General features: G+C 42.0%; 1 protein-coding gene, 1 long non-coding RNA gene and 1 pseudogene across 3 annotated transcripts; 1 reads left to right on the forward strand and 2 right to left on the reverse strand.

The window, feature by feature from the left end:
* Nucleotides 1-368574: 368574 nt before the first annotated feature.
* Nucleotides 368575-378924, reverse strand: LOC112059418 (uncharacterized). Its single transcript, XR_002888711.3, has 3 exons — nucleotides 378756-378924; nucleotides 372168-372309; nucleotides 368575-370074 (listed from the first exon to the last, which is right to left on the reverse strand). It is a non-coding gene; the product is annotated as an uncharacterized LOC112059418 (long non-coding RNA).
* A 78311-nt stretch (nucleotides 378925-457235) lies between these two features.
* On the reverse strand, nucleotides 457236-468641 carry SHOX (SHOX homeobox). Of its 2 annotated transcripts, none has more exons than XM_005283265.4 (5): nucleotides 468058-468641; nucleotides 464673-464881; nucleotides 460534-460591; nucleotides 460307-460395; nucleotides 457236-458116 (listed from the first exon to the last, which is right to left on the reverse strand). In XM_005283265.4, exons 1-5 carry the CDS (start codon nucleotides 468329-468331, stop codon nucleotides 457871-457873), a joined length of 876 nt encoding a protein of 291 aa, XP_005283322.1. In that variant the 5' UTR covers nucleotides 468332-468641; the 3' UTR covers nucleotides 457236-457870. The 2 variants fall into 2 exon arrangements, with proteins under 2 accessions (XP_005283322.1, XP_042696788.1); XM_042840854.2 differs by having other exon boundaries at nucleotides 457720-458116; nucleotides 460304-460395; nucleotides 468058-468454.
* Nucleotides 468642-500292: 31651 nt separating this feature from the next.
* LOC101939684 (splicing factor 3A subunit 3-like) lies at nucleotides 500293-501320 on the forward strand (annotated as a pseudogene).
* The last annotated feature ends 75396 nt before the right edge of the window (nucleotides 501321-576716 follow it).

Consider the following 576716-nt stretch of genomic DNA (forward strand, 5'->3'; position numbering starts at 1 on the left):
AATGAGGGGAGTACAAGGAAATAATGAGACAAACTCTGATTTGGTCATCTTCAGCCCCGTGACCATCAGTGTGCACAGAATCAACAGTAATTTGGCTATACATTAACACTAGGATCCTGTGAACTCACATGCAATGCAGAAGTTCAGAACAAATGGCAAATGTTTGAGCTTGTGCAGACATTAACGTGAGATTTTGTGTTCACAGAAGTGCATTGACACATGTATGACTTGTGATTTGCACACAAGCCAGTCCAATGGGAAATTCTCCGAGAACTTGGATCAATAGAGTTCACAGCTGTAGCTATGTTGGCAGAGAGAATTTGTACAAGGGAAGACTTAAAGTTACCTAGTAAATGAAAAACAAATTACTTGTAACTGGATTGTCATCCAGAATTATGGATCAGTTTCTAGTTGTAAATATCAGAGATCTTATGGACATTGAGGAACCCATATTGCATTTACACCAGCCAGAATTAGTGCCTGTTGAAGTCAGTGGGAAAACTCCCATTACCTTTAACAGATATTGGAACAAGACTCTAGAGACTAATTTCTGAAGAGAAAAATTCCTCACCTGACTACTGTATAATTAAAGCAATCTAAAAGGTTTGGAAAACTGAATTCCATACCATATCAATGCCAGCGTTAGGGGGGTTTCAGAGTAGCAGCCGTGTTAGTTTGCAAGGCACTGCATTTAGCCGTATGGAGTGGAAATCCATCAACTTCAGTGTTAGGGAGAATACTGCCAAACTGAAATACTGACCTAATTCAGACCTTGGGTATTCTTATTATCAAATTAAAGGACGATAAAGTAAATATAAGAAGTGAGTAAGAAAGAAGGCTGGTGTTCATCCAGTAAGAGTCACTCTTCTGTTAGGGAATCTGAGAAGTAGGTTACATAGGCTGGCAAAAATCAGACAACTAGTACAGCCCATACAAATAGCACTGTCACTATAAAGGAAGAGAGCTTTAGTATGCTCCTCACCTGTTTTCAGTGGCAGAGACAAAGGATTTTTCTGATGAATGGATTAGCTATACAGGAACACAGCATACTGTTAGTCAAATAGCAATACGTAGCTTGTATGAAAAAAATAAAGTTGGATCATGAGTGTGAGGTGCTGAGAAGGGGTCATCCCTTTACAACTGACATTTGTAGGGAATGCCCATCTGTCACTAATGGTTGACTGGACTTCAGTTAGCTGTGAATTATTTACCAGATACACTCACACTGAACCTATTTCTGTGGCATGGAGCAGAAGGGCACTTTGAGTCTGCACTGGTGGTGCCGATTGACTGGGGCACCTGGCCCTTAGACAAAGAGATGGCTTTAAAAACATTTTAAAACCACGTGCCTTTGACATTTTGCTTACATGGTTACTATTTGTCTGTCTTGTCGATTTAGATGGCAAGGATGTAAGAGACCAAATCTTCTGTTTGCACAACTCCTAGCACACTGGAATCCTGAGTCTTATTAGGACCTTTGATTGCTACCACGATATAAATAAAATAAAATAATTTGTCAAGTCTTCTTTGTGTGCCTGTTACAGAGAGCAGCAGATGCCTTTCAAGGACAAAACTTCCAACCTCAGAAAGCATTTTTTAAATGTTTGGATTCGAGAAGCAGCAGCAATACCAAGCAGCCCCTGAAGACAGTTCCCGGTGGGGAAATGCCATATGGCACCCCTTGAAGAGCTGGCAAAGAGTGAGTGAAGGTGCACAGCGTTGGAGAGGAACTGGAAAGGAGCTTACACCCACTCTCTGCACCTGCTCTCTGAAGACATCAAAGGGACAGGAAGGGTCCTGGCAGAGGAAGCCTTTCTGAAGGTGAGCAACCCAGATCCATGAGTATTCAGTTATCTGATACCAACAGGAGCATTGAGGTTCCTGAACAAAGGCTGATATTTGTATGCTCCTAGAACATTTATTTGGATTGCACAGCCTAGCATTTATTTCTAATCCATATTGAACACTTTTCACATAATTATTTTATTAAATTACCAGGTAGACCATTATTTAACTGGTTTTCCTCCAAATGGATTCATCGGTAATTTTTACAAAAATAAGAAAACAGAACCTGTGTTAAATATTTTAATTAACAATAGACCAGAGACGGGGATATCGGGGAACTTTGAGAGAGAGAAATGGAGAGTGAAACCTTGATACACACTGCACCATCTTTCCCCTTGTGGAAATGCAAATTCCTTGACACAGTAGAGTATACAAATGGTTAACATGCAACCAGTACAAGTGAGGACCGGGAAAGATGGAATCTCAGGCTGGCAGTACTCATCTGAGGAAAGATAGAAACAGGTAGGCAGCATTTGTCTTCTGGGGCAAAGGACCAGAGTGGCAACTGGAAGAGGGAGCTAAGGCAATGGAACCATGTTTGGAGCTGCAGTGCACTAATTGGTAAAGTGGAATCTAGCAGTGGTTATCTGAACTACTACCGTCTGCATCAGAGGAAGGTTTTTTTTACTTATTTTATTATTATTCACACTTTTAAAGACTTGCTGGTGATCTGTTTCTGTGCATTTTATGTACTTATAAATTTTGTCTGACTAAAAGATCAGGCTTTGAGTCGTATCTTCACCCCATTGTAGTCAGTAACAAAACTCCCATTGACTTCAGTAAGGCCAGGATTTCACCCCTTATAACCTATATTTTTCACATTCCTTTTTTCCTCCTCTTATATTTCTATAGATATTTGCAAAAAGTAGGATCCAAGGCACATTGTGACTCAGACATACATGTGAGTAAAAATTCTTTGCCTGCTTCCTCCTTCCTCTGGGCAGTAATATTTGCTGCAGATCTACACTAACAGCTGTGTTGGCCAACAAGTTGGGGGAACGATAGGTGGAGCTAATGCTCCGCCCATTTCCCCACCTCTCTTCATTCACCTGCTCTGGGGGAATTAAGTGGGTACACAGAAACTGTTATTCCTATTCACGTGGAACCAAGGTCTGGTCAGCTTATTTACTCTATTGCCAAATTTCATTTAAAAAGGCTGTGCCCAGAATGAACACCAAACAGGGAATGTTTCACCTTGAATGTAATATTGTTTTAATATTTGAAAAGTCACTTCTCAGCTTTCACTATACATATTTGTTGTTTATTCAACCGTATACAATATAGCATTAGGTACCCATCTACCTATCTTATGAATATAAACCCCCCAACATTCAGCCCATTCCCTCAATGGTCTGAGAAAACATATGTAAAGAGAACAATGTTCGTTCATTTTTCTAGCCTACTCAAGTTGAAATTAAATTAAATCTCGAAATTCAAAATACCTTGTACATGTAAGACTCTAGCAATGTAGACTGCAAGCAAGATTGAGTCCTATATACCCCCTTTCCATTACAACACTGACTTATCAAGCTAAAGGCTAGTAAAATCCTCAAAAACATATGCCTGGTTGTGTAGATTCAGCTCTGATCATAAAACTTTCAAAATGCATGTGCATTTTGATCACAGAAATGGAAAATGCTATCTATGAATCCAAACTGCACTGAACTAGATCTTCCATATTACTCGTGAACTAGGTAAGCATTTCAAAGGCTGCCTAGTTCTACTTCAACATCAATTGCCAAACTCCACCTCAGAACTTTTTACACAGGAGCAGAGAGCAAATATTTTAAAAGCCTTTTTTTTTCCTGCCTCACAAAGCATACCAGAAATACCCATTTTTAAAATAATAATAAAGCAGGAGTACTCCCAACTGAAACTCTCCTTTCAATCAAGGCCACAGGCTAAAAAACTAAAAGACAATGGTACCAGGAGCCTCCTGGGATCTTGGACTACTGCATTATTCCATCTCAGATGTGCAAGTATAAGATGTTACTTCGGTGAAAAAGGCTGTGTCAGGAATATCAACCCCGACATTTTCCTTTGTAACTCTAATTTTGTACACTTATGTTACTGAACTCCACAGGAGCAGTGTATTTGTTCCTTTGAACAAGAGAACAAAAGCTCACTTACTTCACTATCTTACTACGTACTACCCGGATGTAGGAGGCAGCAAAATTGGTATTAAGTGCAAAACTCTCAGTGGCTACAGCTATAGTTTAAGGGCAATTTTGTGACGTTTAGGCACTCTGCTGCACCATGTATATAGATATGGGTTTATTTAACCATCTTCAGCTTTTCTACGGGGCCCAGTGTTGTAGTATTGAAGTGAGTCCCAAGAAAATTAGATGTATTTTAGTAGACGTCAGAGTCTTCTGCTTTTTGGTATACAGGAGTTTTTGCTTAAGGAATGTATTTACACTCAAGTCAATTGTCCAGTTATGGGAGGAAGATTTCATCAATGAAAGGGGTTTTGCAGGATTCTCTAATGAGGTTCAGAATGTGAATTAGCTTAATTAGTACTGGGATGAGTTTCCAGAACAATTAATTCTACCCACCGAACACATGTTGTATGTTCTATTCCTGGTCCAGTGCTGGCTTGACACTGCTGTGCAAAATGATAGAAAATCACCCTTTGAGCCCCAGTGCAGGAGTCAGCTACTACCTTGTGGCTGGGAAGCAGTGCTGATGCCGGTGAATGCTGCTCACAACACATTGGTGCTAGTCTTCTGGAAGAGGTCAGCAAGAAGCCATAGCCCCACCCTGTCTTCACGGTGCAGGAGAACTGGTCAGGCACAAGGGAGAGCCCAGGCTGCACCTGGTTAATGGGAAGTGTTTGCTACTGTGGCATACATAGAGTGTGCACAAAAGGCAATGTTAAGGTTGCAGTTCTACCTTCTTTTTCACATTTCCTGACTTTTGAGTGCAACCTTAGTTAATAGGTCTCACAGTCTAACTTACATCATAGAGATATTTGGTCAAATACTGACCCATTGTGCTTTATTTATTCAGCACTTTAACCATCTAAGGGGGAAAAATGCCCATGGCAAGCTAGGCTGCAGCAACAATCTGTGCATTTTATACTGTCTACATCTATTTACTATCACTACTCCCAATAGTATGATTATATACAAATATTGTTTCCATATATTAACCACAGCCGCCTTTTCCAATAGGCACTGGAGTTGATATTTAAAATACAGGATTCTCAAATGGAATAACATCTTCAGGAATAATTGCCCAAATGTATACAGTTATTGCTTGTAAGGATGTACACACCAGTTAAAATTAATGGTGTGATGAGAAATGATTTCTAATCCACTGAGAATAGAAATAAAGAGAATTAAAATTCTGCTTTTCCACACAGATAAAGACTCCCATGTAAAACAACTCATCATTTGTCAGAGAGACACTAATAAAGTGCTAATATTTATCATCACTGATACTATACACATCGACTGAATGCTGTGTATGCGCAAAAGAGTATAAATACTGTATACATTACTATGTCAATATGGTTTTTGAAAGCAATATTAATTTAAATAGAGATTGCTGAGAGATAATTACCATTCCAACATTTTAAGTTACCTTAGGGTTCCAATTCTGTCCCTATTGAAAATGAGGGAAACTTCCGTGGACAGAGGGCCTTAATACAGTGGTTACCATTAACTGCTCATCAAATCATACACCCTTGTAGGCACGATGAGGCAAATCCTATTTCCACACATATAGAGGACCTCACACGTAGTGGAACCTATGTGGTTCTGCTGGACAAAAGAGATTTGGGGCGTACCTACAGAAGGCACATGGCACTGAATTCAGCTCAGAGGATGCTTCTTGCATATGGGAATTCTGGGGCTTGGGCAGGGGTGGGGCCAGGGGAGCCACTATTGTGTGGATCCTACAATCCCTCCCTCCCCACACTGAGGCCAAGGAGCCCACTGTAGCCCATAGGTTCAAGTAGGTTTCATGGAGCTCTCCTCTTGCTGCCAGGTGGCCTGATGGCAGAATTCTTCTCCCACTTAATTCTAGTGCTCAGCTCAGGAGGGATTTTTGTCCTGTGTGCACCATTTAGACAAACAAATCCTGGTGTTTGAAATTCCCTCCCACTCTGTATCACACAGAGGAATGCTGGCAAGAGACTGCTTTTCATTTCCTGGCTCCTAATGCACGACAGGGTTGCAAAAAGTTAATAGTGATGGCAAGTGTCAGTGTCTATTGATTCCACTGGCTACTGTTCTATCCTCCAACCAAAACTGAACAAGCATAAACTAGTAGAACCGGATAATGAAACATCCTTCAGTGTCTGTTTTGTGTGGAGCAAGCCAGGAGCTGAACTCATTCCCTCAATAAGTGGTTTAGGCACCTAAACCGCCTGAGTCTAGGTGAAAGGTTCCCATTTGTGGATCACTAAGGTGACACAGGCATCTTCCACGTCTGGATTTAGGCACCTATCTCAGGGAGAGGAGTGGAGTTTAGCACTTACCCCTGTTGTCAGCATCTCCCATGGGCTAGCTTAGGCAGGGAGCTGCCTAGCTTGTGTGGATCCCATTCTAAGGCACCTGTCTCTTCCCAGTCATTGTATAGGTAGATTAGGTGCCTAATTCAGGCTTTGTGGATTGCAGGATTGTTCCAGAGATTTTGTTAGGTGCCTAAAAGGTAGGTGCCATGATGCTGTGCCTTTGTGGCTCCTATGCCTAAATACCTTGGGAAGCCTGGAAACCTCAGAAACTGCACACCCACCATACAGCTCCTTGAGGGGAGGATCTTACCCCCGTCATGTGACTGGCCAACTCATTGGGCTGGTGAATAGAGACAAATAGAGTCCTGGCTCCACCTACTTACCAACCATAAGGCCCTGGGATAGCTCAGTGGTTTGAGCATTGGCCTGCTAAACCCAGGGTTGTGAGTTCAATCCTTGAGGGGGCTATCTGGGGCAAAAATCTGTCTGGGAATTGGTCCTGCTTTGAGCAGGAGATTGGACTAGATGACCTCCTGAGGTCCCTTCCAACCTTGATATTCTATGTCTATCACTATTTGTAGAGCCTTGTGCTCCTAAGGGAAGCAGGAGGGAGGGAGCAGCCTCTGAGGTCCTCAGAGTGGCACCAGTTCTGCCTGATTATATGCATGCTGTGGGAAGGCTCCTTCTTTCTTTCGCTGCTGTGCACCCAGGGAATGGCTGGGCAGAATGTGACCCAATAGGAGCAGCCAAACATTCACAAGCAGGTCAAAAGCAACAAACAAGGGTGCCCTTGTGCTGCAGTAACACTGAGGAAGTATCAGCAAGGGCACAGATTGAACTTCTCTGAAGAGGTAACTATTATCAGTGAGGGGAGAGAATTTTAAAAATCCTTCAAAATATTCCTAAAACAAACCTAAAGAAAGATGATGCATTAAAAATAAAATGAAATCATTCATAAAACAATTTATGATATATGGTTATTTTCATCTATTAAAATTATTGTACACTAACTTTTATATTACCTTATTTTCTTTCTTCCATGGTATACTGGAGAGGAAGTTGAGATGTAGACCAGATGATCATGATATGGCCTGCAAGTTCTGTTTCAAATATCATCTTTGTTTATTGCTTTAGGAAAAAAAACTGGCTGGACAACAAATGTTACACCTGAGGTTTTAAATTTTTTTTTAAAATATGACCTGTTCCCTTAATGATCACAGCATTTAGTGAAACTAAAAGCATTGGATCTGACAGATTTGTACAGGATAAGGGTTTGGGACTTAAATGCTTTGAGTGTCTTCATACCGTGCTCACAATACAAGTTATATATTTTGTTTGAATTCTAAAATATAGCCCCTTTGGATTCAATGCTTAATGAAAACAGAGTATTGCACTCTGAAAGGTGACCTATTGAAGGCAAAGTGCTAATAAGTAGCAGATTGTTCAACATGACCTAAACCCCTTTTTTATTGAAAAGTGGGATCTACAAAGGTAGTTTGTAACATGTTTCATAAGGACTTAATTTTGCTCAGCAATAACAGGACCATTAAATCTGCTTAGAGCCTGGATTACAAGAAAACAGGGATAACTGTATTCTTTACCTTTTTCTTAAAGGAAGAAATGCACATCTGTCATTTCCTCCTAAGATATTTAAAAAATAAACAGGAGAAACTTGCTAAATCTCTTCACCAGGATGGGAGAGAAGGACTTCTCCTGATATCGTTTAACACATACACAGCTATAAAAAAATGGGATGGCGAGCGATGGAACTGTCTTTCATTTTCATTAATCGCAGATGACTGCATAACTCACAAGAGGCCTAATGAATTACATTCCTACCATAGCAGAGTTGGTGTCGACAGAGCTACTACATATATAATGTTTTCGTTACACCTATCATTATCCATCTAGCTATAAAAGTGATCACATTTTTTAAGGAACCATGCAATGGCTAGGCAGCTAGTTGCTGTGACTGCAGTTTACCAGGCTGATCACAATCGTCTCCCTGTTACCTTGTGCTCCCCCAGCTGTTCGTCATATTCATCTGTTGTCTCTAGTGCTAAAATTAGATTGTCAGCTCTTCTGGGCATAACTTTATTTGTTTGTACAGTGCCTAGAACAATGGTTCTGGGGCCTATAGGTGCTACTGCAAAGTAAATAACAATACATGTAATGCATGTACTGATGTGGGATTATCCGAGATGTACAATTTGGGGTAGCATTCCCTATATGAAATTTAATAAAGTCGATCGCATTGCAGATGCAGCCATGAGTGGGTTTCCCATTTAGTCTGTTTACACTGCTAATCCTTCTCTTCAAAGTCAGGAGGTGGGGAAGTGAGGCTCAGGTAAATACAATCATACTTACAGCAGGACTCCAGGGCACAATCGGCCCCCAAATCCTTCTGACTGGAGCACTAGTTCTGGCTCCAGTCCCCATAGCAATGACAGCTCACCTCTTCAGCCAGGTGGGGCTGGGAAAGGTCACCAGAGACCTTTGAATGAATCAAAAGCCATAGATTCTTCCCCAAGGAGAGGGGAGTAATAGGCAGCAGGGAAGCAGCACTGATGTTTGAGAGAGTCAGATGGGGAGAGCCATGGGGCATAGAGGGCTCACCCAGGGCTCTTAAATTATCCTCTGCAAGCTTCCGTCCTTGCTGCTGATGGAAGTGCAAGGCACTCCAGACCATTGTATATTGCCGGTGAGGTTCCTGGGGGGAATGCCAACTGAGAGGCCAAAAGAGGAGAGTGTCTCATCTGCATAGGAGGAGGATGGCTTTTTGCTTAAGGTACTGGACTGTGATGCAGAAGATCTGGGTTGTAGTGACCTTACAGCAAGGACGCCACACAGAGAGATAGAGTGAATGATTGATGAGTGAGTAAACGTGGGATGATCTTTGTTTGGTACCCCCCCCCCAACTCCTTCTAAAATACTAATCAGGTAAAAATTAGTAACCACATGCCCACTGGGCATGCTTTTAAGCCTCGTGACTCTTTTGAGGGAAAAGATTATAAGAATCAATAACGTAAATTACTGTGTTTGGGATTCCTTAATTGCTGCTTGAAGAAGCAATGCTGCTAGGCAGAGTAGCCAAAACTCTGCTCCCTGGGCTCAAGGAGGACTGTGAACCAGAGGTTTCTCAAGGCAACTCGAGGGAATCCAAAACAGACCAAAGGGCTGAGAAGAACAGACCAGGAGAGAAGAAGCCGTCTATAAAATTGGTAACTAACCTTCTCCGTTTGCTAAGCAGGAACTGCGGGAGGCTAGCTCAGGACCTGTTTCTATAGGTTTGTGAAAGAGAGATTCATTAAGAGGAATGTATAGCTCTTAATGTATAGCTCTTAATGTCTAACATAGGAGTTATGTGCTTAATATAACGCTTTACCGCTTGTGTAATTCCTTCTCAATAAACTGCTGTGTGTGGACCTTTTTCAGTAGTACGACAGTAACCCTGTTGTTAACACTATGCATCCTGCAAGCATTTGCAAGTGGCACTTGGATGAAGAAACAGAGTGGTCTGATTGAGTGGTGGACAAAGGCTTTAAAGAAGTTGCTTTCTACCTTTACTAATCCCTGACCCTGTCCACTTCCCAGCTAGAAATTTTCTACCAAGTGGTGATACTTCCTGCATTGCGGCATCCTAGGTGGCTATCTAATAGGCCTTTCGCTAGGCTGACACTGTCAATCATTAATTAATGAGACATCACAAAACACTAATGTAAACAAGTATTTTTATACCCATTATATATGTGGGTAAACCAGCGCATAGAGCAGTTAGGTGACCTGACCAGGATCACACAGTGAGTCTATGACAGAGCTAGGAACAGAAGTCAGTTCTCTTGACTGGCAGTCCCCTGCGCTAACCTCGAGAGCACACTCCATAAACGTTTGAATCTTTAATAAAATCTTCTGGGTATCTCTATCCTGCAACACTGACAGTTTTAAAGTATTCATGGGTTATTTGTTTATGACTCTTAAACAAATCTATTAAACACTCGGCATTATTTTTAGTTAAATTTTGTTGTTTCCCTCCAACCCCTTTCTCTTTAATAATTGATTTTGTTTTGGATACATAAATATGTCCTGAGTGTATTTGTCATTTCCTAATGTTTACAGTGGGGATTATTTTCCCTTTTAAACAGCATATTTTGTTCTCCATATAGAGACTGCCTGTCTGATAGATGTGCATTTCAAAAACATTCCCAGATAATATATTTGGCAATGGCATGAGTGTGCTTGGTGGAATTGCACTTAATGCTTCTTGGAGAAACTCATGTTTTAGTTTCTCACTCATCACATGGTCACACAGAACAAAAGCATCCCTTATATACAAGTCCTACAATATTCTACAGGAATGAATGCAAATCATATCACATATGCCCACCCTTTTTGGCCGTTATTGAGCCTCTGTATTAGAGGTGGTATAAGGAAATGGGGGAAAAAGATACAACACATACCTCTCCTAGCTGTCACGATAAATAGCATGGTAGAGTTCCAGGAAACCTTCTGCTCTCCCAGATAAAAGGCTTCTGGCACTTGAGTTAGAGGGGGAACTGGGGTTTGAAATGAGAAGGAATAACTGACTATTTAAAATGAAGGGTGGGTGAAAACCCAAACCCCATCTCAGGCTGGCCTGAGGTGGATAACTCAGTGTCCTGGTGCTGTAGGGTGTGGGTGTATATGTGTGTGTGTATGTGCGTGCGCTCGTGTGTGTGTGAAGTCAGCAACTAGCCCATACTTGAATGCTGAGGCTGCTGCCAAGAAGCCAAGCAAACACATTGTCAATAATTCCTGAGTATTTTTAATATTTCTATTAACTTTAAGGCACAAATCAGACACACTGGGCCTTATTGCGTATGTCTACACAGCCCACAGCAGTGAAACTCTGGTCCCGGTTCAACAAGACTCAGGCTCACGCTATTGCACAAAAAATATCTGTGTAGATGTTGTGGCTCAAGCTCTGAAACCTAGGGACGGGGTTGGGCTTCAGACCCCAAATGGCAACTTAAAAGCGCTGTCTACAGAGCTATTTTTAATATGGTGGCATGAGTCTGTGAGCCCAAGCCTGTTGACTCCAGTTGGGAGGTTCCCTGCCATAGGCTGTGTAGATACACCCTGTTCTGCTCTCCCTCACAACAGCGTAGACCTGGAGTAACACCACTGAAAGGAATGGAGTTACATGGTTGTATAACTGCTGAAAGTGAAAGCAGAATCAGGCCCTCCATGTCTCATCCCTCTCCTAAATTAGATTCTTCCATTCATTTTACTTCCATCACTCCAAACTGCAATGCAATATAAGTAGGCTTGGAAGGATTCGATTTTTATTGGTAATTATCACTTTCGCCATACACACACAAACCAACCAAACAATAGGGAAAGTAAGAAAAATGCTGCCTGAGAACTTGGTAGAGTCAAAATCCAGTGGTTTAAAATTCTGAATTAGGCTTGTCACAAACGGACTTGCAAATGAGTAGTAAAAACAGGTATGTTTTATTGATTTAAGGATATTTACTTTATGTATTTTGATGTGATGTTCACAATTTATATTTTAAAAGTGACAAAGCTTTAACTTTTAAAATCTCAATGTATACCCTCATTAAATAATTGTCTGTTCCCCCATAATTTCCTGGAATTCTGAAAATTTAAATCAATAAAAATTTAAAAAAGCTTAGAAATCATTGCTATTATCCTTTGAAATGATAAAAAGATAAAAATAAAAAAATCTGCCAAGCCTAGGGGTTCCTTTCCATTGATACAACAGAGAACCGGCTTGAGCCCCCTCCCAGTAACCTGGGAAATTTACACACTACCCCTGGGCGTCTTGGAAAGGCAATACTTTCTCATTCGCAAGTACAGAGTCTGAGTATAGAAAAGAAACTTTTAATAAAAGGAAGGAAGTAACTCGGTGCTAATTTGGGAAAACACTGCAAATAGGGTTCATAAACATAACCATGAGCAAAAAAACCCACCTGCAAGTATGTTGGGTAGTGTCCTTTTCCCCTCAGGTTCTTAAGTCCAGCAACCCACAAGTCTCTTTCACGTGCCCAACCCTTCTCTGCACCCCACTTACAGTTGCTGTCCTTGGTCAGTGCAGACCCAGAGTTCAGAGGTGCATCTGCAGAGTTCACCTCCCACCCTGACTGGGGTAAAGAGGTACTTTACTCATTCCGCTGCTCGGGTACTCACTCACCGCCCCTCTCTGCCAGCCGCCCTGCTGACCACTTCTGCCAGCCGCCAGCTCACCATTCTTGCCATGCCTCACCACCAGCTGCCCTGCTGGCTGTCTGCTCACCGCTCTTGCCGCGCCTCTCCACAAGCGGCCCTGCTGGCCGCTCATCATGCCTTTCCACTGCACCAGCCACTCCTTCACCAGCTGACTGTCAGCTGCCTTCTGCCTCTCTGCTGTGACCTCTGCCCATCAGGTTCTAAGTAATTTTCAGCTCTTTGCGGGCTGGGCAGAAACACTGCCCCATCTCAAGAGATTTCAGCTCTGATTTGGCATTTAACATAAAGAGGCTCCTAATGAAGCCCATTTATCTCTATTCTTTGAACAGTGGGAAGGAACAGATTAAACCAGTCTAGGGAGGACCCTTGATGAGAGTGTGCAGCCTCCTAGCTGGGGATACCTGTCCCCACCCTTCTTACTTTCACAGGGCTCTGACATTCGAGCCCCTGGCTTAACTAGGTTCTTTCAGCTGAAAGTGGCCCCCTCATTTCAGACAGGTTAAGCACAGTCCTGCTTTCCTGTATTCCTACAATAATTACAACATTGGTAACCATATTTCACTACCCCTGCATTCAGTACTAAGGTGATTTGTACCCAACACCAACCAAAGTTGATCACTTTGACACCGCTGTATCTGCTGAATATGTAAGCAGAGCAGGAGCAAACTGTATTTACATAAACACACCCAAGTCATTCCCCCTCCCAGCTAGCTGTCAGGGAAGCATTCATTCAGACCCTGCTTACATTTTATTTATTTTATTGCTTAAAAGTTCTGGAAAAATGGATAATCATGCAAAATAAAGCAGAAAATCTTATCCATCCACTCCTTGAGGTCAGAGGGAGTTTTTCAACTGAATTCAATTGGAGGAGGATCAGGACTTTGAAGTGTGGTAACATAACAAGTAGAGCTGCATCAAAAATTTTTGGACAAACCATTTTTTTGCCAAAAAAATGCAGATTCAGGTTGAGAGAACGACTTTGCAAATTCATGTCAGATTCTCTGAATAGTTTTGGTCAGTAACAAAACATCTGGAAAAAGCAAAATGTTTTGTTCCATCATTTTTTAAATAAAACATATGGCTATTTTGATTCCAAATGACTTCTCATTACAATATAGATTCCAATTTTATTTTAAATGTTTTTAAACCCCCTCTAAAATGAAGGAAAAAGGGATTTGTTTCAACTTTTTGACTTTGTTCAAAAATTTGAAATAATTTTGTTCTGAATTGACCCAAAATGTTTTTTTTAACTTTTCAGTTTGACTAGGAAACAAAAAAAATCAGTTATTTGCACAGCTCAAATACTGAGTAACAAGAATGTTACTGTTATGACAGGATTCCCTAGATAGTATTGTTACCCACAGTCTTACAGGTTCATAGCATGCAAGCAATGTTCTATCTTTGAAGAAATACTAAATTGTTAGTTTCGTTATATAGATTCTTTGGGGGGAGGGACGGGGAGCATTGAGGCAAGCAGCAAGCAAGTTTGATCTCTGCCCTAATCTCTCTAACTAGAGTCAATTGTTGGGGAAGTTATTCCCTGGAAACTGAGCACTGGTGTTTGGGCTGAAATCCTTGAAAGGGGAATGTCTGCATGCTGTTTGTTCAAGGACTGGAGCTTTTTCTTACACAGGCACCTATTACCTCCCACCCCCTGTCCCAATTTTTCATACTTGCTATCTGGTCACCCTAAGTATAGCCAGACAGTACATCACAAATTTCTCCTCCAATGGGAAGTCTGCCTGCAAGTCCCCCACATCTGCTATTGCTCGGCAGAGGGGTGACATTATTCAAGAGCATACAAAAATGTATTTATTGTCAGAAAAAGAAAATACTAGAGAGATGACCCAAGGCCATTGGCTCAGGGTTCAGTCACCTATACAACAGCTTCTCTTTAAAAATCATAGACCTCTCTGGTGTTGCCGCAGTATTCCTACCTAGCTACCATTACTGCCCTCCTCCTCACTGACATTTGCCTTGCTCCTTGACTATTTAACTCAGCTTTCTCTCCTTGACCACATCTAACCCTTTTCTTTTCACAATCCTCTTCACATCCACGTACTACAGTCAGCTTTCCCAGCAGGAAGCCGGACAAGGGTAGCACATATAGTGTTATTAGATTATGTTTTATTAGATGAAGTCAGAGAATTGCTAAAGGTTCCCAGTTTCTTCATTCTCCTACCTCAACTCACCCTAGCAGGAAGTTTCTCCTGCTCAAGACCTTTCTTACCCACTTCCTCCATGAGGTTTCTGCTGCTTCATCCCTTATATCCTCTTCCTATTTAAAACAAAAACAAAACTTACTTTAGTATAACCATACCCAGCTTCATCACTGTGATGGGCAAAAAGGCACCATGAGCAGGGAGCTCCTCTTCCAACCAAACTCCCTGCATATCCTTGGAATAGACTTTGGAGCTGAAGCTCACTTACAATTGGTGCAGTTCACTGCAAAGTATAGGCAACAACAATTACACTGAAGCCTGGAAAAGGTAGCCCTGATTCTCCTCAGTTCCACCAGTGGCCCATCAGTGTAACTCTGTTTGCTTCAGTGGAGTTACTCCTGATTTATACTGGGGCCACCAATGTCTGGGCTTTGGCAATTTTTCTGTATCATACCAACTGACTGCTTCTGAAAACTGTTTGTGTGATATTTGGTTCTTGGTTTTTATTTCTAGTTTAGCCAATGAATGCAAGGAAGCAAAATCCTATGGAAAAGAGGACCCTGCTTATGCTCTGCTTGCTTTCAGAGAGAGCTGTCACAGAGTTCAGGTGGGGTGATGGCATTGCGGAGTAAAGTCATGCTGTCCTTTCATGTCAGGGCAGCTGGCTCGTGTCCTTGTCTTCCCCAATGTGTTTATTTACGTGTGTATCAATAAGTTACTTGACCCATGCTTATGCTCCTGAGTTTAACCACCCGAGAAATTTTGGAAGCAAGAAAGCAGTCTATCCTGGTGGAATATTTTAAATCTCTCTCTCTCTCTCTCTCTCTCTCTCTCTCGGTCTCAGAGAGTCGAGTACCGTGTTTGTTCATGGCAGCAACAGCGGACAGTGAAAGAAAAACATGAAAGGGATACAAATTATGTTAACACATGAGTCACCAGTAAAAATAGCCTCCACATATTAAAGGTACTTCCCTCTATATGCACCTATACTTCCTTCCAAGTTTTATAGGCCTGTTACATGTATATGAACACACATGTATATACTTTGTATAGGGTTTTGCACACTGAGTTTTCACTTAATGCCTAGAGATAAGTTTTGAAGATACTTTATCGACAATGGATTCCACACCCCTGCAACCATGGCTGCTCTCATCGGATACAATCTGCACTATGTTCTGATCCCCTTTCCCCAACTTGCATATGCTGAGTATATATGCCCTGCTGATACAGCTAACAGCAGTGATTGTCTTGAACAATATCTGATCTCTACCTGGTAAAACTGCGAAGATGCATCAATACATGCTGCAATCTCTTTGGAGCACTAAGAAGAGGCTTTTCCATGATTACCTCTTGGGGTTTGTGATATGATTACACTAGACTGGATGGTCATAGGTGTACTGATGGAATCGCTCCACTTCACATACCTCTTGTTCAACTTAACCTGCATCCAACTTTTCCCTTTGTGAATGAAACATGGTGGCAGCGTCTGCGCAGTGAGTTCTTTGAAGTGCAGCAGCTGGCAACATGAGCCATGGAACTCAGTCTGAAGGCCTCTGAAGTGCTGGATTTTGCAAATGCAAACTTAGCACAGTGATAGACTTGGTTAGGGTGACCAGACAGCAAATGTGAAAAATCGGGACGGGGGTGGGGGGTAATAGACGCCTATATAAGAAAAAGACCCCAAAATCGGGACTGTCCCTATAAAATCGGGACATCTGGTCACCCTAGACTTGGTGGAAGGAGAAGTTAAAGCTGTACACAGATCTGGCTGTGCAGAAGGACAACAGAACCTACCCCTGCTTGGCCCATATTTAAAAGCAATATATAGACTGGTACACAAAATAAAAAGCAACATATGAGCTGTAAAAGTGATGAATCAAATTAGTGTTGCAAAATCAAGTTTACTGGCAAAGAGTGCAATTAATATTTATAAGGCTATATATCTTAGGGATATGCTAACCAACATGGTTTTCAAACTCTACAGCCTCTACAAGAGTCACACACAGAAATCAAGGAAATCTCTTCAAAAAAGGGGGAGGGTAATCAAAAACTCCAAAAGCCTTTAGAACGACACATTGGTCATTACATCTTCGTTTTCAAAAAAGGAGTCATATAAGAGAGAATTCTTCAGATTCCAGAGGGACAAGAAACTATCAGATGTGAATATCAGGAATGTAACAAAAATACCAGAGCCTCTGCAGAGATATATTTTGGGATTCAGAGGCAGCAAGAAAAAGAACTCAATAAGTAAAGTTTATCACAAATTAGAAGAACTTAACTGGCGGAAGGAACTGTGGAGCAAGAGAGCAATATAAAGTGGAACAAAAGCTGATGAATCACTGTCATTTGTATTGGTAAAAAAAGCAATAGAAGATCCCTCAATGTCAGCATTAGATATGAAACATGTTCTTTGCTATATTAAATTGCATTTTATTGAAACAGCCAAGGTAAAGTTTAAGTCAAAACTTCTCCTAGTGTTTACGTTTATGCTGTATTACGTATAGCCACAGCATCAGATGATTGAGCATCTCAAAAACATTACCTAGTTTAAAAATACTTAGTAGTATCTAGTCATAAGGGAGATTTTCAAAGGTTTAGGAATTGGGAAAATATATTGTTTTTAATCTATTTTTATTGTAGTCAAAGATTAAAGAAAACAACATAACTAAGGTTTCAAAGGGCCATGGTCATGCTACATATGGAATATTCCATCTTGTGGGGCCTGATTCAAAGTCTGTGATTCATTTTCAGTGGGCCTACAGTTAAGTCACCTCATTCCCATCACCTCCTCCTTCCACATGCGCAAATTCATTTCTGCACTCATAACCTCATCCTAGCCCTCACTATTTTGTCTCATTCTGAATACATTTATTTTTCTACCTATTACCATTGCTGCTTATTGGTGTTTTTCTATGACTGTTACATTTTTAAAGCCATGAAGTGATGCATTTTCTGTGCAGCGGGCCCCTCCACCGCCCTGATACTCATTACAATATCCACCTACCCAGCACAGTGCTATCTATACCTCCTTATTTATTTGAATGTAATATAATTACACTTAGATGCCATCAATTTTATCTGTGTTTCCTGCTAGTTAAATCAGCTTCTGTGCATTTGTTTCATGATGCATTCACCACAAATGGATATGTAAAGCCTATACATTTATTCATCTCGTCAAGTATTCATGTACTGGATTCCTGTGTTCATTATTGACAGAAATTATTCATCCTAACGAATCCATGGGAACAGAAGAAAGAACATACAATACCAAAATAATTTAAATTATACAAAATGTGCCAGGAAAATGTATACATATACATGTGTGCATGTAACGCTAGCTCTGATTAAAAAAAACCCCAAACCTAAAAAATGTTTATGTATGCTGACTAGATGCTGATTTATGGAACCCTTTTGCTTGTGTAACAGCATGATCTGAAATATCCAGGTGCAGGGTGCAGAACACTAAGGAAAAATGAATTAAATAAATAAATGTTATTCTGCACAGTCAGAGGGTTTTGTAGAGGGAGCCACGGAGCAAACAAACTAAGGGGAAATCTGCGGGTATGCACCTATTACTGTCCCTGGTACATATTTCATTATTTAAAGAATAAGAGTTGGGAGGGGGGTGTAAACTGAATTTTAAATAAAAAAAGACAGATCCCACTCTATTCTGAAATTACGTTTAGCAAGTAGAGAAAAGACCCTGTGTGGATTTTAGAAGATAATCTTCACTTTGTAAAGCTGTCTAGGAATGTGGAGAAGCAGCAGTTAGTAGTTAAACGGAAGTCAGGATTTAAGTTCCTGATGTTGCTACAGTCTTGACTGACCTTACAAAAGTAATTTACAGTCTCGGGGCAAATTGTGGCACTAAATCAGACTTGCACTGGGTGATGGGACAACTTCCTCTGGTGAATTTGGCCTGCAAAGCAAAGCAGTGCAAAGTGGATTAGCAATAAGTCTTGTGTCCTTCATGCTCCCTTTGGGGTGATGTACACTCCTGGGATACATGGAAGAGCATTCCCTGTGTCAGAGACCTTCCAAGCAACAAGGAAGACCCATGATCCTGATTTGACAACAATGACATATGGACTCCCACAAATCGCAAACGTGGTAAAGGACAACGCCTCTTCCTCTAGTCAAGGACCTAATCAGTAATTACCATTCTACACTTGTCTCAGCCACGTACATATTGGCTCTCAAACAGCCTTTCTTCCCCATTGCCCACACAGATCCTTGGTTTTCTGATGCCCTGCAATGGACGAACAGAGAGGAGCAGAAACTCGAGTGCCAATGGTGGAAATCAAAGCCTGATTTAGACAGGATGAAACATAATGAATTCCTCAAAGCCTATGCTGACGCTATATTACAGGCCAAGAGAACCTTTTAAAAATGTGGGCACCAGAACTAGATGCAGTATTCCAGTATCAGTCTCAATAATGCTGTGCATGGAGGTAAAATCACCTCCTAGTCATCACACCTGGTCATTGCTCCCTTATTTTTACATCCAAAGATTGAATTAGCCCATTTTGCCACAACATCGCCCGGAGCTCTTGCTGAGTTGCTTGTTCACTGTGATCCCCAAAAGCCTTTTCAGAGTCTCTGCTTTCTGGGATACAGCTCCTCCCCCCACCCCCCGCTGTAGGTATTGCCGGTGTTCTTTGTTCCTAGTTGTATAACTTTGTATCTGGCTGTATTAATCACATTTTATTTGAATGGGCCCAGCTTACCAAGCAGTTCAGATCACGCTTTAGAACTACCCTGTCATCATTATTTACTATTCCATCAATCTTTGTATCATCTGCAAATTCCATCAGCAGTGATTTTATATTTTAGTCCAGATCATCAATGAAAATGTTGACTATTGTCAGGCAGAGTGTTGAACCCTTCTATAAACACACCCATTCAATGATGAGTCCCCATTCACAACGACTCTTTGAAATCTGTCAGTTAGCCAGTTCTTAATTCATTTAATGTGTGCTTTATTGATATTGTAGAATGCTAATTTTTAATCAGAATGCCTTACAGTACTCATCAAATACCTTACAAAAGTCTAAGTATGTTACATCTGCACTGTTACCTTTATCAGCCAAACTTGTAATCTCTTCAAAGAATGAAATCAGGTTTGTATGAGAAGACATATCTTCCATAAAAACTATGTTGAATGTCTCTTAATTCTTTATCAACTGAATCCTGTATCAATTTTTGCATTATTTCGCCTGGAACTGGGGTCAGGCTAACCAACTTATAGTTAACCAGGTCATCCCACTTGCTCTTTTTAAATATTGGCACAAAACTAGTGCTTTTCTATTTTTCTGGAATTTTCCAAGTATTCAAAAATGTATTAAATATTGATATCAGTGGGCCAGAGATCTCCTCAGCCAGCTCTTTTAGGACTCTTGGATTGAAGTTATCCGGGCCTGCTGAGTTGAAAATGTTTATCCCTAGTAGATGTCACTCTGCTCACATCTTCCTTAGTTACTAATGAACTATAAAGTACTTCAGCATCCTCATGTGATATGGTATTCTAGTCTGTATAGGTTTTTATACCACGCTCATCACTGTAGCATCTGAGCACTTCCAGGAGTGCCTTAAGTAACATGACTACTCATCTGTCACATGTTGTTTGTTCTCTCATCCTCTCCCCAGAGGGAGAAGTGTGTGCAGTGGGGAGTCTTGTTTTAGTAGGGTGTAGGGTTTCTGTTTGTTAGTTTAATATAAATATACCTGCCTATTGCTATATGTTTATGGAAGAGAAGATTAAAGAAATGGGCCTTACATTTGGAGAGAAAAATTATGAGTTCATTCCACAGTCTTGGACCAGCCCCAGAGAAATTTCTGTCTCCCACACAGATAAGCTTTACTTTTATTTTTGAGTTCCATTGTGCCAGAGAAGCATAGTTGTCAACCATGGTCTTCCCTCAGAGCTTTAGATAATATTTTAGATATCCTGGGCTGAGGCCATGGAAAATTCTGAAAATTTGGACTGAGACCTTGAACTTGATTCAAAGTTCTGTGGGAACCCAGTGTAGAGAGCCGAGGTAGACGGTGTTGCTGTGGAGACACACTGCAGCCTTCTGAACTAGATGGAGTTTCCTAAATGCTGAAGGTCTCATACTCTAAATGTATTAGTAGATTCATTATTTTGGTTTTCTTTTCCTTTTTGGCTCTTGTGCATCTAGCCTTTGTGATGGCCAGGCAATCCTAGGGCTCCAAGGAATTGCCCTTTAAGCAGCTAAACTGATCACTAGGGAAATTCAGACTCCACAAAATGAAGAAAATGCCAGTCTTTTCAAAGAAGGTATTGAAGAGTCCTTTGGTGATACCTGTCTGAAGCCAAAGCATGTCATGGATGAGAGTCTGAAGATGATAAATGAGCTCTCTTGAGAAGATTAGGATGGCAAGATCTGGTCAGTGGCAAGATCATGCAGCTTGTGCTCCAGAGGTCTCATCCTCTTCTTTAAAGCCAGTAGCAAAAATCTCACTTACTTTAATGGGAGCAGACTGGAACTCCAGACAAGCTATCCCCAAAAACCCCAGGCACACCCTGGCCCTCAGCCATGTAAAGCAGCTGTTACGCAACAGAAAGGAAGGACCACTAAAGCACCTCTTTCCACCAGGCTCCCCTAAATGTACATGTCATCAAATAATAAAATTTCCAATGCAATCTGATCCCCCTGCCACACATGCACCTTCTTCGGGAAAATGAAAAGTATATTGGGTTAGTTCCAGGTTTGGGGTTCCTCTGAAATTTCAAGCACACCCACTTCCAGGTTATCTTCTATAATTAAGGTCTTTCTGTCAAAATTCTTCTTGAGGTAGAATTTTTTTCTCCCAGGACAGATCAGCGAGGACAATCTCCCACAGGGATCTGGCTAGCGTAGAGGAGGGAAAACTGGTTGAAGAAGCCCCAGTGAACTGACAGGGAGCTGAAAGACTAGAAACCACAGCTGAGCCAAGAGCCACAACTCAGCCAGGAGCCCTGGTGCTTGGGAGCTAGGGATCCCAGCTCCACAGCATGGATCTTGGAAGCCCTGGCTTGAGCTGGGTTCTCAGGGTTTTCAGGTTCCCTGCCATGGAGCCGAGAACTTGGCAGCCTGGGATCCCTGACTCCACCTGATGGGGCCACAGACCCTGAAAGCCTTGGGCAGTCTGCATGGTGAGTCTGCTTTGGAGCCACAGATCCTGGAAGTCCCAGTCCCCAGCAGTCCACCAGGTGAGCTGACAGGAAATCCTGCTCATCATGTGTTTATCAAAACTGATAGTTTTGTCGAAACTGATATTTTTGATTTCGACAAATCGGCATATCCAATGAAAAACTGCTTTTTGGTGGGGAAGGGGAGTGGAATTCCTGACTGGCTCTGCTTCAGAAGATTTAGTTTGTATACAAAACCATTGGAAGGATTCTAACATGAATGCAACTCCCCTGCTTAGAATGTCTCTGTTTGTCTATCCAATGAATGTTCATGGTTCTCTGTTTGTAGCAGACAGGATTAAATGTACGAGTGCCTCATGTCATTTGATTTCCAGCTCAATGGTGCAGACCCAAGAGTTTTGGATAAGCAGCATAACTTTGGGGCAATTGCTTATCTTAAGTAAATTTAAACACTTAAGTTCTGAGGATTTACCCAGCACTAGCAGGAATCTCCTGTGTCAGTTTGTAAGGTGCTGAAGAACAGTGCAAGATTTTGTAAGGTTTCCAAACAACTCCTTGGGGCAGGGACCATCTTTTTGCTGTGTGTTTGTACAGCACCAAGCACAATGACGTCCTGGTCTCCTAGGCACTGTGGCAATACAGGTAATAAATAATACTTTTAATAAAGAATGAATGGGTTGTGAGCAGCTCTCACTGGGCAAATTCCCACGGCTTGTGCAAATTTGCTACATGGCAATGTATGCAGCTGACTTTGCTTCAAGCACAACCACCGCATGTGGATGCTCAGGCATCATAAGAGTGTGAGGAGAAAAGTCTGTGCTTGAATAATACCATCACGATGCTTGTGCAGACTGATACGATGTGCTGTAGGTAAGACACTTAGAATGCAGGCCAGCAATCAGCACTGATGCCACAGGAGTCTGCAATGGCCAGGATCAGTTCTGGAGTGGTGTAATGAATCCTGGGTATGCTTCTGCAGTTTGCTAGTTAGAAAAAAGCCTGTCTTGTTTTACGCACTAAATGTGAACTTCAAGGGCAATCAGGGATATGTGATACAAATGTGACTATATTATGCACGAGATGTCATGGGACTAAGTGATGCCAACAGAACACCTGTTATTCTTGAATCTTCTGGTAGCATTAAAGTAAGTCAAAGCGGTGTGGGGGGGGGAGGGGAATACCACAGCTTAACAGTTTCTGTTTTGATTGCATTATTATTGTGATAAGAAGAAATTTCATCATGCAAGCTGCCATATAGTAACTATATAGGGAGATTAACAGACTCGTTGTGCCTTGAAGGCTGCAATTTAGACAGTGAGATACTTCATTTTGTAACCTTTCACATTTAAACAGTTATCAGGGTATATTTTCTGAACCAAAAATTAAGACTTCATATATCAAGAAGACTTGTCAGTCCTTCACGCTGCCACAGTGAGATAGCACAGTTGATGGAAAAGTCCATGCCTAGAGACATCCATAACAGCTGATTATTATTTCTTAGTAGCTGATGTTTTGATGAATGCCTGAAAAATCTAGCAGCTCCCCTCACACACACAACAGCTGTGCCTTTTGAATCACACAGATTGGCTGTGAAAAAGTGATACTCCATAAGCCAACCATCATTCAACACCAGGCTGGCTGAACTCACTAGAATGCAAATGCATTGTCTTGATAGGCTTGCCTGAAAGACATCTGCAGGGACTGCACAGATATAAAGAGCAGGGGTAGACAATCCCTGCAAATATTTAAGTCTATTGTAGAAACAATCACCACCACATCAAATCACAGGAGTGGTGGAATGATCAGAAGTAGGCTGAAGAGCAAATATAGGAAGTCTTTGAAAATGCAACAAATTCACTGTCATAGCACCGCAAAGAAGTCCTTCATACTTTATACAGTTTACTAATCCATGCTCCTCCTTATAGGGCCAGAACCAAAAAGTGCTGATTTAGTGATGAAATGCTAGAATTGAGAAGATGTTAGCTCTGCCTCAAGGATGATTTGTATTTCTATCATCTGATACAAAAGAAAAGATTTGGGTCCAACAGAGACTTCTCAAAGAAAAAACGTGTAAGAAAAGATAATGGATCACAATTTCTATCTAGGCGTCTTAGGGTTTTCTATAGCACCCATCACCCTAGTGTCGAAAGTGCTTCTTAGATAAATTAGATTCACATGACAAAATCCCTAGTGACCGTCATGGGGTCTTCTGCTCTTCTCCCTTACCTGGTTATGGGAAGCTTTGCTTGGGATACATCTATAGTTCTCCCATTTACATCCCAGCATTCCTGTTGTGGTTGTAGAGGTTTATTAAAGGGCTTGTGGCCTGCCCTAGAAGTGGTCACACTCTGGATTATCTCCTATAGGAACTTGTTCCATAGCTGTACCCCTTTGACTGAGAACACTTTATGCACTTTTTCCTAAATTTGAGGACTACGATGTCTGAAAAGAGCACAGCTGCCTTGATGGATCGTGGCTGGAGATGGGTTTGCTGATTCTTGCCTTATTGATGGTTTTGAAGATCAGGACCAAGGACTAGAACTGGCAATAGACATGGACTGGAAGCCAATGGAGAGATTGAAGCACGGGGTAATGTGCTCACAGAGGCTTCTCGTGTTGAGGGACTAAAACACAGGCCTATCTTTGCTCCTTACTGCTGCCTGAGGTGACACAACTTCTCACTGGCCTGAATTGGACCCCAAAACATGACACTGCAGCATGACACCTAGCTGCCTGTCTTTCAGAAAGGAGAGTCCTCTTCTCTATGCCCCTTCCCATATGTTTTCTTCTCTGTCCTATTTAATTAATGGTCATTCCCTCCTCCTCTGACTCCCTGTCTCCCATAGTGAGCTCTGTCTCTCACTCAGTGTATTCTTTCTGCCCCTCCACTAGGCTTGAAGATTTGTAGTTTGCAAGTGTATTTGTGTAGTTTGCTAGTTTGAAGGGGAGGAAGTTAATGTTAGACTCAGCATGGACAGAACTACAGCAAACTACAACATAAGGCACTGCGCTATAAAGTGTAAGGGTATGTGTAGCTTTAAAATTATTTAGAGTACTCTGAAAGCAAACATTTTTAGAAGGCATAGTCAGGAAGAACTGCTGAATTAAAATTTGCTCATGACAAAATCAGAGGGCTAACTACAGAGTTTATTTTGTCTGCTGACTTGGTACATCCAATTTCATTGTACTGCATATGAAAAACCAGCCACAGCTGACACTGAATTATCCATGCTCTCCAGGAATTGATGAGAGCTGTGTTCATCTTAGTCAGATTAATTCCAGGCAGTAGCTAAATACATCTCTAACCTCTTTAAATTGCCAAAGGTCCTTTAAATTAAAAGTAATGAAAATGCATGACTCTTTGGTGGGGTAGGGAAGTGCAAGCATTTCCAGTATCTCAGTAATTCTAAGGAATATGACTAGACAAAGCAACTATAGTACAACATAACCACATATCAGAAAGAAATGGTATCTCCAGATGGCTTGGTGACAACATACATTAGCATTGTATTGTGAGGCAGGTAACTTCAATTCATCCAGAAGGAAACTCTTATTCCCTGGGCGAATGTGTTTAGGAAGGACCTGCACTAAATCTTCTTATCCATGGAATATTCCAAATAAAACAAGTAAAAGGAAAGCACACCTATAAGACCCCCTAGTGACACTGTGGAAATGGACTAGTAGGTTCATAAGCTCCAAGATAGCTGTCATCTATCAAAATAAGATTTCTATACCAATTCTCAAGCTTGATCACCCATTTAGCTACAGTCAAAAAGTTAAATTTATGACGCGAATATAGGAAGGATGGACAGCCTGCATGAACACTTTAATAGTGGTAGCTTCATACTGGGAAATAAATATTGTGGCCGAAAGAGTGAGACAACTGTTCATTCAGATGGCATACTTCAAAAACTGGGAATCCGAAAAGGGGGTGGCAAAGGATGGGTGAAACAATGGGCAGATAGCATGCTCACTCCTGGAATGTTGCTCTGCAGGCTGTATAAAGAATACAAATTAAAGCCACCAGAGGCATCTACAATGTGTGCATACCGTACAGGCAGGCAGTCATGGTATCAGTGTGGAGGTGGCCATTGCTGATTGCTGTAGGTGAACTCTCTGTGTTCATTTTCATCACTGGTTCATCTTCAAAGGATGAATCATTGGATGATACCAGGCTGGTAACACATTCCTTTCTTTCTCTACTCACATTTCATGTCTTATGTACGGAGGGCCTGACCCAACTCCCTTTGAAATCAATAGGCACCTTTCATTTAACATCAGTAGAAGCTGGACCTAACTCCCCCGGGTGAAGCACTGTCAGGGTCACTGTGCCCCTTGCGTTTCTCTACAGTTCTATACTATGAAACAAGTATTGAGAGTTTGCGGGCAGCCTCTCCTTCTGCATTACTCATTCTTTTCCCACGTCTGGCTCGCTAGACTCTGAAATAGACAACGTAGGAACGGATACAGATCATGGCTGTCATTCAACTGTATCTGATCTACCTACTGGCCCTGGATTTCTCATTACTGAATGACTGTCCTGTCAGCGGGGTTTTGGTTTATTGGGAGATAATTTCTGCTTTCTCCTTCATCCCCTTCCCCATCACTTTACACTTTTGTGCCATGCACAACATGACTCCACTCTTACCTTCTTCTTTAATAGGGGAAATAGATGTGCTGCCATTCAGATATGCAATCTTGTGCACATTGGGCTCAGTCCTCTGAGATACTTCATCCCTTCTGAGAGGTGATGTGGGCCCTCAACTCCCATTGGCTATCATGGAAGCTGACATCACTCAGCACTCACCATGGAGCTCTTTAATCTAGCAGACAAAGATAATAATAACATGCTCTGATGGCAGGAAGTTGAAGCTAGATAATTTCAGACCAGGAATAAAACATAAATTTTTAACAGCGGGGTTAATTAGCTATTGGAACAATTTATCGTGGGTGATGGCAGATTCTCCATCTCTGATAATTTTTAAATCAGGATGGGATGTTTTTTCTAAAAGATATGCTCTAGGAATTATTTTGGGAAAGTTCTATTGCCCGTGTTATACAGAAGGTCAGACTGGATGATCGCAATGGTCCCTTCTGGCCTTGGAATCTATGAAATAACCCACTGGTCACTACGTGTTACATGTCCCCTTCTGAACCAGGTCGACAAGAATGCATGTCTCAACCAGAGAGCCTGGCTCTTTTAGCTCTGGTGGTGCTTGCTTCAATTCCTGGTATGCCAAGTCGGTAGCCTTCACGCTTGCAGACCCATGTGTTAGGCTCACTCACTTTTTGGTGGCTCGTGGGCCAATCAGGTCCTCTGTGTTATACACCCTTAAGCCAGGCAAACTCATTAAGTGGAGATGGCAAATTTCTAATTTTCATTCTGGTCTCTTGCGTGGGGAGGCCTGTATGTAGTAACTAAACTTTTAGTTATTATTTATAATTTGTTCAGAACCTTCTCATTATATTTGGCAGCACCTTTATCCTATCATCATTTCTACCTTTCATTTCTTTTCTGCTGTCCTCATTTCTTTGTTTCTCTCCCACTTCCCTGCCTCTCTCTGTCTCTCTCCCTTCCTCCCTTCTATAACTCCTTACCTGTGCCAACTTTTATTTCCCATCTCCTGGGAGATTCATTCCAGCCCCTTACATCCGCTAAAATTAGCAGCAATAAAATGGTTCAATTAGCATCACTGAGCTTTAAATTCGAGAGCCTAATGAAATTAACTAGGAGGTTGTTCACATCCCTCAGAGTCATTGTTTCAGGCTTTCTGCAGACTCAGGCAGGTAGCACTTGCCTCAGTTCTCCTCACTCTGCATATAAAAAAGTTTTGCCACATTCATGAGGGCTAGAAGATTCTGCAGAATCTAAATATGCCACAAGGGCCAGGAAAATATACCAAGCAAGCTGGATTCAGCTGGCAACTAGGTATTTAACATCCCTGCCTGAAAATTTCAAAAGGGGGCCCTCAACACTTGCTATGAATGCACTATCTGGATCTCTTAATTCTTTCCCATTGCTACAGAGAATGCATGTGGAGACTGAATCACTAGCAAGCTTTATGATCTGAATACTTTATCAGTCTATGAGCTAAGGCCAAATTTTACAAACTTAAGTGCCTTAAATTAGACATCTGAATCCATATTTAGACATCTAAATCGGGGGCCTGATTTTTGGAGGATCAGAGCACCCAGAGCTGTTACTGATTTCTGTGGGAGTTACTGTACTTGCATCCTGCAGCAGGAGAATAGGGCCCTCTGAGGGCTTGTCGACACGGTACATTAGTACTCACCAGCTGGAGTGTAAATACTAGTGCGTACTAGCATGTTGTGCACTAACTGACCATGTGGACCCCGGTGGTGCTGCACTAAAAGTTCCCTTAGTGCATACTGACGTAGTACCATTTCAAACGGTACTACAGTTATGCACACTAGGGAACTTTTAGGGCGTGCCAACAAGGCTTACATGGACAGTTAGGGCACAACACATTGGTGTACCCTAAAATTTAAGTCAGAGACCAGCTTGCTGCCTTCCTAAGCTGTGTCAAGCGAGATCTCAGGAACCAGTGCCAGTCCACAGACCAGTTGTTGAAAAGCACTGCACTAATGCACAGTGTAGACAATCCCTTCGTTTTCCCTGAGTTAGGGCTTCCAGATACAGTTCATAATCATTAACTGTCTCAGGGATATGGACTTTCTGCAATGAAAAACATCACATTTCCTGGACTTGGGATTTCAGAATTTCACCACTAATTAAAATATGGAGCTTGCTACTGGATTGCATGGCAGTTAGTGGCCTGTTCCCTACCTCTTGAGTGGGGGGAGAATTATACTAAATGACAGTTTTGAGTCCCCTGAGCAAAGCTTAGTTACTCAGGTTTTGTGAGAGGGACCAAGTTTTCTAGCCATAATACTACAAACAATAATTTTAGTGACATTTTACATGCAAAAATAATCTAATCCATGCCATTAATTAATGGTATGCTCTTCACCCTACTATCAAAATGCCATATGAAGAGCAAAACAAATTGTGGAAGATAGTTTTTCAAGTTGGTAGCTCTTTTTATGCTCATTTTAAAATAGATTTGTGTTGGTTTTCTTACATTTAGGGGACTATTGATGCTTCCTTAGGGTGGCTACTTTAACACATGGAGATTCCAGCAAGTTTTCACCAAAGGCTCTGTATAGTCCAGTGGATTACGTGTCTGGCTTTGTTTCAGGAATTTCTGAATACAAAGCCTGTTGAGTTTGTGATTTCATTCAAAATTCTGCCCTTAAGAATTTGTTTTCCTCTGGAAATACAACGGATGGCTGCATTCTCACTATTTACTTCTGTTGCTACCATGCCAAAAAAAGCGATATCTGATCAAAAATATGTAACATCGATAAAAAAATGCAAGTTACAAAAATGTTCAGTTGTACAAAGGTGTCATATCTATAAAAAGAGCCAAGTTACAAAAAAGGTTAGCTATTCTACTGGCCAAGTTAAACAAGGCACAATAGGAGCTAATTGACTCTCGCTTTCGACCTCCCAAGTATTGGTTTATGAATGCCTGGAAAGCTAAGTTAACCCCAGTTGTGTCTTGTTTGACTTGGCTATTTAAATTAAATGGATAACCCTTTTGTGACTTGGCTCTTTTTGTAGATATAACACCTTTGTATGATTACACTTTTTCCCTATATCAGCTTTTATTTTATATGTTAAATATTTTGATCAGACTAACACCAATGAACAAAAATGAAACTACACCAAACATTCAAGCAAACAGCCTTCTCAAAGGACAACGTAAATTTAAAAAAAAAGAAAGTAAGTGATTCACAAAGGGATGCTTAAGGAATTACTTTAAAAAGTAACCCGGAATGATTGCTGCACGATCCAATCAGAAAGTACAGGTTCGGTGTAAAACTGACTCAGAAATTCAATAGGAAAATACAAATCCATTATCCAAGGGGAAATTGCATCATTTTGATGAAATAGTCAGATTTTCAGAACAAAAATGTGTCAGTTACGTACTCGTATATTTCATTAACTTAGTCAGTATATTTTACTCTATATTTTCAAAAAACAGTGCTCAAAGTTCAGGCTTCTTAATCCATATTTAAGCTCCTAAATTCATGGCCTTATTGTCAAAAGTGTTGATCTCCCACCAGTTCCCACTGACTTCAGTAGATGTTGGATCCTTAGCACTATTGGAAATCAGTCCATGCTGAAATATTGATTTAGAAGCCTCACTTTAGGTACATAATTAAAAAAAAAAATCTTGGCTTAGTTGTTGATATGAGGTTTGCTATGTAATGGGACCTTGATGGGATCATGACTTCGGCTGAAAATGATCATTTAAATATGGCAAGGAATTTTAATAACCTTAATGGCTACATCTACACTGCAAGCTAAGGGTATGCTTCCCCTGTTTGCATACATACACTTGTGCTAGCTGGACGAGGCCTAATGCAGGTATAAATAACAGTGTAGCCACGGCAGCATGGGTAGCAGTAGCAGAAGCATGGCTTAGCCGTACCGAGTATGTACTCAACGGTTTCAGGGGGGTTTGTACTTGGCACGGCTAAGCCAGGCCTCCACTGCCACTGCCCTTGCTACTGCAGCTACACTACTATTTATATTCATGCGAGCTTAATGCCAGCCTGTGTGAGCATAGGTACATGAGGGGACGCACCCTAGCTCATAGTGCAGACCCTTGGGAGTACAAGAGAGCCATTTGTTACCCACTCATCGTAAGGAACTTTGGAGGGTTTAATTATGAGGAAATGGCCTTGTGAGAATATAAATTCCTCATCACAACCTCATGGATGGTTCTGGAACTTTCTTTGCCTAAGCATCTAATAAACAATAGCATTTTGACCTGAAATGGCATTTGAATTGATTTTATTCCTGTCATGAGCAATGTTATGTGACTCATCAAAGGCTACATGTAGGGCTTCATAGGAGTTCATTGTGTAATGGAATTATGCCCATAATATTTGAAGAGAATGGTTATAAGACTATAATCTTACTCTATTACCAGAGGATTAAGTTGTGATTTGTTTAATGGTAACTATGGTGAGCACTATGTGCCTAGAAGCGCAATTAATTCTTTTGCCATTGGAACAGGTATGGATGTTGTATTGTAAGAAGATAAAATTGACTATCTACAGTTTTGGAATGTTCACAAATCAGTCAAATGAGCAGTTTCATGATCCACATTCATTTGTGAATTGGGCAAGATTAAAAGAGTATCTAGATAACTATATTTCCCAATTCTCCCTTTTACCAATATATAAACCTAAAGTTGTAGAAATCACACAGGGATCAAAAATGTATTCCATTTCCTTTAAAGCTACACACATATTTTAACAACCTTGCATCAAAGAACCCTTACATTTGTATCCAAGTCATTTCCGAAGGCTGCATTCTTCTGCCTGATCTGCATGGTCGATTTCTTCAAGAATATTCTGTAGCGTCCAAATAATAATGTTTCATTATCACAACCATATTGTGTTTGTATGTATTTATTTAAATATTGCCATAGTAAAATATGATTTTCCCAGCTTCTATGTACCCTATAATCTATTACAAGTATAATTCATAATTGTGTGTGTGTGATTACAAATTTATTTATGTAGATAATAGGCTCTCCTTTTCTCTTCAGTCCTAATTCCCAACCAATTGGAGAATTAGGACTGTGGGGAAAAGGAGAATCAGGAGATGAGAGCAGTTAGTTGTATACACAGAAAGGTTTTTTTTTTAAATTATTCAAACAATCAGATTTTTCAAAGATGTCTGATTCATTATGAGAATCTGAAAGCTTCTTTTCTTACTATAGCCAGCACACCCAAAAATGCAAAGAGTACGAATCTGATCTCCCTACATATTCAGAAGTTTTGTGGACATCAATTCAGTGCATGCTGGAAGAAGAGAACTGGTGTCAAGAGAGGTTAGAGAAGTGAAGTCTATCCTTAGTATGCTCAGCTCAGTCAACACCATCCTGGGCCAGTTTTCATTTTCATGCTCGACAAGGGAGGAATCATGCTCTCTGATTGCTGTAGTTCAGGAAGTGCTCCCAAATCCAGTCACAGTTCCATACACACAGTGCAGGGAGAAGATGCTGCACTTGCAAAACCTTAACATTTCACCTTTTTAGTTAAAAAGAGTCCTTTTGTTACAGATGGATACGCACCTATAATCTAAAAACAAATCCCTGAATCCAAATGTCCCTGACTTTAGGAATAATTGAAATCCCAGCCTGGATCCGGAGCTCACTTCTGTAAGTAGCCTCTATATTTATGAAGGGCTGAGCTGAAACCCCTCTCCTGAACTCTGGAGCATTCAAATTTTAAAAATACAGATCCAGCCCATCACAATTTAGAACAAGAGCTTTCTAATATGAACTGTAAGAGGGCTGACCTCCACACCAGCACCCTCTCATGGCCAGGGATGCCTCTACAGTGCCTTTTCTGTTTCCCCTTTCTTCCAGGCTTCTTAAACAAAATTCCATGCAATCTTGCTTATTGAGGGTAGAGGGATAGCTCAGTGGTTTGCGCATTGGCCTGCTAAATCCAAAGTTGTGAGGTCAGTCCTTGAGAGAGCCACTTAGGTATCTGGGGCAAAATCAGTACTGGGTCCTGCTAGTGAAGGGTCCCTTCCAGTTCTAAGAAATAGGTATGTGTGACTCTCTCTCTCTATATATATATATATATATAATCCAATCACAGCCCCTTTTGGGGTCTGGTTTCTTTATTAACACAAAGTTCCAAAAGCACAAAAACAAATCTCCCCCTGAGCCTTAAGCTGGTCACAGCCCATTGTCTCTGAGGTACTATCCTTTCCTGTTCTCAGGAAAGATGTGGACAAATTGAGGAAAGTCCAGAGGAGAGCAACAAAAATTATTAAAGGTCTAGAAAACATGACTTGTCAAGGAAGATTGAAAAAATTGGGTTTGTTTAGTCTGGAAAAGAGAAGACTCTGTGTGTGTGTGTGTGTGTGTGTGTGTGTGTGTGTGTGTGTGTGTGTTTAGTCTCAAGAAAAAAAGACTGTGCATGCGAGTGAGTGAGAGAGAGAGCAAGGACTTGATAACAGTTTTCAAGTACATGAAAGATTGTACTTATAAAGGAGGAGGGAGAAAAATTGTTCTCCTTAACCTCTGAGGATAGGACAAGAAGCGATGGTCTTAAATTGCAACAAGGGAGATTTAGCTTGGACGTTAGGAAAAACTTCCTAACTATCAGGGTGGTTAAGTACTGGAATAAATTGTCTAGGGAGGTTGTGGAATCTCCATCATTGGAGGTTTTTAAGAGCAGGTTAGACAAACATCTGTCTGAAATGGTCTAGACAATACTTAGGCCTGCCATGAGTGCAGGGGACTGGATTAAAAGACCTCTCAAGGTCCCTTCCAGACCTACAATTCTATGACTCTAAGCAGCTGGAGAAGATACAAGGACTGGCCTTCTCCCAAAGGAAAACAAAATGTTTAGCTGGGTCTTCTTACCCAATCTCACCTCTCTTCTTCCAGGACCACTGCAGAAGCCAATCCCTGCCCAGCCAGCTTCACTCTATCATTCCCACTTCTCATTCTGCCCTCGCTCCGCTCCCTCTGACCCTTTATTGCACAGGTGCATCCTCACCCCCTTAATTGCCTCAACTAGGAGCACCTGCTCCAGCATAGGGTGCTGGACCTATTTCAGTCACAGAGGGCCAGCTGTCCTGTGACACTTACTATAATAAGAACAGAGAATTATAAGAAAATAGGACCAATGATTGCTTTGGGACCATAAATCTGCTTTGATATCTCGCGTTGTCTCACTCTCTTCTAGTGAAAGTTGTTCTGAAAGCAGATACAGGTTTTAACCAGCAAGCTTGTGCAGAATGTTCAGTTGTCAAATGTCCCACTGTTCAGATTCCTGGCCCACTGTTAAAAAAAAGACAGGCAGTGAGTAAAAAACCTGTCCCTCCCTTTCTCCCATTATCAACAGAGAATTGGTTGGTAAGTTTTAATGTTTTAGCAAAATAGTCTTTTAGGGAGTTTTTTTAAAAACAAAAACAAAAAAACAAATTGCATGTGCAAATTTTTCTACCTCTATGTACACCAGCCCAGGAGACCTAACCAATTCTCCTCCAGTTACCTAGCACTTTCCTTTCATGAAAAATAGGGATTGTCACCTTACTGCTCATGTGAAGGGGGAGGGGCAGGGAAGACTTAAACTGCCTTTCTGACAATGCTTTCAAACTGGTGATGAAATGGAGAGAACATGATTATTAGCACGGAATGTGACAGACACGATTTCTGAATATTTTTGTGGCATTAATTTAAATCAATGTAATGTTTGAAAACATTTCAGCCCCTCAAACAGCTAATGCAGCTTAGATTCAATTATAACAAATTGCAACATACTGTCAAGCCTTTTTAACAAGTCATTAGTCAGGGATTTTGAATGTGCGGCCTCGGAACGGAGTTCAGCTGGCTGACAGCTCTAATTGTTGGGAACTGCTAAAGGATTGCTAATGAATGGGGGTCTGCAGCTTTCTTCAAGGCTGAAATTTGTGAAAACTTTCACGAGATCAAAGCAGCATAACATGGACCATTTGCTAAATTGTCAGCTGTGGAGTGAAGCAGTCTGAGTCCCAGCTTTAAAGCTGAAGCTTTAGGAGAAAACACCATGTGACTCCTGCCCCTCAGACTTTTTTTAATGTGTCAGTAAAACAATACAGAGAAACAATGGCTTGAAGAAAGGGCCCAAGAGCTGCAATGACCACTATGTCTTAATTAGGAGGAGCAGAAAAGGAGAGAAAAATTCCTTCTCAGCTGCTGAGGTACAAGAGGGCTGAAGAGTCCAGCATCATTTCAAACATACCCATACTCATCTTTGTTACAGTTTTCAAGCCTCTAACTAGAGGTACACTTGATTTGAGGTGCGACAAACAGAAGCACCCGTTTACATCTAAACATGTTGGGTTGGTAAGTAGGGTGCCCAGATTTGTGTCTGAGGCACTAGAGGTAAACTCCTAGCCCCACTGAACTCAGTGGCAAAGTTGCTTTGGGGGTCCACTGCAAGATTCCCATTGGCTTAATTTAGCAGCCCTACAATGCTCAGCCAATGGCTACTTGGCAGCTGCTGCTGCTGCTGAACAAATTTGTTGACTCATGTAACTCAACAGCAGAAAGCCAAGGCAGTGAAGGAAACTTTTAAAACATCTTAAAAGAAAAGAAAGATATGAAAACATGTCTCAATAATTCCCATCTGTTTCATATTTTCCTTTCATATTCAAGCCTTATTTAGGACTGTTGATTTTTTAAAATAAGTCCTTTCAGCTCCTTCTTGTTGAAATTTGCTCTAGTGCTCTTTTACCAAAAGAAAATAGTGCCCACCGAGCTCAGGTAACATTGGTTGGCTATCCAAGTGTCTTAATAGAGCAGTGTGATGAAAAAAAATGTTTGAACTAAGAGTTATATTATTGCTTCTTTAAATTAACACTTCAACAGGACTGCTGGCAAAACAAACTGCTTTCTGCTCACACTGGGTGAGGTATATTGTCAATCTGATGTTATCCTCCCCAAACAAATCTTTGCATTTAAAAGCTACAGACATGGGCATAAACAGCACTGCACTTTGGGAAAACCCGGAGTTAAATATGGATCCAAACTTTGCAGTTCAGATTCATGAGTCTGATTTGAAACACTGATTCAGAACATCCCTAAAATATGGGTAAGTTTAGCCTTGGATCTGAATTCTGCATCTCAGGCCCATCTTTAAAAATTCATGAATGAGGCTAATTGATGTCTCTGTCATAGTCTGCCTATTTCTAACAAATAGCGTTAGCAATATCAAATTAGTGAATTGTGTCCTAAATACCGCTCAGCACTTATAAAAGTTTATGATCAACAGCTTTCAGGAAGGTGGGAGGGGCAAACTTGGGAACCATGGGAGAAGTTACACTTCACTCACCTGCCCACTGGTGCAACTTTCATTTGTAACTGATCATTCAATCAAGAGCTGCTCCTTTTTCATGAAATTATTATATGTTAAATTTATACTAAACAGGGGTGCTGGAATAATTTGTATAGTGGAGGTGCTGAGAACCATTGAACCAAACTGTAAACCCTGCATATGATGGAAAGCACTTCAAGCCAGGGGGTGCAGCAGCACCCTCTGTCCCCGTAGTTCCAGCACGTATGATACTAAAGCCATGGGTCAGACTGTGAGGTTGCAGTGGATAACCGGCAATGTTGATTATGAGAAAGTAAATAACCTAGTGGAGAAGGATAATGGCCCTATAGTTGGGGCACCAGCCAAGGACTTAAAATACCCGGATTCAAGTCCTTGCTCCAGAATGCTTATGGGATCTAGTCACACTAAGTCACTTAGTCTCTCTGGGTGGGATCCACAAAGGGACTTAAGTGTTGTGATGCTGAATGCTATGGCTCTTAACTTTTAGACACCTAGTAAATCACAGGAACAACCCTGTGATCCACAAAGGCTGAGTTAGATCCTAGGCTTCCTATAGAATGAATGGGGAGAGATTGGCACCTCAAAATACTATCCGCAAAAGCCAGCATGCTAGGCAGGGAGCCACCTAAACTAGCCAATGGGAGATACCAACATGAGGGGTGTATGCTAAGCCCTGCTCTCTCTCTCTCACAGCTAGCCCAGCTAAGTTCAGGCTGCAGGGAGGCACCTAGCGCTGCCTAGTAATGATCCACAAACAGGAATCTCCAACCTAGAGTAAGGTGGCTTTGGTGCCTCAAGCATTTCTTGCAGGAATTAGTTAGGCACCTGCCTTGCTCCACACAAAACAGCTGGAGGAGGAGACAGCGATGCTGCCCTTATAACTTTTTGGGGCATTAGAGCACTACTCTGGGATGTGGGAGAGCCAGGTTTAATTGCCACCTCCCTGCCAGAGGGGGACCCAGGGTTTCCCACCTCACAGGTGGGAGCCCTGGCCACTGGACTACATAGTTATCCCCCATCCCACCCCTCAGCCCAATGACTATTGCACTCGGCATTTGACCGCAGAGAGAGAGCAAGAACGAGAGTAATTCTGTAGTCCAGTGGTTAGGTACCCACATGAGAGGTGGGAGACCCCAGTTTAAATTCTTTCTCCCTCAGTCCCCTGCTCCAGTCACTCTCACTATTTAGCCACAGTGGAACAGGTTCAAAAGGAGAGACTGAGGGAGGCCAACCTTAGGATATTCCATACCCCAGTGCTTAGAGCACTCTCAGGAGAAATGGGAGACCCCTGTTCAAATCTGTTCTTCCCTTCTGGCAGAGAGGGGAGAATTGAGCCTGCGTTTCCCACATCCCAGGTGAGTGCTCTAACCACTGGGCTAAAAGATACAATGTGGGTGGCACCACCACCTCCTCCAGCCAGATTTTGAATGGGACATAATCTGGTAGGTATGCTCAGAGGCCACCTATCAGATTTGGCTCTATACATGAGATGGGTGGCTGAAGGCCTGTCTTCCCCAGCTTGTGATTTGCTCTGGGATTTAGGCGGGAGGTAGGTGTCTGGATGCCTAGAGGGGAGCAGCAGTGCACATGCTCAGAGGCCATAATTTAGGTGACTAGGGAACTTTTACCCTGAAGACTTCAGTGCAAAGTGAGTTTAGGCACCTGAGCCTAAACCTGGGGTTTAGGTACCTATGTACCTTTGAGGATTCCACTCTCTGTCCCTCAGATACTCATCTATAAAATCCGGCTAACCCTACCTCACATACATTAAAGTTGTGAAGTGCTTAGATACTATGGTATTGGAAGCCACATAAATCCCTAGATTAGGTGGAGTCTAGACCACCGTAGAAAGCAAGATTTCGACTTGGGCCAATGTAAAGGAGGTGAGTAGCCTAAGATGCAACTATAAGGCAGAGAGAGCCTTGGCATTATTTAGAAGTGCTAGCCCATTCATTGATCAGTGAAGCTATCCACAGGTACATGCACCAAGCTTGATCTTCCTAGAACAATCAGAAAACTGTATAATCACAATCTTTCTGTTGCCGCTTACTCTCATACTGCCCCAGGAGAAGAGAATTCATCCCTGAATCTGTATTTATGGAATTTGTGCAATTTAACAACTGTTGTAGAGTGCTACCTTCATGTACTAAATTCCAGTTTGCTTATAAAAAATTATCCTTTCTGTCAGGAAAAAGCAATTTTCCCCATCTGTGTCTCAAAACAAAACAAACAACACCTCAAACCCACAGACTAGATGCTTGTTGCATTTAATAAAGGACACGCATCTTCATTGAAATAAATTCTAACTTATTTTTGTGCGATGCCAATATTTAATTATGTTCATTTTGCATTTGCAATTAGAGGACAGAACAGATGGTGACGGCTTCGAGTAAAGGGAAGTGTCCATTCATATAACCTGCAGTATGCTGCCAAGTAGCTGTGTTCTGCAAGGGCTTGATCCAAACCCAATTGAAGTCAGTGGGAATCCTGCCATTAACTTCAGTGGGCTTTGGGTCAGGCCCTAAAGCAGGCCTTTGAGCCACTGAAACACACCGTAAGCAATACACCGGCACAAATAATGTAAGAAATTATCTTTCAGATTCAAAAGAAAATTTCAGTCCAGCCATATTTGTGACCTTTTCTTGTTTGCTTGCTGCAAATATTCACTTGCTTTAGCAGGGCCGGTGGAACAATTTGTATAGTGGAGGTGCCGAGAGCCATTGAACCAACCTGTAAACCCTGGATATGATGGAAACCACTTCAAGCCATGGGGTGCTGCAGCTCTCCCTGCACCTCTAGTTCCAGCACCTATGTGCTTTAGATTTACAAGATGTCCATTAAAAGCTGATTTTCAGTTTGGCTATTACTTGAAAATACATTTCTTGTATATTTGTGACCCAAGAACCTCTTAATGCCAAATGACAAGGGAGTGCAGAAGAGTACTGGCATCTCTTGGTTCTGGTATGTACATTCTGGTTCAGCAAAGAAAGTCATGTCAGGTCTCAAATGAAATCTGGTGTCATGCTAGTCATCAAGATGACTGTGACATGTATGTACATGTACTGTGTGAGGAGTTATGTATCTGGACCAGAAAATTATGTTCTTCAGCCTGTAAGTTCAAAGCAGGTCATCAAGAGGTGACATGTCTCAGACCAGTTCCTCCAGACAGGTGGTAAGAACCATGTATCTCTGTGACAGGATGTAAAGTAAGCATTGTAAGCTAACACAGTGGATGCTCATTTACATAAAAGTCAACTGTTAACTGAGAGATGTGAAATCAATGAGAAAGGAGCACACAAGGGGAAAAAACAAGCCATGGGCTCATCCTGTCTATGAGTAATGGGGATTAAATGTGGGGGTATTTCTAGAAGGGAAAGAAGACACCCTGTCATCCTGCTCCTAGGAAGTAAACAGATAGTGTGTTTGCATTCATGAAAGTGGGGTCTCATTAGCTAGCCTGGGTTGAAAATGCTAAAGAGGACTCTGAGATAAACTTATTTAGACAGGAGGTTAACCAATTAGGTAAGTTTAGTCCCTAGAAAGTGTGCTATGATTTTGTTTTATACGTAACTATTTGTTTCCAGTTTTCTTACTTGCTATCATTTGAATCTCTAGTCTTTAATAATAAACGTATTCTTATTTTCACTTTAAATGTATCTAAGTGTTCTGCTGTTACACCAAGTGCTGGTGCTGAGTTGAATCTGGCAAGCTGGTGTGTACTGTTCCTTGGAGAACATCAGGCCTCGTAATTCTGTGAGTGTTCAGTGGATAAGAGGTTGGACCCTGCACGGAACACTCTGAGTATTCAAGGGTTCATGTGTGCCTGTCGCTATCTGTACAGAGAGAGCAAGGTCTGCAGAGGCCTGCAAGGTCTGTGGAGGCCTGTTATGCTGCCAGAGGCTGTTGGTTTCAGGAAGCTGATCCACAGTAAGCAAAGATGAGACTCCTTCACAATAAGGGCAGGTAGTGGCTAGGTGCCTCATAACCCAATATTCAGTTGTAACATTCACAATTCATGCTGTGTTGATTAATGACATAAGTCACACCGTGCTTTTTTCCCTGATTGGGAAATGTATGTGATTAATCAACACTTCATGAATTTTACTTCTGCATACAGTATTGGTGAGACTGATATGGGAATTCTTCAAGCAGTTCTGCCCACATTTTCAACAGGAATTTGAAAAATTGGAAAGGGTGCAAAGAAGAGCCACAAAAATGATTTGAGGGCTTGAAAAAAAATGCCTTACAGTGAGACTTACTCACTCTATTTAGTTTATCAAAAAGATCAAGAGGTAATTTGATTACAGGGTATAAATCACTTCACGTGGAATTCTTTCATCTATCAGAAAAGGGTATAACAAGAACCAATGGTTAGAAGTTAAAGCAAGACCAATAAATATTAGAAATAAGGCACATATTTTTAATAGCAAAGATGATTAACAATTGGAACAAACTATAAAAGGAAGTGGTAGATTCTCCATCTCTTGAAGTCTCCAAATTAAGACCGAATTATTTTCTGGAAGATTTGCTATAGTCAAACAAGTAATTGGGCTCAACAGAGAAGAAACTCTACAAAATTTTATGGCCTATGTTATGAGGTCAGACTAGATGATCTAATGGTCCTTTCTGTCCCTAAAATCCATGAATTTTGAATTTTATATCCAGTTATAAAGTTCAGTGTTTGCCACTCACACTGGATAGGTTAATTGCATAAGGTATCCAACCAGAGAAAAGAAACACAACACAGCACAAACAGCACACTGAAAATTGCAAATATTTGCAACAAAATGTTTGCCAATGTTCTGCAGACCAAGAATTATTCACTGAAGACATCTGTGAACAATTTTCAATAACTAATAAACCCAAGAATTTTTCAGCCTATTTGAGAACAATTTGCAAAGAGAAAACAAGGCAAAATTCTTCAGATAAATTATTCATTTGAATTAGTCATTTAGCTCTCGTAAGGAGTGTAGACTTTTTGAAAATGTGTGGCTAGGGGATTCACTCTTAAAGAGGTTGAAGCAAAAATACTTTGCTCATCTATAGCACTTTTCATCCCATGTTCTCAAAGCACTTAAACATTAATTATGCTGAATATTAATTCTAACCATTTTATATTTGAATAAACTGAGGCACAATAACTTGCCTATGGTCACACACAGCAAGTGAGCATCAAAACTGGGAATAGAACCTACCCCTGTGCATTAATCATAAAACATACTTCCAGCCACTATCCTTTCAAGCTATACTACCTTACTCTGTTTTTCACAATCCTACTTTTGCACCTAGTAGCAACTTTCATCCAGGAATCTCAGGGAGCATGTGTTATCAACGCTAACATAAGGACCTTCACAAAACCTCAATGGAGCCCTGCAAGTTAGTATTATTATAGTATCTATTTTTCAGATTGTTAAACTGAGTCACGGAGGATGTTAATTGATTTGACACATTGGAGGCAATTGCAAAGCTGCAAATAGAACTCAGGAGTCCTGGCTCCCAAACTTGTGCTAAATACACACAGTGGTGTAACATAGGCATAGCCCCAAAAGAGCTGGAGTTCTTTCAAACTATTTCTCTGGGACTCTCCCTCTCTCTCATTTAATTAAAGCTATCTAAGTATCCTCACCAAGATGTGGGGATTTTTTAACATGATGTTATCTGTAGAATAAGGGGGAGCTAAAAAGAGGCTGGTTTTGTAAATCTTTGTCAATTAGCCTATTGTTATTGCAAAACTCAAACCAGGAGTAGTTCAGATCCAGGTCCCATTTTTCCAGACTTTAGGATGTTGGGTTCATTGTTTTTCGGCTTTCATTTTTGATCCATGGCTACTAGAGAACCCCTGGATACGGCATTTTATTTTTGTAATTTTGCCACTCCCTGGCTTTGAGGGCAATGCTATGCTATGCCCCTCACTGCATTGCTACATGATTTGGGGCTATATTGCCTCCATAAATATTCTTTCTGGGAATAAAAGACCTTGAGTCAGCAAAGCACTTATGCATCTACCTAGATTCAAGCACATATTCAAGTCCTATTGACATCACTGGGACTTAAGCACATGCTTAAAATGAAACATATGCTTAAGGGCTTTGCTGAATTGGGGCCCCAAGTACTCAAAGCACTAACTTTCTGGCCCTGATATTTCCCTCCTAGAAATATAACCATTCAGGAATTGTACTTTTAGATTGTTTACCCCATTACAGGGATAACTAAGAGTAGAAGCATCTATATCTTTCTTTCTATTTTATCCCTTTCATATGCTGCTGCACAATCCACTTTGATCTGTAGTATAGCACGTAGTCAAAGCTTATGATACTGTAAAATACCAGCAGTTATGGGAAAAAAGCACATCTAATTTAAATATATTAGAGGAACAGTGTGCTACTTTTTCCATACAGTAACAGATTACTTTAAGATTGCATTCATGAAGTTAAACATCCTGGAGTAGTTAAACAGGAATCCTACCCCAAAGCAAGTGTAAGAGAGGTATGAATATTAAGGAGCTAGATGACATACATAGATAGCAGTAGAAGCTTGGATAGATCAATGAGCTTCATCAGCTCTGTCTTCTAAAGTACATAGCTTTGAAGAAAAAAGAGTTATTATAGGTACCAGGCAGTGATTATTCTCTTGAGAAATCAGATCCACCACTCTTAATTTTTTCCCTTTATTAAGCCACATCAATAATACTGTCTGATAATATTTTGCCTAATATAACTGTATTGCAAGCATTGTTAGTGTGATCATGATTACAACAGCAACACAATAAAAGGGAAGGCATGTTTTATGGGTCACTTAACCACCTTAATAACATTTAAATAATGATATATGTGTTCTGTCAAGGTAAAATAATTGCCAAAAAAAATAGCATTAGGATAATGTATCTTGGAGTTTTCTTCTTGTGTTTTGAAAAATATAGCAGGTCAGTCAGCTAGTTAGACCTGTTGGGCTGGTAGACTGACTGACTGGCTGGCATACACACTGGACCCTTGTGATGGGCTCCCCAGGGTGCAACCTGGAACTGGGTTCCCTTTCGCACTATGATTCGGTGATAAGCTGCAACCTCTCCTGGTCCTGCACTTACACAGACATCCACAGGCAGGGACACAGCCAACTTAGTTACATGAATGATTCTCGTAGCCACTCATGAACTAACAATAGAGAGATTCCAGCCAATTACCCCTGCTCTCCAGCCTAGGACCCCAGAGCTGTACCATTTTGCCCTGGTCAGAAGCCTGACCAGTGTAAGTTTATTACCCAGTCCGCCCCTCCCTCAATGTGGAGAGGACATGCACCAGTTTTTGTTCCTGAGCAGATTCCCCAAGTACTTCAAGCAAAACATGCTGTTTTAGGTAAACAGATTTATTAACTACAGAAAGATAGATTTTAGTGATTAGAAGCAGTAAGCAAACAGATTAAAGTTGGTCATCTAAGAAATAAAAGTAAAGTCACAATCTGAGATGTATGAACTAGACAGGATTTGAATCAAGCAGTGTCTCACCCTGATGGTATAGTTCAGGGGTAGGCAACCTATGGCAGGTGTGCCGAAGGCGGCAAGTAAGCTGATTTTCAGTGGCACTCACACTGCCCGGGTCCTGATCACCGGTCCGGGGGGGCTCTGCATTTTAATTTAATTTTAAATGAAGCTTCTTAAACATTTTAAAAACCTTATTTACTTTACATACAACAATAGTTTAGTTATATATTATAGACTTATAGAAAGAGACCTTCTAAAAACATTAAAATGTATTACTGGCATGCAAAACCTTAAATCAGAGTGAATAAATGAAGACTCGACACACCACTTCTGAAAGATTGCCGACCCCTGGTATAGTTCCTTAATACACAAGCTGCGATTCTCCTTTCCAGCCTGGGACCACTTCCCCAGTTCAGTCTTTGTTCTCCAGACATGTTTCCATGTGTTGAGTTCTGGGGGGAGTGAGGCCAAATGATGATGTCACTTTCCCTCTTTTATAGGTTCCTCTAGCTTGCTGGAAAGATCTTTTGCTATAACGTGAGTCAAGCAGTCTCCATTGTCTAAGTGCTCTCCCTGATAAGTCTCCGTTGTATACGGTTCCTGGGGTAGTCCTTGTGAATGTGGATTCCCCTTAATGAGCCATCAACACATCTGGCTCCTCCATTGTTGCAGCTGAAAGGCTGGTTGTGGGTGTTCCCAACCTTACAACATATTTCAGTAACACACACATAGCAAAACTTCATACCTCCACATACAAGCATGGCACATACAATCCAACAGGATATTAATGTTCAACAGATCAATACTTTTAAAATGATACCCCACACAGCATACTTTGTACAAAACATGTCATAATTATATCACCATGGTGAATATGGGGTGCCAGGGTGTTGCTTTGGGGTACAGAGTGTCACAACCCTGCCTTTTCACTTGCCTTGTTTCAGATCCCTGCTTCTACACCCCACCCCTGGCTACTGACTCTGGCTCTGACCGTGGGCTCAATTCCTGACTGTCTCTGACTCTTGGCTTGATTCCCGACTGTCTCTCTCTCTCTGGTCTCTGGTTCCTGGCTCCTGAACACCACGGCTCTGACCACTAGGCTTAACCACTTACATCCCAGTTTATGACAAGAGCAAAGAAAGTGATAGGAAGGAGAAGGAGAAAACAGAAATTTCCAAAAGTCACTGAGGAGAAAATAAGCCTCAGATATCCAGGGAGAGGGCAAAAGGGGCTTTGGGAATCAGAAGGATTGGACAGTCACTCTGAATGCATGGAACTTGAGGCAAGGTAGAAAAAACCCAATAGGCACAATCAAATACAACCCTAAAAACTATAGTCTGATCTAATATAGAATTTGGAAAACTGGGGATCACTCCTTCAAAATGCTGACCATTTTGTCTAGTGAAGGGCTACTGCACATGTTCAACTTTAAGTATGTGATTAATTCCATTGGCTTCAGTAGGACTGAATATGTGTTTTAAGATAAGTGTATGGCTAAGTGCTTTGCTGAATCAGGAATTGCTGTTATTCCATATTTTATGGTAGAACCCATAATATGCTATGCACTATCTATACATATAAGAAGACACAGTTCCTGATCCAAACAGCTAAATATTTCTGGGAAACAAGAGAGGAGAGCAAAATTAGAAAAGGAGGCAAGAGTGAATATGTTTCTGAGATTTTGAGATTTCAAAATTTAGTTTTGTCCCAGATTGAAACACAAAGTCCAAATCTTACAATTTTCCATGAAATTAAGTTTTACTTAGACCATTTCACATGAAATGTGTCATTTTGATAAGGCCAAAAGTTCCATTATAGCTTTATCATTTCAACTTTTATAGAATAATATAATACAGTATATAAAAGTCAAAACAATAAAGGCAAAACAAAATGTTTCAACCACATTAAAACAATACATTTTGATCATTTCCTGTGACAATCTCAATGAATTCCAGTGAAATGTTTCAGAGTTGTCAAATCAACATTTTCTAATGGAAACCTGTTGTCAGAAAAAAAAAATTGAGCAGCTCTACTAACTATCTCTGACACTCAAACTGAATACAAAACGTGGGTATGGGATACTTGGAAGATTATCACAGTATAAAAAACAGATATGTCAGTCTAAGGCCAGAATACATGTCTCCAGCAAAGAAAGTACCAGTGATGATGACAGATAGTTTCCAAAGAAACTAGACAAAATGGAAAGCTTTTAAGTAATCAAAGATTATACAAAGGCGCACAGAATGGGTAAATTCACTATTTATCATAAAAGCTGATGGAAATTAGAGGGTTTATTTGGACACAAGAGACCTAAATACTGTTGTGCAAAGGAAATATGATCCACTACACGACAGAGGAAATTACAAGCAAGTTTTCCAGTACTACAGTATATGGTATATTATTCAACCATTGATGTAAGGTCAGGATTTTGGCAGCTAAAATGAAATGACAAGAGTTCAAATGCTATACATTTAATACACCATTTGGGTACTATTTTTTTTACATCTGCCATTCAGAATAAATTTGGCATCAGAAGTTTTCCATGGAAACTCTTTTCCAATGAACTAACTGTTGAAGGCATCAAAGCTGAAACATTTGTAGATAATGTGGTAGTTTGGGGAGCTCGTATCAAAGAACATGATTTCAGACTGAAATAAGTTCTGGGCAGACCCAAAGAAAGGAATCTAATCCTGAGTCACATAGCATTGCAGAATTACAGTCAGAATTCCAATAAAATATGCATATATTTTTCAATCTTTTTATAGCCTGACAGAGATATTAAGCAGCAAAACAGTCTATCCTTCATTTGCCTAGGATGTTGGGTAGAGAGTATTATAACATTTTATTAAAAGAACCATTTATAATGTGTCTCACTTTTCTCATTTATTCTTAATATGTGGAATGTCTTTTCTAGTCTCAAGTACAGGGTCGCAATTTCTGTGGGACAAAGCAGCTTGGTGGGAGTTGAGAAGGTTACAGGAATTTGGTAGGCTGTTTTTGCTTACAGAAGTATAAAACATGCTACGTATTAGTGTATGAACATCAAAGCAATTTTGTTCAGTTTTCTTTGTGCCGGGTATATGGGACTTCTTCTTTTTACCCTGGGTCTAAAACAGCCTGGAAGATGAACATAGTATAAAAATGGATATGTCAGTTTGAGACCAAAGTACATATTTCCACACAGTAAATTACCAGTGATGCTGAAAGATATCAATATACCTCGTTATATTGTCTCATTGTTGCTGATGACTGTTGATAGCAGCATCTACTCTGAAATTTGTGAGTAATTTATTTAATTCACTTATAGGCATTTCTGTACTGCTCATCTCTGAAGTATCTGATCATTCAATGCCTGTTTACTCTGAAAGCAAAAACACGTAAGCTTTGAACTGTTAACTTTTCTTTTTTGTGTGTAGAACTCTTTTAAGGTGTGAGTAAAATGCAAAATATTGGAAAAAGTTGGTAATGAAAACGGGATTTGTTTTGTTTAAAAAAACTATGATATTATATAAAAGAAAATGATTGAAATTAAAATCGTGAAGAGCAACGGGTCACTAATGTTAGGATCTGCTCCTCAAAACACTTACTACCTGGCACATTGCTCACTGCGGCAAGTAGTTCTGTTGGCCTCAGTTGAGTAATCGTAGTAATAAGCAATATGTTGGGTAGTAAGTTTTTGCAGAATTGGTTCAATAAACAAAAAGCTGAATCAACATATAAACTATCAAATAGAAGAGCTGTGGGGAAAGCAGCAAGAGTCAGAGATAAGTAAGAGACGTTTTAATGGAGTGATTCACCAAGAGCTCAACACTTTGAGAGAGATGAACAAACATTATAGGATTTATTTTCAGCGCCTACTTCATGAAATTAAGACTTTCATTATAGGTAAGAGGTCTGGTAGGCAAGAGGTCTTCTCATCCACCTGTTCACCCACCCTTTACTTCTCTCCCTTCTGAATATTGGCAGGAAGGAGACTCTACTTTTTTCTTCATTCTCCCCCAAGATAAGGAGCATCTCTCTCCACTTCCCTTTAGTGCAGTGAGAATTGCTCTCTTTCTCCCAAGCAGCGGTAGAGTGTGCATATGCAGGGGTAAGGTAGAGAGGTCTACATGGCTTCTTTTGTTCCAGTCACCCAGGGGAGGGAGGAGAACCAGCAGCCCCCTCCCCAGTGGATCAATTTGCTGAGCTCTCCCTGGTTAACAGAGAAGCACTGTTGAAGGGAGCTCTTTTCCTATGTCTTAACTCAGGCAAAAGATGCAGGACATTAGTCAGCCTACTTTATAACAAACACAGCACTGTTGTACTGCTTGATAAGAACTGTGTCTTCTTCACACTGGTGACATGAATAGCAAATTGTACAAAATAGCTGCTCAAACTTATGTGACTCACAAGCTATTTGTGCCCACCAGCAAGGATAATAATAAGAAACTTCAGTGGCTTATGGCTTGAAATGAAAGTTCAATACTGAAAGGTCTAGTACTTCATTCAGTTATTATGGGTGGGGTGTTTGAAAACACGCAGTATTGGCCTAACTCTGCTCCCCTTGAAGTCAATGGAAGCTTTACCTTTCATTTCAATGAGAGCAGTTAGGTCATCACTGAGCCTTTTGAAAATCACACCCTATATGTTCATAAGAGGCTAAAAAGTTATAATAAAACCATTATTGTTGCATTTTGTTTTTCATACATTATAGATTGAGACTGATAATCAAATTTGTTTAGTTGAACAATGGAGATGTCATGATAACTGACACCTACTGGCTAAAGGACAGAGTGCTTTGGGTTGCAGCCAGGGCCAGCGTAACCCATTAGGCAAACTAGGCCGTCACCTAGGGCACTAACATTTGGGGGGCGGCGACCGTGGCGGCCGGATCTTCAGCCACCCCGGTCATCGTCGGTATTTCCGGGGCAGGACCTTCCGCCGCCTCTGTCGGAGGTGGCATTTTGGAGGCGGGACCTTCCGCCGCCTAGGGCGGCAAAAAAGCTGGCGGCGCTCCTGGTTGCAGCTGTCTGTCCCTTTATGGAATAATAGCTATTTACTGGTAGCTATTTAATTGTTCCAGTAATGAGGTCAAAAGCATTTCAGCATATACCTAACTTTAAGGACAAGCTTATGTGCTACCCTGAATCAGGGCCATAATCTTGCATATGAATAAATAGTTAATAATATAAATGTTACTTCATATCTTATAGCATGAAAAAAATCCATAAAAGGTCTCACTCACTCTCCCTCCCACCCCTACCCAGTTGAACAACACATAGTGCTCTTCAACCTCTTTATCCACTGGAAAAGCATGAAAGAAGATTTTAGAATATTAAAAATTGTGAGAAAGTAACACTTTCTTTCACACTTTTAACTCCCCCTCCCACCTCTCCAGTGGAAAGAAGAAGAAGGGAGAAAATAAAAGAGAGAGAGAGAATGCAAGGAGGGGGAGGAAACAGGGCCGGCTCCAGGCACCAGCTGAGCAAGCTGGTGCTTGGGGTGGCAAATTGTTCGAGGCGGCATTCTGCCCAATCCTAGGGCGGCACGGCCGGTTTTTTTTTTTGTTCTGCTCTGGCCGCCCTGTAGGGGGCGGCGACGCGGAGAACCAGAGTGCCCTGCAGGGCAGTCCTCTTTCTTCCCTCCCCGCCGACCGGAGCGGAGCCCTCGCGTCAGGCGGCGGCGCAGGGGGAGGGGCCATGTGGCAGCGCCCCTGCTGTAGCCCTGGCCGCCCCCATCTCTCTCCCGCCCGGTTCCTCCCCCTCCCCAGCCGGTCCCCCTGCACCCACGCTCCGGCCACGACGCAGCGTTTTTTTTTTTTTTTGCTTTGCCGTTCTGGCCGCCCTGTTTTTTTTTTTTTTTTTTTACTTGGGGTGGCCAAAAAGCCAGAGCTGGTCCTGGGAGGAAACCTCTTGTTTTTTCTCCCTCCTCTTTTTTTGTAAGAAAGAAAAGTGAGGGGAGTAAAAAAGTGAGAGAACTGTAAAACAAACAAAACAAAAATTATAAACACCATTTTTTGAAACAAAAGGAATTTTTTTGTTTTGAATTATTTCAGTGAAAAAAGGAAAAAGTGAAAATTTCTGAATGAAATGAAAACTGTTTTTGTTAAATACATTACATGAAAAAAAATCAGACAGCATTAGTTCAAACATGCTTTTAAGAGTGTTTTTACACTTTTAGTCTTTATTAAATCTATTACCATTGTAAATGGTAGAAATAAAACCCTCATCTGTCTTAACCCATTATGCTGGAGGTATCAACAGATGATTTAAGTAAGGGACAGAATATTTATGACAGGTATCTGGAATAACTGCTGCATAAAAATATTGTCTAAGGTCCCGTTTCTAAATTCATCTTCTTAACAAACATCGGACTGAAAAAATGACCACTTTACTAGTAATTAACAACAATCCAAGCAAATAACCAGATGATGCCCAGTGAATCTGTATGTAGAAAGGACAGCTCACACCTGGATCTGTGCTTGCAATTCGAGAAAGGGGATTGGTCATCTATCTCTGTGGCACCATTTCCTCCTTCCACATAGTCTTCTTAGTTGTCTGAGTGTCCAGGGACCTCTTCCTGCAGAAAGGGCTGCATTCACATTTGCAGTAACCCTCCACACTGTTGGCCTTCTCCTCTCTCCTTTAATGAAATGTATGTCTGAAGTCAAATGTTAGCTTTGAAAATCTATAGATAATCAATCTATAGATAGGCCAAATGTCAGCAACTCATATTTACATTGACATAGTGCTTTTCATCCCAAAAGATGTCAGTGAACTTAATAGCGTGTGAAGAGAGATAACCTCTCCTACCATATAATTTAGGAATGTAGTAAACTGCCCATAATAATATGCCACCACAGTCTAGCCAAAGCCATACTTTGGGAATTGTGAAGCCATGGAGGCAGAGCTTCAAGTGGTGTGAACTGTCAGAGCCCCCCATGGGCACTGGATCTCCTTTGATTTAGACCCAGTACAAGTATTTGATCTCTGTATTTCCTGTACCAGAGGAGGCTGACAGAATTATAGCAGCAGAATGCATTCTTGTACTATTTAGAAAAAACATCCTCAAACTCTAGATCTGGATCCAAACTACCTCAGAGTTTGAGGATGTTTTGGTTTCAACCCATCCCTAAAAATAATGTAAGAAATGTACACTGGAAATATATTTTATTTCTTCTCCTAGAAAGGCCCTAGAAAAGCACACGTTCACAGAATTCCTTTGGGTATAGGGTAATTTTTTTTCTAAATAGCACAAGAATGTATTCTGCTGTCTATTAAAAAAATGTGATCCTGATTAAGAATACTAACACTTCATGGAACTGATTCATTAGCTCATCTGGTAGAGCTGCCATTTGCGGGCTAGCAATATCAAAGCAGTCCTGTCTTTCCAATAATTAATATGTATGCATTTACAGTACATCCACATAGAAGTGGCAGCAAACTACTAAAGCTGTTATGTGTCCTAGAATATTTGCCCAATTTATGTGGTAAGGAATATTGACAAGTGCCAGTGTGTGAAGTAAAAGAAATTGGCAGCATAAAGCAAGCCTTTATTCCTCACAGTCTGTGAGGATTAGAGAAACCAGACATTGAACACAAGAGAGGGAGAAAAAAAAATCACCTGATGTAATGGCCCTATGTAAATGATGTTTCAGGCAACTTAGTGGAATTGGCATCTTTAACTGAAAGGAGGTAATTTAAAATCTCAATGTGAATATTTTCATTGCATTGGATGCAGAATAGTGTATCTAAGTGTTTAACTTTTAAATAACTGATAATGCTATGTAAAGACTTTAAATTAAATGAATACATTTTAAGGCATGGGGCTGGTTTCAGTATTCCCAGCCTCTGTCTCCAAACACCAGTCATTAGAATCCAAATGTCCAATTAATGGTTGTTACTGTACAGTAGTGGCTTAATGATTCTAAACAGAAAGGTTCAAAATTAGATAATCTGTAGGCTGTACACAGAGTGGGTTTGTGTCTCGCTGATTTTAATGTGGTTTGATCATGAAGTCTGCAAATGAAAGACTCTGCTCTAGCTTACCCATTAATTTGGATTTCTCTCATTTAAATGGTTTCCCATACTGCCATTATTACCTCAATATTTATAGTACTATAAAAGAAGAATGAAACAATCTTGAAAGATGCACAATTTTTACCTAAGCCTGATATGCATTAAAAAAATTCCTAGAGATGAGATGAAGAGTTAAAAAGAAAAAAAATTGTCTGTTCCCAAACACATTTTCCTTATTGTTCATAAGTTTTCCCACTAATTGCCTATTTATCCAACCTTCCTCTGACCCTCCCCCCCCAGTTTTTTTTTTCCTTTTTACCAGCTATGGGGGCTTATTGGTAAGAGGAGCTGAGGGAGCTGAAGCTCCGAGTAAAGAAGAAAGGAAAAAATTGAAAACTCCAGAAAAGGACGCGTTTTACAAATAGGTCAGTGTCCAGAAGGAATTGTGGCGGTGTACAGGCCTCTGGGCAGGGAAGGTATTTTCAGGCTGACACTTTGGGCTAGATTCATCCCTGTCCTGGCACTGGATCTGGTCCAGAGCAGAAAGGAGGTGGCTGCTTATGCTTCCCTTATTCTGTTGTTGCGGCTGGAGACCACGTCATAGGCAAGGGCGATTCTGAATCTGCTCTAACTTGTGCCTCCCACTTCCATACATCTGGGGAATTTCTCCAGTGGCGTGAGTGGCCCTTTGTGGTGCCAGAATAACCATGCAAAGAGGCTGCAGTGAAGAGCTATATTTGCCCCTTTCAGCTTAACACTGGGTTTTGAGAAAACCTAGCTCAATCCTTTGTTATTATTCTCAGAGCCATGGGCCCACTGAGCAAAACTCTCCATGCATGCTAAACAATTTAAAATAGTCAGTAAAAGAATGCAGCACTCCCTTAAACATTAGGATGTGTTTTGAAGAGTGATCCCATTCCATTTTCAGTTATCTCTTATTTTTCACAGCCTCAATATGTATCAGTGTTGTGGGGGTGAATGCAGCAGTGGTAACTCCGTAATCATACAATTATCACGAGTTATTGTGAGACATTGTGAAGTTTTTCAGCAATAGGCCCCTCACCCTCCATGGAACAAAACGATTTTCTTGTGAGGAGATAGCACAGTAGCATAATATATTTCAGGAATTCATCAGGTGTCTGCATAGTCAGCACGTGTCTGTTTCACCAAAGTCACATCTTTGTTGCTGCACTTCTTCACAGCGTCTGCTACATTTCAGTACAGAACCCTTAAACATGATAAAAAGGCAAGATTTCAAAAAGCAAATTAATAGATGGAGTCACTCCTATGAGGCACCTAGAGGCTCAGCGGCTTCTGAAACATCAGACTAAATTAGAGAAGCTAGGTCCTGTTTTTACTACTTTTACTACTGCAGTACATCTGCCGTCCAGACCGGGAAACTCGAGAAGTGTGCTGCTTGCCTGGAGTTAGAATTCAGGATGTGACGGAGTGTCTGCCAAGCTTCATCAAGCCCTCGGACAGCTACCTCTTCCAACTTCTCCATGTGGGCACCAATGATACTGCCAAGAATGATTTTGAGCGGGTCACTGCAGACTATGTGGCTCTGGGAAGAAGGATAAAGGAGTTTGAGGTGAAAGTCGTGGTAACTCACATGACTGGAGCACCGTCACGGATGCGTATAAACTGTTCTGGAAGGACAGGTGGGGGAGAAAAGGTGGAGGAGTTGCACTGTATATAAGAGAGCAGTATGGTTGCTCAGAGCTCCTGTCTAAATCTGGAGAAAAGCTTGTTGAGAGTCTTTGAGTTAAGTTTAGAGGTGAAAGCAACAAGGTTGATGTCGTGATAGGAGTCTGCTATAGACCACTAGACCAGGAGGATGAGGTAGATGAGGCTTTCTTCAGACAACTAACAAAAGTTTCCAGATCACAGGTCCTGGTTATCATGTGGGACTTCAATCACCCTGACATCTGCTGGGAGAGCAATACAGCAGCGCACAGACAATCCAGGAAGTTTTTGGAGTGTGTTGGGGACAACTTCCCAGTGCAAGTGCTGGAGGAACCAACTAGGGGCCGTGCTCCTTTTGACCTGCTGCTCACGAACAGGGAAGAATTGGTAGGGGAAGTAGAAGTGGGTGGCAACCTGGGCAGCAGTGACCAGAGATGGTCAAGTTCAGTATCCTGACAAAAGGAAGAAAGGAGAGCAGCAGAATACAGACCCTGGACTTCAGAAAAGCAGACTTTGATTCCCTCAGGGAACTGATGGGCAGGATCCCCTGGGAGGCTAATATGAGGGGGAAAGGAGTCCAGGAGAGATGGCTGTATTTTCAGGAAGCCTTATTGAGGGCACAGGAACAAACCATCCTGATGTTCAGAAAGAATAGCAAATATGACAGGCGACTAGCTTGGCTTAACAGAGAAATCTTTGGTGGGCTTAAACACAAAAAGGAAGCTTACAAGAAGTGGAAACTTGGACAGATGCCTAGGAAGGAGTATACAAATATTGCTCAAGCATGCAGGGGTTTAATCAGGAAGGCCAAAGCACAATTGGAGTTGCAGCTAGCAAGGGATGTGAAGGGTAACAAGAAGGGTTTCTACAGGTATGTTAGTAACAAGAAGAAGGTCAGGGAAAGTGTGGGACCCTTACTGAATGGGGAAGGCACCCTAGTGACAGATGATGTGAAAAAAGCTGAAGTACTCAATGCTTTTTTTGCCCCGGTCTTCACAGACAAGGTCAGCTCCCAGACTGCTGCACAGGCAGCACAGTATGGAGAGGAGGTGAGGAGCCCTCAGTGGCGAAAGAATAGGTTAAGGATTATTTAGAAAAGCTGGGCATGCATGGGGCCAGATGCAATTCATCCAAGGGTGCTGAGGGAGTTGGATGATGTGATTGCAGAGCCATTGGCCATTATCTTTGAAAACTCATGGCGATTGGGGGAGGTCCCGGATGACTGGAAAAAGGTAAATATAGTGCCCATCTTTAAAAAAGGGAAGAAAGGGAAGAAGGAGAATCCGGGGAAGTACAGACCAGTCAGCCTCACCTCAGTCCCCAGAAAAATCATGGAGCAGGTCCTCAAGGAATCCATTTTGAAGCACTTGGAGTAGAGGAAGGTGATCAAGGACAATCAACATGGATTCACCAAGGGCAAGTCATGCCTGACCAACCTGATTGCCTTCTATGATGAGATAACTGGCTCTGTGGATAAGCGGTGGATGTGATATACCTTGACTTTAGCAAAGCTTTTGATACAGTCTCCCAAGGTTTTCTTGCCAGCAAATTAAAGAAGTATGGATTGGATGAATGGACTATAAGGTGGATAGAAAGCTGGCTAGATTGTCAGGCTCAACGGGTAGTGATCAATGGCTCGATGTCTAGTTGGCAGCCGGTATCAAGCAGAGTGCCCCAGCAGTCGGTTCTGGTGCCAGTTTTGTTCAACATCTTCATTAATGATCTGGATGACGGGATGGATTGCACCCTCAGCAAGTTTGCAGTTGACACGAAGCTGGGGGAGAGGCAGATATGCTGGAGGATAGGGATAGGGTCTAGAGTGACCTAGACAAATTGAACAGGAGTACTTTTGGCACCTTAGAGACTAACAAATTTATTAGAGCATAAGCTTTCGTGGACTACACGTGGAAGAATGCATCCGAAGAAGTGGGCTGTAGTCCACGAAAGCTTATGCTCTAATAAATTTGTTAGTCTCTAAGGTGCCACAAGTACTCCTGTTCTTTTTGTGGATACAGACTAACACGGCTGCTACTCTGAAACTAGACAAATTGGAGGATTGGGCCAAAAGAAATCTGATAAGGTGCAACAAGGACAAGTGCAGAGTCCTGCACTTAGGACGGAAGAATGCCATGCACTGCTACACGCTGGGACCGACTGGATAAGCGGCCGCTCTGCAGAAAGGACCTGGGCATTACAGTGGACAAGAAGATGATTATGAATCAACAGTGTGCCCTTGTTGCCAAGAAAGCTAATGGCATATTGGGCTGCATTAGCAGAAGCATTGCCAGCAAATCATGGGAAGTGATTATTCTCCTCTATTCGATACTGGTGAGGCCAGATCTGGAGTATTGCATCCAGTTTTGGGGCCCCCACTACAGAAAGGATGTGGACAAATTGGAGAAAGTCCAGTGGAGGGCAATGAAAATTATTAGGGGGCTGGAGCACATGACTTATGAGGAGAGGCTGAGGGAACTGGGCTTATTTAGTCTGCAGAAGAGAAGAGGGGGGGGGATTTGAAAGCAACCTTCAACTACCTGAAGGGGGGTTCCAAAGAGGAAGGTACTAGGGTGTTCTCAGTGGTGGCAGATGACAGAACAAGAAGCAATGGTCTCAAGTTGCAGTGGGGAGGTTTAGGTTGGATATTAGGAAAAACTATTTCACTAGGAGGGTGGTGAAGCACTGGAATGGGTTACCTAGGGAGGTGGTGGAATCTCCTTCCTTAGGGGTTTTTAAGGTCAAGCTTGACAAAGCCCTGGCTGGGATGATTTAGTTGGTTTTGGTCCTGCTTTGAGCAGGGGGTTGGACTAGATGACCTCCTGAGGTCTCTTCCAACCCTGATATTCTATGAGTCTATGATTCTATGGTTGTTGTTATCATGTTTAGTGTCACTAAAGTACTGTCCTACAAAGCAATACTTCCCAGATAGGCTGCTGGCTGTGGGGCCTAGCTCAAGTTGCTGGCCTGAGGGCTTCCGAAGGCGTTGAAGAGTAAGTTAGGTTGTTGGCTATTGGAAGGGTGTGGCGGGAATAACTCAGTTTGGTAGCCTGGGGCCTTGACAAGGGAGAAGGTAAATAAGAAATCTGGACACTGGGAAAACTATTGGCTTGACGATTTAGAAGGGATTGGTGCTGAGGTCTGGATGCCTGGTTGGTAGGGTAGATAAAGTCTAGTGCCAAGGATAGGTGGGGTCTTGAGATTGGAAATCAGCTATAGTGGTTTTTACCCTGGGGCATCCCCAGCCTTCCTGTGAAAGAGGCACTACAAAAGACAGCTGTGGCGTGGGGGTCTGTAAGCCTATAAACTCCTATTAGGAGTTTACCAAGTGAGGCTGCTCACTGGGCTGCCCCCCCGGAGAGCTTTTAATCTCTTCTCTTCTTCCTTCAGTTTCTCTTTCTTAAGATGTCAAAATGGCACCCCCAGTCTTCTGTGTTTCTGATCTCTCCGACCCTTCCCCCAGAATCCCTAGGGCCAGTTTCCACTGAAGTAGGTAAATTATGGCATGTACCTTATCAATCTCCTTTTGCTCCTCCTGACTTTTCTTTTCCTTTTCTATTTTGTGGTCCTTTATCTTTAAGTCCTTTGCTTGCTTATTCAAGGCTCCAATTCCCAATATTAAGCCTTGTAACAACATAGTCTTTTGCTTGTCTTTTTTGCATTTCTTATCCAGCATTATCTGTCAGTTCCTTTTCCAATCAGTCCCAATCTCCCCCTAATACATCTCTGGGGACTCCATAGGGACCTTCTTTTGATTTAACCCACTCCTTCAGTGCCCTGGAAACCTATTCAAATTTGAACCCATCTAATGCCTTTGCTGAGGGGCTGGACTGTGAACCTTGTCAGCCAAGCTACATGTATAATAAACTATATGTTACCTACTCCAGACAAATGGATCCGAGTCAACTGATGACATTGCTAATGTTGGGATTCCCTCCAAGACCTCTTTCCACTCAGCTTCCCAAGAACTCAGTGTGCCTCCAGCCTTCATTACTCAGGTATCTTTATTTGGCATACAGCAGTGCTACACTGAGTTGATCAGACTCAAACGCAGGGGGGATGGATGCAGGGTATATCACAACTCCAAAGTTACACATAAACCTTCTCGCTTTCTATACATACACATCTCATTGCATTTACTATTCATTGCATCACACATTTTTGGATTGGCTTGGTTGCTTTGCAGGAATCAATCCCTGTGCAGCATGTGTTGTCCATGCTTCAACTTCCTCTTTACCTCATCTCTACCTTTCTAACTTATTTTGTCCCTTGTTATCTAGTTCATAATAAAATAATTGTCTAGGTGTTCTCCCTCTTATCTTAGTTGGTTCAGACATTCTGTCCTCTTAGCATACTGACCTACTTACTCAGCTTATTTAGCACAAACATCTCAACCTGATGATTCATTTACATCCCTAATTCTATCTTCCAAAAAATGAGGCCTCCTTCCATGTGTTAATTACTCATATTGGGTCAGGCCTCAGCTACAGAACCTAGTGTAAAGTTTGGACTGGATGGTCCGATGGGAGGCTGCTGGGCACTAAGCAAAGTCCATCCACTTCATTTCAGGTATCTAAATAAGAGATTCACTCTTTTTGAAAATCTGGTCCACTGTGACCAGCTTGCAAACAACTTTATGGAACATTTGTTTGCACAAATTATTCATCTGAAAAATTCTGAATAGCATTTTTTTTATTCATGACCTGGTTATTCGACAATTTTTGAACAAATAAAAGGGCTGAATTATTCTACTAGATCGTTCACAATGGACAATTTGGCTAGTTGTATTAATGATCCAAGTGAGAATCTGGCCAGCACAGTAGTGCGAGCACTCCTGCCTTTGCCAAATATGTAATGGGAGAGTGTCATTAAAGGGACTGGGCTTTGGTTTTATTTCTCATCTGAAAGATAGCAGCTTCCTTAGCAGACTGGTCCTAACACTGACTCAGTTCTGAGTCAGAGGGAACGCTGCCACCACACTCAATTACCATTACAACTTCCTGCAGCATCCTGGGTTTTCTTTGGAGGGAACCATGCAGTATTAACTAAGCCTGACTGACCTTGTTTAACATGTGAGATTTGACAATATTATCTGATAGCCCTCAGAGGGTATGGCTGCAGTTTTAAGGCATTCACATATACACTCAAAAAATAAAAAAGTCTGTCTGCTGTTTATCTGGTAAACACAAAATCATGCAGTCATGTATTATATGCATCCCATGAATGTTTGCTAGTGCTGACCTATCTGCAAAACATGCAGTGTGCCAATTATGTTACTTGGGTTGGGTTTGGAAGGATCCAACATTTTAAAGAGAGAGCCCTAGACATTAAAAAAATATACTACTTGCACTGATTTTTTCTGAATTATCTGTTTGTCAGTTCTTGCTTTGGCTGTGGTGCTGAATATTAATGAGGCTACCCTTGAACAGCCTCAGGAGTGAATATCCTGCCCAATTTATTGTTTTGCATAATTTTCAGAACAAGTACCCCACCAAAAGAGGGTCATTTTCAGACCACTATTAGCAGTAGATCAACTAGTCCTTAACTCCCTTACAAAGTTTTATTTCAAACTGAATTTAACCTTAAGCTGTGGGTTATCTGTGTCACTTATCTGTGTGAGGCTCTACAGTATATCTGTGTTTTTCCATTTCCAGAAATGAAACCATCTTTTGACCCAGACTGTTTGCAGTTTGTAGACTGGTGCCTGATTATACCACCATTCAAATATTGAAATCTGTAACCAGAACAGGAAGTTTCAAAGACAGTGCTCTGTTTAGAATATGGAAACTATAATCTTGTAAAAAGCAACAGAGGGTCCTGTGGCACCTTTGAGACTTGATGCAAGTCTTGCATCTGAAGAAGTGAGGTTCTTACCCACGAAAGCTTATGCTCCCAGTACCTCTGTTAGTCTCAAAGGTGCCACAGGACCCTCTGTTGCTTTTTACAGATTCAGACTAACACGGCTACCCCTCTGATACTTATAATCTTGTAGTTTTCCTCAAATGCCGTAATCAGCTATTAGATCCTTACAGAAGTTGATGAGGTTTCTTAAAAAGAAGTGAATTGACTGTAGTTGCTGAATACCTAGCTACATTTCTTAAAATTACAGGCTTATTCTCAATGCTGTTCCCCATTTATCTATAGCAGCAGGAAGTTAAACCAGGTTTCTTGTAATTGGTTCATTTCCTTAGGGCTAAATTATGGTTTATGCACTTTGAAGCACTGGGGGACGATGAGCAGCTTTACTCCTGAGCTGTGAAGACAGAGGTGTCATGATTGGAAAATGTTTTAGCAGGAAGTGAATCTCAAAGTGCAGAAGAGGAGCAAGTGCCAAATGCCCTTCCCGAAAGGCACCAGCAACCACAACATAAATACAGACCTCCCACTTGACTAAACTTAAAATAATAATGAAAAATTCCTGGGGAGGAATGTCCTCTATGTAGCTGTCAAACTGTGATGCCTTTGTTTTCCCATGTGTGGCACATTTAAATTTTTACAGACTTTGCAAATATGCAGAGATGGCAGCCATTTTGTTCTCAGAGTTACTCCAGCTTGAACCCAGGACACACAAACACACACATAGGATTTTCTCATTGGGATTTTTATTTTTGTTTTTTGTTGTTGTTTTCCTAAAATAAGTAATCACTCTGAAGGAATATATTTTGTTCTCTATACATGGGAGAACAGAACACATATCTGATTACATTTTACATTCTATTTTACATTCTTTTTTGAACTCTGACCTATTTTTCTCTTTGTTATTATTATCCCTTATCTGCATACTTTGTTCACTTAGTCTCTTGCCTAAGTCTTCCATTTCCTATCATGTTATTTTACCTCTAGCCAGGGCCGGCTCTAGGCACCAGCAAAACAAGCAGGTGCTTGGGGTGGCACATTTGCAGGGGACGGCATTCGGTAGGGTTACCATATTTTGTGCCTCCAAAAGGAGGACACTCCACGGGGCCCCGGCCCCGCCCCCCAGCCCCAACTCCGCCCCTTCCCCAAAGTCTCCGCCCCCTCCCCTGCTTCCCGCGAACATTTGATTCGCGGGAAGCCTGAAGCAGGTAAGGGTGGAGTGGGGGGAGGAGGCGCGGCCCAGTCTGGCCCCCCCCGGCGTCTCCAGCCTGCGTCGGCTCGGGCCCTGGGGTGCCGGCCCTGGGCCCGGCCGAGCACCCCCGGCCCGCCCAGCACTGCCGGTCCCCGGCCCGGCACCACCGGTCCCCGGCCCGTCCTCCGAGCCCCCGGCCCGGCCCCGCCGGCCCGGCCCCCGAGCTCCCGGCCCGGCCCCGCTCCGCCGGCCCGGCCCCCGAGCCCCCGGCCCGGTCCCTGAGCCGCCGGCCCGGCCCCGAGCTCCCGGTCCGGCACCACACCACCGGCCCGGCCCCCGAGCACCCGCACCGCCGGCCCCGCATGTCCAGATTTTCCCGGACATGTCCGGCTTTTTGGGATTTCCCCCCGGGGATTTGGAGCCCAAAAAGCCGGACATGTCCGGGAAAATCCGGACGTATGGTAACCCTACATTCGGGCCATCCTTTTTTTTTTTTTTTTTTTTACTCACTTCCTCCCCTCTCACAACCCTGCAGAAGTGGAGCTAGGGAGCAGCTGGGGATCCAACATGGGAGCTGAGAACCCATGGGACCCTGGGAGCTGTAGTTCCTTGCCTAGCTCCCTGCCTATAGAGCCAGCCCTGGAGCAGGGAAAGAACTCCATTTCCCAGCATTCCCTTTGCAGCTATCAACAGGAAAGGGAGGGGGAGGGAGTGAGGTAGCTGAGCCATGCTGCAGCTTGCTGTGAGTTGAAAGGGGTGACCCTGTGAATGGGGAACAAGTGTGCCCAAGGAGTAGAAGGCTTTGCCCCAGATATCCCCTTCAGAAGACTTCCCCAGACTGGATTAGGGATACTGGTGTGACCTCACCTTGCAGCCCCCAAAGAAGGAATTGGGTGGACTAAATGGACAGTGCCCCTCTCTATCTGAAGCCTAGCAAGGGAGGTACATGGATCCCACTAGAATTTAAAATGAAAAGTAAGGGAGGAGAGGCTCTGGACCTGGGCAGCTTTAGATACAGTACCAGGCACTTAGGAGGATTTCCACTTCTGAGCCATGGAAGCAGAAATTGACTTTTCCTTTCCAGATATATAGCTAATATTCAGAAAGGGAATCTAGCACCTGCCTTCCAGATTTGAACACCCTCAAAATTAGAATCATAGAATCATAGACTATCAAGGTTGGAAGGGACCTCAAGAGGTCATCTAGTCCAACCCCCTGCTCAAAGCAGTGCTCAAGTGCTCAATTCGGGCAGCTATTACTTCATTTCTCCCAAATCAAATATACTGATCCACTGTAACTTGCTGTAGAAAAAGTAGGATAAAATTGAGCAAGAAATGCTTCCCAGTGGTTTTTAGGACTGGAATTACTATTTTCAACAGCCATTGCCTTTTTTTTTTTAATTTTATTTGTTTAAAAGGAAGACAGTGATATTGCATTGGCAAATTCCCCATAGAAAGAAAGAGTGGAACAAAAGAATAATAAAGGCACCTCAACTTTTCCTCATTTATGTAGGACAGTCTTATAATATGCATCCAGATATCCTCCAATAACACAAGCTGAAAATTGTTCCACTTTACTGCAGTTCTGTAACCATATGGGAACCAATCCTGTCTGTGTTCTGTGCACATCCAAAATTCCTGCTGAATGACCCGCCCTGGGAGCGAGTTACCAGTGACCCAGGGCTGGGACAGCAGGAGGGTGCAGGTTCGGGGGACAGCCCAGGGCTGGGGTGGCAGAGGAGTGGGGGGGAGCCCAGGGCTGGGGTGGGAGGGCAGCCAAAATTTTTTTTTGCTTGGGGCAGCAAAAAACCTAGAGCCGGCCCTGCCTCTAGCTGATAACGGCTTGTATCTGTAGCTGGATGAATTTTAGTACTTTTTTTCTTTAAAAATAAGAACTTGCTGAAATATTATTTTTTCAAAAAATATAATTTTCAACAATGTGTGAAAAAAACAAACAAATTTGGGGATTTTTTTTTGTATGTTCAATATAGTTGTTTTGAAATTGTGGTAAGATGCCCAGTTTTTCTCAGTTTTTTTCTTTACTTTCTCCCCTTAGAAATAGGGGGGAAATATAAATAAAGAGAGAAATGAACACTTTCACTTTTTAAAGTAATATGTTTCTCTTACTTTTTAAATTTCTCAAGTGAAAAAAAGTCACATTCATTTTTTTCCTGTTGAAAAACAGTCAGAAAGTGTGAAGAAGTGGGGAGGGAAACACATTTTTGGTACTTTGTTACTGGTTTCCAATTAACAAAAGTTGGAAATCAGTAACAAAAAGAGTGGGGGAAAGCAGGTTTTCCACTTTCTTTTAAAAATTGGAATTTTCCCACAGCAAAACTATTGTTTCCAGATGGGAAAATTTTGAATGGAAATGTTTTCCCTATGAAAATTCCCAGAGTAAAGAATCCTATTTTCCAGCCAGCACTACATGTATCCAATCTATCTATTCCAGGCTAATCTTTTCCCCCAGGCATTTGAAAATGGGGAGAGAAGTGGTGAAACTGTAAGTGTTAAGGGAGAGAAGGATCTGCAGTGGGTTCTTACATTACGTTAAGAATGCATTTTTAAATTATGTCAACTTTGCCTATATAATATGAACAGGGTCGCTTTTTAGCATTTTTTTTTAAACGAACTCAGTAGCTAAATATATATCTTAGGCCTTCTCTACACAGAAAATATGTACTGCTTTAATTGTACCGGTATCGTTAGAGTGGTTCAATACCCCCCTTCCCACTGTGTATGCAGCTATAAAGGTTTACAGCTATACCCATATAGGAAGGGGAATAAACTGTACCGGTATAACTACTTGAGGTGTGTGGGAGGGAATCACACCTTTAACTGACATAAATATACTGATACAAACACTGTGTGTAGTCCAAGCTTATTTGGTCCCAATCACCATGGTACATGGCTTTACTTACCCTTCCCAGTTTTGATTATATGATGATGATGACCCTATTGCTTTCTTCCTCATTCTCTCTATGCAGTCATCCACTCTACTTCCCACCCCCGCCTTCTCCTATAGCAATAGTGAAGTACAAGGTAGATGAAGAAGAATTAGCGTAATGTAGACCAGCTCTGATGTCAAATCACTTATTCTCATCAGGCAGAAGCAGAGGTGCTGGAACTAGAGGTGCAGGGAGAGCTGCAGCACCCCCTGGCTTGAAGTGGTTTTCATCATATACAGGGTTTACAGTTTGGTTCAATGGCTCTCAGCACCTCCACTATACAAATTGTTCCACCTCCCCTGGGCTGAGGGGGCAATTGAATTGGGTGAGTGCCTTAACCACTGGGCTAAAGGTAATAAGAGAATCTGCCTCCCGACCATATTGTGTGATGTTAAGCAGGCACAAGAAACAATACAGGTGCATAAGTTGCCTAACTCCAGGAGAGGGTTCCCATCTGTGGCTCTCAAGCAGAGATTGGCACCACCCTGCAGGCCGGATTTAGGAACCTAACTCTGTGATATGGGTAGGGTTTAGAACACACCCTTCTTCTCAGTATCTCCTATTGGCTAGCTTAGGCAGCTCCTGACCTAGCAGGCTGACTTTTGTGGATCCTATGGTCAGCTGTTTACCTCCTTCCATCCATTATATACAGAGCCTATGCACCTAATGCAGGCTTTGTGGATTCCAATAATTTTTGAGTTAGGTATTGCAATGGTGAATGTCCCTTTGTGCATCTGGGCCCTTGTTCTTTGAATAAGAGTTCTGTCTATTTGAACTCTTGTTTCCTCTTCTTTTTTTTTTTTTTCATCTTCATTTTTATTTAACTAGAGTCCAGGGGAAAGCAACACAAATGAGAAGAAGTTTAGAAAACATGACCCATGAAGAAAGATTGAAAGAATTGTGAATATTTAGTGTACAGAAGAGAAGCTGAGGGGGGACATAATAACAGTCTTTAAGTATGGCAAAGGTTGTTATAAAGAGGATGGTGATCAATTGTTTTCTATGTCCACAGAGGGTAGAACAAGAAGTAATTGACTTAGATTGCAGCGAGGGAGATTTAGATTAGATATTAAGAAAAAACATTCTAACTATAGAGATAGCTAAGCCATGGAACAGGTTACATAGGGAGGTTGTGAAATTCCTGTCACTGGAATCCCCATCATTGGAGGTTTTTAAGAATAGGTTAGACAAACACCTGTCAGGAATGGTCTAGGTACACTTAATCCTCCCTCAACTCAGACGGATAGACTAGATGGCATTTTGAGGTCCCTTCCAGCTCTATATTTCTATGATTCTGTGGCTAAGATTTGGGGATCATGCCTTGAGAAAGCAAGTTTTGGGATAGGTCAGTGATTCTTTCCACTGGAAGATCTGAGGTGCATCTGGAAACTGAGAAGGGGCTGACTGGAGATACTTGCCATGGGGGATGCTGGAGAGCTTTAATATTTAATAGTAGTAATTATACAAATTTGTGGGTTTATACAGTACCTGGAACATAAAGACTACTGTGAGGTAGGTCAGAATTCTTTTAGTAACCCCATTTTAATTATGATGTTTTGGCAACAGTGATTAGCCATTTAATCCTCACACTTTCCCTACTTTTAAGATAAAATCTACACTCAGCTGTCTCGGCGCTGAATCCCAAGATGGCACCTCTCTCATGGGAATTCCAATAGAAACCTTTAGAATCCTCTGATTTTATTTGATGGCACCAATAGCCCCCTGATCTAGCCGACAAATACACGTATTCCTTTGTTCCAAAACCTAACTTAGTTGCCAGCAGTAACCAGTAGAAATTTCCATTAGATTTCCCAATTAATTATACATAAGTTTGTTACTCAGAAGAGTCTGGGGAACTTCAATTGCTAGTCTTATGAGATGTGACAAACTCCAAGATTTGGAGCACCCCAGACTCTGTTGCACTTCCGTTCATTTACTCTTTAAATTCAACCACAAACATCTTTGAGATAGTTACTTATTAATGGGGAAAAAGTACAGTATTTTACACCAACTGTCCAAAATATGGTTTGCAATATAGCCAGATAGTCACTTTAAGCACAGCCCTGAACGAACAAGGGGTGGTGCATAAGCTGTACCACCCACGAGTATTTTTGGGAGGCACTATGACTGAGACAGATATCTCTATCTCATGATTCCTCCCCGCACCTACTTCCTCTTTCCCGGAGGTAGGGGACGGTAATCATTTACTGCTGGCATATACCAACAGTAAATTACTACTCTTCCCATCCTCCCCTTCCTGCCCCCTGCTACTCTGACAAGAGATTAGAAGAGTGGAGCTAAAGCTCTGTCCATTTGCTGCCTGTTTCCTGCCCACCTGTAATGGGGAGGGAGTAAGTAGGTGACTAACTGGAACCATGGTCTAGGAAGCCTGAGGAGGTGTGTAAAGAATTTTTACTTCCCTGCGCAGACGGTAGTCCAAGGACCAAATCCTCAAAGGCATTTAAGCTCCTACCTTCCATGGCAGGTAGGCGTCTAAATACCTTTGAGAATCTGGACCCATGTCACTATCTGAACTATAGTGTTCTGTTTCATTACTGTAGAATTCTGTAGTATTTTTCTGTATAGAGAGAAGATTACTATTGTGCTTCAGGATAAAAGGTTTGCTATGGTAGACATTAGCATGGTGAGACAAGCCAGCTAACTGATAATATTGTAACCAAAGCAAAACACCAACTTCAGTAAAATCAACCAGGAAACTGGAATAGCCCCTGCAAAAGCAGAATATTCCCAGAAAATAGTAACATCTGGTCATCATAAAGACTACACTTCTAGATACAGTTGAGATACAAGTCTAGTAAGGCAAGCATTTGTGGCTATTTTTTTCATTTTTTGCACTACATTTTTGAACAGCCTAAACAGGAAACTTGATCTCTGGGTACTTTAGCCATTGTCTGCTAAACAGCAAATTTCCTCTGATGTTCTAACCTGGGCTTATTTGCTGGAGTTTCATTTCCTTCTAAAACATCCTGCAAAATGTAGAGGAAATTAAGGCACTAGTCTTTCCACTTTTCCACTTCATCACTTTCCCTGATTAAAAAGAAAAAGTTTATTTAACCCAAGTGAAAATCAATAGCATCAGTAAGGTATCTGTTCAAAAAAAGATACATTATGCCTTTCTTTGGCTTTTATCAGGTACCTTTTCTTTCTGAAACCTGTGTGAGCAAGACTTTTTAACAACTCTCCCTGACCTACCTGCTTTCTGGAGCCTTAATAACTTTCTGGTAATAAATTATGCCTGGGACTTATTTATTTACCCTAGAAGTGCTGCTAAGTAAATTGCTTTTGCAGTATAAGACAGCATTTGTTCATAACTAAGTATTCCTTTGTGCTTGACAACAACTTAGTGGGCCAAAACAGCTTAATGTGAGAAAGTCAACTATTATGATCCAGCAAACCGGTTCCAGAATCTCACACATTCCACATTCCCTTTGCACATCTGGACTTTACAAGGACAACGTTTTCTTTCATATAAACTGTTTATTGTGCTGTGAGATTGATGCCGTTAATATTGGCTTTCAAAATGACAGATTAGCATCACCAGTTAATCAGGGCTATTAGCAGATAAATATCTGTAATTTAATCACTACAGTAATTTCTTTTCCAATAATAAGATTTACAAATGCAAGTGATTAAGTAATTAGCTTACATCTCCATAGATTACAATTCCTCAGAGCTCTCTTCTCACACTTTCCCCCCAAAGATTACAGTATTTAATTACAGTAACTATTTTCTCCCCTCGCCCACCCCTCCTTATATTCTCTCTGTCTGCACAAGTGAGAATCATTTATTCTAAACCAAAATCAGTCTTTTTGATATAATTTGGCCCAGAACCCCCTATTCCAACCCCCTGTCCCCATCTCTTAGTAAGGGTTAATACACATGTACACTTGAAAGTCATTGTAATAGTTCCCAGTCATAGTAATAGTTCTCAGTACGTTTTCTATTCCATAACGCAAGTGGGGTGCACAAGGGGAATGAATAACTTACAGGAAGGGGGGAAAAAAAATCCAATGGAAAAATTGCGTGCAGTTGATAAAATAAAAGCTGGAGTTGCTGAAGCAGCCGATCCCAATGCTTCTCAAGGATCCCTTTGTTGCTCCTCCGCTGAATTGGCCCTAGGGCAAAAGGCAAGTTCTACTCCTTCCAAACTTATATTCTCCTATTTGCGGAGTAATTTGACAGTTATTGTTAATTTCCTAAATGCAACATGAAAGCTGTAGAAGGAAGCCTAAAAAAAGGGGGGGGGGGGAGAAGGGAAGGGAATGCAAGAGAGAAATTCATAAAGAACAGCAGAGAATATGGGCAAAATTGCTTCCATGTGTAGCACACAGGCAGGACTTGGGCAGAGCTCTGTGGCAGTCACAGAGTTTGACCTCTTGAGGCTGTGCCAGTTTGCTGGGGAAAAGGCCCTGCTCTTTAATGAAGGCCTAATTTTTATTGCCACTCCGTCGACTTCAAAGTGCTTCAGATTGCCAAACATAATTTCACTGGAGGTATTTTCAGGTGCAGAGCAAATACTTCATAAATAATTTCCTCATTAGATTACAAGTTCCCTTATAAAAGAGGGATTTTAGTTGTTCTGAGGCTTTTCTTTGGAAGCTGATTTTTTAAGAAAAAGTCTTTCCGAGGGGTTCTTTCTTACTTTTATTCTGGAAGAAAATACTTTAAACTGTTCTATTTTTTATTTATGCTTTTAAATGAGCATGTGGCTCGCTGAGATGACTGAGCACAGTAGTGATGTTTTTAATATGCTCTCAATTAAAAAATAAAATCTGAGGCTTTGAACATGCTTTCGTTTTCTTTCCTCACATCATACTTCATCCTCGAATTGTTGCTAAACTCACTGACTGCCAGCAACGTAGTGGCACCCTAGCTGGAGCCCCAATTAATTATGTAGATCTGACATGCTTCTGCGTTTTTCATCTGTTTATTTTTCTCCTTGAGTAAAACATGTCTACAATTAAAATACACAACTGTACATCCTCTTTACCACACCACCCCTGTGAAGATAGCACAGGGAACTTCTGCAGTTCAGGAAGAGCTGCTGTCAGTCAGAGTGAATAAGGATGGTTTTGATCATGTTTATGTTTAAGGCACTTTGTGAGCAGCAATAAATCTGAGATAGAGGAGAAATAAGTAGGAGTCAGAAGAGGTGGGTCCTAATCCTAGTTTTCCTAATTAATTGCTATATGGCCTTGGGTAAAGTTGCTTGCCTGCTTGGTGCCTCAGTTTCCTCATGTGTACAACAGGAATAATAGTCCCCATCCCCATAGGTGTTAAGGCTTAACTTCTCCGCATTTGCTAAAACTCTTTGAATTAATTGGAATGCAAGTGTATAGTGATGGAGAGCTTAAACTGCACTATGTTTAGTCACTAGGTGGTGCTGTGTGAAGAATACAGCAACACATCTTTATCAAACGCTGGAGACAGCCTACAATCTCTCTCTCTTTTAAAAAAAAAAACAATAAAGTTGTTGTTGTTGCTAGCATCCATTTTGCTTCTGTCTTTGTGTGATGAACCTGACATGGTGTCTGAAGAAAAACAATCTAAACTGCAGAATTTTGTCAAGACGCCAAGTCATACCCCAGAGAGCTTCAGTTTCGACAGATCGGACTGGCCTGATAGGAAGGAGCAGTTTGCATGTTTTCTCATTGCAGCTAAGCTCCATCAGAAGAGTGTGGAGTCTGTGCCCTGGGCAGGGAAGCCGAACACATCTTTCAATCCTTTGCCTTTGGAGAAGACAGCCACAAGAACAATTACGCTCTGGTGCTGGTTAAGATTGATGAACATTTTATAAGTAATGTGGTTTATGAGCATGCATGTTTCTACCAGTGTGTCCAAAACATGGGGAGTCTGTGGAATCTTTCATAACAGGCTTACATGACATAGCAGAAACTTGTGATTTGGAGGGCAAAAATGAAGAACACATTAGAGAGAAAATCTTTCATTCTAATGTGTATGTGATTAGAGGATCGGAGAAAGGTGGAAAAGTTGATGAAATATTTGATGATATTGGATTTTTAAAAGGAGATGCAGTAGGGATAAACTTGAGACAATGCTGAATCATATAATCTACATATGCCCCAGAGAATTCCTATCCTGTTACTTTACAAAGTAAGTTACAGACAATGGAAAAAAATGGCATAATTGAGAAAATCTTTGAGCCAATTGCCTGGTGCACTAAAAAAAAAAAGGGAAAATCAAGTCTTTGTAGATCTTAAAAGAGTTAATGAAGCAGTAGTGAGAAAAAAATATATCCTCCCAACACTAGAAGACTCCATCTCTAAAGTGGCAGGATCTAATGTATTCTCCAAGCTAGATACCTCAAGTGTTTTCTGGTAAATTCTTTTAGCCAATCAGAATGCTAACCTTCAAAGATTTCCTTTTTGGATGACCAGCACTCCTGACATTTTTCAAAAAAAGATGGCAGAGCTGCTAAAGAACATAAATGGGGGGTATGCAGTGTAGTTGTAGCCATGTTAGCCCCATGATATAAGAGAAATGAGGTTGGTGAGGTAATGTCTTTTATTGGACCAAACCAACTCTCTGTGGCTCGAAAGCTTGTTACTCTCACCAACAGACATCGAATAAAAGATATTACCCACCTTGTCTCTGTGAAAGGGGTGTCATTTTTCTGAACAACATTAGTAAATGGATCCTCAATGGAAGAACATGATAAAACCCTCAGTGAAGTTCTGAGCTTAATCAGTGAGTCCAGACTCAAGCTAAATAAAGAAAATTGTGTTTTCTGCCTGAACCAAATTGAATTTGGGGGACAGATAATAAACAAAAATGGAATTAGCCCTAGCCTTGAGAAAATAAAAGCAATTAGAGAATTTAATACACCAACCAATATATCAGAACTGAGACACATGGTGTGGATAGTAAGTTATCTTGGCCTGTACCCTACAAGACTTTTTTACAGTGACAAAACCACAGAATGAATTGTTAAGGTCACATACATCCTGGCTATGGGGGACAAATCAAGAGACTGTTTTCAAAAGGGTAAAAGACGTGATTTCAACTGCTCTAGTTTTACAGTTATACGATGTAAACAAACTCACAATGGTCAGTGCTGATGCCAGTAGCTATGGCCTTGGTGGTGTATTGTTACAGTTAGATGGATCTGAGTGGAAGTCAATTGCATTCTGCTCTCGTACACTTACAGAAGCAAAAAAACAATATGTGCATATTGGAAAAGGATGTCTGTCAAGTGTAGAGGCATGTGAGAACTTCTACAGTTATTTGTGTGGGTTGGTTTCATTTAAACTGGTACCAGACCATAAACCCAGGTTGTGAGGTACCTCACCACTAACTGACCTTAGTGTGAAGCAGTCATATCTGTGCCTGCTATGGATCAGCTCCTTGAAACCAACAGCCTCTGGCAGCACAAGCCCTACCTTCCAGCCCCTAACCTGCCTCCCCTACCCAGTACAGGCTTTGTTCCCTCTGTACAGCTAGCAATAGGCACACAAAACAACCAGCAAATGCTTGGAGCTTTCCCTGAAGTGTCTAGCCCCTTATTCACTGAACACTGACAGAATTATCAGGCCTGCCATTCCCAAAGGAACAGTTTGCAAAATTCAACTCAGGATTATCACTTTGCTTAACATCACAGCACTGAGATATATTTACAGTGAAAACAAGAGTAAGTTTGTTATCAAAGACTAGAGATTCAAGGGATAGTGAGTAAGAATACTGGTAACAAACAATTACATATAAAACAAAATCATAACATGTTTTCTTTAGATTAAACTTAATTAACAGGTTAACCTCATGTCTAAAGAAGTTTATCTCATCCAAAGTTCTCTCCAGCATTTTCAACCAAGCTGGTTGAGATCCACTTTTGTGAAGCAGAACTGCTCTCCATTTACTTCTTAGGTGAGGGATGGTCAGGCGTCTCCTTTGTCCCCCAAAATATACTCAAGCAAACCATTGATATGCACCTCCCTATGAGGTTCTCTCCCCACAACTTTCTTTCTCTTCCTGTTAGTTTCTTTCTGAAGTTCATACAATCCTCCATTTGCATTCAGTTCAGACTGGTGATAGGAGACCGATTGTGAATGAGACTACACTCAGTTTACATGTGAACAGAGAGATGGATAAACATCTCTTATCTGACAAAAAAAAAACACTGCTTTCACCTTTCACCAGCACTTTGATACAGACTTAAAGAACATATTTTCAGTATATATACACATAACTTTTTACATAACATCTGTACATGTACTTCACAAATGATACTGATGACCAATGTGACACCAGCTTTCATTTGAGACCTCACATGACATTATTTGGTCAACTAGAATATACATCCATACTTAAGAGTTTCTTGTAACCCCTCTGCACCTCCTTGCAAGTTGGCATCAAAACATTCTTGGGTCACATGACCAGGGCCGGCTCTGGCTTTCTGGCCGCCCCAAGCAAAGAAAAAAAAAAAGAAAGAAAACCTGCGGCGCAGCCGGAGCCAGGGTGCAGGGGGACTCCCTGCCCTGCAGATGTGCCCCGGCTAGTGGGGGGAGGGAGCAAGGGAGGGAGCGCAGGGAAAGAGAGAAGGGGGGTGGCCAGGGCTTCAGCGGGGCGCTGCCCTGCGGCCCTTCCCGCCGTGCCTCCTGCCGGGAGGGCTCCGCACCGCTCCGGTCGGCTGGGAGGGAAGGACGTGGGCTGTCCTGCTGGCCTTGCTGCAGGGCGCTCCCATCCTCCATGCTGCTGCCCCCTACAGGGCGGCAGGAGTGGAACAACAACAACAACAAACAAACAAAAGTGGCCGTGCCACCCTAGGATTGGGCAGAATGCCGCCTCCTACAAGCTGCCGCCCCAAGCACCAGCTTGCTCGGCTGGTGCCTGGAGCCGGCCCTGCACATGACCCTTATCAACAGAAAAGACCTGGATCAAGCACTGCTGAGATGCCAACATCTTTTGATTAAGCTAATGCAATTTAACTCAATCACTGAATAAATTCCTGGTAAAAATCTGGTAATAACAGATAGCTTAGAATTGCAATCAAGCACCTATAGGCTAAAGGAAGATGTAAAGTCATGGATGTCTGGAAGTTTACAAGCCAGTATCAGGCAGGAAACGATACATGCTAAGCAACCTTGGCAGATAAGCAACTCCAAGCAGTTATTAGTTTACTTACATTCAGGCAGGATGGCCCAAGTATCTAAAGAGCACTATGGCTGTGGCAAGAGACTACTTTTCTGTAGTCAGACAATTAAATTAGTCCAATGGATTAATGATTAAAGGTGATCACACAGTCATCCCAAGAGTTTTGAGAGGAGAAATTCTAGCCCTCATCCAGGAAAGATATCAAGATCTAACTAAATGCCATGCCTGGGCCAATCAGTCAGTGTGATGGCGTGGAATCAGCAAGGACATGAAGAATAAAATATCTTCATGTAAACATTGCAGAACTAACAGATCGACACAATGCGAAAAAAGCCTCTAATAGCAACACCTATCAGACAGACTCTGTAAGAGGCTAGCAGCAGATTTATGTGACTTCAGAGGACATCATTGCTTAGTTGTAATGAATCATTTTCCTATATATATTGAAGTAATATATTTGAAAGATACAACATATTGCAATGCTATTGAGAAATTAAAGAGCACATTCGTCCATTTAGTATTCTGGAACAATTATCGATGGACAACAGAACACAATTCACTACAGCTGAATTTAAGTAATTCCCAACAAAATATGATTTTTAACATATCACTAGCAGCCTTCAGTACCCAGAAGCAAATGAAGAGGCTGAGAGGGCTGTGCATACAGCCAAGAATATATTGAAGCCAGCAGATCCATGTCTTGCTCTTCTGAGCGACTGATCAACAGTGTTTGTAGCTACTGGCTATAGCCCAGCCCAGCTTCTGACAGGAAGGCAACTCAGGACTGTTCCAACCCTGGGGAACAACCTAGCCTGAAAGAGGCCAGACCTGAGAAAAATAGCCAAATCAGATCAAAAGGGGGGAAAAAGAGTTTATGATCACTTTTATAACCAACGTTACACAGAGAATTGCCTAATATGGAATCGGGTGACCTGTTGGTGTCAAGCTGGATTCAGGAAAAGGGTGGAGAACCCCAGCTGCTGAAAAAGAAAAAGAATGCTTCACACAGATGATGCACTGATGATATAGATGGTGGGAATTTCAACAGAAACTGTCAATGTCTTCAGTTTGTTCCAGAGACTGAACAATCCATGAGCAGACTCTACAAAGTGTAAATGCAGAACCTGGAGAAGAAGATGATTCACCTATTCCAAACCTGCCAGAAGACATCCTTTGCAGATAGAAGACAGCCTAATCACCAAGCATTACCCCTTCTGGCCATATAGTTTTTAAAAAGTATGATTTAGGGATGAATAACAAAGAGACATGGGTTGAGATTTAAAGTTAGCTAAAATTAGTTTTATAGTTTTAAAAGTGTAAAAATGGAGGAGAGCAAAAATAAAAGGGGGAGATGTGATAGAAATCTTAAACTGAATTATAATGTTTAGTCACTAGTTTGTGCTGTGTGACGAATAAAGCAGCACATCTTTACTGAGTGCTGGAGACAGTTTACAACCTTTTTATAATGGTAAAGTTGCTGTTGTTGCTAGTGTCCATTTTGCCTCTGTGACAAACCTGACAGTATAGAAGTGCAAGTCATCACTGAGGATGGAGCTACTAGAGATGCCAATAGTCAAGGTGGCCTGACATTTCCATTCTCAGTTGCTGAGAATTTTGCAACATTTTCATGCTGGCTTTCTTCCTCGGGATCAGCTTTTCTGAAAAGCTGCAGTGCAAAGCACATCTGAGATAGTGTTGCAATGTTAAATAAATATTCCACCTCTTTCTTTGAAGAGTGAGAGTAGCTTCAGGTGCTGAAGCAGGAAAATGAAATTTGGCAGAGGTACTGGAGACAATGCTGCCTTTTGCTATGCCCAGCAGACCTGGCTGATTTATATGTCTCTGAAAACTGTCATGTGTACATGTTCAGTGGAATTTGTTAGTGACTTGTTGCTAAAATGTATGAACTTTTCATCTGCATTGAGCACCTCCAGTCCCAAAGAGCTTCCTACATACCAACTACAGGAACATCCAGACCCCCACTTGGTCACTGATATGGTAGATACAGAGCTAGATCTCTAAATGGAGGCACCAAGAGGAACAGGAATAGCCACCTTTTGGCCTAGAGAAACCGGCAGAGGGTTGGGTGACAGGAAGAAAATATGCGTTCTAGTCTCAGTTCTTCCAGCGACTGTGGTTAATTCTGTGTACTTCACTATTATTATTACCGAGCAATGCTTCATGTTCCTACCTTATGAATCAGGCAAGTATCCTGCACCCATTTATAAATCAGGTGGGTGAGAGATTGTACAAGATCACTTCTGGCAGCTACTGGGAATAGAACAAAGGACACTAAAGTGGCTAGTCTCGTCCATTCAGAATGAATGTGCCAAATCTATGTGCCTGGTTGTGCTGTCTACAATCAAAAGACCACAGACCGGATCCCCCCAGTGTCCCCAGGCCTAGCCTTTAGATGCATAGAAAACCACTGGAATCCACAAAGCCCGAGCTAGGCAAGAAGGTGTTATGTATACAGCATACACACTGAATTTACAATAAAAATATTCAGTACTCCTGCTGGAACATTGCAATGTAATTCTACTTTTATTCTTAGAATCCAGAATGGTAACACACAATAACCAAAACCAGAGAGAGAAAAAGCAGATGACCCATAAGGCAGAGAGGCATAATCCACCCCACATTATTTCAGGCTGGCTCTTTACAGACTGACTCTGATCTTATGCTTTCCTACAAAGGCTGTAAGCAGGAGCTGCCCCCATCCCCTGCCCCACATTCTTAAAATGATAGCTTGTGAATCCAACACAGTCCTTAATACACCACATTAGGCTCCACAAGGGTCCCCTATCTTTGTTTGCAATCCACAGTCATCTCCCTTTCTCTGAAGTGAGGGCCCTAACCACTGAGTTATGAGACAGTCTGATGTGGGGCTCCCTCAATCTCTCCTGTTGAAGCCATTCTACTCTGGCCAATTAATATTAAATTATTTAATACACAAGAGAGTGAGAATGACTCTGTAGTCCAGTGGTTAGGGTCCTCACCGCAAAGGTGGGAAACTCCTGTTCCCATCCTTTCTTGCCAGGTAGAAGAGGAAATTGAACAGGGGGTCTCCCACATCCCGAAGCAGTAGCCTAACCACTAAAGATTGCAGGGGGGGAGCGGAGTTCCTCTCTCCCCCACCAGATATTTTTTGTGGAGATGGACATACTCTAGTACATCTGCCGGATCAGACCCTGTAGGCAAGATAGGCAGCGGAACACCTATCTCCATCTGATTTGAGAATCACGCTGCGGCTTCAGCATGAGATACATGTCCCAGTGTCGACCTAAGGCAGCACTGAACATGCCCAGAGGCAGAAACTTAGATGCATAGAGAACTTTTACAGTGAAAATTTAGGTGCCGGTTGAGTTTAGGTGCATACAGGGATAGGTGACAATTGAGCTGTGGGTCTCTGTATTTCACTAGTGCCTAAATCTGGGCTTAAAGCACCTAAGTGTCCTAGTAGTTCTGGGCCTACACTTCTCCAGAACAAAGAATAGAAATCAGGATGCATGATTTTTAACATTTCTTTACAATCTAATAAATAGCCATGTAAGGCATTGGGGAAATATTTCTTTTATTCCCCCCTCTAGTGGCTAGTCCACTTAGAGGATAACAACTTTCTATTGTTACCAGTTATTCCTTTAGATCAAGTGGTACAGGTTTGTGCAGTGGATCCAGAGGTCATAGGTACAGCTAGCCGGGAATACTCCCCCTCCCGCTCCGCCTCCCTTGAACAATTGCTATGAAAAGGAAAACACTAGAAAATTACATTTAAAAAAACAACCCTCAACATGAAAAGAATGTTAAGAATGCAGAATTATGTAAGCAATAGTTAGGAAGTGCAAGAATTAAGGCTGCCTGTGTAATTTTAACTCAGTCCCTATGTGCAATGATACTATGCTTTTTGTTCTTCAGGTCTCCTTGCTCTTTCACTACACAGAATATACAGTAATTTTGTGTTTGAGGCACTAGAATAGAGACAAGGGTTTTACCCTCTTCCACAGACTTCCTAGGGGATGCTGGGCAAGACAATGAACATGCATAAACACAAGGGGACAGAATCAACATTGCACAAGCAACTTTATTCTGCTATTTCCCAATGTTTTATTGCTTGCCTTTGAAACCTTAACATTCTTTCAGCATAAATTTTTTGTTGCAGTTTGCATTATTGTGTATTGTCGGGGGAGCAGGATTGACTAACTTGCTTAGAGAAGTCAGAGCAATGTACCATCGAGTGGAAACTCAGATTTTCACTCCCAGAGCCAAAAGAAGGTGAGACCATTGTGGGATGCTCTCATTGCAAAATAGACATACCCTCAGAGTACAAAAGCACCATCTGCAATACTGACCTATCAAAGCAAGAAGATTAATGAAGTTGTGATAAAAACTGAATTTAGTTTTTTAAGCAGGTAGGTGAACATAGACATATTTAGATTTCTTATTCCCTTTTAGTTCCTGTCTTAAAAATTCTAATTAATGTTTTATGTAAGACAAACCCATGCCATAATGAAAGTTCTCATAAAAATATCGGCATTTTTCACCACTTACTGTATTGTATGGTATATAACTATAAAATGTTAGACAAATGTTCTGTGATTGCAGTCAGATTCTGATTATATTACATAAAGTACAGTATGGCTACAATTTTTCTTGTTTCCCTGGTAACAACTGTAAATGCACTAACTCCCTGAACTACTCCACCCCTCCTGCTGCTGATGTCAGACACAGGAGAGGTACATGTGCAACTCAACTCCACACCTGTCAAACCAGGCGGATGATCTGTTTGATCACCCTTTTTTTGGTCCCACAAAGCCCAGTCATTTGCTGATCAGAGAGCAGTGTTAATTTAGTCAGCTATCAGGATACTGGGGGGGAAAAATCTCCTACTTAAGCTTTAGTTTTAAACAACGAAGGAAACAGGGAGGCAAAAAATTTCCACATGACAAGAACTTAAGGAATATGTTATTTGCTGGTAACACCAGGAATACAGAAACCCCTCTTATTGTTAATAATGTCCAATAATTGGACATTATTTAATGCCAAATGACTGTATAACAGAATTCTTCTGAAATTCCATACTACCACCACATGCATGCCAAAAGGGCTCAACATGGATAATACAATGGACCAAGAAAAAATGAATTAGGATTTTCTATCTGTTAGCTGACAGGAACACTTTAAAACAAGTGACCAATCGTTATTAATTCATCTGGTATTTTAATAAATCGGGATGAACTAATGTGGTATTTATGTCAATGGGATATGCACCTCCATAGGAATTCCATTGTAAGTTAGCAATTAATTAATGTACCTGTAGCAATTATTGGAGAGGATTAGTATCTGGACCTTAATATCCATTTACTATGCTGGCAGGCTGCCCATTTTCACCTCAACATTAATGAAGATAAACATTTGTATGTAAGTGTGCCCCTTATGGTCATTTTGTTTACTATGGTATTTCATCATTTGCCTCAGTAATTACAAGTCATCCTATAACTACAAAGTTAGATTCCGTGGACTGAAATCTACTGTGAGCGACACTGCTTAAAATATACTACTACACTATATGTTTACTGAGGTAACCTGAGAACAGTAACTCCCATGTTTATGATTTATACATTCACTCTTTTTAAAAAATCAACCTAAAAACCTGAAAAAAACTTGAAGATTTTTGAAAATTTTCATTTTTGTCAAAAAAATTATGGGGAAAATAATTTCCTGACCAGCTCTCAAATGAGAGAGAGGGAGTGGTCTGATAATTAGACCACAGTCCTCACAGATGGATCTTCCCATTGACCTCCTCTGTTTATGAGGTTTGCAATACAAGTATGGAATTACACATGAATTTAATGAATGGTTACATGTAATAAGGACACTGCTGTGAATCCCTCATTATTGTTAATGATTAATCACTATTGTCGTTTATTATTTGCGTTTTGGTAGAGTCCAATAGCACCATGTCAGAGATCAATTGTGTTAGGCTCTTGGCAAACATTTAGAAACACACGAGTGTTGCCTGAAAGAACTCACAATCAAAAGCCCCTAGCTAGCAAACACGTATGCATGTGAGTAACTTTATGCACCTGACTAGCTGTGGTGGAAGTGGAGCAGCTCTGTACAAATATATCAATATTGTATGTTGACCTGGTTATTGGATGGTTTCTCTGTGACTATAATGGGTTCAATCAACAGGGCTTCTGGGAAACAGAAAGGCAGCCAAAACAATGATTCAAGATAAGACACCCCTCAGCAAACACTAGGGGCTGTTGCAGGACAATGGGTGAATTGTTGTCCCTGAAGAGACTGTCTCGACCTCCACCGAGCCCTTCCAAATTGGTTATGGACAGCAGGGCCTAAAAGCCCAGGAACTGAGAAAATAAAGCACTCAGGCTGGATTAGAAGTTACTTTCTCTTGTGGGGAGAGGGGAGCAGTTGTTGATGAGATGCTTTTCAGCCTGAGACACACGGACACCCATCAGGGATATCTGAAGAAATTAGGCTTCCCTAGGCTTCTGTAGGGGATGGAAAGCCTTTAGATAAGACAGACATGCATATAGACTGTTGTTTTAAAATTCTTTTTTTTTCTTATGTTGTACTTTGTTCCTATTGTTAAAACGAAACAATCCTCTCGTTTAAGCAGGCTGTTTGAGAACTCTATTCACCACAGGTTGCAGGCTCACAAAGGGAAAAACTGCAGTCAGATCTGCTGGGTCAGCATGGTTGATACATCATTGGTACTGTAACCCAGAGCCTGGTTTAGGAGTGGGGGAATTGCAGAATTACACCCCAGGGAGGTAAAGACATGAAGCCTGGTGGGGTGCACTCAGAGACACCAGAAAGGGGATAAAGTTGCAGCTACTTCTGCAACAGTGACAGCATTCTCTTAAGTTCAATGGGACTGCTTCCATGCATAAAGTTACTCACTTGTGTAAGCATTTGCAGAGTTAGGGCCTAATTTAATGCATCAAGTGGCTGAAAAAACCCAAAAGGATAAAACTGGGGAGGAAGAACAAGGGCAAGAGGAATGGGAAATCACTGGTCCCATAGACTATCAATGTACATAGTTTGATGGTTCTGAAATATTTAAAAGATGGGTTTATGCTTGTTTGTTTTGGTTTGTTTTTAATTATGGGACATAATCAAATGCATAAAAGTTCCAGTATCAGCTTAGGTGTAGTCAGTTTCCCATTTCCCAGGGACATCACTTAGAAGATAGTCTTGAGGACAGATTTGAAAAAGGTCAGATATTACCTTTGTAGAATTCTGTGTTTAAGCCATTTGGATTTAAATGTGTACTTGCTACACATAAAACCATACTTGTATTAACTCATCATTAGTGAAATTAAATAGGGCCAAGGTCTTTGTTCAGCTACACCCATCCTGTTCAGACTGGCAATGTTACGAAATTTACCTTTGCCATGAACTGGGCACAGAGGGTTTTGAGTAAAAAGCACCTTTTTTCCTGTAAAATTTGAAGTAAACTGATAATAACTCATTAATTTTGATGACCTTAGAAATGCCATTACTGATGATTGAAAAACAAGGGAAGGGGGATGTGGAAGGGGTGAAAGGAAATACAAAAGGACAGAAATTGGCCCTCAACTTTGTGTGTGTGTGTGTGTGTGTATGTGTGTGTGTGTGTGTGTGTGTGTGTGTGTTAAGAATCTAGCTCAAGGTCTAGAAATTCTATGTGAGAAGAATCAATGTTTTTTATTACTGAATTCCTCATTTTTTTCTTAAACAACTGGGATTCAGAAGTTACTTTAGTACTATCCAACTTCTAATATTAAAAATTCTGTCTCATAAAAAGTGGATCTAACAGGCATCAAAGACTTGAATTCCACTGCGATTTAGATGGTAAAAAATGTAAAAGTGCAGATCTACACACCTTAATATTCTCAATAAGACTTTCCATCTAGTATCCTTTTATCCTTTAACTGGATATGACTTCCAATAAAGTTGACTTTAAAAAATAACAAACTTGCACTGGACAAAGCATAACTATATATATATATATATATATATAATTGAGTACTGATGACATATTGATTAAATTATAATTGTTAAAGACATATTATAGTGATGTTATTTTTTCCAGCATATGCATTAATGTTTTAGCATTTACCTATCTCTCACCTTCACCCAATTGTCCACCTTTGAGCTCATAGCTTGATGAAGATAAGATTCGATCGCAGTTTCTTCAGTGGAGTAGTTGCTTACTGAATGCTGGGTATTGAACTCATGGCATGCACTGTCAACCAATACCTTAAACCAGCAGGTAGTCTGTATAGATCCCGGTACACTACTGTTATGTGCTTACCACAGAAGCTCTGCTTCAGCAGATCTAAAGCCCGCTGAAGTTAATGGAAATACTCTCATTATCTTCAGTGCGTTCTGGACAAGGCCCTAAAAGCAGCCATTCTACACCAGCTTTTGTTTTCAAGTGGTGTCAAGATGTAGCTCCACATGCCGAGCATTACAGCAGTCTCATGTCGAAATGACAAGCCCATGAGCAACAGCAGCAAGGTCAGCATCTGAAAGGAACAGTTGCATTTGCTTTACCAGGCAGAGAGGGAGAAGTGCTCTCAGCTATTGCCGCTACTTGATATCCAGTACCTGTCTTGGGTTTAACAAGCCTCCTAAACTGTGAGCCCGATTCACAAATGGCAGACACTCTCCCTGAACCGTGGGGGATATAATATTGGCTAAGGCCTCAAATCAGCAAGGAATTTAACCCCATATTTAACTTTAAGTCTATCCCTATTCAGTAAAACACCTAAGCATTAATCAGGGCCTGTTGCTTTCCCATATTTTTTCATATGCTTCCTAAAGTGCATTGTCATTGTTTAACTTCAAATGTTATTCGAAGTGCCAATTATATAGTAGAATGTCACTAATTTGCACTAATGACAGAGGAGCTCATTGTGAATTAATGAATGTTGGGTATTAATGAATAAGTGTGAACATCATCCAGCACCATGTGGATCACAGAACAGAACAGGACTGTCAGAACAGGACTGCTATGGCCTATTCCCAAAACAAAGCCCCCAAGCCCAGGAATTAATAAACAAAGAATTGTTCTCTGGGGGTAGTGGGGGAGCGGGATATGAGAGGACTCTGCTTCCTAGTACAGCTCTGTGTGTCCCCACATTCTTGATCACTTATTCCTCTCCTGTGTGTAGCCCCAATGGAGCATTGGGGTTCCCTCACTAGGCCAGTTGTGAGGGAGTGGGCTGTGCCTGTCTCAAGGTGGCTGTTGCTGCTGTCTCCAACCATGAGACTCCTGTCCTTCCCCTCCCTTCATTCTTTCGTGGCAGCAGTGAGTATTGGAGTATTCACTATCCTGCTGTGGTGTTCTGTGGGAGCTATGCATGGTGGGAGAGGGGGAGTAGGGAGCATGGGGCAGTATGGTGGGGGAACCTGTAGGGTGTTGTTTGGAAGAGTGGGTGGGGAGCATCTGTGCTGTCTTCCCTGCCAGACAAGGCTGCTGGGTGGTCCTGGAGTATGTGTGTTCCAGCAGAGGAATGAGTTCATGGTGGATCTGATTTTTTCCAGAGGTCAGCCGGCACTCTGGCATACATTTGGATCATCATATCCTTTAAGGAGGTAGCTAAGTCCAGGGTACAGCAGCCCTGTTTCCCATGATAGGAGACAGCACACCTTCATCTGTTCTCTTCAGGGGCGGCTCTAGGCACCAGCAAAGCAAGCATATGCTTGGGGCAGCCCATTTGCAGGGGCGGCAGGGATCCAGCGTGGGAGCTGAAGCCCTGGGAGCTGTAGTTCCTTAGTTAGCTCCCTGCCTATAGAGCCAGCCCTGGAGCAGGGAAAGAACTACATTTCCCAGCATTCCTTTGGCCACTATCAACAGGAAAGCGGGGGAGAGCGTGAGGAAGCTGAGACCTCATGCTGCAGCTTGCTGTGAATGGAGAGCTGCACTGTGAGTAGGGATTCCATGTTTTAACATTCAAAAAATAGGACACTTCACGGGGAGGGAGGGTAGCCCCACCCTGCCACCAGCCACTCCCTCCGACTGCCCCCAACAGAAACCCCAACCCATCCAACCCCCCCTGCTCCCTGTCCCCTGATCACCCCCTCCCGGGACCCCTGCCCCAACTGCCCCCCAGGAGCCCACCCCCTATCTAAGCCCCACTGGTCCTTGTCCCCTGATTGCCCCCTCCCGGAACCCCACCCCCATCTAAGCCTCCTTTCTCCTTGTCCCCAACTGCCCCCTCCTGAGACCCCCCCAACTTCCCCCCTAGGACTCCACCCCCTACCTGTCCCCTGACAAACCCCGGGACTCCCATGCCTATCCAACTGTTGCCTGTCCCCTGACTGCCCCCCCCAAACCCCTGACCCATCTAACCCCCCCTTCTCCCTGTCCCTTGACTGCCCCCCCAGAACTCCCTTCCCCTTCTCCAACCTCCCAGCCCCCTTGCCGTGCCACTCAGACCAGCGTGTCTGGCTTCGTGCAGCGCCAGACACGCTGCTGCATGCATTCTGCCGTGCTCCCCTGTGGAGCCACAGCCCGCCCCCCCTCAGATTTGAACACCTCAAAATTCAGGAGTGCTCAAGCTCAGTTTGGGCAGCTGTTACTTCATTTCTCCCAAATCAAATATACTGATCCACTGTAACTTGCTGTAGAAAAAGTAGGTTAAAATTGAGCAAGAAATGCTTCCCAGTGGTTATTAGGACTGGAATTGCTATTTTCAACAGCTATTGCCTTTTGTTTGTTTGTTTGTTTGTTTGTTTAAAAGGAAGACAGTGATATTGCATTGGCAAATTCCCCATAGAAACAAAGAATGGAACAAAAGAATAATAAAGGCACCTCAAATTTTCCTCATTTATGTAGCATAGTCTTATAATATGCATCCAGATATCCTCCAATCACACAAGCTGAAAATTGTTCCACTTTACTGCAGTTCTGTAACCATATGGGAGCTAATCCTGTCTGTGTTCTGTGTACACCCAAAATTCCTGCTGAATGACCAGCCCTGGGAGCGAGTTACCAGTGACCCAGGGCTGCGGCGGAAGGAGGGTGCAGGGCGGGGGGAGAGGGGGAGAACCCAGGGCTGGGGTGGCAGGAGGTGTGGGGGGGGGCAATGGTGGGGGGGTCGGGGGAGCCCAGGGTTGGGGCAGCAGGGGGGTGCGGCAAGGAGCCCAGGCTGGGACGGGGGGCAGCCAAAATTATTTTTGATTAGGGCGGCAAAAAACCTAGAGCTGGCTCTGGTTCTCTTGAACAGCTCTAATGCGTAGATCGATGATGCCCCTGCTGCCATTGGTGCAGGGCATTTCTGGAAGATGATTGTGACTTCTTCTAGGATGTGCCTTGGCCGGGGTCTGCCGGTGGCTGAACCTGTGGAAAAGGGATAGGACATTTATGTGTGTGTCTGTAACAGTGCAATTCAGTTCCCCTCATTTCCCTCTCCCTTCTCTTGGTTGCTCTGCCCTCCTGTATGTGACTGAGATCACATGTTCCTCTGGTGTTTGGAAGGATTTTTAAACATACCATTTGTAGAGTGTATTCCCTATTTGTGCAGAGAATAGCTACTAGGATGATCTCGGGAATGACCTATCTTATGAGAGGACACTGGCAGAGCTTGGCTTGTTTAATCTAGCAAAAAGAAGTCTGAGAGGGGGTATGATTTCTCTCTATAAATACATTAGGAGGGTAAATACCAGGGAGAGTGAAGAGCTATTTAAACTAAAAAACAATGTTGGCACAAGAACAAATGGGTATAAACTACCTTTGAACAAATTCAGGTTGAAAATTAGATGGTCTCTAACCATCAGAGGGGTGAGGTTCTGAAACAGCCTCCCAATAGGAGCTGTGAGGGCAAACAATTTAAATAATTTAAAGAGAGAGCTAGACAAATTTATGAGTGTGATTGTATGATGGGGTTGCTTGAGGGTTGGGCACAGGGCTAAGCAGCCCTAGAGCTCACTTCAGGTTTATGTTTATGCTCCTAAAAGCTCATGCTTCAGGCTTCCAGACAACCACCTGCAGGGATCAGGATGGAATTTCCCCCACTCACCAGAGTATTCTGGGTTTTCATCTTTTTTTTGTTTTATCTCCTTTCTCTGAAGCATCAGGAACAGCTACAGCTGGAGATGAAACTCTGGGCAGGATGGGACAGGGCTCTGAGATGGCACGGAGCATTCTCTCAGGTACTTGCCTGGCTGGTTCTTGTTCACATGCTCAGGGTCTAACTAGTCACCATATGTGGGGTCAGGATGGAATTTTCCTCCAGGTTAGATTGACAGTGATTTGGGTTGGAGGGTGTCATCTTCCTCTGCTGTGTATATGTACAGGTCATTTGCCAGGATTAACTGGTTATATCATTAATCATTTCCCATCCATTGCTGGCGCCCTGGGCACTGTGCGCCCTGGTCTATCTATGCTCTGTCACATGTAACACTCAAGTTTCCTGTGGGCTGTAATACTTTGGTCTAATTTTGGTTGATGGGTTTTGTATGATGTTGCTGGGTGGTGTTGGTGGACTGTGATATACAGGTCAGATTGGTGGTCCCTTCTGGCCTTAAACTCTGAGTCCTGGTGTGTGCTGTGCTGTGTAGATCTTCACAGTCAAGTGGAATGGTGATTTTTGAGAGACATGGGTGTCTTAGTCTGTGTCCTTACGATTTCATGTTTGAAGATAGCACTTTTTAGAAGGTTCTGTACATGTCCCTGTGCTTTCACCATAAGAAGCTCCTTAGACCTCCTCAGTGGGTCTACTGTTCTGAGGGGAAAGGCTATTTGTGCATGCCAGCTTCAAGGCTGCTGTTATGAGTCTCTTGGGCTGCCTTGAACAGACCCTTACAGGTATATATACTCCTACCTTCTATTGAAATCAGTGGAAGCTAGGCCCTATCTATTGTTGTGCAGCTGGTCAATGGAACCTCATCTATTTTCCCTTTGATCACCGCTTTGTAAGGCACCTATCTCTTCCCATTCATTCCATGGGAGCCTACTCAGCTACCTCAGGCTTTGAGCATCTCAGTATTGTTCCTGTTATTTTTTAGCAGCCTAGCAATTAGGCAGTGTGATGCTCAGTGTTACAATACCCAAATCTTTTTGAGCATGTGGCCCTTAACACCTATTTGTGCCTCTGGAAATCTCCCTCTTAATGTTCAGAGAAAGCAGAAAGCCTCAGATGTGGACCTTCAGGTGGCTCCCGAGGATTCAGCATTAGAAACAATATTATAAACAGACTCGAGTATTTTGACAGCTATCTACATATTATGAGCCTGAAACTGCAATGAATTTGTAACTTTTCTGACTTCCCTCAATAGTTTCTGCCTATTTTTGCAGTAACGATTCTGTAACGGTCATTCTGCAATGATTATGTGAGCGTTTATGGTACTTTGATTTAGCTGTATTATATTGTAATTTCAAAACTTAATATCTTCCCTTTCTTCCTGTATGTCTCAAGAGACATGTTCTCTTTCTATTGGTTTTATTTACAAATTGGCCTGAACTGGTGAGGGCAGAGGTTGAGCTATGTTTTTTTTTTTAATTACTGCAGTTTGTCCTACAAGAAGTTTGTTTTTGTTTCCCTATAACCCGCACAAATTCAACCTCCCTCAGGTGCTGAATCTGAACCTGTTTCTCAAAGGAACATGGGCTCACATGGTTATACAGGGGAAATGAAAGAAAGGGCCATTAAGCACAGCAGAACCTTGATGTTACAGTTCCCCTAAGAGAGACACAGGGTTAATTTCTACATGCTGTAAATGCATTTGAAATCCAAAGAAATTCTTAGCTTCACAGGGTACTTCAACAGCAAATGTAGAGGCCCTAGATTAATTTTGATTTAATTGCTCAGCATTCGTTTGTATTTCTTCTTGGGCCCCACACCAATTCCAGACCCATTACGGCTGCCTTGTTGTGGCAATGGCCCTAGTAAAAAGACACTAATGAGAATTACATAATGCTGTTTGATTATAACACCTTTCCCCCACTTTCCAGATATCTTGTGAGGGAGGTGCAATGGAATTTATCATTATTAGAGTCATTTCTGATACATGACAATATTGGTATTTTAAATTAGTCATCTGGATATTTTGATGTCTCACCTCCCTGTTGTATTAAAAGTCAATAAAATATCATTTGAAACAAATCTGTTTGTCTGACCTCCAAGTAACACACAGTCAGAAACAATGATCTGCTCTGCAAAGGTGTTTGCTAAGTTGTTCCCCGCCCCTCCAATTCTTATTGGCTAGTCTAAAGTTGCTGAGTAGTACTCAAGGATACAGAAACAGTCTGAAAAGAAACAAGAATGAGAAAACAAGGAAAGAAAAAGCTTACAGGATACAATCTGATACAATACAAGCTGAAACCTTCCTTTGAGCAAGAACACACACTTTTCTGGATATCGTTTAAAAGACTGATCAAAAGACAGTTGCCACAATCTTGTCTAGTCAAAGCTGAAGTTTTAAGTTTTAATTCTCCTACTATAGGAATATATTCTTTCCTCTAGAAAGGAATAAAAAGAAAGTAAATGTGACAGAATGCTAAAAGCAGCCATCAAGGAAAAAACAGAGCAATGCCTAAATAGAATCCTGCCGCCATCAAGGGAATGTTTAGCTTCCTACCTGTAAGAATTACAATATAGCACTTTCTTTTCTTTCCCTATTACCCTTTTTAGCTTCTCTTTTGCCTCACTCTTTTTCAGTAATAGATCTTATTGTACCACTTTTTTCCTTAAAAAAAAAAAGAATCTGTTTTGAAGACTTAACTGCGTAATATAAAATAAATTCCTACTTGGTCGATTTCCAACTAAAAATGATTGATTCTAGAAGCACCATGGTTTGCTTTTATAATAGTCTAGTTATTTAAAAATTAAATAACTTTCTGATTAATTGCCTTGTTTGTCTTGGTAGATTTCTGTCAACATGGCAAACTTCTGACTAGCCCTCTAAAGTTATCACAGATGTTGAAACACACTGACACAGTAATTCACCGCTGAAGACAATCTGAGAAATTACACAGATCTGTTTTTTTCAAATTAGAAGTTGCAGTGAAGTTCCTCCTGTCAGTAAACTGATGGTTTTTCTCAAAGAAAGAATTATGCATCGCCCTCTGAAGTTTAGCAGCTGTAGAGGATTTCTATTTTTGAGATTCAGTGTACGGTATGCTTAACCTTAGTTGAAATTAGAAGTGAATTTCTTCAGCAGAAGAAATCAACTAAAACTGTCCACCTTCTTATCTTCAAACTTCACGTTTGATTTGTTCTAAAATTTAAAAAGGTGCAAGGCATGATGAAAATAATTCTTGGTCCTTAGTTTAACTGAAAACACCAGAACAAGGTTGGTGCTGTACTTTACTGCAACTTTGGCAAAGGTCCAAAGGAAGGTTACTCACCCAAGGAAGACTCAGTGATCTAGAGAGGGGTTTCCCTCTGGATGTTGAATGAAATTCCTTGATTGACTTCTGCAAGGATTTACAGTCACTTGAGACTGAAGATCTTCCCTACCAAAGACTGAAGGGAATTCTAGAACAGTACTGTCCTGAAAATTAAAGGCCAAATCCTCTCAGACATGAAGCCACAATAATTTTTGAGGTTACTTTGCTTACCTATCATAGAAGGTGAAGGGAATCAGTAATCAAACGATGAAGTTCAGTTCCCTAAAACAGAGAAAGTGGAAGAGCCTGGAGTCTGGATTAAAAATATAGATTTCCAAAAGCCCTAACACTTATCTTAAGAGTTGTATGAACAGAAAAACGACAAGAGATTTTTGGTTTACTCAGGTCAATGTTCACTGCTGAGCTGCATATCAAGAATGAACATCAAAATCAGTGCAGACATGTCCAGATTATTAGACTTTTAATCTCAATAATGTAAAAAACCTATTTTTTCCTCCAACTTCCCCTTCACTCCCCATAGAATGCAAAGTGCATTTTTAGAGGATGATCCTTACTCCTGGGAACTGTCCAAGTTTCAGAATAATAAAATGTGACAATATTAGAAAATAATCTGTTGGTTAATGAACAATGATCCATTGAGTCATGGATTTTCAGAGCAGGTGTCCGTCTGAAAGCCAAGTGTGAGCATTACTTCCAGTGGTACTATGTCTAGCTCTGCTGCATTGTCCGGGTCTCTCCTGTGAATAGACATACTTTATAGGGCTTTCCTTTTAATTGTTCCCATCCAAGGAATGCAAGTTCAACTTGATATTTCTCCCTAATAGACAAATATCCCCTCCTACTTTTACAAGCAAATTCAGTGCTGATGAAAGTGCTTTATTTATACCCTTGAAATCCCCTCTTTAGCCACAGAAGAGATACTAATGAACAGAAGAACTACAAGCTTCCCCATATCATCGCAACAATATGTCTCAACCCTTACAGCAAGTGACCATCTCTAGGGGATTAAAGAGTAATTCAGTGACCATGCCCAGTCAGTGGTTAGCCTTTCTGAGGGACTGAAAACAAAATGGTACCAACTAGCGATGGTGGTGGCTTGTTAGCAGGAAGAGGACAATTTATTTATTTCACTTAAGTCACGCTAAACAACTAGATAGTTCAAAACTTTTTGTCCTTACCCACCTGGGTTGGTGACTAAAGTCCAAATCCAATGCAGCAGTCTGGTTACTTGTCTGTGCAAAGCAAGGAACACAAGGTAGAGAAATCTCTCATCGGGCTACAGAGCCCCTCTACAGAAGTTCTTGCAGCCCTCAAATGCATCTTCTTTGCAGGAAGGGAGGACAGTAGAACACATGTAGCAATGGATGCCCTAGCACTGCACCTATCCTTTCCACAGCCCACTCTGGCTCTATCCATTGCATTTTGGTCCCTGTGGAATTGACTCTGCACTGCTTAGGGTTACACACCCTTTGCATGACCACATGGAAACTTGCTTCACCTTTTGAAGCAGAACTGCATCACGTTAGTTGCCAGGGGAGTTTAAAGACAGGAGCAGTATTTGCCTCATGGAGATGCTAGTCTGTCTATTAGAGCTGTGTGGAAATTTGCTGTTTTATTTCAGAGGTTCATGCAAACATTTTATATGTTAATCCTCATAATTGTGAGTTACAGTTTGAGTTTTGGGTTCAACACAATCATATTCTCAAAGGAAAATTTAGTTGACACCCTTGTGTTTCATCTGATTTCATATCAAAACCATGCAATACCACAAATTGTGTCTGACTCCTATGCAGAAATATAAGTGGCTCTTTCCAACAAGGCATGAAACCAGGTGAGATTCACATGGTTTGTGCTTTTGTTTTGAACTTTTACAGAACTCTTCTCTGTATCTCATTACCAGTCCCCTGAGACGCCCAGTTCCTAGCCCTTAAATGGAGATTTTGGTAAATCACGTACTTCAAGGAAAGTAGATACATTTTGTCGGAGATGAGCTTTCATAAACAATTTACGTATGTTCATCTCTCAGAAGGAAGCAGTAAGGAAATAATTTTCAGCAACATGGGGGTGCTTCTTTGAATATACTCTGTAAGCATTATAAACAGAGACAAAGACTAACCCATGTTAAACTGGACAGAAACATCTGGAGAATTTGTTCTGGCTCTTGCTTTAAGCATGTGCTTTCTCTTCCAGTGGTTTCATCTGGTGCTAATGTTGCCTTCACAACTTCAAGGCCAGAATTTCGAGGTTATTTGCACTGGAAAGGGTACATTTTATATGGAGTGTATATTGCTTCAGATTGCAGAGACAAGTGTCTAAAAACCCATCACTGTACTCCTGGCACAAACACAGTTAAAATGAGTCACAGAAAAAATCTGACCACATGTTTTGCAACTGGGATTGCATCTGTGCGTGAAGTTGTTCCGTGGGAAAGCAATAGGGAAAATATAAACATATACTCTGATCCAGCCAATAAACCTGCAATTTTCTAAAATTCCCTACATTATGCAGCCTTAAAAGTCTCCTGTCCCACATAGATGAACAGAATAACATTGAGTTCCTGTAAAAATTATAAGCCCTGTTGTTAGGAGAAGTGAAATTATAAGATTCGAGAAATTACCCTCTCCATAAACTATCATCCTTTCCTAGAGTGCTTTTCTAAGCCTTTCTCCTGATAAAATTAATGCCCATCCAATCCAGGTGCACATACAATATCACATGACCAGCTGCCAATAAGCAACATGGCTTGAATTTCAAATGCTGCTCTGGGTTAGGTCAATGAAGCTTTGGCCATTTATATCTGCTGTATTTAAATCTCACAGCTCACTGGCTTAAGCATTAATGACCATTTGAAAGGGATAGGTCAGTTTACACCCTACCAGTTATTGTTGTAGGCTACCTGTAGACTTGGGCAGATATTGCTGCATCAGTTATACTCATATATTCAAGGTTTAGCTTTACAAAGATAATGACCAGACACTCATGGTCTGAGTCTCTGCTGACTTTTACCTGATACAGTTATTGACATCTGTGCAAAGAAGGTAAAAAAAGGCTAACAAACCAGAAAGGCTGTGTTTTACACCCACTCTGTACTCATCTTGCATAGGTATAAATTACTACACAATATGAAAAGCAGCAGAAAATCTTTTAATATTTTTAAATGAATGATTAAGTTCTGGAGCATAACATGACAGTCCTGTGAAAAAGTACTGGTTCACGAAGCCATTACAAATTGCCCCTCTCACTGTGTATGTTTTAAACGGCTGATACAGCGCAATATATTGACCGCTAAGGGTTGTTCATGAATGATTTCTTCAAGGGACCGAATGTATTTCCTCTGTTGTATTTGCAAGCCCTGCTCTCCCACAGCTCATTTTGAATCTGGGGTTTCACTATCTGCAGAGACATCAGGATAGCGAAAGCAGCAATTGATTTTTATAGGATCCACAGGGAGCAGAATTTTTGAGTTTTCCCCTTTCTTGCTTGCAGTGCCTATCATCATTGCACCCTTTCTTTATGGAAATGTTTTGATTTATTATTTCATACTGCTAAATCAGCAACACTGGACCTAAGCATCAGGTTTTTTTCATCATCGCAGCCTGTCAGCTATTTCAAGGCAATGCAGACCTTCATTCTGAACAGTACTTGTATGAGCAACTGTACATTCATTCAAACTTTGTGATTGCACATATACATGATTGAACAAAACAAAGCTATATCTTACCCAAAATGCATTCTGATTTATTGTTATTGTTTGAAGACTATATCTATCAGCTCGATTGGGTATGGAGAGTGCACGTAATAAACCAATGTGCTTAGTCTTTGCCAGCCTCAGGTAAACTGAAGCTTCAGTATGGCTTAGCACGAAGATTATAAATTCTCCATGTAGGAGAGGTCAAAACTAATTCAAAGCAAACAGTTTTTTCAAACTATTTTTCTAGCAAAAAAATCACAATGATCAAAAGATGCTGTAGGTACCCAGACAACGGGAATGCACAATGATATTTCATATCCCAAAGTGATTTTAAAAACATATACTCTATATCCACCACCGGAATGCCTTCTGAAATGCATCAGGTGCTTACCAGCTCACAGCAACAGTATGCCACTGTTTACAAAAAGAAGTGAAGAACTCTATCATATCCAATTGAAACTTCAAGGGGAATTTAGAATGGTAGATTGTAATTACTTGAGTTAAAATTTGGGCAGGCTACCAGGACAAATACATTTTGAAAGGACAACTAAATTAAAAATGCCCTGGGAAATTTAAATCACCACAAATGGTTAGGGTGTGACTTTTACATTTCATCCAAGAGACATCTCCATCAGTACAGTGCCCTTTAAACCTATGTTGAAACACTGGTGCATTAGTGATATAGTTATATCCAGAATGTTGTCCGTTGAATTGCTTTGCCCTTTTCCTGCAGCTCCTAGTTGTTCCTTAGAGGTTCTTAGCCAAGTACGAGCAAGACTTAACTTTTCTTAGTTTGGGATATCTGATGGGATCAGCACAACATGGTGTAGCTTCAGGCACTGTACATGAGAGTAGGATATTACTCTATGCATTTTATGTAGCTCTAACCATTTTCTGACAGGATTATTTTTATAGATTGCATATTGCATTTTTATGTGGTTGAACTGTTCTTTTTCTATGTTTCTTTGCTTATTTATGTGTCAAAGACTGACTTTCCTGTCACACTAAGTACAATGAGCTGGAAAGAACTGAGGGTTTCTCTCTGCTACTTCATCCTTAGATATTTTTTTATTATTATTATTTCACCCTCACATCGTCTTTAGCAATTTCAGTAGAGAATTTTACCCTGGCATGGAATTAGCAAGGACACTGAGCTGTTGGGGACATCTGCCTGCCAAATATCACACTAGCACACTGCCATGTTATACTTATCATATCTCCTACATATTTAGATATCAGCAAAAATTCCATCTTTCTTAGTGCTCAGTGGAGATGTTGGTATTCCAATCCTGATGAGAAACTAGTCACTGTGATCCTTGACATCCAGACTGGATTAATGCAACTCACTTTATCTGGGGCTAAAGGTGAGGGTCACACAGCTTATGCAATGAGCAGAAGCCTGTCTTTTGAACAGGAAAGATCAGTGACTCATAGACTTTATGGTCAGAAGGGACCATCATGATCGTCTAGTCTGACCTCCTGAACAGTGCTGGCCACAGAACCTTACCCATCCACTCCTGTAATAGACTCCTAACCTCTGGCTGAGTTATTGAAGTCCTCAAATCATGATTTAAAGGCTTCAAGTTACAGAGAGTCCACCATTTACACTAGTTTAAACATGCAAGTGACCCATGCTCCATGCTGCAGAGGAAGGCAAAAAAACTCCCAGGGTCTCTGCCAATCTGACCCAGGGGAAAATTCCTTCCTGACCCCAAATATGGCGATCAATTAGACCCTGAGCATGTGGGCAAGACTCACCAGCCAGACACCTTGGAAAGAATTCTCCATAGTAACTCAGAGCTCTCCCCATCTAGTGTCCCATCACTGCCATTGGAGATATATGCTGCTAGCAGTCGCCAATGGGCTACATACCATTGTAGGCAGTCTCATCATACCATCCCCTCCATAAATGTATCAAGCTCAGTTTTTGAAGCCAGTTAGGTTACACACACACACACACACACACACACACACAGTCCCCCATCCCCCACCCCGCCCTGCTCCCCTTGAAAGACTATTCCAGAACTTCACTACTCTGATACTTAGAAACCTTTGTCTAAATTTCAAGTATTCCACATGCTTAATTAATTTCCTACCTGAATCTGGATCAAATTCAAGATTTCAGTCGTAATCGGTCTAGATAGGACATGTAAGAGTCAGCCCGTCTATCCATGACTCAAGTTGACAGTATCCCATATGATGGGTTCACAGTGACCTGTATTGGTAAAAAGAGGGGATGCTGTGCTTTGTATTAGTTGGAACATTTTCATGGTGTTCAGCTTAATTTCTGATTATGATACTGGATACTGAGATAATGAGTTCCAGAATTATAAACACATTGACCTCTGTGGCCAGATCTGTGTCTAACTGGATGAGGTGTAATCTTCTGGCTTGCCACAAATGGAAATGTATGGGTTTTGCTCTATGTCTAGATGAGTCTCCAATAGCCTTGAAAAGCTGAAAAGGACCCCAAGGATGAGGACAGACTTAATCTAAGAACAGATGCACTCAAGAGTGGGGATGTTATAGAGGACTCATGTTCTGGTTTATTTTCCTACCAGTATTACCTATGTCTACATCAGGCTAGAAAGAATTGGTTGGGTTCAGCTTTAGCTAGCTGCACTTCATCCAGGTGCTGATATCAGCTAGGCAGTGAGAAAGCTGGGAGGCGATGCTGTTTATGTTTGAAGTAAAGGAGACAGTGCTGGACGTTGTCAGAGTTCAAGACAACTGCACCTGTATTTTCCCCTTGTGGAGTAGCATAGGCACCACTTTTAGTCTCCTGGCTCCCCAGCTGTCACTTCTCTTGGGCAGAGACCCACCTCTCTCTCCCTCCTGACCAGAGGTTTTTCCAGGCAGCACAGCTCTCTGCCTACACTGTGAATTCGCCAGCAAGTTGGACTGCCTAAGCCGGCCTGCTTTGCTTTCTCTTCAGAAGCTGTAAACAGTGTAATTGCCAACAGTTATAAGTTACCACATAGTTTTTTTCCTAGGCAAGCACATTTAGTCTTACAGTGAAAGCATTACAGAGAAAACATATTGAAACAATCGAAGACCCCCTACATGCCTGCTAATGAGCTTAACAGAGATCACCCTGACTCCAACAAGAGCTCTGGTAGGAGTCAGTCCTTCAAACTCCATCCAGGGGTTTTGCTTTGGTTACAAGTTCATATCGGTTTTTACTCAGCACAAGCGTTCCCATGAATCTGTTAGTCACACCTTTATTCAGTTGGGCCTTTGACCTTAGACCCTGAAAACAGGTAATCAGAAGACAGCAGGTTTCTCCTTTGGCTGTAGCTTCAAAAGGTTGGGTCCAGAGGTGGGAATTTGCATTTCCCCTTCTCCCAAGTATTTTGTAGGAAACCCACGCAAGTAAAAGTTTTTTCTTGTCTGGCAGACAGGTTTTTTTTTTTTAAAGAGTCTTTTGAAGCTCATAATACTTCCCAAGGTTTACATTAGTCATGTCTCCTCCAAAGAGACATTACATACAATCCCACAAGAATTCAAAGACTTTCACATATTTTATGCAATGAAATCCTAGAATACTTAAACTTAATTCAGCAAGGTTTGTCCAGGACATTGCAGAGAATTTCCAGATCCATCAGATGTCATCTGCATACTTTTGGCACTGCTGTCCATGTTCTCTCACTGGCTCTCCTAGTGACTTCATATAGATTCTGGATAACCTGGGGCAGAGGACTGAGCCGGGTGGTATTCCACATAAGTGAGTGCTTTGGCAGTAGAGGAACAGTTGGGATACTGTCAGTCTTCAGTCTAAGAAGAACCAGAACCCTTTCAGGGCATTTTAATTTGAACCTTCAGTTTCCTGGAGATGGGGCATGTTTATCTGGTGATCAACAGTATTGAATGGTTCAGAAGGAGGAGTATGGGTGTACTTCCCTTGTCTATATACAGGTGGAGGTCATTTGCCATGGGCATTGACATTTTACGTACATACGGTAAAATGGAAACAGACACGTTTCTAGTCTGCTGTGGTTACTTGGCAAAGAGGTGCTGTGTAGTCACAATAAGGCCTGCCCCTTTCTCCAGTAATATCACGTTTATTACAGACTCACGGAGCGAAAGCCCACATGCAGATCTAAGGCTGCATCTTCCATTCTGCGTGTTGTCGTCGGACCTGATCTGCGGCACCCGGACTCCCAGCTCCTGGCGCTCCTCGCACCACTCCCAGCGGCAGCCGATGCGCTTCCCCAGGCGACGCGTGGCGTTGCGAGTGTGGGACCACAGTGAAGCGATGTCGCCCCCGTCCCGTCCGAATTCCCCATCCAGGAAGCCACTCAGGAAGGATTCTACAAATGAATTTAGCCCTCAGGAAAGATACTGGTTCTCTCCTCCTGTTGTTGTTGTTGTTGTTGTTTTTTAAAGAACAGTCCTGGAAGCTGCAGTCCTCTCCCCATCATAGATGTGCAGCAAAGTTTAGAAGCTGTGCAGGCTTCCCCTGACACTGCCCTGCCAATGTACTCAACCCTGACCTGAAGGGACCACCTCTAGGGATGTAAGTCATTTGTAGCTTGTTAAAGTGGCAGATAAGCTACTTTTCTAGACCTGTAAAGTTTGTGCTGTATGAAAGGATAACTAATCTGCTAGCAGGAAAAAAGTATAACCACATTTCTGTCAAGAGAGAAGGGCAGAGATGAGAGAGGTACTGCATATTATTAAGCTACTTGATCACATATGCCTTTTCAAAGGAGAGAAAAGACATTAGCAGCAAACAGAGGAACACTGTCATCTGCAAACATAAATATTTCAGGTTTCAGGTATGCTGGGAATGTCATTAATGTAAAAAATGACAACAAGGGGCTCCAGAGTCGGCAATGACCGTGGGAGGCACTTCAAGAGACAGAAGAAGGGGTTCTGACAACAAGCACTGTAATAATAATAAACTCATTTGAAAGCCATGCAGGAGACAGGCAGAGAATCGGGACAAAGAAACAGTATGGTGACGACAGAGTTTGAGTTTAGAGGAAAAACTGACACTATGGTTGTGGGTTAAGTAAATTAGTGCCTGTGGCATGTATTGGGGGTAGCCGTGTTAGTCTGTATCTACAAAAACAACAAGGAGTCTGGTGGCACCTTAAAGACTAACAGATTTATTTGGGCATAAGCTTTCGTGGGTAAAAACTCACTTCTTCAGATGCATCTATGCTGCATCTGAAGAAGTGAAGTTTTTACCCACGAAAGCTTATGCCCAAATAAATCTGTTAGTCTTTAAGGTGCCACCAGACTCCTTGTTGTTTTTGCCTGTGGCATGTCCTTTATCTAGACCTGAAAGGAGGTGAACAACAAATGCAAGAGCCACACTATCTGTGAGGTGAAGAAAAAAAATGCAACAGAAGCAATTTGTTTGATATCATTTAGATTTGGGATGGAGAGAGAGATTACTTGCCAACATGGTCAGTGTATAGATATTAGACAGTAGCTTCTGCAATGTGCATGTTTCCCTCTCAGCGGCAATATTGCCCTGAAAGACTCATGAGGAGTATTGGAAAAGTCAGCAATTACAGGGCAAAGATGAGTAAATTCCTTATGAACTGCACAAGTCTGATGATTTGACAGTTTTTGCTGATTCTATTTTATTTAGAAAATTCTAGTTCTAAGTGACTGACAAGAGGGGCCAAAATATTTAGTAAATTTATTGGGAAAAGCTTGACATTGAAAAGCTGCAAAGCATTACTAACAAATGGTTAGTTATTCATTTGAAACTTCATTTGAAACTAGTCCATCTGCCATATATGGATTTGGAATGTAATTTTTAAGTAAGTGAAAATGCTTTGTTTGCCATTATGGTTAACAATTATTTATTTAATATTCATATTCTATGAGTATCTGAAACCCCATTGCCAGTTACTGATTTTATTTTATAAACTTATAAGTAAACAGATAAGCACAATAAGAAATCCATTTGATACCGGTAGTCTAGTTTTTAATTATGTGCAATACTTAGTGTGCTCTATGCTTTAGTATAGTTTTGTAATGAAGTGTTAATAATGTTGGATCTCAGTACAGCACTCTGCTGTTAAATCCTTGCTGAGGAGTGCAGATTATATTTTCTTCATTAAAATTATTGCACAGTAGCGATTGAGGTAACTCTCTATTATTAATCCCCACACACACTTCTCCACACAATGAAGTAATACATTTTCACTAAAGGTTCAGCTCTCTTTCTGTTCCATAACAAAAGCCCTGGAGAATTTCTCCAGTCTGAGTCTCTAGACTGGAACCAATTGCCTGACCCTTGGGCTTAGATATCTAACTTCCCTAGAAGCTCTGAGCAGTAAAGAAAATATATTTTAAAAGTATGTCCTCATTTGTTTTAATGTTTTAAAACTGACCATGCTAATCAGTAGTAAAGAATAAACTCAAAATGTTAACCGACCATTTGTAATCTTTTTATCAACTACAAAGAACGCATAAATAGATCCCAGGTTTCCTCCCTAGGGGAGGATAAGGGAGGTGTTTCAACTGATACCTACATGGCTGGGGAGCCTGCGATCACTCCACAACACATGGAGACTTCCAGACATGATTGCATTCACTGGATGATGTATGTTTTGCTTCACTAATATCCCATTCATACCCAAGTAAACCAAGTATAAGAAGTTTTGCAACATTCACACAGTTGCAAAGTAATATAAGGGTTCAGGACAAAAAAGTGGGCTACCCAAAAGAAATATTGTATTATGCAGCCTCACCTGAGAAGTCCAGGAGCAGTTTATCCAGCTGTCTGGGTATTTGAAAGGCTTACATGGAAATTAATGGTAATGGTCTTAGATGGCAGATGCCTGGACTGTAGACTGATTAATATCAAATGTGCTTAATCCAAATAAAAGTTTGAAGAGGGAGATAACTAAGCAGAAGATCTGAAGAAGCAGATCCTTCCTTGGGAGCTTGTGAAAAGAAAGGACTTGTATCTAATATTTCAACATAAAAGAAGCAGCTGAGCTGCAGATAGGATTGTTCTACAGAATAAAACTCAGTAGTAGTTCTCTAAAATAAATCATTCAAATAGAAGGGAAAATGTAGGAGAAAGATTTACTTTCTCAATAAGTAGTAAGTAACATGATTTTGTTTGGCATTGGAAGATATGGAAACACCCTTTAGGATAAAAATCTACAAATGATAACTATGAATAGTAAGGAATAGATGTTCTGAGATTGTTTGAATGCATGCCAATAAACTATGATCTGTTATTTATCATTTATACTGCTGTCTCAATGATCACATCACTGCACCAACATAGGACAAGAAGATGACTCCTGCTCCAAAGCGCTGATACTTATGGACAAATAAGAGCAAGAATATTATCATTGGGGAAAGAGATCTAAGAGTGGCACTGCACATAAATTAATGTAATACTTTATATTATATATTAGTTTAATAATAAATAGCAATAAATAATAATAATAGATGCCCTATATAGATCACCATTGTTGACATATTTTAGAGAATTTAGAAAAAAGCTATACAATGTACTGAGGGGGCATTAGAGTTCCTTAAAGCTTAGAAGGGCAGATCAGAATAAATAAAGATGTGTAACTTCTGTGGCTGAATGACAACTAAGGGTAGTCACACAGATGGTTTGGGTCAGCTGTCTCAGGCTCGCAGCGCTCAGCCTCAACAGCTGAAAAGCTGTTGTGTAGACATTCAGGCTTGGACTGGAGCCCAAGTTCGGGGGCCCTGCAAGGGTGGAGGATCCCAGCGTTCAGGCTCTAGCCCAAGCCCAAACATCTACACAGCAATTTTTAGCCCCACATCCCGAGCCCAAGTCAGCTGACCCAAGACAACCATGGCCAAACCACAGGGCTTTTATCCCCACGTAGATATACCCTAACGGGATGATATGGTAACCATCTACAATTACAGTATCTGAAGCGTGTAGACCCCAAGAAGAGAAAGGAATTTTCTAGTAGAGTCCAAAGAGTTGAATCTAAGTGCAATAGAAAAAACAGCGCCTAGTGACGTGATCCCGTCTCCCACTTGAAAATACGAGCAATCCATATTGAATTTACTAGGAATTAGTCATATGATGTTGAAAGGGAATCTGGACCTTGGACTGTGAAACCGTGTTCAAAAAAAAGTGAATGTAGCCCCAGTATTTCAGTTATTTTAAACTAGAATGCACAAAGCACTGGCAAAAATACAGTATGGAACAATTCTGCAGTGGGAAAGGGAAAGGATGGAATAACCGAGTAGTTTTTTTTTTCTCCATTTCCCAGTGTATATGATCATCAAATTGGGAAAAAAAGTGAAAATGCACTTTGCATTGACAGATTTTTAACATGCTCTCTAATCTTTTTACCCTCTCTGCACAGCAATCAATCTGCAAAATGGTCACACTATTGGCAGCAATGCTACCCGACATCTGCCATCTTTGTAAGATGCCGTCTTTGCAAATTAATCCCAGATGTTCCATAATTTTCTCCTAAATACTAGTTTGTGATTTGCTACAATCTTGGGGCTCATCACTGACATAAGTGAATTAACTAATTGTTTAATTTAATATATTCATAAAAGCATAAACCATATTGTTGTTTTCATCATTAGAGACAATATTAAAATTACATTTTTAAAGCCAAAAATACAGAGAAAAATATATATTTGGAAAATCTAATTTCCCCCTACATTTATATAACCAGACAGAAATGCCCATTTAGATAGCCAGATATGACAGAATATTGAGAAAGCATTTGAAAGCTAGTGGTGATGACTTGAAGATGTTTTTGAATCAGGCTCCCTACTTTCAAAATAAACGTCCATATATGCAGCTGTAAGAACCAGTCAGATCACCCCACTGAGTACACTATTAAGATTCTCAAGCCAGAGACCAAGGAACATAGGAAACTTGAGAGCAAAGACAAATCCATCAAGAGGAAATAAGATAATGAAGAAAGAATAAGCTTATCCTCTGACTAAGATAGATATGGACATTTCTGGCATTTGCCCATAAGTGATTAAAGGTTTCTTGGAAAGTTTTAGAGTATAATAATATGAAGAAGAAGAAAAACTCCATACAGAACCTTGAGTCTTGAGGACAAAACTGTTTTATTTGCTACATGTGAATGACAGCCATTGCTGATCAACTTAACCACATGTCTAAACAGGGGAATATGGGCCTTGAATTTAGAAATTTCTCAAATCACAATGGGTGACATTCATCCTGGTGCACAAGACCCATGTAAGACTTCTGTACAGTTTAAATATTGCTGATTCTCTATATAGAAAGGGGCATGACAATGTGTCCATGGAGGTGGTTTCTACACTTCTGTACACTGCAGAGAGAACACTCTGCTGGAGCTGAATAGGTTGGCATGTTGGGTCCCATTGGAGGTGACCCTTGGGAAGGGCCAGTGAATCCATGTTTTCTAAGATTAAATTACCCAAACCAACTGCACAGAAAGTATTGGGGGTCAGAGGCTACTAATCCATCCCATAGGTATAAAAAAAAGATGAATATTAAGAAGAAATAAAAATAAACTCCATACAGGATCTGGATTCCTGAGGATAAAAATGATTTATTTGCTATATGTTCTACCTAACTCATATTTCTAAACAGAGGGGAACAGGGAAGGCTGGAGGAAGGGGAAGAGGGAGATTTGACGCCCAGGGAATAAGGTGAAAAAGCATCTGAAAGATCATGCAGATTGCTCACATCACTATCTATCTCAGGGAAGTTGATGTCCCTCCCTGAATGCATGAGGAAAAGGAAGCATTCAGTGAGGAAAATTTAATAAAAGCAAAAATATTCTGATAGGATTACAGCATCAAAAGTGCATATGTTCCTCATGTTTTTATTTCTCTTTAAAATTAGAAAACATATCTTTGCTTGATGTATCCTGAAGGGCATTAAGCCAGAGTGTGCTATGATACCATTTCTTGCTTCATAAAGAATTTCATTTAAACTATGAACCTTGTGATAGGTAATTATATGCAGGAAGCAGAGCACATATGAATTTTATATTTATGGTCTACATTGAGGTCACAATTTAAATTCTAAAAACTGCCTTCAGAAATACCAGTTAGTGTGTCATTTTTATTATAATTGCATTTCCTCCCCTCTGGTACAGCATGATCAACTGAAAATCGGAACACATGTTGTATGTAACATATTTAGAGTCTAACAATAAACTGTTACTGTCCCTGCAATGTTAAGTGCATTTGCAATGCTCATAACAGAGAAAAGGTGAGGTGGCAGGAGGTGGTAGAGGACCCTTTTGACCAGGAAGAGAGAACAGGGTGAAAATTTAGCACATGCTGTTCATAACAATTGCTCTTAATGAACAGCTCTTGCTTTCCCCAGACAGACTGCAAGCTTTCCATATATTTATTTCAACTAAAAGGTTATAATTTTAAAAAGCAAGACAAATATTTTATGGTAACATAATAGACGTATGTCACTTCTTTTTATAGGTAGAACTATTAGTAGTGTCTGGTAGCATACAAAAAGTTGGGTGTAGTTTCCCAAAACCCAAGCTAAGCACCCAGGGTGAAAGTCATTGTTGTGCAATGGGCTTAAGACCTATCTACTACTTAAATCCTATTTAAGCCCCAATAGCTAAAATGGGTCTTAAGATGTGCATATGCCTTGTGCTTGCCCTTTGTGCAGGGGTGGATTTCACCTAAACCCCATCTCTCTCCCTCCCATTTGATTTATTTTTTATTATTATTCTTTGTGTATGTACATGTGTACGTGCTGAATTATTGAAAGTCTTCTGGAAACTCTGTATAGTGGGCACAGCATGGGTAGTAGTGGAAGAGGCTTCTTTACAGCTTCTAATCAATGTGGCTTACCTATGACTTGGAACAACCTGTTCTAGAGGTGAGGGTAGTTCAGTCTCTGAGGTCCCTAAGCCCTTGGCTTCTTTGTGGAGACTGACGACAAGACGACAAATTGGGGTGGATTTTTTTGTTAATGTGACCATCTGTTCTCTAAGAAACACAATGAAGCCATCTATTTAAGGTATTTCATGTAAATCAGTGAACATTAGAGCTGGTTGGAAAATTTCAAAATTTAAAACGTTGGCAAAAACATTTTTTCTTATTTTAATAATCGCTCTACTAGACTGCTATTAGATGCCCACAGTACAATCACTGATTTGAGTAGGATATATACAAATAACCTAGACTTTAAAAAGTTCCATAACTCAATAATCCCCTGTGCCATCTATTCTGCTTCACACTTTCAGCATTATATTATAGAGCACAAATTGCTTCACTGATGTTACACAGAAACTTGTCTGTTTGAACAGAGACAGACCCTCAGCTGGTGTAAGTCAGCCTAGCTCTATGACTTAACTGAGCTAGACTGACTTACCCCAACTGATGAAGTGACTCAAAGTGTCCAATACAAATTAGAGAAGGCCCTATACTTTACTAGATGCTTAGAGGATTTAATCAAATTAAGCATTTGCTTACTAGGACTCGAAGAAGTGTTCTGTGCAGATCAAAAGCTTGTCTCTTTCACCAATAGAAATTGGTCCAATAAAAGATATTACCTCACACACCTTGTCTCTTAACTAGGGAAAGCAGTTACTCGTATAGAATGGTAATTGCCAGGATAACTATTAGGTCTATTTAATAAATTGCTACAATATTTGCTTTTTTAAAAGTTTTGTGTTACCACCTCAGTAGCCCATTATTTTTTCAGAACCAGTGATCAGATGTACCATACATTTGTTAGTTGCTTTTCCTAATAATCTAGGATGAATGTTATCTGGATTGTCTGATTTATATAAAATGAGCCTGATCATCTGGTGTAAATCAGTGTAGCTCCATTGACGTTGATGGAGTTTTGCCAATATCAGATGGGGATCTGGCCCTATACGTTTAAATCTCTCATGAATTTCCTCACTTATCCTTTAGCCATGATACTGTAAAGACATCCCTACATAAATAACATTACTCATGTGAGTAGTCCTACTGAGTTCAAGGTAAGCACAGCACACCAATCTTGGATGAAAAGGCAATACCGAGAGATATCCCCAAATCCTATAGCGATCCAGAGATTCCCACTTTAGAATTATTAATGTACATTAGTCATATCATGTGTTGCAATATTGCTCCAAGACTAGATAACTATGTTCTTCCTGAATTTGTTAACACTTATTGAAATGTGAGTGCATTTTAACTTGTACAAGCAATACTTGACTGAGACATCACCATGGGTTTCACGGACTTGAGCAGTGTTTAGTGAGCATACCACTATATCTACACCTACACTTGGAGCAAGGGGCATGATTCCCAGCTAATATAGATATACTCACACTAGCTCTCAATGAAATAGTGTGCTAAAATAGGAGTGTAGCCATGGTAGCACAGGCAGTGCCAAGCACTGGCAAAGGATAGCTGCCCTGAGTACAAACCCGCCTGGACCCTGTCATATGTACACAGGGCGGCTAGCCCATGCCACCACTGGCTGCTGCCTATGCTACCATGGCTATACCAGCTCAATGAGAACTTGCACAACCATGTCTACATGAGCTGGGAATTACACCCTTGGCTGCAAGCATAGCGGTAGCCTATGGGTGTACCACCATACACAACAAGTACTGCATACCATTGTAAATGTCACTGACCTTAGCAACACTTCCTAGAGATCATATTTTTCACAAAGATGAACTGTTCTTGAACTATTTATTTGAAGGAATAGACAAAGATAAACTTGTCTTCAGTCTCAGACATGTATGCATCTCTTTTCTTCACAAATCTATGCTGAACATCACAACACCTAGTCTTCCTTTAACATTTAGTGCTCTGCTTTCCCTTTTAGCTGATTCAGTACAAGATCTTGTTCTTCTCTTCACTTTTTCTTTGCAGGAATTGCCTTCATGTCTCATGGACCAGAGGGTGAATGGCCAGGAACTAGGAAACTGTTTGCAGTAATTAATGCAAATTGGAAACAATAATGATCTTAACAGCATTAATGTCACCTAACAAAGTCAGTGCTGAAGGCAAAGGGTCTGATTTTGATGTAAATCCAGAGCACTCACACTGAAGTCAATACATTTACACTGGTATGAAAGATGCGAGACCAGCAATCAAGCCCAAGATGCCCATATTCTTATCTCTGATACACTGTGAATGCCGTTATGTGTCTGACCAAATCTGCTGTTATATTGACAGTAACAAGACTTTTTTTTTCAGATTATGTGGCAAAATTAGACTCTGGCTCTTTGTGTACTGTACGTACTGATGACAGCAAGTGCACTTGGAATTGAGAGTGCATATGCCAAGATAAGTGAGCTCTCAAGGATTTCAGCTAACATCAGCTGTGGAGGAAAAACTAGTTTATTTAGAGCAATAACTGTAAAAGACTTCTGATTTCATGTGATTTACTTCCAAGTCAGAGATTTGCCCAAAGAAATCAATCATATCAACTAAGTGAGGAATCAAACTCCTACCGTAAGCCTGAAATGTACTATACAGAAGAACAGTGCCAGTGTAGTCCAACTGCTTATGCCACTTATATTAGAACAGGATCTATTGCTCAGTACTGATGATTTGCTGACCTCTCTGAAATGGAAACATCCCTATCTTGTTCACCTCAGACGACTTCAGAATCTGACTCAGGTAGTCATGGAGTCCTCTTTAGAATGAATGAATCTTAATATCTAACTATTAATGGACAGAAGGGGGGGAATCTGCATCCCCATGAGAATGTAAGAAGTTTTTTGTTTGTTTGTTTGTTTTTTAACTCAGTGGAGCAGCCATTCTGAAGCTGCAAGTAGCTTTTTGTTTGTTTGTTTTTTAATATATCTACTTAAAGTTAAAGACTTGCAAAGTCGAAGCAAAAATTATTCCAGTACTGTGGCTAGTGCAATACACTGTTGAAGGACCAGGATGTTACATTAGATTAATGTAGGACTTGTCTTCACGTACAGCCCTAGAGTGGTGCAGCTGCACTGGTGTAGCTGTGCCAACGTAGCGCTTTAGCGACGGTGTTACTACGCTGACAGCAGAGTTTCTCTGTCGGCATAGTTAATCCACCTCCCTGAGAGGCAGTAGCTATGTTGGCGGGAGAAGCTCTCCCATCGACAGTGCTGTCTACACAGGGGGTTAGGGCAGTATAACTACATCACCCAGGGGTGTGGATTTTTCACACCCCCGGGGCGACATAGTTATACTGACATAAGTCTGTAGTGTAGACCTGGCTTTAGTTTATTCGCATTAAAGAGTCATTTTTAAAAATCCAGTTATTTGGTATCTTGGATCACAGTAATGAATCCTCTTCTTTGCAGGGAGTTTGTCTGCTTTAAGGTATGTATGGAAACATTGCTAACTACCTTCCTGCTGGCAACTGCTCCCCCACAGCTACTTGCCTCACACCTGGATCTGCCTGTTTGTGTACCTGTATGCCCTCCACTGCTCCAAAGTCATCTTTACCAGATGTTTATTTCAATGCTAGAGGGACAAGGTGGATGAGGTAACATTGTTTAATGGAACAACTTCAGCTGGTGAAAGATATTTTAGAACTACATCGTTCTTCATAAGTTGGTCCAATAAGAGGTATTATCTCACCCACCTCGTCTCTCTAATATCCTTGAAACAACATGGCTACAACAACACTGCCAATGTTTAAATGCAGGCATGCAGCTATGTGTGCCCCTTTCTGAAAACAGGTAGTGGTGAATGTCTCCGTTCAGGGCAACTACATCCGTTCCCCCTCTCTACAGTCCAGCAAGGACACCCAATCTTAATATTCCAGCCTCCCCAGCTGTCGCTTCTCTTGGGTGGAGATCTTCATCTTTCTCTCTTCTGTCCAGGGTGTTTCCAGACTGCACAGTTCCCTACCTACATTGAATTCCCCACTGAATCCCTAAGCAGGCCTGCTTTACTTTTCTCCTCAGAGATGGTAAAACAGCGTAGTTTCCAGCAGTTGTAAATTCCCACACAGCTGTTTTGTAACAAGCACAATTATTCTGAAGGTGAAAGCATCACAGAGAAACATATTAGACCTACAAGCATGTTAATAAACCTAGCAGAGATCATGCCATCTCCAAAAAGGGGCCTGGCAGGTGAACAGTTTTTCAAACCTCACCAAGGGGTTTTCCTACCATTACAAGTTTGGAATGGAATGCCTTTTGATCAGAACAAGAACCCTCATGAATCTGAATCCCTCCTATTCAAGTTTGGGTCTTTGAAGAGATTGTTAATAGGTAATTAGCCAAACAATGGGTTTCTCACCAAGGTGCAGCTTCAAAAGGATGGATCCAGAGATGGGGGTAATTTTCATTCCCCTCCTCCCAACTAGCTCCTAGGAATCCCACTTAATTTTGATAGTCTAGCACATTTTGTTGCAAAAGGGTCCCTTGATACCTTGAAGGGTTCCCAGGGTTTATATTAACCATGTCTCCTCCTTAAAGAAGTTACATACCATTTCACAATAATATATAATCCTTTGCATTCTTAGTACAACACACTCCTAAAATAAACTTACCTTATTGAATTCAATGTAACTTAATTCAGTAAGGATATTGCTGGAAATGGCCGTATCTGTCTGTGATTTCACACATGCACAGTCACATACCTATTAGAGCAGCCATGCCCACCATGATTCCATGTGGACCCGGGTTGAGCTCCTGGACCTTGACTGCCCACTTTGGAAAGCTGCATGTTCAGTCCCATCTGGAGAAGAGTCACCAGAATGCAGATATCTACAAGAAACTGTCAGAGCAAATGAAGGCGAGGGAGCACTCCCAGTGCCAAGTCAAAGCAAAGGAGCAGAAGTACCTAAAGGCAAAGGACAAGAGCAGAACTTTGGGTAATGCTCCCACTACCTGCCCATAAAATGAACATCTGGATCACATTTTTGCAAACAACGCCACCTCTACACTCAAGAATGATGTAGTAGATAGTTTTCCATAAAGCACTCAGGACAACACAACAAGCATCCATGATACCATGTATAGCATGGGGTCTGACCAAGAGAGTTTTCTGAGCAGCCAAGAACTGTACAACATGGAAGGTTCAGAGATTACACAAGAACCACATTCGGACAGCCAGACTGAAACTGCTGTGGAGGAAAGCTCTACCAACAGCCAGCCTGAAAATGATGCGGAGGGGAGCTCTACCATTAAGTAGTACTACATTATATTACAACCGTTTAGGATTTTCCAGGTATCAGCTGTCTGTCATCATGTTGGGTGAAGCTAGAAGGCTCTCTTCACCTGTTTGGCATTTAACACCACCTTTAGTGTGCTCAAAATGGCATCAGTGCCAGGAACTGACAGCTATACATTTTTTTATTTCCCTGAAGTATCAAATCCCATAACCACTGGCCACATGTGCAGCTCCCATACCCACTTTCCCAAGATGCTTTCTACTAATTTTCTCTCCTGATACACTGCAGTCACCAAGGAAATATACATGGGAACAGCACAATCTTGTAGGGACAAAAAATCAGGAAAGCCAAGACAAGGAATGAGTTACAGCTGGCAAGAAATGTTAGAGACAAGAAAAAGGGATTCTACAAATATGTCAGACAAAAAAGAAAAATCGGGGATGGTGTGAGTCTGCTGTTCAATGGAGAAGACAAACTGGTAATGGAAGATAAGAAGGTGGAGTTGCTCAGTGCCTACTTTGCTTCATTCGTCACACAAAAATTAACATGTGACCAGATAACTAGTGAAGTTATCAAAGACAATAAAGGGGAATGGATGCAGATCAGGATAAGTAAATAACATGGCAGAGATCTTTTGACTAATTTGAATGAATTCAGGTCAGCAACTAGAGCATTGTATAAAACATTCAATTTGCAAATACCTGGAGGAAGCAGGGGTGATCACTAGCATGGATTTACTAAGAACAATTCATGCCAAACCAGCTGGATTTCCTTCTTTGAGAAGGTAATTGTATTGGTGGGAAGGGAAATGTAGTGGACATAATATTCCGGGACTTTAGCAAGGCTTTTGATACAGTCCCACATGACATTCTCATAAGTAAGCTGGAGAAATGCAGGCTAGGTAGAACTAGCATTAAGTGCATACATAGTTGGCTAAACTATCACAAACACAAAGTAACAATTAATGGAATGATGTCAGATTGGAGATAGGTCTCAAGTGGGGTTAAACAGGGATCTGCTCTGGGTCTGGTGTTGTTTAACATTTTTATTAATGACCTGGATGTAAGAAGAGAGCATACTGATCAAATCTGCAGATGACACAAAGCTGGGGGAAGTGTTGCAAACACTTTGAATGATAGAGCTAAAATTCAAAAGAATCTTGATAAATTGGAAAACTGGGCTATAGACAACAAAATGAAATTTAACAAAGACACATGTAAGGTGCCACACTCAGGGGGAAAAAGGTGCATAAATACAGAAAAAAATGCATAAATACAGAATTAGGGAAAACTCGATTGGCAGCAGTACTGCTGAGAAGGATCTAGGAGTTGTGGTGGATCACAACCTCAACATGAGTCAATAATGCACTACTGTTGCAAAAAAAGCAAATCAATTTTGGGTTGCATTAACAGAGGTATAGCATGCAAGTCACAGGAGGCCATAGTACCACTATACTTGGCCCTGGGTAAGCCAATTTGGTCACCACTGCATAGAAAGGATGTTGAGAAACTGGAAAGGATCCAGAGGTGAGTGAGGGATTAAAGGGATGGAATGCAAGCCATATGAACAAAGGCTGAAGGAACTGGGTATGTTTAGTTTGGAAAAGAGGAGATTAAGGGAGGACATGATAGCAGTCTTCAAATACTTGAAAGGCTGCCATAAAAAGATGGAGAAAATTGTTCTTTCTTGCCACAGAGGTCAGGACAAGAGGCAATGGGTTCAAACTACAGCATAGCACTTTTAGATTAAATGGCAGGAAAAACTTCTTAATTCTAAGAATTGTAGGACAATGTAACAGACCGTCTAGAGAAGACATGGAAGCTCCTTCACTGGAGATTTTTAAAAGGAGGCTGGGTAGCCATCTGTCTTGGATGGTTTAGTCACAACAAATCCTGCATCTTGGCAGAGGGGTAGACTAGATGACCTTTATGGTCCCTTCTAACTCTATGCTTCTATGATTCTATTTAAGGCAAAGATAGTGGTTTATTGTGGTACACATATTGCAAAGCAATGCAACCGTATCAGGGCCACTCATATAACTAGTGTTTCTCTTTCACTTCTGCAACAGCTGGGGAACACCACCCTGGTAAATAGCGGTGCTGCATATCTTCCTGGTTTGCCTACTGTCTTTTTAAATCAGATCTTTTTTATGTCTCCTGGGGACATACCTCAAGGTAACATCCTCCAACATAAGGACAGCCTGCACAGGGGCACACGCAATGGCTAACTTTCAGCTGCTACCTCCCCAACACTCCACCCGCAGCACTGGTACAGGGGTCCCATAAAAGGGGGAAGTAATGTGGAAAATGTCTTTCCATCTGTCACAGTTCTCAGGCTGCTGACAGGCACCTTCTACTGTGCAGACACTGAAAAATCCTTGGAGTGCCCCCATCTGCTTAAGCAGGTGTCTCTTTGACACAAATTGAGCTAAATAGTCCACTTGTATTTGAAGGGAATGGGGCTTTAGGCTCCCTCTCCCCTAGTCCCTTTAGTATGATCTCAGATTCCCTAAACCCAAGTGAGGTAGATTGTAGTAATGCCAACCACCTAGCAGTTCACCAAACCTTTCTTACCCAACCAGAGTACCAGGGTTGTCATCTCCTTGCAGGCAGAGGGAATGGTGGGGGGCTGGTAAATGGCCTTCCTGCGGGCTTCCAGGAGCCTCTTTTAGGAACTGTAGAATCACCATCTGCTCTCTCTCCCAGAGCTGTCCAGCAACTGCTAGGACCTTCCCACTTTTAAGTACTTATTCCACCCCTGACATGACTGACACGGCCAGAGGCATGGGGACAGCCTTGCCCATAGCAGCTCTTTCACCCCTTCATCACTTGTGTGGGGTTTATATAGCTTGTCATACCATCTCAAAGAGAATGCCAAGATGGGAAGAGAAAATGGGAAAGGCATTCCAAAATAGCAGGATAAGCAACACTTTTTCCAATGTTGGCATGGAGACTAGCATTGGGACAATAGGTATTTGTGCTTTTTCTGATTTCCATGAGCAACTGCAATGCCACGACACATGGGTATCATCCACTGAAAGGCTGGCAAGCCTCTGAAGGAAATGAAAGAAGATGAGAGAGGAGAGGTGCAAGGAACTTGTAACTGCATCCCAACAGAGGGACATGAAAGCAGAAGACTGGAGGGATGGTTTCGTGGAGCAATCCCATAGGCTCAAGGGGGAGCACATGGCCCTGGAAAAGGAGCAAATGGCCTTGGAGAGGAATATTATGCTCATGAAGAAGAGGCAAACAGTTATGCTGGAAAAAAATCTGTTACAAAGGTCACGTACAGCACCATTACCTAGCCCTCTCCTGCAAACAGTGGAGCACACACCATTCTGGGACCTCCCTTTCAATCAGCCAAATAGGAGGGGATCCTCACACCAATCAATTCCCTTGGAGATGAATAAGGGGAAGAGTACCAAGCACCCCACCTACAGAAGTTTGTGAGCACTCCACAATTTGGGCATGCCAGAGTTCCACTGGTCTTAAGTTTGCACTACTTTCTTTGTTAACTTTTTGTTATTTTTATTAATTTTCATTAAAAAAAAACAGACAATGAAAAGTATAAATAGGTAAGTGACTTATAGCTTGTATGTTTCCAAATACCACCTGCTTCACTGGCTCTCTAATATAATTATGCAGTTTTACAATTTGTCAAATCTGTAAGACCCGACAATACAAACCTAAACAACTACCTAGACACAACGTGTTAGGGTGGGGGTTACAATGTTAAAATAGGAGAAGACATACATGAATAGGGAAAAGAGAGACAGCGGTGACCTGGGGGTCAGGGGAGGGAAGAGGCTGGGTTAGGTGGAATAAAGGTCCTTGAGTCATCTCAACATGTTTAATCCAAATATATCTAGAAATAGGGTCCAAATTTCTTCAGATTCATACAATTACTCTATTCTTTCTTTGATTGCTAACTCAGACAGGTATGGATACCACTGTTCTACTCTGGGCATAAGCCTTACTCTTCCATTGTTGTAAAATCAATCACTTGGTGATCATAGCAGCCCTCAAGAACCAAAGTCTTTGTGACAGAGCTAACCCCAGCTTAGCAGGTAAATAACCCAGGATATACTTTTTGGCTGTCAAGTAGTGTTATTTGTCAGTCCAAACCCACATTTCAGTCATTTCCTTGGTTACAGTATATTCATTACCCACAACTACCCTGGCCTCCAAGTAGGAGCATCCCTGGCCCTGTTTCCCTGACCACTTGTGGCATTTCCAGAGGCACCCTCTCCAGTTGTCTATAATTTTCAGAAAGTCTCTCCACCTTCTCTTACCCACCCATCAGCAAGGCTCCCTCACACACAGATGTTGTGCAAAACACAGCAAGCACCTGTCACACAAAGGCATTTAATCATAAAAATGGTCATGAAAAAATGTGCCACGGACCATGAAACCAGATCTCCCCCATGAAATCTAGCCATTGTAGGCGAAGGGAAGGGACAGGGCTCGGGGAGCCCCAATCGGGGGATCCTACCATGCAATGGGCTCCAGTTGCTAGTCCCAGCGGGGCTGGACGGGACTTCCTCTTCCCCTGCATGTCTGCTCTGGGGAGAAGATCAGACCTACCTCCGGGTACCTCCCCCGGCTGCAGGAAGCTCCTTGGCTGCTGCCTTCAGAGCCCAGTTCTGAAGGCAGCACAGAAGTGATGGTGGCAATCCCACAATTCCCCCTCCCCCCACACACAATCCCCTTTTGGGTTGGGACCCCCACGGTTACAATACTGTGAAATTTCAGATGTAGACATCTGAAACCGTGAAATTGACTAAAAAATCTTATGACCACAAAATTGACCAAAATGGACCATGAATTTGGTAGGGCACTAGCTGGAAGGGACTTTGATTAGTCATCTAGTCCATGCCCCACGGCCGAGACAGGACTAAGTAAACCTAGACCATCCCTGACAGATGTTTGTCTAATCTGTTCTAAAAAAAGGTCCAATTATAGGGATTCCATAATGTCATGGGGTCACTCACCACACTGGTGCCTCCTGCTGGGCATTTCGGAAATGAGCTCAGTCCCAGCGGGTGAGCCCTCAGGTGGTGGCGGCTCTCCTGTTATTGCCTCCATCTGCAGACCTGTTACAGCTCCTTTCTCTCAGTGTCTGCTTCGTGGCACAGCCCTCCGGCCGTGTCACCATCTGGTTTCCTCCCTTTCCGGGGGACTCCTTCAACAAGAGTACAGCCACTCCTCGCAGTGGCTTGGCAGTCCACGGCCAGGCTGGTCCTTCAGCAGCTACTGTGGGGGAGGGGGGGTCAGTCCCCTGTCCTTTGACATAAAGAACCAGTATACTGAACTGGCAACAGGAGGTGAGGAGATGACCCCAATGGCTGAAAAGGAGGAGAAGACACCTGCCCCCAAAGCTGGGAGGCTTATGGCTACTACACCCAAGAGAAGGGGGCGTAAGGTGCTGATTGTTGGGGACTCCCTTCTGAGGGGGATGAAGGCATCCATCTGCTGATCTGACATGACATCCCAGAAGGTGTGTTGCCTGTCTGGAGCCTGTGTCTGAGATTTTATGGAAATGTTGCTGGGGCTTATCCATCCTTCAGACCACTACCCATGCTGCTCATCCAAGTGGTCATGGATGATACTGCCAGATATGACCCTGAGCAGATCAGCAGTGACTAGAGAGCTCTGGAAGCAAGGGCAAAGAAGTTGGGGATGCAAGTTTTGTTCTTGTCCATCCTCCCAGTTGAGGTTAAGGGCACAGAAAGGGATGCGCACATCCTGGAGATGAACGCATGGCTGTGTAGATGGTGTCAATGGGAGGCTTCAGGCTCCTCAACCATGGGACGCTGTTCCAGGAAACAGGTCTGCTGGGAAGAAATGGGGTCCATCTGACCAAGAAGGGGGAAAGTATCTTTGCACGCCAAGTCACCAACCTAACGAGGAGGGCTTTAAAACAAGTCCTCATGGGGGGCATGCGACAAAAGCCCACAGGTAAGCATAGAGGGCTAGATATTGGGAGGGACATGGAAAATTACAATAGGGTCTTGGGAGCAACAAGAAAGTAATCAGTAGGGGAATTTGCTCAACATCTTAGATATCTATGCACAAATACAAGGAATATTGGGAATAAACAGGAAGAAATGGAAATATTAATACATAAGCTAAATTATGACATAATTAGCATCATAGAGACTTGCTGGGATAAATCTCAAGACTGGAATATTGGTATAGGGGATATAGAGGGTTCAGGAAGGACAGACAGGATAAAAAGGGAGAAGATATTGCATTATACATCAAAAACAGATGCACTTGTTCTAGGGTCAAGAAGGAGGTGAGAGGCAGATCAATTGAAAATATCTGGGTAAAAATTAAAGGGGTAAAAATAGGAGTGACATTATGTTAGTGGTCTGCTATAGACCACCAGATCAGGAAGAGGAGGCGAATGAGGCATTTCTGGAACAAATAACGGAAATATCCAAAACACAAGATGCGGTAGTAATGGGCGACAATAACTACTCAGACATATGTTCGAAAAGTAATACGGCAAAACACAAAATTTTCAATAAGGGAGGTATTAGGGGAAAAATGTATTTCAGAAAGTGGAGGAAATACCCCAGGAGGACATCCATTTTAGACTTGATTCTAACCAACAAGGAGGAATTGGTAATGAACCTGAAAGTGGAAGCCATTTTTGGTGAAAGTCATCATGAAATGATAGATGTCATGATTGTACGTAAAGGAAGGTGTGAGAGCACCAGAATAAGGACAATGGACTTCAAAAAAGCTGACTTTAACAAACTCAGAGAAATGGTAGTAGAGGAAAGCAACAAACATGATAAAGGGTTTAGAAAACCTGACCTATTAGGAAAGGTTAAAATACTGGGTATGTTTAGTCTTGAGAAAAGAAGACTCCAGGAGGACCTGATAACAGTCTTCAAATGTGTACAGGGCTGTGATAAAGAGAACTGTGAACAATCTTCATCAAGGGATATTTAGGTTAGAGATCAATAAAAAATAAGAGTAGTTAAGTTCTGGTATAGGTTTCCAAGGGAGGTTATGTGTGATGGGGTGCCTGCCCCGCAGTAGCCCTGAGAGGGCTAAAACCAGCCTAGGGAAGCTGAGGGGCAGGCAGCCAAAGGAGTGGCTGCAAGGGAAACAGCCAATTAGGGTGGCGGCTGCAGACAATTAGGGTGGCAGTTGGACCAGCCAATCAGGGCCCAGCCGGCCCATATAAAAGGAAGCTGAAGACCAGCGCAAGTTAGTCTGCTACAGGGAGCCCAAGGGAGAAGACTGGCTTCCTAGAGGGCTACAGAGGGACCAGCACCTGAGGAAGGGCAGATGCTAGCAGGGACTGGGATTGCTCCTGATGGGCTGCCAGGACTTACAGGTTCGAGGCCCTGGGAAGAGAGCAAAGAAGCTGGAGCCAGAGGCAGAAGCAGAGGGAAATGAGGCTGCGGGAAAGTCAGGAGCAGAGGGAAATAAGGCAGGAGCAGAGGGAAATGAGGCTGTGGGGAAGTGGCCCAGAGAAGTGGTCAGGGTGATGGGTGGAGCTCTGTCTACTGCCTGAGATGGTCAGCAGCCAGCCTCCTTCCCGCAGACCAGCCAGTTCTCTTTCCTCCTCTGGTGCTCATCTGTAGTCAGCTAGCATCCTCCATCCCATATGTTTCCATGTGCATCCTGCAGAAGTCTTCGCACTCCCAGATGCTACACAGACAAGCCACCGCCTCCTGCAGATCTCTTACCTGCTTCCTGAAGGATCCCATGAACAGACACCTCTCACACCAGGTGGTTCCCTGTGCCTGATGATAAGTATCCAACTTCCTTATTTATCAATTATTATTATTACTAGCTATGATTTATGACCATAGAGCCTAGGAGCCCAAATCATGAACTGGGACCCCATTGTCCCAAGCACTGTACAAACACAGAACAAATGACTGTCCCTGCCCTAGCGAGCTAACAGTCTAAGTATAAGACAACAGACAGATTCCTGACAAAGGAGTACAAGGAAATAATGAGGCAATACAGGTCAGCATGATAAGCAGTGGCCCCAGCACACCAGCAGAATAACCGTTGTCATGTTTTTGTAGGCACTTCCACCTACCCTTCATTCTTCCAAATGCACACTTCACTGCCATTTTGCAGCTACTTTGTTCTTTTGTCCAAGTATTCAGTAAAAGCTTCCATATGCCAGGGAAGCAGAGGTTAAGTTGCATTTTCCAGGGTGACAAAAGGAATCAAACCACCATTAATTTCCCTGGTGGTCTGGGAAGCAAATGTTCCCTTGCTCATTCCAGAGAACAGGCCTGAGTTTCTAAAAATTCTCAAGGACAACGGTCCTGACAATTGATCTACTAATACCAAACTGATTAGTTACTGACTAATCTGCAGCTCCAGGATGATCTCTGCACAGATCTCTAGGAAAGAAGCCTTCCAAATCCTGAATGTAAGCAGTCACTGCTGGACACCCCAGTTCTGTCTCACTAGCCTTTCCACCAGTCCCAGCTAGATGACCAAGCCCAGAATCAGCACTCCACCAAAAGAAGCGGCTCCAGATAAATGCCCTGCAGAAGTAACTACTCAATTGCATCCTCCTGATACTCCTCCATCTCTAGCAGTATCACCAAGGCATTCAAAGCCCTCCAAAGCCACTGCTCCAAATGCATCCAACTGCATGACTGCCAATACGTTCCTATAAATGACTGTCACGATTATGGTGCTCACCAGTGTCTTCTTCATGCTGCCTCAGAGCAGTCTGAAAATGGCTCTGGCAAAATAAAGATGAATGATGGGATACCAGGAAAGGAAAGGTGGGAGTTTATTAGTTTGACCCCAAGTCCCAGAATTCCTGTAGGGGTTCCTGTAGGCATCCCATAATGCAGCATGAAAAAATCCCAGAAAGCATACAGCTAAGTGGCAAAACATCACATAATGGAATATCTCCCCAGAATGACGCAGAGTTAATTGGAAGAAGTGCAGAGGTGTGTGAGTGCAATTATTAACATGTTTCAGAGTAGCAGCCGTGTTAGTCTGTATCCGTAAAAAGAAGAACAGGAGTACTTGTGGCACCTTAGAGACTAACAAATTTATTAGAGCATAAGCTTTCGTGGACTACATCCAAAGAAGTGGGCTGTAGTCCACGAAAGCTTACGCTCTAATAAATTTGTTAGTCTCTAAGGTGCCACAAGTACTCCTGTTATTATTAACATGGGAAGTACATTAGGCCAGGTCTACACTACAAATTTATATCGGTATGACTACATCACTCAACAGCATGAAAAATCCACTCCCCTGAGAGACATAGTTATACCAGCCTAGCCCCGGATGTAGACAGCACTATGTCGATGGGAGGGTTTCTCCCATTACATAGCTACTGCCTCTCAGAGCGATGGATTAACTCTCTTGTCAGCATAGCAGTGTCTTCACTGAAACACTGCAAGGGTGCGGCTACACTGGTGCAGCTGTGCTGCTGCAGTACACACATGAAGACAAGCCCTTAAACTGGCCATCTATCAAAGCTGTATGGATGCACTTGTGTTTGATATAGTTAATGTGGTGCACTTAGAATGAATAAACTAATCTGATTTTAAATCCCTGTGTACCTATGCCCTAAGAGTGTCACATTCCTTCTAATTGCTGGTCCACATACAGGATAACAGCCTACTGTTGCTACCAGCTAATAAATATACTCCTTTAACTCAAATGGTAGAGGCCCATGCTTTGGGGCTGCCTCTCTAGGGGCATATCTAAGATGACAGACTTGGCGGGGAGATGGGGGAGAAAGGGATTGTGACAATAACCATACATTATATTATAATTACATGTAAAAAACATAAAAGTAGTTTTGGGGAGGCAATTCCAGAGATCCTTTCTCAGTGCCTCCAATCATAGGGAAGCCTTCAGAAGAAGCTAAGGAAGGAATAACTAGGAAGTTCTCTGTGTGGGGATTTTTGTCCTTAATTGTTCTGATGGGGAAGTAGTATGTGTTTCTCCACATTCCTCAAAAGAGCAAGCTTCAAACATGTGGACAATTCCAGTGGATTCTTGGGAAACCAGGGCCCTCAGTTCCTCCATGCTGATTTTCTGTCCCCAAGAAGCCCCTCCCCCTATTACGAGCACCGTGGCTCCAATGGAGCCATGCTGACAGGGCATTCACAGCCAGCAAGTCTCCCTGGGATGTCATCCTCCTCTGTTTAGGGCCCCCCACCTATTGAGAAAAGGAAGCTATTGAAAAATAATGCAACCTGGAAGTGCCTTCTCAGCCGTAACTGCTAAATTAGGAACAGTGAGTGTGTCCTAATGATACAGGAGGAACCATCCTGAATATCTTTCACCCTACCTAAATTCATTCCCTTCTAGTATTAGAGATACTATAGAATCTGTTCTTCAATATTTCACATATGTGGCTTAGCTGGATGCTGCAAATATTGAACAACTCATGAGTATCACAGATCTTATAAGATTTTCTAACTAAAGAGTTTCAATGAAGTTTGGAGAAACAAGCAGTATTTTAGACGCTTTAATGAACCATACCTTCAAAGTTCACCCATCACTAATCATTGATAGGGTGTCAAAGATCATTTAAAGGAATTCCCACTGTAAGAAAAGGCTGTATGAACATAATTAGCTATAATATTTCGGTTGCAAATGGATGTATTTTTGGGAAGGAGCCCTCTCTCAACATTTATAAGGGAGATGGGCCTACATTATAGGTTGTTTTGGCTCCACAGCTGATTTGGACAGAAAATTAAAGTTATCCTGCAAGGCATATGAAACCACCTGCATTGTCTCTTTGGAGGAATTAAAAATATTTAGAATGTGACATATAAGTGAATCAGAACATTTCTTATAAATATCAGCAGTAATGCTATCTAGAAATGGAGCTCTCCCAAGTAACAGAACCAGTATTTAATAGCTCCCTTAGTCTCACTTAGTGTTTGGAGGAAACTGGTCATCTGGAAATTACTCTGGCAAATTAAATGTGTCCAAAAATGTTTGCTTAAGTGAATCTGAGGGCAAGCCATCCATCTTAAACAGAAGTTTAGAGACACCCCCAAATTGTGCATGCTATGTGTCAGTATAGTAAATGAAGGCTTCTTAAAATCTCATATCAGCAATATAAATACATTCAGTACATGCTTTGCCAGATTTCAGTAACTGGGCCATAAGGTGAACTCTTCTTTTTCCTTTCTTGATCTAATGAGCAAAGAAATCCAGTAGTAGAAGCTGCAACTTGAAAGATTTTTGTGGATCTAAAGCTTTTTGAACATTGAATTAGGAGTAAATCTTTATTATTCAATTAACATCTCCAGACAAAAGATTCGCTTATCTGCATTTGAGAGATTTTCCACAATAGTAATGCTAATATTGCATGTTGTACTTACTAATATTCTTTACCACTTTTAATTCAAGGATTTTTTGAACTTTACAAATGATTTTACTCAACCTTTCCAAGATTAGTGTGAGGAACTTGATATTCATTTTTATAGATTGGTAACCTGATAAGAGCTTACCCACATTAGCTTTTTATCCATAATCTCAAAGTGTTCTGCTAAGGCCGGTAAGTATTGTGACAAAGTACGATTGTACAAAGATAGAAAATGAGGTGCAGAGCAACTAAATGATGTGCTCGTGTCACATACTTAGGGGACACATACTACAGGAGCAGATGAAACCCAAGTGTCCTGAGCCGTAGATCTATGCTTTCTCCATTGGATGACAGCAGTCCCTAAACTGTTGCCTCTCCCATTGCAGTCAGAGGTGGGTTGCATTTGTTTATGCCCAGGCTCAATTTGGCTATCGCTAGGGACGATGAGGACATAGGGTAAAAAGATGCATATTGATGCATATGCACCTTTTTTGTTCCCTCAGCACGCAAGACATATTTGTTTTGTGCACACACTGAATGCTAGTACTATGTAAGGATGGGTGAGGTAATATCTTTTGTTGGACACTCTTGATAAATTGATGTTCGAGTGTCATGTAGTGTCCATGTGGTGGTTATTGGTGCCAGGATACTTCACCCACCTTGTCTCTGTAATATCTTGGGAATAACACAGCTACAACAACATTGCATACAGTATTATGTAAATTGCTTTAATTTGCTGCTTAAACAAGTTTAATGATCAATTTGCATAACCTTTTGTCTCATTGCTTTATTTGGCCCACATACTTCCATAGGAAATTTTACCCATTTATTGCAAGTTGAATTTGGCTCAGAGAGTAAATGCATAAAATTCCTATGGAGCCAGTATTTCTGGTAATAATGGATCAAACATCTTTAGTGGAATTCTGTTGGCTTTAGTTGAATATACACTGAGCTTGAATTTAGGTAATAGTATTTATTTCCTTTGAAATGGATAAACAAATATTTCAAGTGCCTACCAGTAACTCCATAGTCAGTATTTTGACACAGATTCATTTCTGGTGTAACTACATTGAAATCAATAGTTACACCACGGATAGATTTGGGCCCTCTCAATTTAAATTCTTGGGGAAAGATTTAGGGCAACATTATGCATTGTAACGGTATAGGAAAATATGGAATTTTCCTGCAGATCTTATGCCCTGGATAAGGGATGTCCAGGGCTATGTACACTGCAGCAACAGAGGCCTGGAAAGGTTTGGGGGCCTTGGCTAATTGGCAGCCGGAGAAGAAATTAAAATCACCTTGAATTCCTGTAAATTTAAATTCCTGTAAATTAAATATAACCCCATATTGATGGACTATTTCTCACTCCATTCTTATGTTTTAGAACAGTAACACTCAGACCTCAGTGGTTCAAGAGCCAAATTAGTGTTCAGCATTAGCCAAAAGAGCTATAACATAGTAAAAGCATCCTGATTGGTTAGTAACTTAGACTGATTAATAATTCAATCACACAGTGTTTTAATATTATGTGCTACAAAGAGCCACAGGAGACACATTAAAGAGCCACTTGCGGCTCCAAGCCTCACTCCGAGTGTGAGAGGGTGCGACTCACCACTGCGGTGCCTCCTGCTAGCTGTCCCGGGGATTAGCTCTGTTTGCCAGTACGCCCTTTTCTGGTGGTACCTTGCCACCATCAGTTCTGCTCCTAAACCCGTGTCGCTCCAAGGATCGTGACATCCTCTTCAGGACATGTCACTCTCAGTTCTCCCCCCTTCCGGGGGACCTGCAGTCCACTGTCCAGACACTTCCTTCAGTGGCAACTACAGTCTACTGTTTAGCCACTTCCCCAGTGGTGAGGAGTGGAAAAGAAGGAGGGGGAAACCCAGGCCCACTCACTACTCCAGGTACTGGCCAGGGACCCTGTAGATAGCAGCCACTTGCTGCGTCCTCTCCAACACTCAGGCTATTTCCCTGGACCATTTCTCCACTGTCCTAGCACTTTCTTCACCCTTAACTCAAGGCTTCAGCATGCCAGTCCTAGCAGGGCCGGCTTTAGGCCAATTCAACCAATTCCCCTGAATCGGGCCCCGCGCCTAAAAGGGCCCCGCGCCCAAGCCCCGGTACCAGGGTGGCCCGGCTTCCCCAGGGGGCAATTTAATGGGCCTGGGGCTCCCAGCAGGGGCTTGAGCCCCAGGCCCTTTAAATTCCCACCAGAGCCCCACTGCTGGAGCCCTGGGGTAGGGCTGCAGAGCTCTGGGGGCTATTTAAAAAGTCCAGGGCTCCCGTTGCTTCTACCGCCCTGGCCCTTTAAATAGCCACTGGAGCCCCACCGCTTCCCCACAGCTCCCTTGGCTATATACAGGGCTGGGGCAGTGGAAGCAGGGGAGCCCTGGGCCCTTTAAATAGCCCTCAAGCCCCGGGCTGCTGCTGCTGCTGCTACCCCGGTGGGGGAGGGAGGAGGAGGGGGCACTCACCGTACAGGGTGGGCTGTACCCGCACCCCCTGCCTGCACCAGCCCCACACCCCCTGCCCTGCCCGCAGCAAGCCCATCTCTAGCCAGCCCCGCACCCCCTGCCCCGTCTCCAGCCAGTCCCGGACCCCCTGCCCTGTCTCCAGCCAGCCCCACACCTCCTACCCTGCCCGCACCAGCCCATCTCCAGCCAGCCCCGCACCCCCTGCCCCGTCTCCAGCCAGTCCCGGACCCCCTGCCCTGACTCCAGCCAGCCCCACACCTCCTATCCTGCCCGCACCAGCCCATCTTCAGTCAGCCCCGCACCCCCTGCCCCGTCTCCAGCCAGTCCCGGACCCCCTGCCCTGCCTCCAGCCAGCCCGTCTCCAGCCAGCCCTGCACCCCCTGCCCGCACTAGCCCTGCACCCCCTGCCCTCCTACTGCCTGCAGCCAGCCCTGCACCCCCTGCCCACAGCCAGCCCCTGCCGCACCCCCCTGCAGCCCTGCCTGAAGCCAGCCAGCCCCCCCCACACCCCTGCCCGCACCAGCCCTGCACCCCCTGCCCTGCCAGTAACCAGCCCCGCACCCTCTGCCCTGTTTCCAGCCAACCCCTGCCGCACCCCCCTGCCTGAAGCCAGCCAGTCCCGCACTCCTCTGTCTCCAGCCCTGTCAACCCATGCCACACACCCCTGCGGCCCTGCCTGAAGCCAGCCAGCCCACCGCACACACCCCTGTCTCCAGCCAGCCCCGCACCCCTTGCCCTGCCTGCAGCCAGACCCTACCTCCAGTCAGCCCCTGCCCTGCCTCCAGCCAGCCCCATGTCCAGTGGTGCCCTGCAGTTCCCAGGGCAGTAACCCTGCACACTTTTCCCGGAAGCTTCAATGAGGGGGGCAGGGAGCAGCTGGGACCCACACATGTGCACACCCCCAGGGAGTGGTGGGGACCCACACTTGTGAAACGGAGCTCATTTCTAGTTCAGGCCCATCTTTTTAAAAAAAGAACTTTAGGTAGGGTTAACATACATCCGTATTTTCCCGGACATGTCAGGCTTTTTGGTTCTTAAATCGCCGTCTGGGAGGAATTTTTAAAATTTTTAAAATTTAAAAATTCCTCCCAGGAAAATATGGACATATGGTAACCCTATTGGTATAAAAAATACATACTGTGGCACATCCCTTAAATCAGAACTTTTTATAGGGAACCAGTTGCTAAGAAATGAAAGGCTTTTTTTTACATGAATTTTTTTTTTTAGTCATCCCTGCCGGGGCCCCGCTGAAAATGTTTGAATTGGGCCCCGCACTTCCTAAAGCTGGCCCTGAGTCCTAGTGGTCAGCCAGGAGCTCGTTCTCACTCCCCTTATCCTGCCCATACTGCTGTGTCCCGGTTGCTAGCTTTCTTCCACCTGCAAGGTAGCCAGTCCTCCCTCCTTAAGCTCCAGGGAGCAACTCCAGGTGCTCTTCTATGCAGCCCTTCTTATATGGGCAAGCTCAGCCCCAGTTGGCTGCTCCTTGCAGCCCCTCTCTAATTGGCTGCCTCCTGCGCAGCCTCCCTAGGGCTCTATTAATCCCTTTTGGGCCAGTGTGGGGCACACATCCCATCACACTGAGTATCACTGATTTAGAAGTACAAAATGCACTGTCATGCTAGATGCAGTTAATAAGGCAAATTCAGCCCTGCCATAATTCCTCTGAAATCAGTAAAGTTATACATCAACTTACACCAAAGCTAAATTTGGATCACTGGCTCCCAGTTTCCCAACTAGATTGTTACATTTAAAAGAAACATTTGGCACAACAGGGTTAAATAAGGAAGAAATAAACTCTAAATCAAAAAAACCCAGCTATTCTATAGCATCACTGTATTGTATATATAACTAAACACACACACATACATTATCTTTTTGGGTTTATTTCAAACATTTTACTCTCATTTCATCCAGTCATTCTAATATAAAGCTCCATATGTTTCTAGGTTTCATTATTGTCATCCAATTACAAAGACTCAGCAAATTTAGACAGAGGATGTAAACAGTGAATTAAGTTTGAGCTTCTCATTTCCCCAGAATTCATCAGATAAATTTAAAATAAGATTAGTATAATATCTTTGGACATTTGGTTCATTTTCTTTACAGTTCTTATGTATTTATCAGCTTTTCATTGAAGAGGTAGGTCTCTGGTGTATTTTTAATCTCATTTCAGTTTAATTTTTTTTTTCAATTTTCAGTTGATATGAAAGATAGATATTTAAACACTATTTGCAGATGAATTTAAAGAAGTTGTGTTTCCCTTAGCCAGACTAAACTGATGTAAACATACACCACTTTCCTTCAAATCAGGAACAGAACCTTTTAAATGGAAAAAATATAGATATAGATACCAAAACCTAGAGTATGTCATGAAGTTAGGTAGACAAACAAGTTAAAATAATTGCTCTGATTCATGCAAAGGCTTTTCTCAATGTGAAGTTTTAGTTTCCACTTATCAAGCCCTAGTGTTCTGTTAAATGAAGCGTACCAGAGGTACTGGGAATTCATAATCTAATACTGAACAGTTTTAAGATGTAATCAGAAAAGTCTCCTTACTTTGTGTAGAATTAGGTCATGACTCACTAAATCATATCCAAACACAGTACAGCCTCCTATTTTGATGGTTCCGTGTACTGAATGATTCAAGGTGGGATGTGAAACAACCAAGAATAGATTGTTAGAGATGAGGGTCATTGAGACAAGCATCTTAGGCCTGGTCCACACTAACCCCCCACTTCGGACTAAGGTACGCAAATTCAGCTACGTTAATAACGTAGCTGAATTCGAAGTACCTTAGTCCGAACTTACCGCGGGTCCAGACGTGGCAGACAGGCTCCCCCGTCGATGCCGCGTACTCCTCTCGCTGAGCTGGAGTACCGGCGTTGACGGCAAGCACTTCCGGGATCGATCCGGGATTGATTTATCGCGTCTAGACAAGACGCGATAAATCGATCCCAGAAGATTGATCACTTACATCCGGACCAGGAAGTAAGTATAGACGTACCCTTAGAAGAATTAAAGGATTTAATCCCAACTCACCTCTTCTTTACTGCAGTTTGACACCACTGAAACTCCACTGAAATCAATGCAATTATATCAAAGTAAAACTGGAGCAGCAAATTGGTGTATAGAGCTGGGCAAAATGTTTTGGCTAAAGCTCTTTTCATTAAAAATGCCAATTTGGAAACACCAAAATGTTTAATGAATTTGCATTGATTTTGCTAAATTGTTTATTTTAAAAAATTGAAACATTTTTTCAACATTTTCTAAACACAACCTTTCAATTTTTCTGTTTGAAATTACATTTTATTTCAAATTTCCTTTATTTTTATATTTAAAAATATTTTAAAATGGTCAATATATAAATGAAATATTTTGATTTTGTTGAAACAAAACATTTTTTTCAAGCCCAAATGATTATTTTTATCTTTCGATTCACTGAAACTTTTCAAAATTTTCATTTTTCATCCAACTCAAAATGATTTTTTTAACTTTACAAAATTGCTAGCAAACCCCAAAAAATCCATTATTCACCCAGCAATATTAGTGAAGCAAGTCCAAAAATTTCTACACAAAGGTAAGGGCTTAGAACTTGAATTCAAAGAAAATTTTCAGCTGAATAGTCAATTTGCCAAAACAACAACAAAACAAGCAGTTTCAGGGAGACTAAAACTATTCATGAATTCAGGTTGAATTCAGGAAATAGTTTCAATCAAAGAAAAAAAGGAAAAAAAACATTGAAAAAGTCAAAACAGTTTGTTTTGACATTTTCAAAACAAAGTGTTCCAACCTTTTGTTTCAACATGACATTTTGTTTCAAAATTTAGCTATATATGTTTATTTTGAGGTTAAAAAAAAATCCTGAAAATGTAACAAACGAACAGACAAACATGATTCATTTCAGATCAAACAAAATGTTTCATTTCACCTAAAATGAATTTTTTGTTTTTTTTTTTCATTTCAGTGAGAAAGACAAAAACATTTCAGTTTCAGTTTGAATCTCCGCAATTATTACTACTTAGAACAGTGTTTGTCCCTGCACATTTAATGTAATTGAAATGGTGCGGTTAGGATCATGTACATAATGGGCTACTTGCTTTTCTTCAGATGGAACATGCCAAGTTTTACTAACCTTTTAGCAGTTCCATTTTTCATGTCTTTTTCTCCCCCCCTCTCCCTTCTGACAAACAGGAGAGAGTTCAATCCCTTTTTAAAAAGCCTGTTTCCTGCCCAGTGTACTCACTGTACAAAAGGAGAAGTACCAGCCCTGGGAGATGGGCTCTCTCTCACACCCGTTGTGACCTGTGACACAGGGAACCCATGCAAGGAAGTAAGCGTGCTACACCAGTTTCCTCTTTCATGCAGGTCTGACATCTTGTCCAGCACATCAAGGGCAGAAACTGGGATCTCCAGAGCTGACAGTGTAAATCAGTACATAAGTTTTGAGCTGCAAGCTGTAACCGACCAATATCCTCCCTGGATCAGGGACACACAATGCACTGAGCAATGGGTTACAACATGCTTCCCCTCAATGTAGGAAGCTCATCCTGAGTATCTGAGGCCCACAGCAGGTCAAATCCCGAACAGCTCCCCCAATTTATGTGACAGTCTGCATCTTGGCAAGCACACTAGGTACTGAATAAGGGACCTCCGGAAGTGCAAGCATAAGTCACTACAGTTTGTGCTACAGAACCTGCAGCAGGGTTAGTATCCTGGCAGCCCAGCAAGAGCAACTAGCCTCCAGCAGGTTTCCTGGTCGACTGTACCACCTGACAGGTCAGAAAGGGCAGCTGGTTGGCTTTTAAGCCTAAGAGCAGCAACTGCTTTCTGGCTGCTCAGTATGTTCATGCCTGCAGCTGTATTCCTCCCTATGTCTACTGCTCTTCACCTTGCTCCAGCTGTGCTCCCAGTCCTGTTCCCACCTTGTGTCCCCTCATTGCTCCTGCTCAGTCCCTGCTACCTCATCTTGCTCCTGGTTACAGCTTCCTTCCCAGACCCAAGTTCTGGCTGTGGCTACTGGATGCTGAGTCCAGCTCTGACCCTCAGTTTGGATCTGATTCCTTGCTCTTGCTCCACCCACGAGGCCTGACTCTTGCTCTTCCCACTAGACCTGGCCATCCATGGCCCAGTCGCTAACCATCAGGCACAGAAGGTGGCAGGGAATTCATACTGACCAGTGTGTTGCACAGGCATAGAGCAGGGCTCACAACTGAGCTCTTAGCCATTAACAAGAGACAATTTGAATAATTAATCAGTCAACAGCACTTTTAAAGAAATGAAATGTTTAAAGGAATGAAGTATGAGGGCCGGCGAAGTCTTCATTTGTAGAGTTGTCATCTTGTTAGGAAGCAGGATAATGGTAGAGTAGATCAAAACAGAACGGCTTCTACAATCTAAAATAGACTATAACCGACTAAATGCTGTAGAAAACCAAAAGATTTTTTTTAAATGCAATTTTTAAACACCTCTGTCTGACCTGTTGACAAATTCATGTGATATCTTTGATGTTTTGTCATGCTCAGTCTGACAGCTGCCATTGCCTGACAGTCATTTCAGTAATGATGGGTTTTTTCTCCTACATAAGTCTTGAGCTGCGAGCTCAGCTGTGAGAGTGTGATGGTAACAATAATATTTTATATTTACAGTGAAGATAGTGAAAACATTTTCTTTTAGCTTTTTTTGCTGATAAGCAGGATATTAGCTTCTTGGATAGGTATGCTATACTTATAATGGAGAGGGTTTTAGAACTAGTAATATCTTACCTACCAGTAAAAAGATAGAAAGAAAATTTAACTGCCTCCCTGTATGAAGTGTTTATTTCAAAGAGTGAGAATGCTTTACAAATATATAGATATGCAGGAATCAATTAACCTGCCATTGATGTGCAGCCCCCTCTAGGATGAAATGTAGCAATGGTTTAAAAGTTTTGGAGAGGTAGTGATTAATAATATTGGACCAGCTTCTTATGTATGGTCCATCTCTTTTGCACAGATCAGGCAGTGCAAAGGATCTGGAGTCTGACCATAAACAACCAGTGGAGAATTACCTTTGCAGAAGGGAACTCCACCTTGGCATAAACCCAGTTCCTGCACTAGGGAGTGTGCCAAAGGCCTGCCAGATGAGTAACAGGGCGAGCTGAGAGCATAGCCCAGCAGAGCTCCGTTCCACCAATCCTCCAGCGATGTAAGGTCCCTGATCTGATAAGATCGCAACCTAAGGTAATATGTCAACTCATTTCAAGAAACACATTCATTTGTAATGACATTGGAAAAACTTTCTTATATTGCTAATAGTCCTTTCATTTCTACTGTTAATGCTCTCTGTGAATGGCAACCACAACTTTAAATCAGATCGGCTGATACATAAGGTGGGACAACACGTGGAGCCATTTGAACCAAGTCAAGAGTATCCCTTCAGTACTGCACAAGGTACCATAGGCACAAGGTACCATATGTGTTTGACCCACAGGAAATACCATGTTAGTTGAGCAGCAATATAAAAGACACGCATAATCCATACCTAGGGTCAGATCCTCAGCTGGCACCAACAGACATAACTTGATGGCACAGCTCCGCTGACTTCCAATTTACAGCAGCTCGGGATTCAGCCCCAAGCCTCTGTAATGTGCGCTGATTTATCTCTTAATAATTTATTAATCATAGTTAAAAAGACAAATCAGTGATGGTGGTTCCTGTCAGAGAAAAGCTTTTATACTGACTGCACTGTGTCTGACAAGGCAGTACGCACAGTAGTTCTGCCTCTGTTACACAGGAGCTGTGCAGGAAGAGTCGCGTTAATGTGTATTGCACATCTCCTCTTACCTTTTGGTTTGCTCTCTGCTTCTTCTATTGAATAGGTAGTACCATCTGCTACCAGATTTGAAGCTGGCAGCGTATATATTTAGACATATATAAAGCAATGAGATTTGTACAGTCCCCTGCACGTATGCTGTGCAAAAAGTTAAACATCATGTATGTAAAGTCTGTCAATCCCCCCACACAAACCGTTGTCTCTGCTCCCTCACCCTACAGAACACTACACATGCCACTTAGTATAATTAGGGGGAAATATTCTATTTACAGTGTTAGTGGGAGTCACCAGAGGGTGCCATTACAGATAGTGTTACACAAGTTCTGTTTAATTATATCATGCATAAGCTGACCATCTCACCAATATAACTTGTTCCCTGCATGAGTCTCTGTGTTTGACTCTTTTACTCTTTACTGTGCATGCTGCTCACAGTTAGACCAATGCAAGCAAACAAAATATTGTGTGGCCCTTGGCATAAGTCAGTGCAGCTCAAAGGTTGTTCAAACTTATACCTGGCTGCTCACCAGAGCATCAGGCACAGGAAATCCCAGTGGTAGGGCTACCTGCAGATATATCTGAATGGGAATGACCAAACAAGCTGGTTACATGTCCCTACAAGAAATGGACCGCAGCAAAAGGACCCCCAGGTTCCCACTATATATTAAACGCATAAGTTATTCCCCTCGACTCTTTGCCCTGCTCTGCTATAAGTCTGCCTATGCAAATACCTTAAAGGGACATTAGGTAGGATCGTACCCACACTGTCAACATACCCTTGCCTACTTCCCTAACAGCAACTATGGCCAACTCCTAGGGGACCATGTTACTGCCTTCAACTGCTCTACTCATAATAACAGCAAATGGAGGCTGAATTATGTCTTCCCAGTAAATTGGACCATGCAAAGCTTGGGAGTATTTTTTCCTCAAAATACCCCAGCCTACACCCTAAACTCCACCCTTCTTTTAACCACCACCCCCCTCTTATCTTTTATTTTTATCCAAATGGTGTAGGCTAAATAAGACAGTCAGAACATGACCAATTTCTTCTGCTCTAGGTGTAATGAAGGGACCAAGCTTATTAATGGAGATATCCCATCTCCTAGAACTGGAAGGGACCTTGAAAGGTCATTGAGTCCAGCCCCCTGCCTTCACTAGCAGGACCAAGTACTGATTTTGCCCCAGATCCCTAAGTGGCCCCCTCAAGGATTGAACTCACAACCCTGGGTTTAGCAGGCCAATGCGCAAACCACTGAGCTATCCCTCCCTCACCATTCATGGCCTATTTTGGCGTTGGAGAAAATGGGCATATAAAACCCTGCCCTGGGACTGAAAAGGGGTTTGCACCCTCAGGTATCTTTTCCCAGGGTTTGAAAGAAGGGATCACCTTTACCACACCCAAACCCGCAACCTGGGCCTGCATTGAATAAGGCGCAGTTCTCCCAACCCCTTAATCCTGCGCCCTACCAAATTCCATCAAGATGTCAGAGCACTATTGCCCGGGCTGGGAGTCAGGGAATTGGAAAAGGCCATTGTCAACATTTTTGTCATTATGGAATTAATGGGAAATGCTACAGTAGATGCAATCGCTAATTTGCAGGCTGAAATCCGCAGCGTTTCCCAAATTTCCCTGCAGAATCGCATGGCCCTAGACCTGCTCCTAGCCAGTCAGGGAGGCGTCTGCATCTTGGTGAACTCCATCTGTTGTGCCTACATGGATAAAAGCCAACAGATAGTAAGTGACATACATACCATACAACAGCAGGTAAAACTGTTCCAGGAAGTAGCAGAAGAGAAAACCACTCCAGATTGGGATTTGTGGTCCTGGCTTACGAGCCCCTGGGGCTCACTCGGACGTCAAATCTTAAAGGGCCTCCTACTAATCATTTCCCTCCTTACTGCCATCTATGTTATCTTTGCTTTCCCCCTTATACTCAAAACTACTTCGAATTCGTTACACTCTGCACCCAGGGGACACCACTACGAAAATGAGGAAATAATGATGCATATGGTAGTCTATGACTCCATATGGTCTATGGTTCTCCAGGGACCAGCAGAAGGTGAGCATGTAACCCTCCAAGTGCCGGAGCAGGGAACCGGTGCAGCCCATCAAGAACCAGAGAGGGTGACTATGCAACCCTCCCCTATGCGGCCCCTCGGGTGCCACCAGAAGGCAACCATGCAACCCTCCAAGCCCCAGAAGGTGACAAGGATGCATATGTTGCCGGAATTTTAGGCTTAAAGTGGCGCTAAAAGCGCCAAAGGGGGGAATGGTGGGAAAAAAATTGCTGCTAGGCCTAACCCCTTTCCCTTCTGCAGCTCAACCTATGTACCATATGCAACCTATGTACCATATGCAACCTATGCAAGGGCTGTAATGCAAGAGACCTACAGACCAATATTCTGTAAGACTTGGCTTAAGCTAAAGCATTGACGTAGGCTAGGCTGTGGCACTTGACCCAGATAATGGACTAGGCAAATGTCTGCCAAAGGGCCTCCAAAAGTCCCTAGCTGTCCCTTGTATGCACTCTCCACCCTGCACAAGTCCCTAGTCAAAAATGCTGCCACAGCAAACCACAGATCTTGATTAATAACAAGGTGCCTCAGCACTGTGCTAACTGTTTTTGCTTTTAATTCCTTATAAGGCTTTATTAATGCTTAAATTGTGGAAAATTACTAACAAGGAAATATATCGGTGTGGCTTTGAAGATGAGCTTATATAAGACTGGTATTAGAGGGGCAGGACAGAGAGAGATCAGACTGGCACCTGCACGTGACCATCTCTGTCTCTTTCTCCCTGCATGCTTGTATTCAATAAAAGGCCTCACACTGTTTGAGCCAAAACAGATGGTGTGACTTGTTATCCACAACAATTATATCATGCATAATTAGCCAGAGCTGGGGACAATGCTCATTCTCAGCTGTGATACAGTTCTTTGTAGAAGCTGACCATCTCACCAGTATAACTTGTTCCCTGCAAGAGTCTCTGTGTTTGACTCTTTTACTCTTTAGTGTGCATGCTGCTCACAGTTAGACCAATGCAAGCAAACAAAATATTGTGTGGCCCTTGGCATAAATCAGGGAAGCTCAAAGGTTGCTCAAACTTATACCTGGCTGCTCACAACACAAGGAGCATTTCTGGGAGCCATGGATAGCTGGAGTTCTGACCCAGAGGTGCCTCAGCCACATCACTTTTGCACCCAAGAATGCGTCCTATTTTGGAGGCTGAGAAGGGAGGGATGTTGTACTACTACAGGGAATCCCCAGGTGGTACAGAGCTGCCATTGTGTATAATTAAGTAGTGTACTGAATAAAGGAACTCCCTAAATAAGCAGATTTTCTGATTACTTTGCCCTATAGCGTAACAAAGCAGCCAGAGTATAGGCAAGAACCTGTCCTAGGAATTCTTAAAGAGTAGCTGGTGGTTTAGACATACTTATAAATCCTTACATTAAAAAAAAAGAAAAGATTGACCCTTAAAATCAATCTATAATGAACATATACTGTTTATAGTCACATGCTAGAAACAAAATATTTTACTGCACATATGACATCTTCTGTTGCTGAATGTAAGCCCAGCACAACATAATGTCTCATCAATAACTCTGGCAACCAGTGAAAAACCTTGGAAGCTCTCATTTAATCCATTCAGCTGCATTTAATTTTCTCCCTGTAGCATCTAAGTTTTGTAAATTTAGATGAGATGGCAATCTGGACATTCTGAGGCGGCCTTGTGCCTGTGTGTGTGTGTATGTGTACAGCACTTCCTCTATGCTAAAATGTCATGTCCTATGCAGGGCCGGCTCTAGGATTTTTGCCGCCCCAAGCAGAAACAATTTTGGCTGCCCCCTGTTTTTTTCTTACCCCGCTCAGGCCCTGCCTCAGCTCCGCCCCTTCCCCAAATCCCCAGCCCTGCCTCCTCCCCCCAAGCTCTCAAGCCTAGGAGGGAGGAGGAGAAGCGGCTGGTGCCGCGGCCACTCGGAGTCTCCCCCTCCCTCCCAGGTTTGAGAGCCTGGGAGAGAGGGGGAGCAGGGGCGGGCGAATCAGCTCTCGGCTCGCAAGCGGCAGCAGCGGAGGTGAGCTAGGGCAGCCGGGGCATATTTTTAGGGGCGGCATTCTGGCGCCGGCCATGCCGCCCCTAAAAATGTGCCGCCCCAAGCACCAGCTTGTTTTGCTGGTGCCTAGAGCCGGCCCTGGTCCTATGTAGATTACTTTTTAATGATAAAATGGTAGTTGAATTTTACCTTTTATGTTTCAGTTGTTTGTTAGTGCGCAACGTTCACTGATAACTCAATAGAGAACATTCACACAATCAAGTAGTGATCCACCCATGTCCTCTGCACTACAACCCAAAGTGATTTTTAAACCATTAAAACTCTGAATACTGGTTTGGATGTTTAGATTATCCTCATTCTGAGCTTGTCTGTGAGTCCAAACTTCTAAAAGAGTTACTTATGTCTGTGTTACTACAGCAACATCAAATTCATGTTGTTATCTTAATAACAAAGTCAGTTCATTTCTTTAAAAAATAAAAATGAATTCCTTTGGGCTTGCTTTGGAAGAGGTGCTAGATTTAAATATTAAAGACTCAGCAGTATTAAAAGCTACAAAACAAAAATATCATTGAATTCAATAGAATCCGGAGAGTATTTTGATATATAATTTATATATGTAAATTATTTAGTTTTTATGCAAATTAGCCTATTATGAAGAGCCCCTGTATTGTGAATGGTGCTTCAACTCATGGACCCATCAACTGCTAATAAAATAAATATTGAAATAAAAATATATTTTTAGTTCAAATTTATGTATATAGATGGCATCAAGCTGCACAGAAAGTTTGAGAGCATACTGCTTGTTTTATTTACTGAAGACTTAAAAAAAAAAAAAAAAGTCAATGCATTTAATGAAGAGGTCTTAGTACTGTGAATGTTCCAAAAAGATACTAGTTTGAATTTACTGAAATATTATGATTTACATCACAGGAGCACCTGGAAGTCTCAATCAAGATTGGGATCTCTTTGTGCTGGGTGCTATACCTATAGAGTAAGAGACATTCTCTGCCCCCCAAAGAACCTGCAATGTAAATGGACCATATAGACAAAGGAAAATTAAGCCTAATCTGCAGATGGGGAACTGAGGCACACAATAAATAAGTTGCACAAGGTCCCATAAGAAGTCTGTGGCAGGACCAGGATTTGAAACCAGATGCCCAAAGTCCCAAACTAGTACTTTAACCACACGATTTGACATCCTCTCTGAAGCCGAAAAACTGGCCTAGGTTCCCAATAGAAAGACAAGAAGGGGAGACAGTGGCAGCTGTGACTGGAGCAATGGTAGCCTTAGATTTATTGCAGTATCCTCTTTGCTGTCAATAAAATTCTAATATAAGTAGGAAAATGCAAATGAAGCTTGAACTCCTTGCTGCAAATTGCCCCACAGGTATTACCTGGCTATTTCAAGAGTGTATAAACAGTGTATAAACCCCGATGTGGTTTAGTTCATTTTTGATTTAACCAAATATAATGTTGTTTAGCGAGGACAAAATATGGTTATCACATTAGTGGGAGGAAGCAAGGGTCAAATGATGAATACCGATACCATTCGTCAAAACATTTCCTTGTGCTGCACCAGTGTGGTCATTACCAGGAAGGCTTGGAGGAAGAGTCTGTTGACATAGAAGTGTCTTGGGACCTTAACATTCAGAAACAAAGTACTAGCAAAAACATCTTTCATATAGGAAAAATGTACCCCTGTGCAGAGGACCAGACCAAGGTCTACTTGAACCATATTTTGACAATATAAGTGGTTTTTATGCCTTTTGTTGTCCTTCTGCATGGAGATGAATTTCACTTTTAAAGCAGAAAGTTGCAGTCCCGATGAGCTGTAGTCATTTTAGATCCAATGTCAACTTTTACAAGAGTAAGTGCATTAACTCCAGTCCTCTTGCTGCATATGGAATGCATGTATAATGTTTTATGTTTATTGTGTCCCAATGGTTTCCACATCACATAAGCTCACGTTACAAGTACAAAGCTACTTTCCCTGCTCTAAATGCCAGCTCTGCAAATGCCTCCTGGGAAGTGGGAGTCAAGCTTGGTTTTGCACTTTTCCTGTATCACCAGGGATAAAAGTTGTGCAGGCCACAATACGTTTTCAATTATATCTGTGCTACCAATCACCCAAGCAACACATTTCATCCATAACCCAAAGCTAAGGGCAATACAACTGGAACCAAACTTGAAGTCAATGCCAGAGAAAAAATGGTAACAGTTTTATCACCCTTTTAAAGGTGTACAGAATGCCTGGCTGGAGTTTTTAATGCAGCAGCACCCATAACCATTGCTGGGACAATGCTGGGAGCTGGTATGTTCAAAGAAATAGAGGGAGGCAAAGGATAGAAAGTTGCAGTGCCACAAAAAAATCAATGTAGAAAATGAACTGCCTCCTTTCTCAGCCCTCAGCCACCTGATTTAAAAACACATCATGAACAGAGTCACAAGTGGACTATAATCATAGGCCTGGACAGCAATTGCTTTTCAGAATGGAATTTGATCCTGGATGTCCAGAGATGAGTATTTCCTTCTCTAAATTCCAGACAATTGTGATGTTAAGGATATTTTGGTTCTGGTGCTGGGTAGGAATTGGAGTAATTGTTCAGATAAAACCGTAGCTCAAAACCCCAGGAGACTTTTCCAAGTCTGAAAATCTTTGGTTACCTGTTTTATAAAATGATATTACAACTTTGCTTCCCTTCTTCATTTTGAGTCTCTGGCCAAGACAGGAAACAGAAGTGCTGAAATCCAGTGAGAAACCTCATCTTCCTAGTAAGGCAAGCCCAACCAAATGCAGGAATTGCTGGCAACCTTGTGAGGAAGATTCTACTAATGAGATATCCAGCGTCATTTGGATGATTGAAGGGCTTCCTGTAAGGGATGAAGTATCCACACATTGGTGTGCCTAAGTGGACCAAATTTCTGAAGGCCTGGTTTTACAAGGACAAAAGTCCCATGGATTTGAATGGGAGCTCTCTCTGTGGAATGAAGTGTGGAGGATCGTGTCCTGAACCTTCTGAGATTCACCATTAGGGACATTAAAAGTCTAAAAGTGTCAGAAGACTTACCTAAACAGAGAATTATTCCTATTCGGAAATGGACCAACCATCATTTGTAAGCTATGTTCTGATTCCATCAAAGACTGGCATATTCATATCTCCATATTTTCTGTACCTGAAAATGACGGCAGCTAAAATTTTAATTTTTAATGGTGTCTCCTGTACAGTCTATCAAACTTTAAAAACAACAACACAAAGACAGGTTTTTTCCTCAGACCTTTAAAATCATTTCAAAATGAATGAGGCCAAAAATGAACTGCTCAAATACTGCAGTCCTTGCCACCACTCACTTAATCCAGTGAAAATATTATCTGAGTAAGTAGGATTTGGCCCCTAGTGCACAGAGAGGATATAACCAGTGCTCTGCTGAGTTATGTGCAGTCACATCAACCTCAGAAAATCCCTCCAAACTCTGACAATTCAGCCAATAAAAGAAATAACTGCATTACATTTTAAGGGGATGTGTGTATTTCTTATCACCTCTTTCCTTCACTCATCTGTCTTCTTTCCAGACAGCCAGTCTGTTGCAGCTTTGGAAGCAAGAGTCCTTCTTCACATGCAAATTTAACACCTTGCTCCAAACCCTTTTCCCCTACAATAATAGTATTGTTTAACGAACTAAACTACCACCTGGTTTTATTAGGGGGATATTGTTCGGGATTTAGGAAGAAAAGTGGAGGGGGATAGGATGGATCTTTAAACTTGATACTAGAGCCAATGCATTTCCTGGTGCAAATGTATAGAGCATTGGTTGTCTAGAGAGCCAGAAGCTAAAGAAAAATAAATAACACAGATCAGGAAATGCATTTGGAGCCAATTGGAAGTTTTCACAGGCTTATTGCATGCTTCATCCTGTGTTAGTTGTTCTATTTTTGAATCAGAAAAGAAAAGTCATTAACTGACTAAGCCCAGGTCCATAGTACCACTTACTGTGGCATAACTTATGTCACTCAGAGGTGTGAATAACCCCCTCTCCCCCCCCCCCCCCGAGTGACGTAGGTTACACCAACCTAAGGGCCAGTGTGAATAGAGCTTCTCCTGCCAACATAGCTACCGCCTCTCGTGAGGTAGATTTATTACGCTAACGGGAGAGCTCTCTCCCATCGGCATAAAGCGTCTTCACCAGACGCACTACAGCAGCACAGCTAAAACAGTGCAGCTGCACTGATGTAACGCATCTAGTGTAGACTAGCCCTAACTCAAGTAGAACTACCTGACAGTAGACAGATGAGGTAAGTAAAATAACCGCTATACCCACAAATAAGCTGATATCACACCACAGGACATACCATTCAGGACCAGATAGGGCCATCTATGTAGAGCTGTAATTTACAATGCATATGAGTAGTTAAAGTGGCAGTCCAATGGCCAGAGGAGGGATCAATGAGAACACCTTTTTGCCTGGAGTGAAAGTCTAAGGAGCAGGGGTGGGGAAGCTGGCTGCTTGCATGAATAGCTGGCTCTGAAGCTGAGAAGCAGATCTCCTGCTTATACAAGTCCCTATGGGTAAAATAATGAAAGGAAAATAAATCTGTACAAGAGGACAGAAGCACCGAATGAAGAGATGGGCTAAAAATATGCCAATGAGTTAATGCTGTCCTTGAATCGCTAACAAAAACAAGATGTCCCTTTGGCATTTACTGAAAACACTACTCTAAACAAGCAGTAGGTAGGAGAGAAGAGTTCTGTACCATTTATATTGTTTAATTTTTCTTTTGCTGAAAAATTTCCAAACAGTACAGGTGAAATAAGGGGAGGTGATTAGAGGGATGGAGAGGAGATGTGGAGAGAAAGCAGTCAGATGGTTAAAGTAGAGAGTCAGCAGATATTTGTCCCCAGTTTTGCTATGGTTTGAACTCTGACCTTAGGCAAGTCACTTCACTTTGCTGTCCTTCAGATCTTCCTTCTATAGAATGGATGCATCGTCACAGGTCTGAATTGATGAATGTTTGCAAAGTGCTTTAAAGGCTTGATGCTGCACATACATTGGAATGGGTGTGATCCAAAGCCTGTTGACGTTAACAGGAATCTTTACATTGACTTATGGATTTTGGATCAGGTCCACTGGGAGTTGAGGATGCTCAGCACCTGGTAGGATTCATCTTTTAGTATTTCTATTTGCTAGAACAAATTATTATCAGCTATTTTCACACCTAAAATTGTAGGAATTAGAGATGGGAAATACCTATTGGACATTTTGCAGTAAAGATATAGTCCCCATGTTATGGCAGAGTTCTTTAGGTTTCCTCATAGAGCTGTCTGAAGTTTTGATGGAGGAGGAGATGACTTTTACAAACAGAAGTGGAATGATTGATCTTTGGTGTTCTGAGATGTACTTGGTGTGATGGGTTGGATGACAGAATCCCCCTTTGGGACTGCCACCTGACGTGCCGAGACCACCTCTGAGCCCGTTTTCCCTGTCAGCTTGGGACTTCAGTGCCCTGCCCGGTTTGAGCCAGACATGCTAGCCTGCTACAAACACAGACCCAGGTCTGAACCACATCCTCCACAGGCTGCAAGCTTAACTGAAAACAGCTTTAAAAGTGTTCCTGTCTCCAACACTTAGGTACCCAGCTCCCAATGGGGTCCCAAACCCCAAATAAATCTGTTTTACCCTGTATAAAGCTTATACAGGATAAACTCATAAATTGTTCGCCCTCTATAACACTGATAGAGAGATATGCACAGCTGTTTGCCCCCCCGCCAAGTATTAATACATACTCTGGGTTAATTAATAAGTAAAAAGTGATTTTATTAAATACAAAAAGTAGGATTTAAGTGGTTCCAAGTAATAACAGACAGAACAAAGTGAATTACCAAGCAAAATAAAATAAAACACGCAAGCCTAAGCCTAATAGAGTAAGAAAGTGATCACAGATGAAATCTCACCCTCAGAAATGTTCCAGTAAGCTTCTTTTACAGATTAACCTCCTTCTAGTCTGGGTCCAGCAATCACTCACACCCCTGTGGTTACTGTCCTTTGTTCCAGTTTCTTTCAGGTATCCTTTGGGGGTGGAGAGGCTATCTCTTGAGCCAGCTGAAGACAAAATGGAGGGGTCTCCCAGGACATTATATAGTTCCTCTCTTGTGGGTGGACACCCTCCCCCTTTCCCCCGTGTAGAAACCCAGCTACAAGATGGAGTTTTGGAGTCACATGGGCAAGTCACATGTCCATGCATGTCTCAGAACTTTACAGGTGGCAGCCATTGTTCACATGCTACCTTGAACATCCCCAGGTAGACTTCTTCTGTGGATTGGAGCCTTCCAAGGTACATTGTCCGTTAAGTGTTTCTTGATTGGGCACTTAACTTGCAAATTCCTTTCCTAAGAAGCTGACCAAATGCCTTACTAAAGCTACTTAAAATCAAACAAGTACACAGCCAATATTCATAACTTTGAATACAAAAATGATACATGCATACAAATAGGATGAATATATTCAGTAGATCATAACCTTTGCAGAGATATGTTACATGGCATATGTAGCATAAAACATATTCCAGTTATGTCATAGATACATCCATAAGCATATTTCCATAAAGCATTATTGGGTGCAACATCACACTGGGTATATGCTGTTGTGGGCTTATTTAGGTGACTGTTGTATACAACATGCAAATTTATATTATTAACTATGTTATGTAGCAACTAATATACCTGGAACCAGAGCCTGTTACCTGTTCCACCTGCTTTGTGCCACTCTGGCATCAAAAGCAGGCAGGAAATCACCTTAACCATCTAGTTGGGTAGGAGGTGTGTCTTAGGGCATAACTGGCAGAAAGGGTTGTGGTAGGAGTGCTACTGTTGACCACTGATCCCAGGCTGCCAGAATGACCCACTGGAAACCTTCGAAGCTGGCACAATTTAGAACAGCCCTGAGGGTGCGGTAAGTTGCTCCACGGAATTGGACAAGCACCCAGCAGCCTGAGGATCAGGGAACATGTAGTCACCTTTTGCAGCCTCCTGGCCCAAGCTGGAGGAGAGCAGATTTTTTGTGATTGGAAATGATGAAGTCTATCTTAATGTAACTGGACCTCTGGATAGGAAAGTGGACTTTTATAATCTTCTATAAATTAGTTATTTTTACCTTTTGCAGTTTTAGGGGTTGGGTGACCCTGTAAACCCAGTGAGAGGATGAGCAATCCAGGATTGCATGACAGTAGAGAAGAAGACGGATCCTTTAACTGTTCACTTTTTAAAAAGTTGTACAATTTTTGTAAGACATTAGAGTGGCTTACATTTTATAACACGGTAAAGCACAACCTTACAAGCAGTGCTTCTTGTTTTCAAAACACTCAGAGCACTTGGCTGACCTGTCCCAAGAACAAATGGATATAAACTGGCCATCAATAAGTTTAGGCTTGAGATTGGATGAAGATTTCTAACCATCAGAGGAGTGAAAATCTAGAATAGCCGTCCAAGTGGAGTAGTGGGGGCAAAAAAACTAGGTTTCAAGACTGAGCTTGATAAGTTTATGGAGGGGATGGTATAATGAGACTGCCTACAATGGCACACAGCCAATCTGCAACTGCTAGTAACAAACATCTCTAATAGCTGGTGATGGGACACTAGATGGGGAGGGCCTTGAGTTACTACAGATAACTCTTTCCTAGATGTCTGGCTGGTGGGTCTTGCCACATGTTCAGGGTCTAACTGATTGCCATAGAACTGGAAGGGACCTTGAGAGGTCATCTAGTCCAGTCCCCTGCACTCATGGCAGGACTAAGTATTATCTAGACCATCCATGACAGGTGTCTGTCTAACCTTCTCTTTAAAATCTCCAATGATGGAGATTCTATAACCTATCTAGGCACTTTATTCCAGTGCTTAACCACCCTGACAGTTGGGAAGTTTTTCCTAATGCCCAACCTAAATCGCCCTTGCTGCAATTTAAGCCCAGTGCTTCTTGTCCTATCCTCAGAGGTTAAGCAGAACAATTTTTCTCCCTCCTCCTTGTAACAATCTTTCATGTACTTGGAAACTGTTATGAACTGCTCCCCACACACACACTCAGTCTTCTCTTCTCCAGACCTTTTATGTACTTGAAAACTGTTATCATGTCCCCCTTCAGTGTTCTATTTTCCAGACTAAACAAATCCAATTTTTTTTAATCTTCCCTCATAGGTCACGTTTTCTAGACCTTTAGTAATTTTTGTTGCTGTTCTCTGGACTTTCTCCAATTTGTCCACATCTTTCCTGAAATGTGGCAGCCAGAATACTCCAGCTGATGCCTAATCAGCACGGAGTAGAGCAGAAGAATTACTTCTCATGTCTTGCTTACAGCACTCCTGCTAATACATCTCAGAATGATGTTCGGGTTTTTTGCAGCAGCATTACACTGTTGATTCATATTTAGCTTGTGATATACTATGACCCCCAGATCCCTTTCCACAGTACTCCTTCCTAGGCAGTCATTTCCCATTTTGTATTTGAGCAACTGATTTTTCCTTCCTAAGTGGAGTACTTTGCATTTGTCCTTTATTGAATTTCATCCTATTTACTTCAGACCATTTCTCCAGTTTGTCCAGATCATTTTGAATTATAGTCCTATCCTCCAAAGCACTTGAAACCCCTCCCAAGCTTGGTATTGTCTGCAAACTTTATAAGTGTACTCTCTATGCCATTATCTAAATAACACTGGTCTACAATTTTTGAGAAGTCGTCTGCTTCAGAGATAAAATGTGCTATTTATTATGTATTTTGATGTGCTGAATTCAAATATGACAATTAAAACAACTGATTGGCTACTGTTTCTAAGATATTTAAGTTTTTACATTTTATGTCTATGTATATTGTGTAGATAGTAGAGTTTTAATCATAAATTATAAACGTAGGTCTTTTCATGTGTTTATGGTTGCTTTACATGATAATATTTCACCTGTCCTGTTTATGTAACACTTTAAAAATCAGCAAAAGGGTTATATAAATAAAATTTATTATGAAACAAAAGGCAAAAAACTATTATGTACATAGTTTAGTCCTATTCAGTGTCTACTCGGCGCTTCTTGCCTTGTCTCTTGTATTCATTAAATGGAGCATCTCTTGTCGCTGTCCAGCAATAGTCTGCAAGCATTGATGGGCTCCATTTGCCCTGATAGCGTTTCTCCATTGTTGCAATGTCCTGGTGAAATTGCTCACTGTGCTCGTCGCTCACTGCTCCGCAGTTCGGTGGAAAAAAATCTATATGAGAGTGCAAAAAATGTATCTTTAGTGACATGTTGCAACCAAGGCTTTTGTATGCCTTGAGGAGGTTTTCCACCAACAACCTGCTGTTGTCTGCCTGGTTGTTTCTGAGAAAATTTATTGCCACTAACTGGAAGGCTTTCCATTCCGTCTTTTCCTTGCCACGCAGTGCATGGTCAAATGCATCATCTCGAAGAAGTTCACGAATCTGAGGACCAACAAAGACACCTTCCTTTATCTTAGCTTCACTTAACCTTGGAAATTTTCCACGGAGGTACTTGAAAGCTGCTTGTGTTTTGTCAATGGCCTTGACAAAGTTCTTCATCAGACCCAGCTTGATGTGGAAGGGGGTAACAAAATCTTCCTTGATTCAACAAGTGGTGGATGCTGAACACTTTTCCTCCCAGGCTCCAATTACTGTCGGAGTGGCCAATCTTTCTTGATGTAGTGGGAATCTCTTGCATGACTATCCCATTCGCAGAGAAAACAGCAGTACTTTGTGTATCCAGTCTGCAGACCAAGCAAGAGAGCAACAACCTTCAAATCGCCACAAAGCTGCCACTGATGTTGGTCATAGTTTATGCACCTCAAAAGTTGTTTCACATTGTCATAGGTTTCCTTCATATGGACTGCATGACCAACTGGAATTGATGGCAAAACATTGCCATTATGTAGTAAAACAGCTTTAAGGCTCGTCTTCGATGAATCAATGAACAGTCTCCACTCATCTGCATCGTGACCGATGTTAAGGGCTGCCATCACACCATCGATGTTGTTGCAGGCTACAAGATCACCTTCCATGAAGAAGAATGGGACAAGATCCTTTTGACGGTCATGGAACATGAAAACCCTAACATCATCTGCCAGGAGATTCCACTGCTGTAGTCTGGAGCCCAACAGCTCTGCCTTACTCTTGGGTAGTTCCAAATCCTTGACAAGGTCATTCAGTTCACCTTGTGTAATGAGGAGTGGTTCAGAGGAGGAGGATGGGAGAAAATGTGGGTCTTGTGACATTGATGGTTCAGGACCAGAAGTTTCATCCTCTTCCTCGTCTGACTCAAGTGAGAATGATTCTGGTGTATCAGGAACCGGCAGTCCTTCTCCGTGGGGTACTGGGTGTATAGCTGATGGAATGTTTGGATAATGCACAGTCCACTTTTTCTTCTTTGACACACCTTTCCCAACTGGAGGCACCATGCAGAAGTAACAATTGCTAGTATGATCTGTTGGCTCTCTCCAAATCATTGGCACTGCAAAAGGCATAGATTTCCTTTTCCTGTTCAACCACTGGCGAAGATTTGTTGCACAAGTGTTGCAGCATATGTGTGGGGCCAATCTCTTGTCCTGATCTCCAATTTTGCAGCCAAAATAAAGGTGATAGGCTTTCTTAACCATAGTGGTTATACTGCGCTTTTGTGATGCAAAAGTCACTTCACCACAAACATAGCAGAAGTTATCTGCACTGTTCACACAAGTACGAGGCATCTCTGCTCACTTTGGCAAAACAGAAATGTGTCCCTTTGCAAAATCACTGACAAATAAGAGAGCATGACACTGTATAATTTCTAGAACTGATATAGGGCAATTTGTTCAGCAGAGTGATGTAAGCTTCGTTATGATTGCATCATCCATGACTTCTAGGAATAACATGATGCAATTCATATCATGTATGACACAATACCAGCTTCAGATTGCATCATTCATTGTTTTGCCTAAAAAGCAAGTACTGTCCAAACCCAGTCATAGATTTATTCATAGATCCAGTCAAAGATGTATTTTAGTCATTTCTGGTTTAAATTGAGATCCCTTCCCTTTATAACTCACTTATCCTCCGCCATTCCCAAGTCAAGGGTCGTATATACTGACCCAATAGCATATCTTGAAAACTAGAGCCAATCAACAATTTTAAGCATCATTTTCGTTCTCAGTGACCCAGAATTAGTAAAGTTTGACTACATTTATTTCAGAAGCATTTTGGCTGTAGAGCAGTGTGACTGATGAAGATATTGAACAGAACCAGACCTAGAACTGATCCTTCCGGGACCCCACTTCTTGTGACCTTCCGGCATGACTGTGAACCACTGATAACTACTCTTTGGGAACGGTTTTCCAATCAGTTATGCTCCATCTAGGTTGCATTTTCCTAGTTTGTTTACGAGAAATTCATGTGAGATAGTATCAAAACCTTTTCTAAAGTCAAGATATACCACGCCTACTGCTTCCCCCCTCTCCACAAGGCTTGTTATTCTGTCAAAGAAAGGTATCAGGTTGGTTTGACATGATTTGTTCTTGACAAATCCATGCTGACTGGTACTTATCACCTTATTGTCTTCTAGATGTTTGCAAACTGATTGCTTAATTATTTGCTCCATTATCTTTCTGGGTACAGAAGTTAAGCTGGCTGCTCTGTAATTTCCCGGGTTGTCCTTATTTACCTTTTTATAGGCAGCATACCTCCTGGGATGCCTGCGTCTCCCTCAGAAGAGAGTCACCAACCACCATTACCCTAGTTTCCTCCTGGGAGTGGTGGTTGTGACCCTCCCAGCCTTGGTGGTACCTAGCTTTTCCTCCTCCACCTTTGGGGGTGATTCCTCATCACTCATTGCCAGGGCAGCATGTCAGTTTTCCATAACCATACTGGGTGGGTTGGGAGTAGGGGTGGAGCACTGCCTGCTGCCAGAAGTAACCAGCAGCCACCTGCTTCCTGAGAGATTCCACCCACAGGCACCTTTCACACTGGATGGTCTCCCCAAGCCTGGCTTTCTGTGAGTGGGAAACACAGGGCACAGTCTCTGGAAGTCCACACCAGGATCTGGGTAGACGCATTCATGGTTAGGTTGTTTGTCTGGGTACAGGCAAAGGTGGAGGAGACAGGAGCAAAGTTGGCACTGACGATGTGGGCCTTCTTAACCATAGCGATTACATTACAGCCCCCTCCCACAAACTCACTCTCAAACTCCCCTATTTGTGGTCTCCTGTTTGTTTGCGGTCCCCTGTTCGCTAGGATTTCTTCTGACCCAGATTGTGACCTGTAAGCTACTGACTGATTACTACCAAAATATTCTAAGACAGTTCTCTGCTGTTGGTTTTGTTTGTTTGTTTGTTTTGATTTGTTTTTTCCATTTCCATCTGCATTTGTAACTGGTTTTACAGCTGTCTAGATGTTTGGTAGCTCAGCGGTGTATTTTATTCAATCTGTAGCTTGCATACTTTCCAGACCATTACATAACGCTATGTTCCTGGATTATGTTGCATCATATCTTGTCTCCTGTGATATCCTTCTCCAGTTAACAGGAGAGATGCTGCCTCAACAGCTATGTAGCAGAAAGCAAGGCCAGGTTGCTGATTTTGTTTGCAATTGCTCTTTCTTTTTCAACTATCAGAATCTCCACTTGGAAACTTGCATATGTTCAATGTCACTTTCTGGGTCTCATTTAACCTTTGCAAGGTTGCCTCACTTATCATTTTGAGACTTGCCACAGGGCAGAGAAATATTTACTAACCTGTTCACTAAGTGTAACCATTTCATGAAAATGACCGTCTTCTCTCAAAGATTCCTACAGAGAAATGCTTCCTTCTGAAAACTCTCCCACAAATAATGACCCCAAGAGATCTTTTATCTAAGGATCCAAGCCAGCAGCCTAACCAACTAGACTTCTGTCTTGCTCTTCAGGATGAATTATTTCTAATTTCTCACAAGCTCTACATGACTGAGAATAATCTCTCATTATTGACATTCATCTGATGAAGTGGGTATTCACCCATGAAAGCTTATGCTCCAATACATCTGTTAGTCTATAAGGTGCCACCGGACTCTTTGTCGCTTTTTACAGATCCAGACTAACACGGCTACCCCTCTGATACTTGACAATCTCTCATTATCATCCTGTGAAATGTGGTTCAGACTCTGAAGGGTCTAAAGCTATGCAAATTTCTGAATCAAGAGTAGAACCTGGCCTAGGCATCTGCAGACATTGTGACCACAGGCATCCCACAATTCCCAGAGACCCTTGATGAAAGGAGGGTTTTTAGTGATTTTTACGGTATGGAAGGTGCAAACGGTTTCATTATCCATCTTGGGAGTTATATGAGGTAAGTTCTGGGAATGAGGGGAGTAAATATGTAAACTGCTGTTGTCATTAGAAGGCCTGGGGATACTTATGGGGAAAGGAAATGAAGAAGGTGTGATAGGAAGTGGACCTGGCCAAGCATACAAACTGAGCAGGAGGATAGTGAATGACTAAGGCCTGGTCTACACTACGACTTTAATTCGGTTTTATCAGCGTTAATTCGAATTTACCCTGCAACCGTCCACACAACGACGCCATTTATTTCGAAATAAAGGGCCCTTTAAATCGATTTCTGTACTCCACCCTGACGAGCGGAGTAGCGCCAAAATCGATTTTAACATTTCGAATTAGGGATAGTGTGGCCGCAATTCGATGGTATTGGCCTCCGGGAGCTATCCCACAGCGTATCATTGTGACCGCTCTGGACAGCAATCTAAACTCGGATGCACAGGCCAGGTAGATAGGAAAAGCCCTGCGAACATTTGAATTTCATTTCCTGTTTGCCCAGCGTGGAGAGCACCAAATTGATTCCCGACTGACCGGTAGCTGTCTGGTGTTGCAAGCTTCCACAGGGCTATCGCCACGCGCTTCTCAACTGTGAGGGCTGCTCTCATCTTGGTATTCTGGCGTTTCAGGGCAGGGGACAGCAAGTCACAAAGTTCCATGAAAGTGCCCTTACGCATGCGAAAGTTCCGCGGCCACTGGGAATCGTCCCAGACCTGCAACACTATGCGGTCCCACCAGTCTGTGCTTGTTTCCCTTGCCCAGAATCGGTGTTCCATGGCTAGAACCTGCCCCATTAACAACATGATCTCCAAAGCACCGGGGACCGTGGTTTCACAGAATTCTGTGTCCGTGTCCATGTCCATGTCCTCATCATGCTTGTCGCTGCGCTGCCGCCGCTGCTGCCTCCTCGCCTCGTTTTTCTGGTCCTGGCTCAGCATAAACTCCACGAGAATGCGCGAGTTGTTTACAATGTTCATGACTGCTGTCTTGAGCTGAGCGGGCTCCATGCTTGCCGTGGTATGGAGTCTGCAGTGTTCACCCAAGAAAAAAGGCGCGAAATGGTTGTCTGCCATCCGTTGCTTTCATGCAGGGAGGGAGGGAGTGAGGGAGGAGGTGAGGCTGTACCCAGAACCACCTGCGATGATGTTTTTTGTCCCATCAAGCACTGGGATCTCAACCCAGAATTCCAATGGGCGCGGGAGACTGCGGGAACTATGGGATAGCTACCCACAGTGCAATGCTGCAGAAATCGACGCTAGCCCCGGTACTTGGACGCACACCGCCGAATTAATGTGCTTAGTGTGGCCGCATACATTTCGACTTTATACAGTCTGTTTCCCAAATTCGAATTATATAAATTCGGATTAATCCCGTAGTGTATATACCCTAAGGTCTGGTCTACCTCTAAAACTTAGGTCGATTACCTACATCACTCAGGGCTATGAAAAATGTCAAACCCTGGTCAGTGCAATTTGGTCGACCCAAACCCCACTATAGATGCAGGTCAGCTGACGGAAGAACTGGAAGAACCCTTCTATCACTGTAGTAAGTGTCTACACTATGGGGCGACAGCACCACAGCCACAGTACTGTAGACATATCAGGATGTGAAATTCTCACCCTTGAAAATGAGGATGAGGAATCTGACACAGAAAGAGAGGTGGAGCCAGTGGGAGGACTCATAAGAGAGGGTAATGTGCTCAGAGTGGTTTGTTGTATCCACGTAACAACCATATTACCCATGTTTGAAAGGGAAAGGTGGAAATCCTTTCTCTGCCTAATTAGAGTGCATATTGTACTTTCTGCAGTAAAGCAACGGGAGGCACTTTGAATTGTCATATTATTTCCTTGTTGCTCTGTTCTAATTATTTATTACCATAGCAATTAGGAGCCCCATTCATGGACCAGACTTCAATGGGCTAGGTGCTGTACAAACACAGAATAACAGGTGGCCCTTGACCTAAAGAGCTCTAGCTAGGAGCAAAAGAGCAATGCAAGAGACATTGTTCTGAAGCCAGAGTCACAGATTCTTTGGGACTCACCTTGCACAGTGAAGTTTGCAGTGACATTTTTGCAGTGATTTTCTGACTCTCTCTTGTATGTATTCTCTGACATAGTCTGAATTTGTTGACCTGTAATATATACTGCAAAAGCCACCTATTTGACAGCATTTCTGAGGATAGCTTGAGGGTAAGGGCTTTGGCTGGAGTGAAACGGATTGTGCTGCTGTGTTTATCACTTGGTGTGTTAATTTTTTAATTAACTGGGTGCTATTTTAATCAATTGTAAACTTTATTGCTGCTAGGGTGCCCAGATTTCATATATAGTCATTCGTGGTATTATTTTTATTTCTTTCTTTATTTTAAATCAAAAGAATATACACATTTTAAAGGCAGTGAACAAACATTTATTACAATGACTATTTTAAACACTTGCCTGTGTGGAACAAAGTGATTGTAAGATAATTAGCTAATACACTCATATCTACTAGCTTTCGTTAAGTTAAAAAAGCTGTTAGTGAGCTGTAAGGGCATTGAGTAGACTGATGCATAAACCCACTCTACTGAGGCTAATTTTATTAGTTGTTGGCCATTGTTTACTTAGCCACAATAAACCTACTGTAAATAATGAAAAGACTTCTTTGTTTCCTTTCTAGTTTGGTTTATTGTTGCTGGGTGGCAGGTTACTAGGATTACCTATGCCAGCTCATTTATTTTTATTTGGCTATTGGGCCTTGTTGTCTTTTGGAAATGTTCTGATTTTAGTTCTATGCAGTGTACTTGTAGCTGTGTTGATCCCAGGATATTAGACACACAAGGCGGGGGAGATAATATCGAGCTGTAGCTTGTTGAAAGCTTGTCTCTCTCACCAATAGAAGTTAGTCCAATAAAAGATATTACTTCCCCCACCTTGTCTCTCTAATTTTAGTTATATTTTCTGGGTGGCTCTCAGAGGACTTTGAGTACAAGTTCTTGGCAGATAGAAAGTATTATTGTTACTCAGACTGTGTCTACGATGGACCAAACACTGCAGGGCATCAAGAGTGCACCTGACTTCATTCACCCCAATGTGCCTCCCTTTATAAAGGGGAAACAATCCAAATAAAAGGAATGGAGTGGGGCCAGAAAGAGGAGAATGAAGGAGCAAAAGCTACCTACCTATCTTAGGTACATGCCCCCTTTAACACAGTAGCTGAGCACCTCACAACCCTCATGAGAGAGGCTCTTATTTCCAATTTATAGACAGGAAACAGAGGCACAGAGAAACCATTGCCAAGATCACCCAGGAAGTCTGTAGCAGAGCAAGGAATTTAACCCAGGTCTCCCAGTTCCTAGCCTAGCCCCCTAATCACTGGCCATCCTTCCTTCCTCATGGCTGAAGGAGGGGGAGATAAGAAAGCAGCAGATTTGAAAAGTTTATTGGTGGAAGAGATGGTGGGGGTGGAGGCCAGAAGAAAGAACCCACTCAGTTACATAACACAGCACTTACGTTTATCTGAAGTAAGAGTTTGCCATTCTGATCTCTCCATACAAAATGCTGGAGCCATAGACAGAGTTCTTGTGAATTCTGCATATACAGCTTAGTTTAAGGAGAGACAGCAATGGCTCTGATTACACTGTTCAGAGCTACTATTGGTGATCGCGGAGAGCACAGCACTCCTAGAGGGGAGCAAGGTCGGAGCACATATATAAAATCCTCCCTGCCAAAATGTCAGCAGGTGGTGCTGGTATATATCCATTTTGCATATGTGCCTCTAGCATCTCCACTATAATATTAGCTCTGAAAACTCACACAGTGGAACTCTTGTGATTAAAGTCATTGCCTATTAATATATCTTTATAAAAAAGGATAGAAACAAAGGCTGTTGAGAGCAATTCCTGGACAAACATAAAAATGCTTTTAAGGTTAAGAAATAAACAAGCAAAAAGAAAACAGAGTTAAGAGCTCTCTCTCTCTGTCTTTATAGCCTTTTGTGTCTCAGTACCATTGAGTATTCTTAGATCCCTGTAGTAAGACATAAAATCATACAATCATAGAATATCAGGGTTCGAAGGGACCTCAGGAGGTCTAGTCCAACCCCCTGCTCAAAGCAGGACCAATCTCCAACTAAATCATCCCAGCCAGGGCTTCATCAAGCCTGACCTTAAAAACCTCTGAGGAAGGAGATTCCACCACCTCCCTAGGTAATCCATTCCAGTGCTTCACCACCCTCCTAATGAAAAAGTTTTTCCTAATATCCAACCTAAACCTCCCGCACTGCAACTTGAGACTGTTACTCCTTATTCTGTCATCTGGTACCACTGAGAAAAGTCTAGATCCATCCTCTTTGGAACCCCCTTTCAGGTAGTTGAAAGCAGCTATCAAATCCCTCCTCATTCTTCTCTTCTGCAGACTAAACAATCCCAGTTCCCTCAGCCTCTCCTCATAAGTCACGTGCTCCAGCCCCCTAATCATTTTTGTTGTCCTTTGCTGGACTCTTTCCAATTTTTCCACATCCTTCTTGTAGTATGGGGCCCAAAATTGGACACAGTACTCCAGATGAGGCCTCACCAATGCCGAATAACAGGGAATGATCACCTCCCTCGATCTGCTGGCAATGCCCCTTATACAGCCCAAAATGCTGTTAGCCTTTTTGGCAACAAGGGCACACTGTTGACTCATATCCAGCTTCTCGTCCACTGTAACCCCTAGGTCCTTTCTGCAGAATTGCTGCCTAGCCACTCGTCCCCTAGTCTGTAGCAGTGCATGAGATTCTTCCGTCCTAAGTGCAGGACTCTGCACTTGTCCTTGTTGAACCTCTTCAGATTAAACATGCTCTAAACATAATCACCGCTATAATAACTAGGCACAAGAGGGTAAGTTAGGGATAGAATAATGATCTTTGACTCTGAATAGCCTTGGTTTTGCTGGACTATTGCAAAACTGTATTAATATTATTTTAGCTTAGGCTTTTATTTTTAATGTTCCTTGAAAACCAAGGTGTTTAAAGAAAATGATGATTCAACTTTAAGAGTGAACTAAGAAGCAAAATAACTGTTTTTATTTATTCCATTTCCTATTCACATGTGATGTATGTGGATGGTCTGGCAGAAAGGATGAAGGTTGAAATGTGTGCTGCACTTGTCCTAGTCAAAGACTTAACATCTCAATCCGCTGTCAAATTAGGAGTAGGAGAGATACAGCTGAGGTGTCAATCAACCTCCATCACCATATATGGTGATGATGTCGCATTACAGAACCTCCAGAGATTGTCAAAGTCCTGCAGAAAAAAATGTGGTAAGTTGTGAGCCAATATACCTAATGTAAAAAAGAGGCAAAACACACATACTCTGATGCCCTCTTTCCACATCCTAAAGGAGTACAAAAAAAATGTGCACAACACACACAGTGACACAAATTTCTTATGAAGACATGCTAATCTCCTGAAATAAAATGGTAAAAATCCAGTTTCTACATTACCATAACTAGGCATCTACTGAAACAGTTTGCCATATCCCATTAATTGTTTTCAGAATACTGTTATAATTAATTGCAAGACACTATCTTTTAAAATACTATAGCTATTACCAAGCAGGCAGATTATGATGCCATCAACTGGTCAGCTGCTACATATTGGAAATGACCTGGATTGACCTACTGGATTTAAACAGCCTCAAAGTAGTTTGTACAAAGGGACTATTTCATAGAATCATAGAATCATAAAATATCAGGGTCGGAAGGGACTTCAGGAGGTCATCTAGTCCAACCCCCTGTTCAAAGCAGGACCAATTCCCAACTAAATCATCCCAGCCAGGGCTTTGTCAAGTCTGACCTTAAAAACCTCTAAGGATGGAGATTCCACCACCTCCCTAGATAACCCATTCCAGTGCTTCACCACCCTCCTAGTGAAAAAGTATTTTCCTAATATCCAACCTAAACCTCCCCCACTGCAACTTGAGACCATTACTCCTTGTTCTGTCATCTGGTACCACTGAGAACAGTCTAGATCCATCCTCTTTGGAACCCCCTTTCAGGTAGTTGAAAGCAGCTATCAAATCCCCTCTCGTTCTTCTCTTCTGCAGACTAAACAATCCCAGTTCCCTCAGCCTCTCCTCATAAGTCATGTGCTCCAGCTCCCTAATCATTTTTGTTGCTCACTGCTGGACTCTTTCCAATTTTTCCACATCCTTCTTGTAGTGTGGGCCCAAAACTGGACACAGTACTCCAGATGAGGCCTCACCAATGTCGAATAGAGGGGAATGATCACGTCTCTCAATCTGCTGGCAATGGCCCTACTTATACAGCCCAAAATGCCGTTAGCCTTCTTGGCAACAAGGGCACACTGTTGACTCATATCCAGCTTCTCGTCCACTGTAACCCCTACGTCCTTTTCTGCAGAACTGCTTCCTAGCCATTGGTCCCTAGTCTGTAACAGTGAATGGGATTCTTCCGTCCTAAGTGCAGGACTCTGCACTTGTTGAACCTCATCAGGTTTCTTTTGGCCCAATCCTCTAATTCTTCTGTTCCTATTTCTTCTGTTAGGTGCACTGATATAAGCCTGGGATAACTCTCTTAATGCAGTTGTTCCACATTGACATCAGTGTGACTAAAACCAGCATTGGACCCAGTGCAACTAGTTTGAACCAGGGCAAAAGAACTATTTATACGTAATACTTACAATATTTTGTTTGTTTTCCATAACCTTGAGCATCGCTGTTCTGATTTACACCATTTTGAAAAATTCTCTTTTATAGTGAATGTATTACTCATAAAAGAAGCCAAACTGACACCTAAGGCGCTTGTCTTCACGTATAGCGCTACAGCTCACCGGTGCAGCTGTGCTACTATAGTGCTTTGGTGAAGATGCTACTACACCAACAGACCGGCTTCTCCTGTCGCCGAGGTTAATCAGCCTCCCTGAAAGGTGGCAGCTACGTTGACAGGAGAAGTTCTGTCATCAACATAGCGCTGTCTACACGGGGGGTTAAGTCGCTATAACTACGTCGCTTAAGGTGGGGATTTTTCACACCCCTGAGCGATGGAATTATACTGATATAGGTCTGTAGTGTCGCCCTGGCCTCAGTCTGGAAATGGAAGCCCTCCTGTTTGTGAACAGAACAACGGTGGCACCAGCATTAGAACTACTTTCTACATACTCCTTTGTCATGGTGCTTCAGCAATGACCTGGAAGAATCACTGCTCTGTGTCTATTCAATTGTTGGCCTCTCTGCAGAGAATGCCACCAAATGTACCAATTAGTGCCTACTATGTTGGTGGCTTTACCCTAGCGTTGTGATTTGTAAACTAGATTTATGCAATGCCAACAGGCTTTTAATATTTGTAATTCATTGTTGCGTTTGTTCATCAGCCTGGATTGATGTGCCCAGCAAGGGACTAGCACAATGGGCCTTTGATCCCTCATGAGGTCCTCTAGACACTACCATCAGTCAAATAATAAATAATAAATAACAGTAATGGAGGGTAGTGGATGTCATTAATGATTTGTGAGAATGTAATTCATATTTAGAACTATTTCAAACATTGTAGAACACTCAAATAGCATTAACGCTGAAATGTTTGCCTGTGTATGCTACAAAGAGGAAACATTGGCATGTAACAATTTGCGAGGGGGAGGGGTTGTTTGTTTTTTTATTAGACAGCTTCATTAGAAATCACTCAAAACTTGACGGTTGAACATTAATATGAACTGAGCAAAAGCTCACAATCATGAAGGGAACTATCAGGGTGGTAGAAGATCTAGTAATATTGGTACCGGTGGTCCAGTCAAATAATCCTGGTGAATCAATCTGTCATTACTTATGACCTGAATGCAAAATCAGTTCATGGCAAATAGGATCAGTGAAAGATACATAAATACTGTAAATAATTCTGTTTGGAGGATTCCAATGGAAAAACACATGTTAACATATGACCAGGGAAGACAAAAGAGCAGCTGATTAATGTTATTATGAACAATTTAAACATAAAATGTTATTGGAAGTTGGATGTACAATGTAATTAGAAATTGGGCTTCTGGAGATTTGCCGGGCAAGCTAGTGCCTTTCAGACAGTAAGAAACTCTTTTCTTAATGACAGTTTAAAGACTGAAAATACGATTTCCAGCATTCAGCCCCATTCCTCAGAGACATTGAAAAGCATCAGAGTACTGAAGCAAGATTATCATCAACACCATATCTTACTTAGGAGGTGTCATAACTGTACCTGGCACTTTACAAATGTGCACTACAAATACAGACTGCCCCAAAGATTTTCCAGTCGTAGGACATTAAGCATGTGAAGTCACTGGGACTACTTAATTTAAGAACATGTTTAAATGCTTTGCTGGATCAGAACCAGAGTCCTCAGCACCCTGCAGGATTGAACCCAAAGGCCAAAATTCTGCAGGTAGATCTACATGAGTGAACCCCTGGGCCCCTCTACAGCAGAGAGGCTGGGTTGAGAGAATCAGCTGTCCTTTCACTCCTTTAGATGGTTACCTTTAGGCCGGGACTGAAACACATTAGTGGAACAGCATAGGGAAACTTGCATTGTATGTGTTTGAGGGTAAACAGGTTTACTCTAGAGCTATCAGTCCAGCCCCTTTCTTGAGGGCTAAATCTACTTTTTAAAAAAAAGTAAAAGGCCATCTGCTACTTACTGAAACACTTTCAGGAGGGATAAAGGATGTTGTTGCTGGAAAACAAAATTCACAAGTGGGTGAAAGTGAGAGTAGCTTGGGGGGCGGGATTTTGAGAGGTGCCCCCTTTGGAACATGGGGTCCAGATCACAGATTAACTGTTCCATCTTAATCCACCACAGAATGCCCAATTCACTTAAAATTAGTAGAGGAGGTCAGGATATATTTTCAACTGAATCAGCCAGTTAGATTTGTCCCTCTCCTTTAACTATCCTGGTAATCTGGCAGCTAAAACAAAACACTTAGCTTTTGGCCATTTCAAAGTGATAATTTATCTTAAAAGAAAATATGCCTCACTCTCTCCCTTTATGATCTGTGAAATCAAATTCAACATCTACCATGCTCATTGGCATTTTGGTTTAAACACTTCTTTTCCCCTTAATTTTATTCTTTGGCCAGGAACCACTGGTATTTATTCATTCATATATTCTATCTATCATTCAAGGTGAGTGGCTCAGATTTGCAGTGGACTTTTCCTCCCCCTTTCTTTCCATCCTCTTTTCTCCTCCTTCCACCAAGTACATTTCCCAAAGCACTGTAATTTGCAGGCAGCACATTATTTTTCTGTTATTTTAATTGGTGCTTGGAATCCTGTAACTTTACAATACCTCGGTTTGTACTAACTATACTTTAATAAGAAATCTAATATGTGGCCAGTGCCTAGAGCTCGGTAAATGGCCCTTTGCACACACTGTGGTAAAATATGAAAAGGAGAACTCACTTTCCCTATCTTTCTGCATTACCGATCTCCTGGTGCTTTCCCCCATATTGAGACCTTTACTCTGTGATGATACAACACATCACAAGAACCTTGAATTAAATTAGATTAGCAACAACCCACATGGAACAAGAATGTATTGCTCAGATCTTTTTTAGAGTATTGTACACACAGCAAATGGAAAAGCCATGCAACCAGTAGAAAATGTTCTTAAAATGCTATACAACAGATTAATATTAGTGTTATTTAAAATATATAGTGTGACTTTATAATAGTGAAATGTTAATGTAGCCTATAATCTACATTGTGTCATGCAACACATCATACAAAACAGAAAGACTAGGTAATCTTGCACTATTTTAACTGCATCTACGTAGTGACACATATAATAGTAATATATGTGCAACATGTGCTTTGCTGCATTAAACAAAGATATGGAAAATCCTCCTACTTTTGGCATAGGAGGATGGGTGGGGTCAGGAACAAGGCGTTTCGCTGAGTTCAGGCCTGGAAATCCCAACTAAAGCACTGAACTTCTGTTCCTTTACAGTAGGTGGCTCTGCTTAAACAAAGCTTTTATCATGTTTCAATCGACACAAAAATTCAAATGAAAGAAAGCAGATTGGCTTTCATTGCGTTCACATTATTCCATAGATATTTTAGGCCTTGATATAAAACCCATTGAAGTCAGTTTTCAGTGGGCTGTGGAACCGGCCTCTAGAGATCCCCTCTCTCTTAGGGCGTGGCTACACTTGCAGATGTAGATAGGGTGACCAGATGTCCCGATTTTATCGGGACTGTCCCGATATTTCCTTGTTTGTCCCGCGTCCCGACCGACGTGCGGTCGGGACACTGGACAAACAAGGAAATGCGCCGGAGCCTGGAGCACGGAAGTGCTCACCCGCCCCCCCGCCCCGACTCCGCCCCCTCCTCCCCCGATTGGCTCCCTCCCCGAATCCCCGCCTCTTCCCCGGGCTCACCATTCCTCCTCCCTCCGCAAGCGCTGGAGGGAGGCCCGGGAGACTCAGGGGAAGCGCGACTCAGAGGAAGCGCAGGGCCGGGGTGAGTAAGAGTCCGGCCTGGTCCCCAGCAGGCAGGACTCAGTTGGGTGGTAGGGAGAGGAGGGGGGCGGCCCGCGGTGCCAGGCGGCGGCTGTTGTTCTCACCCCCGGGCAGCGGGACTTGGGAGCAGCCGCTGCTGCAGCTCCCACTGCCGCGGGGGGAGGAAGCGGCCATGGCGCTCGGCGACTGCGGCTCTGCAGGGACCCAGCAGCGCGTACGCTGCGCCCAGCCCCTGGCCAGTCGCGTCTGGGCTGCTGCCCAGCTGGTGCTATCGCGCGGCAGCCCCGGGGTGGAGGCATTGGCAGCCCAGCCCCGTTCGTTACCCTGCGGGACCCGAGCGGGACGGGGGGGCTAGGGCCGGCTGCCCCCACTCCGGGGCCGCCGCGCGATAGCACCAGCTGGGCAGCAGCCCAGACGCAACTGGCCAGGGGCTGGGCTGGGCGCAGCGTGCGCGCTACTCGGTCCCCGCAGCAGGCCCCGGCTCGGGGGGTTCGGGGGCGCCGCAGCCGCAGCCGCCAAGCGCCATGGCCGCTTCCTTCCCCTGCGGCAGTGGGAGCTGCAGCAGCGGCTGCTCCCGAGTCCCGCTGCCTGGGGGTGAGAACAGCCACCGCCTGGCACCGCGGGCCGCCCCCCTCCTCTCCCTACCACCCAACTGAGTCCTGCCTGCTCAGGACCAGGCCGGACTCTTACTCTCCCCGGCCCTGCGCTTCCCCTGAGTCTCGCTTCCCCTGAGTCTCCCGGGCCTCCCTCCAGCGCTTGCGGAGGAAGGGGGTTTTTTTTGCCCCGCCCCCCGCCACGCCCCCCCCGCGTCACCCTCCCCCCCCACCCCCCCGCGTCCCGATATTTGACTTGGGTGATCTGGTCACCCTAGATGTAGAGCGCTGTGCGTTAAACCAGCCCTCGGAGAGCGCAGTAGGGAAAGCGCTGCCGCGTGTTCACACTGTCAGCTGCAAACGCAGTGGCGTGGCCACATTTGTGGCACCTGCAGCAGCATTGGGAGCAGTGCATTATGGGCAGCTATCCCACAGAGCACCTCTTCTCATTCTGGCACTGTGGCTTGTGGGAAGGGGTTAGGGGGGTGTGGGGCATTCTGGGTCCTGTCCTAATGCCCCATGATGCATTGTTTCTCATCCCAGCAATCCCTGTGTGTTCATCCACATTTGGCGCCATCTTTCAACATTTTTGGTACTGTGTGCTCTGTCTTCCCTTTCGGTCTGCAGGAATGGCTCCTGAACTTGTGAGGAATATGCTGATGGGTCTCTCCAGCATGTAACGAATTGCAGTCAAGTTCCTCCTTAAGCTACACTGTCGGACAGTGAGGAATCCGACAATGATGTCAGCTCGTATGATGTAATGCATACAACACGAGATTGCTTGTGGCATTCACAGACATGCTCACCACAGTGGAACGCCACTTTTGGACTCGGGAAACAACCACTGAGTGGTGGGATCACATCGTCATGCAAGTCTGGGATGTCGAGTAGTGGCTGCAGAACTTTCGGATGAGGAAAGCCACTTTCATGGAACTGGGTGCTGAGCTCGTCCCCACCCTGCGGTGCAAGGACACAAGATTGAGAGATGCCCTGCTGATGGAGAAGTGGGTGGCTATTGCAATCTGGAAGCTGGCAACTCCAGACAGCTACCAATCAGTTGCTAACCAGTTCGGAGTGGGAAAGTCGAGCATTGGAATCGTGTTGATGCAAGTTTGCAGGGCCATTAATCGCATCCTGCTGAGAAGAACCATGACTCTGGGTAACGTGCGTGACATTGTGGCTGGCTTTGCACAAATGGGTTTCCCTAACTACAGAGGGGTGATAGATGGCACACATATTCCAATTCTGGCACCAGCCCACCTAGCCTCCGAGTACATAAATTGGAAGGGGTATTTCTCTATGGTTGTCCAGGTGCTTGTGGATCACTGTGCGCATTTCATTGACATTAACGCAGGCTGGTCCGGAAAGGTGCATGACGCATGCATCTGTTGGAACACAGGCCTGTTCAGGAAGCTGCAAGCCAGGACTTTCTTCCCAGACCAGAAGATCACCATAAGGGAAGTCAAAATGCCCATTGTGATTCTTGGAGACCCCGCTTACCCTTTAATGCCATGGCTCATGAAACCCTACACAGGGAGCCTTGACAGCAGCAAGAAGCAGTTCAACAACAGGCTGAGTCGGTGCAGAATGACTGTGGAATGTGCTTTTGGCCGTTTAAAGGGCCACTGGCACTGTCTATATGGGAAGCTGGACCTGGCCGATGACAACATCCCCACGGTTATAGCCGCATGCTGTACTCTCCATAACATTTGTGATGGGAAGGGTGAAAGCTTCACTCAGGCATGGACCTCGGAGGTTCGACACCTGGAGGCTGAATTTGAACAGCCAGAGACCAGGGGTATTAAAGGGGCCCAGCGCAGGACTGTAAGGATTAGGGATGCCTTGAGGGAGCAATTTGAGGCTGAAAGCCACCAGTAATGTTTGGTGCCTTGCACGGGAATGAAGTACAGTGGTTCCAATGTGAGTAGGAATGTGTTTGCTACGTATGATGGACTGACGTGCAGTGCCTGTTGCTTTTCTGGGCTATGGTATCTTTTACTTAATGCAATAATAAAGAATGTTTTCAAAACCAAAAAATTCATTTATTGAAAAGAAAATTCATTTATTGAAAAGAAACACAACCGCATGGGAAACAGAAAGGACATGACACATCTGTGCTGTGTGGGACGAGGGAAGGGGGTAGGGTGGGGAACGGGACAATCAGAGATTTGCATATGTCTTGTTATCATACTCAGCCTTCCTGTCTGGAGTGCCGTGCAATGAGTGCTGCACTTCAGGCTGGATAAAATGCATGGTGATGGGGGTTGAGTGCAGTGGGTAAGTGTCATAGTTTGCAGGGCTGGGTGGTGAAGCTACAGGTGTTGGAGGCAGCTGGTGGCGATAAGAACCCGAATGTTGAGGAAAGTGGGTTGGCGGTGACATGGGGGCACAAGGGAAAGAGTTTTGGGACAAGGACTGCGGGGGCGGGGGAGGGGTGGGCACGGATGTGCTCCGTCTGTGTGGCAATGAGCGTCTGTATCAAGTCCACTTGGCGCTCCATGATGCTTAGCAGCCACTCCATGCGTTGGTGCCAGTGATCCGCATTCTGCTGGCTGAACCTCCTTTCACTCTCCCGCCACTCCTACACGTTTTGATTTTCATTAAGGGACTGCTGCATGACTGCATGCAGTCCCTTAATGAAAATCAAAAAGTGTAGGAGTGACATCATGCAGCAGGTCCTCTTTGCTTCTTCGTGGATGCTTCCTGATTCTTTGGAGTCTTTCAGCCATTGATAACAAGGACGGCTGGGATCTCAAGGTTGCATCTGTAAAGCCAAAATGAAACACTTAACAGAGCAGCATTGTTCACACCAGACAGAGCAATGATTTGGCTGTACTTAAAGACAAGCACAGTCTACACAATAGCAGAAATTGTCCGTCCCAAAGCAAGCACACATAACCCATAGGAGCCCCAAAATGGTGAATAAGCACAGGGGCAAAGGGGACTGATTGTTTCACGGCCGTACTATCATCTGGAGTTCTGTGCCTTGGGGAGAGCCAACAGCTGCAGGGGGTCCCTGTACTGAACACTGTCTCTACATTTTCCACAGGATGAGTTCATCCTGGAAGATATCTCGCTGCTGAGGGTGACTTGGGAAGCAAGGGAGGGTCTTCTACCACAATGCGGCTTCTGCCCTGGCCCATATGCAGCTTGCCTGTGTGCAACAATGGTCCCCCTACCCCTCACGGCACTGTGGTGCAGACATGTTAGCCTTACTGGGACAAGGAGCACAGTAGCTCTGCCAAGGAACCAGCGCAAATGGATTGCCCAGCTTCTGCATGAGACCTTTGAAGAGATCACTGAGACTAATTACCGCGAGAGAGCATATCCACACCCTATTCCACATCTAGGCATGCACGCAGCCCTAACCCTTCTCACCCCAAGAGCCCGCACTGAACAAATAAAATAAACAAATAAAAGCCACTTACCGGGTACCTCCTCTGCTGTTTGTTTTTCCCCAAGCACCGTCTGCTGTGACTGGCTACCTTCCTCCTGGCTTGAAAACAGCTCCTGGCTGCATGCATCTAGGAATGCTGGGCTGCCCCCCTCCTCCTCAGCACCCTTGCTCCCGCTTTCCTCCTCCTGCCTTGTTGAACTGGCCTCTGAAGTGTCCATGGTGCTCTTGGGGTCGCCCCCAAGTATTGCATCCAGCTCTTTGTAGAAACGGCAGGTCGTGGGGGCAGCACCGGAGCGGCGGTCTGCCTCTTGCGTTTTGTGGTAGGCATTCCATAGCTCCTTCCCTTTAACCCTGCACTGCAATGTGTCCCGGTCATGGCCCCTTTCCATCATGTCCCTTGATATCCGCCCGAAGGTATCGTCATTCCTATGGCTGGAGCGCAGCTGGGACTGGACAGCTTCCTCCCCCCAAACACTGATGAGGTCCAGCACCTCACCATTGTTCCATACTGGAGATTGCCTGGTGCGTGGAGGCATGGTCACCTGGAAAGATGTGCTGAGAACACTCCATGCCTTGCTGAACAAACAGGAAGGGGAATTTCAAAATTCCCAGAGAATTTAAAGGGCGGGTCTGACGGTTGGTCACCTGAGGGCAGGGCAGTAGAGGTTCAAAGTGATGACCTGAGTGGCTAGAACAGGCATTGTGGGACACTTCTGGAGGCTGATCAGAACGTAGTAATAGACCAGGGCCTCCACACTGGCGCCACTGCGCTCAAGCCAGGGCACAACAAGTTTTAGGCTTCTCGTGGAGGTGGATTACCATGGGCGCTCCAGCTGCAGAATCCAGGTGCTCTATGTGTCTTGCCAGTGTGGACACCTCAGGGGTTAGGGCGCCCGGGGCTGACTTAATGCACTTAACTTGCAAGTGTAGCCAAGCCCTTAGTCATTTACCCCAACAATCAAGATCATTTGGGAGACTAAAGTTAACTGGCCAGAGACTTATACATTTGGGGTGAAAATTTCAAAACTGCCAAAGGGACCTAGACATCCAATTTCTATTAACATTTATGGGAACAGGGCTCTCTTAAGCAGTCTTGAAAAATTCAGTCTTAGGGGATAGAAGCCCAAGGCATTTTCAATGAAGGCTTCAGAACTCACTTCCCTTCTCAGTCAGACAGAGCTTGATTTTGTTGATCTTCCAGGAACAATGAGGTAGATCCTCAACTGGTATAAATGGTTATAGGCCCAGAATGGGTTTCTGACAATTTATACCATTATATATCCCAATATATTTTCTCAAGCATTTTCAGGAGAGATGGGTTGAGCTGAAAGGGCAAGATTTGCTTTCAGGAGCTTGGTAGGATTTTGGAGTCCAAATCTGCTCTCGTGAATTTCAGCGTAGGCTATTCCATCTAGTGCATTGGGAGCAGTGTCTTTTGCAAATGTCATAATGACTGTAAAATGGTGATAATTATTTGTGTGTGTGTGTTTTAAAATTGGTCTATCTTTGTTCATCTAGACTGGTGTGGATATAGAAATCCAAACACAAATAATAAATACATTACTGGAACAGAAGCCAGGCATAGTTTCTTGTGCTGTTGGCTCATACCTTTAGAAACAACAGGGTGGAATGTTTTGATGTGGTGTAAAATCCAAGCTGGTTTAATTGTTACTGACTGCCAAACAAATCAGTCATTGAAGTCCATTATGCTTCCATTTTGGATTTTACCTAAGATTGGCCCCCATTAAAAGAGTTTGCTAACCATACCCAAACAAGGGCTTCTTCAATTGACTCATTATGCAGGAATAATTCATTGGTCGGCTCTTCTGAGGTGCTCCTAGTATCTGACAAACTTTAATAGATTTTATCCTCACAACATACCTGTGAGGTAGGGGAGCATTATCTCCATTTAACAGATGGGGAACCGAGGCCCAGAGACATTAGTGACTTGCCCGAGGACACACAGGAAGCATTGGCCAAGGCTGGAATGGAAGCCAGATCTTCTGAGTTCCAGTCCAGTGTCTGAACTGCAAGAATATTCTTGTCTAATTCATCACCAAACACTTTTCACCTGTAACTGTGGCAAAGGAGACCCAGAAAACCTGCTCTTGACTTTTCTAACTGGCAACTAGTAACTCCCTGTTTTCAGTGCCAAGGGCACATGAAAGTCTACTAAATTCAGCAGCACTAACGTGTCTAGCTGTTTGTGAGAGCCAGAAGGTTTGGAGGTTCAGTGGAGAAAAAGAAAATGTTCAAATACCTCTATGACGCTTATCCAAACTATCTGACCCTCAAGAATGCAGACATAGGTGGAAAATCTCACAAGGACAGGCTTTTCAGTGAGATTTCCTTTTATGCCAGGATACAAGAACAGCCTTTGTTTGGTGGTTTTGTACTTCTGAGTTCTAAGTGGGACCAGAAGCAGCAGGATAGAGACACAGAAAAGTGAAACATAATGGGAAGGAAGTTAAACTTTATCAAGACTGATAAGAAGTTTGGTTGGAGTTTGTGTTTATCTTCTCTTTTTATCTGAGCTGGTCTGCCCACCTGCAGTGGTTACTATCACCACTAACTCAACTTGTATAAAAAGATGAGAGATTCACTGCTCAGTTGCCACAGGAGGTTGTGGTTTAAATAAATGTCTTGGTTGTTCATTAAAAGCCAGATGCTGCAAAAAGTCAGGAGGATCCCAATGAAGTTAGGAGGACCTATTTTCAGAATCAGGTAACCAGAATCAGGTACCAGAGGTGTCACGGTTAACCAGTGAAGAAGTAGGTAGCTCCAACACGGTACTGACTAATCTGTAGAGATAGGTCCATTCCTACTTTGGTTTACTTACCAGTATAGCCAAACACAATGTCGTCACATCTCTAACTTGGAAAGAACTGACTTATTGAAGGATCACCTTTTTTTTCCCACTGTCACATCCCTGGTACTAAGGGTAGGATTTTCAAAAGCCCTTGGCAAGGCCCCCAGCTCCTACTGACTTGATAACCAGTCCCCTTAGGCATTTTTGAAAATCCCAATTTGTCCTTTAGCTAATTGAGTTCACAGATAAACCTTTTCCAACCCACTCCAGCTCCCAATCTGCAATGATATAGGAACTAAGATTCAATGCCTTAGTCATTCCTTGGCTGCTCAGACTCCATTTTTCCACTGAAGTGAGCCTGTGCGACCCCTTCTGTCTGCTAGAAAGAGGGAGTATGTAAATCTTTCTGCAGGCATTGGAGCAGAGGCTGTCCAGGAGGGTATGGCATTACCAGACCTCTGATTTTACTACTAGTGGACATGTGACTGTTGATATTGGGTGTGGGGGAGCATTTCCTTTACCGGTAATAAAAGTGTTCAGTATATTTCTCAATCTTTTAACACTCATTGCGTTGTAAAAGTAAAAGAACTGAATACCCCCCAAATTATAAAAGAGTGCCACTATTTTTAGTACAGAAGTAGATACACTGACACACTCTACACAGCTTAGATTCCCTCTTGTTGCATTATGCTTCCTGTAAATATTATTGGTTTTGATTTTCAGATTTAGACTAATATACTTAACATATTGTATGAAAGTATTAGGCCAGGCTCATTGTTCCCAGGCATTTTTTTCCCCTTTTGTTGCTTAACTAAACACATAGGAAATTAACAAAGTCTGTGGCCTAACAACGAGCAATTCATAAATTCATTAGATTAAAAAATAATAGTAAGATAGCAATCCCTTTAATAGGTTTCCTTCCAATTCTCTAATTTACATTTCTGCCTGCCCTGGCAAAGATATTACTTCATTAAGATTTTTTTTCTAAATTAGAGAAATTTTAATGACTTCTCTTATTTATTGCTTCCATATGTAAGTAGTTATCTTTCTTGCAAATGGAAATGAGACCCAAAATTGCAACAAATGGGGCCAAGCCTCTGCGTACACATGTTCCCTTTTGGAGAAAGTACACATGCCTGATCGAATTAACGTTAGCCTCTCTGTCCATTGAACAGACATCCTCTAATGGGGGGGGCTTTTAAAAGCGTTCTCGTTAAATTTATTTTGAATCGCTGAGAACACTATCACGGTTTCAGCAAATAACCTCTGATAATATTAAACACCTGGTAAGCTCAGTACCCAAGGGACCCAGTGCTGCTGTGTTTGACCTATGATCTCCCGCCGCAAAGTTCGGCCCTTATGATCCACTTGGACTCAGACAAGAAAGCTATTCTGAGGGAAAACACCTGCTTGCTAGGCTAACCCCAAGCCAGTGCATGGATGAAAAAAGTCAGCTGGGTAGAAGGGGCCAGAGCCCCAGTGCAGGTGTTTCCTCTATCACCACACAGCAAAAAGAGACGAAAAAGGGAAGATAATGTATGGGTAATAGTTAGGTGTTCTCTAAACAGTTCCTTTGGCTCTGCATAGGTGGGGCTTCTTTAGCAAGAAGTTAGAAAATGAAGAAGAAACCATTAGTTTTTAGCAGTCCACATGCCCCTGGGTTGCAGCCTCATCATATATAGGCTTTCAGTCTGTTAAAGTTCACTAGAATTTATGGCAGAGAAAAACAAACGGACTAGTTTAAGAATGAAAAGCCACGTGTAGAGAAATCCATCTCCCTTCCCTTGGTTGCATTCAGAAAGAGCATTGGGTGGATGGTTTACTACACAGGAAAGTCACTAAGCCCTTTGTGCCTTCTAGTCACTTTTATTTTTTACAAAAATGTTATATTATCTGGTTTAATCTAAGATGCACAGTGTAAATGGTCATGAAATAAAAAAGCCCAAACCAACACTGGAAGAGGAAAGGGTAAATGCTTCCTTAATTAAGTTACAGTTTTTAAAGCATTTATTTTATGCAGTACTATAATGATCCTTTTCAAGTACAGTGGCCCATGCATGCATTCAACATTTTCCACTCAAATGTCACATTACTCATTTTTGTCAACAGGTCTGCACAACGATGGAGTAGTGAAAGGAAAATATTTAATCTCTCTTTATTTATTAAGTGAGTATCATGAAATAAGATGACAGCGCAGTAAACCTAACTCTTTTTAAATTCTTCCGTTAATTTCTTCATACACTTTTTTCCAAGGTCACTTTAGGATGCAGGATTTGCATGTCACTCACTTGCATGCTCAAGGGCTGTCAACACACCTCCATTCACCTGATGAGAGCACCTTCAGCTGGCCTCAATAAAACCTTTCCATTTCCTACAGTCTCCAGCTCTGGAACTCTCAGATATTAAACAGCCAATTTTGGATCATTTAAAGGGAGGAGAGGAGAGGGGATGGCTGTTTCTGTGCAACAGGAATTCAGCTACAACTTGTCAGAATTCATTTCAGCTTTGACCACTTATAACCTTCAGATCCAAATTGCTTTCCATCACTCTGGCTGAAGCAGGATTGGTATGCCTGTCCCTGACGTGAAAGGTCAGTGCAATGTGTATTGTGCAAACAGTCTCATTAATGCAACCAGATTCTTAGGGGAGAAAGGGGGGGGAGAAAGATTATTGGCAAGCACAATGGTACTAACAATTTGCCTTTATCTTTTGCCCAGCATTTTGGGCCTGATAAAGACCAACATCTGAAACCAATCATTGGAGCATATTAGGTTTTTCCAAGCCATCTATACATACAGTAAAATAATGAGACACTTATTCTGAAGCATTTTAAGATTTAACAATTTGCAATCTATCTCCAAGATGACTGAGAGGGAAGCAGGAAGAACACAAGTTCTTTAAGTAACTTCCTCACCTTTCCCTAGTCATACACAAGGAACAACTGACACCCAATTGCATTCACCCTCCTGGAAGTAAATGCAAGTCATCACTTCACATAAGGCTGTTGGTATGATTTCTGCCAGGGCTGATAACAATGTCCTATTGTTGATGAGCCTCTGTCAGTTCCACTTAGCAGTGTGAGTGTCAAATTGTCAAGTGTTTTTAAGACTGGAACGCAAGAGACAACCAGTACCAATTTTACTTGGAGCCAGAGGGGTGAATCTCCCCCGCTCCCCCCACGAATGTCCTCACTATACACAGTAACACAATGTGAGAGGAGGCTATAGCCACTGGAAAAACAGTGAAGATATTTTTTAAGATTACGCTCCTGGGAGTGTAAAAGGACAATATCTTTGCTTATTCTTTAGAGAAACTCCAAGATCTCCCTAGCAGCAGCAGAACAATTATATTATATCCAGACAAGAGGCCTGAACATTTTCAGTCTGTTAGTAAGTAGTATGTTCTTATGGGACTGCTTCCTGGTGGTCTATAGTGTACTATCACTAAAGCTTGGCTAATGTTCCTCAAATAGTGATGCCTAGTCTTCTTTTCGTTGTATAAGGTAATGGTAATCCATAAAGCACTGCAGAAGCTAATCTCATTGCCATTTGGTGGTCTATATGAAAAGTACTGGTGGTTTTCGTGCAATTCCTAATGGACATATCACCACATTACTAAACCACCTTCAACACAAACACTTTTTGACACTCTTAGTGGAGAGTCCAGGGACTGAATGAATGTAGACACCCACCCACTACTCTGTTATTCCTTGAGGTGGTTCTTTCAGGGCAGAGTTGAGGGATACTAGCTGGGCTGTGGAGGAAAGTTTACACTCCCATTAACCATGTTGTACCCGTTCTGCAGATAAAAAGAGGATATCAGCCTTTAGGGCTGTCGGTCTGGCAACTTTCACAGGCACTAAATTAACTCTGAAGAAGAATTACTTAGGAAAATCAACACTGTAAAGAGAGCTTTCTTTCATGTTATTTTAATCTTTAATTTGTCTACCTGTTTTACCTCAAGAAATCAGCTTTCAACACCCCCTGTTTTAAATGCCCAATATTCTGTTCTCCAGCGTTAACTGTCTGTTCCAAATCTGCTTCTGCATGAGCCCTAGCTGACTACTGTTCACAGACAGCTTAACCTGAGTTGGTCCCAGAGGGGCTCTCTTTATTTTCCACCTCTCTACATACTGGATCTCTGTTTAGTTTCCTTGCCTGTGCCGTAATCATCTATGTTACGCTATGGCATTCTCATGGTTTCTAGCTGAACACTAATCCCACCAGGGCCTTTTCCATAAAGTTTTATTCACCATTTAGCAAATTGAAAATAGAAGATTTTTTTACATGTTGGGGGTGTTAATGAGGATCCTGGAGGGAGGAAAAGTACCAATTCATAAAGAACTCATGCTCCTTTCCACTGCCTCTGTCTCACGCACTCTGTCTAATGTGCATCATAGAATGTAGGGAGTTTTTCAATTCCTCTAGATTTTTATTTTAAACGATTTTGTGCCTCACAACCAGGGAAGTGGAAACAGCTGCTTTAGATAAAATCATCCTCAACAACCACTGCCTGGATAATGAGGCTAGCCTGAGTTATATGCATAAGGATTAAAAGGTAACTAAGGGCTTGTCTACATGGCTCTGCAGTGTGGACTATGAGGGTGTGAATTGATGTGGACAAAAGGAGAACACACACGTGCATGGAATTAGGTGGCACACCACAACTTTTATTAAAGTTTAACATAAGGGAGGGGCACTATCCTCCCATCACCCAACTCTCTTATGCCAGGGTGCAGGTTACAGGGCTCCTTACTATATGACACCTAACGCAGGATTGGCTTTCCTCAGCCTATCCCCCAGGACTCAGCTCTCTCTGAATCCTAGAGCCCTCCCCATCGTGAAAGGGACAGAGGGTGCAGCAGGGTGGGGATCTCAGCCCACAAGGTCTCACCTGTCACATGAGCCTAAGGCCCATCACCAAAATCCCCCATATTTTACCTCTGGGACTGGTCATTTTATTCTTTTAACTGCACTGAAAACTCGCTGCAACTTGCAACAAGTAAACAGCACCACCCTTGTACCTCAGTTAGGTACTAAGCACGTTCCTACTTAACCCACTGTGGCTTGAAGGTGCTGTGAGGAAGGCAAATAACTCCCTGGTCCTCTGCCAATTGGCCCATGGGAGAAGAAATTCCTTCCTGACACTAAATGGGTAATTGGCTAGACCTTCAGCAACTGTCAGGCTGGGTTTCCATTCCTAATTTAGTTGGGCAGGGTTGGCTGCTGGAACGGACCTGAAAGAGACTCCACACGACTCCTGCACTGGGCTAAATCCTGGGAGCTGGGGAATGCTGGCCAATCAGCACCCCTCATCCCCAGCTGGCTAATGGGTGCCAGAGACTCCCAGGGGGAGGAGCTACCTATTGTCCCTTGGCAACTGTCTCCCTCTCTTGCACTGGGACTGTCCCCATTTCACCGCCAGCCCCATCCATTTTCCCAACCCATTGATTTATGTGGGTGGTATTTGCTGCATGCACTAAACTGTTGCTCTGTAATTTCCTTGTGTAAACCCCACTAGAATGAACTAAAACATATCTAATTTCCATTAATGTAGTTCTGTTTGAAACAGGACTATGTTAATGTCAAATAGGTACGGTTAGTTCAGAGTAGCAGGGTCTACCTGGGGCAATTAAAGCACAATATTTTAGTGCGTGCTGCAACTCACACCCCTGTAATCCATACTGCAGGGCCATGTTGACACGCCCTAGGAGTTTGGAAAAGATATCAACCCACATGAGCCTAATCCCATAATCTTAGTGCAGGCCATAAACCAACTTCTAACTAATGGGGTCTAGAAGGAAACTCTTCCTGTAGGCAGATTATTCTATAACTATCTACTGTACGGTTTCTTGCATGTTCGTGTAAAGCAACTGGTACTAACTAATCACTGTCGGTGACAGGATACTGGACTCATTGGACTTCTGGTCTGATCCAGTTTGGGGATTCCTATGTTCCTACTTTTGGCCAAAGCTGTTCAAAAAAGTTTGATTAAAAATATTTTCTTATAGTTCCATACTTTCTGGCTAGGACCAGAAACAGAAGTGAGAAAACACTGTCCAAAATACTGCTCTCACGAAAGGCAGAAAGCACTGGAGATTTCATGGGAATCCTGTCAGGATTTTTTTTTTTTTTACTATTCCCTGCACGTTCAGTGTTTTTCATTATCATTGTGATCCCTCATCTACATTTGTCCATAAGAAGGTTGCACTTGCACAACTAATGGATGAATGGAAATTAACCGAAAAGGGAACGGGTTATTCTCTACTCTACCATTAAAACACATGTTTTTAAAAAAAGGGAAAAACATGAATAAGCTTTGAGAAGGAAAAGCAGCACCTCTGCAGTTGTTCTCTAATCAGTCCCAGGTACAGACCTACCCTTTGATCTGGTAGTGTTTCTGTTAGGTTTTCCAGCTCAGAATAACTATGGTTGAGCAGGGAATCAGAATCTCATTTACTAGTGGCTCCCAAATGCATAATTGTTGCTATTTAGGAAAGAATGCTCTTTTCCTCAGTACCTCAGTTTGGTTCAATAGGAAATCACCCCTTCCTTAGCTACATGGAAAAAAAAACATTCTCTCAGGCAGTCAAACCTGATAGCCTATACTCTTTTATTTTATATCCTCGCTACTAAACAATGTAGGCAGAGTAAAATGTGATCTCATTAGGTACTGCATGAATGTATAATCAAGTAATAAAGGCCAGCCATGAGCCCCTGTAAACAAACATGCAACACTTTAAAATACTGTCTTATTCAATTGCTGCCTTCTCTACTGATGAATTCACAAAAGCCCTACCTGAAATGTTGGAAAAGTTCACTAAAGCAACTCTGAAGGGGGGAAAAAAGGAAGGTGTAAGAAGGTGTGTAAATTATTGCATCCCTGGGGCAGCGTGTTAGTTTTACTGGCCTATTTACTTTGCTATGCAATAAAAATGGGTAATAGACCCATTGGACCTATTACTTGGCCTACAGACCCATTACTTAGATTGAACAAGGGTAGTGTAGCTTTAAGAGGGAGTTGAGTGACAGCTGAGCCTCCTCTAGCCCCACCATGGCAACAGCCTCTCTCTAGCCCCTTCTGTGTCTGTTTCACACCTTACCTTGAGTGAGAAAAGGCAAAGACGGACAGATAGGCTGCAGGAAGCATTGGCGCCAGAGTGGCAGCACAAAAGTACATTACAACCATGAAGAAAAGCAGGTGTGAGTTATTTGTTGCTCAGCCAAGTATCTTCATGGCCTGATGTATGTTAGAAAGCCTGGCTCAGCAAGGCAGACTGTGTAGTACAGCTGCAATTATGAGAGACTCATGAAGTACAAAGGGATTAAGTAATAATGCTCTATACTTATTCAGGGCTCAATCCTGTACGGCACTGAGCACTCTGATCACAATCCTGCAAAGGACTTAAACATATGCTTAAGTTTGACTTCAAGGAGACTGCTCACGTGTTAAAGTTAGACATATATTTAAGTGCTTTGCAGTGTCAGGGCCAGAGTGCTGAGAACCTTGCAGGACTGATCCCATTGTTCCTTTCATCCAAGGATCTCAATCTGCTTTTATTCTTAGTATATACATTCACATATAAATTAAACAAACCTCACACCCCTACTGAGTGCTACAGATCACTATACCTTCTTTGTGGAAGGGTAAACTGAGGCATGAACACAATAAAGTGCTTTGCCCAGATTCACAGAATAAGGCAATGGCAGAACTGGGAAGAGAACATAGAAGTACCACTCTCAGCTACAGCCCAAGAGCTACAGCCTCCTTTTGAAAATTAATCTAAAGAACAATGTGGTTAGCATTACTTGCAGAAAAATACTCTGGGCAAAATGGCTCAACCCATGGAGTCAGTGAGGTCAGGTAAATTTGTCCCAGATAACATTTTAAAAAAAAAAACAATTTTCATTATAAAAGGATTATAAAGTCTCAGTGAGGTGCATGAATTTTGAAAATTTTCTTCGGGGCAGATTTCATTGCCCTGTAATAGTATAAACTACAAAATCAAATTCTTAATATGAAGTAAACCAACAGGGTTTTTTTTTATTATTAACATTATTTTTAAGTTGAACTCTACTTTGTCAGGCACAGATTTCATTTCGCATTCATATTACAAGCTGCCCTGATCACAAAGTCACTCATTCATTTGCCAGGGTAGTCAAACATCCTCTAATTGATGAGAAGATAGTAAGGGGAAGAAAGAAATATAATAATAATACCCAACTCCTACATAGGGCTTTTCATTGTCAATCTCAAAGTATTTTTACAAAGGAGGTAAGTGTCATTATCTACACTTTACATGTGGGGAAACTGAAGCACAGATCACAGCAGTGACTTGCCCAAGGTCACCCAGCAGGCTAGTGATAGTGATAGCACTGGTACTGTTTGTAAATTCTTCGTTACCTAGGCACATTGAGAATGCACTTTCATTTTCATTGGAAGATTCATTCGGAGGTTTGCCTGAGTGAGGACCATTGGATCCAAACAGAACGGTGTGTGCATGTGCCATGCAAACATCTGAAGCCTGTGTACATTCTAAGACCAAACCGCCCAGGGTTCAACCTCCAGGATCTGAGTTCACAGTTGTTTTTCTCCTGCAACAGTTAGAGTTCCCTTCAGCTGCTTCAAGCTGTAGTGAGCTCACTGCCTCTTCCACGGGAAACATGAACTCATGTCCTGGCACTTTATACGTAACAGATTCTTTTCATTTTTTTGATTTACACTGTATTTCTCTGTCATTTTTAAGGTGTATTTTAACTGATTTGGGGTCATCTGAAGTACTTTGGCTCACCTGTAACTAAAAGTAAGGAGAATATTACTTCATATCTTTCTGGTGAGACTGGGATGGGGAAGAGATAAGAAAGGCGCTGGTGTTTGCTGTTAGTGAACTAGGGTATATTAATTGACCTGGCATTTCCACAATTGTGCCTGACAAATAGAATTGAGAAAATTGCGAGCTGTGCTTGGACAATTTGCGAACAAACAGCAACAACAGACAGATTAGAATTATTCAAATAAATATTTGATACAAACTATCAGCCTGTTGCTAGTTGACTGCCTTGAAAAGGTTATCTGGTTCCCTTCTATGTTGCACTTAATATGTACAAAGCAGTTTGAGGATGTCAAGTGCTATTTATGTGCTCAGTGCTTTTGCAATGATGATACTTGGATTTGTTAAAATATACTTTATTTGTGAGCTTACTTTTTAAGATTGTAAATATTGATTTAATCTAACCTAAAAGCTGAACCACAGGCTTTGTATGTAGGCGGTAAACAAGGAGAAGGGAGAATGGAATTCATCCCCCAACCCCAAGGCAGGTTGTGAAGCTGCAACCCAGCCCCTCCATGACCAGTGTTTTAGCCCATTGCCTGGAGAAGAAGCCACTGAACTCTGCACTCCTTAGAGGGGGTGCTAGGACTACAGAATCTGCAATGCTGAAATTCCATGGTCCATTACCAGTCTGGCCCCAAATTTCTCCAACATGCTCATATCTTCAGGGTTCCCCTCCAGTAGCATGCAGCTGGAAGCACTCTTCCCCCCAGCCCGTTGGGCAGGTCCACCCACATCCCTTTTACCTACACACCTCAGCAGTGCAGAGGGCCTTGTAAGCCATCCTCCACTACCTCTTCCCCCATTACCCCGGCATTGGTTAAATTAACCCCTTTCAGTCTAAGTAAGAATATTCTTGAAAACAGTAGAGAATAATTTCTCGGTTGCCAAGCAGTCTGGGCAGGGGAAACAGGAACATTCAGGTTTATTTAAAATTAACAAAACATTAACACTCTTAAAATCCAATATCAAAACCTCACAAAAATCATGCACAGGCGGCACACAGTGAGCAAATAGCCAAGCAAATTGTGTTGCATCTAATGACATGCATTCATAGAGTATCCCCTGAGGAGTCACTGACACCACTACAAATTGCTTCATCATTTCAGCTCAGTTACAAATGCAGCAATGCAAATATGGCAAGAAATCTCTCTCTGTCTCTCTCTCTCTCACACATCTGACGTATACTATATTTACATAATGTGCTTAAGGACATAAGGAATTATTTAAAAGACTAATTACTACCATAGCCTTTTATACTGTCCAAGAGATACTCCTTGAAAACTGAGTTACTCCTCCCAACTTGAATTCTTATAAAACATTGAATTAATAATATATGTCATGATTTACAGAATGGAGTAATGTGATATTATTGGCCTTATGTATCAGAGGGGTAGCCGTGTTAGTCTGAATCTGTAAAAAGCAACAGAGGGTCCTGTGGCACCTTTAAGACTAACAGAAATATTGGGAGCATAAGCTTTCATGGGTAAGAACCTCACTTCTTCAGATGCAAGTAATGGAAATTTCTGTACCTGCCTCTGGAAAGTTCCATTACTTGCATCTGAAGAAGTGAGGTTCTTACCCACGAAAGCTTATGCTTCCAATACTTCTGTTAGTCTTAAAGGTGCCACAGGACCCTCTGTTGCTATTGGCCTTATGTAAAAGCACCATGCAAAATAAGTGTGATTTGCTGGGTAAATGGAAAAACAGGTACTGCACCACTATGTCTGTGTTATATGCTGCATTTCAATAGAAATCAAAATCGTACTGAACTAAACAGGGCTTATGGATTATTATAGCACAAAAATCTCACTAAGCAAAGGAGATGTCTTACACAGCATATACAGATATTTACAAAATCACTATTTATTTGCAAAAGTCTTTGAATTTTATTTCAAATCCAGAGGAGTCAAAGCATAAGCGTTCTGCACACGAAAGTGCAACAACTTGCACTCTTTACACCAAGATTTTCATATATCTTCAAGTTGTGGCTATGCAATGGCTGAGATGGCTGGTGTGCAGCTGGGGGATGGTGGGAGAAGATGCAAATCCAAAGGTGTCAGCAGAGAACAAATGAAAAGAGAAGGAATTGGAATGAACAAATCCATAAATGGGCTCTCCCCCCCCCACCCCTGTTTTCTTTCTTTCGAGTAAAAATAAAATCAGATTAGTCCTTAGGCAGGTCTAAGTATTCCAATACCTGAAGAAACTAGAACCCAAAAAGTATAGGTCAGATATTCAGGAAATGGGGAATTACTAAAAATATACCTGCCTCATCTTGTATCTTGGCAGCATCATTAGCTTTAGCAATTCTAAACCTCACATATCTTAACACTGCACAAGTACAACTTGGGAGGAATGTGTTTATGGGTACAGAACTGTCACCTCTCCCTCACAAATTGGATTGTCTGGACTCTGACTATGGTTTCAGTGCTGGTGAACAACAGATCATTTCCACTGTGTTCAAGGACAAACTTGATATACAAACTTGTGTGTGTGTCAAAACCTACTCGGGAGTTTATCAGTTTAGTTCCCATCATGGCTGAGCAGTGGAGGTGATCTTTCAACACACACTAGATGTCAGCTGTTTTTGTTTTTTGTTTTTAAATTGGTAGCAATTATTCTGATTATTGTATACAGGACAGCAGGTACTATGCAGATGGCTGACAAAAATGGTCTCTGACTCTATCCAGACGTGAATGGTAACAGATAAAAGCAAAACCCCTGGTTTTAGTAGGGGAGATTTCAATTCAAATGTAGCCCTTTCGCTTTCTTTTCTTTTCAATACACTTCTATTCTTGTTTTAATTAATTATGTTCTCACCTCTATATCATAGCTTCTTTATTGCCTATTTAGCCTTATTGTGTTAAAGTCCTAAATCGGAATACAGGGGGGGAAAACACCACAAGAATGAAAATACACTGGTCGGCATTACATTATTCCATAGATTCTTGTAATTACCGGTATATAAAGAAGCCTGGAAGTGTACGCTCTAATGTGTAACCACCAGTACACCCCTGATGTCAGTAAGAAATTAGTAATTTAACCATGACCACATGATGTTTTTATAATTGTGATACACTGTGAAATTCATAGAGCTAAATTCTGTATGTAGACCATCAATAATGTTGCTCAGGTACATTTGGTCCATAATCTTTAATGGCTGTCTAACTCTCAAATCCATCCTTCCAGCTTTCTGGCCATTTTCTGTTAGTACATTTATACATATAGCACATAAACATAAGCATGTGTTAAAGATATCCTTGTTGGTTTGTGTTGAACAATGTGTGTTTCATTTATCTACTACTGGTGAATCTTACTTTGGACCCCAGGAACAAATTCTGCACACAGTTGCAAGATATAATGAGAACAGAATTTGACATAGGCTGGGTCTACACTACCCGCCTGAATCGGCGGGTAGAAATCGACCTCTCGGGGATTGATTTATCGCGTCCCGTTGGGACGCGACAATCGATCCCTGAATCGACGCTCTTACTCCACCAGCGGAGGTCGATATTGCCGCCGTCCTCACAGCGGGGTAAGTCGGCTGCGGTACGTCGAATTCAGCTACGCTATTCACGTAGCTGAATTTGCGTATCTTAAATCGACTCCCCCTTGTAGTGTAGATGTAGTAGGGTTACCATATTTTGAGCCTTCAAAAGGAGGACACTCCACGGGCCCCCGCCCCCAGCCCCGCCCACGCCCCGCCCCAACTCCGCCCCTTCCCCAAAGTCCCCGCCCCAACTCCGCCCCCTCCCCTGCTTCCCGCGAACATTTGATTCGCGAGAAGCCTGAAACAGGTAAGGGGGGTGTGGGGGGAGGAGGCGCGGCCCAGTCTGGCCCCCCCGGCCTCTCCAGCCTGGGTCGGCTCGGGCCCTGGGGTGCCGGCCCCGGGCCCGGCCGAGCACCCCCGGCCCGCTCAGCACCCCCCGTCCCCCGTCCCCGCCGTCCCCCGGCGCTCGGCACCGCCGTCCCCCGGCGCTCGGCCCCGCCGGCCCCCGGCACCCCCGACCGCCGGCCCCCGGCCCCGCCGACCGCCGGCCCCGCCGACTGCCGGCCCACAGTGCCCCCGGCCCCCAGCCCAGCACCGCCGGCCCTCGGCGCCCCCGGCACCGCCGACCGCCGGCCCTCAGCGCCCCCGGCCCGGCACCGCCGGCCCTCAGCGCCCCCGGCCCGGCACCGCCGGCCCTCGGCGCCCCCAGCCCGGCACCGCCGGCTGCCGGCCCTCGGCGCCCCTGGCCCCCGGCACCGCCGACCGCCGGCCCTCGGCGCCCCCAGCCCCTGGCCCAGCACTGCCGGCCCGCATGTCCCGATTTTCCCGGACATGTCCGGCTTTTTGGGATTTCCCCCCGGACGGGAATTTGGAGCCCAAAAAACCGGACATGTCCGGGAAAATCCGGACGTATGGTAACTCTAAGATGTAGCCTAAGAAATCTCCCTTTACTACAGTTCAGAACACAGCTTAACAAAAAAGTAAATGAAAAAAGTGTGGCAATTGCCTGCCAAATGCTTTCATTACTCCAAAGCAAGGAAACTGAGAGGCAGATTTGTTCCTGAGAGACAATAATGCACTTGTCCCAAAGCTGCTTGTTGTTTTGGAGATACAGTACCCAATTCTTAAGTCCTTACTCAAGCAAAAGTCGCATGGACTCGATTTGTTTTAAGATTTTTCAGAATTGGGCTTGATATTATCTATACCAGTAAAAATGCAAAGCCTTGTAGGAAGCAGAGAAATTAAATCAGAGCCTCATTAAAGATTACCATGCTAGTGTTTCTTTCAAACTTCTTGTGACAGCCATTGGATTGCTAAGAAATAATCTAAACATACTGAGGTGTAATAATTTTATAAACACTGTATGTAACCTGGTCAGTAGGTCAAGTTACTGTATAACTCTGGGTGGGTTATTAGAATTTTCTGTACAACTGTACTGACAACTTAATAAGACTGGAGGAAGAGCAATATAATAGATTGTAAACTTTGGGGCTGGGATTATCCTTTTTTTCTGTGTTTGTACAGCACCAAGCACAATGGGCATTCTGGTCCATGACTTTAGGCACTACAACAATACAAATAAATAAACAATAATAATAATCTATAAGGACACCCCAGAACCTATATACATCCACACGTATAGATTATATTTTAGTTCCAAACACATAACCAACATTTTTTTTTCAGGTGTTTGTTTTGTTCGCTGAATTTCCCACAAGCTTGGGGTCTGGATAGTCTATTTTTCTCTCCTTGTGTTCCACCTTGTGAGAAGTATCCTAATTAAGACTTTGTAAAAAAAAAAACATTTGTTTCACTGAAAGATTACACTGTCAGCCACAAGTCCAGTTTTGTGTTCAAATTTTGGTTGAGAGAGACAGAACAATTGGCATGGAAAGCTAGGAAGCATCATATAAAGGTCAGATGGCAATTTATACCAAAATTACACTGTGATTTAATATATCAGTGAAATAATTGGAATGCAGATTTTACTATTTCTATCATGTACTTTACCTGCTTGTTAAAAACAAGGCAACAAACAAACTAAACCCAAGAAACTTCTCTCATTACCATCAGTGAGTTTTTCTAACAAGTTTACAGTGGTAAAGTGTCATCCCAATTCTGTTCACTTTGGAAAACCGTAGAAACAAATACCTAATTATAGGTAATTAAAGGCATGTTCTGTATCAGAAGAGGTGACATCTGATATCAGCTTTTAATTATAAATAAATCTTGGCCTATTCATACCTGTAGTCTCCTAATTAACTTTTAAAATATTTATGAATAGTTTAAGGAAATATAACATTGCATTCAGAGCTATTTCTTAAACCATTACAGCAATAGAGTTAATATAACTACAGATATATTGCATAGGAAACCATCAGCTATTTTAATAATGCCCTTGCTTAGGTATAAAACAATCCTTAATTTTTTTTTAAACAAAAGCAAATATGCTACCGAGCAGTTTCTCAAGTGGTGTAAATCCATGATGCTCCATTGACTTCAGTGGATGTTGATTTACACCATCTGAGAATCTCGCTCCACAAGATTTTCATGTTTGAATAATTTTGTTCCTGCAGCCATTTATAGCAAATTGCAACCAATGTCATCTTTAGGTTAAATTGGTCTTTCCCTTCATCTTCAAAGGATTATCAAAAACTTTTTTTTTTAATGATAAACAGCACATTTTTTTAAAAAGCCAGTTTCTGGAGCACTGGCATTTTGCAGGAGCATGAATTATCAACAATCATTTTACTGGTCCACAGTGGAAAGCTTATTATAAAGAGAGGGTTCAGTTCAAAATATACAGGAGATCTGTGTTGTATACATAGTTTTCAAGTCAAAAAATGTAAGAATTGATGTGCAGGCAGTGCACATTCATTATTTGTGCAGGCGTGCCACGTTGAACAAGCTAAGTAAAAACATTCACCAGCAGTAACGGGTGGGAAAATATTTTACATGCAAGAGCTCATTTTCATATGGGTTCATTTTTACGGTAATTTTTTTTGGAGACTAGAAAAAATAACATGTCTGAATAAAGTTGATTTTAAGCCTAGGTTACTAGTGGGGAAAAAACACACACACTCAAACACCCAGCTGCAGCTGAATAACATTGTTTATTTTCAATCAACTAAATGTGCATGCTTGAAAAAACATACCATAAATTCTATTTGAAAATAGATAGGTCAAACTGGATACCATTGCAGATTTATTTATTTATTTTTCCATAAAAAGCATTGCATTGAAACTGCAGAGTTTTATGTTTATCAGTATGGACTTGTGTGTATAAGACCAAGGAAAGCTTGAAAGATCAATTTTGCCCCTTCACAGTGTTTACACAAGCAATCAAGGGGGTAAGCATAGAGAAAATATTACAATTCATATATATATTTGTTTGCAACATTAAAGGGCCTGTATTCTGGAAATACAGGAGACAAGAAAATGCTATTCTTCCCAGAAAGATGAATCTATAATAATAATATTAAACTCTGATGTCAAGCACACACATTCTACTGATTATGAAACATAAATTTACTTGAAACTCTTCACTTTGGAAATCTATCCAAAAGGACTGACATAGTGATTTTCATAAACAACATAGTTTTAACAGGCATATCTGAAATATATTTACATATTAGCCTGTGACTAACGTAACTAAACAATTTAAATGGTTTCTGTGTTTCATAAACCACATATGCCTACACTAAATTAGCCAGCTGAAATGTCTCCTTATCTTCAAAAATGCCAAAACAATAACCATAAAACCTTAACCTCATCATGTGATGTACTAGCCAGTGCTCAGTAACCAAGGTATCCAGTCATTCCTGCCCTATCCTTTCTGTTCCATTGTTACCCTCTTGTTATATCATGTCTGATATTAGTCCCTGATTCTGCATTGGGATCCACAATTATAATGACAAGTTACGATTACTGTTACTGATTGGTGTAGTAGGTCTATGAATTATAGCCTGATAGCCTATTCCAATACACCCTGTTTTATTATCACCTCATCCTTTCTGCCCACTCGTTTGTCTTGCCCATCTGTTAAATCTTGTCTTTTAGATCCTGATTCTGCAAAGGCTTATGCACATGCTTAAGTGCAGTATGAGTAGTCCCATTGAAGCCAATAAGATTATTCACATTTTGTAATGTTAAGCATGTTTGTAAGTTTTGCAGAAATGGGGCCTTAGTTTGTAAGGCCTATGGGGCAGGGAGTGTCCTTTTCTATATATTTGTACAGCACCTGGAACAAATGGGCCCTGACCTGGTTAACCTCTAGGGCCCACAGCAATACATATTGTAATATTAATCAATAACAGTACAGAACTCAGTTCATTGACTTCAACAGGATTCTATACAGGAATGGGGCTCTATGTTAGTGAATCCTAAAACAGAATCAGGGTCCTACCTAGTGCCAAGCCTAGCAAATTCTTGAACAGACAAGCAACTTTACTCTCCTGACTAGATGAGTAAAGCTACTCATATGTGAAAGCATTGCTTGATTAATGATGGAAGTTTTAGACGTGTGGTAGTTGCAACTGAACACGTTGCCAATTCAGGATCTCTAATTACAGAATAGTGATGATGTAACATGCAAAGAAACTTCATGGACAAAATTGCTACTACATTTTCTCTGGTGCACCTGTAATTAGATACACCTTAACCAGTCAAAGTAGATTTTTATTTTTTTAACATATATATTATTCTCCTTTTGTGTGTAACAACAAAATTAATCTTGTCACAGATTAACAAAAAACAGGTATAACACCATGTGTGTGTATATATATTGCATAGATATATCATACACACACACTAAGGTGTCAGTATCAGAGGGGTAGCCGTGTTAGTCTGAATCTGTAAAAAGCAACAGAGGGTCTTGTGGCACCTTTGAAACTAACAGAAGTATTGGGAGCATAAGCTTTCGTGGGTAAGAACCTCACTTCTTGCATCTGAAGAAGTGAGGTTCTTACCCACGAAAGCTTATGCTCCCAATACTTCTGTTAGTCTTAAAGGTGCCACAGGACACAGTAAGGTGTTGGTTGCAGATTTTAGAGGCATGAATAGTATTTTTCCCAAACCAGAATATGGTGACTCTCTGTCTTTGGTCCTGGATAACTACAGTTAGATTGGAAGCATTTTTAAGATTTTTTTTTTTTTTTTAATACCATGTGTCGTTTGGAGCCAATACCACATGAACAAAAACTGTCAGTCACACAGCACAGGATAAATCTGCACTTAAAGCAAAAACTTTTAAAAGCCTGCTGTTTCTCTCAAAAGGAACCTTAATCTGGGTTTTGCCTGTCTGCTTTTATTCCTAGTTGTTGAATAATGTGGCTCTGCTTATTTCAAGGGTTTACTCAACACTTATAACCTAAAAATCAATTATAAGAAAAACAATAAAAATTATTCTTATTGCATGCTATTAAAAAAAAAGAAAGATACAAAAGGTTAAGCAGAGCAACCAGCATCTGCACACTAATGACATGATTGTTATGATAGGTGTTTGCTTTACCCTGGAGTGGTAACATTATAATTCATCCACCTCTGAATGAGTGGGGACAATTAATGCAGTCAATGTGTCCCACGTGTTCCCTGTAGCATTAACAAGGCAGCTCCAGGCCCCTTGGCAGACACTGGGCTGAAAATTGAGACTGCTTCCCAGTTGAATGTGATCCTGATTACCTCAGCGGGGCCACCTGCTGCTTAGTGGCTGCTCTTTTTTGTGTTAGCAGCCTCCATTTGTAGTGCCTCAGGGGAGCGCAACCTTAAGGGCAAACCCAGCTGACACCAATCTGGTGGAACACTGGCTGAACAATCAGGTATGCACTGGCTGACCATTTTTCAGATGCCACCCTTTCTAGAAGCTGGCTAGAACAATGGCCCTGTTTGTTTTACAAAACTGAGCCCCACTCAGGCAAGTGATGTTTTGCAAAATGTGATTTATGGAGGAAAAGGCTGCTGCTGCTTTTGTTAGTCAAAATATGCAGTTTCTCTGTGGATTTTTTTAAAATGCCTCCAACAAAGAGGTTTCTAGAGACCACGAGAGGAAAAATAGCTGACACTAAATATACAATCAAGCACTGATTATAGGAACCATGTAAAATTTGTCCATATTTTGTTGAAAATTGAGAAGGTGGCATTTAAGGTTATTGCCATGCTAATTGAATTAAAATGAACTGAAAGTCAAGCTGACACTGTGCCAGCCATACTAAAGGGAAATATGGAAGATTTTCACCAGATTTCACCTCAGATATTATAGGGTAAGGTCTGCAACTATAGAAGCACCAACTTTCATCCAGCCAGGTTGGCTCCTGGGAAACAGAGCATTTCTGAGAGATCTCAAGCTGCTAAACAGGTCTGGACTGCTAGTGTGCTGGTTAAAAGGGCAATTGGCAATAGCACAGGGATACCCACATGTAGGAGGAAGAGTCCAAAGGAAAACCAAAGATGAAAGAAGTGAGGGATTCATTGGCTGACATTGGCTTCATCATTTAATAGAGCTGGAGCATCTTAAGCAGAAAGTTTTAAGGTGCTTTTCTGTGCCCTACTGTAAGTGAAGGACAGTTGGTTCATGAATGTTCCATTACCCTGCTGCTTTCACAAACTGTAACTTTTCAAAATAAACAAGTGCATGTTCCAATAGACAACATCATTTACATCAAATCTCTTGAATTGGTTCCTCAATGAAAAAAAACCAACAGTTGGGCTTTACATATAACTTATAATCATTCAGACATATCTATGTGTATATACTACATTGCATATAGATTCCTAGTAACTCCCATCCTGTCCTACCATGCTAATCAACCTTCTCCTCTTGATTTAAATTCCTCCCGAAAGTTCACTTCTTCTATGAAGTCTTCACACAGCATCAGAACTAGGTTAAAAAAGTATGCCACCATGTTTTGAGAAAAGACCATCACCCAGTGTGTTATGTGTTTGCACTATACTGACTGTCTGTGTTAGATTATAAATCTCTTAGAAAAGGGTCACGGCCATCGTTTGTATTTGCAGATCACTAAGCACATTGTTGGCACTTACTAGATAGTACTACAGCAATGTATTGTTCATATTCAACTAGCATATAGTAGTCCCAACTGAGACTGGAGCCTTGCTGTGTAAGGTATGTGGAAAACACAGTGTCCAGTGATGGGCAGCCCTGAAACTGACAACAATGGCAATTTCAATTAGAAGCTGCCATGGCTTGCAGGGTCCCTGGATCCATGGCAGCCAGCCTGGTGGGCTGCCCAGGACCTGGGAAGGTCTTGGTCCTCGGAAGCCTATCTGGTGGGTTGCCAAGGAGCTAGAAGTCTGAGAGCTTGGGAGCCAGGGCTCCCATTGCTCCTCAAGTCCCAGGGCAGCTGGCTGCCTGGGCTTCCCAGCTCCCAGGAATCAGGAAGCTCTGAGGTTCCTGGGAGTCTGCATGGTCAGCTGACTTGGAGCCTTGGCAGGCGAGCTGGCAGAAACCAGGCAGGTTTCCCTCAGAACCTTGTCAAAGTCAAAACATTTCCATGAAACATTTTGATAAAATCAACAAATTCTGACAGAAAAATGTTTCATGGGAATTTCACCAGTCAGCTCTAATAGTAAGAGATGGTCCCTGCCTTGATGGACTTACAATCTAAATAGAAAAGATAGACTGAGCATGAGAGGGGAGAGAGAAACACAGAGAGGTGACGTGACTTGCTCAATGTTACACAGCAGGTCAGTAGCAAAGGTGAGAATTAAGGCTGGCTGAAAAAGCTTTGTTCCCTGCTCTGCCATAGTCCCCGCCTCTGTGATCTGAGGCAAGGCACTTAGGGCGAGATTTTCAAAGGCCAGATGTAGGTAGGAACCTAGTGGGATTTTCAAAATCACCTAAGCAGGCTAGGCAGCTAACTGTGGATTTCAATAGGAGTTAGGTCTCTAACCTGCTTAGGTGCTTTAAGAATCCCATAAAGTGCCTATCTGCATCTTCTGGCACTTAAATACCTTTGAAAATCTGGGCCTTAATCTCTTTGCGGCCCAGTTCCCCATCTGTAAAGTAGGAATAATAGCATTTCCCTACCTCACTGTAGTGGTGTGATGATAAATACATTAAAGATTACGAGCACTCATATACTACAAGAACGGGCCCGTATAAATACCTAAGAGTATTTTCTGTAAACATTTTTAAATGAAACAAAAAAATATTTCATTTGAAATTTTTGCAGTTTTTTTTCCCCCAATGAAACAAAATGCATCTACCATTTTAGTATTGTTTCACATTTCCTTTTTTTGTTTGTTTGGTTGGTTGGTTGTTTTCAATTCATTGGTTTTGGTTTTTGGGCCCCTTCCTCCGCCATTCCTGTGGAAAAAAGACAAGAGAAAGAAAAGAGCAAGAGAAAGAGTAGGGGATCCAAAAATCAGCAGAGTGAAAAGTGAAAACCAAAATTTCTGCAGTTTTTGAAAACTGAAATAAAAATGTATCTATTAGAACTGATGGAATGAATACTTTTATGTAAAAAAAAAAAATCCGAAAATGCTGAAGGAAATGGATTTGTGTGTGTGTGTGAAAATTGTCAGTCATTGAAAAAAGCTTTTCAAATCAGCTCTACCAGGAACAGAACCTCCTAATTTGCAGATGGGTGCCCTCTCTGCTACTTCACACGGCTTCCCTATTATATCATATCATTTCAATGAGATGTGGGTAGAGTTAGCAAAATATACTGGGGACTCAGGAGGTGGCTTATGGGGATAGTAGAAACTTTTCATTCTTGAAACAACAGTTCAAATCCAGTCCAGTCTGGTAGTGACCAAAGGTTTTTACCATCTGTTGGCTGTTCCATGGCCTATGTCTGTCTGCCTCTAGAAGATAACACCTACACCTGCAGTTCCTGCTGATGTGCCCTGACTGACTTCATGACACCCTTTTGCAGCAGCCATTCATGCACTCATGTCCAGTGCTTCTAGCCTAGTGCCAATCTGGGCTGACAGCTATGTCCTCGCAGAATGGCCGCAACTCTGGGATAGAGATAGGAATGCTAACAAATTTCAGAAGCCAGAACTTACATCCACCTGTTTGCAGCCGGGGACACAGATCCCGGATAAGGTTTAACATGTTGCTGACTGGAATGGCCAAAGTGTCTGCCACAATGTAGACATTTAGCTTAGCTCAATCTTCAGTGTGACCATGGGGCAGCAATGCAGACGGTCAAATATGTGATGGAGACATGCACAACTAGAAGATTGAGGGGTGGACTGCAACACCTTGCTATCCTTGATGATGCAACATTTAGATGGCTGAACAATTGAGATAGCAACTTGTGATGCAGATGAAAGAAGAAGTGGCCTATGTGAAATGATTTTAGTGGCCTCAGTCCAGTTCCTAAAAGCTGTTGTGACAACTACTATCTTTGCAAACTATAGGGGTTGAGTTGAAAATATGATTCTCTAGAATTTGAGCGAAGAGTAAAGCGCAGTCACTGGGGGATGCCACAGACTCATACCTAGAGCTGGTGGGGAAGTTTTCAAAACAGCTTTTCAGTAAAACTATTTCCCACCCACTTCTACTAGCACCCTCTGTGGATCAGGCAAAGAAGTAGACACATAACACACTGTTCCATTGGTTGTACCGCCTCCCCTCTTAGCACTGTGGCTGGCAGTCTCAGGAGAGATCATGGACTTTGCATTGGACATAAATTATTCTCTAATCCACAAGACAGTCTGATCAGGTCTGTTTTGAGGAACCCTGCAAGGCAGCATGGGCAAGGTCACAATACCAGTAGCCATGCTGTGCCCATCCTCTAAATAAACTGAGTGATCCATTCAGAGTTTTCAGTGTAGGAAACAAATAGTGGGTGTGAATAAGATTCAAATCTAGAAAGCTACACCACAGGAGACTACTATTGTCCATCTTGAAGTCAATAAAATTCCCATTGACTTCAATGGGAGTGGGAGTCAGCCCTAGGTTGCTCAGCTCCAAAAGTTAAGTGAAGGCTGGGTTTCAGTAGGCATTATAGGCTTAGCAGAGCCCTTGTAGATGTGAATCTCAAAGACTCAAAACCATAATACAAAGAATCCAATATTTATTTTTTAAAATCTCATGATTTAGAGGGAAGCTATTCATGATTTTTGAACACTTGTGAGTGGCATTACAAGCTACCAAAAATAATACTAAAAATCCCTTTGTGTCAGATGTTGTGGGAAGCAACACAATTAAATGACTGAATAAAGTTTAAAAGATAAACTTTAAATAAAAGATCAGGAACAATGGTTGAGGTAGGTGTTGTACATTGCTCTCTACAAGTCATCCTGGGCAAACCACTGGCTGGAATGACACCATAGGCATCTTTCTCCACTTAGTATTTTTTTTTGTTATTATATTTGTGTAGGCATACGTGGCCATCCCTCACTGTCAGTCTCTGAGGGCACCCACGCCTCTTTGCTGTCACACACCTGGAATGGCAGTCTGTACAAGGGGAAATTAGCTGTCTCTAGGGCTCAAACCCTCAGGCAGGGAAAAGCAATGAACAGTTCAGGGGCCCTGGCCCATGGGTAGGGCGGGGCACCAAGCAGTCTAGAGCTCCAGCCCTCAAGAAGGGTAGAGCAGGTCAGAGTCTAGGAGCCTGGCCTTCAGGCAGGTGTGAGCACCCAATGTAGCCTAGGGGCCTCCAGCAATGGGTGAGAGCCCAACACAGTCTAGCGTCCTAGTTCAGCGGATGGTAGACTCACACAGGCCTCCTGGATGAAGGTGGGGAGGCTGCCACTCCAGGGATGGGGAGTCAGGGGGTAGGCGGACTCAGGCCCACCCGAATCCACTACATCCCAGCCCAGGGCCCTAACAGTGGAGGAGTGGTCCGGCACTGGGTCAGCGGGGATCCACCAGCAACACACTGACCTTGTACCAGGCCAGCACCCTACCAGACGGTTGTCTAGTTTTTCTGGCCTACTTCCTACTCTCCCAAGGTTTGGTACCTTGTGTGGTGAGAGTCTGGTGTGTCCTCAGGGTACACTGCTAGCAACCCCAGCAGCTCCTCAGCATTGGTTGGGTCTGACAGCTCTGGAAGCTCGAGCAAGTCCTCAGGGTAACTGAAGTCTTCTGCGGGCTCCTGCATCAGCAGTGGAGAGAATACATCTGTCTCCTTTGGCAACTGCCATCCAACTGAGCTACAGGGCCCACTTTTATACTTCCTGTTCCTGTCCTGCCCCTCTGCTTCCATCGTGGTGAGCGTGACCTTCCTGGTTCCGCCCACCAGGGGGCATCTGGCCGTCCCTCACTGTCAACCTCCGAGGGTGGCCACGCCTCTTTGCTACAATTTTCTTTGGATGAATTCTGAGTAGAGAGGGATCTCAATCACCAGTACCCTCCCCATCCCACCTCACCCCGCAAATCCACACTCCCTGAACTTTGGGGGGGATTCATAATTTGAACTCAGATCTGGATCCAAATTCATATTTTGCAAGTGGCCCGTAACTTTATCATGGGCTCACATAAAACCTTAGCTCTAAACTCCCCTAAACTTTCGAGTGTTTGAAACCATGATTTGAATATTGTGGGAAATCTCTAATTCAGAGGCATAAAGTCAAAAACATCACCTTCACGGTGAGGAACTGCCTCTAGTCAATGTAATTTCATTTCTTGGAATACATAGCTTTTTTTGTAAAATATTCTTTGTTACAGTTTCATAAATGTTGGCTAATGGATACTTTTTGTGTGGTCACACTAGACACCCATATAGTTGCAACCTTTGTTAGTCAGTCAGATTACTGCTTTCATAATATCCATTTTATAAATTATACATGGCTATCTAATGTAGTCTCATAAATTATTATAGGCTTTTACAGCCTTGTGCTTTATGGTGCTATGTCATGGCATGGATGTATACAGTATATATGGTTCCAAAAGATGCCACAGATTTTAAGATATTACAAATTCTACTGATATAAAATAACATATTAAAAGCTCTAAAAGATAAAACACTGGACAGTGTCTCTTTTAACTGAGGAAAAGATTACTAATGAGAGGGCCTAGTCGTAGTGATCTGTCCCTCAGTGGGAGAGAGACAGGGTTTGATTTAGGATCCCAGTCTTGCTCTCTTGTTCCCTGAGCAATCAGGAGCTGTGAGTGCTCAGTCTCTGAGGGATTGAAATGCCTTACATCACTTACCAACAGCTGTTTGGATGATTAAGGAAAAAAGCAGAATCCTTCTGAAGGGATTTTTGTCCAGTCCTCCTCACCAGGAGGATGTTGAGTGATGTCTTTAAACTGTGGGTAAAGGGGGAGAAAATGGACAATGACGGAGGTCTTCAGAACTACAAGAAAGATGCAAATACTCACATCCCGTCGTGGAGGCAAAACTTAATAAGAACATCCAAGCTGGCTTTAATCAAAGTCCGCTGTTTGCCTCTAAATTAATGTTTCTCATGTAAGGTCTAATTCTGCCCCTTTTACTCAGGCTGAATAGTACCTTGTCAGCAATTAGTTGCATTCATTTCAATGGCACTACTCTCAGACTAAGGGCTTGTCTACATGGGTAAGTTAATGTAGAATGAGCAAGGGTGAGAATTTAAAGCACACTAGCTACTCTGCACTAACTCGCCATGCGGTTACATTTACTCTGCACTAAGTTTGTGTCCTTTAGTTAACATACTTCCAAAGAGTATTAAGCTAAACTACACAAAGGCATGTCCACATGGCGAGTTAGTGCAGAGTAGCAGGTGCATACAAGCTAGTCCACACTAGCTATGTTGGGCCTTTTCCCTGTGTAGACAAGCCCTAAGCAGGGCCAGCTCCAGGCACCAGCCCAGCAAGCTTGTGCTTGGGGTGGCCAAGGGGAAGGGGTGGCACGTCGGGCTGTTTGGCGGCAATTCGGCAGCGGGTCCCTCTAGGAGGGAAGCACCTTCCGCCGAATTCCCACCGAAGAAGAAAGCGGCGCGGTGGAGCTGCTGCTGGAGTGCCGCCGATAGCAATTGCGATCGCGGCTTGTTTTTTTTTTTTTTTCCCACTGCTTGGGGCAGCAAAAGCCCTGGAACCGGTCTTGGCCCTAAGGTACTACTCAGCATGAGTAAACATGGTAGAATTGAGCCCTTAGACATTGTATTTGCCTCACGGCATCAAAATATAAAAATAATGACCTACACAAAGAAATCTAATTTTGTTTTAAAATTTTCAGTTGCTTAACTGATGTGCAGATGATGATCAAAATATCTTTAAAAGCACCCAAACTTTTTATTTTTTTAAGTTAGAGACACCATGAAAGAAATTTGCTGTAGACCAAACATTTCTGAGTAGTGTGTAAGCACTTCAGTGTGCATTCAAACCATGTTTGGGCAGAGCTGAATGTAACGCTAATAATGCTAATACTAGGCCTGGTCCAAAAAATTCTGTCACCAACTTTCTCTTGACAGAAAACTGGGTTTTTGACAAAATGAAAATTTTCTAATAAAGTGACTACTTTCGGAAGAAAAAAATGAACTTTTCATCAAAAACTACAAAAAAAAATACTTTTGGTTTTGGGACTTTTTTTAACAAGTTTTCCATGGGGAAGGTCTCTTCCCACACTTTTTCTGATAAGTTCTGTGTAGGACACAGTGTATGTCTTCTATAGGAAGAAGACTTCTGCAGTCTGACCTATCTTTTATACTATGCCAGAGGATACCTAGCTTGTAGTATGGGGTATACTTATTATATGGCTTGTTTGTGTTTTAAATCACTACTGCAATTAGTACTCAGATCAAACAATGAAATTTGCTAGGAGCAGCAGATGTACAAGTGAAGCTAGGTAGTAGGGAACAGGACTGGAACTGTTGTTGTTGAGAAAAAGGCAGATGGTAGACAAATTAACAATTCAATAAAGCAATAAATACTAACAATTAATACTTAGTGCTTATATAATGCTTTTCACATAGAACTCAAAATCCTTTACTAGGAGGATAAGTTTTCATTATTTATCTCCATTTTACAGAGACAAACTGAGCCACGGAGAGGAGCAATGACTTACCCAAAGTCATGGAGGGATTCATGGGTAACAACAGTAACATAAGTCTCCTGACTCTCCATCCCATGATCTACACAGCGCAATAGGCTCCCACCCAGCCACCCACACAAAGTATCAGTAAAAAGAACATGGATAAGAAAATAGTCGGTTAAAAATAAATGCATTACAGGTGTATAAATATGATACAGTAAAAGGTCAACAGCAAAGATGGATGAACTGGAATTCTTTCATTGGAAAAAGTTCTTTACATTAATAGATGGTATGTATCTAAACATGGTACATTAAGAATCTTCAATCTGATACCATCTGCCAAATTCTATGCAGCATTCCACTGACTTCAGTGGAGTTTCACCCATTTACATCAGCTGAGAATTTGGCCCTAGAATTCATTACACATATATAGTACCATCAATGTGCATAGCTATAAATAAATGTATAGTCATGCACATTGATGGTGCTCTATGAATATTAGAACACATAATACTAATAATAATCTGTGAAAAATAGTTTAGGTTATAAAGGTGGGTAGACTAGCACTATGCAAGAAACTGTTGAAAGAAAAAGTGATGGTTAAGGCAGAATGTTAAAAGAGAATAAAAAGGCAACAAAACAAACTATTGGCAACAATAGCTACTGTATCTTTAATTGCCAGAAAATAAATTGATTTGATGGAAGAGTGGGACATAATTGAGTAAAACATTTCTTAATTAATGAACAGTTGCTTCCTAGAGAATGTAAAATGGGAGGCTAAACTTTATGGTTGACAAAGCAGGTGAGTTGAATTTCTAATAAACAGTGTCCATGATATAATGATATTTGAAACTGTCATCAAAAGAATCCTTTCAAGAGATAATGTTGGCAAACACAGAACTTTAGACATAGAGGTTTTTTCCCTTTTTTTTTTTTTTTTAACATGACAAAGGTAGTAATAATGGTCTTGATCCAATTCCCACTGAAGTAAGTTGAGTCTTTCCCTTGACTTCAGCAAGAATTGGATTAGAGTGAAACAATGTAAAAATGAAAAAATGTATGGAAAAAATCAGTTTGGTTTAATAGCAAGTGTCATGACAATGCACTGTAGATCCAAAGGCTAATGATGACAAGAGAATTCAGGTGGGTTACTTTGATAGATGGTGAAGTAAAAATAGATTCTGCGCTTCTGCCCAAGTATCCCTTGTTTTGGTTCACTATAAAAGGAAGGACTAAAATGAGAGCTCTAGAGGACCAGATTTGTAAACTAGAATAGCACCAGTAGCTTCAAACAAACGATGTTGATTTACATCAGCTAAAAATCTTGCTCTTTGAGTATCCAGAGGGTGGTGGTTGTCTTATTCAGACTGTCAAGTATCAGAGGGGTAGCCGTGTTAGTCTGGATCTGTAAAAAGCGACAAAGAGTCCTGTGGCACCTCATAGACTAACAGACGTATTGGAGCATAAGCTTTCGTGGGTGAATACCCACTTCAATCTGGAGCATAAGCTTTCATGGGTGAATACCCACTTCGTATTCACCTACAAAAGCTTATGCTCCAATACGTCTGTTAGTCTATAAGGTGCCACAGGACTCTTTGTCCCTTTATTCAGACTGGTCGCAGAAGAATATGCATCAACGGCCCCTTTACCAAGCATCCTCAGAGCCTCATTCACACCTGTGGTCATGACATGAAACAGTTAGCGAATCTAACAACAATACTGAGTGAATAATTTCATCCAGTTTTGCACTTTGTCCATTTTTGATGCTGATTACAGCTTTCTCATATTTACTCATTAAAATCGATACCATTTTTCGTGACTTTTTTCCTCTATACATTATCACGTATTGATTTCTACCAGGGGTAATGGAAAAATGAAAAATCTGATCTTCAACTTATATTGGGACCATGAAAACACCACAAGAAGACCAGAGCTCACACTCACTGCATGATCCCAGCATTAAGAAAAGAGGCCAGCTGCATATCAGTATTCACAGCTTCATTTGAGCACCATCAAATTTCAGTGAACAAACCTAGGCTTCAATCCTGCAATTAGGTCTGCTTGGGTCCACATACACGCCATGGCTTCAATAGGGCTGCACATAGACACAAAGCGCCACTCATGAGGATCCAGTGATAAGACTGGGTCCCTAGCTATCATTCTTTCTGTGCCGTAATCTACACATTTCAGCCCAAGAGATGGATAGAAATCACCAGATAGTTTATGAGAAATGAGACAAATTTATTCAGCGTAACAGAAACAAATTAGATTTTGCCAAAAATGTTCTTTGTTCTTGTGCACCGTAATATTTAAGATTCTGAAAATTTTTAGAATTACATTATATTTTTTCAAATACAATTTTAGAGTTTTAATATATCTAATAACATCAGATCAATAGAGTCAGTGCCATACAATGTATCGCAGCACTAAGGAATACCTGGCTTATGAAACTAAGTGAATTTACTGGAGTGTAAACCTCTGATGACTTGTCTGTAATCAGCCAGCAGGCCTTCAGGGCAAGAGAATTAATGTATTTTGATATTTTAGATGATCTTCCATATGGTATTATGTTATACTACATCATAATCTAAGAGTTTGTGCGCATAGATGTATATATAATCACCGTAGTTTTCCAGAAATAAAACCTTCCTTTATGAGAAGTTCACGTGACTCAGCTCTAGGCCTTGATGTAGTCTGTTGCAGCACGGTATGAACTGAAACATAAATCTCAGTCAGAGTAGACACAAGTACTGTTTATTTGGTCTTAATAAAAAAAATCATTGCAGCACAAAATTTTGGCTGTCTCTCACAACATTTCCCCTTTCTCTTGTTGAAATGTCTGGGTCCCCTTAAAAAGACCCATTTGAAATATAGTCTATTTAAAAATAAATAAATAATCAAAAGTAGTTTCAAGTATGACACCAACCACTGAATGCTCCTCCCATTTTTTTGTGGTTTTCCACTCACATTTTCTTTTAAAAATAGAAAGCTCTCCCTTCGTCCCGTTGTTCTGTGGAAGGCTCACATGAACAGCGTGGGAAATTGATCTGGATCCTGCAATTTGCTGTGCTCAAAAAGAGTCCCACTGGAGTCTATGGGTCTCTGCACAGGAGCAGTGAATTGCAGGAGTGGGGCCCAAATGACCATAATCTAAAGGTGAAATTCGCCCATGTGCTGAAGGCCCGTGTGAGGCCCATTACACCATATCAATCCTATATAGTGATGCTCCAGGGGCTCTACTGCTAGACTTCCTACACGGGGTTGCTATGCAACCACATGCCATGGACAAGATCTCTTCTGAGCCCATGTAGTAAGGAATGGAAGGTCACAATAAGGACAGGCCAGGGGCTGCGTCAAAAAACAATATTTAAGTGGATTGTGGCCCCTTTTTGGTCAGAGTGTCTAGTCAAAGTTCAGGGGATGTTCCAGCTGGAAGCAGAAATGGATGGAGTCTGGTATTATCTTTGATGCAATCTTGTTTATTTACAAGGAATGTACAAAGTCCTGCTTCTCTGAACGCAGGAGGAACCAAGAACCAGAGGAGCCGTTTCTTAGCTTTTACAGCCCCAAGCTTCTTTAGCCAACTGACCCAAAAGCTCTGTGTAGCAAAGCAAGACGCACTGGCACGGCGCCTCCTGCCGGTTGTCCAGGGAATTAACTCTTTTCCAGCTCCGGAGTGCCCTCTGCTGGCTGATGTCTCACCTGCCGCTGGCCTCCATGTCCCTCCCAGACCCCGATGCCATTTCTCTCAGGGTTCTGCCCTCTGCAGTACTCTCGCAGTCTCTGGGTCTCCCCACCCAAGGGAGCCCCCAACCCTCTATCCCCACCTTTCCTCAGTGGCTACTGCCAGTCATCATCTAGCCCCTGCTCCTTGGGACAGACTGCAGTCTATAAACCACTCATCATCAGCAATGGGGGTTGGACCAACTGCCTCTTCCTATATCTGGGCTGCCCCTCTGCAGCCCTGGTACCCTTTTGTGGGCCCTTAACTAGGCCTGGAGCCTGGGGCTTTGCTAGGCCTGAGCTCCCCAGCTCCCTCTGCCCTTCCCCAGCACTGTTCCACCTTAGATACCCTTCTCAGCTTCCCAGGCAGCCAGGTCCTTCTCTCTCTGAAGCTAGAGGGAGTCTCTGTCTCACTTTCTGACCCTCAACCCTTTTATAGGGCCAGCTGTGGTCTGATTGGGGCGTGGCCCCACCTGTGGCAGCTTCCCCCAATCAGCCCAGCTTTTCCCCCGCCGCAGCCCTCTCCCGGGGCTGTTTTAAGCCCTTCAGGGCAGGAGTGGTGTGACTACCCCGCTATACTCTGTCTCTAGCTTTTTCCAGGGTCACACTGTGCTCAGAGGCTATGGCTTGGCTTTTTGCCTCTGTCTCTCTCTGGTCTGTGTTTTTCTTAGGTTCAGTACAGTCTGCCTTCACTCACACATACACTTTCCCCAAACCAGTACTCAGAAAAAATCAACTACTCCCTCGGCCAAACTCTTGGGCACAAGCGATTCAGAACCCCTTTTCTCTTGGATGGGTGGGGGCTTCTGATTAACTCCTCCTGATAGTTCTATTAATTGAAGGTTGCATTCACACCCATTCTCAAAGAGGCTTGTGATTCAAGGAGTCACCAGTACTTCTCAGCATAACATGGATCCATTGGCCTCAGTCCCCTGCACAGCTGGTACAGAGAAGCTATAATGGCTATTCCAGCCTATAGGATGGCATAGTGCCTGGTTGGGGGCTGCACATCCTTCCTGCATCCTGGGCCCTATTTCACCTCCCCAGCTGTTCTGCATTTCACTAAAATTGGGTCTGACCCAAGGCCCACTGAAGTCAAGGGTAAACTTCCCTTTGTCTTCTGTAGTTGAAGATCCAGTGAACACAGCTCAGATACTTAGGTTTCATCTAGGTGGAGTGGATTTCAACTAAAGTATTGTCAAAAGCACAAAGTAAACACAATGCAAATATCCTGAACATCAGTGTTAGGTGTTCTGTGGAATAGCCCACCACAAAACAAAACAAACAAACAGTAAAAATGACAATGACCTGAATTAAGATTTATTGCATGCACTGTACAGAATGGTGTAACAAGAGGCTGCAGTTATGTTATGTTTCTCAATAAAACAGTTTTTCCAAGGCTACAGGCAACAGGAACCACTCCAACATGTTGCATTATTGGTTCAGAAAAATAGGCTGCTGCCTGCAATTCACATACTAGCTGTCATGTGTCTTTTGCAGTGAGGTACTGCTAAAAAATAATAATAAAAAGTTTTATTGGTTTGACCTGTGTGTCAGATCAAGAAATCAAATAAAGAAAGAGAAGGCTGGCTATTGATACACTAAATCTTTTACTCAAGCTCCAACAGTATCTGGTAGAGGCAGATGTGTTAACATCTTTTGTTACTGAATTTGGAGTAACAGTAGTTTGGACTCAGAAGAAAGCAGAGGCCTGTTTTTGCTGTCAGTATGTATACAGGATCTCTATTCAACAGCTACACTTGTCCTTTATCTTAGCTAAATCAGTTGATTGAGTAAATTTATATTTGGGAAAAAATGCTAAAAATTACCCAATAGTGGCCATCTATTGGAACAAAATTGTTTTCTAAACTCATGAGTCCATATTTAATATTAATAATATTCATTACTAGTTTAAGCACTGACATGCTTGGGAGTGTACAAGACAGAGCAAGAGATACAGTCCCTGCCCAGAGAGACCTACAGTTAATTAATTAATCAATAACATAAGATGCATTTGATGACCCAGAGAGAAATTCTCTTTTAAAACTATTTTTTCTTTTCTTGTGAGTAGCAAGGTGTTTGAGTGCAGCTTGGTTGAGGCATGTCTTCTGGAAGAGGTGAGTTTTGAATGAGAAGATACCACACAGAGCAGAGACATACCCCACGGCTGCCTATCTTAAATGCGAGGTTGAGAACAATATGCAGGGTGAGGAGAAGCCAAAGGAGGGTGACAAACAGAAAGTGACAAAATCAGAACAGCAGGGGAGGAAGATGATTCTCACAGCAGCTTTTTCGATAGATTAAAGAGGAGTAATCTAATCCCACTCCTACATCATTTTTCTCCCCCTGTTCTTCTTGCTTCGCTCTGTTTCCAGGACTGCCTTCCTCCTAGCTGCTCAATCTGTTAAGAACATAAGAACATAAGAATGGCTATACTGGGTCAGACCACAGAGCAGGGAGCCGTCATGGCAATGCCGATGGCTTGTCATGTGTGCACTGTCTGGTGTCCCAAGCTGCCCAACCCCTTGGCATTGAGCGGGGGAGAGGGATATGTGACAGACCCAGACCAGTGGGGTACAGGAGTCTGGTAGAGGGCAAATATACTGGTCACTGGAGGAGTAGTTTTCTGTTCCCTGAGTGACCAGAGCAGGGGCTGCACTAGAGTAATCAGGAACCTGCTGGAACCAGTTAAGGCAGGCAGGCTAATTAGGACACCTGGAGCCAATTAAGAAGAAGCTGCTAGAATCAATTAAGGCAGGCTAATCAGGGCACCTGGGTTTTAAAAAGGAGCTCACTTCAGTTTGTGGTGCGAGTGTGAGGAGCTGGGAGCAAGAGGTGCAAGGAGCTGAGAGTGAGAGGGTGTGCTGCTGGAGGACTGAGGAGCACTAGTGTTATCAGACACCAGGAGGAAGGTCCTGTGGTGAGAATAAGAAAGGTGTTTGGAGGAGGCGATGGGGAAGTAGCCCAGGGAGTTTTAGCTGTCATGCAGCTGTTACAGGAGGCACTATAGACAGCTGCAGTCCACAGGGCCCTGGGCTGGAACCCGGAGTAGAGGGCGGGCCCGGGTTCCAGCCCAGGGCCCTGTGGACTGCAGCTGTCTATAGTGACCTGGACTGTGGGCTCTTCCAGAGGGGAAGGTCTCTGGGCTGTTCCCCAACCCACATGGTGAATCCCTGAGGCAAGAAAATCCGCCAATAAGCGCAGGACCCACCAAGATAGAGGAGGAACTTTGTCACATTAGTTACAATTTTTTGTTTGTTTCTTTTAAAATTGTTCACACTGTTATATTATTAATCCATCTTTGCATCATTCCAGTGCATCTGATGCATCTGTATTGTCCATTTAGATTGTAGGCTTTTTTGTACGCTCTTTTGTATGGTCTCTCTGGGCTTGTCTTCACTACTGGGGTAAATCAACCTAAGTTACACTTAGCTGGAGTCAACATAGCTTAGGTCGTCTTATACTGGTGTCTTTACTATGCTGCGTTGGTGGGAGACACTCTCCAGTCAAATTACCTTACTCTTCTCAGGGAGCAGGAGCATCAGGGTTGATTGCAGAGCGCTCTGCCATCGATTTAGCGGGCCTTCACTAGACCTGATAAATTGACACCCACTGCATCGATTGCAGCAGCATCGATCTCCCCGGTAGTGAAGATAAGCCCTCTGATGTGTATTTCGTATAGCCCTCTTCCACTCAATAGCATACAAATACCACAACAAAACAAATGATGGATGAATGGGATACAACACACAAGCAAAAGCATGGGAACTGAGGCACATAGTGATGATATAACTTGTCCAAGCTCACACGAGAAGTCTATGAAGGAGCCAAAAACTGAACCCCAGATTTCCCTAGTCCTAGTTCAGTGCTTTCTTTCTTCCCAGAAATAATCAATTAATATTAACCTAAACACTCTAGGTCAGGGATTGGCAACGTTTGGCACGCGGCTTGCCAGGGTAAGCCCCCTGGCCGGCTGGGCCGGTTTGTTTACTTGCTGCATCCGCAGGTTTGGCCAATCGCAGCTCCCACTGGCTGAGGTTCACCGTTCTAGGCCAATGGGGGCTGCAGAAAGCGGCGTGGGACGAGGGATGTGCTGGCCACAGCTTCCCGCAGCCCCCATTGGCCTGGAGCGGCAAACCGTGGCCAGTGGGAGCCGTGATCGGCCGAACCTGCGGACACAGCAAATAAACAAACTGGCCCGGCCCATCAGGGGTCTTACCCTGGCGGGCCGCATGCCAAATGTTGCTGATCCCTGCTCTAGGTCACACACAGTGACCATTTCCCTCCATGGTACAGCATACAGTACATTTTTTATGCTTAACAAATAATAAATAGAGAAAGGCAATGTGGGTCAGGCAATACCTTCTACTGGACTAACTTCATTTTCATGTCTAGTGTTTTATTTAGGTGATGTATGGGGATAGTCATATCCTAGACACGTATTTAAAACAGGGTTAAATGCACTCTCTGATAGAAGCAAGGACAGTTAAGTGCACTCTTAATTCTTCAGTCAGAAGGTCCATATAAGGGTCTCTTTTGAAGAATGTGGTATGACAATGTGAGGGTCTCTGGAGGCTGGAACACAGCTAACTATATTGGAGCGCAAACTAGAATGTTAAAGAGCAATCTTACCATCTGCAGCAGAAAGCTACATTTTGCCCTGTAAAGTCTCAGGGTAAAGTCTCAGTCTCTCCGGGGTGCCTCCCTAGCTGGGTTGGGGTCCCTTGCCACAGGCACTTTTCACCATGGGGTTGGCCTAGTACAGGCCACAGCCTCTTAATCCTGCTGGTGGCCCGTGTACTTTACTTCATGGTCGGGGGAAGCAAAAGTTCAAGTTGACACAAACCAACCCCCTCCTCGGATTAATAACAAGGCAAAAAAACTCTGAGGCTCCACTTTACTTCAGAGGTGGCTGGGTAGCAGCTTTGTTGGAGTCCCTATGGCTGGGTAGCTGAGTCATTGGGCATAGGCCTGGGGTTTGCTGGACTCCTTGCAGAGCTGGGAGGTTTGCGGATTGAGGGCTCCTCCTACTGTTCCATAGTCACTCCCTTCTCAGGGCTTCCCCCGCTGTGTACTGCAGCTTCCTCCACTTAAAGCCCTTCTCCCTACCATGCATGACTGACAGGGCCACAGGGGCAGGGCTACTTTAGCACACAGAGACTCCCAAGCCCCTTCCCCGTCAGTGTGGGATTTACGCACCCCATCACGTGCCCTCATTTACACCAGTCTAAATCCTTAGTGATTTACCCTCTTGTCATTTGGATTGAGAGAGCAAACTCTGCAGTCCATACATACAGTCACTTTGTATGTGGGCCAGAAACCCTCATCAGAAAGAGTCAAACCGCCCAAGTGGCAGAAAAATGTTACATTTTGAAGACAACAAAAGTACCACTGGATCACTTCCAAACAAAATAGAAAGAACATCAGGACTCTGTGCCTGGCCTAACTAGCTGGGTTACATCAGGATGAGCAGGAGACATCTTGTAGCTTAGCCATGTCACTGATCACTCTAGGACTCCTGCACAGCAGGACAACCCACTACCCAGAATTGCTCGATTTCCCATAGAAAATAGATATTTCCAAGACTTTAAAACCACTCTTCCCATTTGAAAAATATCTAACAAAATTAGTATGTGTAACATATCTATACTTTTCTAATTCTGTCTACTCAGCCACTGTTCCATAAGTTTACACTTGATTCATCTGTCTGGCTGTAGTCTCAATGGACAGCTAATAAACATTGTTGGCTTTGTTATAAAGAAATCTATCCAAAGCTAAGAGAGACTGTGTTATCACCTCAATTTTCCTGATCAACACAATGTCAAAGGCCTTTCCCCATGCATCCCTCACTCAACAAGAAAAAAACAGACAAAAGTTAAAATAAAGTAATGACAAGTAAAACGGTTAAAAAGTTTCATTGATCTGCCCAAATATTAAATGAAATTACTTGACATAGAAGGCACTCACCAGGACTAAAATTACTCAATCATGTTGTAAAATTTGCCACCTTCCTAACACAGGTAAAAAGTTTGGCTAGACTTAAGCCTGATGTTTTTAATTCTACAAACCTTTAGAAAAACATTTATTTATAAACGTAATGATACACATCACCGTTTTTTAATTAACCTCTTCACAGCTTGAGACGGACCAGTTTAGATTTTAAGTCCTTTTTTGTTGGTTTTTGTTTCATCTGTGTATTTGTTTTTATTTTTGCCAATCATTTTTATTGAGAATGTTTTCTGTGAAATTCTTTTCAGTTCCTTGAGCTTGAGACTGGAAAATGATGAGATTCTGTAAAGCACTTAAGCAAATGCTTAAGCAATATGCTGGATCTGCACTTGTGTTCCTAGTCACCCTATTTCTGAGACTTTTATTTTAAGCATCTTAGACTTGATTAAAAATAAACAAAATAAACTGCATGCAAGAATATAAATAAAAATATTGATTTATAATCTTTCAAGAGTGATTTTTGCCTATAAATTGCCACCCCACACACAGAGAATTTTAATTTTAGGGACTCCATTTTATGAAATGATCATACACAAAATACTGCTTGCCTTTAAAGAAAACACAGAATTTGCCTTTAGTTTGGACTGCACAGACGAAATCCAAATTAATTTGTAATGAACAAGTATACCAAGAGCTAAAAATGAAATAAGTTTTATAGGGATGGTTAACCTTAAAGAAATCCAGATTAAAACTGGAAAGATTATATAAAGTGAGTTAATACAATAGGCAACATTCAGCACCCCTACTACTTAGGATTTCTATAGCACCTTACATATTTGACATACTTTAGAAAAACAATAATCCTCAGAACTCCTCTAGGAGGCATAAACATAGGGAAACTGAGACAGAGAGGTTACGTGTCTTAAACAAGAAAAAGCAGAAAGGGAGGCCCAGATCCTTCAAAAATATTCAGGTCCCTAAATCCCAATGAAATCAATGGAAGTTTGGTGTATATGAAGCCACACTGGGCAACACAGGGTTAATGTGGACTCAGGTGACCTTGCCCTGCCCCACCTGAGATGTCACAATTGGAGGGAACAGCTTAACAGGGAGAAATCCAGCTCAGTTGATGGCAGACCAGCAAGGACAGCAGCTTTCCAGTCCTTAGTTCCTGGAGCAAGACCTGGCTAAATGCAAGGACTCCTCAGTCATCCCCCCCTGAAGGAAGGGAGGACCTGTTGTGGGTTCACTTATGATGGGACTATTGTCTGCAAGTAGACTGTGAGCTCACTATGGGCCCATTGCTTTACAGAAGACTTCATAGGGAAGAGGACTCTTTCCCAGCTGTGGGATGTTTCATTTGTGTTTACTGACAAATCCTGGTTGGGACAGACTATCCAGGGCTCAAGCAGAGGTGTGCCCTAACATAGGAACACTAGTGACAGTGCCTAACCTGCTTAGGTGCTGGGAAAATGCCACGAGGCATCTATCAGCACCTAAATACCTTTAAAAGTCTGTCCCTTACTGCTGGCCTAACTCTGTTCCGTTTCATGTCAGTTGGGCCAGCATTGAGCACTTCTGAAAATCCCAGCCTCTGTCTGTTTCCCATAAGCCTAATAGGGATAATGCTTATAGTCCGTACATCACAGGGGTGTTTTGAGGCTCAATTAGTGTCTGTAAAGCACTTTGAGATCCAAAGATGGAAGGCATAGGGTAGGAATAACCTTCTTCAATGTACTGAAATCTTCAGCTGAAGTCAGCGGAGCTACAGTGATTTACAGCAGCTGAAAATCCAGAATTTTTAATTCCAAAGACAGACGTTAATTTCACAACCATCAGTGATGCCTTTAGAAATGCTGCTTTTTTTACCCTCATGCTCCAGAATGATTGGAATATAAGCTGTGAGCAAACGGGTGAGCCTCAAGTCTGTGGCTGAGAGACCTGGAACATTTTACTCATTCACTGAAAAGTGAAACATCCTGCCAAGTCAAGCTGTTTTTACCCTGATGATGATCCCTTGAGGGATCTGTAGGATGAGTGCCCAAGCCCTGAATGACAAAGAAGAGGATTTGGATGGAATCTGTGTAGGACTGGCTGCCATTGTGTCACCCTTAACCAAATCTCCTCTGATCTGTGCAAGTGGAGGTTCCGGATCCAGAGTTGGCAGTGTAAGCCTTGTCAGTCCTGCTCCTGGGTCTCTGAAGAGATAGCCGGTACTTCCATGGATTCCCCAAAAAACAGTGGTTTGGGTGCTTCAGTGGGACTGCGGAAGCAAGTACACATCTCTCAAGGGCAGAATGTGTAGGGAACCCACAAGGGGAGCCCTGCTGAATTTCCTTTCCTTGCTGTGGAAACAGCCTACACTGGGGAGGATATGGCTGAATAATCATCATTAGAGATCGGATCAAGTCACAAGGTTTGTAAACAGAGCCAGACCTAAACACTCAGAAGAGTTGCAGTCCACACCCATTTCTACATATACAATATAATAGACAGTTTGTGCCTACAATATGAAAATATACATTTAAACCACACAAACATGGAAATGTCAGCATATGACTTCCAACTAGATAGGCAGGCTGTTGTGGAAGGCCCATAGACACATATCAGACGCTCACCGACTTACGCAAGCATTCCATTTTGGATTTTGCATAAGTCAGGAACGTATACCCAACAATTACGCAAAAAAAAAGAAAAAAAAAAGCTTACGGAACTTATGGAATTTTTTCTGTAAGTCTGGATTTCCGTAAGTCGGATTTGCATAACCCAGGGAGCATCCGTATATAATACTGTTGCCCCTTTTAACCTGAACAGCTAGCCAAAAAAATCAGGGTCTAACAGGTTGTTCCAGTTAGGAGGAGAAATTGATGATAGGTATTTCTTTGATGCTGTTTTGTTTATTTATAAAGAATGTACAAAATCTTCTCTCTGAACACAGAAGGAATCAAAGGTCAGGAAACAGCTTCTTGTGCTCATAGCACCAAGAACACCTTTTTCCGGCTGCACCTCTGAACAAAAGCCTCTTCCCCAGTTTCTTCCAGGGTCAGATCTTGTACTTTCAGCTGCTCCTTCAAGCTGTCTCTACCTCTCTCAGCCTTTCCCAGTTTTTTTGTCTGTTTTGCCTTCACACACTCTCTCTCTCTCTCTCTCTCAGGAAAAGCTCCTGGGTGGGTGCACATACTTCTATTGTCTTAGGAGGGGCTTATCCTTACAGTCATGTATATTGAAGGGTGAATTCACCCCTATCAATCTCAATGACATTTTAGCTCAACCCATAACAAGATTTCACCCAGCTCATAACATCAAGCTCATCTTGCCATAACAGACAAGGGTCAGTTTATGCCATTGATTGTATACATTTCCACAGGAATGCAAGTTTCCATTGTATTTCCCTCATTAATGTACCATTAAAACTGACTTTGTAGAAATATTGGAGATGTTGAACTCTTTTGTCCATTTTAAGGTAAATGGTGGGAACTAATCACATTCCTTTGCTGAGGTGTTGTGGAGACACACATCACAAACACGGGCTCTAGGAGCCACTGTCCAACACCTTCCACAGCTCTAAGGGAGGGCAGCCATTTCACTACTCATACAGAAGATACAGTGTACACTTTCCTCTGTAATCTGCCGTGATCCTGTCTCTCCCAGTCTTTTCACACAACTGAGCACCGATAGCTGGGAGCAATCCTTGTGTTCCTTCACTGCAATGTCTTCCAGTGTGCCCAATTCCTGCAACAGACGCCTAATGGGGCATAGTCTCTTTGCTATCACTCAAAGGCTGGGTCCAATCTGGCTCTAAGTTGGAACTGGATGAAAGATGCAAACATTTCCCAACCATTTTTTGAGGGTTTGAAATTAAAAAAAAAAAATCAGCTGGTCATAAAACAGCAAACATTCTGCATGAAAACAGGTATTATCAACATTTCACAAATGCATACATTTTACATAGATTCCAAGGCCAGAAGGGACTGTTGTGACTATCTAGTCTGATCTCCCATATAATGCAGGCCATAAAGCTTCCCCAAAATAATTCTGAGAGCATGTCTTTTAGACAAACATCCAACCTTGATTTAAATATTGTCAGAGACTGGAGAATCAACCACAATCCTTGGTAAATTGACCAGCTGTACTCTAAATATATAGCTTCTTTAAAAATTAAATGCTGAACATTAGACAGCCTCATCCAATGACTCGTTTTCTTGCTTATTCTTAAAAAGCATATGACAGCTGTTAAATTAGTCACAAATCAAAGAGAAGCTTGCACTGTTGTAGAAACCCATACATGATAACAAGGACAAATGTAAGACCACAAGATTCTTGCTTCCTTGATTTAACAACATGATATCTCGGACACATTCTAATGCCACGAGGTCAGTCAGTTTAATCATACTGCTTTGGTACAATAGTAGCACTAGGAAACCCAGGAATGCTGTGGAATGACAAGCATGGTAAAAGAAGGCTAGACATCAGCAGGCTAGTCCTCCTGCTCATGGATATTTTTAATTTAAATGTTGTTTAAATAAGGGCTAAGGAAGTTCAGTGAGTAGCACATCTGTATGTTTGTTTTCTTTGGGATGGGAACCCCAAGTTCACAGCCAAATTCCAACTTGGATACTATATTGTCCTCAAAATATCCTCTGCACTTTCTCCTGTAAACAGTATTGTCTTCACTCCTTGTTCTAAATGGTTGTATAATATGTGCTGTTAAACAGTTTCACCCCAGCAGAGGCTGCATTTGATCACTGGATAAAGCAGTCCCTATAATTACCTCCATAGAACAGTACTGTACTTTGAGGTTCATCAGGATTGAAAGCACATTAAGAATAAGATCACATTATCATTCATCATTACTTTTTTATAGCTTGTGTCTTCTACAGGATAGAACAAGTCTCCTTCATGGGAACTGGGTACTCTACCAGGACATAATGTAACTAGATGCTGTGAATGAGCAACAGGTTTCTTTTAGTTGTACCCGGTTGCAGTGGTGTTTCACCATTTCATACTTTTCTCCTCCCCCGCCCCCTCCCCCAACCTTCTCCTTACTTTTATTTGAATGTGACACTCAGCTACTATATCCAACACAGCAAGGGGGGTGGGGGGGAAATAAAAAGCAATTTCCTTAACCCTGAAAAACAACTTCTTTTATTAAAATTGACAATTTCGAAACTAAACAGTAGATTTGTTTTCTATTCAAAGTGACCAGGAAAACTTTGAAGTTTTTTTTCCCCAGTTCCCCCCAACCTTTCTTTTTTCCCCTCCCAACCAAACATTTATGGTTATTCAGTTGACAGCCAATAAATAGCAATGTGTTTCAGGGAACTCTCTAGTTTTTTGGAAAGAAACCTATAAAAGAAAGAGGAGGGAGGAGAGAGGGAGAGAGAGAAAGCACGTGTAATCTGTACACCAGCTGTTGCCTAGTGCAATTCACGCTGACATAGGGCTTTTTGACATTTTATACCCTGAATGCAAGCACATAGATCATTTCTACCTTGTACTTTTCCCGTCTCATTATCGGAATTTATTCTCTCGCTTTGTTGTTGGTGGAGTCCCTATTCTAATTGTTTCTTACATGTGCTGTAAATCTGTCCACCAATCAGTAAAACTGTGGAACATGAAACTGAGACCTAGCAATTTCCTTTGCTTACCATTGCATCTGCTGGAGTGCAGTGTTGAAATAAAATGAAACATGTTTGCACTCTTTTCCTATCATACGGTAATGCTCCTTTCATTTTGCTGAAGGAATTTTTAATATTCAGGCCATACCCCGTGCATGAAGTCATTTCCCCTCGATATAATTGTAATGGTAATATGCATAGCCTAACTGGCAGTGGCGCAGCTGGCTGTTTGCCACAGCTGAGCCTCTGACTTAAAGATTTTAATTCTGTCATGCCTCATCTGATTTTATGGACTCTTTTGTAGTTAGTTAACAAATTTATTCTAGGGTATCTATTGAGATGGGCAGGTCATTGCCTTTTCTCTGAAGATATCACACAACACTGTACCAAATATGTGCATTGGTAACCTGTGTGCATACTGATTAGAAGTTGGATTGTGAGTAAATGTGCTTGTGTGGTCAGGAGCCATTGACAGATGGGGAGGTCCAGATCCGGCAAAGATTTACAGACAATACATCTAATTGAGCACATACCTAAGTCTTTGTAGGATCGGTGCCTTAGTTTATCTGTTGGTTTAGGTACCTGAGTCGCAAGAAACTGTGATGGGTTATATATATGTTGTAGTATTAGCTTGTTAACTTGCATGATATGTTCATGAAATAATAATAGTTTTTTAAAAAAAAAACATGATTTTAATTAGCTGCGCCTGTTTGCAGAATCATTGTATCTCCTAAAGTCACAAGGTCAACTTAAAAATCCCATTCAGTGGCTTCCTTTCATCTTCTGTATCAAAATCAAGTTTCTCATCCTGGCCTTTAAGGCCTTCCACAGCTTAGCTTCCATGCATTTGCTCTGTTCTCTTCACACACCTCCATCTCACACTTCCCTGAGCCTAAATCATACACCTTATCACTGGGGTGATTTCCAGGTTTCAGAGTCTTGAGGCCCCTTCCAAGTGTACATATTACTCCCCTAAGGTATGGCATATCACTCTTATCCTCCCCTCCCAATGTCCCCTCCAACCCAGGATAGAGACGCACTGAGACAGGTTACCTAAGGAGGTTATGGAGTCCCTGTCCTTGGTGGTTTCAAAGAACAGGTTAGACATACCCCTGTCACAGCGCAGGAGGGTCAAGTAGATGACCTCTTGCAGTCCCTTGTAGCTCTACATTTTTATTATTTGTACTAAGACACCCCTTAGAAAATTACAAACTGTTGGCATGATTTGATTGCATTGAAGACAATGGCAAGGTTCCTGGCCCAGGATCAGGGCCTTACTGACTGGATGTAATCCAGATCTAGCTATCTAGTCTGAGGAAAGCCCCAAATATACATAGAACTGCTGTTAACAAATCCAGGCTTTGAGTTCCATGAAGCCTGTGTCCGTTGGTGTCCTGGGGTGCTAGAACTATACAGGAGCATCTCAGCTTTTTTAAAGTTTCTAGCCTTTTTCCTGTCTCAGATAGCCTTGAGAACATGAATTAATGTGACTCAACTGCTGGGTTTGAAGAGGAGGAGGAGGAGCTGGGAACCATTTCTGCAGCGAATGGATGAAGGAGACATAGAGAGAACCCCCAACATACAAAGGGTAAGTAAGATTTTCCAAATATGAGCACCTGAAGACTTCATTGGGCATGCATGGGTGCTCAGCAATTTTAAAAATCAGGACACTTATTTAGGTGCCTAACTCTGCATGTAGAAGCCTAACTTTAGAGTCCTGTTTTTGAAAATCTCCCCCACCTCCATCCCCGTCCTTCACATCAAATGAATCAGTTAAGTTTGGAGTGTATCCCAAAGAATTATCTCCCTAATACGTTTGATAATCCCTTAGTCTTGTGCAGAATTGTGCAATAATGATATATACAGAAATTGATTACATTTGGTACTTAAAACAAAATTCACCTATCCCTACAGAAATACTACTCCTGGCCCATGCTGTCAAGGCCCATGTCAAAAGTAGCCTTAGAAAGAAAGCTTTTGTGTCTGCATCCTTGCTGAGGTTTAGAATTTTCAAGCTCCCATTTATCTGCTAATATATGTTTTTCATATCAACCTTAACTATGAAGTAGGTTCCCAATGTTTACTTATATTTTTCAGTTTTTAAAAATAGTATTGCAAGCACATGATTCTCATAAAGCATCCTGTGCATGGGGAAAAGTAAGCCTGCAGGCAAATCCTGTAGCTCTCCAGACTGTAAGGACAAAATGATGACAAATTGTATAAATATGTGCAAATTGTCCAAATGATGTCATGTACTCAGGCTTGCAAAAGCCAGGAAGAATACTTCAGTGGAACGTCGGCTCAGACCCTGGCTTTGAATGAAACTGAGGCAATTACATTCAATTTGCTTAAATTTATCACTGAGAAAAATGTTTCGGTTAATCTTAATCTTGATTTTATTTTTCAAATGCTTTAGAACCTACTGTGTTATTCCAGCTTTGAAGGTTCCCTGTATGTTCAAGGAGAATGCTCTGTAATGTAGGGATGCCTGTTCAGAATGTTGCCTACTTTAAAAGACTTGTGGAAATAGAATTTCTGTGAGATATTGCATGCAGCTACTCAATGGATTTTAAATCACAAATTACAGACTTCTGTGAAGTTATTATTAAAATAAGCAGCACCTTAAATTGCTTTTAAAAATTACATATTGAAGCATTCTGTGGCTAGATGGGATTCCAGTTGGTCTGTAAATGCTTATACTGAAGTATTTTTCATTTACATTTCACAAGTCTTCATTCTTCTCTCTCTCCCTCAATACCAGGGTCAAGCTTCCCCAATTATTCGTCTGCAAGCTATTTCCCTCTTCAAGTTTTTCTATTTACATTACAGAGATCTCTGTCTCCCTGGGTCAAGCATCTTTGAGTTCCACTGAAATTTTTTTTTTTTTTTTTTTTTTTGGCCTTTTGATAATTTTTTTTTTCTGGTTTTGGAAACAAGAAATTTTTGTGAGAAGGGGAAGGGAAACTGCTTACTTTTGTTTTCTTGCCAAACTTATTCTAGCTGCAGCCACAGATACACAGGTCCAGCTGAAAATACAGGTGTTTGTATCCAACCCTATGAGATGTTCATTATTCCCCATCCATTCTCCCACCTCCAACATACCTTTGGTTGTAGAGGTAAAAAGTAATTTATCAGCTGTTGATTAGGCTGTATGTCTTGATGGTAGGTATGGGAGCCTTTAAGGATACCATTATACCAACTCATGGATAATGGTTTAGAGCTGCCCCTGTAGTTTTAAGTAGTAAGAAAAGTATGCAGTAGAATGGTAATTTTTGTTTCACAGTAGGTTTATATTTTCAATATCAGCTGGACTTTAGTTTCTCTACTTTTAAAAAAAGTTATTTACTTATTATTGCAGGTGTTTGACTCAACAGCCGAGTAGACTAGGAGGGAAAATCCAAGACTTGTAGAAACAGATGGCCACTCTGATCACGTGTATCACAAAGCTAGAAAAATTAATTGTAGTAGTGGCCAGTACATTTGAAAGGTCAAATAAATTTGCTATAAATAAATTAAATGTACTTGAATCTTTCTTGGGGTCATACTGCCAAACCACTCTAGTGAGCAGTTACTCACACAAGTAGTCAAGGTGAGCAAGAGTTTCCTATTCTGGTCCTTGGTGTTTAGGCACGAAATTAAGAACAGATGGGACCTGTTACAAAAGAATTTCTGAAGTACATGCTGTAAAAATGGTAGTATTTGCAGGAGGTGGGGGCAACTTCGGGGGGAGGTAGGTTAAGAAAAAATAGCTCTTACAGTGTTAGTTGGATGATATGTGGCGTAAGGCTAAATTGGCATTCTTCAATTCAACCTAACATCAAGTTAATGCTTAGGCAGCTGAATGAGCCATTCTCGAAACACGTTTCAGCTGCAAATGTTAAGGCTGCTATAATTGTTACTTTTAAGAGTGCATTAAAAAGGCTGTGAAACTGCTCGTTGTAATGATTTCTACAACAGGATCCCTGCAAATACACAGCTGGAGGCTGTCAAATACACACCTCCCTAATAGACAGCACTGTGTGTACAATTAACACGTTAATTTATGGAGTAAAGTGATCAGGGGAGACTAGGGCTTCAAAGTCAAGCACTTGCCATTAAACAAGAGGTAAAGTTCTGTTCTAGGAAACCAAAACATGAAGGAGTGATATGGGCCTCCTAGTAATGGCTGTTTTTCTTCTCTGGTCACTATCCCTATGTGTCGGGTATTTGTTGCAATAGGAAGGGAGGAGCCTCATGAGAAGCTTATTTTGTGTGTGGATATGTCCTCAGTAGAAAGAAGCGGAAGTGAATAAGTTAATTAAACTTTCTCTAAATTAATAAGCTTACTGTACTCCCTCTTTTTCTTCTTCCTTCTCTCCACTTTTCTTTCCTCCTTCTGTCTTTTTGTATATCTTTTCCTCTTTGTTTTTTTATTTCACTGTCTCACTCTCCTGCAGTGTAAGCTGTAATAATAATAAGTTGTTACTTTTCTTTCTTCCTTGCCCACCAACCCTTTTCTTTGTCTTATGTTCTTTCCTGTTTGCTTCATATCCTTTCAGTTTCTCCCCTTTTTCTTTCTCGTAACAGGGCCTGATGACTCTTTCATTGCCCTAGGTCACTCTGTGGTGCCTTATTTCTCCCATCTTCAGGGCCCCTTAACACGCAGTCCACAGGTAATTAAAACATTCCCCTCCTGGGGTCCCACTTATTGAGTCCTCATATACTGGCCCTTCAGACCCCATTCACTCGCTCCCTTTAGGCAGGGAGTTCCCAGCCCTTCCTCCCATAGGCCCATAGGTCTCTATTCAATGTTTCTTGGGCTGTCCCCAGCTGGACTCAGTCCTCTGGCTTCCAGGCCGCCAAACTTTTCTCCTAGTTAGGATCTCTAGCAGGAGCTGGGCCCAGTACTTCCAAGATTTACCTAACTGAAGCTCGGCCTTTTTCAGCCCTCCTTTCTGGCTTCCAGGCCCAAACTCATCTCTCAGTTTGGGTTTCTAACAGGAGCCTCCTGCTCACTGCAGCTCCTCTCTATCACAGCTCTCTTGGTCTCAAGAGCTTCCCTGCAGGAGCCTTTTACATTCTCTACAATTTCGTGAATTTCCCCACTTCACTGCAGCCTCTTGATGCTCTTTAGGAGACAGTCACCCTGATCTCTCCCAGGTTTCCTCAGTCTGTAATCAGGCTTGGCTAGCCCCAGCCCTTAAGAGACAAGCCACCCTGTTACACTCCTCCATGATTTCTAGCTCCCTCTTTTATATCAGTCTTACCCACTCCCTCTCTCAGTTGTTTTCTATCTCCTTCCTTTCCTCCAAACTCTACCCCCACTTACTCTTCCATTCACTCTTTACCCATGATACCATCCCCACTCATGTGGCTGTTCTTGGAAATGGGGGGCCTTTCAATTTCTCTTCTCATCCACCAGGAGATGAGGACCATAATTTCCAACCCCACGTGAAGGGTTTGTGGGTTTTTTCTTCAATCTTCTTTCTGTATTCTCAAGTCTCCTCTCTCTTTGTCCCACCCTCCAAACTTTCAAAGGAGAAGACTGTTGAATGATTTCTTTCCCCCCCAGACAAGGGGGATGCTGGACTAATTTTGCTCCCAGAACAGTTGTGATTTTTCTCCTCACAGCCCCAAATCAAGGAGATTTCAGGGCTGATTCAACTGAGTTGGCTGGGCAGTCTTAAATCCTTCCCACCCCAAAATAGATGCAAAGTAACGGAATCAGTCCACAGTGAGGGAAGAACATGCCCTGCAGGAAAGAGGAGGGACCCAGCTTGAAGCACTCTCTAAGCATTACAGCTGTATGTATACATTAGCTGGTGGGCCTGGTCAACATTGCTTAACTGGCTGCCCATTAGATCTACCTCTGATTATATCTAAGGGCAGGTCTACACTATGGAGCTAAGCTGACCTAAGTTACGCAACTCCAGCTATGTGAGTCAACATACCTTAGGTCGACTTATTGCGGTATCTACACTGAGCTGGGCCGACGGGAGAAACTCTCCCGTCGACTTACCTTATGCTTCTCGTTCTGGTGGAGTACCGGAGTTGACGGGAGAGTGATCGGTGGTTGATTTAGCGGGTCTACACTAGAGTCGCTAAATTGACCCCCAGTGGATTGATCGCCGCGCATCGATCCCCCCGGTAAGTGGGGACAAGCCCTGAGGGAAAATCAGGTACTTGTTGTGGGATAGGTCACTCCACTTCTGTCCTTCCTTCCTAGCAACAACAGACACTGGAAAGGAACAACCATCCCAACTACTATGATTTTTTTAAATAATTAGCTAGAACCTCCACCAGCAGTAAGAAGCACACAACAGACCTGCTTTCCCTTAGAAGCAGAATGAGGCCTCACAGGCCACGTATGGGCGCTGGTATGCTGGTATAACACTATAATATAGACACAGCCTACACCGATTTGAAGCCCTGAGCCAAGAAACATCTCCCTGTTCTCTCCCCACTCGCCTCATCGCAGGAAGCCAAACAGAGCCCTTCTACATAGTTGGGAACCAACACCACCTCAGAACATAAGCTACACCACTTCTGTCTGCACCACAACTATGAGCAGTCTAATGACTGCATCTAAAATACTTACATATGATAAAAGCTCCCACCTGCAACCCCACTTTTCACCACCCTGGGTTGAAGCTTCACCAGCAACAGGACTGTGTTCAGCAGTGTCCAAAAGACTTAGCAATACCTTGGGCATCTAACATACCTCATCTATTCACTGACAATGCACTTTAATACAATTCCATTAAGCAAGGGGATTTGAACAACCTTGCCGCTCTCTAGGTAATTAACATGTCATTAATCCACCACTACTGCGAACCAGGCCAACTGCCCAATTGCATCCCAAAACAAGTCATAATGGGAACAAACAGAGGAAACCAATCAACAAGTTCTTAGAAAGAAGATCATTACATGGTCATGTGCAAACAGCTACCTCACATGGGCCCATAACAAGCAACAGAGCCTCAGCCCTAGGCTGATCAACATGAGATGTGTAGTCAGTAAGCCCTTCACTACCCACAGTCTTCTTGCTGCAGAACCCTGACTGACTCAGTCCATCATTTGGTGTGGGTTCATCTTATCCTACCAAGATATTCTGTTCATCATGGTTCCTAGGAGGACCAAGCCTGCTGAACTCAAATGCAGGAAAACCTCATTAGAAATAAAATCTTTTGAGGGTATCCATTTAAACGGTGAGTTTAGAGACACAACTAAGCTGGCACATTGTTAATATCAAAAATGCTTTGCAGAGGAGCTGATAGAGACATCCTCTCACATTGTGATACAACTCACAAGACTTCGAGTCTTGGGAAACCTCTGATGCAATGGTCCAAAATCTCCTCTCTGAAATTTTCCACCTTAGGTTTCTCAGAGATAACTTTTTGACACTCACAGACAGCCATGTCTGGACTAGGCCCTTGGGCTACTGGTAGACATAAATAATGAAGGACCTGTTTCCCTGTTTTGGTTAGACCACTTCTGTCTTCAGAGGCACCCATCTCCATGGTGTAATCAAAATACTCTTAAACCCTTCCAAAGGAAAGTCTATCCTGTCAAGAGGCCATGGAGTAAAACTAATGAAAGTCTATATGTACTTCCTGACTGCTGCTATAGGTACTATAACACCAAAGCATCCCTTTCCATCCCCAAACTCACCAATGACTGTTGGAAATAAACTTGTGAAAAAACTGGTCTCTAATAAATTGAGTGGACAGAAATAATTCTTGCAAACATATAATGCCACTGCAAAGTAGGCAGAAAGGCCAAGATCTACCATGGTATTTAGGCTCCTAAATACCTTTGTGGCTCTGGGCCCAAGATCCTATATCCTATCTGCCAAAAAGGTAACACAGTCACAGCTCCCAAATCTTCTCAAAGTTGCAAATCATCTCACAAACCCAGATGATCTGCACTCAATTCCAAAGCCAACCTATCTTGCTGAGAGAATTAACTATTTATTTCATCAAGAAGATCATGCATATCTGGAATGTGTTAGGGGCTCCAAGACCGAGAAGTTGACTATCAGGCCAAAACCACAAAAGTTCTCCTTCCACGAATGTGACCCTTTCACACAAGTAGTAGTCACAGAATCACTGACGACAGAGAGGATACACATCTGGGACCCTGATCTCAGGATAGTCAAAGACAGTAGGGAACATATGGGATTACTAACAGATATATGTGACTTAAGAGCCTAAGTCCCCTTTTCAAAAGTGACTTTCACTGGGACTTAGGGATTATTTAAAATTTTATGCACTGTCAACTTCTCCTGTGATGGAGGGAATCTACCAGCCATACAAAAACCTGCCAGCTAATGACCTGGCAAATACCACCTAGTATCCAACCTGTCTTTTCTAAGTGAGATAATGAAGAATTTACTCTTCACTGACACCTGTCAAAAAATGCTGTGCATCCATCAGCTTCCCTTCATTTCAATGGGACTTTTGTAAACCCCGCCTTTAGTTTTCTAAATATGGACTTTGGAGCCTGAAGTTAGGCTCCTCAGTGTAAAAATATTGGCCCTTAACTCTGGGCACACATTTATGAAAATCTTGGCCCTAAGCTTTTACCAGAGTTATACCTAAAATGTGGAATTTGCTACCTGGGAGAAACAAGAAGCTACTAACCTCACTGTGTTCAGAACTTAATGCAAAATTATTTTCCTCAGCTTGGCTTTCCCCACAGTAAAGTCTTCCGCCATACAAACCAACACACAAAAAATTCAACAATCAAATAAAGTAACATTCTCTTTCTTTCCAGCAGGTCAGAGTGAGAGAAAGATCAATATTATTGATTTTTTTTAAGTCTTGAGAGATGCTCAGATACTTAGGTGTTGAGGGGCATCATAAAAAAAATGAGATAAATTGGCCACGCTCAGCTTTTGTAGAGGATCGTTTTTATGACAAAGCTGAAACTGGATTTCCTTGGTCTTGGGTTCTGTTTGAAAGTTTTGTACAGAGCTAGCAGTGGTACTCACACAGCAGCGATATACTACAAAGATGTTTTCTCACTGTTAAAACCAAACTGAAGTATCCAAAAAAATTAAGGACTGCTCTCAGATACAAACGTGGAAATCTGTTAAAGCCAAGCAATTTGGATAAGTGTCCAGAGAACAGAATTGTCCCTACGTGCTCACTCAAGATGCAATAAAGAGCAACTCCAACCATTGCCACTATTCAAATCAAACCTCTGAGACATGAAAACCTTGGATGACTTAAAAAAAACCTTTTCCTTTTCACTTGTCTTTGTGCATGGTTTCTCAATGATAGGGAAAATGCTGAAATACACTGAAAAGCTATTCTCAAGGTAACTGAAAGTGGGATGTACTAGGAATCTTGCAAGATTACCACACCAAGGGCCCCGTCATAAAGACAATCATAAAGCTCCTCCTATTGACTTCAATAGGTGCAGAAGCATACCCCAACTTTGCAGATTTAAAGGGCCAAACTGATGCTTGTTGGAGTAAATGGAATTACAGCAGGAGTGAATATATCTCAGGGGGCTTGAATAAGCAGTTAGACATTTAAGTGAGCCTCTGAACCCAAACACTGAATTTCTTGAGGTTTAGTAGCTAGGGCTAACCAGCATCAATATTTTTGCCCCATCTAGAACATTCTAATCAGAAACTAATTGAGATTCAGCCCATCAGACTGCTTGTTTAGTAAAAATTCTGGACCAAATAAATATGGGTTCTTAAAGCATTTTAATAAATAAGGAAAGAATGTATGCCTTAGTCACAATGTAAATGACGGCCTTCCAGGACTGGCTGAAAGCACTGGTGAAGATTTGTTAAGTTCTTTGGGTACTTTAGGCACCTTCACTTTGGAATGTATGTCATTTCTTTTAGTTTGGAACAGATTACCTTGATGGAACGCTGTCTATTCCCCAGCAGTGCTGGCTTGACATTTCGGTTACATGCAGCGTGTTGGCCACAGCATCCTTACAACTTGGACTGAAAAATCCAGCAAAATGTTTAAGGTTCCCAGACTGCCATTTAAAGGTATGGATTCTTGTCACAAAATGGGGTTATATTATTTTTAGTAGTTGCCTGTAAAATATATATACATATAGTGAGTGTTTCATCTCTCACATTCTTAGAGACACCTGGGCTTGTCTCAGTCTGCGTATACTGAGAAAGGAAGTTCTTGTGACACGCCAAGGAATTCAGACTGGGAAACTGGGGCGGACGGGGGGAGGGGAGGACTCATTCTCTTCGCCAATTCATTATGATATTAAAGTTGTTTTTTTGCCAACGTGATAGCCAAAACATTTTTATTTTTTAATTGTTGGCACCCCCAGAACAATCAGTGCAGTCACAATTACTTCAACAGACACACTGGAATTGGAGTAGGCAGAAAATGGCCTTAATGGGAATCTTTTACAAAGCAGCTGTTAGAGCGTGGTAACAAGACACCGAATAAATGGCAGCTACATAACTTCCCCTAATCAGATTGGAGCAATCAGCTTGAAAAATTTTCCCATATGTTGGAGAGTGGAGCTTGGGCCTAGGGTTATGGCAAGGACACAGGCCATGTTAAGGTTACAAAGTCTGGCTACAATTAAGCACTCGCTGCAGAAATTGTGATGATGCTTCAGGGAGCTATTGCACTTTAGTCATTTGTAATTGCACATTCGGAAATTACTCACTCCAAAATTACTCGGGGCCCAGTTACATGGTTTACAAACATGTGTTCTCAGAAAAGGAAAACACTATCTTTCCAACGGATATAGTTGTATGGGTTTGTTTATGGTTATTAATGGAACCTAATTGAATGGGATTGTTTATTAAAAAGTCACTTGTGATTTTTGTGCGGGGTTATAAATCAAAATGCAAAACGACCTGTGATGCATGCAGTCTGGTGGTGCACTGATTCCATACCACCCCCGCCAGTGCTCTCTCAGTAATCTAGCCAGAACATTGTCCCTCAATGTAGACTGGGTTGTGCAGGCTGGCAACTGATCAGTGTATCAGCTCTGTCACTTCAGATATATTGTAGTATTGATATAGTATGAACATTCTGTAGAAAATTAGCATTGCACAAGCTTTGTAATTATACAGCTTTTTATGAATTTAATGAAAAAAGACAAAGCCTTCAGGGTGTCTTTTTTTTTTTTCTGGTTGTTAATGCAAGGAAATATTCCATTGTGTTCCAACATCTAACCTTCCCAAATTTTCTCAGCTTGGGAAATAGACACTGAACCCAAACAAGATTCATGTGTCTAGCGAGTAAGACATACTAGTGACTGACAGCACTGATAACCTTTTCCTTTGTGGTACATGTACAGTAGGTTTAGGGTGTCATGTGTGTATGTACGGAGGTTATCAGTAAGCCAGTAGAAATAGAGAAGCTTTATTTTAAAAAGCATACTACACACTGTTTTAAAATGTGGTTGATTAGTACAGACTTTTGGGATTTTAGTTTCAGTGTTAAAACCTCCATTCGTTTCCTAACAAATGAACTCATGGAAAGACTTATTGAATATTGAATATTATTTTTGTGGAATAACCCATTTGAGAGAACAACTATCCACAGCACCTAGATGATATTATGCTGTTAATGCAATTGCACATACTTGAACATCTGTGTTGTTTAATATAAACTGCTTAAGGCTGGTTGTCCAACTCTCCCGCCCTCTTTTTTTTCCCCCTTTAAACATAAAGTCTGGATGCAATCACTTCGTAATTGAAATACATTTAGGGCTGGATTGGCACCTTGCAATCTGCCCTTAGCAAGGGGTAGCTCATACATGTGCCATCCCGGGAGTGGAGAATGGACCGAATTGGGATACTGAGGATCGGCTTCTCCTTTGCTCTATGGGCAAAGTAAGTCGCACTTGCCCTTGACCTTGTGGCAGTCGCTCCCTGCTCACTTTCACAGGAATAGTAATAGCAGAGAGATCTCCCCTCTCACTGCTACCCACAGTACAGGTAGCCCATGCAGGATAGTAAGGGGGGATTGTTAGACTTCAGCACTCCCCGGTGTGGGTATGCCATATTTAAGTCCCAATGTTCTGTAAGAAGCTTTGTGTATACTTGAAATGCCCCTTTGGTTGGTCAAACACATGCATAATTAGTTTGTAGCTGTCTTAGTTTTGGGAGTTTCCCTAGCTGGCTGTTGGCTCAGTGTAAGGATGTGTTCTACCTGCAGAAGGCAAGAAAAGTTTGGGTAGGATGAATTACACAGTGTTTGCAGGGAATGCCAGCTTAGAATTGTTTTCAGTAGGATAAATTGACAAGGACTATTTGACAATTTAGTGTGTTCAAGCCTATAACAAACTCATAGACTCTAAAGCCACAAGGGACCATCATGATCATTTACTCTGACCTGCACAATGCAGGCCACAATGCACCCACCCACTCCTGTAATAGACATCTAACCTCTGGCTGAGTTACTGAAGTCCTCAAATCATGATTTAAAGACTTCAAGTCTAGTTTAAACTGGCAAATGAACCAGCATCCCATGCTGCAGAGGAAGGCAAAAAAAAAAAAAACACCACCACCCAGGGTCTCTGCCAATCTGATCCAGGGGAAAATTCCTTCTCGACCACAAATATGGCCATCAGTTACACCAGGGATCGGCAACCTCTGGCATGCAGCTTGCCAGGCCGGTTTGTTTACCTGCCGCGTCTGCAGGTTCGGCCGATTGCGGCTCCCACTGGCTGTGGTTTGCCGCTCCAGGCCAATGGGGGCGGCGGGAAGCGGCGCGGGCCGAGGGATGTGCTGGTCGCCGCTTCCCACCACCCCCATTGGCCTGGAGCGGCCCGCCAGGGGGCTTACCCTGGCGAGCCGCGTGCCAAAGGTTGCCGTTCCCTGAGTTAGACCCTGATGTGGGCAAGACGCAGCTGCCAGACACCTGGGAAAGAATTCTCTGTAGTAACTCAGAGCCCTCCCCATCTAGTGTTCCATCCCAGAGCATCCCCTCATGGGGAGATTTGGCATTACAGTGACTCTGCCTCCTCATCCTCAGAACTCCTCTGCTCTGCTGTGGTGACTTGGCCTTCCAGTCTGATCATCCTTCTGGGGTATAGGTGTCCCAAACAAAGTGTCCAACACAATGCTAGTTATGAATATTCTGCCCTCCTGGGATCTTCTTCAATTTTACTCCTCTTTCAGAGTAGCAGGTTCCCAGGTTTCTCCCCAGCAGAACTCAAAACTCCCAAACAAGATCAAACCCAACTTAAGTCACTTCTGCCCACAGACTTGGGTTTTTAGTCCTTTTGGGCTCTTCCCAGTCCCTATTCCTCTTGAGGACACTGACCCACAAGCTCCCTCGAGCCTTACTGTCAGCCTCTAGGTTCCAGACGGTCAGGTCAGGTGGTTGGAGTGATGGTCAAGAACAGGTACCAAGGCGCGAAGCCAGTCATAGGCCAAGGGCAGCACTGAAATGGAGTTCTGGGGACAGGCCGTGGATCAGAACTAGGGTCAGAGTCTATAGACAAGCCAAATCAGAGTAATGGTTGGAGTCAGTCGGGAGGTGCAGAGCTGGAGCAGGGTCAGGACCAGGACTGGAGCAAGGTCAGGATAGGACATGGACAAGGCTGAAGCAGGCAGGAACAAGACTCAAGAAAGGCTGGGTCAGGAACAGAAACAGGTTTGAAGGAGGCTGGAAGCCTAGGGAGTCTGTAGCACTGTGATGCAGCAGGAAAGTTCCTAGCTGAGTGTTGCACAAGCTAACTTGACCTGGTAGTGAAATACCTGTGCTGAGGGGACATCTGACCCAGGCCCTGCTCAGGGATAGGCTGGTGCAATAAGTCACTGCAGGCTCAGCTGGAGAGGTCAATCATTGTAGATGAGTGAGATGCCCTGGTCCAGCAGTGGGTTTGCCTCACACTTACCCCTGTTTCAGGGTCCACCCCAGAGCTAGCTCTACTCCTGCAGTGTCTCCATGGTTCCTTTTTCCAGAGCAAGGAAACTCTAGACCCTTTATCTCCTGCATCTCTTCCCTCACTGCTCTGAACATATTTCTTTGGGAAGCAGACATGGCTCCTCCCAACTGGGTCTGTTAATGAATTGTGCCTATCACACTCTCCAGGTGCAACCAAGTGGGCTAGCTGATCTCTCTTGCTCCTGTACAGTCCATCCTAGAGTCCATTATTTGCTGCTTTTCTGAAGTGCATGACTTGCAGGCAATTGGCATTATAGTTATTTTATGCTTAAACCGTTATTTTACCATTTTTTCTGTAAAAATAGAAGAACAGGGTTAGAATCATTGGTTGTGAGCTCACTATGTGTTGTGGAGAACCCTGTGATCCTCTCTTTGCAGTCCTCTGATTACTAGAAAAATCCACCCAAGCTCTCTGTTACAAGAGTCATTTTCAAAAGCATTCAGCTGGGGTAACTTGCCCATTGACTTCAATGGAAAGAGTGTCACAATGCCGAAGTCCCTTTATGGATCTAGGGCAGAGTGCTAAAAATGGCTGCCACAGCCAGAGAGCTGTCTACACTAGGGTTGACTACTATGCTGCTAACACAAGTGCAATTGAACAAATGTCTTGTCAATTTTTAACCAAGGTTTCTGAAATGGTATTGAATTCAATTTGATCTGGTCTACAGCAGGGGCATAGCCACAGGTAGGTTTGGGTGTGTTCCTGCCAGCATCTCCCTCCTCCCCCAAGCTGTTTGTTTTGGATCAATCATTAACTGCCCCACCCACCCGACAGGGAGAGAAGGGCACACTACTAGTGGAACACAGCTGCTTTCAGAGACCCATATGGGCTTCTCACAGCCGCCCTAGACAGGGGGGAGCATACAACCAGAGGTAGCAGGAGGTCAGAGCCAGGAGGCTGCAGCAGCTACAGGACAGAGAGGAACAGGGGCTATTGCTTCTGTGGTGTAGGGAAAAGTGGTGATGGGGATTGGGTAACTGGGATAAGAAATGGGGCCCAGCCAAGCGCCTTGATCATTGCCTGCCCACCATACATTGCGGCCCCCAAATTTCCATTCTTGGCTATGCCACTGGTCGCCAGCATTGTTCAACTGCACTCAGCAATAACATCAATTGTCAGCCTTGTGTAAATTTCCTACCCTATGTAAGGCTATAATGTCTGTACCTCTTGTAAGTGACTCATTCTTACAATGCCTACAAATTCTTCTTGATATGCTATCATTGCTGGGGGGAAAATAGTCCAAATAAAACAGATTCTTGCCATTCACAGGGGGTTATAGAAATGTACTAATTTGTAAACTGGCTATAGAGATTTGAAAACTTAAAATGACAGCTAGCAAACCATCTGGTTGATAGATATATGGATCCTCCCCTTCCCCCCAACCTCCCCAAAAAAGAAAATGTTTATTTTCAGCTTTAAAATTATTATTGGACAAGGCACAAATTATGCATATTTCTTGAAATGGGGCTGAAAAGGGATGTAACCCCAGATATAAACTATTAAGCCTTCTTGGAATTAAAGTGTTAATATATATTCCAGTATCCATCACTAAGGTATTAAAGATTGAAAATACAATTCTTTGGGTGCATTTGCAGATAATCTATCATATTTGTGTAATGTGTGGAAAATATCGCACTACACTTAACTAAGGCCCCAATTCTGCAGTACTCTAAAAATCTCAAGACTTGACAACACTACAGCTGTGTTTTTATGAGAAAACGGAACTATTAGTAACTGAATCATTGGGATAGAACTCTGTCTAATTACAAATAGTTCAGTGTGTCCACACTATCCATGCTAATGTGTATTTTCTACTGCTGCAGTTTCACTCCACATCTGCATTAGTGCTGTTCTAAACTATCTCATTGATTCTGGGAGATTTTGAAAGGCCACCAGTGAATTGTGGGGCAGTAATGGGGTGACTATTTGGTCTGACCAGGCACCAGCAGCTTTCATCATGGGCACTAAAACTTTGCATACTGAAATGGTCTACTCCAAACTGTATTTGGTAAACAGGTGCACCATTTGGAGTACTTTTGACCATGTCTCTAAAATGGCAAAAATTGGTAAAAAAATCCACTGGTTCTAACTCCAATTCAGTTGAACTGGTATTAAAACCAGTGGGAGCTGCAATATAGACAATGCTCACACAGCTAGATCCCCTTTTAACCACAGTTTTCATTAAATCTACTGAAAAAACAAAACAAATCAAAATGGTAGTAAAACCAGCGACAGTCTCAGGTGCCTCGTCTACCCTGTGGCTCTCACTGCTGGGAATATTTTTTTGCAAATTTCCCCAGTGTCGGACAAGGTCTTCGGGTCTCGACCCAAGATGTTTTACGAAGGCACTAGTAGTGTCTCTAGTTTACACAAGGCTTGGGGGGGAGGGGCGAGGTAAGTCGGTTTATGTTCCGCAATTTCAGCTGCGAAAATAGTGTAGCTGAAGTCGACGTACTTAGAGCTACTCACCACAGTGTCTTCACTGAGGTAAGTCGACTGCTGACGCTCCCCTCTTGACTCCGCCTATGCTTCTCACTCCGGTGGAGTACCGGAGTCGACGGGAGAGCGCTCGGTGGTCGATTTATCGCGTCTTCATTAAACGCGATACATCGACCCCCGCTGGATCGATCGCTCCAGAGGTAAGTGTAGACATTTGCTGACAATAATACCTTCTCAAGTGATATTGAAACCTGTTTTGTCCAGTTGTTTTCAATATTGGTTCAGAGAAAACTGTGGCTGAAAAAAGATTCAGCCATGTTTCAGTTTCCTAGTGGAGGCCAGCCTTTGCCCAAAACCACAGGATTGTGCCTTACTATTGCTATATTATTAAAACTGCATTAGGCCTAGCTACAGTAGACATGGCATTTCAAGAATAGATATGTTAAAAAGAATACCCATTTCTAATTTTCTCTGCAAATCATCCTTTAACTGACTAAGCTGACACACTGTAACAATAGTCCTGGAAGTGCTACTTTCAGAATAGTTTAATGGCAGAAAATCCGCATGCCTGGTGGTTGGATATGTTGGAAGCAAAATACCTTCCACAACCTGCAGAAGTACTTAAATCTCTTGAAGGAAAAATCTGTAGCTACATTTCTTTAATTTCCACTTCAGCAAAGGCATAAAACTATTTTACTTTTCAGATGAAATGTGTAATGTGATGGCCAATACATAGAACTTTCATTCCAATTGCTCCAGTTTCTAAGAAACAGAAGTTGAAATTGCTCTTTTTCAGCAATGGGAAAGGATTTTAAGACTAGGGATTTTTCCACTATGTTGTCCAGTGCTTTTAATGTGTTAGTGTATCCTGTCTGTTTATATAATGTACTGAACTATATTTCCCCTGGTGTCCTTTTCAAATGTCAAATTAGTTCTGTGCTGTACAGCTAGCAGTTGGGAAGGAAGGATTAAGAATCAAATTCCCTCCATGAAAGAAAACCAGTTACCCATACTCTGTGGTGCAGGCCAACTGCCTTTAGTACTTGCAAAGTGTGGCTATCTTTCAATAGTTGCACTCCCTAGAATATGAGATTAGATTCCACCTACAAAATGAAGCTTTTGGAAAAACTGTATTTTTTTGCTACTATAAGAAAGAAGTGTTTCTATTTTGAAGCTACTTAAATGTTTTTTTCTCTTTCATATCAGAATAATAATTTAAGACTAATGATAAGATATTACAGGTAGGGCTGGTAGCACCACCTATTATTAAGGTTGCCTGATATATATTAAACTATACAACATTAACCCACAGATGCCAGAGCTTTGAAAGTTTTCACTGAAACCAGAAGCTTTTCTGCATGAGTTTGTTGGAATCTCTTGTGTTAAGTAACTGTGGCTCAAGTTCAACTAAAGACAAAAAGGGCCAAAGTCTCAGCTGGTATAAACTGGTAGAGCGGCATTGGTGTCAATGCAGCTGCACAAATTTACATCAGCTATGGATCTGGCCCAAACGGGTGATTTTGGAAGGAAATGTAGTTGTATGCTGTACATCATGCATGCTTTGACTCCACTCACAGCTCTGGTTAAATCAAAACTCATCTGCCAGTTGAATACATACTCCTCTTTAAATTGCCAGTTTCTCTCTTCAGTTCAGAGCAGCATTAACTTCAAAGGATTCACACAAGAGACATGGATGACAGGCTCAGGCTGAAGGTGCTGACTTCAGCAAAGACACTGAAGGTCTTAGGTTCTAAGTGTAATATATGAATGATAATTCAATATTTACAGCATAAGAGTTTGGGTTTTTTAATAACATATGCATACGTTTTCCTCTGAGTGCTGGAACTGAAACGTTCCAAGGCTGATTTGGGGTTATGTTTAAATCAATAAAACATTTTAAATGTAAGCATTTTCATAATGCTTTATTCTTGGAAGGAACGAGGGCCAAATCCTGCCCATCTCACTCAGGCGAGTAATCCCACTGAAGCAAATGGGACTGCCTACATGAGTGTCATGAATTGGGCATGCCCCCAGGTGTGAAACCCAAGCAATCAGTGAGCTTCCAAACCACTGCAGATTGTTTTCTATTTGGAATATGGCCTTGTACTTCCTGTGTCGGAAAATAACTACAGTAATGTTGAACTTAATTTAGTGTTCAAGAAAGAGGTTGGATTGAAAGCTCTGGAAACTAAAGAACTAACATGGCACATGGAGCAAAATCATACCCTTTCCTGCATTGCCCACCAGTGCGACTCAATGACTGCAGAAGGGTAGATGCCAATAATGATGGCAACTGTGAGGACAAATTTGCTGTGGACACTTGTTCACTAGGATCTGGACTGATATCATCCACTTATTTCAAATAGGGCACCAAACAGCCACCTTGTAATGAATAAAGACTTTGCTGGAGAGGAAGAATGGCCCGAAGATTAGGGCACTAGCTTGAGACTCGGAACACTGGATATTGAACATTAACTTCCGTTGAAATCAGTGACGGTTAGGAGCCTAAATACCTTTGAGGATCTGGGCCTTTTATGTATTTATCCTCATCACACCCATGTGAAGTAGGGAAGTGCTGTTAACCTCATGATACAGCTGGAGCAATGAGAGATTAAGTCTGTGAGGTGCTCAGATACTGCAGTAATGGGAGCCATATAAATATCTACAATCAGTACCTTGCTGAATCTACCTACCTAAACACGTGCCTGACTTTAAGCACGGGAATAGTCCCACAAAAGTTGGCCTAGTTTTACATTTATCTGTTGTTAGAAAAAATATTGAAAACAATCTTGCTCCCTCCCTTTTCTTCCAAAGCCTCCTTAAGACAATGAGAGTCACAGATCACAAAGGTAAAATTCAAATTGAGGTCTATGTGATGCTGCAAGCTACACTTCAACTTTGATCATCAGCTTGTTCAACTTTCTCCGTTATTTTTGATTTCGTAGTGGGAAAAATGAAACTAGTCTGAGTAAGCAGTGAGTTAGATGTAAGCTATTTCACCAAGTGTCATGTGCAATTAAAAGGCCCTGATCCTGCAATAATCTCCCTGTGGACAGATGGATTTTTCATCTGAGTTTTGCTTGGGAGAAGAGGTCCACCCATACAGAACTCATTGCAAAATTGAGGCCTAGATTCATTTTCAGCAGTGACGAATTACTTACTAGATTTAGGCAAATCATTCATAACAAAAATCTTATTTCACTGAACACAGCTTACTGTTCACACTTGCTTCTTGTGTGTGAACAAACTGATTTTGTCAGAAATATTCATTATTAAAAATTATTCATTATTCTGCAAATCCTTGGTCTCTGTGTAGCTTATGAAAAGTTCATTGTGCATATTCTATACTTGATATCAGATATATTTTGATTGTACATGTTGGTCACATGGCATGACTCTGTACACTAGCTGAATGAGAATGATTCATAGAATCAGTTGTCTGGTCCAAATTCTTGCAGTTACAAGTTAGTTTCTTTTTCCAATTATTCTTCAATATTTACTGTTTCCTGCCCATAAATTTATTTGCTAAAATATCTGCATAAAGCAACTAAAAACCAGGCATAAACTTAGCTGAATTCCTCCCAGCTAAACTATATACACAGTTTTGGTCGAGGGCTATAATATACCTAAAACCTGGGCCTTGGTAGACTGATGCACAGAGAATCTAGGAGTTATAGGAAAATCCAGTTTTAAAAAAATATGATAGTTGCACAGTCAGTATAAATTGGAAAGCATAACATAGTCAATATTATCTAGCTCTGATTCTGAATTCCACTCACTGAGGAGGTGGGGGAGAAGAAAGGTATTCATTTGTCATCTGCATTCTTGTGGACTCATCCAGATTTACTTCCAGCACTTGCAAAATGAATTATAATCCCACATCACCACTGCATAACCTGATATATAACCATAAAGTTCTGGCACTGGTTTCTTACAACATTAGGAGGGGAATCATATTCAAATGCAGACATTCCACGATGTTCTTTTAACTCTCTGAATCCCCAGTCTCCGACTAAGAGTCCAAAAGTGCAGACCTAAGGCTCCAATCCAGCAAAGTATTTAACAACATACTAAATTTTAAACATGTAAATACTCTTGGACTAACTCACATGCTTCAGTGCCTTCCTGAAGTCAGGGCCTGAAGGCTGTAAGATATTCATAAAAACAATGACATGGGCCTGGAAAAGTTTATTGACATAAAGATGTCATCAAAAATAACCTCTCTTCATTAAATGCAATTAATATTTTTAATGACAACCACACTGACTTGTACTTTGGTGTAGGACTGTTTCCTGATATTACTTGCACAATGAGGACCACATAATTCTTCTTTGTGGCTTATTAGCACTTCATGAGTCATGCCATATTTACTGTAGAGGATTGTATGCTTCAGGAAAGCAGCAGAAAATAAGACAAGAGAGTTTGGAAATGATTAACTAAAGAATTGCTTGTTTCATTCTCCACACCAGAATTGCAGCAAATGCAAAAAGTATCTATTACATAAGTTAAAGCCTGTACACAAAATAATGCTAGCGGGATTCCTTTCCATCTCTTGTAAAGCTAGCAGACCCTGTAGTCTCAAAGCAATAACCAGTCATAATTATGTCCTTCACAGGCAATGAGCCAACTACACTTCTACAGAAAAATGTGTAACAGTAAGTAAACAGATGTATATATCCCAGATGCACTGGTGTCTCTAAAACAAACTTTTCTAGAGAGAGAGAGAGAGAAGGGCTCTTCAGGATGCTACTAAGCAAAAATAACATGAACACAATAGAGGAGAATGGGATACCGCAGCCATGAAAGTGATATTGTACGCAACAGTGGGCAGTAGCCCACGAAAGCTTATGCTCTAATAAATTTGTTAGTCTCTGAGGCCTGGTCCCCACTAAGCCCCCACTTCGGACTAAGGTACGCAAATTCAGCTACGTTAATAACGTAGCTGAATTCGAAGTACCTTAGTCCGAACTTACCGCGGTCCAGACGCAGCAGGAAGGCTCCCCCGTTGATGCCGCGTACTCCTCTCGGCGAGCTGGAGTACCGGCGTCGACAGCGAGCACTTCCGGGATCGATCCCAGAACATCGATTGCCTGCCGCCGGACCCTCCGGTAAGTGAAGACGTACCCTGAGGTGCCACAAGTACTCCTGTTCTTTTAACACAGGTAGTGGCGCCTATAATTAACATTGCTTGACACTTTCCATTATAAGGCCCTTTTTTCATTTGCTATCTTTGCCAGATTTAACCATACGGGCTGAATTTTTTTAGAATGCCTTTTTTACAATATTACTTTTTCCACAGTTCCCCTAACTCATTCATTGCTCCGCTGGATGATACTCAGGAAATTAATCAAATCCCGGTCCATTAGATACTTTTGACATTCATGTCTCTGTATTTCAGTTCCTCATTGTAAAATGAGAACACTACCACCACCTCACCACACAGGGGTGTTCTGAAGATAAATTCATTAATGTTTGTGGAGTACTGAGACACTACAGGTATGAGCACCACAGAAAAGCCCACGAGGAAATTAATAATTCAGTATTCAGAGCAAGGTTTGAATACTGTGCAGTAAATAAGGCCTGGGATCACACTTTGAATAACAAGGATAAAAAGAAAGACTGAAGATCATTCAGTGAGCACTGTGTACTGAATGAGCCAGAGGCACTCTGGAAAAAATAGTATGTGATTGTGTAATTAAAGACTGTATTATAATGTATACATACAAGAAGGCTGAGTTAAGGTTGCAGAGGCAACCTTAATTCTGGCATTTTTCCTAACTTTCTGAGTGCTCGACTTCGCAACCTTAACATTCTTTTAATATTTTTTTTATATATAATGAATACACAGAACATCCTCACTCCACAGCTTGCTTCATAAGATCGGGTCTTAGCCTGGAGGCAGGAGGGAGACACACACAGATCCATTTCCAGCTCCTCAATTCTGGGGCCAGCCAGAAGCCACTTCTGACATTGGCATACTTTAGGGCAGCCTTAGGGATGCTCTAAACTATGCTCCACTGGCTGTGTCCCTCCAGGGTTGGTATGCCTTGATCTTTTCCTTCCCCGCATTCCCCTGATATGCCCTGTGTGCTGGAGGGTGGGATGGGATTGGCATGCAGCTGACATAGACATCTCAATAGCACCCAGAGATTCCCTACACAGCAAAGAAAGCTCAGCTCTTCACCCCATGTGTACCATTAAAATGATATAAAGAAGCAAGAGTGGAGCTCGGGATTAGCACCATAGCTATTATAATCCTGTTTTGTTTTGTTTTGTCAGAATTAACGGGCTAACTCCATTTACATGAGTATATTTTGAATTATTGCTTCTATTATCTTTTAACCTGGGTTACAGTTAAGGATGTTGCAATATAGGTCTAATGATTAGTAAGAGCAGTGATTTGAGTTTAGGACTGGGGTCCCCACATAATTTAACCACTTTGCCTCAGTTGACCTATCATTAAAATGGAGATAACAATACTAATCTCTCATACACACACACACACACACACACACACACACACACACACACACACATACATACACACACCAGCTGATTGTGAGGATTAATTTAATAATGCTTGTCATATGCCTGGAACAAGAAAATTGCTGAGTATTATTAACACATGCCTATCGACAGATCTTCTATTGCTTGCCTTAGTTTTCAATTTGATGGCATGGCTCAGGTCTTGGGTTCTGAGTAGTGTCATCAGCAGCCCGTGACTTAAGCGTCTTTTAAAATGTAAATTACTTTCATTGCTACCTTTCATAATGTGTCTTCCCTTTCTTCATTAAAAAGTAAAAGATTAAATGCAATTTATTCTTCATATGTTATGTAGTTTATCTGAGGCTTTGGGTCTGTTTTTGACATGCCTCTTCCACCTGGGAATGAACTCTCAGTTAAACTATAAACAAGGCTCTAAATCTGAACATATGAAGTAGCCACAGGGATTTTAAACAGACTTTTTGACCCAAGATTGTGAAATTATATGTATTGTTATATACCTCTCTGTGGGACCGTTTGATCACTTTATTATTTATAGATTAAAGAACATTGTTGCTAATTAATACTGTTCTAATTGTTGGTGGTGTATATGTGCTTGCTTTGATGTTTTTTTGATCCTGTATTTTGGGAATTTAACTTACTTCTTTTTTTGGATGGTTTGGGATTTTGGAACCTGTATTTTCAGCATTTGTTTCATTTTCTTAACCTCCTATCTTTTTTTAACCTCATCACTTCTCACCATTCCTGTTTCTCACTTTATCAAGACTTATGAAATGGGGCAATCCCAATTAGTTATACTAACAGATTCACTTTTTCCTCCACTTTTGGAACCACTGAATAGTAGAAAAGTTACCACTGTCTGCATTAACATACCACATTACACTTATACAGTGGTTTGATATGTTACATAGATTCCAACACCAGAAAGGACCATTGCAATCATCTAGTCTGACCTCTTCTATAAAACATGCCATAGAAAATAATTCCTAGAGCAGATCTTTTAGAAAAACATCCAATCTTGATTTAAACATTTGCAGTGATGGAGACTCCACCACTGCCTTTGGTAAGTTCCAATGGTCAGTTAACCTCACTGTTCAAAATGTATGCCTTATTTCCAGTCTGAATTTGTCTAACTCTAACTTCCGGCCATTGGATTGTGTTATATCTTTCTCTGCTAGTCTGAAGAGTCCATTATAAAATATTTGTTCCCCATCTAGGTGTTTACAAACTGTCATCAAATCACCCCTTTACCTTCTTTTGGTTAAGCTAAATAGAATAAGCTTCTAGAGGCAATCACTACAAAGCATGTTGTCTAATCCTTTAATCATTCTTGTGGCTTTTCTCTGAACCCTCCCCACTTTATCAATATCCTTCTTTAGCTGTGGACACCAGACCTAGAAATAGTAGTGCCGCAGTGGTCACACAAGTATCAGATAGAGATGTACAATAACCTCTCCTACTCGTTTATGCATGTACGGATCTGATTGGTGCTTTTGGTCACAGCATCACACTGGGACCTCCTGTTCAGCTGATAATCCGCCCCTCCCATGCAACTCTTTGTCAGAGTCACTGCTTCCCAGGATAGAGTTCCCCCATCCTGTAAGTATGGGCTACCGTCTTTGTTCCTGTATACACACATTTGCACTTACCAGTATTAAAATTCATATCGTTTGCCTGTGCCCAGCTTATCAAGCAATCCAGATCACTCTGCATCAGTGACCTGTCTGCTTCAGTATTTACTGTCTCCCAATACTTGTGTCATCTGCAAACTTATCAGTAATGATTTTATGTTTTCTTCTACGTTATTGATAAAATACATTAGATAACATAGGTCTGATCCCTGAGAGACCCCACTAGAAACACCTGCTCAATGATGATTCCCCGCTTACAATTACATTTTAAGACCTATCACTTAGCCAACCTTTAATCCATTTAACGTGTGCCATGTTAACTGTATATCATTCTAGTTTTTAATCCAAATGTTGTGTGGTACTAAATCAAATGCCAAATCAAACTGAAATCTAAACACATTACATCAACACTATCGCCTTTATCAACCGCATTTGTAATTGCCTCAAAAAAAAGATATCAAGTTAGTTTACAGGATCTATTTTCCATGTGCAAGTGCCTCAGCTGGTTCTTTTAAACCTCTTGGATGCAAACTATCTGGATCTACTAAAAATGTCTAACTTCAGTAGCTTCTGTTTAACGTCTTCCTGAGATACTAGTAGAATGGAAAGAGTGTTATCATCATCGTAACTAACTACATCATCTGTTTTTTCCCCAAATACGGATAATTTGATTCCCAGCTAATGCAATTTAGTTATTCTGGGCCTATCATTATGAGACGGTCTGGTGGTTAGAGCTCTGTATTACCACACCTTGGATTTGATTCCACTTATTGAGCAACTCAACTATGGTCTCCTGGAATAAATGAAGCAATACTGAGGGTCTATTTAGCCATAGGGCTGGGAAATTCCCCTTTAAAAGCCTGGTAGCAGACTCCATGATTCACAAGGTCAGACTACATGAGCATTAGGGTCCCTTCTGGCCTTAAAATCAAACCAGAATCCTGCATCTGAACATTCAGAGCTGAACTTTTCAGCTTTGGTTGGTCTCTAGATAATTATAGTTATTATATAGGCCTTTGCTAAATCTGCATCTTAGTATTATATTTCACTAATTCAATATCATCATTGTAAAAAATTGCACACACTGTTGACAGGTTTTCTTTTTGTCAGTGGGTTGACATCTGTCAGAATAAAAAAGCATTTGTGTTAATATGAATAAAATTCTGCACACCCCCATTCAACAATTAAAGATTATATGCATCACAAATGCTATTTTTATTTACATGTAGAGCATGACACCACATTTTAAAAACTCAAAAGAATTTATTTTGTACGATACCTTTCATACAAAAAGTATGACAAAGCATTAGACAGAAGACTGCAGCTAAGTTATAACTAGTTCCATTGCGAGTTTCAACTTTGAAGAAATCCCAAAATTCTAAGCAAAATTCAACTGACAGAATCAAACATTGCTTGGACACTATATGAGTCCACATGGTCTCATGGTATCAACTCATAATTATTATTCAGCAGAGACTTCCTTGAAACTCAACTCAGATTCACTAAAATGTTCAAAGCAAATCTGGGCCAGTGTTAAAGTTATTAATGAATCTCTAAACCAGGCAAGTGTCACATGGTTTTGAGTTTTGTTATAAAAGGTTTGCAGAAACCTACTTACGATATATTATATAGGTGGAATCTGATGGAAGGGGGCAAAAAATAGGAACAAAGACCAAGGGCAGTTAAGTCAATGGCAAAACTCCCATCTTTAATGGGGTCAGGATTTCACCCCAAGTTTCAGGATTCTGCCTTATGTGATGTTCCAGGAGGTATTGCTACACTCAGATTCCAGTGTTTCTCAACCCCTGGGTCATGACCCAAAAGTGGGTTGCAAGAATGTATGAAAGGGTTGCAAACAAACTTTAAAAATAGATAATATTTTGCATACATTTTTTTAACTAGATGCTACTTGCACTTCACCGTATAACAACACTGTGCTTATCTAGGGTTACCATATTTCAAGTTCCCAAATGGAGGACCCATCTGGGGAGAAAGAAAATAGGATGGGGGGAGGGGGTACAGCAGCCACCATTCTTTGCCTGTCAAGCTCTGAAGGCAGAGCTGCGGCCAGCAGCACCGCAGAAAGAAGTAAGGGTGGCAATACCATACCTTGCCACCCTTACGTCTGCGCTGCTGCAGACAAGATTCTCCGATTACTTTCCAAACAAGCAAATCAAGGGCAAAGAATGGATATGAGATCCATTTGGAGTTGTCTTGCAAAACATGAGTCTACCTGTGGAGGAAGACTCCCAGCTGGTTGAGTTATCTTGCGATTGCAGTCTACAGAGAAAACATACTGAAATGAGCCTTCTCCAGTTTGGGTGCAGTGCTGCTGCTGGAGAATAGCCTGCTTTTTCTTGCCACGCTATTAGAATCATTTTGCCTTACAATACAACATACCTGTGCAAAACTGGATTCTCTGCCTTAGCTCAACTGAAGAATAAAAGCAGGAACAGACTTGATGTTGAACATGACCTTCGGATTGTGCTGACTACAATTACACCAAACTTCGATAAACTTGTCAAAGAAAAGCAAGCTCAAGTTTCTCATTAAGTGGAACCTCGGATTTATTATACTGTTGTTAATGTGTTCCTGTTGATGTTGATTTCTGCCTTTAACTTTCTGACCTGAGCTGCTTTAACAGTTCAGTTAAGAACGCCAGAGGTACCAATTGACCAGTCAACCACACTCCTCATTTGGATCCAGAAGTATGCAATCAAGCAGCAGCAGACACACACACAAAAACAAATACAGTACAGTACTGTGTTAAATGTAAACTACTAAAAAATAAAGGGAAAGCAGCATATTTCTTCTGGACAGTCACGTTTCAAAGCTGTATTAAGTCAATGCTCAGCTGTAAACTTTTGAAAGAACCACCATAATGTTTTGTTCAGAGTTATGAACATTTCAGAGTTACAAACAACCTCCATTCCTGAGGTGTGTGTAACTCTGAGGTTCTACTGTACTATTAATTATTATTATATGTAGTGAGTAATAAGCATTATGCGGCCAAAATACTTCTGTGTTTTCTACTTAAGCTATTTACTGGGTTGGGACTGGCCATCAATATTTACAAATGGGTCCTGGTCCAAAAAGGTTGAGAACCACTGGTCTATACCATATTCATTATTCATCTCTGCTAAAGTTCTGCACTCATACCTTCTTTGCCTAGCTTTATTTGCATGCTGTGCTCATCTCCTCATACCAAAGTCACCAGCATCATAGTATGCATCTCCGTTTCACTTAGTCATTGAAGTGATTAGATGCACTGTCAAGGTCTGTGGACAGAGAATGATAAATCGAACAGTCCAGTTTCAGTAAGCTGCATTAATTAATACTTCTCACTTCAAGAATGGTATCTGATTTCTCCTCCCCTCACTGCAGGAAGGAAACTCAAATTAAATACCACATAATCTTAAATACAGAATATGATGTTGTTCCAGCCACTTGATTGTGTTCCAAATATAATGGGTATTTGCCCTTCTAGAATTATGCCCCTCATTCAAAATATATCATATCGTACCCTTGTTGCATCCAGTCTCACCAATTATAATACCAGTAGAGATCAGTCCTCCAAATTATAGCAGAGGTTTGGGCCCCCTTTCTTGGGAAAGTATGAAGCTGGACTAACAACAGATGAGATTTTTTTAACATGTTCTGCATTGGCCTAACTCTACTCCCATTGAAATCAACTGTAAAACTCCCATAGACTTGACAGGGAGCAAAGTTAAGCCAATGGTGAAAAGCTTTTGAAAATCTTACTCAATGTGTATACAATTTTCTCTAAAACCCAACAGATTTTAATAATAAAACGGGGGTCAAGGGTTCTTTTAAGATTTTGACCTTTCAGGAAGAACACTCTGATTTCAGACACAGCAAAAGTTAGACACCATTTCCTTGTCATTTTTGCTTTCATAACTCTCCTGCTCATATTTATATTTTTATATAATTTGCAGAATTCTCAGAATGGCTTAAATTAAAATCTTTCACTTTTTTTTAAAGTAAAGAGGAAATGCAAAGTCTTTTCTAGGCTAAACCTTGTAACTAATAAAACATCAAAGAAAGATGATGAAAGAGATACAAAGATAGTTTATGTAAATGCTACCAAGCGACCATAGAGTATATGATGAATTTAGTATAGCAAAGATTTGGAATTGCCAATTGATGTTTTTAAAAGGGGACTCACTACAACCTTACCCCTACATTTGCTAAGGAGTTTTGACCACGCAACTCCAATTGGAATCCATGGAATTTACACAAATACACCTCTGCCCAATCCTACAAATTTAGGGAGGCTAACTACCCTCTTCATAAGCAAGTGGCCACCTCAATAGCATGTTTCACCCCCTCCCTCAACCCTGAAAAATACCTCTATGGTGGGGCTCATGCTCTGCCAGTCTGGAGAAGGCAGGATTTAGAAGGACACCAAGAGCTAACTGTGTTCCTTCAAATTCTTCATCGCCCCCAAAATTCATAGGAGAAATCAGTGAAAATCTGCTTAGTATGAATTGTGCACCTTTCAGCTCCACTGCATAATCTTGTTAATCCAACTCCTCTGCAGCTAGGCAGTCTTCCATCATTTCTCATCCCAATTTATGGCCAGATTCTGCCCTCAGATTAACACACACTCACAAATTACGTTGATGTCAATGGCAGCGGTGCACTGACAAGAAAGAATTTAGCTCTTTGTTATCATTTTCCCCACTCTGTGAGGTTTTTTTTTCCTCTGACAGAAGGATTTTGGTCTAAAATTCTATTTAAACTTAGGATCCTTAAAACATTGTAAAAGTCAGCATAACCTCAGATAAGTACCTCTTCAACAAGCTTCTGCTTTCAATGATCTGCTGCCTCTGTCTGCTGGACCTACTGCACTATTCTGTTCAACTTTGTATGCTCTGAGGTTTCCTTAACAAGGTACAATGTATTCTGAAAGCCTCTGACCAAAGAAGCCCCCAAACATGTAGGATTTGAATAGAACAGCAGCACTAGGCCACCAAAGAAACTTCTGGTCTTTGTGATTTGAAAACAAAAGCCGGAGCCTTGCTGAAGTCTCACAATAGGGAGGTGGAGTCTCGGGCTTGTTTGGAGCCGTAGAAAGCGAGGTGAGAAAAGATTTTCGCTAAGAGGGAGAAAAGTTGCAAATAATTATCCAAGTTTTCTGTTTACTGGAATAAAACCTCAAACCCATCCCAGGGTCAGCTATCATTAGTCAGCATGTGGCTTACAACTATGAAAGAGTATTTTGATTTGAAAGACATATGGGCTACTAGGTAAATTTTCTTCCTGTGCCTGAACTACATCTTCTATTGCTTTGCTCTCTTTCTGGGGAGTTATGGTGAGCCTTTTATTCAACATGTCACTGTACTAAAAAACGACAGAGTCCTGCAAAAGTATTCTAGTCCACAGGTTCAGATTCTTCTTTCGACCAGCCCCTCTTGAGTCAAGAGAGAATTGAAAGTGCTCTTTAATTTCAAATGAGGACAGTCTCCTGGATGGCTTTAGCAGTACCTTTCAACAGCCCAATTTATCACAGAGTCAGCAATGTAAAATGAAGTTAAGAAGAGAGGGGGAGAGAGAGTATGCATGCATAAATCCCAACTATTCCTGCCAAACCTGCAGATAATGCTTAGCCTTGCAAAGCCAGGTCACGAAGAAAAAATTAGCATTTTACAGGGTTGGCCTTATTATGTATTTTAAACATCTACAAAGTACTTCATGAAGAACCTCCAAGCACCATGAGTTTAAAAAAAAGAGACAGAAATGTGGGGATTTGGTCGCTCCTGACTCCCCTTAAGCGTTTGGATTCCAACTGTTCCTTCTGCAGTACAGCCCTCTCACTCCTAGCACTACCTGATTCAGGGCCAGCAGTTGAATCCTCACATTGTAGGCTGCAGCTCAGCGGCACAGCGGTATCTTTACATCTGTGCCAGCCAGGGTTATTACTGAGTTTTATAACTCCTGCTATAAATAAAGCCTTGTCATCTAAGCATTCAATTTAAATACCTCTCCGTTTATTTTTGAACAGTGGAAGTTAATAATAAATATCATCTTTGTTTTCTAATTTTTTTACTGAGTTGATTTAAATGCTCTTGACAGCTCCAATCCAATACTCCCGTCCAAGCTGACAAGCATGACATGCATCTCTGCATACAAGCTCTCAATTATGCATAATCCAATGTTTTCTAGGGTTTTAATTGAATCACAAGTCTCAAACTTGTTATTTTTAATTTACAACATTTGATTTCTGACACCGGCCCCTCTATGCCATAAATTATGCAGGCAAGAGCCTTAGTTGTGTGGGTGATTAAAAAAAAACTAATTAGGCATGATTAAAAAAAAAATAAAACAGAGACCTCTTAAATATGTGCATGTTACCATGTAAGAGAGGCTTATTTCACTGGAAATGCCTGGGTGAATTTTTTTTCCCTTTCTCTAAGAGATTATGTTCAGTTCAGTACAATTTGATTGATTTTGACAGAAATGAAAGAAAATGTAGGTTTTTTTCTTCCTGCATATATACCAGAAATTGCATTACATGGCCCGTTGATGTGAATTTCTCCCACAGCTCATTGAATGTAATTTTGTTAAGTGGGCAGGAAAATGAATATGAAGAAAACTGAATAGAATCCAACATTTTCCTTGGCACCAGCAGCAAAACTCAGACATGGCATCTATAGATATAAATATAATATACATGTGAGTTACAATTAGAGGTATTAACCTTTTTATGCCTCAGCTAATGATAGCAAATAAGGGAAATATGCAGAGCGTTCAACTAAAAAAAGATACTTCGGGTAGAAAAGAAATGGTTGAACTGACTGCAGCAACACAGCAAGAGATTAAAGGACTAGAGTGGTTTTCCCTTAAGTGAATTTAAGAAGTTACAAATACACATGCTGCATGAACTGGAGAATATTTATTGTTATTATTCTCTGACAGCCTAACCCTGGCTACTTAAAATACACTAAATCAAAATAAGGATCTCCCTCCCCTCCCCCCCCACACACTTTTTTTTAAATGTTCCTTCTGCAGCAAGCAGGAAAAACTGAGGAAATATCACTACTCCCTTCCTATTACTTTTCATAATCAGATTTAATAGTTTCTGTGTAGCACAAAAATTAAAGTTTGGTATCCTGCCGACATAAGACGTGATGGTAGTATGGTGTTTAAATTCAGAAGCCCTGATCAAACAAGAATTTAAGCATGTACTCAACTTTAAACATGTAAGTAGTCTCATTGATTCCAGCAGTACTACTCATATTGTCAGACATAAGCCTGGTCTTAATTGATTTGCTGGATTAGAAGTAGAGACTCAGTAGGATGAGGCTAAAGAAGAGGTGGCAGATCCGTCAGACCTAACACCCTTAAAAGTCCAGAATGGCCAACTGACACGCATCAAAATCCAGTAGGCAATCATTCATGACAAAGGCAAGTACTCTTAACTTCAAAGTAAAATCTAAATTCTGGCTAAAACTTACTTGCAATGTCACTGGTGTCCAAATGCAGTACCCCAAAGATGATAAAAGTGTGGTAGTTGGGAAGAAGAGAGCTGAGATTTCTAAATCTATGGCAGAGATGATCACTCACTAACCCCCCACTTCGGACTAAGGTACGCAAATTCAGCTACATTAATAACGTAGCTGAATTCGAAGTACCTTAGTCCGAACTTACTGCGGGTCCAGACGCGGCAGGAAGGCTCCCCCGTCGATGCCGCGTACTCCTCTCGGCGAGCTGGAGTACCGGCGTCAACGGCGAGCACTTCCGGGATCGATCCGCTGGATGACACTCAGGAAATCAATCAAATCCCGGTCCATTAGATACTTTTGACATTCATGTCTCTGTATTTCAGACGCGATAAATCGATCCCAGAACATCGATTGCCTGCCGCCGGACCCTCCGGTAAGTGAAGACGTAAAGACAAGAAGGCATGAGGGAGACAAGACAGCACATTTCCTGGCTTTAAGAATACTTTTTTATGTGACTAGCTCTGTATCATCATGCAGCAGGATCACTGTCCTATTCCACATTACTAAGAGAGGTACTGTAGGCTAGAGCTTATTGAAATGTTTTGAAAATCCAAAATTTTGATGAATATTTTTCACAATAAATTCAAATATGTTTGGCAATAAAATGTTACCAATTTTCAAACAGCTCTTTTGTAGTTCAGACACAGAAAAAAAGAGATTTAAACCCTCTGCTTTTTCAAAGCACTCCCTCTGCAGTCCCAGCAGAAGTTTCTATTCTGTACCTGATACATGAGTGGCAATTAGAAAAGGGCAACATTTTACATCCAAACAAATTCATGTCAGTTTCACCGGGACCCAAAAAATTCTGAAAAATGTAAAACATTTAATTTAGACATTTTTGAAATTAAATATTTTGATTTTTAGGGTCCAAATGACTTTTCTAAATTACCTGCAAATTTATTTTTAAAAGATGCAAACATGTAAAAAATAAAAAAAACCCAAAACTGAAACCAGGGTTGTTGTTTTTTAAACTTTTCAATTTGCAGAAAATTCTGAAACATTTTGGTTTTGGGTCAACCCAAAAAGATTTTTTTTTTTCGTTTTCTCATACCTGTCAATGAACTCAAACATCCATTATTTGCACAGCTGTAGTGGCAACAGCAGGTATGTAGAGATACTGTGTTAAGATCTGAGAAAGTTTGACCTCAACCAATCCATCCATCTGCCTGCCCTGATATTGGTCTCAGCAAGGCTGAAATGCTATTTCATCACAGTCTGGTGGGAATGATCTCTTTCATAGATAAACAGAGATATCTTCTGGAAGAGATCAGTGGAGAACATCAGAGAAGGCCTACACATACAATTTCAAGGATTAGAAGAGGCACTAATTGGAAATATTAAAGGTAGAGTGGATATGCTCAATTTTTGTTGTCCACACTCCTGTGGTTCCCAACATCCACTCTATTAACTGCCCTGTTCTAAACATTTGGGTGCAGATTTTAAAGACATTTAGGCATTGCTGGGCTCAGCATTGCAACACCTACCTGATTTAGGAACTTGAATCTCATTTTCAAAAGTGATTTAGGCACTTAGAAGTGCCCACATCCCATCAATTTGCAGGAAGATTTAGGCTCCTAAATCAGCATTCCAATGCTGAGAGCAGTAATGTCTAAATACCTTTAACAATCTGGGCCTAAGTCCCTGAACCAGTTCATGACTGCCCAGTCATTTCTCATGGACAGTCTCAAAAGGTCACTTGTGGATGCTAGGCATGTTAAAAAATCTGGCTCATAAAGTCAGTGCTAATTAAATGGGATTTTCTGGCAAAAAAAGTACATTTCAGCAAAGCCTTTTTTACCAGCAATCCCTAGGGTTCCCATGGAAGGGAGGGTTGTATCAGTACTGGATAGCAGAGTTTGGGCTGTGCATTGTCACTGGTTCTTAAATCTCCTAAGATCTATATTGGGCTTGGCCCTTGTATGTGCCCAGGGATAAGTGGAGAAGGCAAATGAGAAATATCCTTCCCCAACCCCAAGCAGCCTGCTCTAAAAATGTACTTTTACTTAATAAAAAACAGGACGTGATATGAAAATGAGTGAAAACGTTTGCAACATTGATGGACAAAATCTAACAAGGGTATGGAGAATCCGACACTGCACAACGTGTCTTTAAATGTCTTTTAAGCCTTAAAGTATTGTCTGTGGTGTATGTGCGTATGCACAGACACACACACACAAGACCAAATTCTGTTTCATGCACAATAGTGTAAATCTCAAGTAACTCCACTAAACATGAAAACAGAATTTAACCCCCTCTCCAGTTAGTATTAGATTAGAACTGGTACTCTAGCTACTGTTTCAGTAAAAATGCTACTTTCAAATTTAGTGCAGTATAATGCATTGCATACTATCTATCCTGGGCCTGTAGTCGCTGAAAGAGTGTGGAGTATACAGTAGTGTGGAGAATGATGGTATTATGGGAACCTCCAGCTAAGACTGATAGGTTGTAAATCTGGATGCCTGTTGAAGATTCCATTTCCTAGGCCAGCAGCCCAGACTGCCATGTCATGTTATGGAGAGGCCCTGGGGGAGACTACAACAAGGGGACACACAAGTAACCGAAGATGATGAACAACCTTCTCAACATTATGTTTTGTTAAGACTTACAAGAGGGACAATTGCTTAGACCTCACTTAACTCCCAGCAGGTAATACCACAGCATCTGAATCTGTCAACAAGGTGATACAATATCAGCATCATAAAATAATGCTGTGGATTTCTCCCAGTCCATGGAGCAGCAGGTGAGTCACTCAGAAGACATAAAGACAGACTTAAATGAAGTTCTAAGAGGCTAAGTATACACCAGTGTATAGGGAATGGCCCCTACAAAAATATGCTAGTTAGAAGCTTCTGAAGGAGAATCAGTTGAATTGGTTTATTTTATAATAATAAGCAACTAGTCTATGCAAAATCGTATTTGTATTACTGGTACCCCATTTCCCTCCAGCCCCCTTCTCCCTGTTTGTTCACCCACCTAATGTATCTTGTCTTAAACTAATGGTATTTTATTATACAGCACCTCGCACAATAGGCCCACTGACTGGGGCATCTAGACACTACTATCATATAAATAATAAATGAATTAACTCCCACTGTGGGATTAAAAAAAAAATTTAAATTATTAGAAGACTTCAGATAGTTGTCTTAATCTACCCCATCTGCATCTTTGCTGTCTTCTAAAATTCTCTATAGTATTCCATAGTAAAGGCCAATATGCAGTGGGCCAAATTCAGTACTGATGTAAGAGAACAAATGGACCCATGCTCACATTTAATTGAATTTAATTCCTGTATATGATCTTACCATATTGTTACTAGTGTTGGAGGCCCTATTATCAAATACAGTTGTCTCTTTTTTGAGGACTGTTTCCACTTGCATAATACTGGGCAGTGAACTGTGTCATTCATCTTGTCCTGTAAGTTTAGTATGGTTTGCTGTACATATGACACACTAGCAATTAACTGTCACTTTGACACAGAAAAGAAAACCTGGTTAAGCACAAACCAGAACAAACATGAGTGCACAGGCCAAAGAAAATTATCAAAATTGAGAACGTTTTTTCTTTTTCTTCAGCAGGAATTTTAGACGCCCATCTTATTATTACTTGAAGACGTTCTGTAAAACAAAGTCCCTTTTCTAACTAAGCATCTAAAAGGAACTTCAATCAATCCTAATAAGCATTCCTTATCTGTGATGAGAAAGAAGACTGTGGCAGTTGGCTCTCTGAATCGCCTCTGTTATTCTGGAATAAATCATCCACATTTCCAGAACATGTTAGTTCTGTAAACTTGTCATTCATGATCAGCAAATTGTTTGACATTAGGATACAGAAGAGCATGGCTTTGATACACAAGCCCTTGATATAGGTGCTGCAACTTCAGCACCAAAGATGTATGGTTTCTGCAAGTATGTGAGATGAAATTTTATACCAAAAAAGCCTCTACTATTATTCCTTGAAGACTTCTCAGTAAGGATTAGAATATACATATTTCATGCAAAAATCAGACATAAAAAACAAAATGGCTCTTATTTATGAGTGGGGAAATTCAAAACCTGGAGCTGCAACCTTTACTTAATGCCAAGGCCATGAAAATGCAATGATCTACAGAAATTCACACATTCGTCTCTGGGGGCATTGTTACAGGCTCATAAAAAGTCAAACTGCTGTTACTTGAGCTTGCAAATAATTTATACCTATCATTTGTCTTATAGTCCCAAACATTTGCCTGCTGTGCTGACCACCTACCCATGAATGTATGTTGTAACAATCATATTCTTGACACAGTCAATGGAAGAGAAGAATGTGTAATCTAAGAGTATTTGAAATGCCCAAACCCAATCTACCAAAACAAAATATTATGGTCCATGCACTTAAAGAAGGTATTTTTCTAAAGTAGTGTATTGTGAGTTTATAATGCATTTTTTCAAAAGGTAAATGACTATGCAAAATAGTGAGGACCAATTGCTCTGATTGACTTTTGCTTAACTTCTCTGTAGAGTAGTGGATTGTTGAAAATCTATTCAGAAATAATCCAACAAAACAAAATCTAACCAGAATGTATGTATAACAGTTAAGTCCCTGAAAACAAAGCTTTTAGCAACCTTTTCTTTATAACGGTTTTTTTTTAATTATTTAAATAGTAACCTCCCCTATATTTTCTAGTTATGGATCACAAACTGTAGAATGTCATTCAACAGGTTCTGAAATATATTACCATCCTGATCTTACCAAAGATTACAAATAATGTTTACACAATTTTTTTCTACTGTGTGCATTTTCACATGCAGCATAGACAGAGAGGTTTTCACTATTTGATAGCATGCAGTAAAGTCAATACTATTTGATTCCTATAATTTCCCCTTTGATTGTAATGCTGCATTTGAGGAATGGGAGAAGATGTTTCTAAGCAACTGCTATTTGCAATAGTTTCAACATTTCAAAACTTTGACTGTGGGGATAGTTGGTTCAGTATTTTTTCTCCTTGGAACCATATAAAAAAGTTAGGCAGAAAAGGTTTATTGGATCACCTCGTTCATCCTCCTGCCTATCACCAGATCAGTAAGAACAACAATGGGCCAATCCTGGGAGTACTACACATGAAGCATCTGCAGAATAAAACTCAATATTTTTATACCCTTTCTTGCTGAATGTGGCAAAAAATGTTTGAGAAGAAAGAAAGAAAGAAAGAAAGAAAGAAAGAAAGAAAGAAAGAAAGAAAGAAAGAAAGAAAGAAAGAAAGAAAGAAAGAAAAGACCAATTCATAAAGGCCTGCAGAAGCTACACTACAACTGAACTTTTTCACCTCTTCTTAGTTCATTTCTTATGCAAAAGGTGATCTAAGTGAATTTACAGTGATGTCCGTCCACAAAGTAAGTGAATTCCTATTTACAATACCAAAAGGAGAGAAGCATTGAATTTTCATCTAATAAAATAGCAACATTAGGTCTAGAGAATATTTTGATTCTTATATTCTAACGTTTCCCCAGGTTCAGTTTAATTCAAATCTACACCATCTAGAAAGTAGTAACAGGGATATAGGTTGCAGAGTTGTTTCAGTCCCTCCCCTGACAAATTCAGAAAAGAAAATTGCTGCAAATCAAGCACATTCATGTTTCCTCTTTGTTATTCAAATGGTGCCTGGGACTGCTGAAAACAATTTATTTTCACAGACATTTCCATCTTGCATTATTGTGCTGTCTTTTATTAAAAAAAAATCCAAACGTCTTTACATTAAAAGAAAAAAATGAAGATTCTTATTTGTCATATGTAATATTGATCCTAATGACTTCTGCAAGTTCCAAGGAGATATTAGTCCTGTTCTCTTGCAGCTTTGGAAAAAGGTAACTGTAGCCTAACATCCTCAAATTATTTCACATTATAAGACAATAATTAATGTTGCAGATCTTTAGTTGAATAGTAAAAATCTCATTGACTTGAAAGGGAATAGGATCTGGCCCTTACATAGTTCCATGAATTAACTTTTCCAATATAAAATTAGTTAAGAACTATTCAGATTGTATGAAGACTTTTACCTTTGGCTAGTTCTATTACAATAGTACTGTATATTCCATCAAACCTACATTATTATACAGTGGGTCTCAACTGAAAAGACAAAACTCATCAGTTGCAGTTCCCATTGCTAAACTCGGCAAATGACCTGATTAGTTCTCATTCTGGGACAAAATCTCAATATGAAGTTTGAAAATTAGTTTGTCCCTTCCTCCACAGGGAAAAATAAGCAAAAGACCTCTAGATCACTAGGAAACAGGTGTCCTGCCTGAAGAATATCCCAGGTCTCGGACATGACATAAAGTTTCTCCACAGTGGAATCAGAAGAAAATACAATAAAATAAAATAAAAACCAGTCACCTAAAGACCTGAATCCAAAATCCTTCTAAGTCATTGGAAAGACTCCCAGAGAAAGAGTTCAAGGGATTTGAGGTCTAGTCTCAAACATTTAAGAAATATCTTCTGGTCTATTTTTTTGAGCCTTAAGCAAGAGTAATTTAAAAGTATTCAGTATACCTGTACTATGTATGTGTAATATAATTCCAGTGCACACTAGTAATTAAAGTATCAGTAATATTTAAAAGCAAAAGTACTGTTATAAATATGTAAATATATTTTAAAATAATATGTGTATGTATGTATTTACTGCTACTACTTTCTCGAGGTTTCAGGCTGTTTACATACATTAACAGGAAACAAAAATAAATAAAGTTCAGTCACTAGCCTCCTTTTATTAGATTTCCCAGCTACATATTAAAAAAAAAAGCAAAATACAAATTTACACTTTCCATTTAACATATTCTCAAGACAACTGGAACAGTATGTTGAAACTTCCATTCAAAACTATTTCTTTCCCATAGAAAATTTTGAAATGACAAGGAAAAGGCAACAAAATTAAAATTAGTAGAAATGATGTTTTGTTTTTAAATGATTTGAGTTTTGCTTTGAACTACCTAACCTGTTACCAAAAGCCTTTATGGTAAACATTTTACTTACATTTATTAATCAAGTTAAATATGTTTTTTTTTTCTTTTTTCAAACCAGAAACACAAGTGTTGCCATAAAAAGCCCAATCCTGTTCCTATTGACAGCAATAGCACCAGGTTTTGGCACAGAGGAGCTGAGTCAAAGCTCATTGAACTCAATGGTAGTCTATTCATTGACTTCAGTGGACTTTGGATCAGGCTCTAAGTCTATTTCATGCTATCCTGATGTTTAAGGGCAAAATGATATTGCTCGCATTAATGATGGGTTGGTGTCATTGCTGTTCTAGATAACTAATAAGATTTAGCTGAATATATTTTAAGAAAGCAGCAGAAGGTATTGATGGCTCTACTCCTGCAACAGTTATGCATGTACATAGCTTTACATACCTGAGTAGTTCTATTGAAAGTCAATGGGGCATCTCATGTCTACAATTAAGAACCTGCAGAAGTGTTTGCAGATCTAGGGCCTATGTGTGTAGGCAATGTCTATTTTTAAGTATCAGGGGGTAGCCGTGTTAGTCTGTATCTACAAAAACAACAAGGAGTCTGGTGGCACCTTAAAGACTAACAGATTTATTTGGGCATAAGCTTTCGTGAGTAAAAACCTCACTTCTTCGGATGCATCCGAATGAAGTGAGGTTTTTACTCACGAAAGCTTATGCCCAAATAAATCTGTTAGTCTTTAAGGTGCCACCAGACTCCTTGTTGTTAATGTCTATTTTTAGGACATCTAAAATAAAACTTGAAGGGGGGGATATAGAGAGCAGCTAAAGGCCTGTGTCTCCATATGTGCTAGTTTAATTTTCAAGACAGACAGTAATCAGAAACTTGCTATGAGTCTACGCAGCTCTTTTTCTAACCTGTTTATTTCTTTATTATCGCCAGGATTCAAAGCGGGTTGCCTCATTAGCTTGCATATGCTTTCACTCTCAATAACTAAACGCTGCAAAAAAGATAAAACATGATTACTTCACTAACATTCAGACAAAATCACATCCAGCTGTACTCAGACCATATTACCACCGATACACAAGCATGCGCAGCCCATCTGATGATACATTTGGATTTATACCCTGCAAACCCTAAGGAGTTACTTGACTTTTTTATGTCCACTCAATAGGCATGGTAATAGTCATAATGTTCCCATTTTATGTCTTTATTAATCAGTAATTTTATTCTGAGGCTTGGTTACCCTATGGAGGGTTTGACTGTTAAACCCACAGCAGAAATCCCTATTAAAGGAATATCGACCTGATGTCCACAGTGCAACCTCTGTGATATATCAATGTACCCCCTTCCAATTTAAGGCCACAATTCAGGAAAGCACAAAGCACACGCATTTTAATTTTGAAATGACGGACAGAGGTATTTAGTGCTAAATCCTGGGTACCAGGGGAATTCACAGTGTTGGGGAGCAGTAAGGAACAAAGAAGGGATGTGTGCATTTGTTTCTCTTTAAACAAAAAAGCTGTTTTACAGCTAAGCTTACAAGGATTGGATTTTTGTCAGTAAATGTCAGTAAAAATGGATTTCAGCATATACACACAAGCTGATGAAAAAATACTCCCATCAGTAACTGAAATTTACAGATAGGCAAAGTAAGTAAAAATGCTGCTTGAGAACTCATTAGAGTCAAAATCCAGTGATTTATACTTTTGAAATAGGCTTGTTACAAATGGACTAGCAAATGAATAGTAAAAACGGGTGTGATTTGTTCATTTAAGGATATTTTAATTTGTATAATTTGATGTTATTCTGATTATTTATAAAGCGTTAACTTTTTGAGTCTCAAAGTCTACTGTCACTAAATAATTTCCAGCAACTGTGAGAATTTAAATCAATAAAATATAAACAAGTTTTAAAATAAATGTCAATATTATCAGTCAAAACTATAAAAAAAATGCTTTATGCCAATTTTATTTATAATCAAAACCAAGGTAGATGTCCTATCAATACAAGCAAAGGAAGAAAAATACAAATCTCTCTGCACCAAATGAAACTCATACACTGTCCACTCCAAAAACATGTACACATTTCTGAAAGAAAGAAAGAAAGAAAGAAAGAAAGAAAGAAAGAAAGAAAGAAAGAAAGAAAGAAAGAAAGAAAGAAAGAAAGAAAACACAATTATTATTTTTTAAATCATTAGCAACTAGGGGTCCACATCCAGTACTCATTCAAGTCACAGGAAGAACTTCCATTGACGAAAATGGTCATTGGATCAGGCCCTAAGACAGCTATAACTCAAGTAGCTAGCCACCCAGAGAATATCAACTGCTTTCAATACTGTGGATGAGTAGATAAGCCAACAATATTTATATAACTTAGTACCATAAAAGAGGAACAATGATTTTGTAGTTAAGGAAGATCTGGCTCTGCCAAAGATTTCCAGTGTGCCCCCGAGCAAGTAATTTCGGCCAAAATTTTCAAATTTGGGTGCCTAACATTAGGAAACCCACATCATATCCAGGTAGCTAAATACAAGCCCAAGTAGAATGGAACTCACTGCCATTCAGATATGCAGCGGGCACTGTACCGTGTGTTCTACACAGTCTTCAGTCCATAGTCTTAGTTTTTATGGTTGTTCAATTAGCTATCGAGCAAGGAAAACATAAGTTAAAAGGTTAGATAGAAGGACAACAGAGTTAAAAGAAATTGTGTTCCCTAGTTCCCTAGTTCAAACCAATTCTCAGACATAGGCAAAACATTGCAAAAATAGTATTTACTTTGTGTTTTACCTCTTCAACTAGAGGGAGGGGGAAGGAGAAGTGAAACCACCATCCTAAATGTTGGCTAAGAGTTCCTGCATAACTAAGGCACCTATTAAAATGATTACTGGTGAGCGAAAGGGAGCCAAGTTCAGGTCTAGTATTTGCACCAGGCCTGAATTTAGCAAAACCACAAAACAAATAAAGTTTCAATAGTTGGCATTATCAGGCCAATATATCAGAGACTCAAAAAAGCATGTCACACATCATATTTGCCTTACACATGGAGAGCACTCATTAGTTTAAGAGAGACCATTTCTGGGCTACATCGTCACAGCCCTTAGTCACCATGCAGGAGAGTGGGGGGTGGGGAGAAAGGCCCATTTTAATCTCCTGTTTGGACCTGCTCAGATCGCTAGTTCAGTCATGGGTAGGAGAACAGTGGCTACGTGCTCAGTACTCCCCACTGTGAACAAGTGGATGAGGAGGGGTTGGAAGGAGAAGGGTGGGGTGTAGGAAGAGCTCTTGATCTGCCACCTAGCCCCTCAAATTTCCAGCCAGAATACAATCAGCTGCTTCACAAACAGAGGTGAAGTGACTTCCTCCCCGCATAGGGGAAGAATTGTCTCCGCTCTGTTCCTGGGATGGTGAGCTCCAGACTGCATGCATATTATCAACGTTGCAATTTAGCTCTCTATAAGTTGGGCTGTTGGTCATGTATAAGTAGTGCTTTTTTTCTAACCTGTCTGAAACCACTATGTAACAATCAGTATAAAATATGTGTGTGCCTGCAATGCGTATAGGGTCTCGGTCCCCTTTTCACATTTTCTCCTTCCTTTATATATCATTGTAATTCTGATTGCTCAACGTTATTATTTAAAACCTGAACTCTTCCAGAACCGATGCAGTTTTTATATAGACCTGAAAGTGGATAAAAACAATATTGAAAATCATTGGCCTACCTACATCTCATTTAAATAAAATACAATTTCTGATGTCGGTGCAGCTGTGATTTTAAATTAAATACTGTTTTACAAGCAATAAGTCTTTCAAATATAAGCTGAAAACTTAAAACAGGCCTAACTGGGGGTGGAAGCACTTAAATGCCTGAAATACATTTTTTAATAAATAAAATTGTAATCAAAGCTATAAATAAGTAAACCCCTATTAAAACTTGCAGATGATGTTGGTGCTCCAGTGATTGAAAGGCTGCTCATCAAAAAAATAAATCACCCAAAATAAAATCATTTTTGCATGCATACACTATAGGCTGCATCTGACAGCTGCTCCAGGGGCAGAACTCTTTTTGACCTAGATTGCGTCACTAGGACACAGCCCTGAGTAAGAAGTTTTATCCCAGGAGCATCCCACAAAAGCACTTGTGGCTCAATTCCCTCCTTGATGGTCAGAGGAATAAGTTTGCTAATGGCAAATTACTACCCACCTTTCCCTAGTGCCAGCTCATTTCTGCTTGTTGGAACACTGAGGGGGTGGAGCCTCGTCTCCATGCAGTCCCCACTTAGCCTGTCCATCTATTCACAGTGGACATACGGGGGCATGCAGTGTTCTTTCACGCTACCTTCTTGAACCCAAGATCCAGGTAGCCCCCAGAGAGGCCTAAAGGAGACAGAAACTAGCTCTCCTGAGTTACAGTTAACTTGCCTTGGAGACAAAACCATCCTATCTCTTCCTGAAGTTTCCTGCTTCATTCACCACACACCTTCCAACTTTTCCAGCAAATGAGGCAGGAGTCCCATGGATAGCAACTCATTGACTATATCACCTTGGTTCACTCCCTGAGCACTGCTTATCCAGTTCACTGAATGAGGCAGATGGCTTGTGGAACAAACAGTATGTGATCATGTAATTAAAGATTATGTTATAATGCATGTACACAACAGGGCTGAATTAAGGTTGCACAGGCAACTATAATTAGAGTGACCAAACAGCAAATGTGAAAAATCAGCACGGGGTGGGGGGTAATAGGAGCCTATATAAGAAAAAAGACCCCAAAATAGGGACTGTCCCTATAAAATCGGGACATCTGGTCACCCCTAATATTTCCTAACTTTTTAGTGCTTGAGTTTGCAACCTTACCAATGTTCTTTTGAGATAAACAAACAAACTCTGTTGGGGGCGGGGGGGGGTTGTACATGTACAGTAATACTCTACAATGAAAGGAATCAGACCAATGTAGATCTAAACCTGCTTCACTACCGTAGGTGCTTGGATCTGGGGGTTTCAGTGCAGCACATCTTCAATTATATCTATATACACACACTATTATTGGACTAAAATATATATAGTGATATAGGCATAAATTCTTGGCTAACTGGGCTCCTTTTCATGGGTGCAAAATTTACACCACAATCCAATACATGCACACTTGAATGAATAGCTATCTAATTTGCACTGGAGTACTAATTAGTTGTCCAAATGCAAACTAAATTAAAACCTGCATCCAAAATGAAAACATTTTTTAAACCTGTATAACAGAAACATGTTGTTGTTTTTTCTAAATACAATTTTGGAAACTAATTAAGAACAGAGGTGGTCAATCCTTCCATTCAATTGAGAGCAGAACCAATCTGCACAGGGGCCCTGGCACTTTCCATGCATATCTCGGTGTTGACTTACCCTTTGTCTTTGTGTGCGCCTGAAGTTATTGCAGGTTCTCCCCTCACATGTTGTCTATTAGCATCTGGGCCAACTGTCTGTATAATTAAATGCACTACATTAATTTATTTCTTCATTATTTGCTTGTTATTTTTGACATTTCTCCTATCACAGGGTGAGAGTCTCCACAGGAAAGAAGAGCTTTCCTCCCTGACAAAGCTGAGGGGGAAATAGTTTGTTCTACACTACTCATATATGAAATTCAGATGCAATAATAAAATGCACTCGTATGTAAGGTACCTTGTTCTCTCTATCACCTTGTTGTTGCCGGCTTCCTGCTGACAAATGCTGATTAACTCAACCCCAGAGCACAGGCCAACGTGAATTACAATGTGATGTCTGATTCCTTAGCAACACTTTTGCAAGGACCAGATTTTTGCTTTTAAATACAGTTTAGGTAACTAAATGTGAAGAAACTGTAAGATTCACAGACTGTACTGTACATTAGCTTCCCAGCTGCAGCTTTATCATATTATCATTTATAAACTTGGCTCCAAGTCCAGGGGGATTGTGGACTGCTTAATATTCAGTTAATTTCTGTTTTGATTGGAAAGGGGAAAGTAAACCTTTTGGAAATGAATTCATCATTTCAAACTGCATCACAGGCTTTATTGAAATGCGGTCTGCAATGTTCTTAAGTCAGCCTCATCACTGAATGTTGGGACTTATCTTAATTATGGTTGGTTGTAATACTGTACTTATATTAATAATGTTCTTATGTTAAAGAGATTTTTTTGACCTTTTGGAGTGCAGAAATCAATAAGAAGTTGATAAAGCCAAGTTCATTGCTGCCTAAAGTAAAGCAAGCCTGATTTGTTTACTTACCTAAGCCTTCATCTGTCAGGCCCATTCTGAAATGATTTATAGACCTCTACCCAATGAAATCATTTAAAGTAGATTAGATTCAGGGAACAATCACCTCTAATATGACAAGCTGATGGAGGCTGACAGGTAACCAAGTTGCTCTGGATGGCAAACAAGTTCCTGAAATTCTGATTAAATTAAAATATTAATGGTACCACTGGGAAAATAAGATTGAATCATGTTAGGCGAATTCAGTATTAGAACCAAAATGCAAATACAGAGTCATTCTGTGTGAAGAAAGCCGGCTGCGGTACCAAGGGAAGTTACCTCCAGTAAACGAGAGAGCAGGAAGTGAATTCCAATGAAAAGCATTGTGTCAAGAGCTCACCTTCACCATTCTGAGGTCTCTGAAATGCAAGGCCTAACAGGCTCTGGGGTGGTCTGAACACTTTTGAGAGGTTACATATCTATTTGGACTAGCAGCCTAGTGCTAATGAACAACTCTTGCTTCCTTAAGGTTATAAGGTTATTCTTTGAAGCAATGGTCCAGGCTTTTTTTTTTTTTTTCCTTTTTCTTTTTATATTTTAGTTTCTGTTTGCAGTCTCATACTTTAAGTGGCACTGACTGCACTATAATTGCTATATAACTAAACTAACTGACACTGTCTGATTTGAGATCTTTATTAATTTTGACGCACAGAGTAATAAAATGTGCAGTTGTTCTTGCACCATTAAAAGAACAATAGATGCCTTTTCTGTAGGTATAGTCGGGTGTACACCAGATATGCCAAGATGTATAATTATAACTTCCTGAGATTAATTTTGTGTTTCAGTTCATCACAGCTATTGATAAAACTGTGAGATTTTCAAACATTATCTAATGACAGTTGTCATGCTAGGGCTATCTCCTTGTTTTACATATGGGGAACGGACACACAAAGAGATTAAGTGACTGTCCCATGGTCACATAGGAAGTCTGCAGCATAGTAGGCTACTGAAGCTGGGTCTCCAGTGTAACACCCTAACCACTAGACAATCCTTCTTCTTTAGATTGTGACCATAGGCACAACCCTGTTTAAGGGTCTGTAGCAACCTGAATGGAACTTAGAGGGAGGAGCACAGTTTGCAAGAGGAAGAGTTTGGAAGAGGCACCAGAAAATCTGTCTATGTGCACCAGGCTAGAATGCTAGCTGCAGCTGCAGTATCTCTTTAAATAATTCTTTTAATAGAGAGTCAGTTCAATTTTAGAAACATGGAATTCTCTCATGTTATTATCTAGCCCATGGTACATGAAATGGGGGCAGCGTATAACCTATGCTGCTCCCAGAAGAAAAACTGACTCAGTCACACATTACACCATCCAAAGGAGTACAGCTAGGGTAACCAGGCTACAAGTGTGAAAAATCAGGACAGGGGGTGAGGAGTAATAGGCGCCTATGTAAGAAAAAGCCCCAAATATCCGGACTGTCCCTATAAAGTAGGGCCATCTGGTCACCCTAAGTGCAGCCTTATTGCCTACACACACCAAGCTAATTCCCACATCTCTCTGCCACTCCTTGTCCATTTGCCTGCAAAGGAATAGCCAGGGCTCAGCCCCTCGTGTCTGCATAAGACCTGGACCCAAGATCCAGGAAGTAATAATATGACTATCTGGGAGAGGGGGAAAGTACCATTTCTCCCCTGCACATGTCCAGCCCTTAATGATCATATTGTGTGCAACTATTGACCTATCTTGGGAGATTATGGTAGGGTGACCAGACGTCCCGATTTTATCGGGACCGTCCCGATATTTCCTTGTTTGTCCCGCGTCCCGACCGACATGCGGTCGGGACAACCGGACAAACAAGGAAATGCCCCGAGCCTCGAGCCCGGAAGTGCTCGCGCCCCCCCCCCCCCCCCTGCCCCGACTCCGCCCCCTCCTCCCCCGATTGGCTCCCTCCCCGAATCCCCGCCTCTTCCCCGGGCTCACCATTCCCCCTACCTCCACAAGCGCTGGAGGGAGGCCCGGGAGACGCAGGGGAAGCGCGGGGCCGGGGTGAGTAACAGTCCGGCCTGGCCCAGTGCAGGCAGGACTCAGTTGGGTGGTTGGGAGAGGAGGGGGGCGACCCGCGGGGCCAGGCGACGGGGGAGGAAGCGGCCATGGCGCTCGGCGGCTCTGGCGCCCCCGAACCCCCCGAGCCGGGGCCTGCAGCAGCGCGTACGCTGGGCCCAGCCCCTGGCTAGGCACGTCTGGGCTGCCCAGCTGGTGCTATCCCGCGGCGGCCCCGGGGCGGAGGCATCGGCAGCCCAGCCCCGTTCGTTCCCCTGCGGGACGGGGGGGCTGGGGCCTGCTGCCCCCACTCCGGGGCCGCCGCGCGATAGCACCAGCTGGGCAGCAGCCCAGACGCTGGCCAGGGGCTGGGCGCAGCGTGTGCGCTGCTGGGTCCCCGCAGCAGGCCCCGGCTCGGGGGGTTCGGGGGCGCCGCAGCCGCCGAGCGCCATGGCCGCTTCCTCCCCCGCGGCAGTGGGAGCTGCAGCAGCGGCTGCTCCTGAGTCCCGCTGCCCGGGGGGACAACAACAGCTGCCGCCTGGCCCCGCGGGCCGCCCCCCTCCTCTCCTTACCACCCGACTGAGTCCTGCCTGCTCGGGACCAGGCCGGACTCTTACTCACCCCGGCCCCGCGCTTCCCCTGAGTCTCCCGGGCCTCCCTCCAGCACTTGCGGAGGAAGTTTTTTTTTTTTTTTTTGGCCCCGCCCCCCGCCACGCCCCCCCCACGTCACCCCCCCCCCGCGTCCCGATATTTGTCTTTGGTGATCTGGTCACCCTAGATTATGGCAAAGTTTTTTTTAAAGAACAGGGCCAAGTTTCCCTACTGATGTTAGGAAGCACGCTTTTCCCAGAGTTTCATCTCATTTAATCTATTTCCTGCTCTTTCCTTTTCAAAGAAGACCATAAGATAGGAAGCTTGTATGTTGTCTATCTTTCCACTCATAGTTAGGGCCATGCTGAGCACTCAACAAATTTCACTCAAATCAATGGGAGCTTTGAAAATCAGACAACCCATTCAGGTGCCTAAATAGAGATTTAGGAACACAACTTTAGGCTCCTACTTTTTAAAAATATCTTGGCCATTCCAAAAAAACTTTCGACTATGGTGATGGGAAGTTTGTGTACAAGCTATCAGTTACTAGCTTAGCTACAGCCCTGCTTTTCATAACATCAACTTACTCAGCCATTAACTTTGGTGCTATTATTGTATTGCATACTTGTTAACTGGACAATTTTAAATTCACTCCAACTAAGCACTGAAATGTCTGAGTCTAGTGTTCAGCAACAGGATTGAAGTCACTACGTAAGGCTATATAAGCACCAAACCATTAGGCAAAAAGGAGCAGAAAAAAGAGTAGATATGGCCTATGTTTAGTAGCCCAGCAAGGGGGTGCAGATGTGGTGCAGAAATTCTGATCACTTGTCTATGGGCAACTTAGACATGAAATCTGGTCATCTGACCAGAAAAGATGGTTGTCTCAATTTTTGCAAAGTGTTATTTTCTTCTAGGAAATTAAAATGAAATATTGATCCTGCTGTGATTCTCCAAAGATATTGTTCTGCATCTGTTGTTTGTTCATACCATCATACAAAGGTTGTTCTGATTTGGATTACTGCGCCATCAATCCTCATTTTCATTTTCTTATTTTTACTGTGGTCTGACTCTAATTTGGTTTTATGTGTTTTTGTTTTAGCTTTGCTTTAATATGCACTTAAATGCCACTTCCACCACCAACCACCTCCATTAGTCAAAACTGAGATGATGAAAGAGTTTATTTCAAATCCAAGTAAATATTCCAACATCTAACTAATGTTATTGTAACCCTTCTGCCAGGTGTTGTTGGCAGCAAAAAGAGCCAGGTTCAATTTTCTAGGGATTCCTTCTAAAGGCTCAAACAACACTGGCTCAGGCCCCTACCCAGAGACCTGGGAAATGATGCATACCACTCTGGTCACCCCTGATGGGCTATACTTCCCCCGCTCACAAACACCAAGGCCAGGGGTTTAAAACAAATAAAAACTTTATGTGGTGGGGGGGGAAGAGGGACAACAGAATGAACTTGGGAAAAGCAGCAATTAATAAGTTAACATTATTAAATAAGGTTCCCACTCCCAGGGCATCTTCACAATACTTCCAACCACAGTCCTCTTCCAGCAGTTAAGAGTGGTTGGTGCAGTCTGGCCACTTCCCTTGTCCTCAGCTTCCCCACTCACACTTCGTTGTCCTGGGTTGGTGGAGTCCAAGGATTATGTCAGGTCAGTGCTGCCTGGGCTTCTCCCAAAGCTCTACCTCCTGACCCAGCTGAGGTAATTTCAGCTTTGATTGCTAGGTAGAGAGGTCCACACCAGGGTCCCTTAGTTAGGCTGTTGTTCTCTGTGGCTTCAGCACAAGGCCCATTCATTCTCTTGAAACTGCCTCAGCACTGTGCCATGCATCACCTCGAAGCCACACCAACTCAGCACTGCTTTTCAGCAGTCTAAAGGCAATAGTGGTATCTAGGATGTTTAATAAACTTCTTACCACCAGAGCGGCACTCCCAGAAAAAGGGAGGCACATATGTTGTAGAGCTCCTCTCTTCATTTCCCAACAGGGTCAAAAACATTTTATTGCTCCCAAATGCAAAACTTAACCGTATTTTAACCAAAATGCCCCAAACTGTCACACAACTGCAATGCAAATGGGGCTTGGTCCATTCAGTCATTCTCCCTTGCTCACCAACAGATGCTGACTGAGATCTTCGTCCCCAGTGGAGACCCTGGCCATCTGGAGTTCTCAGGCAGCTCTGGGCGACTTTTCTCTCTATTGACCAACAGGTGTCGGTAGCGAGCTCCCTATCTCCAGGGCTCAGGCCACAGGGCTTATGTTATAGATAATATGCATCTGCTTGTAGTACAAAGAAAGCCTGAGACATAAGGCCTTGTATCAGAAGCTTGGCGTGAGGCCTGAGGCCTGAATCAAAGTAATGATCAAGTTTTGCTGATATAAAGCAAAGAAGTAAAGTTAGCAGACATAGGGTCTGCATGCTTGTATGCTCACAGAACCTGGCAAGAACAGGGTTGGCATTGCAAAAACACATGCATTACTAATTAGTGCTAGGCACAGGACACTCACACAAACACATTCCAGAAGGGTGGTCCCAGAACACCCCGATACCAAGTATGGTACAAAAACAGCCCGCTCCCTCCCCACCCCCGAAAGATAATGAAAACACACTGACTCATCCTAAAGATAAGGTTAGTGTGACAGTGTGATGAATAGAGATGTTTTGATCAAACCAACATGTACAAGGTAACTAGCCACGTCAGAGGATGGCAACTAGCCACATCAGGGGGCAATACATAACTTGTTTGTATTGGTGTATAAAATGGAGTCTCAAAAGAAATGTCTTTGGCCAGCCTAGGGAGGAATGGAAAGTCCCGCAGTATCCCTGTAGAGTCTGCCGGGTATTATTACCATGTTTCGTTGACAATAAACCTAGCTGGGTGCCTTTGTACCTTAACAGATCTTGTAGTTATTGGGTGGTTCTGTTATTGGGTGGTTCTTCGAGGTCTCCTGTGCCAGCTACCTGCACAGAGCTGGGACAAACAGAGAGAACACACACACACACTGCTTTGAAATCTAAATCTCATCACATCGAATACCAGTAGGCTAGTCTTCTATTAGTGCTGTGTTCTGTTGCAGTTGAATACTAGAGCTGGTTGGGAATTTCCTGTCAGAATGATTTTCCAACAGAAAATGCTCTTTTCACAAAGTCAACATTTTCTGTGGGAAAATTTAAATTTTGCTGAAACATTTTGATTTTTCCATTGAGAAAATTGAAATGATGCCCCTTGTTTCCCCAGCTGCGCACATGGAAAATTGTTGTCAATTTTTATTTCTCCGTGCAGGCAGAAAGTGACAAGAACCTTCCAGATGGCAAACAGCAAACCAAAAACATCTGTTTTCATTCCTCTGAAATAGAATTTTTGGACATTTCTGTCCTGTGAAAAATTTTGAGGTTTTTACTTTTCATCCCAAATTGGGATGATTCCTCCCCAACTTCAAACTTTTCCATAGAATGGAAATTCTTTTTTCCAGCCAGCTCTACATAATACTTCCTGCGATTGTGCCCATAGATATATTTTGTACTTGATCTGCCTTCAAGCAAGTGGATAATAGCCTGATGGGATTGGAAAGCAGCTACACTTGTGCCATTTAATTATATCTTCATCAAGTGCTGGAGTATGCTTCACTGTCTATATGTGTGTGGGCTTGTTTTGATTAAATTCATTGTGGAAACTAATGTTCTACCACTGCAGTGCAATCGGAAAATCAGAACAGTATTTTCACCAAGAGCAATATATCCTGAAAGACAGGTGGCCTGGTGGCTGAAAGCTTTATTAAACATTCATGTGTACTTGTTGTGAATTTGATGGTATTTAAGTGTAATTTTAGAAGCAACCACTGATGTAGGGCACTCATTTTCCTCTTTACTCAATATCTGTGTAGAGTGGTGTAGCAGATTGTCAATTTGTGCTCTGTCATAATGGGTCAATTCTTTAAAAAAAAATCACTCAGCCAATGTGTGGAATCAAAGCATGTGACTAGTGGTTGCTGTAGCCTGGTGAATATGGCATTCATATCTCAAATTGCAACTTCAAGAATCCTGGTCTGATTTTTTCTGCAGCTTTGTCTCTAATGACCTGGTAATATTTACCCCTTCAAATGTGGCATACCTAATGATATGTTTTTGGACTAAGAGCCAAGAATGTATTTCACTACTACAGATTCTAGTAGAGTTCTAGTTTTTTCCAATGCATCAGGCAAGAAGAGACCTTTTCCTTGAAAATTAAGGAAGGCTTCAGTTACAAGTTACAAGTTAAGGAAGGCTACAGTTGCAAGTTACAAGTTAAGGAAGGCTACAGTTACAGTCCATCAGAAAATACAATGTGTAGCCAAATTAGCATGCCCTCATTTCCTTAAGAATGCCCCTAACTCTGACTACATCAGCCCTTGACTCACTTTCTGCTGTGTGTTCTAAATGAATGACAGCCAAATGATATTTTATCCTATCTCTTTGTGTTTGGGCTTTATCACCATAGTATCTGAACATCTCCCACATAAAATTGATCACAGCAGCAAAGAACCTAGCAGATTTCATGGAGTCTCTTCTCCATTGGGAGTAGGGGGGATTTTTGTATATTGGTTGTTTGAGGAGAAGAGGATTGATAGAGGGTAGGAAATAGAAGGGGGTGTCCATACTGTAAGCGTCACTTCTGGCGTCACTTCAAAGAGGTTTTGCAAGATTTCCTAAAGACAGTCAGATTCTGGATTCACCTCTTCTCCTCTGGAAGATTGTTCCATAGCCAGATCCCTTCAACAGAGAATACTTTGTCCTCTGCTCTCTTGTGCTTCATCATGGGCTCTATGATGTGCATTGCATCAGAAGAATGCAGATGTTGCAATGGTTCATAGACCAATATTTGGTCTCTGACATAGCTGGGTTTTGATCCATTAATTGCTTTGAAAATTAGGACCAATGCCTTAAACTGTCATTGGAAGCTGACTGGCAACTAAGGGAGGGACTTGCATATGGGGCCGATGTGCTCACAGGGGCCAGAGACATGAAGAAGGTAGGCAGCCACATTTTGTACAGCTAAACATTATGCAACTTGTTCATATGCAGCTTAAGATATAATGTGTTACAGTAATCCAGCCTGGAGGTGACAAAGCTATGGATCACTGTGGTCAGGTTCTCATCTGGGAAAAAGGGACAAAGTTTCCTAGCAAGCTGGAGGAGAAGAGGCACTTTTGGAAACTGCTGCTACCTGGTCATCCAAACTTAGTAAGGACTTAAATAGAACCCCCAAAGCTTCAGACAACTTTGACAAATGGGGTCTGTACGCCTTCGATGGAAGGTGGAGATAACATCTTGGCCAGCTGCTCTCCATCCATGAGCTGATTTGTTGTAGGCATTCACACATTTTAGAAGCACTGGTGGTTGCATCAGTTGAGAATGATATTGTCATTGACATACTGTTGGCAGCTGAGCCCATGGTGTCTCACTGCCTCTCACTGTGATCTCCTGTAGGTATGGAAGAGGGGATAGCATGGATCCCAGGAAATGGGCGGGGGTGCGAGATACTTGCTGTGAATGGCGGGGGGCAGAGTGATAGGAGGGGAGCAAGGGGAGCTACTGAGACTAGACGGTGTGGGGCAGCTGGCTCCATGCTGGGAAGAGGGTTCTGGCACTTCCTACCTGCTCCCACGCCTGTCCCCAGAGGTTGCTCCAGACCCTGCCGCTCCCACTTTCAACTCCATAACACCCCTTCATGTGTGAACAAGTTTACATGGGAGCAGAGTTCCCATAATATTTGGCGGAGAGGAAAGTGATCAGGAACAATCAACATGGATTCACCAAGGGCAAGTCATGCCTGACCAACCTGATTGCCTTCAATGATGAGATAACTGGCTCAGGGGATATGAGGAGAATGGTGACGTTATATATCTTGACTTTAGCAAAGCTTTTGATACGGTCTCCCACAGTATTCTTGCCAGCAAGTAAAGAAGTATGGATTGGATGGATGGACTATAAGGGGGATAGAAAGTTGGCTAGATCGTTGGGCTCAGTGGGGTAGTGATCAACAGCTTGATGTCTAGTTGGCAGCCGGTATCAAGCAGAGTGCCCCAGGCGTCGGTCTTGGGGCTAGTTTGGTTCAACATCTTTATTAATGATCTGGATGATGGGATGGATTGCACCCTCAGCAAGTTCGCGGATGATACTAAGCTGCGGGGGAGAGGTAGATATGCTGGGGGATTAGGATAGGGTTCAGAGTGACTTAGACAAATTGGAGGATTGGGCCAAAAGAAATCTGATGAGGTTCAAAAAGGACAAGTGCAGAGTCCTGCACTTAGGACGGAAGAATCCCATGCTCCGCTACAGGCTGGGGACCGACTGGCTAAGCAGCAGTTCTGCAGAAAAGGACCTGGGGATTACAGTGGACAAGAAGCTGGATATGAGTCAACAGTGTGCCCTTGTTGCCAAGAAGGCTAACGGCATATTGGGCTGCATTAATAGGAGCATTGCCAGCAGATCGAGGGAAGTGATTATTCCCCGCTATTGGGCACTGGTGAGGCCTCATCTGGAGTATTGTGTCCAGTTCTCCCCCCCCCCCACACACACACACAGAAAGCATGTGGAAAAATTGGGGAGAATCCAGTGGAGGGCAACAAAAATGATTATGGGGCTGGGGTACATGACTTATGAGGAGAGGCTGAGGGAATTGAGCTTATTTAGTCTGCAGAAGAGAAGAGTGAGGGGGGATTTGATAGCAGCCTTCAATTACCTGAAGGGAGATTCCAAAGAGGATGGCGCTAGGCTGTTCTCAGTGGTGGCAGATGACAGAACATAGAGCAATGATCTCAAGTTGCAGTGGGAGAGGTCTAGTTTGGATATTAGGAAAAACTATTTCACTAGGAGCGTGGTGAAGCACTGGAATGTGTTACTAGGGAGATAGTTGAATCTCCATCCTTAGATATCAGAATATCAGAGGGGTACCCGTGTTAGTCTTTTTTCCCCATCCTTAGAGGTTGTCAAGGCCTGGCTTGACAAAGCCCTGGCTGGAATGATTTAATTGGGGTTGGTCCTGCTTTGAGCAGGGGGTTGGACTAGATGACCTCCTGAGGTCTCTTCCAACCCTAATCTTCTATGATTCTATGAATATTTACATTGTCTATCCTGCCCCAGTTCCACTGCCCCTATGGGACCCACGAATGAGAGCCTTCGGAGAGGAGGAGCAGTCACCCATCACCATTCCCTGAGTTCTGCTGGAGGAGGACAACTGGAGCCACTGCCATGTTGGGCCATCGCTTCCTGCTATGACATATTGGTGAGTTAGTAGAACCTTGTGGTCCACTGTATCAAAGACAGCAGAGTGGTCCACCAGCATGAGCCTGGAGATCTTACCTGGCCTTACATGGTCGTGAGGATGTCATCTGTGTGCTGTGCCCTGATCTGAGCCCTGATTGTGAGGCATCCAAGATATTGCTGTTACCACACATTTCTGGAGTTTGGTGGTTATTATTTTTCTCAGTTGTTTTCCCCCAGGAATGAAGGCTGGAGACAGGATGGTAGTTGGAGAGATCTTCGGGGTCAAGTATTGGCTTCTTGAGAATTGGCCAAACTATGGAATTTTTCAAGGTGTTTTGTAGGTGTTCTCTTCTGAAGAAGGTATTGACTCTGTACATTAATAATGAGCATAGTTCTTCCTTGGCTTTTACCAGCCAGGGGTGGATCCGTTTTATAGGTTGTGACTAATATTTTGGGGACTTCTTGAGGTTTGGCATGTGTGATAGGGCCAAACTCAGGAAGGGGTGGATAATGCAGCCTGGTCAGGGATAGTTTCCCCCCCCCAGTTTCCTCCCTATGAAGTCAGTTGTTCTCATCAGTCAAGTATACTAACAGCGCTTCACTGCAGTCAATGCTTGGGGTGCCTAGGCTATGCAATCAGGTTTGATTAGCAGTTGCACTAGGTGAAAAATTCTGCCACAATGATTGCAGAGGAGTAAAGGACTTATTTTGCCTCTACTGCAGTGGCTTAGTACTGAAAGTATTGTTTGTGCTGCTGGCAGAGGGATTCAGCAGGGTTTGGTTGGCAAATTAAGTTGTTCTTGCCTTGTCTGGCAAAAATAACTCTTTGAACTATTTGACTGTGGCCTGTAGCTTGCAAACTTCATTCTCCTTCTTAAAGTCCAATCTAACTGTGACTTGCACCACTAACAGCTGCTGGTCCTAAGTTTGTAATGCTCTAAAAGTTGTTATACAGCCTTCTCTGGCCTGGCTGGAAATTTAAAGCAATGCTTTGTTTTCTGGCAAAAATAATTGCTTTGGAATTACCTAACTGCAGGTGTTCAGTCAGAGGTAGAATAATCTTCTCATCTATTGGATAGATTCAGATCATGTACCTTGACCTCCATTCTAGACATCAATAGATGTGTGTTTTCTTTATTGGCTGGAGTAGTTTGTGGTTGCTGGTTTCAGTGAATATTTTGTTTTAATGGCACTGGAGTTTTTTTTAAAAAGGAAGATTTTAACCAGAATAGCTACTGAAGTCAGTGGACAGTGACCCCTGTTGCGTGAGAGGAATATTAACCTTTGGTAGCACTACCCACTGTCATGTGACTGAGGCTGATAACGAGCAGTTTCTTACCAGCACTCCTCATATGTTACATCTTTATAGTGTTTAGTGATACTGTGCATGAATGATTGACCTAGACCAAGCAGAGTTAAAGGAGCACAGATGCTGTGCATCCCTAAATCTGTCAGGCTAGCCAGAAGCTTTGGAGTCTCTACCACAGACCACCACCATTCCCCCTTCTTCCTGTTCACCTGGGAGCAAAGAGCCCAGAATCAGCTCACAAACCTCTCAACAAAAGATCCAGCTTTGCATCCAGACAGGATGATCATCTTGGAGAACACAACTATCCAAATAGTTCTTAAATACTAAGACCCCTCAATAGGACTGTCAGCTGGAAATATCATTTGGTTCACACGGGTGTGTGCAGTGCTCATACAGGCATTAGCATAGACACTCCCATACTAACATTGTATCATCTCCTCAGCATAGCCACTTTTTAGCTACTTGAATATTTCTATGACACCATTCTTAATTTTAAGATAATATGGGTGACATAACTTTCAGCACTTCTTGAAGGACTTTTTAAAGTCACTCAATTGGCCCATTCTAATTGATTTCAGTGATGTCGGTATCTGGATGATTTTCTCATGGCATAGCTGCTAACAAAACTCACACCAGGGTAATGATGGGTGGCTTCAATCACATGCTTGTGTCTAATAGCACTGCACTTGATTAATTAGGAAATTATGGTTCCTCTAGGTAGTTGACTGGCTCTAACACAGATTCGCTAGTTCCCTAACCCATTCCTGGAGGCATCAAGTTTTCACTTTCTCCTGTATCTATTGATATCTGGGATGTCTCAGATCTTTCAAATAAGTCTTGATTTCCCCTAACTTCTCATTATCCAGTTGCACAGCATCTAATCATGGCTCTGCTGTGGCGGTAACAATTCTTGCTGTTTTCCTGTTGGTAACATCTGTTCCTAAGTGGGCTGGTTGTCTGATTATCAGCCCGGAGAGTAGTTTTGTATGGCTGCCATAGCACCACTTGTTCATTTTGCCTATTTCTAGTTGTATGTGTAAGTCCAACTTACATCTGCTTGTGTAGATCTCAGTAAGTGAGGTCTTGTGGGGAGTGAAATCCTTGTTTGTTTGTGCACTGGCCTCTGCACTAGGGAAGCCAATCTTTCTAGTGATGTAATTCAAACTCTAGAGAGGATTCTAGATACAGATCCTAACATGGAGTTTTATTGCCATGTTTAAATTTCTCCAAGAGGTTTTTCCCTCTCTACTGTGAAGCAAGGAGAAAGACATATTAGGTTTTGGGATAATATTGATTTTCTTATTCTAAGTAAGTCTGATGTTCAGTGATAGAAGGGAGCAACTGTGTCTGTCATTCTTTACATTGTCACAAGAAGGACCAAATTGGAAAACAGGAGGGCAGTACTCTTCCAACCTCCACACATAAAATGAGTGCCACCGTTATGAACTGCAAAATATAGCTGTTACAATAGGTTGTGCAGTTATTCAAAAAATGATTGTATGCGTTGGTTGGCTCCCAAATATAGCCTTCACCCCACACCTGCTCTCGCACCTCAACCACCTACCCCAGCCCTGAGCCCCCTCCCAAACCCTAAATCCCTCCCAGAACCCACACCCCCACCCACCCAACCTCCTGCCCTAGTCCTGAGCTCACTCTTGCACTCCAAACCCCTTGGCCCCAGCCCAGAGCCCCCTCCTGCACCCAAAACCCCTCATCCCCTGCCCCACCCCAGAGCCTACACCCCCAGCCAGAGCCCTCACCCCCTCCTGCACCCTAACCCCCTGTCCCAGCCCAGAGCCCCCTCCCTCACCCTGAACCCCTCATTTCTGGCCCCACTCTGGAGCCTAGGAGAAGTCCCAAGCCTCTGTGGCTCCCCATGGGGGTGTGTATGTCCCGTGATTGATTTTTTTCTGTGGGTCAATGGCTCCTGATAGAAAAGAAAAGGTTCCCCACCCCTGCCATATTTGGTTGCAGGATTTTAATCTTGTCTTTGGATGGTGCTGCAGGTCATCGCGCAGCGAGATCCTCACATTTGCATTGGCATGATTAAGAAAGCGAGCTGTCTGAGCAGCTCTAATGTGTGGGGGCTGGTTGTACGATAGGACCAGGAGCCAGTTGACTGGAGCTGATTTGAGCATCTCTGACACTTTGTGCATTGCATTATGGAGTTGAGTGTTAAGGAGTTTAGAGTAGCTGCTGTGAGACCACACTGGCGCACAATATTCAGCTGCAGAATATACCAAGGCAATTGTTGTTGGTCGTAAGGGCCGTGAACTGGAACCCCCATGATGTTGGCCAATTTTCTGATAATCAGGATAGGAGACCTGACCTTATTGCAGGTATTCTCAAGGTGTTGAAAGGTCAAACTCCGGTCCAGTGTAATGCCAAGATACTTTGGATTAGCTTTGGATTAGCTTTGTGGCTGATGCTCTCACCGGAGAACTGCACATCAAGTTTGGTATGAGCCATTTTATTGTTCAAATGGAAAGCGGTTACCATGCCTAACTGATTTAGGAGCTTAAATCTGAGATACAGACTCCTAAATTAGTTAGCTGAGCACAGGAAGACTTAAATACCTTTAAAAATCCAGGCCTATGTCCCTGATGCTTAATTATAAAGGGTAATATGTGACCATGAGTCCAAACAGGCCCCCAGCTTCAATCTTTTAGTCCCAGAATTGTGTACTTCCTGCCCCTTGTAATGACAGCTGATGCTTGGGTGAGGTGTGAACTCAGAATGGTGAGTCCTGTTCTCTGGGTCCATTAGTGCTCTGATCAAGGCTCCTCTGCTAGGTCTAAACCACTCTTCTAGCCAGGATGCAGCTCTACCCGACCGGCTCCCTGGGCCAGGGCCGGCTCTAACTTTTTTGCCGCCCCAAGCAAAAAAAAAAAGAGCGCCGCCCTGCCATAACACACACCCCCCAGTGCCGCGCCGCCCCACCAAAACACACACCCCCGAGCGCTACGCTGCACCACCGAAACACACACCCCCAGCGCCCCGCCGCCGAAACACCCCCCCGAGCACCGCCAAAACACCCCCCCAGAGTGTCGTGCCGCCGAAACAACCCCCCCGAGCGCCGCGCCGCCCTGCCGAAACACCCCCCCCAAGCGACATCCCGCTGAAACAACCCCCCCGAGCGCTGCCCCGCCAAAACACCCCCCCCGAGTGCCGCCCTGAGCACCACCCCACCAAAACACCCCCCCGAGCGCCGCCCCGCCAAAACACCCCCCCCCCCGAGTACCGCGCCGCTGAACCCACCCCCCCGAGCTCCGCGCCACGCCACACCGCCGAAACAAAAACCCACCCCCCCGAGTGCCACCCGGTCAAAACAAGAACAACAACAAAACCTTGAGCACCATCCCGCCGAACCAAAAAAAAAAAAAAAAAAACCCGAGCGTCCCCCACTACCCCAAGATTGGCCGCCCCTTACAAGGTGCCGCCCCAAGCACGTGCTTGCTTGGCTGGTGCCTGGAGCAGTCCCTGCCCTGGGCCATTACCCTCCCCTGAGTTCAGGCTACATTTGGGCCTCCAGCAGCCACATCAGTAACACTTATGCCTCATCCATGTGGCTCTTCTCTTGAGCCCCAACCCTGTGCCAGCTGATTGTCCCAGGGTTAGTCTCCTGTTGTCAGCAGGGCTGAGCTTCTTTTCTAGATCCCTGAGTGATGTCCTTAAACCGACCTAACCCCGAGTGCTAGGTTGATGGGAGAATTCTCCCATCAACCTGCCTACACCAGTGGGAGAACCTGTTCTGTCAGCATAAGTAGTGTCTTCTCTTAAAATGCTGCAGTGGTGCTGCTGTAGCACTTCAGTGTAGACAAGCCTTATTCTGGAGAACAAGAGTGTAGTTTCAGACAGATGCAGGTACTCCTCACAATACCAGCTATTTCCAAGCTCTGGTATGCAAGACATTTTTACATTGATACAGAGCCTAGCATGATGGGCCAGCTGGAATGACCTCTAGGCATTACTGTGATATAAGCCAGGATGGGCAGGGATGGTGTCCCTAGCCTCTGTTTGCCAGAAGATGGGAATGGGCAATAGGGAATGGATCACTTGATTAGTACCAGTTCTGTTCATTCCCTCTGAAGCACCTGGCATTGGCCACTATTGGAAGACAGGATACTGGGCTAGATGGACCTTTGGTCTGACCCAGTATGGCCATTCTTATGTTTTATATTTAAGTGTCAAAAAAACAGTTATAAAGGTAATAATAATAAAGTTTGTCAAATTCAAATAAGTCTTCTCCAAAGTTTGTCAATTGTTTTTTCTAGAATTTCATAACCCTCCAACTGATCTTTTGGAAACAGTTACATATATCACAATGGACTCAACTATCCAGGAAAGATGCTAACATTTGTATTTGGAGAGAGCAAATTTGATAAAGTATCATATATGAACTAAGTAGGATTTTTTATTATTATTATTATTATTATATGCATATGCTGAAAGGTAAAAATATTCATTGCCACAGAGGGAAATTTAGACTTGTTTTCAAAATATGGTAGCTTTAATGAAAATAATTAGGTGCACTTCGCTTCCAGCTTCCTTTGGTATATTAAAGGAAGAGCATGGAAATAAAGATATTAACATGTTATTAATGTTTTTGTTGAAGTATGTGTATACAAAACACATTCCTTCATACATTATTTAACATTTAAATTGCAAAAATGTAGAGAAGTTTAATAAGTTGGCTGCATGTTTTTGTCTTAACATAATTTTCCACACATTCTAAATGAAGCTATAAAGAGTCACTACCTTTAGCAATATTTAAAATGGTCTTACATCTGAGGAACCTAAATCATAGCATCCTGAAAACATTACGAGTAATACGGCATTCAGAGCAATGGCTATTTCTGTCTTAATCAAAATGTGATGCATTGAGAATTTGAACAAAATTATGATGAAAAACCATAAAACTGCCCAATGAAGGAGTGGAGAAGGAAAGTTGATTAATCAGAAATTGACAGGCATAGTTTACCATATATGGACAGTATATTTCAACTGCCAATCTGTTTTATTTCTCTTCAACTTATTCCAGGCAGTGCATTTTATTGAGCCCCCAGGTTTCAGAGCGCAGACTCCAGCCTGAGTAGGAACATCTACTCTACTATTTTTAGCCCTATAGCACAAATAGGTTGGTCACTAATTCATCCCCAGAATACTAAACATTCTGGTACTTCTGGGAATGACATGGGGCCCGCCCCCGTCGGCATGACCTCACATGTACAGTGCATGCAAGATCATGCCCCATAGAGGAAGTCATTTTGAGCAGCACACCACCCTGCCTTGGCAGCATGACCAGCACAGATCACTCTTCAAAATGGCGTCCTCCATGCCTGATACCAGATGTAACCATGGTGCTGGAGGGGCCATGTGAGAATGCCAACTCAGGGCAGACTGCAAAAATTAGGGCAGACAATTCCCAAGATTGGTGATTTATTCTATAATTAGATTCACCTGGCCAATAACAAAACAACTTCTGTAATACCATGCTGGTTAACCAGAAGTCAGATACAGCCCCCTTTAGACAATCCATCCTTTGGCTCCCATCTAGACAGCCACGTCTAATATAGTGAGGAGTTATTGAAAACCTTATTCACCATATTTAAAATTCTAACAATCCCAAAGGACCAGACACATTTCCCACCAGGTCAATGAATATTTCAGACCTCTCCCAAATACACACTTATAGCCAATTCTTATAAACTAAATCCAAGATTTATTAATAAAAGAAAGAAAGTGAGTTATATGGCGGTTAGCTCCCCCTGCAGTGGGAGCCCCTAACGTTTGGCAAATGATCAATGGGTGTGAGTGACTGTGCTGGGCTGTCCCCCAACAGGAACTTTGGTTGAAATTCGACTAAAAGTCACAGCCTGGGTAAAACCCCACGTCTTTGCCTTCTTCCACACAGCAAGCACATCAATAGAAGCACCCATAGTTGTGGTGAATGCTGGACTGATAGCAAGAAGTTTAATCCAGCTCTGAGCAACGGCTTGGGGAGATTGGGAATATTTCAGGATGGGCTTGGAGAAATCAGACCTGCCTTTTTAACTCATTCTAAATGGATGATGACTGCAATAAAAATATTCTTTTACAGGCACTTTGGAGTTGAGGGCAAGTGTATGATGTTTCTAGGGGAATTCTGAGTGCATCATTAGTTCTGGCTTTTTAAAAAAAAATTGTGGATATCTTTTGACTAGCATGAGCCTTGGGAAAACAAGACTTTTGAGGGGGGGCATGCAGGTATTAGAGAATTGCTCCTGCACCACTTAAGTCTATAGAAGTTTTGCCATTGATTTCAATGGCACTGGGAGTGGGCTCTAGCTCCTCAGCTTGCTGTAGGGAGTGGGGAAGTGGATACCCTAAACAGAGACTAAGGCAGAATTCCAGATTTCACATCTGACTATAGACCATCAATAAGACTCTCTTGCTAATCTCAAACTAGTGTTCTCTTTGGGAAAACCGGCTATTTCAGTATCAAAGACACTCAAGGCAAAATTCACCCCTCTGTTTCACACTGTAGTTCTCTTATTGATTTCAAAGGGAATACTGCCTATTGTCAAGAGTGTAGAATATGCAAATACACTGCAAGCCAGAGAAAATTTGACTTTAAATAGAAATTGAAGTACATCATCTCAACAATCTACCCTTACTCCAGATATGTGGCCACTGCCAGTAGTATGCAGTCAAAGTTGAAAAAAAGTCACCCTGATAAAATGGGTGCAAACATACTGAGGTGGAGGTAGTGTAAATTACTTGCAAGTCTTTTTCTTTTTGTGTACTTAGGTTGACATCTCTTTGTTACAATATAGTCCATTACCCACGCCAGAGTAGGGATGGCAGTGATGAACAAGCATTGTGTAATTTGGACGTTCTTTTCAGAGGTTGTGTTCTGGTAATTAGTCTGGAAGAACTGCAGTAATATGTCAGAGGTTCAGGTAAATTTCGGATGAAGAGTTGGGATGGTTCTTTATGTATCTGAAGTGGCTCCACCATCCCTAATTATGGGAACTGCCTTGAAAAACTAGCAATTACTTCAGTTCTTTTTTTCCCTTAGTTCTAAAAGTTCTGCCCCATCTGCAGTACCAGATGACAACTGTTTTGCTAAAGAATCTGTTCATAGGTTAGTCTTTATTACTATGTGTGCATTTCCAATCTATGTGGAGAGGGGAAAGAATAGTGACCTTTATAAAAGAAAATGGATGCTTGAAAATGAAGGGGGTAAACAAAGAAAAATCTAGGCAAACCTGGGACACATCAGAATACTCCCACAACTGGAATTAGGGTAGGAAGGAACAGTCTCCCAAGCAGGAACAGGGGACCCTCACCAGGTGGTCATTGAGCCACATCTGCTCAGAGTGCCCGTACAGGACACAGGTTTCCCTCACCAGACCAGTGCAGAGCAACAGCCTCACCAACCCAATTTTGATCAGTTTTCAATCTGCAGGACTCCAACTGTAGAGTCCCCGTCCCGCTGCATACCCTGTAGTTGGAGAGCCTGCCCCCAAGAGTGTCCCATGGCTGAAAGAACAACTCACTGATCCAGAAGGGGCCAAAGAAAACCAACAGAAAGGCTGCCTTGAAGATTGCAGCTTCATTTCCTGAAACATAGAGCTTAGGAAGAACCTCAGCTAATTATAGAATCATGGAACCATAGGGTTAGGGGTCATCTCATCTAACTCCTCGCTAAGATCTAGGATTTGCTGCACCTAAAAATTGCCTTTGGACTGGAAATGTCACAGGCTTTCTGATATTGCACCACTCCTGGCAGCCCAGGCCCTATCCTCCCACATCCTGTGGATCATGAATCCACAATAGAGATCCAGATGACACCCACCCCCCCCGAAGCTGTTCAAATGCAGGCATTGCAAGTGCTCCCCTGACCATGGACATGGGTTCTAGCAACCAAGATTCCACAAGGCCACCAGCAACTGTTCTGGCACTTCCTTGGCTTGCACAGCTAGTCCTGCAGGGCAGTAAGCAGCCCCTAATGGGCATGGCCCACTACCCGAGGCAGTCAGGATTTCCCACCAGGGCTGTACTTAGGTGATGGCACCCTGTCCTCCCTAGGAATTCCTAACCCCCACTGCCCTAGTGCCCCAAGCATCACAGGGGAGGGGAGGCAGCTCTTACCTTGGCCCAGGACTTGGCCCCTGAGCTGCTCTGCATGAGGCACCACAGAAGGGAACCACTCTGAGGTAAAGCATCCAGGCATGATCCAATCAGCTCACACAGCTGCCGACCCCCACTACAGCAACAGGCAGAGCCCAGAGAGGCTGCCTCACCGCTGACCCCATCTGGGCAAGCAGAAGGGAGGTTGGATTAACTAATGGAGAACAGCAAACAGGAAGTGGCTTTTATCATGGCTCCAGATCTCATGCCAAATCTGATGAAACCTCAAGCCTACCCCAGAAGTCCCATGGGGGCTAAGTCTGAAGGGAGCTGTCCTGTTCTTTTTGCCCCTCCCATCGCAGGCCCCACCAAAACAAACCCCTCGCTAGGCTCAGGGCTCCCTTCAGGAAGTTGTTATTCAAGATTTATGTCCCAGAGGGAAGGAGAGAAGCCATGGGGTGGCTGCTCCTTCAAAAAGAGAGGATGAGTGAGGAGCTGCAGAGCAGTTCTGGTGCTGTTTCTTCAGTTTTCAGGATGGGAGGGAGGAAAGAGAGCAGAGTGATGCGGCAGCTATTTTAAGTGGCTTATGGACATAGGGAGAGAGTCTGTGAATGAATGGCCATGTGGGAGTGGATTGGTGTGCTTATGTGAGTGTAAGTGGGTGATTGGATTCAAATGGGTAGGTGTATTTATCAATGAGTGAATGTATGAGTGTATGTGGGGGTTGTATGTGGTTCACATGTAGGGGTGAACGGTTGAGTGCACAAGTAGGCATGGTACTTGTAGATGAGTCCATCCTTCAGATGTGTGTTTATGTGAGCGGATTGGTGAGTTAGGGGGTACGTTTGTTCTATTTATTATAATAATTTGAAAGCTGCAATTGTATATAAAAATGATTATATTCCCCTACCATTCCTATCTCATTTTCCTTCTTAGGCCCCAGTCCTACTGCTCAATCTGTATGGGTGCCAGAAATCAGGCTCCTAAACCCACATTTGATAGATAAGGAAATGATCTGATTTTCTGAGCACCTTCAGTGAACTTCAGATCAAGCCCTTAGCAAGTGTAGCACAATAGCAGGAAGAATTCATGAATGTGGAAAAAAGGTGGCGAATCCCAAAAAGTCTTCATTAACGCACAAGAATCTACAGACCCTCCGAAAAAAGAATGTAAGGAACAAGAAGTTGCCAGTGTAGTTGCAGAGACTGACTGCTCAAAGATGTGAGTGAAAAAGTGTCTGCACAATAATTAATTAAACTCTAAAACATCCCTCTGAGGTAAGTAAGTATTATTAAACAAGAATATACAGAATTAATTAAGGTTTGCAGGGAAAAGAAAGGGCAGAAAAAAGCAGAACAAATTAATGCTAGCCAAAGGGGTTAAGGAGGATAAGACTTTAACAGATAGAATCCAGAGAGAAAGATATAATAGAGAGAAAGTACAGCCATTAATAATGGGGCTGTTATTGGAGCTGATTGCCAATGCCTCCCTAAGGGAGGGCAAAGATGCCAGATTCTTTGAAAGAAGTAGTTGTTAGACCCTTGTTCAAGAAAGCATCTCTTTATGCGGACAAGGGCACCAGGTATCATCTTATTTCAAGTCTTCTTTTATGGAGGGAGGAGGTAAGTTTTGTTGTTGTTGTTTTTTGTTTTTTAAGAAGGTTGTTATGATGTGGGCCCAGCCGGGATATCTAAACGCTCTGGGACCACAACTGCTGTTGTCAATGCCACTCATTTACCACAAGGGTAAAGCTCATTTGTGCAGCCTGTCATGAAGACTGATCTAGGACCAGGGAACTCATTAAGACAGGTTCTAGAACGGCGACAAACTACACCAATTTCTCCTCCAGGTATCAGCCACATTGCTTTGACCTAGAATACAAGAATGACCATACTTGGTCACACCAATGGTCCATCTAGTCCAGTATCCTGTTTTCTGACAGTGGACCGTGTCAAATGCTAGCCTTCACTAATAAAATTACATAACATACGTAAGTAAAAGTTAAAACAATATTTTAAAAATCCAAATGCACTTTTCCCCTAGTGAGAGGAAGGAGAAAACACACATAACAAGCATTAATTACCTCACATCCCTTCAGACATTATTGGAAGATACTCAAATACAATGGTGACAGATGTGGTTTAAGAGACTCAATAAAACAGAATAGTGGACCTAACTCAGCCAAATTCTTCTCTGATGTAATTCCAGTGAGTCATTAGAATATTTTGACCTCTACATATACCCAATTCAGCTCTCTTTGACATAAATGAGAGTCATGCTTGCATATCCGAGAGCCGAATCTTAACCAATGTGAGGTTAAATAGACAAAAAAAAGCTCACACATTTTAGACTACTATAAACCAAGTTTTGATTTTCTTCTAGATTTCTTTATAATTTAATTATCTGCAATAAGAAATAAAATAGTTGAAATTGTTACCTTTATTTCCAGGAATCTATGTTTATAGCTAAAAAGAATTGATCATCTCCACTTCACTCCCAATGGAAAGTTTGGAACAATGAGATTGGTTGAAAATTTGATTTTCTCCCTGCAAAAAAAAATTAGGACAAGATTTTTGATTTGAAAGTTTTCATTTTTTCCACAGGAAAATTAAAAATAAAAAAAAAACGTTTCCCAAAAACAGTAAAATTTTCATGTGAAATCAATTTTTTAAGAAAATTTCCCACAAATTAGCTTCTTTTGACCAGCTTTATTCAACTTGCCACTAGAACCATCAAAAACTGAATTTTTTCATAACTAAAATCATCCCTTTCGGTCAAAATTGTCAATGAGACATGTCATCAAAACATCAAGAGTCAGAGTTTTGACCCATTCTACCCACCACTATTGATGAGGTCCTACTGACTGCTGCTGTTATGCTCTCCAACCCCTGTTAAAGTTAACGTGTTTTTTTCCCCAAAAAATAATTCTATCATTTACATACCAGATGATAAGGAGTAATCATTGTTCTTTTTTTAATATTATAGATATACAAGCCAGGTTTGCCACTACCTAAATGCCCCCGAATGGCCAGGGGTTCTTCTGCATGCACTGCCTCTAGTAGACCCCATAAGCACTCTAGAGTCTTTGTCCTGACTTCCCACACCCCTTTCTGGGGCTTGTTTGGTACTAAATACAGTCAGTCCTTCAATCACAAAATAATTCAACAAAGTCCAAAATCATAAAATCTACCTGAAGCCAGGAGTTCCCAGCCCGCTCTCTACCTGGAGCTCAACCTTGTTTGTTCTCATTCTACCAGCCACATACCTACAGCTTCCTGCTGCCTTTTATATTAAATAACTGATTTCCCTCAGCTGAAACTTCTCTTGTAATCAGGGCCAGCTTAGCCCCAGGCTCTCCAGCCCACAGACAGGCCACCCTGTTACATACATACAGATATATATAAAACAGGAGTAATCAAAGAACTGCCTGGATATCATATGTAGCCCAGCAGAACAGTCAGCACTACAATAAGCATGTTCACATTTATGGTCCTCTGAAAAGTCAAATGTGCAGTTAACTCAGTGGTGGGCGACCTGCGGCCGACAGGCCACATGCGGCCCATGTGGGTAATCCGCTGGTGGGCCGCGAGACAGTTTGTTTACATTGACCCTCTGCAGGCACAGTTACCCACAGCTCCCAGTGGCTGCAGTTCACTGTTCCCGGCCAATGGGAGCTGTGGGAAGCGGTGGCCAGTCCGTGTGGCAGGTTGCCGACCACTGAATTAACTGCTCCCAGCTGCTGCTTTTGTTGCCATGGGGACAGAGAGATGGATGGGGTGGGATGGGATTGGCGGGGGAGAGGGGTCAGAAAAAGTATATATTCAAGTATTTTCCATCCCAGAAAGCAGTATGGGTAAAATAACTACAAGGGACAAGCAAGTGAAGCCACAGTGGCCTGAGGCAGTGCAATGCATCAATACGTAAGAAGAGAAAGTGCAGCAACAACCCTGGGTCCATTTGGACATCTCTAAAAAAATATACTGCTAGTGATCAGTGTCTACGTCCCAGAAAGAATGTTCTCCGCTCTTCTTGAAATATGGTTCAAGCCAATTTTCTAATGCATCAGCTTTGCTATACATTTTAAATATTTTGTAAATCTGCAGAAACCTTAACAGTACAAAGACCAACAGGAAAATTTGGCTGCCTTTGCACAGGGTCAATAAGGCATTTTTATATTCACCAGTGTTGGAGATGCCATGTTTTACATGCAGCCAGGAGAGAATGGGGGAAAGGTGGGGGTAAGCCACTTTTACACCTTCCCCCATCCCACCACCAGTCTTAGGACAGCTCTACTCTACACTAGCTGATCACTGATCCAAGACACCATCTCAGAGCCAAGGCCTGCACAGTGCACACCCATACACAGCTTGCTGGAACAAGGCGTTGCCTAGGAGCTCTTACAATTGTCCATGCCACCTGGTATTCCCCTGTGCTGGTGGTTGGTTAAACCTATGCTCCTGCTGCTTTGGGCTGCCCTAGAGACCCAAAGTAGTCAGAGCACAAACCAGGATCTTTTCCTAAGTGCACTCTGCAAGTATATCTGAGGTGAATGGTGGGAAGCTGGTATTAAGCTATATGTTCAGCCCTCAGGAAGATGGCTGCTATAGCATTCAAAGACTTTAGCTAGTGTGTCTGCTGAAGAGCTGGGCACTTATCCAGTAGTGTATTTGGATTACAAATTAGTTTATCCCTAGATTTTAACATAATATGGTCCCACTGAAGACACAAACTGTGTTATGTCTATTAAGTAATACGAAAAATACTGACTAGGGATCAGCCACATAAGCTGGCAGTAACTTGAACCCTGGCACATGAATTATGAAGATGTTTCCCCATTTCACTTCAGTTTTTAAAGTATTTTTTTTAAACTTTGGTAATGAGTGTATTCCTTCTGCAACTGTTATGATGCATGCCGTACAAAGTCCAAATGACCCATGGTAGAGGGCATTGCATCTGGCACCAAAGGGATGAACTACTAGTCTGTGATTAAAGCGTTTGAATTTCTTTTTCATGAATTCAGATCACAATTTATTTGATGCAGTTTTTCAGCCACTGTTTGTTAATCTGTCTGTGAGGGTTTTCAGTAGGTTTACCAGCTGTTAGTGAAAACTAACAATAGCTTATGCTATTAGCTCATCCCTCACACAAACAAAATCTGTGGTTAGAGGTTTTCATTACACAAGCTCTAAAGTAAATGGGTAACATTGCCATTTTGTCTGATTACAGAAAGGACCCGATCCAACTCCCATCGAAATAGATGGATAGAGCCCTATTCACTTCAGTGGAGTCTGGATCAGGCCTCAAATGAGAAACTTGGGCTCCTGTAAAAGACATGGGGGGGACCTCGTTTTGGTGGGGTTGTTTTTGTTGTTTGTTTTCATTTGTTTTTTTCCTCCTGTTTTTAAAACATTATCATTTAAATCAAGAATGGGTGGGTCTACCAGAACAATCTGGCTGCACGCTAATCCAGCTCTGATAGTCCCATGGAACTGGATTGGGAATCCCTTATTCGCGGGAGTCGTTCCTTTGAAATCAGATGGCTCATGTGAAATAAGTGTTCACCAGTGACAGTCAGGGGCCTGCCCTCAGAGTGTAACACACTAAAAACAGAGTGAAACATGCTCTTCTTGACATATAGGACTCGGGCAATATCAGGGAGATAAAATTTTACCTTGAAGAGTGGACATTGGTTTTTTGATACTGCTGCCCAACACTAGTTATGCCTATAGAGCAATCCAAGGTTTGATTGCTGCTCAGGTAGACATACTTGTGTTAGCTTTAGCATTGCTAAAAATATCTGTGCGGATGCAGGGGCATGACCTTCAGCAACGTGAGCACCCAAAGTTCCAGGCAGGCTTGTACAACACATGCTACCGCATCTACATTGTTACTTTTAGCCATGCTACTGTGGGTAAAGCAAGTGTGGCTATGTCTATCTGAACACCTTGGATTACAGCACAGATATACCCACTGTGTGTGGAGCCTCTGGCGGGACAGCTCAGTGGCTTTGAAGAGAGACACAGATTGAAAGGAGGACTCAGCAGCCCTAGAAAGAAAAAAGTACATAAAATGGGAATTGGGCTCAGTAGCTCTGAACAGAAAGTTATCTTGGTTTAGAGGAAGACTTATTACACAGGAAGAGGGAGGAACATTGGCTGGGAGAACAGCTCAATAGCTAAAGAGACTCTGTATTCTAGGCATTTGTAGTACTATAATATTTCACTAGTCTACCTAAAAGTCAAATAGTAGTCTTGGAAATAGTTTATTCTTCAAGGAATTTAAAAAGGACAGAATCCAAGGAGCAAAGCACAGCAGAACATTTTCTACAAGTACATGCCTGTGGTTCATATCCAGGTACCCCCCTCAAAGCTTTTTCAGGTGCAGTGGCTGAGTGGTTCAGGCAGTTGACATAAACTTGAAGGTGGGGGGGATTGGCATCTCACTTGATCTCACACTGAAAGGCCTCCTCCTGTTCACGCAATTGCAAAATGGGTCCCTAATCCATGGGATTAGGGCTGTCAAAGGCAGCTGGACACATCACTCCTTTGTGTATTGTTAGCTATGAAAATGATGTGTGTTAACTGGATCCGCTCAAAGAGCCAGTGGCTTGCAAGAACTTTGACATGAGTGAATAGGCCCAATATGCACCAAATAAAGAAATGACTAAACAATTCATAACAAATAATTTATTCTCTGAATGTAGCCCCCTTTTCTGCTTGCAAGTTGTCCAAGAACAGACTGTTTGAAATTTGTAGTTGTTTGAGAGTTGTGCAAACAAATTTCAGCTTAATTTTTTCAAACTGTTTGCTACAAGTGTTCCTTTGGGGATTCAGTATTCCCAAATCAATTTTTGATCAGCGTGACCAGTTACCCAATTAGGTGCTCAGATGCCATGATGATAATTATTGTTTCTTTTCCCCAACTGGATGACCTAATATGAATATTAGGAGCAGTGTCTAAGGAAATCATTGTTCCATGGAGAGAGAGAGGCAGAGAGTGTAAGAGACAGCTTGAGATAAACAGGCTTAGGGATTTTTTGAATATTTAAACCCTTTTCTTTTCCTCTTTTTAACAAGAAATAGCATTATAAATGGTCCCCAATTGTAGAACATTTCTTTCTTTTCTGAGAGAAAGAGAGAGGCCTATCAGCTGTATATATTGTTTAAGACCACTTAGCAGTTTTTATATTCACCTTTCTCATCACATTCACATAAAGTAATCATGTTTGCATGTATAGATACAGTCCTATTTGCAAATAATTCTGGCATCTCTATCATATGATTAAATGCCTCAATTCCAGGCTTTGACTGGGGGATTTAGGGAACTGATATGTATTCTTCATCCCATATACAACATTGTTTCATATTCACTGGTCTCTATTTTATGTCATAGTATTGCCAATAACACTGTCAAAACATTTTTGACAATTTTTTTTCCATTGAAAAATTCCAATTTGTCAAAACCCGAACTTTTTTGTGAGAAAGGGTCAGTTTTGATGAATTTCTCATTTTGTAAAGCAAAAAAAAAAAAAAGAAAGAAATTCTTTTGACATCATAATGAAAAGTTCAAGTTTTCAATTCAAAACAACTCTTTATTTTGAACTGTAAGTAAAACTGTTTAATTACAGTTCAAAACAAAGAGGTCTTTTTTAAATAGTTTAAATAGGGGGTTAAAATCAGAACAAAGTATTTCAGAATTATCAAAATGAAATGTTTTGATTAACCTGACTCATTTTTTTTTTTATTATCAGTTCACAAAAATTTTCAAGATTTCTACTTTTTGTCCCCTTTTAAGACGGGGAAATGTTTTCAAAATATCGAAGTTTTACAGGATGGGGAAAACATTTCCTGTGAGGCTCCAATCATCCACCATTCACCTGACCAGCTCTATTGGTTATAGTGTGATATAAAATAGAGACCGATGAATATGAATTAATGTTTTATATGGGATGAGGAATACACATCTGTTCCCTAAATCCCCCAGCCAGAGCCCTGGCACTGAGGCAATTAATCAAGTGTTGTTAATTGCATGTACCTGTGCAGCTCTGTTTGTGCAAGGTAATTGCACCTATCTTTGTCTCCTTCATTTGAATGGTTGCCAGGCTTCTCACCACGAAGGCTTGGGGAACTAATATGTAGTTTTAAACATTCCTCCTATCAACCTCCAAGCACTGTGGTATGAAGCACAACTTCATATATCTACCCATAGCATGTATTGAACTGAGTGGTCTCCATTTCCGTTCACCTTCACTGTCAGTCACACACACGATTTAACACTTGCATGGACAGGCTAGGTTCCAGATGCAAAGGAACAAAGTACACTCATTCATCTAATTTGATTAATCTAACTGTGATAGTACCACACCTCTGATCAGTAAAAAGCTGTTTACTATTCTGTTGAATGTCCATATACAAAAATATTTCTTCTCAACAAAGTACTTTGGTTGAATGTAATGGTCTCTGTTTTCTAATTTCCATCACCAATCATCATAATCATTTTCACAATCTGGTCTAGTAATATAATTGTGGTCTTAGTTGTGAAGCAACTTATCTTTGTGCATTTCATTCAATCAACTGCCCCAGTGCCAGCTCTCTGGCCAGGGGTGTATAGGTAACTGCGGGGTTAGGTGTCCCATCTCATACAAAATATTTATATCTAACAAGTGCATTTACTGAATGTACTAGTCTCCATTTTCTGTCACTGCTATCATCATTCATGACAGGCATTTGTCAGAAATAATTTAGCAGAAGTGTATGTGTTCTGTCAGCCCTAGCTGCAAAGGACACATTCAGATCTCTGTAATAGTCTGTGTGCCACAGTTTTGGGAAACAAATCTGTCCCCGTGCCATCTTATATTAAACAGTGTTCCATTAGTAACTTCATATAAGAGGGCACATAAATAATCAAGGTAGTTATAGCAGAAGGGAAGTAGATTAGGCCTGTGCCCTAATCTAAAGACAGGTTTCGAGTGCACGCAAATTATTGATTAATTATATAGTCAGTTGCTTGACCACACTTTGGTTCATTATGAAATATATTCAAGAGGCCAAATAACCAATGTCAGTCAGGTTTATTGCTCTAAGCCAATAATATACAGGGGAATGGTTCTATGTGATACCAGTCTCCGGAAACCCACCCCATGCAGCAATGTTACATTCACCTTAAGTAAAAGGTGTGCTCCTACAGTTACACATTTCAGCTGCTGTTATCTATATGATGATTGTACATGTTACACATCTCTTTACATGTCACTAAAATCCAACCCATCAGTCTGTCCTAATTCTCTACGTTGTTGTTCTGTTCCTTCCTTATCTTTGTTTTGGATCCTGACATTCCAGGTACGGGTCTGTGAAGGCACTTCTATAGATTGTACTAAAACCCAGAATGAATGTATCTGCCTATACCAACTGTTTGCTTCAGTAAATGCAAGGTGTTGTGGAATATTCAGTATAAGTGAGTATATATGGTATAGGTCAATTTAGGCTATATCACTGTTACAATATTTGTGCTTAATATTATTGGTGCTTAATGTGAAGAATACATATAATATACATATATGCTAGCCAGTATATATTAGTCAACAAGACATAATGGGAGGGCATCCTAACACAGGCACCACTAGCATAGCTTTGTTCTCACAACCTGTCACTTTTGATACTGACAAATCACAAGGAACTGCTGCACCAAAATAACAATTTCATTTGAAAAAAAGTCAGGGACAGGGGCTGGAGCCTTTGAGTACAGAGGATCTGCTGGAACTCTCAACCACTCAGTGAAGGGTGCAGAGGAGGACAACTGTAGCTTCACAGAAGACTGAGGTGGTGAAGAAAAAAAACAATGACAGTGCTACTATAGTACCAGTTACTCTTGAAGAGCAAGAGGCATGTGAGCGACATCCTGTGGTGTGTCTCAGGGCATGTGGTATGTGTAAGTAGAAGGGGAGAGCTTGAAATTGTACACTGACATTGTACTTCAAGACAGTCCCAAAAGAAAGTGTCTATAGGGTTGTGAAGAACTTGTTAATGCTATTGGAACAAGAGAAACTGAAGGCACTAGGAAGGAGATTTCCAGGTGCTGGTCCACACACGGTAACACTTTCATATATAGAATGTCTGGTCTCCAAGACAGAAGATGATCCTGCGGATGGGGCATCAACTAAAATACATATACATTCCCTGCCATATGCTTGGAGCTAACAAAGGCTGAGTGGACATTACGGGACCATTAAGAAAAGCCTACTATAAAATCATTGTAGAAGTCTTATAACCAGAAAAATTGTGGGTTTCTACTGGAGTGAAGCAATCTATCTTCTGGGATGTGGAGGAGGCCAGAAAATGGGTTAAAGAACTCTACTCTGAGCCCTAGATGAAGAGATTGAGAAATGGGACACGGATCACCACAAATTCCAGACTGAGGCATATATTTTGTACCAGAATGCACCATAGTTATCCTTTTTATTTGTATCCTATGCACACTTTCTTCTGGGATGCTCTTGAAGTAAAATGTCAGCAGTGTAACATTCCAAACTCTCTCCCTCCCCCCATTTACAGCTGATCTCCCTCATATTTAATCTGAAAACATTTGGGGATAATATGCTTCTTTTTCATTATACAGCACTGTTTCTGTTTAGCTCAATAATGGTCAAATTCAGGAAATATATAGAAACCATACAGAAACATTACTTGCCTGTCATTACTATTGTGGAAGAAAGAGGAGACTAAGCAAGAGATACCTGTATAGAACCACCCACAGAAAAAACAACAACAGAGAGAGACTTAAGCAACAAGGGGATGTTTTTCTTATCTGTTTGCTTTTATAAATGATCATTCAGAGCTAGATTCTGTAAACTTTTCTCAAGTTGAGTACTGTCCTACTCCTCACTTAATCCTGTTCATTGCAATGGGACGACTCAAGGAGTAAAAGACTATGCAACATGAGGGCAGAATCTAGCCCTAAATTATTGGTTGCTGGGCACTTGATAATCAATGAGACTTTCCATCTCCTGGTTCTGCAGGCCCATGGCATCTTTAACATGGTATGTATAGTGTTATATGCTTGAAATAAAAATTAACAAAAATTAAGTGAAGACTTTTGGTTTGGTAATTTTTTGAGAAAACAGTGTGAATCTTATGTAGAGTTTGAAAGGATAAGTGTCTTTGAGCTTGTGAACATATCACTATGATGCAGTAATATTGTCCTAAGAATGAAAAAGAAATTATCTGAAATAACTGTTCATTATTTTATGAAAGATGTTTATTGTGGCATGCAGGGAATAAAAATTGAAGCACACAGCTGAGAGATGGAGAATCTTGATATTGTTTGGTTTTCACATATGTGTGCTTAATGCAATGATTGTTATAAGTTTAGCTTTTAGAAATTTCCATTTTCAGGGGTAAATGTTCAATATTTAGAGCTAATAAAAATGGAAAACAGACAATACTGGCTATAACCAAGTGTGGTGCAGGCAGGCACTGCTCATGGTTCCTGATGTAGCCCTCTAAAATCAATGCTTTTCAGTACTCTGAGTGAGCACTGTGCTATTAGTGACAGACTGTGGGGTGGGGTTTTTTCTGTTTTTATTTTTCTTATGTGGACTAATGTTCACATTGGACCAACCTGAGCCCACCAAACTCATTTAGCAAGTGACCTAAGTCAAATTTGAATCTAGTCCTCCAGTAGTGAAATTCTAGTGTGTTAAAACCCTGCACCAAATTACTCCCCAAAAGTCATGTTTTCATAAATCAACTAGTGATCAACATCCAATTAGCCCATCTAGTGAGCCCTAAATGTTCCACTCTGTTTGCAAACTCAAAAAATTATATCTCAGAAATGATGTAGTCCTGTAATATGACTTATGAACATGGTATTACTGTAGTTTGGTTAACTGTTCTCACTAGACTTTTCTTAATAGACCTTATATTTTATGTTTTCAATGAACAACTCATACAGGGTTGAGCCAAGGGCTTAATCACTCTTAATACAATAAAGCAGCACTTTAAAATATTATTAACCTCATCTGTCTAGATTTGGAACTAATAGACCATTGTGTGTGTATTGTCTTTATCCCTGCCAGTTATGTACATATTTATTAATCCACTCTTCCAGAGGAACAATTTCTAAAGGAAAACCAACAGTAACCTTCAAGTGAGCGGGCACAGGTTAGAAGGGCACTAATTAAATGTCAGACTTGACAGATTAAAATTATGAAATTTAAAATCACCGTGGAGCTCTTTGTCATTGTCAAATTAGGAGTCAGTGTGATGAGGAGCAGGGAAGTGAATGGTTTAATGAATTGAATGGGAATGTGGCTTAGCAGCAGGCTTCTCCTGAATTCAGATCAGCCTGTAGTTCAGATCAAAGGCTGCTAGTTCAATTTCACATTCAAAGAGTTGTAGCTTACCTGCATCAGTAATAGATGTGTATATGCACTAAGGTAAAAAAAAAAAAAAGAGACAAATACGTTTCATGAAAAATAAATTTTGCTCAGGTGATTTATGGATTTAGATTAGGGTAGCAACATCATTTTTCCCATTATTTGGGATGTGAGGTATTTCATGGCATTTTAAAGTCAACATTTTGCATAGTGCTCATCATTTGTTTTTTGAAAGCAACTTTTCCATTTAACAACATGAAGCAGAGAAAACGATATATGTTAGGTGGATTATGAAAAAGAGAATGAGATTAAATTCAAGTGACTGGGCTACATTCTGAACTCAGCTGCACTGGTGTGAATCTGGAAGAACTCTGCTGGCTTTCAGTAGAATTTACACTAGTATAACTGGATGATATTAAATGAAATGGAAAGGTATGACAATCAGAATCAAAGCATACTTTATATATAAGTTTGCCTTATGAGGGAAAGGATTCAAATAGCCTTGTTAAAAGGTAAAAAAAAAAGTTATATCTGAGTTTATTCTATTTCCTTCTCCTTCCGAAGATTGGATGTAATAAAAAATAATTTAAATCCAAAAATGTACTTCTTGTAAAGAATGTCTTACCAAGAGAGTTTAAAAATATAAAAAGGAAAAAAGCAATCTCCCCCTCTGGAGTGGCTCAGCCAGGATATTGTAGAGCGTCTAGTCTGGGAGATAATAAAAACTCCTTGCCCCCTTTCTTGAGCAAACCAGAAAGCCACTCCACATAGCACCCACCATTCTGTAAAACCTCTCCATTCAAGCATGGTTTTAGAAATTATATAGGCTTTATTTATTTACTCAGAGCTGTATAGTGCCATTTAAGTCAATGGGAAGTCAATGGGAATCTCTTCATTGACTCGAATGTGTGTTGGATCAGAGTTTAATTCTTTACTCTATATATCAAACTGCACCATTAGAAATATCAGAGTTGATTACATTTAAAATGTTTGTGAAAGGCCAAGTTATACTGAACTTAAGCAAGCTAGATCTTATTCATGCCCCATTTCCACCCAGACATTGGTTAAGGCATAACCAATGCTTCCTCTCTAGCCCTCACAATGCCCTATATTCACAGGGAACAGGAGAAGAGACAAAATGGAACCCTGCAAGACCCTCACATGAGAGCACCATTGGAGATAATGAACAACTGCCCAATGTCACCATTGAGAGTACTCAACAAGGAATGACTGATGTACCCAAGAGCAGCCCTATCAAATTCTGCTACAGTCCCCAGGAGAATCACTAACATATCATGATTAATAATATCCAAGGCAGTTAATGGCTTCAACCATATCAGTATGAATACATACCTGATGGACACATCCATCACTAAGAGGAAGTCAACCAAGGCAACTAGTGGAGTTTCTGTCCCATACTCAGGCCTATACCCAGACTGGCCAAGATCCAGGAGAGCTGAGACTTTCAGATACTGTGAGAGTTGTGTCACCACAACCTTCTCAATAATCTTAACCAGAAGATAACTGAAAAATACCTGGACAGAATGTCAGCATCAAGAGATGATTTCTTGAGCAGAGCCTGTAAAATAGAAGCCAGCAAGCTGCCCTCCCTAAGAGGCATTGACAATTTCTACAAACAATGGACCACATTTTTTTCTCACTGGACTTCACCAACTAGCAGGAACATTGATACAAAAGACAAGTTGTAGAATGATAAATTCCCAACACCTCTAGTAGCTCAGCTTGTGTCAATGGCCTAACCTCATCAGAGAAACAAGTGTTGTCCTCTCCAGTTCCCATCCTGCATTCTCAGAAGGAGACAACTTGAACCAAATACACTCATTTTTACCCACAAAGTAATCAGAAATTTCCTCACAGTGAGAGGAACTCAAATCACCCATCGGATGAAGGCAGTTGAGTATAACCAAGCTGTCCACAGTCTGAAATAACCACTGATTGAGACACTGTAGATCAGGGGTTGGCAACTTTTCAGAAGTGGTGTGCTGAGTCTTCATTTATTCACTCTGATTTAAGGTTTCACGTGCCAGTAATACATTTTAACATTTTTAGAAGGTCTCTTTCTATAAGTCTATAATATATAACTAAACTATTGTAGTATGTAAAGTAAATAAGGTTTTTAAAATGTTTAAGAAGCTTCATTTAAAATTAAATAAAATGCAGATCCCCCGGACCGATGGCCAGGACCCGGGCAGTGTGAGTGCCACTGAAAATCAGCTCATGTGCCACCTTTGGCATGCGTGCCATAGGTTGCCTACCCCTGCTATAGATGCTATCGTGGAGGCCAAGAAATATAGCTATGGCATAAGCATCCAAAAAAAATCTTTATGGAGCAAATGGTTAGCTTCATCCCTTAGCCGTATTTCTTTTTTCCTTCTCATTTAATCTGTCACAGGCCATCTGTAAACTAAGGTGCTCTGTGAGGGTGAAGCTTGTGAAGAAGGTGCTGATGGGCCTATCAAAAGTTAAGGATCCATCAAAGGAACAATAAAGTCTCTGAGGGTGTTGCTGAAGCATTTTGATTCATTTAGCCTTCACGAGAGGATTATCAAAAGAGGTTTTGCCATTGATTTCAAAGAGGGTAGGATTGGGCCTACTAAGTATTAGTCAGCATGGTCATCCTTCAGTCAGGGAGGTGGCCTGGTCTAAAGGCATGAACATGGAGATGGAAGAGAAGAAATCCTCATTTTTAATCCTGGCTCTGACTCTAGCGATCACTATTATATGAGAAATTATTATTATTATTACTAGTAAATATGTGATTTCCTGTAGCTTCATGCCAATAGGTTAATAACTGTAATTAGTAATGTTGACCATCAATTACTCATTAGCCAATAGATCCTTATATCCTGATAGAAACCTTTTTTCATAACAATGACTCCAAGTGTTCCAAGGAAAACAGGTATGTATGATTTGAAATGATTTAACATTCACATGAAGTTAATAAAAAAACACCAGTCATTCTAAAGATGTTAGGATGCCAAATAAGTGACATTTATTAAAGGCCCTTTTTCCATTTTTCTCTTTTCTGAACGCTGCCTAAATTATTTAAAAAATGCCAGTGTTTCCTCTTGAATTCAAAACTTTCATTTGCCAGAGTCATGCATGATTCATCTTGTCTGAAATATCCCAGTGACATACATTTGCAGTACAGAATCTTATCAAGGGGTGCAGGTGATTTTAAGAATAAAACCTTTACCCCTCCTCCTGTACGTTGGAGTCCATTCTGAAATGCTCTCTGAAAGACGGCTGGCAGGCTGTTCCTGAGAAAAGTGACTCTGCTTTCGTAAAACAGGAAAGAATTGCCACATTGTGGCAGACCGTATGATGGCACATAGGAAAGGAAGTGTGTGAGGATCATCCCCCTCACTGTGTGGCCCATGCGAGGGCATGAGACAATTGCAGTCTCTGCACTTGGGGAGCCCAAGGACTGTTCCTTCAGTGCGTCCCAGTTGGCAATTTCTCCAAAGCTCCACAAAGAGTAGCATGGCTGTACCATGCCCTCTACTCAGGTCAGTGGCTATATACCACAGTTTGGCTTTGTATTTGGAAATAGAAGAGGTTTTATATAATATTCAACTCCCAACCTTTCCCCCTCACTCCTTTTCTTTTCATTATGAATTTTTTCCCAGTTTCTTCACCCTCCTGTCTATGGCTCCTTCTTTCTGAATGATAGGCCATCTCTCTGGGGATTGCCATTGCTCCTGTCAGTTTAACTTGATTGGTCACTTGAGAACAACACAAGGTAATCCTTCCCCAGGGGTTGTGATCACAGCATCTGTGGCACTTCCAGACATTGCTGGTCTGGAGAAGACATAGAGAAGACCTGGAAAATGAAGCCAAGTTACTGACCACAAGGTGACTGAGCCAACTAGACTTCTGTACTTCTGCATTAAGTTTTGGGGATTGGAGGGAAGGAGATGGTCCATTACCTATCTATAAAAAAGCTGTAAAGAAATGAGATTCCCATCTGAAGAAAACTTTCTTCATTGCTCGTGTGTCCTGCACAAGTATATTATAGTGCTTGGTGGTGGATGGTATAGAAAATAATAGCTAGATAGATAATTATGGCCCTGGAGCACAGATGCAAACTCCGTGGGTGCTCCAGGGCTCAAACACCCACTGAAAAATAATAAGGGGTGCTCAGCATCCGCAGGGCCAGACTAAACTTTTTTGGGCCCCGGCGCCTGGACCATGGCCCCACCAACTACTCCTCCCACACTCTGCCCAGAGGCCCCGCCCCCTCTTGGCCTCTTACCCCAAGGCCCTGCCTTCCCTCTGCCCCAAGGCCTCACCTGCTGCTCTCACAAGGGTGGGGGTAAAGGGGACGGACAGGAGTACCCACCGGCAAAAACAAAAGTTAGCGCTTGTGCTCTGGAGTAGACAGGTGGCTCTCTGTTCTGTTTCACTACATCATCCACATTACTGTACCAGCTGTGCTATTGTCAATCCATTGCTTTGCCATTGAAACTGATATAATGTTACAGTGTATCTAGTTTAGCTGGCAACACAGAGTATGGTCTACCAGTTACATCTGGCAGCTGTCAGTGGATTGAAATTACTTTAAAAGTAGGATATGGTTTGACTCAGGGGATCAGTAATGGAATGGAGAACCTTTTGCCCCTAGGTGACCAGGTCAAATCTGGATTAAGACTGATCATCTTGATGGCTGTTTAATTTCACATAAGCCACTAATCAGCGGTCTCTGCCAAGTTCCTAACAGACAACTGTCCACCTTTAAAAATAAAAATCCTAAAAATTGGCCCTACTTGGCACCCTTGCTGGTATTCTGTGCAGAAAGGCCTAGGCTGTTCTCTCACTCTTGGAGGTGTTCCACCCAGAACAGGCTTGGGATGCTTTGGTAGGACATTAGGAAATTCTGCACTGCATGGCTGCTGCCTGAGATAAATAGGGTCAGAAGATAAATAAAGGATCTCAGCCACAAGACTATCAGTGAGGCATATTTCACAAGCACTATATTCACACACAGTAATTCTAAAAAAGAAAAAATCCAGTGGAATTAGATTTGAGGTGATGCTGGTGGGGTTAACTGGAATTTCTGAGTTTGCCAAGATTACCATCTGTGATCACGTGAACATTAAAACAACAAGAAAACAGCTACAAATAGGCCCAACGGCCAAAACAAAACAAACAAAACTATGGCCAGCTATCCAGCTCCCTCAACAGCCACCTCTATTCAACTTCTTCTTCCACTTGGGAAAAAAACGGGAAAACAGATGGCCCTTTCAGCGTGTCTTGAAAGTAACCAAATCTAAAATTTGATACCTGAGTATCAAATAGCAGTGTGGGATCAGACAAGAACCTGAGGTTATGAGCCAACCTAACAAACATTGGGCATGTCCCCAAAATCAAGGGCACTGATATAATTATCACCATCTCTTCAGGAGGCTTCTTCTACCTTAGAAGCATGATTTCACTCTCATCTGGGTTGTGCTTCAACCAGCTTGCTTTCATCCCCTGTCAGAGACTGAGTAAGTCACTCTACTACAGTGACTGAGTATATAAAGAGGGGGGCAGGGGGAAAGCAGCATATTGAAGGCACCTAAGCCCATCCTTACACATTAAGGTTCCTTCCTAATATCCCATATGGACCTTGAACAAACAGTTTGTATCATAGCTCCAAACATTAGCCAAACTTATCATAGTTCTGTTCCTGAGTTATTAGACACTTATAATTCATAGAAGATTAGAAAACTAGAGTAGACAACCTAAACATTTCAAATCTGTAAGCTAAAAGGCATCTTAATTTTCTTGCAACGGGACAAGTATTTTTTTGCATCTTCACATCATGCAAAAAGGATTGATGGAATTTTGTTTACCTGTCAAAAAATACATATGTGTATATATTACCTCCAGGCTGATACAGAATAAGGAAACCATCAGCCCAAAAGAAGAATTTTTCAGAAATTTGTGAGCACATGAAAACAGGGCTTAACAGGCTTTAACCATGACTATAGCAAGTGCTAAAAGGCACCTCCTATAATAAATAATCTGAGACCTGGTTTTGATGTAATAAGCATCGTCCCATTGACTTCAGAATGAAATGAAGGTTGAGAGAACCACTCAAGATCAGACCCTGGTTTTGTTAAGCTTAAAATGTTTGGGAATTGTAAGTTTTATGTAAGTACTGTGTATTACTATAAACAAGAGAAAGCTTATTCTCGTCATATTAAAAACACATAAGCATGTCTAACTGAAAATATCCTCTTTAATTTAAAAAGAAGAACAGGAGTACTTGTGGCACCTTAGAGACTAACAAATTTATTAGAGCATAAGCTTTCGTGGACTACAGCCCACTTCTTCGGATGCATTTACTTATCTCTGGTTTTGTAGCATCCATACACAATACAGAAAAGGGCTGTTTGTGGACTCATTACTTACATTGGTGAACAGTTCCTCATGCACGTTCTAATAGTTCCATTGAGGTCACCGGTGCTACTTGCATGATAAGTGCTTTCCAATGTTTGTAAGTGCTGAACAATCAGCCTGTACAAGTTGTCACTTAAGATATCATACTAAATCGGTGATCAGAAGGGTCAAGTAAGATTTGTTATTGTTATCTTTGTAATTGTCATTATTTGTAATTTAGGATACTGCATACAAATATACAATTAAAACTGAAATCCTCCATAAGTGAAAAAGATTTGCTTTTACTGTGATGTTAAAATTTAGCAAAATAAATGTAGCAGAATATTGTTGTAAAGAGATACAGGTAATATCAGAGAAAACAAGCTGTACATTTTTAACCGTATTTCCTTGCAGAACCAAATGATCCACTAAAACTGGCAAACATTAGAGGACACTACTCCAGTTCTGTAACTGCTACTGTCATTGCATCTGTTTAGTTCTATTTTCGATTGGAGAAGATAGTAATTTTGCTATATTAGATCCTGATCCTGCACTTCTGACGTTAATGGAAGCTTTGCCATTGACTCCAATGGGCACAAGTTAAGGCCCTTAAAGAAGATACTAAAACAGCTGGCTCAGGTCTTCAGCAGGGTTACATAGGGATCATTCCATTGAAGTCAATGGAGCTGTGCGGAGGATCCAGACAGCTATTTGCAATGTACTTTCACAAGACTTAAACGTACAAGGTGAAATTTTCGAAAGTACCTAAGTGACTTAAGAGTATCGATTCCCAAACACCACCTGGGAGGTGACACTATGTTTTTCCCCCAAGTGTGTCATTTTCCATCCCTATCTTATTTCTTCTCTTTTCTATCTTTCTGATTCTCTCTAATAATAAGCGTCTGGTTTAGCCGGCCAAGACTGCATAGTTTGCAACACTGCTGTAAGCCTGTGACCAGAAAGAGGCAGCTCAAAGTAATGTCCTAACAGCCCGATGCTGGTACAAGTTTGACAGGACTTGGAGTGGCTCATGAGACCATGTGCTGGGCCTGTGTTTTTTCAGCAGTGAGGTTGCAAGTGAAAAGTCAGAACCTGAGACACAAGCTGCATTTTCTATCTTTGCTATTCTTTTCGCTCCCTTTTGTGTGTTTGTCCTCTTAGGAAATGGGATTGGACTTTAACAACAACAACAGCAACAACAATTCCAGAACAACTCCAAGACAGTTATTGCCATCTAAGACAGTGCTTCTCAAAGCCAGTCTGCCGCTTGTTCAGGGAAAGTCCCTGGCAGTCCGGGCCGGTTTGTTTACCTGCCGCATCTGCAGATTCAGCCGATCGCAGCTCCCACTGGCCGCGGTTCGCTGCTCCAGGCCAATGGGGGCTGCGGGAAGTGGCGCGGTCCGAGGGATGTGCTGGCCACCCTTCCCGCAGCCCCCATTGGCCTGGAGTGGCAAACAGCGGCCAGTGGGAGCTGCGATCGGCCGAACCTGCGGATGTGGCAGGTAAACAAACCGGCCCAGACCGCCAGGGGCTTTCCCTGAACAAGTGGCGGCCCGACTTTGAGAAGCACTGATGTAAGAGATTGGAAAAGAAAGGTTTCTTTTCCTTCTCAAGACTCTTCCCAGCTAAAGAGAAAAGGAACAAGGTCAGTTAAAATTAAAGCTTTATTTAAAACTTCACCTTTCAAATGCTTTAACTGTTTTTCCTTCTTATAATTTTAATAAAAAGTTAAAATAGGATTTCTAACGGTGTGTTTGCCATGGTACTAACTAAGCAGGCTGAGATCTCTACCAAATGGCAAACCTTGTTTAACACAATTTAACGTTGGACAGTGACTGGGTTACCTCAGACTCCTTGGGCCCATATATTCCATCTAAATGAATACAACGGGGAAGGAATTGTGATTCTGTCACAATTGGTCCTGGGGCTCCTGCTGAGGCAGCGCAACTGTGCACAGCCCCTTACTCGGGACTAGGTGCGAAAAACACAATCTACTCCTTGGATTGTAAATTTCTTGGAGCAGGAGCCTGCAAAGCGTGATGCACACCTGTGGCACTGAAGAAGTAATAAATAGTCAAATATATTGTTATAACTTGTCTATTTGAGATACCTGCATTTCCAACACTTTGTAAAATATAACTATTATATATTCATCCATTTTTTCATAGAATAAGGGAATTGTGATACTGGCGAAAGAAGGTCTCACATCTTTAATTTGTGTGTGTGTTGTCAGTGCAAACGAAATGGAAGTGACCTATCTGCTAATAGAGGATGCTATGATGTTGCATTTTATATGTAAAATCTGAATGTGTAAGTACATTCAATTGGTTTTAATTTGAAGTATAAACATTATATTTTGATCAACCACCTTTCAAAAATTAACATCTATACAATTTACAGTAGGCCAATCAACTTTATCATCGGCCGGTTGATATTGCCAATATTTTACCTCTTCGTCATCTACACTTAAATCTGTCTTGCGTTGGGATGCTGTGCATGTGCAGATTCAATAAAGAATCTGAATTACCTCTCACCCTTGGCGAGGGTGATCCTTCCAAATCAGAGCTGTGGCTATTGGCAGGCAGTACACATCATTTGCATTGTGGCTGCCTGCACCCTGCTTGACCTACGTACGAATACTTCAATTTGCATGATCCCAACTGCTTGCCCAAACATTTCAGATACATTAAAAAAAAGATAATTGCTGCTGCTGCCTGTCACGGGCACCGCATCATACTGTAGTATTCGTGAGAGCTTGCACAAAACGGTACCATGTCCTAACCTAGCAGGAGAGTTACAGAGTTAATAAACACAGGCATTACCTTATTCCCTAACTACATGTGCGGGAAATAAAGGAAAGGATTCTTTTTTTGTTTTATTTTTGTTTTTTCCAATAGATTAGCTTCCCCCTTTTTGTTTGTTATTACAGTCATGGTTCAAAGCCCACTACAAAAACAAGGTCCCACTTTATTATAGGACAGTCAGGTTCAGCGCACAGCTTGCAATAAAGAAATTAGCAAACCAGAAGCTGCAATTCTGTAGAAACACTCGAAAACGAAGAGGATTTAAAGTGACAAGATCCAATTAAATTTAATTACCCAAGCTGTATTTTCATTTTAACTGACACTTTTTATTAAGGAGCCACATGCACTAAAGCTAGAAACCTGGGCCAAATTGCATCCCAGTAATACAGTTATCTTATGCAAAATTCTGAGTATCTAATTTTCTAAAATGAAATTAGAGACATGGGGTTTGTAAAAGGTTCTCTTTGTCTGATGCTATAAGACACTGTTTGCAATGTACCCACTGTACTGTATTACTTTTGTTGCACTAGCACCTGATGTACCTAATAAAACTTATTATTTGGGAAGTGTTTCAAAACAACATTATTATTTTTTAAAATATAGATACAGTCAATATAAGCCAGAGAAACTTAGCAACTTAAAATGTCAAAACTTACAGTCTAAAACTTAAAGTCTTAACAACTTTGACTTTAGAAAGTTTTTCTCTATCAGTACCTTTTAATTTTATGGTTAGCAGGTACATAAAACTGGACCAAACCGGGTTATCTGTATTCCTACTTTTATTTTTCACCATAACAGTAAAGTATACAAAAGTGCTATGAATAGTTACCAGTTGTGACATCTGCACATGGCAGTATTATTCTTATTTGTGTTTTTAAACATTTTAAAACAAAAACATGACAGTTTAAAAGTAGCAGAGTTATGTTGAACTACAGCTAACAAACAGAAATACAAATATGTACTTATGAATGCTTAAAAGAGCAGTCCAAGAAACAGAACCTGTGTATCTTAAGAAAATGTTTTAGGTCTAGGTGGCAAAAGAAGGTTTAATATTGAAGAGAAAGGGGCTGTGTTTTTACAAAATATGCAATAATACGGAATGTTATCATGAGCTACATCCATGAAATTGAAGTTTGTTTGCATAGCTGAAAGAAATAATCCTTCAGTATATATTTCTATATTAACAAAATGGTGGTCTATGGTTTTATAAATATATATATATATATATAGTGAGTGTGTGTGTGTGTGTGTGTGTGTGTGTGTGTGTGTGTGTGTGTGTGTGTGTAGTTGTGTCTCAATCTCTTCATCTGTAAATTAGGGATAATAAAAGTTAGAATTATCTACCTCTTAAGTGTATTGTGAAGATAATCTAACGTCTGTCAAGCACCTGGAAAATGTAAAACATCCACAGTACAGTGGTGGTGATGACCAGCAGTCACATGTCTCCTACAGGAATTTCCATTGTATCAGTCCATTGTGGGAATTCTGAGTTTACCTCCCTAGGGAAGGAGCGGGGAGCTGGCCCGATCCATTGATGCCAATGAGAGCCTTTCTACTGACTACATGAAATTCTTTTGCTATTTCCTGGTCATCTGAGAGTATCCCAGAATGTAGCATCACAATTACCAGAAGCATCCTTGCAATCCATCGTATCTGTGATGACACAGACTGTTCCATTCACAGATACCCTGAGTGAACCAAGTAATAAATACCAAGAGACGATGGGAGAAGGAGAAGAATTTGAAAATGTAAGTTTAAATGTATTTCTATACTGAGTGAGCCCTTCCCCTCCCCCCACTCAAATACTGCCTTAGACTTTGTAGTTGACAGACTTACCTAGGATTTCCCTTTAAACATAGTCATCAAAATTAGGGGTGGTTGAAAATTTTCTACTGAAAGCAAAAATTGTGTTTTCAACAAAATTTAATTTTTCACAAAAAGTGCCTGCTTTTGACAAAAAGTTTTGCTTTTTCATGGAAACCACACACCCCCAAACAGAAAAAAAAAATTAAAATGCTACTATGTGCCTTGTGGAAATTGTAGTTCAGGTGCTATATATCCCCGTTTTCCTTTTTGGGATGGGTTCACCCACTAGAGTACATTTCCCAGAATGTCCCCTGAATTCCCTTGATGCATTGTAGTGAATTTTCAAGAGGGGAGACCATAGTGTATCATTGGAGATGTTCAGCCAGAGAGCCTGGGCCCCCGAAGAGCATTGCAGCCTAAGGCAACCAAACTGCAACTCCTGTGAGGCACTAAGGAGGCATTTCTGAATCCAAATGTTTGACTGTCAGCCAACAGTGTTTGGGTTTTGGATACAAGTTTTCAGGTTTCTTATTTTTTGCTGAAAAGTCAAAATTTTCCATGGGAAAAAAAGGGTATTTTCCAACTGGCTCTAATTCAAAGACTTCTAACTTCCTGAGTGAAGACCAGTGATATACTCAAAAGCTTGAAAGTATTCAAAAACTAATGCAAGAAGCATCTTGCTCTAAGCAATAGAAATATGTTGGTGACAGACAAAAACCGCTAAATGACATGTATCAGATTTCCTTTGTCAAACACATTTGATCCAAATTAATTACTAAAATGAGGGAGGAGATAGGATTCAGGCGGAGTGAAAATTGGTCACCCTAAAGCAAACTAATTTTGGAAAAGGTAGGGTTAATATTGAGGCGAGGGTATATACACGCAAAATTCAATTGGCTACATTCTCTCCTCCACCAGAACTCCCTATTCCCAGGGCTGGCCCCAGCTCCGACATGACTTAGAGCTGCTGCCTGTCTGTTCTCACATGTACCATCCCCTCTCCTCACATGTTGTCATTCCCAAAATTCCCCCTTCCATCCCTAATACATCCCCATTACTGGGCATAGGCACAGGAGCCAATTACAGCACACTTGCATCCTATTGGTGCAAGCATGCTGCAGCCAGGTCTGGTGCTTATGGGAGTTTTGAGAGGGGAATTCTCTGTTGGGCATTGATTTACAGCAGTTTCCAGCCCTTTTGTGCCTCCTGAATACCACAGGGAGCAGTAACGGAGTACAAAATCTAGACCAATACATACTGTTTACAGTGAAAACATAACAAAGGTGAGTGTTTTCGTGTGTTTATCCTTTAGAAAATACTGTTCAGCCCATAATCAGTACGCATGGAACAGTTGCTGTGATCAAACTATCTAACTTTCTTCCTTTGAGACCTAACCCAACTCCAATTGAAGACAAGGAAAAGACTCATGTTGACTTCAATAGGAGTTGGTTCACGCTTTTGAATACAGGCATCAACTCTGTACTCTGAAAGGGGGATAAAATCTGATGAACTGCAGAGATGATATGAAACAAACATCTTCTGTCCCTTCCCAAAAAGCAGTATTATTGAGAAAAAAATAAAGTAGTCTTTGTGATTGAAAGCACCCCTATATTCACACTCTACACATCATTGTAATAATCTTTGGGCAAAATATGTTTTGCGAGGTATCATTTAAAAACTAATAACACACTGATCATCTATGTATGTACAAAATACATATTAAGAGTTATGAACATAAACTGAAGTTAGGACTACAGTGTGTTTACCAGACAAGTCTGGGAAGCGGGTAAATCAGTTTCTCAAAGACAAAGGACAAGCTGATGCCTCTAGCCAGGTGTCAATTGACTGTCAATCACCCGTCAAGTGGCCATTCTTTGGCAACGAAGGGGAGGGGGGAGCAGGAACTGATCAATCTGCATTTTAGCAAACAACAAGATGGAACCTCTTTGACCATGAGACTCCATGTCTCCATCCTCACATCTGGAGTGAGCTTTATCTGTGCTTTTCAATGGTAACTGGACTACCAAAGTGAGGGGCAAAACCACCCCAAGCTCTCTCTGCTTATCTCTCTCTCATCTAAGAAAACAGAGGAACCAGCCTTTTGACTAGGTGAGATTGCTGACCGAAACCTCCGGTCAGGACGTTGCTGGGAACACGTGGTAAGGATTTTACCTTAAACCAAGTTTAGTTTGTTAAATCTTGACTACTAGAAAGTGTTTTCTCTTTATTGCTCTTGTAACCATTTCTCACTTTAATACCTCATTCTTGTATTTGCTTAAAATCTCTTTGTAGTTCAGTACTCTTGTTCTATTTTTTTAATATAAAATAATCCAGTGTTATGTTTAAGCTGAACTGTTTGGTAAATCCAGTTAAATTAGCAAACTGTTAGATATTGGGGTAACGGAAGTGCCCAGGAGAGGTCTGTACAGTATAGAATATGTGTTTGGGGAAAAATTAGGGACTGGGAGTGTGTTGAGGGTCACCCTGCAGGTAATAATCTAGGCTGGTGGAACCCAGTGTGTGGCTGGAGCGATGCTGGTGGGGTGCTAAGGTCAGAACTGTTGGACCAGGGCTGCAACCATACACTGACTCACAGGGTCTGACCTGCATGTTGTCTGGCTTTTTATGAGAAGCCCAGGTTGGGAGCTACAGCAGCAAAGCATTGTGAGGAACCCAAGGTTGCAGGGCAGGTCGTGACACAACCCCTCACTGGTCTGTATTACGTCCCAGAATATGACAGTCTTTTCTTGCATAAGGTAGTAATTTTTTATAACATTTTCTGATTCTTCTGTTATTTCTATTACTTGTGATCTTTCCCCCAGCTTGAAATCCTCCTGAGATGTGAACTGCTTGGGACATGTTAAACAACCAAAGAGCCTCTTACTCAGCCAGTTCAGGGATATTTAGTGACACAGTCAAACAGTTCAGCCATGATACCATCAAGCAGGCTGACAGAAAAGCAAGGATAAATTATTATGTAAACCAAATTTTGTATGTTCCAATTACTGGCTCAGAGAAACATCTTTTTTCTTTCCCAATAAGTGAAAACTAATGTCTTTCCAATCCCATATTTAGAAGCAAAAAATTCAAGAAAAGTTTGAAAATCAAACTATAATCAAGTGTTTTTAAAGAGTGATGCATCATTACATGAAAAAAAGAAACCTAATATAGGGTTCAATCTCAAATGTACACTGAATGACTTTAGAACTCCACTCATGAAAGCAAACAAATGATTTTGTTTCACTGTATGTTGATTAAAAATACACGTGCAATACAATCTGAAAGCTTGTTGGTAGCTGTGAAATCAACCTGTGGTCTCAATCCACTTTCTAATGTCAGGATCACAAATTCACTTTGTTGTTGTTTGTATTGCAGCATCACCTGAAAGCCCCAACTGAGATTGGAAGTCCCATTGCACTAGGTGCTTTATGTACTCATTATAAGAGACAGGCCATGACTTGAAGAGCTTGCAAACTAAATAGATGAGACAGACAAAGGGAGGATGAAAGGAAGTATTATTATCCCCATTTTACAGATGAAGAATTGAGGCATGGAGTGATTACATGATTTATCCAAGCAGGACTGCTGGAACAATTTGTATAATGGGGGTGCTGAGAGCCATTGAATCAAATTGTAAACCCTGAATCTAATCGAATCCACTTCAGCCAGGAGGTGTGGCAGCACCCCTAGTTCTAGCACCTATGTATCCAAGGTGTCATAGCAAGTCTGTGAGAGAGCAAGAAGTTGAACCTAGATCTCCTAAGTCCAAAGGCCACTGCCTTAACCACAAGACCACCTTCCCTCTGTACCATTGGGATATTTGACTTCCTTGGTGACAGCCTTAAGAATGAGTCCAAGATGAAACCCGCTCATGGAGACTAAGCTACCTAGAGTTGTGCGTTCTAGTTCAGGCATAGTAGAGGGGCAGTTTAGATTGCCACCTGTGCTTTCTGTGGGTAACTAGAACACTGGATCCTGAACTTTTTACTAAGGCGACCCACCAACTGCATTTTGCCTTGTTTTGTGACACACTATTACATAATTGCACCCTTCTGCCCCAGCACCATAACTCTAACCCTGGCCTGAAGCAGAAGGGACACTAGGGGAGGAAGTGGGGAGTTTGGAGAGTGAGCCCACCCTGTATTCATCCCATAGCAGCAGCTACTGTCCCACGGGGCTGGGCCTGGCTCCCCGATCTGACACACAAGGTCACAGCACTACTCAGGTTTGCCCTGTCTGCCCATCCAACATGTGAGTGGCATTGCAACATGGTGCATGGGGTTGCAGCACTATGCAATCCCCTGTGCCATGTCACAACACCTGGAGTGGTGCCTTGGCCAGGACATGGTCATGGGTTAGTCCTGCTCCAGACATGTGGACCCATATAGAACCTTCCCAAGACGCACTGGTAGGTCAGAACCCACTGCTTGGGAAATACTGAACTAGAGGGCTTTATTTATTAGGCACAAAATCCCCATTAATTTTATATTTCTCATTAGAATTTTTTTTCATATACAAATAATTAAATGTGCTGAAAGAATCATATTAGAAGTGGCTCTAAGTAATAAGCAACACCTCTCATCAGGCAAAGCAAGGGGGATAAGGGGGAGAAATCCGGAGATCCCATTTGTTTGCTTGGTTAAGCTTTATTGTTATGCTCTGTCCTCCCTTTTGTACTAATCTTCCCCCATCTGCTGCCAGCTAGGCCAAGCTCAAACAGCAGTGTCAATTCAAGGGTCAGAAAGGTCAGCAGTGACACCCGATTTAAGTGTTATTCACTCTGATGCCCTGACAAGACAGATACAGCGTGGCCTGACTAAAGTGATATATGTTAAATTTGTTACAAATTACTGGCATGATGGATCTATCGATGACCCATTGCAGCTGTCAGGATGTCTCTATCAGTCTCTCAGTTAAGCTTTCTCCTGATGCTCTGCCCCATCCCCCTCTGCTACCATTGAGCCAAGCACATGCTTGTTTTAGAGTCACCGAACAGCACTTCAGGGTGGAACATGAAAAGAGACAAAGCAGCAGCCCCCTGCTGTGAAGCTGCGGAGGACTAGAAAGTGTCATAAAGATACAGGTTTCATTTTTATAGACTTCAGGTTTTTTTCATTTATGTGTAGATCTTAATCAAAACACTCATTACAAAAGAAATATTTGTGATAGGTTTTCATGTGGTCTTTGTCCAAAATATTTTAAACACAGAATATCAGGTTTGGGAGGGACTTCAGGAGGTCATCTTGTCCAACTCCCTACTCAAAGCAGAACCAATCCCCAGACAGATTTTTGGCCCAGATCCCTAAATGGCCCCCTCAAGGATAGAACTCATAACCCTGGGTTTAGGAGGCTAATGCTCAAACCACTTAGCTATTCCTCCCCAACGTGTGCTAGCTGCACTTAAAAGAATGTTTTAATTGTAAAAGACTCTTTAAAGTGATAGGCCACGGTTCTTCCCCCACCCTCCCTTGTTTACACAACACAAAGGAGAACTAAGTGCCCCCAAATTCCACAATGGAGGGTCGGAGGAGGAGGACACAAGGAGACTGTGCCATATATTCTCTGTGCCTGCTGCATAGCCACCTCTTTGAAGCTCCCCTTCAAAGCCACTGCCACTGAAATCCAGAACCATTTGACAGGAGATGGGGTAGCAAGTCAGGGCAGCGGCCACAAAACACAGCATATTCCTCCTGTTCCCTTTCAAGTCCATCAGGACTTAAGATTCATTAAGCATGCACAAATTATTTGCTGCTCAGAGCAGCAGTAAATCTCCCTTAATGGCCTTCTTGCACCACAGAAGTGGTATGCATATGGGGAGCCAGGTCTGACAGGTGTCATTTCCATGCAGCAAGACTGGAGGCTGGGAGAGGCATGGAAAAACAGAGGTCTTTGGGGATTAAAGTCTCCCCAACTGTTGAAGGTCACTCATATTTCCAGACCTGCTCTGTCTTGCCCATCACAGGAGGATAATACTGTGGAGTCTTAGCAGTTCAGGAGATACAGACTTGCCTGGCCCTTCCACGCCTTTCAGCACAAGAAGAGAAAGCTTATAGTCAAGATGATAAAACACAGATCTTGTCATAGACATATTATTTATTATTAATAAAAAGTGACAGCACTTTTGATTGTGTAGTTTTCCCCCACTTATGTTGCTTTTTATTTTTGCATTTCACTCATCTTGGGCTCTCAAATGTCACCAGTCAGTTTTGCTTTCATTTCTAATCATCTTCACTTTCTGCTTCTCTTTGTTTGTTTGTTTTTTTAATTCAAAACCTAAAATTGTTTCTAACCCATCCCTTTGGTCTGATATTGTAGGGTTATCTTGAATAATGTTGTGACATTACACTCCATATTCTTTATGAAAATATGCTTATGATATAGATATGACATAACTAAGATAGATGAGCCATCTAGCATAAAATGTATCACTGGAAAGGTTATAATTTGCTGAATATGATTATCCAATTTGTATGCATGAATCATTTCTGTATCTAAAGTTAGGAACTATGTAACAATTACAGATGGGTGTATAATGGGAAGACACCCACTGGACAACAGGCCATCAGATTTGATGGGCCATTAGGAAGGAACAACAAGACTGTGATGATACTAATCTCTCTCCTTCCTGGGAGGCATCCTGGGACATAGCTGTGACACTACTAGGTCAGGTGGTCTTCTCACCTGATACTAAACATTACCTTGTCAAGTATCAGGGGGTAGCCGTGTTAGTCTGTATCTACAAAAACAACAAAGAGTCTGGTGGCACCTTAAAGACTAACAGATTTATTTGGGCATAAGCTTTCGTGAGTAAAAACCTCACTTCTTCGGATGCTATGCATCCGAAGAAGTGAGGTTTTTACTCACGAAAGCTTATGCCCAAATAAATCTGTTAGTCTTTAAGGTGCCACCAGACTCTTTGTTGTTTTAAACATTACCTTATACTTCTTGTAACTTTCCACTAAAAGGAGAGGGGGGGCAAGTTTAGGAAACAAAAGATTCCTGCTTATTTAAGGGTGGGAAGGAGGGCAAACAGGACTCTCCTCCATTGCCTACCCAAGAAGAAGGACTGCTGAAAGAAGCTGAAAGGACAAAGGAACTAACCTGAAGGGAAAGGCAGGGGAGAGTCCAGATTGAGACAGAGTGTCTGTTTCTTTTTGCATCTGGGTGTGGCCCTGTCTGTGTGTGTGCTAGAGGAGGCTTAAGAGCCTGGCTCAGCAAGACAGGGTAAAGGGGGCCCAGACTGGCAGAGCAGGCTGGCTCAGTGGTATCTCAGCACATCAGGTAGCATCTTGAAGGGGGCAACCCATCAATAATGTGTTAATTTCACTACTAGCAAGGGTGATAAAAATCCATTGAAGTCAGTGTATTTTCATCCATTTACACTAGTGGTGATTTTGGTCCATTGACTTTAGTCTGTCACACTCTCTTTAATTTTGCTGAAAATCAGCCTGTGAACCTGGAGATTCAGGATTTATGGACATTGTACTAACTGGGAGACACAAAGCACCAAAAGCCCTGAATGATTTCCCGCTCTCTGAAGATGTACTTAAGAGCTCTCAGCAGCTTTGAGGAAAGAGTGGCGTGAGCCTCTGTGACTTGTGTGAAAGCAGCCTGCCGCTACAACCTTTGGCTACTTCTGGTAGGATAAATGGGAGCAATGACTACAAGTCTTTTCTAGCTACCTAGGATCACAGATAAGAGGGCTGATTACCCCAGGGTTGGTGCTAAAAAATTCAGTCGCCTGTCTCCCATTATGACTTATATCATAGACTTTGAAGGAGGTTTTATCAATTTGCAGAGGGTTTTCACTGGCATTCATGTCAGCAGGATCTCTGCCTAACTTCCAGGCTAGTATGATTCTTCCATATCTTTAACTCAAAGAGTTTAAGTTTAGAAGGGACCATCATGATCGTCTAGTCTGACCTACTGCACATTGCAGGACACAGAACCTCACCCACCCACTCCTGTAATAGACTCCTAACCTCTGGCTGAGTTACTGAAGTCCTCAAATCATGGTTTAAAGATTTCAAGTTACTGAGAATCACCATTTACACTAGTTTAAACCTGTAAGTGACTTGTGCCCCATGCAGCAGGAAGGCAACCCTCCCCCGCCCCAAAAAAACAGGGTCTCTGCCAATCTGACCTCAGGCAAAATTCCTTCCTGACCCCAAATATGGTGCTCAATTGGACCTGGGGCATTTCAGAAAGACCCACCAGCCAAACACCTGGGAAAAAATTCTCTGTAGTATCTCAGAGCCCTTCCCATCTAGAGTCCTATCTCCAGCCATCGGAGAGTTTTGCTACTGGAAGTCTGACAGTCTTCTGGCCACTTCTCTTAGTTTGTTGCTCTCTATACTGCCCAGGTTCTGGACCACCATATATTTTCCTGTGCTTACCACCCACCATGCTGAGGTCTGCCCCCTATTGGCCCACTCTGTTCTTACCTTAAACAATATTGCAGTGCCCCTGCTTTGAATTTATGCAAAACACTCGACTGCACACACAGCTACCCCTGAGGAGAAGAAGAGAAAACAAACATGTGACAGATGTTACTCATGTTGCTCAATGCACTACCATTTGCCAGAAGCTGAGAATGAGTGACAAGGGATGGATCACTTGATGATTATCTGTTCATTCCCTCTGGGGCACCTGGCATTGGCCACTATCAGAACATAGGTTAGGATATTGGGCTAGATGGATCTTTGGTCTGACCCAGGATGGCCGTTCTTCTGTTGGAAGACACTCCGATACTACAATGAGGAGTGTGTTATAAGAAGCCATATAGAAGGGAAGAGATATACCAATACATATTAACTCCTTACTTCATTTCATCCTCCACTTGAAAGCAGCCAACTCTGACATGCCAGCAGCCTTATAGTGTTGGACTAGAGAGTGAAGATGAATACCTTTCATATATATCTAATTAATGTGGCAGGGGAATTTTGGGAGGCAGGATGTAATTATTTATCCTATTGGAATTTGGCCTGATTACCAGAGAAGATACCCCCTGCTCTTACAAAAAGTGCAGTGGGAACTTTAAAGACATCAAGTAAGTAGAACTTCAGTTTTAAAACCTCATCTGAAAGTCAGCACCTGCCTGTCATAGCTGGGACACGGGCAGCCATAACTAGTAGTCAGAGCCAGAGTCCATAGTCACGAGTCCAGAGATAGATAAAAGTCAGGATCAGGAGAGAAACTGGAAGTCAGCAGCACGAATCAGATGCCAGGAGTCACGCCAGGTCAGGATGCCAGGAAATCAAGCCAGGGATGCAGGAGTCTTAATTGCCAGGAGCTCCTTGTCCAGGATTTCATAGTTATGCTCAGATGTAAGCTTCCTTCAGTAGTAGGCAATGGGATGCAGTCTTTGCTTGGGTGCATGTCTTTGGGAGAGGATTGCTCCACTCACCATAGTAGAGGCTTGCAACATGTGAGGAATTGCCAATACTGGAGCAGTGGTAAAGGCAAGCTTCAATTGCTGAAAAGCGTCCTGGGCCTTGGGTTACTAATGGAATTTGACTTTTATTTATTTATTTATTTTTGAGTAGGGCGGTGAGGGTCTCAGCTTATTTAAAAAAAAAACTAAATGAACCTCCAGTAGACGTTCATAAAGCCTAAAAGACATTGTAGGTCATGCAAATTGTGGGGGGGCCGCCCAGTCGTGGACAGCTTGGACATCCCAAGCTGGCTGGGATGATTTAGCTGGGAATTGGTCCTGCTTTGAGCAGGGGGTTGGACTAGATGACCTCTTGAGGTCCCTTCCAACTCTGATATTCTATGATTCTATGATTCTATGACATTGCACGGATCTATCTTGATGCCTTCTGGGAACAGAATGAAACCGAGGAACTCTGCTGAGATCTGATCAAATGCACATTTATTTAGTTTAGCATAGATACCGTGTTGTCATAGTCTCTCCAGAACTGTGCAAATGTGAGTGATGTGTTGGTCCAGATCATCTGAGAATATCAATATATCATTAAATACACTACTATGAACTGGGCCAGTAGATCTTCTAGCACATCAATAATGAAATGCTGGAATGTTGCAGGAACATTAGCCAGTCTGAATGGCATAACTAAATATTCGAAGTGCCTGAAGCGGGTTTGAAAGGTAGTCTTCCATTCATCACCTTCTCATATATGGATGAGATTATAAAATACCCAGAAATCCAGTTTCGTAAATATGCAGGCGGCCCCCACACATTCCAACAACTCAGGGATCAGGGTAATGGTTCCAGATTGTTATCTGATGTAGAGCTCAGTAACTGACACAGAGGCAGAGGCTGCCATCTTTCTTTTTTACGAAAAGGACCAGCTGGGTGCCAGTTGGTGAAGTCATTTTGCGGATGAACCCCCCCGGGCCTGGTTCTCTTGGAGATATTCTCACTGCACTGCCAGTTTAGGCTGTGACTTTGTGTATATCCTTCACCCCTGGGTGAAGTTCTATGGGGCAATTGTAGTCCAGATGTGGGGGAAGGTTTTCTGCATTCTTCTTCTCAGTGTAGCCAGGGTTCTTGGGGGAAGTTCCATAGTTGCCCTAGTAGGTGTTTCAATGCGGGCAACTACCCCTATTGAGCCTCCTTGGGTCTGGGTGCAATGTTCACTGGTCCCTGGCCATGCTATCGGCAGAGTTCTGATGAGAAGGTGACTTTCTGTTCTCATCAGTAAATGAGGGGGTCATGAATGGTCAGCTAGGAGATTCCAAGGATCAGAAGAAAACATGGGGAATGGGTCATACAGAATTGTATTATTTCTTTGTGTCACTGAATAACAGCCTCCATTGGAGCCATTCTCCTCTACAACTGGACCAGAGGACAGCGGGGAGCCATCAATAGTTTTGATTGTCTCAGGCATGGCCTCGCATAACACGGGGACCTGTAGGTCCTGAGTGGTAGCTTCAGCCATGAAATTTTCTGCTGCTCCTGAATCAATGAGGCCTGTTGGAGGGAATCTGTCAGGGGTCCTCCAGGATGTACAACTGGATAGGCACCTGAAAATGGGAACTCTGTGGATGGGACTCAGGGTGTACCTCAGTGAAGATTAGGGTATGGGTAAGCTCTCCTCTTTCAAGGTCCAGGCCAGTTCTCCCCACCAGGCTGAGGTCAGCTTGTTTCCCCATGTTCTTTGATGTTCAGACTCTGAAGACTGAGATGGCACGACCAGTTTCACCACAGTAGAAGCACAGGTGGCACTGGCAGCGCTGTTCCTTTTCTTCAGGTGTGAGTTGCCGGTGAGCCAGGTAGGCTTGCATGGGTTTGGCAGGTGATACAGAAGCTGGGGTCATGGTACACAGTAAGGGAGGCTGCAGGCAACCTCCTCTCTCCTCCTTTCATTCTCACTGATGATTATCTATGAGGATTGTGTGGTCCACAAAGTTATCTAGGCTCATTGGCATCTCGATGTGGGCCACTTCATCTTTGATTTTCGTAGGTCCCCTTGGAACAGATACAGCTGTGCTCTTCACTCCACTCTGTATCCACTGTGAGGTGGCAGAAGAGCATCACTGTGGCTTGCCCCCACCAGAGTTCCTTAAGGGCAGCATCGGCTGTTCGCGCTCAGTGTGGGTCATCAAAGAGGGTGGACATCTATTTAAGACAAAAATCCCAGTTCAGGATGCAGCAGGCTACAGCCTTCCAGCAAGGGGAAGGCCCAGTCTAACGCATTTCCTGTCATCAGGCTAATTACCAGGACCAGAAGGTGGCATTGGTTCATGAAGCCACCAGACCTCTGGCAGTTCCTGTCAAACCACTGAGCTATGGTATTTCAGGCCCCTGTTCGGGGTAAGGCACTTCACACTGCATTCTCAGCACAGTACTCTCAATGCTGAGCTGCCTCACTTGCTCCTGCCATCGTTGGTTGCCTGAGGTCAGATGCACAACTTGGGCTTGCAGTGCTTGATTATCTGCCTGAAGGTGATGGGCCCATTTGGGCAAATCTAATGCTTCTAGTGGCTGCAGTGGTGCTGCTGGGTCCATCTTTCTTGCACCAGGCTCAGTGCTTCAGGGCAATTGTGGTCCAAACAAGTTGTTACAGCTGGGTCATGGGCAGCCAGACTTAATAGTCAGAGCCAAAGTCCACAGTCACAACTCAGGAATCAACTGGGTCAGGATACCAGGAGGTCAGAGTCAAGAGACAAACTGGAGGTCAGAACCACAAATCAGATGCCAGGAGCCATGCTGGGTCAGGATTCCAGGAAATCAAGCTAGGAGAGCAAGAGCAGGATGCACAAGTCACACAGTCCAGATCAAAGTGGAGCCCAATTTCTCAGACAGCTTCCTGTTCCTGCTGCTGACTTAAGTAGGGCCAACAGGCCAATCAGTTGCTCTGGGACTCCACCAATAGGACTGCAGGGGCGGAGCATCACAATGGGACTTGGCTTCAGAGGTCCCAGGCAAGCAAACATTAGCAGGCTGACAGATGGAGGGTTGGAGTGTATCTGAGCCTATACACCCTGTAGACTCAGGTTCAAGCCCTGTCGGTCATGACTCTGCCAAAGCACAGTGCTATATGGTTCCTTGTTATTTAGACATAAAAAAAATCCATCTGTTGAATCCGCAACACCACTTCCTGTAGCACATTGTTGTTTTCCTTGGTGATCTCCCATCCAAGTAACAGATCAGACCGATAACTGCTTGGAACCTGCAATCTAATGAGATCACAACCTAAGCAGATACAGTTCCTGTAAGACACTAAGATTTTGTATTAAAGCAAAATTAAACCATTGTGGTGGGGCAGAGGGGTTGTTTCATTTTGTTTGTTTTTTTTAGTACTTGATATTCAGAAATAGAAAAAAATCTTGTTCATATTTTTCTTAGGTGCCAGAACTTGGACTATTAATATAACAATTTTATTGTATTAGTAACTTTCTTATTATGTTAATATGTTTCTCATTGTATTAGAGAGCTCTATTTTGCTAACACAGTCCAGAAGGTATGCCAATATGATAGCAAATCTGTTAATATGATCTAAAGTCTTTTAGGCTTATTGTATTAGTGATATGCCTGTCGTGTTAACACCCTTTTGGAATCATATTAGTGAAAACAGACCCCATAAATGTGATAAGAGAATTGTACATGCAGTATGCACATTGCTAATATGATATATCAAATTATATTATTAGTATGAAGAGTTTTTCTAGCAATAAAATCAATAAATACCAACATGCCATTCCTGCCAGTTTGAGCTCACATGCAATATCTTATCATCATCATTCCTGTAGCAAACAATACCGTTCCTCCAGTACAGTACTGTGACCCACAATAATCTATGTGTGAGAATCTACACTAGCATTGATGTCACAGTGCTGATAACAATTGTCATTTGCATTTATTACTTGTTATGAATTCACAGGTTGGCTGGGGGCAATTTTCAGAATAGCATTAACAAATCTGCTAAATTGCATAGTCACATCTCAAAAATTTCAGATTAAACCCACTCTGCATTGAGGACTCTCCACATTGTTTAGAGGTGTGTGTGTATTAAATAAGAGTGAGCAATAGAGCTGATCCCCAGTGAATAAATAACTTTAAACTATTTCACATAAAACCTTTGGGAAGGCTGCCAGTCATTGATGGTTAAATTAAAATACATCACAGTAATAATAACAATGAATAATATATTTTATTCCAAGGGCTCTCATGCCAACTATAACTAAAATAGAACTTAACTACAACAGTAACAAAAAGCCACAAAGTTCAGTAAAGAACCTCCCTAAATACCCAGCCTGCCTACCCTCAAACCCATAAGGGCAAATTATGCCTCCTTTATTCGCATTGGGTAGCATTTTGGAAAATAGCCCAGTTGAGCAATCCACCCAAATCTATGGGGTTAGTTGAATAGTAAGGTACTTCTTAAATTAAGGTTATTAAAGAGGGTAATTTGTGTAGTTAGTGTCTCTGTTTCCATACAAAGCACCTGATCTTTATGACTCTGATGTTAAGCAATTAATAAACTTCAAAAATAAACTTCCCATGATATGATTCAACAACTCGCATTCCCAAAAAATGACTGCATTTGAAACCACTCAGGATAGAAGGAAAATAACCCAAAATCCTGTCCTTTCAATTGCAGGGAACTTTGGAATCTTTTTCTTTCCCATTCCTCAGGGTGTCTCCATGTGCGGTAACGTCTCTATGCATGGCGGGTATAGTTAGTATTTTCATTTGCTGCCTAAGTAGCAAATTACCCTGTAAACAGCCCACAAGAGCTGGTCTGTAATTGAATTGTAACTGTTGACTCTGGACATTTGGTAGATTTGCTGCAAGAAGTAAATTTTCAAAACTTCATCGTGATGCAGTCAGACAAAATGAAAGGTAATATTCTTTATCTGCCGCAGATTGCTGCAGATGAACTGCTTTCATAGGAGCTTAAATAAGATTTAGTGTATTCCATCCTTCAGCTGGCCACAATTGAAAGTGATCAGGATCAATATTGCTGCCCTGGCATGCAGCCCAGTATTGTGCATTACAATAGAGGAGATGGCTGGATTCAAAATTTTCTCGTGTCAAATTAATTTCTATGTTATCCCCAAATTCAATTAGATGGGAACCCCGTGTAACTAAAAAAGTGTCCAACATCCCTCAGTGACAAATTACGGTGCTTAGTGTGCATATCAAGGTGAAGTGTTGAGCCTTGCTAATCTTCTCACTAATTCTCAATTACCGTAAAATGAAGCCATAAATCACACAGACAGGGGATCGATGGAAATGTTGTTTTCAGGGTGATTGGCAGCCTCCCCAAAGGTTTTCTGTAAGTTGGTTTAAGGTTACCATTCTCCAAGGGGGAGGGATAGGGTAGTCTTGCTCAATCTCTATGATATAGGCCCACAGGCCTTTTGGGGATAGTGTGGAGGGACAGCACCAATTTCAGCCCATCAGACATCCAATTTTTCTCCTTTTCATACCTGCTGTAGTAAATGAGAAACAAATTAAATTTCACTCCACTATCTCCACAGAAACCATTTAAATTTTTCATGGAAACTAAATTGTCCCTAGACAAATAGCCCCATGATTCTATGAAAATATACTGGAGCACTGGGGACAGAAATAAATTTGTGTCACTCTGGATATGCCATTCTCTGTAATGTCATTCACCGCCGACCAATAAAGGAGTCCCTCTCGGAACACAATGGTAAAGCCTTGCGCTCTGGTGGATTTGCATTGTTCCCCAACTCTTGAGCGGTCTAATATTCTTCCTGTTATTAATTTGCAGCCTGGGTTTTACATTCATGAGGCCAAGATTGAAATGTAAATGAGGCACAAAATAAGTAGTCAGCAGTAGCCCTGGCCGAGCAGCCTGTGTCATAGACTCATGGACTTACATGAAAATAGTTATCACTCAGAGAGATTAGCAGCTCAGAACATCAATCATTGCTGCAAGGAAACAATGAATAAAATCACCCCGACATGAGGAAGGAAATTACAAGAGCTTTAAAGTGGAAAGGGAATATGTAATAGTGCTACCTGTTGTTGAAGTACTAAGATGGCTGTAATAAAAGAAGCTGGATTCCTTCTCTCTCCCTTTCTCTTTCCCCTGTTCGTTCTTGATCACTAATATTTAAATTGTGCCATTTTTATCATCTCAATTTATCTATTAAATGAGCTTCAGTTCCCAGTAAGGAGGTATATGATGCTTCTCACTGCACTCAAATGAAACCCATAGCTTTGAGTCTAAGCCCACTTTACAATGATGGGACCATGTCACTGTAAATAAAGAGATAAATAAGGTCTGATTTCTCAGCTTTGGCTGAGCCATGGACTGTGCAGGACCCTGAGTTGGGAGACAAGGGTGTCTTTACATCACCACATCATCTTTATGGTTTCCTAATTCATGGGCTAGTCAGGGACTGGTAAGAGCCCCTGGTGTAAAGTAGAAAAGCCTCAGGGCTGCTCTAACTTAAGCCATGCCTTGTATGGCTCCAGGTGGCCTTTTCAATAGCTGTGAATAATCAGATCATAGAGATGTTCTAGCCACTCCCTTTTCACTTCTAACTGTGAGAGGGTGCGGCATGTAGCCACCATGCCAGCTCTGAACCATGCAAGGACCTTCTTATGCAGGGAGAATTCCCAGGGGTCCATATCCACTGGGCAAAGGGACTGTAGTGAAACAGAGACCTGGGTCCATACTTTCTACTGCAATAAGTAACATATTCATCATTTTTAATGTACTAACTCACATTTCTAGCAGGTATCATGTGCTTTTTTACACTGGTTATTCTTAAAAGTAAAACATTTAAATACTGTCTATTATTAGAAAGGAGTACATTTTTACCCAATTCTTCTGTATATCAAACATGAATTACTTATGTTCAAAATTGTATTTTTTTTTCCCTTTCTGTGTTCTCATTGATCAGAGAGCACAGAAAATGTTCCTGTCCTATGAAGGAATGTTGTCTTTGTGAGGCATTATATCCTAATGGTTATAGACAAGTAGTGAGAGTTCTTAGTTATATAGCTAGCTCTGCCACTAACTGGCTATAAATCCTGGGGGGGGGGGAAATCATAACAAACTCTCCCCCTCCCCCCAAAAAATGCACATTTTGACAAGAGAAAATTAGAGAATTTTCAGCAACAAACATAATTCAAGGAATGTCTTCTAGCAGGATGAGTGCCAAAAAAAAGTCAAGGTGAATGTTTGCAGATCTTTTTCATATTCTGAGATTTCTTAGTTGATTGTGATTGGTCCCATGAGTTACATAGAATTACTGCTTTAGAGTCACATAGAATTAGTGTCCTAGTCCTCCATTTGGTTTGGAGGGTTTTCAGAATCCACTTTGACTTGTTTTCTCAAAGGATGTAGCTTCATTTTGTGTGCTTTCTCTGAAAAATCTGTTAGTGGTGAAAGCTGTGTGTGCTGGTCACTACTACAGTGTGGGCAGAAGTTCACTCATCTTACAACCCTGAAGACCACCAAGGGTTTCTAATGTAAAAACTAGAGAAAAATTGTTCATCAATTTTGTCCAGCCCTACTGGCTTTGTGACCTTAGGCAGGTCATTTAATCACCTTGTGCCTCAGTTTACCAATATTCACATAATAATAACAACAATAATAATTTTCAAGTGTATTATATCTTCCATGTGAGGATTTCAAAGCACATTCCAAGATTGGGTATTATTATCCCAATTTTAAAAATGAGGAGACAAAAAGATTTGTCCAAGGTAGCACAGTACAATAGTGAGTTAGAAATAGAACCCAAGTCTCCTGAGTCTTAGTCCACAGCTCTAAGCACTAGACCATGCTGCCACCTTACAGGCATCAGCCTTCCATTGTGGTACTATGAGTATTAATAAATTAATGTTTGTAAAACACTGAGATAGCTGATAGAAAAAAAAATCTACATAAGCATGAGATATTATGAATGTTTTCCATGATATGGACAGTGGATGTTTTGGTCAGATATCTCTGGAGAGTGAGGATTGAACTAAACAGGAGCAGTATTATCATATCAGCGCTATGGTACATTACAGCAAGCAACACTTTTCTAAAAATCGACTCTTTTGCACAATATAGATGTTCCCCTTTTTGTTCCATGTTCGTTTTTTAAGCATGATACAATTGTATTATACAGGGCCAGCATTTGAAATGTAATGCCTGAAAATGTGTCCAGCAACCTTTATTCTGATTCTCTCTGAAGCAGTTCACTAAGGATAATGCATGCAACTAAAAAAAGGAATGTGAAATTTAAGAAAAGTAAAAAAGCCATGATAAAAGCAAGGGTTCAAGTGTGTATTTCTGTGTTCTTTGAAAAGGCTAAGAAATTGAGCATGGAAGGGTTAGTAGAAAATATTGTACCCGAGGCTGTTTTCTGGTCTAAAGTCAAAGGGCAAAATCAGGCACAAGTTGTTATCAGAGCTTTACATACCCTCAGTAATGTGAAATTGTTGACTAAGGAGTAGAAGCAATGTAACTTGCTTACACGGTTTGCATTCTGGCTAGCTGACTTGTGCTCTCCCACCCTCCGCCTTTCCTCTTGTTCCCATTGTCTTCACCCTTAGTGTCTCAAGATATCTTTTTAATTGCTTATCAAATGGATAGTTATTGTATCATAAAATCTTCAAAGCCATTTCCCAGTCCCATTCAGTTGTGGAGCTGAACTTTTATATGATGATATATCACAATGGATTATGCTAATAAGCGTGTTAATAGCTCTAGTGGTGTTAACTCAGAGCATTAAAACAAACTGGTCCCTGCAATAGATTGGGAAATGTTTTATAAGGCATGTGATCTAGGAGCAGCCATGACAGGGCCAGTAAATAATGGCAGAAACTGGGAAGACTAAAGAAATATTCAGTTAAATTATTTATACGTTAATCAAAAATACAGTTGTTAAGCAATATCATTAATTCATTACTAATTGTTTTGTGGATTTGTGATGAATTACTTATCTGAATGCAAAATAAACCCTGGTCTATTTGCTCAACATTTTTTAACCTTTGATTTTATAAAGCTTTCCCCCACACCACCCTGTTTCTTGCCCGATTGATCACAAAAGAAGTGGATTTCCTAGGTAAATATAATGCTTTTAAAAGACATTCCTTGTCCCAAAGAGTTTACAGTCTCAATTAGTGGTTCTCAACCTATTTACCACTGTGGGCCACATATGCAGCTCTCTATGTGTTATGTGGGCCGAATCCACACAATATATACACCACCTGTATGGTCCTGAGGATGTCACATGGTCCACAGCTGTGTGCTGATTGGGCCATAAGCAGCCCGCGGGCCACAGGTTGACAACCACTGGTCTAAACAGACAGGTCAGACAAGGTGTGGGAGATGAAACAGACACATAGAGGTGAAGTGGTTTGCCCATGGTCTCACAGTAGACTAGTGGCAGAAGCAGAATTAGTATCCAGGTCTCCTGAGGTCCAGTTCAGTGCCCTATCTGCTGAGTCAGGCTGCCTCTCTAGATCCCACTAATGCATCCCTTACATCAAAGAAATCAAACCTCAGAGGCATTCTTGCGGATCATTTTGAGTGAATGCGATAATCTTCACCTCCTTATTTCAGATGACAACACAAACTGAGGAAAGTTTCCTATTTTAACTGGATTAATGATGAAGAAAGATGAGGTCTGAGTACAAAGAGTTAAGTTATTTATTTATCCACAAGAAATGACTACAGCACAGGCAGCCATGGTGCAAATCTCAGCTCACTTTTCTGCCAATGTAATACACAAACCTGACCTGGAAGACTACATCTTGGAGATTTTGCAATCCTTGGGACCATTCATAGGAGTTTCCGCAATGGAAGTTGGACAAGAAGAAATGGGCTTGATCTGCAGCAAGGAAGATTTAGGTTAGATGTTAGGGAAAGTTTTCTACTATAAAGGGTGGTTAAGCTATCACCATAATGAATGGGGTGGCTATATAGAGCTTTACTGGATGCAAGATGTCAGAGTTTGCTACACTGGAAAAAGTAAATCCCCTCCAAAGCACAAAGGCTGGTATAATGGACTGGCAGACCTAGTTGTGAAGGAAAGGATCACATACAATAGACAGCAAACGCCAGAAAAAAATGAGTACATCTGGGATAATTTCCAAGAACTGATCAACTAATGATCCCTGCAGGAAGCCTGGATGAAAGGTGGAAGATAAATCCAGACACTCTCTCACTGTTTCCTCTCCTCTTTTCTCTTCCCCTCCCATTTTTTTTTCTTGACTATGATTTCTTTATTATTTTATATGTGTGTGTGTGTGTGTGTGTGCGCGCGCGCACGCCACAAAAAGCTACATGCTGGAAATATTGTGGTTAACACAAAAGAATCCAAGCATAGTGTAAATATCTTGATCTTTAATAATTTGTGATGTATAATATATATTTTTATATGTGTTCTATATGTTGGTACCTAGAATTTGTTTGGTTTGTTATAAAAACAAAGATTGGAAAAGTTTAATAAATAATAAATATACAAAAATAATAATTACTATTGAAGTCAATGGTAAAACTCCCATTGACCACACAGGACCAGCATTTCAGCCAAACACTTGTGTGTTTGCAGGATTGAGGCATTGAGTAGTTTCTGCCTTCAAACTGATCCTGTGATTTCATGTTTTCCTTTTCTGAGGTTGGGTGGAGGATACTCTCCTGAAAATCACATGCTACATTCTTCCTTTTCTCCATCCAGCTCCACTACTGTTGTGCTTCTTCACTCAACAAATCACATTGCTTCAGAAAATTATAGCTGCAGAAGTGAAAACCAGAGTACAGACTGAACAGGCTTAGCCAGCTACATGAGGGCTGTCACCTCTGAGGAACAAACAAACAAACAAACAAAAGAAACAGAACATTCCAGGTGATCCTGAGGCCATAAAACTGGACAGCTGGCAGTGTATTCTGAGCACCCTGGCAGATTTCCCAGGACAGCTATCTCAAAAAGGTAATTCTAGGGAAGCCTGGACATAATATAAAATGCAACAGGGGTGAAAGATTAAAAATCTGTTGGAATATGTTCTTATTATTGTGTTAAAGTGCAGCTTTTATAAAATTGAATGGTGTTTCAATCTATTATATCGTTAGATGACTGCCACCAAGGAAAAACAACAGGAACCAGTAGATATTTGCCTGGGAGCTTAAACAAGGCTGGGATGAAAAAGGCAAACACATTCTCCTTACAGGAGCATGATTGTCAAAAAGAGCACACAAAAAGAATCAGCCTGCTACACAGAGTGAAGTAAATGATCTCTTCCCATTATAATCAGGAGACAGAGCCTGTGATACCTCTAGGAGCTCAATCTAAATAAGGCCTTATCTTCTCATCTCTTTCATATTATGAATAAAAACATGAAATTAGTTTTATGTCAGAAGAACAACCCTTAAGACACGTGTAACTTATAATTATAATTTCTAAGCTGTTTGGCTTGTCAGTATCAAGGAATTCACAGCCCCAGACTTTCAGCACTTTATAGAGTGAGACGTGCTGCACTAGCTGTTGAAAATTAACTATGAATCTCTTATCTGCATTCTGATTTATTAACTACAGTGAAAAACAGAAAGTAAAAAAAAAATTACTGTACATTCATACCATGCCAGAGGAGAAGAAGTTGTTAGCTGTGTCTAGCAGCTAGCCAAGATACTGCTTACTAGGGGGTTTCTTGATTTTTAAAAAAATAAAATAAATTTCCAGAATTTACAAATCACTTGTAAATGTTTTTCAGTCTTTTGCTCAAGATTAGAACTGATCCTCTAGAACTTCAGGCTGCGGCCAGATTTTCATGGTGAAGAATGAAGAAATGCTGCAGGCTCTTTTAGAAAGTTTGCTGTGCAACGTTTCATCCTATTTCTAGAGCTAGACAGAAACTAGTAAGTATTTTCTATTAATATTTTTGAAAGAAAAACTTTTTTTGAAATATTCTTTTTTTTTTTTTTTAACCTGGAAAGGTTTTTAGTTTTTAGTAAAAAAAAAACAGGAAATTTACCCAGTAAACAAACATTTTCTGGAAAATAAATTCTTTCCAAATTAGGCCACTTTTCCACCAAAAAAGTTTCTCCCAAAAAATTTCAACCTGCAGCCATTTCATTTAGTTCTGTATAATTTTAACTTTTTCAGACATTTTCTTGGAGTTTCTTTAAATTACCCTTTTTTGGTGGCAAAAAATTTACAGCGCAAGTGAAAAGAAAATTATTTTTAATTATGGAATCATAGGACTGGAAGGGACCTCGAGAGGTCATCTAGTCTAGTCCCCTGTACTCATGGCAGGACTAAATAGTATTTAGACCATCCCTGAGAGGTATTTGTCAAACCTGCTCTTAAAAATCTCTTAATGCTTTCTATTGCTTTAGTATTCTGGTACCTTTTCACAAAAATAGATAAATACCCCCATTTTGTTAGTGTCCCTTTATATGTGAAACTTTTAAATAAATATAAAAAACATTGCTTGTGCACTGCTCCTCTTCCACGGATCTCAAGCATGTAACCAAAGAAGGTGAGAATCATTAGCATCATTTGCCGGGAGGAGAAATTGAAGCACAGAAAGATGAAGTGACTTGTCTATGGTTACACACCAGATGAGTTGCAGAGCCAGGGAGAGAACCAATATCTCCTGTTGCCCAGTCCAATGCTTATCTGCTATACCACACAGCAATGCTTTACTCAAGAGCACAACAATAGCTGTATATGTAATAAGGTTCCCATACTAGTCTTATTCTCTTTGCCACAAGAAGATATGAGTGCTACATAAGCTGCACACTTAACCCCAAGTAAGAAGTGACCCTGTGGTGATTCCCTTCTACTGCATAAGGACTAGGGCGTAAAGAGAGTCCCAACCAGCATTTTCATCAAGCAACATGTGGCTGTGGCTCGGGGCTCTAAGGGGGTGAAAAAAAAAAAAGAGCTGAGCCTTAGAACTTCCTGAGCAACAAAGACTTCTTTCCCCCACCCCCTGAAAAAATATTGCAAATGATTAGAAATGAGTCAACGCCAGAAACATTTATCACCCGAACTCTGGGAGTTCCATTAATATCAGACTCATTTCTAAATCACTCCTGATTTTTATTTGCAATATCAAAACCCAGTGACATGAATTTGCATAACTAAACCACCTTCCTACCATTTAGTAATCAGATTCATAATCAGATCTGGGATGTTTAATCTCCCCCTTCTCTTTGTGAAAAGAGCTCCTCTAACACATCTCAGGTTCAGCCAAATACAAAGAAAAATATGAAATGAAATTTTTGAAGCTGAAACAAATGAAAGCAAAGAAAATGTTCTTGACTTATCTATAAAAAAAATATCATTAAGCCATTAATAAACTCTCAGGATATGATGGGGTTAAAATGCGGATCACGAATTTTTGATATATATTGACTGTAACAGATTAAAAGTTAAAGTTTATTTGTAGCATAAATCTAGTAGATGAATATGTAATGTACATTCTTTTTTTAACCACAGGTATAGAATGCTCTAAACATTTTATCCCTCAAAATGCTTTCTACATATTTTCCTTCATATTGGTTATTTGCAAAATGATTAAGTTAGACATGGGGTGCCTTTTAGTCAAATCCTTTTTTAGAAAATAAAAAAGGCTGCCACTTTTTATCATTTTGTAACACCAGAAAGTCAGTAAAATTTTCAGAGCTATTGTGTCTTCCCCATGTGCTCCCTCTCTCTCTCTCACCAGATGTTTGACTTGTCTCATGTAAAAGACAAAATTGAGTTACGTCTTCAGAGTGCAAGATTTGCAATGTTTTCTACAGTTTATTAATGTTAACCAAATAAAAATGACATTAGTGAAAAAGATCTACATGATACCTCAGAACTCCCAAGATTAGGCCAGATGGTCACTTCTAACTGATATAATCTAGTAAAAGTCTGTTGAGAGACAGGCTATTGATTGAATTTCTGACTTTAAATGCAAGCCCCATATCTACACATGTCCACACTGATATCAGTTGCTTGAAATCCAATACAGAGGTGTAGATTGGGAGATGATGTTAGTTGCTACCTATTAAAACTGTCAATTCCATCTGTTGTCTAACACTTTAAAATGGTGTGTGTAGTTTTTAATAGATCAGTATTAGATTAAGTGGCCATATATTAAGGTTCTTAGTAGCTGGGAAGTGTGACTAAATCTGTAATTAAATAACACAATGGAACAGGAGCTCTGTTGGTTGGAATTGGACCAAAATTCACATCAAACAAATGCTGTAATTTAAGATTGCAGGAATAACCAGATTTCCTCAACAACAACAAAAGTATTAGTAATGCACAATGTTACTGAAGTTCTCTTCAGAACCAAGCATATAATGATGACAATGTAGAAGTATTATGATTATCGTGCTATCCACATGGTGCATCCACAGGTAGTTCAGTGACCCTCTGCACCTCTGCCAAACGGCCACAATCTGATGACATTCCCAGAAGAATTGTTTCAAATGGCTGGTGACAGCTCCATCAAAACAGAGCTGGGACTTTGTAGTCTTGAAAGTCCCACTTTCTTGCTGAAATAAGGTTGAAAAACATGGCTGCTCACCCCAGGCTATGTAAAGGTGCTGGCTGCAAATATTCACCCTCTCCAGAGGTATGCAACTACTGAAGATACTAAAAGTTGAGACAGCAGAAGAGAGAGGCATTTCCTGGATTGCCAATATGACATCAGACAGCTGTTGCTGTTTGGATATAGTCAAAGAGGGAGGCTGCCCTCATCTAGCCATCTGTACCAGCAGGACTGCAGGAAAGGGATAACTGCTGGGTTTGAGGAAAGGAGGAATGGTGATAGCACTTTCTCATTTTTAGTTTATGTTAATAATACAAAGAATGGGCCTCAAAGAGAGATATACAATGCTTTGCATGTTTTATTATGGCATGCAGAAACAAAACAAACACAACCAGCATGCTGAATGAACAGCATTATTAATCCTCCGGCTCCATGGAAAAGGGATTAGAAGTGAGTGTTCCATAAAAACTGATGGTTTATTTTTCTCATAAAGTTGTTTAGAGCAAATAAATAATCTCTAAACTGCTGACCATTGCTTGACTAATAGCCTCCAAAAATTAAGTTGAATATTATCTCAAATGAAATATTATATTTGCTTCAGCTGTGTTCATGCCCCTTTCATGCTCATTTCCTTAGAATGTTCCAGTTTATACAGGAATGTTCACTGCAGCAACCTGCATGGAACTTGGAGGGAAGAACACAGCTTGCAGATGGGAAGCGTTTGGAGGAGGACCCAGGAAGCCAGTCTGTACGCACATGGCTATAATGCATTTACAGCATCTCTGTAAATAGAGAGATGAGTGGGTTGCAGGGAATGCGGGAGGACATACATATATGAATTGAGCTACATGTATTATATCTTCTATATTATGATTTCATATTTATATTTGTATGCTATATTGTTGGAAAAGTAATCAAATGTAATGATCAGCGTAATAGAGTCTAACACCAGAAGGGATCAGCAGATCGTCTAGTCTGACTTCCTGTGTATCACAGGCCACGAACCCACAGGCTAAACCCAACAACTGAAATTAGCCCTCAGAATACTAAACTATTATGTGCTACAAGCAGAGAATAAGAGGGACTGAGGTGCACCAATGCCCTAGCATCCTGCAGTGGCAGGGAACTGATTAAAAGAGATATATCCAGATGAGGGTCTGTCACGAGGCGGGACTCACCCATGTGGTGCCTCCTATCGGTCATCCTGGGAATTAGCTCTTCGACCCAGGAGCGCCCTCGGCAGGCCGGTGTCTCACCTTGCCACCGGCCACCATGTCCCTCACGGACCCCTGTGTCCCTTCTGCCGGGGTTCTGCCCTCTGTAGTCTTTCTGGGTGTCCCCTCCCCAGGGGAACCCCCAACCCCCTATCCCCACCTCACCTCAGTCTTTGGCTACTGCCAGTCACCATCTAGTCCCTGCTCACTGGGGCAGACTTCAGTATAATTGCCACTCATCATTGGCAAGAAGGGTTTGGACCTGCTGCCTCTGCCTACCCTTGGGCTGCCCTGTTGCAACCCCAGTACCTTTTCAGCCCTTAACAAGGCCTGCAGCCTGGGGGGTTTCCAGGCCGGAGCCCCCCAGCTCATCTGGCCTTTCCCAAGTCCTGCTCCACTTTAGGTACTTGGTTCAGCTTCCCAGCAGCCAGGCCCTTCTCCCTCTAGAGACAGAGAGAGACTCCCTGCTCCTGGCCCACTGCCCTCTTATAAGGGCCAGCTGGGCCCTAATTGGGGCATGGCCCCAGTTGAGGCTACTTCCCCAATCAACCTTTCCCCAGCTACAGCCCTCTCCAGTTTTTAACCCCTCCTTGCAGGAGCGGGGTGACAACCCCACTACAGGGTTCCATTAAGAGTCTGTGTGTATCTTTGAAAATGTAAGACAAAGTGTCCTGGCATAGTGGATGTCCTGTGACCCTGATACACCTGACATTCCTAATAAATGCGCTTCTGCTCTGAACAGTGCTGCATCAGAGGGCAAACTTTCACCAGTCACTTGCGAACTTCACTACTATTTTTAAATAATCTAGATCTGATTTTCAAAAAAGAGCTCAGCACCCAGCTGCTCCCATGGAGAACATCCCAATGGGAGCTGCTCTATGTACAGTTGAAAATCAGTCCATTCATATGATGGAATGGGAGATGAGCTCTTTTGAAAATGTGGCCTAGATTGTGTTGCTGAGCACTTTTGAAAATTGGGCTCTTTGAGTCTAAACTGCTTAATAATCACCAGTATCAAAACTAAAATGCCTCCTAGCAGTCTGTTCCCCGGTGATTGGCATAGCTAATTTTCTGATTTTGCACAGTAAACATTATCAAGCCAGTTATGTACCTGACTATGCAATCCCTTCCATGAATACTGACTGCTTCCATGAGTAAGAATTACTGACCTCAGTAAAGGCTGCAGTCAGGTCCAGTTTTTTTTCCCTGTATTTTCAATTCCACACAGAGTATCCTGCCTGACAAGGAACCACTGAGTAAGGCTGTTCTTTTTGCAAATTATTTATGTTTACATAATTGTGATATTACTTAGTACAATTCTTCTCTGCTTAGATCATTATTATAACAATGACTGTCACTGATGCACTAGCAAGAACCCAGAGAAAAGATTGCAACTCATTATCATTCATTACCATAGTGGAGAGAGATTAGAAACATAATAGAAGCTGAGAGAAGATGTACCTAAGGGCATGTCTACGCTGCCCCACAGTTCGGACTACGGGGGTGTGCATAGCCGTGTATATCGAAATGCTGTGCTGTACATCCACCATGCGGATGCTGCTGGTGCAAACTAAAAGCTTCCCAGTTCTTACTAACAAGTCTTCTTCAAAGAGGACTATATTAATGTGAAGTGGGAACCTTGCAGTAGAGGAGAAGAGGAGTAGGAGTTGGGAGATGTGGGGGAAGGAGTCAGGTGGTGGAGGACAGATAAGAGCAGAGGCGGAGAGGGGTGGAGCAGGCAGGGTCGGGGCTTGCATGCAAGCAGAAGGGGACAGAGACAAGCTAGGGGCACGGGGCAGAAAGGTCTATAACCACTAGAGTATATATCCCTTCAGAAACTGGAACTGAACCCAGAGTCCTCAGTTTCTACAATCCTCTGCTGTCAGCAGGGGTTAGCAACGTGTCCGTACATGGAGAAAAGTGTCCGTGGTAAAAAGTTTGAGGCCTGTGGTAATTTTTCAAAAAATTGAATGACTGAATGAAATAACCCCGCCAATGTCCGTCACTAAGTACGGTAATTTTGTCAAGTGTCCATTGCACAACATGGTGGTGCCAACCCTTGGCTGTCAGCAAATAGTTGTGATTGAAACCAACTGATGATGGATATGTCTCATCCCCTCTCCAGTGATGGGTCCATGTAAAGTATAACAGCCTTCTACTATTACCAGTTACTCCGTTAGTTTAGGTAGTAGAGATATTGCTGTGAATCTGAAGGTGCTTTTAATATCAAAGATTAAGATTTTCAAAAGAGACTAGTGATTTTGCATGCCTATATTTTAGGGCAGTGGTTCTCAACTGGGAGTATCCGGGGGGTACTCAGAGGTCTTCCAGGAGGTACATCTACTCATCTAGATATTTGCCTAGTTTTATGATGGGCTACATAAAAAGCAAAGTGAGTACAAACTAAAATTTCATACAGACAATGACTTGTTTATGCCATTCTATATATTAGATCAGCAGTTCTCAAACTGTGGGTGAGTTTATTTTAAAGGGGCCACCAGGGCCAGTGTTAGACTCTCTGGGGCACAGAGCAGAAAGTTGAAGCCCAAGCCCAGCCTCACAGGGCTGAAGCTGAGGCCCAAGTGTTTAAGTGAGGTGAAACTTGGGGTACGCAAGAGAAATCAGACTCCTGAAAGGGATATAGTAGTCTGGGAAGGTTGAGAACCACTGTTTTAGGGTGCCAACTTGATTTTCAGAACATGCTGAACATCAAAAAGTTAGACGCCCAAAAACTGAGATACCTGAGATCACTAATCACTTTTGAAAATCACAGCAACAATACATAACACTTGTGCTGACTGTTTGATTTTTCATATTTAAAAAAATTTTAAGTTCATTTTTCAATTGCTATTAATAACGACTTGTAATATTGTACCACCGAGGAGCCTTAGTCCTGGATCAGAACCCCATTGTGCTAGACGCTGTACAAATACAGAACAAAAAGACCATCCCTGTCTCAGAGAGTTTATAGTCTAAGCACAAAGTGTCTCCAAAATTTCCATCCTGCAGTACCAAAGTGACACTGAAGTCAGGAACCTGGCCACAGAAATTAGGTCCAGAATGCCACTGAGAACATGGGGCCTTGTTTATTTGAACTTGTGGAAAGAACAAATGCAAAACTCTTTGATTGGTGTCTCCTGTTTACTTAGGAAAATATCTAGAATACGGCAAGCCTTTGCTTGCATACTTTTTTAAAAGATGTGAACTAATCTACAGTATACGGCTCTGATGACTAGTGGTTATGAGCTGATGTTGCATTGCCTGTTGAATAACATTTCCCAGTTTTACTTTCTTTGAGTGGGTTTCGAGCATTACCAGTTATAGTGTTCAGGGAGAATAAGGCCTGACCACAATGATGTTTCCACATCATAGCATGTAGAACAAGGGAGGTTTTTGTTAGGTTTGTAAAATTTACTTAGGAATGAAACTATGGATATGTCTGCACTGCCATGAGACACCCGCGTCTGGCCTGTGCCAGCTGGCTCGGGCTAAGGCACTATTTAATTGCGGTACAGATGTTCACACTTGGACTCTAGAACCCTGCGAGGTGGGAGGGTCCCAGAGTACAGGCTGCAGCCGAAGTCCAAATTTCTGCACAGCAATTAAATGGGCCCTCAGCCTGAGTCAGCTGGCCTGGGTCAGCTGCATGTGTTTAATGGTAGTGTAGACATACCTTGTGAGGCCCTGTGCTCACTCCACGGCCTGGTGCTAAGGGTAGGAAGGAGCGGAAATGCTGTCCAAAAAGAGCCAAGTAAATACCGAAGAGGGGAGCGGAGCCTGTGAAGCATCTTCTCTCCTCTCCCAAGCTCTCCCAAGCCAGTGGCATTGAGAACACACTTGTGCTTCTAGGAGAGGCAGGACGCAAAGCCACCAGTATTGCCAATATGCTCACCTTTAAAACGCAGGTCATAGACCACAAAACCCCATGGGAGTTTAATCTTCAGCCCAGAGCTTCCACCCTCTATCTTCCTTGGGGGAGAAGAGTTAAAGCCAAAGCCTGCCTCATTTAAGTCAATGGGAGTTTTGACATTGACTTTGATCTAAGCAGGAGCAGTCCCTTGCCATCTGATTTTGCAAAGCACTTGCCTAATGGTTCAAAAACATGTACCTACCTGTTGATTTCAATAGGAGCACAACTGAACCAACAAGGTACACTTTTAAAAAGCCCACCCTTTGTGTGTAGCTATGGACCAAGCAAGGAACTCCTAGGGCTGGTTTACACTGGCGGGGGGGGCGGGTTCGATGTAAGATACGCAACTTCAGCTATGGTAATAGCATAGCTGAAGTCGACGTATCTTATTTCGACTTACTTCAGGTCCTCACGGCACAGGATCAACGGCCGCGGCTCCTCTGTCAACTCCGCTACTGCTGCTCGCCCTGGTGGAGTTCCGGAATCGACGGGAACGCATTCGGGGATCGATATATCGCGTCTAGATGAGACGCGATATATCGATCCCCGATAGATCGATTACTACCCGCCAATTTGGCGGGTAGTCTGGACATACCCCTAGAGGCACAGATACAATATTGCCAACCCCAAACATTCAAAAATAATGAGTTGGGTGCCCAAAATGATGAGACTAGTTTAAAAATCATGAGATTTTAACAAATAATAACTTTGGGGTTCTTATCGTTTGCCATCTGGGATCATAGTCTTTGGAGTTCATGTTTTCAAGCTTTCCTCTGCAACATGAGGGCTGGAAACTTAGTCTTATTTAAATACAGCTGAGAGTCTCATCTAATCACATGATCCCAGAATCTGGGGCTTTAAGAAAAGTACCAAATATTGCAAGACTTGTGACAAAATCATCAGAGTTGACAACACTATAGCAAGCCGCCAAACAGGAAATTTCAGCAGGTTTTTTGGGTTTTTTTTTTTTGTTTTTTCGTCATTCTGCTTTTTCTTTTTTAAATAATAATACTCCCACAATTATTTTATTTATAAAATACCCTCTTCTAAGGGTGCTCTTGGTGCTGTATATTAGTACATTACAAACAATAAAACTTTAGTATAAACCTTCCTCGACAAACTTCCAAAGAAAAGAATCTTTCCATTATTGTCAAAGGAGTCAGGATTCTATCCATGATTTGGATTTGTCTGTTAGGAACACCTGGCTCTTATATAGCCTGTTTTACACCCACAAACTCAAAGCACTTTCCAAAGAAGGAAGGAATCACTTGTCCCCAGTTTACAAATAGAGAAACTGAGGCACAAAGCAGTGAAATGACTTTTCCAAGATCTACCAATAGGCCACTTGCAGAGCCAGTTCTGGACCCAGGGTATCCTGATTTCCAAAGCAGAGCCCTAGCTACCGAATCACTCTGCACCCCCTGTCTTTAATAGGTTACTTGCTTATGCCATTTATATGAAAATGTCAATAAAAATGTAATTTACATACATAAATTCAACTTAGGCAGAGAGCAGTGAAAGAAACAATCGTGTCTGTTTTGACTTTTTTTTAAATAAAGACAAGTCTCGTGTATTTGAGAAAAACATGCCTATTGTAGCTGTTTGGAAATATGAAACTCTAGCTGCTAATACAAGTCCTAATTAAATGCACAAGTCTGTTTTTGAGCTCAAACTGCAAGACAGCCTCAAACCAGACACCTCTGGATCTTTCATAGCATAATTTTCCCCACTCTCAATACAGATTTCCCTGACATCAAAAATATGTCTCAGTTATCAGTATATATTGGATTGCAATTTAACAGGTTTTTATCATTCACTGTTAGCATTAGCCTGAATCTCTTGGCTTGTTGGGAGTTAATTGCCAAAAGGTTTTATGATACACCTAATTGGTTCAGTCATCTTTCTGTACCATGAACCCAACCAGACTGCCAGTATGCCCTGAACTCAAATACAGGGTAAGAGCCCATCAGTTATTTAGTATGTGCTAGAAGCATGCATTTTCTTTTTTGCTCCATGTGAAAATAGTTAACCACATGGAAAGGGTTCCACCCCTCCACTTTGCAAAATGGTGAAATTAAGTTTTCCGTACAGCTACCAGGGGACCGCAGTAAATTACCCTGGTAACAGAGTTTACATTGATTCTGAAAAAAGCACTTGTCCATATGTAACAACGATAACCTTTTAGAAGGTTTGGAAAACAAATCTGACACCCCATTAAAAGGCAAATGATTTTTTTCTCCACACAAGAAAAAGAAACTTTTAAAACATAGAAGGCTATTAATAAATAATGGGGCTTTTTTATAGGAAAGGCTGACATGAAAGCTTAAGCTATAAACTGTATCAGAGGCAGTATTTTGACTTGTGGGGTTTATTTGTCAAAGCAGTGAGATGGGAGCTCATTTTTATTAGCTGCACAAAAGATATTTTATTGAATGTCACATTGTAATTTGATTTTAAAAGGAATAGAAAAAAATTACATTTTCTCGGATACATAATACTGCAAAAACATGATATTCATACTAACCACTAACACAATAAGAAGTAATGAAAGCCCTCCAAACTATACTCCAGTGCTCTATCAATGAGAGTGTATCTTTTCAGTTTTCAAGTACCAGAATCTTTTTCCTGAATTCAGCTTGACCTATAATTGTCAGAATTAAAAGTTATTTTGCCCAAAACATAATATATATACAAATAATTAACAAGTTAAATAATTTTATGAGTTTTTTAATATTTCAAACTTTATTTCTTTTTTTTTTTTTATGAATTTGGTAAACTTTTCCATGATAGTATCAGAGGGGTAGCCATGTTAGTCTGAATCTGTAAAAAGCAACAGAGGGTCCTGTGGCACCTTTAAGACTAACAGAAGTATTGGAGCATAAGCTTTCGTGGGTGAATGCCCACTTCATCAGACACTTGCGCCTGATGAAGTGGGCATTCACCCACGAAAGCTTATGCTCCAATACTTCTGTTAGTCTTAAAGGTGCCACAGGACCCTCTGTTGCTTTTTCCATGATAAGAAGTCTAGTAATAAACAGCAGAGTATAACTGGGAATAAGAAGATCTACTGTAGGCTGTGGTCTGTTCTTTACTCCACAACTGACTTGATAAAAAACTTTGGGCAAGTTATTTAACCTATGTACAATATTCCTCAGTTTCCAGATTTTGAATACCCCCAAGGCGGGGTGTCAGAATGATTTTCTGGTTCTGTCATATACTTCTACTGAGACATTGGACAAGTCATCCAATACATTCTAACTAAAGAAACAATAAGTAACTAAAATGTAAAATCTGGTGCGCCAGTTTTTCTCAGCTGCAGCAAAAAGAAACACACAGGAAAAAGGTCTTTAGACAATGATACATATTTTAACTGTTAACACTTGTACTAGACCTAAACTGCTAAATTAGAGTATTTACTTTATCTTGGAGCTCAGTTGGCATCACCCTCTGGCAGCTACTAGAGCTCAGACTCCCTGATGCTGGATCCCTGCAAGAAAAAACAGAGGGGGAAAAACATTAGAGGGTTTACAAAAATCACCCTGAAAATGGCAAGTAGAAGGATGTATACACTGTGCTAAACTATGTCCCGTGTCTCCCATTAAAAGTCTCCTAAGTCCCTTATGTGCTTTTGAAAATCTAATAAAGAATGGTTTAATTTTCATATTTATTTTCAGCCATCTATAGAGTCTATGGCAGAGCTCTAATTCTCCAATTAATTCTATAAGATGGGTAAAAATAACCAATAGAAAGTGTATCATTTTCTGCTCAAATCTATTTGAAAGCCTGGCCTCAGCTCAGAAAAATGAAAAAAGAATACAGCGTTAATAACTATTGTAAAAGTTAAAAACATGGCACCTCTCACATGGACCACACCACTTCTCTGAACTGGGGCCAGGCTTCCACCCCCCCCAACAGCTGGGAGACATCCCTTCTAGGCCATAGTGGCTGTCCCGTGCTGTGAGGGCATAGTCCCTGAGGATGCAAGTATGCCTCCCCAGGCAGGCCAGAGCCAGTGACTGGAATAAACCATTTGGACTAGCATAGCATGGGGTACACATATCTGTTCCTTTGCTCTGTGTCTCTACATGGCTTCATGGTAGAGCAATTTTCAAATGTTGCGTCACTACTCCAACTGTACTTGCACAGCTATTTGGCCTCATCCCTACCAGTCTTATTAGCATAAGCTAGTAGATCACAAGCGTACCCCATTGTAGTTAATATATCCTAACTGTTGCTGTACATCAAAAAGGGCCCACAGCAAACTCTACCAGGGAAAAAGTAGGTGTATTCATCTGCCCGACTGACTCCATTGGTGTTCCCAGTGATTCTCCCCTCTCTCTGCCTCCACTCATCATTCACTTTAGGGCAAACACATACCAGTTTCCCTGCAAAAACTACCTCCTGGTTTACACCTAACCCAACCAATAACTAGCTTGCATATACTCAATTTATGTTGGTCTTGAGGGATTCAGAACAGAGGCTTTATGTGCTTATCCCTGTCATAAGGATATGGGATAACCACTGTTATCCCTGCCAATCTTTATGCACCCATGCTTCAGTGTGCACATGCTCTGGGTGAACCAAGCCACCCCTTCTGAAAATTGTGAGCGTGTCCTTTTCTTACTTATACACCACAATAAGCATAAAAATGGCCCTTAGCAGCTGCACAAGCTTTTGGAAATTCAGTCTGTAGCTCAGTTTGCCCCAGTTGCCTGATCTGTAAAATGGGATAAGAACATACATCTAAATCACTGTGGTACTGTATTATCAGGATCAGGCAACATTTGTATTGCACTTTGACATCTTTAAATAGATAGAGCTATAGAAATGCAAAGTGTTGTTGCTATTCTCTTCGGGGTTATCAGATCCAGGGTTTTAGTTAAGCCTCATCATTAATTATAAAAATAGTAATTCCTAAGAGTTCAATTTCACCAGTTTTTGAAATTCTTCAGACAGTGACTAGCAAGTCAAATATCTGAGTAACTCCTTGTTTGCTTTATCAAAAGGACTGACACCAAATCAGACTTATTTTAGTTATTGTGCCAATTCTGCATCAGTCAGCATTTCTACGGAAGGAGGAGACAAGCTTTGCATACCACAGCAGGTGTTTAAAGGGACACCATAGGCACAGTCCTATCGCTGTTCATTCTGAGCAAATACTCCCCACCTATGTCTTCTACCCTGGCATGTAACCAGGGAGAGTATGTGTGGAGTGAACAAACAATGGGGATGGCCTCTTTATGCCTGGCCCTCATAAATTCCATTTGCTTAGCAGCCAATTTTTGTAGGGGATACAGTTATTTCTGCACATTTGGAGGCGTGACTGTAGATTCTCACCAAAAATAGCTGGCAGTGATTAGGATGGGCAATGGGAGCTGGTCTGGGCCTTGTGTGACTGCAGGTTTTGTAGCATTGTAGCATTATATGTTTTGTAGCATAGTATTTTAATTTGCATGGAATCCTCAGGGTTCTCTCTCCTTGCTTTTGCCAGCAACTAAACAAAATAACAGATTAGTTTCCTTCAGCGGTGTTAATAATTATATTCAGATCTTTTGCAATGTGAACCATCTTAATATTTTTTTCATCCTGTTGACATTCATACTATCGGAGTTACATTGTGTATTATCCCTTAGCCCTGTTAAGAATAGATAGATTTTATTTTTACTCATTACTACTGCTTTTTTTAGCTACTTTTCCAAAAGTTAGTTTTCATTAAACTGGAATATCACTTTCAAAAATGAAGTGTTCCTCTGTCATGTGAACGCTATTAAAAATGTCCCCTTTTGATGTACAACCCCTTTAAATCTCTCTATAGATGTGAAAGTCATCTGGCTCTAAAGCAGGGGTACTTATTTGGGTTTTTTTACAACCTGCAGAGAATAAAACTAATAAATATTTCTAGTTCTTCAAAGATTGATTTATTATCAGTTCCAAAAACATGCCTTTTCATTTGGAAGTCATTTGCTCAGTTATGATTACATATAAACAGCTGCTAAGGGTCAACATAGGCCAGGGTGCTTGTTACTGCTTGCACTCCTTATGAGTTTAGCTCAGTGTGGCTAGTATGGGTGTCGTGGGATTCCAAAGTCTGTACTGATTACCAGCAAAAGCCTCTTTAAAATCAGCAGAAGCAGTCTAGGGATTAATGGTGCCAAGGCATTCTAAGGCACTGTAGCAATGCCTGAGGTCATAAAGTGAGCAATGACAATTGTCCTGTCCTTGCTGATTCTATCACTCTCCAAGTTTTTTAGCATCACACAGAAGTCAAAAGGAGTCTTTGGATCTGAGTGATACTATCATCTAATATGAAGGGTTTTTTTGTTTTTCAGATAGGTAGCATGTCTTAGTTACCTTGACTGTATGAACTTTACTCTGGAGCATTCACCTCTTAGCTAACTGTTCTAATTTTTTTTTAAAAAACAAGTTACATGTTATAGGAAGGAAGGAAGGAAGGAAGGAAGGAAGGAAGGAAGGAAGGAAGGAAGGTGAATATTTTCACAGCTATTTGATTTGTCACTTAGGATATTAGGAAATTACTAAACATGCACAAAATTGTAGGTCTGTTAGGTATAAAAAGTATACAATAGCCCCAGCCCTGGGGAAAACAGTGATATTAACTATTAGATATATGAATAGTTGGGATCTAAGTCACATACTTTTCACCTCTAGACATTTAAGATTAAATCCTGGCTTAGGTAAAAAATTAAAAAGATTTTTCATCCCTGGCACATGAATGCGTCAGAAAACCAATACAGGGTCTTTACATGCGTCTGACGAAGTGGGTATTCACCCACGAAAGCTTATGCTCCAATATATCTGTTAGTCTTAAAGGTGCCACAGGACTCTTTGTTGCTCAATACAGGGTTGGCACTCTGTGCTGAAGATCTGGGGATGGAGCCAAAGAAGTATTCAGGATTCTCGAGCTATGATAATTTTGAATGAGAAAGATTTCAAAGCATACTGGGAATTCCCCTGAAGTTGAATCTGGCCTTCAGAGTAGGATTTTGTATATTACATTGATGCACAGCAAAATATTTCATCACAAGAAGGATATACTTTTTTAACGTGCCTTAAAACTATTCCCAAATGAGAAAGTATCTCTCCAAATGAGTGAGACGTGGCAGATTTTCAAATCAGAACTGAGATGCAGTAGTAGAGCTGTGCAAGGAAATTTTCACCGTGGCTGCCAATGCTGTTCCTGGCTCAAGCCGGTGGTAGTAGCCATATTTCATATGCACTAAATCCACTGTCAAAAACAAATAAACCAACCAGCAGTTCAGGTTCAGAGTGCTGTAGCAAATAATTAGCTATTCTGAACACCAATAAGTACAACATATGTTAAAGACCTTTAAATCAAGGGTGGGATTTTCAAATGCACTGAAGTGACTTTGGAACTGGCATCCTCTTGACTTTCAATGGGACTGTGCTCTTAAGTCACTTGGGTGCTTTCAAAAGCCCCATCTTAAATTCATGGGAGCCCTTTGAGGACCCAAACGTGCATTCACTGTACATGTAAAACTCCCACTCAAATCATCAGGAGCTTGGGATCACAAAGAATAGTGCAGGATCATGTGCCTGTAGTTGATCTGTAGGTCTTTTATATTTTTCATGCATAATTTTTAATATGATTTGGCACAAATCATTACCAATGGCATTTCAGAGTTCAAATGCAAAGAACATGGATTCAGCAATGTAACTCATTTCTGACAGGATAAGAATGTTAAATCAAGAACAGGACATTTGCTTAAGCAGTATGGAGACCCTTTGCCGCGTATCACTTCTATATTCAAGATGCCTGTGTACTATTTCAGCTGTTTCTCCATAGTCCAGCTTTAGCTTCTCCATGTAACATGTCTAACATGATGAGGTATGGTTTCATCTCATGTGGCATGGCACAGAGAGACAATTAGATAACTAGATAAGTTGTGATAACTAGATGAGCAGAGACAAGCCCATTAGCTTAGCAGACCTAAAATAAAGTCAGATGACAGAGGAAGGAAAGAGCATGAACTAGAGAAGAGACCAAAGAAAAGCTGTAATAAAAGAAAAGAAAATTGCATGGGAGGTGAACATTCTCTCTGGGGCCCCCACCTTTACCACCAGAGTCACCACTACACACACACATACACACACACAACTAGTCTCTAACTAAAGAAAGTGGTATGTTTTGCAGATGGATGTGCTATAGTATATAGAGAACTCTGCACACAGGACCTGATCCAGCTCCTACTGAAGTCAATGGCAAAACTTCAAGAGACTTCAGTGAGTTCAGGGTCAGTCCTGTATGGTATGAAAGTTTGATTTTGGACAGGAAAGCTATCTAGAAGCAACTAGGATGACTTTAGGAGAGGGGAAGGAAATCTACAACGCAAGAGAAAAGGAAAGGATGGGGAAGGTAGCCTTTGAAACTAATATTTCTAATAATATTTCTTGAGCCAGAGCTTCTGTTCTTACTGCCCTCAGACCAACATGAAACAATGATCAGTTCTCTGTCCTTTGCAAGCATGCAGGTGATTGTCTTAATTGGAATTAGATTGGCGTAGGCTTTGCTCCAATGCTAAAACATAAGCTTCTGTAGCTTGTGCTAAAAAAACTAGTCCGCTAGTAGGATCATGTACAGAGGGGGATGCGTAACACTAACTGAATAGTAGGTTGCACTCAGACATGCACATATAATGGGGCCATAAAGTAACACTGGTATTATGCTCTGCTCCAAGAGATTTCCATTTGCTGGACAGTACCCTAATGATATTTATGGAGGTGTCCGGAGGATGACAATTCCACTTTGTGACAACTATCAAATTTGTTATAGTACAAAATTTGTTTTAATTCTTCATTGGAATGAAAATAAAACCTTTCAAATGTTTTTGTGAAATGGAATTGTGTTGAAATGGCTGTTTTCAGATGGAAAACTCAAGTTTTTGAACTCTCTCTCATATCATCCTGGACCATGAAAACCTTACGACAAAAACTTTGTTGAAATCGATACATCTCTGCAATACATTTCAGCTTAAAAAAAACAGCTTATTTTCATGAAATTTAATTTCAGCAAAAATGATCTCACCAACTCTAGATATACATGAATGGCAGAGGAAATATAAACAATATCCTGTCTCTCTAAGGGACTGATCTAAAGTTCATTGAAGTCAATGGAAAGCCCTGATAAGAACTCTGACCCTAACTGAGATATAGTGGTTCACAAGCCCAAAAAGCCTTTAGGAGGCAATCAATAGTTTTAGCCATTAACTTTCTTTTTAGATATATATTTGCCCTTTTTCATTACATTTGACTTTTGATAGAGCTTCTTTTTGGACCATGGTTTATAGCCATGAGTTGGAGTGAAAACAATTTGGTGGAGTAACAGGACAATGTTTGTGTTACTGTAAGGCTGTGATGTGGACCATGGAACAGGCTATATAATCTGTGCATCCCAGATACAATAGTCAGGGATGTAATTTCATCCCATCATAGGCAATCAGTATGATATTTGTCCTCCTGTTTTCTGTTCCTCAGCCAGTTACACTAAACTGTCCCCAAACCTGTTCATTATTAGCTAGCCAAATTCTTTTTGAGACATTACTGAAGAAGCGAGTCTTGAAGAGGAATTAGTTAAAGGAAAAGTTGGGGGCAGACAGGATCAGTTTGGGAGAGGAAATTAACTAATACAATGGCTTTATTCTGGACTTTAATTAACTTTATTATAGAAATGCTACCAAGCATTATTTCTTTTGGAACTTGATGGCCACAATGACTGTCTTGAGAAAATCACAGTGCCCTGACAGAGACAAACTGGGGGACCAATAAGATTAGAACACTTAAAGGACACTGTTCAACTTTATCAATATGACTTAATCTTGTTCCCCTCACCTCATAACCCCAGAAGTGAGGACAGTAATAACACCCAAGGAACACTGGATGCCAGACCTTTCTGTTTGTGGCTCTCCAATATCAGAACTAAAACATATTTGTGCTTTACTGACTTCATGACATAGCTCTTTTATTGCTCTATTGGGAGTAAGTTGGTTAATATAAAAATTATTAGGGCCTACAAATACAAAATTTTGTCATGTAGACAATATTTTGACCTCTAGCTATTTGAGGTTTTGCTAATTTCATTTGAATATGACTGAACTTACAATCTCTTTCAAATTGCAATGTGTTTGGTAAGAGTGGGAAACTGTACTAAATTGTTCTATATGGTCCTGATAGTGCAAACACCTAGACAGGTGTAACTTTACTCACATATGTAGTTCAATTTAAATCAATGAGGTTACTCACTTGAGTAAATTTGTGCACATGTTTAAGCGTTCATACAACCAGGACAGGATCTATGTTTATATTTCTTTGTTTACTAATGTCTAGTGTTCCCTGGTTTTAAAAATAAAACATAAAAAACAACTAGTTTAAACAAAACAGAGGTCCTGATTATTCTTCATAAAAAGTATAAGCTAAAAGGATGCATGTTTGTCCTACCTAAGAGCATCTAAAAACCCCATAATCCAGAATCTTCCACATATTTTCCAAATTACTCATATCACCTTTATTTTTCCGTTTATTTCTTTAAATCCAGAAATCATCAGGATGTAGTTTTCAGCTACTGTTATTATACACCCTTTATATATATAACACTGAATGCTATTTTAGACTTGTGAAATATAACAACATGTTGGCCTTATTTTGTGATGACAGTGAGTAATAAATAACGGTGAAAGAAGGGACGTTTAATATTAGGTCCTTCAGTCATATCCAGTATTTTGGTCATCTTTCTTAGGAAACAGAAAACTGAAAATGCCATGAAGTGTCTGAACTTTGGAAGCATATTATAATAATTAGAGACTGAACTATTAATTGCAGCCAGTGTTTCAAGCTCTGATGGAGATATAAACACTGCCAACTGGCAAACCATTCCTACCATTGACGTAAGTGGGAGACATATTTCTAATAAAAGCATAAGTGTACAGAAGGAGACTATATGTTTATCGTAGAGTGAATGGGAAATCAAAAATCATGAGGTCCAAACAAGCAAGAGAAATAAATGGAATTTTAGTTTCTCCCTGTTCGTGTTCCCCCGCTGCAGCCCCAAGACTGGAGAAGGCCATGGTGGTCCAGCTCTGGGGCCACAGTGCGAAGTGAGAGTTCCTCCAGCCCTGGGACCATGGCAGGGGGAGATTTTTTGGGGGGCTCCAAATTGGCCAGGGCACCTGGGCACAGGCCCCATGGGCTCATGCGGTAATCTGTCACTGGATAAAACATACTTTTCTGTGTAGTCAAATAATTTCAAAGCACTTCAAGACATCTGTAGCTGCTATATTTATTGCACAGCTAGTAAAATCTCAATGAACTTAAATGTACAATTTCTTTCTCTTATGTATGTAGGAGTAATTCCTAACAGAAATACAGAAAAGGTAACAAAGATCCCATTTCCAACACTATGTAGGAATAATGCAATATTCCTAAGGGAAATTGGTAAATAGCATCAAACGGGCAATAAAGAACAATCATGACTAGATACACATGCTTGCATGTCTGCTTTCCTCAGGGTGAAGGAAGGCACAGAAATGCTGTGGAGTTTCTTTACATGTGTCCTATTATGGAAGTTATGTTTATCCCTGGGATGCTTTGGAGAAGCTGTGTATAGTTTATAAATTCTGATTGATTTTATGAACTCTGTGTATAACACTAACTCTCAATGTGTATTGAATCAGTCATTTGCTAGCAAGGACTGGCCAGGTTATATCACAAAATCTGTCTGGGAGCAGCCAGAGGATAATCAATAGTTAACATTGCATCACTCTGCTACAGTAGAACAATGATTATGCTAAAGATATTGGCCAAGCTAAAGAAATCTGGTTCTCCCCTGGTTGTCTGCAGGGAAGGGGATTGTAGCAATGGAAACTCCCAAGCAGAAAAACAGAGCAAAGAGGGAGGCATAGACGCTGCTGTTAAAATAGGACATGGTCTCTGAGCTAGGGGGAACCTGTTGACCACCAGTCCAGAACAAGCTGAGGTAAACTTATTTCAGGGGCAGAGAGAGAGGGAAGCTGAGTAGGAAGAGAAGAGGTCTTGAGTCCTCAGAAAGGTTTGGTAGATGAAGAAGCAGTGTAAATGCTGAGTTCTGTAATCCAAATTTCTTTTCTCTGTGTTGCATTCTTAGGGCTGGTCCACACTAACCCCCCACTTCAAACTAAGATACACAACTTCAGCTACGTGCTTACCGCCAGACCCGGAGGTAAGTATAGACGTACCCTTTAGCAACATTCAAGGTAATTCGTTGGGTGTGGTGTAACTCATTGGGACAACATGCTAGGTGATTTCTTCCCAATTCTGCTGTGTGAATGCAGGCAAGCTACTTCACATTTCTGTTTCCCCTTCCACCTTTTGTTTGTCTTGTCAAAGTAGACTGTAAGCTCTTTGGAATAGGGACTTTGTGTCTATGTGACCCTAACATAGTAAGGCCCTCATCTCAGTGGGGCCTCAAGGTATTACGATAATAATAAAAAAGGTGACTAGTGCTTTACATTAATTGCTGGAGTTAAGTGGGCACACAAACATTACATGTGTGCTATTGTTTTTTCTCTATACTTGATCAAATTAACAATTGGTCCAAGGTACAACGTTAAGACCCAAAGCTGAACTTTCCCAAACTTGGAGGGTGTTCAGGATGAGGGTTCTGTTTCAGGGGCATTCTTATTTTAATCAAATATAGTCATTTAAAATATTAATAAATCCTGTGCAGTGCATCACTGAATTCATAGCATCAGCCTTGGTCCCCTCCCTACTATAGGCTTGTGGACCTTAGATGTGTGAATTATTTGCCTGGAAAGTTCTCTCTCAATTTTGTAAGTATAATTGCAGCAAAGAGACTGCCTCTGTTTCCCTCTTTTGCAATGGCTGTAGTGTAGACTGCCAGGCTCTGCATGGCATTTCTCAGAACAAATTATTCCTCTGCTAACAATTCAACCATTCTGCCCCTCTTGCCTCCTTTTTAGGGGTCATGCCTTTCATGTGGGTATTTGAAAGCATTGCTATGCAACCTACACAAAAAGCTTATTATTATAAAACACATTAAATAAAAGTGTAGCAACTAATCACAACATAAAAAGGGGATTAGGCTACATATTCCCATTGAAGAAAATTCCTATTTAACTCTTTCAGAGTATTTGCATATAAAACCTTCTAATCCATATTTATTTTGGCTGCAGATTTGGCCAAAAAAAGTAAATCTAAACTACTTTTAGATAGTTACAATTTCATTCCCACCCTTAGTTGGCCAGCAAAACAATACATAGCTGGTTTTTCTAAATATTTTTTTTTATTAAGTTGGGCTGGCCCAACTTTTGGGAGAAAACACCCTTGAACCAGGATTGCATTTTTGTCATGATGGCATGTCATGAGGATGTTCCTGAAGAGCACAGTGGAGGATAAGAGCAGCCTGGCTGCTTACACATTTCATTGGTTCTCCCCAGCCACTTGAACTTGAGTACTAGAACACTAGCTCTCCTGAACTACCATCACTATGGAGCAAATCGTGATACTCATAGGGCAGGTCTACACTATGGGGCTCAGTCGACCTAAGTCACACAACTCCAGCTATGTGAATAATGTAGCTGGAGTTGACTTAGCTTAGGTCGACCTTTTGTGGCGTCTACACCACGCTGGATCGACAGGAGAAACTCTCTTGTTGACTTATCTTATGCTTCTTGTTCCGGTGGAGTACCGGAATTGACAGGAGAGCGAGTGGCAGTCGATTTAGCGGGTCTTCATTAGACCCGCTAAATCGCCCCCCGGTGGAATCGATCACCACATGTCGATCCCCCGATAAGTGGAGAGAAGCCCGTAGTGTGTAGTACCTTACTCCATAAATAGCCTGATTGATTTCAGTGGGTCTACTCATGGTCTGAGGTACTATTCAATTTGATTAAGAGCAATAAGCTGGCCCAAAGTAAACATATTGTTGGTGTGACATTGTGACCCACCATTATTACAGAATAATGTCCATATCATTATACCATTGGGTTTAGTGAACTTTTCAACAAAGACACAAACCAAATCCAAATGGTTTGCTGATTACCTTCTCCTACTTATTACAGTTCTTCCAAATCTTTAATCATTCTTTGTTGCTCTTTAAATTGCTATCAATTTCTTGATGTGTTTCTGGAACTGAGCTGTGGAGAAGTGCACACATTATTCCAGGTTCTGCCTCAACAAAGCTGTATAAAGAGAGAGTATCATCTTCCTTGTCTGTGATGTGTTTATATACAGAGTCCCAGATTATACAGATTTTTTTTACTGCTGTTATGCAAATGCATGTAAATTGAGGCATAGAATATTGATTGCAGTTATCAGCATCCACCAAACTACCTGATTTCTATCATCTAGTCAGGTAGTTCTGTGCCTAACAGAGGTGAAAGTAAGCCGGTACGGTCCGATATGGCGTACCGGTAAGAAAGCTGGTACACAGCCGACCCTACTGGCAGGGCCGCTGATGGGGGGGAAAAAAGGGGTAGCTACCTCATGGCCTGGTGATTTAAAAGGCCCAGGGCTCCCGGCAGCGGCCAGAGCCCCTGGTCCTTTAAATCGCTGCCAGAGCCCCAGGGCGATTTAAAGGGCCCAGGGCTTCTGGCTGCCGCTACCCTTACCACACCAGCGGCCGGTGTGGGCCCTTTAAATCCCTGCCGGAGCCCCAGGCAGCGCGGGCAGGGCAGCACTGAGGGGCTGGCTGGCTGGGGGAGTCTGGCCCATCCCCGCCAAAGCAGCAGTAAACCAGTTAAGCCAGGTTTATGGCCCTTTCGTGTCCCCAGAGCAGCACAAAGCAGCCAAAGCATACTAAGTGAATCTCATCCCTGAATTTTTGGACACTTACCTGAACTGAACCCAAATTCTGAATCTTTCAGGGTTGTCCATTACTTTTGGTCACAACCTCCTAGTTCAACACATTGCTGCTTATCAAAACCCTTTGTTCACAGCCCTATTGGAATGATCTAATTCAGAACGAGAGCACTTTTGATCTACAAACACTCTATAAAGCCCAAGGTAGTAAAATGTCTCCATCTAGTTCAGATAAATGCTCTGTAAAATAATATAGCGTTTCTTATCAAATTAATGTCTCTCTCTCCCCCACACCCAGCTGAATTATAATGAAGATAATATAATCCCCTCATTTCACAGAGGTGTTGTAAAGATAAATCCCTTAATGTTTGTGAAGCACTCAGATAATACAGTGCTGAGCACCATAGAAAAGCCCATAAAGAAATTAATAATTCTGTATTCAGAGCAGAGTTTGAACAGTGTGCAGTACATAAGGCCTGGGGCCACACATTGATAGAGAAGGATAAACAAAAATATTGAATAACTACTCATTCGCTGAGGCAGGGATCCTCTGGAAAAAAATAACAGAGGGTCCTGTGGCACCTTTGAGACTAACAGAAGTACTGGGAGCATAAGCTTTCGTGGGTAAGAACCTCACTTCTTCAGACTTGCATCTGAAGAAGTGCGGTTCTTACCCACGAAAGCTTATGCTCCCAGTACTTCTGTTAGTCTCAAAGGTGCCACAGGACCCTCTGTTGCTTTTTACAGATTCAGACTAACACGGCTACCCCTCTGATACTGGAAAAAAATAGTATGTGATCATGTAGATAACAACCGTATCATAATATATACACATAAGGGGGGTGAATTAAGATTGCACAGACAACCTTAATTCGGGCATTTCCTAAAGTTAGAGTCCTTGACTTTTCAACCTTAAAGTTCTTTTAACCTGGGTTTTTGTTTGTTTGTTTGTTTGTTTTTAATGTACTATAATACCGTATATATGCTGACTCTGTTTTCTCATTAGAACTTTTCTTTCTGTCCTGGTCTGCTCTTGGGTAGGGCTAGATGGTGCAATAAAGGAAAATAGGAACTGTGTGGAGTCACATCACCCAGTATGCAAGAGGTATAGCTGGCAGCTGCATTTCTTAGGAGAGTGTTGCATGTGCTCCTTCTGTAACTGCTCAGCTTTGTTGATGAGTGAGGAGGGGATTGGCAGGGCCAGCCCTAGACCAAATGATGCCCCAGGCAAGGAGTGTCTTCGCATCCCCCACCCATTTGTTAAAGTTTTGAATACCTTATTTTTTATTGCATTTGTAGCCCATTTCATGACTTTGATGCCTGATTTGCATGCATGATTTATCCCCAATTACACAATAAAACAAGGTTCACAATATCTCAGCTGAGCTCTTACTTCATTCTTATATCTCACTGACTGACTGACTGGCTATGCCCTGCCCCTTATATACCTGTGAGGGCATGGCTGACAACATTCTAGGAGGTTCCATGAAAACATAGTTCTCAAAAAGTCTGGAAGGTTCCACGAGATTCTACAAAAGTTCAGAACATCTAGGAGGTTAGTGAAAAATGAATCCACACACAGAATACCTGAAACATTTTACTTCAAACATTCTATTTTCCCTTTTGTCGCTAAAAACAAAAACAGCACCTCAAGTCCAGTGCCCCCCAAGCCCATTACCCCAGGGTGGTCACCTGGGTTGCCTGCCCTAAATCCGGCTCTGGGGATTGGGACCTTGACCCAATTTTCTCTCAGGTACATTTAGAGTTGGTTAGCACACTTGGGGCACTAGCCTCAAGCAGACCTTGAATCGAGGGGCAGGAGCAAAAGGGGGAAGATGACTGGACCCCTACCTGATTTTATATACCCATATGGGAGCCTCCTACAATCTAGTCCATAGCATGTCTCTATTTGTTTTTTTCCTACCTCTCTATTCCTTTCTCTTGTCCAATTTTTCTTCTCTATTTACTCATTGACTCTTGTAAGCAGGACACAACCCCCCTAATGTTTGACTTCAAGTCCAGCTTTCAAACCCACAACACTTCAGTAGTTTCAAGAATAGGCAAGGCAAATTTGTGCATTCTCATTGTATATTGTATGTAACTTGTGTATACTGTAAAACGAACAACAAATTATAAAGTCAGAATCGTTGGAGTTGAATTCTTAGGGAATGAGCAATTGAAGTTCATGATGTACTTCATTCTAAAGTTAAATTTCTCTAGATTTTTAATAAGGGCTCTTTGGTTGAACTACATAGCTTATGATGTACTATGGCAGTTCAGCTAGAGGGGAGACAGTGATGCATCTTGGGAAATGTAGTCCAGCGAGGTACAGAATGTCGGAGAGAATGGGAGCCTGAGCTACCCAAACAACAACCCAGAGAAGCACCACAACAGCCCATGTGGACACAGTTTAATATCAAAAATTCGATTTTGCAGAAACTTCATGTTTTGATGGAAAATTCCCAGCCACATTGTATTTGACATATAGCCTCAATGTCATGAGGTATTATTGATCTCCCTACAGGTGAGAAACATAAATAAATTGACTGTTATCTATTTTATAGATCTGCTACAATTTGGTTATTAATTAATGCAAATACACCCATCTTTATTGTTACCTTCTCCCTCACCTCACCTCCATATATGTGCTTATTCACTTGTTGTGTTTTGTCATAATCCTAGACTGAGTTCTCTGGGGCAGAGAACCAACATTTTGATTACATGTTAGTAAACTGCCCAGGACAATGGGGCTTTGATCCCTTATTGAGGCCTCTGTCTGCTACTACAGTATAAAGAATAATGATAATAAGCTCAGTCAGTAGAACTCATTTATTTCTAAAAATTATTTTGTTTAGAGCACACTACAAACATTTTCCCACAAATATCCATTCACATTTTTAAATAAATTTGCTTCTTCTTTTACATCCACATCCCTTTGTGTTAATTTTGCAGGACTATCCTAGCAAGGGAGTTTACCAGAAGTAATTATAATAGAAACAGAGAACTGTACTAGAATATTAGTGGATTCTGAATTTGAAAAACATGAGATTTCATACCTGAAACCTGTTTCAAAGGACTTGATTCTCCTCTCACTCGGGGTACGTCTCCACTGCAACTGGCAAGTGTAATTCCCAGCATGGGTACACAGACTTGTGCTAGCTTGGCTTGAGCTAGTGTGCTAAAAATAGCAGTGTGGACATTGCAACTCAGGCGGCATCAGCTCAAGTTAGTGGCCTGAGCTCAGACCAAGGGGTTCAGGAGGGCTTGCACTCAGGCAGCTAGTCTATACTGCATACTCCATGCTGCTATTTTTAGTGCACTAGCTGAAGCAGAGCTAGCATGAGTCTGTCTGCTTGGGCTGGAAATCACCCTCCCAGCCTCAGTGGAGACATACTCTTAATGCTACATCATTGTAAAGCAGGAATAATTGCATTGTAGTCAATAATTAGACCGATGTTAATCCAGGATTAGTGAGGCTTTAAGAGTTACCTTTTACAGTCTTGAAACATACTGTACATGACACATGAGCCCAGTCACAAGGGCTTGAATTTCAAACGTTGAAAATTTGAAGTGAACTGCAGCTCATGAAAAAGCTTCAGGCCAGGAATGATTTGCAGAAATTGTTAGATAAGTAATGTGAAATAATGAATACATTCAAGAAAATTGCTATTTGTTCAAGAACAATTTGCAAACAGGAAAAGAAGCAAAATTGGCTATTTGTCATGAATTACTTAATCCAGCTGTAATTTACCTATTTGCTGGAGGGGCAGCTTCACTGGCAGGCTGGTCATGAGTAAGCAACATGCATTGTACTTTGGAAACTTGCAAGTTATATAAACACTTGGGGCAGTTTGTTATTCTTTGTCATTCTGGAGTCCCTATATTCATTCACCTCACATCAAAGGTTTAGGGAGAGGGGTTAAGGATAGCAGCAAAATGAAGCAAAGAGCAATTCTGTGCGGTAATTTTTGTAAATAACTGAGGAGAAATGTAAATGTACGTGTCACGCTGTCTGAAGTGGCTCACGACCATGAGTGCCAACCACAGGGCAGATTGTCAAAAAGCAGGGCAGACACCCCAAACTGGTGGTATGTTCTATAATTAGATTTCAACCAACCTAGTAACAAACATGAACTCCTGAAGCACTGTGACAGTCTTACCAGGGATTCAGAGAGAGTCCCCTGGGATACTCCAGTCTATCTTGCCACTCAGCCAAACTGGACTTAGTGATGAATGGTCACTTATTCCAAAGATCACCAAATATTCAGGTTGCTCCCAGTTTCAAGAGACCAGTCACTTACCCCCGGTCAATTTGTACCTTAGAGCTCACACCAAAGACAACACTTGTAGCCAATCCTGTAATAAATTGATTAAAGATTTATTAACTAGGAAAAAGAAATGAGAGAGTTATTTACAGGTTAAAGCAGGCAACATATATTACAAATGAATTACAGTCTAGGGTTCCAAAAGGTGACTGATTTGTAGAAAACAGGTCACCGGCCTTCCACGAGGCCCGAGCATGGAAGGCGTTGAAGTACACCCCGCTGGCTGACAGTCTGAGAGCCCAGGGCTACGAGGTCCAGATATACACCCTGATCGTGGGAGCCCTGGGCTCGTGGGACCCCCACAACAAGCCGGTACTGAGACCGTGCAGAGTCGGTCGACGCTACACCCAGCTCATGAGACAGTTCATGGTGTCCGACGCCATCAGGTGGTCCACAGACATCTACATGGAACACATCACAGGACACCTCCAGTACCAGGTCAAGTAACCGAGAACGCTGACCAGGGAAATAACCCACTTCCTTCCCTGACGAACCAAGGGACACACCCCACCCATGTACTTATTCGCTACACCGATACTGACTTGGACTCTTAATACATTCCATGGGTGGCGTACCCGAGCCCACTTATCCACTGACACTCTAAAAACTCCTGCACCACAATCTGAGTCTATGCTGGTTATGTGATATGTATGTATCTCTTCATCCTAGTAACCGATATCTGTAATCCCTCATAACTCAAGCCGGACCCCAGATGTACAGTACCTTCCCTCTTAACTTGTGTATATTTAATTTTAAACATTAACTTTAATAAAAAAATTTAATCTGTCAGCACTGAATGTCTTTTAGAGCTAACCCAAGTTGACGCTGGGGATCTCGGCTTTTGTTTCCTAGCTCCAGACCTGTGAGAATCTAAACAGCAAAGAGATGAAGAATTTTCATGTCAGCTATCTTTATTGCCTTCTTCCACAATCCAAGCTAATTGATGAGCTTCCTTGCACATAGCACCTTTATGGGTGTGAGATGGCCATTAACCCAATCTTTGTATCGTGATGTTTCACAATGGCCCACTTAGTTTGATAATCCTCCTGGATGTGTGGAGGAACCACTTCTCCTGCCTGGGTTCACAAGTTCAGAGCAGACATTTTTACAGTTATAAAGCAAAACTTATATTACCTTATAGCATGGGATACAGACGTTGCAAGTAAGATTAATGCATGCAGCAACTTATAAGCATTTTATTGAGTCTAATTACGTCCTTGCAAGTCCAATACCTGTCTTGAACTAACATAAAGGTGAGCTGGTCTGGTTTCCAGCTATGAATGTGTCAATGCTCAGCTGACATCTACAGCCTTGACAAGAGATGGCACCTGATCTACCAGAGTCACAGTACATAACTGGGAGCAAACTCTTTGCTCTAAGCATGAACGACAGGATCAGACAAAAGAAGGGAGCTCACTGAACCAAAGGAGTATTCTATAAAAAGGCTAACATATGTCCAGTAAAGCTGTGTGCTAAGGCTGTATATTTTACTGGACACATTTCAGGTGATCACTATGAATTCTGTAATGCAGGCCTTGTTTGTGTGTTTTGCTGTTGGAGGAGCGCGTTGGAAAATCCTCTTGGTTTTAGGTGACAAACCAGGCAGGAGAAGATAATTAGTTGTATCAGTGACTGTTTAAATATGAGCCATTCTCTAAAATCCATCCATGAACCTTATGAATGTAACATCTAAGATGACCTTTTACTGTGTTTCAAATCCTATTATTCTATCCTACTTAGCCCATACATCAGGTTTTAAAATGAATGTAACAATATCATTTACTTAAATAGCCATGCCACAAGTACAGGAAAAAGCCACTGAGTAGGATTAACAAGGAGGCAGCTTTTAGGATGTCTGTGGTAGTACAGTATATTAAATTTAAAAATACACAAAATTAAGGGCCATTGTGGCGGCTTTTTCTCTAGTTAGTTGTCCAATAGGCTATTTATTTTGGAAAATAGTAATTGAATACCGGCTGCCAGGTAATAAACTTTCTCTAGTCTGTTATAGAAATTAAATTATTAGCAATCAGTGGAGCTCCTGGTAACCATGCATTATGTGTACAACACACTAGCTGTCCTTTAAATCAAGATGTATCTTTTAATCAGAAGTATCTTCTATAAAGACTTCAGAATTGGTTCAAGTCCAAACTGGTTTAGAAACAAAAGCAAAGCTCAGCCCATTCAGAGGTTGTGTTAATGTCCCTCCTACAGCATTTATTATTATTATTTTATATTTGTATTGCAATGGTATATCTATGCTTGCTGCAGTCACACCTCTGGTTGCAGTATAGAATCACCCTAAGAATACACTTCCTCTGTACTTCATTTGCGTCTCACTGCAAACTTAATTTGTGATGTAGTAGAATCCCCATGGCAAGCAAAACACTAAGATATCAAAAACTTCATGCAGCAGGCACTGTCCTATTTTCCATGGCATTCTTTTGTGAAGAAACTATGTGCATGTAACTCAGCAGAGTGTCATTTTCAGGGCTGAAAAAATGAGACTAATTCTGGAATGTTCAAAAGCCTCCGTGGGCACAGGTGGGACTTGAACAGGCCAGCTGGTGCTCACTGCATAGTTGATTGCTGAAGGGATTTTCCAAACAGGTGGTGCATCTCAGCCAAGTCCCCTGAGCACTCTTGGGGCTGATTGCTGCAATAAGGTGGGTCAGGGATATGGTTGGGACTGGCCATTCAATCTGGGTTTTCAAAAGCCCCTACATATTCAGCTAGGTGCATCTGGCTGAGTCATGTCAGTGACACAGCTACCTCAGATGGCTTAAATTAAGCCACTTAGGCAGTGGCCATTCACTGGTTGCACTGCACAGTGTACATCCAGTGACCCACTCCTAACTGAATAAAAAGCTCCCAAACACATGAGACCGTGTGTGTTAGAGAGCAGGAGGGAGAGAGAGTGAAAGAGCAATGGAGACAATCAGTGAGAGAAAGAGAGAACTAACATTTGCTAAGGGCCTTTGGGGTTAAGGTGGGGATGGAGGAGGCTGGCAGGACAGTTACAGGGAAAGGACAGAGAGGGATGGGATGGGGCCAAAAGGACAATGCTTTTAGAGTTTTGCCACGTAGGATGGGGCTGCATCTGCTATTGGCTGCAGCACAACACCCAAACATGCTACACTGTTATGGCTGGAGGCAAGTGAGGAAAAGGAGTCTGGCCTTGCCTCAAAGAGGGGGAAATTATGGGTGGATTAGAGGCAGGAGAGCTGTATGCAGTCCTGCCTGGTAGCTCTTACCTCTGCTTGTTATAAAGCATCCTGGAACATACCTGCTGAATGTTTGCGGGGGAGGAGGGATATGACCCAGAGGTAAGATGGAATAGCTTTGTAGATTGGGTGTAGCGTAAGGGTGCTTTGTGAGGGGAAACTCCTGCCGCCTCACCCTGATGTATTTGCTAGGACAGCCAATGCAGTGTTTTTTCAGCTTTGGTTTCTGACATCTGCTATTCTCCGCAGTAATTAGAGCTCCATTTTGTATGACTTGCTGTCAGCTATTTATAGAGCCCTGCTACTTCCCAGTCACTTCCCACATATAGTCCACTGGCTATATCAAAATGATATTCCCCATCTGTATGCACTGTACCCAGGCATAGGTTTTACAGTCCTTTTTTACTCTCATAGAGCACATACATGCATAACAGCTATTTGTGATGTCTTGTATCATTACTGGATCTCTTCCAATAACCCCAGGTTCGCCACATGGCCAAGCATGGCTTCTTCCTGAATGCTAGGAGCCCTGAGCAATAGGGGAATGCTCTGGTATATGCAAACAAGTGGGCATAGAAATGGCTGAATACAATAGCCTGATAATGTTTGCTACCCTCTGAAAACCCCAAAGCCTCGGTGTTATGCTGGAGCCAGAGTACCAAGAAAGTGTGAATGGCTAGAGAGGCAACCAAATTCTCAAAAGTCTAGTACCACCCTTCCTCAGCTTTGAAAATTCTTCTAATTTCCAGAGCAGCCAAGAGTGCCTGAGTTTCCTGCTGCATACCCCAGATGCCTCCTTTGAAAATCCCCCTGCATGACATTTACTTTAATAGGTCTAATTACAAGGAAATGCACTTTTTCAATCAGTACCAAAGAACCAGTAGGTTTTCTTCTTTAACATGCCAACCAGCTGTTTTGAAAGGTACATCTCTAATCTCTTTCCTTCCACATGTTCAAACAGATGAAAGTAATTTTGTACTCAACTGTCTATAAGTAATTAGGCTGGGATGTAAAGGAGTCTTTATGTATCAGTTCAGAAAGAGCTACACTCTTAGCATACAGAATAATTATTAGCAATCTTCTTCATCTGTAAGGTATACCTTATGCATTTTACATGAGTCCCCATTATTAACATAACCTGACTATCAAAGCTCCATTGAATCTGGTGTCTTCTTTTTCATGTAACTGACTGAAATTCCCCTGAAATATAATAATTTGAAAACAGCAATGCCAATGATTTATTTCAGCTGTAATTTGTAATTTTTTTCTCGTCTTTGTTGTTTTCCTGTTAAAGACCTAAACCAGTGGGGCTCCAATATACACAAACAAGTGTTCTGCTTTTGCTACAAGATGGATATTAATATTCAGTAAGGGTCCTAGAATACTGCCTTTTGTCAGATTGCCAGGCTAAATTCCCTTAATCCTATTAATTAGGAGGTCACAAATAGAATATTTATTGGGGAACAAAAGTGAGTGCCCTAAAGATACATTAAGTCAGATTTAGAAAGTTACTGAGAACTATAACATGGGGGTGGGTTCTGGGACCTTGCATGTGAATGCAGCATTTGTCTACTGAGTCATCCGGGTGTCAGGTGCTTGAAGACTGCATAACTGTGCAGGATAATTACTTCTGAGTCAAAGAGGCAGGTGCAGCTTGTTAACTCCAACCAGCCTATAAAAGGGGTTAGAGTACCTCTTGCAAGAGTGGTGGGAATTTGGGGGATTGGATGGGATGGAATGGAATGGAATGGAATGGAATCTACTTATAAGGAGAGCAGTAAGCAATATGGGTCCAGCTCTGGGAGTTGCACCCCATGTATATAAGGGCAAAATTGAGCTTTATGTGCTCAGGTATGTTTCTTGTGGGATGGATCCACCTGGGGATGGAGGGGTTGAAAGGATTGGGGAGAAGGGGGTATTAAATTAGACTAGCTACATTTTTTGAACCTCAGGTTAGGCCCCTAATGCCATAGTTAAGTGGTGGTCCACTGCTAGGACACTAGCCTAAGTCCTAGGAAAAGTGGGTTCAAGTCCCTGTTCTGACATAACTCCCTGTGTGACTTGGTTGGGATAGTCACAACTAGTCTGTCTGTGCCTCTATTCCCTGCCTGTAAAATAGGGACCATAGCACTCACTCACTTTGCAGGGGTGTTGTGTAGTTTACACAATAAAGATTGTGAGGCACTCTGATGCTATGGTAACTGGGGTCTTGGACAGAATAAGTGACCAGATTTTTAGCAGTACTCAGCCCTCCCAACTTTTTTGAAGTCAGATGGGGATTTAGATCCTAGAGGTACAGAGCGGATGTTTATGGGAGGTAAGATCAGGGCCGGATCCAGGCACCAGCCCTCCAAGAATGTGCTTGGGGCGGCACCTGGAGGGGGTCGTCGCTCATCTGGGGAGAGCGGGGCCACGGCCGTGCTCGCCGCCCTCCTCCCGGCGCTCCGGCCGGTCGGGGAGAGCGGGGCCCCGGCTGGGCTCGCCGCCCTCCTCCCGGCACTCCGGCCGGCTGGGAAGAGCGGGGCTGCCCTCCCCCGGTGCTCTGGCCAGCCGGGGAGAGTGGGGCCGCGGCCGGGCTCTCCGCCCTCCCCACAGCGCTCCAGCCAGCCGGGAAGAGCGGGGCAGCCCTCCCCCGGCACTCTGGCCGGCCGGGGAGAGTGGGGCTGCGGCCGGGCTCTCCGCCCTCCCCGCGGCGCTCCGGCCGGCCGGGAGAGCGGGGCCACGGCCAGGCTCAGCGCCCTCCCCAGCCGCGCTCCCCACCGGAGGGCGGGGGGTGGCAGGAGGCTTTTTTGCCTGGGGCGGCAAAAAAGCCTGAACCGGCCCTGGGTAAGATCCAGACCTTGGTTATTATCATGGTGAATGTGGGACTGTCTCTCAATAGGACATTCCCTAAGGAACACTACAGAAGTGTGAGTTATCTAAAAATAAGTAGTGATATTACTGAACAACACCAAGATGCAGTCTGTCTCATAGGCCTCCTCATTCTCCACTGTATTAACTGTTAAAGACTTAGAGGTGATAAGAGGTAAAAGAGCTCTCACAGGGGTCCTGAGTGGTTCTGAGGCTTGCCAAAATTACCTGTATCCTCACCTGACATTGTTTTGCAGACCCCGAAATTTAGACAAAAAAGGGAATATCCTGCTGGTTTCTCTAAAGTGAGTGTGTGGGAGGGGATTATAAAAAATAAAAAGCAGCTAACCTTTTGGTATTGCTCTTTGCTGCAGTGCAGGAGACTCAGCTTCCATTTGTAATTCCCTAGAGAGAGGTGTGGTCTGAGGCTGCAAATAGAATTAAAGAGTGTGTGCTTTATTTGTATAGCATCATTGGTGTGCATGGCACTTTACAGACAAGTATGAACCCAAAGTCCCTGCCCTGAAGAGCATACAAGCTAAGCAGACAAACTCAAAAGGCAGAGAATGAAGTGCCACAGACAAGCAAAGTGAATTAATGACTGCTTGGTGCACTCTGTGTTAGTTACAAGGTTACAATAGGGAATTATATGACATATTTTTATGAGAAATGGTCCAACAGACCAAACCCAGCATACTGTGATATCAAGTCCATGTGCTACATTGTAGTGATGGCATTTCAATGAAAAACCATCATTGTGTCAAAACATTGCCATATTGCAGCTAGATGAAACTGGGTATTTATATGACCTCCAGCTCAGTAGAAACTGAGTGTATATCCAGTACTTACAAATAGAAATATCAATCAGCTTGATTTACTGATACGTTCTAGCTACCTTATACCACTCATGGGTGGATCCAAAGGTATTTGTTCTGTTATTTTGCCAGCTAGAAACACATAGTACTAGTTCCTGTTTGAATAGATAATAGAATCATAGAATATCAGGGTTGGAAGGGACCTCTGGAGGTCATCTAGTCCAACCCCCTGCTCAAAGCAGGACCAATCCCCAACTAAATCATCCCAGCCAGGTCTTTGTCAAGCCTTACCTTAAAAACCTCTAAGGAAGGAGATTCCACCACCTCCCTAGGTAACCCATTCCAGTGCCTCACCACCCTCCTAGTGAAAAAGTTTTTCCTAATATCCAGCCTAAACCTCCCCCACTGCAACTTGAGACCATTACTCCTTGTTCTATCATCCGGTACCACTGAGAACAGTCTAGATCCATCCTCTTTGGAACCCCCTTTCAGGTAGTTGAAACCAGCTATCAAATTCCCCCTCATTCTTCTCTTCTGCAGACTAAATAATCCCAGTTCCCTCAGCCTCTCCTCATAAGTCATGTGCTCCAGCCCCCTAATCATTTTTGTTGCCCTCCGCTGGACTCTTTCCAGTTTTTCCACATCCTTCTTCCAGTGTGGGGTCCAAAACTGGACACAGTACTCCAGATGAGGCCTCACCAATGTCGAATAGAGGGGGATGATCACGTCCCTCTATCTGCTAGCAATGCTCCTACTTATACAGCCCAAAATGCTGTTAGCCTTCTTGGCAACAAGGGCACACCGTAGTAGATACACTAGATACCGTAGTAGAGTACACCATGAGTAGCAGAAAACACATGTATCTCAGGGATAATTATTAATATGATTCAATTTTAATGTTATTACAGCTGTATACCATTACAGTAATAAACATAATCTAGATCTCACATACTAGAATAAGTGGTTTGGAAATACTACCCCATGATTAAGGCAAAAAGGAAGCACTAATCTTATTTTTATGATTATTTTACCAATGAAGGTAAAAGTTGCATTAAAATTTAATTTCCAAATATATACAGGGCTGTTATCCATCACACAGGAAAGAATGCTTACAATGAAAATAGCATCATGCATAATACTTAAAGCATTCATGACCACAAAATAAGTATCCCATAGGGACACAAAAACATGGAAACAATACAGAATAGGAACTGAAATTATGTCATATTCTCCTACCCTCAACATTACTGACTTTCTCAGTCCATAAAAGGTTTATAAGGTGCATCCCAAAATGTTCTTTCTCTTCAAATAATGATAGAAATAATCAATTCCATATTATACATCATACATGCTCTAAAGACCTGTGTTCAGCTCTCAGTGAAGGAAACACCTTTGCCAACTCTATTTTCACAAGGATTTCCTTCCTGAACCTGCAGTGATTCTACCCACACTCAGGAACTTAGATACTACAGAGATGAGCACAACAGAAAAGCCTATAAATAAAATAATATAAATTAAATAAATAATAATATGCTGCTAAGGGTCTAATTCACCCATGGCCTAAACGTGAACAATTCCTTTACTTCAGTGGTGCTCTCCCTGCTTATGCCAATGGGGAATTTGACCCTTTGTGTTCATCACTATCTGTCTTGATTAGTTATCTGAAGACTGAATGTGCAATATTAGATTAAATTCACCCTACCACTAAAGGAGGAATGGCCAGTGGATCCATCCCTGCACAGACCTACAGGCATTGTCCACACCACACCTGACCATACACATACAGAGGTGCTAAATGTCGTTTTGAATTCAGATCCCTTAAGTTATACAGCCCCATGGTCAATCAAAGTGGTTCATTAAGGTGATACATAATTTTGATATCCTGTAGAGCAGTGTTTCTCAAACTGGGGTCGCCGCTTGTGTAGGGAAGACCCCTGACGGGCCGGGCCGGTTTGTTTGCCTGCCCCGTCCGCAGGTCTGGCCGATCGCGGCTCCCACTGGCTGCAGTTCGCTTCTGCAGGCCAATGGGGGCTGCTAGAAGCAGCGGCCAGTAAGTCCCTTGGCCCATGCCGCTTCCAGCAGCTCCCATTGGCCTGGAGCAGTGAACCGTGGCCAGTGGGAGCCGCGATCGGCCGGACCTGCGGATGGGGCAGGTAAACAAACCGGCCCGGCCCGCCAGGGGCTTTCCCTACACAAGCGGCGACCCCAGTTTGAGAAACACTACTGTAGAGCACCTAATAGGGTAATTTACATTTCAGTTAATATGCAATAAGCAGTAACACAGTGGATATGTGACTTTTTCTTGCTCTTTGTCTTTTTCATTTTAAAATGCATCTTTAATTAGTTTCCTACCCATCTAAAATTAAGGATTATGAATAAAGAACCATCAAGAGCAGTGAACTCTGCAGCTATTATTTAAACTGCCCCTTCTTTACAGATGTCATCTCTGCGTGTTTGTTTGACTTGTATTGCATTTCTGGTGCATATTTTGCTCTTCACATCAGGTCACCACATCAGGTGTTTCAAAGACTTGAGGCATCAGCTAGAAAGCAACTACTTTCAACTTCATTACGCTTCTCTAAATGTTTTAATAATTATTTTAAATAACAAAGCAAAAATATTGGGGCTTGAAAAACAAGCCATTGTGTTATCAGTTTAAAATGTCCAACCAGAGCTTGCACTGCTTAAAATGGTGGAAATATAGTACACGTACATAGGACCAAATTCTGGCCCAGCTTCTGTGGACACACAGAGGAATGTGGAGGTGTACAGCATCTCATGGGTAGCAGCACAGAGGAGTGGCCGCCTCTGCAGAGCTGATATATTCCCCACCTTTCCCCCCTGGTGCATGTGTGTAGCATTGGTCAGTGCATAGAGAGAGAGAGCCAACATAGCTGTGAAAGCACTCCCGGGGCTATACGCTGTGCCATGTATCGGCCTGACACAAAAGGGAACCCAAGAGGTAGTCCCAGTGTGCTCCAGGGAAGTGTAACAACACACTGCTCCTAGTTGGGGCAAAGTCTCAGTTCAGCCTGTTGTTTAGTACATAAGTAACACAGGCTTCTTTTTAATGGCAAACTCCCATTGCTTTCACAGCCAAACAGAAGACAAAGTTCATCCATTTTTAAACAAATTACCTTGTCTAACCAGAATGTGCCTCTGAAAAGGGCTTTTATGGCCACGGTGGGGATGAGGCTGAGTTCCCATCTCCTATAAAATGCCCCAAGTGGCCAGCAAAACCAACCGCCTCTGACAGCGAAACTCCCCATCACTTGCCTTCACTCGGCAGAGATGTTTCTATCAAAAATGGAGGTGTGAAAGACGAGCATCTGGCACCTTTTTAAAAGAAACCGACTGCTCAGGGTAGGTGGGGCTCTTCAGCCTTGGCAGGCAGCCACCGAGGAAAATTAAACTCCAAATTCAAATCAGGGGTCTGATGCCCCTCAAGACAGATAGTCATCCTTGGATGACAACAGCAATCGATGCTATCAGGATTATTGTCCATAATTACTCATGATGACATGGAAAGATTTCAGCATAGAGGTGACACATTGGCTGGCGTATTTGGGGAAGCCAACATTCTCACATGGGTAATTCCAGCAATGCATTTGAGAGGGGTGACTGGACTCTGAGCAAATCAAAATGACCATGCAAGTGCTTTCCATCAGCACATGGAATGTTTGTACCCTGAAAGCAGGATCTCTCCAACCAATATAAAATGAGCTGTCATCAGATATATTGGATATGATTGGTTTGTGTGAATCCAGAGAGACTAGGAATGGAATGATGATTACTGTGGAAGGAAACACTCTGATCTGGAGTGGCAACAATAGAATAAGACAGGATGGTTGCACTGCAGATCAGAAAGTAGATCAGTAATTACCTGCAGACTGGTCAGTAGCAGGTTTAATGACCCTTAGATTGGCAACTCATCCCTATAATGTAACTGTTTTCCAGCGCTACACCCCAACTAGTGACAGTGATGAAGAGGTTGAAAAATTCCATGGCAACATCAAGGAGTTACAGTTGTTCACCATATGTACATGTTAAGGGTTGTTTACACAGAAGGTTCTCGCTCTGCATTGTGGGATGCATACTAGAAGCCAAGTGGGTTCAAATTTTATTTTAAAATCCCATGTTTCTGCTGTCTCCTCCCCACACTTCCTTTCTGGGTGGGCTAGCACCCTTTTTGAATTGCTGTCATCAAGCATGAACCTGACATGGCTCTGCTCTGTTATGCTGGCAACTGTGAATTCACAGAGGCTGCTTGGGCTGTATTTTAGCACTCAAAGTTGGATGAATTTGGCTTTAGGCTTCACCTACCACATCACCAAGCAGATGTGGTGGCAGCATCAGCTCCTCCAGCAGCGTTAGCAGCTTCAGCAGCAGCAGAGGAGGAAGAGGGATGAGGACAAGTAAAAAGTGAAGAACACTGAGTAACTGATATGAAAGGAACAGTTCCCGGAGCAGATTCACACTATGCAGCTTTGTTTCTGGGCTCGGGAGACCAGTGGAAAAAGATCATTCTGCAGACCTGGAATGACCAGCAGTGGCGAGAGAATTTCAGGATGGCAAAGGCAACCTTTTTTGAGATGTGTACAGAACTAACCCTGAAGCTAAAGTGAATGCATACCAACATGCCAGTTGCCACTGCCATCTGGAAGCTGGCCACCTCTGCATGCTACCATGCTGCCGCCAACCAATTTGGCATGGGGGTATGAACTGTTGGGGTCATTGTCATGCAGGTGTGTGATGCCATGGGAACGGTACTATTGCACTGGGATATAAAGCTCAATAATACTCAAGAGATTATTGATGGCTTTGCATGCCTGGGATTCCTAGACTGTTCTGAGGCAATTCATGGGAACCATGGGCCTATTATTTGACCCTTCCTCCTCCCATCAGGGTTCAGAATTTGTAAACAGAAATGGGAATTTTTCCACAGTGCACCACAGGCTGATTGTCCACTGTGGTTTATGAACATAAGTGCAGAGTGGTCTGGAGGGATTCACGATGCTAGCATCATATGGAGCTCAGCTCTATTTACCTTAATGGATTAAGGACAGTTTGCCCCGAGGATCACAATGGACATTAATTGTGTGGAGATCTATCTGGTTATCCTGGAAATCTTGGCTTATTCTCAGCTCCCCTGGCTAAGGAAGTCATTCACAGGCTGCTTGGACAGAAGGAAGGAACTGTCTAACTACTGCCTCAGTAGTTGTAGAACAGCAGTGGCATGTGCATGTGGCCATTTGAAAGGAAGCTGGTGCAATCTGTGGAATAGATTGGAAGCTTCAGATAAAGTCTGTCTAAGATTAAAGCTGTATGTTGCATTTTGCACAATATTTATGAGAGTAAGGGAGAAAGCCTTAGCAATGGGTGGGAGGCTGAGGTGTAGAGACTTACTCTGTGGTTTGAGCAGCGAGCAGGGCATCCAATACAAAATGGAAACAGCCAGGGCAATGCTATCAAGGGTACCTATAGCTCTTCCTTTGAGTCACAAGCCTGAAAATGTGCAGCTGTGCATCCAACCATTAAGCCCTGGGGGAGAGGCGTGGGATGGATTCCGAGCAGAGTAGTGTTACTGGTGGAAGTGAAGTGGAATGTTTTGGCAATCCTTATTGTACCTTGTGTCTGTGCCTAGACACTTTTGTAAAACCATCTGAATTATTTACGCTCTACAGAGTTTCTGTGTGAAATACACTGATGACTCTTTATATAAAAAAGGAATGTTTTGTATTATTCAACAATGTCTAACCCCTTTGGGGTTTAGAGAGCATGGCCCTTTAAATCTTTTTCCTAGGGGAGAGGGGGAAAGTAAGAAAAAAGGAGGGAAACTCCAGGGGGCAGCACTGGAGCTCCAGGGAGAGGGAGAGGCAGCCTGCAGGCCCTGGAAAAGTGAAGCAGCAGAGAACCTGCCTGAAGCCTGGGAAGGACAGAGCTGATCGGGGACACCCCAGGACAGACGCCAGGAGGAGCACTGTGCCAGGGAGAAGGACAGGCCGGAACTTGACCCAGTATCACTGCTGCCCAGAGCTGCATGGGGCTGTGAGTACTGGGGCTTCTGACTCTGCACTGGGGACAAGGAGGGAAGTTGCTAGATAGTTAAGTGGGGAGGTGGTCGCTCTGTGTGGCTTTGCAGAGAGCGGCAGAAGAGGGCACCAGAGGGGTTTGTTGGGGGAAGGTTCACTGGCGCCGAAGATGACCAGGAGCACCCAAGACTCACCACTGGATTGGAACTTTGCTCAGGACTCCTGAACTCTGTGTGCAGACACATTGCTCAGTGTCTGCCCTTCCAGACTGTGCTACCACTGTGCCTTGGCTTGGATGCAGCCCTATCTTACTGCTCCCCCTATATTTCCCCTTGTTGTTTTTCTCCTCTCATCCCTCTGTAAATAAATATTTCCCTTGTTATATCCACTGTACTTTTCCTGTGGGGGTGTGTGTTCACTCTGGGGGGTTTGGAACAGGTGCCCCTGTAGAAGGGATTTCTCCTGCTGCATTCCTGCGCACGCCTTCTCTTGGCCAGAGCTGCCTGCAGAGCCGAGTCCATCTTGGCCACGAGGGCGCTAAAGTTACACTTGGTGGCCCGTACGGGGACTTTGCAGTACACACACACACACCCCTACGTTGTGCACCCTGGGCTCTTCTTCACAGAGCAAAGAAACTCCTGAGTGACTTTCATCTCAGTTTAAAAAAAAAATGGAGAGAGGATTATTAGAAGACCTGTGCCGAGGGGCACGAATCCCAGTAACCAAAGCAGTGCTGGTGGCGGGGTTCCCAGAAGAGATGGAACCAAATGAAATTGAGGAGCGCTTAGATGCAGCTGAAATACTGGGGAGAGTAAAGGTCCACACCCGTATTTACAACCGCAAAGTGAAGGGCATGGTAGCATTATGTACACACTCCAAGTAAACAGATCTTGATAAAGTGCCCAAAGAGGTGCAAGTAGAAGGTATTCCTTGGACAATTCTGGGGGCAGAGCAGTCCCCTCCTAGTGTGCCTGTTTCACTTGAGGTGGATTCTTTAGTGCAGAAATTGCAAGCTCTGATGGCGGATGAGAAGCGGACAAGAGAAGAATAAATTTTGGCATTAGGAGGGGCTCCAACACCTGCAGCACCCAGCCTGGTGGGATGGGCCAAAGAGCTGGGAAACACTCTCAAAGATGCATTGAGGCCGGTATATGAAAGTGCTCCATACAAGCGGTTATGTTCATTCTCGGGGGTGTCACCTGTACCCCCAGGGGAGGAGGATTACGAGACCTGGAGGGATTTTACGGTGCCACTTGTCCAAGAGTGGGAATGCTCTGATGCTGAGAAGTGGAAACGTGTGCTTGAGAGTCTGAGGGGACCTGCCATGCAAATTATCCAAGCCCTGAAAGACTCACAACCAGCTGCCACAGTGCAAGACTATTTAACCGCTCTTGAGAGTGTCTACGGTACTACTGATAGCGGTGAAGACCTGTATTATCAATTCCGCAATACCTATCAGGAGCCCCACAAACGATTGTCGGATTTTATCAGGAGACTAAAGGATTTGCTACAGCAGGTAGTGCGGAAGGAGGGCATCCCCAACAAGCGCATTGATTCCGCTAGGTTGGACCAAATCCTTCGGGGCACCCAACAAGATGGGTTGATGTTGTGGCGACTGCAGCTGAGGGAGCAGGCCCAAAACCCACCCCCATTCCACAAGCTCATTCGAGAGATACGTGAAGAGGAGGAGCGATTGTTGCAAGTGGATGCAGTGGTGTAGCCGAAGATGGCAGGGAGTCGCACCACTACAGTGCTTGGAGAGATGGAAGATGCCCCGTCAGTGGCAGCAGCACTGAGAGATTTGACCCGAGAAGTGGCCATGATGAAGGCTCAGGGCCACACTGTGCCATCCTCAAGAGGGGAGATAGCCAGCGAGAAGGTTTCTGTTATAACTGTGGAAGAGATGGTCACTATGCCTTGGACTGCCAAAACAAGACAGATCATGCAAGGGTATCTCAGAGATTGCAGCAGACCGTTAGGAAGCTTCAGGGAAACACCAACAGGGCTTGGGGAAGGAGCAACCCAAGACCCTGAAATTCCAAGGCTCCCCAGAAAAAAACACAAACAGGGGTTACAAATGTATTATACAGCAAACAGAAATAAACCTTTAATTAGAACAATTACAAAACAAAAATTCGAAGTGGCACAATGCAGTGGAGGGCCCAACACAACAAGGGGAAGTGGGATTCAAGGCACAGGGGACTATATACCTTGTCTCAGCCTCTTCTTGTTCTTGTGCTCTCTGGTGTTGAGTGGTGAGGCTCAAAGTTATATGGGGCTTGAGAGGGTTCAAAAGAGCTTGGCTCTGGGGTACAGCTGTTCTCACGGCCCTTACCATGTCTGAGGTTTCCACAGGAGTGGAAAGCATCTCAGGGAGGGAAAGTTAGAAATGCACCCTAGGCTGGAGGACCTGATCACCAGCCAGGGACAAACAGTCAGCCATACTCAGTTCCACTGGTAGCGCTTGCCTCAGGGCTTCAGTTATGTTCAAATACAAAACAAAAGGAAGTGGAGAAGTGGGATTGTGAGGCCCTCAGGCCTCCGGTAACTAAAGGGTCTAGACTTCCCCAGTCTGGTGGGGTCTCTGGAGTCGGTCTGCCCCCTTGCAGCCTTCTGCTGCAGGAAAGTTTGTACTTAGTTCTCTCCTGGTAAGTGGTTTGTGCATGGGGAGGGCTCTATTGAGATTTTTGCTTGGGTTTGGCATTATGCATTGGAGGCTGGGGGTGGGTGGGAATTATGTTCCTGGTTTGGGTTTGCGGTTTTGGTTATATGGTGTCAGAGGAGCTAGAAGGACGCCTCAGGGGTTGAGCTGGATAGTAATCCCCTCTACATCCCCTTTAGGATGTCTGGACTTTTGTTGATGTTCCATTGAGGTGGTTGACTAGAAGGCAGAGAGAGTGGCCTTATTCATAAAGGCAAAGGGTAGACTAGCCAGATACATTGTGAAGTTCTTCACCAAGATGGTCCCCTCTGAAGTGCTGTAGGAGAGGAAGGGAGTAGTAAGCTATACCAGCTGGAATGACTGTACAGCTCTCCCCCATCCCCTCACACCCCCATTACATCTGGACCAAAACTGAGCAATTTCTCAGTCTTAGATTCTGTTTTATCTCCCCTGCAGTCATGGTGAAAGTGCAGAGAAAAATAAGGTTCTGAAATGACTGTCTGAAGCATTCTCTGTTACAGGACATTTATACCTCTGTATGGAGCTTCATTCTTTGTGTCTTTGCAGACATGTAATGCCCATGTCTTCCTCATATAAACTGAGATTACTAACCACTTCTTTTCCTGTAATCACTGGCTCAATAAAGTGTTGAATTTCATACAAATGAATGTTTTCATTATTCAATATGCAGCAGGAAGAGGGGTGGGGTCCAGGCTCCCAGCTGCCATTTTGAGCTGGTGAATGGGGTTGGGGAGCTGTACAGGGGACACTCACTTACTGCAGTCCTTTTCTTATTCCTGGTGCCCCGTGCAGGCTGCCATCTAACCTTGGTGGGTCATCAATGGCTTGGCCCACCAGCTAAATCACAAAATCTGAATGAACCCATTCCAGGGTATTAAAGAGTCCAATAAATAAACAGTCTATTTGCCCTTCCTAGCATCTTCAGCCCTGGTTCTGGGGCATTTAAATTCAGTCCCTTGTTTGGGTTCTCAAATAAACCTATCTACTTTTTGGGGCTTCTCTCTCTGCAATCCTAGCTCTGTAAATTCAGCTTGTTTGTTGGGCTTTTTTGGCCAGAGAGGAGCATCCATCTCCACTCTTCTGATCCCAGCCCAGAACTTCCCTGCTAGGGCCCTGAAGCTCCTTTTATCTGAATCTGCTGGGCTCTGATTGGCTGTCACTAGTCCTTGGAGGACCAGGTATCTGTAGTCTCCAAGATGGCTGCTCCAGAGAGGTCTCTCTAGGCCACCTGGAGGATTTCACCTTTACTTCTCTGTTCCTCCCACATCGCTGCTTCATGGGGTGAGGTATAGTAGGACCTTGGGGCCTCTTGTAGGGAGCCAGAAAAGCCAAATACATTACATCACGGGGTGCTTGCTGGGCTGGACAGATGCAAAGAAGGGAAAGGAAAATAGGTAGATGGGCATATGCCCTTCTTGGTGTGGGCTTGAAAATGGTCCATAGTTGGGTATTCAGCATGAGACAGAGACTGATTGCCGAACCAGAGCAGCCATCATTTTGAAAACACGTGGCACGGGGCTGTCCGGACAACGTGGGCCAAGGGAGGAGCTAGAGATTCTGAAAGGCTTTTAGCTCACATCTACCTGAGGTGTCTGAGGCCAAGGGGCACACAGAACAGAAGCTAGCATGGCAGTATAGCAAAATAAACGTTAAAAATAGATACATGCTGAGGTTCCCTTGAGATGCTTTGTCTCCTCAGTCCCAGCCTGGCTTTCTGGCTAGGAATCAGGCTCGATTGCTGCATGGCAGTAATCAGACTTGTCGTCTACCTGGCCAGCAGCAAGGTCCTGATTCCTGAACAGACCTTGGCTTTCCTGGGACAGATCTTCACCAGTCTCCTCATGTTCATCCTCTGAGTCTTGCTGTTCGCCCTCAAAGGGCCGGGGGGAGAACAGAGCAGGCAGCAGGGTCCACAAGCTTCCTGGGTTAAGTGATGGTTTAATTAATCAAAATCCTGTCCAGCTCCTCCAGGATACAGGTTGCATTTCCACTGCTGGAATTTTTCCAGGCATTCCTGGTTTGAATGCAAATCCTCCTGAGCTCTTTGCTCTTTATCCTGCACTGATCAGCATTGCAGTTGTGGCCCATCACAGTCATCTGCTTTGCAGTGTCCACAAAAAGATCTTTATTCCAGTGGCTAGTCACAAGAGCTTCCTGCACTGTAGTCTGAAGCTTCTCCCCAGAGGGCAATGAGATCCAGGGTCTCAGCACAGCTTCAAGCAGCATCTTAAAACATGTTGTGCGGCTTCTAGAGAACTATCACAGCAATGCTGATATACTTGAATCCAGGAGCAAATAGGCAAATTCTGGCCCCCACCAGCTTTTAAATGGGGAAGGGAACATCCAGTCAACTTGACATCAGAGCAGTGGAGAGCACACAGGTGAACAGGTCAGTAATAGTCTCTCACAAAGCAGTGTGGGATAGCAGTTGGAGGGCTGCCAAAGTAGCATGCAGCAGTTTTGCATGCACATGAACAAGTGACCAAACTAACTCAATTCGCATTCAAATATAGTTCACTTTGAACTATCCCAGAGTTTGTGATAGATATGGCGTTAGTGCATAATAATGAATGGCATTGTACGTACACTAGCATTTTCAAATCAGTTTAACTCATTTTAGGCTGGTTTAATCCCCCATGTAGACAAGCCTTAATTGCACAAGATGACTGGAATGTATGTATTGATCGCAAGAGTTACCTAAAACAGAGCAACTGTGTTGGGGAGTTTGGGATTTTGGCAAGACAGAGAACTGAGATTTATGCAACTTGTGACTGAAAACTACTTAATATTAATTAATACCTTGTTCAAGCAAGAAACAATGAGCAAGTATCTTCAGAGTCCATTGTAGCACCTACAAACTGAAAGTCTGTGAAATGTAATTGAATTTGAGAAGATGATTGAACAAAAGATGGAAGCTGTGTACCTCTGCATGGGTAGCATAGATCAGATAGAGCACAACATTCCCTGCTACATTACAGAGACCATGAATGAAATCCTGGGGAAACAGATCCTAAAGAAGACTTGGATCACAGAGAAGATTATTGAATTATCTGATTAACAAAGGGTACTACGAATACAAAGGAAGAATGATGAAACTGCAAGAGATCAAAATCCTCTTACAATACAAGATGCACTGATTAAAATGGCAAAAGAAGAGGGGCTTGAACAACAGTGCATCTATGTACAGAACTTTTGCTGCAAATACCACTAGGAAGGGCTACTTATGGCCTAAACCATCAACACTCTTTTGAAAGGTTTCTCTGGCAGGAAGATTACCATTTCATCCAACAATTGGGATAGGTTTTGCCTAGAACTGTTGTGACGGTGTACCCCATAAGGCTTCATGGGAATATGCTTATGAATGTATATATAATATAACTGGAATATGTTTTATGCTACATATGCCAGGTAACATATCTCTGTAAAGGTTATGATCTACTGAATCTATTAATCCTATTTGTATGCATGTATCATTTTTGTGTTCAAAGTTATGAATATTGGCTGGGCACTGGCTTGATTTTTAAGTAGCCCTTGTAAAGCATTTGGTCAGCTTCTTGGGAAAGGAATGTGTAAATTAAGTGCCCAGTCAAGAAGCACTTAAGGGACAATAAAAAGCAACAGAGAGTCCTGTGGCACCTTTAAGACTAACTGATGTATTGGAGCATAAGCTTTCGTGGGTGAATGCCCACTTCGTCGGATGCATCCGACGAAGTGGGCATTCACCCACGAAAGCTTATGCTCCAATACATCAGTTAGTCTTAAAGGTGCCACAGGACTCTCTGTTGCTTTTTACAGATCCAGACTAACACGGCTACCCCTCTGATACTTAAGGGACAATGGATCTTGGGAGGCTCCAATCCACATAAGAAGTCTACATGAGTACGTTCAAGGTAGCAGGTAAGGAATGGCTGCTGCCTGTAAAAACTGAGTCATACATGGACATGTGACTTGCCCATTGTCAAAGTCAGACTCAGGACTCACAATTTGTCAGACCACTCTGTTTATTAGCAAAGCGCTCTGCTAATACACCCAGATAATGTGAGCACCATGCAAGACACAAACTATCTTATTTATACAGATAAAAGGGCACAAACTTAACAAGATAACAAAAGGAAGCAGAACTGTTTACTTGGGTCTAGATATACATATTTTATTTCCTTACTAACTATTACTGATCTCCTGTTAATATCCCACCATTAGCTTAAGTGGACCCATTATTTCATACCTTAATGTTTCTCTTCCTGACAACTATATTTCAACATTCCTTATTCCTGCTTAAAGGAACGTGCAGCATTTCTTTAGTCCATTCTATTTTAACAATATAATTCATTCTACTTTCACACCATGTAACTCCAAAATTCCATCTTGGAGCTGGACTTTACATAGGAGAGAGGAGGAGGTCTCCACCCACAAGAGAAAGTCTATTTAAACTGTGGGAGACCCCTCCATTTTGTCTTCAGCTGGCTAAAGGGATAGCCTCTCCACCCCCAAGGATACCTGAAAGAAACTGGAACAAAGGACAGTAACTACAAGGGGTGTGAGTGATTGCTGCACCCAGACTAGAAGGAGACTAGTCTGTAAAAGGAAACTTACTGGAATTCCTCTAAGGGTGAGTTTTTTATCTGTATTCAGTTTTATTACTGTATTAAGCTTATATTTGTGTGTTTTATTTTATTTTACTTGGTAATTCACTTTGTTCTGTCCGCTATTACTTGGAACCACTTAAATCCTACTTTCTGTATTTAATAAAATCACTTTTTACTTATTAATTAACCCAGAGTATGTATTAATACCTGTGGGGGCAAACAGCTGTGCATATCTATCAGTGTTAAAGTGGGCGAACAATTTGAGTTTACCTTGTATAAGCCTTATACATGGTAAAACGGATTTATTTGGGGTTTAGACCGCATTGGGAGTTGGGCATCTGAGTGTTAAAGACAGGAACACGTCTGTAAACTGCTTCCAGTTAAGTCTTCAGCTTTGGGGCACGTGGTTCAGACCCTGGGTCTGTGTTGGAGCAGACTGGCATGTCTGGCTCAACAAGAGAGGGTGTTGGAGTCCCAAGATGGCAGGGAAAGCAGGGGCAGAGGTAGTCTTGGCACAATAGTTGGCAGCCCCAAGGGGGTTTCTGTGATCCAACCCGTCACACCTGTATAATGTGAACAAAACAAATTATAAGCTGGAAGTGAAAGAGGCAGAGGACATCTATGCGAGCTCTACTTATCCTGATGAATTGCCTCCTGTGACTGAAGAAGTTGAGGATGTGGTGCGGACATTGAAAAGCTGTAAAGCTCCTACAGTAGATAACATACAAACAGAACTAATTAAAAGTGGTGGAGAGTCACTCATCTGAGCATATCATAAGCTTGTCAATAGGATTTGAGAGTCTGAAAAGTGGACCAAAACTTGGAGACAGTACCTGATAGTCCCTATTTATAAAAAGGGGGATCTGTCTGTCTGTGGAATTTCCCCACAATTTACTCCCTAGTAAAATACTGCTGCACATAATCATTGAGAGAATTGTTCCTATGAGAGAGTATTTTTTTTTCAGCTGAAGAACAAGCCAGGTTTAGGCCCAAGAGCGGTATAGTGGAGCAAATATTCAATCTGTATGTGCTATGCAAGGAAGTGTTGGAGAATGATGGGAAGGCAATCCACGTCTTCATGGATTTTGTTACAGCATTTGCAGCATATTGCAACAAATCTCTTTGGGCAATACTGAAGCTGGTTGAAGTTGGTGAAAATGTAACAAGGCTGATTCAAAATAACTATGGAAGTGTGATGGCTTTGACATTTGTAGGGCATGAGTATTTGGTTTGACTTGAGGACAGGTGTCAGGCCTGCATTCTGTCACTGACTCTTCAATTGTTATCTTGAATAAATTAAGAAGCACAACTGATGGCAACCTACAGGAAGATATAGCTATTGGCCAAAACTAAAAATTCTGTGCTTTGCTAATGATATTTGCCTGATTGGACCATCACAAAAAGAGGTGCAAAAAATTCTAGACAGAGCTGCACTGGAAGCAGAGAAGTTAAGTTTAAAGAAACCACATGAAACGTCAAAGACAATGGTGACATCTAAGTCTGGTGACAAGGTGAAGATGAATACCCAAATCTGAAGAGGCATTAGAGTGCATTGAGCATTTCAAATACCTGGGTAGTATGATTACAAGGGATGCTAAACTTCACTTAGAGTTCCAACATAGAATTGGACTTGTGACTGCTGTTCTAGTGACACTTGGCCATATTTGGAGAAGCAAAGTTATTTCTAGGAAGTGTAAAATGAAATTGCTTCGGCATTTGGCTATGTGCATGTGAGACATGGATGCTGAGGAAACAGGACATTAAGAAGCTTTCTGTCTTCAATTTGAAATGCTGCAGGTGATTGCTGCACATTAGCTATACCTTGCACACAACTAACAAATAGGTAATCACACAAATTTCCAGCATAACCAGAGTGAAACCTGATATCAGTACAACCAGACAAAGAAATCATGAACTCATGAGACCTGTGAGTCGGATAAGCATAGGAAGATTGCCAAAGCAAGTTTTGAAGGGATTGGTGCCAGGTGACAAGGGCAGGTTCTCCTCCCCTCCCCCGGCAAGTGTGGGTCACTGATGTGACTGACTGGACAGGATGCGGTACGGCGCACTTCTCAGGGCTGTGAGAAGACCATGAAGTGTGGAGGAAGAGATTGATGGCCAATTACTCCCCTTTACTTTTCATTGTGATGTGACTTTATAGTGCTTTGCACTGTGATAAATATAATAATAATAATTAATAATAAATCAGAATGACAAATGTTTTAGATGTATTTTAAAATGAGCTGTGATACACCAAGGGTTTTTCCATCATTGTTTAGGATTTTAAAATTGTGTTCCCGATTTCTTATCAAAAGAGTTGGCTAGACATACCCGGCCAAATGCAGTCCATCGATAAGCAAGTACAGCTTCCATGGAAATCTCTGGAGCAGATTCACAGGGGCAAGATCATGGCCTGATCTCATGTAGCCCACAGTGAGGAGGACATAAGGTGCATAACCTTCCCCCACCCATTGCATAGTCCACAGAAAATCCACTCTAGCAGGCCCTGCTGTCAAGAGAGCACAGGATCTGCTTTCAAATTCTTCTTGCTCTGAGAGCAACTTGCCAAAAGAGGGGGCAAGAACTGGTGGAGAATAGAAAGAGCCATAGTTCCACACACCCACTGTTCCCTACACCCGCCAGCAGAGCTGTCCAGCCTCACTGGGGGCACATGCTGCACTCCTTCACAGGACATGGCAAGTTACTCAGAGATCTCCAGGAGGCACTGTGCCTCTCTGAGACAGAGATCCAAAACTAACAGAAAACAAAAAAACAGCCAACCAACAAGATAACCCAAGCAGAGTTTTCAGACCCCAACAAGAGAGAAGGGCCAGAGACCCCATGAAGTCCACCTGGCACTTTGCTATATCTGATTCTACATGGAAGGTGCTCAGACACTGCAGTAAGTGTCCGTGGAAACCCTAAGACAGATTTGCAGATAAATCCTCCCTGTGCTTCCCTTGTGGACATGAAGCTTTACACAGCTCATTGCAATGGACAGTGGCTTCAAAGGGTCAATCTAGACATTTGTGACCTAAGCAGTGGTGTGTGTTAAACAATGCAGCGTAAATGGGTGCAGATGGTAAGTGCTACTTGTGACAACTTGGCGTTTAGTGAATGTGCAGAACGACTGAAATTTACAAACAAAAGTCTAGCTTCTGTCACCTATACTCACCAGGAGTTATACTCACTGGATTCTATCCTGTTAAATCATGAGTAGTAATTGAGGGTAATTTCCATTTATTTTTAATTTTGAAGAAGTAAAAACATGTTTAGAAGCTAAGTACATTGCTTCTCAAGCCCACGCAGAGAAGGACGATGTGTTGACAGATCCAGTTGACATTAAGTTTTCCAAAAGTTATTCTTTGACACAGAATTTCAATAGTTCTCCCTCCTCCTCCGCATTTTTGTTTATACTGTAGCTTTTCTCTGTGCTTATATTTTTTGCATGACATAAATTATACTAATAGCTAATGTCATGGGAATACATCTCTTGTTGGTTTAACATTGTTTATCAATTTTTTTTCTCCCTTCATTCTTTAAACTATAATTGTCATTTTCCCTAAAATATGTTAATGCTCTCCAAGATTTTCTGTTGTATAATCTTAAATGTATACGTGGAATTGAAAACAATGGGCCAGATACATCACTAGGCACTGGCTGCTTTGAGCCACTCTAATGTAACAAACAGACCTAACTCTACCTTAATATTGGCTCAGTCCTGCCAGGTGCTGAGCACTCTGACCCAAGTCCAGCCAATCATTTAAACATATGGCTTCAGTGGGACTATGCACTGGCTTAAAGAGCACGCTTACATGCCTCACTGGACATTGGGGACAGAGCATTCAGCATCTTGCAGTATCCAAGCCCTTTGTGTACATAGAGCCCAATGTGCAATGAAGAGGACAGAGCCATGTCCTTTGTTTTTTATGTCTTAGGGCAGCAGTTCTTAAACTGTGGGTCAGGACCCCAAAGTGGGTCATGACCCCATTTTAATGGGGTCACCAGGGCTGGTTTACACTTGCTGGGGTTTGGGGCTGAAGCACAAGCCCCACTGCCTGGGGCCGAAGCTGAGGGCTTCAGCCCTGGGTGGCAGGGCTCATGTTACAGGCCCCCTGCCTCGAAATGAAGCCCTTGAGCTTCGGCTTTGCCTCCCCACATCCTCCCCAGGGCGGTGGGGCTTAGGTGGGCTCAGGCTTCAGTTCCTCCTCCTGGGGTCATGTAGTAATTTTTGTTGTCAGAAGGGGGTCGCAGTGCAATGACATTTGAGAACCCCTGTCTTAGGGTGATTGTTGCTTATTGATGGCAGAACAAAACAAAGCCATGAGTGAATTATCCTTGGTCATTCCAAAGGAATGAAGCAATGTATGGAGCAACCCCCATTTAAACAAAACTCTTCATTATCCAAAGGGCCTTCTTGTCTCCTGACAGTAGTACCTACCATGTGTTGCACACCTGCTTGCCCTGTTTTTTCTGAAGGTTTTTGCCAACTGAGGTTGTACCATATTACTCTGAATTCTGGCCCATACCGTATTTCTACCAAAACAGAAGACACCTGAGGCTATATTGTGGGTTTAAGGGCATGTCTATGCTACTGCTTAAGTCAATCTAACGTATGTCGTTCAGGGGTATGAAACAGGCACCCACCTGAGTGACGCAAGTTACAGCCACTTAAGCACTGTCCATACCAGCACTATGTTGGTGGGAGACGCTCTCCCACTGACATTACTCCACCTTCATGAGAGGTGAAAGCTATTATGCTGATGGGAGAGCATTCTCCAGTTGGCATAGACCATCTTCACCAGCTGCACCGATATAGCACTTCTAGGGTAGACTAGTCCTAAGTCACAACCCTATGTTAGGGCTAGTGTGGTGCAGTATGCATTCACTACCCTGCTCAAATGGCCAGTTCTGCTGGGCAGTGCAGATGGCAGATAGGAATGGCAAGTGTGCTTGCCTCTCTGCGGGAGGAAGTTGGGAGCAAACAGAAAAAAATTCTCCTTCTGGCCTATCTACATATGAGTCAGTCACAGTCTGGACCCTTTTAATTATTATAGGGTGTGATTTTCATAGCTGCTGAAATGCAATTGGGGAAATAAAATGACAATGTATTGACAGTGGTTCTTAATAGCATTATAAACATAGGTAACTCCAATGGACCAAAAGATAGATAAATAGTATGTTAAGAGAGTTTCTTAGTCTAGTGAGGTGGACTTTGTTTAGAAAAGAGTTGCTTTTGACTTTGCCAGTATGGGTCCAAGCTCTTTCCAGAATGTGTCCTTTGTCTCCTCTTTGAGATTTCATCAGCACTATTTCTAATGGGTAGGAACTCTCTGAATAGAGATGTTGCTCATCCAGACATATTCAGAACTCCAAGGTGGAGTCTGTTTCTTATTGCTTGCTTTAAAAGTCACTTATCAGATTGTCTTTGAAATTCGTTCGCTTCTTGTTTTTATTTCCTTAGAAACACAGCCAATAAGGAATGCAGAAGAAGCCAAGTGGCACTGAAGAGAAAGCTGGAGTAGAAATGTAATCTTTCACTCAGATTGAAATCTTTTCTTCTACTGCTTTCTCTCTGTCTCACCTGAGATATTGTTCTTTGTGTGTTCCTCTCTGGGAAGAAATATTCAACACACTTTTAAGCAGCTTGATTTTATTGGGGAAGGTGATGATGAGCTGGAGGTAACATGAGTCAGATTAAGTGCTTTCAGGTGTTGTGTCTCACTCAGGCTGCTGGTTTCCTTTCCCCCCTGATAATGTATTTACAAGGACAGGTCTTTTCTCATCTTCATTTGTGCACATCACAAAAAACACCTCGTTATTTGAGACAATTGGCAACTGTCCCTGCTCAGGATTGAAGAAGCCGAGTTTGGGAAGGTCAGTTTTGATGTGTATTGGCAGAGCTGCACAATGCTCCATGAGTGAATTTGTCTAAGCAGTACTAAGTCCCCCTGCATTAACCATACTAACTTTTTTAAAAAGCATTTCTGTTTATACATCAGTGCTAGATTGTATCCTGGTTCTACAAGGCCATGCAGGGTATCCAGGGAGATTAAAGACCCACCCTCCAGTGGAGCCACATAGAATCAGCCCAGATTAGGGCTCTGAGTTTGGGCAGGGTAGCAGGGGCTGTGTGTAAGATAACCTATCCCACAACATCAAATGGATGAGGAGAGGCAGGGAGTGGGTGGTCCCTGTTTACAGAACATTCTCATGGAGAGGAATGATGGTCTGGTAGTTAGGCTGCTAGCTGGAACCCTGGAAGATCTAGGTTCAAATTACTGCTGTGTCATGTGTGATGATTGTTCTCTTTGTGCCTCAGTTCCCTCTCTGTAAACTGGAGACAATAACACTTCCCTACCTCATGCGGGGTGGGGGGTTGTGAGGATAAATATGTTAAAGATTGTGAGGTGCTCAGAAATTATGGTACTGCAGCCATATAAGCCTACCTAAAATAGATTATTGTGTGGAGCTTTAGCTCTGTAAAAACAGTTTATTGCATAGCATCGTGTGTGCGGGGAAGATTAAATTATTCCCCCACTTCCCACCCCTACAACATACCCTGGTCAAGAGTGTTCACTCTCTGAGATACAATTCTTTCCAGGGCTTCTCCAAGAGTGGGGCATCTACATGCCTCCTCATAATCAGGGCTGAGTCTAAAGTTCCATCTGTTCCCTAATGAGTACATGCCTGTATAAATCCCATGTAATTTACCTTGCATTTAAAAAAAAAAAAGAATGGGGAGTGGAAGTTCCATCTTTGTATTTATTTTGCCTCATAAATATGCATTTTCCCCATGACCCTCCTGCATCCTGGCACAGAACTGTGCTGTTTTTCATTTTACCATTATAAAGTGTCACATAAACAACCAGTTCCAACAGAGACACAAAAAATCTTACATTCAGCTGAGCCCATAGCTTTCCTTTAATAATCAAATGCTTCATGTAATCCTTTTTAAACTGACCATTATGAATGTCTATTTGATCAGCCTGTGTGCTTCCTTTGGATATCTGATTAGCCAACACTGTATTGCATGCTTTTTTTTTCCCGGTCAGAAGGCATCTATCTTCTACTAATGTGGTTCCCGTCACCATAAGATGCAAAGACTTTTCATGTATTTAAAAATAGAAACAAAAATTTTTTCTTTCTTTTTCCCAGCCACTAGGAAAACCAGCTTGATTAGTTTATAGGTTGGTTGGTTGTGTAGATTTGTATGCAAGGATAAGTGTGTGAGCTGTGTCTCTGTGTTTGTGTGCATATGGAAATGATTATGGGAAAGCTAAGTTGAAGAAAGGAGTCTTGCTTTTGGTTCTGAAAACGGTTAGTTCCCTTGTCATCCTTCTCTCTTACGGCAGTGAGTTCCATAGTCCAGTTCCTTTGGAAGGTCTCTTTCCTGCACTCTGAACTGCCTCTTCTCTGGAGAACAGTTTCATTGTTCCAGTGGAAGGCAGCTGTCATGCGAGGTCATGATCACAGGGGGAGAACTGATCTCTCATCTAGCTAGGACTTACCCAATGGAGGGCTTTCAATGCTAGGATAAAAACCTTGCACTATCTGGACTCCGTGCAGAGCACCAGCATGATGAGTTCATGGTGACCTGTGTTCCAAAGATGATGGGCTGCTGTATTTTGTACCAGATTATCTTTTTCAGGGTTTTATTCCAGATAGTTCAGTGGAACAATACTGATTTTCAACAGCTGAAGTTACATCTAAATAAATTGCAGCGCTAAAGCCTGGACATGGATCATGAAACCATGGATGCCATGGCCAGTTCTGTGTCTGACAGGAGAGAGCATGATTTTCTAGCCAGTCAAATGGAAATGGGTGTCTTTTGCAGCTATGGCTATTTTGAGCTTCCAGTACCACTGGAGAGTCCAAAAGAGTCCAAGGCTGCAGACCAATTTAATAATCAGAGGGCAGGTGCCTTTGATTGGGGAGGAATGTTATAGAGGAGGCAAATTCCCCAAAGCAATCCCTCTTCCCATCAGCGTATCCGCAGGCAGCTGCTTTTCATCCAATTAAATAGGTGCACTGAAAAACCCAAGAGATCTTTCAGCTCTAACCTGAGACTCATCAAAGTGATATTGCTGAACCCGTCTTCTGGCTATTGCTGTGGACAAACACAAGGCAGTCCTGCTCCTGCAATAGTGTCAGTCTAAACCCAAGTCATGGCATCCACTTAGCACCTCTGTGGGAGACCTAAATGGATTTTGTAAATTCCATTGGTAAATTAGTGCTAGAGCCATTCACATAAATCTTGCCAGTGGAATAATTTACCACAACTGTACTATTATTAATGTTCAGTAAATTAGGTCCATAAAACAACATTTGCCTTGCCATTAACAGAAGATAATCCACAAAGCTAATTTCTACCCCCTCTTTATTTTTTTATAATGCCCTTCAGCTCTCTAAGCGGCATGTACTCATCAGTATATTGATAGCACTAACGCAGCATACTCTTCAGATCAATTACTGAACTAGGGAGACTAGTACAGACAATCTTTACTTGTGGTCTGAGAAAAAAATCATTATTTATGAGAGCAAACAAAACTGTATCATTGTTCTTCAATACAAAACACATGTTCCTGGGAGCACCAGCCATTTTCAGACTATCATTAGTCAAAGTACAGGTTAGCCCATGACAATATTGGTGATTTCAGAATCTGGCTGAATTGACATCTTAAAACAAAACAAAACCCCAATCCTGGGAACAACCAAGACAAACAAAAATGATTAACAACCACTTTAAAAGGTAGCCAACGGACAAGTGTCACAGAGCATGAGACAGCTTCATTATGTGTGTTACTAGCAGCTCTTTTTCTTATGTTTATAAATAAAAACCCCAAGCCCTATGTTGCAATAATATAAAGGCTGTGTGAACATTGATGCCCAATTCTTAACACACGGTGTTGTATTTAGGGGGAAAGTCTTAATAGTGTGTAGGTAATCAGCCCGATCTCTCCATTTTCTGATTTTTTTTTCATTTAAACTGAACTCTTTAAGTGCAAGGCTGTGAGTTGCTGAGCATCCTCAACTCCTGTTGAACTCAGTGGAACATGTGGATGACCAACACAAGATCAGGCCCTTACTCGGGGCTTCTGCAATGAATGTTTGCAGAAATGTTTTGATGTGAAGATGACATCAGAATACCCAAGCAGAAGAGTCTTTCTGGACAGTGCTTCAGGTATAAACAGCTATGTGGAGAATTGTCCAGTCAAGATGACGACCATACTCAATAAATAATCCCCAGAGTAATGAGTGTAAAGGATTCCAGCCTCAGGAGGTGTATAGCATGATTTGTAGGCAACATAAATATCACTGTATCATTACACAGTTTGGATTCAATGGAGGTAAGTGGAACAGTGCATAGTCTGTGTGAACACTTTTGCATGTGAGGTTTTTATTCCGGAGTCCAACTGAGTAAACCCAACCTGACTCTCAACTTTGTTCTCTCTGGAGGAATCTCTTTCAGAAGACCATATTCTAACCCAGCACTTCTTCTGGAGAAAGGCATATCTCCACAACTGTGCACAGTCTGATTTTATTTATACAAACAGAATACAGCAAATTCTCACATCTGTCTTTTTATCTGTATTTTTCTAAGTGCAGTGAAATAAGGGGATGTGATCCATAGAAAGTAGGCATGTTCTTTCTACAGCTCTACTGCCTGCACAGCTACCCCCCCTCCCAGAAGTACTCATATGGGCTCAACATACTTGAATTTATTCTGTCTATAGATGGAGTGAGTGACTGACTGCCAAGGATCATGTCCATCTTTGTTCTCCCACCTGGACCATTCATGCTATGCAAGCAGAGGTGGGTGAAGAGTGCTTCTGCAGGTGTCAGCTGGGATTCACCAGGGAACCTACAAGGGAAAAGTAGGAGAGAGAAGAACTTATAACCATGCAGCACCAGCCAGGGAACATGATGTGGAGAATAGGGATGTTGGTCCTAATGTGGTGGGGGAGGGGGCAGAAAGGGCACTTCCCCCACCTAGCAGCCTTTAGGTATATGCATGATGCCATTGCAAACATATTATGCAATTAACAAAAGGAGGCTCAGGACACAAATCTTCAGATGCTCCAGTGTTGCGACCTGAGGGCACCAACCAACCACGGCAGCACCCTGTGCCCCTCCACCACAGCCCTAATTCGAGCTTGCTGTGGAAGGAACACCTCAGAGGGCTGTAAAGTGTGCCCACCCTCCATTCACCCAGCAGTGGTGACTCCTGCACCTCAGGGCTGAGCCTGGCTCCCCATTCCAGGTGTTGTGACAAGGGTTGTCAGGTGTCCAGTTTTCAACTAAACACCCACTCGAAAAAGGACTCTTCCCAACCCTCCCCAGTCCGGTGAAAATGAGTGAGTGAATGAGGGTTGGGGAGAACGAGCGAGGGAAGGAGGGAGGATGGAGTGAGCGGGGCGGGGCCTCAGAGAAGGGGCGGGACAAGGGTGTTCAGTTTTATTCAGTCAGAAAGCTGGCAACCCTAGTTGTGACATTGCACACAGGTCATGTGACACTGTTACCCCACACATCGTGTTGCAACACCACCCACTCAAATTTGGCCCAGCCACCCCTCCTGAATAGCACTCTGACCCTGTGTGCAGGTTACAATACCTGGAGAGGGGAGCTGGCCGGGCCTAGCCCCATGGGACAGGAGTCACTGCTGAGAGATGAGAGCAGGGTGGGTTCACTCTCCAGCCTTTCCCCTCCCTTCCCTCAACCTTCCCCTGGGGGCCAGGATTAGGATTGTGGTGCAGCAGGAAGGATGCTTCTGTGGGTAGTCAATGCCTTTTTGATGCGGCAAGGAGGAGGATAAATATACCCATTGACTAGGGAGACTCCATGCACCATTTGGTGGTCATAATACACAGGCATGTTAACGTGTGAAATTAGCAAACCAATAGAGATATCTGAAAGTGGCACCCCCAACAACCATCCTCCCTGGCTGCAAAATCTGGCTCCATCATTGGTGGAGCCCTCCTGCAACAACTGGGGGGACAGGAGTGATAGCCAGCAGCAGCAAAATTCTCAAATTGGGAGAGGAAGGATGTTCTCACTTCATCCCATTGGGTTCTGGATTCCTGGAATCTGCTGCTGCTACCCCAGATTCCCACCTCAGAGTACAAGGTTTTGCCCCTCTCTCATTTATATGAATCTTTGGCCCCTGATAATCCACTGCTGTTGCCACAGTATTGCTGCTGAGCTCCTGCTCTCCACTGGAGTCCCTTCTGGCCTCGGATTTCAGTTTGCAGTCCTCAGTGAAATTTGTGCAACATTCACTCACTCACACACAGAAGAATTTATAATATAATATATCAAGTCATGCATAGTTTTTTAGAACATGGCAGTCACAGAATCCATGACTCCCATAGTAGAAATCCAGCTTTGGATCTAATAAATAATGTATTAGACATTTTTTCTTTCTGTATATGGTGGCTTGCTTCATGAGACATGCAAATTAGTTCCATCCTACTCTTTAGTGAGTACAGATGCTCTCTCGGCTTTTGTTACCTGTTAACTATAAGTTATTATTTACAGAACTCTAAAATTTATTGGGCAGGGTTAGTTAATTGAAGGAACAAAAGGGAAAAACCCAGACTGTTGCCTAGTGTATGAATTAATTGTACGAAACATTTATCTGAAATTTAGTCTGAAAATGGAAAATAAAATTAGCAACAAAATTTCAAATCTGGTGGTACAGGACCGTAAAGGACAAAAAGAACTAGGCCTTGTCTAAACTACAGTTTTGTCAAAAAAAAAAAGTCAGCTTTCGTTGACAAAACAGTGGAAGTGTACACACTGAAATACTCCTCCCACCAAGGTAACTTCCCGGCTACACCAACAAAATAAAGCCACCTAAATGAGCAGCATAGAGCTTTTTGCGATGTAGTTAGCCAAAAAAGGCAGCGCCAGAGGCCTTTTAATCTAGCAAAGGCACATTCAATGGTCATTCGGCACCTGCTGAGCCTGTTGTTGAAGCACTCCTTGCTGCTGTCTAGGTTCCCAGTGTAAAGCTTCATGAGTCGCAGGAGTAAGGGTTAGGCTGGGTCTTCCAGGATCACTATGGATATTTGCACATCCCCAGTTGGAATCTTCTGGTCTGGAAAGAAAGTCCCAGCATGCAGTTTTTATACAGTCCAGTGTTCCTAAAGATGCATGCATCGTGCACTTTCCCTGACCAACCCACATTGAAATGGCCCCAGTGATCCACCAGTGCCTGCAAGACCTTGGAGAAGTAGCCTTTTCAGTTGATGTACTACATCACAAGATGGTCAGGGGCTAAAATTGGGATATGCTTGCCATCTATCACCCCACTGCATTTAGGGAATCCCAATGCCTCAAAGCCATCAATTATTTCCTGCACGTTACCAAGAGTCACAGTCCTTTATAGCAGGAGACAATTAATGGCCCTGCACACTTGCATCACAGCAAACTCCACAGTGGCCTTTCCAACTCCAAACTATTTGCGATTAACCATCTGGATTTCCAGCTTCCAAAAAGTGATCGTCACTTGCTTTTCCACTGTGAGGGCAGATCTCATTGTGATGTCCGTGCACTGCAAGGCAGGGGTGAGCTCTGCACACAGTTCCAGGAAGGTGGCTTTGTGCATCCAAAAGCTCTGCAACCACTGCTCATTATCCCATACCTGCATAATAATACAATCCCAGTGCTTGTTTCCCAAGCCCAGTACCAACGGTCCACCATGTGCAGCTGCTCTGTGAATGCCAACAGCAATAATGAATTGTTCCTTTCCATTACACACAGCATGGCAGGCATCACAGATTCGCTTTCTGTTTCCCACCTCATGAAATACTGCAGGACCAGCCACATTGTGTTCATAACACTCATCACCAGACTGGTCAGCAGTTCAGGATCCATGCTTTCAGGCAGAGATGACAAGCACACAGTTTACAAGGGGCTGTTCAAAAACTGCATGAAACGAAGTAAGAAGCACATGGAATGATGGGACAGAAAGAACTGCATCATGGGATGTTGAACATGCTCCCATGAGGCACTGAGATCCGTTCCCAGATCTCCCTGTGGCAGAGGGTGGCGAGTTGTACAGTGGGATAGCTATCCACAATGCAATGCTCTCTCAGTCGACGCAAGAGCACGGAGTGTGGACGCACTCCACCGACCCAATGAGCATTGTGTGGATGTGCACAACCGATGTAATTAAAGCAGCATATGATTGTTGACCTAATTTAAGTCGACTTAAATCTGTAGTATAGACAAGGGCGCAGTGGAGGATTTCACATATCAAGCTATTCCTGAAATCAAATAAAGTTTTACTTTAAATAAATGCTACACTTGGACTTTGTCAGAGAAGTGTATCTGGCCTAATCACCTGAAGAGCTTTACATCTTACTCCTGAAACACTTCACACATTCTGTGGCAGATTCTCAACTCGCACCACTTTGCATCGGGAGTAATTCCATTCAAATAATTGGAGTTAAACTAGAGTAAAATTGGTATAAGTCATGCCTTGTATAGATTGCTGGTCAAAAAATTTTACATGCAGACCATGAAAAAATTAATATGGAAAGAAAATTTTTAATTTTGTGCAAAATTTTTCATGGCATTTCCTGTTTTATTCAATGAAGTAAAAACTACTAGAAAAGAAAGAGGGAAAGAGAATGGCAGGAAACAATTGTGGTCTTCAAAAACTGACATGTTTTCAGATTTTGTTTACTTGAAAAAGTGGAAAATTTTAACCAAAAGATTTTTCTATTTTGGTAAAAAAAAGCCGTTTTTAATTTAAAAAAGATATTTAAATTAAAACATTTCAACCAGCTATACTTATATACTCACCCATCACTGAAAATGGTACCAGCTGTGGGGTGGCCCATTTATCTATTCTACTCCATCAATGCTACTTTTAGAAGAGGAAGGGAAGACTAGCTTCATTCACTGAAACTAAATGGGCCCAGAGGGGATTTTAGCTAGCCAGAAAGTAATTACCCAAGCTAGAATTTTGTTAGTGCATTGGATTAACCCTGCCCTTTCAAAATTGTCACGGTGGATATAATGAACACAAATGGCCTGGATTTTAAGTTTTGCCTATAGAATATTTTTATAATTTCACTTTACTCATCTATTTTTTTTAAATCATTATTACTATAAATAGTCATGGACTCAACTAAGAACCTAAGTGATCAGTGAAAAATTCAAAGGCTTATTGCTATTTAGATATTATCTTCCAGACAGTATCATCTTGTGAGAGCTAAAATTCACCATCAGACCTGTACCTCACATCAAGCCCTATCTATGAGATACATGGTGTTATATTTTACAGTTTAAAATAAGGAATGTAAGGCCAAATTCTGCTCTCAGTTACATCGGTGCAACTCCAGTGAAGTCAGTTGTGTTGCAACAGTAACAGAATTTCCCTTAGTCTGTCTTTGCTATGGTTTCTAGAACAAAAAGAGTACAAGTCGTTTTTAAAGCCTACATTTTCACTTTGTCTTGTACTGATGCTCTCAAACAAGGCAGCTTTAGTTCCGAGCTAGTACAGCTCAACTAAGATACTCAAAGAAATATCCCTGCAGCAACCTTCCATATCTTTAAGACTCCTAGAAACGTTGTTCACATGCTGCTTTGCTGATCCCAAGAGAGAATCTATAATACAAAAAGAATCTGGACTAGAGAAACTGCAAAACAAGTATAGTGCTTATGGTTTAGAGAAAGAAAAACAGAATTAGAACTGTTTGGACTTCCAGGAGAGTCAGCTCTGTCCTTGAGCAAACTGATATGGGGAAACTAGACATATAAAGGAGATTCCTGAGCTTTCATTGGGATTGTCTGCTTGCAGAGTTGTGCTGGTTTAACTAAAAGCATTTTTTTAAAATCACACCTTTTGGGGTAAATTGATATAAAAGGCGGTTGGAACAATTTTATTTGAGTTTAAACTCAGGCCTATTCTGTTTAGCTGAAGTCAAGTAAGAACTGGTTCAAGCTAAACTGCAATAAACCAGTCTTAAATCAAAATCCACGTGTCTATACTGCAGTTTGCATCAGTTTCACTAAACAGGGCAAGTTTGTGTGGAGACAAGGTTATTATAAAAAAGTAAGTTTAATCCTGATAATATAAAGCAATCACTAGCAGCTTGGCTCCACTTCTGTCACAAGAGGCTGGAGGACACCCCCCCCTTCCAAAAAACAGAGACGTTTTAGATAAGATGAGTCAATTAAGTTTGGGGTGTGTTTTAAAAGATCACTCTCCCCCAAATCCTGAGGCTTAAATTTGTGCACAGTGCTGTGATGATGGTGGACAGGCATCAGTTGCTTTTGGTGTGATCGCACCAAAGAGTCATTTCACAGATCTGTGCCAAAATGCTAAGGCCAGCTCTGAGCTCCGATCTCTTGACAACTTCAGAATAAAATTACAAAAAGGTCAAACACCTACTTGTTAGAAGCAGGGTAGTTAAATGAGAGGGGATGAATAAATGTATCTAGTACAGGTAAATTAGTGTGAAATGGGAGAGCAGATTAATGTCAATGGGCTTTAGATCAGAACCTTATTCCAAACTGTCGTGCTCACAACTACTCCAACAATGCTTACCTTCCAAGTTATTGTCAGTCATAATAATAATAATAATATAATAAAAATATTTTTGAATATGAAGCACTTATACAGTGCTTCACAGTACAAAAGCACTGCTGAAATGTTAACAGATTACTCCTCACAACCCCTACAGAGCAGATAAGTTTTATTATCCATTTGATAGATGGACATACAACAATGGAGAAGTTAAGTGACCTGCATGAAGCCACCCCATGAGCCACTTATAGAGCCAAGATGAAAATTCAGGAGTTTGCGCCTTTTAGCCCTACACTCAAGACTCAAAACTATGTCAACTCTTAATGAACCAAGATCATACTACTAAATGCTATGGTGCCAAAGACAACCCAGACAGGATGCTGATGGGATTTGGGTGACAATGATCTATATATTTCCATGAAACAAATAAACAGTAGTCACTGGAAGAAGATTTGTATGTTTCTTAAAAGGACAAGATGTAATAAAAGCAAACCAGTGGTTTTAAAAAGGAAAAAACACAAAAAAAGAAAAGAAAGAAAGCTGTTCCTAAAAGTAAACTTGAGCCACCAAATGTGTTTATTGTAAAGAGCCCAGCATGTGGTTGCATCACAAATATACAATATCTTGCCTCTAGAATAAACTTCCAAACAGTTATGTTTCCTTTTATAAGAGAACTTAAAGTATGTTTTTTACACCATAGCTTTGCATTTGCTCCACCATTTTCAAAAACGATTTAAAGGGCTGAAACCATTTTTCAAAGCAAGTCCAGAGAAACCACTTAGAGTCATAGCAGTCCAGAGAATCTGCAGAGACAATAAGTAATGTTTTCCTGCTTTGGCACAACAGTTGATAGGCCAAACCTGGGGCCAGCAGCTGTGGAAATTCTTTTGGAGAGGATGATATAGTTGGGCAAGCCACCTACAACTCTTTCCCTCAAGTTAAGTGCTGTGTAATTGGTAAACCCTCTCTGCTGTATACAGCAACAACTTTATCGGTCCTACAAACTTATAAACAATGCAACATATTTTAGGTGCCAGTAGATGGAGCTCTTTAGATTAACTATCTACATATACAACATCTCTCTCATATATATAATTTCTTTAACACCAATAGGGGAGCTAGAGCCAGCCAGTGCTACCCAAAAAATGGGAGGACCGAGCTGAGGAGGGGATTGGACCAGGCAAGTTGAGAGATGTGCTGATTCAATGCATCTCCTGGGGAGCCTCCATTGACAGGGCTGGATTTTAAAGCAGCCTTCCCTTGGCATAAACCCAGGGGAAGACAGCCAGTGCTATCCCCACCTCCATTACAGCTGTCTCCACAGGTAGAGGTGAGTCCAATCTGCATAACCTAAACCTACAGAACCTGAACCTGTATTTGGCCGAATCAGTTTCATAGGCAGTAAGGGAGATTTAGATTAGAAATATTTTCCTAATATCTATCTATAAGGGTAGTTAAATTCTGAAATAGGCTTCCATGGGAGGCTGTGGAATCCCCACCATTAGAAGTTTTTAAGAAGAGGATGGACAAACACCTGTCAGGAATGCTCTAGATTTACATGGTCCTGCCTCAGTACAAGGTGCTTGACTTGACCTTTCAAGGTCCCTTCCATCCCTACAATTCTATGAACTTATCAAGGGGTTGTGGTGAATTCTCCATCACGTTAAGTCTGCATATCAAGACTGGATATCTTTAAAAAAAAATATGCTACAGTTACAACAAAAGTTATGTGCTTGATGCAGGAATCACTGAGTAAATTCTGTCTATGGCCTGTGTTATGCAGGAGATCAGACTAGATGATCTTTCTGGCTTTAAAATCTGTGGATCGTGCCAAAGTTCTGTCTTGGATTACTTTTGGGATGGGACAGGCCAGGAAGGAAAGGAAAAGAAGTGAAAACAGAGGCAATCTCTTTTTATTAGAATGCTTACAAAATCTTTTTCTAGTGATTATTGGCTGTACCTAGCAGAAATAACTCTCTTTTGACCTTTGCAGCTATGACTGCCAATATACAGTGTACTCTTCTCTTTCAAATATGTTCATATTCTGGAATTTGCCCTTTGGCTTGTAATGTGAAATAACCGTACAAAGAAGAATCAATATACCAGGACCTCAGAGTGTGTGTGTGCACCCCTGCCCTCTACTAAAACAAATTAATTGCATGTTTATTACATTTTTCTGTACTGGCTCATTAGTAGGGGTCTGTAGTGTGAGACTCAAAAGAGAGGCCAGGAAATTGAAAAATATTGAGCCAAACACTCGTCTCAGTTATACCCACTGAAATCAGATGGGATTGTACAGGGCAAATGAGGGTACAATTTGGCAATTATGTTTCATTCATAATGCATTCATAAATATGTACATAGAGTAGGCATGGACTAGCACATTCGTACCAAACCTGATTTTTGAATTTTTCACTAGAAACCATACAAAATTAATATAAATAAAGATCGTGAGCTTATTTTTCCAATATGGATGCCTAACTTGAAGCTCCCAGGTCTGCATCTAGATGTTCAAATTGATAATTTCGTGCCTGAATACTCATGTGTCGGCATCTAGGAGCTAATCTGAGCACTCAAATGCAGAATTCAGAATGCTAAATTAAACAGGGCACTGTGATGAGAGAGTTTTTATCTGTTAGTGTCACCCTTTGGCAGGGCAGGGAGCCACAGCAACCTGGCTCCATTCCCCCCCCCCCGCCCCCAAACACACACTTTGCCGTCAGACCCCGACTCTGCATTTGTCAAGTCCTTGTCAAAGACTGACCCCTCCTGGCCAGGTCCTTAATAGTCTCTGTCCCCTTTAGGATAATGGAGAAGCAGTTCTGTGGCTCCAGTGGGGGTGAACCAGTTCTCCAGAGCATAGGAACTTCTTCTCTAAGAGTCCCTGGGATAGGTGAAGGAGTCCAGGTCCACCCACTGCGCTGGGTTCCAGCTCAGGGCCCTTGTTTGGAACATTCAGAACCAATCCTTCTCAGTTCCTTGCTGTTCCCTCAGCTACTGCTTACCTCTGTAGTTTTCCCCAGCTTCTTGCCCTGCTTTTCCCTCTTCCGTGGGTTGGTTGGTCTGGCAGCTTCTCACCCCTCTGCTGGAGGATCCTCTCTTTGCAATCCCCCTCGTCTCTCTGGCAGGGCAGCCACCCCACTCCTGCCTTGCAGCCCTTTTATCTTCACAGCTGCTGTGGGGCTGTCAATCAACTCTGTCTGAGCAGGCAGGCAGTTGCCTTTTTAACCCTTTGGCTGCTGAAACAGCATGGAGTATATAGACCCCCATTATGAGCCCACTATCAATTCTCCAAAAATTGACACTTTTCATTGTACTGCAGCATAATAACATGTGTAACACACTTCCAAGCCAACCAGTTAGTGTTAGCAGATTTGGAGAAAGATTAAGATAAAAGATTGTATTGCAAATGAGTGTTTTGGGCCAAGTTGCAACCAGAGACTATGCAAAAGGATATGACCTATTAACACCCAGACCCTTTCTTTAGATATGCTGCTAGGTTTGCACACACAACGACATTCAAATAGCACAGAATATACAAGTCAAAGTGTCTCATTTCTATTTTAGTTTCTTGATCCCGATGTAAGAACAAAGTGTGTCATTATGACACTCTGTATCTCAGGGGAACACCCTGCACCCCCGTGTTCATTCTTATAATATGACTGTGTGGTATCCGATGCAAAGTTTGTCATGTCGGGTGTCTTCAGAAGGCTCATGATGCACTGAGCATTCTTGTTATAGTGATGTTATAGGTTGTAATTTCATGTATATACTTATGAGGCTGAAAATGTGTCCTCATGGCTTAAAACAAGCCCAGGCAAAACTCTCTAGGAACAAAGGGGCAGATCACACCTCATCAGGGCACATATGGGACAAACCCAGCCCAGCCTCACAGGAACAAAGGACACTGGCCTAGGCAGCAACAAAGGATCTGTTGGACTTTTGATTGAGTCCCCCCCCACCTTCCCTGGTTCAGTCCACGATTACGATGAGGTAAAGCTCACCTGACCCTGAAGGGGGGGAAATCCAAGAGGGAAGAAAGAATATGATAAAAGGGAGAGATGTTTGCTATGCTCTTCCTCTCTCTTCCACCTCCATCTACAGACATCACCACCAAGCGACTGAAGTGCTGATCAAAGGGGAGAGCATGGCTGAAGGGCAACCAGCCAGTCTGTGGTGAGAAGCATCTAAGTTTGTAAGGGCACTGAAAGTGTTAAGATCAGCTTAGAATGCATTTTGCTTTTATTTCATTTGACCAAATCTGACTTGTGATGCTTTGACTTATAATCACTTAAAATTTATCTTTGTAGTTAATAAATTTGTTTGTTTATTCTACCTGAAGCAGTGCGTTTGGTTTGAAGCGTGTCAGAGACTCCCCTTTGGATAACAAACCTGGTACATATCAATGTCTTTGTTAAATTGACAAACTCATATAAGCTTGCAGTGCCCAGCAGGCATAACTGGACTCTGCAAAACGGAGGTTCCTAGGGTTGTGTCTGGGACCGGAGATATTGGCTATTGTCATTCGATTGCACAATCCAAGCAGCTTACATGCCAGAGGCTGTGCGTGAACAGCCCAGGAGTGGGGGTTCTCACAGCAGAGCAGGGTTTGTTTGGGGTTTTTTTGCATATTGGCTTAAAGCCCAATGCTCCCCAAAATGATTCTGGGGTTTAATAATATGAGCTGTGATCTGTGCCATATGTCAGATTTCTCATATTTTGTTTAGGCACACAATAACACAAAGTTGTAATTTGTGATCCAGTGTATTGTTATACACTTTTTTACGGCTCATGTTAATATTCTGAACTGATGTCTATCTTTGTTGTTTTTGGAGATTTGGGGGTGTTGCTCCAAGAACATAACATAGTGGGTTTTTTATCAAAAACTCTCCCAAAGACTTTGTGTACATTTTATGTAGGTGTGACCAAAATGTTTGCACCTTTGGGCAGTCCAAGAAAATATGTGTGTGCTGACCTATTTGCCCACATCCTTTCCAGCAGAGCCTATTTTTTATTTCTCTTTTCCAATGTGTATGTCAATACATAACATAAACATGAATGTTTGCATTAACGGGACTCATATTACATATTATAGTCTATAAAACAGGAATTTATGGAAGTCCTTGTGTTATGCAGAAGGGCAGACTAGATGATCACAATGGTCCTTTCTGGCCTTAGAATCTATGATCTCTGTTGAATGCATACTATAAACAACTTGGGATGTTTAACATGGCAGAACTACCATTACAATGAGAACCTGTAACTTTTTCATTTCCTGACATTTGAATATTTGTAAAAGTAACCTTAACATGGCATTAATGTAACTTTCTGTGTTATTTGAATGTGACCATAGTTAGGAAGACTGACACTGTGTTACATATTACAGTCTGTAAAATGGGGGTAAAGATATTGATCTCCTTTGTGATGCTCTTTCAGATCTACTGATGAAAAGCACTATATAAGAGCGAGGTATTGTTGTTATTACATTATACCCCCAGAACATTATGCCTCAGGAATGGCATAGTAGGATTTTACTGTATATCCAGCACACTAGAGGCAGCTTTAGCCTGAGTTCATGGGTTCATTTGTACTCAGAAATCATGAAACCTAGGGTTCAGTAACACCTCACAGGAAAGTTGTGGTCACTTCTTTGCATGAGAAACTGGGCACAGCAATATAGCCTGATTCCTGTGTCATGGTAGTGCTGCTCTGGGCCATATTGCTGCACAATGATGTCAGAGTCATGTGCCGCTACGGCGACACAAAGAAGAAAATCTGTCAGAGGGAGCCCGGAGAGCTGGCAGGACAATGCCCCCCTGAGTCCCAGTCTCCAGGCAGCAGAGAAATGGAGCAGGGCGGTGCCTCTACCCCCTCTGAGCAGCTGGATCCGGATGCTGAGCGGAACTGCCTCCCCCACCACGTCCTCTGTAGGCTCTCTCTCATAGTGCACCCATTGATACTGGAGGCTTCACACCAAACTGCAACTGCAGCACACCAAACTGCAAGACGGAGATAAACAGGCATTCACATAACAGACCAAACTGGGACCTCAGAGAATCACAACCCTCATTGTTCAGATAAACCATATTCCAGATACTATCTTGTATTCTTTAGAGTACAGTACAAGATATTTTGTACTTGAGAGATGGTGAAAAGGCATTAAAGAACTCAGCCTCTGTAACTTTTTTTTACAGATATAAATGAAAACGTCAGACACTTCTAATAGGTTAGTTTATGGGACTGTGGTAAATATTTATGGAGATTGGTCTGGATGGTTTTCCATTAGGTACTGTGCTGTAGTTTTCTTGGCTCATACTTGAAGGAAGTTATAAACCAAAGTGGGTTTCTCATTCTTCAGCATTTGACATATTCTGATTGCAAAACATTTGGGGTTTTACACGATTTATTGAAAATAATCTCTCCTATAATGTTCACAGCACAATAATTCACAACCCTGAGGCAAGAGAGCTCTACAAAAATGACATTATATGGAAGATCACTTTTCAGAATTTACCATTTGTGCATCATGTTCAGAATCTCTAACACATGTAAAACGATCAAATCATCATCCTTCAAATATTTTTTCTATCTTTCTGTGGTATTTTGATAAAAATGCTTACAGCCAGCTGAATAGCTTGACTGGTAACTCAATATGCTACCACATCACACGGGGAGGGGGAAGTGAGGGGTGGTACTGGGGCATAAGAGGTCCAGCAGAGAAAACAAGATTGTCATGTCTTTATGGTGGTTGAGGAGTAGAGAAAGGCTCCCGTACCCAGAAATAAAATACACATTACTACAATTCTGTTAATAAAATAAAGTATTTTCTTATACAAGAGAAACATGTGTTTGCTTTTGTGATACCTAAATAAAATCTGCTTTAAGGCAGCCTTTTCCCCCAGAGTCAAGATAACCTGTTCTCATATCTTTTCACCTGTATGTTCTCACCTCTGATTCTGAAGATGAAATTATGATAAAATATTTATTGTTATTGTTATTGTTATTGATGAAGATGGAAATAAGGTGTTATGGTTGAATCAATGGGCTCAGAATAAGGCAATCTGGATTCTGTTCCCAGTTCTACCACTTACTTCATGTATAATTCCCATTTAGACACTTAAATAAGGACCAGAATTTTAAGTGTTCCGTGCCCTGCAGCTCCCATTAGGATACTTAAGGCCAGATTTTCAAAAGAATAGGTGTTAAAAATGGATGTGTGTGTAGCACCTAGCACAATGTGGCCCCAGCCCGGCTGAAGCCTCCGGACACTACTGCAATATAAATGATTAATAGTCATCAATAACCTGAACCTGACTTATCGATATTGTGCTGCACACTATAAAAAGGGATACTGCAAATCAAAAGCAAAGTTCTCCCCAGCAAAAAGACACCTTTCTTATGAAGTACCTAATGAGACTGATTCAGCCTCCTAGTGCAGGAAAGTGAAATTTGCACACATAAGCCCTGCATCAGAAGGGGAAGCAGCACTGAAGATGGGGATCATATTGTAAACTATGCTCCAATGGAAGGTGATGGCATTTAGCCTGCTACTTCTCCTGGAGTTCCACCAATGGAACACAGGTTACAATATGATGGTGGCTGCCCACTAGTGGAGGCTCAATTAGCACATCTCCTTGGTCCCCAAGCCATGCTCCTTGGTTGGCCAGTACCAATCACTCTTGGAGGTGGTGCTGGCAGTTCCGGGTCTCCCAGTGGTGCAGGGATTGTGCATTCTGTGCTCTGCTATACCATTTTCCAGGAAGCTGTGCGAATAGTGGGAATGAATCTCAAGATTTCCATCTCTAAAGTAGTGAGAATGATTATCACCATATGCAAAATCCAAGAATATACATAATTTCAAACATCTGCAGCCAGTCACATCCCCTGCAGGTTGGAAGGTATTATTCCCATTTTGCAGATTGAAAAGAAGAGTCACAAGGAGGCTAAGGCCAACATTTTCAAACTCCTGAACCTAAAGTTAGGGGCCTAAATCTTTATTTAGGCAACTAAATCAATGGCCTGGTTTTCAGAAGTGCCAAGCACCCACCACTCCCATTTACTGCAATAGGGCACCCAATTTTGAAAAATGTTGCCAACATTATTAAACAATTAATAAGAGGAACACCCTGCCCACGGATCAGATTTGGTCTGCTTGGTATATTTATGTGGGCTGCATAACAGATCAAAAGTCTGCAGAACATAACCTCTCTTTCTCTTTAAATCAGTGTTCCTCAAACTATGGGGTGTGCCCCCCCAAGGGGGTGCAGAGGAATATTTGGGGGGGCACATGGTGGGGCCCGGGCCAGCCCCCACAGGGGGTGGGGAGGGAGTGCCTGGCTTCCATTCCTGCTCTCAAACTGTCCTGCTGAGGAAGCCTTGCCTGTGCAACAGTAGAGATGGGGCAGAGACAGATTCAGTTAATGGTAAGGGAGGGATGCATCTGGAAAAGTTTGTGCACCACTGTTTGAAATGGCCTTCATGATTACAGAGGGAACCTCCTACACATGAGAAAAATGTGATCCCTGCAGTGTTGTCTTTCTAAGTCTGCAGACAATGGCTCTGTGAGCTATGAACTCTCCCAGGTCCCATTGATTTCACGGGAGTGTTGGGTCTAACCCCTAACAAAGATCCTTTAAATATCAGCATTCATTATTCTATTGCTGATCATTTAAACAGATGGAATGGAGAAGGTGCGGAAGCACTACTAGGGTAGGAATTAAGAGTTTCTGCCCAGAGAAACACATAGAGGGAAGACATAAGGAAACACACAAAAATAGGAGGCGGGACTGACACTGGGAAAGGAGAATGGGGCAGGAAGAGAAACAAAAGGACATAGTGAGTGGTGGTCCTAATTGTGAGCATGTTTCCCATTGAGAGGGCTGAATGTCACAATACAACACTTAAATAATGGTAACAGATACAAATTTAGTTACTCATAAGGACGTTCCATAACCTTGACCTTTGCACCATATCTCCCAGTGATACCAGTGGGAGATCTGCTGTGGTTTGAGGGGAGTATAAAATCCTGAATTTAGACCCTGGCCCACAAGCCATAATTATTAATGGAGTTCCCTCTCCTTAGAATGGTATGATGCCCCTGATCTACAATGAATGAGTGTAGATGAATGCATACTTAGTTAGTGCACATTTTATATGTATTGAAACAAGCAACCAAAACCTGAAATGATCATTTTAATCATGATAAAAGCTTTGGGTGACATTTTCAAAGCATGCAGTGGGAAATGAACAGATGGAGCCTGTGTATTTCCAGTGTTGTGTTTTGAACTTTTAGCTCAAAAGACCTAAGGGTAAAATTAACAGTTAATAAATATGAAGTTTTCTCATATTAATCACATCCGAAATAACAAGAAGAGTTGAAACCAGTCAAAATAATCCCAGAGAAACATTGATGTCTGTTCCTCAAGAAGCTTTGCAAGCCCTGCCATTTTTCTTTTCCTTTTTTTCCTTTTCTTGTCATTATTTAATTGTTTGCATATTGATGCTCATTTATTGTCAGCACTTAATAATTCATGTCAAATTACTGAGGCACTATTGTTACAATACACATACCATCCATCTGAATGACTTGCCCCTACAACAGCATAATAAACACAAAATGTGACTTTATCTTTATCACTGGGACACTCAAGATGAAATGTGACCTACATGACCTAAGGGTAAAAGGTAAGTGTCTCAATTCTGTGCATCACCCAAATGGCTCTTTAGTTATGGAAGTTATTTGCTTCTGCCTTTATCAGCTGCAGGTCATTCAAATGGAGATCAACACAGAGCTGTGAAGACATCAGAAGATTAATGAGAGCTTGACCCTTTTGAATATCAAGGACACACAGCTCATTGTTGCAGATATCTCTAGTCAATATTAACATTCAGTACACTAATATTATTGTTTCTAGCAGAATATCAAGAGAGCAGTAACCTAAATCTGAATGTCTCAAATGTTATTACCAGCCAAACAACATTTCCTGTTTAGTTAGGGCCAGATTGTGACTTTAGGCATATACCTGTACAAGGGGCAGTGGCTAAATTGCATCACCCTGGGAGGCATTGTGACTAGGAGACGCACCTATGTGTCACAATGCCTTCCCCACTTTCTTGCTTCAAGGATGGCCAAATTACACCAGCTCATCTGTGATGGCAAGCAAATGGTGTGGGTTGAACCTTGGCTCCACCCATTTCCCACCCTTTCCCTGCTCAGCTGCTCTGGGGAAGGAGTTTGCAGCCATGCAAATCCTGCTTGCAGCTATCTGCCTAGACCCAAGACCCAGGTATTTTGTGTTTGGGTATAAGGAGGAATCTTACTCTCCTGTGTGGGCATATAGTCCAAGTCACAATCCAGTCATTAATTAGTTATTGAAAAATGTAGTGAAATAAAGGGCTCTTTTTGAACATGCCCAAATTAAAATGTTAAAAAAGGGGGAGGAGTCAGATTCCTGTTCTGCACCAGCATCTAGGGTGGCATTTACAGAAGGAAAATGTTACAGGGTTGACACATTAACACCTGGTTCTCATGAGATAACATGACCCTGTTCTCTCCCTACCATCTCCACTAGCCCCATGGTGGTGGATGGGCAGTAGATTCTTCATGTTCCCTCACCCCTAGGATGGAGGAGAGGAAACATTCCAGCCACTTGATATATCCTACTTCCCCACTTCAGGGAGGAGCTAAGAGATAACAGAGGCTCTTTTCTTCCCTCCCCCACGGCGGGAACAGAGAACGTGGCTGCTGGCATGTTCCCTTCCTCTCATGGAAGAGATGTGGGAGGAGTACAGGAGCTTTTCTTTGTCCCTACAGCAGACAGAGTAAAAGGGTCTTCTTATTTCATATATGGTCAGGAGGAGTGAATGGAGCATCTGGTGACTAAAACATTACCAGATCTTGACAGAGCAGAGAGCTCTCTGAGCTAGCAGAGGAATGATCAGTGTATTCCACTCAAAGTCCAAACTTCATGTCCAGGGATTTGACTCTGGCCCATTGCTAATTAATATTGTGGATATATAAGATAGTTCAAAAAATGATTCCATTTGACTTCCATTCCTAATATTTGGTTACCATGAGCTGTTGAGGCAGAGTATGTAAAACCACATTTTACTTGTTGAGATAACATACTATAGCAGTTATCAAAATCCGCATTTATTTTATTGCATTTTTAAATCACCAAGAAGGAGAGCATAACATGGTGTCAACCTTAAATGAACATTGGCAGCTAAGTTTATGTTAATGGCACACAGATACTGTGGATTGTTGCCTTATAAATATATATAGTAATAATTAATATTGGTAGTATAATTAAGCCCTGTTCAAGAATATAAAATGGGGAAATGTTTACCTTTTTCCTTGATTTTAAAAACCAACTTTCCATTGCAATTTTTATAGAGGCAAAACTGGATTCATGAAGACTCTTTGTGGATCTCGGTAAAAAAGGATTGACCCCTGAAGTCACTTTTTAATAATTAACTCTCTCTAAGTTCATTAACACTAATTGAAGCTACAGAAGAAAAAATTGTGAAGTATATGCAGACTGACAGAAACACCAAATGTGATTAAAGACACTGACTGTGGTATGTATGTACAATACTATACTTGCATTATATAGATTGCAAATTCAATTTCACAGGGCCCTTTGAACTTCATTATCACGTGATAAATTCAACAACAATTTGTGCTACTGAAAGTTCACTAACAAAGATTTATAGGCTAAATCTCGTGGACATCTTAACCAATAATCTTCTGGAAGAGCAGGAGAAATAGATTTCAAATTGTAAAAGATACAGATCTTTTAATCTGAAGAAATATGTTTTGAAAGTAGAGAAAAAAGAATACGCAAAAAGTTCTCTACGCAAAAGAATAAATGGATACAAATCTGACATCAGGAATCATAACATTCAAAAACCAGTAGGAGATCACTTCAACCTCTCTGGCCACTCAGTAACAGATTTAAAGGTGGCAATTTTGCAACAGAAAAGCTTCAGAAACAGACTCCAAGGAGAAACTGCTGAACTTGAATTAATATGCAAACTAGATACTATCAATTTAGGCTTAAATAGAGACTGGGAATGGCTGAGCCATTACACACATTGAATCTATTTCCTCATGTTAAGTATCCTCACACCTTCTTATCAAATTGTCTTAAATGGGCCATCTTGATTATCACTTCAAAAGTTTTTTTTCTCCTGCTGACAATAGCTCATCTTAATTAATTAGCCTCTTAGAGTTGGTAGGGGAACTCCCATGTTCTCTGTATGTCTATATAGCTCCTCACTATATGTTCCATTCTATGCATACGATGAAGTGTGCTGTAGCCCACGAAAGCTTATGCTCAAATAAATTTGTTAGGCTGGGTCTACACTACCCACCTGAATCGGCGGGTAGAAATCGACCTCTCGGGGATCGACGCTCTTACTCCACCAGCGAAGGTGGGAGTAAGCGCCGTCGACGGGAAGCCGCAGAGGTCGATTTTGCCGCCGTCCCTACAGCGGGGTAAGTCGGCTGCGATACATCGAATTCAGCTACGCGAATAGCGTACCTTAAATCGACCCCCCCGTAGTGAAGATGTAGCCTAAGTCTCTAAGGGTACGTCTTCACTACCCGCCGTATCGGCCGGTAGCAATAGATTTATCCGGGATCAATATATCGCGTCTCGTTAAGACGCGATATATCAATCCCCGAACGCGCTCACCATCGACTCTGGAACTCCACCAGAGTGAGCGGCGGTAGCGCAGTCGACGGGGGAGCCGCGGCCGTCAATCCCGTGCCGTGTGGACCCCAGGTAACTCGATCTTAGATACTTCGACTATAGCGTAGCTGAAGTTGCGTATCTTAGATCGACCCCCCCCCCCCCCCGCCCCCCAGTGTAGACCAGCCCTCAGGTGCTACAAGTACTTCTGTTCTTTGTCTGTAGTAGACAAAGGCCCTAAACAGGATTCAGACCCATTATGCTGGGTACTGTACAGCCACTTTCAAACTCTTCACAGCAAGGACTGGGCCAGATTGCCAGCTCGTATAAACTGGTGGAGCTCCAGTGAAGTTAATGGAGCTATAATGACTTACTCCAGCTGAGGGTCTGGCCCAGTGTCTCTTACTATGTGTCTACACACTGCTTACCGCATTGAGGACCCAGTCTCATTTGGGGCCTGTCAAGGCTGCTTCCCCACTCTGAACTTTAGGGTACAAATGTGGGGCCTGCATGAAAACTTCTAAGCTTAACTACCAGCTTAGATCTGGTCCGCTGCCACCATTCCCAAGTGGATTCCCTTCCCTGGGAAGCCTTGAGAAACTCTTCACCAATTCCCTGGTGAATACAGATCCAAACCCCTTGGATCTTAAAACAAGGAGAAATTAACCATCCCCCTCCTTTCTCCCACCAGCTCCTGGAGGATCAAGATCCAAACCCCTTGGATCTAAAAACAAGGAAAAATCAATCAGGTTCTTAAAAAGAAGGCTTTTAATTAAAGAAAAAAGGTAAAAATCATCTCTGTAAAATCAGTATGGAAAATAACTTTGCAGGGTAATCAAACTTAAAGAGCTCAGAGGACCCCCCTCTAGTCTCAGGTTCAAAGTACTGCAAACAGAGATAAACACTCTAGTAAAAGGTACATTTACAAGTTGAGTAAACAAAGTAAAACTAAGACGCCTTGCCTGGCTGTTTACTTACAAGTTTGAAATATGAGACACTTGTTTAGAAAGATGTGGAGAACCTGGATTGATGTCTGGTCCCTCTCAGTCCCGAGAGCGAACGCACTCCCAAACAAAGAGCACAGACAAAAGCCTTCCTCCCCCCCCCCCCCCCCCCAGATTTGAAAGTATCTTGTCCCCTTATTGGTCCTTTGGGTCAGGTGTCAGCCAGGTTACCCGAGCTTCTTAACCCTTTACAGGTAAAAGGATTTTGGAGTCTCTGGCCAGGAGGGATTTTATGGCACTGTACACAGGAGAGCTGTTACCCTTCCCTTTATAGTTATGACAGGGCCTCTTGGTACTATGTCAAACAATTAAGAAGAAGAATTCTATGAGTAAAATCTCATAATATCCAGCACCCTTTAAATAAGGCGGGTTCCTCTTTCTGGGCCTAGAAAACTCCCAGTGACTTCAGTTGGTTTTGGATCAGGTCCTTCTTGTCTGTTTCCATGGCCTCATCCTTCTCTCTCTATTTCTTTCTGCTTTCAGGGATGTGAGTAGGATGTAAAAGGGAAAAAGTCAGAGATAAATTAGTGGACTTCGAGGAAGGTGTCGTTTTGGTTTTTTGGTTTTTTTTTTTTTTTAATGCAGGAGACTGTAGTAATACCAAAGAGGTCATATAGTCTCACATATCAGAACGGAAGCATGGCCCCAGGCCAAGGTTAGCCAGTGTGCATGCTGGAGGGGCGGCTGGGGCAAAGCTGCATGACACTGGGCCATGTGAGTGTGAGGCGGGTAATGGGAGCAAGAAGAGCTGGGCAGCTGGGATCAAGAGATGCTTCCCAAACCCAGACAAGGGCGGAGTACTGAGCCTGGGGGTGCCGGTGAGTGGCCAGGAAGGTCCCAGGGCAGTGGATGAGGGGCTGGAGCTGAGTTGTGGGGTGGGTTATGAGGTGAGTGAGGAGTGTTAGGGGGCTAAAGGGTGCGGGGTGAGTGGGGTAGGGTGACCAGACATCCTGATAAAATCATGACTGTCCTGATTTTGAGGAGTTTGTCCCACATCCCGACCAAAGTACGGTCGGGATGCCATTTGTCCCGATATTTTGTTTCGGGCGTTGTTATTCTGTTTTTGTTATTTTTACACTCACCAGTCCGGGTCTTCGGCAACAATTCGGCGGAGGGTCCTTCAGTCGCTGATGGTCTTCGGTGGCATTTCGGCGGCGGATGCTTCTGTCTTTGGCGCAAGGTTTATTACCCGCCGCCGAAATGCTGCTGAAGACCGTCAGCGATTGAAGGACCCTCCATCGAATTGCCACTGAAAACCCGGACGGGTGAGTGTAACAATTAAAAGGGCGCCCCCCCCTGCGGCGGTCCCGATATTTTCCACTTAGCATCTGGTCACCCTGGAGTGGGGGCTGTGGCTGGTGGGAGGTGTTGGGGGCAGTGGTGAATAGGAGGTATGTGTCAGGGCTGCAGGGATATGTGTGAGGGCTGTCAGGATAAGTGGGGGCTAGTAGAGGGTTGTTAGAATATATGTGGGGTGAAAGGGGCATTTGGGAGTCTCTGTGGGGTGGGGAATGTATAGGGTGGGGGTGCTTAAAGAAGGAGGGGTGGTTTCCATAATGTGCACCGTCCCAAAATTCTTTAATCTCAGCCTGGAAGGTCCAGTATTTACACCACTAGCCTAGGACTTAGGAGTCCTGCTTTCAGATCTTTGCTCTGCCTCAGACTTCCTGTGTGACCTTGAGCAAGTCACTGTCTCGCTGTGCCTCAGTTTCCCTTCTGTATAATTAGGATAATAGCTCTTCCCTATCTCACAGGGGTATTGTGAAGAAGCGTACATGAACAATTGTTAGGCACTCAGATGTTACAGAAATGGGAGCCAAATAAGTACCTAAGATAAATGCATCAGTGCAGCATATTTTTCTCATATTTTTAATACAGTTTATTCAGTTATTTTTATCTTTTTTTATTTTTTGCCCCCAGTGCTCTGTGCAACTAGTCTACAATGTGAATGAGTGGCTTACAAAATGTAAACAATATTGGATTTGAGATATAAAAGTATAAGAAAGTGTCCTGACCACAACATTTCTACTTTTGTTTTAGTTTGCTTTCCTATTACTGGTAAACAATGAAACACTTCCTGTTGTGTGCTGAAAATATCTAAATAAATAGTCTGAACCTTAGATTTGGTCTGCCAAATTCTGTCAGTAGAACCACTATAATATCTAGACTTTTACCATTTACATAAAATAGTGTTTTACCCCAGTTCATAACAACAGTGCTATAAAAGAAAAAAATTAAAAAGTGAGATACAATGGTTCCACAGAGGTTAAACATGCAAATTGCTCTGCATCCCAGCTACAGTTCAACAAGGAAAGCAATATTTTGGGACAACACTTCTGCTTTTGTAATGAGCCTGTAGGATTCATTCCACTGAAATGGCTACAGGTATATTATCCCCCATGAATTATTACAAAATTAAACTTCATAAGCAATATGCCAGTGCTTTGTGTGATGCATTTGCTAAAAGAATCATTCAATTTATCATGTTTTCCTGAAGCGTTATGCGACAAGTTCTTTGAATAAAACTCATTTCATTAGGCTACCTTGTTACATGGGAAGATAAGATCTACACTTGACTAAAGACATCATTCCATCATCCCCATAATAACCCTACCCGGAGAGGTAAACATTCAGGACCCTAGAAAAATGGCACTGTACTGCTGTTCTAATGGTACTAAAAGAATACATTTTAAAAAAAGGTACAGATGGACTTAAAAAGTTCTGTAAAAGTGAATCTAAGCACATAGCCACATATATAGAAAACTCTCGTATATGCACTGGAAATGAGTTGGGAGCAATAGTCAGGTACAAGGTGTTCTACCTATTAAGTGAATGAAGAATGTGTGAAGTGTGGTAGGAGCATGTTATTGTGGTTAAAAATTGGACTGAGGGCTGGTCTTACACGTTTTTGTACTGATTTACCTATATAGGTTTAGAAAGTGACACATTTAAATCAGTGTAACCCTCTAATGTGGGCATGGTTATATGGATATAAAGGTGCTTATAAGGGTATCTCTTATTTCAGTATATTCACAGAATCAGGTGATCTGGGTTCTAGTCTGAGCATGGACACAAATTTGCTGTGTGATGTCAGACAATCCACTTAACATGTCCATATCTCACTTTCCCAGTCTGTACTAAGGGGAGGAAAATAATAATATGTACCTAAACAGCAGGGGGTATCAGGGAGCTAAATTAGTTGATGTCCAAACTGAGACTGGTGCAGATTTTGTAAATGAGGTACCTGTAGTTCTCCAGCACCAAAACAATGCGGAGTTCAGTGTTAAAAACCTAGGGCCTTATTATTTCTTCACACTGATGTAAATCGGGAGTAGTTCCAGTGAAGCCAATGAAGTTATACCAATGTAAAACAGTTTGAGAACTGAATCAGACCTCGAGCTTCGTGAACTTTTTAACAATTTGGGATGAAGAGAAGAGAGGTTCTTGTGGAATCACAAATTTGTAAGGCTTCAGGGTACATTTTCTCAAGCAGGCTTTTAGCTGAACTTTTAGATATGCCAGTGAAATGTTTTTTCATAGCTACTTAGCAGCAAAAGTGGCAAGACTGGGCTGCCCCATTATTTATTTTAAATGAGTGTTTTACATTGTGAGAAGCAGCTAAATGCCACGTGCCTATTACAGCTAATCAAAAATCTTATATCAAAAACATTTTTCAGAGGAAATAACCATTTTCTTTTTTCCCCCAAAATGAACATTTTAATTTCTTTTTAAAAATTTGCTTTTCCACAAAAAAATGAATACCAATTTTTTTCAGCTGCCAAAAATCAAAATAATTTTGACTTTTCAGTCATCCCCGCTTTTTTCCTTTTCCTATTTTGTCACTGGAAAAGGAAGGGTGAAAAATTAAAAACCAGACATTTTTCATTTTAAAAAAATTAAAAGAAATTGTTTTTAAAATACAATTTTTTTAATTGCCTCACCAAAAATGGGCATTTTGAACCTGCTTTTATGTCTATATAAAAATAACTTAATCAGCATTCCCTTGGGGCTCAGTCCTGCAAGTTACTAAGCATCCTCTCTTAGGTCCTCAGTACCCTCAACTCCCACTGAAGAGTCACTCAGACCAACTCTCATGATTTTGTCATGAGTCTCATGATAAATATTGTTTTCCTTAAAGCCCCAGCTCCTGGAATCAAGTGGATATGTGATTATTTCAGCCTTCATTCTTAAAAAAAAGTACATTTCTAGCCCTCATGGCTGTGGAGAAAGCCTCAAAGTGTGACCCCAGTGCACCCTATTGTAGAGGTAAAAATCCTAAGGCCATCTTGGATCCTCTAAAGGTCAACTAGGCATCCATTTTGTAAGCCCTTCTTGTCCCCCTTCTCACTCTGATTTTGGCGCCTTTTTATGTTTAGGCGGGAAAAGATAGTTACTGTCAATCAGCTAATCTGCCTAGCAACCCTATGTCTATATAAGGCGGTGCTCAGATTAGATCGGGGCTGCCCGCCCGAGTGGCAGAGTCTTGTTGCTGTCTGTTTGTAGCAGAACAAGTAGCTGAGGGTTAATAGGGTAGGCCATTCACCCCACAAGGGTCATCTAAGCAGGGGATATACTTACCTACACACTCCTAATTCATCTCCTATAGTGATCGCTTGCTCCACGCACGACGACACAGGTGAAGGGAGGGGGAGCGATTCAATTTCTTGAATACTCTCATCTTACCTGAGAAGACGCTCATCTGATCCTGCCTCGAGGTCCTGTCTCCATCTGAGGGATCCGGCTGTCCTGTAGTGCTGCGCCTATCCTGAGGAGGAGAAGACACCATTGAATCAAGCTGCCAGAAATGGTATTGTCACTGTCATTTTGATCTTTGTGTATAAATCCCTATTGATACAGCCTGCCTTATTTTATTATATGTTTCATCTTGTTACCTGGGGAGTCCTTACCACCCCATTAATAAATTTGTTGTACCTTTATCCTGTTTTAGTCATACCTGGGAACGTAAACCCCCGGTGATAGATATGGGAAGAGAGGTGATGAATGAACCTGAGACCGAGACTTCTGGCTATTGGTAATTTTAGCTCCTGTTTCGGTCAACACTATAGACTCAAAAAGCAGATGGCAAATAAAACCAAGTCTATTATTTTTACATAATGTCATGATTTTAAAGCCAATCTCAGGATTTTTGGTGAGCCTGGCTCATGATTTTTGAACATTTGGGGTTGGCAATACTGGTGTCTGCTCAGCTAACAAACATGTTCCACCTATGAAAGTTATAGGTGAATCCCCAGCCCCACCCAACTGTCCCTTGAATTCTGGCTAGACCTCTGGTTCTACACTGAAAAATTCCTGGAGATGATGCTTTTCTTCTGTGAGCAGTAGAACAATGTGTTATGATTTTATTAACGATATGTGTGTTTATTCCTTGTTGCTATGTATGCTGGAGTTCATTATAAATGTTTTGGATTTGGTGCTGTGTGTCATTGGGTGTAAGAACCTGTTCTGGGAATTTTACATCCATGACGTGCAAAACTATCTAGAGATAATTAAACTTTTCTGAAGTCCATATTTCATAAGGTATTTGAAAGAAAAGCATTCCCTATTCCACAGCTAGCCCATCGAATACAAAGAGAAGCACAGATTGGGAAAGCAAGTACTACTTCAGAAGGCAGCATGCTCAGCCAGTGGCAGGAGCTGGACACAACACAAAGAAGCTGTGTTGGGAGTGAGCGCTTACTCAGCTCAGCAATAAAGTGAGGCGCTAGCAGAGATGTGACATTTTGGGGTTCACACAGGCCAGTAAGGGGGTTGGTCACGGTCTGCTTTGTAACCCTGGGTGTTCTGTGGCTGTACAGCCTGAGTCCAGACCTCTGATCCCACCAACCTACCAGCTGCCCACAAGCATCACCTTGGCTTTGCCCAATGTGGTTACTCCTTGCAGGCTGAGCTTAGTACCCTTCCAGCCCCAAATTCACCCCCAAATCATCCTGCTGCAGAGACCAGTCCCTCTCACTGAACCCTCACAAAGAAAATGTTAGGTTAGCTTCCTTTACTGAGACAGTAAAACACTGCGACCTGTCAGCTTTCTAGAAGCACAGTTGACTGAACTTACGCATCACTTATAATGAGAGAAAAACAGGTTTATTAACAAAAGAACATGTGATGCTGGTAGAAGGGATAAAGGTAGAAATTGTTACAAGCAAAGAAAAGTGAAAACACAAACCTAAAAGACTAAAACTTAAGCTAGTTTCTCTCACCCACACTCTCCTTTCCAGCTCTTTACTGGCCAGCGTGGAGATCAAACCACTTGGTTCCTTTGTCCCCTAAGGTGAAGGATCAAGACAGAGTCTCTCTCTCTGTTGCTTATATCCCTTTGGATGTCTTTGTCTTACAAGTCAGAGAGGCCTCTTGGGCATTCAGTCTCCTGTGTCTTTCATGGTGAAGGAGCCATGTTAATTCTCTGTCTCGAGTTCAGGCTCAGGGTAACCTCCACCAAGCATAACCCCCACCAGGTTAGCTCAATGGCTTTTTCACTGCTAATAGGTAAGTTGAGATAAGCCCACATTCCTTGTCTAGGGTAGACTGTTGATCACCTTTACCTAAGCTAGGCTGTCTGGATGTAAATGTATTCTAATAACTTCATACAAAGGGAATTCATAACTTCAGATACCCCATTAACACGTGCATTTTACAATTATATTAATAACCAGTGTGTTGTTAGCTTTCATACAATACCTCACAATGCATATTTTGTACAAATATTAGTGCAGTAGTGTGTAGGGTGTGAATACAGGAGTGGCTAGGATCACAAGGAGCACTTCATTTAGTCTGTAACATCTTTGGGGCAGGAACTGTCTTTTGACTGTATGTTCATACAACACCTTGTACAATGGGTCCCTGTTGGGAGTCTCTTGGCAGTGCCATCATACAAATAGCTAATGAAAATAACAACAGATAAAGAATGAGAGAGGAGACAGAGGCCAGGAGGCAAAGGAGAGAGAAGGAAAGAGAACTTTCTAGAAGTAATATGCCAGTGCAATCACTGTTTAGTCAGTACTAAGGGACAGACTTTCAAAGTGCTGGGCAGGGCATTCACTGTGCAGATCTCATTGATATTCATTAAAGTCTCAGAGCTGTATCCAAAGAAAATGTAGGGCTACATTATATCGTAATAATTCTCTATAAATATCTCTATAAAGGAAGGGCAAGGGCCTGACAGAAAAAGGACTTCTCAGTCTCCTTCAGTCCCACAGAAGCTATTCTATCTGCCTGACCCACTGTGTTAAGCAGCAATATCGCATTTTTAACTTAAAAAATAAAATCAGCCAAATGATACCAAGCCAGATCCTCAGCTGGGGTAAATCAGCTCTATTGAATTAAGAGGCGCTTCACTGATTTATACCATCTGAGGATCTGGCTCATTGTATGAAAGAAAAACACTTTGAAGTGACCAGAATTACAGCTTAGCAACATCGCTGTGGTTGAATAGAAATCTCAGGAATACTTACAGGATACTGATCTCCCACATCAGTTGAAAATAGGCCCATCAGAGCAGTGATGTATTATGTCTCACTTTTGTTCTCTTGGGGGGAAAAGTCTGTTTCTCCAAATTGCCAGCACAACATGACTGTAGGTGTCAGGTTACTGCAGGTTCATTCTGTCTCAGCCTGCCCAGATGAAGGTCATGTCTCTATCACTTGGCACTAGCGGGTCATTTACATTTGTTTGCAATTGTTTTTTTAAGCGTGCATGTGTTCTGAGGGGTGGATGGCTTGGGGAACTGGTAATAGGATATCTGAGCTCCTCATTTCTAGGTGACACATGCTAACCCTGAGCAGTTGTTCTTGGCCAAAATGTGTTACCTTTCTGATAGCTACTCAGTGGCTTAGAGAAAAGGAGTTGATTTCAGCCCAGATCCGACTGGATAGGGGTCTATCCCACAAAACCACTCTGCTGCTACAACTGTCACTGAAAGGGCACCCTGGTTGGTATTGTCAGCAGAAAGGTCAAGGACTTTGTGAGCGTGGAGATTAATCTACAATCTCACCCCAAGCAGGGATCCATCCAGAACAGTTATGTGAGGAGTGTGGGACGGTTACAATGATGCTGCCCTTGCTGTCTGTTGTGAGGGCTAAAGCATGCTCTCAATATCCAGGGATGTTAATCTGACATCTCTCACAAGCCTTAAGCACTGTACTAAATAAACATGCAGAGAAAGCTAGAAAAGGCCTCAAAAAGGCACTTGGAAACTCTGTGCCTCCTTACACCTAAATTTTACTGACAATGCCAGCAGATGCCTAGCGGCAGAATTACTGATTTAAAAAAAAAATTAGAACTGTGTACTACTTATGCTCTCCACAAAATATCTCTCTCTCAAGTAGCAAATAATAAATGCTTCAGGTCAATTTATGGCTGATGCTGCTTAGGCACAGTGTAGGGATCAGGAGACATAGGTAGCCACTCAACCAGCAAGCACTCCCACCCCGGACAAAGCCATAATTTGGCTGGCTGCACTGGTAGCACAAAGGGAGACAGTCTCATGCTGCATGCGACACTAGCAACCAAGACAGTGTTCGGTTGGGATGGTGATGCCATAGCCCCACCACCTACATAGCAGACAGCACTAGTAGAAGATTAAGTGCATGATAGAACTTTTCAAAAGAGTAGCAAAAGCCACTTTTCACTGTGCTCCTGCTCCATGCCCCAACAGGGATTATGTTTTAATCCCGATCCTCTCCATTGGCCAGCAGACCTACCACTCCCTATGCAGCTCTGCTTCTTAGAGGCATAATTTAACTGTACAGGAAAGTTTAAACTACAATCCCATATCTGAAGCCACCTCAAACTTCAGGGAAATTGGAGCATGGTTCAGAGTTCCAGACCTCAGGACCATATCTAGTAAATACCTATTTCAGAAGATCTCCTGCAACCAGAAATAGTATTCTTCTCATGTGCAAAACTGATACCTAAAATGCAGTTGTGCTTAGAGTATCAGAGCAAGTAGAGAGGACTAAAAATGTTTTTCTTGCTTGCTACCTCGGGATATTTCTGTTCCTTCATTCTTTACAGGTGTTTTTTCCACCTGCACGGAAGATCAAACACTTTAAACATACTGAAAACACGGAGAGCTGAACATATGTATTTTAGCTATGCAGGTGGCACTGTTACTAGCAAATAACTAGAAACTGGAAGGAGCCACTTAGTGTCTCACTTTCCTAAGACTGCAACTAAAAACACTTCCCCATTTACAGAGTGTAGGAGAATACAGATTTACACACAGTAACTAGAATGAACTAAGAATCACTTTTTGGAGCAAATCAGTTATATCATAATCTGCTAACACCAGTGGGAAGGCCCAGTGCTTTGTATTAGCACCAACATCAACAACTGTCCAGTTTATTAAATGAGCAACCTCTTGTCAACATAAGGATGTAGGGTGGGTAGGACAAGGCACTATTATTTTCAACTGAATTTCCGAAACCTAACTTTTCTCCATTTCCAATACTGGTTCCTTCTTCCCCTGCTTGCTGGTACATATTTAAGCTGATTAGGCCTCGGCTGGAGTACTGTGTCCAGTTCTGGGTGCCACATTTCAGGAAAGATGTGAACAAATTGGAGAAAGTCCAGAGAAGAGCAACAAAAATGATTAAAGATCTAGAAAACGTGACCTCTGAGGGAAGAATGAAAAAACTGGGTTTGTTTAGTTTGGAGGAGAGAAGACTGAGGGGGGACATGATAACAGTTTCTGAGTACATACAAGGTTATTACAAGGAGGAGGGAGAAGAATTGTTCTACCTAACCTCTGAGGATAGGACAAGAAGCAATGGGCTTAAATTGCAGCAAGGGCGGTGTAGGTTGGACATTAGGAAAAACTTCCTAACTGTCAGGGTGGTTAAGCACTGGAATAAATTGCCTAGGGAGGTTGTGGAATCTCCATCATCTGAGGCTTTTAAGAACGTGTTCGACAAACACCTGTCAGGAATGGTCTAGTTATTATGTAGTCCTGCCTTGACTGTAGGGGACTGGACTAGATGACTAATGAGGTCCCTTCCAGTCCTACACATCTATGATTCTATGATTTACTATATGGTCACCTTGCAGTGGTCATTGTCACTTAACTAAAGGATTATTTTTAATGTGATTTCCTCCACACGTTGCATTTCCTGATTGCCAGCTGAACAGCTTCCCAAATTTTTTTGTGGAAAGATTTATTATCATTTGTATTATAGTAGCACCTAGATGCTCCAATTGTACAAACACATAGTGAGACAAAGTCCCTTCTCCAAAAAGATCACAATCTAAAGAGGCAAGAGGACAAGAAGGGAAACTGAGGCACGAGGAGGTGAAGTGACATGCCCAAGGTCCTGCAGCTGGTCAGAGCCAGAAAAAGACTCTAGATCTCCTGAGTCCTCAACCAGCTCCCTAGTCATTGGACAATGTTGCCTCTTCTATGTGTATTAATGCAACTAGTGAGTCCTATTGTTACTGAACCAAATTTTTCAATTTTATTTTATTTTTTTAGTCTGCAGCTAGTATAACTTTTTTCAGCAGCTGTGAACAGGACTTGACTAGGAAGTTTTAACAAAGAGAAACTTCCCCTCTGTTCTTCCTACTGGTGTTAAAATAATTGCTTTAGCAAGGAGAACTGCATTTTCCCTTCTAGCCCTGGCTTGGACTCCATTTGAACTGTGGCCACCAACACTAAAAAGCACTCAGTATTTCACTACCACATAATCTCCTGATTGGAAATATGGTATGCAAATGACCATTTTATCTCCCATTGTCTAAAACCCATTTTGCGATTACCAGCTCTCTCGAGATAGCTGTTATTGACTTGGGGTTGAGGTTTAGAAAATGAACATAGTACAGCAATTCTTCTGCAGATTTGCTGGGCAGCACTCCATTCAGAAATCATCTGCTGGGAGGCACTCTTGGGTACAGTGTTTTGTAAGTGTATGCAAAGGTGCATTGCTATTTATCTACTATATGAACATGGGCAACCTCCAGTTACATACAAGTACATGTGTCTGTCTGTCATAGGAAATGAGGCTGCTTTTGTACCTGTCTACCTTGTGAGACATGAAAACCTTGGTGCCTGCATTCACACTAAACCCTTGAGCTTGTGAGCGCATACTTGCTTCATTAGGAAGCAAGAAACATCAACTGGAAACAATGACATGCCTGTTAGTCAGTAATTGGTAAGTTAGAAAACTGTGCAGCAAAACCCTCTCCTCTCTAATTCAGACTGACAGTTGTATAGTTTTTCCTCCATTGTCTACTACACAACCTTTCAAAAGGGAGAGTGTGACAAATGTTTAAAGTAGCTGAATAGTGGATTTATCATGTTTGACTGCTGGTTCTGTAACCAGACATTTGGTTTATGGTTTAGAATAGTAGACATGGGTTAAGGCACTGGCCTTTCACCTCTGGAGATGTGAGGTGAACTTTTGCTTTGCTTGCCAAGTGAAAATGAGCTTGGTGGTCTCTCCCCTTGGAGATGCTTCTCAATATTCCCCAAGCCCAACCCAAGCTTGGAGATTGCTATGCCACTTTAAAAAAACAATTAGAAAGAAATGAGACAAAGTATCCCAGGTCAGGACCGCAGTGTGAAAGGGAAGCTAACAAAACACCTGCATGCAATCTGCCTGGCAGTAGCTCCTGCTATAGTACAAGTCATTCCCTTTCAGAAGTATCTGGGGCCAGATATCCAAATTAGTTGGGTACCCACAATTGGAGCCAGATTTTCAAGAGTTTGTAGCTCCACGTAGGCACCAAACTAAGTGGTCAGATTTTCAAAGAACTCACCATATTGGACGCTGAGCTCATTTGCACTGAAATATAGTAACAGTTACTGTGCTGGCTGGATTTGTGCATGTGGCACGTCCACAGACAGCCGCTAATGCAGGTAGCTTCTCCCAGGGAGGAAGGACCCTGTCTCAGGAAGTAACTCTGGGATGATGCTGAGGGGTGTGTGCTTTCTGCCTTGGGGAGAGAGGGCAACAGTCTGTGCCAGCAGCAGGAGGAGAGCTGGGTCTGTACCGTCTTACATGCGTCTGACGAAGTGGGTATTCACCCACGAAAGCTTATGCTCCAATATGTCTGTTAGTCTATAAGGTGCCACAGGACTCTTTGTTGCTTTTTACAGATCCAGACTAACACGGCTACCCCTCTGATACTTGATACCGTCTTACAGTAATAAGTAGATGTTGTTCTGTTGTTAAACTGAGATCATGACAGTGTCGTCATTCCAGGGACTCTGCACGGCTATGCTAACCCACCGAGATCATGTAACAGTGTATTACAGAAGACAGACACAGTATGAAAGTGTAAAGTGGCCTTGGATGAGTTAAGCTACTTCAGTTATATTTAGTTGGAAACTAATAGACTGCTTGAACAGGCGTACATTCGGCATATCAGCATCTTCTCCTCTTCTATCTGCAGCATTTTTTAAATGTATCTACTGATATTATTCACCAAATTCTGCAAAACTTTTCATTAATACATGCCATGTTGCTGCCCAACCATAATCCTTGAGTGAAGCAGCTGTAATACCCTCTTTCTGGCTACATCAGCCATCTATCCATTTGCTCAACCTCTGGCAGCTCTGAGGAGTCCCAACCCAGTGCCTCCATATACTACTGCCATACTCGTTGACTCTTATCCAATGAAAATTGTCCTTAAGGTATCAATCAAAGCTGAATGATGAGTGAGAGCAGTAGAGTGGCATTTACGGGAATGTCCCCATCGAGAGTGCCAGCACTCATTTTGGTATGGTTGAAATAACAATAGAGGTTAAATGAGCGATTTAAACATGGTAACCTCATACTATAGCTAGTGAACTGACCCTTCATGCCTTGCTGTGTTAGAAATGGTATATAATAGAAATAAGTTTATAAATTGACTGATCTGTAGATGATATATAGCTGTCTTTGTATTTCCGCATCAGCTTGTTAACTATTACATTAAAATTATACACGTTTTTCTATGAATGAATGAAGCCTTTCCCCCATGCCTACAGTCTCTAGCCCTATTTTTCAGTGTATTATCACCACTGCAGCTGTTTTTGTTGATATCCTGATGATAGTTTTACAACAGGTAATATGAAGAATTAAATCCTAGGAGTTTTTATCTGTCTGCTTTTATATTGTAGGGAATCCCTAAAAACTAATCACTGATTGGTATCACTAAGCATACACTATACTACATTGGAGCAACATTAGGGAAACAATTAACATCAATAATATAATACTATGGGCCTTTGTACAAGGTCTCACACTTTTGTAAAAAGAAGAGCTTAACTAATACAAATGTTCATAATACATTAACAAATTCAATAGAGACCCATTTCCTTTCCTTTAATGGACTGAGAGCCCCTAACAGGGCTAATAGAACCGGTTCAGATAAAAGAAGAACTAACCCAAACTTTCTTCCAAATATTTGGTGAACTTTTCCTTTAAAAAATAATCACTAAGCCTTTGCACTTTTTTAATCTAGCCTGGACCAGAAGTAGAGGCAATGAAATATCTACTACCGAACTTCTGCAGGACTTATAACTGGGCCAAAACCAGAGAAGGACGGCTATTTTAGGCCAATTTCTAGACCAGGTTGTTTCAGATAAGCTTCTGATCAATGGCGAAATCATTGAATGTTCATCCAAAGCAAACCAAACTGAATCTGCAAACTGATGAGAACTACTTATCAATCACACCCAAGACTATTGTTTCCACACAATGATACACTGTACTTTTCAACAGGGTTAACAGCAGGAAACAAAAATATACAATGTGGCCTATGAGTCCAATTAAAACTAACTAACCAGATGTGAAAGTTGAAGATAAATCTGGGAAACAGTTCTTTTTCAGCGTCAGCCCTGAGCAAATCCATAGAGAAATGCTTGTGGCAATTAATGTTGACCATGTCTGTATCTTGAAGCTTCCCACTCCTTGCCTTCAAATCCACACAGAGGTTTGAACTAGGTAAAGAGAAGAATAGATGGCTCCTCAAAGAGCCATACATGTGGTCTGGGGAATTTACAGAGTGTCTGACCCGCCACATGAATTCCCTGGCCATCTACAACTGTCCAAAGATCCAGAGATTTTTGTCATGGAACTCAGAATAGCTGTAAGATTTGAAAATCACACACATTGCCACCTCCATGGGCTTCTATACCCGTCTCAGTGTGGGAGCTACAAAAGAAGCCTCAAAGACATGGAGTTTTCTACTGACCTTTGGCTCTCCTGCTGCTTTTGACATGAGAGGGCATGATATAGCCCAATGTTATCAAAACTACGTTCCCTGTGAAAACATACAATGGAAAAATCAGTGACACCTTCCTTGCACAAAGAAGAAGCCTTTCATCTGTGACTACAGATATGACTACAATGCAATGTAAGCCCAGGCTCAGACTCAGGCTCAAGCCTAACCCACCTCCGTTCTGTCTACATACAAATCATGCTAACCCAGGATCCCAGGACCCTGAGGAGCTGCAGGGTCTATGCCATGACCCAGAGTTAGAGCCACATTGCTTTGTAGTATAGACGCAGCGACTCCCAAATCAGGTCCTGGGAGTCCTCCAAAGATATCCCACAATCCCATGGGCCAACTTCCTTTGTCCTCTCTATCCCAAGAATCTCCAATTGACTCAGTTGAAAATGGAAGCCACGCCCCTGGGCGTACAGCAGCAGCTCAATAAGTCAGCATTAACCCTTCCATTGTCTTCTGATCACTGAGCTGCAAACACACCACCTGTGTTTGCCATGGAGCCCAACCAGAATAAGCCTTTTGCAAAGCACGCTGACTCATGGTCATGGGAGCACAACCAGTTTTTGGTAAATCTCTGAGGTGAGGCCAACAAAACTGTGGACTTCAGTAAGAGTAGCAGGAATGACCACACATACCAGCAAATAGCGAAGAAGCTGACAGCTTTGCAAATACACCAGACCAGTGACCAGCGCAGGGAGTGGATTAAGCAGTTCAAGAGTCAGTACTGGAAAACCAGGGACCTGTGCTGGGGGCAACTCACTGACATCATGTTCATTTTATGAGAAGTTTGACCGATACTTTGCACAGAGCCCAGCACGGATCCAGCGGTGGTGCATGATGACCTGCTCAGCCAGGATGGTGCCCTGCTGGCCCCTGCACCCAGCATTGGGACAGACAGGAGCCAGCAGTAAGGATCATGTTGCTGAAATCACTCCCAAAGCAGCCTTTGGAACAGGAGCAGCAGCTCATTCTGGGTCCATACTCAGAGGAACTGATTGATGCCCCCCATGGAACAAGCCACTGCAGAACCTATTGAAGGGACAGAAGCCTCTCCTGGCCCGGTAAGTGTCTGGCTCCATTTTAATGTTTATTAATACAGTAATGGGAGCTCTATGAACCAATGCAAAAGTTAGCAGCATTCATCTGCAGATTGCATGCCAGCGCCTTGGTGACCCCGACCCGCTCCTCTCACCACATGGAGTTCAAAATGGCAACCAGGAAATGCAAACAGTAAAGAACACCTTTAAAGTGTATTTTTACTGGAAAGGCACAGAATTTTGCTATGGCATTTCTTAAAAATAATAACCCTACATTGTGTGTAAGTTGTTGTAGAAGCAGCAGTGATCTATATGCTCTGTATAACCTGTAGATTCAAAAGGTCTGTTACACCTTCCGCCTCCCCCCATTTTTGTCTTTTTTCCCTCTTTGAATACCTGTGACGTGGCTTTCCCCCTCCCTCTTGGAATGCTTGTGGGATGAATGGGCTGCTTGAGCAGCTGGAAGATCAGAAGAGCTCCCAGGTAGACAAGGTGTCTGGGACTCTGATTAGGCAGCGATCACAAGCCCAATGCATGGACACTGCCTGAGGTGGAGTGTAACCAACCAGACGTGCCCAAGTCATCTGTAGTCACAGGCAATGAGGAGCAAGTCCTTAAAAGGGGAAGGGGCCATGTGCTCAGGAGTGCACTCACAAGATTGTACCTCCTGTGAAGGCCCTTCACCTGGACTGCCTCGCTAGTGGTTCGCCACGTTGCATTTCATCGTGCCTCGGGAAGACTTACCTTCATCGCACTGTCCATCACTGCACTCTGGGACACTTACCTTGGAGGATCCTGACATCTCCAGTGCCGTGCCGGTCCTGGGAGCGTGAGTATGAGAGTGTGAGTGTGACGCCCCCGCTTCTTTTGAGCTTAGCTATCAGTATAATAGACGTGCTGCTTTCTGCCAAACTCTGGTGGGTCATTAGTCCTCCCTAAACTTACTAGCTGGCCCAGTTTCAGGTAACATAAGAATGCCGCCCTGTAACCATTCAACAGTCTGTCAAGCTGCCTGGAAACAGTGAACTCTGTGTGTGTGATTGGGGAAATATGTTCCATTTCCAAAATCTAGTCCATTTCAGTTAGAGGCAGTCCACACAGTCCATGGGTGACAAAATCATTCGTCCCAAGTACGACTGGGGTTTAAAATTTTGTCCAGAAATGTGTGGGGACGGGGGCAGAGAGGAGGCTGGCTGTGGAGTTCTGCGTGTTTGCATGCAGCCGTAACACAGCGTAAACCATGTGGAAGCTAACGCAGCATCCTGTTTATTCCCTCATGAATTCTGACCCAATCATGGGTGCTGATAGCTGCAAACTCTCCAGATAGGTAGTCACATTTTGGGGATGGGCGTATAGTCTAGGGCTACTTCATTAGCTGACCAGCCCACTTCACTCATAGATGTGCTGTTCAGGCACTATACGTTTGAATATTTAGGTTGCATAAACTGCAGGTTTCCCACCAGCAGCTTGACCTAACATTTCCCTCTGTCAATAGGGCACCACAAGAACTGTTATGTCCTCCAACAGATGGAAAGCCTGAAATGATAGAAAAAGCTGTTGTAGCACGGCCACTAATAGCACCATCCCCCCTCTTCCCAAAGAAAAACCAAGCAATTTTGCAATTTTCTAAAATCAAAAAAGCAGCTTTTCATTTTTAACTTACCATTGTCTCTGCAATTCTTTCACTAAGATTAACCAGGCTCTGTCCTGGGAGCTTCTGTGGCCTGAAGCATCTCTCTCACAATATATTGAAGCTCAGCTTGGAAAAGTAACACTTTATGTCCTTGAATTTCCACAAGGATTTTTTCTGCGCTCCTGCACTGCGCTATTAGAGATAACTCCGTCTCTGCCATTCCCGTTCCAAGAACTGCAAAGCAAGTACCTGATCCCACCTTGAAACCCAGTACTCAAGCTGTGCAGCCAATCTCAGCCTTTCCTCTTGCCTCTTGGCATGCCTTTTTTCCAGCTGTAAATCCCTCTGGTTTTGGTACTGGACCTGCTTGTTAGCTCCACCCCCTACTCCCCACAAGCACATTCTTAAAGGCATTATTCCCCCTCTCCATTGGGCCATGCAAGTCCATAATGTGGGAGCACAGAGCATCCCTGACTTCTGTTGCTCAGGTGCATCCAGCTCCAGCTGTGGTAGGTGCATTTTCTGGCTATGGTTACCATTTCAATGGCCCCTAGCTGTCATAGGTACATTCAGGGAGAAATGACTCGCCTCTGGCTGCACAAAGATTGTGAAGAGCACAGCAACCCTCAGTAATGCGGATAGCACTAGTGAAACTGACATCCAAACAGGTCTGTAGACATCTCCAATAGGATTTCACTCTGCCAAAAGCACATTCAACATCCATTCTGCACCTGCTGAGAGTGTAATTAAACCATTTTTTGCCAGGGCCTCTGAAATCAGGGTACGGTTTCATAAGCCAAGGTAAAAGGGGGTATGCAGGATCCCCCAGAATAATGGTGGGGACAGTAACTCCATTTATGACAATGTCATTTGGTGGGACTAGTGCCCATGAATAAGGCTACAATTTTGTCATGGACATTTTTAGTAAAAGTCACGGACAGGTCACGGGCAATTCACGAAAATTCACAGAAGCTGTGACCTGTCCCTGACTTTTACTAAAAATGTCCATGACCAAACTGGAGAGGGAGGAGGGTCGAGCACCCTGCCCTGCTGTGGCTGGGAGCTGCAGCATCTGCCCCATGGCTGGGAGGGACCCCGGCCTGTGGCAGCTGGGGAGCTGCCGGGTATCCCCCACCCCCTGGAGGGACTGGGGAGCTGCCAGGAATCCCCAGCACCCGCGGGGCTGGGGAGCTGCCTGGGATTTCCCCCACTCCCACACTCAGGGACTGGAGAGCTGCAGGGACCCCCGCACATGCGGTGGCTGGGAAGCTGCAGGGGATCCCCACCACTCCAGGTGGCATGGGTATCTCGCAGCTCCTGGCCACCACAGGAGGTGGGGATACCCTGCAGTTCCCAGCCGCTGGGGGCTGAAGTCATGGAGGTCTGCGGAAGTCAGGGATTCTGTGACTTCCGGGACCTCCGGGATCAAATAGTAGCCTTACCCATGAATATAGACTTCCAGTCAGCAAAAAAAAACTAACATCATGAACTTGCCCAGTGCAACCCACGCTGACATTCATAAATTGTCCTCTGTGATCCATGAGGGTCTGCATAGAAATGGAGTAGTACCCTTTGCAATTTATGTACTCATGTGCTCCTTGAGGAGGGCAAACTTATGGGTACAGGAGTCCCATCAGTTGAACGGGCACAATTAGGCAACCCCATTCTCTCAAAGCCAGCAATTACCTCAGGAATATCTTTTATGCCCACCACCTTGGGGTAAACCACACATCTGATTATCTCAGCAACCTCCACCACTTTACCTACAGTCAACTTCCCAATACCAAGCTGGTTTGCAATGGACCTGTAGCAGCCTGGGGTAACCAGCTTACAGTCGGCTATCACAAACCGCTGCTGTACCAGCAAGGGCACCCTCATGCATGTATCTTTATGCTGGAGGGTTGGAGCAAGCTGCTCACAAGGCTCCAGCAATGTAGCTGTCTTCATGCAAAAGTTTGGGACCCACTGCTGGGTCATTCCAGGTCTGCATGATGATGTGATCCCTCCATTCTGTGCTTGTGGCCCTGTGCCAGATGCATCAGTCTACATGGGGGCTTCAGTGGCTATACCAAATGTAATAAGCAGCATCTGACAGTTTGAGTGTGCCAGGCCTGGTACTCTGCCTCCTCCTCCTCTATCCTAAGCTCTGTCAGGTGCCTTGGGTGGGTCAGAAAACACCACCAAAATGTCCATTGCTTATAGAACCTATGCCTATTTTCTGACACAGGAGTGAAAGAGCAAGTAAAAGAAGGTCATGAAAAGGGCTCTCCTCCATGTTGCTGGCTCTGGTAACTGGGAGCACACAGACCAAAATGACTCCTCTGCAGGCTAAGTTGGTGGGCTGTTCAAACTTCCTATAATGTGCATGGTGGGCAGTCAAGTTTTCCCACAGTCCAATATGGTGAAAGGGCTAGAGCAGTCACATTTCAGGAGGGTGCTAGGGATTCTGGGATATGGTTGATTTAACTTGGGGCTGCGTGCTGCAATGTGGACACCAGAGCCCCAGGTTTGAGCCCAGGTTAGAAAATTTTTAATGCAGGGTTAACAATCAGTATAGACACTCAGGCCCTGGGTTCTGTAACCCAGAGTCAGCTTACTCTAATCCCACTAACCCTGGGCTTGCATTGCTGTGTAGATATACCCTAAGAGGATTGCATGAAATGGTATTTTCCACAACTGAAACAAAAGAGAATTGGCTCTACATCTGGTAGCATTAACATCAAAACAAGAAAGCCTGTTTGAACATGGGTCCGTACACTTTATTACCAATATTATTATTTGCATCACATATGGATATAGATGTCTTAGTCAGAAATCAGGCCCCACATTGTGATAGGTCCTGTACAAACATGTAGAAAAAACAGTTCCTGCCTCCCCTATGGCTTTAAACCAATTATGTGAAAAGCCCAATTAACTTTTCAATTTTAAAACCCATACTATAATATTTCACTATAATACTCAAAAAAAAAAACCTGTAGTAAAACTATTGTGAAATGTTGAGATGCCAACCTTTACTGGAAAATACTGTAGCTATTTCTAAGGGAATCACAATCAGACGTACAGCATTGTGGAAGTCATCAGTTCCCCGTTCTCCAAACTCAGCTGGTGATGACTATAATATTCGTTTTGTCCTCGGGTGAGTTATGATTCCATTAGCAGCTTGAACTTGGAACTCTGCTCAGAGTGCAGCAATAACAAGACAGATAGGCCTTTATGAAATCTACACTATTAACACTATTTGTTTTGCCAGGAGTTGACAACTTTAGTAAATTGTTCATAATTGGCTATCAAGGAAAAAGCACAGGCCTGCTTGCCATTATTATGGTATTGATTCTCAATAATTTCTTTGTGTATGTGTGTGTGTGCATGCGCATGCGTGCATTGCTTTTGTGTTGCTGGCATGACAGCCTACAAAGAAACCAGCTGAGTGGGGCCTGCTGTACATCTGGGAGCGCCGTACGGAAAGAAACACATAAAATGCACACCAGGAATAGCTGAAGCAGAGGGTTGTGTGGGGGTTTTTTTTGTTGTTTTTTTGTTTTTTTTTTCGGTGTTACAGCGTTAAAAGAAGAGAATGGAATTAGCGTGTAGCTAAACACGATGGTAGCCCTGTAGGATATTCATGTTAGTCAAAGGCTGAAATACATTAACATTAAAAAACTCCATAGGGTTATTTTAAATATTCATTAGGAAATTTACAAGCTTTGGTGTAATGGCTGAGGACTCCAGTGTTTTTATAATTGGGAGCCAGACCAGTGGAAACTTTCTCAGCCATGGGAAAACACTGTGGCCCAGTTTCTATTCCTCTATTAGAGACTCTTGATTATAATCTCTAAATATTAATCCCCCTGCTGTCACGCAGGCACGCACATGCACACACACAAAACACACACCTGATACAGTATTGTTATGTAGCATCATTCATTATCTGCTGTTCTGCCTGATTTTTTTAACATATGCAGTCATGCCCATGGCCCAAAATATAGCATTCTCCTGTTCTTTGTTCATATGAAAGGGTCAACATTGCTGGGAAGAAAGTAAAGAGTGTCTAGTGTCTCTCAACAGGTAGACAATTCAGATAATTTGCTGACAAGCACAAGCACTTACATATACCCAGAGAGACTGTCAGCGATCCTATTTAGTGATGACTCACTCGAAATTCAATTAACACATGATTACAAACTGATCAGGGGAAAGAAATTGTATTGCTGGTCTTTTCTTTTTCTTTCTCTCTCCCTCTCTCTCTCTCTCTGTCTCTTTTTTAAAGCTATAAAACTCACCAAAAGTCAGCATTTGGTTGGTTTCCTGACCCACCATTTCTCAAGACACAGGAGAACTGTTTGAATTCTCTCCTCATCACTTTCTTGCTCCATAGATGTCAAATGATTGCCATGAAACACTGGAAAAGTAGAGTTCTGAAGATTTACCCCTCCCAGGAGATCTTTGCCCAGATTTTCTATAAAACTCAGTGCAATCTTTGATCTTCCAGCAACTTGTACTCTTCTCCGTTACTTGAAACCCAGCATTATTATTAAGCTTAAGTAGATTGCTTTAAACTTCTACAATATTTACTCTCCTGCCTCCCAATGGGATGTTAACAATAAAAATAGCAAAGGCTTCTACATTTGTTTTTACTTTACATAAATGAATTAAGTAGTTTCTATTATTCTCATTTATACCCTCAATAATGTAAACTAAGCAACATAAAAGAGTTTCCACACCCATATTTACAGAATAAAAATCATGAGACTTTGGAGAGAGAGAGGTACCTAACTCATCATACCTTCTTAAGTGTGAGCAAATCTACAGGCCTCTCTGCTCATAAAAGAAACGTGTGATACTAACAGCTGAATTGTTTGCTTTGGTATTTAAAAAAAAAAACAAGTTCAAAGGGACTCACTTGATTGTATGCCTTCCCAACCCCCAGCCTCATCCTTCATAACCATTGTTTAATGAATTTTTATTAGAAAAGCATGGCTGCACTTATGAAAAAAAAATCTGTCTTTGAAACCAGGAGGAGAGTGTGTTTTCCCTGGCATTAGCCTGTTAGTTTTTAATATCAGGTTTGCACTGTGGTTGACTCCTGGTGCATTTTGGAATCATAAACCAACAAAGTGAAGCTAATGGGAAAGGAAATAATACAGGAGAAAAGAGCCCCTTTTGAAGTGGGGGCAGGAAATCAGTGCAACTTCCCTCCTCCTCCTTCTCTTTCCCCCACCAGGCCTTCCACCCCTCACAAAGCAAAGTGTGTTTCTTGCTGATTTTTGCTTATAGGACAGAATCAAGTAAGAACATAAATTTAATCTCCATTTCTCAGTTTGCAAAACCTCTGGAAAAAAGATACCCACTGATATACAGAAGAGCAAACAAAAAATAATAATAGATGAATATGCTGTGGATGAAATCCTGTCTCCAACTCCGACTGACTTCAGTCAAGTCAGGATTTCATCCTATATGTCTTGGTGCAGTTAAGAATGTTTCCTTATATCAAGTTATCTGAAATATTCCTCATACAGTACTCCTCTGAGAATGAGAAATGTCTATTGTACTTCTAGCTCAACAGATGATATTGATGCAGGTTGTATTGGTACCCAAAGAGGAACATATGGCCGTAAGCTTAAAATTACAATGAGAAAAATTACAGAATAGATTCACTGCCAGCTACTGTGGTGACACCCTGGTGATACAAAGCAGCTGGAATGTACTCATGGATCTTGCCCTACATTCTATTCATTACCTCATTCTCTTATGGTCACCATCACAAGATTATATTTGTTTTGTACAACCTTTTAACTACTCCAGAATTTCATTGGCTGGCCCATTTTTCCTTGAGGAAAAGGATAGGAAGGATGTGGTTAACACATTAGCCTGTGACCTGGGTTCAACTCCTTGCTCTGCAACAGGCTTCCTGTGTGACCTTGGGCAAATCACTTAGTCTCTCTGTGCCTCGGTTCCCCATCTATAAAATGGGGGAAATAGTGTCTCACAAGGGTATTGTGAAGATAAATACATTGACAATTGTGAGGTGTTGAGATACTGGGGATATAAGTACCATAGATAAATAGATATTTTAAAAGGGGTGTAATAGAAAACCAATAAAATAAAGCAAGCGAAAAAAATTACAGATTATAAAGGCCAACTATCAGAAGCACTGAAATTCTGTTGTCTCCCTTCCTTGATCATTCAGAGACTCTAATGATAGAAAATGTCATTACAAGAACCACCAAAATAGCTGACAGGGAAATGGTATAAATTTGACCTCTCTGGGTGGTGTGATCTTCCTCAAATGTTTCTGGGTAAAGAACAGGATGGGCATCCTTTAAGTTAATCATTCTCTGTCTCTGAAGCAGGGGCTGGCGATGCACAGAATGCTTGCGGCTCGTAGGATGCTGATTCCCACCCCCCTTTCTTAAAACTGCTTCTTGCAGGCATCCAGGCTCTTCACTGTAATCAGCCCATATGAATCCAATGGGAACAGAAGCAACAGGTTAAACTCCTTAGAATGTCACAGCTCCTGTTTCTCCAAGAACTGATTCCGCCTTAGCAGTAAGAACATAGCCTGGTGTATTAAACCAGGTAAATGTGCTTCTATTCTACAATGGGTAGTAGGAGCCCAATCAACCCAACAGTGTGGACAATTCCCATTGCAGTCCCCAGTGCTATTTCTTGTTCACTGTGTTTGCTGATGTCCAGCACAGGTCAGTAGAATGAAGCTTAATTAATAGAGAAATGCACTTGTTGAAATGTCCTTCAGGTCCGGGCCAGAGGCCTGACAGGCTATAACCAGGATATAACTGTGCCCTTCCCAATGAGGGCTGGTCATGTCCATACATGCTGCAATTAGTATATGTCAGTGACCATGGTGAATGGTGATGGATCACAGAAAACTGAAGACCAATTGTGACGGGGTCCCTGGGGTGCAACCTGTAGTGTGGGACCGCTGAGCCCTCTGTCCCACCAACCTGGGGTATCCCTCTCACACTGTGAAGCTACAAACCGCTGGCAGATACTGCACTTCCGCAGCCATCCACAGGCAGGGACAAACCCAACTGAGTTACATGAATGATCTCCCAGCCACTCATGAACCAACAATAGAGAGGCTCCAGCCAGTTCCCCCCAGCTCCCCAGCCTTGCATCCCAGGAGTACACCATCTTGCACTGGTCAGAAGCCTGACCAGTGTAAGTTTATTATCCAGTCTGCCCCTCCCTGTAACCTGAGCTGAGATTCCCCAAGCAATTCAACTGAAACACACTGTTTTAGGTAAAATATAAAACAGGTTTATTAACTACAGAAAGAGAGATTTTAAGTGATTATAAGTCACAAGCACAGAGATCAAAGTTGGTTACTTAAGAAATAAAATAAATTCACAATCTGAGTTCTATAAACTGAACAGGATTTGAATCAAGCTGTGTCTCACTCTGAGAGATGGTACAAACACATCACAGATCTTCAGTACACAGGCTGGGACTCTCCTCCAGCCTGGGGCCACCCTATTCAAAATCTTTGTCCTCCAGACGTGTTTCCAGGTGTTGAGTTGTGAGGGAAGTGAGGCCAACCCATGATATCACTTCCCCTCTTTTATAGTTTCTTCCAGTTTGCTGAAAGATCTATGCTTATGATGTGAGGGTCTGACCCCACTGGGCAATCAGTCTCCATTGTCTACTTGCACTCTCTGAGAAAGTCTTCTGGGGTGGCTCTTGGGAGAGTGGATGCCCTTTAATAGGCCAACAACACATCTGGCTCCTCCATTGTTGCTCCTGAAAGGCTGGTTGTGGGTGTTCCCAAACTCACAACATATTTCAGTAACACACACATAGCAAAACTTCATTACTTCCCATACAATGATAGGACACAAAATCCAACAAGTTATTAATGTTCAACAGATCAAGACTTTCAAAATGATGCCTCACAAGGCACACGTTGTACAAAACATATCATAATTACATGACAGTGGTGAATGTGGGGGCTCCAGGGTGTTGCTTTGAGGTACAGAATGCCACACTAATACATTCAAAAAATAGCCTTAGTGTGTAGCCCATGAAATATCGTTGTATACTTCCCACTGCTTCACAACAACATAGCACCATGGGACTATGTAGCACCCACATTCCTGGGGTGGGGTGTGGAGGAGGGGCTGTGGGGTGTATATGAGGAGCTGGGACACCTATTGCCCCCAAAAGGGTGGGGAGCATTGAACCAGGGGGGCTGAGTTTGAGAAGTTAGAAAAAACAAAATGTTTGTGCAGCACATTGTCCACACTAGCTGGCCATAACACATGGCTGGCCCAGTGACGTAACACTGATCAGTACAGCCAAGAGCACTAGCAACTTTACACACTCACAGCTTGATCTAAACAAAACCCATTGAAGACAATGAAAAAACTCCAATTGGCTAAAAAGGGCTTTGGATCAGACCTTTAGCAAAGGAAAGAACTCTGCCCCTGATTTGGGCTTCTGTTAAACACTCCTACTTGCCTGTTTTCTGGTCTAGAGATAGACAGTCCAACATTCTGATCAGAGACAAAGACAGAATACACCAGCTATTCTGCAGGTGCACAGCATAGGCACTGAAGAGAAATTCCTTCAAAAGAGTAACCAACCCACTCCAAACTCTTGGCTGAAAGCTTGGACCACATATCTGACCCACGCTCTGGAGTGTAGGCTGTATTCACACCCACTTTTTAAGGGCCTGTATGGAGGTTGCATCTGCCTGGCCCTTTTAGGGTAGATGCCCTAAGCAAAAGGAGTTGAACCCTGTGTGGGTATGATGGCATAACAGAATGGAGAACTGAACAGGGAATAATGCATTGACATCCCAGGAGGCAGAGTCCTTGGGTCTGGAGGCCTTTGTACCATGCACTAGAAAGTTCTTTTGCAAAGAGGATGTGTAGTCAGAAGTGCCCTTGCATAGAATTAGGAGTTTAAATTTATGACGACTGGGAGGACAAATGGATCTAGCACAGTGGACGTGATCTCAGCTTCTGGGAGGGTCTGGGAAGTCATCCATTGCCAAACTACACTAGAACTCAGGGGATCTGAGTTAAGTTCCTGGTCTTGCTGCAGACATCCAGAGTTCCTGAGCAATCTTACCTTACCTCACTTAACCTCTCTGTGCTTCAGCTCCTCTTCTGGGGACAATAATCCTGTCCTACCTCAAAGGGATGCTGCAGGTGGACATCAGTTAGTGTTTGTGAGAAACCCAGATGCCATACAAGTTCCTAGAAGATAGTGTTATTTGAGAGATGGAAGTTAGGTTAAGTATTAAGTAGTCTGGGAAGGAAGGCTGCTCCTCCATCTGCTTCAGGAAGTCAGCCAGGCAGGTGGAACCAGTAGGGGACATCAAACTAGAAGCCGTGTCTGAAAGGTGAGCAACACAGCCATTTTGGCTGGCATCAGGAGAAAACATTGGTTACTGAGGTGAGGCAAACCCCATTCACAGGGCAAGAGATGCACTCCAAGCTTTTGCCACACAACGGCATGCAAAAGCCCGCATCGGATGTTATTTAAAAGGTTCCATAAATCAAGTAAAATGTGAAAAATAATGCGGCTTTATTCCCCAAGGGACAGAAGCTCATAGAAATATTTTGGTGAAGAACAAAACAAAACACCTAAATATATGAAAGCTCATGAAAAACTAGATGATGTGAAAAACACTTTAAATCAAAGCAGCAGGTAAAGCTGGAAATAAGGTTATCTTCAGTAAGGATTTCTCTGTACCACATTGACGTTAATGCTTCATTTCCTGTAGACTATAAGTAAATCAAAGCCTAGCTTGGGTTTCCATATCTGTCTAAGATCTCATCTCCAAGAATTTATTATTTTGGCATTTCCCACATTGGAATTACCTCTGGCCCAAATTTGGGTAATAGAGTATGATAACATATTAACAAGTAATAAGCATGAATTTTTTATCCATTTTAAAATGTATTCCTGAGAAGGAAAACAAACACATTAAAAAGTGAATGTTTCAAAAGTAATAGGCAATAGAACTGAGAACACAAAAGACTTAGGTCAAAAGTGGAAAATGAAAAGGAAGGAAAGTATAGTTAATTGGTGGCACTTTTGCAGAGAAAGAACGTAAGAAAAACTGCAAACCTATTCAGGAAAAGTAAAACAGATGTGTGAAGTGTCTGACTGAGCTATTGTTTTAGCTTTGTAATCTAAAATAGCTGACTAGATTTCGTTTTAACAAGGGATTAGTTTAGCAGACAGTTTGGATTAACAGTAACATATATAAATAAACATGCTACTCCTAAAACTTAAATGCCGAGCTTACAAGACGCAGGGCAACAAGAACTAGTAAAATGCTGGCCTTGGACTTTTAAATTATAGAGCCAGAGCATGTGTCCATTCCACAGAGACAAGGCATTAGCAAGAGCCTTCAGATTCAACAATGTAATACAAGAAATATTCATGATTATGATTTCATTGTGAAGTAAATCAAGCACTACTTAATGGCAGATGACCACAAAGCACTTTACACATAAGCTCTTTTAAGTAAAAGTAGGCTAAAATAATACTTGTATAAATAGACAGCACACCTCATGTGCAAAGGATCCCAAGACACTTTAGAAATAATGGGCCAAATATGCTGTAAGCAAAGAGACACACTGCTACTGCCAATAGAGAGAAAAGCCGATCTCTAGCCAGCATTGTGGCTCTCACACAGTATGCTAACCTCACTAAACCAGAAATCTCTATTAGCAGTTCTGAGTGTGGGAAGACTGTGGACTGGCTGTGGGTTAGGTCAATGTAACTACATTGCTCAGGGATGTGGATTTTTCACACCCCTGAGCAATGTAGTTATACAGATATAAGTTTGTAGTTTAGACCTGGCCTTAGACAGAGAGGCCTGTATCTCTGGGAGCTTTCTCTAGAAAGTTGTAAGAGAAAAACAGTAAGTATATTAGTATGAAAGATTAATGTTCAATTATTAAAACACAGGGTACAATAACTAGGCAAAGCCAACCAGACTCATGAAACGAGGATAGAATTTAATAAAACTTCTAGGTTCTCAGCATGTCTATGACCTAACCAGCTAGACTTGTATTGGCCACCTGTGTATCTACTCCACATGTACTGGGGGAATGCAGACAACTGGCTCAACCTCACTCACTGTTGGGTGCTCACTCCTCAGCCAGACCTAAATTACACCCTCAGAGATTTAAACCATCCGTTTCTATTTCCACACAAAAATTTAGATAACTCAGCGTTAGGGCTACTGAAGTACAGCCCCTATTGACTCAGTCACTAAAAATTAAGGGAATCATTAATTAAGCCACCATTAACATCCCACCCAACCTGAGCACACATGCCTTAGCATTCAAACATCACACTACCCAAACACACTCACAGACTCCTTGCCTCCACAACCAGCTCCCTTTCCACTCCAGCACACAACCACCCATACTACACAAAGCCAGTTCTTCTAAATCATACACAATCTTTGACCTCAGTAAGATGAAGATACGTTGGCACGCAGGGGCAACCTAGGGACTCTCACTTCTTTTTCCTTCTGGAGCCTCAACTTCCTCTATCTCTTTTTCACCAGACACATAAGGGTCAGTAGCCTCATGCACTCTCTCTCTCTCTCTCTCTCTCTCTCTCTCTCTTGCCTCACCTCACACTGAGGCTAAATGAGGCCCTTAATTCTCCCTTTTTCCTCCCTCAATGGAGTGGCTAGTTGGGGGCCTCCACATCTTGTCTTCCCCCCACACCCAAAAGAGCTTGTTGGGACCTTCCAGTGGTCTCCTCTCTCCACCTATATACAGTTCTCTCAGAGCATCCATTCCCCTCTTTCTTCTTCCCACATATGAGATCTTTCTGGGAGCCAGTTCATCTCCCTCTGCTGAAAGCAGGGCCAGGAGTTCCATTCCTCCCTGGTGGCAGACCCTTTCATTGTTTCCACCTCTTGAATTAACCTCTCCTCCAAAAAGGTGAGAGTGTCTGTTTTGTTGCTCTAACTGCTGAAATCGGAAGACCTGTTAGCAAAAGAGAGGGATCCGTTGCCAGCATCATCATGGGTCCTCCCAGCCATTTAACAGCATCCCCTATGGAGAGAGAGGAGATTCGTAAGGAGCAAATGATGGCCAAGGAAGGAGGAGGCTGATACTGAGGCAGGCAGGGAGGCACATCAGAGATGAAAGGGCGGAGCATATCTTGAGAGAACCAATCTTTTGCTTAAATTAGCAGCAGAGTGACCTAGTCAGCAAATGCTGGCTATGCCACCCTTTACAGCAGTGGTTCTCAAACTTTTGTACTGGTGACCCCTTTCACATAGCTAGTCTATGAGTATGACCCCTCCCTTATAAATTAAAAACACTTTTTCATATATTTAATGCCATTATAAATGCTGGATGCAAAGCGGGGTTTGGGGTGGAGGCTGACAGCTCATGACCCCCCATGTACTAACCTCATGACCCCCTGAAGGGTCCTGACCCCCAGTTTGAGAACCCCTGCTTTACAGATTCCCCTGGCCTGTACTCAGGCCAAAATCCCATTGACTAGGAGTTTATGTGGGTGTAGCTGCTTTTCTACTTGGCAAATATTTTCTCCATCTTTGTGTTTTCTCTCAATGAAGCTCAGGTTTTCAGATGATTTCTCAGGTCTGCCTTGTCCTCTGGGGCTGCAGCCTTAGATGGCACAATCTTGAAAGTGCCATTGAAGAGAACAGAAGGGGAATAAGTCAGTCTGTGTATTTTGCTGCCTATCTATTAACTGTAAGCCCACAGTCTTGCCATCATTCCTGAAAGTAGAAGTCAAGGACAGATGATACTTCCTTGACGTCATTGGGAGTTTTGCCTGAGGCCTGGTCTACACTTAAAACTTAAGTCAACCTAGCTAAATTGCTCAGGGCTGTGAAGAATTTCATGCCCTAGGTGATATAGTTAGGTTGACCTAGCCCCCACTGTAGATGCAGCTAGAGCGATGGATGCATTCTTCCATCAATCTAATCACCTCCTCTGGAAGGGGTGGGTTTACTGCAGCAATGGAAAACCCCTTCCATTGTAGTGTCTACACAATAGCAGTATAGCTACAGTACTGCAGCTGTAGTGTGTGTAGTGTAGACATATCCTGAGTAATGACTATGACATGTCCTAACAGTATTTTGATTAAAACACAATACCAATATGATTGGAATCTGCCACCTTCGAAACTCAGCAACTTTATATAGCAGGCTACATGGAGGCTTTGGTAGAGATAAAAAATTAATGTATTAAATAATTTAGGTATCTGAGAGAGTCCCATGACCATAATATAAACATATTGATGTTGGTAAGGAACAGTTAATTATTAATTTTACTTGAGAGCTACAAAGTTCCAGGTGCACTCCCTTAATTTAGAGGCATGCACAATTTCATGAAAATTAGAACTAATTTGCCTTTTTTCTACTTTAATCAAAAGAATAGCCATGTGGAAGAAGGACGCGAATTTTCCAAAGAGTTGGATATTTATTTGTTCAAAACAAGCACACTTATCACAATTATCTACAAAACCACAAAAAGCATACACTTCCAGTGTTTGGAATTGTCATGGCAATGCCCTAGATTTCTATCAAGTTCTGTCCTGAATAGATAATGATTATAATGCTGTTTTTCCTCATTTGGCTTCCTTAGCTACAGAGATGACCATGTCCATAGAATATATGGATAGACAGAGAGAAACTAAAGTTAGACAAATTAATATTCTATCAAGTATTAATTGCTGGAGTTAGAAACAGATGCGGAAATTATGCACTAGGCAAATTTTCAAAATGCTAAACTGGTTTCAAGGGTTTTGTGCATTCAGACAGATCCAGATTAGCAGGATAAATAAAAGAGTGTCAAACTAACAACTTGCAAGAAACATTGTAGTTTATTTTTTCTTTTTGTTAACCGATCACCTGGCAAAGGGTCAAACGTGAGTTTTATTCATTATAATACGTAACTTCAAGGAGATGTTGATTTTCTTGTACGGCACCTTTAAATGCAGAGCACTTTCCTTGCCTGCTCCCCTTAAATTCAAATACAATATATGACAGTGGTCACTGAGTTCTCTCTCATGAAGATTTAGGCCTAAATTTTGAGACTTAGAGACCTAAAGTTAGGTCCCCACCTCTAGATGTACCTAACCTTAGGTCCCTACATTTGAACATTTGGGCCTTTCTATTTGCTCTTTCTTCATTCAGAGTTTTTCTTATTCAAGTAAGTTAGACTGGGAACACTGTCCGCCTCCTCAGCCCCCATTCTGGCAGCTTTGAAATGTTCAGGCAAAGCAAAGTAATTGGAAAGCTGTCCTGATGGGGCAACCGGAGTGTCCCTTTATGTAAGGGAATACTTAAGTGGTGTAAAGCCTATGTAGCTGGTTCCAGCATTCGGGGAGGCAGAGCCATGGCTGGAGCTCCTTAAACTCCAGTGGTCCTTACAGGACTGTTACTGACAACCAAAATTAGAGCACATCACAGCCATAAACTGCTGTAATTTACACAGGGGGCTGGGTTGGCTCCTGGCTGGTTCCAGAACCAGAGGAGCATGAAAGCTGACTGAGTGCCACTTCTCCGCTCCACCCAAATGCTGCAGCAAGCACAACTCAGCCAGACCCAGGAATCACGTCCCACGTGGTTTGCAACACATGTGCATGAAAAATACATAGTTGCTGGAACCAGCGGTTCAGGGGGCGCTGCAGTACCCCCTGGCTTGAAGTGATTTCCCTTATATACAGGATAAAATATATCAGTAGTGTTTTTATATCATGAAACATGGCATGAAAAGAGACATCATGCTGAGAAAAGAAATGCAAACAACATGAGCAGAGGAGATAGCACCATCACGGAGTCATTCAGAGTGAAATCAAAACTCTTTTTTTTTTTTGTCACTAATGTAATTAAAGACTTCCTCAGCACGGATACAAAGGGAGCATTTAATGTGAACTTTTGAAAAATATTTAAAGGTTTAATATACCTCCAGAAGAAAAGAAAGGCATTTTAAAGGTGGCTTTTTTTTTTCTTTTTTCTGGAAAAAAATAAAGATCCACAAATGGTTGGTGAAACTCCATAAAGCAGCTGGAACTTGTTAATAGACACACTCGACTGTGACCCGAGATGCAGGAATCTCACTGTGGATTTTTTACAGACATACTTTAAAACAAGTGCTGGCTGATACCACCACGGTCTGCGCTATTGAAATTTTGTGAAGACACTGTGGCACCAAGAGGAAATCAATTTCCCTTACTTTTAGGCATCAGGAAGAGCCCTTTTTATTAACCTTAAGCGGCAGCAGTGACTCAGTCTTAAACTCCAGACGGTATTCTTTTCCCTGGTTTTAATGGCCCTAATGGTTCTCTGAGAGCCAAGAGTTAATAAATAATAATAGTAATTTCTTCCCCAACTATTGCTGACTTTAATACCATGTGAAAAAGATTATACTAGAGAGAGCCGTTGCCTATTCAGATGAGCCCAAACAAATATACTGGAGCTGAACAGCCATTTCAGACTCTGAGACATTTGCAAACCAGTCCTAGATCTAAATGTTTCAGGCCGAGCCCACCTTTAGTTTTAAACAATTGAATGTGACATTAAGTAAGCCTGGAGTATTTGCAGACTCAGAAACGGTTTGCTACCCATGCTACTATCTACTTGCTGGGGGTGAGTTCCTATTTCTTGCCCTTCAGCCTATCACTACAAGTGTGGCAGAGTGGTCCAGTCAATGGAGACTTAGCTGTGGATTCAGGAGACCAGCATTCTACTACCAGCTCTTGCCGCTGACTTACTATGATATCTTGGGCATTTTGCCTCTGTTTCCCCACCACACTTTCTCTGTCTTGTTTATTTAGATTGGAAGCCCTTCAAAGTAGAGACTATTTTATTATGTGTACAGGGCCTAGCATGTTGGACCCTCTAGGTGCTACTGCAATACACATCAATAATAATACAACTCCAGGGAAGGTGGTACTTCCATAACTGCCGGTGTTGAAACACTCACCCGAAGACTTCATTCCCATTAACTCTGCTTGCCACGGGTGTTGTTGTTAAAAATGTTATTGCCGCACCAGGGATATGCTTATGTGAAGTAAGCCTGTTGTCTTGTCAACTTCTTATTTGGACGAGTATCAGCAGCACAGAAGCCACCACCACAACTGGCAGCCTTGCGGCCAGTTTCGGCGGAGAGGCAAAGAGCTGAAAACCAAGCTATTGTCTGACCTCTAAGAAAGGTCATTCAAGGTTGGAGTTAAGGCACAAATCAGGGAGGTAATATGGGGAAGCTTGCACAGCAGGAGCTTTTCCTATACCTGTTCTACACAGAAGACTTCAGTCTCCTGGGCTGTCAGTTTCCTTCACAAGCACTAAATTCAGACAAACATTTAAGAAAAAAATGTTAAACTACCAAACCATAAATAGAAAAAGGTGTTAAATTACTTGTGGCCTCATTCCTTTTCTCTCTCTGACAAGCAGAAATGTAGCAGGAGTTACAAACTAAGACATTGTTAAACTTTTCTTGAATCCATTTTTTTTTTTTAGGTTACTTATAAAAGATTTGATGAACTGGTTAGGAATACATAATTAACTGTATGAACCACCAGGATGGGAGAGAATAATGATTCTCTCTCTCTCTCCCTCCACACACACATTCCCATTTAAATGAATGAGCCCATTCATATGAATGGAAGTTTTATGGGTTTATTAGGTTTGGACCCTAGTCAAAATTAAGCTGTACATAGCAGACAAATATCTCACCTGCAGTACCTGTCAGCCTATTCGCCTGGTCCTGAGCACCCAAAATTCCTGTTATCAATGGGCCAAATCCTGAAGTCCTTACCCAGTGCTAAAACAGGCAACATTGTTTTTGCCTTAAATAAAAGTTGCTGATGCTCAACACTTCTTTAGGGACCAGATCGTGACTTCCCACAGAAATGGACAGGGAGAGAGGGGGGAGGAATTTCATTAGGCTCCCCTTTCATAGGTTTCTCACAATTTTTCTCTCAGGATGGGTTGGCACCCCTTCTTCCAGAAGAAGCAGAGGGTCTGGCCCCTGGCCCAAGCCCTTGCCAGCCCTAAGCAGAACTATGGGAGGCCCAGGGCCATCTGTCCCCATTCTGCCTTCTGGCCCACTGCAGCTTATACTATAGGGTTACCATATTTCAACAATCAAAAAAGAGGACAGGAGGAGCCCCGCCCCTGTCCTGCTCTAGCCCCGCCCCTGCCCCTTCCACTCCCTCCCACTTCCTGCCCCCTCAGAACCCCCAACCCTCCCCCCCCACACCTTGTCCCCTGACTGCCCCCTCCTGGGACCCCTGCCCCTAACTGCCCCCCAGGACTCCACCCCCTACCTAAGCCTCCCTGCTCCTTGTCCCCTGACTGCCCCCTCCTGAGACCTTCCCCACATCCTAACTGGCCCCCTAGGACTCTACCCCCTACCTGTCCCCTGACTGCCCCAACCCTTATCCACACCCCCACCCCCAGACAGACCCCTGGGACTCCCACGCCCCATCCAACCACTCCCCACCCCCTGACAGCCCCCCCCAAAACTCCCGACCCATCTAAACCCCTCTGCTCCCTGTCCCCTGACTGCTCCGATCCCTCTCCCCACTCCTGCCCCCTCACAGCCCCCCCACAACTCCCAACCCCCCACTCGCTCCTTGTCCCCTGACTGCCCCCTCCTGGGACCCCTGCTCCTAACTGCCCTCCAGAACCCCACCCCCTACCTAAGCCTCCCTGTTCCTTGTCCCCTAACTGCCCCCTCCTGAGACCCCCCCACCTGTACTCTGACTGCCCAAAACCTTACACCCCCAACCCCCAGACAGCCCCCCACTGAACTCCTGACCCATCCAACCCTGCTCCCTGTCTCTTGACTACCCCCCGCCCCCAGAACCTCCCTGCCACTTCTCTGACCCCCGGCCCCCTTACTGTGCTGCAGAGCAGCGCGCTCGGCAGCGGGGGAGGGGAGCAGGGTCGGAGCTCCAGACTGCCGGAGGCCGAGTGCTGATACACCAGCCGGCGATCTGTGAATGCAGGGCGGGGGGAGGGAGGGAGAGGAGGGGAGTGGTCTCAAGTTGCAGGGGAGAGGAGGGGGGAAGTGAAGGAAGGGCTCTGGCTGCCGGAGCCCCATGCGAGTGGCACCATCCGGCCGGCTGCCCTGTAAGCCCTGCACCCTCTGCATGGGGGGCGGGGGAAGTCCGGACATTGACAAATTCCCCCCGGACACTATTTTTAACTGAAAAAAGCCGGACATGTCCGGGGGAATCCGGACGAATGGTAACCCTATTATACTATAAAGGAGTGTTCCAAGGCCCAGAGGTTGCTCTGCAGCCTCAGGGAATTATACAGCCTGAAGCCATATTTCTTGAAGAAATGTCTCACTCAGATACTGCAAGGTGCTCAGATACTATTCTTGTTTTCTATCCCAACCTCATAGAATAGGCTTCCTCGACAGGGAAGTAGCAGCTTCTTCCTCTCTGCAAGCAAATGGGTTCTCCTAAGGTAGAAGACGCTTCTCTTCCTCTTTCTGGCTTGCCCCTAGCTCCCCAATAGGGTCACAAGAAGGTGTATCACTGTGACTGAAAAGTTACCTATTTTTGTTTCTTAGTCTTTTTACTGAGGGTAAGGGTTTGTTTGTGCCAGACCCCACATGGATATACAAGGGAATAGAATGGATTCATGTTGCTGTTTAGCATAACAGGTTATTGCTAATACCAAATGTTGTCCCTATTCTTGCTGGTGTTCTTGCAAAAGAAAAAGAAAAACCAAGAGATGCTTTCCCTCCATAACGTCCACTCAAGAAAGGATTTAAAGGATTGAAAGAGTTCCTAAGAATTTCTAATTAAATACAATAGATTAGGGGGCCTGTGGCATTACAGCTTAATTTGGCCATCCATCAACATTTCATAACCTTAAGCACATTATCTTGACCAGCAATGCGAAATGTGAATGAACTGGAACTCTGACAAGGTTGAGCCCCCAAGAGAGAGAGAAAGAGAGAGAGAGAGGGCAAAAGAAAGAGAAGGGTGGAAAGAAAGCATGCCGAAAAGGGATCTGAAAGAAGAAATAGAATTACTCTTTCTAATGCTGGTAAATAAGATAAATGGATGTCGGCATTGCACGTTTTATTATCGTTAGGGTTGTGGAAACAGATTTTCCTTGAGAGGGAGAAAAAAAGCTCTGTAATTGAACAGTAGCGTAGACTCAGGTCAGGGTGTGATCTGAAGGAAATCTCAGCTGAAATTTGAATGTATGACATAACAAAAAAAGATGATAGGCCTACAGGCTGAAACACCTATTAAAAAAGGAAAGTCTTGGGGCTTTATTCTTCCCTCAGGGTACTTTTTCTTGCTAGCATCATGCTCTGGGCTGCCAGCTACATGAAGGAGAGAAAAGATTCTGAGAATGAGGTTGAGGCCATAGCCCACCCTATCTCTGCACATACCAATATGAGAGGACTGAGCAGAACTGAGATCCTCGGGAGACATTCTATCTGAGTCAGACAGATTTTCTTCCCGAGGGGCTTTCGCTGCAGCACAACCACAACCACATCTCCTTCATCAGGGACCAGAGCCACAATCTAGCTGTAAAGCAGATTTCAGGGGTTTGTTAGTAAACTCTTTGCCTGACCATCTGACCTGAGAAAGGCTTCAACAACTGGAAGACTGGATCTCCATTCCCATCCAGAAATGGTCTAAGCATTTCCAATGCTGAGTCCTTGTTTTATGACATATTGAAAAACTAAAGTCAGAGAAAATACGTTTTAAAGAAAAGCTATGTTGGAGAACTTATTACAATATCAGCTGTATCACATACATTGTAAGAAAAGATTCTTTTTTTTTTTAGCCTGGAGGGGTTTCTTAGACCATGTTTTTGTTACTTTAGAGCTTTTGAACTTGTGCTTTCTTTCTTTTTATATTAAGTTCATTCCTACACATTTAATGACATTTTTTCACAGAGGAATTTGCTTTTAAATACCAGTATTATATCATATTTCTATTCAGGAATGCACAGGCTGCATCACTGCTAGTCTCACTGGGTAGAGGAAGGAAGGATTTCCACCTTCAGGGTAACATATTTCCCAGTGTGAAAAAGGTTTTTAAGTCTCTATGCAAAAGACACAGGCATAGCATGGTATTTCCAGGAATAGAAATGACATTTCATTGATGGAAATGCTGATTTGTTGATCTTGAGACACTATTTCTAAAACCACTGTAAGCAAAATTGTCAGACCTGACTTGTCCATACATAAGGATGGCATGTATCGATTGACATCATCAACCAATGTTTTATTAGTGGCATGTTTCAGGAATATCCATTTGTAGAGTATGGAATGACCTTGTAGTTAAGTTTCCAGCTACATCAAAGTTCATTATAACTGTTCTGTAAAAATTACTTCTGTTAGCCCCAGATTTTGAACACCTTATAAATGACCCAATAAAACCTATAACTTGCCCCATAAAGTCTATGAATTGCCTTATTGCCATAGAGAAATGTGAGAGAGTTTTAGGTTAGTGGCCTGAACACAGAACTGGGACAAGGAATACCAGTGTCCTAATCTTGGCTTTCACACTGCCACCTTTGGAAAGCTCGCTTAACCTTTGTGCCTCAGTTTCCCCATCTCTATAGTCAGATAATGGCTACTACAGAAATATGTTGTAATGATTAATTATGAAATGTTTGTAAAGCACTTTGAAGTTGAAAAGTTCTGAATAATGCTGTTACTCTCTGTGGGTGAAATTCACTCCTGTGCAGAGGGCTAGCACAAGAACTATGTACACTTCAGCCCCATTGTAGGAATTACACTACTAGAAAGCTCTTGCTTCAGTTCCCCTGTAGAGCTAGGTGCATACACAAGAAAACCTTCATGAACATTGGTTCAAATGACAACTGTGAATTCACGTTGATGATCTGTGCACGTGCTTTCATTCATTTTCTACGAACAATCAGACTAGTGAGTTTTTTCACAAATATTTGCAAGAACACAACGTGTTGTGAATGCTCATGTGCATATGAATTAGCATCCATAGTCACAGTGCAAGTGTTTGGCAGTCTTAAAGAAAAGTGTCTGTGGGTTTGGAAGTCATCCACTCAGGAAGCAGAAACAGTACCACGTGACCATGTACTAGATGAACAATAGCACATATTCTAAGGATTAGTCATAGCAAATAGCAGTGGTTTGTGATCCATAGGCTGAAATATGTTATTGTTCACATAAACCAATGGTTCTCATACTGTGGTCCATGAAGCCTTTCATGGTGGTCCAAAGAATTAAATATTTTGATAACTACGTAGTTGGGGTATTGGATTGTGGGAGGGAAGCAGATCCACAGTAAGATCTGTCTCCAATGAAGTTATCTACGAAATGAAGAGGATAGAAAACCACTAGCATAAGCATGTTAACAATGTGTGAGAGGTGTGACCTGCCACATTCATCTTAATGGGGTGTGACTACGACTGACCCAAAGCAAGAATTTGATTACACACAAAAAATCTGAGGTTTTGGCATTTGGTTTGTTCCACATAGGAATGTGTGTTCCATTTGTGTGACAGGAGAAGAGTGCCATGAGCCTGGAAAGCAGATATTCCTTGGAAGTTGGACTACGTACTGCTCCCTCCCACACACCACCACCCTTATCTCTAAGGCCTGGTCTACACTACGAGTTTAGGTCGAATTTAGCGGCGTTAAATCGAATTAAGCCTGGACACGTTCACACGGCTAAGTCCCTTTTTTTTACTTAAAGGGCCCTGTAAATCGGTTTCTTTACTCCACCTCCGACGAGGGGATTAGCGATAAAATCGGCCTTAGTGGGTCAGAATTGGGGTAGTGTGAACGGAATTTGACATTATTGGCCTCCGGGAGCTATCCCACAGTGCTTCATTGTGACCGCTCTGGACAGCACTCTCAACTCAGATGCACTGACCAGGTAGACAGGAAAAGCCCCGCAAACGTTTGAATTTCATTTCCTGTTTGCCCAGCATGGAGAGCACAGGTGAACACACAGAGCTCATCAGCACAGGTAACCATGATGGAGTCCCAGGATCGCAAAAGAGCTCCAGCATGGACAGAACGGGAGGTACGGAATCTGCTCGCCATATGGGGAGATGAATCAGTGCTAGCTGAACTCCGTAGCAGTAAACAAAATGGCAAAATATTAGAAAAGGTCTCAAAGGCCATGAAGGACAGAGGCCATAACAGGGACGCACAACAGTGCCATGTGAAAATTAAGGAGCTAAGGCAAGCCTACCACAAAGCCAGAGAGGCAAACAGAAGGTCCGGGGCAGAGCCACAAACATGCCGCTTCTACGCGGAGCTGCATGCCATGCTAGGGGGTGCAGCCACCACTACCCCAACCGTGTGCTTTGACTCCTTCAATGGAGAAACACACAGGGAAGAGGGTTCGGGGTATGAGGAAGAGGAGGATGAAGATAATGTAGATAGCTCACAGCAGCAAGGAAGCGGAGAAACTGGTTTCCCCAACAGCCAGGATATGTTTATCACCCTGGACCTGGAACCAGTAACCCCCAAACTCACCCAAGGCGTGCTCCCAGACCCTGAGGGCACACAGGCGACCTCTGGTGAGTGTACCTTTGTAAATATTACACATGGTTTAAAAGCAAACGTGTTTAATGATTAATGATTAATTTGCCCTGGCAATCGTGGCCAGTACAGCTACTGGAAAAGTCTGTTAACGTATATGGGGATGGAGCGGAAATCCTCCAGGGACATCGCCAGAAAGCTCTCCTTCATGTACTCCCAAAGTCTTTGCAAAAGGTTTCTGGGGAGGGCTGCCTTATCCCATCCGCCATGGTAGGACACTTTACCACGCCAGGCCAGTAGCACGTAGTCTGGAATTATTGCATAACAAAGCATGGCAGCGTATGGTCCCAGTGTTTGCTGGCATGCAGACAACATCCATTCCTTATCGCTCTTTGTTATCCTCAGGAGAGTGATATCATTTACGGTCACCTGGTTGAAATGGGGCGATTTTATTAAGGGGACATTCAGAGGTGCCCGTTCCTGTTCTGCTGAACAGAAATGTTCCCCACTGTTAGCCACGCGGTGGGGGGGAGGGGTGAAGTGATCATCCCCGAGAATTGGGTGTGGGGGGAGGAGGGGGGTTAGTTGGGTTTGTGCTACATGTTAACCCGGAAACCGCAGCCCCTCCTTTTACATTGCAAACCCATTTTAAATGGCCAACCCAATGGGTGCTTGGTATGGGAAATGAGGGCGCTACTGTTTGAAAACATTCCCACATGTTAAAAAAGCCAAAAGACTGTGGCTTACCATGGCTGCCTGCAAGCCGAAATCTGTTGCCTGGCACTGCGTGAGTGATCTCTCACACCAAACCGGCAGGCCCTCAATATAAGAGGAAAAATGCTACCTTGTAACGAAAGCACATGTGCTGTGTAATGTGAACAGCAACATTTAACGTGAAAGAGTGTACCCACTGTTCTCTAAAATGTGTCTTTTTTAACCACCTCTCCTTTCTCCTCCACCAGCTGCAAATGTTTCTCCTTCACAGAGGCTAGTGAAGATTAGAAGGAGAAAACAGCGGACTCGGGACGATATGTTCTCGGAGCTCCAGATGTCCTCCCACGCTGACAGAGCACAGCAGAATGCATGGAGGCAGTCAATGTCAGACTACAGAAAAGCACAATATGAATGAGAGGAGAGGTGGCGGGCTGAATCGCGGGATGAACAGAGCAAGTGGCGGGCTGAAGATGATAGGTGGCGTCAGCTTGCAGACAGAAGGCAAGAGTCAATGCTCCAGCTGCTGGAGCATCAAACTGATATGCTCCAGTGTATGGTTGAGCTGCAGGAAAGGCAGCAGGAGCAGAGACTGCCGCGACAGCCCCTGTGTAACCAACAGCCCTCCTCCCCAAGTTCCATAGCCTCCTCACCCAGATGCCCAAGAACACAGTGGGGGGGCCCTCCAGCCACCCAGTCACTCCACCCCAGATGATTGCCCGAGCATCAGAAGGCTGGCCTTCAATAAGAGTTAAAGTTTTAAACTGCAGTGTGTCCTTTTCCTTCCCTCCTCCCCAACCCATCCCGAGGTACCTTGGCAATTATCCCCCTAGTTGTGTGATGAATTAATAAAGAATGCATGAATGTGAAGTAACAATGACTTTATTGCCTCTGCAAGTGGTGCTCGAAGGGGGGGAGGGGAGGGTGGGGTGGTTGGTTTACAGGGAAGTAGAGTGAACCGGGTGGGGGGGGGGGCGGAGGATTCATCAAGGAGAAACAAACAGAAGTTTCACACCATAGCCTGGCCAGTCACAAAACTTGTTTTCAAAGCTTCTCTGATGTGCACCGCGCCATGCTGTGCTCTTCTAACTGCCCTGGTGTCTGGCTGCGCGTAATCAGCGGCCAGGCGATTTGCCTCAACCTCCCACCCCGCCATAAATGTCTCCCCCTTACTCTCACAGATATTGTGGAGCGCACAGCAAGCAGCAATAACAATGGGGATATTATTTTCGCTGAGGTCTGAGCGAGTCAGTAAGCTGCGCCAGCGCGCTTTTAAACATCCAAATGCACATTCCACCACCATTCGGCACTTGCTCAGCCTGTAGTTGAATAGGTCCTGACTACTGTCCTGGCTGCCTGTGTACGGCTTCATGAGCCATGGCATTAAAGGGTAGGCTGGGTCCCCAAGGATCATGATAGGCATTTCAACATCCCCAACGGTTATTTTCTGGTCCGGGAAGAAAGTCCCTTCCTCCAGCTTTCGAAACAGACCAGAGTGCCTGAAGACGTGAGCATCATGTACCTTTCCCGGCCATCCCACGTTGATGTTGGTGAAACGTCCCTTGTGATCCACCAGGGCTTGCAGCAACATTGAAAAGTACCCCTTGCGGTTTATGTACTCGGTGGCTTGGTGCTCCGGTGACAAGATAGGGATATGGGTTCCGTCTATCGCCCCACCACAGTTTGGGAATCCCATTGCAGCAAAGCCATCCACTATGGCTTGCACGTTTCCCAGAGTCACTACCCTTGATATCACCAGGTCTTTGATTGCCCTGGCAACTTGGATCACAGCAGCCCCCACAGTAGATTTGCCCACTCCAAATTGATTCCCGACTGACCGGTAGCTGTCTGGCATTGCAAGCTTCCACAAGGCTATCGCCACTCGCTTCTCAACTGTGAGGGCTGCTCTCATCCTGGTATTCTGGCGCTTCAGGGCAGGGGAAAGCAAGTCACAAAGTTCCATGAAAGTGCCCTTACGCATGCGAAAGTTTCGCAGCCACTGGGAATCGTCCCACACCTGCAACACGATGCGGTCCCACCAGTCTGTGCTTGTTTCCCGGGCCTAGAATTGGCATTCCATGGCATGAACCTGCCCCAGTAACACCATGATTTGCACATTGCTGGGGCCTGTGCCTTGTGAGAGGTCTATGTCCATGTCAATTTCCTCATCACTCTCGTTGCCGCACTGCAATCGCCTCCTTGGCTGGTCCTGGTTTTGCTTTGGCATGTCCTGGCTCTGCATATACTCCAGGACAATGCGCGTGGTGTTCATAGTGCTCATAATTGCCCCGGTGATCTGAGCGGGCTCCATGATCCCAGTGCTATGGCATCTGGTCTGAAAAAAGGCGCGAAACTAGTATCTGACGGACAGAGGGAGGGAGGGAGGGAGGGGCGAGTGACGACATGGCGTACAGGTACAGGGAATTAAAATCAACAAAGGTGGCTGTGCATCAGGGAGAAACACAAACAACTGTCACACAGAATGGCCCCCCCAAAGATTGAACTCAAAACCCTGGGTTTAGCAGGCCGTTGATTTCACGGAGGGGAGGGGGAGCAAATGAATACAGAACAAATCTATTTTTTACATCTTAAGCTGGCAGACGACGGTGCAGCATGACTGATAGCCCTCGGCATCTTCTGGGTGCTTGGCAGAAAATACTGGGCGCTTGGCAGAAAATAGCATACTACGACTGATAGCCATCATCGTCATTGGGAAGGCACTACCACGATGACGGATACCAGTCGTAATATGCAATCTTCTACCAAAAGGCAAGGGGCTGCTGCTGTGTAGCAATGCAGTACCACGTCTGCAGGCACCCAGATGACATATGGTAACAGTGAGCTGAGCTGAGCTGAGCGGGCTCCATGCTTGGCATGGTATGTTGTCTGCACAGGTAACCCAGGTAAAAAGGCGCGAATCAATTGTCTGCCGTTGCTCTGACGGAGCGGGAGGGGCCTGATGACATGTACCCAGAACCCCCCGCGACACTGTTTTGCATCATTCAGGCATTGGGATCTCAACCAAGAATTCCAATGGGTGGCGGAGACTGCGGGAACTGTGGGATAGCTACCCATAGTGCAGCGCTCCGGAAGTCGATGCTAGCCTCGGTACTGTGGACGCGGTCCGCCAACTTAATGCACTTAGAGCATTTTATGTGGGGACACACACAATCGGCTGTATACAACCGATTTCTATAAAACCGGCTTCTATAAATTTGATCTAATTTCGTAGTGTAGACATACCCTAAGAAGGGGAAAGGTCCTGCTGCTGCTTAGAAAACTCTTGGGGGAGAAGTGGTCCATGCTACTCCTCCTGTCTCAGGGGATCCAGCCGCCGCTATTCCAAGTGAAGGGTAGGGGTATTGGAGTGGAGCAATGGGGTACTATAAAGATATTGAGGGAAGAGCTTATTTTCAGGTGACACTGCTTCCTAGTTCTTGATGTCAATATGTATGTGTATTATATAGACAGAGCTAATTCCACACCCTCTACAGGCCTGATTTGTAATACAGGAATGATTTAGGTGCTCCTGGATCATGGTTTTACCATCAGTGAGTCATGGCATACAGGATATTGATCAGTTCAAAAGAAGAGAGGATGACCTGCACAGACAATTGACATTTGCAGCTAAGCATTATTTGCTTCAAACATGGACCTGGGAGAGTGAAAGCAATTTCCAGCTTCTCAGCTAAGTGCAGAACGGCTAACCACTGAATAACTGAATTATGCCCAAATGTATTCCTCAATATTTAAAGAGCTACCCTGGTTTATTCAGAACTTTGGAGCTACACAAAAGAATGGCAGCATGCAGAGGATCATCCCCATCTGTAAATGGTGTTAAGTAGCAGCAGTGCTCTGTTAAGGAATGAATTTTAAGGAAGAAGCAAAATGAAGACAGTTTTCCTTTAAGCCTTAGGCTGTGACTAATTCTTAGCTGTTTACCACCTAAGTGGGTATGTAGCCTAGGCATTTTTTCCTAAAATTTCCCACTGTTACCATAAGGAAGAGCTGCTACCAGACATAGCCCACCTTCAAGTGGCCACACTCCTTTTCTCTAGCACTAAGTCAGACTCTTGGCTGGACTGAATCCCAACTCCCTACTATGAGGAGCTCCCAGCATGTGTCATGTTTCCCCTTCCTTAGGCCAGAAACCAGCAAAAGAGAAGTAGATCTTCAAGCCAGAGACTTAGAATGACCAGCACTTTGCCAGCAATGTGTACAAACAGAGAAATATGAGGTCATTGGTGGAGGGAAGAGATGGGTGGAAAGCATGAGGATTTATTTCTGCCCTTGCACTCATTGGAAGTGAAGAGCCATTTTGGTCAGGAGAGTAGGAGAGGGTGGGGAAGGGGGAAGAGCAGGAAAAGAAGCAGAGCTCTTGCTGCAGAAAGGAAGAGGGGGATATGGATTCATGTTCCGCAGATTAGAACTTTTATGTTCTAAAAGCTAAATAGTATGAAAATATTAACATAAAATTCTGACACTGATGAAAGTAATAAAAATGTAACCCTTTTGCCAGTTGGTGTCAGCAGCAACAAGGGCCAGGTTCAATATTTAGGGGCTCCTCTTAACATTACAAAACAAACTGGCTTGAGCTCCACTTAGAAATCTGGGAAAACTAAACACCATCCCTGGATGCCTCTAATAAGCAATACTTCCCCTTTCTCAAGAATTGAGTCTGTGTATAACAAAAGAAACATTTATTAAGAGAAAAGGGGACACAGCATTAATTTGGGGAAATGGTTCAAAAGTATACAAACAATAAGTATACACCTGCCCCACAGTATTTTGAGCAGTGTCCTTTGCCTCAGTTTCCCACCTTGCAATGTGAAAGTCCAAGAGGCAAATGTCCATTTACCATGCTGCTTGTCTTTTCCGTCCACTGCATCCCACTCACAGTTTGTTGTCCGAGCTCAGGGAAGTCCCAGAATCCAGGGGTGCATTCAGCTCCCACCCTGAGGAAGAGGATGGTCAAATGATGCTTCTGTTGCTGCTGCCCCTGCTCACTGCTGCCTTTAGCTGCAATGCCATGTTCTGAGGTTCCATTGCTGAGTCCAATTCTTAGTGATTTCACTGGGTGATGGGGAACCTCACTGCTACTACCTCCTTTGTATTGTTTTCCATCACAATGTTGTCTAAGACTTAGCCCTTTAGACCAGCTTTATCAGCTCTAGCAATCATTGAGAAGAAACAAGGATGCTCCATTTAGTCTAAACAGCTCTGTCATTAAACTTTAGAGGGAGATGGTCAAATAGCATCTAAGGCACTTTGAACAAGAGCAACAAAAATGATTAAAGGTCTAGAAAACATGACCTATGAGGGAAGATTGAAAAAACTGGGTGTGTGTAGTCTGGAGAGGAGAAGACTGAGAGGTGACATAACAGTTTTCAAGTACATAAAAGGTTGTTACAAGAAGGAGGGAGAAAAATTGTTTTTCTTAATCTCTGAGGATAGGACAAGAAGCAATAGGCTTAAATTGCAGCAAGGGCAGTTTAGGTTGGACATTAATAAAAAGTTCCTAACTGTCAGAGTAGTTAAGCATTGGAATAAATTGCCCAGGGAGGTTGTGGAATCTCCATCATTAGGGATTTTTAAGAGCAGGTTGGACAAACATCTGTCAGGGATGGTCTAGATAACACTTAGTCCTTCCTTGAGTGCAGCGAACTAGACTAAATGACCTCTTGAGGTCCCTTCCACTGTTATGATTCTATGAAAGTCCACACCCTCTCTATCCCTCACTTGGGTTTGGAATCACTACTCCACACTTAGCAAGTGAGGTTCAGTTAGGGTGACTCCTTCAAATAGGGTATATTAAGTATAGTTCTGCTACCCTTTACATACAATAAAGATAATAACATTTCATTACCCCTGTATCCAAGACTTAAGTGAATTTTACAGCCAAAATTGATCACTTTGGCAAAATAGGTCTGAATGCTGATCACCTAGGCAAAGTAGTTGTGTCTATGCAAAGACTGTCTACTCCTGAGGTCTTTTCCCACAGTTCATTAATAAATGGCAGGAGACAGCTTATTCAGACCACTGGTTTATACAATTTTTATGGCCCATTGTAATCTATTCCTTCATTCATTAAACCAAGTCCTCTAAGGAATGTTGCAAATGCTGTATTTTGCATTTGGGTCTCTTAGATTGCTAAAGTATGTGGAAAATCACACACGGTCAGACAATTCCCAATTGACTATGCAGCTGAGGAGGCTCACGAATGCTAGTTACTCCAGGAAGTGATACAGAACAAAGAGCGCTCATTGAATTTGCCTGTCTGGGATGACATACCATGAATAATTAGAGTATTATGAATAACCTCACACTTTTGTTCAATTTATTTGGGGAGAGGGGATGTACTAGCACAGATCGATTAGACCCACATATTTACCAGCCTAATACATTTCTTTGTAGGATAGCAGAAATCTCAAAAGAGCAACAATGTTGCATGTAAACTGCTGATAGCTCCTCAGATGCATAGATTATTCAATTTTTTGATGATATGCATATGTCAGTCTTAAAGCAAAATTGAGCCCTTAGGGCAAAATTCTCCTCTCAGATCCACACATCAATGGGAGTTCCACTCATGTAGGGAGAACAGACTATTGGAGTTGAGAGCTGATATGTGGATCGGAATGGACAATTTTGTATGTAAAGTTTATTTTTTAAATGTTACAATTTAAAATATAAATAGAATTTGTTCTAGAAATAAGGATTTTAATGATATCTGGAGGTGATCTTTCAGCATCTCAGCAAAAATACCATGCAGACAAACATAAACCAATTTTCACTTTGCATTATGTCTGCAAAATGTACCCTAGCTAAAGCTAAAGACCTTGAATTTCAGCCTCTCTCTGAAATGGTGGATATCTTCACTGGGAATCACAATAATGAAAAGCACTTTAGGTTAACAACCCCAGTGGTGGTGAGTTGTTTAAAGGATCAACTCTGAGAAATCCTTGAAAAAGGGACAAGTCATCACCAACAAGAACATTTCCAAATGAGAACTGTAAATAAGAGTAAATAGTATTAATACTTAGCCCTAATGTAGTTCCTTTCATTCATTGATCTCAAAGCACTTTACAAAAGAAGTTAAGTTTATATTTCTAACCATTTAAAATCTTTCACTTGGGAATATTCTAGTGATTTTAGGAGGGAGAATAGTTGTGTCTATTCTAGTTTAGTCTTTATAGGTTCTTATACCATAGTATAGCATTACTTTAGTATCTGAGCACCCTCCAGTAGCGTATTAAAGGACAAGTCTCACATCTGTCACCTTTTGTTTGTTATTTCATCCTTTTACCAGAGGGAGAAGCATGTGCAGTGGAGTGTCTTGTTTTTGGTAGAGTTTTGATTTGGTTTTGGGTGGGTTTTTTGTTTGTTTGTTTGTTTTTTATTAATATACCTGTTGCTATGTGTTTATATTACAGGGGAGGACAAAGAAATGTGCTGTACACTTGGAGGGAAGGTGCTGAGGTTTGCAATGGTCCTTAGTTCCTGGGGAGTACATTCTACAGTCTTGGTCCACCCCCTGGGGAAGATTCTCTCTCCCTAACAGAAGAGCTTTACCCTTATTGTAGAGAGTTCCATTGTGCCGGAAGGGCATATTTGACTACTAAAATCTTCATGTCAGAGCTTTTGGTCCTCTTTTAGGTATCTTGGGCTCAGGCTATGGGGTGATTTGAAGACGAGGAACAAGACCTTGAACTTGATTCTAAATGCTATAGGAAGCCAGAGTAGAGAGTGGAGAACAGGTCTGAAATGAAGATAAACCATTGCATGAAGCCAGGGAGAAATTCAGCCATGAAATCTAAACTATTGTAAACCCCACTTGGAGTTTGCCAACTCCTGGAACTCCAGACTGAGCCTCCAGGGGTTCCGTCCCACCCTAGGGACTACCACAACAATGGTTACCAGAGCCCTGTGACACTATTACCCAGCAGGCTTGGAGTCAGGGTTGGGCACAGGATGGACTAGAAACTCCTGTGGAGGCCAATAGGGAGGATTCTGCACATGGTGATGTGGACTAGCAGTTTGCTGTGCCAATGATGAGATAGGGCTGCTCAGCCCCTCTGTGGGAAGGAACAGCCTGACTCAGAGACGAAGACACTAGTTTAGTTTCAGGTTTGAACTGTTAAGTTTAGGAGCTGAAAGAGAAGCAGAATGGTTCAGGGAGTCTCTGATTAATCCCATTCCCCACACAAGGAGTCTTTGAACTGCTGTGGGATCTAGTGCATGGATCAGAGAGCTCCAGTCCTGTGGAGACCAGCCTCCAGAATGGCAGGTATATGACCTGGTGTCAGCTACCAAGATCCAGCTGAGACCTCTACAGGAGTCCAGACCAGGCAGCTGCAACCCTGGTAATAGCTAGGAGAAGACACTAGCTTCTTGTTTAAACCAGCCAATGTTCACAGCGCTGCAGCGTTCGTTTCCGGATTCATCCACAGCATATCATCTGCCTGGGAAAGGGCCATGGGGGGAGTTAGTAGTTGGGATGAGTTGTGAGGGTTGGCAGTGGTGGAGACAGGTTTTTCAACAGGAGGTGGGGGGGGTCATTGGTGTTGCCACCTTCTTCAGGTTTCAGAGTAGCAGCCGTGTTAGTCTGTATCCGCAAAAAGAACAGAATATGTTCCATTCTATATGCATCCGAAGAAGTGGGCTGTAGCCCACGAAAGCTTATGCTCTAATAAATTTGTTAGTCTCCTCCACCTTCTTCAATTATATCTATTGACTTTGCTTTTTTTTTTAAACAAAAAAAAATCCTCCCTCCTCAGAAGAATCTCCTGGTACCCCAGTACAGAAATTAATTGACCATTTGGTTTCATTTCCCAAAGCAATAGTAGCTGCATACCTTCTTCTTCTTCTAGCCTTGGTCCCAGGGTTTACTTTTTGAGTCCCTCTTCTCCACTCCAGTCTGTCTTGAAGCATTTCCTTGGAAACTCCACAGCTAATCAAATCCTTTTGTCTGACATCCATTTAGTCCTCCAACCCTTCTCTTACCTTCCACTTTTGAGTTTAACATACTATTTCTTATATATTGTTCTGAACTTCTTTTCAGAACCAACTAAACCTGGAGTACCTCAGCTTTTCTATAATTGGTGCCACCTTCACACTTCCCCTAATTCATTCATTCTGAACATGGTCCATCCTTGTAACTGCAAGCATTCATCTTAACATTTTCATTTCCCCTGTATTCAAGATTTGCACCTGGCTCTTCCTCAGTGTCCAGTATTCAGAGCCATACAAAAGTGCAGGCCTACTTACCATCTTGTGGATCTTACTTTTCAATTTGATAGGCATTGTTCTACTGTAGATCACTCCTCTCCCATCTCTCCATTTAGTCCATGTCTTGCCTATTCTGCTTATAAGTTCGTAGCTGAGTTCACTGTTATCCTGTATTAGGGTATGTCTACACTATGAAATTAGTTCGAATTTATAGAAGCCGGTTTTATAGAAATCGGTTGTATACAGCCGATTGTGTGTGTCCACACATAAAATGCTCTAGGTGCTCTAGTCGGCGGACCGCGTCCACAGTACGAGGCTAGCGTCGACTTCCGGAGCATTGCACTATGGGTAGCTATCCCACAGCTATCCCACAGTTCCCGCAGTCTCCCCCGCCCCTTGGAATTCTGGGTTGAGATCCCAATGCCCGGATGATGCAAAACAGTGTCGCGGGCAGTTCTGGGTACATGTCGTCAGGCCCCTCCCCCCCCCCCCCGTCACAGCAACGGCAGACAATAGATTCGCGCCTTTTTACCTGGGTTACCTGTGCAGACAACATGGAGCCCGCTCAGCTCAGCTGAGCTCACCGTCACCATATGTCCTCTGGGTGCCGGCAGACGTGGGACTGCATTGCTACACAGCAGCATTTCTGTCTCAGTACTTGAATTTTTGTCTCTATAGTAATGGCTGGCTCCCCAGAGTTACAGTTTCTTTGTCTTCTTGCAGAATATCATTGAATCTACAGATCAGATACTCTGTTTTATTTCTGCTGATTTTCATGCCCTTTCTTTCAAGTACACAACCCCATCTCTCTAAATCTTCTACCACATCCTCTTTGTTCTCCCCCACAAGAACCACTTTGCCTGCAAAAAGCATGCACCAAGTTGCCACTCTCTGGATACTGCATTGCCACTATCCAGTTTTGCTTTCTCAGCTGTGACAGCCCAAGACTACAACTCTTGCAGAAAGGGCAAATGTAGATTTACAAGTAAAGTGAACAGACCTGTATGCATGCAGTTAAAGTTTTAAACACAGTGTAATCAAGTGGATTCAATGGCAGATGTAGCCCCCCTATTCAATGGGTGCACTCCGCCGCCATCACCTTCTCCTCCTCCTCACCCTGCTGAGGGGGCATCAACCACTCGCAGCAGCACCCTCCACCCCAGCACTGCAGCCCTAATCCCAGCCTGGTGCAGAGATGAGGCTGGGCGGAGGGAAGCTTGGGCCACATCTAAGTGAGTGGCCTTGCAACATGGCACAGTGGGTTGCAGCACCACTGGACCCTGTGTACCATGTGGCAATGCCCATAGCAGGGAGCCAGGACTAGCCCTCCAGGACAGGAGCCTCCATTGCCAGGTGAGTGCAGGGTGAGCTGATTCTCCAGTCCTGTGGGAAAATGTGTGTCATACACTTCCTTTTGTCAAGTACATAATACGCTTCAAAAGGTGCCACACATACACTTAAAAGGCACCATTAGCTCTGCCACTGAGCATTGGGAGGTTGGGGGATATGATTTGTTAATGTTTAGCACTTATTAGTTAACCCTAAACTTTTACTTCCCCACATCCTCTTTTCCTCCTCCCAATAAAGTCCACCTTTGTTATATTGTTATTTTTGGAGTGTGTCATTTCTTTGTTTTGTTGCTGTATTTTATTGTTTCATTGTGTACTGGACCTTATTCTCCTTACCGGTCTGTAGCAGTATTCATTCTCTCAAGAGACAGCACTCTTTGTGTGCCAGGCACAGTGAGGAGTCACGTTGGAGGGAGACACCAGGGGTCAGAGAAAAGAACCCAGGACCAAACCCAAGCAAAGAGAGGGGGAAAACCACTCCAATTAGCAGGCACCACAGAGGAGGCTTGAGCCAGGCCTCAGGGGAGGGGCTATACTGTAAATAAAGAATATCCTCTCAGTAACAAGATTCTTCCCATATAGGTAATTCCTTTGTTCAAAGTCAAGAGAAATTCTTGAAAAGAAGTTTGACACTCTTCTTGTATACAGCTGGTTTTTTTCTCAACCTCATCATAGTGTTTCAGGTTACTAAAATAATCTCCTTGAATTAATACACTCAGGACTCTGTCCTACAAGGGGTTGAGCACCTCACAAGATCAAGCCCTAAGACTCACTACTAAAGTAACTATCAGCTTTACTGAACATTTATGACCCGATTCAAAGCCTGCTGAAGTTTATTAAAGTACTTTTATTGACCCTAATGGGCTCTAGATTAGGCCTCACAGACGGCATGGACAGCAACACAGAACTAGCTAAACTCCTAAAGTTCTATCCCACCATGCAATGGATCCAATGTATAAGATAGAATTAAGTTTTCAGGGTGGGGGGCAACGCAATTACATCTGTTGTTCCAACGTTCTGATAAAGAACCTCTGTGGAATCTTCATAGGCCATTACCCTCTCCTCCTGTACCTGAATTTGGGATTAATGTTAGAAAATTTGGATTTCCAAAGAAAACAGTTGGGCAAAGCCTTAGTTTTGTTATTGTACTTAAAGTGCGCACCTAAGATAGATCCATGCTCATTTTATCCCTAGGGGAGCCTATGAAATTCCATGTAAGACCTCAGAATAATACTTATGTAGGATTTTAGTGGCACATAGGCCTTGTACTGACCCTCTGGATGGGGGGTGTGATTTTCACCCTAAAAGCCAATAAAGTAATGATGATTTCATCTTTTTATGCTTGTAGCTTCATTTACTGTTGAAAGACTCTCTCACACTCATGCTATTTGGTCTCTTTCAACACCTTCTTGCTTGAGAACTTCTATATTCATTTGTCACTATCAAGATCATTTGCACTCAGCCTGGGTTCTCCGTAACTGCTCCATAAAGTGCCTTCTCATGTTTCTTACTGCAATTTTAGAAGCATTGATACTGCAGGAGGGTGGGGAGAAGAAGAGCTTCAGACACATACAGTATGAGTGTAGCAGCAGTCAGGGACAACATAAAAAAGCAGAAATATTTTAAATTATTAAAAACAAAGAGCTAAAATAAGCAACACCGTTAACATGCTTGTAAGTACCATGCACCCCCAATACAAAAGTTTATGAATTTTTACTAAACATTTAGGTACTATTTAAATAAATAGCTATATCCCTGTGATGGGGTGTTTGCCTACACTTGCCCAGAAAGGGTTAAATCAGAGTGACCAGGTGGCTAATTAACCTAATGGGTCACAGCTGAGGGGAATCAGGTGGCCAAATAATCCCCTGAGTGAGTGAGGGAGACCAGCTGAGGAGGAATGAGCTGGGCTGGACTTATAAAGATAGGAAATTTGAAGCAGAGGGGGCTGCCAGGAAAGTCTGCAGTCACTCCCTGGGAGAAGGGAGGTGCATTTGGGCTGGCAAACCCAGAGAAGGGGGAAGCCAGGAAGGTAGGATGGGGCTCACGCAAAGGCAGTAAGATCTACCAGGGAACAGACCTTGACTGTAGGCTAGAGAGTCCCTGAGCCAGAACCCAGAGCAGAGGGCAGGCCCTGGTTCCCTTGCCAGTCATTGAGGAAGTGGCACTATGAGGCAGTGAATAGGAAGACTGTCTAGGACTGCTGGCAAGGAAAGACTTTGATACCCCAGAAGAGGAAACACGCATATGGTGACCTGACTGGAGAGCCAAGTCACAAAGAGGCAGCAGCATCTTGTGGAGGAAGAAATGGGCTGCAGATCCAGAAAGGAAGGCGGAGGACAGCATGCAACCATGGGAAGGGGTGTTGACCACACAAGCTATTCCCCAGAGTGACCAGGAGGTGGTGCTAGCCTAGCGGTGAGTGGACCACCCCGTCACAGTTTGGTGGGGAATGCTGGCAATGATGGTTGCCCCTGACACAAGGGAGTTCGAAAGACTGTGCGGGTGATTGCCCTGATACAAGGGGGAGTCTGAGAGATTAAGAGACTCTTTAAGATAGCTGCCCCTGATATAAGGAGGATGGGAAAGGTGGTAGAAGAGACACTTGAGTAAAGAGAGAAAATTGAGTCATCATGCGCAAAGGTCTTCTTTGCAGAATGCAACTGTACCCTCCCAAGCTCCGCCACAGATTTGCTGCTCCCAGTGAAGGGAGCTGATGAACAACAAAGGGGGATACAGGCCCTGATGAGACAGATTCTAGAGAACCAGTGGAGACACTGGGAGGCGCAGAGATACTGCCTACAGTTGGTTCAAGAACAGCTATATTTGTTCAAGATCCTCCAGAAGGTGAGCAAGGGCCAGAGAGTCCGGGGCAAGAAAAGAGGTCCCAGGGTCAGGAGGCCAGAAGCCCAAGCAAGGTGTTTTTATGCCTGTGGGAAGAGGGGAACCATGACATGTGAGGAGGCAGTGCCCTCACAGACAGAACAATAGTCCAGGGAATGGCAGAGTCCTGATGAGGGAAGAGAAAAAAGAGACAAGCCAAAAGAAGGGTAAAAGGTCCAGAAAGGACCAAGAGGAAGTGCCAGATACCCAGAGGGGGTGCGCTAATGTGGTGGAGAAGACCAAAGGGGCTGGCAAGGAGAAAAGAAATGAAAAATTGGAGAGAAGTGTCTCTCAGAGTTAGGGACTCATACAGAGACTAACCGGGGTGAGATAGGGATTCAGACCTTAGGAGAAGGGGTGCTGAGAGAGCCTACAGCACAAGGACCCAGAGTAACAGGTGAAACTGAAAGCCATCAAGTGGCTTTGCGAATGTTGCCAGAAGTCACCAGATAGCAGAGTTCCAGAGTGAAAAATACAGGGACGCCATGGATGAGAATGGCAAGTTGCTCCTCATGGTTGGAGACCTGGAGCACAAGCGGGATGACCAGTGGGCCCAGCTGTGACAGCTCCAGGGGAGAAGGTATCTACCCACCCAAGGGTTGCAGTCTTGAGAGGGAGGATATGTGATGGGGTGTTTACCCGACACTTTCCCAGAAAGGGTTAATGCAGAGTGACCGGGGGACTAATTAATCTAAAGGCCAGAGCTGAGGGGAATCAGGTGGCCAAGTAATCCCCTGACTGAGTGAGGGAGCCCAGCTGAGGAGGAATGAGCTGGCCTGGACTTTCAAAGACAGGAAATTGAAAGTAGAGGGGGCTGCTGGGAAAGTCTGCTGTCACTCCCTGGGAGAAGGGAGGTGCATTTGGGCTGGCAAACCCAGAGAGGTGGGGGAAGCCAGGAAGGTAGGACGGGGCTCAGGGAAAAGCAGTAAGGTCTAAAAGGGAACAGACCTTGACTGCTGGCTAGAGGGTCCCTGAGCCAGAACCCAGAGCAGAGGGTGGGCAGGCCTGGGTTCCCCTGCCAGTCACTGAGGGAGTGGCACTACAAGGCAGTGAATAGGAAGACCGTCTAGGACTGCTGGCAAGGAAAGACTTTGATACCCCAGAAGGGGAAACACATATATGGTGACCTGGCCAAAGAGCCAAGTCACAAAGAGGCAGCAGCTCACGAAGCAAGAGGGGGACCACAGATCCAGAGAGAAAGGCAGAGGACAGCATACAACCATTAGAAGGGCGTTAACCTCACAAACTATTCCCCAGAGTGATCAGGAGGTGGCACCAGCCTAGCAGTGAGTGGACCACCCTGTCACAATCCTATTTCCCCTCTGGACATTTAGTTGGAAATTTCTAGTATTTTGCTAGACTAGACATGAAAAAGTTAACACCCTATTTCCTCTTGAGAGACTTCAAACTTTGGTTTTGTTAAACTGGTCTCTGGGAGATGTATTTTTAAGACATTTCTCTTTAACTATGTTTTAACAGGCTTTTTCCATAATACTCCTTAATAGAAATAAAATGTTCTTTGAGTATCAGTATTAAATGTATCCCATTGATTGCAATGACTGTACTTTTTAATTTGCTTTGCAAAATTCGAGGTATGCATAAATCAATAGTTGCAGTAAGTTTTTCTTTTCTAACTTGGCGGCTGCTCATGTTTCCCATTTGAAATACAGTGAGTATGTGTTGCCATAGTTACATGGAGTTTCTGAAATAAACTTTATTTCATCATCATTCTTATATCCATATGCAAACAGCTGAACTCTGTTTGCTTCTTCGGTTCCAAGCAGCATAGGTCCAGCGAGTCAGTTTAGCTAGTTAAAACAAAATGACTGTATTTTCACAAAATACAGATATTTAAAAGTGCAAACCCTATGATGGATAATAATCCTCAGACATTGCCAGTGATAAGTGCTAACACAACATTGCATGTATAGATAAAACTTTCATAGCAAAAAGGACCATTTGGAGTATTCCCATAAACAGTCTTGGAAAATATGGTGATGATGATGATTTTAAGTTAGCAAGAAATTTTTTAAAAAAAGCAGATTCTTTAAAGTTTGCTTGTTTTGCAAACCTAAAATCTCTTGTGAGCTAGTCCAATGGGAAAGTGGGTAAGTGATGTTTCAAAAGTCAGAACAAACAGCTGAGAAGGGAGTACATGCAGTGCTACAGAGGAACATACAGTTCCTGGAACTCAGTACAGCTATAGTCAAGATGACAGAGGTATGATAGTCTCACTCTCCAGACTGGAAGTGCATTGTTGGACAGGACTCATCTCAACCTGCTGGATTTAGCCAGGAACTTAAGCTTCAGAGGATTCTTCCTTTTGCTGATTGTATTTTGGGCAAAATGTGAACTGCTGCTCTGGGACTGATGATTATAAGCAGGATGACAATGGCATCCCAGAATGGAGATGGATAGAAATACACTTGAGGCCAGATCATTCTCAGAAGCCTTGGTAAATAGATGTCTTGCATCATTCCTTCAGATGCAAGAGACTAGATGCAGATGCAACAGACTAGAGCTATTTTGGACTAATGCAGGAAGTAAGTTCCACAGTTGAGGAAATTCCCTGCCAGCAGCTCACCTCTCTTATATACCAAGTAGAGTCCAGCTCAAGCACCCCCACTGACCAGTAATACACAGAGTGGTCTCTGAGGTAAGTAGATCCCAAGCCATTAAGGACTTTATACGTTGAAACCAACACCTTAAACTTCAACTGGAAAAAAAAAACAGGCAGCCAATGCAGATATCACAGAGCGGTGGTGCTATGTGCTGCCAGCAAGACATACAAGCTTCCATTTCTGAGCGGATTTAAGTTGTAGCCTCATGTAGAGCACATTGTAATACTAGCAGGCAATGCTCCATCTTCTTATGAGTGGAGGACCATTCAGCTCAAGATGGAGTCTCACATGCTGAGACCTGTAATCTCCATAGGTCATAACTCCATGTTAAAAAATAAGGAAAATAAGGCCTGCACTATACCGCGATGCCCAGCTGTGGAATTAGGTGAGTGATAGAAGCATGTGTGTGACCCTTTTAAAATAAGACATCGGAAAGAGCAGACATTGAGAGGTGAAGCCACCTGGGTGGAGTCTGGTGTTAGCAGAACAAAAGGATATTGAGTAATTGACAAGGAAGAAAAGTTAAAATAATTAGATTAGGATCAAGTGCCAGAGTCTGGGGGGTTGATTGTCTCTGCCTTGTAGGTACAAGCAACTTCAGTGGAATTTACTCATATCTGGCAAGGAGAGAATCAGAGTCCAGACATTTAAAGGAGATAAGAGAAACTCTGGTTTGAAGAGCTAGCCAGGAGATTATCCTCCTCTGCTATCACCTTCTTCTAGTGGCTGGTTCACATAGGCTATGTCCTCCTATCCACTAATGCAGTGATTATCAGCCTTTTATCATTTGCAGCTCCATCAAAATTTCAAATGGAGGTGCAGACCCCTTTGGAAATCTTAGACATAGTCTGTGGACCCCCAAGGGTCTGAGGACCACAGTTTGAAAACCATTGTTCTATGGTAACAACATTTTGTGGACCCCTTAGACATAGTCTGCAGATCCCCAGGGGTCTGTGGACCACAGGTTGAAAACCACTGTACTAATGCAATTAACTTTGTATTTCACTTGGTGACCGTCTAGATTACAGTACTGAAGGTTGAGGGATCAAACGATAGTGATATGTGCTGGGGGGGAGGTTTTGCAGGGGTGTGGAATAGAACTTTGTTTTTCCTTTTTCTTTTATTTATAAATAAAACACACACACAAAACTAGGAAATTACACTCACCAAAACAACAACAACAAACAACCCTGTTTATAGAATTCCATTACGGCTGCAAAAGCAAGCACTCAAAAGTTAAGAAATGCCAGTATTGAGGTTGACTGTGCAATCTTAATTCTGCCTCTTCTCCTTATGCATTATGATACAGTCTTTAATTACATGATGAGTCACATACCATTTTGTCCACTAGACCACTGCCTTTTTCAGTGCACAGTGCTCAGTAAATAAGACAGCTGTTCAATATTTTTTTAGCCTCATGCTTTATTTACTGCACATCATCCAACCATTGCATTGAAGACAGAGCTATTAGTTACCTCATGGGTTTTGATATGGTGCTCAGCAATGTAGTATCTAAGTGTATCACAAACATTAATTTATGTATTGTCACAGTCCCCCTGAGAAATAGGAGAGTATTGTTATACCCATTTTATCGATTGGGAAACTGAGACAAGAAGACAAAGTGACTTGCTTAAAGCAAGGCAGTAAATCCATCACAGAGCCAAGATTAGACCTCAGGACTGCCTGAATCTAAGTGTTCAGACCTCCAAATCACACTGCCTTACTACTAAATGTATCGAATACCCACAACTTTGGTTGACTTCAGTTTCAATGGTGAGTGCTCTGCACTTCTGAACATCAGACCCCAGGTGTCTCAGGTCAGGCACCCAGATAATGAAGAACACATGTTTAGTGACCACATGCAAAAATTTTGGTGCCAACAATTTGCCCAGAAGCACTTAGGAAGTCTGCGGCAGAGCACAGGATAGAACCCCCTCCTTCTGAGGGGGGAAGGGGGAAGGACATTCTCAACTGTCTTAAGCACAAGACCAGCCTTTATTTTTCTGCATTAAATTTGCTACCTGCTTTATTCTCTACATATGCATACCTTCCATTTTACAGTGAATGAGGAGGGGTCCTACAGAAAACAGCACAAAACCTTGACTGAGACCATTCTATGCACTGAATGAGGCAGAGGTCCTGTGGAAAAAATATTGTGTAATCATGTAATTAAAGACTGTCATAATGTATGGGTAACTGTAATTCTATATTTCATTTCCAAAGGTACATATAGTCCCCAATCAGAGCTTTCTATAACCAAAAAAGAACAGAAGATTGCATCAGGTGTCTTAGAAACCTAGCTATGCAAGTCTAATTTACCTAGAAAATGCTTAGATACTGCAGTGGTGGGCTGAATAGAAACCCAATAGCTAGGTAGACAGATCTTCCTTCCATGTACCTGCATAGGAAACAGCCATAATTTGGTTGACTATGCTCCCAGAAGACACACTGTGAAGAACAGCCAGAGCTCAAAATGTCATTCTCAGCCCAGGAGAGTAGCCTCCGCATCAACTCCATCACTAATTTGTGTCTGCGGAGCCATGCTGGAGACAACATAGTCTGTTTGCAGACGGGCGTAGTAAATTCTGCTGCTGGATATCTCATTGCCTCCTAGGTGTATGGAAGCATTATGCCTACTCCTAGCCTACACAGCCATAGTGCCTCCAGCTAACCCCACTGGAGATGTGTACTTCCTCCTTCCTCCCTAATACAGCTCTGTAGTGGTCCCTCACTCTCAAGTCGTGAAGGAGGCCACTGTGCCTCACTGAGTCAAGCAGCAGCACTCGGGCTCCAGTCCTGCTGGTGGGGCCACACAGTAAGCACTCTACAGTTCATAGCCTTCTAGCAGAGGCAAACAATTATTAACGGCCTGGAGCTCTAGTCCCCTTGGGTGGGGCAGAGCAGTAAGCAGTCTTTAGCCTGGAGTCTCCCAGCTACAGCTGCCACCAATCAAGAGTCTAGGGCTCTGGCCCCCTAGGCAGGGCAAAGCATAAGCAGTCATTAGCCCACAGCCTCTTAGCTGGGGCAGACAGCAATTAACGGTCTATAAGGGAAGCTCTGACCCTCTGGGTAGGGCAGAGCAGAGAGCAGGCTATTGCCTACATCTCCTGGCTAAGGCAGCCAGCAAACATACAGTCTGGGCCCACAGTCTCCTGGCTGAGGCAAGACATGAGTAAAGCACAGGCCTTCTGGCCTAGGGGTGAATAGGCTACCACCCCAGGGATGAGGTTGGGGGCAGGGGATAGGGGACCCAGGCCCACCCTGCTCCACAAGGTCCCATCCCAGGGCCCTAAAAGTGGTGAATGGTTCCACCATGGGGTCAGCGGGGATCCTACCAAAACACACTGACCCATGGTCCAGCAACAAAACCTGACTAAAGTCTGATTTCCCAGGGCTGCTTCCTACCAAAGTCTGGGCAGGGGCAGGGGGATCCATAGTCCAAGAGTCCTGTCTCCTCGGCAGTACTGGCAACCCCTCTCCAGGGTCGGTCTCCTCTGGAAGGGCAATGCACAGCTCCAGCATTCGACAGTGGGCTGGAGAGGTCTGTCTTCTTCCTGACTCCACTCAACTGAGCTGCAGGGCCCTCCCTTTATACTTCCCGTCCTGCTCCAGTACTTCCAACAAGAGGTGCGGGATGGGTATGGCTCCGCCCATCAAGGGGAATGTAATGGTCTCTCGCTGTCAAGTCTGGAGGGAGGCCACCTCACTATCAGTTCTCGCCCTTAGGACACAATCCATCTAGCCCTGAAATCAATAGGTTCTTTCTATTAATCTAATGGGAGTTGGGTCGGCCTTTGGAGACTATATTTTTTACAGCCAGTCAGTAAAGTTTGTAAAGCATTTTGAGAGTCAGTTAAATGAAAGATATTATGTCAGAGCAGGATTATTCCCCTTAATGATATGGTAATGAAGTCTGGGTATTTGGTCTGGAGAATGGAAATAAGGATTCCATACATTTTTCTTTGTTTTGGTACTCACTCTATACTCATTTGCATGTGGTACTTGAGCTCAGATGATCTATCTTTTCTAGGCTGATCCTGCATATCTTAAATACTCAGATCTCTCATTGACCTCAGTGGGAGTTTTCAATGTGCAAGGAATGCAGGATTGGGCCATATATGTGTGAGATTTTCCATGTTTCAGATGTACTATGGCCAACAGCTACCCCATCCCGTTTCTTCTCTCCTCATATGTTCATTACTACATTTCTGTACCTCAGGAAAAAAAGGCTGAGAGAGAAGCTCCTCAAGAAAGAAAGAAATACATTTTTACTGACAACTTTTAAGGACTTTATTTTGTTGCTGTGTTTATTCTTATCCAATTCAAATTCTACAAAGAGAACTAGAGACAGTATCCAAAAATGCTAATAGCAATAGGTCAAACTATAACTTTTTGGAACTGAAAATAAATTCTCACTTAAAGCAGAAGAAAAATAAATACAAAGTCGGGCAGGAAATAACCCTCAAAACTGCCAATGATTTCAGAAAACAATCAGACAAGTAATATTTGAAGGAACGTACTTATTCTTCTCAACAAAAATGGAGAGCAAAAGGATGAAGCAGTTGAAAATAAATCACTTCCTACAGGCCAAAGCTCCAAAAAAAAGTGTAATTGTATTTTTTGACATTACAAGATTTCCTATAACCATTGTTTTCTTTAGTTCTCTTTTAAATATTTTAGTTGAATATGAATAGACTCAAAAAGAGAATTAAAAACACTTATTTATAAATTGCTATGAAATTATCTTCTGCAGGAGCTGCTCTTTTAGCACAAAGTTATGTAGTTTATATTTTGCCTGATAGATCCTATAGTACACATTACTGATCACCATCCATTGTTTGAGTGCTTTCAAGGAACAGAAAGTAAAGATTTTTTTTCATGATATCCCAGCTCTTCCATAGTTACTGACTTCATAGTATTTTTTAGGAAAAGCAGGATATCAATGAGTAGTATTGGCTGGGTGTGAAACAGGAATTGAGATATGTAGTGACGGCACTCTAACTATATAACAAAGAGCAAATGTAGGAGCCTCAAACAGATCTAGGCACTAGTAGAAAGAGAAGGATTACAAAAGCCAAATTCTTGTTCTGACTTCAATTTACATAAACTGCTACAGAAAAGAAAATAAATATGGCTCTAAGAAAAAGGCACACTGGCAGGAATTTGGGGAGTTCCAGTATAAGGAACAACCACTCTCGTAAGGCTGATTAAGCTCAAATACAACAAGGATATCATGGACTGTAGTTCCAGAGAGATTAGAAGTATGGTTTAACTCTTGAATGATCTCTGAATTTAGGGCCTGGTCAAAAGTGCATTGAAGTTAATGGAAAGACTCCCATTGAATCCAATAGATTTTAGACCAGGCTGATAATGAAGTTATGCAATGAGCAGTGGCTAGAAGGTAAATTGGGTATACCTTTCCACCTCAGAGTGCTGGGTTTACTGCTAGCAGGGGTTAAGTTCTGAGAAAAAATTGCATCCAGTATAAAGACAGTGAGGGACATGGCAAATTTCCTTGTCCCTGGCCAAATGAGCATGAGTTCAATGGGTTTTGGATCAGATCCACATAGTCCCAATATGGTCATGCGTGCATAGTCATTTGTTTAAAGGGATGATGCTAGAGGAAAAGTTAGCAGCCCTTAAAAAAAAAAAAAAGTCATAGATATAAAAGTAAAAGCGTAAAATTGTGGCATCTGTTCATCATCGCTGACCCATATCTTGCTATCAATTTCTATGAAAAACTTCCATTGACTTCAGTGAACACAGTCTGATGGCAGGGTATAGCATATTGTATTCGTTCTCTGAACAACCCTAAAGAATGAAAAATGGTAAATAAATGAAAAGCTCTGTGTATGTTTAATGAAATAAATGGTCCACTATTAAATAATCACTTTGGCATCAGTTATTTTGAGTATTCTTTAACACATGATTACAAATGTTTATAAGTTTATTCATATCTCACTTTTACAAGATGTACATTCATATCATGTGATTCAACATAATACACTCTGGAACCGGAACTCAATGTGTCTGGTGAATTCATGTAGGAGCATGCTGACATAACCAAAACCTAAAAAAGGTTTCTTCCACAATAACAGAAGGGTACAAACTTTAAGACCAGTTGGTTTTGGAGAGTTTTTCATTTTAGCAATCCCTGAAATGTCTGTAAACTCAGACATACTATGTATACATAACCAAAACAATGCAATGGTACTGTAAACCATACTGGCTTCTCATAATTTTGCAAAAGCAACAGGTTTAAAAAATATAAAAATAAATGCAAAGCATTGTCAAATTTACACTCAACATAATTAAAATATTACAGATTTAGAAATTTTCAAACAAAATAATAAATAAAACATCCACATACATCAATACAAAGAAACAGAGATATTTACCTGTCTTTGATGTAATTAATACATATCATAGGCCTAGATTCATGAAAGTATTGTCTTTCAATAAATATCTTCAGCTTCAAAATTTGATATTTTCTACATTCTTCAACTGATTTTAATTACATATCAAATTTCAATAAAATGCATCAAGTTTTAATCTTTACTGAAAATCAGCAAATTCTTAGGCTGACTTTTAATAAATTAGGCACCGGCTGATAATGCAAACCTTGTCCAACGGACACCCAATATTTAAGGGACATTAGACATTGTACCTCTTTTGAAGAATGCCTCAAACACAGAAGTCCATGGCCTATCATTGACCTTGTTAGAGAAGCCAACTGGCAAGAAATAACTGGTATAATATAAATAGCTGGATTGTGTCCATGTGACCTGGGTCACAGCTTTGAAGGAGGGAATAACTCAAAAGGAGGCACCATTTTACCAACAAAGTGAAAGGTTATATTTTCTTCTTGGTACATATAACTCCCATTAACACTGAGCAGTGGTTCAACTGAGAGGGTATGTATTAGTACAGCATATAGGGGTTTTTTTTATTGTCTCCAAAGAATATCAGGCCCTAGCTGATTCCACCACATCCTCCTGCAACCGTTGTATGTTTTTCAAGGTACTGAATCAGAGGTTCTTCCAAATCACTATATTACCACTGCCACTTGGAGTTGTGACCACTATGGGAATTACATGCACACTGAGGGAAGAATGCAACATAAAGGATTTACCAAGCTACTTACAGAAGAGGAGTGGGCACGTCACTGTCTGTTTTAACTGTCAACAAGGAAGATCTCCAGCCACGTGGATTGTGTCACTTTACAGAGCTGAAGATCATTAGTGATTCAAGGATAGTAGATGTTATAAAAATAAGTATGTTTATTCAGAAATATGTCATTTATTTTTTCTGCTTTTTTGTAAAATGTCCTCAGAAAGAAAGGGGAAAGGAGGATCCTGCCACTGCCATAGTAATAATGTCTCCATAAGTTGTAACTATCTATAAAAAGAAATGAAACAATCCTTTTGCCTAGCATAATTTAAAGAATAGAATGCATATGTAATTTCTCCCACCCTCCAAAAAATCTGTGTTTATCCTTATTGTTGTCTCAGATTTCCACAGGACTGTGTGTACTAAAGTATTTGAACCAATGGCCCCAATGTGTCAACTCAAAATTATGTTGCTAGGGCTTTTTTTTTTAATCATTTCATGGGCAAATGTAGAAACAAAAAAGGGCAGAACAAGCACGCAAAAGAGTGACATAGGGGTGTTTAGTCTGTGTGAGAAATTGTTAGTAGCTGAGACTGGCAGTCAGGGTATTCTAGTGACTTGTGCATGTGATTAGGCGCTAGGAAATTCTGAGTTCTAATCATATTTCCACCACAAACTAGAGATCTGGGATGAAATGCTGGCTCCACTGAAGTCAAAGGCAAAACTCCATTGACTGAAAGAGGCTTTCGATTGGGTGGTAGCTGCATGGTCTTAGGAAAGCAAATTAAGGCTTCCTTGTCACCCATAATCATGCTGAATATTACCTTTGGAGTAAGGTACTAGACCGTAAGCTCTCTGGTGCAGGAACCCTTTTTGTTATATGATTGTACAGTGCTCAGCACAATGGAGTCCCATTCCTGATTGTGGCTTGTAGATGCTACCACAATACAAATAATAGTATTCAATATGATTATGAATGGTAGAATCTGGTCCTTAATTTCTATGCCTTAATTTCTTCCTCTGTAAAATGGGGATGATAATTCTTACCTACTTCACATAAAGGGCATTATATAAGTGTTAAAGATTATGATTAATAAACCAAAATATTACTACATCTATGGCCCTACTAAGCCAAATAATCTGATCTCGTTGGTTTCTTTCTTGACTTTCCCAAGTCAATAAAAACTGAATTATGGAGTCAGCTTCTTATTCAGATTGATACAAATACTTAAGCATATTTTGACACTTCAAAAAAAAAATCTGTAGCTGAGTTTCATCTTTTGATTACAAAGGGCTGTGCATGATTAATTGGGCCCTGTTTTGAATTTTTATGTACTTGTTTCTAGGCAAAATTATTTATTTTGAGGTGGTTCAAGTTATTTTCAAAATAGCATGCCCAACTTTTGAGGAAGACCTTTGCAAGAAGCTAGTTCACACTAAATGAAGACCTACACCAAGAGAATTCCATCCAATGCACATTGTTCTGATGATCTGTGGAAAGCTCTCGTTTCTCAGAATGGGAGATTATGCAAAGACTAACATGGCCATTGAAGTCCAATAAATGAGGCTCATGCTATCTGTGAAATTAATTCAGTAAAGATAATCTTTGAACTTTACTAAATATCTCAGAACCTTAATTGTCTTATCTTCAACCACTTACCTGTTGAAGAAGTTCACGATAAAAAGGAAGAAGAACAGACCAGAGCAGTTGAGATAGAAAAGAGACTGAGGTCCAGATCCTCACTATGTGCAAATCAGGGCAGTCCCATTGAGGCTAACAGAGCTACACTGATTTACACCCACTGAGGATTTGGCCCTTACAAGTGCCAGCTGAAGCAGGAGTTCTCACAAGGCCAGGAAGAAAGAAGAGAAGGCCAAATGCATGTCCCATCCAAAGCTGGATCCAGTGAGCCTTTTGGACCCAGTGTCACTGCGACTATTCTGCTCTTGAAATAAGAAAAGTAGAAGCAGTTTTGGCAGCAGCACCTTCATTCCCTTGTCAGGATTGCATCTGGCATGTGTGCTACGCTGAATGAAATGCAGGAGCAGCATGTAGCTACAGTGAGGCATCCTGCCCTTTTCCCAGGATGATCTATTGTTCCTACTTCAAACCCTGCTAAACTAGTAGCTGCTGCCACTTGCCTCCGGTTCTCCAGTGCAGTTTAGATATCTCCGAGACATCCACTGATATGACTTACCAGTCTTAAGAAACTGGTAGAGTTTTCAGTAATGCAAAAAAGATTAACACCAACCCAGACAAATTTGGAGAAATCTGACTGGCATATGAAAGTTCTTACTGTGCTGGTATTCAATATAACACCAAAGGTCAACTTGTTAGTAGGCAACTGTTCTCAAAATGTAACCAGATATATTTTATAAATGTAATACACTTCAGGAAGTGCAGTTAAGCAGATAACTTCATTTCTAAGATGGTTGAAGGCTCTCAAGGCCCAATTCTTCCCCTCACTTGAGAAGTTTCACTGAAGCCACTGGAACTATTTGAAATTCACTCCTGTGTAGAAGCCCAGAGCATGGCTGATAACCACTCAAAATAGGGGCTTAAATGGGATGTGAGTAGTGCATAAGCTTGTCCTGGCCCTCTGCACAAAGGTGAGTTTCTATCCAAGTGAATAAAGGCTGCAGGATTGAGCCTTTAGCCATCAATATTGTGCAACATGTACCCCAAAGTATTGTGGGTAGCCAGTATAACTGCTCATCTGTTAGAGGTTAGTGCCTCCTTATGGTGAAATTCCCAAACTGTATGTTAAAAATATGGAATTGAAAATGCAGGAGTTGTTGTGGGGGAAAGTATTTATTATTTTCGTTGTAAAATGTGATATAATTAACAATATTTGAACTAAGACCAAACTTTATCTAGAAGTATAAACTTTATACTATATCATTACTATAAATAACATTTATACATTCTAGATAAAGTTTGGTCTTAGTTCCAATCTTGTTAATTGTCTGGGTTTATTCCCCATGTCCCTTTACAATGGTTAATGTTAGATTAGCATTATGGCCTTGGTTTAAAGAGATATTAGGCTTTCACAAAGAGGTAGCAAAGACAGGTAAAATTTATAAACTCTAACATGTCCAAAATATAACCACTTTTCACATAATAAATAGGTGGAAAATGGCAGCACTTTGACATTTCAGAAAATTTGCTTGTTATAAAGTATCAAAATTCGGGAAAAAATGCAAATGTCTAAAACTGAAAAGATCTAATGCATTACTTTTTGCCCTATGGAAATATTTGGATTTGATAAATATCAGCAAAAGCCAAAATTAGTAATGGATTACTAGATGATAAATACACTTGAGAAAGAAAAAACAGTCTTACTGGCAGTACTATTGAGAGGATAAGCTTTCATGAATTCAGGCCTTGATAACAAAGGCAAAAAATTGAGTTATCTTGTTAGAAGTAGACAAGAGCAGTATTTGTTCTAACAAACAAACCCACAACATAATAAATTGATTAGAAGAGAATTACATAACAAATAAAAACATGGGGGGTTAGTAAACCCAGACACTTTGGTAATATAATTTCAAGGGAGTTTCCTCCATTTAGACTAGCTATGCTGCTTAGACAAGTTTGTATTTGGTGTCTACATAACTGGAAAAAAGAAAAATTGGCAAACACTGAACTTGTCCACCCCTACAAAACATTTACTTTTTTTGTTTTGTTTTACTTTAAATGATTGCAAAAATGTCATACAGGCTTTTCATCTTACTTCCCAGAAATATGGCACATTAACTTGACTAGAAATCATAGTATCTATCTTTTTCCATATGTGATACATATATTTTTATCCATTCCTAGAAGACCCGGACTGTCATTTTGGCACTAAACTGCAATGTACCCAGTCTGAGCATAAAGGACTTAAGTTATGGTTCTTGCGGAACTGGTTATTAACAGAATAAGAATGTACGGCTATTTTTTAATCTATAATATTTACAGTATTGCACTTTACTGCACTTAATTGCATTTCACTAAAAGTAATGCTGCATCAGTATTATGCCCTAAAACCATATGTCCATCTTTGTTGTGTGAGTCATTCTTTCTATATCCTGTAAAATAGCAAGATTTCAATTCAAAGATCCAGACATTAGGGAGAAAAAAATCAGAAAGTCGACCTGCTCCTATGGCACAATGCATCTCAGCTAATTCAGGTGATTCTGGATAAAACAGGTGCATTCATATTGTTCCCATCATTCAAGTCACCACTAATGGTTAGTAAATTCTAGTCTGTCTCTTTTTTTTTTTCTTCCTTCCAAAAGACTTTTAGCCATTTGAGACACACTTTTTTTGTTATTGCTGCTTTTTTTTTCTGAAAAAAAAAAAAAAACCCTGCCTCGCCTCAAATCTGAAATTCCACATTTAAATTCAAACCAGTTCTTCAGCAGCAGCTCCTCAGCGATGGAAGATATTCATGGCAGTGAAATAATACTGTTGGCAACAAAGAAATGTCATCTTTAATGGAGACCAGCCCCAAGGATCTTTTTTATGTTTTTGTTTGTTTTGTTTTAATAGATGTTAGGATCTTTAAAATGTGTTGAGTTAGACACATGCACATGGTCGTAGAACTGACGGCAGCCGATGACCTCACGCTGATGTGATCGCTTTTGCCAGGGTCAAAATCCACATGTCCCACTGTTCACAGATTAGCATAATTTAAAGATTTTGTTCCCCACCTACTTTATCCTCCGGAAAGTCTTTGCTTTTGTGTGTGTGCGTGTGTGTATGTGTTTAATCGGATGACTTAAGTCTGATTCGGGATGGTCTCACCCTACCATTGCATCTGGGGGAGCAGTTTTAACTGTGGAGCGCTAGGTGCCTGAAAAATAAAAAAGGACAGGCAACTGGGCCCCCTCAGTCTTCAGATGAACCGGGTCGGGTGCGCAGGCTTTGAGCGCGCAGGGGGAGAGAGGAAAGCCAAACAGAGGAACTAGGGACAGGAGGGAGCTGTCGTGATCGTCTTTAAAAGTACTCGCAGGCCTTCCAAAAGCCAGCGACCCTTGTTCCCCCGCAGGCCTGGGGCCTGCAGAGAGTCACGTTGGGGTGGTGCGGAGGGCAAGAGGGAGCGGAGAGGGAGTCCTGGCCACACACACACGCACACAGCACGGCGGAAAGTGTCAGAGCCCCAGCGCCTCGGCATGTTTCCTGGCCTTGAGTCGCAGGTCGGCGATGCTGGAGTTTTTGCTGTTGCTCTTGGCAGCAGCAGCCACCACCGCAGCGGCGGAGGCGGATTCGGCCAAGGAGGCGATGGGGAGTCCGAAGGGCGGCGGGGGGAACATCAGGTAGGGAGCGTGGGCGGCCAGGTGCGGGTGGAGGTGGGGGTGGGCGTGGGCCACGCCTTCCAGCTGCAGCTGCGCTTGGACCTGGGAAAGCAGAGCGAGGGGAGCCGGGTGAGAAGCTGGGTGCGGGCTCGCCACCCAGCGCGGGTCAAGAGCTGCCCTCTCCCTCCTCACCCGCCCCTGGTAGGGGATTAGCAACCTCCCGGGGCAGCAGCAGCACCCTCCACCTCTGGCGGGCGGGGTGCGTCCTATACGCTGTCAGCAAGCCACATGCTCCGAGGGCGGGAAATGGACTCGGTTTATGAAGCCGATCCACATGGCGCCCAGTCACCTCTCGCTACCCACCGTCCCTGAGCAGAGGTTTCAGTGGTAGCCATTTATTTGCAGTTTCCTCCACTGCCTGCCCGCCGACCCGGCCTAGTTTTAGTGCGGTTCCACCTTCGGCTGTCTCCGCAAGGGTGACTGCGCATTGGCGACAGAGCCGCTCGCGTGGTCTGGCAGCACAAGATGTGAGCTTGTGGCAAGAAAGCGCAGCAGGGCTCGGCGGGCCAAGGAATTCGGATCGGCGCAGTTCAAGAGGAATACAATGTCCACAGCCCTTGGCCTCTTCCCCGGTGCACAGCAGCGATTGTGCAGGTCACTGCGTGCTCAAGAAAAGGACTAGAGCTGCAACTGGGAAAGAGGGGCTTGTGATTGGAGTCACCGATTTAACCCCTTGCACGCAGCAAATGCGGGGAGCATGAATAAAGGAGACAGCTAGGCACTGGTTTGATTTAAACAGGTACGGCAAAGCTGGACGAGAACTGACTGGTTGATATTAAACACTCCGCTCGGCACTTACACAGAGAGAATAGAGGCATATTTAGGCCTTCCAGTATTTACAAAAATGAGTTGGCCATCGCATGGGCGCCAACAAGTGCTAAATAGCATTTTTCCTAGGGATGTTTATTTATATCTTTCTAAAAACTCTTTAACCCTGGAAAAGGGACCAGTCGCCAATGTTTACTTTGGAGCTTTCTAGACCTACACAAACACACTGGATTGACAGAGAGATCTCCGCCTCGGGTGTGGGTTTTCTCCCCCAAGATATGTGTTTTTCAGAAATCAGTAGCATTAATCTATCTCTTCTACCTAGTTTGCTTTTGGGAAACCGATTCCTCGATCGGTTATGTAAAGACACAAAAAGGAAATGCCACAAACTGTAGCTTGCGCTGTTAAGTGGTATCTGGGCGGGTTTGCCTCTCTTCTCCGTTGTTACCTGGGTTGTATGCCAGTGTAACTCCACTGACTTCAAGGGGGTTGCTCCTGATTTACACCCAGGGAGCAGACTTAGGCCCAATATATATAGACAGAGTGAAAGGGAAAACTTTCCCCCACATAGAGGTGCTGGAACTAGAGGTGTTGAAGGGGTTTCCATTATATACTGGGTTTACAGTTTGATTCAACGTGAGCGCCCAGTCCTTGAACTGGGAGCAAAACCCAGCGCGTTATCACCCCCCGCGCCCAGGTTTTACTAAGGAAAATGGACGCAGGCAGGGCCAGGAGCATTTTTGTTCCCTGGACTCTCCGTGGTGGAGTCGATTTTGCAGGGACGAGGCCAGCTCCGGGCGAGTCACCTTCCCTGGGTTTGGGCTTGGAGAAGGGACAGCTCCTAACGGGGCGGCTTGTCTTTGCCACGTCTCGGCCTAGCGAGCTGGCTGCTGCACAATGCACAAAGTTTCATCCTTCCGAGGGCGGCCAGCGCCAGTAGCACAGCCCACGTCTCGCCAAGGAAGAGGCTCCCCACCTTCCCTTACTATTGCCCTGCGTGCGCTCTGTCATCATCAGGGGACCGCGAGGGAGGATGCTGGGCAGGGCTGGCCAAGCCTTCCCTCTCCTAATGCAAGGGCCGGATTCGGCAGCCAAACTCCCCTTCGACTGAACGTAGGAGACTTGAGCCTCCAGGGGGGTGGAGGGGTTTGGCTGGGCTGCTGACTCCTTCCTTTGCGCATCGGGGCTCCCACAAGGCCAGAGCACACCGGGAAAGGAGGGGCAGACCTACAGCCGCCTGCCTCTGCCTGAGCAGGGGAGGCGAGAAGGGGGGGGGGTGTTTGGAAAGAGGCCCCTTCTGAAGTTTTACAGCGTGCTTTTAATACGTGCCAACTTCGCTATAAATGGCACTTGTAAACGTGTGTCCCACTTCCTCCTTTGGCGGTGAAAGGGCAGCAGAGGAGGAGGGCAGGCAGGAGCTCCAGACATTGGGGCAGGGGTTTAACGGGAAGCAAAACGAACTACCTGTTGGAAAGGCATCCTCAGGGCTCCCATATTCACATAAGGGGCTACTCGGCAGGCGTCTAAATGGCTGGCAGTTCCCAGGATCACACCTGCAAGAAGAGACATGGTACGGTCAGCCCCGTGGGTGGCACTTTTCCTTCATGCCATCCGCGGCCTTCTTCTCCAGCACTCAGTGACCAATGACCATCCCACCCATCCACTCCCTGAATCCGGGCTCTCAAACCCACCTTTATGCATCTGATTCTCCTGCTTTCGGCACTTTGCTCTCCTGTTTTGGAACCAGACCTGCAAAAATAAAAACAAAAAGGGGAAGGTAGACAGACAGCTGTTGAGAAGCGGGACTAGCAAGCGGAGGCCAAGCAGTTCGTATAATTTTAATGATGTGTATAAAATAAACACACACACACAAGGCTACTGAGTGGCCACTGCGCGTTGTGTGAGTGATTATGGCTCTTACAGTCCTGTTAGACTGGCTTAGAGAACGTGGGACCGATACCAAAAAAACAATCAACATTCGTTCTCCTCCTTTTTTGATTGCCAGTATATCGAGCCTGGACAGCACATCAAACGTTACCGTAAAGCCTCTACAGTCCTGAAAACAAACACTTCGGAACCGTGGCCCTCTTTCTAAACCCACGGCCCCAGTATTCCCCAGGCTTGCAGGGTTCAAGGCTTTCACTCCCTTGTGCCACCCATAGAGGGTGAGCACTCGCGATTGTTAAAGCAAATACCAAAATTGTGTCCCTCACAGATTTCCCTTCATGATGGATCTATCAGTCTTTTTCTCGTCATATTTAAGCCAAACCAGTAACATTTTGTCAAACTTCAGTGCTCGATTTCTAGCCCATAAAATCTGTTACCAATTGGATTATCTGTTCCAATCCAAAACTTCAGTTGTATGGGTTTTGAGAGATTTTAAGGTCTCACATAAAATAATAAATCCAGACTTGGGCAAATGGACTGAATTATTCTCCATTACATTAACTTTTTATTTGTTTTAAATGTTCCTGCTGACGTTTTAATGTTCTTACTTGCAGGCAATAACAGACTCTTTCCAGATTTGGATTTAAGGAATTATTTATACTACCACCAGGAAAATATCTATAATCCAATAATCCTCATCTAATTCCAGTTATTATAACTGTTAAACAAATGCAAAAATCCAGTTGTCATTGTTTCTCTTTGACTTCTATTCGAGAGTATTTCAAACGTTTGAGTTTATTGTTTTCTCTCCCTTCTCAAATGGCTAGTTTAATAAAATGAGTTGAGTTGATTGTCAGACGCTCAGATTCAAATGTTTTTGCCCAGTTTTATTCTTACGCAAAACCTACCAAATGTGGACAAACATTGACTAGCGGTGCTGATAAAATCTTGTAGCTAAGAAACACCTTCAACCTTTGATGTTCTTACACTTGCCAAGTGATCATACGGTTAATTAATACTAACTGCACTTCCTACATCAAGTTTTCCCTTCAAGCTTTCTTCAATTGCCTTAATGATGGTCATTTACAACGGAGTAATTAGTGCAAAGAAAGGCTTCCAAAGGCATTAATTACCCAGGGTACCTCAGTGATTTTCTTAAGTAGGAATTGGCCTTCTCTACTCTGGAGCGCAATTCTTTCTGCTCAGGGTCGCCAGATGATCGCGTCAATAATAGCTCTTCAACTGAGCAAACCCTGAGCTACGGGTCTAACTGAAAACAGTAACCTGGATTTTTCAAGAGCACGACCTTTCCGTGTGCTAATAAAGTATCTGCCTTTCAGATTCACAGTAGCTTCGCTTCGTATTATTGTCACTCTGCTTTCTTGAACTACAGACTACTGAAAAATCGTATTTTTCAAACCAAAAATATACCCCAATAATAAACATTTAAAACTTTGTACCAAGCTACTGCAATTTCGGGTGAGGACCCGTGATGCAGAGACCACAATGTATTTGGTACAGCTGTGATCGTTGCATGTCTTTTTTTGGGGCGGGGAGGCGAAGGAGTTTAAATCGTCATGAGGAATTTAAGCAGTGTGTAAACAACTTCCCCTGCAAATCAGAATATCCGTCAAACAAAAATTTTATTTAAATCTGCAAAACGAAGTGCCCTTTCCCTTTAGCTATGAAAAATAAGGTTAAGAGGAATAAAAGTGATGAATTAGCCACTGCGTTAAGCGATAATAAATCAGGCTTGGTGTGATTCACGATCAATTCCAATTAGTCATGAATATGCTAAGTAAAGCACAGTACACTGTTTTAGACAGTTATTTCTTCATTAAGGATCACTCAGTGATTTCTTTCACAAATGCTCTAATCTGATTTCCTTTTGATTTCCATTAGAGACAGTGAATAATGACATTTAATTTAGCCCTGCACCATAAACCCAAAGATATTTGTTGTAATTGAATTACTGCCTGCTCCTCACTATGGTCTCATAACTTTCAATTATAACCCTGACAGCTGGGTGATATGAGTTTCCAGTACAACACTAAAAATAAAAGGTTAATAAGGACTAGCTACCATAGGAGCTTCAATTTATTTACAGCAAATTTCCACACTAAATTGAAACTATATCCTTTAACAAGGGACAGGCGGTGCAGACAGGGATTAGAGAACAGTTCTGGAAGTATTAAAATATCTTTCCTTTCCTCCTTTCTTTTTTCTACTCCCTCTTTTTAACTATATTGCGTCCTCTGATTTTTTTCTAATTAATTATCTTATCTAAACGCTTTCTCTTCCTATTTCCCTTTTTTTACATTGCTATTACCATCCTTTTTCATGCTGTCCTCTTTTTAAAAAATAAATTAATTAAATTTTGTCTTGCATATAACTCCCACTTGAATCGATATCATCATTTTTAATTTTTTTATATTTTATTTTTGGTGTGGTATTTAAAGATCTACAAGCTCTTGAAGCACCAATTTTGCTGTAACTATGAACATCCTGTTAAGGTGCTGCTACTCAGTAATAAACTACTTGAAAGAAAGAGTGCAGAATTCAATTACAAGTAATTTATTTTTATAGAAACAGTACATCAAGGCCCTGGAAAGATATTACAGAGCCAAAGCAAGAAGATCTGGGAAGATGACATAAGATTTGATGTCCCCTTCAGCAAAAGTTTAATCTTTTCATTAATTTATATGGTGCGGTTAGATCAATCTTCCAGGAGAATGTAGGCCACCAGCCCTTTCAACCCCTACAATATTCCCCTAGAAGTCTCCCTTTTTAAGGCATATGGTCCAAACGACAAGGTCCCTTCTCCAGCTTGTTTTATACAGAAAGACCCCACAGCTGAGAAAAAAAATTAGCCACAGTATTTATATCGGGCAATGCCTCAAGGAGGTACTTGTTTAAAGCTAGATAGCCACTTACTCAGATAAGTACTGGAAGGATTTGGAAGGCACAGATTCTCCCTCTTTGCTTTCCAAAGTCTAGATGTTTATAATATTTAACGGGGGAAAACAAAGAGAATCCCTCTGCTATCCGAAGCCTAGTGTGTATATTTATTTACATATATATGCATATATACATATATTAATTTTTCTTCAGAGAAACTGATGTGATTAAAAGGTAAGAGGATGTATTTCCTGTGTAAGCCATGTAGAGAATAATAACCTGATAAGAGTTTTTCTTTAAATTTCTTCGCCCTGTGCTCTTGCTCAGAGATCCACAGGTTGATCTTATTAATTCTTTTTTACGTGACATTTGCTTTTGGAGTGGATTCCCTAATTATTTCTTCCCCCCCCCCCCCCCCCCGCCGCGGCTATCAAGGAGAAAATTAAAATATTTTTTTTAAATCAATTCGAAGACACAATGAGCAATTCTGCGAGGTTTTGATTGCCATATTTTGTGGCTATGTCTAAGGATTATGAGACCTTAAAAAAAAGGCGGGGGAGGGGGAAATATACCAGATGGGGTGCAATGAATTCATATGCTTGCCATGCGAGTCAGATGGGAGCACCTTACCCCCGGCTCTAGATAATCCAGCCCCAAAGCACCCAAACCGTCTAGCCTTATCCATGACAATTGTTTTCTGGGGTTTTTTTATAACGTCCCCATAAAAGGAGAGCAGTGCGAAAGGAAAAGATGGGGATTAAGGGAGAGGTTATTGAGTGATCAGATGAGTTTGCAAAAGCAATTCATTATGTTATTAGATAATTACTAAAAACGTGCCCATTAAAGGCAGCAATGGAGGAGTTTAAGAAATATATTTAGCAGAACAAGTACACCGGAAATACAAACAGCTTCCCATCAGACGTGTCGTTTCTGCTTTCACCTCTCCTGCTTTGAATGAAACAGGGCACTGTGCTAGAATCCACTGGCAGACAGGAACTGAGGTGAGGACATTTCCAGGAACATAATGCAAGAGTCTTTCTCTTACCTGAACTCTAGCTTCAGAGAGTCCCAGCCTCTGGCTTAGTTCCTCCCTCATGAAGGCATCTGGATAGTGAGTCTCATCAAAAAGTCTTTCCAGCTCATTCAGCTGCTCTAGTGTGAAATTGGTTCTGCTTCTCCTCTGTTTGAGCTTGGTCTGTCCATCTTCATCCTCTGACTTCACGTCTTCCCTCTTCTCTTTGCACTCGTAGATCCCTGCCGGAGGGGGGGGGGTGAGCGGGGGACACAGAGCTTTGCTTTAGTATCTCACAAAAGTTTCTGTTGTACAGGAGACTAGTTTCTCTTTTCCTCTCCTCTTCCCTAACCTGATTCTAAACTAGAGGAAAGTGCCATTAAACAGAATCACTCCCATGTTGTCACGCACAGAATTTTTGCTTCGGGGGAGAAGGGAGGGCAGATTTGTGTGTCTTTATAGGGAAATATTATTTATTACGTATCCCCATCCCATGGCACCGTACATCTTCTAGCACTAGCTACACCCTGTCACCCAACTAGAGCAACAATGTAGGGAAAGCGTAAGCAATCGATTGGAACAGAAAAAAAACCACACCATCCCAGAGCCATGTCAGGGATGTTACCCCAGTGGACTACAGTGGAAGTTATGCCTGAGTGAAGACTGCAGCATCGGGCCCCAAAATATAGCTGCACTCTAGGGGAATGCTGCAAAATATTTGATCACTGGGGACCACCATCGCTCGTTTTAAATAGCAGGAGGGTCTGAGCCACTGTTTCATGAACAGCGAAGGAGAGGGAAAAGAAGTGGCTTGGGTTTTTTGGTTAGCTGGTTAATTTCGCCATGTGAGGTCCATTTAAAAACAAGTCACTAACCAGCGCCTATTATCCGCTGGTAACTGCAAATTAAGGAGGGTCGCAGACGAATACTGGGAAATCATTCTGCTAACACTGTGTAGAGCCAGTGGAAAGGAGCGTGGGGAGGGGGAGCTCTGTGTTGCTGTTTTCTTTAGAAGTAAATGCTGTTATTCAGGGCATTGCCCACCGCTGTTGGGGTGAAGGCAAAACATTTGCGTGGTAAGAGAAATTGTCCATTGTTTAGTTACACGGGCCTGGGCCGCTTCGCCAAAAATGGTACCTGGGGAAACCTCAAACTCCAAGCTGTTGGCATGGGCCGCTCATCTTTCTGTGTCGCTGGAAGAATCTGGCCTTGTTGCATCAGAGGGGGGGAGCTGACCCCCCTCCCCACCCATCAAGGAATAACTTGAGTCCTCTCTAGCTCCTCACCCCTATCTTGCCCGGCTTTGGGGAAATCGCTAGAAAAGAAGGTGCCAGGAACGGGGTAGCGTTTATAACCTGAGCTGATGCATGTGGAGATTTACACTGAAGAGGGGAAAACATAACGAGGCCAAAAACAACCCCCCGCGTTTTCTTTCTGGAATGTTTTGGAAAAGGGACCTAGAGCGCAAATCCTCTTTTAATCATCATAACGAAAATGACCAAAACCATTAGATCAGCAGAGAGTGTCTATTTTAATCACGCTTGTGCCAGCCAGCAGCATGCCCTCAACCAACCCTGATTGAATAGCCTCGAAAAGATTCCCCAGATTGTTCCATCGCCGCGCTATTTAAGGAGTCCCAGCAAGTTCTTTATTTCTTTTGTTCTGATCCACCTCACAGCCAGTGTGGGGCTGGGAGTGAGAATAAATATTCAGAGATAATGTTGAATTGTATTTCTCCTCCCCCCCCCCAAAAAATATGGTGACTAAATGAAAATATTTGAATGAAGCGGAGTCTGTGCCAGTGGAAATCCAAGGGGAAGAGGGCACAAGAACCCAAATGTTTGTTTTCACTTCTTCACTTAAAACTACAACAGTTCAAATCAATTCACTGCCCCCTCCTCATAGACTGCTGTTCGATTGCTTAACACTTTCACGTGTGCGTGCCCTTTGCCGAAAACAGGCGTTTGGCCCGCATTCCTCATTGTAATGTGTGTGGTTTTCATGAAGCCGTATTTAAATAAGATATTTCTGACTAAATGAATAAATAAAGATGAGCCCTGTAGAAAGATAATCTGCGTCTTGTGGTAGATGCATGCTCTGCAGAGAGTCAAGCGTGCCCACAGTGTATACAAAATATTGGATAGTCAGATCCGTGGGACTGGAATAGCATATTGAAATTAGACCGAATCCTTACCTGAACAGAAGTTGTCACAAACGCCTCATCTTGCACAACTCCGCCCTCTCACCTCCACCCCACCCCTCTATACATAGACTGATTAGATTAGATAAACACAGTCTAACATTTATATGCACAGAACAAAAAAAAGGGGAGTTTTGAACAATATCCAGGTTTCGTTTTAATAAGACTTCCTCTTTGGATCATTTCTATAAATGGTGTCCATGCTTTGTAATCTTGATCATTAAAAATAAAAATAGCGAAGTGCTAAGTGAAATATACGTCTGCAGAAATACAGACCTCAAGTACATTATAACACTTAAAAAATTAGTTTTACTTAAAGAATTATTCTAAAAATTGTTATATGGGTTTTTGACTGTGAATTCAAGTGTCTTTCAGTCAGCGTTTCATTAAACGATTTTTTTTTAAATGAAAGGTTGGTTGTTGTTCACAAACCCATTGAACGATTTTTATTATCGCCAGGTAGCTCCCTGGACAGGTCGACCTGTCCAACTGGCCCGGAGACACTTTCTCAGCTTTTTGTCCCCCCCATGTTTTGTGTGTGTGAAACTAGTTTGACAAAGGTGAGATTGCCCGACAGGACTGTATGTCCTGAACCTGATGACAGCGTATGTATACAAGGCTTGGAATGTTTCTCTGTCTCCATGATTATCTGCCCCTTCGAGTACACGCACAGCCATGCTACTTTATGACTTCTCACTACCCACATATATCCGAAAACAATCTACTGCCTGATCTGTGTTCTGAAATACAAAATTGTCCAAAGGCAGCGCCTTAAGGTCCAGCTTTCTTTCAGAAGAAGCAGCATCCTGATGGCCCGGAAACAGGAAGAACATGTCTTCTGTTACATTAAAACTCCCTGGACAAGATTTCCTCATTTTCCTACACATGGAACTTCTCCCCCGCATTGTTAAGGCACCTAGAATCTGTCCTATTTCCGATTTAAATGAGGGGATCTGGCTAAACTAAAGTGACTACTTTACCTTTCACTGTTAAACCAAATCTCTCTCTCTACACACACACGCACACGCGCGCACACAAAGGCATGAAACTGATGAGCTTGTGCTCTCATCGGGACGCATCGGTTTCAATTAATTGAGTTTCACCCCTCATTTAAGGCGACCGGCAAAGCTGAAGGGCCGCAGTGTGGAAAGAGGGAGAGGAAGGCTCCCGGCGTGGAGCCGGCTTTGCAGAGGGGGCAGCCGCCTGCACAGTGCTTACCTTCCGAAGTCCTGCCCGTGCTGAACTCTTTCAGTTTGTCCTTGTCACTCTCTACATGGTCTTTGAAAAGATGCACTGGGCAATGGTTGCTGCTCTCAGTAATGTCCTGCAGGTTAGTGTCAGAGTTTCCAAGCTCCCTAGATCGAGCCAACCCACTCTCCAAAACTTCCCTGTACGTGATAGTCTCCTTCTTGCTGCTGCTGCTACTGCTGCTGCTGCTCTCTTTGCTTTTCTGGTCAAAAGATTTGGATACAAAAGCTGTAAGTTCTTCCATAGCTGCCCGGCGATCTTATCCACAGAGATCCACTTGTTTTCAGTAGGAGATCTGGCCGTCCTCTGCACGCTTTTTTTGCACGTAGACGATGGGCTGTATAGAGTTAGATCACTCCTGCTGTTATTTATGCCTTTCAATTTGAGATCACACTATTTATACATGGCTACCTCAGCCCAACCCCCAGCTTTCCCTGTCTCCAGCAATTACTGACTGCTCCATAGTCGCAGGCGGACTCCTAGCAGCTATCTCCCCCACCTCAGTCCAGCAATTGGCTTTCTTTTCATTTCATCACTGTTTGGCATCTTTGCACCTTGATTTAGGGAGGCAAAGAGCACAAGCAAAAAGAGAGAGAGAGAGAGAGAGAGAAATAAAAGGGGGGAAAGAGAAAACACAAAAACAGGTATCTGCATTCTGTAAATGGGTTGCAGAAATGAAAGTCAAGGAAGACTTTATTGATTGTAAGGACATCCTAAGCTTACCAACACTGTGAGTAAAAACGGACCTCGCTAATCAAATAAATCTGTTCTTGCCATTAAATGTGTAGATATCAATGGGAAAAGAAAATGATTGATCAATAAAAAGGTAATTAATACAAGCTGGATATGTGCATTTGCTATAATATTTATGCTTCGACATGATGACGATTTTCTGTTTTAATTAAAAATTGTCAGATTATTCAATGAACAAAAATGTTGTTTTAAAGTGTTGTCTATTACGGAGAAAAACATTTCTTGCAGTGAAGCCGGTTGTTGTAAATCTCTGAGATCCTTATCAGTTTTTGCCTATAGGTACAGGCACCCCCAGATGCGTGTAAACATTACAGGATCAGTTTTCTGGCTAATGCTATTATGTTGCCCGAAGATGTTGTCCGGGAAATTTAGGATCTAAAAATGTCTAATTTTTGTCTAATGCAAACCTGTCCTGGTGAGTGGTATTGAAGGATGATTTGTTAGCAGGAGTGGTCCTGTTTGTACACATCAAATAGAATATTAGATTTGTCTACATTTTTAAAGCTAAACGACTATTGTCATATTTAAGATGGAGCTGTCACTAATTTTTCCATCTTATTCATGGTGGGCGGTTATTTTTGTTGTGCACCGTGTCATAATTACCACCCTGTAAGTTGGAATAACCGCCTGAATGTAATGTCCAGATAATAGCAGTGACATTTCTAACTCCTCTCTGCACAATTCGATCGGAATATAAAGCTGACTTCTCCCTCCCACCCCCCCCCCCCTTGGACTTAACACAAAGGATTTGGCATTTGGGGGAATTTCTAGTTACCACTGGCGTTCATTTTGCATTTTCTTGTGTCGGGTCCTCAGCGCGAGCATTAGTTAATCAAATCACATCATCATGCCCACTCTCTGCTCTGAATTTTATCCAAACGAGATCTCCTTGCGTGAGTCAGGGACCATTGTTTCCATTCCAGGAAAGTGTGCGATTGCTCTGAAAATTAACAGAGCATTAAAACAATACAAATGTGTTTAATTAATCCAGGGGTGCACACCTTCCGCCACACACACCCCCCCACACACACACACCGGAGTTAACACCTCCGCAGGAGGAGTAAAGAACATCGAGGAAACAATTAATAAAGCACTTTAAAAAAATCAATTCCCCCTGTGTGATTTTAAAATGATTATCAAGGGGACAAGGATTGATCGTTTGATCTTGGCACTGCCGATATCCCTGACATTTATTGTATTGTTGCGTCTCAGTAGCCTCCTACCTATAGAGTTCATTTAACAAGCGAGGGAGCCAACTGAAGCCTTAGAATTTAACAAACAGATCTTGTCTTCTCACAAGCCAATCAGATCCAAGGTCCTAATATATATCACACGGAACCCTGCCAATAATAAATGGAAATTACCTATTTATGGATAAAAAGATATAGTCAAAATACGTTGATTTTATTTATATGTGTGTGTGTATCATATATACATATATGTTGCTAACATATATAGACCCACTTTTTTTTAGATTAGGTTTCTAGTAAAACACACACAAGTACCTATTCGAATAGATATTCCGAAGTTAAACTCTTATTTATGGGAAAGGAGAGGATTTGGCCAGGATGATCTTAGAACGCAGTTTCCACGTGTCTTACTCACTCCCTAGGTCGTGAGCCATATGAACTTTCCTGAGCTGCAATTTTGTACATCAATGAAACTTTCCAACCCCCTCGACTCCTTAATTATGGATTCCCCTCCGCATTAACAGACAATTTGTCTCTCTCACTGTCTCTCAAATGAAGGGTAAATAGTTGGGGTAAATATTTGTTCCCACACCCTCCTTCCAGTTTGAACGTCGGTGTTTCATAGCCCCGGTCTCCCATCGTTCTAGCTTAGTTACATTATCTCGGATAGTTTGCAATAATCCCCCCTCTAGCCCTATTTTGACCCTCGTGTTCTGTTTTCTTCCCCTGGCTCTGAAGGGAAGGACGACTTCCCGGGATAGTAACCTCCTGCCCCCCGCCCCCCATGCGTTCTTCAAACCCACCAGGTCCTTAGCTGGCTCCGTCCTTTACTGGGCAAGTGGCCCTGGGTTTGCTTCGGGCATTTTCACAGAAATGCAGACCTGGATGTGGAGTCAGTCCCACCACAGCCAGCTCCTCAGTCCCAAGAACTCGGCAGTTTTCTATCAGAGCCCTTCTGAAATAAACCGGAGGGAGACAGTCCATATTGTTTCCAGTGACACGTTTTATGAGCGTCCCCTGCAACACATAGTTTCGCTTACTTGCCCCACAGATTTTGACGTTGTAAAGTATGTGATGCATTAGGTAATTAAAAATCTGCATACGATAAACATGTGCCACTATTTCTTTGGGCTACTTAAAGTCCGTTTAACTATTTGACCCAGCATTGGCAGAGAGGAACGTTCATCATACAGCTTGGGAGTTTGTTAGTCTTTCTGAACGTGTGGACTTTCTCAGAGTTAGGAAAGTCGACGCGTTTGACTTTTAATGGGGAAGCGCCAAGTATTCTGTGCATTGCTCCCACACAACATCCCAGTCCCCCAGACAGCCAGACGCAGCAGCTTTTGAGAAACATTGGCATATATGCCTGTTGAGAAAGAGCTAATCTCCTATCCGAGACATGTTTTGCTGTGTAAGCCTCTATGCTCGCCAGGGGTACCTAAACACATCCAGTGGGTGCACGCACACACGATCCTGTTCTGACACACTGCACATTATCTTGAGAGCATAATATCCTCTCAAGTTGTTAACTGCTAGTCAAATTCAAATCTTACTAATAAAAAGTGGGTGACATTCCTTCGCCCAAAAAATAATCACTTCCAACGGAGTTAAGAATAATAAAGAGGCGAAACTTTGACTCCATCACAAACTTTTAAATCGCTGCAAATTCAGAAAGAGAGAGATTTTATTGCCACACAAACCCCTTTGCCTTATCAGGCACTAAACTCCCTAGAACAGCCTGGAAACAAAAGAATCTAAACACCGATTTAACTTTAAATTAGGCATTTTGAAACTGACCTGAAAACTCTAACAAGTTGTGCTTTCTGGATATCTTGGTGTCTGGACGACTGGGATCCCAGGGCCCCCGTCCCACAAAGCACAAAGGAGGGCAAATCTAAAGCACCAATGCGTTGTACCCCCTGATTTAAGCTTTGACCGGGAGACCAGCAGAAACCGGGAATTGTCAGGTGATAAACTGGACATTTAAAAAAAAATCTTTGTTCAACAGGGTTTTTTCAGTCACTTCGGAGCATTGCCCTAAATCACCTGCACGGAGCAGTCACCTTAACCACCTCCCACCCCAATGCTCTGGGTTAAAGGAGTGAGTCATCTATCTCCTCTGAGCTAGGATGGGATAACTGTGAAATGAGACTGCTAGCCATGCTCTGGTTCCTGTGTAAACGGGATCTCACTTCATCTCGCTTTCCTCTCCCTCCCCCTCTCCATTAGACATTTCTCTCTCTCCCTCCCCCTCTCTTCAGAAGTGGTTAAATAATTGCTAAATTATTCTCTCTTGCACTCGCACACGTTCACGCTTAATAACTTTTTTTAAAATTCTTTCCGCCCCCCCTCCACTGGCCCGGCCTTTCAGTCTCACCTCAAGAGGCCAGCGCGGGCGAACGCAACTCGTTTAGGTTTGGGACTTTGTCCTGTACCCAGGAGATTTCACCTCCTTCAAAACAGCTCCCCCTGTCCCCCAGCCTACCCTATTCAGAGGCATCGAAGAACTAAGGAAGAACGTTAGCTCAGGACAATGACAGTCGTTGGGGTTTCTTTGCATCAGGGCAGCTGGGTCAGAGTAGTACAGCCTTTGCGAAGAACAACGTTGAAGGGGAGAACTAGGAGAACAAATATGTCATGATTATTGACACAGGCTCCTCAGTGATTGCAGGCGGTCACTATTGTTTTTTAAGGCATTGTACTAGAAAAGTGTCTGTCATCATCACTATAATGATCCTGAACAATTAAAGTAATGCTTGTCTATTGTGAATAATAGCAATAGAGAGAGAGCATATGTTAATTACACAGGCATACATACGTGAAAATATAAATATATACATATACAGACATACGTTGTATTTTATGTGTGTGTGTGTGTATATATATATATATATATATATATATATATTGCTGTTAGTTACATGACACACACGCTGGGAATATACTGGACATGAATCCATATAAACAACGTAGTTTGTGCATAAAATGCAGCAGTGTTAGACAACAGCTTCTGAAGGGGTATCACAGAAGAGCAATTATTTATCATAATATGTATATCTATATATTATTCTTTTTCTGCGTTCAGAGGGACCTCACGATCATCCAGCGGTTTCCTTTAAGTAAATCAGGAAAATAATTATGAACGAATAGTTCATAGGTTTAAGTATTTCTAAGGCAAAGTGTGTCTGCTATTGAATTTAATATTTACAAGGGAAATTAACATTTTCAGTATCCTTTGTATGACTTTTAGTGAAACTGTTTTTAAATCCTTTCCAGTCCTGTGATTCTATGTTTTCTGGTCAAAATGAAGTAACTAGCCCAAAACTGTTTTATCAGTTTAATCCACACCTTAATTAGCCCTTAAATGAAGCTCAAGATTTTGCACAGCAGCTACTGAGTTCTCTATGTGCTCGTCTCTCTCTCTCTCTCTCTCGCTCGTGATTAATTCAGAGACTGTAATCATGGACATTATACATCAAACCTTTCACCTCATTCTACAGATTCCTGTAGATTTTTATTGGTTTACATGAAAGCGAGTAAACATATTTCAGAGGATGCCCTTCAATCTGGCTCCATTTTCACAGCACATAATTCCAAGGACAATTTGTTTTGATAATAAGAATGGATGCAGTGTTAATGGTTTTCAATTTGTGTTTTTTTTAAAAAACATTAAATATTTATAAGTATCGATCGAGGGTTTCAGGATTTTACAGACGTCTTAACACATTTCATAGATGGGATTTTTTTTTAATTTAGAAACCTGCGTCTTATTCTCTTTTATGCTTTTTATTGATTTAAGCAACATCCGTGTCTCAAATGAGGAGCTAATAGATTTTCATTAAAATAGGCTCTCTTAATTCTGATTGTGAATGGATATGATTGATCCATCCAGCACAGTACACATTTATAATATTAATAAAGGACATTATTATGGCAGGCTTGCATTTCCCTCATCAACGCACTTTTTTCCCCCTATGCAACCTTAAAGATTTATTTGGGGGGCATAAAATGGCCCACAGGAGGGAAATGCATTGAGATGAATACATTTTTATATTAGAACATTTTTTTGATAGCTTCAGTGAAAAGACTTAAAAAACAAAAAACAACAAAAAACCCGCAGTCCACTGTGGGTACATATGGTGAAAATTAAACTGTTTCCTCGCAAATTTAATCTTAAAACATTTATGTTGAGCTTTATTTTTAGAAAATCATTTTTAAAGGGAGAGCAAAACATTTTAGATGAAAAGCAAAATAAAGAATATTTTAAAGGCTACCGTTTAAACTAATAGGTTACTTTCCAGAATGAGCCTGCTTTATGAACTATCCTACTTGATAAATATATTAAGAAGCTCTGCAGACAGCAGTTTCTACAGTAATTAATAGAGAGTGACATAAACGTTAAGGGCTTAATTTTGTCTTTATTCAGATTTCTAAGATGGTAGCAAAAGAAAGAAGAATTAAGCCAACACAAAAAATAACAGAGAGAATCACACAATCTCCCTTCTCTGTTATGGGCTCATTTTCTGGATATATTCATTATTCATATCGTCCTTAAAAGGAAGCGAGGTATGTTCAAATCCATCCTTTTTGAGAGTTCTGCAAAATAAAATACAGTCATCTATGTGTGTAATTCATTGTAGTAGACTAGACCAAATCCTGCTCGCCTAGCTAAAGAGACTAAACTTCAGCGGGACTAACTCGAGCAGGATTTGGCACAGAGACTGGCATAAAAACTACACCAAAAAGTTCTGGGCTGCAAAGTTTGTACTGATTTAGCAACACACTACACAGAGAGAGATTTGTTTGACTTCTTCAGTAATATGCTGCAATGTTGAACTCTGCAATAATGATTAATAAGTCAAAAGGGCATATATCTCTTGTATGGTATGCAGCGCTCAAGGGAATATTATTGTATGTCTTTAAAACGAAGTAGGAATATTTACACACATGTGTGGAGTTAGCAACAGCACAAAAAAAGAAAAAACACGAATATTTCAGTGACCTATTACATTTTTTTCAATTATTTCCCAATGAGTATTTCAATGAACTGTTACATTTTCCCAATTCACAGGGAAGATTTATGGGATTATTAAGATTTCTAGTGGAAATATTATACAGTGGAAGTTTATCGTCTCTCAGGGATTGTACACGATTTGATATCAATTTCCAGATGTTGTGATCTTTTTCAAAAAATAATTGAGTATATTAACTTCTTTCCTATACGAGAAAAGGTATTTAGTTATTTTTCTGTCAAGGACACAACTATCTTCCTTCTTCTTCTTCTTCTTCTTCTTCTTCTTCCTTTCTTTCTTTGGTGGAGTGAAATCATTGAAACATTAGAGAAAAGTTGAATCAGATAATGATTTAATACCCAGGGGAAAGAATAATTCATTTATGGATTTATTACAAACATAAGCCTATGGATTTATCTGTATTTTTATACTATCGCATTTGGAAGATACAACATAAGATTACATGTCTGTAGATTTTATTATCGAGAGGTGTGTATATATATAAATGACTATATGCTATAAATATGTGCATACACACCGAGAGAGAGATGGACAAAGGTGTACTCAGCTTTGCTAATTAATTACACTTTCGCTTTCCGCTTTAGAGAGTTGCAAACAAAAAGTAGCACTGGAGCTGGATGGCTGGAGGTGAATTTTTTCCGCCCTATTTTGAATCTAAATGCTGCCATTGCCTGAACTCGGTCCCTGTTCCACCAGAAGAAGGAGGCAAAAGAGATGGCACCGAGCAGAGGCAAACAGGGCTGAAAGGAGGGCTGCCTGCCGCACTAATAAGAATACCGGGGGTCCATCTGCAGGTAGGGGGCTCCTGGTATCTCCTGGTATTGGAGAGGCTGACCGGGGAGGGCTGTCTGCTCTTCCTGGCTATTTGCACCCGCTGCAAAGCCTCCTGGCCTGAGGCGAAGCTCAGGGCTAAAAGAACAGCTCGAACCGGCTGGACACCAGCCAGCCGCCCACTTTGGTGCACAGGGCTGCCCTTAAAGCACAATTTGCCATCCAAAGCGGCTGGGGGAGGGGGCGGAGCAGTCTGTCAATGAGAGATTGGTATAGGATAGGTGCTGTCGAGCGAAGGCACAGAGTGGATGCTTCCCATCATTGCAGACAGCAGAGTGGGGGATGGGGATGTTTCCCAGCTGTTTTCCTGGTGCTAAAATGGGCAATCATTCCCAAACTGTTAAAGGGGCAGGGCTTTAAGAGGCAGAAGGTGGTAGCGATTGCGACAGCTCTCTGTTACCTAAAACCAAAGGTCTCGCCTCCGAGAGAAGTAGGAACGTTTCATCTTCCCTTCAGGCTCCAGCCCCTGTGTTCAATACACTCCCCAATGTATGCCTCTGCGTCTAATCCCCGGCTAAAGCAGGAGAGTTCACGGGGAAAGGGCCGGATCCTGCATGTCCTGGCCCCCCAAATGCCCAGCGGGAAGGTCGGGATCGGGCCCAGTCGCCCCCAAATGCGGTCTTGATCGCACACAAACTTCACCTACAATCGACATTTTTGCCACCTTGCTTCTCAAAGCAAAAAGACACTCTTCCTATTCGCTACAGCAAAGAAAAGAAAACTCCCGTGCTCGGTTTGCGAGCAAAAGTGCCCTTCCTTGGCCAGTACAAGACCTGCTCTCCTCAGCTGTGTGTGCACTTCAGACCGGTAGCCTGATGGAACTGCTCGACAGCCTACTCCAAAAGCCACCACGCCAGCCCAAGGGTTCCAGTGTAGGCACTGAGCAAACAGGCAATTTGCTGGGGAGACCGGGAAACAAAATGCCACCAGGTAACCTGCCATTAGAAGAGCCCCTTCGCCTTCCGACCACCCCATCCCCTTTCAAAAGAAAGCCACGCAGGAACAAGGTAGTGTAAAAACATCACGAAGTTGTTTAGACTCTGCTATCCTCTAGGTATCAACCTAGGCCTGGTGGCCACGTTCTCTTAAGAGGCATGGAGCTGAGTGAGTAGGTCTTCAGAAGGTCTTAATTATAGAACAAAGAGGCGGAAGCCAATTCTGTAAATAGCTATACTCCACAGGTTGGTGCGCTGGGCATCAATATCATTGCATGCAGAATGGGTTCATTTTAGTGGAAGCCGGGAAAGAGGGAAGCACACTTTCCACAGGTTACCTCGCTTTGGATTTATCAAGCCAGCTGAGAAGAAAATCAACTTTAAGAGTCCCATGGTTTAAATAACAGCCTTTGTTGTTTTGACAGTAAAATGGCAAACACTTAGCAAGAGAAAAGTTTTAAAGTCGGAGGCTGGCAGCGCCCCTAAATTATATTGTCCTCCTTGTTGCTTCAAATTGGACCCAGGACCTTATAACATTTGCCTGGGTCTTTAGCTGCTGCTTTGCTGATTGCAAAAACATAATTGTATCATTTTACACCAGTCAACTAAGCAAGGGCCAGTGGAATAAAATCCACAAAGTACACACATACCAGCTCTCTGGCTAAAGAAGTCTGTTCCTTACAAGCTGTAAAGGCCTGCAAATTAAATACCAGTTACTGGAGGCAATAAAATGCTTTTTTATTGCATGAAGTCTACTTAAAACAGAAGAGAATAGTTCTTTTATTTTCAGGAAGGGAAAGAAGGGTGGGTCACGAAGACATATATTGGCAAAGAAAAGAATACATACAGTGCCTGAATAGAGCCATAGTGGAGAAATTCTAACGCCTTCGGGAGACAGGTTTTTCTGGTGTTATACAGAGGCGGTGTTATGCAGAGGTGGTTATGATGGGGATTATTACAGGTGAGATTATGAAGGGTGGGGAGCCAAACGACAGTAGTTCTATGTAGTAGAGAATGAGTGGTATAACTGCAGAAACTCTTCTGACGAAACTGTGTTTTAACCCCCTTAACAAATATGACTCCAACAGTTTCGTGGTCACTATAAATCGTGAGGATGGTACTATAAATTGATTACTTCCACCTGCCAAAGTATATTCTTTGGAATCTTGGGGAGGATCTGGCTTCAGTCTTTCAGTCTTTTGAACACTAAAATAAAAATAAATTATATTTTTTCCATTCAATTTTTCAACCCACTGACTCCCCTGGGAGGCGCAGAAGGAACACAGAATCGGGAGTAAAATCAATAGTGATCAAATCGGCACTATCCTCTGATAAGTGCTGTCAGTATCAAAATCTTGAAAATGGCTACTAGACGGCTAGATTTAATATGCAGAAGTGCTTAACTTTAAGAAAGCAAATAAAAGTGGCAACTCAATCGAGAAAGGGCAAGTTTACCTAGATGAAATATAAGGCTTTGCTTTTGTTCCTTTATTATCATCTATAAGAAAGAAAGAAAGAAAGAAAGAAAGAAAGAAAGAAAGAAAGAAAGAAAGAAAGAAAGAAAGAAAGAAAGAAAGAAAGAAAGAAAGAAGGCCTGGGCTAGGTGATACGAGGAACTTTGTATTATTCTTATTTTCTTATCTAAATGTCTGTCTTAGATTTTACCAGATGTATCATTTTGCTAGTCGTTCACTCCTTTATTTTATTAGCCTGGAACATCCCATCATTGTATTTTCCCTCTATATATGTTTCACACACTTCAATGTTTCAAATAATTCTCTAGCACAATCATTTTGTGGGACATACTCTCCAGTATTAATACAGTATAAGTAGTAGTGTCCTCTTGTGATGTTATACAAATGTAAGGGAGCTTGTATCCGTCACGTGTAAGCATTTTTTGAAAGGGCGTATTTTATTTTTTCCAATGATAGTAGCATTTGAGAACTTAAAAACTTGTTTTGTAACATGACCCCTGCATAATTTCACTACATTTTCGTACTGACTAGGATGTATTATACAGATCCAAACTGCTGCAACAAAGAACTCTTCCGAGCTAATTATCTGCAAGAGGAGAGGCTTTCTGTAGATGAATTAGGTTTAGAAATGTTTGAAGATTAGACTTGGAAACAGGCAAAACTGAATCTATGCCATGTGTCCTACAGTTATTTCAAAGGTTTCTTTCTCTTGTCACACCAATTCGAAACTTCCAAAACAATCGTTTGAAGGAGGGTCCATTTTTGTTTGCATATGAAATTCTGTTATTAACAGAACGCCACAGGCAGGGCACTTTGGTTAGAGATGATGCACTCCATGAATCACAAACATTAGGCAAAGTTGCCTCGTTAAAATGAATAATTGCTCTAATATGTTCTTCATTTTATGGAGCCATTTGGCAGGCATTCTGATGTGCCAATGCGATTCCAAAAAGCATCAACATGACAGTTTGGGATGACGAAAATGATGGCTCCAAAATACTATTGATGGAAACCACAAGTTGTAAGTGAGTAACTTCTGATTAAAGGCCATGCGAATATGTATCCCTTCGGAACGAGGGGTGACCAACCTTTACACTCTGAAAGTGGTACAACAAGTTTCAACAAGCAATGACTTTTAATGAAATTTATAGGGGGGAACCTGTGCTCAGAGCTTCTTCTTGTAAATAGGAGCTAATATGGAGAGAGTAGAGAAGGGGGACGGAGGTTGGGAGAAAGATCCTAATAACATTTATGACGAGGAGTGAGTTATTCGGTGTCTCATCATAGTGAACATGATGGGAGAACTAAATGTATGTTGAAGGGGGGTGGGTTTGCCTCTTTTGTGTGTCTGCAGGGAATGATTCCGATGCTATCGAGGGATTTTCTTAGGTGCCATGCAAGACAAGACAAGAACAACTCATTGACCTCTGTTTGGGAGCGAGAGGGGCTGGGCTATTTAAGGACCCGATCCTGCCCCCATTGAAATCACTGGACATTTTGATAACTGACTTACATTAAGGATCGGAGCCTAAACTATTTTCTCACTTCTTCTGACCTGTCGTTTTCCCAGATGAAAAATGTTCCCGCTTTTCCCGTCTGCTGCAGTAGTAAATGCCATTGCAGTTATTCTGTGATTGGTTAAGTCTCAATGCTCAGGTTGGTTAGGCGTGTGTAGACGGCGGATTTCAGAAATAGTTGTGGTGTCTCTTTATCAGCTACAAGGAAACTGAGGCCTCAGATTGCATTTCCAACTCCCTCATTATAGTTAATCCCTCTTGATGTCATTAATTCTGAAACGTGTGTGTGTGTGTGGGGGGGGGGACGTAGGAAGAAAACCCCGCCACTTATGACATACCAATGTCAGCGCTGTTGTTGGGTGTTGCAGACCAGCTAAGGAGAATTGTTCCAAAAGTTAGCTTTGTAATAAACGTTTACAAATAGCTGGCACCTCCTCACTTAAACTGTGCGCAGCCGGTACACACACATACAGATCGTGCGGTGTACACAGAACCAGTCGCGTTTACATTCTTCTAGGTACCCCTACACTATTCACCCATTCTAAATGCCAGGGGGATTTCTGGTTTTTGTTTAAAATTGGCTGTCTGCAGTCTCTCTTTGGTTCCTCGGCGAGCAGCTGGGGAAAGCGGTAAAGCTAGCCAACAGCCCTTGTAGCCCCTACAGATGTCAATTAGTTTCTCTCGGGCTTCCTTCGGATTCACTGGGGTCTCGAGACCTCCGTGTGCTGACTTATTTGTACAGCGTGCGTCATTCACTGACTCCATGTTCTTAATTAGAAGATTATCAGCTCTCGGCGGTTAGCTTGTCTGCTGGAGAGACGCTAGCGCAGAGCTCGGTTAAGGAGAGTGTCAGTCGGTGACTGAACCATTCGAGGGATAGGAATGGGGTCGCGAGCTTTCCAGACCCGCCTATCCCGGCTTAGTTGCAGGTGGCTGGTAAAGGCTAGCCAGCTGCTGGTGGAGAGAGTCCAGGGACGGAGGCCAAAGGTCTCGTGCAAACGTGCAAAGAGCCAGTGTCAGGGTTTAGGAGAAAAAAATCCTGCCTAAACCCCATTGGCAACTACCAAAAGACAAGAAGCCGGACGCTAAAAGGGCCAGGAGAGAGGGAACAGCTAAGTACATTGCCTCTAGACACCCTTGCTTTTTAAACTAGTTAAACTGACTAGACACCTCTGGGGATACGTTTTAAAGGAGGCAAAAATGGAATGCATTTTAATGTGCCTCATTTTCTTCATCCTATATATTGCTCCTCCCTATATTAACAAACCCTGGCTGCATTCCTGGGAATGCTCGTTAGTATTAGCAACGCTCAGTGCCTTTATCCAGGCTATCCCTGGGACTGTGGCTGGCTGTGGAATTCAAGGTGGGGAGGCTGCGAAGGGAAAAGAGGCTGCTTCAAATTCCCCGGTTTGGTTGTTTCCGGTGGCTGAACACATTTCAGTCTACAGCTCAGTACCAAACATAGGCTATTGAGCCAGGAACCTGACCTCCCGTAAGGAAACAAGACATGGAGAAGCCAGCCCCACAGTAATACGAAGGTATTGGTGCATAAACAAAGATTAAGTCACCACTAACTAGGAATGAGAGCTGGATTCCATGCCTAGTTCTACCACAGCTTTCCTGTGTGACCTTTGGCAAGTCATTTTTAATCTCCCTGTGACTCAGTTGCCCATCTATATAATGGGGATAAAAATACACCTTTTCTCTATTTGTTCCTTTGTCTGTCTTGGCAGTTTTGACTGTAAGCTTTCCAGGGACTATCTCTTAGTAGGTGTTTGTACCATGTCTATCACAATGTGGTCCCATCTCTCTGGTGGTCTCTAGACACTACCACAATACATTTAACAGGTCTCTCTTTTCTGCTTCTCCAGTCTTACTGCTCATCAAATCTTGTTCTCATGTGCCAAGAAAGGGCATGTACCTTTACATGATCTCTGGGAAGTGAATAAGGTCTTACCAGGTTACAAGTAAATACACAAGTAACTAAAGATAAAAATAATGAATTATTATTATTATTATTATTGTCTAGCAAGTTGACCCATCTGAACTGTTCTGATAAGCTACCTTCTCAGCATGACCGGTAATTCCAAAAGGAACTACTTTCCTTAGCTACCCTGTCCAAAGAGTGCAACTTTGAATAAAGGAAGATGTTACCATGATTGATAACAGGTGATTCATAAAATGAGATGAGCAGTCTTAGCAGAACAAGAGAGAATGTAAATAGTTGGGAGATGAGGCAGGGTTGTTTTTTCTTTTCTTTTTCATATTCAAGAGGAACCTCTGGTATTGAAGATTTTGGGCTTTCAGCAGGACATAAGAAATATTTCCCACTGGAAGGCATGGGCTGTTCTGTTTCCTCCGAAGCCCCCAATCCTGCACAGGGATATGTCTGCACAAACCCTTGTGCCTATGCAGAGTCCCATCCAAGAAAAAGGGACTTGGCAAAGCAGGCAGGTTCCTGTGCAGGAGCAGAATCTAGGCTGCTATTAAAACAGATCTAACTTTATTAGGTGTGACTGGGAAGAATGCAGCCCAGGTTTTCAAAAGTGGCCAGTGATTTTGGATTTCTCAGTTTCTGAGTCGTGCCCACCTTTAGACACCTGAGCCAAATTTTAAGAGGTGCTCTGTGTGTGACAGATATTGCAACCCCGTGCAGTATCTTTGGGGACCATTGTATTCATTTTATCAATGGCTTATGTATGATTGTGTTCTACACCATGGGGGAGAGTTACCAAAGCTCCTCCAGGAACTAAAGACAGTTAGGGGCAGGGCTCCAGAACAGGGGGAGGGTGTCAGAGGGTTATATGCTTGTGTTCTGAAAATAACTTACTTTGGAAAAGATGTGTGGTAGCTTGTAATTGCTGGCAGACACTGGTCAGAGGTCTTTGAGAGAAAGTAAAGTGCGGGTGCTGGCCTTTAGCCGACTGTCTTGCTGGGGTATCACAGTGTAAGGCAGGGAGCTGTGCAGCCTGAAAACCTCACCAGAAGGGAGTGGGACATGGGTCCCTGCCCAGAGACAGGCCATGGCTAGAGGCCTGACATCTGACTGGGCACTCCTGGCGTAGACCACAGAAGGGGGGATAGAGGCTCAGTTGCCCTGAGACTATGACATTGTGCCTCTTCATTCCCATTGACTTCACCTGGAGGTGTAAGTGTCCTGTGCTTCTGAAAGTCAGGCCCACAGTGTTTCATGTCGGACCCCAAAAGATGAGGCACCAAAAATTAGTGAACACTATTGGAGAATCTGGGGCTAAATTATTTATGTAAATGCAAATGATATTTGAGATTATAATGACACCAGCCAACCACAGAAATATGAGTTTACACCAGCTTTTGGAAAGTTTTGAAAAGAACATCCAACCGCAAGAGTGCCATGGCAACGAATTTACATATATGATAAGAAGTTGAAATCATTAAAATACTAACCTGTAGAAGAAGGACACCTCAATGTTAGTAGGATGAGGAAATGGCCATAAGGAAGAGGGGAGAAACCCCTATTGAATATGCATGAGTCATAATGGTGTCAGCCTAACGTATTATAAAAGTTGCAACCTAGCCTGTGGGCAGTGGAAAAGAGAGAGAGCTGTAGCCCTTGGGAGGTGCCAGAAGGATGGCCACTGGTGATGATGAGGAAGATGACGGTGATGAGGCAGACAAAGACTGACATTTCAGGTTGTCCTGCAAGGGATGGTGAGATTACATGGATGTTCAAATGTATAGTCTCTAGTCTCTTTATCTACCTTACTGAGTTACAGTGTTTGTAACTTTGCTAAATGTATTCATGAACTATTTGTAAATATAGAAGAGTTCATATAGTGTGAGTGTTGCAACTGTGCACATCAAGATTCCCAGTGATATAGTAATTTTAATAATATTAAATTGTTATAATTATATATATATATAATTATTAAATATATTTATATAATAAAATTAAATATTAAAAAAGCCTGATCTTGGGACAGGAACCTTTCAATCCTCAAAATGATAACTGAGAATTCTTAAGTAATCTATACATAATCTATAAGTCAGGCTACACTAAATATGTAATTATTAATTGAGATGGATATGTTTAGTGATAAAATATATTTTTGAAGCCTCATAAATATTCCTTGACAAAGGCCAGGAAGAGGTAAAAAAAATCTAGCTCAATATCTTAGGGATATCTACAGTACCTATCGCCCCTGATCCTGCAAAGACTTCTGCACACATTTAACTTTGCAGATTGTGAGTAAATGCCATTGACTTCCATTAGACTATTTGTAGTATGTAAAGTTAAACATATGCATAAGTTTTTGTATGACTGGGGCCTTACTGCTGACTTAAGAATTTCTCTGTTTATTAAATATATAAGGAAAATGTAATGGAGAGCTCTGGATAATTTTCTTTTATTTAAGTATGTAGGTATTTGCTCATGGAATTGTTTTTCCTGAAGAACGCAGATTTAATTAATTTTAAAATAACTTCCTAGCAACAACCATGGAAGATCTCCATGTTGTTTGTTCCTTATTTTCTAAGATTTACTAAACTCTCTCTTTTACTAGTTTCTTCATTTTGTTTTTCCAGACATGTATGTTTATCCATGGCTCAGTGATCACTGGTAAGGTTCGAAGATCCAGAAAGTAATTTCTCCTATTTAAAGAAAGAGATATAAAAAGATACTGGCCTTCTAAGAACCATAAAGTGTTTGAGAAAAAGGAAGGTTCCTTTAATAGTCAATTCTTGCCTTATCAGGCAAGTTTTCTTAGACTCAAGACACTTTGGATTTGAAACCCTGACCATAATATTTCTGTGATAGGATGGAGTTTCTCTCTCCTAGAATGGATTCAGTGTGAAATATAGGTTTTGTAAATTTCAAATTTCTAAAGTTTTCATTTTGTTTTGTTTGATGAAACATCCCTGTAAAGTTTAATTGGGGTGGGTTTTTTGTTTTTTGTTTTTTATGGGGAAGGAGAAAGACTTGGTAGTACATCTGCTAAACCTTAACTCCAACTTAAAAACGTTTATAGGAATTTCTTTTTTTTTTTTTAAATAAATGATTCCTCAGTAATAGGGCTCCAACACTCACCCACTCATGCCAGATCCAATTTCCCCCAAACCTTCCAAACATTTTTTTGGTTACAAAACATTACATCCTCAGGTTAGATGTAGGATGTAAAATTTCAGGTGGATTAGTATGGTTTTCATGGTTTTCAAGTTAGGGAGGGAGGACAAAAAAATGATCTGCTAATAGGAAGTCATCTTCAACTTTAAGAATGGATAAACAAGTGACTCTTCAAAATAATTTTCAAGAATTATGAAATTTGTTGTTTTCCAGGTGAAACTATTGCAAAAATAGTATTAATATTTTCTCAATCTATAAAAATTTTACATTTACAAATCTTGAATAACATCCTGTTCTTTTAGTATGCATAGATTATATCGCCAGTATTAAACTAAATGCATCACAGTAAGTTTCTATCCCTCATAGTTACAGAGGAAAGCTTGAAAATGTGACTGCTAAAGGCTCTAAAACCAGAAGGCAAATAAATAGGTTCCCAATTTTATTTATTTAAAAAACTTATAATTTTTAAGCCAATCTCATGATTATTTGGGGCTTGACTATGATTTTTGAACGCTTGGAGTTAGCAACACTGTTATGTGTGAAGGTAACAATAGTACATCTATATGGATGCATAAGATAAACATTCCTTTCATATATTGGGTCAAATTCTGGCCCTTTGAAAGTCAATGACAAGAGTTCATAGAGACCAGAATTTGTCCCAGAATCATTTATAGTAAATCATTCTCTCTAGAATGTTTCATTCTCTGTTATTCCCTATAAGTTAATTTACTAAAGAGAGGATTGATTTTGAAAACAGGATTTTGATTCACTGAGTGTATTTAAATATTTAATCTATTGACAGCTCTTCTTCTTCTTTTATTATTTGTATTACTGTAGTGCCCAGGAGCTCCAGTCATGGACCAAGACCCCATTGTGCCAGGTGCTGTACAAGCATAGAACAAAAAGACAGTCCCTGCCTCAAGGAGCTTACAATCTAAGCATAAGGCAAGGGACAACAGATGGAGACAGACAGATGGGGGAGTACAAGTAAATAGTGAGACTACATTGCTCAGCATCATAGGCTGTGGTCTTTGTACACCAGTAGATTAACTCGTATAATAAATAAACAGTTGTTTGCTTGCTGGCTGGTTTGCCTTTCCAATAAGGAGTACAGATAAAGAGGTAGGGTGAAATCCTAGCTCCACTGATATCAGGGGCAAAACTCCATTGACTTCAATAGAGGTGGGATTTTACCCTTAGTTCTTTCCCTTATTTCTGAGGAATGAGCCCTTTGAGAAGGGAGAGGCTTAGGAGATCATTGGTGGATTTTGACTGGTTAATGGTAGACGTGCTTGATTACAATTTTTGATTGAGTCATGTTGTAAAATGAGTATTTGTTTTCACTGCATATGCACATTTGAAAACTGGTGCATTGAACTCACTTTGGCTTCTCAGGAGCTCAGTTACTCATGTGCATGTTCACATGGAATGGCGCCTGAGGCAGTTAGTGAAAAGGAGATTTTAGGTTTGAAAAAGACTGACACAGACACTGCTAACACAAACCATTTTAGTGAAGCAATTCCATGTCAATGGGGAAAATCTGAAACTTTAACCAGCAATTAAAGCAATAGTGTGACAAGTACTGGCAACCATAAGTGATTTTGCCCGATAGCCAAGCCAGGTCCAGATAATTGCCCTCTGCACAAGTGAGCAGCCTTTTCCTGGCCAAAAACAAGCACACATAAATTCAGACACACAAATGTTAGACATACAGATTTGGAAGGTGTTTCTCAAAATTTGGCCCAGGTCAATGGCAGAGACAGGATAAGACCACAGGTATTGCTGGCTTCCAGTCAGTTCAACAGACACAATGAAAATAGTATGATTACACTTCAACATGACCTTCCTTCCTTATCTATTTTCTTCTTGCTTAACTGTAGGGAGATTTGTTTTGACTATTGAAATAAACTCAAGCAGGTGCAGGACTTAATTACAGTGCTTGATTGTGCACTAGGATTCTAACAAAAGGGAAACAATTTGCACACACACACACAAAGGCCTGATAGCAAGTGTTTTTGTGTTAGGGCAAATGTACTTCATAATTATTTTTGGTGTGAGTTACTAGCAACAGTTTGGAGGTAAACACAATCAACAACATCCTGAAAGTGAAAACAAGACCTGAAAGTGAAATAGATGCTTACATGATTAACAATCGCCAGGAATCCTTTTCTGTTTGTATCTCTCGAATTGGAGTTCATATAAAAAAAAGAGCACTGGAGAGTTAAAATCCAATCTGAGGATAATCTGCAGCTTGGTTCTAAGCAGTCTGATTGTGCTGAGATAGTCTCAGGTGGTTGAGGTAAAGCCTCTTTATCTGACAGAAAGTGCCTGGGAGTGGTTCAAAATACATGACTCACAAACTAGAAAGCAAACATTAAATGTTAAAAAATGGCATGTTTATCTGACTAATTGAGCCTTTAGAATGAAACACAACACAAAATGTTTTCAGTGATCAGATCCCTTCCTCTGGAGAGTCCTGCCTCCTTTGGTCTCACATAGACCAGTTCAGTGCGTGCTGCACACCATAGCTGGGTGGGAGGAATGGAATAAAGTGAGATGAGAAAGGAGGATTTTTATTTTTGGTGGGAATATATCTTGTTTTGGATACTGATCTATATCTATTTTTGAATCTGTTCTCATAAAGGGTGCCAATAGCCTAAAATTTCGGACAGGCATTTCCAATAATTAAGGAGAAATAAATAAAATACTGAACAGTATCAATGCTGTAAAACTAGCCAGCGCCAATGTAGTTAACTTTATATAGGAAGAGAATAACAAATAAACAAGGATCACAGTCTGCTCTCATTTATATTAGTGAACAGCTAAAGTAATTCCATTTAAATCAATGGATTTATTCCAAATATACACCATAGTAACCAAAATCACAATCTGGCCCTAAAGTGCATATTGTCACCCAGAAGTGTTAGGGGCAGATCCCTAGTTAGTGTAAATTGTCATAGTTCAGTTGACTTCCATGGAGTTTTGACAATTTACACAAGCTGGGGACCTGCCTTTTAGATGATAACTGCCAATGATATCAATGGGAATCGCACACCCATATTCCCACTATGCTAAAAGTAGAATACCCTTTTTAATTCAGAAATGCTATCGGTGCCCTTGAAACATGACAGGAACTTTTGAGCACAGGAAAATAGTGTGTGTTTTTCTCCCCACTTTGTACTGCTGTTCACTACCAGAATCTGATGTGCTTATCCAAATTAAAGTGGGAGAAGCTAAAGGGCTTCTTCCCTTTCCCATTTAATTTCAAAGTACATTATCATGTCAGTTAGTCTCAGTATATAGACTCTGTGGGGATAAAAAGTTGCTACCAAAGTGAGCAGTTTTTCATGTAAAGTAAACATAAACATTTCCCATCAGTGTTCAGAGGAGGGTTGTACTGGGATATGAGAACCAGAACACGGAAATCACTAGAAAAAGTGAAACAGTCTAATCTGTTTCCTTTATCCAAGATGAATGAAGTGCACAAAATAAACCAACAACATAGCTGGTGAAAAGTAAAATAGATTTTTAAATGTATAATCTCAGATAGTAGTTCTCAAACCTCAGAATTTGAGTACTTCACTTAAAACTCAGAAGTAGTTGTCACAACAGCTTCTGTGCAGTTATAATGGAATCTTATTCTGATTCTATGTTAGACTCTTTTAAACTATCCCACATACGACCTGACTGTGGCCCATGAACGCCAGTGGTACACCTACCACAGTTTGAGAACCACTGTTCTGAGAGATTATAACAGTGGTGGGCAACCTACAGCCTGCGGGCCACACGTGGCCCGTCAGGGCAAGCTGCTGGCGGGCCGCCAGACCGTTTGTTTACATTTGCACAGCCGCCCACAGCTCCCAGTGGCCACGCTTCGCCATTCCCGGCTAATGGGAGTTGTGGGCGGCCGTGCAAATGTAAACAAATAGTCTGGCAGCCCGCCAGCGGCTTACCCTGACGGGCCGCAGGTTGCCCACCACTGGATTATAATGATTCTGGTAACTGTAGCACTGCCCTCTACTGGGTGCAATCAGAAATGCACAAGTGCATATCATCGCAGCAATACTGCTAACAGCTAACATATTTATATATATGATTTTAACTTAAAAGTGTCCCTTTGAACATAAATATTTTGAAAGCCATTTTCATTTTATTGACTATTAGTTTTAGAATTTGGGGTTACCTAGGTGGGTAAGTAATTGTCACAGACAAGCAAGTAGCAAATGTTTCACTAACTGTACACTTTTACCTAAAATTCTTACTCTAGGGCAGTGGTTCTCAACCAGGGGTGTGTACCCCTAAGGGTACGCAGAGATCTTCCAGGGGGTACATCAACTTATCTACATAGTTGCCTTCTTTTATAACAGTCTACATAAAAAGCCCCAGTGAAGTCAGTACAAACTAAAATTTCATACAGACAATGACTTGTTTATACTGCTCCATACACTATGCACTGAAATGTAAATACAATATTTATATTCCAAATTATTTATTTTATAATTATATGATCAAAATGAGAAAGTAAGCCATTTTTCAGTAATAGTGTGCTGGGTCCCTTTTGTATGTTTATGTCTGATTTTGTAAGCAAGTAGTTTTTAGGTGAGGTGAAATTTGGGATTATGCAAGACAAATCAAACTCCTGAAAGGAGTACATAGTCTGGAAAGGTTGAGAACCACTGCGCGAGGGTATTATCCAGTGACTATGGACTTCACTTATGCCTTCTGTTTTGAGATGATGCTTTATATTAAAGGTAACCTTAAAAAATGTTGCTTATTTAATCTCTGCTTTTGAATTTTTTTACTCAGTTCATCTCAAAGAAAGAACAAATTCATTTAATGCAGAAGGGCAGGTGAAATAAAGCATGTAGTGTAAATGATTCAAAGCAAAGAAACTTAATCTGTATACTGTAATAATGAAGCCACAGAAAATTATAGCTAACTTCGTTTTGCAGCATAGCATAGGGCAATGACCTCCAATAAAAACTCCTCAATACAGTCCTTACCCTTAAGTTGCCAACTTGCCACTAAGGACCTGATTATCTATAAATTTATGGGAACCTGCAATAACTGGTGTTTGTCTCCTGATAATGTTTTCTGACACATATCAGGAGATTCAGCTGATCTGTGTTAGAGATTATTGTACAGAATCTGCAGTTTATACAGGCAATAAGTAGACAGAAGGTCCATTTGAGACCGTTAGTTATAGAGAAGCACATAAGGAAAACGGTTTCCATAGTAACATGCCCCACAGCTGTAGTTAGTATAGGAAAAATAGTTTTATGATTATTTCAATGAAGTTTTACCTTTTGTTTTCAGTACAAGACATATGCAAAAGGTTGTTTCATAGGATGTGCTCAGTGGGATATGGAGGTGAAATTTTACCCAGGTGTGGAGGGCCCACATAAGATCCCAAGTTAAAGTCTCAAGTGAAACTTAGAGTGCATTAGGCCCTGTACAGACCATCTGCACCAGAGTGATTTTCACTTGACATGGGTACAGCTTTGTGCAAACATTAGGAGATGGCTGCTTTTACTTTAATAAATGTACCATCCAGAAATTCTATATTAAAAGTAAATATTGCTTCATAGGGACTTGATAATCCAGCTCCCCGGAAAGCCAATGGAGAGAATCCCATTGACTTCTACAGGAGTTGGATTAGGCCCTGGTTGAGCTGGTTGAGAAACGGGATGGATGAGGAGGAATTGCAAATATTTTTGCAATGCTTTTGTCAGTTTCATTCAGATGGAAAATTTCTGGCCAGTGAATTGGCAAAATTGGTGCTTCCACAAATCGGTTAACATGTTCTGGTTTTAACTGAGTTCTTGGTTTCATTTTTTTGCACGATTTCATTGGCATAGGCACTAGGAAGAATCTCTCTGGTGAAGGTAAGAAGACAGAATGCCCACCCAGGTCAGAGTTTTTTCTTCTTTATTTCAAAAGTGTTACAAAGCAGCAAATCTTCCATTCCTGCTTGGCATGAGTATGACATCATTGGCTACCACCAATGTATATGTGAGACTGACAGAATAATGTCATGCCTTGATTTTTTAAAAATCAACCTGAAATCAGCCCTTGATTATTCTACGCAATTTGTACGATATGTAGCAGAACCTCACTAATGCACACTAATGCCTGGGAGACCCAATGCAAACTATTGGATTTTGTGAATTAGTAAATAAACAAACACAAAAAGCGAGGATGATGCCGCACAGAATGTACTTAAATCTGTTAGTTTGTCAACTGCAGGGTAGTTTTAAGTATTTATCATAATAACACTGGTTATTTTGCTGCTTCTGTCACTATCAACAAACGGGAATCAAGTCATATCCTCCCAGGATAACTTTGTTGATGTCAGTGGATTTATAGGCATGTCAAACTGGTTTAAGTTGGATGAGTATCTGGCCCAGTGTCTCTAGAAGGCAATTTTTCCAAAAACTCACATTTCATACAATAAGTAAACTCTGGCCCACATTTTTAAAGGTGGCATTGTCCCACTCATTGCTGCAAGGCCTAAGTAACATAGGCCTTGTCTACACTGCCCCGCAGTCCTGACTGCATGGGGGTATGACAGCAGTGCGCACCAAAGATCTGCAGTGAAACTCCACCACGTGGACATTGCGGGCGTGAACTAAAAGATTCCTACTTCACCTTAAGGTAGTCCTCTTCAAACAGGATTACATTAATGCGAACTGGGAACCTTTTAGTCTGTGCCTGCAGCATCTACACAGGGGAGTTAAAGTGCAGCACTTTGGTGCACACTGCTATTCATACCCAGTAGTCAGAACTGCAGGGCAATGTAGACATAGCCTTAAAGAGCTAAGTCCCATTTTCAAAAGTGACAGAGGCACTTAGGAGCCTAATTCCCATTGACATTCAATGAAACTTAGGCTCCTAAGTGAAATCTTAGCCTCACTGCCTATTTTTCAACACAGGCAACAGATGCTGTTAAGTTACATAAAGAAATTAGAAACATTTGGTTATGAGTACATCAGGGGCCTGATTCTCTCCAGTTCACACAAGATGCGAGTGGAGAATCAGGCCCAAGAAATGACAAATGGGTATATTTTACAACCAAAATAAAAATAACCCACCAAATTTCAGGCCCCAGATGGCTTGGTATCAATTAGTGGAAAGGCAGGATGGTGGGTAGGATACTTGCTGATTCTACAAAACCACCAACAGTACATTATAGAAAAGGAGAAACATAATTCACCAGCTTTTTGGGTATTCCTTTCTCAAAGACAAAACCAGTACAAGCTGGTGTCACTACAGAAGATTTAGAGACAGATCAGTAGTGAGTGAGTTTCCTAATCCACTGATACAATAAACACTCCACACACTTCCAAAGCAGTGAATAAAATTTTTCATTCCAAATCAGAGCTCAACAGTTTTGTCATTTTCTTTTCCTTTTACGGTTTAAAATCTGACTCATTTTGGTTCTTCAATAATTAAAGTAAGACATCTAGAAAATGATTTTGCCAACCACACTTGATTTGTTAGTGGGATTTGTGGGCACACCTCCAATGCACTATCAAGAAATTGACCGTTCATTGTTCGTGATAGCTAGACAGGGGAAAGAATAATGTGTCATACAGAATCCATCCATAGTGTCACCACCCTTTGAAATGAATTGGCATAATTATTCAGTGGAGATGTAGAGAGAGGGAAGAGCAGTTCAGATTCCACACTCATCTGAGGGATTAGACTCATGCTCAGCTGTAATGGTTAGTACACTATTACTTCAGGAGATCTGAGTATCATTGCTTTCCGTGCCTTGCAGTACACCAGACTGCATAAAATTGTATGTATTATTTAAAAGCTTTCCCAAGAAGGATCCCCCCAGGCTCCTCCATTGGGACTTTGTCTTTCAACCATAGCACACAATTTTTTTATGCTATGAGCCAAATCCTCTTATCCATCTTTCCAGGTGTTTATATCATGTCCATCACCATAGGGCAAGGATTTGTTTGCTTCCCCGCTAAAAGTTTTGAAAAGCTACCACTGAGCTCCAAAAGTAGGATTTGATTTTTTAGTATGAGACAGCTGATTAGGAGCTGAGGGTAAAAAAAATGGGATGGCTCTTGAGAAAAGCTACAACGTGACTCAAGGAGAACAATAGGTCCTGGAAGTCTGTTCCAGATAGTGAGAACAGTATAAGAGAAAGAGTTACCATTCCCTGTGCAGAAGAAAGGATATGGAACAAAAAGAAATGCAGTTTTTAAGGAGCACAGGGAGCAAGTGACTGAATAGGCAGAGAGGATGTCAGAGAAGTAGAGGAAGCAAATTCATGAAGACCCTTGAACACCAGAGGTGAAAGCCTGCCCCCGCTGAAATCAATGGCAAAACTCCCTTTGACTTCAATGCAGCCAGGGCTTCACCCTAAAAGGGAGCAATGCTTAGAAGCCAGTCATGATTTGTGAGGGTGAGTGTGATGAATACTCACGTCCAAGTACAAGTGAGATGAACTGCCACGTTTGAGGAGAAAATTAAATGTGGCAAGCTGAGACTGGCAGGCACAACAAAGAAGGGAATTGCACTGTTAAGGAACAAGCTAGACTCCTCGGTTCCTGACAAAATGGTGGAATGAAAAATTTGGCTCAAGGATGGAATGGAAGTGGACTTTGGATTGAGGAAATCTGGGTAGAAGCAAGACATGAGTTTGAAGGAATTTATAGCTGACCCAGGAGCTAATTGGTAGAAGTTTCAAAAGCAACTAACTGACTTAGAAGCCTAAAGCCCATTGGTTTTCACTTAGGGGCTTTGGAAAATTTTACCCAATATATACAGCTGAATGGATAGTAAGAAAAATTATTCACAAATAGAGCTGGCTGAAAATTTGCAAATGTTGAACATTGGAACAAATTTCTTGCAAAAATGTCACAATTTTCTACCAGCTCTACTGTACTCACAAACATTTTGGTGACCTCTAAACAAAATCAGAAACAGAATCATTCATTCCCTTCTGATTTATTTTTCATGAACATTCACATAAGAAAAGCTTTGGTCATGCAAATGTTTGCCAAAAGCAAATTTAGGGCTTGTAGCCAAGCTTTGTTTAACCACAATCTACATATGTTTCATAGAATCATAGGACTGGAAGGGACCTTGAGAGGTCAACTAGTCCAGTCCCCTGCACTCAAGGCAGGACTAAGTATTATCTAGACCATCTCTGACAGGTGTTTGTCTAACTTGCCCTTAAAAATCTCCAATGATGGGAACTCCATACCCTCCGTAGGCAATTTATTCCAGTGCTTAACCACCCTGACAGGAAGTTTTTCCTAATGTCCAACCTAAACCTCCCTTGCTGCAATTTAAGCCCATTGCTTCTTGTCCTATCCTCAGAGGTTAAGAAAAACAAAAATTCTTCCTCCTCCTTGTAACAACCTTTTACATATTTGAAAACTGTTATCATGTCCCCTCTCAATCTTCTCTTTTCCAGACTAAACAAACCCATTTTTTTCAATCTTCCCTCATAGATCATGTTTTCTAGACCTTTATTCATTTTTGTCCTTCTTCTCTGGACTTTCTCCAATTTGTCCACATCCTTCCTGAAATGTGGTGCCCAGAACTGGACACAATACTCCAGCTGAGGCCTAATCAGAGCAGAGTAGAGTGGAAGAATTACTCTTGTGTCTTGCTTACAGCACTCCTGCTAATGCATCCTAGAATGATGTTTGCTTTTTTTGCAACAACATTACACTGTTGACTCATATTTACCTTGTGGTCCACTATGACCCCCAGATCCCTTTCCGCAGTACTCCTTCCTAGGCAGTCATTTCCCATTTTGTATGTGTGCAACTGATTGTTCCTTCCTAATTGGAGTACTTTGCATCATGACTAAATTAAATTCATTTGGAGTAGAAATGAAAGTCATTAATGAAGATGGTAATAACAATAATAATAATGATTAATAATAAATAAAGACATAAAAACAGGGAAGATTGTCATGTGACACAGGTGACCAGTCATATAGCCTGAATATTGAATAATGGATCTGGAGTATCCAAAGGAACATCACAGAGAAGAATTCACAAGCAATCACAATTTGAAATTTCTTGACAAAAATATTGTGAACAGTGAGCAAATTTGTGAAAGTTATGGTCTGATTGTGGACAATGCACAAACAGAAAAGACAGCTAAATTCACAGAATAATTTGAACATTGGGAATTGTTCTCTGAGTTCTTTCATAAAGAGATTGAGATGGACAAGCTATGCAAAGGGCCATATCACTGAATTGCATATCAGAAATGAGCTACATATGCCAGGGTCAACTCTTGAGCTTCTGCTGGCTTAGGAACGCCTACAGAGGGCCTATGTTTGTTCAGTTCTAGCACAAGGGGGTGAAACCTATAGGCACTACCATGATATATATGTTAAATAACAACAACAATAATAATAATTAATAATAAATTCACAACTCTCAATCCATAGTCACCTGTACCAAATTATTGAATGTTTCTTTGTGTCTCACTTATTTCTCCCCTAAGTAATTGTCTGTTTTGCCTGAATTATTATTAGATCACAAAGTATTGTCTTTTTTTCCCCCTGGAGTTGCTGATCTGTTTTGTTTTCACATGAAAAGTATGGCAGGTGAAGCTATTTCTTTAAACTTCCTTTATGAAGTTAAAAAGAAAAAAGTTGCTGCAGTTGAATATAATGAAAGGGCACTGAATATTTTTAAAGATGCCAAAACCAATCCACAGACTTAGCCAAAGTTAGTACAGACAGAGCCTTTGCAGAAAGCAGCAGCAAAGGTGGCTTTACATCAGCCCTGCACTGGGAACCACCATGAATGGACTAGATGACATAGTAGTTCTTTTCTTTCTTTCAAGTTCCATGATTCTGTGATTAACTCCCGTCCTTGCATCCTACTTCAGTGTTATAGCAATGGCCCATTTTTATGTAAGTTTAAAAAATTGTGGCATTATACATATCCAGCGTGTAACTGGAGAGGATAGAGATCTCACAGAAAAACAAATTGATTTTCTACTGATGAAAATGTACTACCCTTTGGGAAGAAAGGGAAACAATTATTTCTCCAAAAGAAGGTTCTGAATGTCTGACCATCAGTTTCAAACATAGACATATCAAGTGAGGGGAGGAGACCTAAGTAATCTTGCTTTGCCCGCACAGTCTGAACAAAAGCTCATTGAAAACATTCGATACAAACTCTGAGATAGATGCATTTACTACTGTAATCAATGCAAAATTCCCATGTAATTCAATGGAAGTGGGAGCAGGCGCAGGATCCTATACTTCATTGAAGTATTAACTTCAAAAGAATATGATTTAGGTTTCAGTTGCCCTAACAATGTGGTATTTCTATTTGTCTTTTTGGAAAAACTCATCTTAACTTCACCCCTGCATAAACAGATTTTGGGTTCAATCTTGTAACCCCCACGCATGCAAATGGTCCTTGTTGAACATTAGAGACTACTCGCATGAGTGAGCATCAATCACATGAATGGTATTGGGCCCAGGATCTTCAGAACTGCAAGATTGTTTCATAAGCTACATTATTAATGATTAAGTATTATTATTACTTATTAATTCTATGACTGTAGCACCTAATGATCCAAATCCGGGATCAGAACTCCTTTGTACTGGTCATCAGGCAAACAAGGAATACAAATACAGTTCCTGCTCTAGAAAGCTCACCATCTAGGATACAGCTCACATAACAACAACAACAACATATTGAAGCAGTCTACTCAGATCTGCTTTACTTGAAATGCTCTCACCTAGTATTGTGCACAGTCTGGGACTCTTCAAATGAGCCTAGATCTGCAGTTTCATTGTACACATGACCTTATGAATCCTGTAAGATGGAGAAACTTTTTTGGAACGCTTGCACATTATGCTCTGATGCAGTGCTGTCAACACATGCAGAGTTCTGTACTAGAAAATCCAAATACAGTTTGCAAAACCATTGGAGGTTTTCCACAGAATGCTTGAGAGAGCAGCTCCTAATTGAATTGACCAAAATTCACATGGGTTCAGCTTTAATCCAATCAGTTCTACATCACTTGTCTTTCAACATTTACAAAATATTTGTTTTAATTGCAACTCTCTTATGGAACCAAATGAATCAGAAATAAGACTTAAATGAAAACCATTCCAGATTGTTCTACACTTTAACCTTACATCTGTGCCTAATTAGGATGCTCAATTTCCCTAAACTCGAGTAATAAAAATGGAAGTAATCTGTGGCCTGTTTGTCAGTCATTATAGGGCAGCAGACTTGCAAATCAAGCCAGGCTCAAGTGCACAGGGTCCTGTTCTACGTGGCCATTGAATGAAACATGGGAGGATTGAAACAAATCAGGAGACAAGTTTACAAAGAAAGATGTGTGTGAATGACCTGCACTGCTGGGGATGTGGCTGCGCCTTTAAGGAAAAGAGCACATTCATGTGGAAAACATATGTGGTAATTTAGACTTCTCCATTCTGATCATATGTGGGGCCCTTATGAGAGATCTCATAATAACTAGTGTTAGACATTATGTTTTTCTCCAGAAAAGGCAGTGAAATCCTTCTTTATAACCAAGTGATTAGGAGGAAGCGTCAGTTCATTCAGCTGAAGTGCAACACAACCTTTAGTCAGCTCCTTCCACATTGCCAGCAGAATTAACCCAGAAGCTGATGCAGAAATACATTAGGAAGAACTTGGCACTTGTCATCTACAGCCATTAAAGATGCAACATTTGTGGCTGTCAAATACCAATGGAGGAAAATAAAACTTACACACTGTGGTCTGGTCATCATTCACTTCAAACACATCAATGTATTGTACAATTCCATTGCCTTTTGAAATTCCAAGATCTGCATGAAAAATCCCAGTAGACATGCTGTAAATCCATATCTATGAAAGAAAGTTTTCATTGCATCAGTATCATATATATATATATAATTTGGTCGTGCTGAATGAACAAATAGCCTTGAATTCCTCCTAGACTATTAGGTCGTACCACAAGTCAGTGAAAAGGTAATTTTCCCTAGATTTGTAATAAGGTCTGGGATTTGACCTATGACCTTAATGTCACAAGATATTCATTAGCTCCATATAGAAATATACATTTTTTACAGATCTGGCAAAAAGCTATTTGATGGATACATTTTATTTGAAGGATTTTATTATCTGGATAAACTGAATTAGCAGACCTCATTAATTTCTAAAACATAATTTATTTACACTGAGCTATAGCTATTCTTCACATGGGTAGCTAGCTCTCTTAGTACTTACTATATAAAAACATTTGCTAGGTAGAGAGCCTTTCACTTTAGTCATACTTCATAAACAGAATGAAGTAGGCATAAAGTTGTAATTGGAATAATTCCTTTTGGGTACAAAAATCCAGTATAAAATGTACAGATTAAATGAATGTTAGGCACCTAGAGAAGGACCGTTCTCTAGAAACTACTGTCACTGTTTCAGTATTTTGCTTTGTCCATGGGGCAGATGCTGCATACACAGCTCAAAATTGTATTAGCCTTATTGGCCTGAAATGTTGTTATACCAATCTTTATTAAAATGAAGTAAAGGTTTTAAATCCTTACCGGTCTCTTAAATGGCAGGGGTGTGGGGGGTGAGGGAAGGGGAGAAATTACTAGAAAATAGACAAGTTGAAAAAATAAAAGAGAACCAAGTGTTTGAAAGCTTGAAATTCAAAATTAAGGTTACAATAAAAAATGGAGAGTATGGAAATGCACAGTTAAAATACACCAGTTGTTTTTAACTCTGTCCTCAGCACAAAATCATGAGACAACAGTTAGGGTGACCAGATAGCAAGTGTGAAAAATCAGGACAAGAGGTGGGGGTAATAGGCATCTATATAAGACAAAACCCCAAATATCAGGACTGTCCCTATAAAATCGGGGCATTTGGTCACCCTAACAACAGTACATACACACGCCATACCACTTTAGTAACAATACTACGACCTACAACTATATATACAGGGCAGGTCCTGGCCTCCATTAAGGCTGCTTTGTCCAACTTTAAAATAGCTTATCCAGCAACATAGGGATTCCCTCAGCATAGGGGGATCTCCAGGTGGTGATATTGGGCTGACTTATTGCTCCTGGCCTTGGCATAGGTGGCATTTTAAGGGTATGTTTGGCAGAGGCTTCTCTGCGCTCCAGCTATCTCCAGCTGCTAAGTGCCACTTGTGTGGGCTGCTGCAGCCAGGTTTAGTTTAGAGAAGCCCATAGGCTATCTTATCCGCTACTGGGGGCTTTACTTGCCCCTGTTTGGGGAGGAAGGCTGACCTAAAGCCTCCTGTGCCACGCACTACTCCAGCGTTTCTGAGGAGCTAGCTCTCAGAATGCATAGGTGCTGGAACAAGGAGTGCTGGGGGTACTGCCTCACCCCCAGGCTTGAAATGGTTTCCACCATATACAGGGTTTATAGTTTGGTTCAATGACTCTCAGCGCCCCCACTATAAAAATTGTTCCAGCGCCCCTGGATTCACCATCAGATTCTAACTGTGATTGTTACAAAGCAGGTCAAATTTTCAGACTAAACTACTTGGGTGACCGTTCAATGAGTTCCAGTTAAAGGATTAAACCTGATAAAAGGATAAATATCTATCACACCGAGAAGCAATTTAGAGTAGAGAAGTGACCTATAAAATGAACACATTCCAGTGTGCTAATCCAAAACATATTTCATAAAACAACTCTGAACTCTGAAACAGGTCTTGTTAAAACAGCTGACCTGTTAAAATTATGGGTTCAGTGCAGCAAACTTATATATTTTAACAGTTCTTCATGTGTTAGACTATGGCTTTAGGAAATGTTATAAAACATTTACCTCACAACTTTTCCCCGCCCCTCCCCCCCCCAAAGAAAAACAGTCAATGAATTCAAGATATAAGGCATATCACTGAAAGAATTCTGCCCCTGATGCCTCCTTCCATCATTCTTTCCCCTATAACTGAAACATTTTACCTGTACTTATCTGCCAAGTTTTTTCTCTCCTCTTCATCTTCAAATTCCTCCTTATCACACACTTTTTCTTGGGATTTTTGAATCCAGGTGCCCCAATTCTCCCACCACAGAACAGATTTCCTCAGGGGTGAGAACTGGACCCCAAGAGTGTGTATTTGCCAATTACGTCATTAAATACAGGATAATCTAAAAGAGACATGTACACAGATGTACAGTGATTTAGGATGAGCCATCACACTTAGAACACGTGTCTCTTATCATCGTCTAACATGACCACTTTCAGGAGTGACCCAGAGAACTTGAACTGGGATTCTCCCAAATTTGCATAGGAGAGCAAAGAGTTTGAGAGACAGAAAGGTGAGATTCTAATTGTCATGAAAGCCAATTTTAACTATTTGAGGACCTAAGGCCTAAGGAGGGAGGGTTCCGGCTGGTGGGCGCGCGAGGAAGATGGAGACGATCCTGGAGCAGCAGCGGCGCTACCATGAGGAGCGGGAGCGGCTCATGGACGTGATGGCCAAGGAGACGCTGATTAAGAAATCCACGTTACGTGACCAGATTAACTCTGATCACCGCACCCGAGCCATGCAGGACGGGTATATGGAAGTGAGTGGAAATCTGAGAGACTTGTATGATGATAAGGATGGGTTACGGAAGGAGGAGCTCAGCGCCATTTCAGGGCCAAATGAGTTTGCAGAATTCTATAATAGACTAAAACAGATCAAGGAATTTCACCGGAAGCACCCAAATGAGATCTGTGTACCGATGTCAGTGGAATTTGAGGAACTGTTGAAAGCCAGAGAGAACCCCAGTGAAGAGGCACAAAATCTAGTGGAGTTCACAGATGAAGAAGGTTATGGCCGGTACTTGGAGCTTCATGATTGTTACCTCCAGTACATTAACTTAAAATCATCAGAGAAACTGGATTACATCACATACTTATCCACATACTTATCCAACTCTTCGATATTCCCAAAGAGAGAAAAAATGTCGAATATAAAAGGTATCTTGAAATGCTTCTTGAGTACCTGCAGGATTACACAGATTGGGTGAAGCCACTGCTGGATCAGAATGAACTTTTTGGGAAGATTCAGAATGAGTTTGAGAAGAAGTGGGACAATGGAACGTTCCCTGGTTGGCCGAAAGAGACCAGCAGTGCACTTACCCATGCCGGAGCCCATCTGGAGCTCTCAGCCTTTTCCTCTTGGGAGGAATTGGCCTCCCTGGGACTGGACAGATTAAAATCTGCTTTACTGGCTTTGGGTCTGAAATGCGGCGGCACTCTGGAAAAGCGTGCTCAGAGGCTGTTCAGCACAAAAGGCAAATCCTTGGAAGCCCTTGATTCTTCCTTGTTTGCCAAGAATCCAAAGACAAAAGGAAGCAATAGAGTGAGGTCTTATTTTGTAAAAGAGTTCTGCACTCAGCAAATAGGCTTGAATGGAAAATAGATCTCAATGATCATTAGAAACCCCCCTATATGCACATATATTTTCACAAGATTTGTGCCAATGTAACTCGAATAGAAGGCCACTGCCTTTAAACCATATCTGAGACCATCAGAATTGGAGTTTCAGTAAAGCTAATCAATTCTTCTTTTTTCCTCTCCCTCCTCCTAGATGCTAAAGTTATGAGTGCAAAACATCACTTTTAAAAAAATCATTCACAAAAGTAAACAGTCTTACAATATAAAATGCAAGTGTGTAATAGATGACTTTTTAATTATTTGCTGTGCAGCCTATTATCAGATACACATAGTTCACTATGGGCCAAATTCTGCTGAGGCAGTGTTGCCAGCTGTTACAATCTTATCACAAGTCTTGCAATATATGTTTTTTCCCCTAAAAGACCCAGCTCCTAGAGTCAGGTGATTACATGACACTCTCCATTTTCATTAAAGAAAAAAATATTTTAGCCCTCAGAGTTGCTGAGAAAAGCTGCAAATTTGAACCCTGAAACTTCAAAAGCCAGAAAGCAAATGAAAAGACACCACATTTTATTATTTTTTAAAATCTCATAATTTTTAAGTCAGTCTCATAATTTTAGGGTCCGACTCATGATTTTTGAACAGTGGGGATATCAGTAATGCAGTGGGGAATACACGGTCCCTTGCTCACTGATTCTGAGACCATTGCCCCAAGTCTGATGGACTGTGCTCCGGGAAAAAGGTCAGCAATGAGCAGCTCTCTGGTTGTCGTTGTTATGTGACCTCGTGGTCTAGTCATTGGTGGATTTGCATAAGCAGGTGCTGCAACAATGACACAGGCACAAGCTCACTAAACAAAATAACCTCCTTTGTTCATTACTGCAAGAAGGTGCTCACTCCATGCAATTGTGAGTGCTGTTACAAAATGATACCCTCTCTCCCACAGTCAGGAAAAATAGAAGCACCCCTGCATTTCCAGTTGGAGTTACTTCCTGAACCAGGGGTCCATCCCATTTCTCAGGAGCCACACCCTTAAGGGACAGTCTGTGGGTGTGCCAAGAAGCATTCAGTCACCCAGCCAACCTATTAACTCTGTTACCACCATTCCCAGCTGTTGCCACAGGGAAGTTCCGCCAACAGGGAAGGTTATGAGTGGCTGTGAAACTAGGAGGGTCCATGGAGGGTCCAGCCAGGAGGTTGTTTTTTTCTGGATAAGGTTCTCTGACTAATTCAAAACAAAGCAGATCAAATCAACCAGCAAAGTTCTTATGACAGAGGCACAAGCCTGATTATTGAACTACTGTCTAGTCTACGCTCCAAAGCAAATACTGTGCTTTCTCGATTAAAAAAAAAAAGCTTTGAAAAGACTCTACATTTCCAATCCTTTAAAATTATTAAAAAATGTATGACTAAGTAGACTTTAATGTGTTGAACAAATTTTTAAAATGTGGGAATTTCCTGCCAGAACACTGAGCATAGTATAAAAAAGTTTCAACACTTATTGAAAAAAAAATTAATGCCTGTTTGCTGATGTAGGTGACATAAACCAAATATGCTCTGCTGTGATGTGGTGTAAAATGATTATTGGCACATGGCTGGGATGACACACATAACTCAATCACAGCCCCACCATTCAAGAGTAAAGATGTCATCCTAAATTTGTGCAAATCCCAATTTTACATCACACCATCATGAATTCCTTGTCTCCCCCTCTGATGACAAATTACATCTCCATCAACCATCAAATCACGTAACACAAAATCTGAACACTTTGACTCAGATTCTCTCCTTGGTTGGGGGAGAGCTAGCAGCTGCTCTAATTCATGCCAGCTGGCTGTGGTCGACATGAAACCACATGGCAGTTGAGAACTGGCTGAACATAGGTGTAGTACAGCTCACCCAACATCCCTTCTTCCACTCTGCATGCCAAGGCTGGGGTGAGTTGGTGTAGGCGCTGACTATGCTACCTTATGACAGCTAAGAAGTTCTATACGCCAAAGCTACTCTCAGCTGGGTACTGAGGGTCAGATTCTGTTCATTTTGCACAACATGAAAGGCAGAGAGAATCAGGGGGAGAGACTTCTGGCCCTTTATCTTTATGGGTTAGAAGAAGAAGAAGAAGAATGGCAAACTTTTAAAACTAAAGACATGAAAATGTTTAGGAGTGCCTATGAAAATGAAGAAATGTATCCCAAAGAATCTAAAGAAAATGACCCCTTTGAGTGAAACATTCATAAAAGTTTGCAGAGATATACAGATGATCTCAGTCCCATGATTATTTCCCCTTTGCAATGCTTTTTCTGTATGTATTTTTACTTCCAGGTGTGGTACAATTCATTATACAACATTTGTATATTACAATATGGAATAAAATATACTGGAGGCATATAAGTCATTGGAGTGCGACCAGGCCAAAGGCAAAAGCATCGATTTGGACTCATAAGATAAAGGGAGTTCCTATACACCACCATAGCTAAACTGTTGGCAATGAGGGCCAGATGGTGTCCTTTGAAAGAGAAAAGTGCTCAAGTTGAAATGTCTTTGGGTCTCCCCTGTGCACTAAAATGAGCTGTAGAAGCAGCATATCCTCTACTAGATTGTACCCTTCAGGTTAGTGGTTTTCCAGTTGTGGCTGTCTGGGGGAAGGTTTTACATAGTCCCACTTCACCGACTATCGTCAATGTGCTAGTCCCATATCTACGACTAGACGTAAGCTTGTGGAGCCACATTTTTAATAAGTGGAGGCTAAAAAATGTGTACCCATGCACGCACCCACACTGGCAGATGCAAAATCCATGCGTGCCTGCAAACTGGATAATTATGCATTCAGATTGGTACCGATTTCTACATTCAGTTCCCTGATTTGCACATGGACCTGAGAGATTTGCACATGGTAAATATAAGTTAATTTCTGGAAAGCGAAAGTGGGCCTCCACTTTTTGAAAATTGGACCCTTTATGTTTATTTCAAGAGACTTGGTTCTGGTTTCAAAGTATTTTTAACTAAGCTCATTCATAAACTTTTGTCTGTGTGAAATTACTCTGATCCTTTCCGTTAATACCAAGAATATCGCTGAGGACTGAGACCATTGAGACTAGACACCAATTTATTTAATTTAAAGAGAGCACAACTTTTAGTCAAATGGAATAGGGCCTGACTGATGTGTGGTGAGCATTATAGAGCTGGAGTTGCAAAGTTTTGTTACACCAGTTTCTCAGTTGTGACTTGTGTCATAGGCTATTTCATGTCCTTGGATAGGCCTCAAGTCCAGAGGCTTTTGCTATCGTCTTGCGCATAAGGAGATCTAGTCTCTTGCTGGAGCACTTGGGAACGCCCCTTAATGCTAATAGACCTTATGTGTGTGCTCCAATGAGAGGGCAGACTTCATTTAAGGCAAATTCTGCAGACTGATAACATGAATCTAACAGAGCCTCTGGTTTTCAGTGACAGCATGGAAATTAGAATGTATTTTGTCAAATAAGCACCTGTGAGAGTCAAAAGATTTCTACAAAATAAAAATTCATAGATTCATAGACTCAGAAGAGCAGACTATTGTTCCTCATGTCACTTCATTCATTAACAACATTTTCCCTGACTTTCTGCTCCTGTAATGAAAGTCAAAAGTGAACTTTAATACTTCTGAAAGCTTATGGGTCATCACTGCTGCCTGGTGAGATACAGTGGCAGTTTGCTTGTCTATGACTATTTAAAGTTAGCACTTTGACTAAGCCATAAAGCTTTGGGAGTTTTGTTTTGTAAAATATATATTTTTAAAGACTTTATGTTAGACTTGTCAGGTGATAACACCATTTTATTACTATTATTTCTGGGAATTCTGTAGAAAACATCCATTCCTAATGGTTTCCAGCTAATAAAATCTTAAAATAAGGAGCTATATCCAGTGCTTGTACCTCTTGTTATTGCTGTTTCCTAATTGAACTAAGTCCTGAGGAAAGAGGAAGTAATATTTTTCGACTTCTGAAAATATTTACAGTGCCACCAACTTCCACAATTGTATCCTGAGTCTTAACTGGTCTGGTATTTTAAAACCCCAACTCCTGGAATCCTGTGATTACATGAGCATCTCAGCTTTCACTTAAATAAACTCCAACCAGAGTCAGGGCCCCATTGTCCTAGTAACTCTACAAATAAAACACAAGGAAGGGTCCATTTTAACTGATTTTCTTCTCCCAACCTTAGATCATTTTAATTCCTATATTTCACTGTGAAAATTGAAATATATTATCATTTTACAAGGTTCTTATACAAATTACAAAATGTAAGCAAACAAAGGCCATGGTACTTGTTGTGCTTAGATACTGTGGTGGTAAATACTTTATAAATATAGACAGACAGAGAAACTTTATATGACAGTATTCAGTGTATCTTCAGATGAATATGATTTAGTAGATAGAGAAGAGAACTTAGGGTATGTCTACACTGCATTTAAAAACCCATAGCTGGCCCGTGACAGCTGACTCAGGCTCGTGGGGTTCAGGCTAAGGGGCTATTTAATTGCAGTGTAGACATTTGGGCTCTAGGACCCTGCGAAGTACACTGCAAATAAGGGATGCACCCTTAGCCCAAACCTCAGGAGCCCAAATCAGCTGGCACAGGCCATCTGCCATGTCTAATTGCAATATAGTCTTACCCTATGAGGTAGGAATCCTGAGTTCTGTTCTAGGCTCTGACATTCCTTATATGTAAAATGGGTACATTAATATTTTCCTGATGGGGTGTTCAAGGCTTCATTCAATAAAGTCTGTATAGCTTAGAGACTGATGACAGACTGCTTTCCCCAGTGAGCCCACCCCACTGCGTGGGCCAGTGTGCCTGCTGAGACAGGTCATAACCCTACCTCTTCTGTAGCCTCCCTGCCCCCTTTTGGACAGGATCGCATCCCCAGGGGCTCATGGATGGAGCACAGAGACTATTTAGTAGAGGTTGTTCTTTGTGAAGGGTACACGGGGGCGGGGGTGGAGTGGGTGCTCCTTGCACCCTCCCACACAATGGCCAGTCATAATCTAAGTCCTAATGGTTTTGTTTTTCTCATATTTCTTCCCTCTGCATTGTTTCGGTGCTCCATATCTTCCCATAATATCTTTTTGTTTCACTGGTCATCGTTGGTTTTCCTGTAAAGCAGACTTGAATCCTATATTTTTTTAGCCTCCCCTGTTTGTTGGGGTTTTTGTTTGTTTGTTTGTTTCATACATTGATTATATCAAAAGAGTGAAGGAGAGGAGTACAGGAAAAGACAGTGTGGTAAGGGAGGCATTGGAAGGGAAGTCAGCACATATTTTTGCTGTCAGTTTTTATGCATCATTTGTTGAATCTCTATATTTTATGTGGTCCAGAAATAGTTTCTGCAAATTTTGTGAATTTTTTCTGTTTTATCCTGCAATCTGAATATTAATGTTTCATGTTATTTCCATTAGTGTTACGATCTGGTTTTGATTGTTGGTATCCCTAGAGCTTTTCATTGTTTGAGAATTTTAGGGGTCTGTTAAAAGGCTAATTCTTTCTACCAAGAGTGCTCGATCTACATTTCATGGTATGGTCATTACTTTGTTATTTCAGATTTTTAGTTTTGTTTAGTAATTTCTTTCCAGAAACCATGTAGTCTATGACATCTCTAGAACCGAGACAGTTTGATTCTTCAATCCTTACTCACATGAGTAATCACACCATTCATGAGAAAATACTGCTCAACACAAACAGCAGGAGAAATAGACCACGGAAGGGAAAACAGTGAAACCGATCAGACACAAAGTGCTGTCAAATGTACAAAGTGAAAAAAGATTTGTTTCCCCTGTAGTCTCTTTCAGTTATAGCAGTCTTAAGTGTTACTGGCTTTAAAAAAATATATGAGACAGAAATGTGACTTTTTTAGTTGAGTATCTCCCTTTAATAGAATTTTTCTGATCACTTTTAGCACAGGATAGTGTTCTTGGAGGAGTCATTGTTCATAGGGAACCAACTCTGAATCAGAGTGCAAGGCTGTGCTCCATGTACAAAGGAAGCTCAGCATCACTGAGGGATGAATCCTGAGTCCCAGCCTGCATTAGCCCCTGGACAACAGGGTCATCCCCACTACTATAGAGAATGGGGAGGGTTGTATTTATATTAGGGCTGTCAAGAGATTTAAAAAAATTAATCGTGCGATTAATCGCGCTGTTAAACAATAATAGGATACCATTTATTTAAATATTTTTGGATGTTTTCTACATTTTCAAATATATTGATTTCAATTACAACACAGAATACAAAGTGTACAGTGCTCACTTTCTATTTATTTTTTATTACAAATATTTGCACTGTAAAAAACAAAAGAAATAGTACTTTTCAATTCACCTATTACAAGTACTGTAGTGCAATCTCTTTATCATGAAAGTTGAACGTATAAATGTAGAATTATGTACAAAAAAATAACTGCACTCAAAAACAAAATAATGTAAAACTTTAGAGCTTACAAGTCCACTCAATCCAATTTCTTGTTCAGTTTATCGCAAAGACAAACAAGTTTGTTTACATTTGCAGGAGATAACGCTGCCCACTTCTTGTTCACAATGTCACCTGAAAGTGAGAACAGGCGATCTCACGGCACTGTTGTAGCTGGTGTTGCAAGATATTTACATGCCAGGTGTGCTAAAGATTCATTTGTCCCTTCATGCTTCAACCACCATTCCAGAGGACATGCCGATGACGGGTTCTGCTCGATAACTATCCAAAGCAGTGTGGACTGACGCATGTTCATTTTCATCATCTGAGTCAGATGCTACCAGCAGACGGTTGATTTTCTTTTTTGATGGTTCGGGTTCTGTAGTTTCCGCATTGGAGAGTTGTTCTTTTAAGACTTCTGAAAGCATGCTCCACACTTTGTCCCTCTCAGATTTTGAAAGGCACTTCAGATTCTTAAACCTTGGGTTGAGTGCTGTAGCTATCTTTAGAAATCTCACATTGGTACCTTCTTTGCATTTTGTCAAATCTGCAGTGAAAGTGTTCTTAAAATGAACAACATGTGCTGAGCCATCATCCAAGACTGCTATAATATGAAATATATGGCAGAATGGGAGTAAAACAGAGCCAGAGACATACAATTATCCCCCAAGGATTTCAATCAAAATTTAATTAACGCATTATTTTTTTAATGAGCATCATCAGCATGGAAGCATGTCCTCTGGAATGGTGGCCGAAGCATGATGGGACATATGAATGTTTAATGTATCTTATGGCTTTAAAAACAAACCTTGTATTTGTGGATAATCTAAGCATTATACCCAGATGTACAGACACTCTTTTCTTAACCTGTGTACCATATAATTTTTTAACATTAGCTTTAATAAAAAATTTTATATCTGGCACATATCTTGCAATGCTGGCTACAAAAGTTCCATGTGAAAGCCTGTTCTCACTTTCTGGTGACATTGTAAATACGAAGTGGGCAGCAGTACCCCCCGTAAATGTAAACAAACTTGTTCATCTTAGCAATTGGATGAACAAGAAGTAGGACTGAGTGGACTTATAGCAGTGGTGGGAAACCTGCAGCCCATCAGGGTAATTGCTGGTGGGCCGCCAGACAGTTTGTTTACATTTGCATGACCGCCTGCAGCTCCCTCTGGCCGCAGTTTGCCATTCCCGGCAAATGGGAGCTGCAGGAAGCGGCGAGGGCCGCAGGGACATGCTGGCCACCACTGACGTATAGGGGCGTATAGGGCCGCAGGTTGCCCACCACTGACATATAGGCTCTAAAGTTTTACATTGTTTTGTTTTTGAGAGCAGTTATGTAACAAAAAAAATCTACATTTGTAAATTGCACTTTCACAATAAGGAGATTGCACTACAGTACTTGTATGAGATTAATTGAAAAATACTATTTCTTTTGTTTAGCATTTTGCAGTGCAAATATTTGTAATAAAAATAATAATATAAAGTGAGCATTGTACACTTGTATTCTGTGTTTTAACTGAAATCAGTATATTTGAAAATGTAGAAAAACATCTGAAATATTTAATAAATTTCAATTGGTATTCTATTGTTTAACAGTGCAATTAAAACTGCGATTAATCATGATTAATTTTTAAATTGTGATTAATTTTTGTTGTTAATCATGTGAGTTAATTGCAATTAATCAACAGCCCTAATTTATATTTTATAAAGACTAAAATCATCCACAGGTTCTGTAGGATATTTGAAAATGCTCTCTGCTATCTGAAGCTCGCATGTGTGCAGGGTTCCATTTTAAAAGGGTGCCGTCTTTAAGATAATATTTCTGTGCTTGCAGATGGAAATCTCCCTTACTTCCTAGAATGAGCACCTTAAACCATTCACATTATAGAAATGTGCTCCACCATCTGCTATTCATTCAGGCACCTGGAAAAGAAATGGAAGGGGGAGGTTAGGTTGATCACTTGCCTTTGAGAGTAATTGGAAAACACTTTGCACACTCTTTAAAAACAACAACAAAACCCACTGACAAGCTAGAACATGACATGAGGCATGCACAGTCACGTTGCAATCTGCCATTATGCAATACAGTGTAATTCATCTCCCTGCCAGTCTCCTCCAAAAGTAAATCTGACTGGTTCATTCAAATCATTTTTGTTGCAGTGGCCTGGTTTGCTTTGTTTTGGAGTGACTGCAAGACTAACCTTTACCCAAAAAGAGAGGATTGTTTGAAGCCAGCTTGCTACAAAACAAACAACTGAAGGGTAATGCCTCTCTCAAAATTACCTTAAAAGAATGAAATACCTTCTCCACAAATTGCAAACGGAAGTGATGCTGATACAAAGAACAAACCTAAGCAGGCATAGTTTAAGGTGAGAATTTGTAAACCAAGATACACAGGGGGGAAAGCTAAGGGGGAAAAAACCTACTCCCTGACAAAAAGGCTGAGTTTGAGGAGTCTCTAAGAATGTTATGATGTTAATTTAAAATGATATTCCAAGAACAGAAGCTTTTCATTAGTAAGGTATTGCTGTGCAGGCTCCCTATACTGAATCCTGTATGTTTGGAAACAATGTGCAGAATTCAACAGAGGCAACAGGCGCCATGTGGATGGTAAAGTTTTTTAAGTCTGTGGATTTTGAAAAGCTAGCGTTGAGTCTAAACAGACTAAAGCAGGAAGAAGGAATGAGGGGTGTAGTGTGTGTTCCTGAAAAGGACAATCAAGAACGAGAACAGATATTGGCTATGGAAATGGAGGCTTCTTGCTTTCCCTATTGTCACCTCCCACTACTTCTTTGTGAAATACACCAGTGGGTGCTATTATTGTTATGTTACCAAAAAAGGAATTCAGAGAGCATGTTGATGGGCATGGTACACGAACCTGAATAGTACAGACTAGAAACACAACTTCAGGTGTAGTTTAGTGGTTAGAGAATGGGATTAGGAGTCAAAATTCCTGGGTCCTATTCCTGACCCTCCTTTTGACTCATTGGCTGACCTTGTGCAAGTCACTTAGGGCCTGATCCTACAAGTCCACTAGAATTCTGCACATGGAGCAATTGCACATAATTCAACCAAACTACCTGTCTGTGCCTCAATTTCCCTTTGTATAATGGATCTAATAAAGGGTTGTTTTGCCAATGATTTCAATAGGCCCAATATGAGTGCTGTGAATTTCATTCAGTGTTTATAAGGTGCTTTAAGATTACAGTAGAAGTCTAGACAATGAACATACTTTTGATGCTTAGTTTCAGAGAAAATATCCCTGAATTTTCAAAGCCGCTGTTTTAAAATAACTTAATCTTGTTCTTTTTTTGGTTCTATTTATTCTTAACCTCAAGCTTTGTTTTTAATAATCCTTTGCAGTAAATAAGCAAGACGCATATTGTCAACCAAGAGGAAAAACAATGTAGAGGAAAGAAAATACATTATTTACATGCACAATTAAAATGAAGACCACATGGAAATGGACATCCATTAAAATCCACAGTTTGTAAATATATTTAAGGAATAAATTATCAAGAAAAAGAGGAAGGAGGAGAGGAATAATTACCATTATATGTCTCAGAGAGTGTTTTTCCATTAGCCACAATTAATACTGTAATGGTAAATTAAAATTATGACTCATTTCACATTTGTGGCAAAGAAACATTAAATAAAAGACAAGAAAAGGAAAAGAGGAAGAAAAGGATAACTAAGCATAATAATTAATATATTGATGATTCAGTGTCATCTCTGAACTGCCCAGGCCTCATGGTTTTTGTTTTTATTAAATTAATTTATAACAATTTAGCCAATATGTTCGGGAAAAGAGGCTGGTAAAAATACTGACCTTCAGTTCACAGACACAGCCTTGTTCTTCATTACCAATAGCCCTTATCCCTCAGTGCTAGAAAGCTTGTTCCTGAATAGGAGCCTGAATACTAGGGGAATTTTGTGACTGGTTTCAGTGAGCTCAGAATTTGGCCCTTCTTGGTCCACTGGAATTTGGGGACTATAAGGAATGCAAGATTTTGCCAAAGGAGTAACTGGGTTCTGTGAGGTTATCAAATGCCTTTATACATTGCAAGTGAACAGGCACTTTTCTTTTTTGTGTTTTATTAAATATTTAGTATTATTTATATTCTTAGCAGTCATAAGTTTTTACCAAGTCAATAATAAAATGCCCCATAAATCCAATACATCCTTTTCTGAGCCGTATAACAGATCACAATTTCCCCCACATACCCTTAATTCCAAGTATACGCTAATGTAAAAAACATGGCTTTTGAAATGACCACTTTCCTCTTAAATGCATTTCTTTTGCAATAGGACACAACTTCATTAGAAACAAACACCTTCACCAGACCTCCTGCATACCTCTCCCAATGCAGAAGCAAAAAAAAAAAGTGTGGACAATAATGATTGCAAAATAATAACAATGTTTGATGGACAAAAATATTAGCTGTCAGGGAGGGGGACAGATGAGTCTGCTTACTGACTGCTATTGACTTCATGGGGCTAATAAAGCGAGCTGCAAATAAAAATTAAGGGGAACAGAGTCTCACCCAGAGATTGCATGACGTAGCCCTTTGCTGTTTATATAACATTGTGATTAAATATGGTGTGGCCCTTAGGGAGGGAATTTTCGATTTGAAGGTTAAGCCAATATTAGCAAAATAAATAAATAAATAAATAAATACAGTGAATCAAATGGCCCAGAGCATCACAGCCACAGTCGATTCCAAGAATGTTTGGTTACAAAATGAGCAACTGACTAATTGTGTAAATGCTGTTAATTAGCTGTGCAGAGCCCCTAACTGGGCTTTTCCCTGTAACTAATAAGAAATCAATTAGCTAATGAAGTGGCCATTAAATGCTATGCTAATCTTATCGGGGGTATTTTTAATGTTTCTTCTTTTTTTTTCCCTTTATGATCCTTCCTAATTGCCACTGCCATACGGAGCTCACAGCTTTCAGCATGTCTAATGAAACATCATTATATCATAACTGGCATTCTTGGAAGAGTTAGTGGCAAACCTGCTTCCCAATTATTTTTAATTGCCAGACATACTCATAACTGGGCCTTTTACCAAGTAGTTCAGAGCCCTGCACTGTCATGTAATATATACAAAGATTGTGTTTTCTTTCCTTTGCATATGAAGGTTGGCTGCAGCATTGGCCACGATGAAGAATGCACGTTGCAACCTAAACAAGAAACCAGAGCAACTGCCTTTTCTTTGCCTTTGCCTGGAGCGTGTGGAGACTCAACATTGCCTTCCCACTGAGCTGTTAAAACTAGACAAGTCTCAAGGAGGTTTTACTTCTGTTTGAAAACTTCAGTGGTATGCACACGTTATTTTAAAGAACCATTTAAATTCTGGGTGTTTAGGAAGAAATGCCATAGGATTAGCAACTGTATAGTGTAAATGTCTTCAGTAATTCTCACAAGTTTGGTTACTTCCTAAAATAATTTATTATCAACATTGCCATAAATTCTACATCAAAGAAAGCATTAAATTTATCTTTTTTGCAAAATGTGCACGTCTCCGTGATCACTAGTATCACTTTAATATAACTCTTTATAAGGAGGTTGAGGTGAGATGCAATCCTGTAGTAATTCTATAGTGTAAGCTGCCCCCATGGCTAATATTTCTCATTTACCAACCCAACATCTCATAATGGAATCATATTTAAACCCTGAATCTAAATGAATTTCTCTAAATCTACTTGTGCTGAAGTAGGTTATGTGTCAGGATTAGACTAGCTTGCTTTCTCTCTCTCTCTCTCTCCCCCCGCCCCCCTCCCCAGTACAATAGTACCCAGGACATCTGTGCACAAAAACAGTGGCTTTTTTTTTTAAGAATGTTTTCAAAAGAGATTCTTGTCTTCCATTTCCCCCACCCACCTCAATCCTTTTTTTTTTTTTTTTGATAACATGCAAATTGAATTGGTTAATTCTGCACCCCAGTTTTCAGGAAATCTGCCACCAGCAGCTGCCACTGTTTCAGATGTCAGGCGGATGCAGACGCACTGTGACATTTTGTTCATTAAATAAACAAACCAGGTTCACGCTAACAACATTAGGTAGAAAGCCCCATCAATTCTTGTACATTTAGTTCATATAATAGGAAGTGACAATTGTTCCTTAGCTTCATAAGCACTATATTGAAGAACAAAAGGGAGGTAAAAAAAACCATACATAATGTGGCAATAGCAACAACAGTTTGCCATAAAATCCTGGAAGGTTGATTTAGATTAATGAGACGCATAACTTTTTGCCCAAGGCTACTTAAAATAAATATGGCTACGAACATGGCTACTAAGGGGAAGAAAAAATTGTCATGATTCTTTTTTCTTACATAAGGCTTTGGTCTTGTTTATTTGATTTGACTGTCAAATCAGAAATATTCACCAACAGTAGCCCTTGTATAGATGAATGGCATAGGTCTGCCCAGTGCTGTAGAAAGAAAATGAAAGAGAAAGCCTTTCCATATTTTATAATGGAATAATATTTTACTATAAAATGTGATTCAGTTTGTTTACATTAAGTGAAACATACAAATTTTAAAAACCTAAATAAAAAAATCACATACCAACCTGAATGCCTTTAAAAGTCCAGGAAATCCAGCCATTCAAAATGGCAACATTTCTGACTTTTCCATCAATTTGGAACCTAGAAAATAAAAAAGTTCAAAATCCCAAGACATGAAGTCTAGTTTTGTTATTAGCATCTTATAATACAACAGCCACCAAAACTGGAAATTCCATAGTAATGCACCTAAAAAAAGAGGGGCCTGTCTTAAAATCAGACCATCCTAAGGCTTGGAAATCATAGATTAGGCTGTCAGTCAGGCTTAGTCTGAAAGGTATAGACAATAGGGAAAAAATCCTTGCACATTAATATGTATAGCACCATGATGTAGCTTTTTATATTCCAAAGGGGCTTCACTAACTCCATGGTGGAAAAGAAAACCAAAACTGGGACTGGATCCTGGAAATCCTTACTCACACAGGCATTCCCATCTGGGTTCTGAGTGGTATTACTTGGGTGAGTAAAGGTTACAATGTGTGCACCATCAAGAGTTTTACACCTTCTCTTCCCCACGTAGCTATCTGCCTTAGGTTTTCTATAGCATCTGTCAATTTAAGTAATTCTACTACAGAGAGTAGGCCACATTCTCACCTGATGTAAATCAGCACTGAAGTCAGTGAAGATGCACTAATCCAAACTAGCCCAGGAGGGTTAGTGTGCTTCATGTTGAAAATGGATTGTACACAGGCATAAGATATATTATGAAACATATATACTGTCTTATTAATATGCAAGTTTTCTACCTGACTCCAAATGCTACTATTCATCTATAATTTCTATATATGCCCCCATAAAACCACAAATATTCTGTACATAACAAGACTGGTATACTATTACTCTTCTGATGGACCTAGTTATGGTCAGTAGATTCCTTATGTTATATTACTGTAATATTTATAGTACACCTCTACCCTGATATAACGCTGTCCTTGGGAGCCAAAAAATCTTACTGCTTTATAGGTGAAACCGCATTATATAGAACTTGCTTTGATCTGCCAGAGTGCTCAGCCCCCCCCCCCCCCCCCCCCCCCCGAGCACTGCTTTACTGTATTATATCAGAATTCATGTTATATCTGGTCGCATTATATCGGGGTAGAGGTGTTTATGTTACTTACTTATGACAGATTAATAGTAATCCTCAATGTATATGTGAATATCATTTCTTCACTGGATTTGTGTTGTAGTCGTATTCTTCTAGCAATGGGTCCCATTCTCTTATATGACTGAATAACCCACCTGGGGAGGAAAAATTCCACTACTTTCAATTTGGTGAATTGAAAATAATTTCTCCAATCAAGGAGAGTGGGAATCCCCTACAGAAGAAGCCAGGAGTGCTAATCCCCAAACCCACAATTCCCTTATGATCTTCTTGGACCCCGTAGATGACCCTGGCCATTACACTGCTGTCTTGCCCAACCAGCTCCTACTGGACCTGGAAAAAGAATGGTTCTCATAGGAGTCATGCTGCCAAGGGCTTTCACCTTACAACTGTTTCATGAAGCCCCCTTAAATGGAGGGTCTGCAGTGCAGAAGGGGAAGCCGCAGAAGTTGGTACAATGTTAGGCTGTACTAACTTGTGCCAGCTTCTGCTGTGAGTTTGGAGGGGATAGGAGAATCCAGGAATGCCCAGGGCTCTCTCACCTGATCCCAGCCAGCCTGGTACACCCTTCTTGGTTTGTGGAGTTCTGCAGTGCCCCCATGGAGAGGCTTCTGTTAGGTATGGGGATGGGCAACATGCTACTTAGGGGAAATCCCCACCTTCCACGTGCACAGGCAGCCTCCATCCACGGGCATGAGGGAAGCATGGGGCTTTCAATACTATTAGAATCACAGAATCATACCCAATTCTAAACTGCCAGAAATAATATTCCTCTACTGCATTGTAAGTATATGATTGGCATAGTGAACAGTAATGTAGAATTGTCCAGTTGGTTTGGTTGAAGGTCCCACACTATAAGCTAAGGAAATGTCGTATGGCCTTCTAGGTAGAGGACCAAGTGGAGGAAGGGTTTTGCAAAACCTTTAGACAGAGCCACAAACTTATACTATGCTCTACACCTTCCTACTACTGCATCTTGCTCTACATATATCATTCTGCCAATCAAAAGCACATAGTTATTTTTTAGCAAATAGTTAATCTAATACATGGAGCTAGATGTACATATCTGATTAAACCTCAAGACACCTAATACGTTTCCTATTAATTTTCTTACCTGGAAGTATACTGGTCATTTTCTCAGCAGGCATTGTCATTATCCAAAGCATATTTATGCCTCTGCTTAAAAATAAAATAGTCCCATAGAATATTTTATTTCACTGGCCTGTGTGAAACATGGCACAAAATAATAGAATGCCAACTCACATTCTACATAGGCAGCTTCCATTACAGAGTATTCACTTACACATTTAAAAAATACAATCCATTTTATTCACCCCAGCGGTGCCAAATGAATTGTCTTGAACATTTCTCAGTTTATTCATTTAGTTACAGATGTTTCTTTTCTTTTAAAACGTAGAGTGCTGGTTTAAAGAAAATAAGTGCTGTTTTTCTTTACATAACATGAACAACAACAGAGAAGGCTTATATCTGTCATAGTTGAAAACACTATATTTATGGCTCCATTTAATCCACTCATTGCTTTACAGACCCAAAGTCCTCTGGGGAGTGTCACAAATCTATATAATGTTCCTGAGTGCTACATTTTGCATTTCGATCTCTGATTTAGCTGACAGATGAGAAAATACACATTTACCCAGCCAACTCCCTAATGACTACACATGTGTGGATGCTGAAGTGTGCAAGTCATTCCAGTTGAGGTTGGCACTAACTTTAATTAAATTTTTTTTTACCTCTGATCTGCATTTTTCTGATGGTGTAATCTGGCTTAGTGTTGTGTTTTTATTTTTTCACACACTTTTCAGTCAGACCACAGCACCTTTTGGGGGCACTCCCAACACAAAGACTTATGGCATATAAATTTGGAGATCCATCCTTTTTGAGGATGGCAGCATGTGGTATAAGTGGAGCTGAAATTTTGTTCATAAACGGATACATATAATGATGCCACATTTCAGAGATCCACAGTGCATATCTGATGATATTATATTGGCTTAACTGTATCTTACATTTATGTGTGCTATCAGGGCCTGATCCAAAGGCCACTGAAGTCAATCGAAGTATTTTCATCGATCTCAAAGGAGTCTGGATCAGGCCCTAGAGGCATGTGCTCTTCAGTGTTCTCAAACACTGCATATTAAGGGGATCTATGATCCTTTCTAATTCATCAAGTGGAGGAAAACTGGATGGGGTGGTCCAGAGATGCAGAATACCACATCCATGACATTCTTATATTTCCCTCACAATTGTGCAAAAGCCCCTCTACTGAGTTCTCGGCTGACGTGGGAATAAGTTATAATCTGCAAAGGGGAGAATTTGCCCTGTAAATTCTTAAATCATCAGAATTAAATTGTGGAATGAGGTGACTTTTATAGTCAAACTAAATGAAATCAGACTTCTTCCTCTAACTTCACCTAATTCATTCCATCCACGAGAAGGGGAACACACAAGACCTGAAAGGGTGGAGAAAGCTGAAGATCTGGCACAAGCAGTTGTATTTATATGTAATGAAATCTTGGAAAAATAAAAAATGGGAGTAAGAACTACCCCTCAGCAGCTTTAATTTGCATGACCAGCATTTAGTGTGCTCCTCATTCTAGAATGCACTAACCTTGGCAGACTTTTAAAGATCATGTTTTCAAAAGATGAACTGTTTCGAAGAAATTCTCTGTGTAGGCCCTAGATGATTTGTCTTCAAGAGAAAACACATATGTCCTTGTCTTTCCAACTATTTTCTTTTCAGAATTATTCAAAAAGGACAGAAGATGGCCTCAAACTATCATTTACTATTTTTTCCCTCAGAACATGCAGGATACCTTGGGTCCCTTCATGGGATGGAAGGATTGGGATTTGCATCCATTAGAACTAGACCATGAACTTCACTTGCACACAGTAGCAGTAACTGATCACACACAGTCTGGGTGAATACCATCTGTACAATGCAATAACATGGTGGTAACACCAAGTTGTTTTGATTTTACTGATATGCACGACTTTTTTAAAGCAGGAAGGATCTCCCATGATAAATAACAATTTACAAAATGAAGTGAATACTTCAAAGCAGACAAAGAAAGGTAAATACTATGGTGTAAAATGGGCACACTTTTGGGGCATTCCCAGTAGAAAAGTAATCATTATTCTGAGTGACATTCCCAACAAATAGTCAAAGGGAAAATAAGCCTTTTGAACGGGGTACATGAAAGCCATGAATCACTAGTGTCTCAATGACAGGCAGATGGCCTTCCACCCATCCTCCCATCATCAGAGCTCTGTATGACTGAAATCACGTGAGCAAGGGCCATGCCAAATCCTGTCACATTTACTCTTAACAAAACGTAAGCATTTACAAGTCTTCATAAACATTTTTGATGGAAGTACATATTCTTCAAAAGGCAGTACTATAAAATTCCTTTCATGAACCAACTCCCAGAGTTCTAAGGACACTGAACAGTCTTTAAAAACCCCTCCTCCCTGGGAGCCATCTATTAAGGGATGAAGAATAAAGAGGTGAAGAATACCAACAATGATTTTCATCATGGAATTTATGTTGTTTAGAGTATGTGAATAAAGGAGTTAGTCACTATGGGTAAAGGGCTGCACCTCAAAACAGGGTTTCTATTGATTTATCTTAAATTAGTAAAATATTTAAGTTAGGTTTAAATCAGTTTAAGCGCATATACATTAGGGATTTGCACTAGTGTAACTAGATTTATTTAAAACTAGTTTAGTACCACCATGCAACTTTTCTAATGTAGATCAGATCTAAATATTTAGATTTATTTAGATTTAGATTTTAAATTATAAATATTTAGATCTGATTTATGTTAGAAAAGTTGCACCAGTGGTACTAAACTAATTTGAGAGCATATCAATGCAGGCTAACTGTTTACTTTATAAATATTCTCTATAACTATATTTAACATTTCATTGGGTTAAATGAAATAAAAGATGAATGTATTTATATATATTAGGAACAACAGCAAGTAAGAAAGGACAATTATTTTAAAACTCAGAAACACCATTTTCAGAACAAAACAAGGAACAATATACACACAGTAAACATGGCCCCATCAGCCTTCTCTACCAGCCCAGAGTGGGATGGGCACAGTGGTGGGGGGAGTTGAATCTCCTGAAGGAGTGCAGCAAAGGGCAAGTTCTCCCTGATTTCTGGGGAGCTCAGGATAGAATTCTGCCCCAACCTTGGGCTGGGCCTTGTGGTACAACTGAGCCCTTGGTGAGCACACTACTTAGCACTTACCAACGTGAGTAAGGTTTGCACAATCAGGTGCTCAGTGATTTATAGGTCCCAATACTCTGTCCCACCATAATTCCTTTAGCAGTAAGCTAAAGCAAACCTCCGACATGCTGTGTCACCAATCTTTTAGCCAGTTGAGCCCCCACAAGAACTGCATGTGGTGGTTTGCCTCAACAACCCTATAATGTCATCTTTTAGAATCCCGCAGGTCTGCAGAGCTGAATTCTGTTATATCCAGGTAAGAACATGTCTTGAAGAACGTACAGAGACCACTGAAAATGACACATGTGAGGCAAATGGTGAGCATTAGAGCTGCTCAAGAAATTATCTTAATTTCCCCAAATTATTTTTGACTAAAATATTTTTTTTATTTTTGTTGATTTTTTTGGAAATTGTTGGGGGTTGTCCAAAACCCAAAAATTTTCCAATTTAAAAATGAGAAAAAATGTTTTCAGTTTTTTTTTACAAAAACACAAACATTTTCTACTCATGAAAATTTCCATTTAGTCAAAAAGCCAATCTTTGTCTAAAAAAAAGTTGGTCTGAAAATGTTATGACCAGTTCTAGGGTGTGCATGTTATTGCTGTCTAGAACTCTGATTCAACAAAGCATGTTAAGCACATGAGTAGTCCCACTAACTTCAGTGTGACTCCAGTCATTCTTAAAGCAAATCACATGCTTAAGTGCTTTGCTGAGTCGGGGCCTGTGTTAGCTCTGATTTGTACTAGGAATAATAGTGCTTGCACACTTGGTGGAAGGTATCACATGGTGCATGGCATTTACATATGAACTGCACTTCTTTTTCTGATTAATTCTGGAGACACACACTAGCAAAGCATAGGAAATAATATGCAATTGATCTGCTAGACAGAGTACTCCTAGCAAATGCTTTTTTTTGAGGTGAAACACAGATTGAGCCCTGAGAACAGATAATACGCATACTTTTCCTGAGCTACACAGAGCATTTCTCATTGCAGATTTAGCCTATGAACAGGGAGCAAATTCCAGGACATTTTTCAGTGCTGTGTTTATTTTGCCTCTTTAGTAAATGAGACTCAGACTTTTTAGGGAAAAAAATTCTAAATGTATATATAAAAACTGAAGGAGCCACTGGATTAAATGATGGGCTCCCCCTGGGGGAAAGCCCTGGGTCTATTAATTGTTGACATTATTTTTAATTATTGTGCTTTGTGTTAAACAAAAGCGTCTGAAGTTCTTGAATTTCCTCATGGCCATCTTTACATTTGCTTTCCACTTTTCTAAATTTTAATTGTTATTAACCTTCCTTTTTGCGAATATTCATTTTGTTCCCTATTTTATGCAAAATATGAGCTGTAGTAGTCTGAGATCACAGAAGTAAGAAGTTAAAATTATTGAACTGTATATATGTGTATATCATTATTTATCATAACACTATTATCAAATATATAACCTATGAAAATATGAACTATCAATTTGTACGACCCTGCTTGAACTCAATTAATGGAGTTAGAAGGTCAGAATTGAAATTTAAGAAGTGATCAGGGATACATTTAAAAAAAAATTTGTTCTACATGTAACAAACTGCTGCGAACTCATCTCACATTGTGGATAAACAATTTCTATTGTACTGTGTTTTGCAAAGATCATTATGATATTTTAACAGCAATGAAATATCTATTTTTGCTCATCCCATAACTCCGATAAGTCAATGCAAAATTATTTTAATTATTGCAAAGATCATTATGATATTTTAACAGACATGTAATATGTTTTTGCTCATCCTATAAATCTGATAAGTTAATGCAAAATTATTTTAATTATATGTGTTGAGGCACCATGTACACCTATGTCAGTATGTATATGATAAATAATAAATAACTGTTACTAGAGCTGGATGAATTATTTATTGAGGATCAATTATCTGGCAAATATAACACTTTTCTCTGTTTGTGACTTGTTCAAGAGCAATCTTGTCTTCTCTGAACATATTCATTCTTGCAAATATTTATTGGATAATGAATAACTTTCAGCCTAGGACTTCTCACACAGACTACTCGCTGTTAGTTATTAGTGGTGTATGACCAGTCCCCTGAGTCACCTGGTATTGTTTTTGCTCCCTGTTTTGGATGACTGATACTTTGTAAACAGGAGAATGACAAATGCTGAAAGTTGAACCTCGAATAAAAAATAATCACTACTTCAGCTTGTACACAAATGCCTTTGTTGAGGCTGTGAATACTGTTGTTTATATTAAGAACAGTCACTGTGTGAAAAAAAAAGTGTGTGTGCAAATGTTTACCAATCATAAATAGAAAGGGGCATAAACATAGTAAAGTGAACATCCCCTTGGAATTGAAATGACTGTTCATGAACATAGTGTTTTTCTGCATTCAAGCAACTCTAATCATTATGATATATTTCTGATTTACCAGCCTGAGGGATACTTATTTTCTGGAACTTCAGGGTACTGATATGAAGAAAACAAATACCGATCCTTGCTAAGTAGCACAGAGCAGTATTATATGTGTCACAAGCTGGCAAAACCATTTTATAATTTATGGAACCCAAATCCTCCAGGGAGCATCCTAAAGCCACATCATGTGTCCTATTGCTAATGTTTATGAGCACCCTTAAATTATCAGAAATGGACCAAACTCTGCCTCTGATGTAAGACGTGTGTCTCCCACTAATTTCAAGTGAAGCTGCATGCACATGCCCAAGAGCCAAATTTGGCCCAGTTAAGTCTATTTGTTACTTATGCAGTGGACCAGATTAATTGCTTTATACTTCAACTCCAGAATGTCACAGCTCTGCACTATTCCCACACCGGGAGAATGTCACAGGTACTAGAGAAAGGAAATACAATCCAGGTACAGCTGCCAGTTCCCAGCATGTCAGGTAACCAAAACCATGAAAGCCACATTTTGCTGATGTTCTCTTTCATTGAAGATTAAGCCTTCATTTGTTTTCAAGCATTTGATGTTTCATTCCTAATGATCTCTAGAGTCAGTACCAAAGTTGTCTTCCTGACAGCGAGTGCCAAGTGTGATTACCGGCCATGATAGAGATCCTTACCTCAATCCAGCTTTATTCATAGAATCCAATCATTGCAGAGATAGACAAGCTAGACTCCCAACAGTCAAGGGCATTACAGCCAACCCTCTCTCCCCCCCTGTTTCTCTTCTGGTTTAAAATAATGGCACAAAGGTAACACTAAATAAGGAAAATATGGTTTTCAGTAACAGAAACTGACAAAAAACAAAGATGACGTGTTTATATAATTAGTTACACATCTAACTTTTTTCAGCTCATCTTCTTTTCATTATCCCATGATGACTTCACAGCACAAACAATATATAAAACTGAAATATAGGTGAAGCAATTAAATCAATATTTTTTTTCTAACAAAACCCCTCTAGACCTTAGTATCAGAGGGGTAGCTGTGTAGGTAACTCATGCATCTTGGCGTCCCTCTGTGACTGCGTTCTGCTGTGAGAGCAATTCATTAAAAGTTAATTAAAAGGTGAAGTTCAATATGCAGTTTCCTTTAGCTAATCCTCCTAAGGCAGCTTTGGATGGCACTAATGTATCCATTTTTGTTGATGTTAGAAAACAAAAAGGCAAGATTGTCTAATTAAGAGGTTGGTGTTTACCAGAGAGAGGTTTTCTGATTGGCAAGGCTGATTCCAAATTAATCATAATGCTGTAGTTTTCCTTCAACCAAATTGCTCTCACTCGAACTTGACACATTCCAAAATAAGAGCTTTCAAAATACAAAACTTGCTTCCTCTGTCTGTGTTGATACTTTACAGCCAGATCCTGACAACCCTTACAAAAGGCCATGTCTACACTACAGCAGCTCAGTTACAACAATGCAGCTGTGGCGCTCTAGAGCCTTAGGGCTTGTCTTCACTACCCACCTGGATCGGTGGGTAGAAATCGATCTCTCGGGGATCGAATTATCACGTCTCGTCAGGATGTGACAATCAATCCCCGAATCGACGCACGTACTCCACGAGCCCAGGTAGGAGTAAGCACCGTCGACGAGGGAGCCGCGGCGGTCGATTTGCTGCCGTCCTCACAGTGGGGTAAGTCGGCTCCGATACGTCGAATTCAGCTATGCTATCCCCCCCACAGTGTAAACCTAGCCTTAGTGTAGACACTTTCTACATCAGTGAAATGGGGTTTTCTGTCTGTCAGGTGACCAAAACAAGGGCGGTTTCATCTAGTGGTCGGAGCAGACATCAGACCTAGTGGTGGGACCGGGCATCAAGAACTAAGGATTATGGTCAAAGTCAGAATTAGTAGTTGGAAGCTGAAGCCAAGGTTTAAGCTGGAGGTCAGGAACTAGATACCAGAGCTGAGGCTCAGATTCAGTCAGAAGCCTGAGCCACAGGCCAAGCTGGAGGTCAGGTACTGGAGCAAGCAGGGTATCAGGCAAGGAGGGGTTCAAGGCAGGGGCAGGACAGAGGCAAGACGAGGTGAAAGGCAGGAGCAGCAGGAACAAGGTAACGCAGGAGTAGGCACAATGGTGGGCATGAGTGTTGAGCAGCCAGTGAGCTGCTGCACCTTGTGGCTTAAGAGCTGGCCTGCTGGCCCCTCCAGCCAATCAGGTGAGGTAGCCAATCAGGTAGCCTGTATTGATGAGCCTGCCTAGACACTAACTCTGCTGCAAGCCCTGATTCCTGACACCGTTGCTGAGGTAATCCACATCTCTAAGAGGTGGTAACTAGGTCAATGGAAGAAATCTTCTGTGCTTGTCAATAATAACTGAAGTTTAAAAAAAAAAAACACCTCTAGCCAATACAACTGTTTCCCTTGATATTGTTTCTTCCTTTCCCTGCTTCCTTCTTCCTTGTTTCAACTTGAATTATGGGCCAATGGTAATCAAAGAAAGCGGGGGGGGGGGATTTAGGACCCACTTCTGTGCAAGACCACGGAAGCCCCAAAATGTCAGTTTGCGTGGTTCAGAATCTGCATTCATACTATGCTGAATCAAGAGTAGTGTGGCTGGAAACAATTTGCTGCCTGCTAAAAAAAATTTTGGGTACGCCCCTGCAGTCAAGGTATGGAGACTAAAAGTGGGACAAGCCTTCCACAATTCTGGCTTGCAAAACACACCAAAAAAACCTCAGTTCACACACAGGAACGCCCAAGCCTTCCGGTTTGTTCCCAAAGCTCAGACACTAGAACTACTACAATATAGCTGTGACCTGGACTAGCATTCTGGGAATACTGATGTTAAGAGGGTCAGACGTGCTTGTGTGTGTTAAGTTCTTTTTCTATTTTCTTTCCAAGCCAGATTGTGAAAGATTTTCCCTGTTGTAGCCTCCATATCTTAAATGAGAATGGATGCCACAAATCACGTGAATAATTAGTGACACTCTTAAGCATCTAGTGTTGCACCCATTCATTTTCTTGGCACAAACTGTATTAGTTCTGCACTATTCATTTAGTTTACATTTACCAAGAGATAAATTTCAGTTTGAAGCTGAACTGAAAGACAATATATACTGTATGTTCGAGAAAACCTATTTGCTATAAGACTATAGCTTTTTCAAAAATTCATGAAATAAATGTGGAGTTAATTTATATGAAAAGCTAACGTTGGCTACTTAGTTACCCATTAAAATCTATTAACTAAGTGGCCTGTGGTGACCTTTATGGGAATATCATACTCACAGTTAAATTCTCACAGAAAACACAGATCTAACATTACCTGTGTGATCACAAAATTTAGAGTATAGCTCTGTCCTTTACCATAAATGAGTAGTGAGAAAAAGCTCAAATGTTCCTATTTTTCCAACTGTTAAATGAGGTTTTTCAGCTACACAAGCTAGAAGATCTTAAGACTCTCTAGATTTCAGTTTTCCAGGCTTGGCAGCTCTTGCTATGTCTTCTCTGGTCCATCCCTATTCTGAAAGACTCCCTGCAATCCACCCCATCCCTGGGTTGGCCCCTTGGGAGCTTTCAGTCTGTGCATTTTCAGCTGCATCAGGGCCACTTTTAGCTTTCATATTTCAACAGAAGAGAAAAATAGTATCAGAAAAACTATGATGCATTTTAAATAGAGAATACAAGTAAAGGATTATTTAATAAGGGTACAGAGCCTTTCACCTCTAGGACACTAGTTAAGTGCCAGCCGAGATCAGAAGCAACTGAAAGTTGCTACCCTCTGATGACTGTTTGTAAAGACTTTGTAAATTGAGTAGCAGTCTAAGCACAGTTCCCACATCACACAAATCACCCCAACAAGTGACTGTGTGTGCAGCTTCCTTGTTGCCAGCTTCTCAGCAAAGAAGACAGGCAGACATGGGCAGCGAGGAAAAGCAAGTAGGAGAAAAAATTAATACAATTATTTTCTCCTTTACAGTAATTTGTTTTTGTCAGAAAGGTAAAAGGAAGGCAAGGGCTGTGGAGAGAAAGGATGGTCCTGTAGCAGCCTGGGTTGTCAGAGATCGGGGTCAAATTGCCTACCGTGTCATCAAAAGTGGCCCAAGCTATTTTGCTGACCAGGGTAGAAAACATTTGCAGTGCACCCGCTTCACACACATACCCTGAGCAGCAAAGCAAATAAAAAAAGGCCAGCCAATCAGCAGAGCAAAAACAGCCAGTCAATCAGAGCAGAGGGGGAAAAAAAGCCAAGCTGTGTATAGTGCCCCTTGGAAGTTGGCACCCAGCATAACGCCCCGCTCACCTGTCACTAGAATCAGCCCTGTCTGTCACAGGCTTCCTGTGTAACCTTGGGCAAATCACATTTTTTATGTGCCTCAGTTTTCCATCTGTAAATTAGGGATAATAGCACCTCCTAGGGGTAGTAGCACTCATAGGGTTATTGTGAGTAGAGCTGTGCAAATAACGGGTTTTTGGTTGTTGGTTTTTTGGTTGGTTGGTTGGTTGGTTGGTTTGCTGGTTGAACTTAAATTATTTTTAAAAAATCATTTTTTAAAATTTTTAAAAAAATTTTTGGTGAACCCAAAGTTAAAAAGAAAGCATTTTGTGTCAAACAAAATGTTTAACTCAACCCAAAATGTTTTGTTTCATTTCTGAGTTTTTTAACCTTTATGTTAAATACTTTCGAAACAAAAAGTCATTCTGAATCAAAAAATCAAGCAGTTCATTTAGAAAATGATAAAACAAAATGTTTCAGTTTTTTCAGAATTGTTTTGTTTTGTCTTCAACTGAAACAATTCAATGAATTTGATTTGAATTCATGAATTCTTTCAGTCAGCCCAAACCTGCATTGTTTGGCCAAAAAAGGTTTGTCTGAGGCCAGGTGTACACGAGCACTTATATTGGCAAAACTTTTTTTGCTCAGGGGTGTGAAAGAAACAAACACCTCAGCAACATAAGTTTTGCTGGCATAAGCACTTGTGTGCACAGCACTATGTCAGCAGGAGACACTCTGCCGCTAACATAGCTACTGCTGCTAGTTGAGCTGGTTTTATTATGTTGACGGCAGATCTCTCTCCCATGGCACAATGCGTCTATACGAGTGCTCTTACAGTGGCATTGGTACAGCTGTGCCACTGTAAGCTTGTAAGTGTAAACATGGCCTCTCACCCAGCTCTACTTGTGAAAATAAATCAATCAATCCGTGAATGGCTGTGAGTTCCCAGACACTATGAGAATAGAGGAAGTGTAAGTGCCTAAGTTAGACATAAATACGGCCAGGCAAACAAAGCCCTGCTTAAACCCACTGCTGGATTTACACCAGGGATGAATTGTCACTGTATGTTTTTGGGCCATCAACTCTGCAAAACTTTACTTTTTTGTTAGAGAGTTAGGCTAAGATCAGATCCATAAAAGTCCCAAACTTGTATGTTTTCTCGTTTCTTTATAAGGGCTTGCATATATGCATGAGGGTATTTTTACTCACATGAGTAGTCTTGTTAAACTCATAGGGTAAAGATACTCTCATGGTATTTGCACAGTAGGGCACTTGTCTCCATTTAGATTAGATAGCGATACAGGCAGCCAGGATGCTATCAACCACCTTATTTATTTGAGAATTAGGATCATTTTAATGTTCTCAATTTTATTCTGATAATGCAAAGTAAAAGTTAAAAGTGGCCTAATATAGGGTCCGAAACCTGCCACAAATTTTAGCAAATAAAAAACCACTTAAAGAAACAAAACCTACTGTCCTGGCTGGTGATTTTAATACTGCTTCATGCACAGCCAGACTGCTTGTAACTTTTCTATTAAAAAGCCAGATGAGGAGCATTAAAGAGTTCCCAATTAAGGGGCATATTATCACCTCTATACACAGGGAGTTTCACACGTAAATCGCTTTGTGCTGAGAAGAGAATATACCCTGTGCTTTTTAAAGAATACATAAAAGTTAAAAGAGATTTGGCAGTGGGTAAAAGAACCACAGAAAGACTTACATTTTAACATACTTATCATAGAAGAAAACGAATGTTTAAAATAGTAGAAAGATTGTATTTATTTTCATTTTTTCCTGCAATTCTCACCTATTTCTACTGTCAACTAATTACCAAAATGTAGGGCTATATATTCAAAATAACTGTAAATAATGATTTTTTAAAAACATTTTCATTTATACACACACATAACGATTGTACCAGCTGTGCCACCATAGTTACAAGCTGAGGCTAAAATTTTCAAAAGCACCTAAGTGATGTAAGAGCATTGCCAGCAGATGGAGGGAAGTGATTATTCCCCTCTGTTCCACACTGATGAGGCCACACCTGGAGTATTGTGTCCAGTTTTGGTCCCCCCAACTACAGAAAGGATGTGGACAATTTGGAGAAAGTCCAGTGGAGGGCAATGAAAATTATTAGGGGGCTGGGGCACATGACTTACGAGGAGAAGCTGAGGGAACTGGGGTTATTTAGTCTGCAGAAGAGAAGAGTGAGGGGGGATTTGGTAGCAGCCTTCAACTACCTGAAGTGGGGTTCCAAAGAGGATGGAGCTAGGCTGTTCTCAGTGGTGGTAGATGACAGAACAAAAGCAATGGTCTCAATTTGCAGTGGGGGAGGTCTAGGTTGGATATTAGAAAAAACTTTTTCACTAGGAGGGTGGTGAAGCACTGGAATGGGTTGCCTAGGGAGTTGGTGGAATCTCCATCCTTAGAGGTTTTTAAGGCCAAGCTTGACAAAGCCCTGGGATGATATAGTTGAGATTGGTCCTGCTTTGAGCAGGGGGTTGGACTTGATGACCTCCTGAGGTCTCTTCCATGATAATCTTCTATGATTCTCTGAAGAACTTAAGTCCCGTTTTTGAAAGTGACTTAGATTAAAGTTCTTTGGGTGCTTTAACTACACATTTTTAGGCCTTAAGATGTTTGGATTTCTTTTAAGTTAATCTAACTCTTAATTTTCTGGGTTTGTAGTTTTGTTATGGGGATAACACATGCTTGTAATGTTTTTAACCTCAAATTTTTGGATATGTACTCTCAATCTTAATTTGAGTTTAATATAGTTTTTGTCTGAGAATGTATGTAAAATAGAGGTGCTGGTAGTGACTCCATGGTTGAAGTTGGGTTCAGTTTTTTACTTAAAACAAGGATTGAACTACTTTGTTTTGCATGGAGAATGCTGCAGCTTGTCAAACTTGCAACACAAAATCTGTGAGTCATTACTGAATTTTCTGAAGAATTTTGGATACATCTGTTAATCAGTTTATGAGTTAAAATTAATTAAAAATCAACCTTTTAAATAAATTTTAAGAAATAACTATTTTCAGTGTCATGGTTTTTTGGGTCCCTCTAACTAACAAATTAATAGTTTCAAACTTTCCATATAGTTAAAGTTCCGGTAATATGCACACTAGAAGAAATTAGGTTACAATTAATCAGAATTATTAACAATTATCTATAACTCTTATGATTTCAGTCAGGACCAGCTCAATGGCAATTTTAAAGTAATGTCACTGTGACATCAGAAGTAACTCAACCATTCATCACTGTTCCTCTTCAGTTGATTTGTGAGTCACTGGAGTAGAGGGGATGGTACGTAGGTGGCAAAAGTTCTCACTGGTAGATAGCTTGATTGTCTATATAGAAACAGAAAGGACATCTGGATGGTTTCCAGGCCCCTGGTTCTGAGACATCAGGCCTCATCCGCCTTCCAGCCATATCATTGTCTAAATGAGGTCACCTGAGAGTCTGCAGAGCACAGACCTTCCTGTAATTGGCCAGTGACACAATCTTCAGTCCCTTATCTAACACCTCTACCCTAACCTCTGCAGCCTCCAGCTGTGCCCCTGGAAGCTTGCAGCCCAGCCTTTTCTGATCCCCCCACTGTGGGCAATACTCATCACCTCCCCCAGCATGGATGTTTTCTTATTTCCTTCAAAAGGCCCTATCCTGAAAATAGCCCCAATCCTTCTTCATCCTCTCTACCACACTGCCAGCCCCCCACTTTCACATGGATCAGTAGCCCTTGCTCTATTGCAGGGGTCAGCAACGTTCGGCACATGGCTCGCCAGGGTAAGCACCCTGGCGGGCCGGGCCAGTTTATTTACCTGCTGACGCGGCAGGTTCGGACGATTGTGGCCCCCACTTGCCGCGGTTCGCCGTCCCGGGCCAATGGGGGTGGCTGGAAGTGGTGCAGGCCAAGGGATGTGCTGGCTGTGGCTTCCCACCGCCCCCATTGGCCCAGGACAGCGAACCGCGGCCAGTGGGGGCCGCAATCGGCCGAACCTGCCACGTCAGCAGGTAAATAAACTGGCCCGGCCTGCTAGGGTGTTTACCCTGGCGAGCCGCGTGCCAATCATTGCCGACCCCTGCTCTATTGCAATGCTCACCTCCTGTTCAGTGCCCCCCACCACTGTGGTCTTCCCCATACCAAAGAGCTCTGCTAGGGAACAGTAGCTAGTGTTTGTCACAGTCTCCAGAGTGCTATGGCAGTATGTGTGATTTTCAGCTGTGTAAGGTAGATTCCAGCTCTACACAAAGTTAAAATGGGGTTGGGCATCCAGTTATGTCTCAGCCAATTACTGTTGGCCCAGATAGCTATATCTTTGCTCAACCAGTGGGAAGAGTTTGGCATGGCCCATATTTTGCCCTTCTTGTAATTCAATTCAGCATTATAGATAGACCTAAGCAATGACCTCGGTTTCTTATTCAGATACCACCTCAGAGGGCTTTGGGTGCTGTTACCATTTCTGTCCAGCTCTGCTTCCATACTGTTAAACAGAGAACTCCAGAATCTGGAGGACTCAGCAACTGAAAGTGAGAAGAAGGTCCCCATGACACCAAATGGCCACTGTCACCTCTGAAGGAGAGAGGTATGGCTTTTGGATAGGAAATCCTTAATCCTAAATGGAATTATGGGAGCAGGCTGCTAAAATAGCCATAGTCCTTGGCACAGAGAGCAACTTCTGGGTTAGCTGCATAGACTGTCCCACAATACACTGCTAAAAGTATTGCTAGAGAGAGTGCCAGCTGTAGATGCAAAAACACAGATACAAGAAAAGCTTCTGTTTTGACACAAACCAAACTATGTAATCTAGTTAAGCCATCTGTGCCTCTAACCGGTTACAAAATCATTGTTCCAGCCGTAGTGTGGACAAGACCTCAATAAAGCCTTAGGATGTGTTAACTTGAACTGATTTCCCCCACATGTCTTGAAGGACAACTCAGAGGAGTCCAGTACTTCACACCCTACCTCTACTCACCCTTTTCAGCTCTTTGGAGACCGAAACTTGCTTAACCCCCATAGAGTGGCTTCCATAGAGTGACGAAGGGAGCACGGGCCCCTTCTTTTCCCTGAACCATTTGTTAGAAAATAGTGGTCAATAAAAACAAATACCTTGCACCCTTCTGTGGAGATAAACATGTGATCGGATGGGGGGACCCAAAAATTCCATGTGGTGAATCTCAGGCCATGTCTACACTACAAAGTTAAGTCGACTTCATGTAAGTCAACATCGATCCTCTGATTTAAGCAAGTCGATCTTGCATGTCCACACTATGCTCATTGTGTCGAAGGAGTGCATCCTCACTAGCAGGCTTGCATCGATGCACGGAGCACTGCACTGTGGGTAGCTATCTCACAATGCACATAGTCAAGTGGAATTTTGGGTTGGTCTTGCAATGCCTTATGGGACCAAAACATTGGCACGGGTGGTTATGGGAACATGGCGTTAGCCTCCCTTGATGCACTTACCTCCCTCCCTCCCTGAAATCAATGGGAAACAAACCAAGTATTTTTTGTGCCTTTTTTCGTAAGCCTGGGTTACCCGCATGGACACCATAGCACAATAAGCATGGACCCCACTCAGCTGTACACTGTTGTTGTGAGCATTACAAACACCTTGTGCCTTATGCTGCAGTATTTACACAGCCGATACATGAGCTGCCGCATGGAACAATGTGATGCCACGCAAGCAGCCCTGCTGGAAGACATAGAGCAAAGCAATTTGCATTTACTAGCAACAGTCACGCATCACCTTGACATAGTTGAGCGCTGTTTCTGGGCCCAGGAAATAAGCAATGACTGGTGGGACCGCATCGTTATGCAGCTATGGGATGATGAGCAGTGACTGCAGAACTTTTGAATGCATAAGGCCACTTTCCAGGAACTGTGTGAAGAGCTTTCCCCAGACCTGAAGCGCAGCAATACTAAAATGAGAGCTGCTCTGACAGTAGAGAAGCAAGTGGCGATAGATCTGTGGAAGCTTGTAATGCCAGACTGCTATCAGTCAGTGGAGAATCAATTTGGACTGGGTAAATCTACCATGGAATCTGTTGTGATCCAAGTTTGCAGGGCCATCAACAGACTTCTGGTAAGAAGGGTAGTGACTCTGGGCAACATGCAGGACATAATGGATGGTTTTGCGGTGATGGGGTTCCCTAACTGCAGTGGGGTGATAGATGGAATGCATATCCCTATCTTGGCACCAGAGCACCCTGCCAAAGAGTACATAAACCAAAAGGAGTACTTCTCAATGGTGTTGCAAGTGCTGGTGGATCACCGGGGCCATTTCACCGGCATCAACATGGGATGGTCAGGAAAGGTGCATGATGCATACATCTTTAGGAACACAGGTCTGTTCAGAAAGCTGCAAGCAGGGACTTTCTTTTCAGACTGCAAAATAACCATTGGGGATGTTGAAATGCCAATCATGATCCTGGGAGACCCAGCCTACTCCATTTTCAGGCATCTAAATAATTAGCTTGAATTTCAAAAGTATTGGTACTGCCCTCTCAAACTCTACTGATCTCAGCACTTTTGAAAATCTTGGCATGAATTCTTATTCTTGTTTGTATTATTCAGTGGGAGTTGCTGGGTATTCAGCCCTATGGGAAATCAGGATACTAATGTAGATACTTAAGTATGGACGTAGGTGGCTAATGTTAGGTAACAATTTATTTTAAAACCTTGGCCTCACTGTGGTCCTATCAGATGTTCGACAGAACAGGCTTTATTCTTTTTTTTCTTGTGCTGTTTCTTTAATAAGTGAATGCTGGCTATACTCGGTAAGTCTAGAGCAGCCTGTTGGTAAACCTGTTATCCATCACAGTAATTCATAGAATCTGGCATGTACCAGATGGACAATATTCCATTGTTTAAAGTGAGCTCTGTCAATCTTTGCCATTGATATGAAACAAAAGTCAGGATTATTAAAGCATATGGGTACATGGCCTCATGCACTCGTTAAGCCGTTGCTTTGAGAATGGGACTGCTGCTGCTGAGTGTTCTGAGAATGTATATCGTGTGCTACAGTACACAAGGAATCACAGATGTCAAGGGGAAATGATATGTGAAAGCAGTGTGCGTTTAAAAATGCAGCACTACTGTACCTTCTTAAAAGAAAAAAGAAACTTTCCTCCTTCTCCCTCCTTCCCCCTATTGCCAGTTAAAATGAACTGTCAGAGCCTGGATAAAGATACAAACAGGATTGCATACCTTACCAAGCCTACAGTGACTCTTCGACTTTGATCTAATTCTATTTGCTGCTTTATGATGCATGAAGCTGTCAGATAAAGAGGTGTTCAAAAAAATCCACTCGAGCTGTCAGGGCTGACAAGCCCTGTGATGGATTACAGAGAAAACAAAAGGGTTATCACCTTAACCACAAACATTTATATCTTTTTTTCATAAGGGTTCTTCAATCAACATGTAGTTACCAGGGTGCAGGTTGTTGTGAAGCCTGTAGAGACACAGATCCAATGACATATGTTGAAACAGCATTTTAAAAGTACAACACATGCGTTGGCACTAATATGCTGCTGACATGGTACAGTTGGGCTTACTCAGATCAAAGATAAGAACCCTATAGTTTTCTATATAAAGAGGATTTTTCTGAAGAACAGATTTCCCCTCCACCCCCCCGTCTTTCAAAGATTAAACACAGTCATAACAGTCTGAATGGGACTTAACTCAAAAAAGGCCAGTACTTAAATATGCCCATATGATTATTTACACAATAGAAACTTCAACATACAGGAATAAAGAACACTTAGCATTTGGCCAATGTAGAGGGAAACAATATTAACAAAAAAAAGTCCTTGTTCCTTTTTAAAGAGCAATTTAATGAACCAGTCATCTACAGTCTTTCTTTCTGAAGTCTATCAGCTTTCCAAATGGCCATTACGACAAAAAATAGTTGCAATAAGATCAGACCAGATATTTGTCAACCAAGCCTGGTAGTCTATCACTAGCACGGGCTAGTACTTAATGCTTCAGAAAACAATGAAAAGCCCTCACAATGCACCAACTCTGTTGCCCATAGGAAACTCCTGATAACAGAGACATTTTATGCTAACTGCAATTTGGATTAAGAGGGAGTATTGCATGGCGGGGGATATAATCTTGCTGGACTGCACTTTCACATCAGGGATGAGGTAACCATAGACCAGACTGGAGAATGCTAGGGGCAGCATTTGGCCCACATTGGTCATTCTTTCCATTCAATGATTAATGGATAAGCAGGTTGTTTTAATGTAACATTAATTAAACAATCAGGGAAAGTACATCCAGACTCTAGGGACTCTTGGCTGTCTCATAAAAGATAGCAAGGAGTCTGGTGGCACCTTAAAGACTAACAGATTTATTTGGGCATAAGCTTTCATGGGTAAAAACTTCACTTCTTCAGATGCAAGTGCAAGTGCATCTGAAGAAGTGAGGTTTTTACCCACGAAAGCTTATGCCCAAGTAAATCTGTTAGTCTTTAAGGTGCCACCAGACTCCTTGTTGTTTTTGTAGATACAGACTAACACGGCTACCCCCTGATACTTGACATCATAACAGATACACATTATACACTTGATGAGAGGCCAACTCCCTCAGTTACTCTCAGCACAAAATGCCAGGCAGCACCGAAGATATGTATAACAAAACTTACTGCCCCCCACCCCAGTCTTCCATCTTCTTTCCATTCCCTTTGCTATTCAACCTCACTCAGCTCCAGTCTCCTTGGGCCTGATCCACAGCCCTTTGAAGCCAATGGGAATCTTTCCATTGACTTCAATGGGTTTTGGATCAAGCCCTTTGGGAACAAGAGAAATAAAGATGGGCCCTAAATGTTAGCAATTTATGAAAGTTTATGTGTTAGCTGAGAAGATTTTTACTAAGACATATTGACACGAACGGGCAACATTTCTGTGACAATACAAATGGATACATACAGCTGTTTGTCGTCGTTTAGTAAATAAAAATGTTTTTTAAAAGTGGCCTCAATCTGTTACGTTCTGCTGTTATCCTAGATTTGAGGCAGTGCCTCATTTCGCTCTGCAATCCAAGGAGGTGCTCCTAAGAGATTTCTGTTGGTTTTGGGGTGTTGGCAACCACATAGGGTACATTTACCCAGCAAGCAGCAATCCGCAGCAGTGAGTGTCAGAGCCCAAGTTAGCAGACTCAAGCTCACAGGGATCAGGCTACCAGACTAAAAATAGCGGCGTAGACATTGCAGCTTGGGCTGGAGCTCAGCTCTAAAGCTAGAGAGGCAGGTGGGCTTCAGAGCCAGCTCCAGCCTGAGCTGCATCATCTACATAGCTATTCTGAGCACCGTCGCACGAGTCCTGCAAGCCCAACTCGGTAGCCTGGGCTCTGAGATTCGCTCCAGGGGCTGTAGACATACCTGTAGATACTCATCAAACAGAAGGGTTATAAGGCCATATAATGGACACATAAGACCCTCCAGTGTAAAAAATAAATAGGCTTGAGGAAAGATCACAAAGGGCTGGAGTCTGCTCTCTGTACACTGGTAGCAATCTAGAGTAGTTTCCGTGATTTGAGTGGATTTACTCTGGATTGACCCAGTTTAAATGAGAACCTGGCCCAACAAGAGAAGTAAAAAAGCAAGACAGAAAAAGAAGACGGTCTGAAGTCAACACCTGCTACAGGATAAAGGATCAAAAAGAAATACTAGCGTTATTGAAAAGAACTCTCTTGCAAAAATATGTTCTCCTAATGTTCACAATAAATCATATCCATATTAAGATAAGTTCAATTGCCAAAAGAATCCACACTTCTGGTGGATCTACCTTTAATAACTGTTGCCTAAAATTTCAAAAGCGATCCAGACACATTGCTTATATATAAGAAAAGCAATTTAAAAAAAAATCCTTCTTAAACACATTTTCAGGATACTAAGCTCAGGCATGATCTTGGGGTTGGCTGGGAGAGCGGTTGTTTCTTCAGTGAACATAACTTTTTATCAGTTGTTAAAGGTTTCTTTGCATTTCTAGTACAGATTGGCAAATCGCTGACACACTCAAACATTACCACCATGTGTTAAACTAGGCTCCTATGCCATAGCCATGTAACCAGACCAATAAAACTCCTTTTCAAGAAGTTGAAAGGCAAGCTGATTCAGATAGGTAATTATTAGTATGCATGGAGTGTTCATTCACAGGCAATAATACAGTGGGAATTCAGCTAGCCTGAGCCTAGGCTGATGTGAAGCATATGATATTACTTATGTAGGCATGAAAGCAATCTGCTTTAATATTAGACACTTTAGTGCAAAGAATGTCAGGGTTACCAGAGGTTAAAGACAGACCAGTGTTGGTGGGTTTTTTTTAAAGCAAGTTAAAAAATGTGGGACAACTCATTTTGTTTTCAATTTCTTGTGCTACTCCATAAAATGATGATATATGATTTACCTCAAAAACAGTCAAAAGTGAAAAATGGAAACACTGAATGCAATGTAGCTTAATGTACAGAGTGTGAGAAAAGTCTGAATGCCACAGGCCGATGTCACTAAAATCAAGTCACTCCACCTCCCACCCCCTAGTTCTGATGTTACATCCAGCGCCTGCTCCCATTGATATCAGTGGCTTCTAAGAGCGCTGGATTGGGACATAAAGAATTACAGACCAGATTCTCAGCTGGCATAGATCAACTTTGGTCCATTGACTATCATTGCCCTCTGTTGATTTTAATGGAGCTACACCGACTTAGACTAGCTGAGGATCTTGCCCTACATGTTTTTTTTTTATACAAGCTTTACATCCTGATCCTGCCACACTTGCTAATACAAGTAGTCCACTGACTTTACCTGCAGGATCAGACCATACAGACCTTCCTGGCCACTGGTTTTGGCCTGGCTACAATTTTCATCCTATCCTTTTTTTTTAAACTACCCACCCCCAAGTGCTGCTGCACCACTTTGAACTTTCACTTTTTCTTAATTCGTTATTTTAAACCAACATAAAACCAAACCAGGAGCATCCGACATCTCCAAAGGGAACCTTTACTGAGAACTGCAGACAGACAGGGCCAGCACTTCCATTTAGGTGACTTAGGTGGTCGCCTAGGGTGCCAGGATTTGGGGGGGCGGCATTTTGCTGCCCTCAGCGGCAATTCAGCGGTGGGGGGTCCTTCCGCGCTCCGGGTCTTCAGCGAAAATTCTGCGGTGGGACCTTCACTCGCTCCGGGACCCACTGCTGAAGTGCCCCGAAGACCGGGAGCGTGGAAGGACCCCCGCCTAGGGCGCCAAAAACCCTGGCGCCGCTCCTGCAGACAGATGAGCTGTTTTGCGGGGCCGATGGGTTTTTCATAGTGGGTTAGCATCTTTTTTTCCCAGTACTGGCATCTGTGACCACAGGAGAGAATGAGATAAGAGGGCGCTACTAAGAAGGAGAGGGAGCCGAAATAAGGGCCAAATTAGGGCAAGAAGGAGCTGAAAACAAGGAAAATAGAATGGCTTTTCTGGATTTTTATCTAAAATATGATTATCGTTTGTACTAGATTCAATGTATTTTGCAAGGTAAAAATAATAAACAGTGGGGAAAGCTAATACAAACAGCTCAACCATTCACTGTCATGAATCTACTGTGAGCTCACACCTACCCTTTATGTAAGTATAGCCTTGTCCTTTGCCACTACCTGTGCATTGTTCTTTATACATGAATATGACTGCATCTATAATAGACTGCTTATGACAAAAGAAAGAAAGAAAGAAAGAAAGAAAGAAAGAAAGAAAGAAAGAAAGAAAGAAAGAAAGAAAGAAAGAGGAAGCATGCAATGAAAGGAAGACAGATGGGCCCATCAGTTATGTATATTGTGACCCACCTGCCAGTCACAGTCCCATGGGAATGTGGCATAATAAAAACAGAAAAATGGAAAGTAGGAATTAAACTTAAAAAAAACCCCACAGTGAACAAACTAAATTGTCTGGAAGGAAGCAGAGTAATAAAGATTGTTTAGGTGCATATAAATCAAAATTTCAAAAGAAATTTACTAAAACAGGACTCACCTCATGTGTAGTCACTGGCGCTGGGGTCTAAGTGGGGGTTGTAGAGAGGATGATTGGAAGCATGCCTAGGTATGAGGAGGATGATTGAATAAATATTCATGATGGTAATATGCATGTTATAACCACATGCCCTACTCCAACAAGACCAGCTTTATCAAATTGTCACCCACCATCCAACCTCGGCATGCTCATTCCCTTCACACAGCCAAACCTCACTGTGTCCCACACAGCCAAGCCTCACTGTTTGTCTATTCAACCCAGCCTCATTGTCTGCCTTCCCTCAGGTTCATAATTTCTTACTGCTAGTCCAGTCTCATGGTGGACTTCATTGTGTGGCCCCTGGCACAACTTCATTGAATATTCCCTCATCCCAACGTCATCCTAAACCGCAAGGCTAACTGAATCTTGCAATCTACCACCTCACCTTGTCCTCTTTCAACCTACCTTTACAGCCCATCTTCTTCTGCCTAGACTTACCGCTGCCATGTGTCTCCTTCACTTCATCCTCACTGTATCTCCTCCAGCCCACAGACCCATGGGAACCCTTATTCCAGCCTCATTGTTTGCCCCTCCAGCTCAGCCCCATCATGTGCTCAAAGAATCCCACTGAGGATACCTCATTACTTAAGCAAAGAAACCAGAAAAAAATTAAAAACTCAAAATATTTTGTGAACTCTTCCATTTTAAAAAGAAGCCTATTTTATTGTTTAAAAATGTTTCAAATGAAACATTTGGACCAGTTCTCATGACCCAACTATACTATCTTCACTCTTCCTGGCTCTGATCCTGCAAACTTCAATCACATGAGTAGCCACCACACACTGCATCAAGTTTAAATTAATTTTTCTTGCCTGGAAGGTCCTTCTTGGAGTGTTAGAATGTTCCTTTATTGCTCTGCCAGTGATGTCAGTCTTGATACACAGTTCATTTTCTTCTTTCATTCAGACCTCTGTACATGCTACCCTGAAGGATGGAGTGGCATCCCAATCCCTCTTTGCCAAGTCACTACACCTTCCCTTCAAAAGACATACATCTTACACAGTGCTCACAAGAAGTGAGCTAACAATCATTTTTTGAAAACTGGAAACCTCCAAGCTTTTCTGCCTCTGAATGGCCCAGTGCCCCTTGTTTTTCTGTATCTGTCTTGTAATTTATAAGATCTTTGGGAATTTTGGTTTCTGTATGGAGCCAAGCACATCACTGACACTTAAAGCGACACTGTTAACTTGAAAATTACATTTCCATCTGCAATTGTCATACCTGCTATTCATGCAACTGTCCTAAATGAGATAGGTCAGAGAGAAAGCATTCCTTTATTCTCTTTTATTAATTTGTTTACTTTGTGCATTTGACAGCCCTTTGGGTCAGCACTTCGTCAATGATGCTCACCCTTCCCCAGGCTCTACAAAAGGGTGTTTAGCAGTAACAGTGGAGGATGAAGAAGAGGCATGTATTTCAGAAGCAACAACAAATCAAGTGGTATCCAAAGGAGAGTGGAAGCTTCACAACTTTTTCACAACTGTGAAAGATGGAAGGTGGTGTTTGATGTCACCTGAAGAAGAAGTAGAGTAACAGCAGCATCAAAGCTGAAACATAAAGAGAATGGGCGGTAAGTAGCAAACTGCTGTGTGCACAGAGAGAAATGGGGGAAGGAAGGTTGGACCTGAGCATGTTATTGTTTCTGCTCAGTCCGGCCCAAAAGTCTCTTCGAAATACAAACAAGGGAACAGAATTAAAAAAAAAACAAAAAGATCAGGACATAAAGGGTGATGTACTGGAAAACTGATTTTTTTGAAATTTGTCAATTTCAAAAGATTCAAGTTGATAGTGGTCTTTTAATAAATATATAATACTGTCATCATCATTATTCACACATGTTAGTGACTTCAAAGGAACTAGTTATATCAGTTAGGGCTGGTTCACATGAGAAAAGTTTTATCGGTTTAACTATGTGTGATGTTTTGCCAACATAGATCTCCAGGTAAACATCCTAATGTAGACAGTTATACCAGTATAAAATGCCTTATGCCAGTATAGTTTATTCTGGTTTCTGAATCAGAATAAGCTATACCAGTATAACCACTTTTAGACTAGCACAACTGTGTCCCCAGTAGGAGGGGATTATGCCACTTTAATTATGCTGGCATAGTTAAAGTGGCAAAACTTTTAAGTGTAGACAAATCCTAAGGGGGTGGGATCAGGCTCCATGTTATAAATTCCCCCAGTGAATGGTAACCGTAAAGGATAGGCCATAGATCAGCAGACAAGTGGTGATACCAATATTTTGGTTTTCCTTGTTTTCTAGAGCTAGAACAGAATGATGGGAGCCTAAACTGTCTCTACTCTCTCCCGACTCAAAGAAACTCCCTCAGTTCAGAGATTATAGAATGTGACAGAAGTATGCCTTAAATCTCCAACTGGAGGATTAAAGCTTTGTAAACCTTTTAAAATCAGCCAGACAACTCTAGTGCTCGTTAAAGCTTTTACCATGTTTCAAGCCTGGGTGCACCCCAAAACGGGACTAACAAAAATAAGTGTAAAAGAAACTCTTTCTCCCTCTGTAGTGGGGATAAGGGTTTCCTACTGAGAGAAGAAATTGTTGGTGCCACTTGCAGAGGGAAAGGTGGAACTGAATGGAATGGTCATTCATCATTAGCACATGGAGGTTATTGCGGTGGCTGCAGTATTTTTATTTCAAATGTTAATGGTTATAAGCAGGTTACTTTTCTAGTCTGCCTCAAAAGAGTTGGGAAAGGCTTGTTGTTACCCACAATGGCATGGACTGGCATGGACTGCTCAGAAAGGAGTAGGTGGGACAGACTGCAGTCCTTCTGAGGAAAGTTAGAGTAGACTGAGGGCATTTGTGAGTTCCGCGGAGGCGGGGGGGAAGGAAGTGCTGGCTATCTGAGAGAACACTGCTGGGTGACAAATGTGCCAGTGGTAATCCTTTACTGTAGAAAGTTACTCAATGACTTTCCATAGTGTGATGCAGACTCATGTAACACCTCTCAAGGGACCTAGTAACTTTGGGGGATTTCATATTCAAAGTCGAATATCTCTGTTTAATTTGGTATGAATGCAACAGAGTGCTTAGTAGTAGCTTCAGGGACTCTTGCTCTGTATAAGGAGTGGATAGTGCACAAGTATAAAATTACTCCTGACATCCCTTCCCCTTCTTCTAAATTCTTCTTCCTGTTAGGTCAGACACACTGGGCCAAATTCAGAGGTGACCTGTATGCTGGTGTAAATTAAACTTCCCTTAGGCTGATATATATCAATGTCTGATCCGTGAGTCTGAGCTAGTGTAAAAGACACATGGAGGAACCAGAAGAAGGTGTAAGAAGGAGTAAGCTAAAGTAGAATGGGAGTTACTTTCACTTATACTTCTGCCTGTTTGGTGTTTGGGTTACTCCAGTTTAGACTCGATGAGATTTGTTGGGCCTAATTCAGACATGCAAGACATGCCAGTGCAAGGAAGTTTCGTGCCCTAGCCGAAACTTCCACCTTGCACACCTCCCCCAGCCCTGCGGCAGCTCCCCGCCCCCCCCTCCACCCTGAGGCGTCCCCCTCCCCCCCGCGGCAGCTCTCCTCCCTGCCCTGAGGCGCCCCCCCAGCAGCAGCTCCTCCCCCCGGCCCGGGGAGCCGTGCGGCAGCTCTGACCCAGTGGAACCCCTGGGCTGCCGGCAGTGCGCTGACTCAGGGGAACTCCTGGGCTGCCTGCTGGTGGCTCAGACTCCCTCTCCCTCCCAGTGCAGCGGCTGCTGTAAAAAAAATAAAAAACAATTGGGGGCACCTCTTTTTGGCATCCCCAAATCTTGGCGCCCTAGGCAACCACCTAGTTGGCCCTGTGTGTAAGGGGATTCTGATCTTGCATCAAGGTAAATCTGGAGTAACTCTGCTGAATTCAATACAGTCAATATAATATAATAATGAGGTCAAGGGCTTTACACCAGTGTAAATGAGATCAAAATCTGCCCTTGGAATTCTGGGTAGGTGTAAAAGAATCTAAGTTGCTTTAGTGTGTTTGTTGAAGGGGCCTGAAGAAGATGCAAGTGCCACCAACCTAGGCCTTGTCTACATGGTGGGGTAATATGCACTATGGGTAATGTGTACTGTTATTTTTGCTGTCTTCTATTTGCACTTTTCTTGACAGAATTTTGCTTGTAAGGAATATTCTTCCACACTATTAAAACTCCATTGTGAGTGGATCCCATTGTAGTCAACAAGAGTTGCATGTGTTGCCAAGTCTTTTGAGTTAAATCTTGCAATTTTTGGTGTTTCTATCAAAGCCCTGGATGCTGGACTCAGATGAGTACATGGGAATCTCTGCTTTCATTTTTTTTTAAAGTAGGTTTCTAGCCTTTATGGTTGCAGAGAAAAGTTTGAAAATGTGAACACTACAAGTTCAGAAACCAGAAGACAAATAATAAGAACCCAAACATTTATTATTTTCAATGTCATGATTTTTAAGCCAATCTCATGATTTTTTGGGGTTGGACAAATGACTTTTGAATGCTTGAAGTTGTCATCACTGGCATCTCCCAGGACGATCTGACCCCAGAATTCTATTAATGGGATATTGTTATAACTAATGTAATTATTGAATTATTATAAGCATTCTTTCTTCTTTCACTTTGCTGCAGTATTTAGGCACTAAATAGAGAATGAAGACTAATAAATCGTTTATTCTATAATGGGACTTTTCTTTTACCATCTCTGGGGGCAGTCACTGGACCTTGGATTCTCTCTCTCACTCATCTCTTCCCCTCCTCCCAGTCCTAAATGTCTATTCTTTGAGTTCAATCCTTGCAGGGGCCACTTAGGGATCTGGGGGCAAAAAAATCAGTACTTGGTCCTGCTAGTGAAGGCAGGAGGCTGGACTCGACGACCTTTCAGAGTCCCTTCCAGTTCTATGAGATAAGTATATATCCATATATTATTATTATTATTTACTTTTAATTATCTCTATAAGAAGGTAATATAGTTGAGAGCTAAAGTAGAGTAGACAGCAGGAGTGTCCTAGAGACCTGTAATAAAGAAGGAATTTATTTTGTTCACCTTCTTAGGTTTTTCATTGCTGTCCCTAGCTCACTCACTTTGTAATCTGTGGCAATAACTAAGTATCCCAGCAGTCACTTTCAGCACTGACCTCTCTTTCCTTGAAATGCCTGAGATGTGTGTGGGACACAGTGGTATAGTGATACCCAACTTTGGGCCTGTCTTTTAGGCAGAACACAACTACTCTCCCTGCTTGCTAAGTGCAATCACTATACACACTATACATAGTCACTATACATACTCATTTTCTGTTCTGTTCTCAGGTACTAGTTTTGTACGTTGGTAGTACAGTGTCTGGCAACTGGGTGCCTCTCTGTAGCAGACACCTGAAGTAAAACAGGAGAGAGATTTAGCTTCTAGGGTTTGTCAAACAGTTAAACAAAACTGCTTTTTCCCCAGATCAAAGATCATTTTAATACAACCGCTGCCCTACCCCATTCAGCATCTTTAAAACTAAGCTAAAGCCTAAAAAGATTAGGTTAGTGCCCATACATATAAAAATGCGTGTGACTAGAATCCCAAGTCATTCAGATATCTAAACCAGCAATAAAATTGGATCTGTGACTTCCTAAAGCCAGACTGCATAAATTGAACCTGTTTGAGACATCCTTCATCAGCCTCTTGTAAACAGTTTGCCATTCAAATATGAAAATACAATTTCCATATGAAACAGCTGTCAAGCCGATTAAAGTGTTTTGCACATGTTTTTAAATTGCCTGTCATTACCTTCCTTGGACAATATACAGGGTCTTCTGCTGCTGCAGATCATGTGAGTAACATTCTGGCCAGGGTTGAAGTTAGTGGGTAAGAGAAATCCTCCTGGAAAAAAACATTCCTCTTGCATTTCTTGCCTTTCTCTAGTTTTGTGAAAGGATTTTGTAACAAAAAAACAAAAATAGTATTATGCACGTTTTAAATTCTACTTTAACCTAAAAGGTCTATGAGCCTGTTTACTCCCTAAGAGGCAAATTTCAGCACTCTCCATCTAAACTAATTTATCTTAAATAGTGATTTGCACCTTGAAATTTGGCTATTTTCCTCTTTATTTTTCAGGATACAGGATTAAGACAAAAGTAGCACTAGAGAAGAGCTCTTTGGTCTTGTGTCACCACAGCAGATTGAATGATAAAGCCATCAGCTGGCAACAGATTGTATTGCTGATGTTTTCTCAGCCACTGCTATTTGGGTAACAATATTTAATATTTTAGCACTAAGGTTTTTGACAAAAATCTGGACCAGATCCTCAGCTGGTATAAACTGGTATAGCGCCTTCAATAGAGTTACACCTATTTACACCAGCTGAGGGCCTGTCCCTCTTTTATTTGAAGTTCATCAAAATACATCTGTTACTATTATTATCTAGGCTGCTTCACTTTACTCAGCCCTATTTATTGCACTAAAGAGATATACCAAAATCATCCTGTTACCGCATGAAATAAGTCATCATCTTCAAGCATTTGGTACATGTAGACCTTATTGTCTTCATATGGGAACCCGCCCTGAATTAGTTGCTTTCTTAATTGTGAGTAAATTAAAGAGTAGCAATGAACTCTATGGGCTTCTAGTGGCAGACGATGGCATAGAAAGTTTCTTCACCTCTGTGGCACAGCAAGGTAGGACTGAAAGCAAGCATTGAACAAAAGTGCTAGATTGGGCAACCAGCTACTGCCTTGATTGGTGCACCACAGCCTTTGCATGTTGTAGTCTTCTAGCTACAGACGCAGAGCACTCATGTCACTGCCTTTTGACAGGAGCAGTAGGATTGCTCCACAACATGGTCCACCCGAATGGTTCTGCACTAGCTGGCTGGTTCTTGGACACCATGAGAACGATTAAAGGGTTAGACAGAATGCCTTATAGTGATAGACTCAAGAAGCTTAATCTATCTTAACAAAGAGAAGGTTATGGGGTAACTTGATTATAAGTACCTAAATGGGCTACTTTGGTTTGATAATGGGTTCTTCATTCTAGCAGACAAACATATAACACAATCTGATGGCAGGAACTTGAAGCCAGACAAGTTCATAATGGAAATAAGAGTGAGGGTAATTAACCCTTGGAACAATTTACCAAGGGTCACGGTGGATTCTCCATCACTGACAATTTTTAAATCAAAGTTAGATGTTTTTCTAAAAGATACACTGTAGGAATTTTGGGAAGAGTTCTCTGGACTGTGTTACACAGGAGGTAACACTAGATGATTACAACCATCCCTTCTGGCCTTGGAATCCATGAATCTGTTCATGCTATGATGAGATTTGATTAATTATTTCTTTGCCATGCTGCTGAGCTCGACATAAATTGATTTTAAGCTGGTTAACTAATTCCTTTGCTGTCTAAACTATAATTGCTAATGGCAGCTTTGTCTAAAAAGTTATTGCTGCTTGCACTTTCACCATCATAAGTATGCTTTTTTAAGGCCATGTTACTCACAACAATTGAGATTTTCAAAGCCAGGTAAGGGATTTAGCCACACAACTCATATTATTTTCAAGGCAACTGGTATGGTTACCTCCCTTCACCAGTTCTGAAAATCTCATCCAGCATGTTTTAATGTTGTTCAGTAATAAGTTGCATTTTGATGAGACGGAGTCCATGTCAATGATTTTTTACTGCAGAGTTCTGCCATACCATAATTTCTAAGCATGTTCTCATTTCCATTGAGCATACTGCAATTTGTAGAAGCTGACAGCCTTTTTGCGTTTGGAGGGTTTTTTAGAAGAACATGACTGAAATTGATTTAAAGTAACTTTTTAGTACAAGATGTTGAAAACAGCCTTTGAGTGATTTCAGACAATTTTATTTTTATACTCTGCACCTAAAAAAAGGACTCCTTTTGCAGCTGCTGACACAGTTTTTCAATAAAATCTGCAATTATCCCAAGATGTTAATTTGCTGTCACAAGATAGTGTCATGAAAAAGCAATGAACTGAAAGTTTAAATTCAAAAGACACCTATAAAAGTTTACAGCCAAAGATCGGTTTGACAGATATTAAACATGTGTCCTATGGTGCTGGACATTAAAGGATTTAGGCTACCACATAAAAGAGAAATGTTGGAGCAATGCTAGGCCAAGCTCTCCAGTGGTATGATACAATCTCTCGGTCTGAAAACTGTGGGAAATACACTTCCCATTGTGTCATACATACTTCTGAAAGGTCAAAGGAAGAATTTATGGAAAAAGCCCAGTCATTAAGGCATGTTAAAAATAGAGAAATAGTGATCAGTCAAGCTACAATCCATGGCAAACTGATGAATTTTATTTTCATCTTTTATTTCAAGGCACAGATAATGCAGCAGCACTTCCCCATTTGGATCACTTGACACACAGCAGCAAACTTAACAAAGTCTAGCCCCTTCAAATCCTAAGATCCCAATCAATTCTCTTATGACAACACCGGTCCTATACAATGGTGGATCAGCAAAGAAACTTTCCTTCTTCCTGGAGTGTTCACAGGAGTGCTCTGAGGGGAACAAGGGAAATGAATCCTTCCCCAAGCAACAGAGTAACAATGAGGCTGCTCCATGGCTGCTGTTTAACAGTTTGGGAAGTGGCCAGTTGTTGTATGGAAAGAAGGAGGGGTTTCGGCTGCTGGCAGTTAGAGAATGACTTTTTCCTGGAGCAGCCCTGTCTCTTCATTGCTGAGAACTCCCATCTTCTACAAGTTTGAACTTCTGATGTGCTTCTCTACCTCCACATCAGCATCCAAGATGCTCCCTACTGCTCAGAATCAGGAGAAGAGGAGTTTGAACTGGGTGGAAGGTTGGTGGTGCGGAAGAACTAGGAATTTCCTGGACATGCAGAGAGTGGGGCCAACACTCTAGGGATATAGGCAGACTACCTGTCAGTTTGGTGGCAAGCTGATGTGAGCATGCTCAGTCCAAGCTAAGTCAAAAATCTGGCGGGGGTACTTGACCCTGCTTGCCCCCACCCCCACATTTTGCCTCTGCCAGGAACAGAAACATTTTTTTGTTATCATCTTTGATGCTATGCATCAAGCAGTGAAGAAAGGAAGCACTGAGCCTCTGCATATATCAGAAAACTTTAACTTTCCTGCAAGCTCTGCTGTTCACATTTTTTCTCCTCTTGAGGGAAACACAAACAGTATCTAGTCAAACAGTCTGTAGGGAAATCACAGTGACATCAGGTCAGTGACATGCACATAGAATATGAATAACGCAAGCTGGATTCATAAATGTAGAATCTTTTTTTAACAATGCTGGAAAAAGTAAATTCAGTGGCTAGCTAAGATGGACATTTTAGCTGTACCAAGCATTACAGCAAAATGAATAAAATCTTTGGCATGGAGATTTGAAACATTTTAGACACCAGAATGAGGCAGAAGATGTGGCAGAGACACAGAACTTTAGAAATGGACTTGTGTTTCGAGCCATTATGGCCTAATGGGGGGCTTACTGTAGGTAGCTGATCTCCCTGAGAAAGAAGGGATAGAGAGTGGACTGTGGTGGCCAGTTAAGAATTGCAATGACAACGTTGGCCTTGGTCTTGGAAGATGCTATTTGCTGCCCTCTCAGTGCAAGTAGTGAGAAAGGAATAAGAGGTTATCAATATTTGGGAAATGACCAAAATAAGAGGAAGAAAAAGTAATCCAAAACATATAGCTATTGGGAGATAGTCCAGGAATGTAAATGGACTTCCAGCCATAGAATATAGTCACATCCTGTGAAATATGACAATGCTTTTGGCAGCAATTCCATTAAAACAGAAACATTTTCCATTCTCATGCTGCAGAGAAAGGAGTTGATTCTCTCATTCTGACATATTCATATTTTAATTTTAAGCAAGAAAAACTAGAAGGGAACAGCAAGTGAAAGGGGAACCAATACCTGATTTAACTTTCCCTTTAATTTAAAGTTTACCAGCGGCGAGAGTTGGATAAGTTACAACACTCACGCTCCCTACTGTGCTGCTTTCTGCTTTCACTCCTTTACAAAACAACAAAATCAGAGTGGATTTAAAGCCTCTAAATGTTTAGAGTTAGATTTTTTAGTAAAATGGAAATGTTCAGAATGGAGGTGCAGCCACTAAGCTATAGAAGGACAATACCAGCCTTCTCTAGTCTTCAAAGGAGCAATCTGTGAATAAAATTAATGTTAACATTAAATTGTATCATATTAGATTTCCTTCTTTTTGTACTTACTTTTCAAGTTTCATTTTAACACTCCAGGTCCTGATCTTATTTTATTTAAGCCCAGAAGTAAAGGACTACAGGATACTCTGATCCAAATGCATCTCGGGTATAATTCTATTGACTTAAATGGAGTTACACCAAGCAAGGAAGAATATGACCCTTGGTCTATTATTGCCCTAAAAGACGACAAGAAGCTCTTTAGGTCTCACTAAGCATAACAGGGCTGGTGGAAGGATGTTTTGTGCCCTAGGCGAAACTTCCACCTTGCGCCCCCCGTCCCCAAGCCCCCGCCCTGAGGCGTCCCCCCCACCGCGGCAGCTCCCCCCCTCCGCCCTGAAGTGCCCCCCCTGCGGCAGCTCCCCATCCCCCACCCTGAGGCACCCCCCCACCCCAGCTCACCCCTACCCCGCCTCCTCCCCGAGCACGCTGTCGCTGCTTCACTTTTCCCGCCTCCCTGGCTTGCGGCGCTGAAGTTGATTGGCCCCACAAGCCTGGGAGGCGGGAGAAGTGAAGCAGCTCATCCCTGCTCCGCCTCCTCCCCGAGCACGCCGTTGCTGCTTCACTTCTCCCGCCTCCCAGGCTTGCGGGGCCAATCAGCTTAGGCTCCGCAAGCCTGGGAGGTTGGAGAAGTGAAGCAGCCATGGCGTGCTCGGGGAGGAGGCGGGGTAGGGGTGAGCTGGGGGGGGAGTTCCCCTGTGAGCCACCCCCCCCCCTTGCTGCAGGCGGCCCTCCCTGCGCTCCACTGCCCCAGCTCCCTCCGCCTAAATGCCGACAGGGACTGGGGTGGCCGAAGATCGGGCCGCCGCGGTCGCTGCCGAAGAAAATGGCGCCCCCCAAATCTTAGCACCCTAGGCGACCGCCTAGGTCACCTAAATGGTTGCATCAGCCCCGAGCATAACTAAGGCTCTATGTTTTATACAAAAAATGTGACAGAGTTTTTCATAATAAGTAATGTCAATCTAGTGAGCAAAATTCCATCCCATTCTGTCAGATGATAACCTGGCCTTGGTTATATGTGCCTTTTTCACCTCTTAGTTGGACTGCAGCAATGCAATATACCTGGGTATAAAGCCATCAGCCCTTAGGAAACTCCAACTAGTATGGAATGCTGCAACATGTCTCCTCAGCAACACTGGCTACTGCAAACACATCAAACCTTGACCTCCCATCTCTACACTGGCTTCCCATAGAATATTGTATCAAGTTCAAGGTCTTGTTCCTTTTCTTCCAGGTGCTCTATGGCCTGAGAGGTCAGTGTATCTAAAAGATCATCTAAATCTCTGGGATGAAGACCATGGTTCACACCTCTGGCACAATGGAGCTTTCTATTATAAGAGTAAAGCTCACCAGGTCAGGAGACAGAACGTTCTTGGGGGTGGGTATGAGACTGTGGGATGAACTCCCCCTGGAACTAAGGGCAATCTCAAACCTCACCAGCCTTAGGAAGAAGATGAGAGAAAGTAAAGTTTATTTCCCCCACCCATTTTTTTATAGTACTGGAATATATATACACACACATTTATATTCTATTATTTATATTAATGCAGGCCTGGAGGGGTTAGTGAATATATTTCTGTGTGATACTGGTGAAAGGTGTATTGATTTGTATCATCTATCTACTGATTACTGAGTAGATACATTTCTTTCAAAATAAAAAATAAAAATTTTAAAAATAGCAATGATGATCCTGAGCTCTGTTCAGAGAGGAATCCTAATTTGACTTTCCTTATACAGTAATCAGTTTGGGAGGAGGGCCTCACATTAACAAGATTTGCTTGTAGAGGCAGTGACATTGGTATTTCTAGTCTCTACTTCATGATTCTACATCTTAGGTGTAAGATTTGGTCCTCATAAAATGGGGGACCACCATCTTGTACTTCAAAAGCCACTTTTAATTCTATTGTCACTGACTTAGGGCATGATCCTGCAAACCCTTATTCACAGGAGCAGTCCCTTTAACCTCAGTGGGATCCACACTAGTGAATAGGATTTGCAGGTTCATGTGCCTCTAATATCTTTTAAAGCTTAGGAAGATTGCAGAGCTGTTCCAGCAGAAGCACTAATCTTTTTGAAATATATTGCATTATGTTATACTAAATTACTCCTTGGGAAATTCTGCACCACTGCGTGAATGCATAATTCATGTGCCGTGCATATATGTATATATACTTTTTTTGTGCAGAAAATAGCTTCTGCTGTGAAGTTTCTGCAGTTCCGACTTTTTCCCACTAGAGGGCACCATGGTGCTAGAACAGAGCAGCTGCTCCTGGCCAGCCCCAGCTATGATAGGGAAGAGAAAGAGCCTGCAGTGCCTTCTTCTCAGCGCCTGTCCAGACAGGTCAGGAGACAGGGAGTATGGGAAGACAGAGCGGGGGCACAGAGACACGTGGGAGCAGAGGGGACAGGGACACATGGATATGAGGTGAGAGGGCTGACTGAGGGGGTGCAGGGACACATGGGGACAGGGGGAAGGGAGTGCAAGACTGCATGGGGGAAGGAGGATGGCTGCGCAGGGGCCCAGAGACACATGGGAAAGGGGGGTGCAGGAACACATGGGGTTGGGGGAGTGGGTGTCTGAGTGGGGGTGAAGGGACACGTGGATGGGGGTACAAGGACACATGGGGGTGCAGGGACACATGGGCACAGGGGCAGATGTGCCTGACTGAATGGGAGAGGTTGGGATCAGCCAGGGTCTGCCTGGGAGAAGCTCCCTAACAATCCCTCCCCACCCACCTGCAAAGACTCCTGTTCCATACTTTTCCCACCCATACCCAACAACCCTCCAAGTTCACACCCAGGCTCCTTCCCAGCAATTACTTCCCTCTCCCTCAACTCCTCCGTTACCTCTGACTCCCCCAAGCCTTTGCACTGCTTCTGAGGGGTGCAGGAAATACAGTTCTGTATTGTAGTTTAAATGAATTATTACTCAGAGTTCTGTATTAATATGCCTACTAAGGAATCTATTTATCAAAAAAACATTTCCTGAATCTTTTTTGTTGTCTGTATTGTTACAGACATACGTCTTGGCAGGTATTTTGAAATAAATTACCCAAATAATTGAAACTGGTGTGATTATATTGTGTTATTTTGACAAATAAAATATGCAGAGTTTTGCAGTATTTTAAAATATTGTGCGCAGAATTTTTAATTTTTTTGGTGCAGAATTTTTATTTTTTGGTGCAAAATTTCCTCAGGAGTAACTAAATCCTGCCATAAAAAAAGGCAGCAGAGCAAACCTAGTGGCACAGGGCCTGATTCACCACTATCTTGCACCGTGTGTTATCATTGACACCTGGAAGAATATGTAAATCACTAGTAAATCAGTGTAGTGACATTTTACAACCACTTTGCACATATGCAAATAACTGTAAAAAAGTGCAATGCAGTGGAGAATCAGACCCAATATCTTCTACCAGTGTGATCAAATGATATATCCGGCATCCAGTTGGGGAAACTTGGACATAAAAACAAAGAGGAACAAGCTCAGTGTCTTATATGGAAGAAGGTCACAGGACCCTGTTTATACAGTATATTATCTCTTCTGGACAGTCTTCGGAGCATCACTGATGTCGGTCCCATGTGCCAGTTACTGTTTGAAGACCTTCATCTATTTGAAGCTTTTCAGACACTTTTGAAAGAATGTCTACAAAGTCCTGCAAATGCCAACAGCAGTTGATTTAACACGACTCTAACTAAGCCAAAATGAATTGAAGCAATTTCTTCTGTCCCTGCAGGTACTATGTTGAAATATTTTATCTGAAGTCTTCAGAACTATCCCATTGAAAATATCTTTTAAGAAGCTTCACTCTCTTCACATATCAAAAAAGTATGCAGTATACTTGGAGGGAGGGGAAAATCCCTAAAATCAATGTTGTTATTGTGGACCTAATAGGCTCTGCCATATTCCAGGCAGTCTAGTTTTGATAACAGCAAATTTCATTAAGATCTGTCTTGAGACAGACCACACAGTTTCAGAACCCTTTAGAAGTCAGAGTTTTTCTTTAAAAAAAAATGTCAACCAATATTTTAAAAATACAACTAGGGGTCTTTTCCTTGATCATTGTGATACCTCCGGGGATGTGGAGTTATTACTATCTTTGTAGTCTGGTAATGAGGGGTTACTGTCCATTCTTGGATGTGTTTTGAGTCAGACCCTAATTTGTTGTGTTGTAATGTGAGGTCTGTTGATTGATGGCTGTTTCCCCACATATACCAGAAAGATTTTCTCCAAAGTTGTCGTTTTTTTAAATAAAGAATCATATCATGTAATGAGAAAAAACACAGAAAACACCACAAACAAAACCCAGAGTCAATCAAAAATGTGTAACCATCATAAACTGCGGGGCCATTTCTGCTTCAAATGACTGACTATATATGTCAGCATGAGAATACAGTATGTGTGTTTTGTGAAATTTACAGTGTGTTGTGTTTTGACTGGAAATGGATGACAAAAACTCTGGAAATCCTAACTAAAAAATGTCAGATTCTAATGGATTAGGGAAAGCAAGCAAGAAAGTATTTTCTAGGTCAACACTGGGTTTTTTTCCTCTTTTTCTCAAAATGATGCTGCTTTGATAAAAAAAATAACTACAGCGCTTTCAGTAATAAATTGCATGAAGCTCACATAAGTGAATGTATGAAATTTACAATACAAGAATGTAGCTGAACTCATTCAGTGTAGTTCCCTTCTTTCTTCTCCTTTAAAGAAACAAAATTAGTTTTGTCAATCCAAAATGTCCAAAAATCATGATCCAGGCCCCCAAATTCATGAGACTGTCTTACAAATTAGGAGATTTTTTAAAAATATACATTTTGATTTTTTTTATTTGCCTTCTTGTTTCTTAACCAAGGTGCACTCAGGTCGTATTTTGAAGCTTTTCTCTGTAATCATAAGGGCTAGAAATGTACTCGTGTGGTTTTTTTTTAATGAAAGCTGAGCTTCTCATATAATCTCTTCAACTATCAAACATCAAATATCACAAAACTCATGATAGAGATGGCAACAGTGCAATATGCAGATGCCACTGGTATTTTTCATTTATTTTTGGTATTTATTTGTACTTTGGTTGCAACAGGAGATCCCAGTCAAGATCAAGGCCCCATTGTGCTAGGCACTGCACAAACACATAGTAAAAAGATGGTCCCTTGGTCAAAGAGTTTATAAACCAAATAAGAGATTACACTTCAGTGCAGTTATCAGATATAGAAAGTCAGGTCTTAGTATCGTGGAGGGGGCACAGGAATAAATACAGGCATGGACATAGGACACTGCAGAGAAGCAGTGGAGGTGGGGAGAGATCCTAGATCTATCCCAAGTATAGCAATAGCTTTAGGTAAGGTGGCATGTAGCTCCACTAAATCTGCCAACCTTTCCTTCCCACTTCTTTGGAAATCCTTAATGCAGGTGATCACAGGAGTGGCTCACTTGTACAGGGCTAAGGTATAGGGTAGCAGTATGCTTTGCCAAGTTTCATATCTCTTCTCAGCCCAGTTGTGAAAGCTACCACGTGATACACCCAGTAGCAACCTGGATGGAACCTGGCGGGAGCATGCTGGGTCTTTGGAGAGAGCACTATGGTACTGGTCTGTGTGCAGAAGTATGGGGATGTTAAGGCAGTAGGTACAGTCTGCAAATAGTTGATTTAACAAAGAGCCAGTTTAGTTTAATGAGAATGGAGTCCTCTTGGGTTATTATGACCCAGCATCCCGCACATGAAACACACTCCACTCAGCTACTTCTGGGACAGAAGGCCTTGCAAACCCCAAGGAATGTAGCAATAATGCATTTAAAAGAGGAGACAAAAATACAAGGAAAAGAAAGCAAGGTAAGGAAATAAAAGGGAGACAAAGAAAGGAAGGGATAGGGAAAACCGACGGGAAAAAATGATGTGATGATAGCAGCTGTGCTGGGGCACAACGCAAGGAGACCCTGAATTGGGGTTGGGATGTGAACAGAGTTTGCAAGATTGAAGCCTAGCATGGAGAGGCCCATCAAAAAAGGGTCTCTAGCAGTGAAAGTTTGGAAACCATTGTCTTAGTCAAAATTCAGTAAAAGTCTGTTTATATTCACTAATGGTATTGCACAAAAATTGGATTTAACCAACAGGTCTATTCAAAAACCATCCCAGATCAAACCATCCACAATCCTGACCCTGAAACTTCAGGGAAAGATGAAACCAACTCCGTAATGTATTTAGTTGGTTGAGCAATGTTCAGTCTGGTGGGAAGGGGACATAAATCCTTTCCTTCCTAACCCTGCAGGAGACCAGCTTCTTCAACTGTTCAGCTTTTTACTGAATACTTAGCTTTGGGGCACTAAAAGTTCTTTTACCTAGTTCATTATTTTTAAAACCAGGTATTCATTTAAAGAAAATTTTATCATATTCCTAGACAGAGTTTTAAACCTTTAACAAGTAATTTTAAGGGGAAACCTTCAAGCCATTGCTGTTATAAAATGCTGTGCACTGTCCTGTCTAAGAGCAACAGTGAAATTATATCCCACGTGCAATACAGACAGCTGATCCTGCAGCTTTAAAGTAGAAAAACTCCTATGTACCTCACCGGGAGTTTTGTCTATGCACAGACTGCAATTCATGCCCTACATACTTTACTGTATAGGAGAAAAAACACTCCCTGCAATAGATATAGATAATTAGCCCGTTTTCCTATTCAAAAGGCGAATAATGCTCTGCAAAGCTGCAGTGCTGGACTATGGGAGTTTAGAATCTTTTTGTGACAGGACCAGTGCTTAATTTGTGCCAGGGCTTGCCAGGGCTGAGTCCCGGCACCTCTAGGCTTGGCCGTTCATAGCCCCAGCACCTCTGGGTTTGCCACATCAGTTATGAAAGCAAAAAAAATTGCTTGAGCCCCAGCACCTCTTTCACTACAAATGAAGCACTGGACAGGACCACTTTTTTTGTGAAATCTATGCTAGTTTTAGCTCTCCCCTCTCCCCCAATTTGTGTCGTCCTACGAGTGCTTCCTCTGAGTTGTTGTAGTGAGTTTAAAATGCAAAGTAGCTGTGCCAAGAGAGGTTTAGCACAGCTACTGCTTACTGACTTTGCCAGAGAGGCTTCCTTTCACCGGGTAGAGCTGCTGCCTACAGACCATAAATGTCCCACCTCCAGTCTCCGTTAAGTTAAAGTACAAGACAAAGACATAAGATTCAATTCTGCAAACTTTACATTGATCAGCTCTTCCTCATGTAGCTAGTCCCATTGAGATTGTTTCCAGGAGTAGGTGCTACTCGATGCTAGCAAAGATTGCAGAATCAGGCCCCCAGTGAGCCCAGTCAATGGAGAAGTGACCCCTCTAATTTTCCAAGCCTGCTCTAATGTCTGGCCAGCAGCTGACAGACCCAGCACTACCAGTCCTGGAAATGCTGACTCAGAGGTGGTATCTCTGAAGATGACCGCTCAGGACAAGCAAGTCAGCATTGCTAGCGCTGAAAATTCATTGTTGGAATTGAGAACATAAGACATTTTATAAACAATAAAAGTTCTTCCTAACCCAAGATGTCTGGCCCCTTGATTTTTATCTCAAAATTCCCTGGTTTTTCTCCATAACCTACACTTCTCCCCTTCTCTAGACACAAATCTAGATGTCTCTGGAACTCATTTAACCTATTTGCTTCATTAGCCTTTCCTAGTAACTTATTCCATATGTTTATTACTCTCCGCATGAAATAGTTCTGCCAGAGTTTCTTAATTTCTGTATTATGTCCCCTAGCTTCCCCTTGCCATTACAAAAAATATTTCTCTACCAGCATTATTAGTCCTTTTGTGAAACCCTCCCCTTAAGAACTTCAAAGTAGCCTCATTGCCAAAGAGAATAAGACCAGCTCTCTTAACCTTTGTTCAGAACTATACTGCTCCAAGGGAATCATATCCTTCCCGTAGCATAAACCCCACTATTGTTCAAGATGTTCTGGACAGGGCCTAAGAAGTGCCATATAGCCAGTCACAGAATCACTGCTTTTTATTTTTTTCCCCTAACACAACCTACCATCCTGTTTGTGGCCTTCGTGGCTGCTCTGCACAAGGTGTGTTGTTTCAATGATAGTTTCATGAAAATCCCAACAATAACCCATCTGCTGTTTTGTGGGCTAGAGAATTGTTCCATTTAGCATAAATGCGCCCCATGTTTTCAAACTCATTCTTTTACATTTGTTTCCATTGACCTAGAGCTGTCATTTGCTTGCACAGCCATCTAAACAAAGTGGTTTGTGGAGATAACACGGAAAGGAAAATTAATCAGTACAGTAAGGGAATCATGTCACCCTCCAGGTGTATGTATTTGGTTGAGTAGCGGAATACTATTTCTGGGCTATATTCAGGCTGGGATGTATACCAGCTTCTGCCACAGACCCACGGCATTACAAAGGGGAGTTCTGTGGTGAAAAGTGGGGGCAAATGGCGGTCATAGAGCAGTGGGATATGGTGATTAAGCAATCTAGTCTGATGAGGCTCCATCTGGATTTTTATACTTCACCCATCACTGTGCTATTTGAGCAGCTAAAAAAATGAACTACATCCAGCATGGGGCTCAAATCCACTACCTTGAGACTTAGTTTTATGGTCTCCTGGATGGGCTATGGAAGAACTGGGAAGACTGGTGGGAATGATGCTGCCTGCCATTCCTCAGGATGAGTTTCTCCCTCTGGCCTCTTGTCTGCAAATTACAAGGTAGCACTATGAGGGGTTGGAAGAATCAAAAATCTTTGTGAGGAGCCTGCAGAAGTTTTTGTAACGTGAAACAGGCACCATCTCTAGTGTATTTCCCACAACATCTGCAATCTAACCAATGGGGCAGAAAACAAACATAAAAAAGGGAGGGGGGGAGGCACCTTGTCTTATATCAACAGTTAAAAGTGCATCATTATTAACATCTAGCCTGGATGAATTTAGAGAGAGATGGTTGTTCTGATGTTTTACAAGCCTAGGAGAAAGTTATCTCTTTCAGGAATAGATGTTGAGCATGGGGCGTGAGTGAACTGATTGGAATAGAAATTATTACAATTATCAGCTCTAATTTTTTTAGGCTTCATAAGCTACATTGTTATTCGATGTTTATATATACGATTACCATGTAATAACTGTTGCAATGGGGGGGTTATTTTTTCATTTCTTATTTTCAAATAAAGAGTATTATTTTTATAATGTTATAATATATTCCTAATATAATAAATGATGGATTTGAAGTGACTTATCTAGAACTTTCTTTTCTTATATTTCCTCTGTACCAGATCTAAAATATGGACTCGTCCACTAAATAAGCAAGTGACAAGCTACACTTCTGCCTGTAATTGAAAAATTATTTTAAAAATCCAGCTACCGTGGTGAATGGCAGCTTCGTAGACTGATGGACTGAAAAATCTGACCAATTTTAAGAGCCTCTTTACTATTAATATTGGAAATTGCCTCTTAGTGGTTTTATGCTGAGTTATCAAATTAGATCTATTGATTTTGGGGGGGGAGGGGCAAGAGAGATCTTGCTTTTATGAAGTAGTAATGAACTGAGCAGAAAGGCTTAGCTATGATTATGTCAACAGTTTAGAACTAATCTGTATCCAAACTCAATAGAGGATTTCATTCACCTAGAAAATATACAAGTGGAAAACAGCTTGGTGAAGGCATTAGTGCATGGCCAAATCTACGGGAGATTTGCATATACTTGAGACAATTAGAAAAGAAGGCCCCTATCATTTATATGAAATCAAACTAAATTGCTGGAGTACCCAAAATACACACACTGGCACAGGGCATTCTCTTCCCTAGGCATTTGCAAAGTCTGGAGTAGGTTTCCATTTCATGTTGCTTATATTTCATCAGGGAACTTGGAAAAATCAGAGAGAACTAAACCATAACGCCAGTCATGGAGGATATTTTGCTGCATTTTTTTTTTCTAAAAGAGAGTCTCCTGAGCCAAGCATTTGAATCATAAGGACTTCTGGGATGGGATTTTCACTCAGAGATCTCCATTCTTACGTGGATTAAGAGGATTAAAAACCATTAAATGACCATCCTCCAACTCCCTAAAGCAGATTTGCCTTTTTCTATCCTTCTGCAACTGGGCCAGACTTGGGGGGTTACAAAGTACTGCACAAAAGGACTCCGTTAGCATGACAAAAGGTGAAACAATCCACTGAACTGCCAATGTACCATACAATGAAGTCTATGCAGTCTACTCAGCTCATTTTCATCAGAACAAATGGTATCAAACTTGGCAATAGCATTGTTCTTAAACTTGAACACGGGGCTGTTTTTTTTTCCCATCCGAAGCTCAAGGTGTCATATTAATTATTTAAATCTTCAGAAGATTTCTGCTGTATCCTCCAAGGCTCTGCTCAGTGCCAGAAGGTCTCCAATCTGCATTAGCTTTTGTTAATTAGAGCTGAAACAAGGGCTTTGATCTCAATGAATATAATAACAACAAAAAAAGCAAAACTTCCTGTGTGATTTATCTTTTACCTATTTTCTGCCTTTGCTGTTTTTCCACTCTATTAGACTTTGATTTACCTTGTCTGAGTAACATTAAACAACTCTGGTACAAAAGAACTTAAACAGCTTCAAAAGCCTGATTGAAATGATAGTTAAATGCTACATGAAGTAATTCTGCATCTTTAAACTTTGAAAGAAAATGATACTGTTATTTTACTTTTTTTTTTTAGTGTGTGTGGGGGTGGCGCGTTGATTTGTGCAGCAAGGATGCATGTCTACTGATGTCAGATATCACAGGTTTTCCTGTTGGGATTGATCTTTCCTCATTAACAGTCTTGTTTCTAGAACTATAGCGCTGATAGAACAGAAGGCCAGCAATATTCTGCAAGATGTTCTTCGTGCATTCTGACTTAGCCTGAGTTTGTATCAGTACTTAGATCCGAGGGGGTCACCGTCAGGGCTTGCCTTGTTAAAAATTTTCTCATTAACATTTCTCTTATTGAATAGCTCTGAAAGGCAAATTTTTAAGCCCAAAAAAGAAAAACTATCAAATTTTATGTCACACAAGGTCTAGTTGTATATCCACTTCAACAGTGGCTTATTGCCATGGCCCCTTAATACAAAAAAATCAAAAAATCAAAGAATAGCCCAAAATAAAATGTGGTGAGTGAAATCTACATCTGAGGTTTACAAGATACGTGAGGGTAAATTTTCATTGTGATGGACAAAGCGTATGCACGTGGCCCTCATTAATAATAACACACAGCACTGAAAATGTATCCTGTATCTTTTACATAAGGCTCCCGACAGAATGGTGCAGCCCCAGGAGACTGGTCACTCTTGGCTTATCATTTTAGAGAGAATAAATTAAAGAACATTTTGTGAATTCTGGAGAGAAAATATCAGAGCTAAGGAGAGTAGTCATAAAATAATGACCAGGAATGATAATAACCTACTGGAGGGGTTGCTTGAGACAAAGAAGGTTTGAATATAAAAGAACAGGGTTTTGTTAATGGAGCGGGGGGGAGGGTTAAAAATGAATTTAGCGCTTGTGATAGTGCTACATTGATGAAGACTGGGATCCTACGTTCACCCACATGACACAGCACGAGCAGCAGTAGTGCAAGTTTCCCCGATTCACCCCACTTATGTCCCTCAACACTATGCTGAAGGGCCCACCTCTGGGAATGAGAGAAGAGTTCTGCCCATGCTCTGTTTTGGCCTGATCCACAGCCATTGAAGTCAATGGGAGTCTTTTTACTGGCTCCAATGGCCTCTGGATCAGACCCTTAATCGATACAGCTGGTTCCATTGAGTGCCAGCAATGTTATGTTGCCTGCTCACTAAGTGTATGTCTTCACTACCCGCCGGATTGGCCGGCAGTGATCGATCCAGCTGGGATTGATTTATCGCGTCTAGTCTAGACGCAATAAATTGACCCCCAAGCGCTCTCCCGTCGACTCTGGTACTCCACCGCCACAAGAGGCGCAGGCTGAGTTGATGGGGGAGCCGCAGCAGTCGACTCACTGCGGTGAAGACACCACGGTAAGTTGATCTAAGTATGTCGACTTCAGCTACGTTATTCACATAGCTGAAGTTGTGTAACTTAGATTGATTTCCCCTCCCAACCCCTCTCCAGTTTAGACCATGGCTAAGAATAGACCAAGACTCCCAAACTTATTTCACATAGCCCATCAAACAGCCATGTGACGGTGACAGCTTTCGGTCACACTCACTATCAACCCGGGCTGAATTAAAAGAGGATTTCTTAAAGGAACAGGTGCAACCCTTTTGGTAGTGAGTGGTGCCAACAGTCTTCTCCAAATGTATGAAAAAGGAAAATAAGACTGTAATACTGTATTGAATAAAAATATCAGTTAAGTGTGGTAAATCATGCCTCAGATTTTTTCACTTTGGTTTCTTACATAATGCAGTCACATTTGACAAAGCTAAAGAATGTCACCCATAAATCAGAGCTATAATTTTACAGAGGGGCAAAACTACCTTATTGAAGAAAATTCATTTTTTTCTGTTTGTAGCTCACCATTTTTGTAGGGATGAAGGAGAGAGTCTCCTAGCCAAGAATTCACAATTTGGTATTTAACTTGCCATTCTTTTTCTTCATAAAATTCAAAACAAATTGTTAGGCAAATATAAAGGAAAGAATAATTAGTGTCCTCCTTCATTTGATACTTGGTGACAGAAAAATATGTTCCTAACAGGTGTCACCCAAATATCTGGAATCATGGGAGAAGTTTTATTTGTGAAATGTTCTGTTAGAACGGACATTTGAACTTAAGTAAACTAACTTAAACTACTGCCTAATCCAGGCTCTAGTTGCCCTTGTCATCAGTCAGCAAGAAAGAATTAAAAATCAAATCAAAATCCCACCTCACCTCACATGCCCCGCCCCCTCAACACCTCACCCATCTCAGCCCTCCCCAGATGCCTGCTCTGACCAATGGGCTTTGCAGCACGCCTAAAAGTCAACACATTCAAGCCATGTCAACCCAGCGCAATGGGATGGGCAGAAGTTTCAAAGTCAAGGGGCCTTCACAGGGAATGACCTGCCAACAGCAACCTCTTTTATAGAGTGAGAGAGCTCCAGCTGCCGTGCCTCCGATTGCCGCTGCAGCACTGTGGTTCAGGGCCTCTGATACTGCTCTCCGTACCTGAGCTGCTGTAATCAAATAGTCGACGTAGGGTTTTATATACAGAGTCACTTGAGTTTATCTTCCCTTTTACACAGTGTCTGCTTAAAGCACAGTTGCACCATTTAAACAAAAGGTATTTAAAATGCATGTCTGCAGTGCCGGTGCCCCCATATGTCAGGAGCTGAGTGAATTGGGAGCCATGCTCAGTATAGTCAGCTGTCAGCTCTCCCCCTATTATCAACCCCAGTACAATAAGATTGGTTTTCATTTTGCAACACTTAATCTATAATCACATGCTAATTTACTTCATATCAAGTAGTGTTATAACAGGCTAGTTCTGAATATTTTGAATACCCAAAGTTCATTCACCAGATTGTCTCTTCCCTTAGTACCCACCGTGGTGCAGTTCCGGCCCTGTGCTATGCGAGTGAGAGAAAGGAGAGTAGTAAGTCTCTTCCTACTTACGCACATTACTCAAGAGAGCACTAGCGAGTGTCAGGGAACTGGCTGGTGCATGGTGGCCTCAAGGCTGTATTGTCATCTGGCTGCAGGGTGGTCAGATACCCAGTCATGAAATGTGCGTGCTGCCTAAGGCAGCACATGTTAGCAAAGAGAGCATGTAACACTTGCGCCTCACAAAATATGGATGACGCCCTTGAGCTCTCTGACCTGTGAAGGCAGGACAGCTGTTCTAACAGCTTTGAGTCAGCCTACAAGTGCAGCTACTACCAGTAGGGGCAGAATTTCTCTCCGCGTTTTGGACGCTAATAATAAAGGAGTACGTAGACTTCATGCAAACTTTCATCTTGAGAGCAAATGGTTGCACCCGCTAAATTTTGCTTTGAGATTTTAATTTCAGGCCAATATCTTCGCTGCATTACACCCCAAACAACCCTATTGACTGTAATAGGATTGAATAGGCATTGTGAGGATCTCATCTGATTTCCAAGGGAATCAAAGGAAAAACTTCCATTGCCTTTAAGTGGAATAGAATCCATTCCTAAATAAGTGCAGGATTTTTCACATTGATATTACAGGGTTCCATTGCTTTAGACAGTCTGCTTCCTTTTCATAAAGAATATGTATGTACCTAACAGATCTGTTGTTTTAATCTGTTTATTTTGTACTGTGTTTTAAATTCTTGTGCACCAGAAGTTCTCTTTTAAAAAAAGGTCATTTTACTTGGTTTATTCCTTTAACAGATATTCATTTTAAAGCACTTCATTCTCCATGTGTATTTACTTAGTTTGATACAAAGATGACATATTATTTGATTATGACTATTCTTTTTACAGCTATTATTTTCAATGGGCTCTACTGTATTTCCAATTCAATCAGCATACCTCTATGCAAAACATTTGCTTTTGTATCACTTCAGCATGTGGTACGTGCATTGCTTTATTTAAAAATGATGTACACAATAATGTGTTTCTGTCTGCAGATTGTGACTGATTTAGCTGACACAAGATTGCAGCAGACTCAGTGTGGCCAGAAGCTATTGGAAAGCAGCCAGCATTAATAGCAAAATTAATACAAATAAGAAGCAAGAGATACTGTAAAGCACAAGGACAGCAGGTTCTACCTTTTCGTGCTAAATGGCATCACATAATGCACACATGTATTCACCAAGAAGACAAACAGCAGCTTCCGGTTTTGACATTTTCACATCACTACAATGGCTAAAACTTAAAGAGTCCTTGGAAAGCAAACTGTGACTGGGAAGCTACCCATCACTGGCTGGCAAAGGGTTAATAGCAGCCCTTGGAGTGGCTGCACAGAACCCAGCCAACCAGAGGAAGACTTAGAAGCAGCCAATTAGCTCCAGGCTGGACCCTATAAGAATGGCTGCTGGGCAGAGAAGAACTCAGTCTCTTCCTGGAGCTTGAGAGAGAAGGCCTGGCTGCCTGTAGAGAGAAGTACCTGGGACAGAGCAGTGCTGGGCAGGGTCACGGGAGCAAGCGGAGCTCCAGCCTGGCTGGCTCCCAGACTGTGGCCTTGATACAGGGGCCGAGGAGGTGCTGGGGCTATGGGGAAGTGGCCCAGGGAAAGCAGGTAGCGGCAGAGGGGAAGGAGAAGCTGTGAGCAGCTGCCTGCTATAGGGTCCGTGGGTCGGGGCCCAGAGTAGCGAGCGGGCCTGGGCTTCCCCCGCCCCTTTGCCCCATTGGCCACCGAAGGAAGTGGCCAGCCAAAGAACTGCAGTTTGCCCCCTGAGCTAATAGTAATTGATGAACCTATCCTCCATTAACTTACCTAATTTTTTTTAAACGCTGTTATAGTTTTGGCCTTCACAACATCCCTTGGCAATCAGTTCCACAGGTTGATTGGGCATTGTGTAAATAAATACTTTCTTTTGTTTGTTTTAAACCTGCTGCCTATTAATTTCATTGGGTGACCTCCAGTTCTTGTGTTATGTGAAGGGGTAAATAATACTTCCTTATTCACTTTCTCCACACCAGTCATGATTTTATAGCCCTCTATCATATATCCCCTTGGTCATCTATTGTCCGAGCTGATCAGTCCCAGTCTTTTTAATCTCTCCTGATATGGAAGCTGTTCCATACCCTTAATCATTTTTGTTGTCCTTCTCTGTATCTTTTCCATTTCTAATATATCTTTTTTGAGATTGGGTGACCAGATCTGCACCCAGTATTAAAGGTGTGGGTATATTGATTTTTACAGTGGCATTATATTTACTGTCTTATTATCTGTCCCTTTCCTAATGGTTCCTAACATTCTGTTAGCTGCTGCACATTGAGCAGATGTTTTCAAAGAACTATCCACAATGACTCCAAGGTCTTTCTTGAGACGGATCAGCTAATATAGACCCCATCATTTTATATGTATAGTCAGGATTATGTTTTTGGATGTGTACTACTTTGCATTTATCAACATTGAATTTCATCAGCCATTTTCTGGACCAATCACCTAGTTTTGTGAGATCCCTTTGTAACTCTTCACAGGCATCTTTGGATTTAACTCTCTTGAGTAATTTTGCATCATCTGCAAACTTTGCCACCTCACTATTTACCCATTTTCCCCAGATCATTTATGAATAGCATTGGTCCCAGTACAGATCCTTGGAGTACACGGCTATTTAGCTCTATCCATTCTGAAAACTGACCATTTATTCCTATCCTTTGTTTCCTATATTTTAACCGGGTACTGATCCATGAGAGGACCTTCCCTATTATTCCATGATTGCTTACTTCGCTTAGGAGTCTTTGGGGAAGGTACTTGTCAAAGACTTTCTGAAAGTCCAAGTATACTATATCCACTGGATCACCCTTCTCCACATGTTTATTGACCCCCCTCAACAAATTCTAATAGATTGGTGAGGCATGGTTTTCTTTTATAAAAGCCATATTGACTCTTCCCCAACAAATCATGTTCATCTATGTGTCAGATAATTCTGTTCTTTACTATAATTTCAACCAATTTTCCTGGTACTAAAGTTAGGCTTACTGGCTTGTAATTGCCAAGAGTGCTTCTGGATCCTTTTTAAAAAATTAGTGGAGGGGTAGCTCAGTGGTTTGAGCATTGGCCTGCTAAACCCAGGGTTGTGAGTTTAATCCTTGAGGGGACCACTTAGGGATCTGGGGCAAAATTGGTCCTGCTAGTGAAGGCAGGGGTTTGGAATCAATGACCTTTTGGGGTCCCTTCCAGTTTTATGAGATAGGTATATCTCCATATATTTTAAAGGGGGGAGAGGGATAGCTCAGTAGTTTGAGCATTAGCCTGCTTAAACCCAAGGCTGTGAGTTCAATCCTGAGGGAGCCAGTTAGGGATCTGGGGCAAAAATCTGCTTGGGGATTGGTCCTGCTTTGAGAAAGGGGATGGGTTAAATGACCTCCTGATATTCTATGAACATTAGCTATTCTCCAGTTATCTGGCACAGAAGCTGATTTATGTGATAGGTTACATACCACATTTAGCAGTTCTGCAATTTCATATTTGAATTCCTTCAGAACTCTTGGATGAATACCATCTGGTCCTGGTGACTTACTACTATTTAATTTAACAGTTTAATCTTTTACATGTTTGCCAGCCAATGTAATGTTTTATGTGCTTTACAACAAACAAACAAAGCCTGATAGCTCAGGCCCTGATTCACCAAAGCTCTTAAGCACATGCTTAACTTTCAACGCATGAGTAGTCCTCCTGACTATGTCATGAGAATTCCTAGTTGCCCTGTTAGGCCACCAGGGCAGTGCAAATGAGACAGAGCTGGGGGCTGGGATCAGGCTCCTTTTCCCCCTTGCCATTGAGTTCCTCTTGGGTACATGTTAAACAGAATGCTTCAGGGATGATCAGAAGGAGAGGTAGTTCTCAAGATAGCCAGACCCTAGCCCTCTGGGGACTTTGAGGGTAAGATTGAAGGGTGACCTAGTGTAGCAGGCTACTATGTTTTCAATCAGCTATAGATTCTGTGTGTCTCCCACTGCCAGACAGGTAGAAAGCGTTGCACTAGTCCAGTCTCAAAATAATAAAGGCATAGATAACTGTGGCCAGGTCTGCATTAAGGAAAGGAAGACAGTGTTTCTGGTCATTACTGACATTGGAGAATCCAGGCAAAGTGCAGTCAAGTGTGCCCCCCCGACTGAGCACCTCCATGACAATCACTAGACGAATTCTATTGGTAGAATCTGCTTTGAAATGCTTCCCAATACTCACCATCACCTCCATCTGACTTGGCATCACCTCATCTTACTTGGGTTGCCTTTGACCCAGCTTTTATTCAGCCAGAGATTTATTTCTTCCTGATTCTGGAGTAACTGTTTCCTTCAGATAAGAATGATAGGCATCCTCAGCTTATTGTTGTCATTTGTGTCTAAAGCATCTCATGATGTCTCCTAGTGGTTTAACATAGATGTAGAACAGATGTTGGTTTCAGTGGAGTTGCACAGGTGTAACTGATGACAGAATTTTACCCTATGCCTTTATCTTGAACAATAATATTTAATATTAATAATATTTTTATATTATTATTATTTTATTATTTAGTTTAATTTGTATTTCAGTAACTACTAGAATCAGGGCTCCTTTGTGCTAGCTTCCACACATGCATATACTAAAGGGACAGTCACTGCCCCAAAGAGTTTACAGTCTGAGCATGTGGTGAGAGACGACAGACAAACAGGGAAAGGAGAAGAGAAGTTACAAGTGAAACCATTATGTTAGGTATAATAAAAAGCAGCAGCACACCAGCTGCCTAGGTGTTTTGCAGACCTCATGTCAAAGGTGAGTTTTAAGGAGGAATGTGAGGGAGGACAATGTATGGATTTTTACTGAGAGCTCCTATGCATAAGGGGCAGCATGAGAATTAGTGAGAAGATGTTTGAGGGACAATTGGACCAATGGGTGATTAAAACTGACATTGCTGGTAGAGCATAGGCGGGGGTCAACAGTTTTTGATAGCACATTAGATTAGCTTGTTAGGGTAAAACTAAACTATGAACATCTTTAATGTGAAGACAAGTAGCTTTTCTTTGATGCCATGATTTGATACTAGTTGGCATACCCTCTCAAATGTACTCACGTTATGTTACGAAATTTAGTCAAATTTGTCCTTCCTACTGAAGCCAGATTAGGTAGCCCCAGTCCCACTGTCTGAATTGTCTCACCTTCATATGCCTGTTTTTCCTCTAAGGTCTCCTAAAAGTAAAGGAGGTGCTCACCTCACCACCACTTTTTGCCTCACAAAGACTGCTTCCCTCCTCTCCCTGCTAGCTTCTGTTTCCATCTAGCTGCCCCTACAGATTCATTATGGCATGTGTAAGTGATCAATCAACTAGCTGTCATGGGAACATTTCTGGAGTGTCAGATCACCCAGCCACAATTTCAAGTGTCATCAGTGAAAAAAGTAAGATGTTTCTGTGCTCATTCATGTTTGGTGTGCTGAACTGTTCCATTGCCAGTGGCAGTTGATTCCCTGAGCCCCCTCAACCTAACTGTCTGGATTCCTCTAGATGTGCTGGGCCAAAAAGACAGATTGGGACCAAACTATTCAACTATTTCCTCCACCATTGTCCCTGAACACTCTCTAGCTGTCTCTAATGAGATACCTTCTGACTGCTGCAACTACGAATTCTTGTAACTCAAAGATGCAGTAGACTTTGCCTTTCTTCCTCGATGAGTCATTTTTCCCAGTCTCTTCCTGTTTTCGTAAAAGCTAGTGTCTCTTAAATTTTGTCCTATACATTAAAGCACTTCATACTTTTGAAGGCCGAATGTGTGACTGAATAGACAAATAGATCAATGGAAGTTATATAGACAGATCTGTCACTCTGTCCATTTATCTGTCTTTCTGTCCATCAATTTATTTAGCTGCTCTTGAAAGTGCCAGCAGGCTAAGGGTTAAGGTGGGATGCAGAACCTTGAAGCATCAGAGCTTCCAGCCTCCTAATTAGAGTTGAGTACATAATTTATACAGAACAGAGTACTGAGTGAATTTCACCTTTCTTTTCTATTTGCAAATTGTCTGCAAAGAGATTGCAATTTCCTGGAATATATTTGTTGTTTGAAATTATTCATCCAATAATTCTTGTGAATAACTCTTAGTCTGAAGAACAGGAGTACTTGTGGCACCTTAGAGACTAACAAATTTATTAGAGCATAAGCCTTAGTCTGAAGCTTGTTTGCAAGATGTTCACTGTTAATGTTTGGTGTCCAAAAAGCCAAATATGTGATTGGACATACACATTACATGGTATGCTTCTGCGTTCTGACTGGACAAATGTAATTCTTAGAATCATGCCTCTGTTCTGAGTCTTAGGGATTACATATCTGAAATTTACTTTTGTTATTTAATATTCGTATTCTGGTATTACCTAGAGGCCTCAATCACAGACCAGCAAAAGAACTTACAATTTAAGTATAAGATGAGAGATAACAGATGGATACAGCAAACAAATGTGGGGCGTACAAGGTAACACTGCATAATTCTATTGTATTTTATACAGGTTCTTATACCCTCACTACTGTAGTATCTGAGCACTTGCACTAGTGAATTAAGTGATATGACTAAAATTGTCATGTGTATTTTATATACACTGCACTCAGTGCATTCATTAGTGAAGGCAAAGCTGAAGAAGTATGCCTGGCCTTGGAACAAAAGGTGATGTTTGGGATGGTTGGTAGTTTGTTCCATAGTCTCAAACCAGCTCCTGAGAAAGATCTGTTTCCCAGACAGAAATGCTTTACCCTTGCAGTGGACAGCTCCTTTGGGCCAGAGTAGAGGGGTCAAAAGACATCCCAGAGTTTCAGTGATCTTTTAGGCCTGAGCCCAGGCCTTTGAGTACCTTGAAGATAAGGACCAAGCCAGTGTAGAGAGCAGAGGACAAGTCTGATGTGCTGTCAACAATATACGATTATAAGTATCATCAGCTGGGGTCACAGCATACCAGCTGCCTATTCACATTTTTCAGTAATTATTTGGGGATTTTCACTATTTTGGTGATTATTCCTGCAGGTAAACTCATTCATTCATATTCCCAGAAAGTGAATACAAAACTGGGGAGCACAGTTGGCATGAATTTGTTTAAAAATGAATGTAAATATTCATGGACACTTTTTAAAAAAATTTCTGTATTGTACTCCTAACATGCTCTGTGCCATGGTGTTTTTCACCCCTTCTACTATATTTTTGAGATCACTACACAACCAACAAAAATACAGAAGCTAGGTGTTGCCATGTTAAGTAGCTTCCTCCCCTTCCCACCCTAACCCTTTGGGAAAAGGTCCAGACGGAGAAAGGAGTGGATTCATTTGGTCTCCTTATAGCTGTTTGTGCTTCTAAGTGTAGGAAGATCAAGTCTCCTCTGACATGAAAGGAGAATGTCAATCTCCATCACTTTAAAAGACAGAATTACATGGAATAAAAAGGCAGAAATGTCAGAAACTCTGATGATAAAAAACTGTGCTGAAGGCAAAGGGGAGCTCCTTAAGAGAAGCAAATATAGTAGGTTCACATCCCACAATCTTACTTTTTCCCCTGCTTTTATTGAACAAAATGTGTCCTACCTTTTTCAGTAACTATTTCAGAACAGAATCTTCCCTTTTCCTCATAATGTAGCCTTTACAGTTTTTAAAAGGGGGGATGAGGTGGGGTGGAAAGATCAAATTATTCCTTTAGTCAAGGTTCTTTTTCAAGAGTTCGAGTAACTTGGTTTGAAAGTTTTGCTGACTCAGAGGAATTAAGCTGGAGAATAGCCAAGAACTGAAGAGAAAGTTAAGACAATGGATTTAATGGACTCCCATTGGCTACTATTGTTAGAGCCATTCTTAAAAACAAAATCAAACGCACACACAAATCTGGCTTTCTATATGGCATTTGTGTACTTTGCAGTGACTTTTGTTACATTATGATTCATTATTTCCTCCTCTAAGTCGAAATGGATCCTGAAAGCAGAATTAGTAGCAATAGAACGTTCATTAAAATGTGTGTATTAAAAGGAAACGTGAAGACACTGCATGAAGCAATATCATTAATGGGCGGGGCTCTAATTTTAATATTATTTCCTTGTTCTTTATTTATGGACTGCTGCACCTGAACACAGGGCTATACATGTCCCTTATGCCAAAGTCTGAGCATTTAATAGGGATGAAGCCAATATAGTTCTGTAATAATTAAATAGAGTTCTATTGAAATGACACTAAAAACCTATGGAGTTTAATAGAAAATTATATTCTTTCTACAGATTTTTTTAAACTATCATATAAAACTTAATAAAGAATTGTATCCCCGCTTTAAAACTTTAGGTTATTTTAAAAATTCAATAGAAATTTTATCATTCTCTATAAAATTTTATAAGACTTTTCCATAAGGAATAAAATATATGGTCTCTGTATCAGGGGACTTATAATCTACTTGTAATGATATTTAGGTCTTATTTTGCTAGTAAAAGCACACATACTATATACAAGGTACAACAGTCCCTGTTAACAATACAGTTCCCCTCACCCCATTCTGCTTCCATTTAAGTCAAAGGGAGCAGGATCAGGCCCTTCGTGGGTGATCCATCTGATCAACAGGATTTTCAATTTCTCTCCGTTTGGAAATTCATCAGTCGCATGTGGAGCACAGCACAAGGCTGCGATTGAAATCAACAGGATGTGCTGCTTTCACAGTAGAAATGTCTCCTGGATTCACTTCGCAGCTGGTTGATGACAGTTTTGCTGAAGCACATATTCTGCATGCAGCACAAGCCTGAATATTATATTCCTCAATGAACTTGTTACCATTTTTTAAAAATTAATACTAAATTCATTTTTCCGAGTGGCCATGGAATATAGTGTCCCCATCTCAAAAAGAGCAGCTCTGTATATTATTTATCTTGTGATATAGAAGTTTCATTATACACTGAAAGAACATTGAAACCTTCTTTTTCAATTTAGTGTTAAGAATGTGTGTTGCTTTTTAATCACACAGCATTTTCCAGTGTTGTAAACCTTTAATCAAGCCCTGCCTAGTGTAGTGGAGAACTGCTGGTTAGATATGGTAACAAAACAAAGTTTGGTTGCTATTGTCTTATTAATCATCTACCCACCTTTCAGTCCCACTCAAGCAGTTGTGAATGAACTAAAGGATACAGAAGGTTAGTTTGCAAGACATTTGGCCAACACTGCTTTCTTTTGGAAAATTAATTTTGCTTGTTGCGTGTGCCAGTCTCCTGCTCCAGGACCCATCTCCACGAGGAAATCTTTTAATTACCTCTTCTCCTTTCCCCCTCCCCGAATGACAGCTTTCACCACTGGAGTTGAGTTCTTGGACATTAGCAATTGAATAGGAAGCCTTCATACTGTATATCATTTTAATCTTTCATGTTTAAGTAAGCCAGATGGCTTATTATTGCAAGCTCTGTTTCAAAAAAGCACAAAGTTTCTATCAGAGGATTTGTAAGATGATGGTAAAAAAGGGAGATTTTGCATCACACAAAATAGCCTGAATTTTAATTGCACATCATAGTTTGGCAGTAATTTTCCCGTAATTACCATTCCTGCTAAATGAATAGGTGGATTAAATGGATAACTAAAATGGCATTGAAACTTCCTCGAATGGAGATTTGTCTTTAATATATGGAATAGCTAAGCAAAGTTGTCAGTTGCTTGTATGTAATTCACACAGCTTTAACATGCTTTACTAGCTTGGGTGGGTTTTTTTTAGCTATTAATGTTTTACTCCAGCATTTTAGACATGCCAAATGTTATTTAGTGTGTTACATATGGAAGCTTTTGATTGATGACATTAAAAAATGAAGGCTGTTTTATGTAAGCCTTGGCTAGACTCTTTCCTGCTATTTACAGAATACCATTCCCAGTTCTTTGCACTCTGGGTCTAATCATGCAAACATTTATGCTTGTAGCATTACTTATGTGTATAGTCATGTATATAGTCACATTAAAGTCAATGTGACTACTCAGATGTGTTAAATTTCTCATGTGCATAAGTATCAGCAGTATCAGACCCTATGATTCTTAAACAGATACAGACACACTAATGTTGCCACTTCATATTAGAAACAATTAAAGGATTATTGAAGTCCTAGAGACTACAGGCTATATTCTTGCTTAAATGCATGTGGATATTTGTAACCCTTTGTGCTTTGAAATGACAAAGCACACTAAATCTTGAATTCATGGAACCATATTATCTCTATTAGAACTGATCAGATATTATTTGTTGAATAATAAATGTTGCTGTTATTCAACCAGGTCTAATCCCTACATAACAATATCTATGACCAGTCCTGCTCCCATTGAAATCAAGGCCAAAATTCTCAGGGCCTGGTTCTTATTTACAAAAAAAATGCTTTACACCACTTTGGCAGCACATAGGGGCCTTAAATATAATTTGCACCCACAGTATGGCTCCTTTGCCCTCCCAGAGTGGTGTAAAGGGGACTTGAGTAATTAGAATCACACTCTGACTGATTTCAAAGGCAGCAGGATCAGGCTTTTTGTCTGAGCCATAAATTCTTTAAAATAGGGGACAGGTGGCAATCCTAACATATATACCTACATGAAGCTCACATCTTAATCCTGACAACCTACATTCAATTAATATCAGGCGTGCTGTTTTAGTTTTTAGATGGAATGAAGTCCTGTGCTATCGAGGTCTATCTAGATATAGTCAACACTCAAATACACACCCTTCTCTGGGCCCAAAATTAATGACCAATATACAAATGGGACGGTTAACTGATCAGCCACCCTTTTGCACTGGCCAACAACCTTTTGCACCACAAAGTTTGAAAGTTAAAAAAGCACTCCAAAACATTTTGCAATTATTTAAACATCTTTTGTACTAGCTTTTACTAAATATATTAAAAGTATTCATCAGTATTTTGCATTCATTTGAAGATAGGGTGACCATATTTCCCTATGCTGAATACGGGACTCCTGGTAAAATTACTTGTTTTCAAAGGAGTTCAATGGCAATCAATCAGACCTATGCAGTACAAACGTTCAAATTAACATCAAGTTGACGGAGCCCCTGTGAAAAAGAAACACTGTGTAGTTGGTGTCTTTTTATTTACCTTCTTATTTGTAAGGCTTTAGGGTTCACAGGAGGAGGGGTGAAACACATACCCCTACCCCACACACACACACACGTACCCCTCTCTCACACATGGAGGTGACCAACCAACCTGACCCTCCCTGCACAGCACTCTCCACCCTCCATGTCTGGCTGGGCCCCCAGGATGGACCTGTGTCTCCCGGTAACTGGTGCTGCATCTTCCCAAAGCAACACATGGGGTCACATGCCCCCTCAGATTTCTGCCAGGGTTCACACCAGAATGTGGCCAGCAGCAGCCTTTCAGCACTGTGCAGGAGGGAAGTAACAGGAACTGCTTCCAGCCGGGGGTGGGAGGGATGACTGGCCTATGTCTTTGCAGAGCTCATCCCCGCCCCCACCCCCGCCTCCCCGTGGCTGGAACCAGCTTGTCCCTTCCTGTCTGCAAACGCAGCTAGCAGGGCCACTGACATAACCCAGCTGTCCCCTGGCTACAGCTTGGGCAGGAAGAGGTTAAGTCCTAAGAACACATTGTGCACCAGGCCCGGGGGATCTGACAGCAGGGGCTTCAGCAGTGGGCCAGAGAGGGGGCTCAGCAGGAGAGGGTGCCTCGAGGACGGAGCAGCCCCATGCTCCCTGGGGGCAGGACCAAGGGAGGGGTGGGGGGCACTCCCAGGGGGCTGCTGTGGAGCCTGTAGGATCAGGGCAGGAACAGGCTGGAAATCGCTTCCCCCCTCCCACTCCAGAGATTAGCTGGGGGCAGAGAGACTTTTTCATGCCAGTGCTGTGTGGGGCTTTGGCACACACAGGGCTTGGCCCCTCCTGGTCTTGGGCTTTCCCAGGGCTCCGGCCCAGCCAGAGGCAGTGGGGGAAGGAAGGAGCCTGCCAGCTAGGCTGCTGGTGAGCTGAGCGCTCCGACCAGGGGGTGGTTCTCCGCACAGCACTGGGAGTGGGACGCGCTCAGCCGAGGGAGATATGGAGGAGCAGTGGGGCTGGGGGGAGGGGGGCTCAAAGGGAAAAGCAGGGGGAGGACAGTGAGAGGGGAGCGTGTAAAGGCCACTGCCTGGTACCTGCCCGTACTTACTGTCAGCTGCAGCTCACAGCCAAAGCTGGCTGGAAACGGGAGCTGCGCTGATAGACCAGCAGGAGGAGTGGCCTGGTCCTGTGTGCTGCAGTTCGCCCCACCACCAGCCTTGCACACCCACTCCTATCGTCAGCCACTGGATTCCCCCCATTCACCGCTGGTGGGAGAGCGGCTGGCGAGCAAGGATCCAACCAGCAGCAGGGCCTGCCAGTACTGATGGCGGGGAGGCAGAAAATACGGGACAATTTGCCCATTTTTAAGAAAAAGTTGGGACACCTGCAGGCGGGCTTAAATACGGGACTATCCCTTTAAAAACAGGACATCTGGTCACCATATTTAAAGAGTAATAATGGTTGTAAATAGATTTTGCTTTCAGTTAAAAAAAAACAATTATAGAACCTAAATCATGATTGCAGACCAGATATTTCAGGTCATTTTTTTAGCATGTTTAGGACTGTTTAAGAAGTCATCACTGAACTTTGAGATGAAGGATGTTCTTAACTGAGAGGAGGAATGATACAGCCTGTAGAGCAATAGTCTAGAACTTTAGAGACCTGGGTTTAAGACCCTGCTTTGCCACAGGCTTCCTGTGAGACCTACACCAAGTCATTTAGCTTCTCTGGGTCTCAGCTCCTGATCTGTAAAATGGGAATAATAGTACCTTCCTTACACAGACGATCGAAGCTTGTGAGGTGCTCAGACTATGGTAAAGGGGACCATATAAGTACATAAAATTGATACTGTTATGGTCCATTTTCTGACCCACTGCAAATGTTTTCTGACTAAAAGCTAGGCCCAGATCCTGCCAGCTGCTCTAGCTGGACCAGCCCTTTTGAAGTCAGGGCCTGGGTCCACCTGTACAAAGCAGCCTGCAGAATTGGACCCATAGTCGATGTCCTGTAGATCAAAGTGCAAAGTGTTTTGCATTGCAACATTTACTGTGGCTTTTTTTTTTAATCAATGGGTTATGCTTGTCAGTCCATGTGTGTGCCCATAAGCCTTGATGCCACACTACACACTATCGTGTATTCTCCCCTTCTATACTTAAATAATCTTCATTTGGGGTTACATAAGTATGCCTGGCTGAGGATATCATTTGAAGAGAATATAGTTGCAGAGATAGCTCTGCAGTTGGAACTGGGCAAAACACTGTGATGTTCATACTGTTCCAAAGTAGAAGTCTTTATTTTGTGTTCCAAGGAACACCGAGTACGTAGTTGGTGCTACATCAATAATAATAATGAGTGGTTCTGATGTTCAAAGCCCAGTTTTGTCTGTGGGACTGAGGGAGGGAATTTGTAAAACATAACCAGGTGTAGCTGGCATGCTTTAGCGGATCCATGAACTAATGGGTGGTTTTTATTTAAAGAAGCTGGCAGTGGTGCCACAGTGACTGTGAACTATAGGAATGAGGTCCATATAAGTACCTGGATGGACAGTTGTTGCAAGTCATTCTGTATGGAACTGCAAAAAATCCAGCATGTAGGGGCTGGTGTTGAGATTAGCAAGCAATAGAAAAATCAAAAGAAAATTGACTGTGTTCCTTTACCTTGTGCAAGACACTTCCATATAAGCACTAATATTACTGGGCCATCAGTGCCAGTTTTTCCAATTACAAACAGCTAACAGTGCAGCATGTCATATCTGATGTCAGTAAATTGCCTGAGTTGCTGATTTCAGGAGACCGTTGTAGTTTATCAATTTTCAGTTGTCGCCTCCTAGGGATGCATCCTAGTTGGAAAATAGTTGATCACAGAAATGGCTAAACAGTTAAAAGCTTTGTTAAAAGTAAACACTAACCGTTGTCCTAATATTAAAACAAAAAACTTTGGTGAATGTGTTTGAAATTGTTACTGTTAATGCTTTCAGCTGCCTCCAGCCTTATTGTCTTCAAGGTTTAAGTGGATGGAATCACTAGCCCCGCAGTCTATTATCCTTATTAACAAAGAGTTTATATCACTCCTAGAGACAGTGCTTACTGAGTGAGATATGGCACTATAAAGTGAAGCCTATTACTGTACCTTAGGGAACAATGACACTATCACGGATTTCAGCTCCAGCTCTCTGTTATTTCAAGACAGGAGCACAAGGGTTTTACACAATCATCTCATTGAAGAGGCAAAGCTCTCTTAAGCTAACAAATCTGGGACTAGCAGCTTTCTACTGCTATCTAGCTCTGTCATGCTGCAATAAGAAGTAGAGTAGATTAACCACTCACTCCATCAGAGGAGTGCCTTCCCTGTTGTGTCGTCCATTGTTGGTGCCACTGAGATGTTGCACCCACCCTGAGTTGTTATTCATGTAAACAGCTTGGATAAATTTTATTTTTGTTACTTTAATTTCGGGTACTATCAAAAGGACTCTGACTAGTTAAATATGCTCTAAAATTTTGACCAGATCCTGTTCATCTTACAAGTCCATTTGGGACCCAGTCCTGCAAGCTGATCTGCATGGGCAGATAGATTCCTTTGTCT

The sequence above is a fragment of the Chrysemys picta genome, chromosome 1 (genome assembly GCF_011386835.1).
Source record: "Chrysemys picta bellii isolate R12L10 chromosome 1, ASM1138683v2, whole genome shotgun sequence".
Lineage (NCBI taxonomy): Eukaryota > Metazoa > Chordata > Testudines > Emydidae > Chrysemys > Chrysemys picta.

What these genes read in the sequence shown, in the direction of transcription:
- SHOX (XM_042840854.2), bottom strand. Translation starts at nt 468,331, where the DNA reads ATGGAAGAACTTACAGCTTTTGTATCCAAATCTTTTGACCAGAAAAGC. An exon ending in CACGGGCAGGACTTCGGAAG is followed by an intron (nt 464,882 to 468,057) that starts GTAAGCACTGTG and finishes CCCCTCCGGCAG; the next exon opens with GGATCTACGAGTGCAAAGAG. An exon ending in GGATGCCTTTCCAACAGGTA is followed by an intron (nt 458,117 to 460,303) that starts GTTCGTTTTGCT and finishes CTGCTTTCCCAG; the next exon opens with GTCCAAGCGCAGCTGCAGCT.